At 43.2% G+C, this 470002-nt stretch overlaps 11 protein-coding genes across 21 annotated transcripts; 4 read left to right on the top strand and 7 right to left on the bottom strand.

The window, feature by feature from the left end:
* Positions 1-14117: 14117 nt before the first annotated feature.
* Positions 14118-39926, bottom strand: CYP27C1 (cytochrome P450 family 27 subfamily C member 1). Of its 3 annotated transcripts, none has more exons than XM_079969030.1 (9): positions 39232-39926; positions 29886-30076; positions 27943-28142; positions 26670-26879; positions 25816-25979; positions 23488-23654; positions 20328-20406; positions 18334-18537; positions 14118-15903 (listed from the first exon to the last, which is right to left on the bottom strand). In XM_079969030.1, exons 1-9 carry the CDS (start codon positions 39589-39591, stop codon positions 15784-15786), a joined length of 1695 nt encoding a protein of 564 aa, XP_079825156.1. In that variant the 5' UTR covers positions 39592-39926; the 3' UTR covers positions 14118-15783. The 3 variants fall into 3 exon arrangements, with proteins under 3 accessions (XP_079825156.1, XP_079825157.1, XP_079825158.1); XM_079969031.1 differs by having other exon boundaries at positions 29886-30073; positions 39232-39913; XM_079969032.1 differs by having other exon boundaries at positions 29886-30003; positions 39232-39366.
* Positions 39927-50352: 10426 nt separating this feature from the next.
* On the bottom strand, positions 50353-69888 carry ERCC3 (ERCC excision repair 3, TFIIH core complex helicase subunit). The gene is made up of 15 exons (XM_079974288.1): positions 69741-69888; positions 67821-68026; positions 65348-65584; positions 64321-64370; positions 63805-63940; positions 63228-63392; positions 61417-61621; positions 60674-60988; positions 59196-59380; positions 57261-57463; positions 54245-54341; positions 53917-54034; positions 52460-52578; positions 51275-51427; positions 50353-50759 (listed from the first exon to the last, which is right to left on the bottom strand). Exons 1-15 carry the CDS (start codon positions 69757-69759, stop codon positions 50625-50627), a joined length of 2343 nt encoding a protein of 780 aa, XP_079830414.1. The 5' UTR covers positions 69760-69888; the 3' UTR covers positions 50353-50624.
* Positions 69889-72411: 2523 nt separating this feature from the next.
* On the bottom strand, positions 72412-111679 carry MAP3K2 (mitogen-activated protein kinase kinase kinase 2). 2 transcript variants are annotated; one of them, XM_079974284.1, is made up of 17 exons: positions 110874-111679; positions 100913-100982; positions 100478-100596; positions 100087-100127; positions 98516-98615; positions 98292-98405; positions 97084-97171; positions 96414-96544; positions 95485-95564; positions 95303-95370; positions 94487-94579; positions 92300-92506; positions 89640-89788; positions 88382-88513; positions 88058-88187; positions 86667-86844; positions 72412-85074 (listed from the first exon to the last, which is right to left on the bottom strand). In XM_079974284.1, the coding sequence occupies exons 2-17, from the start codon at positions 100914-100916 to the stop codon at positions 84849-84851; spliced, it is 1860 nt and encodes a 619-aa protein (XP_079830410.1). In that variant the 5' UTR covers positions 100917-100982; positions 110874-111679; the 3' UTR covers positions 72412-84848. The 2 variants fall into 2 exon arrangements, with proteins under 2 accessions (XP_079830410.1, XP_079830411.1); XM_079974285.1 differs by lacking the exon at positions 110874-111679 and adding an exon at positions 102929-103109.
* A 2452-nt stretch (positions 111680-114131) lies between these two features.
* PECR (peroxisomal trans-2-enoyl-CoA reductase) lies at positions 114132-130834 on the bottom strand. The gene is made up of 8 exons (XM_079969288.1): positions 130672-130834; positions 128578-128711; positions 122192-122357; positions 119995-120076; positions 118764-118860; positions 117234-117341; positions 115836-115947; positions 114132-114666 (listed from the first exon to the last, which is right to left on the bottom strand). The coding sequence occupies exons 1-8, from the start codon at positions 130817-130819 to the stop codon at positions 114578-114580; spliced, it is 936 nt and encodes a 311-aa protein (XP_079825414.1). The 5' UTR covers positions 130820-130834; the 3' UTR covers positions 114132-114577.
* Positions 130835-130904: 70 nt separating this feature from the next.
* LOC307212313 (uncharacterized protein) lies at positions 130905-131762 on the bottom strand (the record flags this gene model as incomplete). Its single annotated transcript, XM_079969485.1, has 1 exon — positions 130905-131762. The coding sequence occupies one exon, from the start codon at positions 131760-131762 to the stop codon at positions 131001-131003; it is 762 nt and encodes a 253-aa protein (XP_079825611.1). The 3' UTR covers positions 130905-131000.
* On the top strand, positions 131565-144266 carry TMEM169 (transmembrane protein 169). Of its 3 annotated transcripts, none has more exons than XR_013836874.1 (4): positions 131565-131841; positions 138451-138888; positions 142971-143663; positions 143919-144266. XR_013836874.1 is itself a non-coding variant. In XM_079969353.1 (3 exons), exons 2-3 carry the CDS (start codon positions 138585-138587, stop codon positions 143591-143593), a joined length of 927 nt encoding a protein of 308 aa, XP_079825479.1. In that variant the 5' UTR covers positions 131566-131841; positions 138451-138584; the 3' UTR covers positions 143594-143684. The 3 variants fall into 3 exon arrangements, 1 of the variants encoding a protein (XP_079825479.1); XR_013836875.1 differs by having other exon boundaries at positions 131566-131841; positions 142971-143680; positions 143925-144266; XM_079969353.1 differs by lacking the exon at positions 143919-144266 and having other exon boundaries at positions 131566-131841; positions 142971-143684.
* Positions 144267-153784: 9518 nt separating this feature from the next.
* XRCC5 (X-ray repair cross complementing 5) lies at positions 153785-192773 on the top strand. Its single transcript, XM_079968834.1, has 21 exons — positions 153785-153913; positions 155617-155730; positions 156446-156629; positions 158198-158246; positions 158987-159109; positions 161687-161875; positions 163352-163466; positions 164567-164705; positions 165511-165623; positions 167114-167176; positions 168156-168293; positions 169110-169200; positions 169995-170128; positions 172226-172422; positions 174388-174481; positions 175653-175722; positions 185400-185509; positions 185998-186094; positions 188501-188568; positions 190684-190758; positions 191527-192773. Exons 1-21 carry the CDS (start codon positions 153896-153898, stop codon positions 191539-191541), a joined length of 2196 nt encoding a protein of 731 aa, XP_079824960.1. The 5' UTR covers positions 153785-153895; the 3' UTR covers positions 191542-192773.
* An 18363-nt stretch (positions 192774-211136) lies between these two features.
* Positions 211137-321949, bottom strand: MARCHF4 (membrane associated ring-CH-type finger 4). 2 transcript variants are annotated; one of them, XM_079969128.1, is made up of 4 exons: positions 319434-321949; positions 232273-232434; positions 224946-225138; positions 211137-213296 (listed from the first exon to the last, which is right to left on the bottom strand). In XM_079969128.1, exons 1-4 carry the CDS (start codon positions 319953-319955, stop codon positions 212935-212937), a joined length of 1239 nt encoding a protein of 412 aa, XP_079825254.1. In that variant the 5' UTR covers positions 319956-321949; the 3' UTR covers positions 211137-212934. The 2 variants fall into 2 exon arrangements, with proteins under 2 accessions (XP_079825254.1, XP_079825255.1); XM_079969129.1 differs by having other exon boundaries at positions 232279-232434.
* A 22780-nt stretch (positions 321950-344729) lies between these two features.
* Positions 344730-382905, top strand: SMARCAL1 (SNF2 related chromatin remodeling annealing helicase 1). 4 transcript variants are annotated; one of them, XM_079968714.1, is made up of 17 exons: positions 344730-345426; positions 347044-347993; positions 350638-350688; positions 351751-352011; positions 353521-353571; positions 356437-356620; positions 357628-357778; positions 360241-360399; positions 365032-365097; positions 368432-368572; positions 371674-371892; positions 373540-373610; positions 374215-374317; positions 375906-376088; positions 377654-377754; positions 381388-381487; positions 382458-382905. In XM_079968714.1, the coding sequence occupies exons 2-17, from the start codon at positions 347081-347083 to the stop codon at positions 382647-382649; spliced, it is 2946 nt and encodes a 981-aa protein (XP_079824840.1). In that variant the 5' UTR covers positions 344730-345426; positions 347044-347080; the 3' UTR covers positions 382650-382905. The 4 variants fall into 4 exon arrangements, with proteins under 4 accessions (XP_079824840.1, XP_079824837.1, XP_079824839.1 ...); XM_079968711.1 differs by having other exon boundaries at positions 344736-345426; positions 382455-382905; XM_079968713.1 differs by lacking the exon at positions 344730-345426 and adding an exon at positions 345456-345664 and having other exon boundaries at positions 382455-382905.
* A 2862-nt stretch (positions 382906-385767) lies between these two features.
* On the top strand, positions 385768-390889 carry RPL37A (ribosomal protein L37a). The gene is made up of 4 exons (XM_079969740.1): positions 385768-385849; positions 387759-387887; positions 389329-389411; positions 390745-390889. The coding sequence occupies exons 1-4, from the start codon at positions 385847-385849 to the stop codon at positions 390806-390808; spliced, it is 279 nt and encodes a 92-aa protein (XP_079825866.1). The 5' UTR covers positions 385768-385846; the 3' UTR covers positions 390809-390889.
* Positions 390890-397330: 6441 nt separating this feature from the next.
* On the bottom strand, positions 397331-465391 carry IGFBP2 (insulin like growth factor binding protein 2). 2 transcript variants are annotated; one of them, XM_079969300.1, is made up of 4 exons: positions 464935-465391; positions 407880-408079; positions 403394-403534; positions 397331-400116 (listed from the first exon to the last, which is right to left on the bottom strand). In XM_079969300.1, exons 1-4 carry the CDS (start codon positions 465359-465361, stop codon positions 399949-399951), a joined length of 936 nt encoding a protein of 311 aa, XP_079825426.1. In that variant the 5' UTR covers positions 465362-465391; the 3' UTR covers positions 397331-399948. The 2 variants fall into 2 exon arrangements, with proteins under 2 accessions (XP_079825426.1, XP_079825427.1); XM_079969301.1 differs by having other exon boundaries at positions 407889-408079; positions 464935-465381.
* Positions 465392-470002: the final 4611 nt, after the last annotated feature.

Genomic DNA, 470002 nt, shown 5'->3' with positions numbered 1-470002 from the left:
TACTTTGCCTGTAAGGTAGGGAAAAGGCAAATGGCTCTTTGCTCTAAGGATATTAAAATCCTAACATAGTGGGAATGACAACCATGGTTAAGGAGAGATAGCAGAGACAACTGGGGAAGGTTTTTTTTTACTTAAGGTTTATTTGACAAGAATTGGCATCTGTGTTTGGCGCCAGGGTCACTGAACAGAGAACCTCTGATAATGTACAAAGTAACTTCCATTCATTCCTAAATAACCATAGGCATCTCACACACATCTGAGATGTAGGGAATGTAACTTCCAAGCTTCTGGATTCAGACCAGTGACCCAGTATCCTGTTCTCACAGTGGTCAACCAGATAAATGCAACACACAAAACGTCATTATGATCATGGTTCAAAAATCACAAATACACATTAAAATGCAATAAAATAGGCAAAGTCCTTCCCCCTGTGTTCTGAAGACCTGCATGAATAAATGCACCTTTAGCTGATGCCTGAATGAAACCAACATAAGGAACACTATGACCAAGAAGGGCCTGCTCTGTGGTAGCCCCATAGTCTGCATTTACTAAAGACACCAGAAGCTGAGTCTCCCCCACTGAATTAAAAACCAGGTTGGTGATCAACTCCCACCCAGAAACCAATGTCCCCACTGTGGAAGGACATGTAGACCCAGAATTGGCCTCCACAGTCACTTACGGACTCATTTTAATAATTTCAAGTACTTGCACCAGAAGTGGCTTAGTCATGCTGGTCACATGACCCGAAAACTGTCTGCGGACAAACGCCGGCTCCTTCAGCCAGTAAAGCAAGATAAGCGCCACAACCCCGGAGTCATCCGCGACTGGACTTAACGGTCAGGGGTCCCTTTATCTTTACACTAATATTAACAACTTGAATTGGAGTTAGAAATTGACCACCGCTCCACCATCCTTTTGTGATTATACAAGCACACACATACACACACCATTTTCTTGAAAAAAAATCACCTAAGGTACAAAAATCACACTCATTGTACTATTAGTGCTTTAATTGATAGATTGATCAAATAGAGATTTGGGCTCCAATACAACTTTATAGACACAGACCTGCCACAGTCATGGACACATAGCCCTGTCTAAATAAATAAATAAATAAATAAATAAATAAATCAGTATTTGTACCAATTAGCCCAGGCAGCTTTGTCAAAAAGGGAATTACATATCCAGCATCTGTTTGTTTGTTTGTTTTTGATGTATTTTTATTAACAATTTCTTGGTTTACAAAAGTATGTGCAATGTCTCTTTTTTCAAGTTACGTTTTCTACAGATCAGTTTCATTTGTTGAGACATTAGTGTTACATTAGGAAGAAAGGGGGGAAATGGTGAGTGGGGGTGGGGTCGGGTGGCAATGCTTCTATTCTACTTAGTGCATGTGTGGGGTTTTGTGTCAGCGTCACTTGTGCAGGTTCTCTTTACTATTCGCTTGTGTTTCTTTGGTGGTGAGAGAGGTTGGGGTTGGCCTAGGGTGTGGTTGTTCATTTGTGATTGGCTGTGGTGATCTTTGTTTTCATGTGTGAGTGGGGTGGGTGGATGTTTAGGATCAGGTTAGCCATATTGATTTGTATGCTGTTGGTGGATTCTTATCGTTGTCTTGTTGGGCTGTGTATGTGTAAAGGGGAGCCATACTGGAGTGAAGGCGTCTTCTTCTATTTGTCCCCGTATCCAGCATCTCTTTGTGAGTGCAGTTTCTCATCCAACTCCAAATATACCCCTGACTAGATTGAGGTGCTTGGATATTATAATCAGTTTGGATTGTTAGTTTTATATGCCCAACAGGGCCAGCTCAAAACATTCTGCTGCCTGAGGTGGAACAGCAAATGCTCTCCAGCCCTGCCCAAGTCAGAGGCATTATACCCAAGACTGACCAAGTTATTTTGGCACCTGAGACAGATAATCTCATTGCTCTCTCTCCCTAGAAGTAAAAACACAATCCTAGTAAATAAAGTAACAAACAATTTGTCAACCAAAATCATCTGCCCAAGGCTACCACTTCCATTTGCCTAATAGAATCAGCCCCAATGCTCAATAAATAAGCAAAACTTACGTAAATACAGCCATTTCCTAATTTTTATTAGTCATGTGACAATGTGCAACTTTTTACATGTTATATCCATTCTAATGGTTTTGTTTGTGTATGCACTATGTATTGAATAAATACATTAAAAACTGACCCTTTGGTTGATAAATTTTGGTGGGGAGAAATTTTAATCATTGGAGGCAAGAAAGTAGGGTACATTTGTTTCTATTTCAAGCCTTTTTGGTTCTGGTGCAGTTCTGAAATGAACCCCCCCAATAAAATACTAAAGATAGCCTTTCGAGGGGACATGAATAGCATTCCCTCCCCAAATTAAATTGTAGGTTAGCTCACAGTTGCTTACAGTGCAACCCTAGCACCATGCCTATTCAGAAGTAAGTCCTGTTGAATTGATTGGTGCTTACTTCCATGTGAATTGGGTTAGAATTGCAGGCTGCCTGCCTCATTCAAACACAGCCTCCTTCGCACTTTATATCTGGTCCCCACTCCTTAACTCAGGGGTCAGCAAACTTTTTCAGCAGCGGGCTGGTCCACTGTCCCTCAGACCTGTGGGAGGCCAGACTATATTTTGGAGGGGGGGAAATGAACGAATTCCTATGCCCCACAAATAACCCAGAGATGCATTTTAAACAAAAGGACACATTCTACTCATGTAAAAACACGCTGATTCCTAGACCATCCGCAGGCAGGATTTAAAAGGCAATTGGGCTGGCTTTAAAAGGCAATTGGGCTGGCTCTGGCCCCGGGGCCTTAGTTTGCCTACCCATGCCTTAACAGATAGAAGTGTCCTCTTCAAGCTCTGGCTGGAATGCTGAGATTCCACACCTATCAGGAGATAAGCTCTTAACCCACTGTGGAATCATCAGGCCTAACTTCCTAGACTATTCATAATCTACATAGCAGAAAAATGCTCTGCCAGCAATGATAATCAGCTCATACCAATTTATTTTTATTGATTGACTGTCCCAATTTTTGTTTTCGTTTTGAATTTGGTATGGCGGAACCAGGCCTCTCATTTTAAATATCCAATAGCAAAATTAAAATAACAGAGGAGAGAGGGTGTACATAGCATATAACTGAACTGTGAAATTCACTCCCACAAAAGGCTGCGATGACCACCAACTTGGACAGCTTTAAAAGAGGATTTCGAGGAGAAGCCTATCAATAGCTGCTGTCCAGGATGACTATACCCATTGCTGGAAAGCACAGGAGGGGGAGAGCAATGTTGCAGTCAAGTCCTTCTTGTGGGTTTCCTATGGGCATTTGGTTGGCCACAGTGCAAACAAGATGCTGGACTAGATGGGCGACTGGCCTGATCCATCAGGGCTATTTGTATGTTCTTATGCTAATGGAATAGAATCTGACTAGCAAAAGAAGAATGGTGATTCATCTATCTCAGTGACAAATCGTTCTAGAAGGGCAGGAACAGAGACAACGTTTTAAAAGATTAGATTAGGAATGGGCAGCAGCATCCATCAATCCCATGTTTCTCAATTACCTGGTTGTTCGCAGGACAGTTGCTGAGAATTTCTAGACTTGCCCTGAGCAAGCTAGGGTCCATATGCATGCAGAAAGAAATCTGTGCCTGCATATTCCTCACTAAATGGAGAAGTGCTTGTGGAAATGGCTGATGCATGTACAATTCCCCAGGCAGGTTTTGCAGATGTAGAGGGGCAACCTGTGTATACATGAACACCTTAAAATGCAGGGATGTTGTCCGCCAGCCCCCCCCGCCCCCGCACTTTTTTACATTGCTTTGCAGACCAGAGAGACACCGGGGTTGTCTTCACCCAATGTGCAATCCCTGATTTGTTTCCCCACACCAAACTCCTATTCAGTAAAGCTGCCATCTGAGCATACACAACTGCTGCCTCAAATGCACATATCTCAGCTTAACTGCAGCTGATGTTTTTAAATCAGATAGAAGTTGTATTCTTCCAGAAACTACAGGATGCATATAAATTGTGGCTACCGGCATGTATACAGTACTCTGCTTCAAACTGCCCTGGAGCCAGAGTGAAGGATAATGTGCTCACAGCCTTAATTACAGTGAATAGCACCAATCAATGACTTGCAAATGTAGCTGTCCTCACCTCTCTGCTGAACAGGTGATTGGTGCTATTCAGAGTAACTAAGGGAGAGAGACAACAGTGTAAGGTGCATTCCAGCAAGAGAGGCATGCAATCTTTAGCACACTGCCATATTTCAGGTCAGTTTCAAATACTGGTGCACCAAACATTTTATCACTGTCTTTGCATCTTCTCAGTATTCAGAATTTTGGTAAATCAGGATAAATTAGTTCATCTCAATTTTTATGCAGTTGGTAATATATACAGCAGGGACACAGGTGGCGCTGTGGGTTAAAGCCTCAGCGCCTAGGACTTGCCGATCGAAAGGTCAGCGGTTCGAATCCCTGCGGCAGGGTGCGCTCCCGCTGCTCGGTCCCAGCGCCTGCCAACCTAGCAGTTCGAAAGCACCTCCGGGTGCAAATAGATAAATAGGGACCGCTTACCAGCGGGAAGGTAAACGGCGTTTCCGTGTGCGGCTCTGGCTTGCCAGATGCAGCTTTGTCACGCTGGCCACGTGACCCGGAAGTGTCTCCGGACAGCGCTGGCCCCTGGCCTCTTGAGTGAGATGGGCGCACAACCCCAGAGTCTGTCAAGACTGGCCCGTACGGGCAGGGGTACCTTTACCTTTACCTTTAATATATACAGCAAGCGATGGCAACCAGACTATAATGATTACGTGTGGCAGTAATTGTTTCTTCATTTTTCAATCATTCATTGTCGCCTGATTATATATATATTTTAGACCGATATCACCAACTGCATGACTGTTTCTGGTCTTGAGTGCTCCACTAACTTTGAGGCTAAATATCTCAAGCTGCCCAAAGGTTATAGAATACCATCAACTGCTGCTGCTGTTGGCTTTTTTAAAAAATGCACACGGAGTAGATATAAAAGCAATAATGAAATGTTTGGATCACCAAAATTTCAGCATTTTGAAAGTTCATCTGCACAAGCATATGGTTTCCAGAATTCTAGACTGGGGAGCCCCGTTGGGCCTCAGTACTGCAGCCCACCCTCTGACCACACCAGTGTTTAACTGGATTGGTGTCTGCGGCAGCAATTCTTTGTGTGTGCAGGGCATAGGCATGCATGTTACAGAAGGAACAAAAAGAATTGGGATGAGGTGAGAGAGAGGAAAAGCAGAAGCTCTTGGAGACACTTCTGTGTTGTCTGGCAGCTCCTCTTCTTCACAATAAAACTCACACCCTCATTCCCATCTGGTCTTGCTGCTGAGCCAAGAAGCCTCATCTCCCTCCTTTGAGGGGAAAGTGGCAAGAGGGGGCACAGAAGGCAATCAGAAGGAGATCAGAAATCAGAACCTGGAATCAGCACTGTTGCTAATTCACACCACTGATTCATGGCCAATTCCAGCAAGAGGCGGTTGCAGATAAGCCCAACCAATGGCATAACTGCTCCCAGGAAGTTTCTGCGATGAGTTTGGGATGCGTAAATGGTCTTTTATCTTCCAGGGCTGCCTAGCCAGCTGCATTCCTGAGATAATTATTGTATGGGGTCAATCAAGTGACACATTGATAAGGCAAAGCCTAGGTGATATCTAGGTGATATCTAGGTGATTTCTAGGTGATTTCTAGGTGATATCTAGGTGATTTGGCCTACATTGTTAGGAAAACATTAGCTACCTAGCAAAGCAAACATATGAATTAGCCCTTTGGAGCTTCCTAAAGTGCAAAGGCACATTTGAGCAAGCTGAGAAGAATGACTGGGCAAAGAGATCACTGAAGTCTTTTTGCATCCTAGCCAACTCTTATATACATATAAGCTACTAGCATTGTCTACTACTACTAGGTTAGCAACTGGGAGCCTGGTCAGAAAAGCATGCTACAATGTGAGCTAATCTTGCAGCATTTCAAAATCAAGTGAAGAACTGATAACAAAGTTCTTAGAGAAGAGCTCTCTGACAAACAAACTGTTGCCATAAGGAAAAACAAAAAATTCCTTCCAGTAGCACCTGGAATTTTTTGTTTTGACTATGGCAGACCAACACGGCTACCTATCTGTAACTGGAGCCATAAGGAAGCTTAACTTCAGGGCCTAATCAAACGAGACTTATAAGATTAAGATAGCAAAAGACAGTCAAAGAATGAGGCTGCATAAGATCATCGTCATCAGACTCTAGATTCTGCCAAAAGTTAATTAGCCTCCTCCAGGCGGTGATCACAGCTACAGATAATTTAACATTCCTTGTATGCTAAAAGGAAAAAGTCCTTTAGTGCTGACAAGGATGAACTGGTAAATCCTTTCCCATATTTGCCACTATAATTCTATTATCTAAACTTTGAAAAAATATAAAATGTGCTCTGCAAGAATATTGTTTACATAGGCTACAATGGCCATGGAAAGGTATTTTGTTTTGCTTGACCTCAAGAGGTGTCAGCTCTGCAAGGCTGTACAAATACATTGATCTGACCTGGAAAGCTTACCAGTCTACAGATTCTTATTTACACTAGCACGTACTGTAGGTGCAACACAAACTTAAGTATGGCAATTCTCTACAGACCACATCATATCATGTCAGGTTTGAGGAGGTAGAGATGTGGCTGCCAGTGCCTCAATGTGCATTCCCAGTTTTGCATTGGCAAGGGAAAGCAGGTTTTGGCTGATGACTGGTAAGGCCCAAGCCTTGGGCAGTTTAAAGCACTACACAGGACTCTTGGGAAGCCCTACACAGTATATTAAATCTTGGCTTCAAGATACCAGTGTTACATCAGGTAACTTCTCTGCAGTGGCTCCCTGTCTGTGGAATGCTCTCCCCAGGGAAGTTTGCCTGGCGCCTTCATTATCCACCATTAGGATCCAGGCAAAAAAAATTCCTTTTTAACCAGGCCTTTGGGTGACCTGATTTACATCCTATGCCCTTTTAAAATGTCTTGGGGGGGGCTATTGGGTTGTTGTTTTCATTTTGATTATATATTTTGTGCTGTTATATTTTGATTTTGTTCTGTGAACCGCCCAGAGACCTCCAGGTATAGGGCGATATATAAATTAAAGAAGAAGAAGAAGAAGAAGAAGAAGAAGAAGAAGAAGAAGAAGAAGAAGAAGAAGAAGAAGACATACTACTCATTTCATCAAATATATTTGCATTGACATTAACACAGTTGTCTGCACTGCAATTCACTTTTGTGACAGAAATATTTTTCATAACACTTATCTTGCATATGGACCAGTGAACCAGTTCATAGTAAGAATCCTGAACGCGTGAAACGTAATCCAATGTGGCTTCCATCTCATGTTACTCTGTTTCCAAGCTGGAAGTATCTGCTTCTTTGAAAAATGTATCCTTGTGTATGATTTGAACAGCCCGGTGGATTTGAACAGCCTGGTGGGTGGTGCTTGTGAATACACACACATACCCCACACACAGCCCTCTTTTTTCATTCATTGGCATGTGTTCACTGTTGCAGCTGTACATTGTAGCATTCACTATTGCCTTTGTGATATATAATTTACACGGCTTCAGATTATTTTATGGATGGGACCGGTTCAGTATGTGTGAGAAAAAAACCAAGTGAGCACACTCCTGAAACATCTGAACAGTGTTGGGTGGGTATAGATATCAAAGCTTACTTCTTCAACATCAAAATGAGTGTTGTCTGTTCCTACAAAACCAAGAGTCACTTTATTATGACCAACTTCCCCCAGCCTTGAATTTTCTAAGTGTTTTGATAGATGGGAATCATACAGGTATTTATTTTTATTTTTCATCTCAAGGAGTACAGTGGTACCTCAGGTTACAGACACTTCAGGTTACAGGCGCTTCAGGTTACAGACTCCGCTAACCCAGAAATAGTACCTCGGGTTAAGAACTTTGCTTCAGTATGAGAACAGAAATCGGGCAGCAGCGGCGCGGCGGCACCCATTAGCTAAAGTGGTGCTTCAGGTTAAGAACAGTTTCAGCTTAAGAACAGACCTCCAGAACAAATTAAGTTCTTAACCCGAGGTACCACTGTACTTGAGATGTCCTGTTTATGACTGGAAAGCAATGAACAATCTTGATAACAGATCCAAGTCACTGTACCCCCACTTCCATCACTCCCTATAGCAGGAAGCAGTTATTTGAGAAAATTTTGGTAGATTTCTTCAACCAGTCAATAAATCTAGTTTCTCTGGAAATGGAACTTTCTGAACCATCTGAGCCAAGTTTTCAAGCTTTTATTTCAAAATAAGCATTGCACAAAGTAAGCATTTCGTACAAAGATTTCCATAATAAAGGACAAAAGTGGAAAGGACCTAACAGAAGCAGAAGACATCAAGAAGAGGTGGCAAGAATACACAGAGGAATTATACCAGAAAGAAACGAATGTCTCATATACCCCAGGTAGTGTGGTTGCTGACCTTGAGCCAGACATTCTGGAGAGTGAAGTCAAATGGGCCTTAGAAAGCACTGCAAATAACAAGGCCAGTGGAAGTGATGGTATTCCAGCTGTTACGGCAAAAATCTGGGTGCGAGGCTGCTCTGCCACCCAGCTCATCGGACTAAGTCCGTGGGTCCCTGCGGAGGAAAATGAGCTCAGCCGGAGACAGGAGCAAACAGCAGAAGATCCAAGTTTATTGCGCAACAGGTTCAAGGCAAGATTGAACAGTGAGAAAGGGGTGACATGAGTTTTTGAAACTCCCTCCATGTCCCAGAATACAGTGCAAAACACGTCATGAATACATTAAAGAGAGGTTTGGTTACACAGATTACATCATGAATATATTAAAGGGAGGTTTGGTTACACCGATTAACATATGGAGGAGGGAGGGGGGAATATGCAGAGCTGGAGATATGCGCAGATAAACACTTCCTGGGGATGAGAAAACAATGGTCCCAAATATGCATAGTCTGCTACCTGATGTTGCCTGGAGGAAAGGCTGATCAGAGTGATTTGACAGGATTAGGGTCTTAACACCTTGCTTGAGGGATTATGCTGGACAGGGGGGTGTGATGGAGTCCTAGAGAAATTGAGCAAACTGGCACGTTGATTTTCTATAAATTTTATAGATTTTAGTCCCTTTTGACATTGACAATTGGAAATAAATTGATATATTGTAGCGAAGAAGAAGGTGAAGAAGACATGCCCCCCCCCTTCCGTATCACAGCTGAACTATTTAAAATTTTAAAAGATGATGCTGTTAAGGTGCTACACTCAATATGCCAGCAAGTTTGGAAAACTCAGCAGTGGCCAGAAGATTGGAGAAGATCAGTCTACATCCCAATCCCAAAGAAGGGCAGTGCCAAAGAATGCTCCAACTATCGCACAATTGCACTAATTTCTCACGCTAGCAAGGTTATGCTTAAAATTCTACAAGGAAGGCTCAAGCAGTATGTGGACCGAGAACTCCCAGAAGTGCAAGCTGGATTTAGAAAAGGCAGAGGAACCAGAGAACAAATTGCAAACATGCGCTGGATTATGGAGAAAGCTAGAGAGTTCCAGAAAGACATCTACTTCTGCTTCATTGACTAGGCAAAAGCCTTTGACTGTGTCGACCACAGCAAACTATGGCAAGTTCTTAAAGAAATGGGAGTGCCTGATCACCTCATCTGTCTCCTGAGAAATCTCTATGTGGGACAAGAAGCTACAGTTAGAACTAGATATGGAACAACTGACTGGTTCAAAATTTGGAAAGGAGTACGACAAGGCTGCATTTTGTCTCCCTGCTTATTTAACTTATATGCAGAATTCATCATGCGAAAGGCTGGGCTGGATGAATCCCTAGCCGGAATTAAGATTGCCGGAAGAAATATCAACAACCTCAGATATGCAGATGACACAACCTTGATGGCAGAAAGTGAGGAGGAATTAAAGAACCTTTTATTGAGGGTGAAAGAGGAGAGTGCAAAATATGGTCTGAAGCTCAACATCAAAAAAACGAAGATCATGGCTACTGGTCCCATCACCTCCTGGCAAATAGAAGGGGAAGAAATGGAGGCAGTGAGAGATTTTACTTTCTTGGGCTCCATGATCACTGCAGATGGTGACAGCAGCCACGAAATTAAAAGACGCCTGCTTCTTGGGAGAAGGGCCTAGACAGCATCTTGAGAAGTAGAGACATCACCTTGCCAACAAAGGTCCGTATAGTTAAAGCTATGGTTTTCCCAGTAGTGATGTATGGAAGTGAGAGCTGGACCATAAAGAAGGCTGATCGCCGAAGAATTGATGCTTTTGAATTATGGTGCTGGAGGAGACTCTTGAGAGTCCCATGGACTGCAAGAAGATCAAACCTCTCCATTCTGAAGGAAATCAGCCCTGAGTGCTCACTGGAAGGACAGATTGTGAAGCTGAGGCTCCAGTACTTTGGCCACCTCATGAGAAGAGAAGACTCCCTGGAGAAGACCCTGATGTTGGGAAAGATGGAGGGCACAAGGAGAAGGGGGCGACAGAGGACGAGATGGTTGGATAGTGTTTTCGAGGTTACCAGCATGAGTCTGACCAAGCTGCGGGGGGCAGTGGAGGACAGGAGTGCCTGGCGTTCTCTGGTCCATGGGGTTACGAAGAGTCGGACACGACTAAACGACTAAACAACAACAACAAAGCATTGCACCACCGTCTCATCCACCACCCTGCTGGAATAGATAAGAAAGTCAATATAGACAGACTATTGCAAATAAAAAAATAGCACCATCTGGTGGTGTTTTGGTTCTATACAGCAAAATGTCTTTGATTTGATTCAGGCAATTGAATTGCTCACAGAATATTAGTGCTTCATTGCACACTGATACACATTTATTTGTCAACTGCACTCATAGCCTCAGGAGCAGGATTTTGTTAAATACACCTTTTTCCAGTTGGGCAAATAAAAATTCATACTATACAAAAATAGGACTTGTGTCAAGTCCTGAAAATAACCGCAACAACCAGGCTGTGCAACTGTTGCCCAACAAGAAAGTAAGAGAAAAGGGAGGAAACCACAAATGAACTAGATGCTGGGAAATTCACCTAGGCACATGCTTCATCATTTTGTACATAGCAAATGACAAAAGTATCATGCCTGGAAAGTAATCAAGGGCATAAACAGACAGACCTAATGCAGCCACCACAATGGAGGATCCTAAAGTTGTTGCGAGATTTCAGTCCATTCAGTTTTCCATATATACTTATGAACTACAGTGGTGCAATTTAATCAGTACTGTTTCAAATTAAAATCCATGCCAGTTTCTGGGATTCCCAGTAGCCACAGACATGTGACTTTTTATCTGGATTTATAGATACCTGGCAAAGATAACAATGTAGCAAGGCTGTAAGGTGAAAGTGAGCTTTAATTTGCTGATCTGTTCGCTTTATACATCAATCATTACAGCTGATGATGGTTCTCTTTCATGTTGATTTGTGGTGCTTTTGGTTGACAGGAATGTTTTAAACTAGGGGTGGGGGACCTATGGCCAATGGGTCAGTCCTGGCCCCTTGCTGAATTTCACCTGGTGAACTTTGAAGGTATGGATCAAGATGGTAGGGAAACCTAATCAATATGTCCTTTCATCTTTGAAGGTGTGGATTGAACCAGCCTTTGAAACTACAGACAGTACACCACATCTGCACTTTCAAACCTCTCCCTTCTTAAAACTGCCCAGTGCTGGGTAGTCTTCTGTTTTTGGAGGGATGGCTTGAAACCACTCAGACTGTCAGCTTGCTGAATTTCAAACATCAGCACAAGCAGGAGAGATGTGGATTTTTTGTTTTTCACTTGCAGGTGGCTTTCAATTGATCCCCCACCACCACCATCCCCACCTTGTGAGCTATGAGAAAGTCTGCCATTTTCCAGAGGTGGACCCAGAATACATGTTCACAGTATGGTGAAGACAGCACAAATAAAGGAAAAAACTCGGGGCCAGATGAGATGCTTGGTGCATGATAATGTGAAACCGTCTTGGTTGGTCAAGAGGTGTAAGGATTTATCCTCACTTCTTTTTCACAGTTAGTTGTTCCTCTTTGCATTTCAATAACACCTCCGATAACATTATGAATCATACTGCTCCTAAGCAATAAGAAAGGTGATTTATATTCCTCTCTCTATCCTCTACTTCTTTCCTTTTTAAAGGAAATGTGGGGGTGGGGGTGAGGACTGAACAGGAACTAGCCTGCAACAAACATAGTGAGACCCAAAAATAGTCTAGTAAAACCAACATATTGTGATTATTGGTGAAAAAGAAGCATTTGTTTATGGCAGAACAGTGCTAAATAAATTAAAATAGTGAAAACAGCAACAACAAGAAAATATATGGGTAGAAACAAGCAGAACTTAAAAGGAACTCAAACTTAGCTTTCTGAAAGTCTGCTCAATAATAGCATCTCATCCTCTTCACTTTGATACATAGTTTACAGGTTACATAAATACTGCACAGTATCATTTTTCTGGGGATAATATCTGTCTGCTAGTGAATGCCAGCAGTGCTTAGACTCTGCACATAGGTCAAGTCTTCTCCCAAAGCTGCAAACTAGGCTCTTCTTAAATTGGGAATGTGAGAGTTGGAAATAAACTCACTCTGTCAGCGAAGGGCGGGGGGGGGGGGACATTCTGACTTGGAGCCAACCTGACCAACCCAGAACAAACTTTTCACTGGATAATCCTGGAGAGAAACCAGATAATACAAAATATGGGTCCAGTCCAGAAATAACTTGTTGTGCTTTAAGTTCCATTGAAACAGCATGTTAACCCAATTAACTTTTCCTGGATTGAAGCAAGAGGGTTGGGAAAGGAAAATATCAAGGGCACTGAAGTCACTACACTAATTTTTCTACAGCACATAACAGGCAGGTGGTAGTTTGAAAGACAGAGCATAAATTCTATTGGTGCAGTTATGATATTGTAGCATTGGACCATACTAGCATGTGCAGTATGAATGAATTATAGTGCAAAAGAAAATGGTTAGGTTTTGCAACACCCAGGATGTGCTCCAGAGGCTGATTGGCATAAATTTCAATTCATAGCACCTACCCTTAATAACGTTTGATACAGCAAGAGGCAAGTATGCAGCCCCAGGCAATGTGTCTCTGCAGTCATATTTTTAAAAAACAAACAAACCTGGAAATTATGTGCAGGGCATCTTTGCCCTGTTGATTTCAGGATCTTCCATGCCACCTGGCTACGTATTTCCTTCTTTTGAAGACTTTCACATTTGTCCCTTGACTAATACCTGGACAAGTGTCTTTAGGTCAGTCAGAAAGTAAAAGCAAATCTGGGGGGGGGGGGAATGTCAGGTTGTTGCAGCATAAACAAAAAGTCTTCTTGCACCTGAAAGACTACTACTACTAGTAGTAGTTGTTGTTTAGTTGTTTAGTCGTGTCCAACTCTTTGTGCCCCCATGGACCAGAGCACGCCAGGCACTCCTGTCTTCCACTGTCTCCCGCAGTTTGGTCAAACTCATGCTGGTAGCTTCGAGAACACTGTCCAACCATCTCGTCCTCTGTCATCCCCTTCTCCTTGTGCCCTCAGTCTTTCCCAACATCAGGGTCCTTTCCAGGTAGTCTTCTCTTCTCATGAGGTTGCCAAAGTATTGGAGCCTAAGCTACTCCTGCTGCTGCTGCTGCTGCTATTACCATGCCTTTCCCCCAGCCCAGGACTCATGGACCCATTAAAAGACCCATTAGAAGACCCACAGACAATAACAGTCCTCAAAGGCCTGTTGGAATAGAAAGGTCTTCAGCTGCTGGTGGAAGAACAGCAAGGAGGAGGGAGCCAGTCTAACTTCTCTGGGAAAGGAGTTCTAAAGTGTGGGAGCAGCCACCACCGAGAAGGCCCTCTCTGGAGTCACCACCAAGCATGCCTCTGAGTGAGGCGGGACCTAGAGAAGATCTCAGAGCCCAGGCAGGTTCACATGAGGAAATTATTTATTATGAAGAGCTTTTCTGAATCTGACTGTATAGACCATAGGCAACAAAGCTTATGCTGTAATAAATGTGTTTGGATTGCTGGCATAAGGCAGAATAGCTCTATGATGTATTTTGTTTTTAAAGGTGCTGACAATTGCAACAATTTCAGACAAAATCCAGGGCTGATATATAATTACTTTATTATGGCTAAGGGACAAATAGGGAAAATGATCAAAGTAACTAAACGTATTTATTAATGATAGAAAACTATTAAAATGTTTCTCTTTATTTTTATATCATATGAAAAGTTAATTTACAAAAGATCATAAAAACATATTATGACTTTTGATAACAGCTAATGCAACAGTCCAAATTACAGTGCCATAAAGAATTCAAACTGAGAACCAGTCATTTGATCCCCATGTAACCAAGTTCTCAGAGTTTCCCAAAAGCAAGCCTAAATATTGAGAGCGCACAAGTTTTGATTCTCTGCTGAACTTCTCCAGAGATGGAGAGGCGGCTTCACAAGAAAGTTGGACAAATACACATTTGGAAAATTAATGTGAAGCTGAGATTAGTAAATGTCAAGGTAGTAACAGCTGGCTTGAAATATCTAATGTAAATGTTTCAAAGTGAATAACTTTCACCCATTTTGTACATATCCTTATTCAATCTTACTAGCAACTGTTTAGCTGCAGGTATAAAATGGTTTCACTACACAGTAATTGCTTTAATAATGCTTTCTGCATAACAGTCAGATTGCTGTCCTCCCATCCTGTAACAGGCAAAAGTTTCAAACATAAACTTGTCTGGTTGCCACTAGCTATACAAATTGCTTATATGAGCAACTACAAAGTGCACATTTTTCAAGTACATAAACACCATGTCATTTATCTATCTGTCCTGGAGAGGGCAGTAGCCCACACAAATAATAAAGTTTTATGTAAAAGCAGGATATACAATGTGCAATTACAAAAAAAAAAATATGCCAAGATACTAAAGTAAAGCTTTTATTTAAAATGAAAGCTATATTTATAATAGGTGAAAATTTTTAAAAAAATGACAGATATAAAAATTTATTCTTTAACCATTTATGTGACTTGTTGGCTTAAATTTACATAAACTTTATATTCCTTTTGTATATTATTCTAAAAAGCTTTTATGAAATAAAAATCAAACATTGGAATCTAGACAACCTATAAGTTTCATAATTTTCTTTAAAATGTCTCTATATTTCAAAATATTATACTAGGTTTTTAGTACATTATAGTTAATACACAAAAACTATCAAAAAGTTAACCAAAGTCGAAGTGGAAGTTCCCAAAAAGACACTGAAGGGAGCAAACAAACAAACAAACATTACTAACCAGTGTTTATCCTGCAGTCAGTCACACTTATCTTTAAGAATGAGTTTGTATTTTATGCATGTGATAATTGCAGATATCCTGAGGATGTAAATCTCTTACCAGTTATCTCATAATTTATCACAGGCAATCACCTAACCATGGGAACCCAGCTGGAAGAGGTGACAAAGTGATTACTACTTTGGCTATCATTTACTAGAATTTGGCAGAGGATGTCTCAGTTCTTCTCAAAGGTGATGGCATGTGATAAAGACTATGACACTGTACTGGTACAACTGCTGCCTTTACCATAACTCTCAAACTGGATTCCCAGCATAAAGAGGAATGGTTCTAATTTGGACTTACAGAATGTTCTGCATGAACATGTATAATTGTTTAGCAGGAGAAAGAGAAACCTCCAGGGAGGCATATAAAGCTTGATTACAGGAATCCCATCATGCAGCTTTCGGTCAGAGGTCAGGCTGAGGATCCTCCTGAAGGTCCTACTACCATTTCCTGTCAGCAAATTTCACATTGATGGAGTTTGCAGGAGTCAATAGTCCATGGGTTTTGGCATAAGCTGGTTTAGTTTTTGGAGAAATTTTTATTTCAAAATTTTGAAGCAGCTTGAAGGAGGGGGAAAAAAAAACAGCACACTAGAATTAATAAAAACTGGATATGAAAAAGGCAACAAGAATATTGATAGTCCTAACAGCCAACTTCCCATCAGCAGAATCCAGAATACAGTGGTACCTCGGGTTACAGACGCTTCAGGTTACAGACTCCACTAACCCAGAAATAGTCCTTCAGGTTAAGAACTTAGCTTCAGGATGAGAACAGAAATCGTGAAGCAGTGGAGCAGAAGCAGCGGGAGGCCCCATTAGCTAAAGTGGTACCTCAGGTTAAGAACAGTTTCAGGTTAAGAACGGACCTCCAGAATGAATTAAGTTCTTAACCTGAGGTACCACTGTAGAGGAAAGAGCCTTATTGATTCCCAACAGTGGCTAGAGAAGTGCTTTTGTGAAGCAGCCATCTCAAACTGTTCATCCCCTAGCAACTGGCATTCATTGCCCTTTAACATGCGCTTCCATTTACCTGTTATGGCTAACAGCTGTTCTCTGTGAATACCTATTTTGTAAAAAGCTCTCTCATCCAATAGTCATCATCACCACATCTTGTAGCAGTAAGTTCAGCAATTTAATTATGAGTTGTGTAAGTATGCTCTCTCCTTTGAAACTACTGCTAATCAGTTTGATTGGCAACTCGAACTCTCAAACTACCAGAGGGGTGAGCCATTGATCCAGGTAGAATATCCTAGGGCACTACAAAGACCCCACGTGGTGTCCACTGAAGGAACTTGAAGTGGAGCACTGGCAGTTCTGGGGTACACTACTCCAGTGAGACTTTTTCAGAGTAACTGGATCAGATGGTGTGCCTTCTGAGCAGTTTTCACCCCTTGAACCCCTTTTCAGCTATTAATCACTGGTGATGAAAATAAGCTGCAACTGAAAGGGCCCAAGTATTAGGCCCTTTGCTTTAGTCTGCAGAGCCTTGTGTGCCAGGACAGAGTGGAAGAGTTTTCCATAAACACTCACTGAACAGTTGTTTTTGGAAGGTCCAAAGACTGAACTAAGGCTGCAGTCCTGTGTGTGCCTGAGAGCAAATGCCATGGAACTGAGCAGGGCTTACTTCTGAGTGAACATGCTTCAGATTTATTTCAAGGCTTCATTAGTATGCACACTAGCAGCAAGTCCCACTAAGCAGAGTGTGGTTTATTTCTCAATAAGCAACTGCAGGAGTGGACTGTAAGACTGTGCTATGGGGGAACTCGTAGCACAACCACTATCTGCCCAAAGCCAGCTTGCTATAGGCCCCAAACACCTGATTGGCACTTAAGGAAGACTGCTGAGATCAGCTGCAGTATGGAGTGCATGGTAGGGAAATCCATGGCACAGCTGATACCTATCCAAAAAAGGTGGGATATAATTGCAATAAAAATAATAATAACCTGAGCTTCCTATAAGTGCTGATCAACTGATTGAAAGTTACAGCAAGCCCCAAAATGGGGCTTGGTATATAGCCAAATATATTTGCATGACTATCTTGAATTGAAGCTATTCATGCAAAGGATCTACCTCTGTGGGTGCAGTTTGAGACACACCCACAAAATATTTTTTGTTCTGTTTTATGTCTGAAGGTCCTGCCAACCTGTCAAAATGACTGACATGGGGTTGAGACAGCCAGGATCTGGCTTGCTAGTTAGATCATGTTCCTTATCCCTGCCTTAGGGGAAGGACAATATCAGAAATTATATAAGTGACTGATTTCATTATATAATTCAAATTAAGAAATTGGGAAAGATAGCTTATTTGCTATTACAGATCACTCTTAGGACCATAAATCTATAGCCTTTTTTACTTTGAGTTCAACAATACGGGCACTTACAGCCAAATGGCCCACGTGACTTGCACCAGTGGAGCACTTTGAGGATTGGGTCTACCAGTGTGAACCACTATGTGTCTACTCAGAAGTAAATCCTATTAAGTTTGATGGGGCTTGCTCCCATGTAAAAGGGTACAGGATTGCAAACTAAGTCACTTATTGGCATTGCATTTATAGACCCCAATCCTTGCAAAAATATATACAGTGGTACCTCTGGTTGAGAACGGGATCCATTCCGGAGGCCCGTTCGCAACATGAAGAGAGCGCAACCCACAGCGGCACGTCTGCGCAAGTGCGGGTTGCAATTCGCAGCTTCTGCACATGCGCATGATGTCATTTTTGTGCTTCTGCGCATGTGTGAATGGCGAAACCAGGAAGTAACCCTTTCCGGTACTTCCAGGTCGCCGCAGGACGTAACCTAAAATAATGTAACATGATACTGACGTAACATGAGGTATGACTGTACAAATGCTAAACTTTAAACATGTGAGCAGTCACACTGAAAAGAAAGCTATTGCTGGTTCAGGGAATTAATCTGAATTTCTGAAATACAAAATCACACATATTTTAAACATTTTATATAGCAAGGAGATGTGCTTTAGTAGCCTGCTTACCTGTATTAGTGCAAGGTGAATTTCAAGTTCAGCAATTCTTTTTCCTATACAACTACGTATACCATAACCAAAGGGGATGGAACCAAAATTATCCACTCTGTCCATATTGCTTTTCCTTAGCCAGCGCTCAGGCTGGAACTCATTTGCTAATGGGAAATTCTCTTCCTGATATGATGTAGCATAATGACAGAGTGCCAGCTGGGTCTAATGAAACAAATGAACATATATTTACATATAATTTCCCAAATGCCTGTTAATGAACTACTTATAGTTTCCTAAATATACATTTTATGCTGTTTAATATAAATTCAGATTATTCACAAGGATCAATACAATTGCTTAAAAAGTTTAAAAAAACATTGGACAAGCTAAGATGCTATGAGTGCAATCCTATATACGTGTACTCAGAAGTGAGTCCCACCAAGTTCAATAAAACTGGCTGCCGGATGTGTATAGGATTTCAGCCTAAATCAGACAAAACAGAACTGACCCATTTATTTTAAAAAATGTACTAAAAACTATACTTCTTTAACTTCACAAAAAGCTGCCATGCTCTCTAGATTCTTCCTCCTAGAAAAAAAAAGTGTGGCTCATTAGGTCTACCTTAAGTAATTAGTGTGCTTCATGAGCGTGTCTCAAAGCAATCTCAAATAGGTGGTTCCCTTCAAGGAGCACACCACACTAAATTTGACATCCTCTCACATAAAAGAAAACCAGATGTTTGATGCTTCAGTTAGTTGCATCAGCATTATCAATTACTTTTATTGGGAAGGTTGTTGGATGCATGACTGAAATGCAGCCTCAAGGCAAAATCCATTTTTAAAAACTACTACCCTGCTTTTGGGACACGGGTGGTGCTATGGTCTAAACCACTGAGCCTCTTGGACTTGCCGATCAGAAGGTCGGAGGTTCAAATCTCCACGATGAGGTGAGCTCCCATTGCTCGGTCCCAGCTCCTGCCAACTTAGCAGTTTGAATGCACATCAAAGTGCAAGTAGATAAATAGGTATCGCTCCAGCGGGAAGGTAAATGGCGTTTCCGTGCACTGCTGTGGCTTTGCCAGAAGCAGCTTAGTCATGCTGGACACATGACCAGGAAGAACTGTCTGCGGGAGTGGACAAATGCCAGCTCCCTCAGCCAGTAAAGCGAGATGAGCATCGCAACTTAGTTGTCAGGACTTAGTTGTCAGGGGTCCTTTACCTTGCTTTTGGCATACCATTGGGGGGGGGTGAAAGCAACCAGCACTGTGGAAGAAGGTGGGCCAAGGGTAGTCAGAATGAACGGTTTACCAGTCTTCTCCTTATGTCCAGTAATTTCTCCATTCAACAGCATGGCAAAGGGGAATACTGAAGCAGCTCATCTCATGTACTATGTCCCCTGATACATATTACCCACAAGGTAAAAGACCTCTACCAGCTAACTCCTGTTCCCATTCTTCGGGTTACTGTTTTACCCAACTTTTTATTGGTGGAGAGCAGAATAACATGTAATTATACAAAAAGTACAATTTCAAGTTACCAGTTCCTACACTCAAATAGGTTGAAAATACCATACAGTATAATTTTAGAATGTTTCAATGTTTCTTTAAAAAATGGCGCCTATGTTTTAAGCTAATGACCTCACATGGCCAGGGGATTTCCTAGGTGCTTTAAGCACTCACTGCAAATGCTCACAACACAAATTTGCATGTTCTAATTCATGTGTATAAATGGCTCTGAAAATTCAAGATGGTGTATGGCTGTGCCCAGATGTCCAATAAGCAAATGAATTTTCTTCTGTTTTTAAGACTTTTTTTTTTTTTACAAAGGAAATCTGGGTCCCACAGCAAAAGAAAAGGAGCTTGGGATCCTGAATAACATCTCTGAACATGCCTAAAATTAAACCAGACTTTCACATAATAGCTCATTTCCTAGCAAAGGCAGTTTCACGTATCCAGAGTAAATCTGTGATTTCATCCTTTCCCACTCCTTTCACAAAGCCATTGTACAACTCACCCCTTTAGGTATCAAGTATCCTCCAACAATCATATCTTTCTGGGTTACTCTACCGTTTCCTGGTAACACTGGATATAACCTACAAACAAGTGTCAATTAGATATTCAGTGCCTGTAATGTTATATTTCTTTAAAATTATTTGAAGGTGCCCACAAATGGGAAGATAGGAGGAATTCAGTGAGTAAACACTGCATATTTGGATTTTTAACAAGGTTTTGACAAAGGCCTTCAACAATGGCCCCTATATTTTTAAAAATAGCATTAATTGGATAATAGAACAGGGCCCCAATACTAACTAAATTGCTGGAAGTACAAGGTAAGAATAAACTTTTTTTTTTTTTTACAATGTAGCCTAGTAAACAGGGAATCTGCTTCAAGACTGATGCCTCTTAGCAAATTGAACAGTGAGGCAGCCAAGGTCATAGAAAGCACGAATTTATTTAGGATGGCAAAATCTTAAAAAGATTGTGAAGAGCTCTAAACTTATGTGGGGCATGTCATTGGACCCATGCCTTTAGCAAGGCCACATTCTGGATCTGGTCTTCCCGACTGGGCAGAAAGAGGATGATTTGAAAATGAGGGATTGTAAAAATCAGTTGCTTGTCATGGTCAGGTCACTTCCTGCTGAGATTTTGGTTTTCAGCAGCTTTTCACCTCTGCAAAAGCAGGGGAACTATTATAACTTATTGGAGGCTGATGGATCCAACTAATTTCCAGACAGCTCTGGGAGACTTTTTGGCTGATATGATTGGTGCTCCCTGTCATGTCCTCCTTGATCTGTGAAATAAACAGGTGACCCAGGCTATTGACACAATCACACACACCCCAATGTCCTCTCCCACTTCATACAGCCTGACTCCTTGGTATACACCAGAGCTTAGGACAATGATATAAGCTGGGACATGTTGAACACAAACAGAGGAAACCTCCAGATGAATGCAGCCAAACTAGAACCCAAATAAGGGCTCATTATTAAGCCTACTCAGTGGCAATGAAGTCAGCACTATTATATCCAGTAGAACTTTCCCAGATACTGTAGGACATTTTATATTCTGACTCTAAAAAGTTGGTGGAACCAATGGTGGCCCATTATAATTTGTTTGCAAAGCGTTTTGAGAATAGAGTTGCCTGCATCCATGAAGACATTGACTTCGCTATTATAGCAGGTGAATCTCAAGAGATATTTAGAACATTATCTGGTTCTGTTTTTTTTCAGATGAGCTTCAGTTGGTATGGCTTGAGGACATGAACAAGGTGTGTGGATTGGTGTGGACAGTCACATGTGCTCTTAACCCATGCCCTTCATGGCTGATAAAAAGTAGTAAAGAGGCGGGTGGACAGTTGCTTTTAGTTAATTAGTGTTCTTTTTATGTATTTGAAATTTTGTATTATATTTGTTTTTATAATTGTACATAAATTTGTAGTAAGCACCAAGTAAATGTAATAAACCACTACTAATACTAACAACAATGACAGCAGCAACAGCAGCAGCAGCAACTACTACTATAACAAACTGAGTGATTGGGTAACAGACTGACAGATGAAATTCAATGGAAGTAAAATGATAAACATTCCTAGTTTCATATATAGAATCTAGATTGGCTAAAACCATACAGGATCTTGGATGTATCATAGAAAACTCAGGGTCCTACAGCAATGAAGAAGATAAACTCAATATTAGAAAAGGGGCTACACTTAAATGGAAGTATCATAATGCCATTTTTTAAATCCATGATGCAGTCGTCTCACCCCATCTCAGTAAGAGTAATGTCAAGCTGGAGAAAATATAGAAAAGAGCAATATGCAATATAAAATTATACATGTTTACTTAGAAGTAAATCCCACTATATTCAGTGGGGTTAGTGCATAGGATGGCAGCCTAAAATACTGAAGGAGATGGAGTATTATTACTATTATTACTATTACAACTGCAGCTATAATCCTAAACACACCTACTAGGGAGTAATCTCTACTGAACACCATAGAACTTACTTCTAAGTAAATGTGCATCTGATTGTGCTGTTAGAGAAGGTATGTGAGAAGTTGACAAAATTATTTTGTTCTGTTCACAAACCACAAACTGATCAGAAAAACATGAGAGGAGTTACATCTCATGCAAAACATAATCAAATTAAGAAATGCTTGTTTGTTATGTATCGTACTTGTCTACTAATTTTTGTATCGTACTTGTCTACTATTGCCACTTGATCCTATGCTGGTTACTAGCATAAGCTGTCTTTCAAAAACTTCGTTGAGAATAATCTATCAATAACTATTCACCATACAAGTTAAAAGGGAAAGTCTATCTTCAAAGACAGTCTACAACCAACTATCTTTACTAACTAAAATAGTGTCTTTCTCCACCATACCTTCCTTGTAATCTTCATTGAGGCAGCTGACTAGATTTTATTCAGGTGAAGTAGGAACCCATGGTTTCCTGTTGCAATAATGAGCCTGCATAAGCCTCAGGCTCATATGTTTTCTCTCCGTGCACAAGAAACAGGAAGCCACGGTTTCCATTACATCTGAATTTTGGGAAACCATGGTTTTTTTCTAAGTGTGATTGGTTAGCAAACTAGAATATAATGCCACAGTTTAAAACTGGTTTGTTTTAACTAATCACACTTAGAACATACCACAGTTTCCTGCATTCAGACATAAGGGGGACAGCAGTTAGTTGAAAAGATAAAGTAGAAGTTCCCAATCTTTTCTCGTTGCATATCATAGGGAACGGGAGAGGAGTATGCAAACAGACTCTCTTGAAATGAGAGCACATTATGTAAAAAAAGTCACTATTTTAAAGAACTATGGCAACTTTGTGAAGCTGCAGGTGGAGCAAGTTTTTGAACCTACTGGCACAGTACTCTGAATATTTAACTCAAAAGGAACTCAGAGAAGCTTCTCTGTAATGTAGGGAACCTACAGCCCAATTCAAAGCCTGCTTAGTCAGCAAAAAGCCCAATTGAATTCAACGTTTCTTGCTTTTATAAATGTGCATTAAATCACTTTTTAAATCTGCAGAGAATAGTGAGACATACTCTAATACAAATAATGAAGGGCACGTTAAAAAACACAATTGCAATTTAGCTAAAACAAAGACACAAAACAACAAGAAAGGAACAGAAACGTTTAATGGTCAACTTAGTTTTTCTGCACTTACCTCAAGGTTTCTTTGAGAAGGGCTCTGATCATTGGTAAGTTGGGGACGTCATGTGCATCAGGGATTTTATCTTTCCCCAAGTTATTGACTATCTCTTTATAGACAGATTGCTGCACTTCCGGGTGCTTTGCTAACAGGTACGTTGCCCAAGATAAAGTGAATGAAGTCTAGGGCAGGGAAGAGACAGTACCAATGGAAGGGAGAACATTCAGTAACATTTGCTAAGCAGTAGCATTTTTCATTTTCAACCAATGGTTTGTTATAACCTGAACAAAATGCAGATATGATTATTATTGTTGTTCTTCATAACAACAGCTAATTTTTATAAAGCTCTTACCCGAAGAGCACAATCCTATGTACTTTAACTCAGAAGTTACTGACTTCCCATGGTAACCATGAGGAGGAGGGGGCAAGCAGCAGTTACTCCACTCTTTCCAATTTTGTGCTACGCTGCCTTCAGTCCCTCATTTCATTATTTTCATTATGTTCTGCATTATCGTTTTTCTAAAAAGCTCTGGACAGCTTCTCTCAGTAGAGGCTGGGAGCCGTGCCTAACTACATAAGAAATTGCTGTGAGCTAAACAGTGTCTCCTCTCAGGTTCCCAGCTCCTTCACATCCTCTTCAAAACTGGCACCGTGCTAAAATAATTGAAGTGCTTTGAAGCCCAGTAACAGCTGCCCTATTCTATTCAAAGTCTTTAATAACCCCTTTCTGTGCCTGCTGCTTTTATATTTTAAATCATAGCACCGAGGGACCAGGTCTTAGACACTTTCCTTCATATAGTACAGAATCATGATAATCTGGTTATTACCAGCTACAGAGGTAGATATAAATTAAGACAACTGCTCTGATAGCACAAAACATTGCCAATTCAAGTTCTATAAAAGAGCTCGCTTCAAAACTAAAAGTAGTAATGCATGTATAGAACATATATATTTGACACACTTTGTTTTATTCTAAGGTCCTCAAGTTAATGTCCCCACCCTTCAGGCTTAAAATCAGAACCTACTAAATTCAGGTGTGGAATTAGTTTCAATTAAAGCAAATTATTTATGTTAAATAAATTCCTAATCATACTTCCATAGATGTTTCTGGGGAGAGTATTATAATTCAAATCTGTAACATAAGGTAAAATAACATCAACTCACCCTTACCAAGGGCCGGCCCTACCATGAGACAGAGTAAGGCAGCTGCCTCAGGTAGCAAATATGGAAGGGCAGGGAATCCTGCACCCACTAAAGTCACCGCCCTTAAGATGCAGTGGAGGATGCTGAAATATGATTCAATGGTCTGCTGAGCTTTTCTACATGGATTGGGAATGGGAGGATGAAAGTTCTCGCCCTTTGCTTAAGGCAGCCAAATGCCTTGGGTTGGCCCTGTCCTTACCTGATGGCATGAAATACCATTATAACTCTTACTACTTAACACTCACTTTTGCCTTGCCATCTTTCTTAGAGAAATTCTGATAATGGTATTTGGTCTACATATATGTAAGTAGAAGCAGACTAGTTTGCTGCTCCTCAGACCTCAGCTATAGCTTTACAGATTTATAGAATTTATTTATGCGTCTGAGATAAGTCTAATATTAGAGAACAATGCAACAGCGGGTGACATGGTGGGACTGCGCCGCCCACCTGACCTCCCATCTGGCTGAGTCACTCCAAGAAGGAGAAGGGGAGGGGCACAGTGGCAATTATGACAACACAGTGCAAATCCACCAGCGGGAGGGAGCACTGGATTGACCTCACCACCGCCACACCCCTCCTTCTCTCCGTTCCAACATGTTGCAGTGACTCAGCCAAGTGGAGGTCAGGTGGGTGGTGCAGCCCCACTACATCATTTGCTGCTGCAACAATCAAAACATGAAATGCTGCTTATACTGTATTCTATAGGAAGCAAAATAACTCCATATTTATTTCTCATTGGTTGCCTAAAAGCAGGTTTGTTTTTTGCCAATTAATTTTCTTGATTTTCCAAATTGTTACAAATCGAACCAAATTAATTCAATTTAATATGCCTAAAAGGAGGTTGTATCTTGCAGCTTTAGGGATATTCTGTCTTGAGATAAATGGACCAGAGAGGTCCAGCCCTGCTTTGAGCCAAGGTGAGCCGCTAGGCTTAGGCAACACATTGGAAGGGTTAATGTGAGTCCTGATCCCATTGTCACCCTGGATTGAAACTCAGGCAAGGGAGAAACTAAAACAGTCCTGATTCTCTTTCTCCCCCTGCCTCGCTCTCTCATAAGGAATTTAGGAAATGTCCACTGAACAACAATAACAGTAATCATATTGATAATGTAATAATAACAGTCATAGCAGTAAACCTACTGTATCAACTCCTGCCAAAAGCATCTCAGTCATATTGGCATAGATTTCTTCCACTGTAAGTTCTTTACTATTAAGCAGAGTTGTGAGAAGTCCACCATCTACCTCTTTCCCCTGATCCAAAAGGGACTTTATATCATGTAATTTATTGTCGACATGAATTTGACCTTTGCGATGAAGAAAGAAGAAGGGGGAATGCATTTGTTAATCAGTGAGATTTCGTTTCTCAAACTGTTATTTCTCATTTGTCATTTGGTGACAGCAACCAACACAGGGCTTTCATAACAGGTTTAGAGTTGTTTTTTTGTAAGCTCACTACGCATTGCTTGCTAGAAAACTGTCCTAGCTCTGCTAAACAAAGTGATCTGCTGGGCAAAGCACATAACTGCAGCCCCACATAAATTCTGTTGTACAGCAAATTACACTCAAAGCGAGGGAAGCGGTATGGCCATTAACATGGCTGAAATATGAGATTTTCTTTTCTTTTTGCTTTCTTGGTAAGGTGCAATGAGAAGTCAGACTCAGTTGAGATGTTCCTCTAAAGTCTCCAATCCATAGTTTGGAAGATAAGGAATGGCCTAAAGCAGGTGTGATGAACCTCACCCCAAGGTCCAAATGCAGCCCTCTAGGTCTTTCTGTCTGGCCCCTCAGACTCTCCCTGGGGCACACACCCTTTTCTCATGCCACGTCCCTCGCTGGTCCGGCTCTGCACCTTCCCTGGCTGCTTCTGCCTTGCTGGAATGCATCCTTGAACTGCAATAATGCCTCGCTACATTTATTAAGGAAGCGGAAAATATTGCCCTCCAAATTACTGCAAACTTATGAAACCAAAATGATTTTTTTTAAAAAAAACTTACTAAATCTGAAGAGTCCATCCCATGATCTACAGAATTCTCTCCAAGGTTTTGGAATAATTGGACGAAGCCATTTGGGGATGGCTCCTGCATACATGGTAGTCTTGAAACTACTGAACATCAACTCCAAAGCTTCAATGTATTCCACAGTGTTCTGGGGGATCTGGTTTTCCAAGCACCCCAGGCGGCACTCATACAGAACAGTTGCCACTCCTATAGAATAAAAATACATTGGGATTTATTCTTTTCCTTTCCAAAGTAATTCAAGGTGAAGAACTAAAGCAAGCTAACAAACACACACCCACACCCACAACAAGAACCAAAGGCCCAGTCCTAGGCACATATCTGGGAGGGAGACCCATTGTCTCAAAACACATGGGATTAATTTGCATGGCTATAATATTGTCTGTACATTTACACCAGTGCCGGATTTACGCATAAGCTAAACAAGCTATAGTTTAGGGCCCCACTCTCTTGGGGGGCCCCAAAAAACTTAAAGGAAAAAAATGTAATTCACTATTAATATACTACTTCTTAATTGTATTTCAGTTCAACAATTACTTTGATAATATACATATTTTGTTATGTGCAAACAGCTTTAGATACCTGTTAGGTTCATAAATTACCATATAGCATATATTCAAAACTAAAACAGTAACAATTTGTTGTTGACAAAGGACAGCTGGACATATAAAGGGCCCCATTACCTTCAGTAGTTTAGGGCCTCATGAAACCTAAATCCAGCCGTGATTTACACAAAGCATTTTTTGTGGAGTAAGGCAACATACACATAGCATATGGTGTAATGGTGCAAACACTGAATAATACACTACATTACACTGAAGTGGAATAATGTACAGTGCAACTTTATCCATCTGCAGCACAGATGAGCAATATATGTGGACCAATGTATGCCTGTTAATGACATCAGCTCCATCCACTGTTGTCCATGCCCACAGGCATGCAGTCTGCAAGCAGCCGTCCAACACCACATGTGCACTTTGCAGGCAAAAAGAGTCAACTTCCTCTGATGTACTGTGGAATGTATCGCAGGACAATTATATTGTTCTCCTTAATAGCTGAATACTGCTTATCCAGACATTGTACCTTTGTGTGGAACATAAGTGTGTTCCTTTTGCCAACTTGAGTAATGCAAGGACAATTGTTGATGATGATAATAATATTAATAAATAATAATAATAAGCCATAATGGTTGATGAAGCACCAACACAGCCACATCTTCCATTAATTTCTAAGAATGAATTATCAATCTCACCTTCCATTGAATACTTGAAAAAAAGGCTGTTAACATTTGTCACTGTTTCCCCATCTTCTTCTTGATTTCTGAGAATGTGGATTCTCTTAATTAAATCTGCAATAACTTCATTAACTCCTCCTGAGAAAACGGCAACATCTTTGGGTTTTACCATTTTTTGCCTTAGTACACGCCTCATTTTTAGCCACTGTTCCCCTTCTCTGGAAGAAATAACAGTTTAAAATTATCTAAATAATTATTTACGTCAATAAGTAAAAAAGAGAGCATCTCTCATTAGAAAGCCATAACCAAATGTGTCTATTCTTGAAAGTGTTGTTGGAGGAATAATGTTTGTGTGCTGATTATTCAATCATTTAGATTCAACAAGAAGCAGACAGCACATTGCCTTACTGGTTATATTTTACATATTTTACAAACTGGTCCAAGTCCAGTTTCAAGATAAATAACCATAAAAAGAGATAGCAGTGCCCTTGAAGTTGCCCATCAACAATTAGCAGACTGAATAGCAGACTGAATAGGCAAACAGTTCACCTGGTCTCAGCTGTCGCTACTATATTGAGATTATATATTTCCATCTGAGACTTGTTTCTAAATGTGTTTGTGTATTAGCATATGCAAACCTGTGTCTTCTTTTGTCCTCTTGTTTTGATAGTTTTTTTCTGATTCATAAGAGGCCACCCTAGAGGTGAGGTGTGCACACGCATGTAAAACTGTGCCGTCTGATCAGATCAGTTAGGATACAGTTAAGTCCAGCTGCCTCCCCATTTCCCCCTCTTCCAGAAAAGGTGCCCAGCACTGTTGTTTGAACTGAGGAGATCTTTGTGTATAATGGAATATATCTGGATCAGTGCTACTGAATTTTGTTATTAATATATATCAAACTAGGTAATGGGGCGTCATAACAACTCACATGTAAATTAATTAGAAGTTTTGAGAGGAATGTGACCCATACCACTCATACCAATTTGATCAGAGTTTGCTTCCCACCCCCCCGCTTCCATAAAATGCATCTAGTCCTTGCTAGCTTCCTTATACTCTTAAGTGGTATATTGAGGGGAGATCTGATGTTAAGCTAGTGGACCTGATGGAGCTCATACTTCTCCTTCTCCCCACTGTGCCCTTGGGGTATGTGGGTGGCTGCAGTGGGAAGGAGAGGATCAATAAGCCCCATTTACACAAGCAGAAGTCTGTTAAGCAAGCAAAATGCTGCAAGCAAGATGATACAAGTGGATATTATACTTTAAGTCTAATTATTAAATGTTCGCTTTCTCAGTTGTGCCATGCCATTTCGAATTAAATGCCATTCACTTTAGTGGACTTTAAATATATATAACAGTGGGGTGATTGAAGCCTAACATACAACGGTTTGACTGCATATTAAAAATGGGTGACATTCTGTGTTAGTCAAACACCGAATAGATCCATTGACATTGATGGACTTAAGTTATGGGTTTACTCTGAGAATGACTAACATTCCAATTTTATTTTTTTAAATTTGACTAACATTGTCACCTTACTCATTTACTATGGGGGAAATGGAACATTCCATCTCTAGACTTACAAAAGAAATACATTTATTTTTGTCCAGACTGTAGCATTAAGATGCTGCTAACCTTTACTAATGTACAGCCTAGTTCTTACTACATAAAACACTTAGCTGCTGCAATGTTATCATGTGATAAAAGCAGAAGAATGTCTGTGAGTCATAAAGGGATTGGTTTTCTTTGGAATAAGCACATTGCATCAATAATTACTCTGAATGTTCCCTAAAGGCATTTGCCAACACTCATCCCCATAGGTATATAATCATGCTACAAGCACATTCTTTCAAGAAACGCATTAATCAAAAACAGTTTAAAATGTATCATCAGTGTCTTTTGTGTGAAACCCAAAGATCTAAACATTGTTTGGCAACGTAATGCCCAAAATACCATTGCACTCACGCAGATATAAGTCCTGTAGCTCTCCCTCGTAGATCCCTGTATTCCTGCCAGGAATCCATGTCAGCTCGTTGTGGTGCGGATCCTTCTTCCCGAAGAACCTGAGCAACCATGTCTCGATCTGCAATGGATACAACTAGTTTGGGACCAAAATGAGACTTGAAAATTTTTCCATATTCCCGAACGTGCTTCTGCTATGAATGAAAAGTAAATTTCAGATGAATACATTATTCATTCTTACCAGCAAGAAAAAATATAGTCATATGGCTATGCAGTTAGAAGTAATGAACTACATTATAGCCTGATTTCCCAGATTCCCTGGCACCTGAAAAGCTGCTGTTGCAGAGCTCAAGGAGTTGAAGCAAAATGGGTTTTAATCTGATTTTAATCTGAGCCCAGGGGCATTCCCCCAGGGCATGGTTCCCTCTTCATAATGCAACATTACAAGTTCTGTCATGGACAAATCTGTACTGTGACCCAGGGAATTAAAAACAACATGATCACTTCAGGCATTGTACATAATTTCAAGAACTTGAAGTATAAGATCAGGTGTGCTTTCTGTTTTGCCCAGTTGTGAAACTTATGAAAATGCTCTCTTTCCACCCCAGTGGTCAAATATGTTTATTTGAATGTGTTGTTAGAGCATGCAAACAATATATATTTATTCATTTTATGGAAATGATATTATAAACGTTATAAGAGTTTGACATAATCAACATTAGATGTGTCTGAATAATTTTTTACAGTGTGTTAGGATTGGAATAAGAACAGAAAGTTAAGAAATTCCAACCAACCTGAAATGGAACTTTGCCCACATTTTTAATGTTTTGAAGTGACATTTTATTTATTTTACTTTATAATAAAAACTTAACAAAGTAGTGTACAATAAAGGAAGATAAAGTATAAAATATGAAAGATTAAGAACTTTATACAGTGGTACCTCGGTTCTTGAACAGAATCCATTTCAGAAACCTGTTCAGCTTCCAAAACATTCAAAAACTGAGGTGCGGCTTTCCATTGCTTGCAAGAGCTTCTTGCACTGAGCAGAAACCACGTTGCACGTTCGGGTTCCAAAAAACATTCAAAAGTGGAAGCATTTACTGCCAGGTTATCGGTGTTTGAGAACCAAAATGTACGACAACAGAGGCGTTTGGGAACCGAGGTACAACTGTAAATGGAAGTCTATAAAGCCAGTAATACAATTAGACAGTTATTATTCCATAAAATGGCAGGGTAAATGAAAGTCTTCTTAAATAAAAATATAATTACTGGCTGTCTAAATATCAGAATGCTAGGTGTTTCAAAATGTAATTTATTCCAGAGGGCTGGAGCTGAAACTGTAAAAACCCAGTTTCTAGTGTATGCTAAGCACACATCTGGGGCATACAGAACTGATTAGTGCTGTTTCCAGGCAGAGATATATATATGAAGAGAAACAGTCCCTTAGGTAACCTGGTCTCAAACTGTTTAGGGCTTCAAAGGCTAAAAGGAAAACATTGAAATGATCTCTGTAGCAAGTTGGCAGCCAGTGCAGCACCCTCAGAACAGTGCTATATGGTGCTGACTGGCTGTCCCAGTCAACAACCTATCTGCAATATTCTGCTCCAGCTGCAGTTTCTGGACTAATCTTAAAAGAAGCCCCACATTAAGTGCATTGCATTAATCCAGTCTTCAGGTTGCCAGTGCCAGGACCACAGCAGGCAAGCTTTTCTTAGGCCAGGAAAAGCCATAGCTGTCTAATCAACTAAAGCTGACACAAGGCGTTCCTACCCACCAAGGCCACATGCTCCTCAGGTGGCACAGGAGACTATATAGATATTCCTTCAGAGGGAATGCAACCCCACCTAGAACAGGTGGCTGACCTATCTCCCAGACACAGAAACCACTCACCCACAGGGCTTCCACACTGCCAGGTTTTAAACTAAAAGAGGGATTCAACTAAGTTGTTGTGTGCTCAGAATGAGGTCTGCTCATGCAGTGGAACTTCCACCTCCCTCCAGGTTTGGGGGCATGCTAGGGGGCACATGGGCAGAAGAGATGGAGGAAAGTCCCATTGTGAGAATATACTTCCTTCCCCACATGTATACACCACTTAGCACTGTATTGAATTTCTTCATAGGTTTATTGGCCCTCAACCCACCTAGCACTGAGCTCTGGGCAGAGCCTGTACTCCTGACTCGGATCTAACAGAGGAATAGAAATATTTGTCTTCAGCATACTGGTAACACTTTGTTCCAAATCCCAACACATTCTTACAAATATTAGTTACAGATAGGTAGCCGTGTTGGTCTGCCATAGTCAAAACAAAATAAAAATTTTTTCCTTCCAGTAGCACCTTAAAGACCAACTAAGTTAGTTCTTGGTATGAGCTTTCGTGTGCATGCACACACAGGTATCTGAAGAAGTGTGCATGCACACGAAAGCTCATACCAAGAACTAACTTAGTTGGTCTTTAAGGTGCTACTGGAAGGATTTTTTTTTATTTTGTTTTTACAAATATTAAACAGCCTTGGGAAATAATATTGCCCTGCAGAACCTCATAGTACAAATTCCAGAGGGGCAAACAGCACTCCTCCAAAGCTACTCTCTGGAACCAACACTGCAAGCAGTATGGGATCTACCAAGTGCCCACAACACCATGCTACAAAACCAGTCCAGAGGGATACTGTGGCCAATGGTATCAAAAGCTGCTAAGAGATCAAGCAGAAGAAGCAAGAGCATACTCCCCTTCTCCCAATGAAGGTCATACATCAGGACAAACAAAGCCAGTTCAGTCCCAAATCCAGATCTGAACCCAGACTGAAATTAGATGAAAAGAGCTTCATCCAAGAATGGCTACAGCTCATCCACCACAACCATTTCAATCTCCTTTCCAAGAAAACATTAGCAGTTGGTTGGTAACTATCACACACTAGTGGGTTGAGGGTTGCTTTTTGTTTCTAGGAACAGCCATGTTAGTAAGCAAAATATTCCATTTTTGTTCAGTTCTTTCTTCTGCAATACTTTTGGTTTTCCCATTTCTTGGAAAATTCTATTTATGGTCTATATACTGATTGCCAAGGGAAAAAATACATGCCCTTAAATGTCCCCACCTTACAGCAGCTTTAATCTTTTAAATACATTGCAAAATTATATATAATTTTAGAGGGAAGAAGGCTTATTCATATAGCAATGAATCTCTGCCAGCTGGAGACAACAAGAGGACAATTATGAAAGAAGAGCTGGTGAAAAACATTTGAACTATGAAGAATTTTAAAAAGTGCCTTCCCTAGCAGATTATATTACATAAAGATGAAATATTATACTTTGTTTAATAAATTGTGACTGAACCACTTTATTTCAAAACTGAGCAACAAAATCTATTTAAAGAAAGAAAAACTAAAGTTGTGCTTGAGAATTCTGAGATTCATTTGGAAATTATGCTCAGTGTTCAAGAACAACAGCTTGGATCCTAAACTGCCCTTCTATGAATAGAAAGAACTCTTATGCAAGGAAGGCTTCTGCAGGCAGAGTGAAAGGTGGTGATTTTCATCCATTCCTTCCCCCACCCCCTCCCACGTTGTTCCTGGAGGTCCCCAGGCCTCCAGGGCATATTTTCAGAGAGCACAGAGGGCTGCAGAAAAAGAACAGAATAAGTGAAAATCACATTACCCGGCATGTGCCAGCTGGAGTATTCTGTGAGAGTTCTGCTCTCATGAGAATTTAGGGATCCAATCTGCTATGGCCTCAGTAGTGCTGCAGATAAAGGCTTTCTTCACCAAAACGAAACAAAACAGAAAATCTAAATCTGGCAAATGATTTTTTAAAACCTCCTAATAATCCCAATGACGTTTAAATGCTGTGCTGTGAAATATTGCCTGCTCACTGTGCTCACCAATGTCATACAAGCATTTAATCTTTGTTCAGTCATTAAAACACTGTTTATAATTTATGTCCCGTCCCCGCCCCCCGCTAATGTCACATACCACTTCACATGCAAATATATAGATTTTTGGGGGGTGGAAAAATCATCCTCTGCTTTCTTGCTTAACAATGCAGAGAACACATTGCATAGCTATAGCTCTTCTAAATGGAAGATGTTTCTCTTTAACCAAAGCAGAGCTAGGCATAGATGTTGTGGCCGGCTTAATGTTGGAGTCAGGTTACTGACAAACAGAACCTTCATTGTAAAACCACTCAACTCCCTCCCCCACTTTCACATATGGTGTGATGCATGGAACATTCTGCATGTCAGACTGCATCTTTTAAGTAGTTGCTGTGATTGCTCAAAGGTTTCAGATTATTATTTCTTATTCTATTCACTTATGTTCTTAACAGAGTTTTATTAATTCTTTTAGAGAGTTGCATGTGTGGTGGTTTGCATAAAACTCTTGAACAAGAAAGCTACACAGTACTACAGACTGAGTCATGTACTTGCTTGCTACCACTTCCTGTAGCTTCCAATAAACTGTAAATGGTTTCTTTCCCTACATGGATGTACAATCGAAACAAAACGTTTGAGTTAATTATTTAATTAGCTATCCCCTTTCTATTGTGCAACCAACATTGTGAAAGGTTGGCTTTTATGTCAATATTTTCAATAAATGCATGGGTGATATGAGGAGTCTAACATGCAGATGCCTTTGTGAAGCCCACAGGCAGGAGTTGAGGGTGCAGCAGCCACTAGTTTTCAGAGCCATGCTTCCTCTGAACTTGGAGGTAATATACAGCAATCATACCAAGTGCTGAGGCCTTGCTGATGAATTGGAACAATTGTCAAATAACAATAGTATACTTGTGGAAGACTCTTGAGAGTCCCATGGACTGCAAGAAGATCAAACTGATCCATTCTGAAGGAAATCAGCCCCGAGTGCTCACTGGAAGGACAGATCCTGAAGCTGAGGCTCCAATACTTTGGCCACCTCATGAGAAGAGAAGACTCCCTGGAAAAGACCCTGATGTTGGGAAAGATGGAGGGCACAAGAAGAAGGGGACGACAGAGGATGATATGGTTGGACAGTGTTCTCGAAGCTACCAGCATGAGTTTGATGAAACTGCGGGAGGCAGTAGAAGACAGGAGTGCCTGGCGTGCTCTGGTCCATGGGGTCACAAAGAGTTGGACACGACTAAAAGACTAAACAACAACAAAATGCTTGTGGAAACTGGACCCTCTTTCAGTGATGTTTGTTGCTGTTCTTCATTAAGTGTTTGTGAAATAATCTTGGTATCCATGCTGAGAACTCTTTAGTGCAGCTCATGACTTAATGGCATGAGTGGGCTGTTCTTGGTACGGATCAGAACCTACTTATACTACAAATCACACCTTGGATTTGTACTGGACAGGACACTGGAGATCAATACATGGGAAATCATAGAGTTGGAAGAGACCACAAGGGCCAACAACATGGATAAATCCTTACCTGGTGATTAGCTTTATAGTGAATACAGCCTTCTTGGGAGAGAGTAATAGTAGTTAGGATAATCTGCCTATATAAAGGCTAGTGGTTACAAACGGTTTCTTGACTGCTGTCCAGGGAATTTCCTTCAGATAAATATTGCAAGTTGTCCCACTGAAGTACTAGTCAACTGCTAAAGCAAGGAGATAGTATGAGCAGTTGACACTATTGTTCCTAGACACACTATCCTACATGCCACAGTTCATGGTCAGGCTGCACATTAATCTTCATGCGTAATAGAAGCTAGGCTTCTTGTTTTTATCTAAATAATTACAGGCAGGGGGCAGGAAGGTTATTCCTTCCCTCCCCAGTTGTGACCCTCCAGCAGTGTCTTTTCTTAAAAAGAAAAAAAGAGTCCCCATTATTGCCAATTTCCGCCCTGTCTCTTCAGGTTTGATCCCTAATATTCTGAAGAGTTTAAGACAATGAAGCGGTAGGGATGACCAAACATAGACCAGAGCCTGTGTTCTTTTGTGGCAGTGATGGTGATGTGAAAATCTTACTGTATCCACAGTGGTCAATCAGCTAAACTTTTCTGGGTAGCTATGGGCCTGTTATATCCAGGTCTCTAATGGGACTACGAATCAGCCCTGGTTATCTGCTGTGCAAAATGTGTTGAAAGAAAAACTCTTTGTATCCAAGCTGATTTAGCTGCTACATTGAAGGAGAATAACATTTTAGATGTGCCCTTGCCTTCTTGTTACATTTGCAGAATGAGTTTAGTTGCTGAATTTCCTGAGCAGGTAGATTGATATTTGGACCCAAAGGTCCCGCCGTGGAACAGTACCTCTGCTAGTGCATGAGGGTTTCTTTCTTGACAGTTTTCACCTCTTGAATACTGGTTCCAGAGGAAGAGGGGACTGAGATGAAGAGAATTGGGAAGGGGGTTTAATTACAAGCCAGCCTTCAATCTACAATTAATGGGCAACGTTACTTAGAGTTTGGTAGGTATTTATCTCACAAGCTTTTGGATAAGCTTGCTAGGTTGGTTAGGGAGATTGTACATAAATGCCTCTTTTATATGAGCATGTAGGAGGTGTGGTAGCGGTGATGAAATCTCCTTTGGCAAATCAGTCCCAGAAGATGCCAGTAAGTCATTTCCCTACATTTTCGTATGTCTTTTACTCTCTGGTCCTTCCAGTTCCTTCCCTTCCAGTTCCAGATTCCTTCCATTTCATTCCCTTATCCAGCGTGTATAAGGCACAACCGAGCAGCAAGACAACAAGATTTGGTGAGATCTCTATATGCTGTTGCCATCCCAATTTATCATTCTTCCTCATCCAATCCAGAAGCTGCATAAGATCCCACATGGCTTCTAACATGCCTAGAACTTGGATGTAAGTGAACTGGCAAACTAAATCCAGAAAATACTGAACTGATATTCTGAGCATGTGTTGTGACCTGTCAGTTTTACAATCTGAAATCAATGCATTTGACTACTTAGCCCCCAAGCCAATTCTGAAGTATTCTTAATTACATATAAAGACCTGAACAACTCTGGACCAGTATGCTTGAAAAACCAAAATCCTCTCCATTGCATTAAGATCAGCCAGCAGTCTTGCCACAGCCTAATGATGATCAGCTTGTGGTAACAAGGAAGCAGGCTTTTTCATTGGTGGCACCAGTGTTTGGAAATGCATCCCTTACTTAAATATAAGAGGTCCCATCTGTATTGGTATTCCACTGGCTTTTGAAACATGCTTGTTTACACAAGCATTCCCTTGATCTCTCCAGAGTCTCCTGTTTTAATTACTGTGGTTTTTTAATTGAATATTTTAATTGCGGATTCTTTTAACTGGATTGTTTCATTGTGTTTTTTATTATGGATATTTATATTTGATTGATTGCACAGTTGGTTTTTATACTTATAAACCACTAAGAATGCTCTTTTGGCATTAATCCATATAGAAACTAATGAATAACAACTTGTTAATGTATTAATAATAATATCACGTTGTGGTGCATTTCTTAACTCCTGTCTGCCCCCACATTTTCCTGTGAGCACTATGATACACTGAGAGCACCCTCTTAAATATATTAGCAGGATATATCATATCTTATCTTTCATTAGCAAGGGAATATGAAAGGACCCCTCAGCGGTTACTCACTACTACAAAACTTCCCAGTATGCAATATTTGATGGTCAAGGTAGCAACAGAGAGAGAGAGAGAGAGAGAGAGAGAGAGAGAGAGAGAGAAATCCTTTTTGCCATTTTAAAACCTGCTGAGGCCAACCTCCCGAGGAAAATAAAGCAGTCCCACATGTCGAGCAAAACAACCGGTCCCTGGGATGAAAGGCTTAAGGAAGCAGATGTAAAACGTTAGCGCTGTCAAGTGCCAGGAACAGCGTGGATGGCAAATGCACCAAGTCCTTCGGGGCGGGGGTGCAAAATGTGTTTTTGTGTGGTGTCAAAACACTCCTGGCTCCATAGCAACCCTCCTGTTATGCGGCGGGGGGGGCGGGGAAGGGCTGAGCACAGAACCAGATGTGGGCAAATTAGCAGCCAAGCACCAACCCGAAGCGGGGAGGGGTGGGTGGGGAAGGGATCTTAGCGTTGCCTCTCTTCAAAATCACCCTGCCTCCCCTCCCCCCCCCGCGCGCCCCGTTCAGGCTGGAAAGCAGACAACTGCTGGTCCCACCACCCTCCTCAACCCCACGTCACGTGGGGCTCATCTCCCCGCCAGCATATAGGGCGGCGAACGGAGGAGTGTGGCGCCTTTTGGCGGGGGAGGAAGAGCCCTCGTCGCCCACCCGGCGCCGTGGGCCTTTGGGCACCGGGGAGCTGCGCGAGGATGAGCAGCCGTGGCCTCCCTGCTTCTCCTCCAGCCGCCACTGCTTCGCGCTCTCTTTCAATAGGGAGCGAGGGAGAGGGAAAGAAGGAAGGAAGTTCGCCGGGAAACGGGGAGGGTTTCAAAGAGCCCGCCTCCATTGAGGGGACGTTTGTGCAACTTTCTCGCCAGCAGCTCGTGCTGCTGCTGCTCCCCCCCCCGTCAACCATATCTATCTATCTATCTATCTATCTATCTATCTATCTATCTATCTATCTATCTATCTATCTATCTATCTACCTACCTACCTACCTACCTACCTACCTACCTACTGTATCTATCTATCTATCATCTATCTAATCTATCTATCTATCTAATCTATAACGTGCATATATACTCAACGTCCCCCCCCTCCCCCGGGGAGCTGTGCAAACGAAGGCGACAAAATGGTCTCTCCCCGGAGCTGAGGAGAAAGGTGCGGGTTTCAGCCCTGCGACCCCGGAGCTCCCTCCTCAGCTCCTCACGGACACACCAACGACGCACGAGGCTGCGTCACGCGCGTCTCCCGCCACGGCGAGACGGTCCGGCGGGGGGGGGGGCATAGTTCGGAATAAAAGCCTTGACCAAAGTCTGGAGCTCAGACATTTCCGACCGCAACACCTCCTTTTCACGTTCTTTTCAGTCCCCTCAGAGCATCTGCCACAAACAAACAAAAAACCACCTCAGAAGTCAGGCTTCAGACTTCCAAACTATTTAAATACCAGCTAGTTATATTTTCTGGCACCTATTTTCTGACTTGTCGGTAAAGTTATCAGACCGTTCTTTTATATATATAAAACGACACACACACCCCTACAATCTCTCTAGGTTGTATCTGCAACCCGATAGTTTACATCATATACTCCTCTGGAAAACAAAGCAAGGCTACGTCTTGGAGAAAGAACACAAAACTGATTTCATTTTCTGAATGGGGGGGGGGCACACACACAGCTGCCGTCCTTGCTTCTCAATCAGACAAGGGAGCCCTGCGAGGGGAGAGAAATGCGTGTGAAATCTTCCTGTCCCACCACCGTGATTCACTCGCTCTTTTGTTGCCCAATTTCGTCGGCCGTCTCCTGCCACGGATCCCCTTCCGCTCAATGGTACCTGGATCTCGTGAATGCGGCTGAAGCCATCCTTCCAGAAAAACTCGACCAGATTGGAGAAGGTCTTGGGTCCGGGCATTTCCCTCAGGCTCCTCACTCTCTGGTGGCTCGGGTGCTGGCAGGCGTCGAGGAGGAGCCCCCGGGCTCCACGGTCCGAAGCTGCCCCCATCTCCTCGTCGTCGTCGTCGTCTTTGTCCTCCGCTCTCGCAGCTGCCTCCTTCTGCCCCTCCAGGGACGGGCTGCCTGAAAGTTTGGGCAGCTGGTGAAGCCTGCTGACAAAAGCCACGCCGCCAACGCAGCTCCTGCGAGGCTCCAGCACCTGCCTGCAGTCCCTTCTCAAGACCTTGGCGAGGAGAGACATTTTCTCTGTCTGCTGCACTTCAGGGGTTGCCGCCTTTCATTGAGTCGCGGCTCCTCTGTGGGATTTCTCCTCCAGCAGTGCTTCTTCCCCAAACTCTTCGCTGCCTGAGCATCAGTTTACACAGACCATTATTAAAGGCTCCCTCCCCTGAGGCTGGGAAAAGGCGGGGTGGCCTGCCATGAGGGGAAGGAGGCGGCATGTATTCTGTTTCATTTAGGTCAGATGAAATGCCCCACATGAGTGTCTGATCTGAAACTGGTCAACATGCAGGTTTTTCTACTCTCCTCCCCACTGTTTTGGCAAAAAAAGGAGGGGAGGATTTGGCTGTGAGGCGCCTCTTTCTCTTGGTCGGCTTGGTTTCCATGTGTCAGCCCGATTCCTAAGCTGCACAAAGAAGGGCACTCAGTGTGCCGCAGAATAACCAAAGGGGGAACCCTGAGTTATTCTGTACACAGAATGCTGAAAATGCATTCAAAACTGCATAAATGACACATCTTTGCCATGATGTCCTCCACTGATCCTTATAAGTGTGTGCATGCATGCCCTTTGCTTCTTACATATTGCTGAAGTACTATAATAGTATCTTGTAGCTGTCTAACATTTTCCAGTTCAACAGATTTGCTTTACGTCAGACCTGGCGGACATTGCATAACACTCTCGTGCAACAGTATCCATGCCTACCATTCTGGTTTTGTTTACACAGAGAATCATCTAAGTTTCAAACTATATTGTAATCTCTCTTTGAACTTTTCAAAAGTTAAAACCAATGAAAACCGATCAACATCAGTGAGCTCGCAGCTCCAAGAGAACCCGAACAGATTCTTCCCCTCACTTCTCACTGTGTTAGTTTTCTTCTGACTTGCCCAAACGTAGCGCTGTTCTTGGCTGAGTTTCTGTCTTGCCTTTTCCTCTACTCCCACTCTGCATTGCTGCTATGTAAATTTTAAGTAAAACAATAAAACATAATTTTCTATAGTATTATCAATATGACAGCATCAATATTTTCTCCATAACTAGAAACAGTCCTGCTAACACATTCCACAAGGGATACTGATGTTATTTTTAGTCAATAGAGTGCAATATATGTGCTAATGTAGGATTTAAAGCAATAGAAAGTCAATTTTAAATTAATTTTATTTGCTTGTTAGTGTTTGGTTTTCCACTTACATTGCAGACCAGGAGTGGTATCTAAGTCATGCTCAGAGAAAACCCACTGAATGAAAGAAATTCAACATTTTCCTGTTATGAGTTTTCCTATCAGTGCATGCATTTCTGCTTGCCAGATGGAACAATGTCCCCCTCTTTCCCTCACATGCTGTTCTGAGGGTTCTCCCAACTCCCCAGACCTAATTGAGGGAGCGGGAACACGCAGGCACAAAGCCCTGGAAAGCCTTTTGCTGTTTAGTTGAATCTAGCCCAATGGGTGGTATTAAACTAAATTTTACTGAGGACAGAGTCAACAAACTGAAGCTCAATCCAGATAAGACTGAGGCATTGTTAGTGGGCCTATATCCATCCTAGACCAGATGGAGAGGAGGTTGCTTGCACTTGATGGGGTTACACTTCCTCTGAAGGTGCAAATACTTCTGGATCCATTGCTGTCACTTGCGGGTGGCCTCAGTGGTGCAGAGCACCTGCCTTCAGCTTCAGCTGGTTGCCCAGCAGTGCCCCTATCTAGACAGCAGTAGCCTAACTTCTGCCATCTATGCTCTGATAACCTCTAGATAAGATTACTGCTATGCATGGGGCTGAAGATAGTTTGTAAACTTCAGGTGGTGCAGAATTCAGCAGCCAGGTTGCTCATCAGGGCAAGATGGTTTGAGCATATAATTGGCTTGACTGCACTAGCTGCCAGTTAGTTTCCAGGCCCAATTCTGGAAGTGGGTTTTGACCTATAAAACCTTAAATGGCTCAGGACTACAATACCTCAAGGACCACCTCTCCCCATATGAACCAACCTAGGCCCTGTGATCATCATTAGAGGCCCTTCTTCAAAAGCCTCCTCCATGAGAGGTCCAGAAGGTGGCAACACAAGAGCAGGGCTTTTCTGCAGTGGCTCCCCATTTGTGGAATGCTCTCCTAAGGGAGGCATGCCTGGTGTCTTCATTACATATTTTTAGGCACTATGTGAAAAGATTTCTCTGTAACTAGGCCTTTGGCTGATTAACATTCTATGTCCTTTTTAATAATAATAATAATAATAATAATAATAATAATAATAAGCCTTCACTTAATGCATATGTATGCTTATATCTCACCAAATATTTTGTTCATCCAGCTCACGTTTCCTTTTCTCATTCTCACACTATAAGTAAAATTAACTTAGATGATGAGAAAAAGTTTAAATCAATAGCACATTTCCTGGTACTGGCAGTAGGAAACTGCCAACATCTATTGCCTGGGAGACAGAACATGATGGTTTAGCTAAGGAGGAAGAGAGAAATAGTGACACTAGGTGGAATTTTTAAGACTATTGAGAAAGGAGAAACAGTTGTTGGAACATGGTGTTGGGAAAGGCAAGGGATGAGGAAACTTGTTTATCTCAAGCCTTTTGACTGTATGTAGATATCAGCTTAGGACATTTGGCCACTTTTGCAGACATGACTTTGTAAAAGTCTTCCCACCTCTTGCACTGAGCTTCAAATACCCTCACTATAATTATTTTCTTTTAACACAGCACAATACATTGAAAGTTACACCATACTCTATGCTATACACTGCACTTTATTACACACAATATAAATTTCAGGCACGCAGTCCTACTTTTAATAATTTAAATGCCTACACCAAGTAGTTCCCATGATCTCATATTAAAATTGTGCACTTTTCTCCTTTAATTAAAAGAGAAGTCAAAGGACCAGATGTCATTTTGACTTGACTGCTGAGTTCATTTGACATCTTCTCTCTAGGTGGTGGTTGATAAATCTGTATACAGCCGATCTAATTAAACTGAAAGTTACACAGCAGTCAGAAAAAGGCACAAAGACAAACATGAAGAATGACTGTCACTATGAGTCAGGCTAACATTTTCAAGTAAAACAAAGCAAACTTTTCCCCTCTTTTACTTTGGCCAATAGTGAGAGACTGCTTGGAACATAATCAGTCTTCACAAATTAAAAGCTTGTAATAACAGATGCCAAACTTTTCTTTAAAAAATCTTTTGGTAAGTGGCAAGTTCAAAGAGTGAGAAAACAATCGCCAGAGCCATCCAGCAATCATTACTCAGTCTCAACTTCTATTGATTTCAAAGAGTTCTGCTTGAGTAGTGATTGAAGGAGTGAGACCTAAAATGAGATACTGTTGTGTGTTTAAAGAGAAAGAAGATACCTTTCTTCCAGGAATTATCCTTAATAATAAATCCTTTTACTTCCCATGGATTTTTTAGCTAGTATGGCATGCTTATTGTTGTTCTTTAATTAGGTCCTAGTCACAGTTGAAAATGCTCTGTGATTCTTCTTTGGGAATGACTATACAGGCAGGAGACTTGTGGTGGTTTATAAATACACCCCCCCATCTATGGGATCTGGGATTTCCACAATTGAAGGGCTAGGGAGGAATGGCGGTGGGGCTAGATATCTTTATCGGCGAAGGGTTTCGAGATGCAGTGATCCTCGAACCCCTTCCAACCTACACCCCATCCCAAGGGATGAGGGTAGGGAGAGCAAGGATTACACACCTCCGTCATTGGTGCTGTGCAATGCCAGGTCCATAGGCAACAAAACCGCCACCATGTGTGACTTTTTTGTCTTGCAGGGGATTGACCTGGCTTGCGTGATGGAGACCTGGGTACGGGAAGGCGAAGTAGTCTCCCTACATGACATAACACCCCCAGGTTTCTCTGTCCTCCATCAATCGCGGACTGTGGGTCGGGGGGGGGGGAGGAGTAGCGTTGTTATTCCGGGAGGATTGCTCTTTCAGAGCTCTGCCATCACCAGTGATCTCCGGCATTGAATGTGTTGGTCTTGTGTGGGGCACCAAGGAGAGCTTGGCTGTCTGGCTGGTGTACCGACCACCCAGCACACCTGCAGCCACCCTGTCAGACCTGCTGGAGGTGGTGGCGGGCTGGGCCTTGGAGTTCCCAAACCTACTGGTTTTGGGAGACTTAGGCGTCCATGCCGATGCCGCTCCCTCCTCACAGGCTCTGGACCTAGTGACTTCCATGGCAACACTAGGGCTCTCCCAGGTTGTTTTGGACCCCACTCATCAAGCAGGCCACATGCTGGATCTGATCTTTGGGGCTGGCATAGATGTGATCATGCTCCCCGCTGTGGAAGTGCCATGGTCTGATCACTACGCTCTGAAAGCCAAGATTGACTTCCCGCTCCTCCCCGGCTCAGGTGGCGAACCTATTTGGTCTCGCCCGTGAAAACTGATGGATCCTGATAGATTCCGACAAGCCTTGCGTAACCCTGCTCCTCCTGGCGACTTATTAGATGACCTTGTTGAGGACTGGAATAACCGGCTCTTGGCAGCCATTGATGAGATCGCGCCTAAGCGCCCTCTGCGACCCCGTCGAAACCGGGCCCCTTGGTTTACTGAGGAGCTCTGGAAAATGAAGCGGGATCTCAGACGGCTAGAGCGAGTATGGCGACGGACTCGTGACGGAGCCTCAAGAACATCTTATAGGACGCTTATAAAAGCCTATGAGATGGATATGAAAGCTGCTAAGAAATCTTACTTTGCAGCTTACATTGCATCCGCTAGCTCTCACCCGGCACAACTTTTTAGAATAATTAGGTCAATAACGTCCTTAGGAGGACAACCAAATTTAAGCACAAATTCAACCCACAGCTGTGAGGCATTTGCAAGTTTTTTTTGCGGAGGAAGTCCTGTTGCTCCGCTGTGACCTCCCTGCCAATTTAGATACAGTGACTGAACTGGAGGCCCCTCAACTGACTTCAGGTCCAGTGTTGGACCATTTCGATCGGATACTCCCTACTGATGTGGATAGATTCCTCCAAGCTGGTGGTAGGCCCACCACCTGCCTCCTTGATCCGTGCCCGTCTTGGCTGATTAGGGAGTGTCCAGATGTTGAGCGGACCCCCCTGGTTGAAATTATCAATTTGTCCCTTGACACGGGGACATCCCCAGGGGAACTGAAGGAAGCAGTGGTGTGTCCACTCTTAAAAAAAACTTCATTAGATCCCTTAGACCTATCCAATTGACCTAGCCCCGTTTCAAATCTTCCATACCTGGGTAAGGTAATTGAGAGAGTGGTTGCTGAACAGCTTGGTAGGTTTCTGGAGGAAATATTGGCATTAGATCCATTTCAGTCCGGTTTCCGTCCTGGTTTTGGGACGGAGACGGCTCTGGTTGCCCTAACAGATGATCTCCGTAGACAACTGGATTGAGGCGGGTCAGGACTGCTGATCCTTTTAGATTTGTCAGCAGCCTTTGACATGGTCAATCATGATCTTCTGGAGCACCGCCTCACAGACGTGGGGATACAGGGCATAGCCCGTAACTGGTTGTGCTCTTTTATCTCTGGTCGGGGACAGAGGGTGGCACTAGGGAGGGAAATGTCGTCGCGCCACTCCTTGGTGTGTGGAGTGCCGCAGGGCGCAATTCTCTCCCCGATGCTTTTTAACATCTTTATGCGCCCCCTTGCCCAGATTATCCGGAGCTTTGGGCTGGGCTGTCACCAATATGCTGATGACACTCAGCTCTATCTGCTGATGGATGGCCACACCGACTCGGCCCCGAACACACTGACCAGATGCTTGGAAGCTGTGGCTGGATGGTTTCGTGGGAGCCGATTGAAACTAAATCCTTCGAAGACAGAGGTCCTATGGCTAGGTCGGGATGGCATGGGGATGAGGGACCAACTCCCTTCTCTTGTGGGGGCCCAATTAGTGCCATTGCCTTCCGTTAAGAGTTTGGGTGTAATCCTTGACGCCTCCCTTTCCATGGAGGCGCAAGTTACAGCAACAGCCAAGGCGACATTTTTCCACCTTCGCCGCATCAAGCAGTTGGTCCCTTACCTTTCCCGCCCCAACCTGGCCACAGTGATCCATGCAACGGTCATCTCCAGGCTTGACTACTGTAATTCGCTCTATGCGGGGCTGCCCTTGAAGCTGTCCCAGAAACTCCAGCGGGTACAGAATGCTGCAGCGAGGCTCCTCACGGGGTCTCTGCCATGGGAGCATATTCACCCAGTGCTTTTCAAGCTGCACTGGCTCCCGGTGGAGTACAGGGTCAGATTTAAGGTGCTGCTTTTGACCTTTAAAGCCCTTCACGGCCTAGGACCCTCGTACCTACGGGACCGCCTCTCCTGGTATGCCCCACGGAGAGCCTCAAGGTCCATAAATAACAACACCCTAGTGGCCTCAAGCCCTAAGGAAGTTAGATTGGCTTCAACCAGAGCCTCTGGCTCCGGCCTGGTGCAACGCTCTGCCTCACGAGACCAGGGCCCTGCAGGATCTGATTTCTTTCCGCAGGGCCTGTAAGACAGAGTTGTTCCACCTGGCCTTTGGTTTGGAGCCAATTTGATTCCCTCCCTCCCTCTCTTTCTTTTTTCTTTTCCTTCTCCTCCTGCGATGAGGCTACATTTTAATATTTTAATGTTCCATTATTTTAATGTCGTATTTTATATTTGTTTTTAAGTTGTAATCATTCATCTTGTTTTTATTATTGCTTGTAAGCCGCTCTGAGCCCGGCCTTGGCTGGGGAGGGCAGGGTATAAATAAATTATTATTATTATTATTATTATTATTATTATTATTATTATTATTATTTTGAAACATCTAACTGCTGACAATAAACCTGCTATAGAACATATACCACCCATTATTTCTACGATCATTCGTGAACGTATTTTCGTCAGCTGACAATACTGTTACAGGAGGATCATATATTGCTAGTTGAAACCTCAAAAGGTTGCATATATAATTGTCAACAGTGTTTCACCAGTCCATAGAGCAGACTGGACTCAGACTTGCTGCATGATCCTATCTTTGTACATGCTAGACAGAACAGAAATCACGCCAAATTCCCTTGTACTTGCAGAGCACTAACCACATCACTGGAAAAAGTTACACCACATAGCAATATATTTGGGCTGGTGGAATTGGTGGAACTCTGTTAATGCAAGAGTTGGGTGTGTGGAAGTGGAAAAGTTGAAGGTAGTTGGGATTTTATCCCATGATAGTGTAATATTATGTCTGCAAAAAAAGATTGCATATGGTAAAACACTACAATTGGAAAGCAATAAATGATTGCCCCTCCCTTTATTCAAAGCAGCAGACTATAAGATTACAATCAAGACACAATTCTGGTTATATATAAGCTCACACAAAGGAACACAGTTCTGATATATCAAGATATGCAACATGCGGCTATATGGCTCTTTGCCCAAGTCTTCACAAGTAGAGACTGGTGATGAGGAACTTTGATGATGAGGAACCATGTACAAACAACAAGCACCCAACAGCTAAGGGGAACAGATGAAACCCTCTTATTCTTAGACAACTTACAGGTACCCTACTTTAGGCTCCAGATAACAACATCTAGCAGACATAGCAATTGTGATAACTATTAATGAGAAAGCAGGGAATTAGCCTGAGATGTGCAGAATGTTAAAAGCATCTCGGTGGTAGCATGTTGTTGTTACTAATTCACCAGCCTAGGTGAGCACCTGCTTACAGGAATCATTTGTTGCAGCCACATTCTTTCATTCATCTATTACCTTTCCTCCAAGGAGCTCCAAGCAGTGTGCATGGGTCTTACCATATTAGACTGAGATGGAAATGACTAGCCTTAGGCTACCAAGTGAGCTTCATGGCTGTGTTGAACTGTCTCTCACTACAGGTAGGCTTTCAACAAATAAAGAATATTTAAAATGGCATAGATTATGTTTAAGTTTGCTAAGTTTTTGAAGCCTAATGAAACTGGCTGCTGTTGTATGTAATATTTTATGTTGGTTCTTAAAGTTCTATTGCTTTTCCTTTTTTGGTTATGTGCACAGTAATAAATAAATAAATAAATAAATAAATAAATAAATAAATAAATAAATTTCTTATAAAGAAGCAAAAATTAAAAATACAATTCTTAATATAATAATTGTGGCTAGGTTGTGATAGCACCACCTTTAACAACAGCTGCAGCAGGGGGCGGGGGCGATAATTATGAATTATTATTGCACTGAAGGCACCAGCAAGGGGGAGGGGAGAGGTCCCAGCAGCTTAATGTGCTCCCAGCCTGCTCTGTTCCAATTAAGTGATAATGAATGATAATGAATCTAGCAGTTGGGCTGCATTAAAGGGAAAAGGGGAAATCACAAGGTATGCTAGGAAAATTGCCAGAATCTTCTAGTAATCAAACCAATTAACAGAGGTGGCATGGATGTGTGAAATGAAGAATGGGCAAATCCTGGGGCACGAGTACTATAATTCCCTTAATGGGTTTGTTCTTAGAATTTTAGGGTTGGAAGGGATCCCAAGAACCATCTAGTCCAACTCCTTGCAATGCAGGAATCTCAACTAAAGCACCCAAGACAGAGGGTCATCCAGTTTCTGCTTAGAAATCTCCAAGGAAGGAGAGTCCACAATCTCCTGAGGGAGTCCGTTCCACAGCTCCTCCTGTCAGAAAGTTCTCCCTGATGTTTAGTCGGAATCTCCTTTCTTGTAACACGAAGCCATTGGTTCGAGTCCAACCCTCCAGAGCAGGAGAAAACAAGCCTGTTCTCTCTTCCATGTGATAGCCATTAAGATATAATTATATTGATCAATTCATACATATTCGAATCCCCGCAACGGAATGAGCTCCCGTTGCTCGGTCCCTGCTCCTGCCAACCTAGCAGTTCAAAAGCACGTCAAAATGCAAGTAGATAAATAGGTACCGCTCCGGCGGGAAGGTAAACGGCGTTTCCGTGCGCTGCTCTGTTTCGCCATAAGCGGCTTAGTCATGCTGGCCACATGACCCGGAAGCTGTACGCTGGCTCCCTCGGCCAATAAAGCGAGATGAGTGCCGCAACCCCAGTCGGTCTCGACTGGACCTAATGGTCAGGGGTCCCTTTACCTTTTTAATACAACATGCAAACTAGACTACTGTATTATTACAGTCTCGTTTGAATGTCTGCTGCATCCTCCGACATTCCATCTTAAGACTGACTGAAACGCAGACTTGATCCATGGCTTTAACATCAGCCAAAATTTTTCACCACCATCCTTTGCTTTTTAAAAACCAATTAACATAATGAGTTCTGGAAAAATTGAGCGCTTGTGTGCTATTTAAGAAGGGTTTGGTTGGCTAAATAAAAGTATCACCCTAATGTGGTTTTAGGAATTTTTCATACCAGCTAACAACACCTCGTTTGCTTTTTGTAGTTTTAGGCATCTTCACCTAAAATATCAGTTTGCAACTTGTCTGCCATCCAACTATTTTTGCCAAATACATACCCCAAAGTGCTACTTATTTTGTACAATGCAACAGGCAAGAAGAAACATGCAAAATCTTCCATTTTCTTTCCTTCATTGCAATATTGGTCACTTAAAAACAACACACAAACATGGAAACACAATTTCTTCTTGCTCTCCAATATCAAACACTCACTGCAACCTTCAGGACTGCCTTGTTTCAGTAAACCTTGGCCTGGTAAGAACTCTTTGGTCAAACTACATCTGGCCTAAACTCTTACGAATCTGTGACAACTGTTTTCATGAGGTGTCATTTATTTTGTATACAGATTAGGGAAGTACACATTGCATGCTAAGATATAACATAGCCATTATGCCCAGGAATTATTTGGAACAGGAATGGGGAATCACAAGTGGATAGACTACTGCTGTACTCACTCCTGCATGCAGAATCTGGACTCAGTGGGCCTTTGACCTGATGCATCAGAACTTCTTAACCTAAAGCTGTCAATTTTAGTAGAGACACCTATGTATATTTCCAGTTTAATTGTTATAGCAGCCACGTTCTTAGGACTAGAAAGAAGCCACTATAGAAACTGATCTTGAAGTTTTGTAGAAACCCTATACAGTGGTACCTCGGGTTAAGAACTTAATTCTTTCTGGAGGTCAGTTCTTAACCTGAAACTGTTCTTAACCTGAGGTACCACTTTAGCTAATGGGGCCTCCCACTGCTGCTGCGCCAGAGCCGCACAATTTCTGTTCTCATCCTGAAGCAAAGTTCTTAACCTGAGGTACTATTTCTGGGTTAGCGGAGTCTGTAACCTGAGGTACCACTGTATCTGTTAAGTTTGAACTGATCCACAAGTTATTTGGGAAGTACCTCCATTTCAAAAAGATGCAATGCAGTATGGTATATCTATACAGTGCCTATAGGAAAAATTGCTCCAACAGATGACTGTCCATGGTATATTTAAATCAAGGAGGATTATACTCAAAGACCATCTCAATTTTCGTGTAACCTGTCAGTTTTTATTACTACATCTCCTAACTAAAACACCCATCTCAAATGCTTCTCTGGGATAAAAGGACCATATCATTGGCATAACACGGAACTGAAAATTGTTGGCCGTTGAGCCTGAAAAGGAAATATAAGCATCATGGTTAAGGACCAAAACTGCATAATATGTAATATGGCTCAACACTTCCCAGTCTTAGGTATGTGCAACTCCTCTCATCACTTTTTCTTGGAAGCCTAGGGCTAGGGGAAAAACTAGACCAGAAGCATTACATAAGGGTCTGAAATCAATAGGACCACTGTTCTTAGCATGGTTGAGTCTTCACTAAAGGCATCCAATTTGAGGCACCAAGAGGAGTCAGAGGAAAAAGAGACAATGAGATGATTTACGGGTGGTTTTTGTACAGAATATTTTTATTCAGTGCTTTCAAGATATCTGAACCTTTACCGTGTACTTGCTACAAACATATACAAAAAATAGTTTCCTCAGCTGAGAATTATTCTGAAGTCATCTTTAAACTGTTAAATAAAAATTGAAAGCATTACCTATGAAATACCACACATAAATAATAAAGGTAAAGTCCATTTGTAAAATACGAGTTTGCTTTACTCATCTATCTTCTCTTCTTACAGGAAGAAGAGATGCATAATGCACTCTCCTTGTACTATTTCCTAAAGCGTTTGAAAAGGGGATGGACGTGTTTATTTGAGGAGGCCCTGCTTCGTGAGGCTTGGTATTCCATGTAAACTGTATCATCTGCTCCAGACATAGAGCTCATTGTGCCATAGTGCCGGGAAACCTAGAAGGAGAGAGGATAAGAATTTAGTAACGTCTACCGTCTAAGGCAGAGCCTGCAACCCTTTTTCACACAGGCGTCTCAACTGAGCAGAGTGTGCCTACACTTGAACTGCCATGTGGGAGTGGAGAGGCTAGGACCAGCAGAAAGTGCAATGTCAGGGTAGCAATGTCTGTTCTACATATGAAACCCCTACATTCATATGATGTGTGAACAAGATTTGTGATAGTTACACACACACACACACACACACTTTATTTTCGGAGCTAGGTCATAATCATTCACCACCTGTATCCTAAAAGAAGCTCCCTCCTTTTATTCTTTCTTGCAGGATGGACAGGAATGGGGAAAATAACTTTCTACTTCCTTTCCTCTCATTCATCATGGAAGCCACTGCCACTGAAGCAGGTAGAGGCAGGGCCACTTCCCTTGGGCGGTGGGTGTGGTGAGTGGCGTTGAACATTAAATTCCTCTTTGCTCCACATCAAACTTGACAGGCTACCATGATATCCACTTGCCTGAGATGACTTTGAGCCGTACTCTCCTGCAACCACCTCTTCCTCAGCATCCATATCTGATGCTTGCAAAACTTTTTGGAGAAGCTGCTGCTGATCTTCCTTGGATGAAAACATAAGCTCTTCCTCCTCCATACCTGCAAGTTTAGTGATCACCTGAGACACAGGAAGGAAGAGAGATGTTACATACAGAAATTAACTACGCCTCTCAGTGAAGCTTATGGATGCGGCACTGTACTCAGTCCAGTATACCTGAAGGAGTGTCTCCACCCCCATTGTTCTGCCCGGACACTGAGGTCCAGCGATGAGGGCCTTCTGGCGGTTCCCTCGCTGCAAGAAGCCAAGTTCCAGGGAACCAGGCAGAGGGGCTTCTCGGTAGTGGCGCCCGCCCTGTGGAACGCCCTCCCACCAGATGTCAAAGAGAAAAATAACTACCAAACTTTTAGAAGACATCTGAAGGCAGCCCTGTTTAGGGAAAATGTTAATGTTTAATAGGTTATTGTATTTTAGTGTTTTGTTGGAAGCCGCCCAGAGTGGCTGGGGAAACCCAGCCAGATGGACGGGGTATAAATAATAATTATTATTATTATTATTATTATTATTATTATTATTATTATTATTATATCTGAGGAAATAATGGGCCGGGGTGATACAATGTTTAGCAGAAGAATCCCTGACTGGGCTGGCTGAGACTGCTGGAAGTTGTAGTACAACATCTGAAGGGCACTATTTTGGCTACCCCTGCGTTACGGAATTGGACTAAGACTGGGGAGTGCCAAAGTTCAGTTTCCCACATAGACATGAAGCCCACTGGGTGATCTAAGGCCTAACCCCCTCCATCCCACTCTCTATTATCCAGCCTATTTGGTAGGATAATAGAGGAGAGCTGTACATGTTGCCTTGAGCTAATTCAAGAAAAGAGCAGGGTGTGTGTTTAATAAATAAATTCAAGTTTGTATCAGTAACAGTGCAACTTCTAAACAATTAACTATTAAATAACCAAGGTGAAGCAACATACTTGATGTGATTGTTGTCCCACCTTTATCTCTTTATGAGCAACACAGAACCAGAGGTAATAAAGTTAGTGCAGTGTTACTGTGTTTCTAAGTTGCGGCATTGTTGATCCACAGAACACTCAGGTGCCAGTCACTGTAAAAAATATTGCAAGTTAATGGGGGACAACATTACCTTAAAGCTGTAGCCTTGATCTACTAGAAACCGTTGACGTTTGGTTGAGTATGCCATTTCTTGAGTGTCCTGGGAGACCAGGGAATAAAAGAAGGCATTGTACTCCTCTGCAACCATTCCTAGAGAAGTAGTAGCACATAAAAGAACGTCAGGATGTCAAGAAACAAACATTTTGTAGTTATCTTATAGCCGTGTCAGCAGCCTACGATCACTGATAATTAAGTAAACCACCAGCTGCCAATTCAAAAGCTGCAGTTAGGCACAGGAAAAGAGCTCCCCTTAGATGGGCAAAAGTCCCAAGTGGTTATTTCAGTTCAAAGCATCCTGGTCTCTCTAAGTCAACTAGGCAGGAGCCAGGTTTCCTTCTGCCACCCTCCATTCAGCGTTTGCAGTAATTGCAGAATCATACCCTTCTGGTGTGTAGTGCACAAAGAATATTTCGCATCAACCAACCTATACATGTCATATATGAAATCAGTGGTTTTTTGTTTGTATGTTCTGCATACCCAATATTTCACTTGAGTAGCTAGGATTGTATTAGGATATGAGGTACACCCAAGCTATAAACCAAAGACACAACACCGTTAGAATTCTTTCCATAAGGTCATGTAAAGCAAGCTAAAATACAACCTTCTACTATAAGTAGTAAAATTCAGCTATTTGGTGTTAGCAACTATTCTTATGTTTCATATTTATTCTTGTTTCCTTTCCCCCTAACAATGCCTTCATTTGAAAGAAACACACACACATCAATGTAGGCAGGAATTCTTTATTCCATGCAATTACTTCCCATTATCCCTATGCTTAAACACTGGATAATTCTAATCTCCCCCAATCCAATGATATCAATCTCAGGGAAGTGGGTTTGAGCCCCATGTTGGGTGACAGATTCTTGCATCGCAGGGGGCTGTACTAGACTAGATGACCCTTGGGGCCCCTTCCAAACCTACGATTCTAAGAGCTGGGTGCCATTACTGCCAGCAGCACACTGCCACATGCATAGAGCCCTTTGCTGGTCAAGGTGTTAAAAATGATCAGCAAAGCAGCAGGAAGCATGTTCATCCAAGCCCCAAATCCTATGCAAAGATCCTAGTACTATGCAACAGACACACCTTAGAACTCTAACACAGCTGCCTTGGAAGTTCAGTAAGAACAATTAGAACAGAGCCCCTTGAGCGAAAGTGTGTCTTTACAAGACATACAAAATGCTAATGCTCAGTGTCATGTGAGGAGCGATTAGGCAAGAAAGACAAAAGGAAAGATGGCCCCCTACTGCAGCACGTTTTAGAACTACCCTTGAATTTTGTTTTAACCTATGACCTGGAGCTGACAGTGACAAACTAGCACAATGGCAAATTGTACATGCTTAGTCGGCTACATGAGTTGACTTATGTTACTTTCATGCTTGAGTGTCCCATTAAAATGGAAGACTTTCAGGGGCACAGGCCTTGAGTTACCTTTTTTGGCTCTCAGCACTCGACCCAATCGTTGAGCCTCCTGCCTTCGAGACCCGCCGTGGGACGAAATCTGAATGAGGACATTGGCTTCTGGCAAATCAAAGGACGTGTCTCCTACCTACAATACAGAAACAACCTCTTAACGAATGTGTTGTTTCCAGCATTGAAAATAAAAGCAAACAACTCTTTAACAAGCAATGCAGATTTGTGGGCTACAGTAAAGTAAATAAATAATTCTGTCAACATTATAGCCGTTTCACAGGCTGCTCAAAATAAGCCGTGTAACATCCCAAGCCAATTTGGTAACTAACAGATCGCTTTCCATTACCTTTGAAATAAAGATGGTGTTGATTTTGGGGTTGTGTTTGAAATTCTGTAGGATCTGCATTCTTTCCCCCTGTGCTGTAGGCCCATATATATAGGGTCTAAAAAGAAAAAAGGACATAAAAAATTGTGATGAACGGGTGTCGCCTTCCCATGGACTCAGGTATGTGGAACAGGCATTACGAAGACTCGAAAACCATGGGAATTTTAAAATAAATCTGTTTCGCATATTTTCCACATTCCATTCAAAATACAAAAACACTTTGCTTTCCTTGCAGCATTCTTTGCCGACTGCACTGAGGACCCACCCGCCTGAAGATAAACCCATTCTTCCCGAAACCCCTTCCAAAGAAATAAATCCAGACAGTTGTAAATGTTATCCGCTTGATGTGTGCCTCCTGACTCAACAGATCAGTGGGCTGAATTTATCTGTTAATCCTACATGAAAGGATAGCAGCAGCTGTTAAAATATAAAAGGTGTTTTCTTTTGTTAAATTCACTGAGTTAGCACATTAACAGCTGTGTCCTCCCTTCCCCCTTCCCACTCGTGTCCTTGCATAACAAGCTGCCCTGTGAATTAATTTTTTTTCTGGGAGCGTCCCTGCACCCTTTGGGACAGAGTATCCAGGTTGCTGAGCCTAAAGAGCTTGGTCAAGAACAGCAACCAAAGAGACTGTTTAGGCTTTACAGAAGTAAAACCATCTAGGGAGGAAGAAATGTCTTGTTTACTTGGCCAAAAAGAAGAAGAAGAAGAAGAAGAAGAAGAAGAAGAAGAAGAAGAAGAAGAAGAAGAAGAAGAAGAAGAAGAAACCACACAAAAGAGCAGCCATATCTTTTTACAAAACCAAAGGAAGAGAGAGAAAAAGGGATATATATAACACATCTGAGAAAATATATGGATTTCAGTTTCTTGGTAGTTTCAGATTCACACAGGCCAGGTTCACATGCAGTGCCAAACAATGCTTAAGACTATGCAGATTTGTTGTCTAGCTCTCTCCAGACAATGTATGAGTTGCAAACCACAGAGCTGACCTTGGTTCCAGGTTGTGGTTTGTCTGGAAGAGAGCTAAACCACAAACCATAGTTCAAACAACATACTAAGTGAAACCATAGCCTGACATAGTAACCAGATGGCTGGTGAAGGGAGGGAGAACAGTGGCTTCAACCTCTGCTCTTTGCTTGTTAATGCTAAACCATGGCTCGGCTTAGCATGACTTGAGAGTGAGGGCACAGTATCTCCCAGCTACCATGAGCAATTTCCCAGTTTTGTGGAGTAACGAGCACCACTCGACACAGTACTTCTATGGTTCTTAGACAGCATTTTTGTACCTGTACATTAAACAGTATACCCTGTCCTGAGGCAAAGGTGATTTGTAACTATAGAAACAAAAAAGCATGTGGTAAAACTTGCTCCCACATTGCTATTATGCTTATATTCATCAGCAAATATTGGCAAAGCAACCATCGCTGGGTTGGAAATAATGAACCGGTAAGTTTCAGAATGTAGGTCAATTCAAAATAAACAACCGTAAGCACTGCTCTACTGCGTCAGACACTGGTTATGTTTGGATTTAATGATAGTTTATCATTAAAGGGATCAGCTGAAGTGAAGCTGGGGCTCTTGTGCTTTTGCTCTCCCTCTCCTCTTCCAGCACAATGACAGGCAGGTGGGAAGCTCTCCCTTCCATTTTTTATTAACTGCATCTTGTCATTACATCTGAACTTGAGCAAGCTGTGGTTAATCTTAACTACGGTTTGTGGAATCAAGTCAGCTTCAAATGATGGGTTAGGACCCAAGTTGTCTTGGTCTCAGCTTGTCCATATGCAAAAGCTCCCGTCTCCTCCTCGCAGCTGTGCCAGAAGACTACGCAATCCAGAGCCTCACCGTAACTCATTCCACTAATAATAATAATAATAATAATAATAATAATAAACCAGAGTTTTTCTTTACATCTTAATGAAACCAATTGGACATCTAGCCTAGTATTATCTGCTTTGATGGTGGCTCTCCGGGGACTTGATTTCTTCTGCATCATCTGGTCCCTGATATTTTTAAGTGGTGATGTCAGCGACTGAATCTGAACTTTCCAAATGTAAAGCATGTTACTATGACTGAACTATGGCCTAAACGTATCTAATGTGACTTATGTGAATAAGTTTCCAACTGTCCTCACAATTCTCCACATAAGATAAACCCCTTTTTAGAAGTAGTTAAAGCAACATTAAACAAGTTCTGTTGCTCTCTCTGAGCAACAGCACTTTTGTCCAGTCAAGCCCCACACCACTGAACATTTCTTAATAAAAATCTCATTTTGTTCAGTTTAAAGTTTATGTAGGTATCCAGTTCTGCTCCTGCAGAAGAGCCCACAGGGTATGGAGGGTCAGTGTCACAGTTCTGCCAAGAGCTCTGACTGGGCAACTTCCTCTGACAGGGAGCGGAAGTGACCGGAGGCCTTCGAAGTCTTGGCCTCCAGTCCACTACTCCTAGGCTCTATCGCTTTTTGGGAACAAAAGGCCAACACTTGGCCTGAAATCAGGTATTTATCCCACACTTCACGGCCTCCTGGTGCGCTTCTTGTGCTGTTGAATTGGTGAAGTACTTTGTGAGGCCCTCAGTTCCTCCAGCCTAGGGGAAGGCACCTTTAAAGGTCCGGACTCTGGCTCTATAGACCCTAGTACTGTAGGAACTGGCTCAGTGTGCTCCATTCACAAATAGTGTTGGATACAATCTCTTAATTAGAATACAATTTTACATATGATCCAAGATTTGAACCCTTCCTCCAAATATTGCTTCTGCAAATTGTATAGATGTTTATAATAATCTCTTGCTCTCCATCACTATAGTTTGTTTTTTAAGAGGAAGGAGAATCAGCAGAAAAACCAAATGCTATTTTTGACAGCACTGGGAAAAGACTAAGCGAGTCAATGCTGTTCACCATTCCATTTTACTGTGGATATGAAACATATGGGTAAGCATAACACATATATATCTTCATGTTTACCCTTCATTCAATACTTACTTGCCCAGCCTAACTGCATACTCCTTCAAAGCAAACACATTGTCTGCAAAGACTATGATTTTGTCATTCCTTCGCTCATGAAACTTAATCAGGAACTGGCAAGCCCTGAATTTGTTTGGGTTCATTGTATAGAGCAATATCCTCTTCTTTGTTTTAATAGCCACATACTCTCTGTAGAACTCAGGAGACATTGGGCACCATACCTATGTTTAAGCCAAATAAAACAAAGTTAGATTCCAGTCAGGATATTTCTGTAAGATATTTCTCAGAAGAGAACTATGATAAAAGTCTATAGGTTATGCTGTATGATAAAAAAGGATGAAGGGACCACACAGCACCTCAACAAGAGGAGATATTCACAATTGAAAAAGGATGTTTGTGAATTTTTAAAAGGAAGCCTAAAAAGAAGAAGGAAAATTATTCACTGCATCGCTTGGACAACGTAAATCAGTGCATTGTGTCTAAACACAATGAGCTGAGGATAGATGACTCACCTGTGCATCCTCTCTCACTGCTACCTTTCAAGACGTGAAGCAATGCTTAATAAAAGTAAGAGAAATGTGTGATGTCACACTCCCACCCCCCAATATGGGGTAGACTACTTTTAGTGATATTTCTAGGTTCGGATACTTTAAGGCCTCTGGGTCACCCTGCCAGATTATCCAGGATTCTCTTTTTAAAATAAATGTTATTTTCCATTTTTCAAAAGTTGACAAATACACACCTTACAAACACATACCTCCAATACAATTGCATATTTGACTTCCCTCACCCAGTCTTTTGTGGTTCCTTTTCTAATTTAGATTGTATAACACTGCATTTTTCACTTTACTCCATTTTTTTGTTATTCTTCCATCTTAGTACAATTTTAACTGCTTGGTTTAAATTAATCCTACTAATGAACGTGCCTGTATGTCAGAAATTTTCAAATATTCTAAAATTTTTCCCCACTCTTTAAGATCACCCCCCCATTTCTTATTACACCTGCCAGTTTTGCCATTTCAGCATAACCCATCAATTTAATCAGCCGCTCTTCGTTAGTTGGTACAGCATCTTCTTCCCACTTCTGGGCAAATATCATTCTGGCTGCAGTTCATCCAGTATTCTCACCCTTACGAGCAGTAAACCTTGTGCAGCAGTTCCTGCCATCCACCTCTCTGGTTTCAAGTTAACAAGAAATAGTTCAACTCACATGCCCCAAACACAGCGTTGCCTGATCATGCAATGGGGCGCTGCCCTCTGCTGTTGCTGAGGAGAACTGAGCGTTTCAAAGCAGACTGGTTATTTCACATGGTAAAAATGGGTTAACTCAAAATGCAACTTTCTGAGAGAGGATTTTTATATACTGTTTATTTGCAAGACGAAAGCTCTTTTAAGGCATTCTTCTTCTGAACTAAGCAAACGCTTGGGGGTGGGGAGAGAGACACAGAGATGAATGCATTAGTTTCCCCCCTCCAGCCAATTAAGTAGGGACAGTAGCATACTCATCACTGCTGCCACCCTCCATGGTGCTTTTTTAACTCAGAAGATGAATACCAGAAAAGGGCTTTAGTAAGGCAAATATATATATAAAAAACCACTGTAAGCAAACAATTGCTCAAACAATTGCTCAAGAGTGCTTAAGACTGTAGTATTTGTAGCATCTTCATTTTTCAGCTGTGTGCAATAGCTGAAAAGCTAACAGATTTAATACTGGGAAAATTTGCCATGATTTGTATCAGTCCTGTTTCCTGATTTTAAATTCCATGATAGGGGAAAACTCATTGCAGAATAGGAGCATTATAACCCATGGCCATATACCCAATGATAGACATTTCAGAGTTTTAGGTTAGAAAAAAGAAATTGATCTACAGAAAAAGCAATTCTGTGGCTACTCTGAATGTTTAAGAACATAATCAGGAGTCCAAGGAAGAACAACAGCAAGGTATAATTTACCTCAGCACACTGGACTTTTGCAATATAGCCATTGTTCTGCAGCTCCATCCAATTGGCTTCATACAGTTTAGGCCCAATGAGGAAATTCAAGTCTACGATTTTGTCATCTTCTCTGACAAGAGTAGCTGTCAGCCCAAGCTTGCAATGGGCTTGAACAATGGTCAGAACACGCCTGAACATTTTTGCTGAAGAATCACAGAAGAACAGATTATACTTTGATTTCAAAAAGGGATATTTAGAAAGGCATTCAAGCTGGAGCGCCACATTTATTTTTAGAACTGTGAGTAACATGAAAAGGCTTAGGCAAAAATATGCCTATTTCAAAGAGCCACATTAGATTAGAAATTTTTTTTAACCAGGTGGGTTTAGTCTTATTTTTTATGCTCTACAAGCATTAATCAAATCAAAAGTAAGCAGCCTCTTTATAATTTTTGAAGTTGAGAAAACTAGGGACAACCTACAAGATGGGAATTAAATCTGCTATGCTTAGAATTCCAGGCTGCAATTCTATATATACTTCCCTGACTGTAAGTCTGTTAAACTTAGTAGGATACTTCCAAGTAAATATACAGAGACCACATCCTTAGTATATTAATTGCTTAATAAAAGAAGAATTCCCAGTTGCAAAATCATATCATATTTCGGGGGAGGAGGGAGTCCATCCTAGTATGGAAAGGCGAGCACATTATTATAATTTTTAAAATAAACAGAACAATATTAAATTTGGTAAGAAAAAGTATGCTTTTTAAATTGTATTTTTCAGGGGGGTTTGAAGGCCCAATATTTTTGGTGAGATGGTTTGTGATTCTACCCACCCCTAGTCCCGCATTTTAGAGATGAAATCTCCAAGTTTTGCAATAAGTTTAGCCCGTGTCTAAATCTAAATGTCATATAGTGAATCATACTGGGTTTTCACGCCCTCTCCGCTTAAGAATAATGAAAAGAGAGGCTACAAAGCAATCGTAGTCAAGTAGTAGGTATTACAAAAAATGCAGCTCCTGCTTGTTTTGAGAATGCTCACAAAGCAGTTTTAAGGGCAACTAGCAGCACTGCAATATGCTCCACCCATGTTAGAGTTCCGAAACATGTATTAATTTTTGAAGCCAGGTGACAGCACATGTCAAAATTACAGAATGAAATAACTGGGAATGCCCTAGTTCAGTACAGCCTTACCTTGGACCCCGAACGCCTTGGAACTTGGACATTTTGGCTCCCAAACACCGCAAAAATGGAAGTGAGTGTTCTGGTTTGGGAACGTTCTTTCGGAACCCAAACATCCGGCAGGGCTTCTGCAGCTTCCGATTGGCTGCAGGAGTTTCCTGCAGCCAATCGGAAGCCACACTTTGGTTTCCAAACGTTTTGGAAGTCAAATGGACTTCTGGAACAGATTCCATTCGACTTCCAAGGTACGACTGTAGTATTGGATTTAAGACTGGGGCAAATGGGATTGTTCACAGACATGGACACGGCTTGTTTACCAGGGATGGTGTGCACTTCGTCAAGGATCATAAGGCCCCACTCTTGACTCTTCAGCCATTCCATTACTTTTTCTGCCTCCCACGACCTCTTTGTTGTGTGCCCCAACATGGAGTAAGTGCTGATAGCGATGGAGCAGCCAATTGGCTTGTCTTTGGCATCAGAAGTAAATCGGCAGATCTGGCTGTCGTCTATGGTGGACCACATTTTGAACTGGGCTTTCCACTGCTCTACAGAGACGGCGGAATTGCCCAGAATCAGGCACCGCTTGCGGACCGTCGAGGCAGCTGTGACTCCTACAAGTGACTTGCCAGCACCTGCAGTGGACAAAAAGACGGGAAGTTGTCAAAAATGTGCCTGAAATGCACCACAGCTCAAGGTGCGGTAGGATCCAGAATAGAAAGCGCACAAGACCCCAGAGAGCTACATTCTATCGAGAGAACATCTAATAAAGTGGTCACTTGTGATGCATGTCCTGCCTGTCACACAAATATGGAAAAGCTTAACTGGCACATCTGACCCAGGTAACGCTCTCAAGACAAATGTAGATGCAAGTTGAGTAAGTCGGATAAGCTGTTCCAAGAGGAATGAAAAGAGACATTACAAGCACAAGAAATATATATCCATAAAAGTTCAGATTAGTGATTGCTCTCCGGCAAAATAAACACTCTCATATGTGGGACGAAGCCTAAGCCAAAATCAAAGAATTTGAGAAAGCTTTTTAACTTAAACCCAGCCAACTCACCGCAAGGCAGGACAATAACACCAGATCTAGCACGGCCATTCCCAAACATTTTTCTCAGACTCTTCTCCTGGTATGGTCGGAGGACAGCTGTTGGCTTCAAGTCTATATTAATATCAGGATTCACCGAATCATTTCTGAAATCATATTCAGCCAGTAGAGGGTATTCCAGATGGATACATCGCTTCTGAAGCTCTTCAATCATTTCCTTAAAAAAGAAGCAGGGGCAAAATCTTTTTTCTCATTTTGCTACTCTGCTATTCGCTGGGAGCTTCAGCTACAATCTTCCTGCAAGGCTTGAAAGAAGAATGTCAGGTTGCTATATCTGAAGCTTTTAATGTTTGACTATGTGTTTGGTGGCTAGGGTGGCCCATCAAGATGGAGGGGAATTATTATTATTATTATTATTATTATTATTATTATTATTATTATTATTATTAGCTAGCACACAAACACACATACATGCTGCAACGCTTTGGGTATCATGGACAAATCTGAAAATGTTTCTCACATTTTATGAGCCACAACAAGAAAATCAACTCTCTCTTTTTAAAAATCACTCCTATGCTTTAATTTTCTAGCATATGTTTACATTTATATACTTGATTGATGTTTAGAGCTCCAGCTGATGGGGATGCAGAAAGCACTTACTACAGTTTTAATATCTAACCTTCATCCTGATCAACTTCTCAGGCTGAGTGCACATGAACATAAGGTAACATGTACTCTACGCTACTCAGGTTATTCAGGAGAAAATTCCTAATTTGCCTAATTTGCCCTTGAAACCAGAAGAGTGAACAGTATGGCCAATGGTTAGGGATCATGGAAGTTGTAGTCCAGCAACACCTGGAGGGCCTATCACGTTCCCTACCCCTGCTTGTGAAGGAGCACACTCACTGAAGTCATGAGCTCAATCCAGAACTATTCTCAGCTCTGGTTTCCCTATGGTACAGACAGCCATACAATTTCTATTCTATTTCTGTGGAAGGGAAGAGCAGCCACTATCAATGTTCACAGACCAAACTAAGCATGAATTAGGATATTCTCTTTGGAACAGAATGTGTAGCCTTGATTCTTCCTCTGTATACAGTGGTACCTCACAAGACGAATGCCTCGCAAGACGAAAAACGCTCAAGAAGAAAGAGTTTTCCGTTTTTTGAGTCGTTCCGCAAGACAAATTTCCCTATGGGCTTGCTTCGCAAGACGAAACGTCTTGCAAGTTCTTGCGAGTTTGTTTCCTTTTTCTTAAAGCCGCTAAGCCGTTAATAGCCGCTAAGCCGTTAATAGCCGCTAATAGTCGTGCTTCGCAAGACGAAAAAACCGCAAGACGAAGAGACTCGTGGAACGGATTAATTTCGTCTTGCGAGGCACCACTGTACCTGTTGAAAGACCATTCAATATACTTTGCCGTGCTAAACTTAACAGTTTGCATTAACATGGCCAAGATCCACTTCACCTTATCAGCTGCAGACAAATCATCATATTACAATAGAAATCAGTTTCTAAGGAACATTTGGTCTTACTGGTTTAAAGGACATTGTTCTGCAGTCACACAAAACTGCCAAGGCAGTTGGCTGAAGTATGGCATGCAAAACTGAAGATCACTGAAGGACCCACAGATACAACTGAGCCTGGGAGGAAGGAAAATGGCTCTTCAAACTAAGCAGCAAAGGGCTGACAACAACCATGGAGAACCATGTCCCACCAAGCCATGCTGTTACTGCAAAACTGAATTAATTCATATTCAATATGCTGTGGCTAGGGTACTCCTCAGTGGGGGTGCCATCAGATTTATGGGTGTGGTTGTTTTTTACCTGTTTCACTTCAAAAGACACAGTCTGGGTTTCCTCCTCCTCCTCTTCATCCTTATCCATTTGTTCGTAAAACTCAAATAAGTCAGCAGGAACACCTGGTTTACCCTGAGCATCTGTCCCTTGCGACGTCGAAGGGCCACTGCCCCCTTCACTAGACTTGGCAATCTAGAACAGAAATTCATCAGGCTAGAGGAAAAGGTGGCTAGAAAGAGGCTTAAGTTCTGTCAATTAGCTGGACCTTGTAAAAGGCAACTAATGAGACAAGCTGTACTCCAATACAGGCTGCAAATAAGCAGGAGCCCCACATCACTGCCATACAGCAGTGAGGACAACTGGCAGAAGAAGAGAAGTAGAATGTCCCAGTGAAACATGTAACCTGCTGCTTGGCAGGGGGTTGGACTCGATGGCCCTTGTGGTCTCTTCCAACTCTATGATTCTATGCCTCATGGCCATCTCTGATACCTCCAATGGAGTGGGAAACTCAATGGGATGAGTACAGCAGGAAGGTAAGCTTTTCTACAGCTTCTAAAGAAGGGGACATATTACATAAAAAAGGTGGTCCAGAATCTCAACGTACAGCTGATTTACTCGTGAATGTTTCAGTGATGAGTTCAGTTTCTTCCCCTTCTGCATTCCTCAGCCGGCAGTCTCTAATAACCGGGTCCTGGAGAAGCTGCTGAATGACTTCAGGATGGGTGCTTTCTACAAAATACCTAGGAAGTAGAGAAAAGGAGAGGGAATTCTATAGATTTCACAAATGTTAACAACATCTACCACCATTTTACAGAAGGTCTGCCTCCACGGAGCATGTTGCTCCTCTGTATGATACACTTTGCTAGGATGCTGTGTCATATACTTTTAGGACAACTGTGAAGTAATGGCACAGTTAACACTTGATGACAGTTTTTAAAGAGGCAGTGTGTTAAGAACATTGCTTCTCCAATCACACTGCTTTCTGCAATGGCGTTCTATAACAGAAGATAATTCACTCAAGCAGCACCCCAGCCAAAACTCAGTAATCAGCTATTATTTGGGATTTGGGAATGGGTTGGGAAATAATCCCCTGCAACTCAAAAAGCAAACACCTGCTTACCTGTTGTGCTTCAGGACCAGCTTTACCTTCCCATAGCTGACCGTACAAAGCTGCAAAACAATAATATGCATTGGAAACAGAACTCCTGAAGATATTCAATTTGCATTATACACATGGCGAGAGTAATGTTGCAGCTTATTTCACAAGATCGCCAACAAGGCAGGCTACATGGTCAAGTTGCCTGAAACATGAAAGAGAACATAGGCCCCACATTTTCAAAAACTTGGATTAGACCAGCATTTCCCAAACTTGGGTCTCCTGCTGTTGTTGGGCTACAACTCCCATCATCCCTAGCTAGCAGGACCAATGGTCAGGGATGATAAGAACTGTAGTCTAAAAACAGCAGGGAACTGGAAACTCTGGCTTAGAACATGGGCAGCCAGGCCCTCTCATCCTCAACCATTGGCCATACTGGCAGGAGCTGAAGGGAGTTGTTGAACAACATCTGGAGGGCACTACGTTGGCTACCTGAGATTTAGACAACTCCCATGGCCACATGAATCCTGCGCATCACACAGCAGGTTTCCCCACTTTCATTCCATGCCATGGCACCTACTGGCAATGAGGCAGTGCTCACTATGTGAAGGGTAGAATGCACATGAGAAGTTCTCCTAAATGTTATGCCCAGGGGTGGAAGACAGACACCATGGCTTAGCCCCATAATGACCTGATACCAAAGATCCGCTCTCAGCTTTGACCAGAACTAGCTTGCAAAATCCTGGCCGAGGTTCGCAGTAGCAAGTGGCCGTGCTTTTGCAGCATCCATAGAGCATTGCTCCACTGAGCTACCTATACACTTCTTCATGATGCCCGATCCTCAGTATTTAGCTTCCTCCTTCTTTTCGCTGCTGTGCCCCACTTAAATGAGTGACTTTGGGACTGGCAAGTCTCCACCACTCATCTATTGAAGATCATGTTAAGTTGTGCACCGATGTTCTTGGGCAGCTCCAAGCACAGCAACAGACTGTTGTTGTTGTTATATTATTAGTTTTAAAATAAAGCAAGCTGATAATGATTAACCACTTACCTTGATAAACTGAAGGATCCCATCTGGCACTCCAGTCTTACTTAGCTTCTGCAAATATTCGGTGATGTCACTTGTTTGCAAGCCCACGCTGACAGCAGCATAGAGGGAGTAAGCCGTCAACTTGTATTCATGGACATGGGTGGGTCGGCAAACAGGCTCAGCGATGGCAACTAGAAAATCCTGGGCATACTTGTAAACAGGTGAAAAGGCCTCGAGGAAAATATGGCCATCAGGGGCCTACAAAAAAGGCAAGCATCAATGGTAATAATACTTTATATTATCTGTATGTTCATCATTATTAAAAGAATTTATTTCCCACCCTTTTTTTCGGGAATACCAAGGCAGTTCACCAACAAATAAAACCCAATGGCAACATAAGAAGTATAAATCTGAATATTAAAAAAACCTATCCATAATTAAAATTAATAATAAAACAATTTCACCCAAAGCCAATTGTGTAGTGGTTGGAGCAGGAATGGAAAGACCCAGGTTCAAATGCCATGAAGCTTCACTTTGGGTGATTTGGGGCCACTATATACTGATGGCCTAGGCTACCTCACATGGTTGTTGTAAGGGCAAATGTGTGTTGTAAGCATCCATGCGTGCTACCCCGAGCTGTGAGCTCCTTGGAAGAAAGGTAACTTTTAAAGGCTACCAAGCAGTCTGAAGAAAATACACCTGTGGGGAATAAATCACTTTTAAGTGAAACAAATTGATTCCAATGTTGCCTTTTGCATTCTAAAGAAACAAAATATTTGAAAATCGAAAGTAACTTTCTTTTGTTGGACGGTTACAAATAGAAATTGTCTCCTCTAGAGGGAGCTTGTCAAATTGTTGCTGCAGTCTACTTGAGGATTTCACAGCTGCAAGATTAAGATCGTGGAAACAGACTGCGACCTTGAATAAAAATGTGTGTGACGGAAGCTCTGGTGCTTGCTTTTTGCAAGACGAGCGCATTGCTGGAGCAGCTGCATAAGAAGATGGATTTGATGAATGAGAAGTTGGATTTGATGACTGTTGAAGTCAGGGAATGTGAACAAACAGGGAATATTGACTCAGAAATTATACAGGGACCAACTCAGGAAATTGGTTTGACTGTGCAAATGCAAGGGCAGATGATAATGGAGGAGGTAGTGATTGTACCTCAAGCAATACAAATGGAGAGACCCGAGTCCCTGCAAGAGCATAAGCCGTTGTTTTGGAAGATTGAATTTGGAATGGGCCAGAAGGAGTCTGGAGCTGAGGAGGCTCTTAAACTTGGAGGGACTTTGAAATATGCTGTTAAATATTTTTTGGATTATATTGATGATTGTGGGGAGTGGGACTGTGGGGAATGGGTTGGTTTGATGAGGGGAGATGGACATAATTATGGGTTGAAATCCCCCAGAGACCTACTCCTCAATGAGTATAAACAACAAGAAGATCTGCAGAAGGGGTATGGAAGAGACTTAAGAGCCTCGGACATAAGACTACCAGGTTGATAGACTAAGATGGAATGGACAGTAAGGACTGACATAACCCAAGACCAGGAAAAAGGGACGTTGGATGAAAATTGGAAAATCTACAAAGAAAAATTTTTAATTTGGGGAATTAGTGTAAAATTAATGAATATTGGGGGAAATGTTGGAATGAAATTGTTTGGCTTTAGTAGAAATGATATAAGGAATTATGTATAAATAAGCACTAAGTTTTAAGTCGCAAGGTGTTTTACGGCAAGATAAGGTTAAATAAAGTAACGCAAATTTTTAGCAGAAACATTGTAAAACTAATAATGGTTAGAAATATGTTGGAATGATCTTATATGATTTTAACAGGATTGATATAAAGGAGTTGGGAATAACTGATTGTTAATTGGTGAAAAGAGGAAAAGTAAAGTTATATTAAGATAAATTACAGGATTAAAATTTTGAAAAGAGGGAAAGAATTTGCTGAAATGGATAATTGATCTAGAATACAAAAAAAGGGAGGTGTGAGGAGGTCAAGGAAACAAGCTAATGAAATAATAGAAAGGAGATATGATGCGTTTTCCTTTTTCTAATTTTGTTTTTGTTTAATGGGTTTTATTTTTCTGTCTTTTTTCTTTTTTATATTGTGGCGTGTTGTTTGGTTTTTGTTTAATGTGGTTTGTTCATTTTTTCTTTGTGTAATTGTTGAAACTTTAATAAATATTATTATAAAAAAATTAAATAAATCACTTTTAAGTGTTCTCCTGGAAATGCCGTGCACCAGATGGCAGAAGTCCCACTGCACTCATATATTATTCCAATCCATGAGTCTAGGTTGGGACAGCTCACGTCAGTGCAAGAGCATAATAGAAGAAGCACACCGGCTGCAATCTCCTCTCTGGGAACCTCTGTGTTCACACTAAGCCATAGTTTGGCTCAGCATCACATGCAAACCAGCTCAATATATCCAAATACTTTGATACGTTTCCTTTGCCGAAACGTGAGCATTCCAAGTTCATGGAACTTACCACCCACAAGGGGCGTGAGGAATGATCAGCCTTTAAGAGCATCTGGTTCCTGTAGTCTTTCGCTCCATATTCATCTATTTTGTTTGAGGAATCTTCCACTTGCTTCCCTGCTGCCGAGGGAACTGCTTCCTGGGACTCTTTGCCTGAGATATCATATTCTTCTTCGTCTTCTTCCTCATAGTGTCGTTTCTTAGATTTCTTCTTATCTGAAAACCAAGGCCCAAGTGGTTTAAAACACACCCGCAACTCAGAAAACGTTTTCCTGCTAAACAAATCACAGGCGCTGAATTTTACAATACTATACTGTCTGTAGAGAAACCCATATGGAACCCCTCTGCCCTTTCTCTATGAAGAATCTTCAGAAAACCAAAAGTTGCTCCCTGACGGGGGACATTTGGTCCTCAGATCTAACCAGGCTTGACAGGGGTCCCAATTTGACTGGGAAGGCTTTCCCACAAACTACGCCCAGCTACCACCCCCACCTGACAGAATATGTGGAGCAGGGCAACTATTAGGACTAGACTTCCCTCATTTTGCATCTGCTTTTTTGTCTCATTGAGAACGCATATGGCTATAGGATATTATCAGCCTTTCCTGTTATTAGGGCAAAATTAGATTCCCTACAATGAAAATATTTGTAGCAAATGAATGTGTAGCAAATAGCATTACATTCACATATTGTGAATGTATTTTCTACATTCCAAGAAATGTCCATGTAAAAAAATCCAAAGCAAGAGAAAAGACCCAAAACAGAGTGACATAACTGATTGGCAACCGCACACTCATTTGCTTTAAAAATGGAAGTGAAATGTGCTTGCAAGCTAAGCACTGATAATGTGTTTTCCTTCAAATGCAGATATGTCTGCTTACAACTTCCATGGACTAATACGCCTCTGAAAGTCATGCCAGTAAAGAGTTTTTAAAAAAATAATTAGCAAGAGGCACAGACTGGGTTGTTTATACCGCCAACACACAGTTATGGAGAGAGAAGTATTCACTGGGCAGCAAGAGGAGTACCAGGTCAAATAAACCAAGACAAATTGGCCCTCTAAAGCAGGAGTGTCAAAATCAAACACATCACTGAAGGACCAAGCTTCCAATCCAGCCAATTCTCAGGAGTCACACTCCAAACATTCCACCAGTGTTGCTCCAAAAACCTGTTCTCTCCATGCTCCTTGACAGCTATATTACTAATTTAAATGAACCCTAGAAGAGGCTAATGTTGAGACATTCAGTCAGCCCATTCACCCTGCTAAGCTTCCAAACTCTTTAGACATGAGGCTCTCTGGAACCTTAGACAGGCTCTCCAGTCTTCTTAACCATAAGGGGTTGATGATAAAAACCTGGAAACTTCCTGCTGGAAGGGCCTGCATTTTATCATTGAACTCCAACTGCCAGCTCCAATCTTCGATTTGGGCCCCTAGCACATAGATGCATGCAGAAATTCTTTTTGTTCACAAAAGGAGTTGTTTTGAAAAGCAGTACGCAACACGTGACTTAGGAGAGCTGAATTTTCAAACCGGAAAGCTATGCCTAAAAACACAAACACAAATAGGGCTCGGGAGCAAGTATAGCTAATCGGCCTGCCTAACTGTAGATACCGATTTTGTAGCTACCAGAAAAAAGACGCCTTTTTACAGCTGCGTTCCCCAAAATAGGCATGTGTTGAAAAAAGACAAAGGCGCCTAAGATAATAAAAGGTATGCTCTCTTTTATTTATCCCGTCATGCATCCTACAGTTCCAAAGAGGTAAGGTAATCAAGCCCTCCCCAACGAAAGAAAACAGTAGGGACCCCCGAGGGCTTCCAGGATTTGGAAATCTCCCTTGCTAGGGATGCGTAGGGAATGAGATCCCTGGGGACGATCTCCCTGGGCTCCGCTCCCCTTGCAAAGGAAAGGGCTGCCTTTTCGGCTCCTCACCTCGCTCCTTCTTGCCCATCGGCTCGCGGCTTCGGCAGAGTGCGCAACGCCGCTTTCACGCCTCCCTTCCGCGTCCCTTCCCATTCGCCCCGCCGCTTCCGGAGCAGGACAGGGAGCGAATCCGGTTCCTCTCCGCCTCCATAACGTGGCCGATCACGCGGGGGGGGGGACAGGAACGGGGGGCTTGCACGGGAGGGAAAGAAGCATGCGCCCCCAGGGCTAAAGTTGCCGCGATGGGGCCTCTTTCAGCCTGGAGCCGCTTTCCCAAGTGCCCAGGAAAGAGGCGGATTTCCCGGGGAGGCCAGGAGGGCCGGCCGTGCCCGCTTGGCAGAAAGGAGGTCGCTGATCGTCGGGTGTCCTAGAATCGTAAAGTTGCCGCGTTGCAATGCAGGAATCTCAGCTGAAGCATCCACGAAGATGTAACAAAGAGCAGCCCAGAGGCTTGTGGCACCTCGAAGGCTAACAGATTTATTAGGCAGCCTAAGCATCCGTGGTGCCTGGCGTGCTCTGGTCCATGGGGTCACGAAGAGTCGGACACGACTAAACGACTAAACAACAACAAGAAGAAGAAGAAGCATCCGTGGGCTAGCCAGTGCCGGATTTACGTATAAGCTAAACAAGCTATAGCTTAGGGCCCCTCTCTTGGGGACCCCCAAAAAAATTAAAGGAAAAAAACGCCTTGATGTACATTTCCAAAATATAAGAGAAAAAAAAACAAATAAAACCTACATACAGCAACAGTGTTTTATGTTGTGTAGGCTCCTATGATGTAAGGAATGGGCCCCGCCTGCTAGCCTGCTCCCTAAAATATCACTGGTTTGCTCATTTCTGTATATAGGGTGCCTACATTCTACATTCATATGAGTTTGACTAAACTGCGGGAGGCAGTGGAAGACAGAAGTGCCTGGCGTGCTCTGGTCCATGGGCTCACGAAGAGTCGGACACAACTAAACAACACATTCTGCATGTGCAAATGGCTTTAGATACCTTATTAGGTCCATAAATTACCATGTAGCGTATATTCAACACAAAAAACATGGACAATTTCTTGTTGACAAAGGACAGCTGGACATATAAAGGGCCCCATTACCTTCAGTAGCTTAGGGCCTCATCAAACCTAAATCCGGCCTTGGATAGTCCACTTGGATCAGGTACCTGCCACGTGTGTATGGCTCTCATAAAGAAAGGGCCCAGGAAGGAATTAAGTGCAGGGACAATTAGCCGAAAACAAAACAAACAAACAAAAAAACACACCAAATGTGAGTTGTTAAATTCAGGCATGCAGGCACTGAGTGCATGAGCCTTGCTGGATCTAGTGCAGCATCCTGCTCTCACAATAGCTGCCTGGATGCCTTTGGGAAGTCCGCCAACGGGACCTGAGTAAAACAACCCTCTCCCCCCCCCCCCCCGTTCGATTCCCAGCAACTGGCATACAGAGGTTCAACATAAGCCTTCACTTCCATGAGTTTGTCCAATCCACCTTTAAATCCATCCAAGTTGGTGAACTTGGGTTTCATACCATCTTTTCCACCTAACAGTTCTCAGTTGAGGCGGCTTACATAGTTTAGCTGCAAGACTTCAAAGCAATGTAATCACATGTGTGAAGATGCATGTTCAGACCCTATGTAAGCTGCATGGGGGCTGGAGTGTGTGTCCACATTTATAGGCCTGTGCATGTTAATAATATACGGTGGTGCCATTGGCCTGAGCTATTTGACTATGGGTAATAAGTCTAAAACATTGGTTTTATTTGTATAAACATTTGTCTGCTTTGGATTGTTTAAAATGTTTTGCCCTGCGTAAGAAGTACACAAAGCATAATAGATGTTCTGCATCATTGTTATATTCTTCATGTTTCTGTAAGTAAACTTAAGACAAGGAGGATGATTTATTGATGGTGGCACCCTCCATTTGAAATGCCCTCTCCTGGGTGGCTCAAAAGGTTGAGACAGTAACCAGCTTTAAACAACTGTTACCAAGACATGCTTACCCAAGCTTTCGCTCATTTCTAATTCTTAAACTTTTTCTTTCTTGTGTACTACTCAAGTTATAACTATGATATAGTTCTACAGTACTCAGTTTTGGCTTCTAAAAATTTATTTGATGATCTTGTATTTTTATATGATTTTATATTCACCTTTCCCCTACCCCCTTAATTATATTTCATGTAAATGTATATATTTCTTTTTATATTGAGAGGTATACCAATTTTACCAATCAATAATCAGTTAGGTGGCTGTTTTAGTACTATGAACACTGGGGTGGGAAAAGCAATATAGAAATTATATATGAATACCCAACACTACCTGCAAGTTGTATAGTGCTGCATAGTAGATACAATAATGAAGCTGCAGTGCTAAACACATTAAGGAGTAAGCCCCAGAGGACACAGAGTGGTTTACTTCTAGGTAAAGCATGCACTGGATTTCACCAACCTACTCTACAGTGTTGTAATAATTATTGAGGTGCTGTACATGAAACCCTGTCAGTACATTAAGGATAATTTCCAGCTATGTCATAGCTCAACTGAAATCTGAAATCAACTGAAACTGAAACTGAATTGTCCATTAAATTCCACTGGGTCTACTCCAAGCATGACTTGTTGGGTATCACTCCAAAGCATTATGTAAATGCCAAGTATTAATGCACTTAGAAAAGACAAAAAACAAAGTGGAAATAAATATTTGTTTTATTAACACTTAGAAGTGCCATTCTCTATAGTCATTCCATAAGCTCATAAGGTTACATCCAGTAAACCTTTGCACCATAACCTTTCCAGAATTAACTTTGAAGGAAAAAAAAACAACCTCCAATCTTTCATTGTATTAATTCTTGCAGGTCCTCATGCACAATCATCCTACACGAAGATGTGTACCACCAATATACAAATTTCATAAAACAGAAGTAATTTGGTCAAACACAGAATATAAACATGGCTTCTTTTTATAAACGATAAAAAACCCAAATAAAATAAAAGCCATTTACCAGCAAAAAAATGACAGGTAAATACATAGTTGTTGTTTTAAAAAAATCAAAATGCTTTTATACATTTTGTACAAGCACACTTTTGAGACTATGACAAGGTCAAAATGTGCATGAACAATGGAACATACCACACCATACCAGGCTATTAGTAGGCTCTTTAAAAAAAGAAAGAGAGAATACCGCTTTTCCTAACTGTTGGTTTTTTATATCCACCAGTGTGCTATTCACCCAACATGAGAATTTTTTGTTGGCAAGTCTTAAGAATCATACAAATAATCTTTCAAGCCATGAACTAGGCTGGCAAATTGGTATTCTGCTAGTACCTTCAACATGCTTTATTTTTTCCCAGTACCAGAAAATAAGGAAAGCTTTAAGATCAAGAGGGAAACATTACATTCAATGTAACAAAAAAGAACAGGCAATAAAAACATCTGACTTTTCTAAGATTGGTTTTGTGTCTCAATTTTCTCAAGCAGCTCTAAATTGAAAGATTGCCTTCAGCTTTTCAGAACAGTATTATTATTATTCTCTGTATCACAGAAACATTTTTAGCTCTTAAAAAAGAGAGAGAGAAAAACCTTACAAGACAAACCATACCATTATCCAGCCAGAGTGTTTTAATATACAATTCATGTCTAATTTTGGAAATACAAATACATTTTGAATGGTTAAAAACAAAAAATAAAATATTTTCTGAACATCAGCCAGCTGAAAATATATCTATCTAGTAAATTATCTCTCAAAGCTTTTATATATTCATCTAACTAAATGCAGTACCTTTAAAAAACAATTTTTTAAAAAACATGTAGAAATGAAACTGGAATAGGTCTGTGGGAAACAGGACAGACAGTACATAGAAGGCATTTTTATGTACCCTATATTTGGAAAGTTCTTAGACACATTTACCACAATCCAAACTCCGCAGAGGATCTGACACATATTTGAAGCTCTATTAAGCAGTGGCTTCCCTGTTCCTGTTCACGCCATGCTTCTGAGAAGCTGGGTGTGTGCACTCTGCACATCAGTGAAAAAGCATTTGGAATCTGGCTAGCATTCCAGCCAAATAATGGGCAAGGATTCAGAAATGCACTAGCTACAAAACAGAACCAAGTTACCGGTAACTGTTACATTGAACTCATGATGTTAGATGGTGGTCAACTTGACCGTATTTGACTGGTCAACTGGCAGGAGCCCCAAATAGCATGGAGTGAACTGGGAAGCCCCTATTCACACAGAGTTCAGTATCTGTGTCAAAGCTCTGCAGGTACAACCAAGTTGATGGATTTGGACTATTGTGGGGGAACTAGTAAGCAAAGCTAATGTCCTGAGTTCCTCAACCAAGGTAAAGCCAGAAGTGGACACGCATTTATACGGAATCTAAAAATCCTCATTCAAAACAGTAGTACATTGCACACATACATAATCCGCATACACTCCATAACAGTTGGTCAGAGTATTAAAACAGTGTACAAATTAAACAATTTCAAAAAATGTGCAAAAGAGTCAACATTGATAGAAAAAAACACCGTTGTGTACATACGTTACAAACTGTGCCCAGCATTCAAACAGAGAGTAAAAACATTTACAGAGAAACCAAGGGATTAAATAGAGAATTTGACAGCTGCATAAAAAAATGTACATTAGATCCAAAGGGTAGATATACATCATCATTATTATTATCGTCATTATTATTATCTTTTTTAAAAGCAAAAGTCTGCTTTAACCAACATCTCTTCCCCATAACTTACAGTGACATTTTCTTAAGAAAATGGTGCAAGGTACAGATGGCAGGCTGAGCACGTTTGGGTTGCAATTAATCAAGTTTCCACTTTTGGACAAACATTACCAAGCTTTAAAATTGTGATACTAACAAATAGCAAGCCACGTGAAATTTAGACAGATTACATACCCTGTTCCAAAAAGAAAGCACAAACCTTTTATTTTAGGTCATGATTATGTGCCCATGGTGTGTGTGGGTGTGTGTGTGGTGGTATTCAATACTGGGACAATCCTTTTAAAAAACAGAGTTTGTGAGTAGTTCAACCTCTGATATTAAACTAGTCTGTGAATTTGTTCAGTGTCTGACAGCCTAGGAGGGGTCTCAGGAGGGAGACATCCTTTACCAACAGGGTTTGAATGCATTACAGTCAAATAGCCAGAGAGAATTTCAGTAACCTTTTGTAGTTATTCCTTTCTTATTAAGGAGAGAGGTCAAATCCATTAAAAAATATGTATATTAAAATAACCCTTCTTCCTATACAAGACCCCTTTCACCTGACTCCAACTACTTCCAATAGCATTAGTTTTGTCAAGTACTCTTATTTTAGAAATGCAGAAAAAGTTGGCATACGCAAGATAAATAAAATGCTTTTGATGCTAAGTTTCTCAGTAACCAGCAGTTTAGAAATCTTAAGTCCTGCTCACTTGGATGCATGTCTGACTTACACCGAACCAAGATAGCCAAGGGAGAAGTTTTGTTCTGAATTATTTGGAATAAAATGGACTACTTCTCCCGTAAACTCTGCAATGTTCTGGTTTGCTATGGCACAAGAAATACTTTGGCCTATTATACTGACCTAAAGACTCACCTCGTTGCCTTCAGCTGCAAACTTTGAAGCCACAGAAATACAACTTTTGGTGGTTTAGACCAGGGGTGGTGGAAGGGGAGTACAGAAGTACTTAAATGAAAGGTGAAGGTATATATATATATCATCTATCCAAAACTCCAGTGCTAATATGTGGTGATCATAGTTTAAACAAAGGGCAAATTTTGTCATGAAATACATATTTCATTTGAAGTATTTATGAAATCTCCATAAAATTCACTCTACAAAATTAACAAACTGGTGATACTTTATTATGCTGCACGATCTGGTGTCAAGTTTCATCAGATCAGCCAACCATGGCTTTGATCCAGAGAACTACAAGTAGTTTTCCACCACAGAGCAAGAATTATCTGCTCCCTTTTCTGTGCCGCAGTGCTCAGCGGCCCCCCAAACACCAACTCTGGTTTTGGGGGGCAGGGTTATTGAGAATAGTTCAGGATATGATCTTCCCCTGCTTGATGCAGATTGAAATTTTTTTTGTTTGCTTAAGCAAGGCACCTTTGGATCCCACATCCGTTGCCCTGGCAATCACTGCATGATGCTATGTGTGCCAAGCCACATTTATAGCATAGGCAAGCTGTACTACATGCAAGCCTCGATACCATCTTGTACTTACACCCAGCAACATTTAAGGATATAATCAAAAGCCTTATCATAAGAATGAACTTTTCAAGTTTCCAAGCCCTACTTTCAGATCTAGCGTGTAGACCTCACAAATCTGACATGAAAATGGCTGGAGGTAGTGTCTTGGGAAATGTGCTGCTCCCTGTGGAGGTTTTTGCATCCGTAGCTGCCATCCACATGTTCTGCGAAGCAGAGCAATGTTAAAGAATCGCTGACATTTCAAGAGCACAATTTGACAAAGAATCTGGGTCCAGCTCCAATTTCAGCCTGCGATTTCACAATCACTTTTATTTTTCTTTAGCAAGCTGGCCTCTTGTGAAGCAGAGGACTTCTTTATCCTTGAGAATGAGGACACAAGAACAATTCCTAGATTCATTCCATCAAAGCCAAACTGTGTCCTAATTTTACTGCTTAAGTTTCAATCAATTCTTCTAGCATTGCAGTGAGCGACCAAACTTCCATGGACAGAGGGGGTTTTTGCACGGCAGTCTTTACATATGAACTCGTTGCTGTATTTAAAGTTTGTATTTGAGGTAGTCACAATGTTGCCGTTTCTTTCTGTAATTGTAATCTCCAGAATAGAGTGGTTATGCCCACATGAATAATCATGACTGACAGATATTCTTCCGCACTGAAGCAGCCTACCATAACTGATGCACCATACCCACCGATGTTGTCCATCTTTTGTACGCATTCTAGATTCCATTTCTTCTGCTTTAATTGTACAATTTAACTGTACAATTGCAAAGCACAGCACACAAAAGACTAGTCAGGCTTGAGGCTTGTCAAACCATTCTGTCACATGATGCAGGTCCACATTATCAAGCTTCTTCCTAGAAGTTCCCATATCAATCTTCAGGACACAGTGTGAAGGTCAGTGTGGTCACTGCCTTGTGAATGCTGCACCATTTCAGGCGTAACTTTTTCTTGTGACAGATTCCTCTAAGTTTTCATGAGTATTTGCTCTATACTTCACCTAAAGGTCAATTCTGGTCAGTTCAATGGATAGCATAAGAATGTTTTTCCATTAAGAGATTAAGCCAGGGATGGGTTGATGGAGTGCCTCCACCATCTACAAAGTAGAATCTAACACATTTAGCATTATTAAATTTGTGCTGAGAAGAAATGAAATATGTTGCACTGCAACGTAAAAGCCAATTCCAGTTTCCAACACATTATGCATAAACACACATTTCTTTTTTAAGTAGAAACATTTCTTCCAATGGCTTTCATTTCTGAAAGTTTCAGATGAATTTATGTAAGTGTGTAATAGAGTATTTTCCATATCAAATGATCTTTCTCCTAGCTCCTGCATAAAGTCGGATTTTGGATCAGTTGTTATATACACCTCCACCTTTCATTTAAAACATGTAAGATTTTCCCTGAGGTATGTATCACTTTTCAAATTTTGCTGCTGTACTAGTATCTCCTTGCTACGTCAACAGGGATAAGTCTTTACATCAACACTGAACACGAGTCAGGCAATGCCCAATAAAGCACTCACTAGCCCCTGCAGTTAGTTATCAGAACCTGCACATTTTGCTGTCCCCCCCACAAGGACTGATGTACCTTGCAAACCCAGGAGTGAGCCCTTGAAATTCCACAGAGGCTACTAAGCATAACTCTTACATCACACAGTTTCATTGGCACCCTTAAAAATATTTCTGCTCACACAGCCTCTTGGGTTGCACATGGAAGTTGTTACGTCCAGCAAAGCTTAAAAATTGGACAACAATTAACAGTCTCTAAGCTAGATAAATATCACTTTGGGCTGTGTACAGGGGTAGAAAAGCTTTGGTTTGCAGTGATTTGCAAATGCACACATGCCAATAATACATAAAAGGAACCAACCAGCAATTAAGTACTGGTATGCTGGTGGTAGTACCTTTGCTAACTTCAATACCACCACAAGGACTTACATTCAAACAAATAAAGTCTGTCCCCAGCCCGCATAGGCGTGATATATTCCAAAGATCACATATTTTAAAAAAGGAAAAAAAGGAACTATATTGTGAATGCTGACCAGCTCTCTTAAATACCTGCAGTAGTCATCAGACACTGCTGCAGAGATGATTGAAAGGATTGCTAGTGCAACTGACTCACTGATGCAGCATTAAATCTGGACAATGGCAGGAACAAGGTTTGTCTCATTTATATATATATTTCTAGTTATATATATCAATAGAAAGAAAATGTGTTCCTTGAAACGGCATCTGATTTGTCTGTACAAAAGCAATACTGTCACATGCTTTAAGCCAAGGGTTGGGAACCTGTGATCTTCCAGAGGTCCTATCATCCCCTAACCAGTGGCCATGCTGACTGGGATTTAACACCTTCCTTCATAATAAGTACCATCATAGACTTTATAGGGCAGCTGTTAGCAGCTCACTGAACTACTGGACATTAGGGCAGCTGCAGCATTAACCATGCATTCTGGAACAGAGTGCAACAGTCAAAGCCTGGGTTTTTTAAAAAATCAAGAACAATGTGGTGGTAGAACTTCCTACTTCCCACTTAGCTTAAGAATAAAGGACACTGTCAAACCAAATTAAGTGCTATTGATTTCCAGTGGCGAGAGTTAAGTGTTTGTTCAACAAGCTTAACACTGGCTGTATTCTGAGTATTTGTATAGAACTTGGCTGGCGGAGGTGGTGGAAACTAGGTAGTTAAATCTGAAATTTCTGCAGACGAACAAGTAACTTGTAACAACTGGGAATTTGCCATTTTCTACATTTCAAAGACTGATCTTGCTGGTCCTGCATCACTTGTCCACTATTGTAATTAATATACAAACAAACAAAATTAAGGCATACAGATAAAGGCACTCTGCTTGATTTTTGTTGTTTGTATAACTAAATAGTTTTCGTTTCACTCAGTGGGGTGTGCATCTGAAAAATGAGTGCAACAAACTACAAAAAATAAAATGCTTTAGAAATGTAAGGACTAAAGCTTAAAGCTTATGCTGCAGATTCAAATTGCTTCCAACAGACTGTACATGATTTTGGTGAAACTTCATTTTTCTTTTAACTTCAACAAATCATGTTAGGGTTGTTTCCTGATTTTCAAAAACTTATTTTAGGTATCAAAAATCTATAGACAATGGCTGGATTCCATTTTAATGTTTTGTTCATTGAATTCTTCTCCAAAAGATGACAACTTTCAAGATATACCAAATTCAAGAAGTTATGACACTAATGCATTATTGCATTACGCTCATTTCTGACTGGCTAAAATGTGCCATCTAAATTCTGCTAAAAACAGTGACAAAATCCAACTAGCATGGCTGACAATTGTTGTTGCCAGATCTGCAACTTATGCTTGGAGAGATGAATCTTTAGTTTGCTGTGACGGTTCTTTTACCAGCTTTTTGATGTTTCTAGTTTCACCCTAGAATGATCATTTGATCACAGTCCCCAGACCAATTTCTCATAATTGTCCTTAAGAAACATGGAGAATATTCATGATTTAAAATTTCTCCGCAAATAGCCTATACATGATAGCAGTTGTATGCAAGGTTATTGGCTTCATGGCCTCATTCTCCCTGCATCTTTGGAATTCTAGGAACACAAGAATTTTAGAATACACACCTAGAAAGGGGGGATTTAATGAACTGACAATGTCACTAGGATTCATTATGCACCCCAGTGCATGGGGGAGGGTATATGCAACTTATTGAGAGATCAGTGCTTTTCTTCTAAATAAAAGTGTACACTTCTTGTAGATGTTGTTAAAAGGCTCTAAGTGGTTTTGTCAGTTAGACAGCAACCCACAAAGTAATCATGTAAACACTCTGCTGTCCCATTTGGCAAAGTCTTAATTGTAAACAAAATGGTAACTTTTGGGCTCCTTAACATCAGAGCTGCTGCCATTCACTAAAATTCCTCACTGCATTTTTTGGTTTGGTGACCTCAGTGACCAATTCATGTGAGGCAAAGGGCTTATATCCAAAACTTGCACTACATTAAGTGCAAAATTGCTCAGGATTAAGAATCAGACACCTTTGATCCACTCCCCATGCTGCTTAGGGGGCAAATCACAAGTGTTTTTAATAATAACTAGCAACAATGTTAAAGAACCACTGGGACTCCTATATAAGCATGTGTTTGTGATAGTATTTATGTCATCTAAATGGTATTAAAGACAGTAGTTCAGATTTCTGAAATCTCCAGAGATACTTATCTCTCTGCAGCGCTTTTACATTGCCATTGTCAAGACAAAATGCAGTACGGGGGGGGGGGGCACAGAAAGCAGGCACCTTATTCTGCTAGGTTCCCCCAAACCCTTGTCTAGCCACAATAAGGAAATGGACCTGCAGCTGAGAGAAATAAGCTGTGCACCGCAAGCTGGTGGGTTAATATAGAATCTGAATGCTGCCAAGCTTTAAATAGTTCCTTTTAAAACAATTCAAGAAGAGTTTAAAATTCATATGCTGCAATTCATACATTCTTTTTGAAGTCCATTCTCATACTTTTTGGTAACAGAAGTAACTTTGTTAAAATAGCGCAAACTTTTGAACTGCATGCTTCAGCACAGGTATTCAGAGACCAAAATAAACAGAGATGCAATTTGAACCCTCTAGCCCTCTGTCAAGGCTCTGGTTCTTTAGAACAAAGGAAATGGGAGGATGAAACAACATACTACTTCAGATCATAAAGTGGCTTTAAAACTGACTTTGGGTTACTGTAAGCTGCTCTGTTTAGGAACAAAAAAGGGTGGGAAAATATGTAGATAGTAAGCAATATAACCAAAACCCATAAGGCTCCCCCCCCCCCCATCTAGTAAGATTTAGGTTGCAAAGAACTCTAGAAAAGCAGAACTCATATCTGTGTAGCCTGCTAGCAGCATCTACTTGCTTTGTCCTAGAGAACTGCACCCAGCTAAATAACCAAAAAGCCTGACTACAAAGCAAATTCTGTTTGGATTTTATTTGAACTCTGAATGCCTGAAGCTCTGAAACGACTCTAAACATTTGCATATTCCCCCTAAATGACCGGTAAGATGTATTGTCCTACTTGCTCTATATTGTACCTACACAACTAATACTCTAATAACATTGTTACCCTTCACATAATCAATGAGTACTATCATACCTGTACACTATAAAGTAATGTTAACATTTTTAGGCCCCTTTTAACTGCTCAAAATTTAGTTTCAGAGATTCACATTCTCCCTTCAGGTTCCACAAGCGAGTAGTGTGTAATAAGAAGCCAAAAAAAGCTGACTTTATTTCCTTCCTCAAGGACCTCTCCTAAGATTATACTGCTACCCACCCTGAACAGTGGGGACGAAAAGAAAACTGAAACCATCACTACTCCTCCTCTGCCTCAGACACTAAAACAGCAACTATGGTATAGGTGGCTGAGCTAAAGATAAACAGGTTAAGGCAGATCCAGACTCCTAAAAGCAAGCCTCAATTCTAGATTTTAGCACATTTTTCCATCCTCACATTTTAAGATTAAGTCTTGGTAACTTTCCTAGGTGCTTTTTTAAAAAAGTTCACTCTTCCATCCTCGCCTCAATCATGGCATATCTGAGACTTCTAAAGGCAAGAGGTGATACGACAAATCCCAAATGATTAGCAATCCAATAATAAAAAGCACCAAGAGACACTGTTCTTGACACAGCTAAACAGCAAGGGTAGGCAGCCAGTGACTTTAGCACCAAATTTATATTCTGCAGCTCAAAACAGATATTCAAAGAATCATGTTAAACTGTGTACACTACTGAATGGCATCCAAGCTAGAAACTTCTGTCAGCTGTTAAAAACTAGGAGATACGATAGCCATTTTCAATTATCTAAAGGGCTGTCACATGAAGATGGAGCAAGTTTGTTTTCTCTGCTCCAGAGGCTACAAGTTACAAGAAACAAGATTCTGACTAAACATCAGGAAAACTTTCTGACAGTAAGAGCTGTTCAACAGTGGAACAGACTTCCATAAGAGGCGGTGGACTCTTTCCTTGGAGGTTTTTAAGCCGAGATTGGATGGCGACCTGTCATGTATGATCTAGTTGAGATTCCTGCATTGCAGAGGGTTGGGCTAGATGATCCTTGGAATCCCTTCCAACGCTACAATTCTATGACCACTCAGCATAAAATCAGGTGAGATTTTGATGAAAATGGGAGGGGGCAAATCCAATGGCCCAGTCCTATGCGTATTTACTCAAAAGTAACTATCGTCTTGTTTAATGGTGCTTATTTTCCAGTGAGTGTGCTCAGGATTGCAACCCTAGTTACTGTTTTCTGTAGAGGGGAAGGTTCATTAAACATGCTCCTCAAATCACTGCACTGGAGGAAGATTTTCAGTTCAACAAGTCTTTAGCTGGTGCAGCAACACTTTATAAGAGGTCACTTACAGGCTGCAATGATTGTCTGCTAGATATTAAACAATTCTAAACAGTGACAACGGAGTAGAACAAGGAAGTTTGACAAATATGCTCAACATAGTTTGGTACACTTTGGAAACTGGGGAGTCAATACTTCCATCTTAGCCTCATCCCACATTCCATTAATGGACCAAACAATGCACATTTGTATATGTTTACTGGATTTGCATGTTTTACACAATTTGCATAGTTACAGTTTTATGGGAGTTTAGAAATCTGAACCTTAGGGATCTTCCTACGAGGGATGGAAAAAGAGTGTATAAGAAAAATGAGCACACGTCTGTAGGAGAAGACAACAGACAGTGGGCCACAGATAGGGATCAATACCTATGGTATAGAAGGAAAGTCAATCACTGGAATCACACCCAGACTATTATACTTCTTTCTTTCTTTTTTGGTAGCAAAAATTGTCCATTTCTTTTTTATTCACAATTAAAAGGATTTGCTTCTTTAAGAACTAAAGAAATTATTATTCTTAGAAGTCTACTCAGTATTATAGTTTCTACATTAGGTACTATATTTCATAGAAAACTGCAAGAGTCTCTTAGTGTGACCTAGAGTAAATTTTGTTCAATCAACTTTCAATTCCCAAACTTTGAGTGCTCTCATAGTGCTCTGCATCCTTTAACCATAGCTAAAGGATCAGATATTATCTCTAAGCCTCTTGTGCCCCTGCTCCCAACTGCAAATTTCCCTTGTTGGCTTTAACCACTTACAGCTGTAAACAGGAGTTAGGGCTTGCAACTCTTATTTCTAACCTGTGGCTAAAGTATTGGGAGCGTTATATACATGCATGCAACATATCACATGCATAGCATTACACTGTTCCAGATCTGATTGATGTTGAGACTTATGACATTTTTTTAGCTTATTAATGGAAGATAGTGTCACCGACTATGCACTGTCCATGTAATATCTGCACACCTGCAGTATGTTTGGCTTGCCAAGGATGCTTTTATACAGGCTGCGCTGAATTTCCCTAGGAAATGTTTAATAGCAGCATTAAGAAACATCACCTCTGGAAAACAGACACTGTGGCACCGGAAACTAGAATTATTTCCTTTCAGGAAGTTTTCCCAATTTCTTGAAGGGACAGAAAGTATTAAAGCATTCTAAAGGGGTTTCTTTTCAAGACTATATTCAGATGTCCAAATATTAATGTACATATTTGGGATAATAATGTCAAATCTGAAATTATTTTAATTACTAACAGTCAGATAAGGTATAAAATGTACTTTAGAAAAAGGACAGTAAAAATGGTACCTCATTCTTTGTGCCTCCATCAGGGTCAGCGTGCCGGAACTTAATTATATTGTTGCGATGCACATGGAAACCTCCATATCTATTTCTACTCAGCTTGCTTTCTCTTTTTGCTTAAAAAGAGGAGGGATCATCTATACTCCATATAAAAAACCTGGAAAGCCAAATTCTGCAGGCTCACCATGATGCAAATTCTGCAAATACTATTTGATTATTAAATCAAATGTACTTAAGACAAAGACTTCTGTTCAGCATCAACATAAATGGTAACGGCTTAATTTTGACACTGATACCTATTCAAGTACTTTAAAATTTCATCGTAAGCATGATAATAAAGGAAGGAAGGAAGACTGGGTCTCATTAAGTATTTTATGCAACAGACAGACCAGTTGGGACAGCATGAATGATGCAGAACAGAAAATTATCAAGAGAGAAACTACCCTTCACCCTGGCCACCAGAGGCCCCGTCCAGCACAACTCATTGCGGTTCTTAGCAGATTAAGTAAACTCACTTGTGGCACGGTATGTGAAGCCTGTTCTTCAACTGTAAAGGTTTATGGATCTACAGTAATCTGTTTATCTACGATTCCTGGTCTAGAACATTCACACATCAGAACTACTTGACTCAAAAGACTCTTGAACTACTTCAGCTAGGAAACCCTCCTGTATATTCTTTTAAAATTATAAATATACATTTGGTTGCAGGCGATGCACTAGTCAGATTTCTTTTCCAGAATACACCTTGGTTGGCAGTTTGAGTTTGCAGCTTTTAAACCTGTTTCCAATACTGTGGATGAGCCTCATGTCAAAGCTGAAACACAACCAAAACCTCCCAGGGCATCTATCTACATATTACAAAGAACAATTGGACACATTTTCCTTTTCTATATCTGCTAACAACATGTATATTTTTCCTGCATCCTGAGTTAATCAGTAGTGCTAGGAAAAAAAACCTTAACACACAATTCCTGGCAGTCCCAATAACTTGCCTTTCCCCCCTTAAATAAGGAATGAATATGTACTAAAGTGCTTTATGCGAACCACATCAGTACATTACCAAAACAAAAAGATCTTAAGTCCTAAATGGGGAACGAAATCTGCAGTGTAAATATGCAGAGATTATTAACAATCTATATGAAATAAAGAATCAAGAGAAACAACTTCTCCCTTGTCTTTTCTCAACCTTGTGTAAAAAAAAGTGCAGTCAGAAAATAAATGCAGTAGGTGACAGCTGGGTTGAAGGAGGCCATCAGTGATAATGTGCAAACGTGTGTCTTAGCAGTTCATCTGCGGATGGTCGCAATTTGGCCTCAATAAATATTCGCTTCAGAAAATCCCGACCGTGGTCCGAGACATGAGGTGGCAGCTGGGGATTGGTTGGCTGTGTGGCAATTTTAAAGATGGCAGCCATTGCTTCAAACTCTGCCCAAGGTGGTTTCTCCGTAAGCATTTCTACCACGGTACAGCCTACACTCCTGTAACAGTCAAGAATGAAAAGCAAGTTAAAGTCACATAAATAAATAAGTATCTCTACTATCTGCAGGAGTAAGCAGACAGGGATATCTAAAGAGCACAACTTACATTCAGTTCAAAAGACTGCATTTCTTTCACATGTTGGAGTAGTGTGTATTATGCCAATAATCAGAACATAATAATTCTGTTGCTATATCTAATGGTCAATCTATCAATAACTTAATTACCCAACAGCACCACAAAGGGTTTGTACACTTGTAGGCACATTTACCTAAAAACCATAGGCCAGCAAAAGTGTTTTGTGTTACAATTAAATCTCTAAAATGGTGGGAGACTGAAATTGTACTGAAGAAAATTAGAATACGAAGTATGGAGCTACATTAATTCAATATTTAAAGTTGCCCCTCAATTTTAGAACTGGCCGTTGTCAGACTGAGCCAGACAACTCTCCCAACTGTCACTCACGGGGACTTGAGGAGAGAACCACATTGCCCTTGTCGAGAAAAAGGGCATACAGCATTTTCAAAACAAACAACTGCATTTTTTTATGTGGAAAGGTTTTCGATGCTTATTGTTGTAATAATCTTATGCAAACACTTTGTGAGATACTTCTGAAAAGTGACATAAAATACCTTGAAAAGCAAGGAAATAGCTGCAATCACTGCAAGAAAAGAACTTACAAATCTTCTTACAAAGAAAACTCACACACAGCAGTCTCTGAAGCTAGAATAATCTATTAGAAGCACATAGTTAATTCTCCTTTCAGAAACATAATCCAAACTAAATGCAAGTGATGCCAACAATGGTATGGGCCATGGGATGGTGACTTGAGATAAGGCCTTCTCAGTAGTTGCATCCTGGGACTCCCTTTCTGTAGAATGCATTTGTTTATCACACTGATGACACTTGGCTGTAAATTGAAGACACTTTTGCTTGCCCAAGCTTTTAAGACATGAACATTGTCTGGCGATTCAGCAGTTCTTTATTACTGCTTATGTTTTTCTATATTATAGAGAATTTCAAATGTTTTAATCATTGTAACTATTATCATGTTGTATAAGTGCCTGGGCTCCTGCCGGACAAAGGGCAGGATGATGATAATAATATTAATAAACGATAATAATAAAATGTCAGAGTGAAGAGTTAAAACTAAGCTTTCTCCATGATATGCTAGTTTTTTTAAAAAATAAATAAATCTGGAATACATTTGTTTGTAGGGAAGACTATTATCTGTGACCCCACCTGTAACATGAAGTAGTCTAGACCCAAGCCATACCAGAGAATCAGTTCAAAAAATGGGAGCTTGTGAGCTGTATCAAAGAGGCAATGGATCATCTCAGGCTCCTCCAGAGATCATTTTCTCACATGTATTACCTGAATTCTTTCACAGATCTGTACACAACTGACCAGTCATATTGCCCTGCTTACTAATGCCATATCATTATGCCACTTCTTCATAACTTTCTAATCCAGATTTGTGAACAGTGTGTCCTAAGTAGATGAAAATACACAAACACACACTTGTGTGTCAAGCATACCATTTAATGTTAAGACCCCTGTACATCTGATTTTCATTGGAACAGCATAGACATACCAGATATCTGCTTTCCTCCCATACCCTTCTCCACTAATGACTTCTGGACTCATCCAGTATGGCGTTCCTGTGGCAGACTTCATACCTGTACCAGACAAGCAAATTGTTTGAAGCCGCTTGCTGGCACCAAAATCGCCCAGCTTAACATTCCCTGCAGAGTCTCTGAGAATATTTGCACCTGCAAAACACAGAGAGATAAAGTTTGGTGTATATTTGGTAGCAAGCTAACTCTACAGAAGACTTATAGTAGTCCCATGGGGCTAGCTGAATCTTACATGACATTACATGTACATCTGCTCAACGTAGAATTCAATATTTGATTCAGTGGCCCTTGCATACAAGTCAATACATTTGTGTACACAGATCAATTCCAGGGTGTCTTGGCACTTCAACCACATGAGTAGGCCAAGGTAGAGGAGACAGGATGAGGAAGTAGAAATAAAATTACTATCGTTTTCCTTGAAAACTGATAGATGTGTCAAGAGGTGTGTGAGCCTGGGGCATTTGCCATGATGTTTTCCCTGGGCTTTGGAACTGTATATGGCTGTTTTGAGAATTTGGTGCAGTGTCCATGTCAGGACTATGAGCCAGACTCAAACTGCAACTAAGCCATGTACTCCCTCATTGGTGATTTTAGGCAAGCTGCTATTCTTTCAGCAATATGGGGATAATACTGGCATACGAGGAACATTTTACACATTAGCACAGTAGTATATGTGAAGCTCTTTAGGCACCGAGAAAAGCACTGTGTAAATGCTAAATATTGCCAACATTTGTGGTTGAAATTCCAAATACAGTGGTACCTCGGGTTACAAACGCTTTGGGTTACAAATGTTTTGGGTTACAAACTCTGCTACCCGGAAGTAGTTGCTCCAGGTTGCAAACTTTGCCCCAGGATGAGAACAGAAATCGAGGAATGGTGGCACGGCAGCAGCAGGAGGCCCCATTAGCAAAAGCGCGCCTCAGGTTAAAAACGGTCCTCCAGAACGAATTAAGTTCATAACCCGAGGTATCACTGTACCAGAAAAGCATTCACAATGAATAAATGGAAAAGATTCACCTATTGGTACCATGATAGAGTTGTTTAATGTTCTGACTGCTTTGGATATGTTTTGAGAATTTTTTGACAAATCAATATGAATGAGAATGTCTGTTAGAATTTTCTAGCAGTCTTACTTGAAATGATGTCTTAACTTGAAACGTTGTAAACTACCAACAGATATATTTATATTTTAATTGCAAGAAGAACCTTGAATAAAACATCGTCTTGTTTTCATCATAAAGATTTGGCTCATCGCTGGCATTTAGTTAATAGTTGTTATTTTTTTCTAACCACATTACTTGTCTACAATTTGGTAAGTGCACACCTTCAACAATTCTCCCATTCTTACCTTTAATATCTCTATGTACAATCATGTTACTGTGCAAATAATGAACTCCTTCCAAAATCTGCCGGGTATATTTCCGAGTCACATTCTCCGTGAGTGCGCCGTATGCCTTCAACTGATCTTTAATTGAGCCCTAAAGACAAAGGAAGAATAAGAATACTGTAGCACCTGTTTTAAGAGTAGAATCACTTTTGCATGAAAAATGGCTGCATCTAAAAATGTTTCACAAGTTTGTAGAAGCAATCCTCTAAGGACCCTTCCCCTATCTGGCCTTAACTCTAACTAGCCCACATTAAATTACTATCTGTATCCAGATCTCTGGCTTACCCCAGGCATATATTCCATAAATATAGAGAGTGTCCTTTCAGGAGGGTCCCTCAAGCAGCCATAATACTGAACAATTCTCTCATGTAGAAGGTTTTTCAGAAGCTGAATCTCACATTCAAGTGCATTTACCTCCTGGAACGCAAGAGCACAGGATTAGCCTTAACAGAATCTGACAAGCAGGTTTGATTCAAACAACAATAAACACATCATTTAACTTGCACTTGGAACCGAAGACTTCCAAAGGCCACATTGGGGCTCATCCTTTAGCTCACTAGTAGAAAGCCTTGAACTTGGGGAATTAGCAAATCCACCATCCCCAACTATTAAATAAGAATGGCTAAATTGGATAGTACTTATTATTTTATCTAGTACACCACATAAAATTACCATTTTCTTATATAAAGACTGGACTTTTTCGAGTCCCTTTGAAATGAACTTGAGCAATTTAAGAGTTCTTATTCTGTTATTTTCACCGCACAGTGGCCTGGGTTTCAACCTCTTCTTAATGTCCACATGGCAAAGTTACCTTGTAGCAGCAAAAATAAAACTACAGGAAATTTTCAGAATATTATTGACTGATGACTGATTGCATTCATAGCCTACCTTTTTTCTACATGGAGCTCAAGGTGGATTGTACATGGTTTCCCCCCTCCTCATTCAATCCCCACAACAAAGACAGTGACTGGTCCAAGGTCACATTCAGTGAGCTTCATGACTGAGTGGTGATTCGAACCCTAGTCTCCCAGGTCCCACTCCAGCACTCTAACTACTACGCCTCACTGGCTCTGGAAGTAGTTGGGTAACAGATACATGAGGCAGCTCTCCATATATGAAGCTACCTGGACACTGCATTCCTGGTCCTGTTCTGCCTCCTCCAAGGAATGTGCAGAGGGAGGCAACATAGAAACAGGCCTTTGCAGTGGTGGCTGCCCATTTGTGGAATACTCTCCCCAGGGAAGTAAGCCTGGTGCAATCATTGTTTGCTTATAGGTGTCAGGCTAAAGCGTTTGCGCTCAAACATCAGGTAAGAGAATTAGTTTTTTTAAAAACTTTTAATGCTCATCCTGTTAATGAGGTAAGTAAGATTTGTCCTACTATTACACATATTACTGAATGAGCATGTTCAGGTTTTTATTTTTATTTTTTATACTGAGTTTTAATGTATTTTATGCTGTAAGTTGCTTTGGGACACTCCTCTGTGTGAAAAGTGGTTAACAACAACAACAACCAATTAACCAACCATAACCAGTACTCTTACCTTGCTGGTCTCCGGGCTGTCAGGATCAAACTGAACTTGCTTAACAGCTAGCTCACGTCCTGTATCTGCATCATAGCATAGATAAACTCTGCCAAATGCACCCTGCCCCAGGAGTTTACCTAGTCTCCAGTTAGTTGGAGCTCTTGGGGCTGAAAACAGAATATAAAAAAATCAATTTCTATTACTCAAAGAAAAAGGATCAGAAGAATGTTTCAGCAAGGATTCATACATACACACATTGCATTTTGCAACGTAAGTATTTAAAGAGAACCTTTAAGACAACAATCTGTAGTAATGATCAAGAATGCAAGCCACAAACTACTCTTGCATTCCTCACTTTAATGCAACTAAAGTAACTTAAAATAAAAAGTGGCATTTTATCTGGCAGAAAAATCATTAAGCTATTAATATTATTTATTAAAAGTAAATGTGCATCAATAAATATCCCCTGAGTAGTTTGCAACATAGCATGTTGTAAAAATGCTAAACATTTTCCATCTGTCAAAAACTCAAAGAAAATGCTCATTAAGCACAGCTGTGTGACTAATAGGCAGGCTGCTGATGTCTCTTGAAAACTTATCCACGCATCTAAGGATAGAACATTAGTTAATAGTTAAGTAACTATTTAGTTTCAGTCTGTACCAGATGCCTTTTCAGTCCAAAGTATCTCACACAAAAGATTACTTTGGACTGAGGAGGCACCTAGTACAGACTGAAACTAAATAGTTGCTTATGATAGCAATGTACTCAGGGCAACAAACCATTACAGTTGCTCGGTCACATACAACTTAGTAACTTTACCCTGTCAGGTGTGAGGAAAGTTTTTTTGTTAAATATGACACAGTTTTTTGTGAGGGACAATGTATTGAAACATTTCCTCCTAATGTCCCAGGTTTGCCCATGGTGTATCTCTTTAGAATTACCAATTTCCCCACAATAGTGCTAGAAGCTAGTAATGCAAGATACCTGTGTGTATTTGACTTTTAGTTCTTCCAAACAAATAGGCACATGCAATACATAGGCCCTCTGCAGGCATTCAGTAGAAATGCAGAAAGGGACAAGCAGGAATACACAGGCTGAGCTCCATTGTCTCAGTGTCACTGTGCATGTCGGGCACAAACTCCAGCTGATGCGTCATCAGGGTGAGTCTGAAGGGGGCTGCTTTACATGTGGGTTTTCCAGCAAGGGGACAGTCCTGGGGGCTCTACCCATGAGCACCACTGACTGCTGCTTCACAAGAGCCAGGAGGCTTATATGAAAGTCATTCTTGTCCTACTTTTCTGTAGGTGTAAACTGCTAACATTCAAATAGCAGCACAGGAACTCACTGGGACAAAGAGACTCAAGTAATTGAAAAGAAAAATAGGAACGCAGGTAGTCCAGTAGAGACTGGGGAAAGTACATGCAAACTTTAAAATAATGGCAAAAGAAATTATTTGAGACATCATCAGACAAGCAAAAAAAATGAAGATCCGAAAAGGTGCCTTGTTCAGATCGATGAAAATGTTGCCATGGCTGGTCTTAGTACAGGGTGGATGGAGTGACCACTCCAGGCACCATAGGCCATTCTCCTGAAGCATTTCCAAATGAGAACAAGAGGGCCATGTATTCAAGCCAAGCGGGTTCAACCCACAGACAATGTCAAGAACTGACACCTTGGGGACGTTAATAACCAGTGAATATAGGGATAGAAAAGGGACGTGGGTGGCGCTGTGGGTTAAACCACAGAGCCTAGGACTTGTCAATCAGAAGGTCGGCGGTTCAAATCCCTGCGACGGGGTGAGCCAACCTAGCAGTTCGAAAGCACATCAAAGTGCAAGTAGATAAATAGGTACCGCTCCGACAGGAAGGTAAACAGCGTTTCCGTGTGCTGCTCTGGTTCGCCAGAAGCGGCTTAGTCATGCTGGCCACATGACCCGGAAGCTGTACGCTGGCTCCCTCGGCCAATAAAGTGAGATGAGCGTTGTAACACCAGAGTTGGCCACAACTGAACCTAATGGTCAGGGGTCCCTTTACCTTTACCTATAGGGATAGAGAACTGAATAAGCTAAGCTTGGGCTCACCCCAAATCAGATATCACCACCTCTAGGAGAGTATCCTCTATGTGATGGCACAAAATTGTGTTCAGTCCAGCACTTCTATGGGGTAGAAAATCTGTCAAGCATTTGGGGTACCGTATTCATTTCCACGTACACTGGCTGTTATTAGCATGGAGGAACCATACTGGATTGAGTCTTATGCTGAAACGAAGTGTTGGCCCAGATGCCAGAAGATCATGACAGTGACTGCCATCAATGGATTTTACTGATGATTTAGAAAAAGGAAATTTACAAAATAAGTTCCAGAGGTTTTTGTTTTTCAAGCTTCGGTGTTAATAGGTTTTAATAACAAATTTACAAAAAAAGGGACCCATTTGACCCCAAAGATTCCAAAATATTACACTGTCAGGTGACTATTACTTTTCAGTCATGTCCAGCAACTGGGAATGGAAAAAGAAATCTGTTTTGTATTGCGCTATATATATTTTGGTATGGGGTTGTTTGTTGTTTTGCTAGTCTGATTGTTCTCTCAAAAACAATTCCTTTTGCAATCATTTTAAAGTTACCTTATTTTTACTGGACTTGTCTGTCACATGGCATTATATGCAGCTTTTTTCCTTACAGCGGCTAGGCGGACTGATATCCATGACTGTCAAAGTAGGATTGTCTATGTCACTTCCTCTTCTTCGCATCCGCCCATCTTCATATTCTGGAGTGAAAACACTGCTCCCACTGCTTGTACTCAATGAGTGATCAGTTGGGCTGAAGCTAACTGGGGATCGTAAGCTGTTTCCTTGGGTTCTCCTAGCTCGTGGAAAAGTTTTACGGCCTGCAGAAATGAACAAAGAAACCTACAATACAGGACCATGAAACATTATTTCCATTTGTACATTCCATTGGAAGCAAAGGACAGTAACTGAATGCTGGATAGACTAGAGCCACGCTTTTCTACCTCAATGGCAATCACAAATGAACAGAGCATGCTACCTTTAGATTAAAAAAGAAATAAAGAAAAGTGCATAGGATGAATGAGGAATAAGGAAATACCTTCTAAAGGAAACAGATCTAGCACCATCTCTTGGAAGATTGTACACATTCAGCAGACTCGGATCCAACTCTTAACACAACTTTTTCTGTGTGGAAGGAGGAACTTAACTTGGGGAAAGGCCACAGCTCAGTGGCAGGCAGTCCCAGATTCAATCTCTGATGGCATGTACAGGAAAATGTCTCCTATCTAAAACCCTGGTGATTCCCTGCCTGTCAGTAGGCAAGTGTTTCTCAGCCAGTGGGTTCCAACCTGCAAGTGGGGCACAAGGCTTGTACAAGTTGGCCAAGGGCGTTATAAGTAAGCCCAAAATAAGTACTGCTTATAATTCTTCATTGGTAGGATGAATACCTCTTACAACTTTTATTATAATGCTGTGTTGAAACTTGTAACTGAACATGGTAAAGAGTAAATTTTGCATTACAGCATTTGCAAACCGTCTTCTGGTGGCTCAAAAGTGTTATGGAAATTTTTGCCTGGATACCTCAAGTAATGGCTATAAAACTGGCAAACTTGTAGTTAAAATGCATGAGGACCTAAGGTCCTAAATTCATGTGATAATAAATCAATGGGCACCATACCAAGTCAATTTTGACGTGGGTTGCCGTCTCAAAAAAGACTGGCAACCACTGGGGTAAACATCCCTTCACTAGATGGACCAAAGGTCTGATTTGGGATAAGACAGCGCCCTATGCTCCTCTGTGACAACGAGGAAATAGATCTCTCCTCATGAGACACTCCTGCCAGATGAAGGTAGTTTCCACACATTCCTTCCCCTTGCAGCCCCCTGATAAGCTGTTCCGAAGGGTTGAGGGCCATTCCGGAATAGAACTTGGGGTGGTGCTGGGGGCTGCAGTGGAAAATTTGCAAATACTGCCTTCCCCTCTCTCCCTTCTTTCCTCCAGGGCAAGACTCCGCAGGATCTCAGCCCTTTCTGCAAAGAGAGAACTTCTTTTGTGGAAAGGCAACTATTGCTTTAAAAATATAGTACAGTGCAGTAAAATATAGTACACTGTTACCTTTATTAAAACTGGGAGTAATTGTAATGAGATTCAGATACGATAATGGCCGTGGGTAACAAGAAACAACGGAAAATTTCCCATAGTTATTTAAACAGCAGAATCCACAATTAAGTCATCGGCAAGAAACATGACTCAGCTGCCTCTGTGTAATATTTGTATTTGTTATGCTGGAAGCCAATGGAAGTTAATTTGGAAATAAATTCCACCTAATTCAAAGGGGTTTACTAACACGCACATAATATGAAAGTGGCCAAGTTGTAGAGCATCTGCTTTATATGCAGAAGGACATCATGTTCAATCCCTGGCATCTTCACGCAAGGCTGAGAGAGAGCTTAGTTTGAAACCCTGGAGAACAGTGCACAGTCAGGGTAGACAACACTGAGATAGCTGCACCAAGGGTTTGACTTAGTACAAGGCAGCTTCCTATGTTCCTAAAGCAGCAATCCTACATTTAGGTTCCTTTTTCTTTCAAACAGTGATTTCTGCCTCTAGGCCATCCAGAAAACTCATGAAAATTAATTATGTTCCTAAATCCATCACACATTGTTATGGTTGCATACAACAGATCAAGAATTAAGGAACATTTCAAACTTGGAAAGGAGACCAGCCAAGAAATACCTTTTTGTATTGCAGAGCACACACAACTGAAGATTAAAATCGCCTCCCTTCTGGATAGGAAAGTGCATTATGGTTTTGTGGGGGGAAAGCTTTTATGAAAGTGTTAAGGGGCCCACAAACTTACCATCATTGTAGTCTTGATGGTGGTATGAAATATGATACCTTCGAGGGTAAGTTCCACCTTTGCCAAACTTCTCAAATATAGGAAGATCATAATCTAAAGGGAAAAAACAATTAAGTTCCTGTTCTCAATTAGGCTATTTTGGGTTTGGATGAAAAAGTTAAGTGAGTTAGTCAAATTATCAACCAAAATAATCAAGGGGACAGAGTAATTCCCCTGTAAGGAAAGGCTGCATTATTTGGAGCTTTTTGGTTTAGAGAAAAGACGAGTAGGAGGTGACACAACAGAAGTTTGTAAAGTTATGCATGGCATAGAGAAAATGGACAGAACAAAGTTTTTCTCCTGCTATCATAGCACAAGGACACCCAACAAAGCTGAATGTTGAAAGATCAAGGACAGATAAAAGAAAGTACTTCTTTACACAGCACATAGTTAACCTATGGAACTCACTCCCACAGGATGACCACCAACTTGGATGGTTTTAAAAGAGGTTTAGACAAATTCATAGAAGTTAAGGCTATTAATAGTTATTAGCCGTGATAGCTATGCTCTGCCTCACTGATTTTTTGCGGCTTATAAGTGCATGCTTCATCTCCACTGATATACTGATTTACTAGCGTTTCAAAAAATAGTAAACATTTTTGTATGAACATACGGTTGTTTCTACTTTTCATACTTTTGACATTGTTACAACAGCCTCAAAGACAAATAAAACGTTATTAGGTTAAACTTTATGCATACATCCAGACACACAATGAAGTTACAGTAGAAGATCTTGTAAGGATAGCATCGGAAACTGTACACATTTGTTTTACCTACCAGAAAACTCTTGGTGATTATCTGGGTAGCTCTGGGCTCTTGGCATCCGGGACTTTGGGTAGTTGTCCCTATAAGTAGAAACACTGAACTATTACATCCTTGTGTAAAGCACTACCTGAATTCTGTTACCTCGTTGTTTTAAAGATCACAGCAGAAAGAAGTGCAGATTATGTTGTTCTTACCCATCTAAAGGGCTGTCAAGCGAAGGGCAGCTTCCTGAGCCAGAATTTTCAGGACTGCTCAGTGATAACGGATCCAGCATCTGGAAACAAAAGTACAAGAAAGTTTGAAGAACTATCACTACAAGGGTGTAACATACATAGGCAACATGCAACAAGCTAGGGAAACACAGACTACGGTTGTCCAGGCTCCTAACATTCTGGATTGCTTACTGTAACACATTATACATAGTGCTACCTTTGAAGATGTCTCAGAAACTTCTGTTAGTAACCAAGTAGCTCCATGATGAGCTAAGTAGACACTAGCCAAGCACAAATTTGGATACTAGGAACACCTTAATCCAGTGTTTAAGGAGATACACTGGCTACCAGTTCATTTCTGGGCATAATTAAGCGTTGGTGTTAGAGATGAGCACATTTTCTCAAGCTCACCTCAGATTTATTGGTAAATTATCAGAGATCTTCAGGGGATGGGAATGAGAAAAATCTTATTCCATTTTTCTGAATAAATCTGGTAATTCAGAAAAATGTCCCTGTGTAAATATTCACCAACCCACATCGCTCCCTGAAACCCTCCCAAAAAACATATCCCCCCATTCACTTACCTTGCAAGCAGTACCAATAGCAGAATCAGGGGCATGAAGGAAGAAAAGGAGGGAGGTTTTTCCTTCCCTTTCTGCCACTTGCAACACTGCTTAGCTAAGCCTGAAGGATCATAGCATACATAATTGTACCAAGAGTTGCCTTTGGGAGAGCTGCATCTCCCCTGGCCTTTACACCATGGTCCACTGTTAGCCATTAGGTCAGGATAACAAAGAAGGTAACAAATGATCTTAAACAGCAAAACCTTAATGCAGTAGCTCCTTTTAAAGGAAATGCAGAAGCCCCTTAATGCAGTAGCCCCTAAAGGGAAAATGAAAGAAAACACTCACCTGATCCATGCTTTCTGGAATGAACTCGCCCTCACTGTTTATACTGGTGAATGAGCCATTCCGGGCCACCTGGTGCAGCTCATCTGGAATGTATCCTGGAGGGGGAGAGCTTCTGTCGCGACTATAATAACCTGTTGATTTTTTAAAATATGTCAGTAAATTATAAAAATCCTTTTACCAGCAAGAATCATCTACTTTTATGATTTTAGTATCAAAGCATGTGACATTTATTTGAACACCCACAGATGCTGCAAGGCACACAAAAGAAATAAGGTTTGACTATCTCTTGGTGGGAAGATAAATTCTAAGGGATGGGGTTCAATGCCACACTTAAGTGATTGTTCTGCCAGCACAAGTATTTCGGCTTGCCAGACAGAATGATTTCCTCTGTCCTCTGCTGTTCTGGGGGTTCTCCTGACCCTCCCAACCAGGATTTGGGGAGGGAAGAGGGGCGCAAAAGTCACATTGCGCTAGGACTCAATGCGCTGGTCTCCTCTCTCTCACCCACACATAGGTACTTACCTTTTTATTTATTACATTTGTATCTCCAAATTTGACCTCAATTTAATTCTCACATCAATTCTGTGAAGTATATTAGACTGAGAGATATTGATTCCCTCCACTCATCACCCAACCAAGTCAAAACTGTAGGAATATGAAGTTTGCTTACCTATTACAGAAAGCCTGTTTTTCCTCTCAGTCACTCTGAAAACTGTATTATCCAAATCTTCCAGCGATGGCAGAGGCTCAGTATTACTCTGAAGGTGAAAGCATGGAGCAGTTTATTTATCCCTTAAAAAAAAATAAGAAATCCTCCCACTCTTGTAATTTTTCAGTGAATGGACTGTTAAGGAGGACAGGTGCTATTTGCTGCCGTGCTTACACAACCTTAGCAGCTCTTTTTGGACCACAATTTCAAAAAGCCAGTTACAAAAACAAAGGAATTAAATGATTTAAAATATGTAAACCAGAGTATTTTAAAACTGGGAAGAAATATTCTATTTCTGTCAGTAATATTCTACTTTTGTCATCATTCTAGCCCAGGCATAGGCAAACTTGTCCCTCCAGATGTTTTGGGACTACAGCTCCCATCATCCCTGACCACTGGTCCAGTTAGCTTTGGATGATGGGAGTTGTAGTCCCAAAACATCTGGAGAGCCGAGTTTGCCAATGCCTGTTCTAGTCCATGAAAAAATACTTTTGCATCCATCTTTCACACAATGGCAGCTATCAGCACTAACAGATAAAAAAAATACAGTCGCTAGCAGTCTTTGAATTGACGTAGGTCATGCCTACATCACCCCTTCCCACTGCTTTGGTGAGGCAAGTAGTAGGAAGCAAAAGTCTGCAACTTGTAAAAGCAGTAGTGTGCTGCATAATCCAGTGTTGCCACAGCAATTCATGCCCTCCATAGACTCTCGTCTCTGTTCAGGCATTCAAATGTGAGGAGGGGAGCGTCCATGAATGAGCACACTAGCTCTGCATCTTCCCTGCTGCCCTCCATGGGTTCAAGTGCAACTATCTGCATTAATGAAGCCTCCTTTACTCATGGAGGCTTTCACATATTTTGGAATGCTAGGACCTCAGGGAACCTTCTTGAGTGTGACCTAAGAGGGTGGAGCTCGGGTGGTGCTCTCTAATCCCCATGTGTTAAGTTAATCCTCATAATGAACACCTGAACAGAGCTTCAGAAAATCAGCCATCTGGATTTCTTCACCTGAGCACATAACACACAAACAAAGCTAGTTCAAAACAGACCAATGGTTTTCGATTCATGTGGACATGCCCCAAAGAGTAATTTTAAACACAGAAAGTTCACTTGTGTCATGTGATATCTGAATACACACACACACATCTGTATAAATAACATGTACAGACCTGTGTGTTTCCATGGGCAACAAGCAATATCTTGAGACTCTTCATATGAACACTTCGATCAAGAAGCTGTACCGCTTTGTCCAGGTCATCCTGTGTAGCTAATGGGATCACCAGCTACAGGCAGAAAAGTATACACACAGAACAAGGTCACAATGCAACCTACTCACAGCTGATGTGATTAAGGAATAACACAAACAACTACTATTCAAGAACCATTCTTTTACCTCATTATTGCTGTAATGCAAATTCATTGACTGTCCAAAGGCAACTTTAGCTTTTGATGCAATATCTTCTAGCTTGACAGGTCTAGGAAACTGTAGAATTCTGTAATACAAGTTGGGGGAAAATCCACCGACATGAAAACAAGTAGCTAATGATGACAATGATGAAAGTTAAATTTTTGTTCATGGAATAGTGACATACTGGGGGGGGGGCAGGGGGAGAAAAGCATGTTTTCATAAGGTGTCACACTCTCTCTTAAAAATCAAATTATTAAAAAGTGCATTTACTGAAAAGACAAAAACAGCACCCAAATTAATAACCCCACATTCAGTAAGGTGAATCATTGAATGTACATGATTGCTGCTGGGTAAACTATTGCACTATTCTGGAATACTGTTTCAACCCACCTTACACCAAATAATTACTGCAGCTGAAAAAGTAGTAGTCAACTTGCAACTTGCACAGTGAATTAACAAGCTAATCAGCTTCCGAAGATAGATTTTATGAGCCATTATAAGATTTTCTAAAGTTAGAAAGCCATGCTTAGAAATGATTTATTTAAGATCTGCAGCAGGCTTAAACTATGTGAGTCAATACCTCATTAAAGTAAAACTCTCCTAATTGCGATACATCAACTAGGCCAAGAGTTTCTAGGAAATTAATTCCTATGCCAAAGGCAAACTATCTTAAGGATTTGAAATATGTGCTGTGCAGTCATTTGAGGTGAAATACTAACACAGAATAAATTTGTTCACCAAAATAACCTGAAGTCAGTTTTTAGCACAAGAACAGAAGCTAGATCATTTTCCAGGTTTGATCTCTCTGAGCATTAGTAATTTACTCAGCAGAAATGGAAACTAGCTGACCATCACAAACCATGATGCAGGTGCATGAAGGCTCCCCCATTTTCTTTGGGATTCAGGAGCAGCTGGATGCCATAATTGAGCTTACTTTGCATGTGTAATTAGAATTATAGAATTGTAGAGTTTGAAGGGACCCAAGGGTCATTTAGTCCAACCCCCTGCAGTGCAGGAGTATTATAGTGTGTGCATGTGTAAAAATAAATGATTTTATTAAGATATATTGCTCCTTATTCTATTCTAGGAGCAAAAGATAGCAACATATATATTTCACACATATACATGCATTTTTAGCACATTTCTTAAGTTTCTCTTTTCTAAACACTGACGTTGGATAGGCATCTCTCTATTCTCTATCAAGCTTTGCCAATACTCCATAAAGCTACAAAATATTATGGGTTGCATCTAATTGGTTTTCCTTCACTGACAGAAGACAATTTGATTCAGTGGAATTTTTAGCCAGTGAATCAGGGATCACAGTAACCATTAAAGAGTCATTTTCCTTTTGCACACCCCCCCCCATTCTATAGTCCATACTGTTCTGAACGGTCCAGTAACCCTTTGCAGCAGATGTGGGAATTCTAGGGGGAATTGTTAAATATTGCCTCAATTCCCATTCCACTGGATCAAAGAGCCTTCCATCTGCCGAGGGTCATCAACTGGATGTAACATTCAGAATGGATTCTGGAAACTTGTGGAATATCTTTTTTTACCTTTTCTCTCCTCGGTGTTCAAATTTGACTCGGACATCATTCTGTAAAAGAATTACACACATACTAGAAAACAAAGCTGGGAACAAATATTATTTGTGAATATTCCTCCCTGGATTGCAGACGGCCAACAAATATTCTCACACACTTGAAGCAACATTCTTTGGCAATGGAAGAAAAACTATTGGGAAGTGGGAATTTGGGATATGCATTACTCTGGTACACAGGACACATCTGTTTAAGATCTGTTCTGCAACACTATATCCCTTTCATTTACCTCATAATTTCAAAAATATGTACACCACAAGGTGGAACATTCCCAGCAAGTGGAAATCACTCACATCAAATGCAGAAACACATTCTTCATTGTAAGACAAACACATTACAGGATTACCTGTTTTTTCGGTGAAGATGATTTTGCTTTCCCTGTTTCTTGTAGAGGCAATGGAGGGCGACTTGCCTTATGAAGGACTGCCAAATCCTGCATGATTGACTTCAAAGCTTGCTGCTCATCTGTTTAGGGAGGAAAAAAGAACTATCTGTACCCACTATTCATAAAATGCCTTTGAAAACAAGGTTTATTATTTTTAATACCTCCAATAAAATAAGTAGGATCTGAAGATTGTTCTGATTATACATTTTATTAACTCATTTATATTCAGACTGTCTAATGTCTCAAGAACTACTTTGTATTCTAACATATGTTGTTAACATAGATTTCCAAATTTTAATATACACTTGCAAAAATGTCCTGTTTTCAATGATGGTTTGCATTATGAACACAAGGCTGATGTGCTTGAGCTAAATTGAGTTGAACCCAAGAACTCACCCATAGCTGCAGCCAGCCAGCAAACCTTTACTTCAGAAGAATGGTTCTCCCATTAGAACCCTTCTATTGCCTATATGAAAAACAAACACATAAATTACAGCAATGAAGAGAATAAACAGTTCAGAAAGGACTATGATTACAGGCATAAAAAAAGAAGATTGCCATGTCCCAAATGTTAAATATAATAAGCCACTGGAAATTAGTTACAGGTCAGCCACATCCTTTCCCATCAGCTTCTTCATGAAGAAGTATGGGTGAAGACTACTATAGGAATTACTTGACTACTGTTCATGAATAGCCAACAATGCAATGTTGTAGCTTTTGCTGTATCATTATAGCTCTGCAAACCACAGTCCCTTTCTCAGACCTCCAAATTACCATGCAGCAGAGAAGCATTATGTTGGCTGTACTGACACAATAAAGCTGTTGTTGTTTTAGGGATCACAAGGTGGGGGGCCAACAGAGGTGGTAAACTTTAATAAAGATGAAATATATTTGTGAAGTAAATGCTACTCTCCACTAGAGAAGTAAAAAGCTGAAGCCCACTTACAACTGTGTTATCATAATGATTATATATTGTTTATTACATTTTAGTCACCTTTCTCAAAATAACCTGAGTGACTATATGTATGAATATAAAAAACTGAAGTTTAAAACCATAGGAAAAGTGAGCAAATCCATAGAATACTAAAAGCATGCATCCATAAAAATTAAAATCAGAACCAGCAGAAAAAATAAATTCAAGAAAACTAATCAGTACTAACAATCCATCACATGCCATCAATGCCTGAAATAGACAATTCACAGGATTTGTTGAAAATTCAGTGTCCACCAACATTAGAAGACCAAGTTAAGATTTACCCAAAATCAAATTGATTCAACAATAAAATGAAACGCTATGGAAGACAGGTATCCTCTGGACTTGCTCATTTGTCGAACTTAAATCAGGAAGTGTGCAGTTAACATCATTGTAGGTCACTACACTGTTACATGCATATGCTGATTGTGTTTATCTTGGTGTGTCTTATTGATACATTATTATGAATTTTGTTGTTTTATTGACATTGTACACACTTTGGGCCTACTAGTAGTGAAAAGCAGATACATTTTACAAATACAATAAAACATAAATTTCCCACCCTAGTGGCGCCTATGCACCATTCAGAGCAGCTAACAATTAATACCCAGAATGAAATACAATTCTTTTTAAAACATTAATACTTATATAATTAAAAGAGAGCTAAGTTGTAGCAGCTAAAATAGAGATTAATACTAATCTAGCCAAATGATAAAACAATACCTGCCTAAACAAAAAGGTTTTTGCCATATAGTGAAACACTGTAAAAAAAGGGGGGAAGCACCCAAATGTTAAAAAATTTAGGTGTAGCTGCAGAGAAGGATGTTTATCTAGACCCTAGCAACTATGCCTGCATCATACTGTAGCTGGGCACCAACTTGGATGGCTTTAGAAGAGGATTGTACAAATTCATGGAAGATAAGCGGCTATTAGCCATAATGGCTATGCTTTACCTCTGTGGTCACAAGCAATATGCTATGGAATAAAAAGGTAAAGGGACCCCTGACCATTATGTCCAGTCGTGACTGACTCTGGGGTTGTGGCGCTCATCTCGCTTTATTGGCCGAGGGAGCCAGCGTTTGTCCGCAGACAGCTTCCGGGTCATGTGGCCAGCATGACTAAGCCACTTCTGGCGAAACAGAGCAGCACACAGAAATGCCGTTTACCTTCCTGCCGAAGCAGTACCTATTTATCTACTTGCACTTTGATGTGCTTTCGAACTGCTAGGTTGGCAGGAGCAGCGACCAAGCAACGGGAGCTCACCCCATCGCAGGGATTCAAACCGCCGACCTTCTGATCGGCAAGTCCTAGGCTCAGTGGTTTAACCCACAGCGCCACCCGTGTCCCTATGCTATGGAATACCAGTGGCCAAAAACCACAGAAGGGGAGAGTGCTCTTGTGCTTAGGTCCTGTTTGTGGGTTTCTCAAAGGCAGCTCACCATGACAAGGTGCTGAACTAGACGGGCCTTTGGCCTGATCTGGCAGGCTTTCCTTCTGTTCTTACAGTTGGGACATAGAGAAGAGCATCTCAGTAATATCTTAAGGTGAGGGCAGAAAGATACAGGAGGGGGCTGTCCACAGTATCCTGGTCTTAAGGCACCAACACTTTAATTTATACTTTGAAACAAATCAGTAGTCAGTGCAGCCTGGCAGGACAGGTGTAACATCATCCCATAAGCCAGCATTCTCGACCAACTAGTTTCAAAAAACTTTGGAAAGGTAGCTCCACGCAGAGCATGCTTCAATAATCCAATCTGGATGCAACTATGTCTACATGGTCACCATGACCAGGTCCGACCTCGTAGAAATGGACACAGTTGTCACACCAGCTAAGCAGGACAAAGGAACTCCTGGCTACAACTGTTCTTTGAGCACCCAGGTACAAAGCAGAGTTCAGACGCACACAACCCACCCAAACTGTGAACATGATTCTTCAAGGAGAGTACTGTCCCATTTGGAACATGATGAACCCCTATTCCACAACCCCTTTGTCTTGTCTAGATTAAGTTTCAATTTATTAGCCCTTATCCTGCCCAATACCGCCTCCAGACACCAATGCAGAATAACAACAGCTTTCTGTTATAGATGATTGCAATGCAAATGAATGTCTGGTTTTATATATGTATTCCTATCCAAACCAACTAAAGCCACAATTCAAAGAAGCTGCTACATGCATGTACAGGAACAGCACCTCCACATTTTACTTTCTCAGCAGGTTTGCATATGTATGTTTCTGTCTACCTCCATCTCTCTCCCAATCATATCAACTATATTTAAGTACAGTGGTACCTCAGGTTACATACGCTTCAGGTTACAAACTCCGCTAACCCAGAAATAGTACCTCGAGTTAAGAACTTTGCTTCAGGATGAGAACAGAAATCATGCTCCGGCGGCGCAGCAGCAGCAGAAGCCCCCATTAGCTAAAGTGGTGCTTCAGGTTAAGAACAGTTTCAGGTTAAGAATGGACCTCCAGAACTAATTAAGTACTTAACCCGAGGTACCACTGTATTTTGTACTCACACAAAGTAGCTGAAACACCACTGCCCATGCACTAGAAGAAACTGGGTAACCCCGAAGATTGCAGGAGTACTATCTATCTATCTATCTATCTATCTAGATGGGAAACCATTTGTTTTTGCAAGAGCAACCTGCAACACAAGTTTGGAGCTTAATTTCCTACTGGTGGTTTCCCATTTGGAAAACCAGATCAGGTAATTCTGAAACCTATCCATTGGGCACAAAATGCTGACTGACTGTCATGAAAAACAACAACAACCCAGGACATTCTATACAAGATCTCAAAGTAGCTGTTCTATTACAAAGGAATTTCAGAAATAGACTGGAAAGAGAAGCTGCTGAATTGCAACTTATTACCAAACTTAAAACCATGGAGAGACCTGGTCTGAACAAAGACATTGGATTCTTATCTCATTATACATGACAAAGCCATTTTTCACCTTCTCACCCCTTGCTTTTTCCTGTAAGACCTATTGCAGTCGTTAAGAGTCGTCAACAGGCTCATCACAGCTATCTGCCAATCACCCAATCCCACCACCCTTCTGAGTAATACCCCTCCCCACCTTCTCACTATATAGAAGGGTCTGGTGACTTCTGTTTCAGTGTATCTGAAGAAGTGTGCATGCACACGAAAGCTCATACCAAGAACTAACTTAAAGGTAAAGGTAAAGGTACCCCTGCCCGTACGGGCCAGTCTTGACAGACTCTGGGGTTGTGCGCCCATCTCACTTAAGAGGCCAGGGGCCAGCGCTGTCCGGAGACACTTCCGGGTCACGTGGCCAGCGTGACATCGCTGCTCTGGCAAGCCAGAGCCGCACATGGAAACGCCGTTTACCTTCCCGCTGGTAAGCGGTCCCTATTTATCTACTTGCACCCGGAGGTGCTTTCGAACTGCTAGGTTGGCAGGCGCTGGGACCGAGCAGCGGGAGCGCACCCCGCCGCAGGGATTCGAACCGCCGACCTTTCGATCGGCAAGCCCTAGGCGCTGAGGCTTTAACCCACAGCGCCACCTGCATCCCCTTAGCACCTTAGTTGGTCTTTAAGGTGCTACTGGAAGGAATTTTTTTATTTTGTTTTGACTATGGCAGACCAACACGGCTACCTATCTGTAACAACAACTATAAACTATGTGGCAGCGGGAGTGCAATGGCCAGAGAAAGACACAGATATAAAATGGATAGACAAGGCCATTTCACTGTCTTGATAGGTCACTTCCTTGTTCACACACATACACTACTTTAAAGTGTCCCCAGGGACAGAAGTGAGAGCTGTTCACAGAAATCCAAGATTCTACTGTATCTGGGATTTAGCACAAAGGTGTGTCTGCCACCTCCGCTCAGAATACTGACTGTTAGATGGGGGACCTGTGGGAGGCAGAGAGGAGAATGGGATAGTGTGGCTGGAACCCTGAACAGAAATAGTCCACACTCTACACTGCATTTGTACAGACTAATAGCAATCAAAATTAGCTAAGTGACAGCCCTTTGGAACTATCCATGCAGAGGAGGAGGTTTCACCAGGCTTGAAAGAACCCCAAGGTTTTCATAAATTAAAAACAAATATTTAGAAGGGAAACCATCAGTAGGAAATTAATCTCCAGAACAGCCCAATGGGGGCTGAATATGCTTGGTAGCCACAGAATACTGGCACTGCATATGTATATACTGGAGTGGGTAGGGGAGAATGCCGTGATGCTGTACTGAAGCACCCCACACTACAAAATTGTGTTGCAGGTTGCTCTTGCAAAAAACAAATCTTAAAAACTAAAAAAATGGGCTGAAATGAACAACAGAAACATCTGGATATTTTAAGGTCAGAAAGAACATGTGTGTTGAATTACGAAATTCCTCTGTTCCTAACACTTTTGAAACCCGTCTGCTGCCTAAACAATTAAGACTGAAGATAAGCAGAAACTTTCATGGATTTGGGTAGTCTTCAGCACTGCACACATTAAGTTGAAACTGTTTATTTTATTTTAAGTATTACTCTCTTCGCAAGCCAAGAATTTCATAACACCAACACTATTTAGCTGGCAAGGCTGTGTGGAGATTATCACTGAGAGTTGTTCTTGGTACAGGTAAGGAAAAAAGTGCCCCATACTATTTATCTTATTTGGGGGGGAAATTATAGACTGCTTAATGTTAGAAAAATTTGAAGCAGAGTACATATATACAATAAAAGACAGCATAAAATCAATAAAAACAACAATAAAACACAAGAACATAAACATCATAAACATACAGGAAACAGAGATACAAAGAGACAGAGTCCAGCCTTAGGGGACAGGAGAGGCCTGCACAAGGTGTGGCTTCAAGCAGATAACTGATAGATTGCACAGGGAAGGGCCTTCCAAATGGCAGGAGCAAGCGTACAAAATGCCCCCTTCCAATTCATCACTCAAAAATGGTGAGGAACCTTTTTGGCCGAATGGGCCATATCTTTATCACCCTCCATTCCTGCAAGTCAACTCTGACAGAAGGGAGGGACAATCCATCTATAAATCATCTGATTTCATAATGATAGCAGATGACTGTCAAGTGCCAAAAACGGAAGCTTAGCCCAACGTCTTTGCAAGCTCTAGGCTTGACACCTGAGCACCAAACACAGGGCTGGCAAAGCCCCCTGTACAGCAGCTACCAAGCACCCAACAACCAGTTGGTAGCTGGGAACTTGGGAACTATTGTAAAATAGGGGTGTTGCTGGCAGTGTATGCCAAGGTGCTTTTGGCCAAACCATTCCCTTACATACCCCACACCTGACATCATAATGACATCATGTGTAGGACAGTTGGGCAGAGTTCACTTGAAATGGCCTCAAAGACCAAACTGAGTGGCTTGGTGGCCCAGAATAGGTCCATGGACTGCAGATTCTCCACCCCGCCATAAAATAATCTTTAGGATCCACTACCACCAATAGGGTTTCAGGTTGATTAGCTAAGAGATCAAACAGCTCTTTCAGGTAACCTGGCCCTGAGTAGTTCAAGGCTTTATCTGTCAATTACAATACCTTGAACATAGCTCAGTTCACATACCAACCAATGTAGCAAGTTATGCAGAGTACAAGAGGGTGGGAACAATAATGTTCATCCTGGAAAAGAGTGACTAGTGGGGTGCCACAGGGTTCTGTCTTGGGCCCGGTCTTATTCAACATCTTTATCAGCGACTTGGATGATGGACTCAAGGGCATCCTGATCAAATTTGCAGATGACACCAAACTGGGAGGGGTGGCTAACACCCCAGAGGACAGGATCACACTTCAAAACAACCTTGACAGATTAGAGAACTGGGCCAAAACAAACAAGATGAATTTTAGCAGGGAGAAATGTAAAGTATTGCACTTGGGCAAGAAAAAATGAGAGGCACAAATACAAGATGGGTGACACCTGGCTTGAGAGCAGTACATGTGAAAAGGATCTAGGAGTCTTGGTTGACCACAAACTTGACATGAGCCAACAGTGTGACGTGGCAGCTAAAAAAGCCAATGCAATTCTGGGCTGCATCAATAGGAGTATAGCATCTAGATCAAGGGAAGTAATAGTGCCACTGTATTCTGCTCTGGTCAGACCTCACCTGGAGTATTGTGTCCAGTTCTGGGCACCACAGTTCAAGAAGGACACTGACAAACTGGAACGTGTCCAAAGGAGGGCAACCAAAATGGTCAAAGGCCTGGAAACGATGCCTTATGAGGAACGGCTAAGGGAGCTGGGCATGTTTAGCCTGGAGAAGAGGAGGTTAAGGGGTGATATGATAGCCATGTTCAAATATATAAAAGGATGTCACATAGAGGAGGGAGAAAGGTTGTTTTCTGCTGCTCCAGAGAAGCGGACACAGAGCAATGGTTCCAAACTACAAGAAAAAAGATTCCACCTAAACATTAGGAAGAACTTCTTGACAGTAAGAGCTGTTCGACAGTGGAATTTGCTGCCAAGGAGTGTGGTGGAGTCTCCTTCTTTGGAGGTCTTTAAGCAGAGGCTTGACAACCATATGTCAGGAGTGCTCTGATGGTGTTTCCTGCTTGGCAGGGGGTTGGACTCGATGGCCCTTGTGGTCTCTTCCAACTCTATGATTCTATGATTCTATGATTCTAATAAATGGTTTAATGGTTCTGGCTATACAGACCTCTCTTTTTTTTACATCAAAAAACTTTACAGCTATGTTGCTAACCACTTCTTTGCTTTTTGGCATCAAGTTAAATGTGTTCTGCAAGTTATTTTATAAGTGTCATTTTCTACCAAGGTGATAATTAAATCATTTCACAATTTTACAGTTTCTAGAGGAAGTCTGCATCAGCATTTACTTGGGCTGAAAATAGTCTGAATGACAACCCTTTTTGTAATGTTTTAATATTGTAATGTTAACATGGCAAGGAATTGCAAGAATCAAAATACTATTTTTCCTCCCCCCAAAAAACATTGCTAAGTTGTTTATCCGATATGCTTCTGCCCTGACAGCAACATCTTTCAGCTTGTTATGATCATGAAACTGAATTTTGTTCCTAAATTAAAATTTACAACTGATAGTCACAAATTTGCAGCACTGAAGGGGGGAGTGGCAGTTGAAAATAGAGTTTGAGTAGAGTGAGAAAAGAGTTGGGGAAGGCTCTGTTGTGTTAGCTTTTTGTTATTAGCTTATGTGTTGTACCCACCTCTTGTATTTCTCCTTGTTAAAATTGGTTTAGACAACAACAACAACCCTCACTGTTCTTACATCCCTGCTTTACTGAAACTTCTGCCATTGTTTGAGTACAGGAAGAAGGGGAGAAAACTGAAAGGGGAAAATTGGTTGTTTTAAGCATCTCCCTCAGGTCTGCCTCATGTGAAAGAGATAAAAATGTGGAGCCCTCAGATATTCAATAGTACCTTCACAGAATGCATTTCTGTTCTCATGTGTTTGGTCCCATGAAGTTACAGATTCAATGTAGTAATTTAGAAGATATATTTTATTAACAAGCAAACACCCATATATGTACAACATCCATCAACACAAGCTAACTAGCATACTTGCTCTTAAAATTCTATTCCTCTTAAAAATGTAGTAGCATATCAGCATGGGGTATACGTGCAAAAGAGGCTACAGAATAGGAGAGAAGAGAAGGCATGGAATTGGTGGGTGGTCTGTGTGCAAGGCAGAGTTAGAAAAAAATAGGAAGGAGGTGGTAAGAAAAAGGGGTGAAGTTGAAAATGGGTGCAGAGGAAGTTGCAAAGAAAGAGGGAGTGGGAGGCATGGGAGTTGGGATGAAGATGAAAGCAGAGGAATAAAAGGCTCTCCCAGGAGGGGATGGTGGCTTCATCATAACTGGATGGAAGGTGAAAAGGATGGTTAGTGGATGCAATGTATTTGGAGGAGGAAGATACAGGAGGTTACTATGGGGGTGGTCTGTGTGCAGGGGTTGCACAAAAAGAGAGAGGGAGGCATGGATATGGGGATGAAGGTGAAAACAGGCATTCAAAGCAAGGCTACAGAATAGGAGAGGTGACTTCTGAAATGAGGTTGGGAAAATGAAAAGTGAGCTTAACAGTTGCATAGAGTGGGAATGAAAAGGGTTAATGTGGGGGAATTCCAGGGGGATTTGTGAGCAGAGAGAGCACAGATACAGTATTCTATGAAAATTCATTATTCCAAAGTGAACTTCCACTAGCCTTTTTAGCCATTCAACAGAAAATAAGCATGAAACACAAATATCACTAAGTTGTGGTCAGCATCTTTCAGCTTTGATCTTCTAACCAACAATGTTGTGGCAAACCCTGAAGAATTTGTTTGCAAAGTAAGAACGGAAGCTAGATAAATTCCTTGCATGTATTTCCACACTTCACAACTCAGGGCAAAAGGAGCTCTTTGTTCACTTTCCCTCTTGAAAATACCTGATAGGCAATTCTCATAAATTCACAACATCAAGAACTCAAGTAAAATGACATTAATAGGGTAGTACAAGTTACAAGCCGCAACACATAAAAAACAGCACATTCACCCAATATTCCTTGTCAGTAGAAGTCACTCAACTTGACCATAACCTCTAACTACACTCCACAACTACACACTGAAATTTGTGACTAGCCAACATGGCCACCAAAACTGCACCAACTCCTCCATAAAATCCCAAATCAGGATTAAAACCCCGTTTTATACTTCTAGTAAATCAATATCTCATTTTAACATCAACCCTAATCTGTGCTGACATCCTGTTCTTTGAACCACAGTGTTAAACTGTGGCCTACTTCTTACCTGATGCTCTTTTGCAAGTATCTTGTGGATTCTTGCTTATTTCCTCTCTCTCCATTCCTCATCTCTGCAGTTGAAACCAGATTCCTCTGCTCGAGAAGTGTCTTTGTGTGCATGTGTGGTAACAGAGCAAAAGGATGCTATATAAAAACCTTTTTTCCATTCTCAGATAAATGTACACACAGTGTGACTTATTCCCAAATAAGTATGCTTACGCCAAGCCTTATGGTCTAGAGAACTCACAAACCTCACCTCCTTTCCAAAGAAACACACACACATGCCAAAATCCCAGCCACACTCTTGATAGCGGGACTTACATTTGAGTAGACACACACACAGGATGGCATAGAAAGAAACCACAATTTACTCCTCCCCTTTCTTCCTCAATGACAACTCAAGGGTCCTCCCAAACCCCGAATCCCCATAGAAGTCGGTACCTGGCCTTTGCCAATTACAACCGCAACCAGGAAAAGTGACCCACTAGAAATAAAGCTAATATATCATATATAATAAATATAGGTTACATGCATGGCTATGAGCTCCAAAGGGGGGGGTGGGGTCTCCTACACTAAGGGCAAGAGGCTCCTTTCCCCATCTCCTCAGACACCAGAGCAGGCGACATGAACGCGCGCGCGCGCACACTACCTACCTGTGGGGCAGAGACGAGGAAGTGCGGGGGGGGGGGAGGCGAAGGGTTCCCTCCCCCCCAGAAGCCGGCAGCTCCAGGCCTCGAACACCGGAGGGGTCCAGGATCCTGGCTTTCAGCTGAGGCCAGACCCACTCTCACCCCTCACCGGGTATCAGTGAGGGGGGGGAGAACAGCAGGCCCAGCAACACCCCCTCCGCAGGGAAGGGGGCAAGCAGCACGTCGATGCGGGGGGAGGGGAACAGACCCACAGAAAAAGCCGGGGGGAGGAGGTGGAAGTGCCCAATGAGGCAGCGGCCCCCCTCACTCTCCCCTGCGCTACCCGGGGGCCGGAGGGGGAAGGGAACGAAGCGCGCAAGGAGCCCCCACCACCCCAACCCGGTGCCCGTCTCCTATTCGAGCAGACCTTTTCCCCCACCCCCACCCCTCACAAGCAACCCCTGTTCTTTTTCCTCCTCAAGATCTCCTCAGGCCCCGCCTCCCCCCCCCACGCAGGAGCCCGTGACTCCCGTACACACACACACAAGACGGAACGTCTCAACGTCACGACGCACGTCGCGCCTAAATAAATAGATAAATAAAAGGCACGAAGGAGGGAAAGAGCCGCGTCCCCCTACGGAGACTTTATTCGGAAAGGGGCTCGCGGGTGGCCTGAAGAAGCGCGCTCGGAGAAAGAGTCTCCCGAAAGGATAGCTTTTGTAACCCGTTGAAGTCGTAGGACTACAACTCCCAGCAAGCCCCATGACGGCATAGCCAATAATGAGGGATGATGGGAGTTGTAGTTCCGGTGACGTCTGAGGACACCCACCTTCGCTTCCCATAGCGTCCAACTGCCGGTCGGGGGCGGAAATAAAAAGGAACCCCGGCATCTATGATCTCCTCTGAGTGCAGAGCGGCACTGGAGGTCTTGGGGATTCTAAGACGGTTAAAAAAAAATACACCACCGAAATACATATGCTTTGTGTCATAGAACTATCACCTGAGGATAAACGCACTCCTATATAGAAGCAGAACTTCCTGGATTGGAACTCACAAGTCTGCAAGCCGCAGGAGTCAAAGAAGTTAACTGGCATTTCCATTCTAAAATTGATCTGGATTTGTAAAACTGGATTTTATTAGGAATAAATTTCCGGGTTATTTGTAAATGTTTTCTCCCTGTAACAATGGAGAAATCCACAATTTTAATATAGTTAAAGCTCTCCTCAAACAATGTAGAAAAGTCAGAACTTCATACTCTTTCTTGTTCACGTCCCGATTTCTTGTATATATCGTTAAATATATTTATTTTAGTAATTAGAGTTTTAAAAACATAATGCTTTTGCAAGCGACTGCATATTGGAGCTGGCCTGGCAGGCTGATTTGAGGAGGCAAATGAATAAGATTGAGCTGAAGGGTGTTTTGCTTTAGGCAGCCTTGAGTGGAAAATCAGCCCTGCTTCTTACCTCAGCTTCACCTCCTACAAAATCCTGTTTCTCCACTGATTTCTATGGCCAGAGCTCGCTTCCGACCCCACTGACATTCCCTTGTGCGAACCCTGAAATTCTCCGTCTCGTTAATGATGGCCTTCTCTACAATTCTTATCTCTGTGGTGCACAAGCCAGAGCTCTCCGTACCTCGCGAGCGACGCTCGCCACACAGTGGCCGGTGACGCGAAAAGCGATTATCAGAAGGAGCATGCGCAGCTTCCCCTGCCGCCTTGTGGATCTCTCTGGGGCAGTGCCTGCCTGCCTCTCTGCCCGCCCTCGGATCGCAGGTTCGATCTCCACCGACAGCCGCTCGTAGCCCTGGGGAGAGCGCGTGCGTGCAGGGATGCTGTGCTGGCGAGGGATGTCGCCATGCAGCCTCCTCTGGTCAACATCCCAGCAGAACTCGCATGGCTTAACGTTGGCTTATTCGGGAGCCAAATTTTTATCATTCTTGTTTTCTGTATTATTTTTTAAACACGTTTATGGGCAAGGTGCGTGAGGGACGCAGGTGGCGCTGTGGGTTAAAGCCTCAGCGCCTAGGACTTGCCGATCGAAAGGTCGGCGGTTCGAATCCCTGCGGCGGGGTGCGCTCCCGCTGCTCGGTCCCAGCGCCTGCCAACCTAGCAGTTCGAAAGCACCTCCGGGTGCAAGTAGATAAATAGGGACCGCTTACCAGCGGGAAGGTAAACGGCGTTTCCGTGTGCGGCTCTGGCTCTGGCCCCTGGCCTCTTAAGTGAGATGGGCGCACAACCCCAGAGTCTGTCAAGACTGGCCCGTATGGGCAGGGGTACCTTTACCTTTACCTTTATGGGCAAGGTGCAGAAATTCTGAATATTAAGCTGTCTATAAATAGGTGAAATGTAATAATCTGACTAGTCACTAGGTGGAATTGGAAACACAATCTTTTCCATTCTGGGAACCTGCGGTAGTTCTAGTAAGCCTTATACTGTGTAATATATATGTGTGTACACCTTTCTGTTAAACGTTTTCTTTGCATAAACCCATGTGAAGGAGACATAACAAATGTCATTTCCCTGTATTGTTTGTTTTTAAGGAAGTGTTTTGTGCATTGTTGATTTCTGGCCCATTGTACAGAAATGAACAATACTGTTTGGAAGTTAAACAGAACCACAGTGTCAAACACAAGAACAGCATCTACTCCAGGATGGTAATTGCAGTGATAATGAAGTATCCATATTTCAGTTCTTCATCTGCCACCTCTCTTCTTCAGCTCCTTTGTGGGGGGGGGGGAATGTTTCTGGACAACTTCTCTAATCACTAGAATTAAGTCAATATAATGGCTATGGCACATACCAGCCTGAAGGCTTGCAAATCAAGCTGTCTAAGACAAGCAGTGCTAGTTCAGAAAAATAAACTATCTTGTAACACATGTGAACAAAATGAAGCTTTGCCATTGTTTTATCCATGTGTACAAGATGAAGGCATTTCTCTTTCTGAACCTCTGAACTTTTAAAGTATAGTACAGGCTAAAGATGCCAACCTAGCAGTTCGAAAGCATGTCAAAGTGCAAGTAGATAAATAGGTACCACTCCAGCGAGAATGGCATTTCCGTGCGCTGCTCTGGTTCACCAGAAGTGGCTTAGTCATGCTGGCCACATGACCCGGAAGCTGTACACCGGCTCCCTCGGCCAAGATGAGCGCCGCAATCCCAGAGTCGTCCGCGACGATCTAACAGTCAGGGGTACCTTTACCTTTTTTACCTAAAGATGTTTTCAAGTGGCAGTTAGTACCCATGCTGCCTACTCCCACTGAAGATAAAACACAACTTTGAACATAGATACAAACCACCAGTTTATTGTGCACCAACATCTCTCATCTCTGGGAGCTGTGCCAAAGACTCTTATGGCAGAAGTGAGTAATGAATGCATGGCAATCAGAAAGGCTGTGATGATAGCAAGCTAGAGAACTTGGACCGTAATTCACTTCAGCACCTTGTTAATGGAGCATATGTACGTGATTTAGTGAGCGGAGCTTAGAGTGCAAATTGCAAAAGCAGAGGTCATGAGAGATGCATTTACCCTTTTACATCAAAGCCAGCAGCAGCACATGTTGACAGTTGTTTGGTTCTGGAGGACTTTCTTCAGAGGGATCATAAGAAGAAAGCTAAGGCACAGTTTGTTGCCCCAGTGGGGTTGTGATCCTCAAGATTGCAGTCAGTTACTGAAAGGCAGCATTTATCCACTGACAGGCATGGAAGGGGGCTAACCCCACTTCTTTGTTTTACAGCTTTGACAAAGCTTTTCCTGGAATTATCTTCTTGAGTGCTTTGGCATTATCTCCATCTGGTGCAGGTGGCCATCTATTATGATCTGTGGGAAAGGATACAATAAGACAGTTACCTTCAAAAGCTAGTGGCTGCTTCATCTCACCTTAACCCAGCTAGATCTCGATGAGCAGCTCTCTTAAAGAAAGAAAACTTTCTTTAAGTGTAAAGCACTCTTTCCTGACCTTGTGCCCTTCCGTTGTTTTGGGCTACAATTTCCATCAGTCCCCACCAGCATGGCTAATGATAATTATAGTCCAAAATAGGTTCCCCAGGTTGGGGAAGAACTGGGCTAAAGGAAATGCTCTCCAAACACCCTTTTATCCAATTCTTTCCAAAAATTATTATATTACATATTTACAGTGATCCAGATTACAGCACTGTCTTTCCAACATGTATAGGAAGAGATCCTAGGAGAAAAAGCTATGGACCACGCATTAGTTATGTTCATTTCAGCTGAAAAACCTTCGAAACACCAAAAAGGCAAACTATGTTTCTACAGATCTTTAGTCAGCCTTGGATTCAGCACATGAAGATCTGGGAAAAACTAGATGTGACATTGTTAAGTAAAGGGTTGTTTGTCAAAATAATGGAAAATCATTACCCCCTTTCTTCCCCCATTCACTTCTTCCACCTCATAATCTCTATGACAGCAGTGTCTCACACCAAATGTAACTGACCTATAGAAAGGACTCTATGAACTGAGAACAGAGACTTTGTATGTACCCCTTGTTGTCTATTAAAATCCTTCAAATAATTTTTATAAAAAGGTTGCTTCTTGTTGTTTATAGGACAGCTATATGACAATTCAATAACTGAGGTTGAGGTAATCCCAAGAGTGTTTTTACCAATCCCATTCCAATGTCATGAGATTTAAGGCGGCCATGGGTTAAGAATAGAACCTTTAAGTTAAGGCTGTTGAGCATATAGTTTAGGGAGGAAAGCATTCAGGGTTCACAGCACCACTTGCCCAGACTGGCTAGTATAGAAATCCTTTTATTACAGTGAGCTGTATTACTCTACAGTCCCAGGCTGGGACTGTAAAGACTCACAAACTAAATTATCAAGCTACTGCAAAGCTGACAATAAACTATGATAAAACTGAAGTGTTGATTTCCACAAAAGAGTGTAAGAGATCTAAACAGGCCCTGGGTGGGCATACAACTGAACAAGCTACTTGTTAAAAAGTAGTTTTTAAAAAGCGGGGTTTTTTACCTGGTACTTCCCATGGGGAACTATATATGCTCTGCCCACCATCAACCTTCACAGTTTCTCCAGTGATAAAAGAGGCAGCCGGAGACAGCAGGAAACACACCAAGGGAGATACCTTATAAAGATTTGAGACATTTACTTATGTGAATTACAGGTGTTCAATGCCTGCCATACCATAGTACTTTTCAAAAATGCAGGCAAGGCTTCATGCATTCATCACAACACAGGCAGTAGTGTATAGATTCTGCTCTACACATGTGCAAACGTATGCATTTGTATGTCAAAAGCATGGTGCCAATGCACAGTGATAAGCATGTAGGGTAGGCACAGAGCCAGTTACCACAACAGTGCCACCAGCCTTGCATGCGTCCACTGAATGTACATTTCTGAAAAGGGTTCCTGTTAGCTCCCTATTTGAAGGTGATTCTTAGAGCAGAAGTCACTACTGATCAATTACAGAAGATTACTGACCAGTGGCCCACAGGAATATATTACTAAATACAAAATGTTCAAGTCAAAAAGAAAATGCTTGGTATTTTACTGTCCATAAATATTATATCATTTCAATGCTTTGCTGGCTTGGATCTGTCAGCAGAACGATCAATTCTAAAAGTACTCAAAAATCACCTTCAAAACTGGCAAGGTTCTATGATAAACTGCACATTCCAAAGTTCTGCAAGTTCAACCAGCAGGCTTGCAATGTGGTGTTTGCTCCTACTATGGAGTGGATGGTACATACAACATAATTATAGAATAATTGGGATACCTATTTTACGTTTATATAATGCCAGGCACATAGCTTGCCCTTTAAACAGTACTCCAATAAACATTTTTTGTATGAACGTATTAGTGGTATGCATCTTCAAATATTTTACTCTTTGAAATTTAGGGTGTTCTTTCCAGTGTCATGAAATTCCTCTTTCCAATGCAATAGCACCATTTCCCCTTAATGCATTAGTTATTCTATGAGAGGCCTGAAGGACTGTATTTGGCCCTTGCTGACCTATCCCTGTTCACACACATGTTGATCAGAAGTACCACCGAAAACCATCTCCCACAGCAAGGCTGGTATTTGCACTACTTTGTGCAAATGTTGTGTAGGGGGGGCGGGGGAATCATACACACATTATATATATAAATAAAATTACATATACTCCACCCATCCTGCCAGGCCACCCCAGCCACTCTGGGAGGCTTCCAACAGGATATTAAAAACACAATAAAACATAAAACATTAAAAACTTCCCTAAACAGGGCTGCCTTCAGATGTCTTCTTAAAGGTAGTTGTTTATGTCCTTGACATCTGGTGGGAGGGCGTTCCACAGGGCGGGCGCCACTACCAATCATCTGGAAAGACCCTCAGTGCCAAAAGGTAACTTTTAGGTTGAAATACTGTAATACCTCTTCAGGAAGTCCTAATCTCTTGGCAGGAATTTTTTGGACATAGTTTTTAAACAGTTCTTCACCATCTTTGTAATGTGCAACAGCAGTTTCTGAAAATATCACTCCCTATGAAGAAAAGGACAGACTCACAGTCAGACTCCATTAATGCTTAACACAGTAACATTGAACCCTCTACACTGAAAAGCAGGTGCTCATTAAGACTTACACGGTTGGGGAGGGGGATAAAAATAAATTCCAGCTCTTATTCAAAATCTTGGCTCTTTATCTTGCTTACAATTCCCTCAATAAATAGGACTGTGCATATGTCATAATTCCCAACACAACATTCTGTTCTTGTGTGGTGCAGGATTCACTCTGAGAAAAAACCACTTTACAGTGGTGCCTCGCAAGACAAAAAGAATCCGTTCCGTGATTCTCTTCGTCTAGCGGTTTTTTCGTCTTGCAAAGCAACCCTATTAGCGGCTTAGCGGATTAGCACTATTAGCGGCTTAGTGGCTATTAGCGGCTTAGCGGCTAAGAGGCTATTAGCGGCTTAGCGGCTTAGAAAAAGGGAGAAAAAAGTGAAAAAACCCGCAAGACTCGCAAGACGTTTTCGTCTTGCGAAGCAAACCCATAGGGAAATTCGTCTTGCGAAGCGCCTCGAAAAACGGAAAACCCTTTCGTCTAGCGGGTTTTTCGTCTTGCGAGGCATTTGTCTTGTGGGGCACCACTGTAATGGCAACTGAGACTGACGGCCCAATATTCCTCATCCACTGTATAATGTATTTAAATTGTTTTATTGGTATTATTGTTTGCATGGCTGTTTTAAAACTTTTTTTAACCATTTGTACTTTCCAATGGTCTCCAGCAGAAGGAAGGATGGGGTAGAATGATGATAAATATTTTTTTAAAAAAAACCCAAGCACACGCACCAAAAGCATAGTTTCTATTCCTTTCAACTAAATTGTTCTCTCTCCCTTTGGCTTAACAGCACTTACTATTTGAATCTTTTATAAACCACTAAATCTCTGTGAAGAGTTGTATCATGATATTTAGGCATGTACCAAAGTCATTTTTGCTTAAGACAGCTTTCCCCGAAGTGTGCCCCAGTCATTCAAGGAAGATACATTGTATATCTATAGAAATTGTTTTGGGAGCTTGCATTTTATCACATTTCTATACTGTTGTAGTTTGCTTTGGCAGCTTCGGTCTGTGAAGCAGCCTATAAATTTGTAAAAGAAAGAAAGAAAGAAAGAAAGAAAGAAAGAAAGAAAGAAAGAAAGAAAGAAAGAAAGAAAGTCTCATCCTCTGTTTCCATATCCTAAGACCCATCCCAAACCCTGGATGCTGTTAATAGGTTTAACTACAAAAACCCTTAGTAGACTCAAATAATTATGACCAAATGCGCAGCTAGCATGTGATGGTAGGGAACTATCTTATTCTATCTCAGCTAAACCAAACTAAATGATCATTTTACAAATTTGTACTTATTTGACTCTTCCCTTACGGGCACCAAAGCTGGTCTGGTCACATGTTTCTGTCACCTACCGGGGAAACAGAGTTAATTCTCACTCCACTGCGGGCCCACTCGATGGCTAGGCTTTTGGTCAGGTTATCGACTGCGGCTCTTGCTGCACCACTGTGTCTGTGAGGGAAGGGAATTTTAAAAGGGCAATATTATCTTCCATCAATAAATAGACATGGGGTATGTGGCAGCTCCATCAAGACTGGATGCTTTGAAGTAACTATAGCGATACCTAGCAAGTCTAACTAGGTTCACACTCTAACAAGTAGTCATCCAATCAAACAAATTCAAAACAAATCTCAGCAGAACAGGGCAGTCAAGTTAGCAATATCTGACATTGTAGAAGCTTAATTGCAAACTCAGTGCTAACACAAACAATGAACAAAGGCTGGCTGAAGGCTTGCAGTAAAAAAAAATTCAATATTTTGTGTTTGTCCAATTATTCCAGCCCAACGAAAAGCTCACAATAATGTTAACAGCATTCTGTATGACTCATCAAATTATAAACAAGAAGTTAGAGGAGTATAGGCATTGACTGAGAAAAAAGCATGGCTTACAGAAGACTGAGACTTCTGCGGTGCAAGGTTGTTAATAAAATTGTACTTTGCACCTCCAGACGTCTCAGTCTTCTGTAGGAACTTTGCAGAAACAACTTCCAGTACAAAAACAGAAGTCGGTATGGTACCTGTCCTTTCACTGTGTGTCCTCTTGAACTAAACTGCAAATGCATGAGAAGTTATGTCACTGGGGCCGTCTGAAGGCAGCCCTGTATAGGGAAGTGTTTGATGTTTGATTATGCTTTTATATTTGTTGGAAGCCACCCAGAGTGGCTGGGGCAACCCAGTCAGATGGCGGATTACAAACAGGCATGTGCAAAGATGCACAGCTATATAGGCAGACCTCAGTTAGACACATCACACTGTCCCAGCAGAGGGACTCTGCTTTCTAGTTGGCCTAAGAAAAATGCAGCCTCCTCTTGTCTGTGACTGCTTCCTGCATTCCACTTTTTCTTCAAGAGCATTCTCAGGAAAGCCTTGCAGGTGACAATAAGTGAGGATCATAAGCACCGGCAATTTAGTCCCAAATTCCTCAAAGACTTCTGTTAAAATGGAATCTCAAGGAATGTGCATGTTAAATATTGGGAATCTGCTGTTCCATCTTGTTTTACCATTCAAATGCACACGACTACTCAGAGGGACAGCAGTTTAAGTGAAAGCAAGTGGACTGTGTATCGTATACTGATAGCAGACTTACGACATGCCAGGAAACCCTTTCCACATATCAGCCACGATGTTGACAATAGCACCTCCGTGATCCTGCATCCAAGCATTGTACACTGGGTAGACACAGAAGAATGGTTGGGAAGGCTTTTACATTGCCAGATAAATGGTGTGCAAAGACTACAGTAAACACATTAGTGGAATGAAATCTGTCTCAAGCCATATTTCCATAGCCTTAGAAAACTTGACAAAACCAGTTGCTCAGAGGTGGAAGCAGCAATGACATTAAATCCAAATATTCACCTGAGAACCACAACTGAATGCACATCTTATACAGTGGTGCCTTGCAAGACGAAATTAATCCGTTCCGTGAGGCTCTTCGTCTAGCGGTTTTCTCGTCATGCGAAGCAAGCCCATTGACAGCTTAGCGGATTAGCGCTATTAGCGGCTTTTAGCAATCAGCTGTTAAGCGGCTGTGATGGGATAATGAGCTGCTTGTGCGTAAAAGCTGAATCCCTCAGAGCTTTGCAAAGGTTTCAAAGCTCTGCCTTTACGGGAGCCCTCAAGGCATGACTCCCTCAATCGCTGGCAGAATCTGTCAGTGGGCGTTTCCGGAATTTGCGCCAACATAAGAGTTCCTTAACGGAAACTCTCCTTCGGGATTCTCAGCGTGACAGCTTCCTGCGAGGGGTAGGTATACCCAGAGGAGGTCCTGAGACCTCCCCGCTGTTCTCACTGGAAGTCTCCTGGAGCCATCCCTCCGACTGAGTTTCTCCATGAACTCTCTCTCTCCCCCCGCTGGTTCCTTCCTCTGCATCCGAGGGTCTCCTAGCCTCCGTGAGCCCCTCCACCACCTGACTCTCCGATGGCAGTTCCCTGACAGCGGCTTAGCGGCTTAGGAAAAGGGGGGGGAGGGGAAAAAACCCGCAGGAACTCGCAAGACATTTTCGTCTTGCGAAGCAAGCCCATAGGGAAATTCGTTTTGCGAAGCGCCTCCAAAACGGAAAACCCTTTCGTCTAGCGGGTTTTCCGTCTTGCGAGGCGTTCGTCTTGCGGGGCACCACTGTAACTCTACTGTTATTTATCTGTACTGTATAACACAAAACCACAGCTCAGTGGGACAGCGCATCTGTTGCATGAAGGTTTCAGGTTCAAACCTTGGCATTTCCAGAAAGGGCCGGGAAAGTCTACTTTGTGAAATCCTGGAAAGTCACTGCTAGTCATTGTGCAGGCAAGACTAGCTGCACCAGGTCTGACTCAGTGTGAGGCAGCTTCCTGAAGAATACCTGTCCATCTTGCTACCAATTCGTCTACTACTGCCTAAGAAAATGGCTCCAACTAGTTAGGCCTGATGACCCAGGCTTGATGTTTCTAGGCAAGTATGGAGAACTAGAACTGACAGCGCTTTTGGACAATCCAGTGTTTGCTCCAGCCCCCACCTCCTGTCCTTCTAGAAAAAACTGCTCTGGAGCCTTAAAGGAAGATACTGCCGCCTCACCTGTCACCCACTATTTCTTAGTGCCAAAAACAGCATCAGTGTTCAAATGTAAATCTATCATCTAGTCAGTAGGTATCTGCAGACATGGGAAAAAAAATAGTCAAGGAATCCCCTTGCTTCTTCCACCTCTAGTTGTAAATTAGTCAGGGGGAGAAACTACTTGTCAGGTCTCATGGTTTGACCTGGGGATGTCAGATTTCAGCCTTCTTCCCAGGGTTTGAAGGGGAAAACGAGTTGAGATGCCTGCATTGCAGGGGTTTGGACTAGATGACTCTTAGGTCCCTTCCAACTCTAAGATTCTACGAAAACAGAATTTCAGATTGAGGACCAAAAATCAAGGCAGCAGGCTATTGTATCATTGGCTCAAGAGGCTTCATCCTGCTACCACTGCCCCATGTCTGTCAACCTCCAACCTAAGGCAGCATCCAGACTCTCTTAGCCCCCAACCTCTCCTCCTTGCATCTCAGGGTCTGAGCTTCAACAGACCTGGCAACCCAACTTTCAACCAAACCTAGTTAGCAGTGACAACTTAGCCTGGAGTCCTTTAATAACCTGCTGAGCCCAGGAAGAACCTCAAAGTTCTCTGAATGTCTGATTATAATGCTTCTGGGGACAGCAGAGCAAGAACATGCCATGGCAATGATAAAGAGACTGAACTGCTATACGGGGAAAGAAGAGGGGAAATTCTTCTGATGGCTTAGTTACTTATTTCCAGTGTACACCAAGTGCTCACCTGCTTTACAGCAGTAGAAGGTCCCAGTCAAGTTAGTTTCAATCACAGCATTCCAGCCTTTTGAACTAATTGCTTCTGCTGGGCTAGGAAACTGGCCTCCCCCATTGTTGACCAGGAAATCTATCCTCCCATGAAGGTCCAATGTTGATTTCACCAGTGCCTCTACCTACCAATAGTAAAAAAAGTTGAGTGATAAGTCTGCACACAGTAGCCTTTTAGCGTTAGTCATTTCTACATTAATTACTCAAGCTTGCCCTGAGTAAAAACAATTGGTTGTTTTGTAGTGGTTTCTTTTTGTATTTTGTATATGTTGTATATTTCTCTTGCAAAAAGAAGGTTAGGGGCTGGTAAAACAGTGTGAACACTAAAGAAATCACAACATTGCAGCCGGAGGTTTAATGTCCACTGGAACCTCCTAAAAATAGACTTTTAGATCTAGATTATAGAATGTCTCAGAGAACTTCCACTGGTGTGATCCTACAAAATTTAACATATAGTAACAGCTGACTGACATGAGCATCTTGTCAAACCCTACATGAAATGACATTCCTAACAATGCCATGCATAATACTGCAAAGAATCAATAAAAAGAGCTTTTCTGCAATAAAGGATATTAGAATAGTTATTTTATATCTAATCCTGGAAGAGTAAACATGCATCCTCAAATGTACCTAAATCTTAGTTAAGTAGATAGAGACTTTATGGTGCAGTGGCAGCACTGATAGAATGAACAAGCAGCCTTTAATATTCTATTTAAGTCTTGTATGAAACAGTCTTTTGCCAGCAAGCAGGTCTTGCTAGTTCCCAAGGTCATCAAGGGAGGACAACCAATCTGTTGTATTTTATAAATGAAAACAGCAGCATGCAAATTAATGCATTCCCAAAGAATGGAAGCAAGGCCCACTTGGCACAGATAGAAGAGCAGAGTTCAGAGAGAAGCTGGGTGAGCATTTCTGAGATTTTAGACCACCCTTGCTCAACTTAGTGCCCTGTAGATGTTTTAGACTACAGCTCCCATCAGAAGATGAAACTAAAGACCAGAAGATGAAACTAAAGCCCAGCAGTAAGTAAGAAAGCATGCAGGTGGGGGCTGACTGATGGCACTCCGAGGTGGTAGGGCAGTGCCCATTTGCTCTAATGGACCAACTTCCATGTTGTTCTTCCCTTTTCAACTCCATTGAAAAGTTCTTTTTAGGGCAAACTTGGAAAAGCGATTTCATTCTCCTCTTAATTCAATAGCACCAGTTTTCTTCCCACCTCTCCACCTGTGTCCCGAGGTTCAAATTCACCTGTGACCTTCAGAGCATTTGGCAAAAGCTCTTAAAAATTGAGGATTAAAAATAAGGCTGCTTTCTTGCCTTAATGCAAACATATCTGTGCTTTAAAGAATAATGCATTGCCACACAGAAGTTATTCTTCCCATCCAATCAGTTTGTGCGTCCCCTTTCTGCTATCTGTGCCCATGGTCTTCACAAGGATCCAAGGGGCCTGGATCCCTGCCAAGCAAAAGATGGAAAAAATGCTAATCCAGCAGCATCCTCAGCTACCCAAAACAAGTAATGGCAACATTCTGCTGAAGTGGCAGAGTCACAGTCTATACAACCCCGTCAAAGAAAGGCGAAATGCCATTCTTGAATATTTAGCAAGGCATGTACAGCAGGTACAATTCTTTCAGCATAGATTTTGTGCAGAATCAAACCAGGAGTCTTGCAAAAATGCAAGAAAAAATCCTTACATTTTTGTAAGAAGAAGTTTTATAAATGTGTAATATTTGTTTATAATGATGCCTAATACTAGGCAATTTGCAGAACAAACCCTTGTCCAACTAGCTCACAGCTATGGGCTGCTTCAGGTGTCACATCATAGGTATAAATTCACACCTGTGCACTCCTTTTAAAAAAAGGCATGCAATCTGGGAATCTGAATACAAAGATCAACAGCTGAATTAGCTCAAGTTGACAAGAAACTGTGTGCGACTCTTCTAGAAAAACAAGAGCCATATATTACTAAAATGTTTCATTTTGGTGTATCATTTGAGGAAATGATAATCATGGAAACATGTACTGGTAAATTTAAAAATGGCATGTTTTTACTTATATTAAAAGAGGCTATAAGGAAGCAGCAGGGAAGGGGTAAGAGTGTGTTCAGGAGTTTGTTTTAAGAAGGGAGATAAATAGGCTGCATGTTAGCATATAACACATTCCAGGTATATGGAGAAGCCAGAGAAAAATCAGTATAGGTGAGTAACAGAACAAATATCAGAGCCCTATTAAGTAAGAACAGCAATTAACTCCAGTTGGAAAATGAGGAATCAAGAAATACAAAAGGGCAAGTCCATAAAGTAGCACATGAAAAAAGTAGATCACTCAGCGGAATATTTATGGAGACAACCCTCAAGCACTAGACAAGAATGCAGCAACTCGTACACAGAATTTGATATTTAATTATGATTAGCTACAGCTGAATGCATTTCCCAGCACCAGTCTGGATAGTCAACCAATTACAAAACCCTGATTTAACAATGCATTTAGAAGAAAATCCAGCCTCTTCAGAGAGCATGCCACAAGAAACCATTAAATCCACACACATACACACTCCCAGGCAGCAGAGTCCAATCACATTATACTGCAAAGCCACTCATAGCCACGGAATGAGAAGTACAGATAAAAGGCTGGGCTGTTTCCAGAGTATTAAGGAATTATGCAAGCACTGCATGCCCAATATGGAGAGCCATATTAATGGTTAAGACCCTTCAGTAAATGTTTGACTATGAAACCATGAGCAGTGTAATCATTCACATGACCACTCAGAAGGAAGCCTCACTGAGCTCAAGGGGAGTTACTCCTGTGTAAGTTTGTTTAGGCTTGCAGCCTAAATTGCTTTGCTTAAGAAGAAGAAAAATCGCCCAGAGAGTATCACTCAACCTTCCCCCATTAGCAAAAAAAGGAGTATTTCAAAGAGCATCATGGGCTGCTGTACTGCACCCTTTGACACCTTTATTCCATTGGGTGGCACGGGTGGCACTGTGGTCTAAACCACAGAGCCTAGGGCTTGCCGATCAGGAGGTCGGCGGTTCGAATCCCCGCGACGGGGTGAGTTCCCGTTGCTCTTGCCCACCTAGCAGTTCGAAAGAATGTCAAAATGCAAGTAGATAAATAGGTACCACTCCGGCGGGAAGGTAAACGGTGTTTCCGTGCGCTGTTCCGGTTCGCCAGAAGCAGCTTGGTCATGCTGGCCACATGACCCGGAAGCTGTCTGCGGACAAACACTGGCTCCCTCGGCTTATAGAGCAAGACGAGTCGTCTGTGACTGGACCTAATGGTCAGGGGTACCTTTACCTTTACTAGATTCAGAAGTCAAACTTATGAATGGAAGAGACCTCCCTTCCACTCCAAGAGGAAGCTATTGTTTCAGGATTTTTGGAGACTTGTAACAATGTATACAACCAGACTTTGTACACTGTTGAAGCAGCACCCTCTTCAAAAGGAATTGTTATTAAACTGAAGCAATTTAAACCGGATGAATGTAAGAATTTATATGCAGAATTTGATATTTAATTATGATTAGCTATAAGATCACTAAACTAGTGAAAGCATGGTGTTTTCTTTCCATACTTCACAAGTAATTTTATAATAATACATGTAATAACACCAAGCTTTCACTAGTTTAGTGATCTTATAGCTAATCATAATTATAGCTAATCATTAGTATTTATACCCCACCCATCTGGCTAGGCTTCCCCAGCCACCAAAGACTATCAACCTCATACCTAATAGATGTGATACCTAAGTGAAACCACTTCTAATACCAGATGTTGGAGACAAACAGGAAAGGGCTGCTACCTTTGTAGCTTGTTTGCAAGATTCCCAAATGTATTTAGCTGGCCACTATTGGAAACAGAATACTAAGCATTTGGTATCCGATCCAAGAGTTTTCTTATGAAATCTATGGCTTCATCCCTACTAGTAGGTAACACTATCTACAGATTTTGGTCCAAAGGTCTTTAGTTCCAACGACTCCTCTAAAAGCAGCAAGTATGATATGGAAGGCTGTTCAATTAAATAATCACAGGGAGCTCATCTCATCACTGCCATCTTATCACAACCCAGATACAATCTCCTGGTGCTGAGTGTGGGGGGGGCTGGAGAGAAAAGAGAACTGAGGTCATCTTTCCACATGACAGCATTCAATAGCTTTATGTTCTTTATGTCAGGAGAGACAATCAAGCCTGGTAGAACTGGTGGCTACAGGATGTTGAACAGCCAAGAGACACAGAGGGTACAATGCAGCACCACTGTATTCTTAACAAAGGAAACTGGCAGACTGCACAGCATTCAGGAGCCCTGTGCCAATAAGCAGAATTATTTATGAAAAAGAAAGCAAGGAGGCCCCTGAGGATAAAGATGAAGACTCTGAAACTCGCATTCAATAAGTTATTCCCTAGATGTTTTACGTGAAACTCCTTTTGCTGATCAGGGAAACAGCCACTCCAGAAGCCCAGTTATGAAATAAATGGAAAGAGAAAGCAGTGGTTTAGGCAGAATGAACTAAAATAGAACCAAGGAAGGGCTATTTTTTGTAGCAGGAACGCTATTTGGAGATGATGGCAGAAGACTGACAATAGATGGTTCTATTATTATTAGTATTATTATTACTACTACTACTACTATTGAAAAAGCAGAATTTGAAAGTGATATGACAGCTCTAACACCACTGATTAATCATAGAGCATAGCTGGCTTCCTTATACAATGTTGCTGTTGTTGTTTATTGAATTTATATACCGCCCTATACCTGGAGGTATCAGGGCCGTTCACAGAACAAAATCAAAATATAAAACCACAAAATATATAATCAAAATAAAAACTCAATGCCTACAGCTGACTGGCCATGAATCCGCAGGACTGCAAGTCTTTCCCAGCCTAACCTGGAGATGTTGGAGATTGAACATGGGATCTTTTGCATGCAAAGCACACATGCTTTCCCAAGGAGCTGAAACAGGGTTGAAAACCCGGGTCAAAGATGCAGTTTAGCACACGCACTCCACACATTTGCATACACACACACAGGCTGGGAGCCTCAATGGCACCCCTCTGGAGCGTTCACCCGGGGCAAAAAAGCTGGCTATCCCCCCAGTAGCTATGACACTGCTTATAATATCTAGTAATTTTTGAAGCACTACCAAATTTGGGTCTCCGGCTATTTTTTGGACTACAATTCCCATAATCCCTGGCCACTGGTCCTGCTAGCTAAGGATGATGAGAGTTGTAGTCCAAAAACCGCTGGAGACCCAAGTTTGGGAAACCCCGCAATACCATGACAAAAGAAACAAGCATCTGCAACCCTACTGGCTTCAACTCTCAAAAAAACCTCCAGAGAAAATGTCTTCCTCCAGCTCCAAAAGACAGGTTACAAACAGGAAGGGTTTTGAAGGATTACCAAGAGAAATAGTGACCATCACCCACGGATTAGGAATTAGGAAACCAAGAAGCATATGCAAAAAGAAAGGAAATTATGACAAACGCCAAATCTTAAAAGTTTATTCATGAATGTGAGACAAATAATTCCAGATACACTTGAGGTTTCGGACAGACCCAGATAGTGCATTGCAGTCTGAATTCTGAATAATTAAATGGTTCATAGTGACAAAGGATATTAGATGCACAAAAAAACGCTTTAGAGTTGGTGAAAAGGAACATTAACTTTCCCCTTCCCACTGCTCTTTTACAAAGCCCTTCCCCAATTATTTTTTAAAAGTAGAACCAGCAACACACCTTAACAACATAAACAACTGGGTGTTACCACTTTCATAATCAGACTGGGTGACTCTTCTAAGCTACACGAAATAAAAAACTACAATGATTTAGGGAAAGCAACAATTTATCTTAGTCAAAGCAACAGCCAGGTTACATGTTTTCCTTATAAAACAAAGTCACCAAAAATAAGCGGCCTTTCCCCCTTTTCTTTGGAATAATCCAGATGCACTGTTTAAGTCCAAGTGGCTGGCTTCTAGATCCAATCTCCAGATGCAAGCACCCACATGTGTACATTTCTCAATGCCTGCAAAATCTACATTCTTCAGAAGTCATTTCAACATTGGCAAAGGAGGCTGTTATTAGCGACATACAACATTAAAGACAATTATGCAGCAAGATGTAAATCTTTTCCCATCACAGAGTATTACTCTTACAACAACCTCTTTGCAAAATACTGTGAACTACGAGCTGATTTGGGATTCATTTGAATTAAGAGTGGCACAGAAATATAATAAATCAAATTTTGTGTGTGTGCGTGTGTGTGTGTGTGTGATACACTCAAGGCAAGTATCCTCCAGTGAACCAGTACACTAGTTGTCAATTCTGCAGCACAAAAGTATTTTGTTTTTACCTCCTCTTCTTTGCGAATGTTGCACTGTACAGGGGTAACCTGGGCAGAAACTGTGGATGGAATTTTGGCAGCTAGCTCGTTCGCTGCAGCTTTTAATCTGTCGAATTTGCGGGAGGCAATGACTACATTACAACCTGTCAAAAAAGAGGGGGGAAATACATTTTAGACATTCATAGTCTTGCATTCATAGTCTTAGCTGGGGGGGGGGGCAGCAGTGGCGTAGCGTGGGTTGTCAGCACCCGGGGCAAGGCAAGTAATTTGCGCCCCCTAACCCATGGATTTGCGCCCCCTAACCCATGGATTTGCGCCCCCTAACCCTAACCCCCAGATGTTGCGCCCGGTGCGGCCGGCCCCCCTGCACCCCCCACGCTACGCCATCAAGTAAATAAATAAAATACTTAATAAACTGACCAATTGTGTCACAGATAACATGGTTCTGTCCCCCCCCCCCAAATCCTGGCTATGCCCATGGCTGCATTTTAGTAGAGGCAACAAGGGTTCTTGCTTAACAAATGGTACTGTACACAGACTGTGATAACCATCTTCAATCATGACTTTCTGGATTGTCAAGCATTTTTGGCAGTTCTGGAATTCTGCAAAGCCAGATACCCGAAATGCTTCTATAAAGCTTGCAAATTGTAACCCCCACTACGGAGCTGGAAAACTATCTCACAGAAACTTCCCAATCCAATGGTAGAATTTGAATTATAAGACATGAAATTAGTGTAGTGCTAACGACAACAGAAACAAGACCTCTTTGGATTACAAAGAACCACGCCCACCATCACTTCTTGACCTAGAAGTGCAGATATATGCACATGTGGTGGGAATGCAGAGCCATTAAGGAATTTTGGAATAACATCTATAATGAATTTAAAAAGTTATTTAAGTTCTCATTTAAGAAAAAACCTGAAACCTTCCTCCTGTTAATCAAACTATGGTGTGTTTTAGTAAAACAACATTCAATGGCAAAAAGTTGCCCACCCTTAGTTTATGACTTCATCCATCTTTCAAGCCACAAACGAGGTACAGAATCTTCAGCAGCATATGAGTTAGTTTGATATTTTAGTGCCTGCCCTACTTAACACACAAGTGACATGGCCTGATTCCCTGGTGTGACCCATGTAAAGCACACAGATATAGCCAGCTTTTTTTCAAACTGCCACTTTCCCTACAGCTCAGTTATCCATCAGTTAGAAGCAGAGCTTAGAGAATCAGAGTTCATTATCTGCCTTCCTGGATTTGACATTACAGTATATATCACTGATTAACAAGAGACATTAATCCTCTAGGACGGGGGCCAAAGGGAATGATGAGCCAGTGTGGTGCAGTAGTTAGAGCGCTGGAATAGGACCAGGGAGACCAGGGTTCAAATTCCCACGCAGCCATGAAAGTCGCTGGGTGACCTTGGGCCAGGCACAGTCTCTCAGCCTAACCTACCTCACAGGGTTGTTTTAAGGCTGAAATGCAGAGGGAGAAAAGTTTGTACACCACCTTGAGCTCCATGAGTAAAAGGTGGGATATAAATATAATTATAAATATATATAAAACAACTAGCTTATCAAGACACAGTAGGAGTTACTCTCCCTCTGAAGAAGCATGTACTGTACACAGCTTGGATACTGTGAATATTTCTGGATCCTTTGCTGTCACTTGAGGCTCAGGTGGTCTCTGTCGCACGGAGCGCCTTCCATCAGCTTTAGCTGGTAGCCCAGTGGGGGCCCTATCTGGACTAGGGTAGCCTAACTGCTCTAGGAACCTCTAGGTTAGATTACTGCGATGTGTTATATGCAGGACTGCCTCTGAAGATGGTTTGAAAACTTCAGGTGCTGCAAAATTTGGCAGCCTGCAACCCCCTGGCTACGCCCCTGGGAGGCTGCACCTGTTGAATTCCTGCCAGTCCTGTTGAAAACAAGGAGAAGACACGGGGCAGCCCAAGTCTACCACCAACCCGCTATTTCCTCCCGAGGGGACGTGTGAATGCGTGCATGCGTGCGCGCAGCGAGGGTACCCCGCTTGGTTCACTCCCGATTTGGGGGGAGTCCCCGGGGGCTTCCCTCTGGTTCTTTCCCCTTCGGATCGCCCCTTGCCCACCGAGCTGCAGCAGGTCGGCGGTGATGGCCTTGCCGATGCCGGTGCCCCCGCCGGTCACGATGGCCACCCGGTTGCGGAACAGCCCGGACGCCAGAAAGCGACCCCCGTGGCCGCCACAAGACGCCGCCGCCGCCGCCGCCGCCGCCATCTTGGTCTCAAGAGATCCAAGGTCTCCAAAGCCACCAGCAGCCTTCGAAGGGGAGGGGGGAGGGATTAGCACCACGTGAGCCAGCGCCCCGCCCCCTTTTCCCCTCCTCCTGAATTAAGCCACCAAAGCAAGCGCTGACTGCGGGAGCATCAAGAGTATTCTTAGCATTAGAATTGTTTTATTATTGGTGCCGCTTTGTAGCCCCGACGGGGCGGGGCGTCCTCATCGCAGTGCAACCCAGTGGGCTGCCAAGAGGAGCGCGCTTTCTCCTATTACATGCGTGCCAGAAAAGGAAGGAGGGTCGCAAGGGGCGGCGGCCTTCTTTCTCTCCCCCCCCCCACTTTTTACCTCTCAACACAAAAGGCCTGCCCCCTTCCCTGCTGCCTGCATTTAGCTTGAGGGAGGAACGGAGGGTGGGAGGGGGAGATTGCCCCTCTCCTCCGGTTCTTCCTCGACGCGCAGAGAGGGAATCGTGGCTTGCTTCTCTGCGCGCATGCAGTGAGAGGAAGGGTGGGTGGGAGAGATGGGATCCTGAGCCTCTCCCACCCAGCGCCGCAGCCTGAGGGTTGATGGCTTCACCCGTCGGGAAAAGAGGGAGCAGCAGCAGCAGCGCCCCAGCCGTCGCGCCTGTTGCAACCGAGCTATGCCGAGACCCGTTGACTGCGGCGATGAGCAGCTTCAAGCGGAGGGATCCCGACGGCGACCCAGCCGTTCGTCGCTGAAGCGGACCTGCCCGGCGCCCCCCGCGCCTCTCTCCATCTCCTGGGCAGACGGGCCACTGGGGCGAGGGGAGAGGAGGAGAGCTCCTCCTTGCTTGGCTGCGTTCACCTTGCCAGGGTAAAGGGTGGTGGGAGAAGAGGCGGTGACACATCCTACCCCACCCACCCACCCAGTTGCCAGTGGGGAAGGCGAAGGACCAGAGGCTCCATGGCGCCCCTTCCATGCTATGATCCCAAGGTGGGGAGCCCGGCAGAGACAGTTTCCCACCCCTCTTGCAGGCCTCGTTGATCTCGCAGGAGCAGGTAAGCGCGAGGGTTTGATTGACTGGTCGGCCCTAAGCGATCGTGCATCCTCATCCCTTTCCACTTAAAGCGCAAGCCAGATGTCGCGCCTGCCCCCACCCTCCCAAGCACTTCGGTAAATGGGGCGGCTGTGGTGCTCACTGTCACGCGAGGAGTGCCGGCTCCCTGCAGGGAATGCTTGTCGAAAGATCTCATTCTGGTGAAATTCCTTTTCCACGATGCTCCTGACCGATGTTCTATTTTTAAAGAGAGCTCACTATTCCAGAACTGCAGAGGGATCCTTGGATTATGTGGGGTTGTTGCAGAAATCCCATCTGAGGGCATACCTGGCATATAGGAAGTGAGTTCCCTGAGAGCGGATTCCTCAATATATACTGGATAGGGGCAACAAAATCATTTGTTACATTATAAAGAAGAGGACAGAGAGCCACACGTACACACCCCTTGCAAGCAAGCTTGCTTGTGGCAGAATCTGGCATACATGTCAAAAGAGTTTGTGCATTTGAGTTATTATTATTAATGAAATCTGAGCTATGAATGCCCTCCCTCCTGCACCTGGCCTGTGAAGTTCCTTCCCAAGCCAATTGGTGTCAATTAAATGGGATTTACTTCGGTTAGATCACTTTGTAAGAGGAAATTGGCAGCAAATTATGGTTCCCTTCTGGACTTGAAGCTTTTAACTGTGATGCTTCTGACATCTTGCCCAAATCTGTTTTTCTACCAGCAGTTCTTCTGTAACTTGGATGATAGTTTTCAAAAGTCTGTTCCATGTGGATTTTTGTGTAGAAGGATACTGAGTTCATTCCAGACTGGTGCAGAGAGAACTCCCAATTCCTGGCCTTATAATTATTTAAGTGCATGACTTTTGCACCTGACATTTGTTGGTGAATCTCAGATTTCTGGTAAAAATTAAGTAGATCCCACTAGCCTGAAGTTTGTGGTTTGAAATAACCCTTTGTTCTGAAACAGCGTGTTTCTGGAAAACGCCTTTAAAAGCTATATAGAATCTGGGCAGTGGTATTCAGTATGTTAACCACCAGCTATTGAGAATATAGATACGGCTAATGCATCAACTGGGGATGCGGGTGGCGCTGTGGGTTAAACCACAGAGCCTAGGACTTGCCGATCAGAAGGTTGGCGGTTCGAATCCCCGCGACGGGGTGAGCGCCGTTGCTCAGTCCCAGCTCCTGCCCACCTAGCAGTTCGAAAGCACGTCAAAGTGTAAGGAGATAAATAGGTAGGAAGGTAAACGGCATTTCCGTGCGCTGCTCTGGTTCGCCAGAAGCGGCTTAGTCATGCTGGCCACATGACCCGGAAGCTGTATGCCAGCTCCCTTGGCCAATAAAGTGAGATGAGCGCCGCAACCCCAGAGTCGGCCACTACTGGACCTAATGGTCAGGGGTCCCTTTACCTTTACCTTAATGCATCAGCTAGTGGTACTTAGGCAGATTTGACGTAGAGATATTTTAAGTAGCCAGAGCACCACTGTAAGAAGCAACAATAATATCCTTCTCAGTTACTGGATACAAACATAGAATCATAGAATTGCAGAGTTGGAAGAAGCTGACATTCACATCACTGCCCTAGGAATTCTTCTTGTTGTCAAACCATGAGCAACCTTTCAGTTCCTTCACCAAGCAAGTGGGGCAAGCTGATCAGGCACCTGGGGCAGCGCCCAGGGGCGGGGCCAGCTGCCTGTGGGGGCGGGGCCAGCCAGGGCAGAACACTCTGCGGGGCCTCCAAGGAATCTGCCTGCCTCCAGCCACCCTACAGCTGAGAGGGAGGCAGTGGGCAGACCGTTTGGGCAGCACGGAGCCTGTGCACGCCCAAACCACTGAGTCTCTTCCAGGAGAGATGTGTGGCATGGGCGCGCTGCAGGCCCTGCGGTGAGTGCCGCCCAGCATTTTGTCCCCCCCCTCAGTGGTGAGACCTGGGGCAGACCACCCCTATCACAGCCCCTTCCTCCACCACTGCCAAGGTATGTTTTTGAGCCAGTCCTGGAAGATAAGGAGTAGGGCAATGGACATAAGCAGTGCTCTTTTGACAAAATAAAATAAAATGAAGTGCCAGTACTCATATATTGATAAAAGTGTCATGGGTATCAGCACAAAATAGCTGCCCTGGGTAGCAAAATAAAACAAGGGCCAATACTCCATCCCAGTGAGATTTGTCACCAAAATAGCCTTGGAAAAAAGCTTAGACGCAGTACCATATGTGTGCACAAGTTTCTTCTATTAAAAAAATTGTTTTGGGGTGTGGGTGTGTGTTTTGTCTGCATACTTATTAAGATTTAATTGATTTAAAGTTATTAGAACTCATATAATTAATTGACTAAGTCTACAGTTCTATGCACACTTCCTTGAGAGTCAGCCCCATATAAGCATCTTGTACTGTAAGCCCCTCAGAAAGATTTCTCCACACCTCCAATTTGTGGACTCTGTGTCAGGTGTGGGTCCCCAAAGTGTGCTCTGTGAGCTCCATTTAAGTGATTTGCGGTGGCAGCCCTGAGGAGCAACATAGTTACATGTGTGTGAAGAAAGGTGGGTGCGCATGTGAAAAAGGGTGGGTGCAGCAGGTGCTCCATCATTCTTGGAACCTGGCTGTCTGCCTAGAAGGTGGGCGAGACTGACCAGAAATGATGAGGGTGTGGAGATTTTTCCTTCCTCTGAGGAATAAAGCAAGACTGACAAGGCACTTGAAAGGAGTGGAGAGTTGATACGTGGGCAGCAGCAGGATGAGTGATGAATCCTCAAGATGACAAATCAGAGAACTTCGTTCAACACTTACAGACACATCCATTGCATTAAAATTCTCCTGCTCATTTTTAATGCTATGGGTGTTTTTGTTTACAGTGGTACCTCGGGTTAAGAACTTAATTCGTTCTGGAGGTCCGTTCTTAACCTGAAACTGTTCTTAACCTGAAGCACCACTTTAGCTAATGGGGCCTCCCACTGCCACTGCGCGATTTCTGTTCTCATCCTGAAGCAATGTTCTTAACCCAAGGTACTATTTCTGGGTTAGTGGAGTCTGTAACCTGAAGCGTCTGTAACCTGAGGTACCACTTCACTTTATTTCTTTCAATATTCAGAATACAGTATTTAGATCAGTGGTTCCAAAAAATGCAGCAATTTTCAAGTGGTTGGGGGTGAGGAATACTGATAATTGCTGACGGAGAAAGTGGTACCTCTAGTTGAGGACACGATCCGTTCTGGGGTGCCGTTCGCACCCCAAAAAGTCCACAACTAGAGCGGCACTTCTGCGCAAACATGGAGCGAGATAGAGCGCTTCTGGGCATATGTGCGGGGCGAATCCTGGAAGTATACACTTCTGGGTTTGCCGTGTTTACAAACTGAAAAGACGCAACATGAACCCAATGCAACACAAGGTATGACTGTACCTAAATTTGTGTAATGGGATGGGCCACAACCTAACTGCATAAGACTGAACTGCAAATAAGTCTCCAACCTTTATAAGTTCCTACAAATTCAGGCCTTCTTAAAAGAGAATATGAACGCAACAAACTGTTATCCATCAATAATTTATTACTTCTATTTATTTATTTATTGCCTTTATATACCACCTTTATCTTCTAAGGATCTCAAGGTTGTATACATGGTTCTTTTCTCCATTTCATCTTCAGAACAACCCTGTGAGGTAGATTAGGTTAAGAGATGGTGACAGGCCCAAGGTCACCCAGTGAGCTTCATTGCTGTGTGGAGATCCGAACCCTGCTCTCCCAGGTCCTAGTCCAACACTCTAACCATTACACCACGCTGGCATATATTCTTCTTGATATATATTTATATATTTAAATTAATATTATATATTCTTCTTGATTTATATTCCTCTTGATTTCGCCCAGCAACAGACAATTTGTAACTCAACACAACTCTCGAGTGGTGTTTCAGCTTCACAACAACCCTCTGGGACAGATGAGACTTTAAGACACAGTGATTTGGCCCAGCTCAAGTTCTGACTCTTAAGAAACTGGCTCTATTATTTGGAAGTTGAGAGTTATCACTGATTTTGAGTCCTTTGCCTGAATTTAGTAAACACCTTCCTGTGGTGATCCATAAATTTGTTTTGAGTCTTCCTCAAGACCTTCCTTGGCATTTGAGCCATTATTGGTAGCCTGCTAGTTTGGGGAGATATAAATATAATGAGACTAATATCACTGGGATAGAATTTCACCATTGTATTATGCTGGTGTGGAAAGAATTACCGTATTTTTCGTCCTATAGGGTGCACCGGCCCATAGGACGCACATCGTTTTTTGGGGGGGGGGGGAATGAATAAAAAAAAATTATTTCCTCCCCCCAGCCGCGGCTGCCACCCCAAGCCTTGCACACGCCTGCCCGAAGCACGGGGCACCCTCCGGAGGGCTCCGCGTGCTTCAGGCAGCAGGCTGCTGCCCCAAGCCTCGCGCGCCCGGCGGGAGCTCCTGCCGGGCGCGCGAGACTTGCAGACACTCGCCCGAAGCACAGGGAGCCCTCCGGAGGGCTCCGCGTGCTTCAGGCAGCAGGCTGCTGCCCCAAGCCTTGCGCGCCCGGCGGGAGCTCCTGCCGGGCGCGCAAGCCTTGCAGACACTCGCTGGGGCTGCAGGCTGCTGCCCGCAAGCCTTGTGAGCCCGCGGGAACTCCCGCCGGTCTTGCAAGGCTTGCGGATAGCTTTCTGAAGCCTGGAGAATGAGAGGGGTTGGTGCACACTGATGCCTCTCGCTCTCCAGGCTTCAGCGAAAGCCTGCATTCGCCCCATAGGACGCACACACATTTCCCCTTCATTTTTGGAGGGGAAAAAGTGCGTCCTATGGGGCGAAAAATACGGTACACTGGCAAGCAATTAGCCACTAGGCTAAGATGAAGCTGCTGGTACTTGTGTGGAAAGCCCTAATCTGCTTGAGACCCGGATACCTAAATACTGTATATTCACTGCATTCACGAAGAGTACCCTGAAGATATTGTCTTATCAGGAACATCCATTCAACACAAATTGAGCTTTAACGTGATGGCACCTGCCCTACTACTCACTCCCAATCCACACCAGACATCTTTTTTCAGAGCCTGTTAAAGAGATTTCCTCTTTCAACAAGCTTTCAATATTTTTATCTCCGCTGGTACGTGTATTGGATTTGAAAATGTGTTTATGAATATGCAGTAGTATCTGCTTCCTTGGAGGTTTTTAAGTAGAGGTTGGATGGCCCTCTGCCATGGACAGTGGCGTAGCGTGGGGGGTGCAGGGGGGGCCGGCCGCACCGGGCGCAACATCTGGGGGTTAGGGTTAGGGGGCGCAAATCCACGGGTTAGGGGGCGCAAATCCACGGGTTAGGGGGTGCAAATTACTTGCCTTGCCCCGGGTGCTGACAACCCATGCTACGCCACTGGCCATGGATGCTTTAGCTGAGATTCCTGCATTGCAGGGGTTGGACTAGATGACCCTCGGGGTCCCTCCCAACTGTGTGATTCTGTGATTTATGCATGTAATATGTGTTTTTATTGTATTGTGAAATTGTTTTGTGATGCTTCATGAGAAGAAATTCATAAATGAAAATTAATAACAATTATAATGTCTCTTTGGGTAGTGTATCTATTTCTGAGGATATTTCCCCAGTTGCTGAACCTTAATTGGTGGTAAATTGAGATCTTGGTTTAAGTCATGATCATTCATCTGCAGAATAACTTAATTGCTACTTTCTAAATGAAAAGTGCCCTAATGATATTATGGGCAGCAACAGCATATCCACTGTAACGTGTTCACTGTGTTTGTTCAAACATGATTATAATTTATCTTTCTTGTAAATAAGAAATGCTAATTAGCTTCTGCCCTGCCAGCCTAAGAACACTGCAATACTGTATAGCCTTCAGTGTTGACTAAAGCTATCCACATCTCCCTTTACTTTGTACAATAAAAAGCCCTGTTATCAAATGGCAAAAACTTCTAAAAGCTCAACAGCTTCAGCAGGAATCCCTGAAGGCACAGCAGCAAAATTATGCACAATAACAGTTGATTTCACTGCCTCTAAAAGTTCTTTGTGTTTTCCCAGCAAACACCCTCTAGGCCAGGAGTGCCCAAACTTTTTTGAAAGAGGGCCAGATTTGATGAAGTGAACATGTTGAGCTTTTTTTAGGATTGAAGTTTACCCCAAAATTGGGATTAGGCCCCCGAAACGGACTTTGGACATGCCTGCTCTGGGCTGTTAGTAACAAGTCAGCTACTCCCTGCTAACCAACTGCTGGCTCTGCAGTCTTTATCAATACTATCAATATTCTCATTCTTCTTCTTTCCTTCCCATCTGTTGCTGTGCTTTAATTCTCATTCATTTGTATGACACTGATTCATATCTTCATAAAGGGGTGCATATAAAATAAACAGGAATGTTTCAGAATTTCTTCTGAGAGTTAAGATGCTGCTTCCAGATTGATACAGGGATGCAGAATCTGTGGTACCCCAGATGTTGCTGAACTTCAGCTCCCATCAGCCGCATCCATTTGAGATAGTGGGAGTTATAAGCCATCAACATCTGCATGACCACAGCCTCCTCACTCCTCTTTTAATAAATGGATTGGATTTATATGTACACTGATTGTTACTTCCCTTTTCTCCCATTTTTAGGGTTAGGCGTGGAATGTGTTCGTTCTGTGCCGTGAAATGGTTGCTGCTGTTAGGTGGAGCACCGACTCCTACATATCAGTGTTGACAGCTCATAGGTACCGAAGAAGCTGACTTCTTTTGTTTCCCTCACCAAGATGCCCAGCGAGAGCCTCCAAAGTAGCAGTGGGGTGGCGGAGGAGCCTACCTTAAGGGAGGGTAAGGGTGGGGCACAGAGCCCTCACTGCAACTCCTTGCGCAGGGCTGTAGCTACTGCAGTGACCTTCGATGGAGAAGCCACCACCGAGAGACGGAAGAAGAGGAAGAAGGAGTCCCGCCCAGAATCGATCATCGTCTACCGATCGGGGAATGAGAACAAGGTGGATGAAGAACAGGTGGAGGAGGATGGGGGCGAGAGAAGCTCAGAGGAAGGTTCCAAGTTCTTGGGACACTCTGCCGATGGTAAATGCCCGAGACCAAGTGGTCTGTGATTCATCAGGCACGCTTTGCTGCCTTATCAGAGTGCAAGGAAAGGGGCTTCTGTGGCTTCTTTCACAATGGGAAGTGTTACACGCAGTTTGTGCCTTCGACCCATTAGCTGCTGAGTTTTAGTGGGTGATCAGCTACCCTTTTAATAGCTTGCAGAGGGTAGTCAAAGTCCAAACACAGCTATATCTTGCAGTCAGTTCTTTATTGGACCATGTTTAGACCTTGTTATTGAAGGTCTAAACATGATCCCTGTCCATTCATACTGAAGCATATGACCCAGGTGGCCAGCCTTGAGAGCAGTTGATCATGTAGAAAGCAGAGTTCTGGCAGTGCATAGTCGCTACCTCTGGACTTGCCTTGTTAATCGTGAAAATCCTAGGTGTGCAAGTTTTCACTTTATATTGCTGAGTTTTCATCTTGAAGTTATAAGTGGGTGATGTTAACTGTTGAGCTGAACCCATTCGATCCAATGTCATTAGGTTAGTTTCTAAGACCCCAACCTCACCCTCCTGTGTTTGTCCCAGTGTATGGTATTCTCAGAGAAGAAGGTTCCCACTCACAGGTCTGTTGAGCTTTCAGGGTTCCTGGAGCAATTAAAGCAAAGTCTCAAAAATAAATAAATTGAGTCTTGGCTATCAAGCATATTCAAAATAGCCATTGAGCTATAAAAAAAATAAATATTACATTTTTTTCTTACCTTTCTTCCAAGGAGCTCCTCCCTTCCCTTTTTAATCCTCATAACAACCCTGTGGGGTAGGCTGAAAGACAGTGACCGGCCCAGTGAGCTTGATGGCTGCATGAGGCTTTGAACCCCAGTCTCCCTGGTCCTAGTCCAACATTCTCAACTGCTACACCTACACTACACTCTAGTCCCAGCTTTTCAAGCTGTCCATTAACTCTGCTTCCCATCTTTTTAAGGAGATACATCCACACCATTCTCACCACCACAGATTCTATCCCTGGTCTTCTGCCATTTAGGTGAAATAGCCAAACAATCATTAATCCTGCACATTCACTAAACTTTCTCCATTTATTCTTGCCCTAACAGAAGCAGTTCTCAAATGATGAGTTATTTCTTGGCCTTTGGTGTCTCCAACATTTGTGCAATAAATCCAGAGGTTTTTCCTGCTTTTGGTGTCTGGAAAAACATAATTCTTAGTTGTGACAATGTAGAGGTGTATCATTATTTGATGAGAAATATGGAGAAAATAAAACCAGGAAGTTTTCAGCCTGATCATACGTAGCGTTGCGTGCACCTAAAACCCTTGTTAATGACACACTCAATGTCACATTATTGTGTGTGGGTGTGATTTATTAATTATTACTTTTGGACTAACATTCAGCCTTAGGCACACTAGCATGGGAGATAATCCTATGGAACACAGGGGGCCTTACCTGTGAGTAAATATCATATATTTAAATTCATGGCTGTGTGCTTTTGAACTACACATTCTTCATCAGGTATAAAAATTCAGAGCACAAATACAAAATACAAAATAAGCATAAAAGAGCAGATAGCTGGAGTATATTATGTTAATTGGATTACAAATAACTAAATTAGCAAAGTGACTGAGAATTCACAGACCTCCCTGGAGCAAAAATGACTCAGAATTTACAGTCCCACTCCCTGAGGACTGTTTATAAACCTTAAATGTCTCCCATTAGTGATCTTTTTTCTAACAAAAATAAATAAATAAAAACTGGTTCTCCTCATAGAGGAGCCCCAACTCTATCAACTGCTTTGATGGTGCTTTTCTGTACCTTTACCTATATCTTTACCATTAATAGAAATCCTCTGTGATATTAGGGGACCCGACTAGTACTAGTATTCCATATACTGTATATAGCGCAGGAATGGGGAAGCTGTGGTTCTTCAATTGTTGGACTACAACTCTGTTTGTGCCAGACAATTAGCCATACTGGCTGAGGCTGATGGGAGTTGTAGTCCAACAATATCTAGAGGATCATGGGTTCCTCATCCCTGATGTAAGACATTGTGCTACTTAATGTTTTAAATCCCTTTCCTAATAATTCTGCCGTTTTCACTGCCACTGCATACTGAGTTGACAGTTTTCAGCAAACTGTTCACAACAAGCCTAATACATAGTTTTCTGGATAGACATAAACAGTTTTAAAACTTTGTTTTATTGGTCTCTGTTTGCATAACTTTTTAAAAATCTCATTTTCTTGCCCATTCACATGGTTTTGAGAGATCAACTTGGAACTTTTCCCTATCTGCTTTAAATTTCATCATCCTGAATATGTCTGTGTCATTCACAAATTTGGTTCTCCCCTCACACCTGATAATTTATAAATGCTAAATTGTACTGGTTCCCCACTGTCTACATCCCTCCATTATGAAAACTGTCATTTTATTCTTCAGCTTTCTGATCTTTAACCAGCATGTTTTTTCCATCTGCTATTTCACCAGCACGTGAGCGAATGGTAACCACAAGAAACCTTGCTGTGCCATCCAAACTTAACAAAACCATGGTTGATCTCTACTATGGTTTGTTGAAACAAGCCAACTTGAAATCATAATTTAAGAAGCTGGGCTATTTCAAGAAACCACAGTTGAGTGAGCCACAGCAGGGGCGCCGACTTATAAAAAATATTGGGGGGGCCCAAGACCTCCAAACCGCTGCTGCTGGGGGAACGAAAGGGGCGAGCCCCGGGCTGCCCCGACCGTAAGTGAACCTGTGAGGGCCCGCCCTTTGCGGCAGCCGATTGGCTTCCGCCGTGGGCGGTGAATATTAATGAGCTAGGGGGAATCCCCGCTTCTCGCAGGGCTGACGCCAGCCCCGCGAGATTGTTGATGGGTTGAGAGCCCGCAACCCCACCCCCTCTCTAGATCGGGAGTGGCTTTGTTTTAACTCATTACTGAATGTATTTTAAAAGGTAACTATCGTCAAACAAGGAAAATAAAAAATACCAACATAATTTTGTGATTTTACAAAGCATAATATAACTAATAATTTTCTTAAATTATTGGGGGGGCGGAGCCCCCCAAACGAATTTTTGAGGGGGCTCGGGCCCCCTCAGGCCCCATGGAGTCGGCGCCTATGAGCCACAGTTTAGTATTAGGATGTAGTAGTTAATTTTAAACAGAAGCATAGCTTCTGATTTCCTCACAAGGTGATGTATTTCTTTCTCCCTTTCCTCATTTAATCCTCAGAACATCCCTGTAAGGTAGGTTAGGTTAAGGGGCGGTGACTAGCCCAAGGTCACCCATTGAGCTTCATGGCGGAGTGGAGATTTGAACCCTGGTCTCCAAAGTCCTTGTTTGACCTCTAAGCACTACTCTACACTGGCTCATTAAAGACATAAGGGCAGAGCAGGACATGGCTGGTTTTCCCAGGTCAGTTAGGAATTCTGCACAGGAACATAGGAAGCTGCCTTATATGGAGTTGGACCATTGGTCTATATCTAACTCAGTACTGTATACATTGCCTAGCAAGGGCTCTCCCAGACCTACCTGAAGATGCTGGGGATCGAACCTGAGACCTTCTACTTGCTAGGCAGGTGCTCCTATCACTGAGCTGTTGTGTTATTTCAATGTTTATCCCATCCTTCCTAAGAAGCTGAAGGCAGCTTTTTATACTGTGTCACTATTTGGTGCAGAGAAAGAATTGGTTAGCAATTTGTCAACTGCCCCCACATTGTTTTATTTTGCCTTAAGGCATGCTATACGGTTCAGTTGCTTGAAATGTGTTGTTGAGAGAGCTCCTGAAATGAGCATCTCGCCGAATAAGTGTGAAATAGCTGGAGCAAATTACCTAGTTTCCCCCTGTGCCGAGACAGGATTCCTTGAACCTGCACAACCCTAAAAGATTAACCTATGTACCGTTTATATGCTGTGTGCAGAGCTAACAACATTGCATCTTTTAGGGTTGTGTTTGTAAAGTCAGAAGCTTTGGTAAAACCAAACCGAAACGCCTCAGACAGTTTTAATTCTTTGCAGTTTTCCAAAATACTCTGACAACACTGCTGAAAATGCCATTCAATTCTGCTTTAGTTTTCTGTCTTGAACTGATTTAGTTTCTCTTTCTTCCTAGGTTCTTGGGCCATGCCATTAGATAGCAGATACGTCACTTTAACTGGCACCATCACGAGAGGAAAGAAGAAAGGCCAGATGGTGGACATTCATGTTACACTCACTGACAAGGAGCTGCAGGAACTGGCCAGGTCGAAAGAGCCTCCCAAAACGGACATCCCTGAAGGGAAAAAAGCTTGTGAGGTTGGGCTTTCTAAAGGCCCTCATGTCCTTCTCTGGAGCCTCACCTGTCTCCCCGTCATCTTCATCATGTCCTTTGTGGTGTCCTTTTACTATGGCACCATTGCTTGGTACAATGTCTTCCTGGTCTACAATGAAGAGAGGACCTTTTGGCACAAGATCACCTTCTGCCCTTTCCTAATTATCTTCTACCCCATCATCATCATGGTGGTGTCCTTCTCTTTGGGACTCTACACAGCAGTGACACAGATTTCGTGGGCCTTTGGGGATTGGTGGCATGCCGTGAGGGATATGGAGAAAGGATTCTGTGGCTGGCTGTGTAGCAAGATGGGCCTGGAAGACTGTTCCCCGTACAGCATTGTTGAGCTACTAGATTCTGACAATGTCTCCGGGAGCTTGTCAGCCAAAGGCTCAGCCCAAGGTGAAGAGATTTCAGCTGTCTGAGCCTTTGCTTTAAGTGTCTCTAACTTTTCATGTTCACTTGCATTGCAAATGTACTTTGGGAGGCATGCACGTAGAGTGGTACCTCAGGTTAAGTACTTAATTCGTTCCGGAGGTCCGTTCTTAACCTGAAACTGTTCTTAACCTGAAGCACCACTTTAGCTAATGGGGCCTCCCATTGCCGCTGTGCCGCCAGAGCACAATTTCTGTTCTCATCCTAAAGCAAAGTTCTTAACCTGAGGTACTATTTCTGGGTTAGCAGATTCTGTAACCTGAAGCATATGTAACCTGAAGCGTATGTAACCTGAGGTACCACTGTACAGTCGAGTCTTAGGGAAGAAAGCCAATTCAAACATGTGGGGTGGGGCATGGGGAGAAAAGGGGGACAGTTCTTCCTAGATGGTACCACTTCAAAACCAAGGGGTGATTGCAAGTTTTAATACATTCCCCACCCTGCCTCCATCAAAAATCATCTTGTGAAAAGCTAAAGTGTTCAAGGAAAGTTCTAGCCTAGCTGTGTTTTTGATTTCCTATTATGCCTGACTCACCCAGACCCAGTTTATACCACTCCAGGCTACAGATGAAGGGTCGCCTGTTTGAATACATTAAATGTCTTCCTGTACAGTACATTCAAAAGCAGCACATAATTGAGAAGAGTAAACTCTTCTGACATGTCTCTTCTGTGTGTGTAGGAATTTGTTTTTTTGTGTGCAATAACATCCAGCCCTCACTCCCTATCCACTGCCTGATATGGTTCAGCCCAGGTACAGCTTTGCCACTCAAGTCTACTGATTGTATACACTGGCATTAAGATTCTCAAGCGAATATGAAGTGCCAATGATCTGGGTGAAGAATCTCCCATTCTTTATAAGATGACCATTCATGACTGGCTAATAATACTGCTGATCTGATCAGTGCTCTTTCTTGGGTTTTATTAAAGCACACGGTTTAGTGACAAAAAGTCTGTTGTTTGGCAGGGGGTGTTGCTTGGTTGGGAGGGGCGGGGAAATAATAAAATTTGCCCCCAAGCATTTTTATTTTGCAAACTGGATCTTCCAGTGTGAAGACGCAGATGCAATCTTCCACTTGATGCCTGCCTTCCTTGTGTTGAAAAGCAGGAACTAACAGGTGCTATGGGTAATGACTGCAATCTGAAATGCACCAAGTATGTTGCATTAAGACAGGGCCCAGGCACAACTACCCATAGCCTGTGATGCTGTAGGAGGCTGGCTTAAAAACTAGAGTCCCAAGAACGGTCTCCAGGGAAAGAAGCGAGGAACCTGAACCCTCCAAGCCCTATCAGTCCCTCCCTTATTTTACCCGACCCATAAAGAGTTTTTCAGTGGTCTGTCATCCCCCCCCCCCATTTAGTCACCACAAATTTTAAATCTATGTAATGTTTGTTAAAAGGTGTTAAATCTAGTGTCTAGTTTAGCCAAGCTGAATTAGAAGTTTTCCTTCATATAATATAATGGAATGGGGTAGGGTGGGGGTGGGGAACCTGTACAAAAAAGATGCACGTGTAAATCAAGTTGTATGTTTGTGTAAGTAATTAGCACAAGCCTCCCTACCAATTTAGATACAGTGACTGAACTGGAGGCCCCTCGACTGACTTCAGGTCCAGTGTTGGACCATTTTGATCGGATACTCCCTACTGATGTGGATAGATTCCTCCAAGTTGGTAGGCCCACCACCTGCCTCCTCGATCCGTGCCCGTCTTGGCAGATTAGGGAGTGTCCAGATGTTGTGCGGACCCCCCTGGTTGAAATTATCAATTTGTCCCTTGACACGGGGACATTCCCAGGGGAACTGAAGGAAGCAGTGGTATGTCCACTCTTAAAAAAAACTTCATTAGATCCCTTAGACCTTTCCAATTACCGCCCAGTTTCAAATCTTCCATACCTGGGTAAGGTAATTGAGAGAGCGGTTGCTGAACAGCTTAGTAGGTTTCTGGAGGAAACATCGGCATTAGATCCATTTCAGTCCGGTTTCCGTCCTGGTTTTGGGATGGAGACGGCTCTGGTTGCCCTAACAGATGATCTCCGTAGACACCTGGATCGAGGCAGGTCAGGACTGCTGATCCTTTTAGATTTGTCAGCAGCCTTTGACATGGTCGATCATGATCTTCTGGACCACCGCCTCGCAGACGTGGGATACAGGGCATAGCCCGTAACTGGTTGTGCTCTTTTATCTCTGGTCGGGGACAGAGGGTGGCACTAGGGAGGGAAATGTCATCGCGCCACTCCTTGGTGTGTGGAGTGCCGCAGGGCGCAATTCTCTCCCCGATGCTTTTTAACATCTTTATGCGCCCCCTTGCCCAGATTATCCGGAGCTTTGGGCTGGGCTGTCACCAATATGCTGATGACACTCAGCTCTATCTGCTGATGGATGGCCACACCGACTCGACCCCGAACACACTGACCAGATGCTTGGAAGCTGTGGCTGGATGGTTTCGTGGGAGCCGATTGAAACTAAATCCTTCGAAGACAGAGGTCCTATGGCTAGGTCGGGATGGCATGGGGATGAGGGACCAACTCCCGGTGGAGTACAGGGTCAGATTTAAGGTACTGCTTTTGACCTTTAAAGCCCTTCACGGCCTAGGACCCACATACCTACGGGACCGCCTCTCCTGGTATGCCCCACGGAGAGCCTCAAGGTCCATAAATAGCAACACCTTAGTGGTCCCGGGCCCTAAGGAAGTTAGATTGGCTTCAACCAGAGCCAGGACCTTTTCAACTCTGGCTCCGGCCTGGTGGAACGCTCTGCCTCATGAGACCAGGGCCCTGCAGGATCTGATTTCTTTCTGCAGGGCCTGTAAGACAGAGTTGTTCTGCCTGGCCTTTGGCTTGGAGCCAATTTGATTCCCTCCCTCTCTCTCTCTCTCTCTCTCTCTCTCTTTCTTTTCCTTCTCCTGCGATGAGGCTACGTTTAAATATTTTAATGTTCCATTATTTTAATGTTGTATTTTATTTTTGTTTTTAAGTTGTAATCATTCTTCTTGTTTTTATTATTGTTTGTAAGCCGCTCTGAGCCCGGCCTTGGCTGGGGAGGGCGGGGTATAAATAAAAAATATTATTATTATTATTATTATTATTATTATTGATTGCACAGATTATATAATGGGGGAGAGGGAATTGATATCATAAATGTTACAATAGAGTGCTCTTTCTTACTGTTTGTGTAGGGCAAATACTGTGGTATTTGGGGCTGGTAATTACACAGCACCTACATAAATGTTCTGTTTTCTACTATGCATTATTGGGCTTTCTTGCTCCTTAGTCTACTGCAGTTTTCCCCAACCCAGGTGCCATCCAGATGTTGCTGGGCTCTTCCCTTTCATCAGCCGCAGCCAATATGGTTGCTGGAGGCCAGAGCATTTGGAGACCACCAGGTTGGAGAGGCCTGATCTGTTGACCCCTGTGGGATAAGCAAGGTTGAGCCCAAGTGCTGGTGCTATTTGTATTTGCCTTTGGTACGCCTTTCTGAGCTGTAGATTCTTCTCTTATCACAAGCTTTAGTCGCCTAATGCTGCAAAGTGTCTGTAAAGCTTAATAACTTTATTAAAAGCCATGCTGTAGTTGAAAAGCACAATGTAATTTCCTTCCTCCACTCACAGTGTATGCTGATTGTGTGCCATTGGGTGTGTTCAGATATAACACTATTTGAGGAGTGGTGCCTTTTGGAAAGTATGTTTGTCACATTCTGTTCAAACAAACTTATTTTCTTTCCAGATCAACCTGGGGGCGGGTGGGGGGCACGACAATTCTGCAGTTTTGTATCATAAGGTGTCTGCACACAGCACTGACTGGCTGATACCAGTAACATTACCAATCCACTCCTCCCCTGTCCAGAGCAGTTTTGCAACTTCAAAAGTGACCAGGAACACTTAAAATCACAAATGTGTATTAAGTTTTAATAAATAATTTTTTAACAGGTCAACAACCTGCCCAAGACATGGCAGGAGGAGGTGCAAGACTGATGACTGAATCTGTGTTTTAATCATTGATATGTGCATCCATCATTTTATATTAGAAGCGGGCAGAATGTATCTCAGGATCTACTGGTGGAGCTCTAGATAAATTGCAATTTAATCTACCACCCACCCTGGTAGATTAGGCTACAGAAAGGAAAACCTTTGGAAAACCAGGACTGGATTTTGGTGTGAAAGGCTTGTGAGCTCAGTTCTCTTACAATAATCACCATGTCTTGATTGGGTATGTGCTGAGAAGTGCACTTAATTCTTAATTCTATGTTCACTCTCACACTTGGCTCTGGTTGGTGCATCTTGAGGTTCTAGTAAAAACGAAAGTAGATCATGCAAGGTCGAAGGCTGCCCACCTCTGATTTAAAGTGTGGCTGAAGTCAAGGGTAAATTCTGTGGTGGCTCCTGCTTTAATGATACACCTGTATGCACCCACTGTTAACTTGCTGGACTTCCCCAAAGAGGCTTCCTAGCTGAATGTGTCTAGTTACTCCCATGTTTGTATTGGGAGATTTAAATACTTTTTTCCTAATATTTATTTATATATTTCTGTCCCACCTTGATCTTTGGCCTCAAACGTGTACCCTTTCCACTTTCCTTCCTTGACTTATATTAAAGTGCTATGGATGGTGACGCTGTAGATATCATTTTTTCTTTACCTTTTTCTTCTACCTTCTTTCTTGAGATGCTTTCACTCCCCCTCTCGCCAACCTTCCCATAAGCCGTTTTGCAGTGAGACATAGACCTTCTTGATCTCCTTTCTTTCAAACCTAATCCATTGTTATTACAGATTAATGTTCTGCTGAAGTTGGTGGCATTTCTTACATGTGTTTTGGAACATCAGGAAATATGAGAAACCAGATACAGTGGTGCCCCGCAAGACGAACGCCTCACAAGACGGAAAACCCGCTAGACGAAAGGGTTTTCTGTTTTGGAGGCGCTTCGCAAAACGAATTTCCCTGTGGGCTTGCTTCGCAAGACGAAATGTCTTGCGAGTTTTTCCGACTTTTCCCCCCCTTTCCCCCCCTTTTTCTAAGCCGCTAAGCCGCTTATCAGCTGATCCGCTAAGCCGATAAGCCGCTAAAAGCCGCTAAGCCGCTAATAGCGCTAATCCGCTAAGCCGTCAATGGGCTTGCTTCGCAAGACGAAAAAACTGCTAGACGAAGAGAATCGCGGAACGGATTCTTTTCGTCTTGCGAGGCACCACTGTACAAAAGATTTATCATTATTACTGTCCTAGTACAGTTCGTCAGATGATTTTAACAGGGTTTCAGCCAATTTGTATTGGAAGACAAATTTGTCTTTCATAAGATTAAAATAAAAAGCTCTTTCAATGTTTGTGATAAAAAGCCTTTGTTAGACCATGGGATTCACCCCCCCCCAAAAAAAGTTAGGAAAATGCTAAGCAAATATCTGCCCTTGTGACCTCTCCCCCTCCCTCATTCTTAATTGCACATATTATTTGAGACCTGGGAGCCTTCTGGTTTGTGTACTGATGCCTTGCAGTAAATCAGGAAATAAAATGTTCTCTGTCTCTCAAGGCTCAAGCATAGCTCCATCCCCAAGCAGTTTCTTGGTTCTTCATGGCCTGACCATCATATCAATTAAGGAAAAGCACTTACGGACCTCCAGGCGTTGGTTGACTACAACTCTCAACATCCCTCACCACTGGGAATGCTGACTAGGGCTGATGGGAGTTGGACTCCAACAACATCTGGAAGACCACAGGTTAGATTAGCCACCCCAAGATACTGGGCCCAACCAGGAAGCATGTGTCAGTGTTGCCTTCCAGGTACGAACAAATTCCTGTATGTGAATGAGAATCTGGTGGCATCCATAGTCACTTCTGTAATCTGTAAACTTAAGTCATAATTCAAGTTTGCTTCATCTCACACTAATGTTGACACCAGCTGTTTGGGGAAGGGTGCAGTGTGGCTGGCGCATTTGAGCAGATCTGCTTCCATGAGATTGGGGAGGGAAGTCCCATTACAAAAACGGACATAATTTCACATGCATGAGGAGTTAGTTCAGGGGTCAACAAACTTTTTCAGCAGGGGGCCAGTCCACTGTCCCTCAGACCTTGTGGGGGGCTGGACTATATTCTGAAGGGGGGGGTGAACAAATTCCTATACCCCACAAATAACCCAGAGATGCATTGTAAATAAAAGCACACATTCTACTCATGTAAAAACATCAGGCAGGCCCCACAAATAACCCAGAGATGCATTTTAAATAAAAAGACACATTCTACTCATGTAAAAACATGCTGATTCCCGGACCCTCTGCGGGCCAGATTGAGAAGGTGATTGGGCCTTAGTTTGCCTACCTATGAGTTAATTGAATACTACCCTACGTTTCTAGCATTTGTAGAACCTGAGATAATGTGGCAAAACACATGGGTACTGCTTTCATTTATTTGTGGGAAACTAGCCTGCTTCCCACTTCCAGTATTTTGCTTTGTCTCCCCTTCCCAAAAGATTCCTGTAGATGCCCATGTCCAAAACTCGCTACTCATGAGTCTGCTTCACTGTCAAAATCTTTCTTACCGTGGGGAAATGTTTCCTATTAATTGTTTGCGTTTCTGTCTTTATAAACTGCCCTGTGATCCTCTGATGAAGGGTGGCATATAGATTTAATAAGTAAATTATATATCCTCGCCTCAAAACATGACAAAACAGATAGCCAGTTTGCCGCACAGTGCACTGTGGTAATGGTAGCACAATGAGTAAATGTTTGTGGTATTACTCTTTATTTGGTATTTGCTGTATTCTAAGTGTCTGTTGCACTGCAGCAACAATCCAAATTGTAACAAGCCAGACGGATCTCAGTCTTTTGCAAACAGAAGCAGTTATTCCTGAGAGTTTGCCTGCTTCATTTTTAGAAAGTTTTAATCTGATTAAAATATTTGAATCAGTTATTGTGTTCTAAAGTTTAATTAGCTGGTGATGGATTTTCTGAAATGCGTGCAGATACGAAGTTAGATCATGGCCTAAGGTAAGCAAGAATTATTTGGGGGCAAATTGCCTTGTAGCACCCGGATTCGTGCAAACGGGCAAGCTGGTTAAACAAAATATTGTGGGTGGATTTTTAAATAGTTTAACAAGAAGGTTGTAGAAATGCATTAACATTTTGTAGTGTGCATAAGGCAAAGGGATACCTAAACTCTGGTAATATGAAAACTTCCCCAGCTACCATTTTGAAAACCATGCTGATGCAGAACTAAATACTGTATGCAGTTTATTCCACAGGGTGAACAGAAACATTAACCACCTGTATACAAGCTCTGTTTCAATTTCAGACCATGGGCACATGGTTTATTTATACACATTCATAAAATGGGTAGGCAGGGAATTCTTCTCCAGGTATGTGTGCTCAAATAGAGGAAGTAAATTGTGCACTTACATGCACCTCTGCAGGGAATCATCAATAACTGCTAGACAGTCATGGCGAGCTGCAGGTGGTAGCGTAGAGTACAGTGCATAGTAAGTGTTTAAGGAAAGCTGCTACAGATAAGGCAATTCTGTAGCCAGCAGATCTATCTTATGCTGGGGTCTAAGACCTTAAAAAACCATATTTCAACAGATACTTTTTCAAAACCCCAGGTGTTTTGGAAACCTCTGTATAGACCACCTGCCAATTTCTTGCAAAATGATTGAAGCTTTCCTCCACCCACCACTCACTCCTATTCCTTAAGAGTCTGGTTGTTCCAAAAACATAGCAAATGGTGAGGGACTTGTCCAAAATTGTTCACATCACCTGCTGCTTTGTGTATTTTCCATTTGAACTTCAGACAGCCTACACAAGGATCCCATCATGGAGAAAATGGAAAGTGGTCTATTTAACTGTACACAGAATCCATTCACACTGATCTGGACCACAGTGTCCTGCAGCATTACAGCTGCGGCTGTTTGAGATAATGTGCCCTTTCTTTGGATGCAACTGGAGGCCTATTCTTTTCGTTCTCTTGTAAAGTGACCAAATTAAGTTTAGCCTTGGGCAGTTTTGCCTGAATCACTGCTTCAGCCCAGGGTGGAACTTGTTCAAGTTCATTTAGGATACCAAGGGCATCTTCTTTAAGGAATGATGGGAAATGAATAAGATTCCCTCTTGGGTTATCAGATTTCCTCCCTCTTTTAAAATTGCATATATTTAACAGGATGCCATACTCTGCAAAAGGAAACTGCAATTTAATCTAGCAGATACTATACACAGACATTTAGTTTTTTTTAAAGTCGGTGAACAATACCTCTGTTTCCAAATGAACTCCCATATTTTAACAAAAGTTACATTCCACTTAATCAACCCAAACTTCTAAGTGGCTTACATAAAACAATATAAAATATTCATAAAAGATACTGATAAAATCTTTAAAAACAAATGGACATAAAATCTAAGTAAAACCAGTAGTTTTAAAACAGATGGTTGGCACCTGTCCATCTTTGGAGCTGATGGAGGAGTGTGCCTTTGGGGGTGAAGTCAAATTGTTGAGTAACAGCTGCAGAGACCGATACAGGAGAGACATGTTTTGTTGCAGCTGGGGCAGGTGAAGGCATCCGGTTGTCCTGCTGCAGATGCACGACGTTTCTTCTCTCTGCGCTCTTCTCAGCATCCCATTCTCCCATACACTTTGAGATTGGTTATTGTACTCCTACAGATATCTACTCAGAAACCTCATGGAGCTGAGCTGAGCCCTCAGGTATGTGGGAGTACAGGACTGCATCCTTAAGGATCCACGTGGTGGGAAACTTGAACTTACTGCTGTGCAGTGGGGTGAAAAGATTCTCCTTTTTAAAAGGTGGCATTTCTTTACACACACCCAATCTTCATTGCCCTCTTTTAGGCTTATGATATGAACAGTGCAACCCTATACATGTCTGCTCCGAAGAGAGAGCCGTTGGCTTCCAGGAGACTCACTCCCAGGAAGTGTTCATTAGAACTGCAGCATGAACATCCTCTTTTGTGTCAACACATCTTTTTACTCCTTCCTCTCTTCTTCTTATCTTCATCTTTGGCCATCACTCGTAGCCAAGTAAGATTGTTTTCCATGAACACGGTTTTCACTGTGAGTCCGTGACTGTGGAGGCCAATTCTGGAGTCACACGTCCTTCCCCACTGGGGACATAGGTTTCTGGGTGGAAGCTGATTACGGTGAGGGTTTGCCAAGCGTGCTTTCCTCTTAGCGCGTTTCTCCCTTTCATCCTGAGTTTGAGCGTCTTCAGAACCCATGACCCCTTTGGTAAAGGCTGTTCTCCAATTGGAGAGCTTGCAGGCCAGTGTTTCCCAGTTGTCCGTGTTTATACTATATTTTTAAAAAGATTTGCCTTGAGAGAGTCTTTAAACCTCTTTTGTTCACCAGCAGTATTACGCTTTCTATTCATAAGTTGGGAATAGAGTAGTTGCTTTGGGAGACGCTAATCAGGCATCCGCACAACACAACCAGTCCAATGAAGTTGATGTTGAAGAATCAGGGCCGGATTTAGGTTTCATGAGGCCCTATGCTACTGAGGCCCTTTATATGTCCAGCTGTCCTTTGTCAACAACAAATTGTAGCTGTTTTTTGTGTTGAATATATGCTATATAGTAATTTATGGACCTAATAGGTATCGAAAGCTATTTGCACATTACAAAATATGCATTTTATCAAAGTAATTGTTGAAGTGAAATACAATTAAGTATATTAATAGTGAAATAATTATTAAGTGAAATACAATTAAGTATATTAATAGTGAAATAATTATTAAGCTCTAACTTCAAATGATTTTTATTCATAACAAACTTAATAATGCAAACACATTGGCATTTGGCAATAACAAAAGTTCCATTAGAAACACAATTTACAAAGACTCATAATCTAGTCTCTAGAAACTTGCTATAACATGAAATAATAATAGGAGCAAATATATGATGCAAACTACTAATAATTATACACAGCAGAATGTAGGCACCCTATATATAGAAATGAGCAAACCAGTGATATTTTAGGGAGCAGGCTAGCAGGCGGGGCCCATTACTTGGGGCCCTAAGCTATAGCTTGTTGAGCTTATACGTAAATCCGGCACTGTTAAATCATTGCAGGAAGCATGCATTAGAACTGCAGCCTGAGCACCCTCTTTTGTGCCAACGCAACCCTCTCCTCCTTGTAACCGCAATTCCTGCGGCCCTCCATCCTTCCTCCTCCATCTCGGCTTGGACCACGAGGGGCCGCTGTGGGGCTCGTTCCCACCGCCGCGCCCAGACCGACTTGGCCGGATACTGGCCGAGAGACTCCGGAAGGAAGAGACGGCGGAGGCGCGGAAGACGTAGCTGGAGGCGCTTCTGGCACGATGTCGCGGGGGGCGAAGGTAACGCGCGGGTGGTGGGGCGTGAGAGACGGACCTCGCCGCCTATGCTGGTCCCCTGCAGGCTCTTTCCCTCAGAAAGAGACGCGCGTCGCCCTGGCAGAGCTAATGGGAGGCTTCAGGGCCCGAGGGGAACTTTTCCCGCCTCTCTCGGCTGCTTCACACGGGCTCATCCCCTAGCCTTGGACTTCGGTTCAAGATGCTTAGCGATTGGAGTCTCTTCCCCTCCCTCCCTCCCTCCCTCCCTCGCTTAAGAATGTATCATTATTATTATTCTAGTTGAAAGTGGGGCTTCTAATCCTTAGTGAGGTGTGTGTGTGGTTTTTTCTTTTTTTTTGGGGGGGGGTTACCTATGATGAGATTATCACGGAGCGACCCCCACTCCGAAATCCTACATATATAGAATCAGAACTGCATCCTGCTTTTCAGGGGCAGATAAGTCTGCACAAAGCGGATCGAGATACAATATTATTATTATTATTTATTACAGTACAATTCTGTGCATATCTTATTAGAAGTAAGACCCATTGAATTCAAGCATGTAAGTGTATGCAGGATTGCAACCTAATCTACACTTGCATTTAGAACCAAGTGATGCCTTGTATTCCAGATTAATCAAGGGAGTGATTATACACACAGTGGTACTTACACACACACACACACACACACACACACACACACACACACAGAGACCTTGTTCACATATCAGAAACTTACCTGTTGGGATCAAGCAGTAAAGTAGTTCGCAATGCCCACTCACTCCCCCAATTCTAAAGGCAGATAAAAGGGGTTGCATGGGGATGGAAAGTCGTATTGCACAGGCAAAAGTCCTTGAACTACTGGGGCATGTTAGTTGGACGTAACCTCTTAAATTCTATAATAACATTATTATGTAGTTATTTAGATACTAGTATCCCACTTTTTGAGGGGGAAAGCCACCATAAAGCAGCTTTCTATGTAGCAAAGCTTGTATAAATACGATATAAAACAGTAAACATGCAATTTAAAAAAAAACCTAAGCTATTAAATTTTAAAAAACCAAACAGTTCTTCCAGTTCTGTGACTCCAGCATCCAAGACATGAACAAATATATTTGAGAAGTTAAGGACATGGGGGAACCTGATTTTTTAAAAAATTGATTCCTATAGTTTGAGTAAAGGTGGGTTATAAATATTGGATTGGATCCAACAGTATTGCTCAGCTGAGTGATTGTAAAGCTTCAGTGGTACAGGCAGAGCAAGCATTTTCTGCTCAGGAGAGCCCTCCGACCCGAAATGCATAGATTGAATAAACTGAATAAAGAAAAAACTATGGGGTTTTTTCTATATAAGCACTCCATTTTTACCCTTACTGCATTAAACACATTATTTCTATTGTAAAAGCAATTTTACAAAGCTAATCAGACTTTCCCCCAAGTCTTGCTGGGAGTGTGTATTGTGGTTTATTTTTCTACAGTGTTTTTGACAAGACAGGTAGAAATTTTGAAAACAATTCTGTGTATGCCTACTTCTGAGTAAAGTAAAATCCATTAAACCGAGCTGGGCATACCCCCAGTGGGTATAGGATTGTAGCCTGAAAGCTGTATTGGTTCCATAGTTTCCTTTGCAGTAGCATGTAGGTGTAGAATGTTACAGCTCAAGGAATAGGTGCTTGTATGATTTCGCCTAGCCATATTCTAGTTCAGCTTGTACTTTTTCTTTCTGAAGGCAGCAGTGGTCCTGTGTATGGATGTCGGCTTTTCTATGAGCAATTCTGGTCCTGGAGAAGACTCTCCTTTTGAACAAGCCAAAAAAGTGATGACAATGTTTGTGCAGCGACAGGTAAAAGAGCTCAGAGGGCTGGGATGAACAGTAGAAGTTATGATAAAGATGAAGCTGCTGCAAAAAACTCACAGCATGATGACATCAGAACAGGGCTAAACTTCACTTCATGTGAAACGGAAGAAGTAAAACTTAAAACAGGCCTGCAGTGTTTTGTTAACTTTATAAACCAGGGGAAATAAGGCAGAAATGAATAGGAAAAAAAGAACTCCGATGGGATAGAAGACAGGGGCAGCTTCAGGGGCGTTGAGGCTGTTGCCCCTGCCTGTGGTTTACAATTTGTTGCACACCATGTTTCCCCTCAGCTTCATACTTCTTTCCTTGAAGTTACATAGGTGTAACAGAAATATAGAATGTCTACTGTACTTCTTTGATAATGCATTCTGTTCCACCAATCTATTTGGCACATTGATTTTTCCTACCATTACTTCAGTTTTCAACTTATGTTAAAACTGCCCCTTCCAGTGTGTGTGTGGGGGGGGGGAGGCAAAGTTCTGTAACTGTATTTTCTAGCCTCGGGATTTTTTTCCAGATATTGAACTGTAGTTCCCATAACGGTTTGGTAGCTGACCCCAGAACCTAAAATGTCATTTAAATATGTTTCATATATGATGCAGATAAGGTAGGAAAAATGAATCGATAGTAATCTGAAGCTGAGTAACAAAGTTTATACTGATCACTTTGTATCTGCACTGGCACCTTTTACCATCTGCAGGTGTTTGCTGAGAGTAAAGATGAAATCGCCTTGGTTTTATTTGGCACAGAGGACACTGCAAATAGCCTTGCCAGCGGGGACCAATATCAGCATATCACTGTGCACAGACACCTGATGATGCCGGATTTTGATTTGCTGGAAGACATACAAAATATGGTTCAGCCTGGCTCTGAACATGGGGACAGTATCCTTTATGAATGTTGAAAATCTTTTCACCAGATTACAGCTGCATGGAAGATTGGGAGTTTATATTTTAACTGTGTCTGGAATTGCCACATTAACTCCTAGAGCCCTTATTATTTAAGACAAACCTATTTGGCTCAGTGGGCCTGATTGTTATTTGTCTCACCCCGACAGAACACCATTGACAGGTGGGCAGGACATGGTATTATTATAATGTCAGATGATTGACAGGTGGTTTATCCCTCCCACCTGCCAAAGTCTCTTGCACGGCACTTCCCAAGCACCCGACATCCGGCTGAGTGTGGGGTGCATGGCGCTTCGCCAACTTCATTATTGGCAAAGCTTTTTTCTACAGGGGTGCTCAGTTGTGCAGCCTACCCAGCAGTGTTAAACTCATGGCCCATCAGTGACTTTAATCCTGCCAGTGACTTGACCCTGCTGTTTGGAAGAATTGGTGGCATGACCAAGATTCTCAGGGGAAACTCGCGGAACAAATCCAGTCATGTCTTTACCTGCCTCACATGTGACTTCAGGTGTGGGGCAGAGGGGCATGAGTTGGGGGAAGTGGCTTCGCAGGCCAAAGCAGGACTAATGCTGTGTTTCCCACCCCTGATTTAAGTGCCAAGGGACATAGGGCCTGTCGGCAGTGTTGGCCTGACTCTGCAAGGTCTGGGTGAAATCCATCCCAGTGCCTAGCTGAGTGGGGTCGTCTGGTGTTGCTGCCTTGCATCTGGTAAATAAGTGTCTACTCAGAAGAAAGTTGCACTGAGTTCAGTGGACCATACTTCCAGGTAAGGGTGTGTGGGGCTGTAGTGTTTTATCTAGGCAGCCAGGGCTCCTCTGGATGACAAGATCTTTTTGCACCAGGTCAGTGAAGACCACTTGCTTTTTAAAATTCTCCCATATATACAGAGCTCCCTGTGCGCCTTTTGGACTGTATTATAAAAATTATAAATAAAACAGGTTCTCTTTGCATAGAACATGGGCATGGGCGTAGCCAGGATTTTTGTGGGGCGGAACCTCTGATTTGTATTGATTTGTACAGTGGTACCTTGGGTTACATATGCTTCAGGTTATATATGCTTCAGGTTACAGACTCCGCTAACCCAGAAATAGTGCTTCAGGTTAAGAACTTTGCTTCAGGATGAGAACAGAAATCGTGCTCCGGCGGTGTGGTAGCAGCAGGAGGCCCCATTAGCTAAAGTGGTGCTTCAGGTTAAGAACAGTTTCAGGTTAAGTACAGACCACCGGAATGAATTAAGTACTTAACCCGAGGCACCACTGTATTGATTTTTACTTATTGGATGGCAGCTGCCCCCCTGGCTATGCCCATGGGGGGCGCCACAGAAAGGAAACTAGGTCAGAAGGGGGTCACAGTTGGAATAAGGTTGGGAAACACTGCTCTACAGGGCTGTTATTGAGATATGTTAAATGCTTTGAACACTTCAGGTGCGTTAAATGTGAAATATTACTGTAATTAGGCTGCGCAGTAATGACTGTATCCTGGCCAGCATGTATCAAATTGTGGTTTTTTTTAAAGATTAAAGCGTCTTTTCTTAATGTGCTTAGTTCTTGATGCTCTTGTTGTTTGCATGGACTTGCTGCAAAAGGAAACAATGTAAGTATATCAGCCCACAACTGCCCTTAAGGATTCTAAAACACAGTTTTGAAAATGTATCTGACTCCATTTTAGTGTTGGGACATTATCTTACTATGGAAGGAGTGTTTTTGAGATAATAAATACTGAAGGATTCTGACTGATTACCACAAGAGAGCTCAAAATCTTCCGGGTTTCGGCAGCTGCGCATGCACAGAAGTGCCAAATTGCAACCCGTGCGTGTGCAGACGCGGCGCTGCGGGTTGCAGATGCTGCAGGTTTTGAACGTGCTTCCCACACGGATCACATTCACAACCCAAGCATCCACTGTATATTGGAAGAGCAGATGCTTCCCCCAATGAGTAATAAAGGGGAAGGAATAATTAAAATGGCAGTTCTATTTATTTATTTGTGTTAATCTAACAATTTTATATCCTGCCTTTCCTGAGAGTTCAAGGTGGATAGCAAGATTAATAAAGTTTAGCATTTCATTCGAATCTTATACTTTGGTTAAGGTTAATTATGGCTTGTTTAAACATGTCAGCTTACCTAGGCGTTACCTAGGTCCAATCACATCCGTCTAAAATATGGTATATTGTGATGGCCAAACACAGCAAATACATGACATGCTATGGATTCATATTAATCATATGTGGCCTTACTAGAAGTATAAATTGCTCTTTGTAAAGAAGCAGTCAAAATATTGCAGCTGTCAAAATACCTGTGCTTTTGAAACTCTTTTATTTTGCCTTCTCTTTTAGTGGGAAAAAATATGACAAACGACACATTGAAATTTTTACAGACCTCAGTAGTCCCTTCAGTGAGGATCAACTGGATGTTATCATTGCTAACATGAAGAATACTGGTATTTCGCTTCAGTTTTTGTGAGTGAGGAGAGAACTATGAAATATTATTTCAACTCTGTCCTGTTCTGAGAAAGGGAATGTCATTTCTCTAACTCTAGCCTCTAATATAGCACCTTTCTCAAAAAGGCACTAAAAATTTGTATAAGCAGGGCTGTGCATTTAAACAAAAAACTTAACAAGTCTGCATCCAGAATAGTTGAATTCTGCAAGCTGCATAAATTATGCAAATAAAGCATATTTGTATATTTTGCCCTTATTTGGGATATCTTATTCTGCAAATAGCACAAAAGCTCTGGGTTGTATACATTCCTTTGCTGATAGATGTCAACTGTTGGGGGGCCTCAGCTCAAGAGTGGGCAGAACCAGACCCCAAAGTGGGTGGAGTGAGACCCCCCCCCCAGGTATGCCAAGGTCCACAATCATAGGTGGACATACTCACTGCTCCTTAGCTGATGCATGCAGATCAGCTGAGGAGTGGTGGGAAAGGTAATTTTCATTCCCACAATTGCTCTTGACTAGGCAGAACCTCTCTTCAGTCTGAAGAGCAAGGTGGGCCATGGGGATTCATCCCCATTGCATCACCGGGCTGAGTCAGGACATTTAAATCTCTTCCCCCAGCCCAGCACTTGTATAGAATGACTGGTGACAGCTTTTCTTAGAATCATGGAATCATAGAGTTGGAAGGAACCGCAAGGCTCATCTAGTCCAACCCTCTACAATGCAGGAATCCTGCCTACAGCTGTCCCTGGGTGGGCTTGAATCACCAACCTTCTGGTTAACAGCCAGATGCACTGACCCCATTGTGCCACCTGAGTCTTCTTGTGATGTTGCTTATGCCATTATGGCTGGCAGGCCGTTTCAGAAGCTTTTATAGGCTGGATCTTGCCTGTGGTTCAGCAGTTCTAGATTCCTGGAGAATAACTGAAATTCTCACGGCCCTTAGTTCTAGACCCCTGGAGAATAGCTGAAATTCTCACGGCCCTTAGTTCTAGACCCCTGGAGAATAGCTGAAATTCTCACGGCCCTTAGACCCCTGGAGAATAGCTGAAATTCTCACGGCCCTTAATTCTACTCATCCATTGCTATATTTCGGAGCCTTTTTTCTGCTTCTGTGCAGGAATACCTATATTTTTAGCACAATTGTAGGGCTGCATGCAAGCAAGCAACTGCTCATTGGGAACTTCCTTTATGTGCCTGTGCCTGGCAATGAGGCCCATTGAACCCAGCGGGGCTTACTTCTGAGCAGATATGGTTAGGATTGCCCTGTTAATGTATTCAGAAAAAGACTATAGGTTGTGATTTGGCTCTTTCAGGAAGCAATACTAAGAAGAAATTATCTTAACTGTCATATGCCAGTGGCAATCATGATATTTAGACACCATTAATGCTGCAAAATAGACAAAGGTCTCTAAAATAGTATTCCGTTTCATCTCCCCCCCTCCGTCCCCGTTCTCCACCTTTGCTATGCTGGGATCAATTACATAAATAGGATTGTTCTGTCTGATCAGAAGTAAGCTCATTGATTACAGTGAAGCTTACTCCCAGGTTAATATATAGATTTTCATGCTCAATAGATGAGAAAGAAAACTGCTTTCACTCAGCTCACATCGCAAAATGCAAAAATTGGCAAGATGCCGTGGATGAAATCTGAAGGGCAGAAGTCCTAAAGGAAACAGGCATGCACAGACCATTGTGGTCATTCAGTGAATTAAGTGACTTGAAATGCATGGGGCAAGGAAACTTGGCTTTTCCAATGGGTGCTTCCATTCTTTAGGTCCTTTTATTGAAAGCTCAGAGCCAAACACGTCATGTGAACTGCATATCTTAGCTTTCGTCTTCCTTCCTTTTTCTTAATGGCCATACTAGGAAGGGGAGAATTCTGTCCCAAGACATACAGTGAGGAGGGGTTAACCTTTTCAAACCACATGACAGTCTTGGTGAAAAGTGCCCCCACTCCCCCAAAATATATTCCTTTCCCTTCTGCCACTTCTGGAAAGAAACTGCTATTTGCCCCAATGACCTGTTCCCTCTTGGGGTAATCAGCTGCTTGGGGAAGGGGGATTTCCATGTGTGGGGAAAGGGTTAAATCCCCATTTCCCATTGCCACTGCTCCAATTCTGATTTGACCTCCCTACACACTCCACTGCTGCAATTTTAAGGGAAAAAAATGATACATTTAACATTATGTATAATTTGACTGTTAGCTGTTGACATATAAATTACATCAAAAGATAATTTCATGCAGATGCATTATGCAAAATTCTTAATCCAATTTCTTTCCGCAGAGGAAAATACGTCAACTTTATTTATGAATACTCCAAGTTTGAGCTTTAAAAGATCCTATACAGAGCTTGTCATGTCACAAGTGACTAATAGCGTGGCAATAAATGAGCATCAGTGTGGGCTGGCTTGCTAAGGTTTCAGAATGACAATTGAACGTGCATCAGAATAAAGGGAGGATGCAAAGTGTCAATTCACATTTCTTTCATTTTCTTTCATTTCAGGAAAAAATAAAATAAAAGTCAGTGAATTGATTTGTAGTTGTTCTGGTGAATGAGGAATGTGAATGGAAATTGTCCTTTATTGTATTCTTAGCTTGCCATTTCCAGCGAATGACGAAGATGGAAGCGGGGATGCGGGGAATGGTTTGCATTCCAGTAGGGACCAAAACCCTTTTCCAAGGAAGGAGCTATCTGGGCAGCAGAAAGAAGGCCTTCAGATGGTGAGAAAGCTTATGTTTTCCTTAGCCAAAGAAGAAGGCCTGGAGGACATTTATACTTTCAGGTAACCTTGAATTGCTCCTCCTTCCATTATTAGAAACTTTGCTTGTATTTATTACCCTCCCAGTTTCATGCCCACAGATGTTTTGTTTGCATAAATTGGGCTTTTTCTCCTGACACCATAGAAGTATTTCCCTTTTCATTATGGTGGAACTTGGCTTCAGTGTAATGTTTTAGGTTCATAAGGCCAAGCTAGATGTTCAGCAGCAAACCTGGGCCTTAATAGCACTGGGAATAGCAGTGTACAGGAGAGCAGTGCTCATTATTTACTGATAACATTGGAGGTGCCTCTCTGCTTGCAGGCATCTGCACATTAAAATAAAGATAGCTTAAAATCTAAAATGTGTGTAAAAACCTTAAAGCAAAACCAGCAAGCAGCAGCACACAAAAATAGCAAGGGAAAAATAATCCTGAAAATGACAAGCTCTACTCATTGCTTTCCTCTCCAATATGTAATTACAACAAACATTACTATCCAAACCTATATCTGCATTGGATTTGACATTTTAAAAATATTTATTTTTGTTGATTTTTTTATTGTTGGGAAGTTTCATGGCAAGCAGTTCACAATGGGAATAAACACTAGCCTAATGATATAAAATAAGTGTTAAACCAGCAATCAGGAAAAAAAACCATAAGCTGTGAAAGTCTATTGTTCATTGCTGTGGCTCTTTAATCTGATCTACCCCACAGTCCAGTGACATTATTGGTTCTGTGAAGTGCTGACAAAGGCTTTTCTAAAGGAAAACGTCTTCTGGTAGTGCAGTACTTCTAAGGAGGTAGTCAGCTAGGCATGTTTTTCTTATTAACAAGTTCCATACTGTGGGTGCCATAACAGAGAGGGCTCTGCTATGCATCCTAACAGATTTTACCTGGGTGAAAAATAGCACACATTGCACTCCTTCTGCATCATGCCATCCATGTGCTTTTATCTGGCTGTGGCTCTCAGATATGTGTGTTTCATGGCTGGGATGGAAGCAACTAGTGAGCATTGAAATACCCGTCTCTGTTGCTGATATAACATTGCTGAGGTAGTAACACAATGACATGTTTTGTGATATTGGACTAGTGCTGTTGCCACGTTCCATCCTAACTATACTGGTACAACAAGTGAGCTTCAAGTGATTCAAGAATTCAGCAGAACTGTTAAAATGCCTGGAAAATAAATACCACAGTGTCATCAACCTTAATGTCACATGTAACTGGATTCATGCGCATTTCTGGATGTGGGAATAGTCTCTGTTGCAAATCACTCTGACTTGAGATGATGTAAGGTGAAATTGAAGATCTGTCTGTGATAAACATGTATGAGCTAGCACTATGATGTGAAGATGTGAAAAATCACAGATAATTTATCTAGAACCAAAACATTTTCAAGACCACAATTTTGTTAAAACTAACCTGTTCTTTTCCTGTGGGCAGTTAGTAAAATGTTTTACGGGATTCACCATATCACTTTCCCCTGTGTTTTGTCATTTAGAGAGAGTCTGGAGCGCCTTTCAGTGTTTAAGAAGGTTGAACGGAGACCTATGGCTTGGCCTTGCCAGCTCACAATTGGTTCTCAGTTGTCTATAAGGATTGTGGCCTACAAAGCAGTAAGTTACAATGGCCACTTTTGTATTTTTAGCACCAGATTAGCATAATTGAACACATGCCAACACTGGTGCCAGTAGAAGGGAGGAAACACAGCAGGGATTAATTAGTTGTAAATTCAGATTCAACCGCAGTAACTGATTAGTATAGCTGCCTATTAAATTATTAAATCTGACAGCATAGAGAGATAGAATATGGTCGTTTTTCATAAAGCTCACTGTCTGGTTTCTGAAACTCCTATTCCCTTGGAAAACACAAGCGATGGCAGTTGGAGAAACTGCATAGCAATGAATTCCTTCCATATTTCTCTTGGGGAACTTCTCACATTTTCAGGTAAAGTGTTCTTGTATATAGGACCACTGTAACTTTTTAGATCTGCATTTTGCCTCCTGCAGTCACTAGAAATTAGTGCATTGTAGACTGTCAATCCATGATTATGTGCACCTGAAATTTCAGGCATTTTTTCCAGTGTTTTCTAACTGTCAGTATTGGCATATCATTGATGATCAGTGAAATAAATTTCATGTGTTCAAGGATATTTTTACTAGTGTAGTGTAAGTTGGCTGCTGTCTTATGCCTGGGAAAGGAAAGGGGGCCTTTGAATTGTTGCAGTGGATATCTAATCCCCAAGGGAGCAATCCAAACCCAAGATTGCTGGGATGAGCAAATTAGGATCCAGTGGATCTCTAGCTTAGCCAGTGGATTCCCAGCACAGTTGGGCTATGCTGTTGTAAGTCATATGTCCTAGCTTAGCCGGGGATCTTATGCTGGCACAAACCCTGAAAAATGGGTGTTGCTGATGTTTGGTGGCGTATGCTGAATCCTAGCTCTGTTCAGCTCAGTCATACGACCTGGCAACCCAGTGGAACTCAATCTGGCAGAAAGGGTGGTGTCAGTCTCACTCGTATTTTAAAGGCTTGCATTCCTCTGCCAGGCTTAGGTCAACTCAGCTGTCAGTAGTCTTGCTCCTGAACGGAGTTCGGACTAGGGGTAATTTACTCCAGCTTAATTCAAGATGGCACAAGTCCTGTTGGCTTCCCATAGTTAGGATCGTTCTGCCTGTTAACATGAAATAACTTATCTTTTTAATTTCAATGTCAAGTTCACCGAGGAAAAAGTGAAAAAAACCTGGACGGTTGTAGATGCCAAGACACTAAAAAGAGAAGATGTGCAGAAAGAAACAGTTTACTGCTTGAATGACGATGATGAAACAGAAGTTCAGAAGGAGGATGTTATTCAAGGTATGACTTCTGCTTTGAGCACCAAGATTTTCCTGGGGAAGTATTTGCTTGCAAAAAAAGTTAAGTGCCATTTAGTGAATTGCATATAGTGAGCAAGCTCTGGGTTTGGTTTATCGGCAGAAGCATTGAGATGAAGGTAGAATAAGTGAAAGTAACATTGGTAACAGAGGAATTAAATTTTATACCCATTCCAGATAGGAGAGCACTGAAAATGGATTTGGGGGCATGCATGTTTTGCTAAATACACAAAAGAATTTCTAGGGTATCAAGAGATAACAAGCTTCATACAATTATCTGATACCACGTAGGGAGATCTATTTAGAGGAAGCACGTCCTCCTTAGCCACCCCCCCATCCCTTGAGATGCAATAGGACAGCCCTGCTCGCAGTTTAAAAGATGCTTGGTTGATGTGTATGTTGAGTATGGAGGATGTGTGACAACAGGAGTGACACACACACATGCACACTTTGAATGCACTCTTGAAGGAAAAACTTGAGGTAGGTGGGCTAACCTTCCTTCCATGTCTAGCTCCATCTCTGCTTCTGTCCATAGGCTGAAGGGAATCATGCAGCAGGCTTACCTTCCAGCTGTACCTGTGTTCGACTTTCAGGGGTTCCAGGCAGTGTCCCTATGTGGCCCTTGGCTGCTGGTGGTTTGTGAGGTGGGAGGGTCCTCTCCAGTTCCACCCCACACACTCATATTTTCCTGCAAGGCTCTCTCTCATCCTCTTCTGCTCTGCATTTAGGCTCCCATGTGAGAGTCACCCTCCTTTAATAACATAGGAACTGATTCTTTCACTCTGCAGGATTCCGCTATGGGAGCGATATAGTTCCTTTCTCTAAGGTAGACGAGGAACAGATGAAATACAAGACCGATGGGAAATGTTTTGCTGTCTTGGGGTTCACAAGATCATCTCAGGTATGGATGTAAACTTGGAGAAGTGCTTATTGTCCAACTGCTGTAGGGCTTTTCACATAACTTGAAAATTTATCCTAGGCAAAAGAGGTTGTACAAATGAGTTGCAAATGAGCTAGCTACTCATGGTGGCAAGGGCAGCGGCTATGAACATCAGCTCCTGGTTTCTAACACAGCCATCACAGCTCACTTTAAGTAGATGTTGGTGTGTGAGAGAGAGATCACTTCCCTTATTTCTCATGCATGAGTGTGGGTGGCGGGGAGAGAAGCATTCTTTTTATTTTGTCACAATCGGGGTTGTGTGTGTGCTGTGAAGATGAGAAACTGCATTGTGAAATTTCAGAATCCAGAGGACTTGCTGAATAAGAATACCAGTGGTCAAGGGATGGAGCTTCAGTGCCTCTGTGGCTTTTTGCTCCTCCCCATGACAAATAAAAAAGTGTTGTTTAAAAGGTGCAGAATGAATTGTGCAAAATAAGAAACCACGATGGCCTGTTTAATTTTCATAATTCGCTGAGGCTGTGGAATTCACCCTATCTTGTTGGAAAATTTGGGTGAATGAATTAAATTTGGCCTGCTTCTTTTTTCATTGCACACATAGTGCACTATTTTGCACATATTCAGAGGCTGCGGGCATACCTGATCTGGCCACGGAGGACAATCTGAACTGGTGACTTGAACATCACAAAATGATGACTACAACAGGAGGTATCAAATTTTGTATAGCCAGTAGAATTAAGGCTGTAGTCTTATGCATACTTGGAGCTACATCCCATTCACTAAGGCCTTATAAAGCAGGACCATGCCACGTCAGACATTTATGATCCTTGGAGCTCGTTTGTTAAGGGTGATGAAAGTTGTTAGGAGACCCTTCTTCCCCTCACAGAGCAACAGTTTCTGGAGCGGTTAAGCAAGCAATCCCTCTTTCCTGGGATTTGTAGCTCTGTGAGAGGAATAGGAATCTCCAAACAACTCTCAGCACCATTTTAGGAAAGATTTCTTTGAGGGAAGACTTTTAGTGTTTAAAGTGTGGTGCAGATAGGGCCTCGGTGTGCTTCAGAATGGAGAACAAGATGAGACAAAATTTATCTTACAAGCTAGCCTTCTTCCCACAAAGTAGAGGTCCCTAACACTGAGAAGTAACTTGGAAGATTTTGGAAACTGGGCACAATGTATTGCATTTCCCGCCCATCTGTAGTGGAAGGCATTATGGGAGCAACAGGGGTGAAGAAAGAAGGCCGACAGATGAACTTGTGTAACTGAGAGTATGAGGTGGGGAGCAGAGTGATGAGTGTGCTTGAAGGTAGCTCAAAGTGATACCTAGTGCAGAAGCTTGAGCAACTATTCTTAAAAGTCTCCTGGAATATAACAGCAACAGTATATTTGGTTGTGGAATTGAATTTGCATGTCTTTTAGACAGTTCAAAATAAGAGTTCAAAATAGCATTTGGACCAGGTGAAAGCTAGCTAACTTTTGGAAACATTCATTCATAGGTCCAGAGACATCGTTACATGGGATATCAGGTTCTGAAAGTCTTCCCAGCAAAGGATGATGAGGTGAGCTTTACCAACCTGCTGATTGGAGTTTTGCTGTATCTTTATATCTCTGACTGGCTGTCCTTGAATCAAAAGCTGCATTTTTCTATTTATTTATTTTTAATGTGAAACATGTTGAAAGCTGGCGTATTGCAAAAACAGACAAGTTATTTTCCTTAAGCGTTACTGTTTTAAGAAAACAAACACAAACATCTGCAAGGAGAATGGAGCTAGAATGTCACAAGAACTAGCACTGGGAGATCATGTCTTGGATGTTCCTTTTGGGCTTTGATCTTCTTGATACAGATGAGATCTTACAATGATATCTTAGCAGTAGGTATCATGGTGCAGTTGCAATCTAGTTGTTTCCCCCCCTTTCCCCCCCTTCCACTCATTCTAGCATGACTGTGCAACATAGCTAGATTGTAGAAGCATTGAGGAAATGGAATCAGAGTCTCAGCTCATCCTCTTCTTTGCCACAAAAAATTGAAGGGTAACAGAGTTTTTGTCCAAGGACCAAACTAGGATGTTATAGCACCTGCAGGGCAGTTTTGAGGCCCTAGAAATAGAAAATGTACAGCTCTTCTAGAGCCACTTTCTCCAAGCTCCTTCAGTAGTATCGGGGAGGTTACTGGCTTACTTATATTGTACCCCTTTTGAACGTAGAGCCTGTCCTCATCAGATTTTAAAATGGAATCTCTTCCAGCTTTAATAGAAAGAGAAATAGGAACTTAAGAGAAGTGATATCACACGAGGGTTTGTTTTTAAATCTGCAACTTTAAATATAGACACATTTAATTTTGACACAGTGGTGCAGTATATATGAGGGTGCCCTACTTCAGTATGTCTCTTGATGTTGTGCACTGTCACTGCTTTTGAAGAGGTAAAAAAGGTGAGGTTTCAGTCAGACTGCTGAAACCTACCTCTTTGATTTTTCATGACTGCTGCGGTCCCAGGCTTTCATCATACTTGTGTATAATTGCATCTCTCTTTTTGACAGGCTGCAGCCGTGGCTCTTTCTGCCCTCATTCATGCTTTGGATGAGTTGGATATGGTGGCCATAGTGCGTTATGTCTACGACAGAAGATCGCACCCACAAGTTGGAGTAGCCTTTCCGTTAATTAAGAATGAATACGAGGTATTCCCCCCACCATGGTTATTAACCCCTATTCAGTCCTGTCTTCTCAGCAGGGGTGGGTAGCATAAATCCCACCAAGTTAAGAATACAGTATTGTCATAGGAACTTTCTAGACATCACTATAGCACAGTAGTTTGGTGCTTGCACCTATAACCTGGTGCGGGGTGGTTTTTAAAATCCGTATGTAGCTGTTGGGTATTTTTTTGATAAAAGAAAATTCTACATTGCATACATATTTTTTTTTAAAAGTCTGCAGACGGCTATGCCATTTCTGGCAAGTAACTTTTTAGTGAATGCGCATATGGAATGCAGTGCTTAATAAGCATTGCTTTGGTTAAGCAGTCACTAAAGTGGGGGCGGACACTATCTTTCATTTTCTTTTGACTGGCAAAAATAAGCACAAGAAGAAATGGAATTGTTTGAGGTGGTGTGAGCCAGCGGAGGTATGTGGATAAAGGATGCCCAGTGAAGCTCTGTAAATGGGAAGTGCAGAACTTCTTGGTTTGGGCCGTGGTTTGGAATCTTAAAAGAAGCAAGCTTGGCAGACCACTATAAGAAACCGACCAGATTCCCAAATTTGGAAACTGCTCTGTCATAGGAACTATAGCAGGTAGAAAATGATAAGGACACGTCAAGCCATTCTCCAAGAAATGTTCAGGGCAGCTTTGTTGAATTTTATTTTATTAATTTCATAAACATTTCTATTGAATGTGTGCTAGTCTAGAATGTGTTTTGTGCTATGTGTTAGATACTATGATAACTCAACTGAAATGAAAATGTTTCCCCCCCTTTGACATTTCCCCTCTCGTCTTATAGTGTTTGGCCTATGTACAGCTACCGTATATGGAAGATCTGAGGCAATACATGTTTTCCTCCTTAAAAAATAATAAAAAGTTTACACCAACAGGTGAGCTTTGAACTTTGGCATCATTAACAGAGCAATCCTACATATACCTACTCAGAAATAAGCCTCTTTAAGTTTAGTGCTTCTTATTCCCAGGTGCATGTCTGTACGGTTGCGGTGTAAATGCAGGACATTTCATGATGTCAGGCTAAGTTTTCTCCATCCTATACTTGTGCACCTGTTTATTCCTTCCTCTGTGTAGAACTTTACTTTTGTCCCTGTTGAAATTCATTTTGTTAGTTTTGGCACAGTTCTCCAATCTGTTAAGGTCATATTGAATCCTGATTTCATCTTCTGAGATATTAGCCGTTCTACCCATTGAAGTACCTGGTACTGCCCAATTAGGCTCAAATGGCCTCTGGATTTGGCCTGCCAGGCCATTTTGGGCAAACCACACCCAGTTGTCAGTCGCTTAACATCATACACCCTTGTCTCCAATCTGTGAGGTGTTTAGAAGTCAGTGGGAGAAAATGGAAGGGACTGCATCTGCAGACATATTTCATGTGGGCACTTGAAAGGCAAGTGAGGATACAGATGTTGGGGTTACTAGTAGTGAAATTGTGGAGGAAAGTTCCTACCTCGGCTGTGTTCCTGATCACAACTGCTTACATTTTCCCTCAGAAGTGAAATGGCTTCCATTGATTTCAGTGGGAGAAAGTAAATGCAGCCTAGTGTTATGAGCAATTTTCTCATTTGAGACTGTGAGGGCAGGGGGTAGTGGGGAAAGTGAACATGGCTACAGTGTCTTTATCTCCTGGATGTATTGAATATTCCTTTGTCTATATCTGATGGCACAGAGGATCAGTTGTGTGCAGTTGACTCTCTGATTGATTCCATGAGTTTGGTTTATGAAGATGAGAGTGAAGGGACCAGCCAGGATATATTTAAAACCAGCAAATTCCCCAACCCTCAATTTCAAAGATTGTATCAGGTAAGAGGATGACCATATCACTGTTACCTTAAAACATCCCCTATTTTTTCCCATATTTTCCTTCTCTGTTTTAAGCTGTAGCAAAAACAACTTTGTTGCAAATGTAATGTGATCAAGTTAGGCCCGTGCCTGTGAGAACAGCTACCTCGCCCCTTGCCGTTGGTTATCACAGTGAACATTTCTGTATCCTTACTTGCCTTGTAGGAAATAGAGCAAGATGCTTTCAGTCAGTTCCACTAGGGTCTTTAGGGTGCTTACAAATTATGTAGACTGGGGACAGTGTGCTGTGTTCAAGTGGTTTTGTGCTATTGCAAAGCAACTGATGTAGCAACCTGCTTAAATTATGTAGCATTTTCCCCACAAATGCTTCTTCCACCTGGTTCAGAGCAGAATAACCTATACATGGCCCCTCATCATTTATTTACTGGAGTCTCACAGGAAAATGTGTGGGCAGCATAAAATAATTCAGTGTTTCACTGCTGAAAGTGTTGGACTATATCTGAGAAACTCATACAGAGAAGCTGGGTATTTTGACAGGCATGCCTGAGTTAAAGAAGCTTTAACATCCAGCTCTGGGTGGCTTAAATTGATAAAATAGGAAATTCAGGTTTAATTCTATCATAGCAATATTTACACATCCTAAAGTTCTGCCAAGTATATGGATCTCTGTATGCTTTTTTAAAAAATAGCATGTAGCACACAGGAGGGCTTCAGTGTTTGCTTGCTTGCTTTTATTTTGAATATTTTTAGGCAGCCTTTCTGTTGCTGAATAAAAATGAATTAGTTAAAAAAAATCAGTATATTTTGATCTAAAATTGGGGAAATTATAAGGGAAATAAGGAACTATCAGTGGGAAAACTGATGTAAATTGGCATTTTTCTTGCTGATTTTAAATCAGTTTCATGTAAATCCAACAAATCTGCTTCAGGACAGGGTCTTTCAAGGTGGCTTACAGCCAACAGAAAGCCATAACATTCAGTAATAAACTATTCTATTAAAAGCCAAATTTCATTATCCTTACATCAGTGAGCATTATGTATGCTCGTGCTATATGAACACTTTCACCTCAGATTATTACTTGTAATCTCATATGATCCCAGAATGCCATCTTTCACTGAATGTCACTGAAAGAAAGCCTCCCACAACATAGACCTGCCTATTCACTAAAACCTTGAGAACAAGTCCACAACAAGTTAGTTGTGCTGGGGGCTGCAGAAGTTCATCTTGTGGCAAATTGGAACAGGGCCTTCTCTGCAGTGATACCCGTTTTGTGGGATGATAGTCCCTTTGAAATATAGACTGTAATTGTGCTTCCATTGGTTGTTAAAAAAACATCTATTTGGCCTCTGCTGCCAGTTCTAACAGTTCCTGACTATAGTATTTGTGGTGGAATATGTTTTTATTGAAATGTTTTTATCTTTATTGTAAATTGCCTTGTTTTTGTTATTATTTCAGTATTTATCAAAATGGATTTAAATCCATAAAATTTCATGCCATGGAATATTTGAACTTTGCTCCACAACAAATCCCATGTTACATGAAAGGCATATTTCATATTAGAAACCAAAGTGAACCCCATGTTTGTTGCTGTTGTTGTTGTTGTTTAGTTGTGTCCAACTCTTTGTGACCCCATGGGCCAGAGCACGCCAGGCACTCCTGTCTTCCACTGCCTCCCGCAGCTTGGTCAAACTCATGCTGGTAGCTTCGAGAACACTGTCCAACCATCTTGTCCTCTGTCGTCCCCATCTCCTTGTGCCCTCAATCTTTCCCAACATCAGGGTCTTTTCCAGGGAGTCTTCTCTTCTCATGAGGTGGCCAAAGTATTGGAGCCTCAGCTTCCAAAACTGTCCTTCCAGTGAGCACTCAGGGCTGATTTCCTTCAGAATGGAGAGGTTTGATCTTCTTGCAGTCCATGGGACTCTCAAGAGTCTCCCCCAGCACCATAATTCAAAAGCATCAATTCTTTGGTGATCAGCCTTCTTTATGGTCCAGCTCTCATATACTGTTTTATATGTATGTATATTTGTGTGTGTGTGTGAGAGAGAGAAACAGACAGACAAACAGAGAATCGCTTGTCCTCTTTTGCTTTCCCATCAGTGCCTACAGCATAAGGCTTTCCATCCTGATGCACCTTTGCCTCCTATTGAAAAACACCTCTCAGACATGTTGGGGACACCACAAGAAGTGACTGAGAAATGCCAGGCTCCCCTTGAGAAATTAAAAGCGCTTTTTCCCTTGAAGGAAGCAGATAAAATTAAAGAGCAGAAAACAGCTCAGCATATCTTCAAAGATAAGTAAGTTATCATAGGCCTGGTGCAAATTGTTTGTTAGCTAATTCAGTTTCGTCTAGCCACATCCTTACACCTGCAATCTCAGGTTGTGTTGGCCAGGAGGGATTTCATTACCTCTGTGTATAAAGAGATGCAGGTATTTTGGTTGGATGTAGACCTAGTTTCTGTCTTTTGTGCCCTCATAACCTCAAGGACAAAGATGCCTCTTTGCAAACATGGGGGAGGCATGTGTTGCTGTTCCCACCCATGTCTTAATGGTTTTCTCCAGCGTAGCTCAGAGAATGCCACCTTCTCTGTGGCTTTTATGACAGCTGAGGTAGACCAAAAGCATGCTCTGCTCTTGAGTAGACTATCTCTGCTTTTAATTTTAGCTATCAAGGACCCATAGAAGAGGGCTTTCAGTCATAGCTGTCAACGTTTCCCTTTTTTAAAGGGAAATTCCCTTATTCCGAATAGGATTCCTCGCAAGAAAAGGGAAAAGTTGACAGCTATTCTTTCAGTATCCATTCCGCTATTGTGGAACTTTATTTCTCCAGAGAATGCCAAATGTGTGAGAATGTAGGAGCCAGTGTGGCGTAATGGTTAGTGCTTGACGTGGAGACCAGGGTTCGAATCCTCGCTCAGGCATGAAGCTCACTGGGTGACCCTGAGCCAGACACCATCTTTTAGTCTAACCTACCTCACAGGGTTGTTGTGAGGATGAAATGGGGAGGAAGAGAACCATGTACACCACCTTGAGCTCCTTGGAAGAAAATGGTGGTATAGAAATGTCATAAAATAAATAAAAATACCAATATTTCAGCAATGTTGGTTGAACTGCCCTTAGATGTGTGTCAAGGGTGAACTGTTTTAACCGTGCCAAGTTTTACTCTGTTTTTTCATAAGGATGCTATTTTAACCAGGGTTTCCCATTCTAAGTTGTGGGGGTGGGGCATGCCACAAATTTAAATAAGGATACATTGGAAAGAATAAAACAAATCTTGTTGGCCCTAGCCTGCTAAATTAGGTGTCTGGATGGAGAATCTGTACGTGCCAGATAGACAGTGTAGTTTCTTTTCACACGAAAAGGGGAAAAGACACTGCCATTAGAAGTAACTCTACCATTCATCTCACGTGCATCTTCCTTCTTGATACCATAAACCAAAAAATAGTGGGTTCAGACCACAGATAAGCAACCCCCAAGCTGCTGCAGTAACATGTGAGTCAGGTCACAATCTCAATTCCTGTTGGAGTCTTCATACTTCTTGCCGTACGCTAAATGTGGGTCTGATTTAGATGAGTTTAAAACTACTTGTTAAAAATTAGATATTTGGCTTTTGAAAGCAATTTTGATTGTAGTCTAAGGCTATCCAGTGTGACAGAGAGGTCTTGCATATTTTAATTGGGGTTTGTCATGTAAGTACTGACAGCTGCAAGTTGATCTAGCCTTTATGCGTGTTGATCAAGGAGATGGGTTTGATGACATACAGGTCTTCAGTGTACACAGATACTTAATAGTTACCCATTTCACGACATGAACTAGAAAATTACATTGGAAGGGTAAATAGATTTCCTTCTTAAACATTAAATTTCCATTAACTTTCATGCCAGTTTAATCAAGAAAAATAAATCTGATGTGAATGCATAATATCCTGTAAGTGTTAACACAGATAGATAAAAACCCAAGTTGCCATATTGGCAAAGTATAGGGATAATACCTTTCCCCCCACAGGGACCTAGGAAAAGCAATAGCCTTCTCCTGTTGGCTACCCCATTATTCTGGGGTCAAATTTGATTCCTTATTTTCCGATTCCCTTTTGACTGAAACAGGTGTAATTTGTTAGGAGCCCGAAATACAGCTACATAACTAGAAGTGTTGCTCTTGAAACTATCTTCACAGTATATATGCGTTTAAGATATAAATTGCCCTGTTAGTTTATTCCTGAAATAGTTTCTTCGGATTGATAGCCTTGTCTTGTCTGCTTCCAGTAATGAAGATGGGCCCAATGCTAAAAAGGCAAAAACAGAAGATGATGAAGGTGACTTTAGAATTGCAAACCTTGCTGAAGGCAATGTCACCATGGTAAGTACTTTTGGCAGATGCTAATAGGTTAGATTGGCTGTCATTCTAAGCATGTCACTCCCTGACATGGGGTTATTTCCAGTGTCCACATAGGCCAATTTCTCCCCACATAATTATCCAATGTGGTGATGAATAGGGAAGTGGGGAAGTGTGCTTGCCTTCATTTGGGAGAAACACACAGGCTCCTTGAAATGTCCCTTTTACTGCCCAAGAATGCCATACTGGCAACAATAGTTCTGAGACACAATTTAGATGAGTGAGTTATGTTTCAAGATCAATTCACATTTTATATGTCACTGTTTTGCCCCCTTCACATACCAATGGTCTACTGGTGGAGCAGTGCAGCTTGTGAACTAAGAATTTTCAGATTGCAGAAGCTGCTGCTTAGATAATCACGATGACGCCAACATGAACTGAGATACAGAAGTTGCATGGGTTGAAAGCCGTGTATATTAACTAGGCCTCGCATATATCTTGATCATAACCACATTTGTTTGGCAGCAGTATGACCATGGAATCTTATGGCCAAGTAAGGGTGCTTAAGATTGTATCCTCTGAATGTAGTCTTTCTCTCGTTCTCTCTCTCTCCCCAGTTGTACCTTGAAAGTCGAATGGAATCCGTTCTGGATGTCCGTTCGACTTCCAAAACGTTTGGACACCAAAGCACGGCTTCTGATTGGCTGCAGGAAGCTCCTGCAGCCAATCGGAAGCCGCGGAAGCCCCGTCAGATGTTTGGGTTCCAAAGAACACTTGCAAACCGGAACAGTCACTTCCGGGTTTGTGGCATTTGGGATCTATAATGTTTGAGTACCAAGGCATTCGGGATCCAAGTTACGACTGTATATATTCAGAAAATGTTGCATAAGTTGTTGACTTGAAGAAAGAAATATTGTAGGAGTGGAATGGCAAGCAGAGGGACTGGCCAAACTCCCTGCTGTTCTCCTTTTCTTATGACAAAGTTAATTGCAATCAAACTTCATTCACAGTGGGTGGGTGTTCCGTGCGAATCTGCTTTTGTTCTTGATACCTGTTAAGGCATTGTTGAGGACATGCTGTTTCTGAATGGATACGTACCAATGAAATCAAGTTACAGGAACATTGGGTGTTCCCCTTTAATAAGTGAGACCAGAACATAGGCTGAAGATGTAACCTTTGCTGGATTATTTTTTAGGTTGGAAGTGTTAATCCTGCAGAAAACTTCAAAGTGCTGGTGAGGCAGAAAAATGTTGACTTCAAGGATGGTAAGTGGATAGGTGTTTGTTTTCTAATTTCTTTTGACAATCCCAGGGATTCTGAGCTCAAAAACCACCAACCCATTCTTTCTTAATCAGCCAAATTCTATGTACAGTGGTACCTCGGGATGCGAACAGGATCCGTTCCGGAGCTCCGTTCGCATCCTGAATAGAATGTAAGACGCGTGTGCGCGGGTCGCGTTTTGCCACTTCCGTGCATGTCCGTGACGTCATTTTGAGCATCTGCGCATGCACAAGCGGAGAGTATCCTCTATACTTATGTAATTTTTTTGTAGGTAGGAGGAATATTGGTATATATGGAGTAGGACTGAATAGGTGTGGCATTTTCATTTATTGTTTATATTACTGGAATTTGACTTTGATTGCTCAGGTTTATTTGTGTACAGTTGTAATAGTTTCCTCTTAGTCACCATTTGTAATGTTTGCCTTCTCACCTGATCTTCACCAGTACAGCTGCTGCCTTAATTATGTCAAATGGCAGCAATAATACTGTGAATTTTCTAAGGACACAATCCAAACTCCTGTTTGAGAGGATTGATGGGGCCAGTGCCTCATCCTGGCTGCTTGCCGTGGAAGATATGTGTGTGTGCAAGGTATGTGTGTGTGCGGGAGACACAATCAGACATGATTTTGACCCAGTCATAGTGACATCTACAGGCTGGCACAGTGATTGGGCATGATGTGATCGTGTGACAGAAGTGAGAATGGCTTAAGATCCAGGCACCACACAACACTCTCTGGCAGACAGTGGGAGAGCTGGATGCATGAGTGTAGCCGGGGGGGGGGGGGCAGGGAGGGGCAGCTGCCCCCCAGTCAATAAAAATAAATAAAAAGACAGCAAACTGAGGTTCTGCTCTCTCCAACAAAAGGCCGGTCCCTCCCTAACAAAAATTCTGGCTATGCCCATGGCTGGATGGAGGTATATCTTCACCTAATCCAAAGCTCCACCACCCCAGATATAAGAGGGAGAGGAGGGATTGGTCTGAAAATGGTGAACTTAGCAAAATGTTGTTGACTTAGACCACATGTACTTTAAAAATCATAGCTAATAAAATAAATAGTGCATTAGGAACATTAGTTCTGTAAGACTGGAGTGTCTTTAGCATGCATTTATTAAAATCAGCTCAGTAGATGGAAAACTGTCGGTTCACTAGCTGTTTCTGAAGTATCTAATGTCTTTGCTTGAATGGCTTGGACACTTAGTGCCAATTTACCTTCCGCTTGTGGAATGCTTTATAATTACAGGGTAGATTGTGTGGGATATGGTCTACATACTCATTAAGGAAAAGAGATTGGTGACATTCTTAAGTGTTCCCATTCAGCATATGAGTGTGTTAATTTAAAAGTAGAAAACCCAAGAAATAGCTTTGGATGTAACAAAAATACATTATTTTAACTTCCCAAGTATTTTTTTTATTTTTTTATTTTTTGGTGAAACTGTTTATTCTAACTTCATCTTATTTATGTCAGGGATGGAGATGGCAAGATCCAAAACTCCCCCTGCCATAGGCAACTTTTGAGAGGTGGGTGGGGCCACCCACCTGTCAATCATCTGCTATCACTTAGAATGTGCTCCTGATTCTTCCCTTCCGGATGTAATTTGGCGCATCTTGAATTATAGTGCCTTTTTCTGCCACTACGGTGTGATTCTTCCTTTTCAGTTTGGCCCTATGGGTGTACCTGTCCCACACCTGACAGGTTCAGGGCAACTGCGAGACCTTGTAGGCCTACTTCGTCCTTTGCCTGTTCAAAGCATGAAAGTACAAAAGAGAGATAGATGCTGCCAGAAAACCCGAACTCAGTTTCTTTTAAAGTGTGCACATACACACAGTCCTGTACATAATTATAATAAAGGTTTTGTGTAGTAAAGGGGAGGAGTCTGCTCATGCACAGAATCTCAGCTTTCTGAGGGAGGGGGAAAATCCTTGAGGGAAATAGCGCTGAGCTCGACAAATTAATACCTCAAACCTTGTAATTATGAGTTGGTGCTGCTGCTGTTAAGTAGTAACAGGTCACAATTTGATGCATTTTAGCAAATTGAGTGAAACTAGGTTGGCCAGGTGCGCCTTTAATAGTTTCCTCTTCTATACAGGTATAAAGGTGTATCTGGTTACTCTGGGTGAGAGTGAGTTGGCAGAACTTTTTGCTTGCATTATTTCAGAGTGTAGATGGAAAATGGCATTTTTTAATTTACCCCATCTTTGAAAAGAAAGGAAAGGAAAGAAAACCCCCTCCCTGCATGTTGAAACCTTGCCCAAAGGATTGAGCTTAGCCCTCTCCCTAATTTATTAATACAGAGGTACCTCCGGTTACGAACTTAATTCGTTCCGGAGGTCGGCTCTTAAGCCGAAACTGTTCTTAACATGAGGCGCGCTTTCGCTAATGGGGCCTCCTGCTGCCGCTGCGCCACCGCTGCACGACTTCCGCTCGCTTCCTGGGGCAAAGGTCGCAACAAGGGGCATCTACTTCTGGGTTAGCAGAGCTCTTTACCTGAAGCATTCGTAAGCAGGACGGTACATAACATGAGGTTCCACTGTAGAAGGATTTTGTATTTTTTAACTATGAAGTTTGGAAACTTAATGGAACCCCCCCCATGACAGCTGAGGTACTCAGGATGCTAAGTTATACACTAAATAGCAGGTTCTGCATTTCCATGATCTGCTTATGGATGTGTGTGAAATGCATCAAACCTTGTCTGTAAGTTTACTCTTTTTTTTTTTTTAACAAACGCGCTGGCTTTTGAAAGTGGGGGGTTGGGGGTTGGGGTAGGAGGCTCTGCCTTGAAACAGCAAATCTCCTACTTAATAGTTATTCAGGCCAGAGGATGTCCTTCTCTCCCAAGTCTTTTTCTCAAGCCGAAGACCCGTCAACTGTTCTGCATCAGTTTCTTTTTTCTTCCTATGGGTGAGTGATTTGTCAGTGATGACAAATCTGATTTGAAAAATTTGGCAGTACATGCATTTGAGGTCAGAGATCCTTTTGGCCAACAAGTTCCATTTCCTTGAACAGAGGACTCTTTTGACAAAGGATGCAATGACCCTGCGGACTCTCAACATCCAGAGTGTGTGTGCTGGTTGCAGAGTCGGTGTCAACTTTTTTTTTTTTTTTTTAATACCGGCATTGACCACTTCTGTTGTTTCAGCAAAGTCCCGGGAAGCCCAAAGCATATATAGACCCAAAATATTTGATATTCATTTGATGCCTTAGCATACTTTGATAATCTATTACCTGAAATACAGTGGTACCTCAGGTTACATACACTTCAGGTTACAGACTCCACTAACCCAGAAATAGTACCTCGGGTTAAGAACTTTGCTTCAGGATGAGAACAGAAATCGTGCTCTGGCAACACGGCGGCAGCAGGAGGCCCCATTAGCTAAAGTGGTGCTTCAGGTTAAGAACAGTTTCAGGTTAAGTACGGACCTCCGGAATGAATTAAGTACTTAACCCGAGGTACCACTGTACTCTTATTTCCTTTACGCCTTTGGCCTTGGACTGTGTGTGTGTGTGATGGAGAGAATGGAAAAAGAGGGTAGGGTTTCTAGCCAGATTATATAATCATTTCTTTAGTAATAAAAATATTTATATACTGCTGTATCATAAAAATAAAGTGCTTAACAACAAGCACATGGGTCAAAAAAAGCCAAATAGAAAATTAAAATCAAAGAACATCAACTAACTACTATGGAATGAAGTTTTCTTAATTGCCTGTGTACGCCTGCTGGTGTAGAAAAGTCTTCAGCAGGCATTGAAATGTTAAAACAGAAGGCACCTGCTGAATCTGTATGGACAGAGCATTCCACAGGACTGGGCGGATGGCACTAATGACTCAGTTTCTTATTTTATTCCTCCTTTCCTACAGTCATAGGAACATAGGAAGCTGCCTTATACCAGATCAGAATATTGGCCCATTTTGCTTGGTATTCTCTACACTGACAGGCAATGGCTCTCCAGGTTTTCAGACCTGGAGATCTTGAGAATCAAACCTGCGGCTCTCCGCATGCAGAGCAGATGGTTTGCCACAGATTTACATCCCTTTTCTTGAGTCATATGAGATCATGGGGATTTGTATGTGTGTATGTTGTATTAGATTCAGATGTGCTAGTCTGCCTTACATTTCTTTTTTATCTCTAGTAATAATAATAATAATAATAATAATTTTTTATTTATACCCCGCCCTCCCCAGCCAGAACTGGGCTCAGGGTGACTAACACCAATAAAATTGCAATAAAATGTAAAAGAAAAAACAGTTAATTAAAATATGGGTTAAAATACAATTTAAAATGCAGCCTCATTTTAGTAGTAGCCCATAAATTAAAAACCATAAGGGGAGGGAAACATAAGGGTCAGACTGAGTCCAAACCAAAGGCCAGGTGGAACAGCTCTGTCTTGCAGGCCCTGTGGAAAGATGTCAAATCCCGCAGGGCCCTGGTCTCTTGTGACAGAGCATTCCACCAAGTTCGGGGCCAGTACTGAAAAGGCCCTGGCTCTAGTTGAGACCAGTCTAACCACCTTGCGGCTCGGGACCTTCAAAGTGTTGTTATTTGTGGACCTTAAGGTCTTCCGCAGGGCATACCAGGAGAAGCGGTCCCGTAGGTATGTGGGTCCTAGGCCGCATAGGGCTTTAAAGGTCAAAACCAGCACCTTAAACCTGACCCTGTACTCCACTGGGAGCCAGTGCAGCTGGTAAAGCACTGGATGAATGTGGTCCCACGGCAGGGACCCCGTAAGGAGCCTCACCGCGGCTTTCTGCACCCGCTGGAGTTTCTGGGTCAGCTTTAAGGGCAGCCCCGTGTAGAGCAAGTTACAATAATCAAGCCAGGAGGTGACCGCCGCATGGATCACTGTGGCCAGATCAGGGCAAGAAAGGTAAGGGACCAACTGCTTGATAAGGTGGAGATGGAAAAATGCCACCTTTGCTGTGGCTGCAACCTGTGCCTCCATGGAAAGGGAGGCGTCGAAGGTTACACCCAAGCTCTTGACAGAAGGCACTGGCACTAATTGAGCCACAGCAAGAGATGGAAGTTGGCCCCCCCAACCCCATGTCATCCCGACCCAGCCAGAAAATCTCTGTCTTCGAAGGATTTCACTTCAACCGGCTCCCACGCAGCCATCCAGCCACAGCTTCCAAGCATCTGGTCAGTGTGTCCGGGGCCGAGTCAGTGCGGCTGTCCATCAACAGATAAAGCTGGGTGTCATCAGCATACTGATGACAACCCAGCCCCAAACTTCGGACAATCTGGGCAAGGGGGCGCATAAAGATATTGAAAAGCATCGGGGAAAGGATTGCGCCCTGTGGGACTCCACATACTAAGGAGTGCCGCCGCTACAACTCCTTCCCTAGCGCCACCCTCTGTCCCCGACCTGAGATAAAGGAGCGCAGCCATTGTTGGACTGTGCCCTGAATCCCCACGTCGGCAAGGCGGTGGTCCAAAAGTTCGTGATTGACCATATCAAAGGCTGTTGACAAATCTAAAAGAATCAGCAGTCTCGACCCACATCGATCCAGCCGTCTACGGAGATCCTCTGTTAGGGCGACAAAACCAGGGCAAAAGCTGGACTGAAATGGACCCAGAGCCGAGTACTGAATTCTACTGCTTCATGGAACGATTCGAGCAGATTTTTAGACCCCGGGGAGCTATTACCAAAAAGTGCTATCACTAAGCAGAAATGGGCTCAGGTCTGTGTTCAGAAATCTGCTAGTGTCACAGGAGAGAAACCAGGTTGTTATTTTAATGGAGGGAAAAGGTCAACGTGCTAGGATAAACTTGAGAATTATTTGAAGCTCCTTTCTCACAATGAAGACTTCTATTACACTTTCTTGGTGCCTGGGGTTTTAATTTAACACATCAATGAAGAAGCAGTGCTCCAGAACTAAGAGGTGGGGGGAACAGCAGGGCTTAATTTTTATTGTTGCAATTTGTAAGAAATTAGAATATTTTATGAGAAACTCATTAGCCATGAGAGGGGAGGGTGGGAGGAGTGAATTCACTTGTGGAGCTGGAATTGTAAAGTTTTCATTGATTTGTACATTTATTCCAGTTTCTTGCTGGAGCCAGACTGTCATTACTACTACTATAGTTAGTGCCAGCTATGTGCCTTGATACTACTACTACAAGATAATAATAACAAAACTGGGTTGTGAGATGCTGCAAAAGGATCTCTCCCTATACTAGGTGAAGGGGCATTAAAATGGTAAATGCAGTTCAGTATAAGCAAATGTAAAGTGATGAACAGTAGGGCAAAAACCACCCAATTTTACATATAATCCAACATGCCACTCACTCGGATGGCTTTAATAGCAGATGAGGCAAATTCACAGAGGATAAGACTGCTAGTGATCATGGCTAATCGTGATCAGTGGCTGCTAGTTGTAATGGCTATATATTGCCTCTGATTCCTGTTACTGGGGAGACATCTGCCTGGCCACTGTGAGAATAGGATGCTGGACTAGATGGGTCTTTGGACTGATCCATCTGGGTTCTTTTTAAGTTCTGAAGCTTGTCGATAAATGATAATGGTTCCTGAATGAGGATCCAGTTTACACTTAGGTGAGCTATGTTTTAACCTGATGAAGGCAATTTAAAAACTGTGTCCCAAGGAACTATAGAGCTACTTAGTGGCTTCTCAGTATCTCTGTAGCACTAGCATTGGTGGACAGGCTTGCACATGCTAAAACCCCTTTTTGTTTTATAAGCTCCAATTTTGGGAATAATAATTATCGTTTGTCAACAGATTTCTGTCCCCAACCCTCCCCACAGACGACTTCTCACTAGGAGCACAATGCTAATGGTGTGGTGAGCTCTTTCAGACTTGAAAGAAACACTGGTCACTTCAGCTCAACTAGGAGGCTCTTTGTAGATCCTGCTGTCTCTCAGACTGTGCCGGCACTGGATTCTATCCAATGTGCAGAAACCTTCTTCTGCTTATGGATAGGTTTCCCTACATTGGGGTCCAATTATGTATGCCCATATATCCACACAAGGACACATTTTATTAACACACATTCTTTCTAATATTATGATCATTTTTGTCAGCTAATGGGCCTTGAAAGCATGTTTTCAGTTTCATTTACATTCCAGGACGCAGCAACGCTTTGAGTTACCTTGTGTCCTTGGAGATTAATAAGTTGTAATGATTCCTTCAGTGATTATGTTTCTTCTTATCCCATTAATGGAAGTTGTTATTAAAACAATGACTCAGTTTAAAATGTATTGGTGAGTTACTGCTTTGAGTTGTAGATTGCATAGGCTGACTTAGGCTTGTTATATTCCTTACAGATAGAAATTTAACATGTGCTAAAACATCTCCAGATACAAAATGTGTGTGGGGTGTGGGGGTGTTAAGTTCTGCTGCTTAAATGTCATCTGCTCACATCACAAGTAACATTAGCTGATTGACAGGTGAGTGGGTTGGGGGGTTTTTTGGTGGGGGAGGTGAAGCCTGGTGAGCCAAGATTGGCCCATAGATTGGAGGTTCTTCATCCCTGATTTAAGGCCTTGAAAAAAGTTTTGTCTATCACTTCCATAATAACATGAGAAGAGCACTGCTTGATCACATCAAAGACCCATCTTGTCTAGCATCCTATTTTTTGGAAGCAAGTACTTAGTGAGCAATTTTCCACTGCATGAAAAAGGAGCATCCATGCTGTTTGACAGGCCAAGTATTCATATTTTGGACCAGTGCTATTTTTCTAGAAAAAGAGGTGCCAGAACTCACTGTGAACGCCTCCCTTGTTCTCTTATAATGGCAATGGCACCCACCTTAGAGGTGCCAGAACTGAGTTCCGGTGAGTTCCAGCTGAAAAAAGCCCTGCTACATGATAATAAATTTATCAAGATCAAGGCACACATTTTGTCCTTTGTTCTTCAGCATATGGGACATGGGCTTTCTCTCAGTCTCTTTCAGAGAGCCTCACATATTCAGTTTTTAAGAGATTATTAGTGTGACCTTTAAAATGTTTGCATTGCATCCAAATGGCATTTTCAATTATGCCCCCCCCCCGGGTATCTAATGAAACTGAGAATTTTAAAAATCAGGTTTAAGAAAACTATTCTTCAACCACCTCACAACACTCCTATTTCATCTTATTTATACTGTAGTTTCTGTTTTGGCTATACAAGTGTAAAGTGCAACAGGGCAAAATATACTTAACTGGTATTTCATATGAGCATCATTTTTATTTCTGATAAATGTCCATGTAAAATGTGATAAAGTTCTCAGTAACTATTGGTCAGGACTTAATGAGCCATATCACCTTTTGATCCGAGCCTTTACTGTCTATGTGAAGAGGAAATATTTCTGGAATTTCCTTTCATGACCAGAAACAAAATTCACATTTATGGAACAAGGCTTTCCCATGTCTCACCCACAATAGTTTGATATGGAATATTGTGCCTAGGTCAGCAGATGGAGATGGGAATTGGTGGAAAACACACATACACACACACACACACACCCAAACACACACCCTTCTTCAAAGGAGCAGAGAAACAACTTAAGCGCCAAGCTGTTGTCTTGAATGCAGGGGTGCCAACTTGAATAAAATATTGTGGGGGCCTAGGTAAGCCCCACCCCTCATAATCAATCACATGACACAGTGCGCACACACCATTTGAATGGTAATGCCCATCAAGTTGGTTTTACAACACCAGTTAATAGATGGACTCAAATCTTTATCCTGTTTCCAACTATAGCTACTGGGTTTGCCTATTCTGCTTTGCACATCTGGATTTTATTCTATGGGCTCCTATTTAACAACAGTTCCTATATTGTGAACTTCCAAAATCAGATTGGGCAAGATCCCGAGCTTCCCTACCCTCTCTCCCTATGGGTATTTTTGACAGGCAGCGTAGCCATGATGTCAGGTGGCCCAAGAATCCTTGCATTGGGCAGCGATTCTAGTAGGGCTTGCTGTAAGCACTGATCAGTGATTGGCATGTAAACGAAAAGACAACAAATTCAAAAAATGCAGACTTTCTGATGCAAAGGAAGAATTGGGAACACTCTGAAGAGCATGCTCCCAATTCTTCTTGGTTTTTGTTGTGGCTTGAAGTTTCCTGCACCTGTCATCTATTATGGCATCAGGCTTGTGCTAGCTAGCAGGCATGTGATTTTCCCCAAGCAGCCCAGCAGCCCAATCTCAAAGGCCAAATTAGGCCCAGGGGCCAGAGGTTGCCGACCCCTGACTTAAATCAAATAAATTATTGCCACCCACTGAAGCCCCTGCCTCCCATGTCAAAGTTCCAACCTTAGTTTTAATGCATATGTAGTTTGCACAAGATACACATTGTGGAGCCAGTGTGGTGTAGTGGTTAAGAGCGGTGGACTCTTAATCTGGTGAACCGGGTTCGATTCCCCGCTCCTCCACATGCAGCTGCTGGGTGACCTTGGGCCAGTCACACTTCTCTGAAGTCTCTCAGCCTCACTCACCTCACAGAGTGTTTGTTGTGGGGGAGGAAGGGAAAGGAGAATGTGAGCCGCTTTGAGATTCCTTTGGGTAGTGATAAAGCGGGATATCAAATCCAAACAACTCCTCCTCCTCCTCCTCCTCCTCCTCCTCCTCCTCTTCTTCTTCTTCTTCTTCTTCTTCTTCTTCTTCTTCTTCTTCTTCTTGTTTCTTCCTTATGAGCAATTTTTCTAATTTTCTGGTTCTTGCCTTTCAGTTAGTCAGCAGCTGATAAACCACATCCACCAGTTTCTGGAGAACAAGGGGCATCTGTATTATATGAAGAGCATCAACTGCATAAAAGTTTTCCGAGAGGAAGCTATTAAGGTAATGCGCATGTGGAAACTGCACTCATTGCTGGAGAGTAGGGGGGATGACGTGACAACATCAAAAAGGATGCACAGAATTAAAATGGCTATGGCATTCTGGAGGCTTAAAAGACACCTTGGTGTTATATATTGGCCTTTTGGGCTCTTCAGAGTTTAGACCAAGTTCCACTGGGGCTTTTCAAATGTGGAAAGACAATACCTCTAACCCGTTAGATGAAAAGGAAGCTGTGCAATTCCCAAATAACTTCTTGAATAAAGCAAATCACAAAAAAGACAGTGCTGCTTTGTGAAATGTCATTTCTTTAGTGACTCACCGCGCATTAGATGTTTGCTTCTGTGTGAGGCCAGATAAATGTGCAGTGGTTTGAAATGCTACCCCCTCCTCCCCCCATTTATTCAAGCAGGGTGTTATGATGAATTAAGAATATGGTGTCATGCTAACTTTTATTCATCGCTGTGATTCCTTTGTTATCCTTGTTGTTTCAGCTGTCAGAGGTGCAGTGCTTTAATGATTTTCTGCAGGCCCTGAAAAAGAGAGTGGAAGATAAAAATTTAACTGATTTCTGGGAGACTGTAATACAAGGTATGTCAGACATTATTTACAATGTACGGTGCAAGGGGGAGGAGAAGAGTGAAGCTTAGAGGCAAATCGGAAATTGCATGATTGTGCTCACAATTCTTTCCAGAAGAATGAGTAGACTGAATGCAGACCTGTAGTACATCTCTGCAGAGAATCTATATTGAAAAACATGGTTTATTATTTTATTTTATGTACAGTATGTAGTATGTGTGTGATAGCTCTGGAATGCAGTTATTTCCTTTTTTGTTATGTCCCCCCCCCCAAAGTATTTTACTTACCACTTTGTCCAGTTGCATTTATTTACCTTACTTTGTAGATCTGAAATGCATTTGATTTTTCCCTTGTGTGCCATAAAAGGGGATACAAAATAATAATATATAATACATGCGTTTTGTGTTTTTATCCTGTATTTTTATGCTTTGAACTGCCCTGAGATCTACAGATGAAGGGTGGTATGCAGATTTAATACATAAATTATAATAATCATAAAAAAACCACAAAAACATTTGCACTAAAAATTGCATGCAGACACTGGGTTATATCTAGCAAAGTCATCCCATTAGCACAAGTACTTCCACCTGTACCACAGAACTTCCACTCTTCCACATCTCCCACATTCCCAGAGATCTGCTCTGGAAGGTTGGGAACCCTCAGTACAGATGGGGGCGGGGCACACGAGAGGAAGTCCCATTGTATAGGTGAAAGCCCTTGAGTTAATGGGATGACTTGATTGTGTACAACCCACTGTTCCAAAGCAGAATGTTACATTGATACCACCGAGCATAGGGAATTAAGCAAGGGTGTGCCATGCCTGAGTAGTAAGGCAAAAGCCAGAACATTTTAATAATCAAAACTTGAGTCCACATATTCCTATATTGGTGGCAGCTCAATGTTCCTGGGTCTTGGCCACATACCCACGCCTTCCACTGATGTCCCCCTCTCTCCCACAACTGAGTGATGCACTCAGGTAACCGCTTGCCATGGTTGAGGAAGAGCATGTGCTCTGTGGCAGTCCTGTTGTGGTAGTTGCAATTTCCCCCTAGAATCCGGAATTCATACCATGTGCGAGTCCTGACTAGTGTCATTTGAGTTAATGAGGTTTAAATGTAAGCATAAAGGAGAAAGAAAGCAGAGCAATGAAATTGAAACTAGTACAAAAGGTGTTCACGTCAGGGACTGCAGAGAATGGTGGCTAATAGCTTTGTTAGTCACGCACTTGCATTTATTTGTTATTATGTATGTATTCAGCTATTTACTCTCAAAAATGTCTACGCAGTGCACACAAAAATTACAAAAGTATACAGTGTATGAAATCAATCGTAAAAACAAGCCTCATGGGTTTTCATTTTAACTATTGATATAACCTTTGACAAATTACTGTATCTCTCTGTCCTGGCATTTCCATTTGTGAAAGGGGAGCACTGGCTTTGGTTAAGGAAATGCTGGGATATACTGTGCAGAATATAACAATGTGTCTTTATTGGTAGACACTAGCAAACAAAGTATTTTCTAGTTGTTTACAATCTGCATATGGGATTTGTCCTTCCTTTTCCATACAAACCCTTTCCTTCCAAGCATCCCTTCCTGTCACTAGGTCCTGTGTGAGGTTCCCTACCACCACTGCTGCTCTCCTTCCTGGCATTTAGTCTCCTTGCATCCCAGTCCCCCTGTATTCTCTGCAGCACAAACCTCTCACCATCTTTAAAATGTGTGTGAAGGTTTTGCTCCTCTTCTTCAGGCAACGTGGAGCTGGTCCTGTCCATGGCCCATTCATGAGGTTTTTAACCTCTTGTTCACCACTCCTTAAATCTTGTCTATCCTGTCTCCTCAACCCTTATTCTCATCTCTTCCTATCTGAAGGCCCTACACGAGATCCTTACGTAAGCTAAACATCTTATATTACTCATCTGTCCCTGCAAAAGTTAAATTTTCAGTAAATATTCCATCAGATTTACAGTAGCTCAGTTAGTGGTTAAATGCAGCTTGTAAGTGTGACTTACATGAGGCATGGTGAATATGTGCAGGAACCAGTTGTTAGGCACATTAACTTCTTAACTTAAATTACACCTAACATACACACTTGGCTAGATCAGCATCACTGTATGCCATGTAAAACCTGTTTTATTCCTTTTCCCCCCTCCTGACAAGCAAAATTGGTGTAACTCAAAGTCATCTTTCTAGTATTCTAGAAACTAGTTGGTCCAGGGAAAAGCACACACCTTGAAATGGTTGGTTTTTTAATATATTACAAACATTCATTAGTTGTTTTTATACACCATGGTACTTGAGATTTTTTTGAGAGAGCTGTTTTACCCTCAAGAAAACATTGGTTTTGTGACCGTAAAATCTTCTGCTTCCACTCGGAGAAAATTATAGTATGGTACTTGTCTTTTGTTTGATTATTCATAGATAGAATTTCCTTGATCACCAAAGAAGAAACTGAAGGAAGCTCTCTGACAGCTGAAGATGCCCAAAAGGTATTGGATAGAGTGCCTTTTATTTTTATTTTTTAAGAAAAAAATATGTAGCTTACAAGCAAAGGTTTCTCTTCTGGAAACTCTGTCAGTATGTAGTGTGGCGAACCTAACCTACCTTTAGGCCAGGTAATGTTCTTTTGGGTGTGCAGATTGATGAGTGTGAAAAAATGGTACAGTTAGGGCCAGCCCTACTGTTAGGCAGAGTGAGATGACTGCCTCCGGCAATAGATTTTGACAGGAAAGAGCAGTTCTCTCTCTCCCCCCTGCCCCCGTCTTGGGGGGCATTTCCTGTTTCCCCTTAAGCAGCAAAATATCTTAGTACAGCTTGCTGTATGCCTGTGCACAGATGTGCATTCACGATAGCAGGTCTCTATCTCCAGCTGCTCAGAGAGTCCACCAGCTATTTTGTCCTCCCTACTATATCTTTCTTGTGAATGAGTTTTTGCTCCCACATGCAGCAAAGTGAGGTGGTAGAATTTGGGCCTATACCACTTCAGACTGAAGGTGTGGGGATGCCATTTTTAAATGATACTAGATAAATAATATATCCTACCTGCATATATTATCTAAAACTTTCTCCCTGGTGCTCTAGTTTACCATGTGCAGGGAGCTTTTTACATAGGGAAGCATTGTGCCTCCATTCTGAAGTGGCACAAGCTACTCTTCCACCTCCTTTATTGCTGATTCTACTGAATAGTTTATCCAGGCATTGAAGTTGATTTATTCAGCACATGGAAAGCCATTTCCCATGTAAGCTGGTATCCCTCTTAAATGCCCTGTGTGCCATGATATATTTGTATGTAATGCTAGCATGTGAGCAGGTCAAGTCATCTAAGTCACTGATCATGGGCACTAGGTAAGTCCATTTACATGGGTAAGAGCTTACCCCTTGGCCCACATCTTGTATTGACGGGAACTTTAATTCCTTTCCTTGGGAGAATTGTTCTCTCTAAGGCAGTATATTCATGAAAGAGCACAGGTGGGGAGTGTGTTCCTCTTCAGAACACAGAGCTGCAATGTTATAAGAACAGCCCTGCCAAGCACAGCCTGTCGTTATCTCAAGGAAGGTAATGGATTTCAGCACAACCATTACGTGTAATTTTGCTTCTGCATAAATGTAAAACAGATCTTGTCAGGAAAGAATAAAAATCAACTGCTGATACTCAGTGCCTTCTTGATGGGAAATAAAAAGTTTAATTTTGTTGCTAAGCAATTTCTCATCCTCAGTGTCTTCAAGACTCTGATGTGTTGTTTACATCTAATTTAGTGCCGAGATGCCACTCTAGAGGCCTTGGAGCAAATATGTAACTTTCAGAAATAGCGTTTTACCTTAATTAACTATGTAAAATGGGATCTGCTCCAGTGGAAAAAGGCTTTTAAATTTGACAACTTGCTTTTACTTCAATATTGCCTGTACAGTAATGGTTTTACATCCACAGTGTCAGGGAAAAAAGCATACAGGGATGATGTGTTGAGACTTTGCAGTCTTCTCAGCTGTATAACCTTAGCAGATCCGTGATGCTTTCTGCTTCAAAGGCCATAGCAGCCTTAAGTTAAACATTATGTGTAGAATAACATTTGCTTGCAGCTTAGGAAACACTGGCCTTTGGACTGTGATGCTGCTAGAGCAGCCATCATACATTGTGAATTTTTTATTTGGGGAGCTGCAGTTAGAGCGTTTGTAATTTTTTTCTGTTGCTGGAAATTTGAATTGGATTAAATTTGTGACTTTAAAAACATTTCTGTGCTCTGTGGCTGTGACTCGTTGCTCAGTTTAGAGATCTTAAGTGGTTGAAAGACTTTAACCCAGGTTGGAATGGGCCATTTTCTGAGTATCAAAGGTTGCAATAGAATCATGTAAGAAACTGCAGAACAAAATTGAAATTTGGAAAATTTAGTCAAATGTAATTTGCTAGTGTACTTTTACACACTGATTTGTTTGTCTTGTATTGTGACTCTAATATTTGTTTGTTTGTTTGGCTATATTCAGTTGTTTTTAAGTTTGTTCTAATTTAATTTCTTCCACTATCTATTATTATTCAATGTTACTGTTATAGATAATCAAAAATCAGAATGGAATTCCCTATTGACATTTGAATAACTGTTTGTTTATAGTTCTTGGCTCCAAAAGAAAAGCTCATGGAAACTTCACCAGTGGCAGATGATGACGGCGGTGATGTTGATGATCTGGTAAGTTTTTTAAAGAATTGTTCCAACATGATTACTTTAAGTAACTGGATTGTACTGGAGGATGATGCGGGTGATAAATATTCATGTTAATGTGAAGTTTTTTACATTTCTGTATCCCAGGGGGTAGGCAGGTGGTGTGCTCCGGGGGTAGGCGTGTTCTGGTCCATGGCGTCACAAAGAGTCGGACACGACAAAACAACAACAACAGGCGGGTGAGGGAGGCGCGGCTGGTGCAGTATGGGGCAGGCCCAGCTCACTAAAGCCGCTTTATCTGAGCCTTGGTGACCCTACCAGATTTGAATCAAGAGGTCGTAAAATATTTTCTCATCTTATCAGGCAGTGGTTCTCAAATTGTGGATCAGGAATTAAGATAGGGAATTAATGGATCACTTCCTGTGCCCTTGCAATAAATGACTTAGGGCCAGGGTGTTAGTAGTGTTAGTGACTAATGTTGGTTGTCACCCTCTACCTGTAAGTTCCCTGTAAAGGCTTAACATTTACAGACTTCCCTTCTCTAAACCTCCTCCGTACCTGTGGGAAAAGCTGCTGGGTCAGAAAGGATTTGGCGTTAAGACTGAATCGAGCCTTCTTGCTTTTTTTGTTTCTGTAATGAATGGAGCACTGCCATAAACTATATCATAGTAGTAAATCTCTCTTACTTAAGTTTTAAAAGGCTGTACATATTTTTCTTCAATAACTATCACTTTGCACAAGCTTTAGCCTGAAATTGATGGCCGCATTTTCAATTCTGCCATTTTGCTTTTGCAGCTGGACATGATTTAAGTGGATGGACAGTGTCTTGGAATGGGTGGATCTGAAGATGTTTTGAGGCTCCAGAGAGAATGACATGGGTGGTAAAGAAAGGTGTGGCCAGGAAGTCCTGTGTAGATACTCTGACCCAGAAAGAGGGCACTGGCTCCAAGGAAATCTCCAGCATGGTGCAAATCTTCATTTTCTCTAATTTGTCACAAGTTACCAAGGCAATGCATTGAATTTTACCTGCTCAGTCTCCATTTAATAGGACAGATTCACATTCTCTGAAGCAAATACCTGTTGTTGTCATATGTTGGCTTTTGTTATAGTCACAAGAGATTTTGATGCCTTAACCTCACTGCCTGCGGAGGGAATGCTGTCAGAATGAAATCCCAATAGACTTTGTATCCAGAAATATGTGTGTCTTTTTGGCATACTGACAGAAATACTGTCCGTTCATGAATGCCGTAAACACCTGAAATACCAATGAAGAATTTAAAAAAGATTCCAAATATTTGTACTCATAAACTGCAACCCAGAAAAGCCTCTTGAGTTGCAAATGTTTATCTGTTGAAGCTCATGCTTTATGTGTCCTTTCCAATGCAGCACCTACCAGGTGAATCACAAGCCAGTTTTTATACACAAAGGTGGTTGTGTGTTTTTTGCCAATTCAGAGTTTGCATATCTATGCCTTCAAGTGGTTAGAAGCAGCTGCTGAATATCCCACCCTACTGCTCTGTGGGTTCCTCCATCAAGCCCTTCCTATTTGTCTTTTGTAGTCAGCAGAGCTCTAGTGTTAGTTGTCAGCAGTTGAAAGAAGAGTAGATGAAGCTATCAGCAGAGGACAAGACTGGGAGCCACAACGGCTGCATCCTTTCCCTCTGCCTTGGAGCATTTAAAGTCACAACCACAGCCTGTGGTACAGACATAGCATTCTTCCTGATGTTGCAGGACACGGTTCAGACCAGTCATTTAACTTCCTTTATTTCCTCCTCACATTCCTCCCAACCCCCAATTTCTACATCCAAAGTCAGGTTTTTGCCTTTTAACCTTTTCCTTAACAATCACCAGTTTTTAGCTGCCTTGGTTAGTTTTCATAACTAACAGTGCACCTAGTTGCCAGTGCCATTGATGCTAAAAGCACTGGGTAGATGTAGGCTGGCTTGATGCAGTGTAATTTGTTACAGTCTTGGTTGTAAAGATAATAATATTGTTGCTATAGAAAAATTATATATTAAAAGCCAAAGTATGTTTAGTAGGAACCTTGTCTTGTCATTTCTGTACTCTGCAACATGGCTTCTTATTCGTAAAACGGGTTTCTTCTTTCCTCATCACAAGGAGGGTAGGTTTAAGGGCACTTAAAAGCCTTGGCTTTCCAAGCGAGGGCATGAAAATAAGCAGAAGGGGGGGGGGCTTTTTTTAAAAAAGTGGCTTGAGTCTGTCACCAGTTCTTTGGTGTGGTGATTGCTCTCCTCTCCTCTTGTCGTGCTGGTCCACTAGTAGCATTCATCACAGCAAGTGGCACAGTTAACTTACCTACAGGTGCCCATCATCTGAAAAAAACCATGATCCTTGGAGAAAGCTGATGTCTGGAAGGGCCCTTATTTTTCTTCCCTTGCCACAGGATCCAAACACATCTTTGCAAAAGGAGGCTCCTGGGGCAAGCTTCCAAATTCTGATGGTCTGTGAATTGACTGCCTTAACCAGAAGATTAATATTCCAAAGTGTCTGTTTTCTTTCATGGTTGTAACTTTAATGAACAGAGTTGTGATAAATCAGTTTATTTTAGATGTATTGCTAGCCCCCTTTTTTGGGGTGGGGGTTTAGTCTATTAATTGTTTGGCTTTCAATCAATTAAATCAGCAGTCGTTCTGAAAGTTAATGTATTTTGCTGTCAGAATAGTGGGTTGACTGCATACTGCAAAATATTGTGTAACATTCAACTGCCCTGCTGTTAGCTCTGTGGCTGCCTTATGAAACCCTTTTGAAACTTCTGCCAAGAGTTTACTAACTCAAAGAGGCAGCAGCAGTACAGCGGCTTTAAACATGGGACTGTGGTCATGGGAGATATTTTCTGGCTGTAAGAGAATTGCATCCTAAGTCTGAAAATCTTGCTGTTGGCTATAGGTTTTGAGCCCTATGTTTCTGAGGCTCTGGTTATTCTCACCTGTTTGCTGACCTGCACCACATTGTAGCACACACAGCAGATCCATAGAATTGTACTTTTCCGAAAAGGCTCCATATTAGCCACCCAGACAAAATTGAAAGATCCATTTTCTGCAGATCTGGCTTCAGGTTCCACCACCCTTATGGCATCAGACAAGCCACTCATTTTACAGTCCAACTTTCCCACGTGTAAAAAGAGTGATAGGGTTGTTCTGGGGATTCACGTGTAAGCTACTGTGAATCTTCTTGAGTTAGCCAAAACCACAGTGAGTTGGAAAATGTTCCCTGATATGCAGTAGACCCAAACCAGCTGTTCTAATTTCAACCACTCAAGAATGGATTCAGGAAGTTATGTGAACACAGAGACAGATGGATACTGCTCAGAGCATCAAGCTGCAGCTTGGATGTTTTGACTTTCCACATATTACTCTGACGGTTATTGGCTGTATGCACATGCTTAAAGCCTTCAAAATGAAATGTTAAAGGCTGGAAATGGATCCATTGTCTCACTTCTCCCATCTCCTCCTGCTGTCATGCAAGATGAGAAACAATGAGCAGTTTACTAGTTGCCATAAGCTTTGTGTCTCGCTTTGTTTATTGGTGCCCTGAGCGTGCTGGAATTGTATTATTGGCTGGGCAGTTGTGCTGTGAATGCCTTGAGAGGAGAGGCATAATTTATATGTACTAATAGAACTTGGAGATAGTCACACTTATCTCGGGCTCAGCAGGCCGCCAGGCACAGAATATGGTTGTGAGAACGTTGCCTGTTATGTTCAGAACAAACAGCAGAAACACACTTAAAATTGGGTTCTCTATTTTTATGAGGTTTCTCAAAGGAAGATAATTTGTTATGTGTGTTAACAGGGGTGTCAGTAATTGGTGTTTGAATGACTGGGTTTTTTAATGCCCAATATCTCAATCAATAATGTGCATGGCAGGGGCAAACACGCCAGCCTTGGGCTGTTATGGATGAGCTGGGAGGTTTTTACAAGGGGTCTGGCCTTCTCCGACTGAAAGCAAGAGCTGCCTTATATTCGCTCTCTGTTTTTGTTGGCTTGTTCTCTGCTGTCACCTCCCTGTTTATTGGTTTTATTTATTGGCGGGCCTTCCTAGCACACCTGTTGCCTTTCTTGTCCTGCTCAAGTGCTCAGAATAAGAACAGCCCTCTATGCAGCAGTAAGAGGAGGAGGAAGGGCAGCTGAGACTCAGAGAAGCATTGGCTCTTCAACAAATACCAAATACCGAGAATCAGTGTAGTATAGTGATTAGAGGCTCGTATTCAAAATCCCTATTTAGCTAGAAAATTCACTGGATGACCATGGACCAGTTGTTCTCCCTTAACCTGACCTACCTCACAGATGAAATAGGCAAAGAAAACTAAATAAACTGAGCTGCTTGGAGAAAGGGACAGGATAGAAATGCAGCCTATGGAATGACAGGTTGACTCCAGCTCTTTACTTCCATGGATCCTAGACAGGGGCAGACTTTGGTCTTTCAAATTTCAGCTGCACCTTGTGAGAGACCAGAAGTCTGTGCCCCACCCCATCTTCCGTTTTGCACATGCACTGTGTCATAGTCGTGAAGACCTGTGGTGCCCCCTGCTTGGTGCCCAGTGCAGTTTCCTAAATCCACTTCTGATCTTAGATCTGATACCCCTCACTTTGGAGTAGAAATTCCTTCTGGCATGTGGGTGACTTAAATTACTGAAGGACAAGAAAAAGCTAACAGCACAGCCTAGAATTCATTGCAGGATTGTTGTGATGGTGGGAGCAAAGAGTTTCCTTCCCTGCTACCTTTCCAGGTGTTTTGGGTGATAAAGAAAGCTATTAACACCCAGCAATGACCATCCACAAGAAGACCTTTTTTTATAGCCTACTGTAACATGTTTACAAGGATCTTGCGACAGCTCAAGTATGATTCAAAATGGAAGCCGCAGGCGCTGGTTTCTTCTGGCTGGGTTTGCAGAGAATGTCATTACATCTCTTGAAGAGGATATGCTGCAGTCTCCACTGAAGGAGGTGGTTTTTAGGTCCTTTATTAAAAGAAGTCAATTTTTATTTTATTTTATTCAGATTCATAACTATAGTTTAAGCTGAGTAAAACTGATTCTTCTATATATTACCACTGTGGAGAGAACAGATAACCGAGGTAGTTTGGTGATCTTCATTTCCTGTGACCTTGGGAATGCAATTCTTTGGTGTTCAGCATCCTAGCCTTGCAAGCGTCTCTCCATATGGATTAATACCATGTGAAATAAAATGCATGCTGGCTGAACATATATGCAAATGAGCATGCAAGTGCCATGATTTACGCAGTGCAGTCATGTGATCTTTGCGAATGCGAGAGCAGCATTGGCAAGGAAAGCCTGGGCGAGTCTTTGATTCATTGAGACACTTAGTTTGCATGGTGTCAGTTCACACTGGGTTCCTTAGCATCATGCTGCATGGGAAGAAAACAGTTTTGAGGCCTAATTTGAATTTATAACAATAGGCAAGGGCCTCAAATATAAAGCTATTTACATTTAGAAGCTCTGTCCTTAGCTAAACCTAGGGTGCTAAAATATGGCAAGGGACTCAGAACATTGCTGAGTTTTACATATCAGTCTCTCTAACTGTGAACTCTGGCAGTACAGCTTACAATCGGAATCTATTTAACAATTTTCAGAGAGCTAACTGTTTAGTCCCTTGCAAGAAAAACAACCAAGAGTATTGTTGCACCTTAAAGACCAGCACATTTATGGCACAAGCTTTTGCGAATTGTAGTCTACTTCATGGTTAAAGGTCTCCACTGGGAACTGGGAGTTCCCTTTCCTTTTGTATATAGAAGTCAGAAAGGAAGGCCCTCTGATAATCTAGACCACGGTGGGGGCAAAGAGTTAAGGTCTCTCTTTGGTCCTGGTCAGAATCCTATGCACACATCTCTTTACTTTAAAAAATCACATTTAAAAATAATAATATTGTTACAGTATAGGATTGGGGGGTTGGCCTGGATGATATCCAAACCTGTGAGGTTAGAATTTAAAAGAAGAAGTCTGCTAAACTGCTCAAATCTCTCTCTTCATTAAGATAATGTCCCTACCTGGCCCAGCTAACTCCTTCCGGTAGCATCCTAAAGAGGGTGCTGTGTTGTCATGGGAACAACTGAGAGATGCTGTCAGGCCAGGGATGTCCGGAGTGAGGAATGAATACTTTATTGTCAAAAGTACACTTACAAGTTAGGGAAAGGCATGTCCACCAGTCCTGCATACTCCTAGGTGTGCACCCAATGAGGCAGTTGCAGCAACAGAGAGGGCCTGCCCCCAACCTCAGCTTATGTATCTCCCCCATCCGAGCTGCGTGCAAGCAGGCGAAGACTCTCCCTTGTGTGTAACCAATTTCTACTCCTCCCTCTTCCATCCTCTCCTGGTCCTGAGAGACAAGGGAGCCGGAGTGATGGAGCCAGAGAAGGAGGTATGGAGGTGCTTATTTCCACACCAGCCTGGCACATCTCTCCCTCCTCCTGCAACCTGTTCTTCACTCTCCAATCCTGCAGCTTCTCCTGCCTCTGCCTCTCATCTCTTGTCCGTTACTGGCTCCCCCAAATCACAGATTCCATCTTCCAAGTCAGTCTCCAATTGTCCCAGTGCCCATTCACCACTATCAAGCCACCACTGCTCAGTGTCCAGCCAGTCCCTGACTGGTCATGTTCTCTGGGCAGAGGGGTTGGGTAGGCACTTCCACAACTCCCTCACCTAATTGGAAGTGGTATCATTGTGAAATCCAGAAATCATTCGGCCAAGGGGCTAGCTTTTGTGTGTGATGTTTGGCTAATGCTGGACAAGACAGAGAGATTTGACTCTCTTGGTGTGCTGAGTCCAAAGCTGTGGTTGGGCAGAGACCACGATCTGTTGGAGTGTTAATGCTGTGAGCTCTTCCATCCTAAGCTCATGTTGTGTATATGTGTAAATAAAAACCGAACTTCAGGTAAGCACAGACACCTCTAGAGTGTCTCACCTCTTGGAGATTGTGATGCATGCAGTGATATATAGGGAGAGGTGACCTTTACTGAACATAGTGCTAATGTGAGAATTCTGGATGTTTTGAAATACGAAGCGTTTTTTCCACTAGCTGTTGATAAAAACAGCAAAGACTTCTTGTGATGAATGAATTATGGCACCAACACTTTGTTGCCTCTGCTGCAACAGGCTACCCCTCTGGTAGCTGTTAATAAAATCTCTGATGGCAGAGCTGACAAGTTTGCAATTTATGAGATGGATTTTGTCCCTCATGACTTAAACATATTTCCGTGTGCAGCTTTTCATTTCCTGCTTAATTTATTTACCATTAAAATTACTGGATGAGTAATTCCTCCTTTCTAGTTGGTTATTACACTGGATTTCTTCTGAATCATTTGATGAGCCATAATCCAAAACTTGCATAAGTGCCCTTTAACCGATTGAAATTATTGGGCGAATGGCTTGGTGGTGTTTATGGAATCGGGTCAGTAGAGGTTGGTCACTTTGGGAAACTGGGGCAATGCCCCATCACATGGTGTTTAAAGTGTGGAAATTAAACGTTTTGCCCAAAATACGCCCCACCAACCTTCTCTATTTCCTGTTCTCTGTTCTATCCTTCCAGTTGAACTACTGCAGCCATTTCTGTCAATATCCCATACTCTGGCCAATCAGCTCTTTCTACTGTTCAGCCAATCCCAAGCCAAAATATTGTTCCACCATCCATCTCCAGGCAGAATAACACATTCACATAGCTTCTGCTAGGGCACCCCAAGCACTTTGTATTTTTAAAAATAAAATCTTTATTTGTATCCTTATAAACAATCTAGCCAATCATGGCACAGGTGTTAGCAGGCAGTTCCCCCCCCCCCCAAAAAAAACCCACTCCCAAATTGCTTTAGACTTTTGACTCTACAAAGTGCTGGCATTTTGGCAAGCCAAAAAAAGAATCATTCTTCCATTCTGAACATGTTCAGACCTGTTTCTTTGCTAAGCAGCCTAACTGAACTGGAGAAAAAAAGGCATGTTTTGCTGAGACACCAGCCAGCAGGTCAGCAAAGCAAGTTTTTATTTCTTTTGTTATTATTGATTTGACTAGTGAGACATAGGGGGAATTTCTTCCAGCTGCTTCTGACTTCTTCTTTTCAAATGTATGGTGCTTATTATTTTTATAATGTGGTGTCTATTATTTACAAATGTGTGATGTTATTTTTATGCCATTTACAGTAGTACCTCGGGTTACAGGTGCTTCAGGTTATGGACGCTTCACGTTACAGAATCCGCTAACCCAGAAATAGTACCTCGGGTTAAGAACTTTGCTTCAGGATGAGAACAGAAATCGCGTGGTGGCGGTGCAGCAGCAGCAGCGGGAGGCCCATTAGCTAAAGTGGTACCTCAGGTTAAGAACAGTTTCAGGTTAAGAACGGACCTCCAGAACGAATTAAGTTCTTAACCCGAGGTACTACTGTATTTTTAAATAAATGGTGTAATGGGGCCTGTTGTATGTTGAGGATAAGAACTACTTAAAATGGTGGCCCAGTATAAGACAATGGGAGAGTGCCAACCAGTGCCTTTTTAGAATCTCCTTTTCTCTTCAAGAGAAGTGAGGGTGTAACGAAAAAAGGCTACATTAAAGATAGAAAATACTTACAAAGTAAGTCGTATAAGGTGCCAGGGAATGAAATGGGAACTGTGTGTGTGTATACAGAGCATCTGCTCTATAGAGTAGGGTTGGGCGAACGTTTCTATTTCATTTTCTCCCTGTTTCTGATTTTTCCAATATTAAGTTCAACTCCCTACATTTCCACATCAGTTAGACAACTTCTTTTCAAAAAGTCCTCATGAAAATCCACCTACATTTTAAGATTCAGCTGCATTTAAAATTGTGGGTTGATTTTATTGTGTGCTGTTTCTGTTTTAAACTATTCTTAAATTTTAAATTGTTTTTAAAACTGTTCCTATATATTTAACTGTTTCATTTTTGTTGTATTGTAAATGGCTTCGGGATATCTCATGGGACGAGATTCATGCGTCAGGCCTGCGGCTTTGTAGGAAAAGGCATCATAGAGCAGCCAGAGTAGGATCGGGGTGGGCAGATTTGATGCAGTTTGCATTTAAAGGCAAAAGCCTGTGTGTTGTTTTTGGAATGATGTTTGCTATTCTGAATGTCATATATTTTATAGTTGGCTGACTTTATTACTTTGAGTATATATCTATATCCATATCTATATTTACAGACAATAGAAGGTTATAAATCAACTACAGTAGTCAGCAAGCCCACACTGACTTTTGCCATTAAAGGCAATCTTGAGTGAAAGATGGAGGAGGTGAGGAGAGGGAGCTGCTTAACCCTTTCTTCCTTGAACTCTTGCTTCTAAAAAAGTCTCTGGACCCATTAACTGCTTTTTGACCCTTTGAAGTGAAGCGCCCCTATCAGTGGAAGGAGACGATATTTGTTGATGGTCTTGGTGTACAGCAGCTTTATATTAAATAAATGTATGTAAGCTAAAAGTCCTGTATGAAGTAGCCCCATGGTTTCTTAAAGCGATTCATGGGCCGTCGCCATAATTACACTGTGCATTTGCATTTGCATTAAACACTCCCAAATTGTAAGCAAAACACGTGGTGTGCTGTGACTCATGGATAGCCACGAAAAGGGATTTTATTGACCTGGCTTGGGAATAAATAATCAAGAGAGAGGGCAGGGAGTAGGGAGAGAAATGAACAAAGCATTTCAACTTTTTTCTCCCACCCTTTTTTCTTTATTTTAGAAAACAACCTTCAAACACCCAAGAATATTTTGTCTGCCCATCAAGAGCTCTTGCTATTTCATTCTTGATGTGGGAACATGACAGGAAAGTGACACAAATGAAGTCTTAAAATGAGACTCCTTTCCCATTAGGCTGATTCTTGAGGGTAGCACAGCAGTCTTCTCCATCAAATTTCTACCTCCCACCAGCAGTTCAGAATGCTGAATCTTGAGTCTGGATCTGTGATAGATTGTCTCAAACATACAGAGATATCCTGATGTCTTACCACCCAAGCCTACCACCCACACAAAGCTGTGTCAAATTCCAGGGAAGGTGTGCTTAGTGCAACTTTTGGAAATGCCATCAAAGAAACAACTATAGAGTTAGCGTGTTCATGATGTAAAAATCCTTTGGGAACCAATGGGGGAAGCCATGAACGGGGTTCTGCACACCTGAAGCAATGAACTTACATAAGTGAATTGCTTTCCTTCATTGCTCTTATCAGAAAGGAGGCAGGGAAGAGCTCTATCTGTTAGTGCCACATTAATCTGTGAATGTAGCACTACCAGCTTTTGTCAGAGGTGACGGTGGGGAGACATGTGGAAGAGAAACAAGAGCACCTGATTGTATCAGTGCATTGCAAAAACTTCGATGGAAATCGTAGCATCGGGACGATGTTTTGCAGAATAGAGCACAGATCAGACACTGCAATCAGAGAGAAGCAAAGAGGGCATTTTCCTCCAAGATGTTTCTGATGTAAAAGGGTCGCCCTCCATTGTTACTAATGAGTATTATACCATTAATTGTTACAATAAAAGCATAATAGTGAGAACTGATGCTGTGCCAAGGACAGGAAAGAGGGGGAAAGGAAAACATCTCTCCTGTGTCACTCTAGACTTTGGTTCAGGAAAATGTTCATTCCTCCCCCGAGAGGTGAGAAATCTGGAAGGCTAAAGACCTCACCTTGATCTGCTCCATTTATAACAGGCGGGGGAAAGCATTAATAAAGTAGGCTGGGGAAGTTGGTGTACAGAAACCGCAACGATGTTGGGGAAAATGCTAGAGTCAAATGTGGCAGTGTTTAGACTAGGCAGCTGTTTGTGTACAGCATCTAATCCTGTTGTCTTCCAGATGTTTTGAACTTTAATTCCCATGAGGCCCAGCCAGCCCTGATGGGAGTTGTAATCCAAAACACCTGGGGCCAGGTTGGCAAATCCATAACCTCAGTGGGAAAAACCTCAGTCAGGTATACTTGTGCATGTACACTTTTAAACAAATCTGCTGAGTTTATCTGTGTGCTATTGATGACCATTTTACATTGCTTTAAGTATACTGCTTAGAAGGCTTATTAAAATTAAGCAGTTTATATCATTTGTTTTAATAAAGAAAAAGTAAATAAACATCTTTCTTTGCTTCACTTCTTTGGACTCACAGCTGTCCATGGAGGCACAGGTCAAATCTGTGTCCAGGGCAGCTGTTTACCAGCTCCATCTGGTACGTAGGCTGAGACCCTATCTGCCTGCGGACTGTCTCGCCAGAGTGGTGCATGCTCTGGTTATCTCCCGCTTGGACTACTGCAATGCACTCTACGTGGGGCTACCTTTGAAGGTGACTCGGAAACTACAACTAATCCAGAATGCGGCAGCTAGACTGGTGACTGGGAGCGGCCGCCGAGACCATATAACACCGGTCTTGAAAGACCTACATTGGCTCCCAGTATGTTTCCGAGCACAATTCAAAGTGTTGGTGCTGACCTTTAAAGCCCTAAACGGCCTCGGTCCAGTATACCTGAAGGAGCGTCTCCACCCCCATCATTCTGCCCGGACGCTGAGGTCCAGCGCCGAGGGCCTTCTGGCGGTTCCCTCATTGCGAGAAGCAAAGCTACAGGGAACCAGGCAGAGGGCCTTCTCGGTAGTGGCGCCCACCCTGTGGAACGCCCTTCCAGCAGATGTCAAAGCGATAAACAACTACCTGACATTCAGAAGACATCTTAAGGCAGCCCTGTTCAGGGAAGTTTTTAACGTGTGATTTTACTGTATTTTTGGTTTTTATGGAAGCTGCCCAGAGTGGCTGGGAAGGCCCAGCCAGATGGGCGGGATATAAATAATAAATTATTATTATTATTATTATTATTATTATTATTATTATTATTATTATTTTATAGGCCAGGCATAGGCAAACTTGGCCCTCCAGATGTTTTGAGATTACAACTCCCATCATCCCTGACCACTGGCCCTGTTAGCTAGGGATGGTGGGAGTTGTAGTCCCAAAACATATGGAGAGCCGAATTTGCCTATGCCTGTTATAGGCAAACTCCTGCAAGTGATAAGTAAATATATAATGCTGTGTTAGTGTTAACAAAAGAAGAGCCCCGCTGGGCCACACCAAGGGCTTATCTAGCCCAGCATCCTGTTCCTCATAGTGACCGACCAGATGCCTTTGGGAAGCTCACAAGCAGAGCATGAGGACAATAAGCCCTTTCCCACAGTTGTTTCCCAGCAAACTGCTATTCCCTGTTGAAATGAAGGTACTCCAAAATGATGTCATTGCCTAAGACACTAATGTGCTATGTTGCCATTCTTCTGACAAAAGCATTTCTCTTGTGCTTCAACACATGTTGAAAACCAGTCTTGGCCACACAGCGGAAAATTTTGAAGGCTGTTTTGCTACACAGACAACTGTTGCTTGCATTCAACAGGCCCAGCAGCCAGGATGGATTGTCACTCATATGGAAGTGTCAAAAGCAACTGCCACAAATTGTCAGCGAGAAGCAGCCAAATATATTCACTTTCCTTCTAATTAATCTCATTTCTGAAGACTGGCACTCTGATAAATTGGTGGCTGTTTCAGTTTCCCAAAAGTTCTGCGGTAATTGGTGGGCTACTTTTCCTTTAAATTCCTTTAAATTTCCTGACATCTGACCAAAAGAGAAGGGGAAAGAATTTCTGTTTTTGCATTCTCTCCACCTCCCCGTCTGCTGCCATTTGATGATTTGGTCAGTTCAAGACAACCTGTTTATTGAGCATTCATCCTGACTGGTTTGCACAAAGTTTGCTAGGCGTTTGGACAACACAGTCTGCTTATTCAGCTTTCATTCTGATTTGTTTGTGGACCTTGCAGACCAATCAAATGATTGGCATTCCACACTTTCCAGTGCATCTCCCCATCATTTCATCATTTTCCTTATTGCAAATTGTCTCTTTTTTGGGGGAAGTGTTTGTGTTGCATGAGAGCTCCAAAACCACTTTAATTGTGCAACCTGAATTTGCTGGTATGCTTCTGAATCCCACCAACAAAATAGCAACAATCTGGAAGCAGCCAAAGCGCTCCTTTTACTGCTTTGAATCTTTTTTATTGTGTTTTGTTATAAATGACAATCTTTTATTTCCTTAACAAAATTCCTCAGAAAACCATTTACACAGGATGTAGAAATGAATCTCCATTTCGTTCTCAGACTTGGATGCCCACCAACCATTCGTAACAAAACCCGAGTCCTTTGTCACTCCAGATACTTGTGCTTCGATTATCTTTGTGCTTACTTTGATCTATGTATGGCTCGGTCTATCCCTCCTGCACTTCAAGAATTGATCATCTCTCCCTTTTTGTTGGTATAGTTTTAATGTGGCAAAAAAGACAACTTTTTGTAAACAAGTAGACAGCAAACATATCCACTAGCATTCACCCCTCCCCCCCCCCATTTTTAGGGCTGGTCCCACCATGAAGTTGTCTGGTTGGGTATCAATTTTCCTCATCTTTCTGTGTCAATAAAAACAATATTGAGCTTCTTTCCAAGAAGTTGTTGGATGGGGGGGGGGGGGCTTTGATTAAGGTCCAAAAGTATCTAGGGGCAGCACTGCTCACTTTCACTCCTCTGCATAAAGACATCAAATTCAACCCCTGCCAATTAGATGGGATCAAAGTTAAAAAAACCACAGAAAAACCTCAAGGGTAACTAACATAAATGAACTTAAATCACCAGCCTCTCTATACAGAATCTAATGACTGTGATGCCCATAAATAGAATGACAACATTTATTACAAAAAAGATAAACTCTTGTAGCAAAGAAAAGGCAAGATTTCAAAAAGAAAGCTGAATGCCAGATGTACAGTGGTACCTTGGGTTACAAACACTTTGGGTTACATACTCCGCTAACCCAGAAGTAGTACATCGGGTTAAGAACCTTACCTCAGGATGAGAAGAGAAATGGCGCGGCAGCGACACGGCAGCAGCGGGAGGCCCCATTAGCTAAAGTGGTACTTCAGGTTAAGAACAGTTTCAGATTAAGAATGGACCTCCGGAACAAATTAAGTTTGTAACCAGAGGTAAAGGTAAAGGGACCCCTGACCATTAGGTCCAGTTGTGACCAACTCTGGGGTTGCGCACTCATCTCGCTCTATAGGCCGAGGGAGCCGGCGTTTGTCCTCAGACAGCTTCCGGGTGGCCAGCATGACTCAGCCGCTTCTGGCAAACCAGAGCAGTGCACGGAAATGACGTTTACCTTCCCACCGGATCTACTTGCACTTTGCTTTCGAACTGTTAGGTTGGCAGGAGCAGAGACCGAGCAACGGGAGCTCACCCCGTCGTGAGGATTCGAACCACCAACCTTCTGATCGGCAAGTCCTAGGCTTTGTGGTTTAACCCACAGCGCCACCCGCATCCCAACCAGAGGTACCACTGTATAAAATCTATAATCCAATAACTGGAATGGATGAATCCATATACAAAACATGTATCAAAATAGTACACAACCTATGCAGTAATATGAATAAAAAGAAGTGTAAGGGACCTTCATACGTATATTGTGGATATTATTTTGATACATGTTTTGTTTATGGATTTACCCATTCCTGTTATTGTATTATGGATTTTGTACATCTGGTATTCAGTTTGAGGGATTTTTGCACTCTTTATTAAAAGTTTTTTCTATTTAATAATTTTTGTTAGTATATTTATGTCCATCACAGCCATTAAATTTACCTTGACCTTTTTATTTTATGTTGTTGCCTTTAATAGTCAGACATGATTATGATGATTCCTTCTTTTGGTTTGTCATAGAGATTTAGCTAGGATTGCCTTGGAGAGAAGAGTTTACCTATCTTCCTCCCCAGCGGTGCAGAATCTGTGGTCCAATGGATGTTGCTGGACTCCAGCTGCCACCAGCCCCTTCTGTCAGCATGCACAATGTACAGGGATGAAGGGAGCGGGAGTCTGGCAACAGATGGCCACAACTTTGTCACTTACCCCTGTAGCCACAAGTTGGTCATTTACCCCTGTAACCTGCCCCTTCTGTTTCTTTAATTGCACCAAGTATAACAACTGGGAGATGCACAGTACAAAGAAATAGTTTTTTCCCTTCCACAGAAGTGAGTTCTTGCTTTTGGGGCAACCGTAAGCCAGCTGAAGTAAGAAAACTTGACTGTTTCATAAGAAGTTGTGAAAGTGAAAAAGAAGAAATAATCATTTTTTTTGTTTTTGTTTTTTGTTTTTTAAAGATGCAAATTAAAGGCAACACAGGAGAACTGTCAAAGCAAGAAGGGAGGTATGAGAGAAAGGAGATGAACATTCAGTAGAAAATTTCTTCGTTTTGGCTAAATCATATTGTCTCTTGCCTTGATCCGTAATATGCATTCTGCCTCCCCCATGCTACATTAAAGGAGGAAAGAGGAAAATAAATGGTTGTGCTGTTACAAATGTTCCCTCTGTGGAAGCATTCCACCTTGCCAGACGGAACAACCCCCCATCTCCTGCATGTTGTGTTGGGTGTTCTTCTGACACCCCCCCTGAGCTATTTGGAGAGGGCATGTGGACAGGGGGAGAGCAGGGTAAGGGTTTGCTAGGTCATTCCCACCCAATGTATTTGATTTTTTGCTTAGTAATATTCTGTTCATTAGGAAAAAGAAGGGGGGAAATAAATGGAACCCTTCTATGAACCAAAGGGGGAGGAGGGTGTGAGTTTGAGTGTGTGCTGCAGAGCACCACTATTAATGCCACCACCATGCATGCTGAGAATAAACTTGCAACCTCTCTTAGTCTGCAGCTTTGGAACCCATGGCTGCAAAAGCGACTTTGTGGAGGAACAAATCTGAAAATGGCACGTAGGATCCTGACACGCAGTAACTGAGGACAGCCACAGTACCAGACCAGAAAGGTCAATATACGGGGAAAGACTATGAGAGAGGAGCACTACAACACTTTGGAGAACACAACTGAGGTACCGATTTTTAAAGGTCTTAACTCATTTTAAGGAAAGTGTTTGGTTCTCTCTCACTCTGGCCACCCTTAAAGCCTCAACAGTTTCTTCAGACTCTCTGAAACGAGATTCCACCCCTACCCACATCAACTTGTCAAGGAAAAAGGATTGGAGGCTTGTACAAGAGGAGTCCTGTTAGGTGGCATAAAATCGGGGAGACGCGTGGTAACTGGAGACAGACGCTTTATGCCTTATGGAAAACATGCACACATACATATTATAACAAAGCTTGTAGCCCAGAAAGACACTGTGGTATCCACTAGGTAGCATGCCTAGTTGCACCCTGGGAAGAACTTCTGACAGGATTCAATTCAAGAGGCTCTCCATTCCTCCTGCTCATGCTGCATCAAAACTTGCTGAGGAAACCAGATTCTTTCTTTTGGGAAGGGGAGCACAGAGTGCCATTCATTGTCAGGAACGGATGTGCTTCACCACTGATTCTCACAGTGCCCCATGAGGTAGTTAGAGTATCATCTCCCCCTCCCTGCTCCCAAGAGTAGGAAACATGTTCAAGGCTACAAAGAAAATCCCTATCGAAATGAAGACAAGGGGGAAAAAAACCTCTGAATCTGCAATAAGTCCTGCTTCTTCTTCCCATCACAAGATGTTCTTATGGCTTCTTCATTCTGCGAGCTTCAGGGAAATGTTGCCCCCCCCCACCCCATATTATGTGAAGGGTACCCAGCTTCATATTACATCTGATGGGTGCTTAAAGCCACCAGCATGGTTATCTTCCAGCTAAAAAACAACAACCCGACTGCTTGTAGAATCTGGAATCTGATTCATATAAAAATGTGTGTAATATGGTGGGCAGCTTTAAATGATGGTGAGAGGATAGCCACCCAGTGGCCCTAGTGCTTATTCCAGCATCCATGTGCTTCATGTCAGATTCTGAACCCTACCCAACACAACTTCTTATTCCAAGGAGCCCTTCTTAACCCTATCAGGGGGTTGTGTGTGTGAAGCAGGAGGGCAACATTTTAAAGGGAAAGAGCTACACAGGCCTCTCATAGAATCATAGAATCATAGAGTTGGAAGAGATCACAAGGGCCAAGCAGGAAACACCATCAGAGCACTCCTGACATATGGTTGTCAAGCCTCTGCTTAAAGACCTCCAAAGAAGGAGACTCCACCACACTCCTTGGCAGCAAATTCCACTGTCGAACAGCTCTTACTGTCAGGAAGTTCTTCCTAATGTGCCTCTGCTACAGCTCCACACAGAATGGTCACTACCTGGGACTGTTTTTCCTTAAAACCAAGCAAAGAAACATAGAAGGGGAGATGCATGCAACCACATGTAATGTTTTAGTCCAGCTCTTAAAAGAGCAGTGTGGGATTGAGACAGGCAGAAGCCACCAGTCCTGTGCATCCCTGACAGATGTTGAATCTGCCATCGGTGACAAACTGTGGCGCTCATCGACAGTACCTTCCACACTCCCTGTAAAATGTTTTCGTTGGTCTGCAGTCATGCCACATACCAGGTCAATGACAAGCAGCTCCGATTATGCCAATTAGCTTTTTGTAGACTATGCCATTTCCAAGATGTCAGGACAATTCAAGGCTGATTCCACATGACGCCAATGATCGGAACTATGCACTGTATAATAAAACCCTTGCCTCCCCCCCCCTTTGCACTTTCCATATTCAAAGGGAATACCCATCAGAACACAAGAAACCCTAAATATGGGTTGCTTCCTATTCCCTTAGGCCAGTCGTGTTCAAACTATGTAACTGGGTGCACACTTCCCTCAGTCAAAAAGGAAACTGAGCCTCTCCAGTTGTGAGACAAAGACAACTGTTGACAGCCCAGTCTGCATTGTTCTCTCCTGTGTCAAACTCAAGGGTCAAATGAGATGTGATTGGAGGCTGATTTGTACCTTTAAAGTCAGATCTGTTGCAATCATGCTAGAAACTGGTGGGGTAGAGAGTCTGGTTTTCAACAGCAAGCAGAAAGTGTGGATAAGGGGCACCCTCACAGCATAACTCCCTACAGCCTCTGTTCCAGGTACTTTCCCCTTAGTTGGTTTCCCATGTCAGAACTGAGCCCAGCTGAGAGGAGAGGGGCTGCCATGGGGCAGGGAGAGAAGGGTCTGGACACCATCTTCACCCACCTGCCCCCTTTTTCATTTCAAAATCAGTATTCTGCCTTGGTTTCTAAATGATAGCAGCTGTTCTGGGTTATTGTTAAGATACAATAATCTATCGCTCTCATATTTTGGGGTGGTGTTCCCCCCCCAATGGTTCAAGTAAATTAAACACGGGCATCTTGGCTGACGTGCTTTCTGGATGGGACTAAAATGGAGCAAAATTGTATGGGAGGAAATTCCAATGAATAAAGGCTTTCCAATATTGTCACTAAATTAATTAGCACTAGTCACACATACTCTGTGTAGTTGTCCATATTTCATTTATTAGGGAAGAAGCAAAATTTCACTTCTTTCTGAGACGTACAAACTGACTAAATTGTTCTGAGGTGGAGAAGCTCATATCTCCCCCAACAAGCCGTTGTGTGATACCCATTATTGAAGCAATGTTTTCAGTGGATTTAGGTAGTTAGCAGTTCTGTTGATATTGGGCTAAAACATCTCAGCAAAATTTCCTGATTTTTTTGTGGTCAAGAATACATTTTTAAAATTATTATAATCATCAGTAGGTCACAGATCTGAATTGGGTTTTTTTCCTCCTTTTGGCATCCTGATGGTGTAAGAGGTTTGTTTTTTTTTTTTGGGGGGGGGGGTCATTTTAATTTCCCTACTTTTTGCACAAGTTGATGTCCAGAGGGTTTAAAGTGACTGAAAGACATAATGAATCAGTAGAATCATCATGCAAGGATGCAGAGTTGGCAGTGAAAAATGCATATAACATTTATAAATTTATAAAATTGTTTATGGCTTTCTGCTGCACATTCAACTCCAAATATTCTTCATTTAGCCTACGTCACATCTCTATTGACTCAAGTCAGAGATGTGGAACTTGTGGCAAGGGATGATGGGAGCCAAAGGCCAACAGCACCTGGAAGGCAACAGGTTCCCTTTCCCAGTGGTAAAGGGATGGAACTCAGAGTAGCACCTGTTTACCTTGATCTTTGGAAGTGTGGTATAGGGTTTTTTTTAGTTGTCCTTCCTGTATCATTAAGCGTTTTGTGCTTTTATTGTTATTGTTTTATGGGTTTATGCTTATTATGTATTATTGTGGTGATTCTGTTTTAGTTCATGTAACCCACCCTGGGACCTTGGGGCGAAAGGTGGGTAAGAAATATTAGTCAAAAAATAAAATAAAACCCTGGCTGTAGCTTTTGTGGCTGATAAATACACAGAGCCTGCTGCCACTGATGCTCACTGCTGCCCTACCCGTAACTGTTATTCACCTGGAATATTAAGGTCTTAACAACTTATAGGCTTGCTAGGCAGTGCTCAACCTCCATATGTTTAATGAGTTAGTCAATTAAACATATGCAAATCAGCAATGGGTGAGTGGCTTTTTTCTCTCCTGGCAGAAGTGGAGACCTCAGGAGGAGTGGTAGTATCATTAGAGGGTGAGGACTGGTGGGAAAGAAAAAGTCAAAAGGTAAACGAATACGTTTCAATTTTCCACTTTGGAAGCAAATATTCCCAACAAAAGTAGCTTTAAGGTTTCCTCTCTGGGTAGCGTCCCTCATATGTATCAGATGAGTCACCAATTGTGCTTAGAAAGATAAGTTCCCTGAAAAACGGATGGTACATCCAGAAAACACTGATCCCATGTACTGCTGAGTTCCTACAACTGACCTGGCGAGAATGACGAGGGTCACACCCACACATTTCAAGCACGCTCATACAGTTTTAACAATCATGGTCCCCTCCACCAAAGAACCTCCAGAACAGGGTGCTGAGAGTTCTTTGGAGACCCCTCACAGAGCTACAGTTTCCAGCATCCTCAACAAATGACGGTTCCCAGGATGTGAGCCAGGTTTGCAGGCTGCTGCCTGCATTTGGATGCTACTGTACTGGTCCTTGTGAAAGAGAAGTGGAACTGATACTATTCCATTGCTCCTTACTCTATACATGGGACCTGTGCAGGCCAGACCCCAAGGGATAGGCCAGGGTTGGCTTCACATGGGACACCACAACGGGGGACGAGAATGGCCAAAGGTGCATTGTATTAAGGGTCCATGATGTCCAACATGGACAATCAGGACTTTTGTGGCAGCAAGTACCATCTAAAGTGGCCATGAGACAGGAAACAATGAAGGAATACTTTGTGCCAAGCTCCTTTAAGTGTGTCATTCCCTCAAATAGTTTAGGGGTGGCACAGGGACCTCGGCTGCTGGGAGTTGGCTCCTATGCTTCCTTGGTTCCTGGAGTGGACACAATCTTAGGACTTATATATCTATTGTTTAAAAAAAACCCAAGCTGAAATCATGCTGATTATTCAGTGAATTTAGGTGCTGAACTGGTCTTCCGCATGTATCCAGTTTGTGATTCATCACGTCCTGATTCAACCCCTGCTTTACTGATGTGTTCAGGCTGTGGTGACTCACAATCTAGGTAGATGTCAAGCATTCAAAGATTTGCTTCAGTGTACGCAAATCTGGTGAATATGCCAATTTGTGTGGATCGAAAAACAACAGCGACAATAATGATAATCCACTGTAAGATAAGTCAGCTTCACCCGGGATACTTCAGCATTTAGTGTTACTTGTGGAAGTACCTGTGGAGAAGGGAGAGTATTCTCAAATTTATTCAGCGGGTACCCAGCAAATATATCAGTGTGATTATGATGGCTTCTCCCAAAGAATCCTGTTAATTGTTTGGTCAGGGTGATGAGGTCTCTCTTAGCAATTTCTAGTGTAACTCATATTGCTAGAATTCCCAGTGTTCCTTGCAGAGAGGGACCCATTCAACCAGTTTTACAGTGCACTCCTCCCATACATGTTTCTGAGAAGTCAGTCCCCCTGTGTTCAGTGGGACTTATTTCCAGAAAGATGTGCATAGGATTGGAGCCTAAATCCACAGTGTGGATTGGACTTGGGACTTCCATTTGTTTTTTGAGTGCAAAGTTTTGTGGCTTAATACCTAAGTCAGGCATCCCCAACCTTCAGCCCTCTAGATGTTTTGGACTACAATTCCCATCATCCCTGACCACTGGTCCTGTTAGCTAGGGATCATGGGAGTTGTAGGCCAAAACATCTGGAGGGCCGTAGGTTGGGGATGCCTGAACTAAGTGGATGAGACTGTTTCCAGGAGCAGCTAGATTACAGGAAGTAAATTTAAAAGCAGGAAAATCACAGGGGCTTATGAGAAATCACCGATACAGAGGTGCTGGAGAATGAGGTGGAAAAGCCAAGTAGGAAATTCAGTAGGGGACAATCCCATTTTGAAAAAATCTGCAAATAAAACACAAGAATAATTCTTTCAGTGGTAAATGTCATAAATCTTCCCCTACCTAGTGCCCTCCAGATGTTTTGGACTACAATTCCCATCAGCCCTAGCTAGCACAGATGCACTGATTGGGGCTGGTGGGAGTTGTGGTCTAAAAAAAAACCAGGCTGGCATAAATCATCCACCTTGTGCTTTGGACATTGATTCCTACAAATGTTTGTGGCTCAAATGAATTTGGCCCTCCCCTCAAAGACATTGACAAATTGTAGTGTTTGAGGAGGGAGCTAAATCAGGAATTTGTACCTGTTGCACGTTTGTTTGTTTGTTTGTTGTTTTTTTTAAAAAAAACCTGGGCAGAGTGTCTTTACTCATATAAAATAACAATTGCAATAAACTGACTGCTGTTTCATCTTGAATACCCTGTGGTCACACAAAATAGCATAGGGCCACAGAATAATTTATGCATTCAAATACTTGAACCCCATGGTTAATACAGTTTAAAATACTCTGGCTTCCTTGCTTCCTTCCTATTCAATGTCTGTGTGTCTACGTGGGTGTTTAAAAACTTACCCATTCATTCCCTTGCAGTAAGACCAGCTGTCCCTCTCTGTTCCCCACCCCACCTCAGCCCACCAGCCTCTGCCCTAGTTCAGTTTTTGTAGTTCTGTATTGCACTTGCTTTGTTGTACTTTCCAGCGACTGCAGAACCTCTTCAGCCGCCTCTCAGCTGTGTGTGCAGCTCTGCCTCCGCCACCATCTTGGCTGGCCAAGGGCCTATTGTGCTCCTGGTGCAGCTGCAGAGGACAAGGGGGTGGAGGGTGGGGGGAAAGGCACGCCGCGCCCCCTCCGCTTGTGAGTTCCTCTGCCACTCCGCGTTGCATTAAGGCCTCCTTAATTCCTTTAGCTCAGACCGTCGTGACTCTCATGACGAGCTCTCTGTTTGTGCTAGAGTGGCTTCTCTGTTCGTGAGGCCTCAGGTGGCTGAGTATATGCAAGATGGTATAAGCACAGTGGTGGTCAGACAAGGTGCCCGTGGTGTGGCCAGCTCCCCGAGCCACACTCTCGGCTGGAGCAGAGTTGCTAGTGGCACCACCAGTGGAGGATGAATGGTTAGTCTGAGAAGAGGTTCGTTGGTTGGTCCTGGTCCCTGTTTTTTGATCCTCCAGGTCCTTTGCTTTGTCATAGTTCAGAACTTTCCACTGTTGGTTGACTGCTTGCCACCGTTTAAAAATCCTGTAAACTGAGGGTCCTTCATGGATTATTAGACCTGTAGAATAAAAAAGAGAATCTATTAATTTTTCACTGACTCATCATCACTGCACACACACCTCTGAGAGTCACCTAGGGCCAACTCCATGTACATACCCCACAAGTATCCTAGGAAAAAAATGGAAAATCCCGTTTTTTATTGTGAGAGAATGGGGGCCATTTTGGTTGCCATAATCTCACATGATTTTGCGGTGCGATTTCCCCCTGAAAAAACACTTTTTCGGGGAGGCAATCTTGTGTGGTGCTCCCAAACATGTGTTTTAGAGCGCCGTGCTCCAAAAAAGGCTGGTTGTTTTTTTTTTAAGGGGGGCGGGTGCAAAACCACGTGAGATCATGTCAACCAAAATGGCTGCCATACTCTCGCAATAAAAAAACAAGAAGAGGGTGTCCAGGAAGGTGTCCTGGATTGGGCTTCAAAGTGTTGGAGGGTACACATGCCCCATGAACATTTTTTGATATAGCTTTAGGGGGCACATCTTGCTCTCATTGCCGCTTAACACAAAGTATTAATATTTGGGAGAATGGCCTGCTCCAAGTCCCATCATCATTCTAAAATGATAAACAGATTTAAAAGACCAACAACAGTGTATGGATTGCCTGTCTGGATCAGACCAATCTCCACCTCGACCAGCCTTCTTGAGCACAGACCTTCTGACAAATAGCTGTGACCTGTGAATGGCCTGAAATAGTGAGGATGAAATGAGCGTCCAAAGGACCCAGGAATTCCTTCTTTGTGGAATTATATTTGCTGAGTCTGTCTATAAAGAGAGCAGAACTACATGTTATGTTGAGGGCACTGGATTGGTTCCCCTGCCTCAGGCGTCTGGTGGGCTATTGTGTGAGGAGATGCTGGACTAGATGGGCCTTTGGACCACTCCAGCAGCTGTTTACCAGGAGAGATGAGACAAAAACAAGGTCAGGGCTCCATGGATGCATCAGTAGGAGCATTGCATTGATTCTACTGACCTCCACACTGCTGCTTCACCCCTCCCACTAAGTGGCATGGACTCTGCTGCCAGAACTGCTGCTGCTATTGCTGCAGCTCTGCCTCACCCTGGCTAACATGAGCATTTGTCAGGGATGATGGGAGTTGTACTCCAGCGACATCTGAAAGGTCACAGGTTGCCCCATCCCAGGTTTAAGCCTTTAGCACAAACTTTTCCCACACCTAATATTAAGAGACAAGTGCAAAAATAGTATGCTGGCTGCCAAACACAACTTATACTGTGATTCAGAGGGACACATGCATATGATCTGCTGGTCTTCCACTTTGCCCAAGTGGATTCAAGTACATCTGCAATTTGGCAGACCCCTTTGTTTTCAAAGATCAACAATCAATCGCGGGAGTCAAATATTGATGCTGAAGGTCAAATGTTTATTGCAGAATGAACGCCAGCACCCTCACATTTCTGTTAAAAGTTTGGTGAGGAATCCTGACCTCAATTATTTAAGTTCAAGTATATGACCTCAAGAGTCTGCCTCATTGGATCATGAGTCAGATGTGGAAAATTCAATTCATTTCAGCCTCAAAGCTTATCACAAATATTAATGAGAAGGCTGATTCAAGAGGATTTTTTTAAAAAAAGTCTGTTTGTTTTGCTTTGTAAATTATAAGTGTTTATGATCCCATGCAATTAATAAAATGATGTTGATGGATGGGCCAGTGCATCAACAGTACACCTGTTTTCCTAGATAAATTGTGCTTCAAAATATTTACTATAAGTGCAAAAATAAGTTTGTTTTCCTTGGCAGTTGCTGGGATCCAAATTACTTATTGATTTCCCAGCATTGAGCTCAGGAAGCTGTAAAATTAAAAAGGAACCAAGCAGAGGACTGGGTGGGCAGATGGAAATAATGCAAATGCATCTGCAACTGTAGAAAGCTGAGGAGAGAGCAAGGAGGGACTCAGAGAGTAATTTGCAAGAAGCTGTAGGATTTCATCAAAATAAATTTGAGTCAGTTGGAGTTATGCAGATGTTTAACGTTTTCTGTGCGGTTGTTTAATTTTTTCTTGAGTAGCCAGTCATTTTAATTATTGTTTTGTACTGTTTTTAATAGTTTTTGGATTTCTCTCCATTACCCTGATATTCTATGAGAGGAAAGTAAATAAATATGTAAATAAGCAAAATGAACAGGGATGTGGATCTCTCATGTTATTCTAAGGTGTGGATAACTGAGTACAGTGGTACCTTGGATTACAAACACCTCGGGTTACAAACTTTGGGTTACAGACAAACTTTGGGTTACAAACTTTGGGTTACAGACTCCACTAACCCAGAAGTAGTACCTCGGGTTAAGAAGTTTACCTCAAGATGAGAACAGAAATCGTGCGTGGCGGGACGACGGCAGCGGGAGACCCCATTAGCTAAAGTGGTACCTCAAGTTAAGAACAGTTTCAGGTTAAGAATGGACCTCCAGAACAAATTAAGTTTGTAACCAGAGGTACCACTGTACATGTGAACATGTCTTCTACTGAATCAAATCAGTGGTTCATTAAGCCCAATAGCTTTTCAAGTATGGAAGTAGAGAACTTTTCAACCAAAGATGCCAGAAATTAAACCCTTCCATTCCAGAAGCCTGCTTCCCCGCTGTGCTGCATACATGTCAGTTCCAAACTGTGCATATTTACATTTCTCAACAAAATATGCAGAATTTGCCATCAGGTCCCTTCAATGTATCTTGGCAGGAAAAGCTGTGGTTTAAACACATTTTGTTTGGGTTTAAAAAAAATAAAAATTAAGTGTCTGGGCCTGAGTATGAAGTGTCAGGAGAAAAATAGGTGGAGTTTGTAAATTAACCTTTGAAATACACATTTTCAATACACATGTTTCAATGGATAGAACTCAACAAATTGTGATGAAAATCTGCAAGTCACAATCTAACACAGTTAATTGCGCTTAAAGCCGATTGAAATAAAAGGGCTAAAGTGTGCTTAGCGTTGTGTTAGATTGCCGTCATTAAAATGTCTGTAGTGTTGTGTTCTGCTGTACTGGAACAAATGAAAATGAAAGCTGCCTTTAACTTAATTCTAACACAATCACAATATGCCCTTAGCCTGTTTGGTTCTTGGTATGACGTCTTTATGTGGTTCAGCTGGCTAAAATAATGGCTAGGATGAAACTAGTGGGGAACCGATTCAGGACAGACAAGAAGAAGGGAAACTGTGGAGTTCACTGTCATGACTGGCTTTAAGCAGGGATTAGGCACCTTCATGGAGAATGACTCTATCAATGGCTACTAGTCAAGATGATTATATGCAACCTTCAGGCAGTACTTGCTGAGTATGTCACTTGTTGAGGACCAATGGAGGTGGGAGTGGATAGGAGGCCAGTACTTTCATGTCTTGCTTGTGGGCTGCCCAGACATATTCCCTGCCAGTGCTGGCAACACGATTCTGGACTAGATGGACCTTTGGCCTCATCCAACAGAGCTCTTATATTGTTGAAACCAGTTTGATATGGTTAATTAACAGCCTCTCCAGATGACCTACTTATTGAGCATTCACTCGGATTTGCTAGTACAAATTTGGCCTTTACTGAGCATTTGTTCTGATTTGTTTACGGGGTGGTTATACAACAATGAACACTTGCCTTGCATTTATTCTGATTGGCTTGTGGGGCTTTTCTTACACATCTTTCCATTAGTCACTGATCAAACCCACACTTTTCAATGCATTTTCCCATGCCTTTCCAAACCACGAAAGGTCCAGTTCTTTTTTTAAAAGTGGATTTGTGTGCTAGAGACTTATCATTCATTTTATTATTTGTTTTGTTTATTTACTGTTATTTATTTATGTACTTATTTGCTTTCACAAACCTAAAGATTTATGTTACCAAGGCACATCACTGCACAAATGTGCAGGTGACATTGCAGATGTGACTGTACGTATCATTGCATCAAGAGATGTTTTACTGATGTGCACGTCTGCTCCTGCACATTGCTGAAATAATCCTTCTTACCTCCGAAACTAAAATTTATACAGTTGTACATACAATCACAACAAGATTGCTTTTCTTTTCTTTTCTCTTCTGGCAGTGTTTCATCAATTCACTCAACTGCACAGGTGCACCAGAAAAACATAATAAATAAGCACAAGAGATGATTTTTAATAAAACATACTACCTTTTTGAATTACATATTGAATATATTGAAGAGCAGACTTTTGAACCTTGGTGTGAGTCTCAAGCACATTCAAGATGCATTTGAAAGCAATGGCAGCTCTTATTGTTGTATTAATATTTATGAAATTATAAAGTCAGAGACAGAGAGAGGCCTCCAAGGACTCCACCATGAGACTTGAACCAATGGCTACAAGAAAGGAGATTCTGACTGAACATTTAAAAAAAACTTTCTGAAAGTAAGAGCTGTTCAACAGTGGAATGGTCTCCCTCGGGAGGTGGTGGACTCTGCATCCTTGGATACTTTAAAGCAGAGATTGGATGGCCATCTGTCATGGATACTTTAGCTGAGATTCCTGCATTACAGGGGGTTGGACTGGATGGCCCTTGGGGTCCCTTCCGATTCTACGATTCTATGATTCTTGGACACCCACTCGGTGCATCATAATGCCAGCAAGTGGGAAATGTTTGATGCAACACCAGATATAATGTGGTGGATTGCCGATGGATGACCCAATCATCGCTTGCGGTAGAAGTGGCTCACTTGGACGAAAGGGAGAGCAGTGCCTCCAAGAGGTATGTCATGATTGGCAGGTCTTTGCCTCAGGATGATGTCAGCTGACCTCAGACCAGGCCATTACTAGTGACCTTTGGGCATGATTGAGAGGAAAATGTCAGGCAAAGCGCAAGCATGGCAAATGCAGATCCAATTGCAAAGGCCCAATTTTGGCGATGTAGGGTGGAATGACTGGATCCCCCTACACATCCCTGTGTGGGCCAGGGACACCCACATGGCCCTTGACTGTCCCAGACGGAGCAGGCCTGAATGCTGCTTCTAAGTGCATTCAGTTGGACAAGTCTTGTTGCCTCCTTGTGATCAGGAATCTGACAGTATAAGGTTCTTGACTGTGAGGATGCATCTACAAATGTTCAGCGGAATGTGCTTAGAAGCTCTTTCAGATCCTTGAAGCCCTTTCAGAAGTATAGCAGGTGACAGCATGGGGGTGCCAAAGACAGGACTGCCACACAAGCCCCTGCCAATTTTCTGCTTTAGGATGAAGAGGGCTATAGAGCTACTGGGACAAGTTTTGTTGTTATAAACACCATTCAGTCTTGTCCAAGAAAGAAATGCAGCTTTTGTGTGGTTTTTCCCTGGTGTTGCTCTTATCTTTGCTGTGTGCATCATTCTCTTCTTTCTCTGCCTACCTGCATCTGACGTATAAAGGATAGCAGAAGGAAGTGCCAAAGGTTCTTCTGGCCTGGCACATTTTAAACAATGCCCAGTTGAAACAGGCAGCACCATTAAAAGTAAGTCGCCATTAGTCCTGACAGGAGATCCTGAATTGTGAGTGTCGACAGGCAGCTCCCCCATTAATTTCCTTTCCCATCAAGCCACAAAAGATCAAGCACCACATATCCGTTTTAATTGGCTATTGATCTGTTGTTCTATTACCTGCAATTGTGCAGAGGGGTTGCTGGATGGACTGCCTAACTCTGCCTTCCTTTGACTGTCAGCAGCCGGACTTACAGAAAAGTCTGGAGGCCTGCGGTTCCTGGTTTGCAATGGAGTGCCTGACTGCTTTTTGAAGTAAAGGTAGCAAAAACACAGCTAAAAAGCTCAGATCATATATATGACTGACACCCTTCTTTGGAAATTAAACCAATGTCTAGACTTCACTTGCAGAAACTAATAGTTATAGATGAATTAAAACATAATATTTACAGTCACATGCTCATCCAAGCAATGGCTTACAGTCTCTTCTTCTAACTTCCAAACAACAGTATTTTCATCTCTTCTGTATCTCAGTTAGGCCACTTTCACCTTCTCCTGCAGCTTTGCTCTCTTTCTTTCAAGCAGGGAAGAAGGACTCCAACACTCCATTCAACTTAGCAGTGTTCACAGTGGATTCTAAAACACAGTCATCTTGCTTCACATAAAATGGCGTCTCTCCTTCATTAAATGCTTCCCATGTGTCCAACATTACCCAACCACAAAAGATCTCTCTAGAATTCAGTTACCAACCAGCTAAAATTAAATCCATAGTAATGCATACAAGCATTTACAATTTCAGTGAATTAAATTACTATACTTGATAGTGCTGCCCTATACCGAGTCAGACCATTGGCTCATATATCTACAGTGGGTGCCAAAAGTTTTCCAAGGTTTCACACAGGATTGGTTCCCAGTCCTACCTAGAGAGACTAAGGATTGAACGTGGGACCTTTCACTGCAAAACATGTGATGTGACACTGAGCTTCAACCTTTCTCCAAGGCAACAGTGATGTCTACAAAAATTGCCAGCTGGTGGAGGGAGTGGCAGATGAATGACTCTGCTTATAATTTCATCTCCCCAGCTGTTCAGATGCAAAACAGTGATTCTTCAAAGAGCTAAAGGCTCTCTGGATCTGATGAAGAAGCTGTGCGCGCGCATTTGTGCATATATTTATGCATGAAAAATATAGAAATGTAAAGGCTGGCAAGCAGCTCACATCACCACATACACAAAATGTGCTACAGTTGGCCATGCAGCAATATGGAGTCTAAGTGCTGCAGCCACGTTAATCTTCCGTTATTCAACTTAAGTACAGTACTTATGTACAGTATATCCCCTGTCAAACACTGAAATTGTTCAGGTCATGTAATGGAGTAGGGGGAAAAAGCCTATTTGCTCCATATTTATTTATTCCACCTTTAAAACTATTTCCCACCCCCAATGTTTTGGAAAAATATCTTTCTGAACTGGCAGTGTTTACTGCACTTACCCTGCAGCCAGTGTCAATTTCAGTAACACAAACTGCCCACTGTAAAGGGACAAATTCCCCAAGAGCCCACCCCCTCCATCACCTCCAAGCCCTCAGTCTCAATTTGCATAATCACTTTTGCTATTTCAGTCATCCGCTGTGCATGAGGTAAACTGACACAGCCAGGAAAACAAAAAGAAATAAACCGAATCATGGGACGCACTTGTTGTGTATGCAGCTCTGGTGGTCTGTGGGTGGATGGAGTGACAGCACCGTGTGGGCCATCTGTTAAATCAAGTCTTGTGATGCACAGCGCCCCTCTCGGGCCAGTCATGCTTCTCACCGGCCTCCCTCTCTCATTAGCTGATGACACTTCCCGATGTTCAACGAGAGATGGTTTCCAGCCCTGCTGACCCTGAACGCCACTTGAATCTGCAAAGATCAAGCTTCCTTAATTGCAGCCTCCAATGATACAGGCAGCCAGACACACAACTGCATCTGAATTGCCATTTAATTAATGGCCAGGTGCTTGCAGGAATGTGCAGTGAACTTCCAAACTGTCATCATCGCTCAGCTCAGTGTTGTGAGTTTGGAAGATTGGTTTTTGTGGGGGGGTTTTTTGACCGGCTATATGTATTGCAGACACAAATGGCATACCTTGCACAGAAAATGGTTCTCCAAACGTAATTACCTCTTACTTTTTTGGGGTCTCTTCCCCATTACCACCATAGAGCACCTTTGCATCCAGTATGGTCCCTGTTCCATCTCTAGCCAGAAGTATCTGGTAGCAGGGGATGGGAAAGAGTTCTCTGTCTGAGCCCCTGGAAACTCAGCTCTGGGATGGACAAACCATCACTCTGACCTGCTACCAGATAGCTTCCTCTGCTCCTAAAGTGCTATAGGGCTTAGGTTTCCTAGGCTCCAACATGCAGAGAGAGGGGGGAAGGGGCATCAAGTCACAGTAAGTGTGGTAATTCATAACTCGAAAGCCTGCTACAGTGGTACCTCGGGTTACATATGCTTCAGGTTACATACGCTTCAGGTTACAGACTCCGCTAACCCAGAAATAGTGCTTCAGGTTAAGAACTTTGCTTCAGGATGAGAACAGAAATTGTGCTCGGGCGGCGTGGCAGCAGCAGGAGGCTGCATTAGCTAAAGTGGTGCTTCAAGTTAAGAGCAGTTTTAGGTTAAGTACAGACCTCCGGAACGAATTAAGTACTTAACCCGAGGTACCACTGTATTGCATCCAGATGTTATGGGGTGGTCTTGTGCTAACTGTCATTTCCCTATGTAGTTTTCTTTCAAGTCTGTTCATCCAAAAACAGCCTCTTCTTCTGGCCCTACAAAGTGAGTAATGTTGCTTTAGATTAAATAAACAAATAAGAACAGCAAGGGTCTTCCTTTCTTAACAATAAATGTGCAGCTGATGTCCACAGCTGGTGAGAAATCCAGATTCTGCTCTTCTGTCAAAGGGGTATCACATTTCCCCAGCCCTCAAGCTGCATTATTCTGCTGCTGGGAAAATAGGACAGTGTCCGACCACTTCCCATCCCTGACCCAACACACACTCAGCTCTTTTGTGATGGCCGTATGGAATACAGTTACGCGACTGTCACAGGTACCTGCTAGAAAATGCCTGCAGAGTCCATGAATTGCAGGGAGCCTCGATCCATTTCCCCACATACCTGCTTTCTGGTTAATTTGTCACTAATGAGCAAACTCCCAATGCCTCTTTCTCATAAGGGCTGGCTGTGCTTCCTTTTGATACCATCTCCTTTTAAGTGCTTCGCAGGAGGAGCGAGCTCCTGCGTTGCAGAATCGGTACATGAGAACTCATTCGGCAATATGCACTTTAAAAGGTTCTTACCCAAGGTTTCTAGGCTGCCAGTTTGCTAGCAGTTATAAGCCATGCCAAAGGAGGAGGAGCTGTTAACATCAACACAGCCTGTCGACTTGAAGCAACGCAATATCCCTGAAGCATCCACCCCCATTTTTTGTGTGCAAACTGGTAGGGTGCTGAATTGTTGTGAGGTTCTATTTTCATTGCAGAAGTTGCTGTTTCAAGAGATGCAAAAATATACTTTCTGCTGTTTCATGCATTCCACCCTCCACATTTTTTCCCCTGACAGTGCTCTTTCGTTTCACGATAAGCAGAAATTTAGTAGATGAAGTCTGTCCTATAACTGCAGCTATATACTGGGGTGTGGGGGAAGACTTCAGGTGGTATTCAAGTAAGTTTTACTCAGAGCAGACACACTGAAATGAATGAACATGACTCAGGCACATTGATTGCAATGGATCTGCTCTGAGCAGAACGTAGTTGAATACCACTTTATCTATTTATCATCCAGCTAACAATCAGATTTACAATGCAACAATCACATGAAAGGGAAACGGAGAAATCACACTCTGATTTCCATCTAAACATAACATTTTCTTCACTCCCCTCATTAAGGACTGGCTTATTTTGCTTGGTTTTGCATCCATTTCATGGACGGAAATAGAATACTTATCTTCCACTGACAGATGAGCACTCCAGCTGCTGCCAACAATTTCTGCTTTACCAAAGCCATGTTAATCATGTTACTTACTGGCAACTGCTAGCCACCCACCTGTTCTCTGTTCCCATCAGGAGCCAAGCAAGAGAACTTAGACAATTTCTTCTTCCTGTCCCCTGCATAGCTGGGTAAAAAGGGATGGTGTAGCAGGGAAAGGATGTGTGCTGGCAGAGAAGCTGATATTGTTCATTAAATATGATTGCTCTCTGATCTCCAAATTCCAAAGAGAAAAGTGGACAAAATGGTTGGATTGGAGTAGATACCAGCTTGTAGCTGACTAGTGGAAAAATCTGTTGCCCTCCATACAAGGGAATGTTTGCTGAGTGGTGGCCGGTCAATTGTGGTGGTTCATGAGAACTACAGAAATGGGAGTGGTAAGAATGTCAGAATTACACAACAGAGCATGTGAGCTATGCCAGGGCTTGCAAATAAACCCACTGTTGACTTAAACTCTGTTCATTTTTACTAGTTCACTGCCCCTCCTGCCCACACATACCATGGTTTATTGAACATTTATGGCACACTGTCAATTAAAGAAAGCTTCTCCTCCCATGTGCTTGGAAAAGACTCAGAAATCACCACCAGCCATGCAGTGGTTCCAAATTAAGTTTCTCTCGGATCCTTCATGTCCCATCCTAACCCCCCCCCAAGCACTTTGTGGCACACCCTTCAAAATCAGGAGGAATACCTGCTTCTTGTCCTCATCAACCTCCCTTCTCCAAGTTTTATTTATTTCAAACATTTCATTCCTTTTTCTGGTTGTTTCTTTTTGCCTAGAAATGGCTTCGTTTTCCTCTCTTCTTTGTGGTGGGCTGGCACTGTTGCAAGCCTCCCACAAAAGGAGAAGGCCAACTGATTATGCTCATCAGTTCCCCATTTTTCTCTCTTTTGTGTGAGGATACTGGAATTTATTATTTTGGGATCAGAATAGACAAGCACCTCAATTAGGTAACAAGTACCAGGGCTGGCACATGGAGATTCTCAAAGCATTAAAATTGTCACTGAAATGAATCTTAGGTCTGCAGGTTTGAATTCAGAACAAGACTCCACTATCTAAAACATCAGATTTTACAGTATAATCTGAGAAAACAAAATGTGCAAACCTACAAAGTAAGTTTCTGTCTCACATTTTTAATGCATAAGTTAGCAAATACAATGGATTTGCATTTTAACTACAGTGGTACCTCGGGTTAAGTACTTAATTCATTCCGGAGGTCCGTTCTTAACCTGAAACTGTTCTTAACCTGAAGCACCACTTTAGCTAATGGGGCCTCCTGCTGCCGTCGCGCCGCCGGAGCACGATTTCTGTTCCTATCCTGAAGCAAAGTTCTTAACCTGAAGCACTATTTTTGGGTTAGCGGAGTCTGTAACCTGAAGCATATGTAACCTGAAGCGTATGTAACCCGAGGTACCACTGTAATATCAACAGTTATCTTTACCAAGGCACTGGGGATTTCCACGTTGGGCCTAAACCAAGCATGTCCAAAGTCCGTTTTGGGGGCCTAATCTGGCCCGCTGGTTGGTTTAATCCGGCCCCCTGTGGCAGTTTATTTCTTGGGGTAAAATCCTAAGAAAACCTCAACAACTTTGGGGTAAAATAATAATAAAAGCTCAACAACTTCAATCCTAAAAAAAAGGTCATTAACTTTGGTCAGCCCTTTGGTCGGCCCTCATGGCCCTTCACTTCATCAAATCTGGCCCTCTTTGAATAAAGTTTGGACACCACTGACTGCAGAAATTTAAATATGTCTTTGTCTGGGGGGATTTCTTAGATGCCCACAATGGTCGAAAGACAGGAGCTGTCATACTGGATCCGACTAGTGACTGAGTCTACTTCAGCTATGATGCTACATATGAAACAGGATAACTGGATGCTTCTGAAAAGCCCACCAGGACCAATACCGTTGAGTCCAAAAAGAGTTGCACCAAAACTTCATTCTGGACATGCCCCCCCCCCCAAAGCAAAGAAGCTACCTCTCAATTCCTTCTTACAAATGATTTCCTATGGTCAGTGCTTTTTTTTCTAAAATAAATGTTTAGGGGTACTCTCATTTTGACTCAAGAAAATCACAATTTTATAGTTCAAATCTGGAAAAATAAATACAGTAAATGGACAAAAGTACAAAGATTCACAAAATGTTTAGGGGTTTGCGTACCCCTGTGCCGTCCCCCCCAGAAAAAAGCACTGCCTATGGTTACTACATTTTGTACTGAGATCCAGTCACCCACCTATACAGACAATGTCCATGAAGCCATACATTCCATAGCAGATCTGGAAGAGCAGGTCTTGCCGTTGCCATTTCGCTGAAGGACTGAAGGTAGACCAGATGAGCCACGAGATACTGGCGATAAGGAAGAGGGAACCCAAGATGGCGGCCGCTATCTGAACCTTTTCAATGACGGTCAGAGAAATGGCTTGCCACTGCAAGACAGCAGCGGGGATGGGGGGAAGAAGGAGGGGAAGTCAACAAAGAAAAGAGAAGCGTAAGCAGAAGATGTAGATGATTAATTCCTTAGTCAGTGGTACCAGTGGCTACCAATGAACACCCCACAGCATTTCGCATGGACTTTTGCAACAGAGGCTAGCAGCTCTTTAGACAGCAGACTTCAGAAGAAAAGGACAGTCCTGTGCCTGTCTGCAACAGGAGATCAGAAAGATGGGATCACATCCTGCCACATGCCTCTGTTCTGCTCTCCGTTCTGTTATTCTACTGTTTGACCATAGCCCACTGCCATTCAAAACATTTATGGGCTGCTTTGTTACGAGTGGGTTGGGTAGGTGCATTGATTAAGTACACCTTAGGTATTCTTTTTTTATGATTTTCTCACAATATTGGTCATGCCTAGTTTTGCAGAAACTAGCATGGGAACATGCCATGGTGGTAGTAAAATTCATTTGCCCATGGCGCACAGACGAGTAACGATGGCATGGGTACATCATAATTTGAAAGGAGTGATCCTGAGTGGCCTAAAGGGTGTGAGGCTCTCTGTGCATGACCAAGCAGGGGCTTTTTAATGGTACCCAGGAGATGGGGATGCAGCCATAGCCCTAAGGATCAAACTGTGCATCACTATATCCATGCTTTTAAGCTTAAACTGATCACTTTTCTTTTCTTTTCATGGCAGTGTCAAAAAGATTAAAAAGAAAGAGAGAGAAATAAGTGTGTGTGTGTGTGTGTAAAATCATTTGATGGGATAAGAAATGACCAGGTTTCCAAAAGAGAGAGAGAAATTATTTCATTTTTGCCTTGTACATTTTTACTTATGTCACACAAAAATTGACATTATACAAGGGATAAAAAATAATAATCCCAGAACTGTACTTTAAAAAATAAAATATAAAGGGAAATGCCTACAAAATCCTTGAAGAGGCCAGGCCTCTTGTGGCTATGACTTTTTATAGTACTTTGTAATGTGCTACTCTCGCTCTTCCATAGCTGTTTAATAGGTGCAGAGCCCCTGTGATTATTATTTACAGATGACCAACATTGTGAAATATACTAACACCAGGAACTTACCAGCCAACATTACATGTTTGGCTGGCAAAATAGTGTGTGAGATTGGTTCAAGTAACCTTCCATTTACTCACTCTGTTATGACATCCATCTGTGAAAACAGGCTTTACAAATTATTTTTAAACATCTCATCTTCTGGCTAGATAGATTTTGAAGTATCTGAGGATGTGTGCATTTTGCCCTGTGCTTCTCTTCTAGATGGTGTGAAATTTCAATAAAGGGTTTTGTTTAACAGCAAAAACATCCATGTTTGTTCTTACCAGTTTTATAGTACAGCATCTTACATTCTCTACACACTTCATGGCTGCTGTCCTTTGTCCTGCTCTGAGCACCATTATCTGGTTGCTCTATGATCACAACAACAGCTCTTTGGGTGTGGAAAGGAATGCAACTGTTTGTGAAAGGCTGTGATTTTATATGTACCACGTACCTGAGAGAAAGCCCCATTGAACTCAATGGCACTTCTGAATAGAACTGTAGGATTATGCTGAACTGCCTCCCCCCCTTTGGAAGTATTGTCTTATCAATGAATGCAACAAGAAAGATGCAGGCCCCTTGAACTGCTAGTCAAGCACATCCCTTATAAGCAGAAAGTGTCATGTATGTTTCTGGCTTTGTCAAGGAATGGTTTGAAAGCCCTTGCAGCAAATACATGCCAGTGCTGTTTAACTCAACCTAATGTTGCTCCTAAATTTTGGCGCTCAGAATAAAAGCTTTTTCCATGGCCTCTGAGGAGTCACGTTTGCAAAGCCTTCTGTGACATCAGAGCAGCTGAGATAATGACATCAGAACGGTTCAGCTAATTGCCCTCAGATGCACTGTGATATGCCTGCATCTGACATCCTGAGATCACAGAGGGCCTTTGCAAACCTAAGGCTACATTGCTGACACACTCGCAAGGCTAAAATAGGCTAACTGTATTATTGCCTCATCAGAGCAGCCCGGCAAGCAGTGCCATGAAGAGAAGCAAGTGAGCTGACGCAGCAGCCATCCAGGAAAAGTGCAGAAGGGAGAATCAACAAAAGTCATATGCAAAAAGAACAATGAAAGCAAAGAGGTCAGCGCCAATACAAAGCACCACCACCTACAGGCAAAAATGTGTGAAGGTAGGAATTGGTAGGGGGTAGATCTTAATTCAGTGATGAGGAACCTTTGAACTTCCAGGTGTTGCTAGACTACAACTCCCATCATGCCTGATCATGGGCCATGCTGGCTGGGGCTGATGGGAGCTGCAATCCAGCAGCATCTGGAGGGCAACAGGCTCCCTATCACTGCCTTAATCCTTCTATATATTCAAGTTCCAGTTTTGTGATATGGAGTAATTCAAAGCAGCTCCTGTAAAAAAGAAGACCACCTAATGAAGCAGCCTCTGAGGTCCCATGCTTAGCATTCGGGGATTCATCTAGAGAATTTTTTGCCCCTCAAATGCATTAGAAATTAGATTAAAAGTATATAAGCTATGGGACAAGGATAACTGTGACTTTAAGGATGAATGGGAACCCTTTACAAAGTATCTGAAGACGCAACAAAGCAAACTGGACTCCTTGGCAGGTTTTGAATAAACATTCACAAACTTTTTATTGATAATAATCAGCTAAATAGTTTGAGGATCTATACAACTTTGTAACATGCAGAAAACAGCATTCTTAGAGAAACCAAAGACTGGAACTGAGGGAAGTTGGGGGGTGGGTGGGTTTTCTGGGGGGGGGGAGGGAGGAAAAATGGGGGGGGGGGAAACAAGGATGATATGTTTTTGGATAATATGCCTTGTTACAATTTTGAATAAAAAAAAATTAAAAAAAGAAATTAGGTTAAAGGAGCCTGCTTTCAGTATTCCTTTAACCAAGGGGCATCTTCTATATAGCTCCTCTATAAGACTATTTGTGTGATATTTTGGGCCTAGCGTGACCTTCTGTCCTTTGGTGAAATGTCCATTGTGTCACACAGATGGACTGCTAGCTTGTTTATTAAGGTTATGCTCTGATTAGGGCCATCAGAGAAAAATGTTACCTTTTCCCATGAAATCCCCACCCCCAGCTATACAGAGTAGAAAAGGCACATTTAATGGGCATAAATTCAAGCTAAGTGGCCACTTCACTGAAGCAAGGAACCTTCCAAGCATAATTTTCTGGCGAGTTACATGAATGTACAAGATTGCCTGGGAATGAAGCTTTCCAAGGATATGTCAGGGTTCCTGGAAATCACTTTTGGACCTGCACAAGTGGTTTTATTTGGGAAGGATGCTTGCTTGGTGGCTGGGTTGTTGTTTTTTAATTAAAAAGCAGCAAGGCCATTCTGTGTATTCTCTGTTTTACAGGCTGCGCAGTCTGCACTGATACTGGCTCAAGCTATGTATGGTGCATGCTGGCTACTGTTTCCCAACACTGGATCTCAGGAACGCTACATTCCTAGATAGCATTTGCAGATTTGTAAATACAGATTTTAAAAAAGCAAAACCCAACACGGAATCTACAAGGGCTCTTTTGAACTGCCCAGTACTGTTGCAGTGGAAGCAGGGTTGGACCAGGCAGCCCTCAAACAAAGGACTAAGAAACAGAGAACTGTCCTCTGGCAGGACCTTATTCTGCAGTGTGACACAGGCCAGTCATGCCTACATGCTTTTGGCAGCTTGCCCTGTGGCAGACATACCCCCCTTCCCATGCGTGGCTGCATAACATCAAGGAGGGTCTCCTGCCTCACGTGATTATAGCCAAGTGAGACCATTTCCCATAGTGGGATATGGGAAGTCAATAAGAAACCCTTTATTTTACTGCTTTCTTCCTTTCTCTGTTTCTGCTATTCTTGATCCTTCCCTTTCTCCCTTTTTCTTTAAAGCTAATAGTTAGAACTGTTTATTATGCTGATTGGTTCTGGAGCACTCCGGATACAGAGCCACAAAGGGAACTGGAGGGGTCAGGGGGCAGAAAGTGAAGAGGGACTTGGACCGTTCTACAAAATTGGACTTGCGGCGTGGCACCTGCATATGTTGTTGTAAAGCTGATTAAAAAGCACAATAAAAACTATTAATAGAAAAGAAAAAGAGGCCGCTCTTCTTTGATCTCAGAGATTGTGTTGGGACTTAGCTGTGGGGTACCCTCTGAGGCATATTCAGCTCAAGCCAGTAATGGAGTTATAGATCAAAATCAGTGCCATGACACGTTCCCAGGAAACAATGAGAAGCAGCTCCTTTCCTTGGTATAACATGCTCTCAAAGATGCATCCCTTTCAGGAGAGCATAACGTAGCACAGAGTGGCTCAGAGAGCTGGACTTCAACTGCGGAGGAATCCTCAAACCCTCCTCAGCCACAAATCCTACTAGGTGATATTGGGCCAGTCTCCACTTTCCCAGCCTAAACCTACCTCACAGGGATACTGTGAGGATGCAATGGAAGACTGTCCCAACATACACTGCCCTGAATTCTTTGGAGGGAGGGTGGCATAAAACAATAATTAATTGTGCTCTTCTGCCCAGTGTTTCCGACTACATTTGATTGTGTAATGGGGGTTCTAATTTTCCCAGTCAAACCACAGGTTCTCTGCATCACATGACTACTACCCCTGCTCAAAAGAAACAGTGTGGCTTAAACTGGGGAGCGGAGGAAGCAGGGGCACACAGGCCAGCCCAGCCCTCAGTGTCCCCATGCGCTATGGGCACACCCACTCCAGCACCACCACCACCCTTGACTTTCCCAGAAGGTCTGAAGGGAGCTTTTCTTTTGGGCCAAATGCACTCCTTCAGACATGTGACACTCCTTGATAAGGTGAGGAGGAGGAGGCTTGTAAAGACATTCAGCCCAAAGCATTTAGAAGTCCCCTTCAGACCTTCTGAGTAGTCAACCAAAGAGAGTCAGCAGTGGTGCACACAGGCCTCTTCTCCCTTACCAGTTTAAGCCCTCACACATTCTTCTGAATGCCTGAATAGGACTATTTGTTATAAATTGAATAGGCCAGTGCAAGAGACACACAGCTCCACTTGAATGATGGTTTTCAGTGAGCTACCTGCCAGCTGATTGGTGTGAAATTAAACACATACCAAGCCTGAAAAAACTCCAGCCATGGAGGATGCAGGTAAGATTTTAGTAATTTGTTCAAATACTTGGAATATTATTATAATATTTCCGCCAAGGACCTCAAGGTGGCATACGTGGTTCTTCCTCTCCCCCATTTTCTCCTCACAACAACCCCATGAAGGAGGTTAAACTGAGAGGAAGTGACTGGCCCAAGGTCACCTGCTGAGCCTAATGGGCATTTGAACCCACGTCTCCGACACCTTAGTCCAGCACTCCAACTGCGGCACATCACTTTTGTTGTGACATGAACGAAACTGTGCCTCTCAGATTCATGAACGGTATTGCAATATCTATGTGGGTGCAGTATACTAACACACACACACACACACACACACATGTTTTAACCTAAGTGGACGTGACCAGAATACATAGCATATTCTATTTGTTTTTTAATGTCAGAGTCTAGCATAAAACAAATATTCGGTTGCACCGGTAGGCTGCACTGATATTGTTTTGAGAACGCAGTAAAGAAATGAACTCATAAAAGGGAACCATTTCATCTTCATTTTCTTCCCTGCCAGCTCATTTGACAATGTTGGGTACTGACTGCCATTGTGGTTAATTTGTATCTGGTCTTTATTTCTGAAGCTATGCTGTATTCAAATCAGGAGAAACCTGATCTGGTTTTTTAATGATAGGAGCGAGATACTCCTCCCCCTCCTTTTAAAGCACATATTAATTTTAAATCAGAGTGCTTGAAGTCTTACACCCAGGGAAGAAAAGCTGCTTTGCCCACAATCCAGTCATTTTGTTTCCACGTGTCCCTGAATTGTGCATAGTGTGCACTCATACTGTCTCACACTTCTGTGGGAATTGCAGGAGGTGGGGTGTTGGTTTCCACCATTCCTCCCCAGTCTAGTCCCTGACACCTATACAGGGTTGCCTTCAGATGTCTTCTAAAAGCTGGATAGTGTTTATTTCCTTGACATCTGATGGGAGGCCGTTCCACAGGGCGGGTGCCCTCTGCCTGGTTCCCCTCACTTCTTGCAGTGAGGTAAGCAAGCCTGAACCCAGATTGGAACGGATCTAAATAACCTGCATCATCCAAGAATGCTTGTAGTTGCCCCAAGCTTCCCCAAGGAGGGGGTACCTGTGACTGGTCAGTAATTTTTCCAGTGCAATGGGTCCAGGGCTGGCTTCTTTACAAAAGGACTCTTTTAAATGCCTGTGTGCAGTTTCCATTTTAATTCCTGTTTCAGCTAATTGTGTAAGAGCGATGCCTAAGCAGTGCTAAAGGGCTCTAATAATGAACCGACATGTTTTGGGACTTAGAGGGATGATGGCCTCTTAGGAACATTGAGTGGAATTCAACAGGTGCCCTTGTGCTGGCAAAAGAGCTTCTGACCCAGCGGACGGCTGGACGCCACCTGCTTGGCTCAAGCAGCGAATGTTGCTCTACATCAAAATAAGAATAGCACAAGAATGGCAAGCCCAGGAAACCCATAATGCATTGTGACAGTAAGTGAAACATACATCCAGTGCCATCTCTCAAGCGAGCCGCTGGCAGTATTTAAGAAAAGGCTGTGCAAACTGTGCCAGCTGAAAATGAAAAAGGAAGATAGATCCTGGAGATGGAGAAAAGGCAGCTGACATTATAATTCTGCCTGTGGGCTGTGCGGATGTTACTGAAGCCTCGTCTTAGCTTGATTCTGAGAATCTTCTGGCCATAATAGGAGACTTTTTTGGTTTGGTGACCAAGGCTGAACAAATAAAAAGATGAGTTGTTGTTGTTGTGTGTGTGTTTTAAAAAATCTGATTATATTACTAAACATTCATAAACATCTTTTCAGAGCTTTCAAAATAATAAAAAAAATGGGAAAGAGTAATTCTGCCATTCACTGTGCAAGGTATGATAGATGAAAAACGCCACACACACACACACACACACACACACACACACAATGGATGAGAGGAAAGCATTAAAAAAAGGCAAAACAATGGAAGAAAGGACTTTGAAATAATCTCTAGTACCTTTACCTGCAGGGGGTTCTTTGTGCTTATGGCAATGACGTGATACTTGTAATAACACAGCTCGCAGCTCCAGCATCCCCTCTCACTGATCCATTTGATCAGACAAGGTTGATGTGTACATTTCACTGACCCGTCGCACCGACACGGACTAAGCAACTCACCCTGGGAACAAAGAGAAAGAAAGAGAAATAGGATCAAAAGCTAGTTTTTGCTGCCCCCGTCCAAAGGCAGTGGAGCACAGGCAGGCCTGCGTGAATATGGAGCTGCATTCCTTCCCCCACCCCAAGGGTAGAAAACAGCCAACTGCTTCCTACATGGTCCCACCTCAGATTTTGCCCTCTAACCACATGGAGATGAGGCCACCTCTTGGCACTAGGCATGTGGAAAGCTGAATATTTCTTCACACACATGACTGAAACTGCCTTGGTTGCGCTGGTTGATGATCTCCAGCAGGCTAGGGACAAAGGTGAGAGCTGTTTCCTAGTTCTGCTGGATCTCTCAGCGGCCTTTGATACCATTGACCATAACATCCTTCTGGACCATCTAGAGGGGCTGGGAGCTGGGGGCACTGTTATACAGTGGTTCTGCTCCTTTCTCCTGGGCTGTGTCCAGAAAGTGGTGTTGAGGGATGTGTGTTCAGACCCCTGGGCCCTCACTTGTGGGGTGCCTCAGGGTTCTGTCCTCTCCCCCATGCTTTTTAATATCTATATGAAGCCGCTGGCAGAGATCATCAGGGGGTTTGGGCTGGGTGTTCATCAGTATGCAGATGACACTCAGCTCTACCTCTCTTTTAAATCAGAACCAGTGAAGGTGGTGAATGTCCTGTGCGAGTGCCTGGAGGCGGTTAGAGGATGGATGGCGACCAACAGACCAAAGTACAGCTGACTAACTTGCTAAGAGGCAGAGGGCCTTTTCATCAGTGGTGCCTGCCCTGTGGAACGCCGTCCCATCAGACATCAAGGAAATAAACAACTATCTGACTTTTAGACGAAATCTGAAGGCAGCCCTGTTTGGGGAAGTTTTTAGTGTTTGATGTTTTACTGTGTTTTTAATATTCTGTTGGGAGCTGCTCAGAGTGGCTGGGGAAACCCAGCCAGATGGGTGGGTTATAATAAATTATTATTATATTATTAGTATACAATTGCTCAAGGGCTATTTTATTGTAGCATAGCTCTACACTACTGAACTCCAGCTTCTCCAGTTATTTTAAACACTTATACACTGCCTTACCAAATTTTCCGTCATTAGACTCTTCTATCAAAACCAACAAACAATAAAACAATTATTACTATTGAAGCCCAGCATGATTTTCCTCCAGCTATCCAAAGACCAATGCATATCAACAGATATGTGGAGGTAGAGTGTAACCATCATAGCTAGTACCCATTGTTAGCCTATGCCACCGTTAATTTGTCTAAAAAGCTTTTAAAGCAATCCATCCTTCTTGTAGGAGCGAATTCCACAATGGAATTCTTCTGGACTTCCGGGTTAGCGCCTCCGGTAATGGCGGAATTCCTCTGATCGGGAGGAATTTGCTTCGTAGGAATCCGGGTCTGGCCGCCACGGCGAAGGCGGAGACCCACTAGAAATCACAGGCGGGTGAAGCCTGTGAACGTGGGATTTGGCTGGCACCTTTTGTGCCTCCCCTACTCGCGGGGAAACCCGCTTTCGGGGATCCAGAGCGACGTGGGGTGAGCGGTGCGGTGCTTCGAATTGACTGCTTCTTCCACGGAGCGAAGCCGCATAGCTGTTGCTGGAGAGCGCTGACTTTTTCCTGTGGAAAATTTGATCTTAAAGCAACTACCTGTGAGTAGAGCGGAGAATTGGATTTTTAAACGTCTTAATTTGGTGCTGAAACGGGGAGGTCTAAAACAGGAAGTCCACCTTCCCCTTTTGTAAATAGATTGAAGCAATGAGGATGCAAGCTGAAGTCTCGGAAAGCCTATTGTAAAGGACTAAATTTCCATCAGTAAAAAATACTAAACCCCCCTTGGTGGCAGGAGAAGAGGGGGGAAAGTTTTGGACTGAGTATACCTGCGGGAGAGAGTGAACAGAGTTAATATACCACCGCTCCGATCCTGGAAACGGGCTGCCAACAGGACTGACTGTGATCAGAACGTTCACTGACAGTTAGTTAAATAAGAGGAATACATTGTTTCCATGGTCTCCGTCTGCGTTTAAAAAGGAGTAAAAGTAACAGAAAATTGAAACTAACTTTATTGTTTGAATTGAGTTTAAAAGGACTAATACAAATAGAAACTGTTTCCCTCTAGAGGAACTGTTTCCCTCTAGAGGAAGCTTTTGAAACTGTCACAAGAGTTGAGCTGGGGGAATTTCCAGCTGCAAGATAAAAACCTGTGAGATTCTGGGGACCTTGAATCGGTTAAGAATGTTGACAGAAGAGGCCTTAGTGGTTGTACTATGTAAGATAAGTGACTCACTGGAACAGCTTCACAAAAAGGTGGATGTGGTAACTCCCAAAATTGACAATTTGGGACAAAAAGTGAATACCAATATAGAAACTCTTCAGAAACTGACACAGGAATCTACTTTGACATGGCAAACTGTGGAGAAGGCTAGGGAGAAAGTTATTGCCGTTGAACCTAAAGTAACACAACTGGAGAGAGAGAGAGTCCCAGCCTTACAGATGCAATTTGATGACCATAAGTTGATGCCTGCTATGATTGAATTTAAAGAAATTCAGATTTCGAGGATCAGAGCCCTACCTGAACTGGAGAAGGAAAGTTTGATAGATTTCCTTACACAGGAATTTGATGACTTTTGGGACCGGGACTTGGGTCAAGAAGAGATTAAAACTGTGAGGGCTCTCGGACTTGGAAGAGGAGGGAAAAAAGAGAAGAACAAAATAAGAGACTGTTGGAAATACCAGAGGAACTTAGAAGAACAACAGTTAAGAGTGGAAATTTTGAAAGACGTCCTGAAATACCTTTCGGATCTTAGATTTAACTATGGAGATTTGGTTGCCCTGTCGAGAAGGAATAAAATCATCTTTAGGTGGGAGTTTCCCCGAGATCTACTCTTTAGCCTCAAAGGAAGGAAAATGAAAATAAGATAAGTGGAAGACAAAGTAAAGTTCATGCATAAATATGAAGAAGACTCGCAGAAGGGACTTGGAAAAGAGTTAAGAGCATTGGACAGAAGATCACCAGGTTGATGGACTATAGGGAATTGGCGGATATGACTAGCAGAATCCGGGACCAGGGAGAAGAGTCGGTGGAAGAAGATTAAAGACTATTTATAAATGGAAGAAGATTAAAGACTATTTATAAAAATATTGTAAAATTAATGAGTGTTAGAAAAATGTTGGAAAGGAGCTATATGGCTTTAGTAGAAATGTTACAAGGAATTAAGTACAAATAGATTATTAGAGTATTAAAGGGAAAAAAAGGTTAAAATATGTTAAGACAATTATATAATAAAGGGAAAAATAAGGTTAGAATATGTTAAGATAAATTACAGGACAGAAAACAGAGGAAGATGGAAAGGAATTGCTGAAACAGTTAATTAAAGTGGAATACAAAAAGGGAGGTGTGAGGAGGTCGTTGAAACAAGTAAATGAAAGTTAAGATACTGAACTTATTAGATGTGTTTTAAATTGTGTTTGTTTGGTTTTGTTAATTTAATGTTTGGGGGTTGGTGTTGTGTGGTGTTTTTGTTTTTTGTATTGTATTGTTTTGTTGTGTTTAATTCTTTGTCTTCCTTTTGCAGTCTTTAAAATGTTAATGAATATTATTATTTTTTTTAAAAAACACACACAATGGAATTCTTCTTTCTTTTGTGCACCATCCAACATTCAGCACAGTTCTAGCATTATGAGAGAGGGAGAAAAATACCTTTGGAGAAAGGGTGTTCCAGAGGACTGGGGCAACCACCAAGGAGTCTCTGCTTTGCATCATACAGTCAGCCTAAGTTTCTTACTAGATGAAGCCTGGAGCAGAGCCCTGAAACAACGGGCTGCTGGGCTCATACAGGCAGCTGTGCTTTCTGGGGTTGTGGCAAGTCTCTCCCCTATGTTCTCCGTAACGTCCTTCCCCCCAAGACTCCAACCTAATTGCTTGACTCTAAGTCAAATGCAACACCTGCTCAGAAATCCAGGCAAAGCTGCTTGGCATTCAAGTTAGATCGTCAGCAAAAAACACCATTAATATTCATTGCATTGTTACAAGTTACAAACTGGTTTATAATGAGAAATAGTGAATCCTGCCATTCCTTGTCATGCAAACTCAGAAGCTCAGGGCCGAGTGGTTCTGACATCCGACAGTATATGTAGCAATTTGTGTTGCAAAAGAACCTGGGAATAAAGATAGCAGAGCCATATCTGCCTTGACACTCCTGCCCACCCACCCCACCCCCACCATCTGCACAGGTTGGGTAGTCCCCATCCCACCACGGAGTTTAATTATGAAACTGGATTGGGAGGAAAAGGGCATAAACCAGGAGGAAACAGCAGCTGAAGAAGCAGTATCGCCAAAAAACATGACATGACCTTCTGTGCAATACAGATCCTTTTCATGCCACAAAGGTAAGACCAGGAGCTCTTGGTCAGATCAGAGAGAAACCCACGTTGTTATTCACGAAGTATGGCAGCATAGATGTCATCCCACAATGAGAGCTTGTAGATGGTTGGACTAGGATCTTGGGAGACACGGGTCCAGATCCCCACTCAGCTCACTGGGTGACCTTGAGCCAGTCACTTTCTCTCAGCCTAACCTACCTTACAGGGTTATTGTGAGGATAAAATGGTAGTGGTGAAAAATAGATGTAATAAAAAATCATTTTGTGGGGTGTGTGTGTGTGTGTGTGTGGTGGTTTCAGACAGTATTAATAGGGTGCTTGGACTGTCCTGTGTCAGCTTCCTTCCTCAGTGATGAATCCATTCTGCTATGGTATTACATAATAACTGCAGTCTCCACTAGGCAAGCTATTCAATAATAGTCATTTGTGCGTATAACACCAACTGGTAGCAGCATGTGTTCCAACAAAAATACTAAATGTAGTCCAGGGGAGCACATTGTATTAGTGTATATGGAATTATATGTGCACAAGTGGCAACTAGGTTGTTTGGGTATTCTCCACTATTCCGTTAAGGGGTGTGAAAATGTGATAATTTGGAAAATCAGCTGGCCTTGTAAGTCTCTCTTGTATTTAACAACATTTTATGTTCTGCTTGAGTGCAAGCTTTTAAGTGGCTTACAAGAAAACTCTCGATAAAATACAACAAACAGCCAAGGGATCATCACCCATTTTAAAGCACTGAGTAGTTGATCATTTTAAAGAGCCACTCCTGAACATGTGGGTGTCTGACTCCCAAGTGAAATATTAACTCTCCTTGCAGGAATTATCAAGTTCCTGGGTCTAATTCCCACCTCGCACACACCCTGCCTTCAGTAATTCCTAACACTTTCCCTGCTTTATTCCCAACATCTCAGTAAGACTGCCACGTTCTTATTTAGTATAAGTTACTCACTTTGCAGGCCCAAAACAAGAGGCTGCTTATTGATGAACAGGGAAAGGAAAATCAAAGCAACCACAAGGACAAGCTACAGAGTGGGGTCTTAGCTCCAACCGCGAATAGCTAGAGGCAATGCCTCACTCTATCATCAGTCATTACTACAGCGACTCAGCTCTTGGGGCCTCCTATGGCAAGGATCGTGACCCTGCTGCCTTCCAGATGTTGCTGGAGCCATCATCCCTCACCATTGGCCATACTGGCTGGGGCTGATGGGAGCTGGAGACCAACAACAATTGGAGGGCCTCAAGTCTTCCACCCTTGTCCTATGGCAGCTCACCCACTAGCTTGAAACTTGGGCCCAGGGGTCAAATGCAGCTCTCTGGTCCTCTCTGTGTCCTTTAGAGCTCTCCCCATGCCACACCCCTCCACAGCCCCACTCCAGACCACCTCACATGCCTTTGCCTGGCTGGAAGATGCCATTGAAATGTGACCAAGGCTCTTGCTTGCTTGCTTGGAAAAAGGATGAAGAGATGTGTGTGCAGGGGTGTGTATGTGTAGCAACCTTTGACTTTTGCATGGCCATAACGTAGACTGTTATACATAGGTAAGAGTCACATCCCTTGTTACACCCACCTTTTGCCTCTGGCTCCTTCCATGTGGCCCCAGGAAGGCTGTCCTTGAGGGAAAGCAGTCCCCAGGATGCAAAAGGTTCCCCATACCTGTCTTATGGTATCTTCAAAGCTAATACATGTTACTGCCGCGTGCAGCTTTTGTGGGCTAGGGCCCACTCCCACTTTGTTGCCGGCACAGTGCAGTCACGTGGGACACCCATTTTATCAAAGGTGGGCACAAAGGGAAAAGGGGGAAAGTTTATACACTGTTGCTGAGTTGTTGTTGTTTTTAATTTACTTGGAGTTTATACCCAAAAGAGAGTTGGGTGACAGACAAGAGGGTATGGTAGATGCATGACTCTTAATGGTTTGTGTGTGTGCAGTGCTTTTTTTTCCTAGAAAAAGAGGTGCCAGCACTCACCATGAATGTCTCCCCTTATTCTGTTAGAATGCCAATGGTGCCCACCTGAGAGGTGCCAGAAATGAGTTCCGGTGAGCTCTGGTTGGAAAAAAAAGTGCCCTGTGTGTGTCAAAAGCTAAGAATGAAATATAAAAAGTGGCACTAGTTGTCTCTTTAGTGTATGTAACTCCACATTCAATTGATAAAGAATTGGAAACGTTAAAGTGGAAAATAATCACTAGGCATTTCCTGCATTAAAAACATAATTATATGGGATTTAACAAGAATCACATTGTTACTCTGCTGCTGGTAAATGCCAGTAACCGTGTATTAGTAATTTGTCATCACAGAAGACACTTAGCCCTAGCTGCCCTTCTGTTAAATTTCTTTAAGTGGTCCCACAGTGGAGAGCGAATGGTTGAGACTGCCAGGAGACCCAGGACATCAGGCTATCTCTCACTTAGCAGCAAATATTTCATGATCTATAAGCAAGCCATTTGCAAACATCAGTTTTCCCTCCCGGTGGCCTCATGTGGTTTAAGTCCCATGAAATAAATAGTAAGCTCCTGAGATTTCGGCTTGTGCCTGTCACCAAGTGGTATTGAGAAACCAAAAGGCAGTTTATGCTGCTGAAATGTGATCCTTCCAGGGAGGGGTGAAGACAGATTTTGCATCATATAATTTAGTTTCAGATTTATAGGTATTTCTCCCCGTGCCATCTAGAGAAATACAGATGTCATGATCTAAGATTGGGTGTTATCATTTAATATGTTTAGGTTTCAAATGCCAAGCCTTTAGTTGGATATATTATGAAATTTTCATTATTGTTCATCTGTTTTCGTGGTCCTATAATAATTTGAGAACTAATAAAAATAAACTAAAAGGAAAAAAGAATGGATCTTTAGAAGGAAGTAATCACCTTTTGTATCTGCTGGGATTTGCAAGTGCTGGAATCTTTCAGCACAGAGAATTTGCTTGGTTAACTTTGCAGCTGAGGACCAGGTTACCTGAAAGATCATCTCACCCCTTATATAACCAGTTGATCACTGGGCATTGCAGGTAAGGGCCTCCTGCAGATACCATCTTATCTGGACGTCCATTCAGCACATGCAAGAATCCGGCATTTTGTGATGTGGCATTGACTCTCTCAATTCCCTCCCTTGAATAGTAGGCAAGCATAATCTCTGTTGTCCTGTTGGCACCTAGTAAATACCTTCCTCTTTCAACAAGCCATTGAAGCTGAGATCTTTCCCAGTCTGTGTCCGTATGTTTTTTAGATGTTTTATCTTTTGTGGTTTGTCACTCTGGGCTCCTTTGGGAGGAAGGGTGAGCTATAGATTTAGTAAAAAATAAATTTTAAAAAAATCAAACATTCTCTCTAATTTTGCCATAGGTGACAGAAGAGTAGATGTTGACCCCTCATGTGATGCAATAAAAGCATGATGGAAACAGTGCTCTAAATAAAACTCCAGGAGGAATTACAACGCTGCATTAAGACCATCAATAATTTTCTAATTTTCTAATTTTCAAAGAGATTTTTAATTTTGCTTTTTATAATGTCATCTGAATAGGTTTGTTTGTTTGTTTTAAAGTCATGAACACAGTCCAATGAATTTTTAAGTTCCAAGTTAAGATCTTGTTCAAGTCAATTGATCTTAAAAAGTGCTGACATTTGGCTGGCTGCACTGTGTTGATGGTAGTTTTTCTGTTAATGTTTCATATGGTTTTTGCCATTTGTTTTTTGCAAACTTGTGAAAAGTGTGACTTAACATTTGCAAATGAATGTCTATTGCCAAGAATCAGAAATTAGCAGCAAAAAACTCAAGGCTTGTGTGAGACACTAGATAACCTTAGTTGTAAATTTTGACTTTTATATCTGCGGATGTGAGAAGGATTCATTAATTAATCCAATTTATGAGCCTGTGGCTAAATTTAGAGTGCAACCCTATCCCATGTCTATTCAGAAGTGCATCCCATTGAGTTCAAAGGGGTTTACTCCCCAGGAAGCAGATACAGGCTTCCACCCTGCTGAGAAGTTGCCAAGAGAGAGAGAACTTAAATTAATGGAAAGGAAACTCGAGGAAATTGAACTCAAAAAACCAATATTCTTAAGGGAGAAAGCACTATTTAAGACAAAGATAGGGCTGTGTTGGTTGGCTGGCATCTGTCTGTCTTGAGAGAGGTGAAGTCAAATGACCCAGGCAGTGTGCATGGAGGTCCTGAGCTGCCCAGATGACAAGACTCCCCTCTTGACCTAACTGATGTGGTCCAAAGGAAAGCAGAGCAATACATTTGGCACCAGCTTGGCTGCAGGAGTTGCTGGAAGGAGGCATACAAGATGCCATCCAACTGTCTTAGGGACTCCACTCCAGATTTGTGCAGGGTTTATTCTTTATGCTTTTCTTCTCCCAAAGATAACCTGAAAGGCAGGAGAGGTTTAGGATTGGAGTCTTCCTTCTCTTAGATGGGTTACCAGGTTGATGAGCCCCATCTGCCCTTTACTTCCCTCTACAGCATGAGTAGAAACCGCCTTCTTGACCATTGGACCCACTATTGGTCTTGTCTGCTCAATCTGCCAGAGCCTGTCTTCATATCCAGGGTAAGTCCCTAACTCACCAGGGGTTTGAGACCCATCAGCTTCTCCTACCTGGTTCCACTGGGCAATCAAAGCAGTGCCTAGAGTGTGGCCACTATCACATACTGACAGCTTCTTGGAACCACAGGTGAGAGCTGAATGCAGGGTGGAGACCAAAGGTGGACAAACTACCCCAGGAGGAGCATGACATGTTCCCCATGTACTACCCCTCCCCTAACACCTCAAGGGCTGTGTACACACCATAGAGCACATAGCCTCACCCAAAGAATCTTCAGAACTATCGTTTTCCTCTCACAGAGCTACAGTTCCCAGCACCTGTAGCAAACTGCAGTCCTTGGGGAGAGTCATGTGCTTTACATGTATGATGTTTACACAGCCCTGATTCACTGCAGGAAGATACAATCAGGGCACTGTAGAGTGACACAGCTAGACATCATAGCCCAGTCCTTCACTGACTGTCAGAGAACGGTGACTGAATTTAATCCATGAGACGTTGATATGAGGCATTTCACACCGTGGCTTTGTGAACAAGAAGAGGAGGCAATAAAATGTACTCAGAGTCATATGAAGAAGCTGCTCGACTTGCCACACAACCCTTTTGCGGAACCATTCTGACACAAAAATACAAGTCATGTGTCAGTACATTTGGCCATAGTGCCTGAGGTCTACAAGTCTACAACTTGGGTATCTGCTTGTTTAGCTCTGAGAGTAAACCAGGATCAACATCCTGAGCAAAGAAGGAGGGGATCTTGTGGTATAAAGCTTCTGGAAGCCCCAGATGTTGTTGGACTCCAACTCCCTGCCCATGGGCCATGCTGGCAGGGGCTGATGGGAGTTCGAGTCCAGGAATATCTGAAGGGCCAAAGGTTTCCCCATTCTATAGCTCCCACATCACACTGTATGATTCCCTGTTACCTGACCTGCATTCCTTTTTGCTGGGCAGTAGCAATGTAAGGCTTTGTTAGTGAGGTGCTAAAGCCATCAAAATTTTTCCTGACAAGCTTCTGTTTGAAACTATCTTTTGTTATATTTATGAGTTATATAAAAAACGTTTACAGTAACAAAGACTTTACACCAGGTGTGGGGAATTTTGGCCTTCCAGATGTTGCTGATATTTTATTTGTGCCTGCAAATGTTTCAGGGTGTTCCCAGGTTCTTTTGAAACACAATCACTGTTAGAACACGCCTGGGGGCACACGTAGCCCCCAGAATGAGACAGACCTCTCTGGGTGTCTTCCTGATGAAGCACAGCCCAGGACGTTCACAAATCAGTCCTGGTGCGCACCAGCGACACATATCAAAAGACATGTGCATGCTCACTCAGCAGAGTATAGCAGAAACGATAGTGGAACGTGAGTATGTGCATTCTAAGTGATTTATTAAGCAATATACAGTGGTACCTCGGGTTAAGAACTTAATTCGTGTGAGGAGAATCAGAATTTACAGGGTTAAACAGGTCTGTGTGACGTCTTACATTCTGAGGCGTGGTTATGTTCACATACAGGAATCTTTCTTTGTGTGTGAGTTCTCTTTCGGTTTTGGCTGAGAGACGAAAGGATGTGCGCTCTCTCGCCGGGTTGTGTTATGATGTTTTTCTACGCATTAAAAGACTGTTGGAGATAAGAGAGAAGCCTGCATTCAGTCTGATTTATTATCCACACACGGCAACAGTTTCTCCCGCTGCTGAACTCTGCTAGGACTATGCTAAGAGAGCTAAGGGAAGTTTTCGATCGGCACGGATGGCCAGTGGCGCAGCAGAAGTGTACTGGGCACCATCTTTACTCACAATTCGTTCCAGAGGTCCGTTCTTAACCTGAAACTGTTCTTAACCTGAGGTACCACTTTAGCTGATGGGGCTTCCCACTGCCGCCATGCCGCTGCCACGCGATTTCTGTTCTCATCCTGAAGCAAAGTTCTTAACTTAAGGTACTATTTCTGGGTTAGCGGAGTCTGTAACCTGAAGCTTCTGTAACCTGAAGCGTCTGTAACCCGAGGTACCACTGTATACAGGATAAAGCAATCATGGCGTCCTCTCACTTCTTCTCCAAGAGAGAGAGAGAAAAAGAAAAGTACAAAAGTACAGGACAGCGGAAGAGAGATAAGACTAATTTCCGTTCTCACACTTTCCAAGCCTATAAAGTAATCACTGACATGTGATGTAAAAATCACACATTCAGCAACGGAGGAGTGAAATGCTAACAACCACCTCATGCCTTGTAACATCCTGCCGAATTTCTTAAAACCTTTTTTTCCAGTTTATTGTTTTGTCCCACTTTCATTGTGCAAGAAGACCTCTCCAGTTGGCAATAATGCAATAGCATTGGGGAAGCGTCACAGAATAAAATGGAATATGTGGATGGTCCCCCATAAACCCACCACTAATGCACTATTATTGCATCCACTATGTTGGCGAACATTGCGCCTGGTCTGTAATGCCGTAGGGGGGCTTTAGTGGACCATTTTCAGCAGTCAAAGTTGCCGGATTTGAGTAGAAAGCTAAGGGACATGCACTGATTAGAAGCAAGTGGTTTGTCCTCCCTGAAATATCTACAGAAGCTAACAGTATTGAAAGCAGGATGATGTATAACCACCTTGATATAATAATGAGCACAAATCATCATGAACACATGACAAAGACGATGTTTAGAGGGGCCATTAACTTAGTGCAATAGTTTCTTGATTGCTTCTCCACTTTTGTCAATGGTTTTTAGTAAGAGTAAGTAAAAAACAGTGGTTTTGCTGGTGAGGAGGTACTGGCTAATCCAGTACAGTAAACCAAACATTCATCCCCTCCCCCCCAATATAGTCTGGCCCCCAAAATGTCTGAGGGACAGTGAACCGCCCCCCTGCTGAAAAAGTTTGCTGACCCCTGATGTAGAACATCTGCTTTGCATGCAAAAGTTCTTGGCATCTCCAGGTACGGCTAGAGGAGACTTTTGTGGGGGACTCTGCCGGTCAGTGCGGACAATACTGAACTAGATGGACCAATGGCCTGACAATATAAAACAGCATCACATTTGACCATCTTGTCAGCAGAGGATGCAAGATCCTTAGACAAAAACTTCACTGCAGATGTGCGGCAGCCACATACTCTTTCCTCATCCCATCCCGAGATTTAAAGGCCTTATGGCAAGGCCAAGATCACATGGGTATCCCAAAATCTTGGGTTAGGATTGTAATTTGTGTAGGCATTAGCTACATTTCCTCCAGAACGGAGTTGTTCAGCTACCCTGTTCATTTTGCTGGGTGTATATAATCTACAGGATAGATTACAAATCATTTAGAGCCAGTTTGAATTTGGTGACTCACTGTACTTCCCTGGTAAACATCAAAGTGGGCCATTTTCAAAGTCCATTAAGGGAGAAGAACATTTGCATTTGGTTTGCAAATGTCAAAAGTCCAATTTATTTCACTTCTCAGAAGAACATTTGTTATGAAAGATTTGTAAATCTGTACAATAGAGGGGATGAATTACAGGAGACATTAAAAAGCATCCGACTCCCTTGTCCATCCAAACAGTGTAGCTGTAATGGATAATAGTAGGTTAAATGACAGTTGTCAAGGAGCACTTGGCTGTGAGAAATTACATGGGTAATATCACCTGGATGCAGCTGTCACTTTTGTCAGCTATTGCTAACATGAGTAAGTGACAATCCCGGAGCTTTGCTGGTGAGATAATGCCATGACTTGTTCATTATAGGTCCCTGCAGCAATGATTATTTCCCCTTCCTTACAATAAATTAAGTTTTTATCCTTTGTGCATGTATGTAAGATCCCATCCAGACAATAGACTTCTATTTGTTTCTCTACATAATTAACACCATCTACTATATATTTCAAAAAGTAGTCTGTCCATTTGTTCTCTATAGATGCCTCTTGAGATATCACCATCAGATGTGGCATGGGAGCAACAGTCTTCCTCAATGTTTGGATGCTGGCTGCCATTTTTAATCAAGGTGGTGGACCAAAACATAGAATTGTAGAGTTGGAAGGGACCATGAGGGTCATCTAGTCCAACCCTCTGCAATGTAGGAATCTTTTGCCCAATGTGGGGCTCAAACTTATGACCTTGAGATTAAGAGTCTCATGCTCTACATGACTTGGGTGTGACTCTACCCATTGTTTGGCACAGGTGTGGTGACCACCTCCCAAAATATTGTCACCCCATTTGGCCCAATGGTTCCCAAGGTGGGAGTGGGGGAGTCTCTGTCAATGTTTGGACACCAAGTGTAATTTTCATTCAAGGTGGCAGACTGAAAATGACTTTGGCATGACTTCACCTTTTTTTGGCACAACTTTGGCCTGTTACTAACTGTCCTGGATTCGTATGGGATGCTAAAATAAATAATAAACAGATAAATAAAATAGTCCCAATTTAATTTTCTTTTCTTGTTTAGGAAACAGAAGAAAAGATTCCCTAATACATTTTTTTTAATACAACAGGAGAACAGATTCACTAACTGATATCATCTGAATATAATTTAGATGATAGTTCTTTTTAAGGCAGGGTTTGGTCTCTCTCTCTCTCTCTCTCTCTCTCTCTCTCTCTCTCGGTCTGTGTGTGTGTGTGTGTGTGTGTGTGTGTGTGTGTGTGTGTGTATGTATGCCTTATTATCTCTAATCCTGCAAGGCTTTCAGCTGTTCCATTCTAATCAATGCATATTTTAAAAGTTCAAAGTCAAAAGTTAATGCTTTCCACATGCGAGCGCCTTATAATACGGTTCTTATCAGTGATGCCGTCATAATTTCAGCAAATTGAACTTTGCAGTTACTCGTGCGGGAAGCTGTTAGCGGAGAAAGACACTCGCTAATGGGCATCTTGGAAAACGTTGTGCTGGCAGTTTGCTGAAAGGACCAGCCAGAGAGAATTGGTAGAAAGGGATACTTCTTAGAGCCCTGTGATTGCCAGCTCCCCTTTCACAAAGCACCAAATGAAACACATCAACGTTCCCTCCAACCCCCCTGCTCTTTCTTCCTTTCTCTCGTTCTTTCTTTCTTGGAAAGCTGGAAAACCTTTGGGGAAGACAGTGCAAGTGTCGTGCTGGGATTTGCAGCACGAGCCTGTTCTATATTCTCTCATGCTTGCCTTATGTTCTCACTTTCATAATGAACAATCAAAGCCGGCACAGGCGCTGGTGGGGCGCAAGCTGCTTCGATGGCCCCATCCAAAATTTACAGCTATGACATGAGGCCTGCAATTTGCCGGCACTGTCAAACTTCTTTGAAAACAGCAGGGCTTCTGCCAATATGTCCTGAGCGAAAGAAGGCATTTTTCTTTTTTCTTTGCTATGCAGGGTGAAAGAGTATAGCAGGTTTAGGGCTGTGTATGTGTTTGTGTGTGTGTGTGTGTGTGAGTGTGTGTGTGTGATGGTGGGGTGGCTTGGGGGGCACCGAGCCATGAGGTTCTTTGGCTACCTGGTTGCCATAGCAACAGCAAGCGCATGCAGATCAGTCATACAGGACAGGAGCTCCCTTGGCCCATGAATAACAACGTAAATAAATGAAGCGCTAAAAGAACAACAGCTCCGTTCAAGGAGGAGAAAGGCAGCCCTAGTGCGAGACTCTGTGAGGCCCTGCCAAGGAGGTTGAAATGTACAGGCAAAGGACAATAACAACAAAGGAGCAAATGGGTAGAAGCAGCTGACTTCGTGCGGCAAATAATTTATCAGTTTCTTTTGCATGGCGGGTGAGGAACCTCAGGCCCAGGGAGCAAATATTGCCCTCCCAACCTTTCTAGCTGGCCCTCAGTACTCTCCCTAGGCCAGATCCCTCTTCCCAGCCTGTTCACTCACTGGCACTACTTCCCACCCCACTCCAAGTGTTTTTGCCTGCCTGGAATTTGTCCTTGAACTCTGTTAATTTGCCTTGCTTGTCTGGTTGGAGGATCACAGAACCATAGAATTGTAAAGTTGCAAGGGACTGTTATGTACTGAAGTTCTCACCCTGGGCCAGCAGGGGGGATACTGTAGATAGTTATGCAAATGAAGGATCGAAAGTGACGTTCAGTGATTGGATAGTTTTAGAAAGTTGCTACAGTTACGTTGTTCTGGAGCTCAGGCTGACTGAGCTCTTCAGTTCAGTTCTGTTCTGGCCGCTGAATAAACAAGAGCTGTTTGAAGAATCGCTGTGTTGTCTGATATGTTCACCCACAACTTAACAGGGACCATGAGGGTCAAGCAGTCCAAGCCCCTGCAATGCAGGAATCTTTTGCCCAACATGGGGCTCAAACCCACGACCCTGAGATTAAGAGTTTTATGCTCTACTGACTGAGCTATTTCTATGTACTGTATCTTGATAGTGAAGGGTGTGTGAGTGTGCTGTGCAACAGTAGAATTCACCTGCTTTCCCACTTTTGCCTCTGGCCCTTGGAAGGTTTGCATGCATGGCAGGGAATGCAGTCATCTGGCTGAAAAACAGCCCCCCACCCTTGCTTTATGTCCACACTACCCTGCAGGCAGTACTTGAGTAACAGTGGACCCTGCCTCTTAAAAGTCCAGCATGTTTGGTGAAGAAGGAAGTCAGAGTGCCCTAATAGAAATAAGTTGGTGTCCCTTTATGCCACTTGAAGGCCTTTAAGTCGCTTCTTGCGATCATAAGGGATTGTGATGATGGCACAGAAGGTGGAATTTGCCAGGAGCCCATCTGAGTGTATCAGTTTTGCTGGTCTGAGCTGACACCCAGGCTAAAGCTTAAGATCAGGAGTTTGGCTAGGAGCCAGAGTGGGTAGTGGTCCAGAGGAGGAGTAACAAGAAGAGGAAGAAAGAGAGACTCTTTGCAGAACTAGCGGCCAATATGCATTGGCCTGTGAGCTCTGGGCATACTGAGATGCCAGCAGTGTAATGCGAGAGATCCTGGCAAAGGGCCAGTGTATGATTTTGACCTTTTATATGATTCTCGTGGAAATGTGCCTGGAAATCCTTCACCAAGCAGCAAGAATTGAGATAGAAATACAACGCTTCTTTCTTCATAGGGCCTCCCCAGATTTCCTTTTAATTGTGCGTTCGTGATGATTTGTTCTTAGGAAGGTCTTGGGGGTGATAATACCTTATCCCGTTTGGGGGCAGACATACCGCTTCATTTCTAATCAGTGGATGTCCAGGAGCTTGCTGGTGAAATCCTATACCTTTTCACACCACAGTTATTCTGTGGTGTGTGGTTTCCCCAAACCCACCCCTTTTGTAGTCCAGTGGTGCCCCTCCAGACAACAATAATGTAGTAACATTGGGGGAGCCCCAGTAGAACAATGTGTGGAACGCTCAGTATAAATGCACTGCTAATACACAATAAGCTGTCTTTGAACTGTGCCTCTTGCTCGCCTGGATGAAGAAGTGTGTAGAAACCTCCAGCTTTTGTGTGGCTGGCATGTAACATTGTTCTGCACACTTCTGCCTTCGGGAATGGCAGTGAGTGATAGGAATATAGGTGAGACGGATTTAGGTTTGATGAGGCCCTAAGCTACTGAAGGTAATGGGGCCCTTTATATGTCCAGCTGTCCTTTGTCAACAACAAATTGTCGCTGTTTTTTGTGTTGAATATATGCTATATGCTAATTTATGGACCTAATAGATATCTAAAGCCATTTGCACATAACAAATAGGAGCCTACACAACACAAAACACTGTTGCTGTATGTAGGTTTTATTTTATTTGTTTTTTATCTTATATTTTGTAAATGTACATCCAGGTGTTTTTTTTTCTTTAATTTTTTTGGTGGTCCCCAAGCGAGTGGCGCCCTAAGCTATAGCTTGTTTAGCTTATATGTAAATCCAGCACTGAGGTGAGGATATTGATTTGATAGGGTGAACTTCCCCATGTACACTTGATAGGTTTTACTTGGGCAACCTATCTATATTTTTAAGGTTGACCTAAGTTGGCTTGGATCCAAGATAAAAACTGGGAGAAGAAAGGATGGCACAGCCCATTGGTATAGCTCTTCATACCGGGGGGGGGGGGAATCCTCATAACTTTGCAGGGCCAGTGTGACATGTTATTTTTGCTTTTTGTGAAGTGTCTATGGTGCAAGCATGGAGAGATGCAAAGTCTCTTAAGACTCTGATAACCTCTCTGGCTCTTGCTGGGGAGCAATTAAGTAAGCATGAGAAGAAAGTATCTGATCCACTGCCATCAATGGCATGGTGTAATTGCTACATAAAATAATTAGAGGGCTTTGTTTATATTGTTGCCTCAGTGCTGCTCAAAAACTAATCCTTAAGAGTTGCCCCATGCCTTTTCCCTTCTTCAGATTTCAACACCCTGAACAAATGGTTCCCATAATACACTGTTACAGATCTGCAGTAACAGAGTTTGGGAGTGCAAGGGCACCCAGAAACTGCTATAAGACGCCACACACACACACACACACACACACACACTATTTGAATGGCAATGCCCATCAACTTGGTGGGGGGCTGGCCCCCACATATATTTTATTGTGGGGGCCACAGGGAACTTGGCCCCTAGGAGCTGGCCCCTATATCACAAACAAGGAGGTGCAACATGTATAATCATTCCCCATGTCTGTGATTATGTCACAACCCTGTACTGTTGGGAAACCATAAAGGAACGGATCTCTGGGTTGAAAGTATTTTGGTGTAGCAGTGGAAGAAACACCAGTCGATCTGTGATGCAATTTACGCACAAAGAAAGCTCACAAGTCCTGACAATCAAGGATAGAAATCCTCAGTAGAAACTAAAATAGTAGAATGTGGGCCGTCAGCTCTGCAGAGCCATTTGGCAGAAGATCACACAAGCCATTTACTTGCATCCATTTGGTTTCGAGCATATTATTACATGCTGCCTGCTTCCAAACAGCAAAAATTCCAGGGGCAGTGCCACAGAAATCGTTTTCCTTTGGTTGAGAGAGCACTGGGAGATTTATGGTTTCTTTGTAATATTTGATTTATTTACAAATATGCAAGCAGAGTATATAAAAGCACGAGGGGAGCACAGTAACAGCGCATCAAGGTAAACAGCTAAGCAGGCAGGTGAATTGAGCACCTGTGCAAGGAGAAGCTAAGTACTACCCATTTATTTAAATTATTAATTATCGACTGAAGCTGAAGCAAAGGCACAGCAAGGGCATCGCATGCCAGGAACCAAATCCCAGAGGGCCAATCCTGTGGAAACTTAGTTTTCCCCTCCCTCAGCTTTGCTCTAGCTGTGATGCCTTGAGAGCTGCATTAAACTTCAACCTATATTAGACCCAGTTTTGGAAACAAAATACAAACTAATCTACACTGGCACTACTCAGAAGTCAGCTTATAAACAAAGAGCGTAGGTCTAGCTTTCAGTTCAAGCTCAGTGCAAGCTTTTCAATAAAAATCATCATTCTGAGAAGATTCATTTGGACTCTCTCGGAAGTCGGTGGACTCTCCTGGAGGTTTTAAGCAGAGGGTTGGATGGCCAGTTGGCATGGATGCTTTAATGGAGATTCCTGCATTGCAGGGTGTTGAACTCAATGACCCTTGGGGTGCCTTCCAACTCTAATAGTCTACAATTAAATACCCACTTAAATTTCCACTCAGTGGCATTTGGTGCAGCTGATTCAGTCACATCCTATTTTCAAAGGAAGGCCATTTTATTTAATCAACTGCAGATAGCCAGGTGTTTAAAAACAAGCCTGTTTTCCTCTTCTTCTTTTACTGCAAATATAACAAAAATGTATATATATATATATAAAACATAAAAGCAAGTTCCTGAAGGAGCCTAGCTCTATAGCATGAGGAGAGCCCCAGCTGATGGAGCCCTAAGATAAAGCTAAAAGCAGAGTGAGGCATCTGTGTGAAGGAGCAACAGGATGAAGGAACCGGCTCAGTGGACCCTCTGCTGCTTTTGATCTTGCAAACTGGAAACCGCTCAGAAGTTTCTTTTTATATTAAAAGGTATAAAGATTTGATAGATAAATAAATAAATAAATGTACTTTCCTAATATCCCCCCTCCCTAATAATAATAATAATAATAATAATAATACAGTTATGAAGGAAGAAAATGAGCTGGGGTGTGGGGGCTTTCCAAAGCATGGCATAGAGTATCCTGTAATCTTATTGGACAGCAACTGTGGGTGGGTGCCCACTTTCAGTGATCTCCTGGCTCTTGAGGAACAAATTTGTTTGCTTGAGGCAAAAATAGCTGACCCAGAAAAGCTGAGAGATGCAGAGAGGTTTATGGGTAAATAGGCAAATGGACTATAAAGTGGCACATGTGGTTCAATGTAGGTAAGTGTACAGAAAATTGACTTCCTGTATACTGATGGTGTCTAACTTGGCTGCAACTTCCCTGGAAAGGGATCTTGGGGTCATGGTGGATAGTTCAGCCAAAAAAGATTGACATTGTGTGTGGATGTCATGAAAGGTAAATTCTATACTAAGGATCATTAGGGAAGGGACCACAAATAAAACTCTCAGTATCGCAGTTCCTGTGTACAAACCTATAGTGTGACTGCATCTGGAATCCCATGTGCTGCACCTCGGCAAGATATTGTACTGCTGGAAAAGGTGCAGGAAAAGGTCATGGGAGTAGAGCAAAGGTTACAGCATTTAAGAGTTTGTTCTTTTATAATTTTTTCTTTTAAAAGACAAGTCAGGGGGCATAACAGATGTGTATACAAATCTACATGGTGTTGAGAAACTGCATAGAAAGAGGTTTTCTTGCCTCTCTTATAATAATAGAACGTGAGGCTATCCAGTGAAGTTGAATAGGAGGAGATTCAGGACAGACAAAAGAAAGCTATACTTCTTTTTATATATATTTTTGTTACTCGGGAATTTGCTACCACAAAATGTAGTGACGACCACCAACTTTAAAAGGGGGTGGCTTTAAAGGGGGATTATACATATTCATAGAGTTTAACCTTAAGCCTTAAGGCTATCAATGGCTACTTACCATGATGGCCAGTAATACTACCTTCAGGACTGGAAGCACCAGGATTGGGAGAGTGCTATTCAACTCATTTGGTCTGGGCTTCTTGGAGGCATGTGGTTGGCCACTACAGTGGTACCTCAGGTTACATACGCTTCAGGTTACATACGCTTCAGGTTACAGACTCCGCTAACCCAGAAATAGTGCTTCAGGTTAAGAACTTTGCTTCAGGATAAGAACAGAAATCGGGCTCCGGCGGCACGGCAGCAGCGGGAGGCCCCATTAGCTAAAGTGGTGCTTCAGGTTAAGAACAGTTTCAGGTTAAGAACAGACCTCCAGAACGAATTAAGTACTTAACCCGAGGTACCACTGTATAGGAAACAGGATGTTGAACTAGATAGCTTAGTCTCACCCAGTAAAGCTCACATTATATTCTACTAGCAGCCTCATATCTGGTCTTGACTGGGAATTCTAAAAAACCAAAAAAATCAATTCTGTTTTTAAAGATTCAGCCCGCCATCTGGATTCAATGTGGTGTTCTATTCTATCCAAACATAGATGAAAACATGCTCCTTGATCTCAGGAACCATCCTGCAAAATTTGGTTATGATATATTCAGAGGTGTCCAAGTGCACAGCAAACAAGCAGCTTTCCAAAACATATAACAGATTGAAAACAAAGAAGCTTTCATGCAGCAAATCTCAGAGAGTATCGCTGAACCCCAAGGTACTTTACTTCCAGCCAACTGACACCCTCCCACACAGAAATATTCTCTACAAACTCAAAATTGTGAATGGGTTCTGTTTTTTTGTCCCTTTCATTTCCTGAAAGGCCTGATTATGGATATCACATTCCAATATTTGCAGAGAGATTTCTATCCATCAGGAGGCCATTTCCTATCATTAGCTCCCACTAATGAAAGGTTGTGCTATCATCGTGGAATATTGGCCAACGAACAGTCACACAAAGGATGGTAAGGAAGCATTCATACCAATATTAGTGGGTGCCATGCTTTAAACTTTGCGGAAATACCTTGAGGATTAAAGCTAGCTTGAATCTGAGTGAAGTTGACCCTGCCTCCTGCAGTTTTGGCAGCTGAATTCCAGCTCAAGGTACTGGCATCGAATATTCATGTTGTACCCGTCCCTACATCTCTGCAGGAGGCAGGTCTCAGAAGCCGAAATGATATTCTTAGATCTTTCACTCCCTCTACCACTGCTCCTGCCATCTCTTATTCTCACGCATAGCCCCACCCTCATTAAGACAATATGAAGCTAAAATAACACATCAAAGTGGAGTTTTTAAGGGACGGATCACCTTACTTGCAGGAGTGCTTCTGTTTCTCCCCCCACCCAAAGAAAAGGGCAATTGAGAAGTAAATTTCCTCCAGCCTGGTGTGCACACACTATACAAACCAGGGGAAGGGTGGTAGGTCAGTGGAAGAGCAGGTGCTTTGCATCCTTCCCCTGGCATCTTCTGGTCCACCTGAGAAAGATTCCTGCCTGAAACACTGGAGAGGTGCAGCTAATGAACGTAGACATTACGATCTAGGTGAACCAGCAGTATGACTTGCTTCAAAACAGGTTCCTAGGTTTCTAACCTGTTTTATAATCAGATATTCTCAAACAGTTTTGAGGGCTGTGATCAATCACTTGAAAACAGCAGTATCCAAGTAACATAATAATAATAATAATAATAATAATAATAATAATAATAATAATAATAATTGTATTATTTATACCCTGCCCATCTGGCTGGGTTTCCCCAGCCACTCTGGGCAGCTCCCAAAAGAATATTAAAAGCACATTAAAACATCAAACATTTGTTTGTTTGTTTAGTCGTTTAGTCATGTCCAACTCTTCATGACCCCATGGACCTCAGATGTCTTCTAAACATCAGATAGTTGTTCATTTCCTTGACATCTGACGGGCGGGCGTTCCACAGTGAGATTTGCTCCCTCCACCCCCTGCCCCCTGCCCTGGTCTGGAGGGTTGGAGAAACCCCTGGAACATATTTAAGGGGCACGTGGAGGGCGAAATTCCTGTTGCACAAGTGGAAATTCATGTGAAGATGTGTTACTCAGTGCTATTTTTGATACAACCCATAATCCATATTGGATACATGCATGTAGAGGGGAGAGGGGATTTGTGTCTGGTGTCCACCCTCAAGGTGCAATTGGCATGTCTGAAGAAGCTATGTGCTTTAAAGGGGTGTGGTGGTGTCCAACACTCCCGTTCTGCTAGTGCAAGGATGGAATTTTCCAAGCCCCTCCTGTCCGCTGCAGCCTCTACACACCCTTTAAATCAATTCAGCTGGGGGTGGGGGTGAGAGATCCTCTGGAAAAGATTTTGAGGGCATGCAGGGAGAGGAAATGAAGTATAAGCACTGCTGTTTCAAGAGAACTTTGCTTGCACTGCACTGGATACAACTCAAGGTTTGTTTGCAGCCTTTTTTCTAGTTTCAGATGCGTTTAGGCAGGAGTGAAACTAGGCTATATTTCATCCAGGTCAAAGACCCAGTTTGGCACACACCCCATGCACATTTGTGTACACACATGGGAGCCTTAATGGCGCCCCTCTGGAGGCTTCACCCAGGGCAAAAAAAAAACCTGGCTAGCCCCCACCCCATAGCTACAGCACTCATTTAGGGCTCTGCATTCATAACCAACTAAGTTGCAGCCTCCTATGCTACTACCACTAAAACAAAACCACCCAGTTTTATTTATTTATTGCCCACTAAGCTGGAGAAGAGAACAACCCCAATGTGGTGTGCCTAGCAGCTCCAGGCCAGAACTTCAAGAAAATAGTAAGTTTTTTTTGTTTGTGAGTGCTTGGGAACATTTGCAAGCAATAAACATAGAATGTGAGGCTCACTGTAGGAACAGGTCATGCAAATCAACCTAGAGATGTACAAGAAACTAGGTCACCACTGTTGATTTCAGACTGTTGTCTAACTAACAGCACCTGTTCACTTCCAGCTAGACTAAAGAGCTCACCTCTCTCACTCCCTCTTTTGGAGAGGGTGGGCTGGCTTCCTGTTTACCAGTGTTCCACATTCTATGTTTCCAGGCAAGCAGACCTCCTCCTCCTCTAGACCCTGTTTTTCTTCCTAGCATATTGGGTGTTGTGCTGCTCAGCAGGTTGCTAACTCTACCTTTGTTGTGAAGCCTGTGTTTGTGCCTGTGAGGCTCAAGTAGAGGCTTTTGCTTTTGCTATTGGCTTTGGTCTGCCTCCTTCCATCTAAGAGCTGTGTGTCTTTTAGAAAAGAATGTAGACAAACAAAATAGTGAATATATTTTCAGAAGAATATGTAAATGTGGATTATAAGAGAAGAAAGATGAGGGTTCTTTCTAGACTTCTAGACTTCTTTGAGAGCACAAATAAATTCTTGAAACATAACCTCCAAAAGGCAACCAACTCAAAAGGGGCAGCCCTACTATTAGGCAAATTGCCTCAGGCAGCTGGAAACCAGAGAAGCATTAGAGCATCACAAGAGCGAGCAGGTTGCTGGCTATTTCATTTCTTAGAACCATTTCTTAGAACTGTATAGCCCAGCCCCCTGCAATGCAGAAATCAAGCTAAATTAGTTGTTATTGTTGTTGTTGTTGTTGTTGTTGTTGTTGTAATTTTCACTTCCAGGCAGGGGGGAGAGGTGCTTGTGTGGATTTTCTGCTTCAGATTACTAAAGAACTTGGACGGCCATGGATGCCATGCACCTTGAGTGGGTGTGGGGCAGGGCTCAGGTAGCAAGGTGTTCCGGGCTGACCCTGCATCTTGAAATAGTTGCATGAATAATCTCTGTATCCCTTACGAGAATGTGCAATAACAAAATAAAAGGAAGAACTGAAGTTGTCAATCTCATTTTAAATGTGCATTGAATGTATTGTGTGGATAGTCAAACTAACTAGACACAATCTGGGAGATCTATGGTCAGAGCTTTCATTGGTTAAAATCACATCGGAAGACGAATATGAAGATCCCTGCATTGCAGAGTGTTGGATGAGATTATGCTTGTGGGTCTACATTTCTATAATTCTACAGGGCACTGTGTGGTTCTTTCTTTTTTAAAAAACACCTTCCCGTTTTTGACTTTAATCCCTCCTTTCTGAAGCTGCTCTTAGACACAGAGGTGGGGAGGAGGTCTGATACATGTATGTTTGGCATTTCCCTTCCCACAGCAGCAGCAAATAGCAACCTGGGGAGGGGGGAGGAATTGAAGGCAGAAGAAAATGATATCTGCCCTGTCCTAGACTACCATACTCCCAATACAAATCAGGTTTCTCCCTTTTGGACCCTGTCCACGAAAGAAGATGCCCTCAGAAGATTTGGCCATAGTCCCCTCACGTCATGTCCACTGTGGGCCTCTTTTTAAACAACAACAAAAAAGTAGATTCTTTCCCCTGTCGCTGCCCCATCATATGGTGTGGGCACCCCAAAAAAGTTAGGTTGAAGGATGACGGTGCAAGATCACCTCATGAACTTCATAGCTGAGTACGGATTGGAACCCTGGTCTTCCTAGTCCTAACACAACACTCTAATATACCCTTCCTCAAGCTGGGAGGCTATTGGACTCCCAACCATCACCAGCTCCAGCCAGCATGGCCAATAGGCAGGACTGATGGGAATTGTACCATAGCAACATCTCAAGGTTGGGAGCGTCAGTTTGGGAAAATATGCTCTGACCACTACACTGCCAGTTTTGGAGAGGAATTAATATATTATCCTTTTAGGAAGTGTTTCTCTTGTATGGAAACTGTGTTTCCTGAGCGCTCTACCTTGGGGTTGCAATGTTTAGATCACAGATTCATTAACTGAAAAATTGGTGAAGGGAAATGTTAATCAAACTCAAGAGATCACTTGTTTATATATCCACTCATCACCTTTAATATATATCCATAATTCTTATTCCACCTTTCTATATGAATAAAATAATGGCAGCTATATAGCCATGTGAAAGGTGGATATATGAACAAGCGAGCCCTTCACTTGCAGGCCTACTTGATTAAAAATTTCCCTCAACTATTTTTCAGCTGATGACATGGCATCTCTCTCCGCCAGCTGCCACCACATGCCTACCTAAGGGCTTTCTTGCCCTGATGGGGAGAAGAGATCTAGCTTTCAAAAAATAAATAAATAATAATCTCTCCCCCCCCCCCCCCGGTAGCTTGTCTCTGCTGCTCTGTTACGCAATTGTTATTGATGCTTATTGTTCTACTATTTCTACATCATCTATTTTGTGAGGTTTTCCTGAAAAGTGACATTAAAGGTAAAGGTAAAGGTACCCCTGCCCGTACGGGCCAGTCTTGACAGACTCTGGGGTTGTGCGCCCATCTCACTCAAGAGGCCGGGGGCCAGCGCTGTCCGGAGACACTTCCGGGTCACGTGGCCAGCATGACATTGCTGCTCTGGCGAGCCAGAGCCGCACACGGAAACGCCGTTTACCTTCCCGCTGGTAAGCGGTCCCTATTTATCTACTTGCACCCGGGGGTGCTTTCGAACTGCTAGGTTGGCAGGCGCTGGGACCGAGCAGCGGGAGCGCACCCCGCTGCGGGGATTCGAACCGCCGACCTTTCGATCGGCAAGCCCTAGGCGCTGAGGCTTTTACCCACAGCGCCACCCACACTGTGCAAAAAGACAGAACTGGGTGCTGAGCCTTGGCATAAATTAAGCCCGCAAGATATCTCACCCACAGGGGCAAAGGAAACTGTAGAGCAGGGTTTCCCAAACGTGGGTCTCCAGCTGGTTTTGAACTACAGCTTCTATCAACCCTAGCTAGCAGTGGTCATGGATGATGGGAACTGAAGTCCAAAAACAGCTGGAGACACAAGTTAGGGAAAGCCTGGGCTTGAGAACACAAGGCTGTGCATGTTTAAGTTGGAAGTCAACACCTCTAGATACAATGGGGCACAGGGATGCCACCCCAGGGCAGGAAACCAGAGAAGCAAAGATTCTTGTGGAACCTTAAAGACTTAACATGTTTATTGCACCGTACATTTTTATGGACCACAGTCTACTTCCTCAGATGCATAATGTGCCATACAGGGCATTCTCCTCACTAACGGGGAAGAGTGCTTCTTCTTCTTGGGCTGAGATGGAATACTTTTCAGGGCCCAAAGCAGCCATCACAAAAGACAAATGCAGTTTTGAGAAATGAAGGAAGGCTGTTCTTTTGAGAAGTGCCTCGCATTATTGTACAATTGCTGAAAGCGCTCCCTACCGCCACCGCCACCCATGCTTGTGCTCATTATTATTGTGAAGGAAAAGATTCTTACAAAAATTTTGTATATGGAGAAACAGCCTGGAGAAAAGTTGCCCTTTGCTGTTCAGCACATTGAGATGGGAGGAGCAAAGGCATTAAATGGCATCTCAGGTACAAGGGAACACATATCGCTGTACATGTGTGACCCACTTAACTAGGAAGCTCACTGCTGTTGCAAGACTGAAAGCAGATGCTTTGAAATATTGAAATCCCATCTCATGCTCTCCTGTGGGGCAGAAAATACATGTGCACCTAGTGGTGGAAAACCACAGGGAGAGGCTCTTTTAGAAATACCGAGACACATATTTCTCAGTGACATCTAATTGGGGACTGGATGTTCTTCTGTCACATTGAGATAAACTACCTTTTCTTGAATGGCTGAGCTCCCTATGGGATCTGCTGGGGTTTTGGAGACAGACTATGCTTGCATTTTCAAATCCTCACAAAGTCTCTTGAATTGAAAAACATGGCCTACAAAGCGGCACGTGTAATTCATGAGGGGGAAATTTGTCCATATCCTTATCTCCTCCTTTCCTGACAGGTGGGGAGGGGTGTGTGTGTCTGATCACAGCCTCTGGAGAGAGAGTGCCAGGGTCAGAGTGCCATCATCTCTTCATCGCTAGCCAGAATGAAGCCAGAGGCCAGGAACGGACGTTAGTAACCACATTCTGTACCACAATCAGTTGCTTTCCCCTGACTTTTATGCAGCCAAACTGACGAGAACCCGCTCGCCATCCGTAAATAATCAGTCTCACGCCAAAATGACCATATTCCCACACCAAACATTGTTCCACCTAATGCTGAGTTCAGTCCTAGCATGCCAAGAGTTTTGTGACCAAAATGGGGTCACTGGGAAGCAAAAGGGAAGTACTTGCATGTCAGGTGTATCCTAATAAGAATGGCCGGGCAGTCTAAGGCACTGTGCTTAGGCTGCAGTTTCCTCAGAAGATGTCGGTTCAAAACCTACTTTGAGACAGTGTGGTGCAGGGGTTAGAGTGTCAGACCTAGGAGACCAGGGTTCAAATTCCCACTTAGCCATGAAGCTCACTGGGGGACCTTGGACCAGTCACTGACTCTCAGCCTAACCTAATTCACAGGGTTGTTGTGGGGATTAGATGGGGAGGGGGAGAACCATGTATGTCACCTTGAGCTCCTTGAAGAAAAAGGTGGGGTATTAACTTAAATAAGGTTTGCTGAAGTGTATTTCCCCAAGTCATCATCCTCATCCTTTGGGGTCACCCCCTTTACAAAACCCAGAAAGTAGGGTGACTTAGAGCAAATTGGAGGGGGAAGAAATAGGAAACTGCAAACGCCATCCTACTCTAGGGAGGCACTGAAGTGAAACTCCTGGTGCCATTAAACCAAAATGTAATGACAACAGAGGAGGAGGAAGCAGGTGGGACAACAAAAGGCGAATGAGGGATGACGGTGAGAGGAAGGAGCGAGTGAACAGGCAGGCGACACGGGGTGGGGTGGGAGTGGGAGCCAAAGCAGATACACAGAGGAAGCTGAGAGTATGTGAGAGGAAGGTAAAGGGGCAATTTATGTATTTATTTATGATGACCCTTCATTTTATGAATCGTTTTTTACATATGTGTCAAGGCAACGTACAAACATATCACAATAACAAAAATAACTGGAGATGGCAGAGACCTTTTCATCCAGCTGGAAAAGCATGTCAAAACAAAAATGTCTTCAATTGTTTCTTGGAAATCACAACTCAGATGAGAGACAAAAGGAGCAAGGAGCCGTGGTAGTCAGGAGGTGGAAGAGGTGGAAGTTGGATGCTAAAAGCAGAAACAGAAGCAGCCAGGGATGTGGAGGGGAAAGAAGAGCGGAAGAAGCAGAACGAGAGAGTGGGGCAGGCAGGCAGGACTTGCTGAGAGAAAACAGAGGTGAGAAATAGAGCAAGGCAGTAGGTGGGCACAACACAAGGGCAGGGAGCCTTTTCCCATCTAAGGAGCAGCTTCCTTTCTGGGCAACCTCACAAGAGCTGCATGCCAGTGGTGGGCAGCAGCAGAAGCAATAGTGGGCATCAATGGAAGCAGTGGCTAGTCTCGACTCTCATGCTCTCTTTCTACCCCTCTCTGTATCCTCCAACTAGACAAGCAAGAGGCATTTTCAGCATTCAAGGACACAGTCCAGCCAGGCAAAGGCATCTGGAGTACAAAACACAGCCAGTGAGGGGTGTGGTCTGCACTACACTTGACCCACAGTCCTAGCAGTCTCTGAGCAATGCACCTCTCAGCTAGAATGAACCCAAATGGTTCCCAATGGCTCTGAGCACCTGCTTGGATGGGCTGCTTCAGAAAGCCACTTTGGTAATGGAACTGTGGTCCCCTTGGCTGAAATCTGCAAAAGCAATATCACTACCCACCCTCTCCCAGTTAAATGTCAGTTATAGGATACCAATCATTGGATAGCTCACTTGGTAGACCACCAAACTCTTAATCTCAGGGTCATGTGTTTGAGTCCCACATTGTGCAAAAGATCCCTGCATTGCAGAGGGTTGGACTAGATGACCCTTGTGGTCCCTTCCAACTCTACAATTCTATGTTTTGGTCCACCACCTTGATTAAAAATGGCAGCCAGCATCCAAACATTGAGGAAGACTGTTGCTCCCATGCCATATTTGATGGTGATATCTCAAGAGGCATCTATAGAGAACAAATGGACAAACTAACTATTTTTTGATACCTCAGGTTGCAGACGTTTCAGACTGCATTATTTTGAGTTACGGACCGCCTAAACCCAGAAGTACCGGAATGGGTTACTTCCGGGTTTCGGCAGTTGCGCATGCGCACAAGCGCTAAATCTCTAAATGATTCCATGATTCTATCTCACACTACCAAGTTGGACCAATTCCTTTTACTATTGGGGCTCAGAGCTGGTAATATCTAGTCCAGTATTGTCAACATTGCCTGGCAGAAGGCCTCAAATCAGCCTCTCATCTATGTTTAAGTTAACTACTCCATCTACAGTGGTACCTCGGGTTAAGTACTTAATTTGTTCCGGAGGTCCGTTCTTCACCTGAAACTGTTCTTAACCTGAAGCATCACTTTAGCTAATGGGGCCTCCTCCTGCTGCCGCGCCGCCAGAGCACAATTTCTGTTCTTATCCTGAAGCAAAGTTCTCAACCTGAAGCACTATTTCTGGGTTAGCGGAGTCTGTAACCTGAAGCGTATGTAACCTGAGGTACAACTGCATTAAAAAAAGCCCTTTTAACAGATCAAGTGAGGGTTGAAGAAAGGACCTTAAATTAGACAAGGGGTATCCTCTACTGCTGAGCAGCAGACTCCCTTACACAGAATTCAAGCGCAAATATTCTCCTACAGTTCAAGTCTGCATCAATGTAGCCAAGCATTCTTGCAAGAATACTTGTGCTGAAGGAAGTGTTTTCACACCCCTGTTAAATGGAGGCAAGGTGTTCATTTGCCTGTAATTGTAATTCACAAATAAACACCTAGCTCAACCTGCTATTATCACAGTCGATCTTCTGTGACTTTGTGTTTCATTGTGTGGTGTGACAAAAAGACTATGTTTCGTAACAATCGCGGTTGGCAGAAGGTTTGTGCAAGGCCTGATGGATTCAACAATGTTGCAAGTTTAGACATTTCTGGTGAAACTTGGCAACTAGCCCAGAATTTGGCAGCTTTGTTAGAATTTTAACAGCGGAATTACTTAGCACAGGAAGAGATGGGAGACTGCAGGATCCCTCGGTCAACTCTGCTGTTAAACTAGATCCATCAGGCCCTGTCACCTAGAAGCACCTATTCCATCAGGCTATAGAAGAGGGAAAGACTGCAGGGTCTCTCCAGCGGCTCTGCTGAAAAAACATCAACTTCTGTCTCCTCTCTCTGAACTCTTTCATTCCTACTAGCCATAGGAGCCAACTCCTAGGGACCAAGGTCTCTTCACCCAACCCCCAATAAAATATTTGAAATACCCACCCACACCACTTGATGGGCATTGCCATTCAAATGCTGTGTGTACACTATGTCTTGTGATCGATTATGCAAGGAAGAGCTTACCTGCCTGCCCCCCCATATTATATTCAAGTTGGCACCCCTGTCATTTCAATTATTTTGTAAATAAGAACTAGTCCCTGGCTTGTTGTTTTTCCTCCTCTCTCCCAATTCCTTTTCCTTTTAGGTCATGCCTGAGGCACAAAAACTGATATTTGTAAGCTGCTTTGAGAGGCCTTCTTTTGGCCGAAGAGTGGAATAAAAAATAATAATAAAACTTTAAACAAATAAACAAATATAATGGGGGGGGTGTTGCTCCCTACACTTGGGTGCGTGCAAAGGCTCTGCCCAGGTCTCCTCGGTTTTGCCCAATCCGAAATCATTTGATGGAAGCTATTTTCTGTTTAGGCCTATACATGTGTTATATCTCGCCTGAGATTGACGGTAGGTGGAAAAAGAAAATATCCTCTGAGCCCCATTCCTACCTCTTATGACAGTGGAAGCTCAGTCAATCACTAGTTCCTCATAAAGATGGGAGTTCAGTTCATAATCACACAAACGCTTTGGGATGTTAACAAGCGCTCCCTGGCTTCCCCTACACTTTCCTCTTGCTGAAATACCAGAGTTTTCCTTGGTACCGCCTGTTAGATCAAGTGAGGTGGGGTGGCCCAGAAAGATTTTAATAAATATATAAAAAATGCAATAAGAGTTCCAGAATACACACACCTTTAAAGACATCTAAAACTAATTGTTTGCAATATCATTAAAAAACAACCCTAAAAATAATAGCAGCTAATGAAAGTACAACAAGTTCAGCATCCATGGTGGATATATATTTTACTGACCATATTAAATTCACAACAGAATGGTCCCAGCAAATTTCCCTTGGGTGAGATCTCCATAATGTTTGGTGTTGCACTTGGGCAATTTTAGATTGTGGACTTATTGGGAGTATTACAGGCTTCCTAAGTCGATGGTAATGTGCATTACTTCTCTTACTTCAAAAACTTTGTAAGCCAACCCTACAGCATACAGTCCCTACCCATACAGTCAATTGAGTTAGATCCTGCCTCAAAGTCCTGCAGTGCTGGGAATACTTCTGGCCCAAGGAATAAACTTTGACAGGAAACCACTGGGCAGGAGCTTCACATGCCATCTTCTTATTCTCCTCCACCACCTCCTTGCCATTGAAAAGCCTCCACGTCATGCCTCAGCTGCAGTGTTAGTTTTATAGAGTCAATATTTGTTAGGAATGTATTCTCGTTGACATTTAAATGGCAAGGTACCTGCTGGTTCTCAACACTATCCAGGAGTTTTAAGAAACTGAAGGACATTGTCCTCTTTCTATGCTCTTCCTGATGGAAACATGCAGATGGGGACAGATATAGCCCTGCTTTAAGTCGTTTATATACAGTCTTCTCTTGTATATTATTTAGTACAAAGCTCGATGACGAAGCTCTTTTGCAACGAAACGTCTGATTACCGGAATGACGTCAGAAATGAGCACTGAGCCACTGATATATTACAAGTGGACTCTTTATTTACTGTGTTTGCTATTGTTTAAGATTAAACCTATTTGGGAAAGAAACTACTTTTGCCATTTTTATGGATGTCTATTGTATGTTTATTTGCGGGATGTCTATTTGCGGGACGCAGGTGGCGCTGTGGGTTAAAGCCTCAGCGCCTAGGGCTTGCCGATTGAAAGGTCGGCGGTTCGAATCCCTGCGGCGGGGTGCGCTCCCGCTGCTCGGTCCCAGCGCCTGCCAACCTAGCAGTTCGAAAGCACCTCCGGGTGCAAGTAGATAAATAGGGATCGCTTACCAGCGGGAAGGTAAACGGCGTTTCCGTGTGCGGCTCTGGCTCGCCAGAGCAGCAATGTCACGCTGGCCACGTGACCCGGAAGTGTCTCCGGACAGCGCTGGCCCCTGGCCTCTTAAGTGAGATGGGCGCACAACCCCAGAGTCTGGCAAGACTGGCCCGTACGGGCAGGGGTACCTTTACCTTTACCTATTGTATGTTTACAGATTGTTGCCTTGGTGAGATTATTTTATGTCAGTTGCAGTAGTCACTGTATCACCACCCTGTTCATTGTTTATTGGTTCTCAGCACTTTGGCAAATACTAGTGGTTCCTACATTAGGATGTATTCCTAAGAAGCATTTAGAGAGCAGATGAAGTTCAGCCACCTGAGGCAATATGGGAAGTTGCCGCTCCCTGCCAAGCCTTGCTCATTGGAGTCGCACAGCAGTGGCTTCTAGATTCCAGTGAGATGTTGTGAGAGCTTTGCAAGAACTCATCAGAACCCAGAAGCCACCACTGTTTCTCCTTGGTGCTCTGGTGGCAGTGGGTGGGCCGGGAGCCCATGGTGGCTCTGGAGAAGCAAAGAGAAGTGGAGGCAGCTTCTGGAAAGATCTCACAAGAGCCCTGCAAGATCTTACCAGAACCTGGGGGTGGTGCCAGAGAAGTGGCAGCTTCCAGTGAGATCTTGTGAGAGCCCCATGTGATTTCTTCTCTCTTCTCTGGTGGTGGTGGAGAGGCTCCTGCAGGGCACTCACAAGGGGGCTGCCTCTTGGGTACCACTGCCCGAGGAGGATGTCTCAGTCCACCTTATGGACAGCCCTGCACCATCACTGCAAGTCACAAAACCTCTTAATCCAATGCACTCACACAGGTCATTCCCAAACAGCCTCTTTATTGAGCACCCATCCTGATTTGTTTGTGCAAGGTTTTTAAGGAGCTTAGATAATGTTGCATCGAGCAAATATTATCCCACACTTTCCAGCGAATTTCCTGGTCACTTTCTTCATTGCAAAAAGTCAAAGCTTTTGGGTGGTGGTGGAGTGGGTTTGTCTCGTAAAACCTCCAAATAACTTTGATTGTGCAACTGACCTTACCAATAGGTGATTGAATTCCACCTATTACTAGTGACAGACTGGAAGCACCTTAAAAATTTATTCCATTCCATTCACACAGAGCCAGGGTGGCACAGTGGTTAGAATGTTTGACTAGGACCTGGGAGACCAGGGTTCTAATCCACACTCAGCCATAAAGCTAAGTCAGCGACCTTAGACTAGTCACTGTCTCCTGGTCTAACCTACTTCACCGGGTTGTTATGGGGATTAAATGAGGAAGGAGGGAACCATGCATGTCACCTTGAGCTCCTTTGGAGAAAACGATGGGATATAAATGTAATCAATCAATCAATCAATCAATCAATCGTGATGAGTTAAACTGAAGTGGGGAAATCAGCTTATTGTTAAGCTGAACCCTTTTAAAATAAATTTCAGATGTCCGAATTGGCACTTGCCTGTGGAAAATCCACAGCATGGACAAAGTTTCATTGAAAATCATGGGGAGATAGCTGCCAGGATGAAAAAGCAAGTGAGATAGCAAAAAGTTCCTGCGAAAAGCCCCCCCTCTGAGCAGTCTCTACACCACAGCGTGAGTCCCAGCCTCCAACAGCAGGAGAGTGAAACTGAGCAGAAGCTCAGTGGCAGAGGCATTCTGCAGCGACACGGTAAGGATGAAAATTAATTTGGAAGCAGCCTCGGAAATTCTCAAAGGACAAAAGGCTCATCGTCAATGTGGACAAGTTTACCCTTTAGCCACTTTCCCATACTCAGAGTTGATAACGAGTGGGAAAAGAGTTACACCAATGGCTGCAGTGGGGATTGGGATCCCCATTAGCAATTGTGAATACAGCATCAGAAGATGGTTGCTTTGCAGGCTAGTTAGGTAAAGGTAAAGGGACCCCTGACTGTTAGATCCAGTCGTGACCGACTCTGGGGTTGCGGCACTCATCTCGCTTTATTGGCCGAGGGAGCCGGCGTACAGCTTCTGGGTCATGTGGCCAGCATGACTAAGCCGCTTCCGGCGAACCAGAGCAGCGCACGGAAACGCCATTTACCTTCCCGCCGGAGTGGTACCTATTTATCTACTTGCACTTTGACGTGCTTTCGAACTGCTAGGTTGGCAGGAGCTGGAACGGAGCAATGGGAGTTCACCCCGTTACGGGGATTCGAACCGCCGACCTTCTGATCGGCAAGTCCTAGGTTCTGTGGTTTAACCCACAGCGCCACCCGTGTTCCATTGCAGGCTAGTTAATCCAGACCAAACAAGACTACGGTTCACAGAGCAGTTCTATGGTGATGGGTTCTGTGGTTTATGTGCTGCTGTTTCCTAACCCCTGAAGACACAGTGTGCCTAGGGTAGGAGACAGAGATGCCTTTCTGTACTCATTTCCCTCCTGCTCTTTTGTCCATTTCCCCTCCCATTGCAACCAATAGCAGGGAATTAACTATGGCAGCTGTAGAGCTGGTGGTGTTCAGGGCTCCTGCTGGAGGAATGCCGGTGGTGGTGGGGGAAAAATTTAGGATTTTACAGATCCTCAGCCACCCCAACATCCCCCGCCATGCCTTAAAATGTCCCCTGACATGCACACACATCTTGCTGGTGCGACATTTGTTTATTTAATATCCTGCCCTTCTTCCCAAAGGAGCCTAGGGTAGCAAACCCACAAGCAGTAAAGCAATTAAGATGTCTAAAAACAATTCCAAATACAGAGACAGCCTGGGAACACAAAGCTATGAAAATAACTATAGCGACGTAGGAACATAGGCAGCAGTCTTATGCAGAGTCAAAACACTGGTCCATTGAGCTCAGCTTTGTCTACACTGACTGTCTGGATAGCTCAGTTGGTTAAAGCATGAGGCTGATCATGCCAAGTTTGCAGATTTGATCCCCATCATGGGACAGCTGCATATTCCTGCATTGCAGGGGTTTGGATTAGATGATCCTCAGGGTCCCTTCTAACTCTAAAATTCTGTGATTCTGGGATAGGCAGCAGTTTTCCCGGATTTCAGGCAGAGGTGTCTCCCAGCCCTACCTGGAGATGCCAGGGACTGAATCTGGGGACCTTCGGTGCACTTCCCCAAAGCAGCTTTCCAGGGGTGTACTAGGGAACCTATACTGGCCTAAGTGCCATCCCACAGGCAGGCTTCCCTTTCTGCCCGCAAAGCAGCTCTTACAACACAGCCAATCATTTCTAAGACAGCCTTTGGCAGGCTTGAGAATGGCACTCTTGGTTGCTCTGTATAACAAAAAGATCCAGAGCATTTTGGACACTAACTTAAAATGTGAAAACCAAAGCATTACTGCTGGTACAGCATTGCTGAATATAAACTCCTGTCTAAATATAATTTAGACACGGGAAGAAATATTAAGCTGTTTCAAGACAGAAAGGGCAATTTCTTTTTTAAAACCCCCCCACTATGCTCATGTATAATATTAAATATATGCTACCATTCTGTGAGAATGATAATTAAGGCAAGGAACTCTATCACTGATGGGGAACCTGCGGCCTTCTAGATGTTTCTGGACTCCAACTCCCATCATTCCTGACAACTGGTCATGCTGGCTTAGACTGATGGAAGTTGGAGTCCAGCCTCATCTAGAAGGCTAAAGGTTCCCCATCAGTGATAGAATTCCTTCCTTTAGTCCAGAGTTTGGAAATGAAAGGCCTATTGGCATCCTTCAAATCCTGACCTCAAAAACTGCTTAGTTGCAGGCATGAGTTTTGGCATTGTTAAGAAGATTTACACTGTCTGCAGAGCACACACAAACATACCCCTGGTATGAAAGGCATTAAAGAAGTATTAAATAATTTGCCATTAAGACTGCCACTTATTTTTTCACTGGTCCTGGTCCTGTATCTTTTATAGCCTAAGTATGCAAACCTATGCACATTGATGTGGGTCCACACCATATTGAAGTCAATAGCTTCTGAGCAGATATGCAAAGGACTGCATTGTATGACGCAGACATTTAGCAGGTGAAGGTCTTCCTGACATGGAAATAAGTGGAGTCTAAATATCTGTACAGTGGTACCTCGGGTTAAGTACTTAATTCATTCCTGAAGCATCACTTTAGCTAATGGGGCCTCCTGCTGCCGCCGCGCCACCGCAGCCCGATTTCTGTTCTTATCCTGAAGCAAAGTTCTTAACCTGAAGCACTATTTCTGGCTTAGTGGAGTGTGTAACCTGAAGTGTATGTAACCTGAAGCGTATGTAACCTGAAGCGTATGTAACCCGAGGTACCACTGTATCTCAAAGGCATTGTGAAAGACATGGGAGCAGGTCCCATAAGAATAATAATACAGCAACCCTATTTGCAATGCATTCTGATGGTACAGCTTAGTTCCCACGGTCTTTCCTCCCTCCTTTGTAGTGCCGGTACCTTATTAAAAGGAAACCTCAATGAGGAAATAAAGCCCATTGAGACTACAACTAAAAATAAGTCATAGGGAGGCAGGGCAAGGTCCCTCCAATGGGGAGAGATCTGGTTCCACTGAACCTACATCTCCTGCAAGGTAATTAATATGTGTGCAAAATTCATTATTCTGCATTCGCTCATCATTTGACAGGGTGCATTCCTAGGCAGGCATTTGAAAGGGAGGCACAGATGGTTTACAATGCAAATTGAACCTTATTGTTAGATCACAATTATGACAGCGGAGAAGCACAGACAACAGGCTGTTCCATTTGGACTCTGCCCAAGCCCATCTTGCACGTGAGAGCATTTCCTTCCCGCAGGCTGACTAGGTAGGAGTCTGAGATCGCTGACAGCACTGGCAGGAAGTGTGCTCGGTGCAAGAGGGAGTTTCAATGCAGCACACCCAAGGTATCTCACACGTACGCACTCACACAGGCGTGCGACGATAGACCAAAGCAGCGTGTTCCACAAAGCACCTCTCTTTGTCTTCACCAGCTCGGTTTAGATCATATGAAGTAATATCAAGGAAGAAGCTCTTCCTTGGCAAAGGAAGCAGCATTCCTTTGTGGGCAGGCCAATTAGCAGGCGTGGGCAACCCACGGTCTGTCTGTAGCACATGACAAATGGAGGTTTCACCCTTTCCTTCCCTCTCACAGTCTCCCCAGAAGGCAAACCCTCAGTTGTTTTCCTCTCTTGCATGTTGCAGTCACAATAACTGGTGACTGTCATTCTTCTCTCTCTCTCTCTCTCTCTAAATCACAGTCATGTTTGCTGTCTCGTCTAGTTTGGCCCAGAGTCTGTGACACTGTCTATCTTAAAAATGAGAAGCTAGCTGAATTTTGCTACTCTGTAATACTTAGACTCCAGACCTGAAGGGGTTAGAGCATCATGCTGTGAATTCCTCTAACCTGTTAAGGGATAAGCACGCCATCTGGAACTGAGAAGAAGCGAATCCTTCGTGACTCTAGATTTGACATTCCTTCTGTACACATTAGAAGCTGCTTTCCCCATCAGACTAGACACCTCTCCATGAGGCCTTGTCCCTGAAAATATTAGGACATAGAGCTGAGAGATTCTTATTAATCATATGCAAACATACACATGAATACAAAGAACCCTAATCAAAACTGAAAGCAATTAGCCAGTTTTCTTTGAAGCCTTTCTTTGTACTGGAAATCTCCAGAGTACATCTGTGGTTTCTGGAAACCACAGGAGGTGAGAGTGCTCTTGTGCTTGAATCCTGCTTCCTGGTTCCCTATGGGCATCTGGTTGTCCACTGTGAGAACAGGATGCTGGACTAGATGGGCCGTTGGCCTGATCCAACAGGCTATTCTTATGTTCTCTAGTTGATCAGTCCAGCTTCCTCCTAAGTCTTTAAGAGCTACTCTCTCTTACTTTTAAGGACACCCTACCCAATGCCTGTTCTTCGGCCTTCTTCCTTAACTTATATCCTCTCTTCGTTTCCAATCACTTTGGCTTTTTTTCATCCTAGGTAGAGATCCAAATAATGATCCTCCGAAGTTAGCTCCAAGAAATTAGTCATAACTAGTTTGTATCACGAGGTCAATCTTTCACATTCTCAGGTCATGGCTCCATTGATGAGGGTTCTGTCCCATCTTATCATTTTCATTCTTGCTGGGGCATATCTAAAACACAGTCAAAGGGCACAGAAGTTGCTAGATTTGCTTAGTTTTAGGGAAAGTTCTGGAGTCGGATAGACGTAGCCAGACCAATTGTCAACCAATAATCCTCAGGATATTCAAGTCAATCTCACCACCCAGCAGATACCCAGCAAATAATTTGCTCCACAGAAAACTGCTAATGCTGTCTCTCATGCCTAATAAACTAACCACCAACCAAAAGGATGACAGGAACAGTGAGGAATTCTGGGCACTTCCAGACTTTCACTATTTTCAATTGGGATTCAATCCCATATAAGCAAATTCAGGTTGCACAATTACGTTGATTTGGTGCTCTTGCCCAAGAACCTCCACCTCCACAAATCAGACTGTGATAATGAAAGTGGCAGGGAGATGCATTCAAAAATGCGTGATAACATGCATCCTCCTTGTGAACAAATCTTGAATGCTCAGTAAACAGCCAGTCAGTGTTTTCTAACCTCCCCACAAACCTTTTGCAGTGGTGATTATGAAGCTTATTGAGAGAGTAAGAGAACTCAGCCACATTAGTTTTTTTAAAAGCATTTTAAAAGTGTTATGAACATGCTACACCAGATGGCACTGTAGAGTGCAAAACTTTTCTATGTGATTTTTCATAGGGCTTTTTTTTCTTTTGTTGTAACAATTTAATTTATGTCTTATTTATAGCAACCCCCCCCCCATGTGTGTAGATCCACCCAGTCAGCAGTGACACAATGCCTGGATCTGCTGCTAGGGCAAAACAGGCAGCACTTGAATGAACTGATGCCATCAAGTTTTGCCAAGTTTGTCTACATAAACAACAGACTTTGGGATCGATAGAAGGAATATGCTTTCCATATTTTTCTGGTGCAATATTTCCTTTTACATAAAAGTAAAACTGGACACAGTACCCCAGGTGCCTCAGTCAGACCGCACCTGGACTACTGTGTCAGTTCTGGGCACCACAGTTTAAGAAGGATATTGACAAGCTGGAATGTGTGCAGAGGAGGGAGACCAAGATGATCAAGGGTCTGGAAACCAAACCTTATGAAGAATGGTTGAGGGAGTTGGGTCTGTTTAGCCTAGAAAAGAGGAGATGGAGAGGCAATATGATAGCTGTCTAAAGGGCTGTCACATGGAAGATGGAGCAAGCTTGTTTTCTCATGCTTTGGAAACTAGGAACCAAACCAATGGATTCAAGTTATAAGAAAGGAGATTCAGACTAAACATCAGGAATAACTTCCTAGTGGTAAGAGCCTTGTAGAACTCAGCAGGGAGAGGGATGGGGTATAAAGTAGAATTAGCTGGCTCTGCCTGCCATATGCTCTGGCCTCGCCCACTGTTAGGGCTCCTTGCCTTCTGCCCTGCCAGCCCGGGTGGCCACCAGCCATCACTAAACTTTGGAGCCGAGTTTCTTTTGTTTCCTGCTCAGCCTGGTTCTGTTATCCAAATAATAGTTTCACCACGAAAGGGGACTCTGGGATAAGGAAAGGCAAACAAGCCTAGCCCATTTCATTTTGCTCAATAATTGTTTTATTCCCAGGAAACCCTTCTCACTACAGTATAATTTAATGGAGACAAGACAAATGCACCTATTCACTCTCCGCTGCTTCTAAATTTACTCGGCTAGTACTACAATGGGGAGCTTAACCTCACCATAATTGAATTTAAATAGCATCCAGTTCTCTGAGGCAGACCAAGATATGCATAAAAAATAAGCTGGGCAGTTGGGGGAGGAGAGGAGAAGAGAGGAGCTCCTGCCATGTCCAGGTTTGTTTTCTGCCATGAAATGTTTGGTGCTGAATAATATATGAAATCCAGAGACAGGCCTGCAAGCTGCTCACTGAGGTTAGCTCTTCCCCAGCCAATCTTCTCATGATTTGTTCCCTTATTTACAGATAGTGGCTTACTGCATTCTCACCTAATACCACGCTCTGCAGTGATTTGTGCCGTACTTCTACGCTTGTTGTTTTTAACATGTGAAAATGGGTTTCCTCACAAAGCAGCAGCCACCAACCCTATCACGACGTCCTCTTATATATCAGTGGTAATTTGGACAAATGCTGTGCAACGCCTTCTGTAATCAGCACGGATCTGCCAGTTTGCTCCGTTTCACAGAAATTGGATTTCTGTGCGTGAATATATCATGAGAGCGAGCCTGCACCTTCCCCCGATCCCCACCGTTTCTTGTCTGTGTGCAGAGAGCTAGAGACGGGTGGGTGCTGACGGCTTTCTTGCTGGCAAAGTTTAAAGGATTCCAGAACTGGAAAATAAGAGCTGTGGTGCATCAGCAGCAGGAGCAGAGATTACATACTTCAGAAAATCGAGTACATCTGAGGTCTAGGAATGAACTTTGATACTGTAAGCCATAGCAAAGAAAGCCTGCTGCCACCCATGCTTTGGCTGAAAAAAAGGAGAGAGTCTCCTTATTTTCTCTCTCTCCTGCAATACTAAAACTTGAATGTTGGACTATTCAGGACAAACAAAAGAAGGTAAAGCACTGGAGATGTTGAGAGAATTGGGACAGAAACTGCAACAGCAGCAGAAATTGCCAATATTCTCTTATTTGTTCCATGTCCGGAACACAAATCAATCCAGCAAATACATTCAGTATTCACTGTTGTTGCTGCTTTCGGTCTGCAAATGATATGTAATTGATTATATTTCTCCCCTGCCCTCCCCCAAAAATGCATTGTTTCCTTTTCCACTTAAATGAATGGCCTTAGTGTTGAAATGAATGGTGTGGAACAGCGTAATAATAATGTAATTAATCACATAATCAGTAACATGACATTCTTTTGCAGTGGATAGTGAGATGAAGAGCATTGCTTCTGTCAGAAGGCGAACTGAGGCAGGACAGAAACAGCGCTGCATGCAAGGAACGTGGGTCAGAATGGAACGGATGCCTTCTTACATCCCTACACAGTGCATAGTTAACCTACAGAATTTGTTCCTGCAAGAGGTAGTGATGGCCAGTAACAGGAGTGCCTTTAAAAGAGGACTGCACAAATTCATGGAATATAAGGCTATCAGTATCTACTAGCCAGGATGGCTGTGTACTCAGGTCCTGACTCCCCATATATCTCTGGTTGGCCACTGTGAAAACAAAATGCCAGACTAGATGGGCCTTTTGCCTGCTCCAGCAAGGCTCTTTTTCTGTAGTCTCTTTTACTTCTTTGTTTTATGCTGCTGCTAGCCATCTTGTGGATTGCTATGGGATGGTGAGGTGGGACCCGTATCAATAAACTAGGCTGTCCCAGGATAGTTTACTCATCATGAGATTAACACAGTTGTGTGAATGTTGAAACAGGGATGGGGGGGGCACTCCCAGGAAGTATGTTTTCTTGGAAAGAGAGGTCATTTTGATGACCTGAATTTTACAGGTCCCAAGGTAGCCCTCGTAGCTGAACGTCAACAGATGTTCATTATGTGCTGTTGCGTTTAAGAATTCAACTTAATAGGCAACTAGAAGTTGGCTAAGGGAGTGTTCAAAGAAAGCCAGTGTGTTGGAATAGGTCTGGGGAAGCTCGAGTTCAAATCACACAGTGCCATGAACCTCACTGGGCCTAATCATGCAGGCTAATCTACCTCACAGGATTGTTGCTAGGATAAAATGAGTGGGTGGGAAGCCATGTTTCTTGGAGAAATGGGGGCGGTGGCCGTAAATGTCATCACTCTAGTAATGCAAGGTTTTCACACAGAAAATAGTTTCAATAACTGAAAATGAATTGGAAATATATATTGATGTCTCAGGCTGCACTCCTGAACCCACTGATTTGAAGGTAAGCCCTAGTGTACTCAATGGGACTTAATTTCTAAGCAGGCATATAGGATTTTGCTGTAAATTATTTATGCGAGTTCTGTGAATTATAGGAATTTGTTTGTCCTTTGATGATTGTTCTTTCAGTCTCTAAGCCTCTGATGATAATGGATAAAAAAGATCAGGACTACACAGTGCATAGTTAAACCCCGGATTTTGTTCCCACAGGAGATAGTTATGCCCACCAAACTGGATGGCTTTCAAAGAGGATCTGGCAAATTAATGAGGACAAGTGGCTCTGGTATGCCTCTGAATACCAGTCGCTGAGAATCATGGATGTGCAGAGTGCTGCTGCTCTCGTGTCCAACTTGCAGGCTTCCCACAAGCATCTGGTTGGACCACTGTAAGAACAGGAGGCTGGATTAGATGGGCCATTGGCCTGATCCAGGAGGCTCATCTTATGTTCTTATGGATGAACTCACAAGAAAGGGCAGGTGCATTTAATTCAGTTCTGTGCAGCCTGCTGGTTTGCATATTTATGTGCAGCTACAAATCCATCCAAGTTCTCTAGGGAATACTACTCTCTGTTAAGTGTATATAGCATATCATAGACCCTTGTGGGATCCCACTGCCCAAAAACCATGGACCCAAGCAGTGCTTTGTTTCTGGGGGGATGCATACCCCTAAACATTTTGTGAATCTTTGTACTTTTGTCCATTGACTGTATTTATTTTTCCAGATTTGAACTATAAAATGGTGTTTTTCTTGAGTTAAAATGAGAGTACCCTTAAACAATTTTTTAGGGGGGGGGGACTGGATCCAAGCAACAATCCCTTAGTACTGCTTTCTGGTAGTGATCCTGCAGCTAGGAGTAGAACCACTATAATACGGTACCTCCCACTCCCACCTCCTTAAATCATGCCATAAGAAATAGCATGGTGTGAAAAGCCACTGAGAGGTCAAGGAGAACCAGCACCATCATACACCCCCTGTCTCTCCCCCAACAAAAGCCAGCAACCAGGGAAACCAAGGCTGTTTCAGAGTCAAAACAAGGCCTGAAACCAGACTTGATCTAGATAGGTGAACCACAACTCCAAACTTCCTTGTCTGATGCAATGTAATGCTCGTTCCGCAACATGTGCTCACACCCCTCATTAAACGTTGGATGCTAGCGGACAAAATTTCTCCTTTAGGTAATACTTGGAGTTATCATCTCTTCCTCTCTTTGGTTGTTGCCTGCACAATTAGATCAACCATAATTTGCAATTTCACAGGAGCAGAAATATTTTATGGCCACTTGGTTGCTCACCTTCACTTATCCTCTTTGAAAAGAAGCTATCTTTTGCAGGGATAACTTTTCTCATTACTCTTTAAGAGAGAACATAAATTGCATACATTATATAGGGATGGTGGGGGCGGAAAGAGAGATTAGGAAAGTGAGACAGATACTGTCTCGTGTAAGCGATCATGCTCAAAGAAAATTATATTTCAGAATCTCTCTTTAAGTCAGTGGAAAGGAAGAGATCAGACAAGAGTGAACTTTTCCTCTTCCGATTTACATTTTTCTTTTCTCTTGCATATAAGAAGCCCATCTATAGCGGATTTCTTCGGGCAGAATGGTGAAGTCAAGGTGGTGCTTGAGGCAAGAGCCTCTTGTCTAAGAGCAATGGTCAAATTATAGGATAGAGATGTGGGAGAAGCAAGACTATCACAGGGGACTTTGCGTAGAATAACAGGGTGTTTTATGAAGAAATGGAATATAAATGTAATGGGATTTTCACTGTGTCCCCCCCCAATGGAACAAGATCATGTCAGAATGGCAACTTTTTATTGTCTTCCTTTCCTAGTTCTTAAAAGAATGCCTCCACTACTCATTTAGAATCATAGAATTATGAATTATAGTGTTGGAAGGAACCCTGAGGATCATCTAGTCTAAACTCTGCAACGCAGGAATCTTTTGCCCAATGTGGGGCTCGAACCCACAAGTCTGAGATTAAGCCACTCATACTCTACCAACATTTAACTTGGTTAAAATGCTAATATTATGAACTGGACAAGGAGAATTGGCTTCTCCTACTTCTCCTGAGCTACTACATCTTTCTAATAAAACAGGCACAGCTTGCTAACACTAAGCAGATCTGGATCTCACTGACAATGTATGGATGACTGTCATCTGACAACCCCATGCATGATGCCTGAGTTCCACAGAAGAGAGGCAGAAGATGTGTGCATGTGTGATACACATCAATTGTACATACTTGAATACACACGCACACATGGTGAAAAGGAAACAGGCTTTCAGAGTTTGTGCAGTATGTTCCTTGAAAGATTTCCTTTAGAAACTGGGGAAGGAGCAAATGTTGGTAGCAATTTGAAATGTGATTACTGGAGAGAATTTTCCACATATGAAACTTCTTGATGACAAAAAGAGAGCATCTCCAAGAGAGTGTATGCAAACACAACTCTTGCTCCCTAATGAAATATCATGCTAGTGAAAGATTATCATGAAAATGCAATAAGGAGTGTGAAATGTCCCATAAATTCATGGGGATTGGTTTGTGGTACCTCTGCAAGAGAGTGGATGCCAAGCAGCTGAAGTTAAATATAAAATACATAAATCAGGTGACTGGAAAGGCAAAGGCTTTAAGGAGTGACAAGGAAGCCATCTTTTTAGTTGCTGAGGCAACTCTCCAAGAGAAAATAGGGAATTGTGGAGGAAGGGCTCTGTGTAAATGCCATAGAATTCCCTCAGCAAGTGGCTGCTTGTGGGCAAAAGAGCCTTATAGGTGTCCAGTGACAATACCCAAGATTCATAAGTCACTCCTAGATATCTCTCTGGGGTGTAAGAACTAGATGGGGCCAATGGCTTGACTAGTTTACCAATAGGAAGTTAGAAAAGACTTGTACAAAAAACAGTAATGCAGAGAGTACATTCAAAGGCTGAGTCAGTTTTCATTGTATTATTGCTGGAAGCAGAAAATCCAAAACAAACGTTAGAGATATAATAATAACTGTGCTGATTTATCACCATTTGATTGCACTCCAAATCTGCATCTTCTGGCAGCTGCCCTGCTCTGCCTAATGATAGGGACAGTCCCGTATGAAACGTGATCAAGTCTGGGCCTGTGAATTTCCAAATAATGGTTAGAATAACTGTGCAAACAGTTGACAAAGCTTATGCAGGGACCCAGTGTTTAATTGGTGTGTTAAAATAGAGATCACTGAAATCAACACAGCACATCGGTTAAGTGTTTGGTACAGTCATGTTCAACGTTTTGATATTGTAATCCAGCTCTAGCAGTGTGAAGCATGGGAGTGTGTCAGGAAGCAGTGGTGCAGAGTGCTGGTCTCTGCTTGGCTATGCATGGGAAGCTGAAAAGGGAAGGGTGGAGATGGAAAGGTTGACTGAAAGGGATGGAGAAGCCTCAAGATACCCCTGGCAGGAGGCTAAAGCAGAAGCTGCAGGCATGTGAAAAGGAGGCCCTAGGCAGAGGAAGCAGGAATCTGGGAGCTCAGACAGAAACAAGGAGAAGGGAAAAGAAATTGCATTCCGGCAAATTACGTTCTGCATAAAATGTGGTGCCATCTCAATGAGAACCATTACAAATTTGGCTGCAGTGCTGAAGTGAAGTTTCACTAGACTTGCAAAGTTGAGAGAAAGTTGTGACAGTACTACGCAATGATGAAGCAGACAGAAGAAAAAGAAGAAGAAGAAGGGAGGTGGGGAGGAAAGACCTCTTCCCACTTTTTGTCCTCCTTTCCCCCTTTGAAATCCAGTGTTCATATGCAGCTCGCGGCTGCCTCCGCGTCTTTCATCTGCGGAAAGTATCTCTAACACAGTTACGAATGATGGACACCGCTGCAAAACTTCCTGCTGTGGCTGTCAGTTAGGAACAGTGGGAGGACATTGAACAGAAAATTGTCTTTGAAAGAGCAAGATTCATCAACATGCAGCCTGCATCTCTGTGTCTCTCAGCATACATACATACATACATACATACATACATACATACATACACACACACATATACAGTGGTACCTCGGGTTAAGAACTTAATTTGTTCTGGAGGTTCATCCTTAACCTGAAACTGTTCTTAACCTGAGGAACCACTTTAGCTAATGGGGCCTCCTGCTGCTGCCATGCTGCGACCGCACGGTTTCTGTTCTCATCCTGAAGCAAACTTCTTAACCCAAGGTACTGTTTTTGGGTTAGTGGAGTCTGTAACCTGAAGCGTCTGTAACCCAAGGTACCACTGTATACATTCTCTCTCTCTCAGACACGTGAGATGGTATATTTCCTTATGGGGTTACCCCTAATGGAACTCTACCAGGTGAAATCTGATGAATGGCAGACACAGGAAAGAGCTTTTCAGTTTTTGTGTTGCACCAAGTTATCAACATTCACAAACACAAGCATGGTCGGGGGGCTTTTCCCACCAAGACAGCTCTTAGTAAGTATATTTTCACAACACATCTTGTCCAAGGATGAAACATACACTCAGTGACAAGTGGCAATTTGTTCAGAGGGTTTCCTCTAGTTATTTTTATAGAAACAAGATAGAACTGAATCTTCATATTAGGCACTATGGCAGATGGATGAGCAGATTTGAATTGGTGCTGAAGAAGCAGGAAGGTGCCGTGATCAAGCCTCCTCCATTCTCCAAATGTATATATGTCTAGAGCTGCCTTTTCTAAGTTGGTGCAGTGTTAGTGTTTTGGACTATATCTCCATCAGCTGCAGCTAGCACAGCCAAGCTGGCTACAGCTGATGGGCATTATGCAGGCCTATACAAATCTTAAAACTCTTTGTTGTTGTTGTTGTTTAGTCATTTAGTCATGTCCGACTCTTCGTGACCCCATGGACCAGAGCACGCCAGGCACTTCTGTCTTCCACTGCCTCCCGCAGTTTGGTCAAACTCATGCTGGTAGCTTCGAAGACACTATCCAACCATCTCATCCTCTGTCGTCCCCTTCTCCTTGTGCCCTCCATCTTTCCCAGCATCAGGGTCTTTTCCAGGGAGTCTTCTCTTCTCATGAGGTGGCCAAAGTATTGGAGCCTCAGCTTCACAATCTGTCCTTCCAGTGAGCACTCAGGGCTGATTTCTTTAAGAATGGATACGTTTGATCTTCTTGCAGTCCATGGGACTCTCAAGAGTCTCCTCCAGCACCATAATTCAAAAGCATAAATTCTTTGGCGATCAGCCTTCTTTATGGTCCAGCTCTCACTTCCATACATCACTACTGGGAAAACCATAGCTTTTACTATATGGACCTTTGTTGGCAAGGTGATGTCTCGACATTTTAAAATACTGTCTAGGTTTGTCATCGCTTTTCTCCCAAGAAGCAGGCGTCTCTTAATTTCGTGGCTGCTGTCACCATCTGCAGTGATCATGGAGCCCAGGAAAGTAAAATCTCTCACTGCCTCCATTTCTTCCCCTTCTATTTGCCAGGAGGTGATGGGGCCAGTGGCCATGATCTTCGTTTTTTTGATGTTGAGCTTCAGACCATATTTTGCTCTCTCCTCTTTCACCCTCAATAAAAGGTTCTTTAGTTCCTCCTCACTTTCTGCCATCAAGGTTGTGTCATCTGCATATCTGAGGCTGTTGATATTTCTTCCGGCAATTTTAATTCCGGCTAGGGATTCATCCAACCCAGCCTTTCGCATGATGAATTCTGCATATAAGTTAAATATGCAGGGAGACAAAATACAGCCTTGTCGTACTCCTTTCCCAATTTTGAACCAATCAGTTGTTCCATATCCAGTTCTAACTGTAGCTTCTTGTCCCACATAGAGATTTCTCAGGAGACAGATGAGGTGATCAGGCACTCCCATTTCTTTCAGAACTTGCCATAGTTTGCTGTGGTCGACACAGTCAAAGGCTTTTGCCTAGTCAATGAAGCAGAAGTAGATGTCTTTCTGGAACTCTCTAGCTTACTCCATAATCCAGCGCATGTTTGCAATTTGTTCTCTGGTTCCTCTGCCTTTTCTAAATCCAGCTTGCACTTCTGGGAGTTCTCGGTCCACATACTGCTTGAGCCTTCCTTGTAGAATTTTAAGCATAACCTTGCTAGCATGTGAAATGAGTGCAATTGTGCGATAGTTGGAGCATTCTTTAGCACTGCCCTTCTTTGGGATTGGGATGTAGACTGATCTTCTCCAATCCTCTGGCCACTGCTGAGTTTTCCAAACTTGCTGGCATATTGAGTGTAGCACCTTAACAGCATCATCTTTTAAAATTTTAAAATTTCCACTGGCCTTGTTATTTGCAGTGCTTTCTAAGGCCCATTTGATTTCACTCTCCAGGATGTCTGGCTCAAGGTCAGCAACCACACTACCTGGGGTGTACGAGCCATCCATATCTTTCTGGTATAGTTCCTCTGTGTATTCTTGCCATCTCTTCTTGATGTCTTCTGCTTCTGTTAGGTCCTTACCACTTTTGTCCTTTATTATGGTAATCTTTGAATGAAATGTTCCTTTCAGATTTCCAAGTTTCCTGCTTGGCAGGGGGTTGGACTCGATGGCCCTTGTGGCCTCTTCCAACTCTATGATTCTATGATTCTATGAATTTTCTTGAACAGATCTCTGGTTCTTCCCATTCTGTTGTTTTCCTCTATTTCTTTGCATTGCTCGTTTAAGAAGGCCTTCTTGTCTCTCCTTGCTATTTTTTGGAAATCTGCATTCAATTTCCTGTATCTTTCTCTATCTCCCTTGCATTTTGCTTGCCTTCTCTCCCCCGCTATTTGTAAGGCCTCGTTGGACAGCCACTTTGCTTTCTTGCACTTCCTTTTCATTGGGATGGTTTTTGTTGCTGCCTCCTGTATAATGTTGTGAACCTCCATCCATAGTTCTTCAGGCACTCTGTCCACCAAATCTAAATCCTTAAACCTGTTCCTCACTTCCACTGTGTATTCATAAGGGATTTGACTTAGATTGTATCTTACCGGCCCAGTGGTTTTTCCTACTTTCTTCAGTTTAAGCTTGAATTTTGCTATAAGAAGCTGATGATCTGAGTCACAGTCAGCTCCAGGTCTTGTTTTTGCTGACTGTATAGAGCTTCTCCATCTTTGGCTGCAGAGAATATAATCAATCTGATTTCGATGCTGCCCATCTGGTGATGTCCATGTGTAGAGTCGTCTCTTATGTTGTTGGAAAAGAGTGTTTGTGATGACCAGCTTGTTCTCTTGACAGAACTCAATTAGCCTTTGCCCTGCTTCATTTTGATCTCCAAGACCAAACTTGCCAGTTGTTCCTTTTATCTCTTGATTCCCTACTTTAGCATTCCAATCCCCTATAATGAGAAGAACATCCTTCTTTGGTGTCACTTCTATAAGGTGTTGTAAGTCTTCATAGAATTGGTCAATTTCAGTTTCTTCAGCACCAGTAGTTGGTGCATAAACTTGGATTACTGTGATGTTAAAAGGTCTGCCTTGGATTCGTATCGAGATCATTCTATCATTTTTGAGATTGCATCCCAGTATAGCTTTCGCCACTCTTTTGTTGACTATGAGGGCCACTCCATTTCTTTTGCGGGTTTCTTGCCCACAGTAGTAGATATGATGGTCATCCGAACTGAATTCGCCCATTCCTGTCCATTTTAGTTCACTGATGTCCAGGATGTCAATATTTATTCTTGCCATCTCATTTTTGACCACATCCAACTTACCCAGGTTCATGGTTCTTACATTCCAGGTTCCTATGCAATATTTTTCTTTACAGCATTGGACTTTCCTTTCGCTTCCAGGCATATCCGCAACTGAGCGTCCTTTCGGCTTTGGCCCAGCCGCTTCATCAGCTCTGGATCTACTTGTACTTGTCCTCCACTCTTCCCCAGTAGCATGTTGGACACCTTCCGACCTGAGGGGCTCATCTCCCAGCGTCATAACTTTTATATGCCTGTTGTCTTTGTCCATGGAGTTTTCTTGGCAGGGATACTGGAGTGGCTTGCCGGTTCCTGCTCCAGGTGGATCACGTTTGGTCCAAACTCTCCACTATGACATGTTCATCTTAGGTGCCCTGCTCGGCATAGTTCATAGCTTCTCTGAGTTATTCAAGCCCCTTCGCCACGGCAAGGCAGTGATCCATGAGGGATTAACTCTTATATCACGTTAAAAAAAAAAAAAACCACAGAGCTGGAAGGAGCCTCCAAAGGCTGCCTTGCACAAACTTTTGCTGATGCATGAAACCCACCACTACAGCAACAGAGGAAAGACAATAGCTAAGGTGAAAGGAATTTCAAACGTTTCTATTGAAACAGTTGTTCATATTATTTGGAAGCATGTGGCAAGCTTAGTACCTCTTGCATCATGTACTAGCAGCCTTATACCTGGCGATGCTTGGGAATTCTAAGAAATAAGAATAATTTAAAAAATCAGTGCAGTTTTGAAATCAATGGCCAAGAATGTGATTTTGAAAGGTTCACTCCACCATCTTCATTCAAATTGATGTCCCGGACCTTAATCTCATGCAAAATTTGGTTACCAACAATTTTACAAAATATATAGTAGATTATGTTTGCCACTAAACTCTAACTCTCTCTCTCTCTCTCTCTCTCTCTCTCTCTCTCACACACACACACACACACACCTCTGTAAGTGAGGGATCAAGAACCTAAGTTCCTCACAATGATCCCAAGTTCCCCAAAAATGAGTCGTAACTAACTTCAATAAGGTGTAAGCACAACTCACTTCCCCCTCCTGGACTTGGGTAAAAGAATGCACTAGAACAAATTATAGCTACATAAACACTGATCAAAATTACTGGTGCAAATTATAACATTTGACATTTTCCTGGACTTGGTACCTGTTCCAATATTAAGATGGGATTGAAATGTTTTATTTCTGTCCCCTCCCCCATTTACTTACTTCTTTGTGAATTGGAATCTGAAGTTGCAGCCCTAAAGCTCCTACCTGCTACCTTCACCCCCCCCAAGCCAGACCATTGGTTCATCCAGTTCAACACTGACTACATTGACTGGAAACATCTCTGCAGAGTTTCCGATGGGAGCTCTTCCCAACCCTACATGGACATTCCAAGGAATCTGCAGGAATAGCCAAGGTCCTATTTCTACCTCTTAAAGAAGCACAGGAGGTCCCTTTGCTGGCGCTTCCCCTGACACTACATACAGCAATGACACACTTGCAATCCAATTATATGTCTCAGTTGTGCACTGTTGTGCTTCAACTACTGTAAAGTCAACCTGCAGGCTTTTCTCTGGTGCATCATCATCCTTACAGATATACACAATTTCCCTTAGTCCACAGCAAGAAGGCTGCATGAATTACAGAGAGGTGCTGACTCAGGTCAAACTCAGACTTTCTCCATCCCCTCCTGTACCAATAACTGGCACTGTGAGAGCTTAGGCTTCAGAATTCTGATGGTGTGATTATTGTGGCTGGATTGTGGCCAATAGCTCCACTGCGCCAGTCTACTGGAAATGTGATCTTTCCCAAGGAAACGTATGCTCTCCATCTCACGAACTGCTTTGAGAGGGATTGGCAAGTTATGCTTTTGAATCTTCAGCACCATCATACCTTTGTGCAGAAAGGGGTTTTCATTGGATACAAGCGCACAGGGTTTAGGAGACAAGAAAACCATGGCTAATTGTTGGCACAAGGGCCTGTGTTTCTGCAGAAATCCATGGGATGGCAAGAGAGTTTCTTATAATCCACATCAGCAGCTAAGGCGTGTCTGGCCCTGCCTCTTTAGCGTTTTTAGGTGGCTAGCTAACACACATCTTTCTTTTGGCAGGAACAGGGACCTGATTGGAGCTGCTATTTGTAACTGGGTTTTAGTGATTTGTCATGGGTTTTACACTATTTTATGGATTAGTTATTTATTATTTATGTTATTTTATGGGTTTTTGTACACTGCCCCATGGCTTGTGCAAATGGCAGTATATACATTGTCATTATCTTCTTCTTCTTCTTCTTCTTCTTCTTCTTCTTCTTCTTCTTCTTCTTCTTTGTTTCCTGCTTGGCAGGGGGTTGGACTCGATGGCCCTTGTGGTCTCTTCCAACTCTATGATTCTATGATTCTTCTTCTTCTTCTTCTTCTTCTTCTTCTTCTTCTTCTTCTTCTTCTTCTTCTTCCCCACCCTTCTTGCTGGGTTGTCACAGCTACTCTGGGTGGCTTACAGTACACCCAGCAAAAATGTCAAACATTAAAAACTTCCCAATACAGGGCTGCCTGTATGCACTAAAATGCAGCTTTAAATTTTGACATTGCAGACCTCCTCTGGATCTGTGTCTACATAGTGTTCTCTGACTTCAGTCTGTACTTCTTTTCTGTTGCTGCATATTTTTCTAATATAACTTGGCATTTGTTGAATTCTTTCTCTGGAATCATCACAGGCAGAGCTTGGACTATAAAGATAATCAGGGGGTGGGGGTGGGGAGACAATAAAGGGCAGGCAACTCCATGAGTGCAGGTCTTTTTTTAAAGGTCTTTAGTAAGGGGGGTTTCCCCCCCTAAATTTCCACTTTCCAATGCACACTTTCTACCCCGGAATATCCTACAGTATTTCCCTGTAATTCATGATTGGCACTAAAGTCGATATAATACCGAGAGCTCTGACATAGGTGAGAGCCACACACCATTTTATAAGATAGTGTACCCCTATATCAGGGTTGAGGAAACTCCAGCGGCAGCCCATGGGCCAAGGGGCCCTGGCCGCCTGCCAGGTTTAGCCCGTGAGGCTGATCCTGATAAAAATCTGCCCCAGGAGCCCAAAAGATTTCCTACACCTGCCATACATGCGGAGGGGAGATTCCTTGGAAGACGCCATGGGTTTTAAATGCATGGTGTGGATGTGACTGCAGTTTTAAAACAACAGCGGCTCACCTCCTTAGCTGCTGATGCAAAAAGAACAAACCACACATAGTACCCTCACTGTTATTTTGGCTTGTGGCCTTCAGCTCTGTTGCTTGCTCTTTGATCATATATTACATAGTAAAATTAAAATGGAACAAAGCAATGCAAATGGTGCCCGGTTTCTTAGTGACATGACAGGGAAATGGAATACAGAAAACCCAAGTGGATAACTGGCCACAGAAATGTTGTTTTTGGCTGTCTCTCTCTGGTGAAAATAATGTAAGCAGCCATGCTCCCAAAACCTGCTTCCACTTCATTTGTAGCATCTGACAGCTGTAGAAGTCAAAGCTTGCTGTCAAGAACCTACAACCAGACATCTGTGTGCACTCTGCAAGGGATGGAGAAATGTACACACTGGTCTCCAGAAAAGTCTGCATCAATGCTTCATTATTACAGTGGTACCTCGGGTTAAGTACTTAATTCATTCCGGAGGTCTGTACTTAACCTGAAACTGTTCTTAACCTGAAGCACCACTTTAGCTAATGGGGCCTCCTGCTGCTGCTGCGCCGCCGGAGCATGATTTCTGTTCTCATCCTGAAGCACTATTTCTGGATTAGTCAAGTCTGTATGTAACCTGAAGCGTATGTAACCTGAGGCACCACTGTATTTTGTAGATAACAGCTAAGCTGATTCTGTGCCACTCTCAGTTGAGTTGCAACACACTTTCTCCTGTATTGCTCTTTGGGATGATAAGGAGCAGCCCCGAGGGCAGCAGAGATTATTGATCCCCTTTTTGTCACGAATGGGAAGTTGCACACGAACGGGTTCCTATTGCTTAGGGGACTGATCCATGGGCCGTTCAAGCTTTATCACTTGACCAAAGGGATTCAGCACCCGGGGGCCACCTCATGCTCAAGTGAAAGCAGTTTTGATGAAGCAAGCAGAAATAACTATTTCAAAAAGTGTGTGCATGTGGATTCTGCAGCACAGGTTGCAGCAGGAGTAATTTTCATGCACTGATACTGCAGAGCCAGCTTATATTGTTTAACTGGAGATACAAGAGATTGGACCCAAGACCTTCTACATGCAAATCAGGCACTGTACCACTGAGCTATGATACAGCACTACAACAGATGGGGTTATTAACTGGCTATGGCTTTGCAAACAACCTTCCATTATTCTCTGTGCTGGGTATTTCATGCCTTTGCAATTGCCACAGATTCATCCATGCTCTGCAGAGTGAGACAAATTTTTATTACATTTTGCCTTCGCGACTTTGGACCTCATTGCAAACTGCTGTGGAAAACCAGGTGTGTGCACTTTCTGTGAACTCCACAGCCCTGGTATTCAGCGTTCCATTACATTTGCCTTTGTCACATTCAATAAGTTCCCTTTACACTCTTGGGCTGCCCTGGAAGTCTACAGTGGCTAATTTAACACCTCTGAAATCACTGTGATGGGCATCTTCACCTCATCTCCCCCTTCAGTAAAATCCACTCAGTCTAGCATGACTGGCATTGGAAAGCTGCAGTTTCATAACTGGCTGGGCATTTGCTTTTTAATTAAAAAGGGCGAGGGTCTTGTATTTAATGCTACAAATTAATCTAGCACTTCCATTTTATGAAAAGCTTTAAAAACCCACACCAGTCATGTACAGCAGACATTCGCTTGCTCCACTGACTTTGATTGAATAGATTATTATATGATTAATATAGGAGAAACACAGGTTGTGAACTAGAAGTCTGCTGAATAGTTTATCAACATAACCCACACAGGAGCAGGGCTGAGAGCTACGCAGAGACACAAGCAAAGGCTGCAATCCTAAATGCACTTCCTGGGGTGTAAGGCACATCCAACACAGTGGGACCACTTCTGAGTCAGGCACAGCATTGCACAATGGGCCTGATAGGTCCTGTAGAAGTTGACAGCTCAGGTTTGGCTAACTTTGCCTGCCGGAAAATTTTATGATCCCCTTCAGACTGGTTTGTGCAGTTGTGACTGGTTTGTGCAGTTGTGACTGGTTTGTGCAGATTCCGGCGAGATCTCTCAAGAGCCCCAGGAGATCTTGTGAGAGTCCCGCAAGATTCTATGAGATTTCATGGGGCTCTTGCCAGAATCTGCTGCTGCTTGTCCTGGTTTCTCTGGTGAAGGTATTCAAGGCAGTGCCCTTGCCTCCTGAGGTGGCTACATCATACCCTCCAACATTTATCCAATGGAAATAGGAATGTTCTGAATAATAATAATAATAATAATAATAATAATAATAATAATTATAGGGTTGCCATATGTCCAGATTTTCCCGGATATATGTGGAATACTGCAGTCAGCAGCTGTGTCCGGGTGGAAATGCTGTCGTTCCATAAAAATATCTCAGAATCGGTTGTTGTTTTTAAGCGGTTTTACCCCAAAGAGCTCAACATCTTTGCCCAAAACAGCTCAACATATATAAAAACACAACAAAATATTAAACATTAAAAACTTCCCTACACAGGGCTGCCTTCAGGTGTCTTCTAAAGGGTGTATAGTGATTTATCTCCTTGGATCGGGGGTCACATTTCTTCGATGAAAATAGGGACATCCTAAGGAAAAGCAGGACATTTTGGGATCAAATCAGAAACATGGAAGGCTTCTGTAAATCCAGGACTGTCCCTGGAAAATAGGGACGCTTGGAGGGTCTGCTACATCAGTCTGAATCATGGATGGGCCATCCCCACAAGGAGTCCCAGATTTCAAGCATATGCTAGTTTTGATCTTGACGTTGACCCAAGAAAAAGCCTTGCCTCATGAATTGGTAATGAAGAGGTAAGTGCTCTGTTGATCAGGCACAAAACAGGAATCACATTGCTGCCCCCTCCTGATCTGCCGCGCCCCCCCCCTTGAGCCTTCTCTCGAGGCCTGATTGCTTGCTCTACCTCTTTCTGATCCTTGCCAAGTGGACTTTCATCATACTGGCAATTAGGGGGATAATAATTTAAAGAGATGAACCGAACACACAAATCTGCTAATCCTTTCACAGGGCCTGTTTCCCTTAATCTCTCTCAGAACCTTTAACACTGAGGAAAAAACACACCACAAAACCCAGAGCCATGCTCCCAATGCTCCACCAATTGCTCATTAAAAGGAAAACCTTAACCTCGCTCTCTCTGCCTCACAGGCTTTCCAGAGGCGAGCACAGCACCAAAAAGCCAGCATTCATCCTGATTGCTTAAGAGTCGAAGGAGAGCTGAATATGACAATGGCTGGGTCTTTTCTAAAGTCGTGCAGTGCACAGCGTAACCATTGTGTAACAGGTTACGGAAGCGGGGGGAGTTTTATATATATATAAAAGAAAAGAAAACCATGCATAAATTTAAAAAGGGCAGAGTGAAGAATAGGATTGTCAGCATTTTTTAATGGGCTATGCTCCACAGATTGCTAGCTCCTACTTGATTTCCTTAAGTCTCTGAAACACTGTTCTTACGTGGGTGGCCTCATCAAATGATATGGCTTTCAGCTCCGCACCATACCACTCTGTCTCTGAAACCCTACGATAGGGGTGGGGAACCCGTGGCCTTCAAGTTGTTGCTGGTCTCCAACTCCCATCAGCCTCACCCAGCATGTCCAAGGATCAGAGAGCTATAGTCCCCCAACATATATATCTGTTGCATGCTGTGCTGTTTCCATTCCACTGCAGTTCAGGTTCTGCAAAGCAACAACATTATTTGCTGTTTGCTGTGGCCAAATTTAATAGCGTTATTCATTATTATAATTGCTACATGGCTTCAACCTAGAATTCCCTTGCCCTACTCTGGATTTTTCAGACTATCATTCCCATCCTTCCTCACCACTGGCCGTCCTAGCTGGAAGTGATGGAAGCTGGAGTCCAGCAACATCTCGAGGTTGGGGGAAGCTGTCATACTGTAGCTAAGAATAACAGCATGCAGCTGCAGCAACTGCTTGTTGATTTCCTGTTTACCCCTGCCTCTACTTCCTTCTCCTTCCACCGTTGTTCCCCATTGTCCAGTTCTAGATTGTAAACTCCTCAGGGCAGGGACATGGCCTCTGATACTCTGTAAAACGCAGTGCATGCTGATGATGACACAATATAACAAACAACAATTTAGCAGCAGTTTGATGGGCAAATATTAAGTGAATATTTTCTCGCCCTTATATAAATGCCTCCTTCAGGCTGCAGATCAGAGGCAAAGGCATGATTGAGAAGGTGGCAATGCTAGTGTGGAAAAGAACAACTTGGGTAATCTACTCCCTGGAGGGGCGGGGGTGGGAGAAAAGACAGCCCTTGCCAAGAACCAAGATTGTTTTCCATACTGCTTGACTCCTGCTGTTTAGAAACAATTCTCACATTATTCAGCGCAAGCTCAGGAAGACCAGGAAACACCTACGGTAACTGTCCTTATGCTGGGGAATGTCTGTAAAGAAGGCTGCACTAGCTGAATGCTGAGAATCCAAGCAGCTCCCCCCACCCCCAAAGAACAACACCAAATTTCTAGTGCTTGTAGTTGTGCTGGAGAATCACAAAAAAATTATGTAGGCAGTTTTGACTAAAGAAAACTTAACATAACCTAGAAATATTAGGTAGGCTAGACCATAGCTGTCAACGTTTCCCTTTTTTAAAAGGGAAATTCCCTTATTCTGAATAGGATTCCTCGCAAGAAAACGCAAAAGTGAACAGCTATGGGCTAGACTGAGTGACTGTGACTCGCCAAGTGAGTTTCATAGCTGTAGTGGGGATTTGAACCCTACTCTCCCAGGTCCTGGTCCAACACTCTAACCACTACACCACCCTGACTACCTACCTCTCAGAGTTGCTGTAGGATTAAATGAGGAGGGTGGGGGTAGCCATGTATGCCACCTTGAGCTCCTTGGACATAAAGGTGGGCTGCAAATGCAATCAATTAAATAAATCAATGAAAAAATAAAAATAGGAAGGCACCTTCTGGAATTTACAATTCCAGCAGGAGAACCTCTTTGTTTAATCAAAGCAGCTCAATGGGCTAAAGACGATAATCAGTGTCAAGTCATTATTGTTAATTAATTTGATATGCACGGTAATAGCTTTGATCACAGCAGATAAGGGCTGTGATGGCACTACTGGGCTCCTCCAAGCGCTTTGCGACTGTCACAGGTGAGGTAGGCAAGATGTGTCTTCACGCCTTTCAGCTCCACCAAGATCAACAATTGGGGACAACTGTTCAGAGAGAGCTGACTTTAAAAAGAAAATAAGAGAGAGAAAAGTCCCTACAGTATGAAGGGTAATTTCCTATCCCCTGTAAAGCTGGCAGGCATTGGCATTGGCAGAGCAGATGCCACAGTTCAAGGCTGGGGGGGGGGTGGAGCTGCTACCCACTCTCCTCTATCTCTCCATCACTGGGTCAAGTGGGTCCCAGCAGTGGAGCTGTTGCAGCCGGACACAAGCCAAGGAGGGTGGGCGTCAGGCAGCATAGACGCCGACTCTACTGCTCTCCTCTGCCAGGTCAAACGGAGCCGTTGCAGCCGGGCATGCTTCACTGTGGCCAGGAAGGCTGCTCTCCATCACCAGGTCAGAAGTGACATGGCAGCAGAGCTGCTGCCACAGGGTGTAAGATGTACTGCAGCCTCTGCACCAGGCACAAGCGCCACAACCAAGGTGCAGCTCCTTCTGGTGTGGTGCCAGGCTCTGATGAAGGAGCCTGCTGTGGGGGCACCTGTTTGTGCCCGGGGCCATGGCCTCCCATGGCATCCCTCACGCTACACCTCTGGGCATCAGTACATAGAAGTTGTAGAGTTGGGCAGGACCTCGAGGGACATCTAGGCCAACCACCTGTGATGCAGGGGAATCTTTTGTCCAACATGGGGCTCAAACCCACAACCCTGAGATGAAGAGTCTCAAGCACCTATCAATTAACATTGGGCTGAAGCCTTTGTGGGAAAGCTTACCAATAATTATATAAGGGGTGAAGGCTGGGGTGAAAGGAGCTGGCGAATAAGTTTTTGTTTTTCAGGGAGAATATGAAGTCGACTCATTTTCGGAGGTGTCAGGGACTTGACATCATGATTGATGTGAAGAGGTGAGGGAAGGTTCCTGTTCCTTTCCATCCTTTAACCACTTCAAGAGCTTTACTGACAGTAAAAGCATCAGCAGCATCAGCAGCGTCGCCAGGTCTTACAGCACCATCAGGTGTGGATGGGCCACAACTCCCATCATCCCTTTTATGTTTTTCTACTCTTGTAAACTGATATAGATATAGATATAGATATAGATGATATAGATATAGATGATATAGATATAGATAGATACAGTGTTACAGAAACATTTTAATAAATGAAGTAATAAATAAAAACTCTGAGTATTGGTCGTTGCTGGCTGGGGATGATGGGAACTAGGAGTCCAGGAGCATCTGTCGGGCACCAGGTTCACCACTGCTGCCCAAGGACAGGGATGCTCTATGATGATGCCAGGTGTTGATCCCGGGACATCACTGGAGGAAAAGATGGCTGCCAACTCTTCCCATGAATCACTGGTTCTCACACATATTTTCTCTGGGCCACACTTTCAGAATAAAAATTTGCTTGTGCCACACCAAAGTTTTTATTGGAAAGGAAATACATTGGGAAACAAAAAGAAACAACTCCTAGAAGTGCTTGATTTATAACAGAGAACACAACTACTTTATAATATGATCATGGGACATCCAGGAAGTATAAAACAATGCACCTACATAAGAACATGAATCATTTCCAAAATATAATTATGAAAGAGCCTCTAACATATGTACCTTAAGTATGTATACAAACTGAAGGAGAAGTGTGAGGTTGCTTTTGCTGGATAAAAGCATTTATATTAGGTCTAATTTGATACAAACTCTCATTTCCTCATCAACACAAAGAAGCCTTTCTCTTTTCTGATCTTTCATATTTGTCAGAGATTGAAATCCTTGTTCATAACAATATAGAGATCTGCAGAAGAATAGCCAATGCTCTTGAAGAGAGCCGTGAATACTGTTTCTAGTTGCATATCCATTTTACACTGAAATGTTTAAATGTTTCTTTGCTTGTCCTTGAATCTTCCTGCCACACTTGCCATCCTCTCCTGCCACATTCTTTGGGAACCACAGTAAGCTCTCCAGTCTCCCCCAAAACTGATAGATTCACTCTCCCATGCCCTACTGCTGAGCACCAGTCCCATACGAAAGATTATCAAGACCGTATAAAAAAATACAGATCAATACAAAACAAACTCAAGTCGGTGTACAACAGAAAAATCAAATATAGTATAAAGGAATCTCAAAACAATATACAAAGGGTACGCCACATAAAAGGGATGCGGGTGGCGCTGTGGTCTAAATCACTGAGCTTCTTGGGCTTGCTGATCAGAAGGTTGACAGTTTGAATCCCCTCGACAGGGTGAGCTCCCGTTGCTCGGTCCCAGCTCTTGCTGACCTAGCAGTTCGAAAGCACACCAAAAATGCAAGTAGATAAATAGGTACTGCTCCAGCGGGAAGGTAAACGCCGTTTCCGTGCACTGCTCTGGTTTCACCAAAAGTGGCTTAGTCATGCTGGCCACATGACCCAGAAAATCTCTGCAGGTAGCTCCCTCAGCCTGTAAAGCGAGATGAGCACTGCAACCCCAGAGTCGCCTGCGACTGGACTTAACTGTCAAGGGTCCTTTACCTTTGCCTTTTTTAGGCCACATAAAATGGAAAAGAAATAAAAACAGACCAAATAACAACCTTTAAAAACTACATTATATTATTAAATCAGTAACACAAAATCCTAACCAATTGCTTTGTAATACAATGGCAGCCGACTAGATAACAACTCAAATATTCATGGAACTGAATCAATGCTGCATTCATTATCTCACAGGCAGGGTAGAAGGTAGAGTCCTGATGCTAAGACTCTCACTCCAAATGGCAGTGAGCAACTTTATCTCATCTACATTCCAGCTTCTCAGGTTGATGGTCTCCAACTCCCATCAGCTCCAGCCAGCTGTCAGGGATGTGGGAGCTGTAGCCCAACACATTGGCTACCCCTGCCTTATCTTAATGATAAACCTTCAGCAAGGAGACAGTCTTTGCAATGAACTCAACCTCCAGACTGACCCGAAACCAGTAGGCTCTCTTGCAGCCCAACAAAAACAACTGACTTAAACTTCTGCTTCTCAGATTTATACCCTGGGACCTGCTCTTGGTTCAAGCCCCAGGCCCCACTTGGGGATCAAAATTTTTAACATTTCACGAGCTGTATCAGATGGAGAGATGGGGAATTCATTGCACACAAGACCTGTATTATGCACTTTCCCCCTTAATATTAACTCCACCCCCCATTTTATTCTACGCATCTTATAGTATATACTGATCAATAAAAGTGATTCACTCAAATCCAACTTGGAGCACATCAATCATATCGGGGGATGTCATACCATGCATATCACAGCACAGCAATATATAAACCTTAAAATCCATACACTTTACATTTCTCTTTGCTTCATGATATAATCCATAAATGTAGATAATATTTCATTGTAATCCTTTATCTTGTGTCATCTCTTAACATACTATCAATTCAGTTGCTGCCAGCTCAGCAGCCTGCACAACCCAAACATAAATTTCTGGACTATTAATAGCCCTCCAGGCCAGCAGTACCATTGTCTTTGCAGTGCTGAAGCCCATGCAACATAGGCTCACTGGCCTTTGTTCTCATCAGAGAACCCACTCAGAAGAAGCCTCCTAAGATGACTTCTTAAATGTCCATGCATTCCTAGGTGAATTCCTAGGAGAGCTGGAAGTTGCAGGCTGCTGTTCAATTGGCCTGGCATGAGATCACTGTACAGCTGCAGGCCACTCTTTCTGCTGCTGCCATTTTATAGGACCAGAATGTCTCTAGATCAGAGATGGGGAATCTGTGCCCCTCCTGATGCAGTCAGACTCCAACTCTCATCAGCACCAATCAATATAGCCAAGTCAGGGATGATGGCAGCTGTAGTTCTGCAATATCTGGTTCCCTGTCCCTACTTTAAATGAAATATACAAATCACCATAAAGTAATCATAAACAGTAAAACAATTCTAGTCATTCAGAGCTATAATTTATATCTTTTGAGAGAGTGAATTTGAACATTGTTCCAAAAGAACAACTTGGAACTCTATTGCTATTTTCAGCCATGGCGAACTAATCTTTGTTCCTTGTTGAGCATACAACACTGATTTGATTTGATTTATTGTATTTCTATGCCCTTTTCCATTCAAATGAATCCCAAAGCAGCTCACAAACAATAAATAGCAATAACATAATAGAACATCCCAAGTACAGCATAAATCATATGAAACACTTAACAAATCATCAGTAAAATCATTACAATCTATAAAACGCTATTAACAAACCAGCAACTAGTTGAGAATCAAAGAAAAATAAAACCACTTCTCTTTGCAGCTTCTGATTACTAAGTCCATAATTCGGGTTCATTCACATGGAACTGCTCATTGACTAGATATCCTGAGTTTGGAAATTATTTCGATAGCACCAAATCCAAAGTCTCCAGTGCCCATTCATGTGTATTTCTAGTGCTGCAATTAGGTAAATTTAGACTCTGGGATTAAATGTCTCTCTCCCTGCTCTTTCTATTGCATTGTTTACTGCTTACTTCAAAATGTGGTAAGCCAGCCCTTCAAGAGTTTGGGGGCCTTCCTGCTCACTCTGCTGACTGCCCCTCCCGGACATCTGCCCCAAAGTCCCACCCCTTCCTGGTGCCACTGTGTAGCCCATCCCCATGTCAGAACTGGGGATGAAAAGCCAGCTGGTTCGGTCCCAGCTGGAGCGTATCCCCTCTCAGCTTTGCTGCTGCGGAGATCCATGGACTTCTGCTCCTCCGACATTTGTCAGTGACTCAAGCCGCAGTGCATACTTGAGCTCACATTACTCAGCAGTGTAAACTGTGCAACAAATGAGGCTTGAGGCATAGGTACAATACTAAGGCTACACATTTATTATACGTAAATCAGGATAAAGAAAACATGGCTTCTCTCCTTGCCGTCTTCTTGGAGAGAGACTGAAAACAAAAGTAATACAGAGCAGAAGTACCGCTCATGCCAGCAATCTGTGCTGGAATGCAAACAGACATGTGACATGTAACAATCCACATATCTGCAACGAAAGGTGGAATAGAATTCCCAACACCCCATAGCAGATGGTTAGTGCCCTCAGCTTTGAGGAGGATAATGTGGGGCTGGATTTAGTGCTCTCATATCCCAAGCAGAAGAGAGTGAGACCTCCATCCTAACAACCTTGTGCCAATGGTGGGGCTGGCAAGGGGATGGAACAACTTCAAGTAGATGCTGAGCGTGTTCTTTGCAAGAGTCCTGCAACAGCTGTTTTTCAGCAGGGTCCTGAAAAACCTACATTGGCTCCCAGTACGTTTCCGGGCACAATTCAAAGTGTTGGTGCTGACCTTTAAAGCCCTAAATGGCCTCGGCCCAGTATACCTGAAGGAGTGTCTCCACCCCCATTGTTCTGCCCGGACACTGAAGTCCAGGGCTGTGGGCCTTCTAGCGGTTCCCTCACTGTGAGAAGCGAAGTTACAGGGAACCAGGCAGAGGGCCTTCTTGGTAGTGGTGCCCACCCTGTGGAATACTCTCCCACCAGATGTCAAAGAAATAAACAACTATCTGACTTTTAGAAGACAGCTGAAGGCAGCCCAATTTAGGGAAGCTTTTAATATTTGATGAATTATTGTATTTTAATATTTGGCTGGAATCTGCCCAGAGTGGCTGGGGAAACCCAGCCAGATGGGTGGGGTATAAATAATAAATTATTGTTATTGTTATTTGTGCCTGTGTGTAAAATAGAAGTTTGGAAAGGTCTGTTCTTGGTGTGAAGAGGATCATCATGGTTTTTACTTTGGTGGACTACAAGTCCCATCACACCCCATGTCTTGAATATAGACCTTGGGGAATAAATGGTTTGTGTGTGCATTTTTTAGTTTAAAGCAGATGTCGGGAAAATTAATCTGTTTTGCACTTATATCTCCATTCCTGCCTGATTACTCTCCACTTCTGATTCATTTATATGCCAGAAAGGTAGACCTCCATCACAGGTGATTTTGTATGTTGATGTTAATGTCATGTGCTCCTATGAACTCTTAAATGCTTTTTCTTTTGTTCTTTTTCTGAACAAGCAAGAGTGCAAATTGTATAATGGCATAAGTGTTGGTGAGGGGGTGTAGATCGTGAGGTCAGAATGAAATGAAATGTGTACACTACTGAATGGCAATTTCATCCTTTACAGTGACTTAAACAAGAGCAATTCACAACAAGCATGGTCTGTATAAGAAGGAACAACCCCCTCACTGCAGATGGAACAGGAAACAGTCCCTTTATCTAAGATTTCTATCTTAATATCCAACCAGTAACAGTTTTGCTCTTTCGTTAGACTTTGGGTTTTTTATTTGAATGACGGGTTCTCAGCAACTGTGGTTAATGTGTCATGCTTAATGACATCACCAGGGCCCACCCTGTGACACCATCAGAGGCCTGCCCCTAGGTCTCATGTTTGGTTCTTGAAATTTCAGGGATGCTCCTGATCTGGCAACCCTATGTTCTTCATTGCAAAAAGACTGCTTTTTTCTCAGGTATACTGCACAAGACTACCCAATCAACTATAATTGGGCATCCTGAATTTGCCGGGATGTGACTGAATCCCACTAAAAAATAGCGACAGTCTGGAAGTGCCCTCATTAAGGAAAGGATCCACTCGCTGATGTCAAAGCTTTTGATAACGGTTGTGCAAACAAGACATATGGGACACTCAGCAGCTAAATGCTTTAGACATTCACCACCAAGATACGAATATAGAGCACTACAGTTCACAGGAAGAAATCAATCATACAGCTTGTTTACAGAATTGTATCCTGAGATAACTAAAGCCCTTCATTTGTTTCCATCTCCAGTTTGTTTACACAATCAGTGAGCTTAATCAATTGGTTAGAGGCTAGTTGAAAGCAAACAAGAGAACGGCTGATTAATTAGGGGCTGGCTTCACCTCTGTTTTGTCTCAGGGTAAGAGACCATACCTCAACATAGAGTTAGGTGTGCCCTTTTATATCAATGGACCTTATGATTATTTCCAATCAGGGATCCCACAAAAAAGGGAGGTCAGAGGGGGCCCTAATATGGTCGAGAGGTGTGTGGTTGGGACATCCATCCCAACTCAGGATGATCCTGCAAAATGGACTCCTGCCATAGTTAAGGCTAGGTGATAAAGAGCGAGAAGTGCAGCAATCCCCTTTTCTAGGATCCACAGCTAGGGATAGGCAAATCTGTCATTTTCAGCTCAGTTCTCCACACTTCCACATCAATTTTTTTTTTTAATGTTCTCATGAAAATTCACCAGCATTTATATTTCTCGTCATAGAAACAAATCAATTTTCCCTAACATAATGCATTTTTGTATGCTGTTTTCATAAATATATGCATTTTTATGCACACTTTGCCCTTGTGTGTGCATTCCTGTATCCCTTGCTTGGCTGGAGAGCCACACTGCAAAATTCAGAGAAGTGCAAATTCCGAAGGGTGGCTGCTGCAGTCCAGGTATTTTTTTAGAAAGTGCAAATCAGGCAGGTTCACCTTTAAATGCAAACTGAACCAAATTTCTCCCCCATCCCTACCCAAAACAGCCGAAACGGTCTTGCTTGCTGTGCTTTGGGAGCAGAGTTTTGCTTTGCAGGGAAGAGCCAAGCTTGAGCGGAACTGAGAGCAAATGTGGGAGCGGGGGGGGGGGGGGAGAGTGAGCAAGGGAGGCAGAATTGAGATTCGAGAGTAAAGATGCTGAGCTTCTAATTTGGGGTAGTCAACCTGCTGCCATTGCAGTGTTCTTGGGCCTCATGTCCCATCAGCCCCAGCTGCCACAGTCAATGGTCAGGGATGATGGGCCAAATAAGGCATTCTCACTCAGCTTGCTATTAATAAACAGATCAAAAAAGTAATGAGCCTGAAGACATCCCTGGCAATAGGATAGAGGTCTATTAAGGGTAAAGGTAAAGGGACCCCTGACCATTAGGTCCAGTCGTGACCGACTCTGGGGTTGCGGCGCTCATCTCGCTTTATTGGCCGAGGGAGCCGGCGAACAGCTTCCGGGTCATGTGGCCAGCATGACTAAGCCACTTCTGGCGAACCAGAGCAGCGCACAGAAACGCTGTTTACCTTCCCACCGGAGCGGTACCTATTTATCTACTTGTACTTTGACGTGCTTTCGAACTGCTAGGTTGGGAGGAGCAGGGACCGAGCAATGGGAGCTCACCCCGTCGCGGGGATTTGAACCGCCAACCTTCTGATCAGCAAGCACTAGACTCTGTGGTTTAACCCACAGTGCCACCCGCATCCCAGAGGTCTATTAGATGTCTGTAAATTTCACATACTTCTTAGTTATTTCATTTGCTTGGTTGCCTCTATGTAAAATATATTAAAATGTACAAACCCCTCAGATAAGATACTTAGGTTCATCCATTTGCACCCCCTCCCCATTTTCCTTTTTTTATGGAAACATCACATTTAGATGTGTAAACAGCTTGTCCTCTTGAAAATGGTATAATTATGTGATGGAGTAAGATAGAGCAGCTATTCAGAGTAGCTTTCCCTGAGACAAAGCCAGTCGTTTGTCTCCTACTAAATTATTTCCTTCATCCCAGCTCCCTAATTAGAAGAGGAGGAGCCTTATATATATTTTCCTCAACACATTAAACAAGCTAATTGGCCAGTAAGATACAAGCTATCTTCTGTTCTCCCACTTTTTTTTATTTAAGAGAACCATGACGCTAAGTTTCCATATTCATAAGAATTCCTCCGGTCTGGAGATGACTGAAAGACTTTGCAGGCAATAAGTCATTCCATGGGAGCGTTATTTTATAAAACAAGTCTCAACTTCATTTCCCTAGCCAGAAATGCATTACTCAAGTGCTCTGCTTTCAGCTTAAGTTTCATATTGCCAGCAACAGCCAGGCTACATGGCTTGTTCTCTTAAAGTCTCTACTATTGACGTTCTTGTTGGCTGAGGTCCCTGTGTGGCCTCAGCATAACAAACACAATTAATCTTGCTGGTACACGCCTTACACTTGGTCCATTTTCTATGCATCGAGCAGCACCACATTGTTGCATGCCATCCCAATCTCCAAGTGATGGGAGGTTCCAGGGGTTCCAGGCACTTTACCGAAGGTCTGTATTTCCTTTAGGAAATGACACACAGTGGAGACTACAGTGTCTTTATGATATATGGTTTGTGTACACATATCTGCAGCCTGAGCCTGTGATGGAAGGGTTCACAGCATGGACACACCCAAAGGGTCTTGCTTCTCCCATGGGTGCAGCCTTGGATTCAAACAGACATCAAACATCCTGCTCTGCCTGCTGCTTTGCATCTTGGTCAAATAACTCCTAACTCTCTTACTCTAAGCTCTGGCTTTATTTGCTGAGGGAGAGGGGGCCCAACTGTTTCCTGTCCCACACCAAATCCTTTGATGCTTTGTTCTCTTACTGGCCCACCACCCAGGCTATCACCGCAACACTGTTACATTTTAACACTTGCTGATTACAGGGGATTAAAAGTGTCTAGCATCTAGCACACAACTTAATACACACAGGTCTGGCACCCAGTTTTAACACCCCAAGCCTTAATTAAAGTCTCAAACTAGCTTGATCCAGAGATTATAGTGGTCCGGCACCCACAAACTCATAACACTATCTTTCAGTCAGCGCAATCCCTAACCCCCACAGGAGCAGGAGGCAGAGAAGAGAGTCAGGAATTAGAAGCAACATTTGAAAACAAAGAAGCCACCCAAGGGCTCTGCAAAGTTGCTTGTGACCTTAGATAGCTCTTCTCAATGGAGCTTTAAGTGAAACTGACACTCACGTTTTTGACACTCTTGTCAGTATTTCCGGATCAGTAAACTGTCAGCGCCACTCACCCTTTAGCAGCGGTGAAGGTTTTCACAGCTCGGCTTGCTTGCAGGAGTCTGTATGGAGGAGTCTGGTTTATTCCCTGCAGCAGTGGTGTGGGTGCAGAATCAGGAGCCTGAGCTGGTCAGGATGAGCTACTGTATACTGTATATCAGGTTTAGAATTTATTTTGATAAAATATATTTTAGAACACCTATTGCTCCAGGCTCCAGGTAATCTGCAACCATCTAAACTACATAAATGTTAAAATTACCCTGCAGAATAAAATAAAGCTGATAATCCAGGCAGACTTAACATAAGATAAAGTAAGGTTACTTCCAGGCAACCTGTTTCTTGAGCATTCATCCTGACTGGTTTGAAGAACTTTTATGGGGTAGTTAGACAACATGGGCTGCTTACTGAGCATCCATTCAGAATTGTTTGTGAGGAGATTAGACTATGTTGTGCCAAACATTTCCCTATCCCTTTCTGTATCACAAAAGTCCAATTTGTGTGTGTGTGTGTGTGTGTGTGTGTGTGTGTGTGTGTAGCAAGTTTGTTGCACAAAAGCTCCAAATCAGCTTTAATTGTGCAACCTGGATTTGCTGGTTTGCTGTTCCAAAATAGGAACAGTCTGGAAATGCCCTAAAATAACCTGGTGCTACCAAGTGCTGGCACAAAGATCTGCAAACATAAATGCATCTTTAATTGGTGCTGGAGAATATCACTAATGTTGGCACTTGTCTACGGTCAGAGGAGAGATGGTTCCACCACAGAAAAGGCCCTCTTTTTGGTTGCTGCCAAATGAGCTTCCAAAAGGTTGCAGCCTCATTAGTGGATTGTAATGATCATGCAGGGAAGTAAGGGGAAAGATGATCCATTAGCTATCCTGGTCCCAAGTTGTTTAGGGACTGAAACCTTAAACCTGACCTGGTAGCCTTTTGGCAGACAGTGCATCACCTTTAAGAGTGGTGCATATTCACAATGGCAGACTCCATATAAAGTTTCGAGTGTTTTGAATGAGCTGTAGCTTCTAGACCAGCCTTCAGGGCAGCTGCACACAAGCACATTACAGTAGTCCAATTTTGGTGTTACCAATGTATGCATTGCTGTGGCGAGGACATTCCTGTCCTGGAATGGGCACAGTTTGTGTATCAGCAGAAGACGGTCAAAGATGGCTTAGTGCAGCTACTTGGGCTTCTAGAGACAATCTTGAATCAAGGAGCACCTTCATACCTGTCAAGTTTCAGCTGACTGGTCCTCATCCAGCCCATTGTATCCAGGTGCTAGTTCACCTGACTCAGACCTAAGTCTGATAAGGCTGTGTCACTAGGCATACTGAACGCCAACCTAGACATGATAACACATCATTATGAAGCATGCCTGTATTTTTTAAAAATGTAACAACAGGAATTTCTTGCTCCTGCAAACTCTTTAACATTTTTCATTAACCCTTTCCACTTCTGCTATTGGCCTGACAGAAATCACATTCCCAAGGTGCTGTTAGCCTCCGTAATTTATATTGAAACTGAACGACACATCAGGACACCAGATGAGTGATGAACAGACTTTCGGGCTGTCATTTGCATGCGATCAGGACAAATCACATAGGCAGAAGCCTTGACACATATACCAGACTAGTCTAGGACACAACCAGAGAGGCACCCATGCAGCTAACAGGGCATGAATTTGGTTGTGGCAGGGGAAATGCAATAGTGGCCTTGATTAGGGTCCAGAAAGGGCAGGGCAGAGACTTCAGAATTAGGCAAAGAGATAAAAGCACATTGTAAACTGCAGCTGCCTCACTGCTGTTTGTTTAAACATAGCACCCTGTGGCACAGAGAAAAAGAGAAATAGCCTGATTTTGCAAGTTTGCATCAATTCTCATTCACACTATTGCTGTTGTAGTTGTTATGATATTTTGAATGCTTCTAGACCACCTTTAAGAGTAATATCCTCTTAGGCAACATACAAATAAAATATACTAAAATGCAGCCACAACCATAAAATTGTAAATAAAAGCCAGCTGTAACAAATATCCAGTACTTCATCACCACCACCAGTTTATATACAATAGTGAGGAAGGGCTAACACCCCATGATCTGCTTTTCTTTTCTTTTTCTTTTTTCTATCTTATAATTTTATTTATTTGGATTTTCAGATTTGGTTTTTCTGCGGTCATGTATCGAACATACAACATAAAAACAAGATTCCAAAGAATCTCTTGGACTTCCCTCCTTCCCTTTGTGGGTCCTGTTTTTAATCATTTCCTCCTGCATCTTTTATTATAATCCAAATCTTTCACATTTCCATTGTGTCCAAAATTCACCATTAAACTACAAGTGATATTCCAATCCTACTAACAATTTTAACTGTTTACGGTGGTTTTTAAGGCAGCTTATAAATTCCCCCCACTCCTTATCAAAATTGTGCTCTTCCTGATTTCTGATTCCCCCGGTCGTTTTAGCCATTTCGGCATAATCCATCCACTTGATCTGCCAGAGCATCTGCGTTTCATGCAGAAGGTAGTACTGGAAATGATTCCTTTTTGGAAGGCCACTGACAGTCAGTGTAGACAACCCTGAGCTAGATGGACCAACGGGTCTGATTCGGTATAAGGCAGATTTCTATGTAACATAGCGCACGCGCACACACACACACGTCTCCATGCCTCACTTTCTCTCCCTTTGTCTAAGTATTCCATCACACAGCTGCATGCACCGCCACCCACATCGCTCCTCACAGAGGATAATCACGGAGGTGTCACAGTGACTTGGAGTGAGTTGGGGACATGATTTCCACCATCACAATGCGGGTGGTTAATCAGCCTTGTGCATACCCAAAACAGAAAGCCCGGTGTGGAAATAAATGTCAATCTTCAAGAAATGGCATTCTTCTTCCAAACTTCCTTTGATTTCTTTATAGTGTTTCTGCGAATCTCTGGAAACATTACATTACTCAACGGCAGAGCAGACAGCCACTCCCACTGATAGCACCGTTTAATCTTTTACTACAGCACTTTGTGCCTAAAGCCAGCAGTGTCAAGAGTTGTGATGCGGGTCCTGAAACGGGTCTGCTATGTGACCTTGTACAAAGCACTTAAATTCAAAGAGCTTCTGTTCAGAAGGAGATTTTTTTAAAAAGAAGAAGAAGATAATCTTTAAGTCCTGTGCAAGAGTCATATTATTCATAGTTATTCCAGGGTGGTAGCCCCAGCACATTTCAAAGTAAACGTCAGATTCTCTTCAGAATCCTCCTTCATATATTCCCCTCCATTAGCTTTCAGTTTACAAGTTGCTAGCAGATTAAACATTCTCTCAGGTGGTTTCTTTGTTCAGTCAAGGTTTGTATGTGGTAACAACCTGAGCTCTGGAATTTATCCGTTTTTGTTAAACGGATTAAACCATATAACAGGATTTGATTGATTGATTGAAAAAACATATTGCAATAAAAGGCTAGTTCTTTAGGGGATTTTGTTTCTCCAAAGAGTGTGGCATAGCTTATTTGCTAGAGTTCTCTGGATATAGTGCAATTATGATTATTAAGGTCCCAGGCTGCCTAGCTAAGTGCTGTAGAAGAATAAAAGCAAAATAAACCGACGCAGGTGGCGCTGTGGGTTAAAGCCTCAGCGCCTAGGGCTTGCCGATCGAAAGGTCGGTGGTTCGAATCCCTGCAGCGGGGTGCGCTCCCGCTGCTCGGTCCCAGCGCCTGCCAACCTAGCAGTTCGAAAGCACCTCCGGGTGCAAGTAGATAAATAGGGACCGCTTACCAGCGGGAAGGTAAACGGCGTTTCCGTGTGCGGCTCTGGCTCTGGCTCTGGCTCTGGCCAGAGCAGCGATGTCACGCTGGCCACATGACCTGGAAGTGTCTCCGGACAGCGCTGGCCCCTGGCCTCTTAAGTGAGATGGGCGCACAACCCCAGAGTCTGTCAAGACTGGCCCGTACAGGCAGGGGTACCTTTACCTTTTATAGCCTTCACAACAATGTAAGTAGAAGGTGGGACTTGATGTTACAAGAAAGATGGGAGTTGTTAGCAACCGTGGAAGTCCTGTGTCCATAATGTATAGTGTTACAAACTTTACTGCTTATAGCCAAGGGCCCTAACGATTTAAAATTAAAAGTTTGGATCAGGAGAAGATAAGAAGAACCATATGGAACAGGCTATAGGCCCATCTAGCTTACTATCCTTATCTCACAATGGCCAGCCAGATGCCCATGGTAAGTCTTCAAGTAGGACATGAGTGCAACACCACTCTCTACACTTGTGAGTCCCAGAAACTGGCATTCAGAGGGGCAATGGAGGTAGAACATAGTCATCATGGCTAGTAACTGTTGACTGGTAGCTAGTATCTGACTTTTAGAAGACATCTGAAGGCAGCCCTCTTTAGGGAAGTTTTTAATGTTTGACATTGTATCACTTGTTGTTGTTGTTGTTGTTGTTTTGGGAGCTGCCCAAGGTGGTTGGGGAAACCCAGCCAGATGGGCAGGGTATAAACAAACAAATTATTATTATTATTATTATTATTATTATTATTATTATTATTATTTCTTTAGTGAGCACATGGTGGGCTTGCATCTATTTTTCTGCAGCAACAGAGAATGTGATGGAGGCGAGATATTTCTTTGCTGCCTTCACCGCCACATATGAGCGCGTATCAGGTGTTGTTGGTTGCCTTCAAGGAGAGTCTTTCTCCTTCTCTTCCATGTTCTCAGCTCTGGACTATGGAGCTGTCGGGGTGGGCTTAACACAATCTATAAGCCCCTTGCAACCTGCCGTCCCTATTTCAACCAAACTGTTCCCCTCCAGATACAGGTAGGTAGCCGTGTTGGTCTGCCATAGTCGAAACAAAATAAAAAAATTCCTTCCAGTAGCACCTTGTTGTTGTTTAGTCATTTAGTCATGTCCGACTCTTCGTGACTCCATGGACCAGAGCACGCCAGGCACTCCTGTTTTCCACTGCCTCCCGCAGTTTGGTCAAACTCATGTTTGTAGCTTCGAGAACACTGTCCAGCCATCTCGTCCTCTGTCGTCCCCTTCTCCTTGTGCCCTCAATCTTTTGTTGTCTTTGTCCATTGAGCTTTCTTGGCAGGGATACTGGAGTGGCTTACCGGTTCCTGCTCCAGGTGGATCACGTTTGGTCAAAACTCTCCACTACGACCTGTCCATCTTGGGTGGCTCTGCATGGCATAGCTCATAGCTTCTCTGAGTTATTCAAGCCCCTTCACCACGGCAAGGCAGTGATCCATGAAGGGGAGTAGCACCTTAGAGACCAACTAAGTTTGTTATTGGTATGAGCTTTCGTGTGCATGCACACTTCTTCAGATGTGCATGCACACGAAAGCACATACCAATAACAAATTTAGTTGGTCTCTAAGGTGCTAGCTACTGGAAGGAATTTTTAAATTTTGTTGCCCTCCAGCTTTCTTAAAACAAATGCATTAAAAAAAAGGTGGGGGGGCCAATGGGGACAGGACTTGGAAGGTAAAAGTCTAGATCGCCACTCAGAAAAATGGGCCCCCAAACAGCAAGCCTAGTTTACAACATTTTGAGAGAAGTGAAACGGTGCACTTGACCCCCCAAAAGGGGTGGTAGTGTGGGGAGAGAGGGAATATGAGAGTGTTTAGACTGTTTAGTTGAATACCACCGAAGGGAATCCCATCCCATCCCACCCCCACTTCCCTGTAATGCAAGCCCTGCTAAACAGCTGGTCTAACAATACATTTCCATCCAGGCCTCAGGCAACTGTCTGGATAACAGAGTCCCCAGCACCCCTGCAAGAATACTTAAGTCGGTTGTTTCTGATTTAAAGTAAGATAGGATGTTGTGTCTCCCTCTGCTTCTGACCCGCAGGGAACTGCCTTTTTATCAAATAATAATGGTTCAAATTGCCATAATCAAGTGATAAATTTTGGTGTGATGTTATGATTCAACAAATTTCCAGGCTATTATCTCAGCAATAATAGTGTTTTCCCCACTATGATAAAACCCTGAATTTGAATGCGCCCCTCTGCGCCTTTGCTTGTCACACAGAGACCACAGGGACTGGGTAGCTGTTTCATGCAGCAAATTGCACCAGAGTGACTTTTTGTCCTCTCTGTGTGTGCAAAAGGTCCCAGGTTCATTGAAGAGACCCCTGCCTGAAACCCTGGAGGGAGCTGCCAGTCAGCACAGACCTTATTGCGCTCAGTGGGCTGGTGGGTCTGACATGGGCAGCTTCCTATGCTCCTGTGGCATTGTTCTGTTGATGCCTGGGCTATGCCAATACCACGCCAATGTTAACATTTCTCCTGCCAGCCTGGCATTCTACTCTAACAGAACAAGGGAGTTCATGAGTGATCCTTTGCTGCCAAGTGGGTGTAACTTAGGGATGAGATTGCTTTGCTGGCATATGTTTACAGGCAAAGTCAAGGCTGTGCATATTCTGCAGCTGCACCATGAAAGCATGGAATCTGGCAGTGGCCACAGGATTTAAAAATTTTTTTTTTAAAGCAACTTGCTTAGTTCTGGAGCTGGCAATGATAGATTCTAGAGAGGCATGTGTGTCGGAGATACCTGGGTAAGTCAGCATGGGGGCTGAATAGGATTTCCATTGGTCTAAGAGAGGGGTAGGCAACCTAAGGCCCGGGGGCCGGATGCGGCCCAATTGCCTTCTCAATCCAGCCAGCGGATGGTCTGGGAATCAGTGTGTTTTTATGAGTAGAATGTGTCCTTTTATTTAAAATGCATCTCTGGGTTATTTGTGGGGTATAGGAATTCGTTCATTTTTTTTTTCAAAACATAGTCCGGCCCCCCACAAGGTCTGAGGGACACACCCATGCTCAAGAGTCTTCTCCAGCACCATAATTGAAAAGCATCAGTTCTTCGGCAGTCAGCCTTCTTTATGGTCCAGCTCTCACTTCCATACATCACTACTGCCATCAAAAACCACCAGGAAACCTTGCAGTTGACCGTGCTACTTGTGAGTACACCAAGAAGTCTAAGTAGATCTGAACTAATGAGCTCCTTTTACTTTCCAATCTGCTTCTCCTTTTGTCCTTTTCTTTCCCTGTTTAAAATTCTTAATAAAATTTCATACAGTTTGCAACTTGAAGAGTGTATAAGATGGTAGACTTCTGATAATCTCCTTTGTGCATGTCCACTGGGTGCATTTTACTGAGTGAAAGTTTGGGGATGTTAAAGAGAAGCAGGATGCCCTTATTACAGGAAGAGCTGTGTACTCCCTGCATAAACTGAGAGGGATCTGCCTGGGAAATGCAGGGCACATTGTCTCAGGATCCCGGGTTTTGGTATTTACTTGAGTGCCCAGGAATTCCCCGTTTGGGGACTGTAAGAATGGAAAGGAAGCTGTGGTGGTAACTGGATAGTTACAATGCAACTGGCCAACCTTACAAGGCTGTTGTTGCACAGCAGTTGTGCAAGGAAGGCCATAAGCAGTTTCTCCTGGCCTCTCCCCCTTCGGTTACTCATCCTAGGTGATACCCAGCTTTACACACTGCCCTAGAGGGTAAATCCTGCTGATTTCAGGATTGGCCGTCTCCCCTGTTTAAGACTGTAGCCTTTGCTATTTCTAAACTGCATTTTCTCTTGCTTTGTGGGCCTAGGCTCAGTCAGCACAGATTTTATTGAAAGCCAAATAATGTAAATTCCTTAAGTACCAAGCAAGCCTCAGAAGAAGATAGATCCCTTAGTCACTTGGCTGGCAAGATCTTTCTAATCTCATCCTTCTTAAAAGACAGTGGCTGGGGGAGAGTGAACTGCTTTGCATAAACGGGTTTGCTTCTCAGAGCTATTACTCATGCCACCCACACAAACCCCAAAGATTACAGATGTCCCCTAGATTAAGCTTGTTACTATTTTGAGTTGAGAGAGTGAACAAGCTAAGCAAGAGCTCAGGGGAATTTTTAAGTGTTGTCTTGAAACACAAGGAATGGTGTGAAGAGGAGGCAGAAGGGTGCGGGGGAACGGAAGAGACGCAGCAACTGCCCACTCAGAAAATAACAGCTTCCACTTCTCTCACACTTATGCCTTCTGAGGATCCCAAAGTGCTTAGCAAACAGAAATGAAGGCAGCCTGTAGGGAAAAGGCACTAACATAACACAAGGAGTGGGGAGGGAACTACGTTTCCCATGATGCACTAGGGTGACAGGCTTGGCACATCTGAAAGAGGAAAACATCAAGGATTTAGTTAGTTAGTTAGTTTGTTGTTGTTGATGTTGTTGTTGTTGTTGTTGTAGTAGTAGTAGTAGTAGTAGTAGTAGTAGTAGTATTTTGGTTTTGCTTTTGAAACAGGAAACCCCTAATTCCCAACATTACATCTTTGTATTCATGTCTACTCACTTGTGCTCTCAACTTTGCATCAGCAAATCATCTGCCATCCTTCCATCCTGCACTGTTGAATGTGGCTGCTGGATGTTTTCTAAGCAAGGAGCTAGCTGGATATATAGCACAAAGCAAGAGTGCATCATGATCGGTTGAGATGTCGTAATAATCGTAGTAGCAGATTGCACAGGGCTTTAAACTGTTTTTAATACTGTGCTTTAGTGTTGTATCCTGCCCTGGGACCTTAGTGTGCAGGATAGGAAAATAATAATAATAATAATAATAATAATAATAATAATAATAATAATAATGTAAAGGTAAAGGACCCCTGACAGTTAAGTCCAGTCACAGGCAACTCTGGGGTTGCAGCACTCATCTCACTTTACTGGCCAAGAGAGCCAGCGTTTGTCCGCAGACAGTTTTTCTGGGTCATGTGGCCAGCATGACTAAGCCTCTTCTGGCGAACCAGAGCAGTGCACGGAAACGCCGTTTACCTTCCCGCTGGAAGGTACTTGCACTTTGACGTGCTTTCGACGTGCTAGGTTGGCAGGAGCAGGGACCAAGCAAAGGGAGCTCACCCTGTCGTGGGGATTTGAACCGCCGACCTTCTGATCACCAAGCTCAAGGTGCTCAGTGGTTTAGACCACAGCGCCACCCATGTCTAATAATAATAATAATAATAATAATAATAATAATAATAATAATGGAATCATAGAATCATAAGATTCTCTGTGCATTCTACAGATGGGATATAGATGCAATAAATAACAACTGCCCACAAGGGCAGGATGCAATCCGTTCTGCTTACATGGTCACATAATTACAGGCTCACACATACAATGCTCTCCTGAGGACCATACTGAATTGACTCCCGGGCTGCTGAATGGGAAAGGGAAAGAAACTTAGGCTGCATATACACACCATATATTTAAAGCACCTCACTTTCTCCCAAGATTCCTGGGAACTGTAGCTCTGGAGGGTAAACTACAGTTCCCAGGACTCTGGGTGGGAAAATGTGCTTTTAAGTGTGCTTTAAATGCACAGTGCATCCGCAGCCCTAGTGGCATTGTGCTTGTGAATAACAATGCTGTGAAAGCAAAAGCTTCCTGGCACACTCAATTTGCGGAGATACATTGCACTGTTCAACTCCAGCACTCCCTGCAATATACTACAAACCCTCCCTCCGCACACATCCTTCCCTGTCCTCATGGCAGGCATGTCACTCGTTAGCAAATAAAGTCCAGAGTGGAACGTCTTGGCACCTTTTTTTTCGTTGAGATTTATAAGCGTGCAGCATCAACTATACTTGTTTCCTTTCCAACATTGACATTAATGCCTTTTGAAAAGCTCTGGCGGCTTCCGTTGCTCCCCCCCCCCCAGATCCACGTCAGCTGCCTTTCCCTAATCAAAGTTCTTCCTCTCATTAAATCTCACAGCTTTGTTTCTGATATTCTCTCCACAATTTGTGCTAAGCTAACAGGTTTATAATTGCCTCCTATGATGCATGGCCCTTCTTCTCCAGGCTTGCTGTAATAGTCACATTGCGCCTGCCAATTTGTAGGCTGCAGGAATCTTAAACATCATTGGCAAATGTCTAATGATATCAGCTTTTTCGGCTTCCAGCCCATTGGAAGTTTTTAGCGGGAGAGACTTTGCTTGCCAAATTGGCGTTTCAGAGAAAATGGGCAGCAGTGAGGCTTGGTGTGCAGTGGGGAAAACTTGACAAAGCCATGCTAGAGAACAGCAGGAATGGAAAAAGAGAAGCAGGGATGGGCTTTGGCACGGGGGCAGGATTAAAGCACTGCGTGACCTGAGGTTTGATCTAGCAACAGGATCTTCCTTATTTATTTACTTACCTGTGCTTTTTGGATGCTACCCATGAACAAACCTTCTCTGGGCAGTTCATGAATTCAACAAACCATAACAAGTAAACCAGCATTATAAGGTTCTTAAGTAGCATAACTTCTTGCCACTTCAGAGAGCTGGGTTCAAGGGAGCTGAACATTGGCTCAAATACAGTCTCCATCAGCCATCAAGAGAAGAAAGATCTGAGAAGGCCCAAGGATAAACTTGTGCTACCCACTCATCCAAGGTCTGGGCAAGAGGAAGTGGAGAACCAAGAGTTTTTTCTATGGGTAGAAGGCTCACCAAAGAAAGAAAACTCTGCAAACCAGCACTGGCCTTCAACGTATGGTAGAATACAGAATTGGTTGGCATTAATTGGGAGGGTCCTTGCAGGCTGGCATTCGACTTGCACCAACTCGGGGCTCTAATCATCACAGCCCAATGTACAGCGCTTATCCCCAGCAAAGCCCCTTGCGTCGTGGTTCCCATGAGCTTGTTGCCATGTGCTTGGGAAGTACTGTGCAAGGGAATGGGACAACCCACTTGCTAATCATGTGACTGCATAATGATATCAAGTGACTGACAGGTAGGTTGTTCCTGGCCTACAGGGATGACGAAAGGCAATGATCTGGCTCACCATGCCAGAAGGATTCTTCACCTCTGTTGTTATGGACAAGGAAAAAGAGCAGGCTTCCCTTAGCAACTGCTCTTGCCATCATATGAAAATAGAGTTGATTTCATTGTTTTTAATATTGTTTTTACTGTTGTAACCTTATGATGAAGGGTGGGGAATGAATGAATGAATGAATGAATGAATGAATGATAGAGGTGGGTGGGCTAGATAGACTGAGCCACGAAGCTCAGTGGGTGAGCCAACGACTCAAAGGAATGTGTGTTTCAGGCTCCGGATCCTCCCTACCAGAAGGAACTCTATATGCCTATATTGGAATGAGTATAGGGAGTTCCATACATATCCTTCCCTAAAACAGATCACATATCCAGAATTCACATTCCCAGCTACTATATCCTCCCTTTGAACTAAGCTCAGGTGAAGCCTGAGAGGGGAAAGCAGAGGCAAATTCAAATAGAGAGATGCCACCTTCAAAATATATGGGCTCAGCATATTTATATTTTACAGGAAGGAGTCCCTATTTCATGCTCCAGAGCCTTCTAGATCTGAAAGAGGTTTTGATAGTCTTGCCCTCTCAACACAATAAGTAGCAACAAGGGGACATAACTACAGAAGGAGAGTTTATGCACTGCTGCCTTTGCAATCTTGCCACTCACTGAAGTGAAAGAAGCTTTTTCTTCTTAATTTTTTTCTCTTTCTCTGATGACCTGCTTGGTTCCCCTCCAGGTAGGATTCAGACCTATTGAACACGGAGGTTCACCTGTCAAAGCATCTCAATTTCTTTTCTGTCCAAGCTAAGCCATGCTTTGTGAACAGATGTTGTGAACCGAAACAAGAAAATAGTCAAGAGGCCTATCACTCCTATGCACTTGGGCACGTGTTTATGAATCACCCTTGCTCCTGAATCTTAGTTCCCAAACAGAGAAAATCCACAATATCTCAGCGGAAATGAATCAAGTCTCTGAGACCTGGATCTGGCTGGAGGAGGTGTTGCATGCTAAGTGGGCACAGAATACTGACTGACAGAGGGGAAAGTGATAGAGCAAAGGGAGAGGGAAATGCAACAAGGAGCATGGCTGGCTGGCACGCTGAGCAAGAGCACTCTGCACTGCAACATTTTATTGTAGGTCCCACATGCAGAGGGGGATCTGAAGTTGAGAGAATAATGGCATACTTAAGGACATCTCATCAGTTTGTGGCTCAGGCAAGATGTAAACCAGGGACCTTGAGGCTCACAACGTACCCACTCAGGGAAAGGAAGGAACCACAAGGTTCCCAGATTTTTTTCAATGAATCCAGGGACACATTTCAACTTCAATGGATTTTGTATGGGGACTGATTTGTAAATCTGGGGACTGTCCCTGGGAAACGGGGACATCTGGTAACCTTACACAAAGCAGCATTATGGAGTTGCTTTCACTTAAAGGGAAGCCCAAATGTTTCTTTATCTCTACTCCCTTTGCCCAACATGAGTTTTAACAGAAACCATGGGCTTATACATAAAAGCCACCATCACACACACAGATCTTAAGATACAAGCAAGCCAGCTGCTTGGAGGCTGCCGTGTTTCGAACTGCCATAAAACTGAAATCTGAAAATCCTTGCAGCCTTTTGGCTAGCTTTAGTCATGAGATTATTTTTTTTAAAAAATATATATATATTGCAAAGACAGATGAGAAAGACGCACAGGGAGAAATCTTATTTAGGCTTGTTTGTAAAGAAAATCAAAATAGGATTTGCATCTCTTTATGGGACTTGACAGTGTATTGTATACAGAAACAGTTCCTGCCTGAAAGTTTGCATTTCCAATCAATAATGTTTTTGTTTTTTTTACACATTCTTCAATATGCTTCCTGCCCTTCCTTATTATTTCATAATTGGACAGAGGATGGGGAAGCAGATATGTTCATTCTCAGTATTCAGATTCTGATGAAGATTATTGCCTGATAAAGGCAGATGTGGAACTCAAAAGGCTGCATATGTCTTTGCCAAGAGAGGCTGGTTCAATGAATCTATTCATCTCTCTTGTCATGAAAACTGGAAAGAAGCAATTGGGCAGCCAATACATTATATTTATGGTATAAATAACCTCTGGCAAGGATATTTTGGTGTTACCTTAATTTCTTATAAATCTCATGGGTGACAGCCTTCTTCGGTGTGTTTGTTATTATGGCTGGCCATCCAGGTTTGTTGCTGTTTCTTCTTCTTTTTTTAAAAAAAGAAACAACCTTTCTGCCTTTTGTATTGTGTAGACCTTACCTGCAGAATATTCTATAAACCTAAGAAACTCTGAGTATATGTTCATATTAACATATAGGCATTATATATTAAATCAAAGCATAATCACTAACACAAATATAATCTGACTTGGCAAGAAAGTTCTGGGAGAAAATTAAAGTTCGGCTAGTGAAAATGTTGGGTTATGAATTTCCATTGCATCCACTTACAGTCCTATTAAATTATTTGGAAAGGCCAATAAAGAAAGAACATAAGGAAATGATTTCATATTTGCTAGCAGCTACCAGAATTTTATATGCTGGCAAATGGAGGTGGGCAATAGTCCCAAACAGTTAACGAATGGCATGATAAAATATGGGACTATAATGATAATAATAATAATAATAATAATAATAATAATAATAATAATAATTTATTTATACTCCGCCCATCTGGTGACTATGTGGTGATGGCAGAATTAATGCATTACCCAAGATTTGAGGGCTATGATTATAGGCTTAACATGTTCATGTTAAGAATGAACAAATTTTTGGAGTATTGTAGAGTACATGGAATCTGAGTGTTAATTATGGATTTTCAATGTTCTGAGGAAAATGATAATTGGAACTCATCTGTATAACATTTTCTTCTTTCCTGTTGCTGTTATTGCTGTTCCTATCACATATATGATTGCCTGTTGAAGAAAAAAATATATGTCTGATAAAAAATAGTAATAATAACAATTCTTTGTGTGCACTGAGATTGACATCAAATACCTTCCTCAAAAGTCCACCTCAGATGTGTGAGGGGTGTGTGTGAAAAAACAGGCATTCTTTGTGGTGAACCTGCAGATGTGGAATCCTCTACTTTCAGAGCTGCATCTGGTTACTATGCCACATTGATTTCAGGAGACTCTGAAAACATACCTTCCAGGTGTGAGGTTGTTGTTGTTTGTTTCTCTTGCAGCCTTTGCCAACATATTCCCCTCCAGCTGTTTTGGACTACAACTCCTATCAACCTCAGCCAGCACAGTTGTAATCTAAAACATCTGGAACACACCTAAAAATAATATTAATAAATACATAATAATAAATAAAAAAGCAAGTGTTTGAGGGCCAAACTATGTTATGTTTTTATTATTATGAGCCATTGTGAGATATTTTAAGGTAAGTATGGAGGTGGAGAGCAGCTTTCATTTAGACTGCAGAGCATTTAGACTGCAGACCCTTCTCAAGGGCATGAGGGCTCTGGCAGGGTACTAGAGTCTTCCCGCCTTCTTCCCCAAACCCAGGAAGGACTTCCCAACTTTGGGAAAGAGGGGGCGGCAGCTCTAAGATACTACCAGAGCCCTCCTGCCTCCTTTCGAAAACCTGGTGCCTCTTACCTGGCAGCAGCTAGAGAGGGTCTCAAATTTTGGCCTTGCACAGGGTCCACCTCCGCTGCATTGGACTTGAACTTAGAGGGAAAACTTTCATTGGTGTCAATGGTGCTCCTTGTGGGATCAAAGCTGGGTTGGTTTCCACCCATGATCGTGGCCAGGAAGGGAGGGAATAAACATCCCTTCCCTGTGCACTTAATGCAAATGGAGGCGGAGCCTTCCATGCCTTATTATTTTAAAATTCAGCATTGTGTGTTTTGACCCTAAGGCTGTAATCATATACCAACTTACAAAGGAGTAAGCTCCACTGTACTCAATGGGACTTACTTTTGAGTAGGCAGGCATACAATTGTGCTGCCATTGTCTTAAGGCTTCAGTGCTCTCTAAAGCAGACTGTTTGCTTTAACGCTGATTATAATCTCTACATACACACACACAAAGGCATGCTTCATAGATTCCATCTTTCCTGGACTAGCACAGAAAGATAAACAGTTTGTGTACCTCTATAAAGATGAATTATGCAGGATACGCAAGGGGAATAGTTGCATGCATCTTCAGAAGAGTGGCTTTCTAAACATATAAAAAAGAAATAAAATTCCACAAGGTGTAATTTGTCTGGCAGAGGAGGAAAAATGTGTATTTAAACAGAGAGGGTTTTTTGTTTGTTTGTTTTGTTTTTAAATCATCTTAAGGCATTTTGCTGAAACCATCAATTACAGAAGTCACCACCAAGGACTGTGTCTCAGTGGTCATTTATCCTCTGGCTAACAGAGTATACTGCAAATCAGCACTCTGGTTCTGTGCAGCGATCAGGTACAAGAGTGACACTGGCAGGAAAGAGGAACAATGGGGGTTGCTTTACACAGGGTCAGACCCATTGGCCCAGCAAACTCAGTACTGCAAACACAAACTGGCAGCAGCTCTACAGGGTTTCACCATTCCCATTCTTACGTGGAGATGCCGGGGATTGAACCTGGGACCTTAAGCACACATACAGTATTAACAATAACCAATGCTCTCTATGGACACCTCAGCATCTAGCCCAAGAACTGCAACAGCGGCCTCAGGAGCTCCCACCAAATCCCTTGCATGTCATGTTTGTACCTTTGTTTGTGCCTATCTCCAAAGAGATTCTGTCTTGCCCAAACCACAGAAGCTTGTACAAATGTATGCCAGTGTCAGGGCACAGCCATAGGCAGCAGTCAGATGTGACTCAAAGCTAAAGAACATACAAGAACCTGTTTTTTGGTTTTTGTTTACTCAAATTATCATCTCAAACAGGAACTCTTCCTGTCTAAAAGGACTCAATGGCCAACCAACTGCCACTCAATCCAGAGACTGATAATACTGAATCGCTCAAAATAATGTTCCAATCACTGTTCTGTGACTCACCACATGGGGACAGCTGCCAAAGAGCCATTTCTAGTTATAGCCCTGGTAGAGACCTACAGCTGGTCAAAACAAATATTGGACAACACAGTACCAGCACATCACAACCAGCAACAAGATCTAGGTAACTACCAGGGCTTTTTCCCCCAGCTGAGCACTTCAGTTTTTCTAGATACTGCAGGTCCAACAATACCATTCTCACTGCTGGACAAAGTGAAGTCACACAAGATCCCTTCTGTTTCCATTCCTCACTATGAATCTCTCTGCCAAACTCTTTATGTTTTAGATGCTGCATGAGTATGAGCCGTCTTCACTACCCTTGTGAGATGCTGAATTTTCCTTATTAGGCCGCAAGACATGCTCCATCCAATGCCCTTACAATAGACTCAAGGCTCTACTAAAATGCTGACGACTAAAATGCCTTTTCCTTTCTTCTTTAGGAATCCTTAACATTTACACTCACAGTATAGCAAAGTCAGCTCTGGATTCCACACAGTGATGGAAGAGGAACTACAGCAAATCCTGATTCCAGCCCATTTTTTGGTACAGCCTCACAAACTAAGCTAGGTAATATATGTCATTTCTTACTACACTACATTACTCTTACATTAAACATTAGCAGCAGGATTACCCCCCCAAAAGTAAATGCTAATTTCATGAGTTTGGGATGACAGGAGTGCCTGGCATGCTCTGGTCCATGGGGTCACGAAGAGTCGGACACGACTAAATGACTAAACAACAGCAACAATAGAATTTTTACTACCAAATGCAACATATGCTGTACTAAGGATGGAGTTGGCGCATGGCACTAAGAATCCAGTTAAGATAAAACATTTCCACTCAAGCCAACCTCCGTTCTAGTAAAAGGGCAGGATTGGGACTGCAGCAGAACTAAAGAGATCTTCCAGCAGATTCTGAACCTACCTGGTATAAGTGCATTGCATTCCCCCTCCTGTTCTGCCCAGTTGCTGCAGTGCCTGTGCATTTTATGTGCAGGACTGTAGTTAACCTTTCTCAGTTTCTGTTTTTAAAATATATGTATTGTACTGTGACCTTCTTACATTTTTATTTGTTGGAGGAAAAGTATTTTTGTCTTTCCCATAAAGCAGAGCCTGTACTCGTGGATTTCTGCAATTTGGTATTAGCCAATGTGCAGCTGATCTTTGAGAGCTGCAGTGAGCCACAGGTTGGATGCTTGGTGTATGAATAACTGGTTGAACCCTGGATGTGTATCAGTGTGCAACTGAGCACAAGCATTCTGGGTGACAGCAGTGTAATCATCAGAGTGATTGCTATGTTGGTGCCTGCATGGTGTCAGGCCAGGGATCAGTTTTATACTACACAAAGCATTCATCACCCCTGCTTGCTATTTTGGATCTATGTCTGCAAATAGCACAGCTAAAGTTCAAATTACTACTAAACGTATGATGGAAGAGTGTTTTGCAGCTGGTTCATTTACCATTACTGGAAGACATGAAAGATCATCTCATCCACACCTTCTCACCATAAACATGCACACACACACACACACACACACACACACACACACACACAGTCTGTTGGAAGGCTGAGCCATCTACTCAAACCATCCACTGGTCAAACCATACAATTGAAGCCACAGTGGCCCACCAGAATTGGAAGCATAAGATAGCCATCTGATGTTCCACAGGCAACTTTTCAGAATGCTATATGTGGAAGCATTATTCTCGGTCTTCCTTTCAACTATAGCATTGTGTGTGTGTTTTTTAACAACAACAACATTAGCACCACTATTCTTTCAATAATACTTTATCACTGAACAGGCTTTACCATTCTCAACTTGTTCAGCATTTTGACTGGCCATGGTGAGTCCTTTTGCTGGCTCAAAACTGAGACTCAGAGATAAAGATGACCAAGTCCAACCTATGAAATATTGTATGAGAATAGAGGCAAATTCAGGGTCTTCGTTGTCTGAGTCCAAGGTGCCAGCCTGACTCTACAGAGATAAATCCTATATTCTGACTCTGCATTACAGATACTACCACATCACTTTATTTCATGAAAGCATCTAATGTGGCCTCACAAATACTACACAACCATTCAAGATCAGGGCTACAGGATATCCATGTTAAAACAATGTTTGTGATACAGCACGGAGTAGCTCCAGCTATTTTAATAATGCTGAAACATGTGCAACTGTGTAGCAGATTGTGGTCAATGAACACAATTTAGTGGAAACATCTTCTCTGAGCATATTACAATCAAACAGGAGCTGCACAATAGCATAGTATGTATGTATGTCCAAAGGCTATGAAAAAGAAACTGCACCCCAAATGTGTCCAGTGTATCTGATTGTGATGGGTGAGCCCTCACACCAAAAATGAAAGTTTAGAAGTTTGGTTGCACAATTTCAGTTGCTCATCATTCCTAATGAATCATTATGTCATCGTGCTTTCTAAATACACTTTCTAGAAAAGTGTGCTGCTGTTTGTTTGTTTGTTTGTTTTAAAAACTAATTGCTTTAAATTGCTTGGCTATTTGCTTACTTTTGCCTTATTTTGTAATCTTTAAACATCTGCTAGCTGAGCAGTGCTGAAATTCAAGCTTTCAGGATGTCCACACATTTTTAGCATTTCAGACGTTAGCCAATCTGAGACAAGCTTGTTTAATTCATTAATTTGACACACTGAGATCTTTCAGTCAGGTATCAAAGATGACATTACTTTCATTATGCACAATATTTTCCAACACATGAAATCACACAAGCTTGGATACAAACTTAGACATACTTGGAGAGTAGACCCATTCAAATACATAGGACATCAATTAGTCAAGACTAACTTCCAATTCAACTGATTTCAATGGGTATACTCTGACCAAATCTGGATCACACTGGACTTAGAAAGTCTGAAAGATTTCCAAAACACTTGAAATGAAATGCTATCTGGGGGAAGCTGTATAGTCCACTTTTCTCCACCAAGTTGCAAACCATCAGTCAAACAAAAGCGATGCCTCTGCTGTTTGGAAAGTCAAGCAACTAAACATAACACCAAATCAGTAGTAGGAAGGCAATAACAGTGTCACTCTGAGCAATACTTGCCTATGTCCATGTAACTTTGCATGTGGAATGCTATTGACACAGAAAGACAATCCATCTACCGGAACTTAAAACAAGGAATGGCTAGCATCTTCAGGGCTGGTCACAAAAGGCGGCTCACAGATCCTCCACAAGTGCATTAAGCTGTATTTCTTTCACTCATCATTTCTTTCACTTCTCCATTGCATGGAAGAGTAATGCCTGACCTGGCACAAACTACCATGAATGTAATTAAACTCCACCAGCAGAACAACTACATATGTGGAGCTTAATATTTCTGGATTTCTTCTTTTTTAAACTGTACTTTATGTTTACTACTGCTTATGCAGAAAAGGAGGGGGGTGGTCCTGGACCCTTGTTGCGATACTTTTTTTTGGAGGGGGTTTGTCTACTCATGTTTGTGATTGGTGTATGCACCTGTGTGCTTTTGGTCCTGGACCTACTGTGTTGCAGTACCTTCCAGTCCTCTTTCATCAAAAGTTACCAAGTTGGGCCATTGTGCCCACTGACTCCTCCACTCTCTTTTTCTCTCTCTCCAAACTTCACTACAGATACAGATAAATGGAACACCCCAGGTAGCTGTGTGAATGCGTGGAGAGAGGGGGCATGGAGCCTTTCCAGCTTGGGTGGAGAATCAGTGTGAAGACGGGTGGAGGTGGGGAGGAGGGGCAAGTGCTATTTTGGAGGTGTAGGAAAGTCTGGCTTTGTAGGAAGTCTCTCTCAGGTGAATGTAAACATATATGTGCATAAACACACACACTCACCTGCTCTGGGCCCTGAAAGCAGATCCTGCAGAGTGGGGTCCTCATGCCACTGTCCAAACTGCTCCCCAGGGAATACCGATCTTCCGCCTTCCCTTTGCAGAAGTCCTCGGAGGAGGCGCTGCTCATCATAGACATGGGCTGCTCTCCCTCTCCTCCAGGACTTCCCCACTCCTCTTCTGGAGGGCTCGTTGCCCCCCCTCCCCCTCTTCCTCCTCCTCCTCCACCACCACCCCCGGCAGTCGGCGCTCTCCAAGGTCCCCTTCGCCCTCCATAGAGCGTGGTCAGCGTGTTGTTGTTAGAAGCTTGCAAGCTCAAGGCTTGGTCTCCACTGTTCATGGGAGGGAGAGGCAGCGGCGAGGGCGGAGGGGGCGCGGGGGGTCTCCTCAGGAGGAAGACCTTCAGGTCATTGAACAACATGCGGCAGCGGCACTTGAGGAGACCCTGGTGGCGCAACATCTGTCTGGGGATCAGCAATCCGCAGCAACAGTACCATAAAACGATCGCACCGGTTGGTATTAACATGTGCCTTCCCTTCCAGACAGGCACGGGTGGGAAAAAATGGGGCCGGTAGGGGGCACCCAAGAGCAAGAGGGCTGGATTGGTTAATTTCCGTTTCCTTTCCCCTGCTCCCACCCAAATTCACTGATACATATATAAGAGCTAGCTAAATAACAAAAGTGGAATTTGTAGGAAGATCTTTAGGATATTTCACAGCAACCCCGTTTTAAAAACACACACACACACACAACAATCATGAGGTTTCTTTTTAAAACAACAACCACAAAATATTGATTTCAAGCTCCTCCTTCCCACATCTCCTTTTTTAAATGAGCAATTCCACAATTCCTTTTTAAAAAGTTAAAATGAAATAGTTATGGAAAGAAGCCTTATCCACTCCAAGTGCTGGGTAGGATAGTTTGGAAAATGTGGTGGAAACTGATAACAATTGGTAACTCCAAAAAAGGAGTAAGTGGAAGAGGAATTCAAGTCACCAGAAGGTATGGAGAAAATAAATATATGTGTGTATATAGTTTTTTCCAACAGTATTTGGCATGTCAAGTATTTCTCCTTATTACTATTTTTATTTAGTTGGAACGTTTTAAAAAAGTGTCTCTGACAGAATATCAGCAGAGCAGATCATTAATAAAATGCAAAATTAGTTCTTGTTTCTATCATCATAATCATTATTAATAGTAATATCAAAACTTATTTCATTGAAAAAAGATGCACACATTTCTTGGGGAAGAGGGGAAAACACACCCTCGATGTGAAATCCTCACCGATTACTTGAAATGTTACTTTATTAAAATATTCTCAATAGAAAATTTGAAAGTCCTGAAAGGAAGTGAGTATTAAATGAGGTTAATTTTTTATATACCAAATTCACTGGATTTTGTTTTCACTCCCCGTTCCAGGAACTGTCTGGACCACACTCACGCATACACACATTATTATTATTATTATTATTATTATTATTATTATTATTAGGATTGAGGAGGGGACGTGGATCTTAGTAATTCCTCAAATGGTTTTCCCTCCTAGACTTTGGGGAGGAAAACAAATCCGTAGAAAACGGTTCTATCCTTTTCGCACGAAACTGACCAAGAGAACGTGGATCTTACATTGTCACGTTTCCTTTCCCCTTTCACAAAATAGGGACGTCATCAAACGCATTGACAGCCTGTACAGACCATTGTGGCTGACGCGGAGGAAAAGGTGCGTTCAGCAGATGCAGGGATCTCCTTTTGATGCATAAGGCTCCTTCTTTTCCGCCGCTACAACCGTCTCCAGTTTCATCTTCCTCTTCCCCTGTCCTCCTCCTCCTCCTCCTCCTCTTTCTCTGACTGTTGTTTTCGCTCAATGGCATTGACGCTCAACCATTGCAAGTCTTTAAAATAAAAAGAGGTGGGGGTGGGGGACCCCACACGTAGATAGTATCCTCGGCTTTGGGTAGGGGAAAAAAAATGAAAGCAGGCTTGTTAGGAGTACGATGTGCCAGATCGAGAAGGGAAAAAGGCGAAGAGTGGGGGTATTTTGCTTGAAGCTCCTCGCGTCTGGGCAGCGATCAGCTTCTCCCTTTCACCAGCCTCCCCTCAGCTCTCTCCCATCCGGCTTTCAGTGATGATGTGGCTGTTGCTACCTCCTTGGGATGCAATGGGAAAGGAGGATAGTTTTGCAGTGCAAATGGGGATGTTGAGGAAGGGCGGGAGCGAGGAAGGATGGGTGGAACGTGATTCTCTCTCCTCCTCCTCCTCCTCCTCCTGCTGCTCAGCCCTTAAATAAATAAAGCCAAGACAGAAAAGCGGCGGCGGGGGGAAAGAGCGAGCGAGCGGGAGAGGGAGGATAAATTCAGGTTGTTGCCCAGCCTTGCTTCTCTCCGCCTCCAGGGCCGGCAGTCGCTGTCAATAAACCGTTTGGGGTGGGGGAAAGAAAGGTCTTGCTTAGCATAGAAAATATGCCAGGGAAGCTGGCGGAAGCAGCGGCGGAGGGGGGCTGGTCAGAGCTGCTGCAGTTTCAGCACCAAGAGGCTCTGGACAGCTCCCTTGCCCAGCTTGGCGCGCTACTGGGGAACTGACGCAACTAGCAGAGGGATCCGAAGAGTAAGGGGGTGGGGGAAGGGAGGGAGAGAGAGAGAGAGAGAGAGAGAGAGAGAGAGAGAGAGAGAGAGCTCGTGTGAGAGAGGGGGCGGGGGGAGCGACTAAGTGCTACGGAACCGTGAGCCGCCTTGTGTTAGCTTCCACCCTCCCCAGCAATAAATTAGGTCCTGCGAGTATTATGTTGATATAGTGAGGCTACTGTTTCCTTTGCTGCCTGCCTGTTCGTCTGCTCCGTGTGTGTGTGTGTGTGTGTGTGTGTGTGTGTGTATAAAAAAGAGACAGTGTCTGTGGGTAAGCTGTAAAAGCGTGTGTCCCTGTATGTTTGTGCGTGGGAATTGCCTGCCTTCCACTTTTCCGCCTGAACGTGGAAGGGTGATCACTGTGCGCGTCTCGTGGGAAGGCAAAGGTAGCTCCTATTCCGCACGCCGTATCTATGCATCTGCGAGTGTGCCATACATCTCTAAGAACGATCTCTACGTGGTTGTCTGTGTACAGAGGAGTGTGTGTCTGTGGCGCTGCTTCTCTGTTTTCTGGAAGCTGTGCTTTACGTGCGTGCACCTGTGAGTATTAGGAACACATTTTCTTTGTGTGTGTCGTTGGAATGTTGTGAGAGTAGGAACTGATCTCTCACCTGCACAGCTATTTTATGTATATAAGGTCTAATATCCTTTTTATCTGCTTTGCGGGAGAGGGGGTTGTTTTATTAGTTTATCTGCTTAACAAACTGCAGTCACAAAGTGCAGATATCTGAAGGACAGCAACTCAATTTGAGCCAGGGTCTTTGGGAAACTAGTGTGGGTGCCTTAAATGAGGAAGCTATGCTTCTATATAAAGGTAAAGGTAAAGGTACCCCTGCCCGTATTGGCCAGTCTTGCCAGACTCTAGGGTTGTGCGCTCATCTCACTCTATAGGCCAGGAGCCAGCGCTGTCCGCAGACACTTCTGGGTCACGTGGCCAGTGTGACAAGCTGCATCTGGTAAGCGGTCCCTATTTATCTACTTGCACCTGGGGGTGCTTTCGAACTGCTAGGTTGGCAGGCGCTGGGACCGAACGACGGAAGCGCACTCTGCCGCGGGGATTCGAACCGCCGACCTGACGATCAGCAAGTCCTAGGAGCTGAGGTTTTACCCACAGCGCCACCCGCGTCCCTATCTGTTTTTATTTGCGTGTGTTAAAGTGGAGAACGTGTGTTTTGTTTCTCTGCATAATATGAGGACTTTCACCCCGTCCCATCAGAATGCTTATATTATTAACAGCACACTTGTGACACTGCACATGTGACTTGATGACCCCTGTTCTGGCATAATTTTGATCGTGTTTCCTCATGAAACTTAACACACACAATAGCAGAGCCTCTAAGAACAACTGCCACTGATAATCTTCAGGAATACCCCCCCCCCCACAGGAAATATTAGCTCACTTCACACATGAAGGGTTTCAGGCCACTTAGAATGAGATGATTTAAACAAATATATTACATGTTTTGGCACATCAAGTGATCCATTCTACTGCTTGAGTTTAGTTGTTACTTTCAACAGGCTTCACAGATATCAGAAATGATGGTTTGTAATTTTAGGGTAAAGTCAGTGTGGTCAGTAAACAGAGTTGTTGGTTGATGGGTCAAGGCTTGGTGGGCCAAATCAGACCTGCAGGCTGCTAGTTCACCACCTGTTCTAGAAGATGTGTAATCCTGCATGCAGTTCAGAAGATTTAAAGAGGGTAGTGGGTAATCTGGTTCTTCTGAGACACCCCCCCCCCGAGATTAATTAGCTGCAGAGGATTTGATGGCTTACAGGTATGATTATCTATATTTTCATTAATGCCAGGAGATGCTTTGCTCATTAAGAAATATATTAATTGTGTCCCATTGTGTTGTTCTCTTGAATACATTCCATTATCAGATACCATGGTGGCAGCGTGAATATATGTGAGACAGATCTATCATCTTAGTATGGTACTGATTAAAGTACCATGGCTGCAAAGGATGCATGTGCTATATTTACACTCTACCTTGTTACAAAAGGTACACAAGGTAGCTCACATAAAATCAATATAAAAGAATCAATCAATATAAAAATGCGACCTAAAAAAACAGTAACAGAAACAAGCCAAGATGCAAAACTAAAAACCAAGTAGGGGAATATACAATAAAATCAAGATTGTAACAAAATCCACTTAAATAAATTCATATTTATCACACACCTAAAAGCAAGCCATGGGAGCTCCATAACCATATTCATTTCTCAGGTATTTATACGCTGTTTCTCAGCCAGCAGTGTACCTTGAAGAGTAACTTCTGCAGTGAAATATAAGCCTCAGGCATGTGCATATGGAGGGATATGGTTCAGAGATATTCTGGTTGCATTTAGAGGTTTAAGCCATAACCTTCAAGTGAGCATGGACATGCACTGCCAACCAGTGAAGCCAACAGAGGAATGATGTAATGTGGTATGAAGGGGTAGCTACTGATTGAATCCTGGCAGATGCATTTTGGACTTGCTGAAGTTTCTGGGCTGTTTTCAAGGCTAGCCTTGTGTAAAGTGTACCTGAATGACTGAGGACAAGCCTGATGGAGAACTCCTCTGGCTTTCTGTATATTAATTTGGCATTTGGATTGTCCTTGGACATTATTTAGCCCTGCCCAGGCAGTTCTGCTAGTCACATGCATACCACAGTTGGTTGTAGGTTTGCATTGCAAGATGTGGTCTTGCTTTGTCTCAAACCCTTTTAGGAGGCTAGATCATGGGAAGCCAGAACAAGTCCTCTTCAGCGCTGGTGCTTAAGCCTCCAAGGAGGTCCAATGGTCAAACATATCTCTTATTTATTTTTAACACTATAGAAACTTATTTTGCTAGGACTTCCATTTGACAGTTTGACCACTGCTGCTGGTGATAAGTCACTGATGCTTTTAAACTTGAAGTGTGTGTGAGTTAACATGCTATTCTGTATCAGGGTTTTATATCAATTATTCCAGAAAAGAGATAAGCAATGCTGCAGATATACACTGATATGCACATGGAAAATCCCACAGAGATTGTTGATATACATGTAAGGCACACTCACAGATACACTAGTGGAGAGACCACTGTTGCAGTCAGTTCCTGCTTGTGGGCTTCTCATGAGCATCTGGTTGGCTACTGTTGGATAAGAATGGTGGGCTATATGGGCCCTTGGCCTGATGCAGCAGGGCTCGTCTTATATGGTGTTGTGGAGTCATTTGAATGCCCCCCTACAGTTCTCTTGTACTTAGGGGTGTCCAGATAACTCCTTGCCTGTATACACATACCGGTACTTACTTGCCAGCTTCCTTATGTGCTCTTATGGACCCCTGACCCACATATCACAAAATAAAAATGGTCTCTGTATAAGCGCTGAGAAACCCTCAGCAGATTAGGGCTTGGTCACTTGCCTCTCAGAAAGTGGTGGCCATGGCAGACCTTGAGGCCCTGAGCAACACCAAAATTCAGTGCTCCCAACTTCTTGCATTCCATTATGCATAATAGAATCATAGAATCATAGAATCATAGAGTTGGAAGAGACCACAAGGGCCATCGAGTCCAACCCCCTGCCAAGCAGGAAACACCATCAGAGCACTCCTGACATAGGGTTGTCAAGCCTCTGCTTAAAGACCTCCAAAGAAGGAGACTCCACCACACTCCTTGGCAGCAAATTCCACTGTCGAACAGCTCTTACTGTCAGGAAGTTCTTCCTAATGTTTAGGTGGAATCTTCTTTCTTGTGTGGTGTCCCCTGCAGCACCTCCAAGGCTCTGCGTCCAGTACAACCGAACCATCGCACTCCCCTAAATCTGCCTCTGGTGTTGGACTCTCCTTTCTTGGAGGTTTCAAAGTAGAAGTTGGATGGCCATCTGTCATGGAGGCTTCAGCTGAGATTTCTGCATTGCTGGAGGTTGGATTAGATGACCCTCGGGATTCCTTCCAACTCTACAGCTCTAGGATTCTATGAAAAACAAAATATTAAGGAAACATCAAAATGACTTTTCTTCTTCTTCTAGGAGACAGGGAAGCGGACAGAACCAAGTCAGATAAAGCAGGACTGGAGAGGAGAAGACTTTCTTATTCTTCTGCAGTTTGGCCTGTTGTAGCTCAATAGTAGATCACATGCCCTTCTCCAGGTTTCCCCAGCTGTTCAAATGAGGTGGCTGGCAATCAAGGAAAGGGTCTTCTCAGTGGTGCTGCCCCATGTATGGAATGCCCTCTCCAGAGAGGCTTACCTGGTGCCCATGCTGTGCAAATGCTTTGAATTAGGTAGTTTGTGGAATGACTGATGTGAAAAAGGAAAAAAGTAGATGCCTGCTGTCCCAGAGTGGTTCAAACTATGACTTTCACTGCCATGGCTACTATGGCATCCTGACCTTAGCAAGCCCAGCTTGCCTACTAAGCAAATCCCCTTTCTGTCCCTTTGCTTAAGGCAGTCCAGACCCAAGAACAGCTGAATCTGCCCCAACCACTACTTGGATGTAATGCTTAGCTGGTACCTGCACTAGCATTTGACGATTGATGCACATAACAGTGCATGGACTAAGTACCTTTTAAATGCTACACCAATTACATGAAGCAAGCACATCTCTACATTAAGTCACCACTGTGTGCTAAATCAGCCCTGGGAAAGGGAGAACACAAGACACATAACATTCTGATTTGACCCTTCAGGAGCAGAGAGCTGGGAGGCAGCCATTTATTTTTTTTTAAAAGCATAAAGCCTCTTCTTGATCCTCCCTTCCTACACAAAGCAAACACTTTCCTCCACCCGTTTTGTTGCCTCCTCCTCTGTCAATAGCGGCAGAGAGCTTCCTGTTCCACTTAAGCTTCCCTTAATGGGACAGAGGCTGCCTTGATTGCTTTGTTCTCAGCCACATCCCCCTGGCAAGCCATCACTTAAAGATACTTCACTGAAGGCTCCTGACTGAACTCTCAATGATCAGGAGCCTCCTGCCTCTGTGAGTGTTGCCTTGCAGTAAGACTTCCCGTGTCTTTCCGGGATGAGGATGCAATTAAGGAGAAAAACTTGAGTGTGGTAATTAAGCGGAGCATCCCTGATAAAAGCAGTGGGCAAAACGGTTTGGAGCGGGAGCATGTTGCTCACCCAGAGGTACTCTGTCTGTAGCAGGAAGATCAGTGCCTGTTGGATGGCTGGGGAGGAGAGCTGATAAGGAAGGCAGAGCAGAATTAGTGGGCTTGGTGGGGTTGAAATGAGCAGAGAGCCTGAATACTTGGCAGAGCATAAAATGACCTACAGGAATGTATCAGTGTGGTGGGGTGGAAGAATGAAACACCATGAAATCAGAGCCAGCTTGCTGCAGTCTCAAAGCTGGAAAAAGGGTTATGTGCAAGGGTGGGGTGTCAACAGACAGGTACATGTGCCAGGAGCCAGAGTCAGGAGTAAGTCTGCAATAAGAAATGCAGGTGTCAGTGAAGTCACATTTTTTTCAAAGAAGCAAAACACTGCAGGCCTAGTGGTCACAGCAACCCTTCCCATTAGGTCTTGCCCCAATGAAGGTGTTATGTACTGAATTGAATAGGATCCAAAATGCAGCAGTCTGATTGGTCCTAAAACAATAGGATCCAAAATGAAGCAGTCTGATTGGTCCTAGAACAATAGGATCCAAAATGAAGCAGTCTGATTGGTCCTAGAACAATAGGATTCAGAATGCAGTAGTGTGATTGGTCCTAGAACAATGCAGCAGTATGATTGGTCTGCAGGAACCACCCAATCCAGCTCCAGATGGAATTGAATCCACAACCTGATTTGCCTACAGGAAAATCCCGGAATTAGCCAATCACGTGCAGCCGATTGTGTAAATAATGTATATAAAGCAGATACTGTGGGAGAACTTCCATTCCTCCTCACCACTATGAGCTGAATAAAGAGCATGAAATCCACTCTCGACTCCGAGTATATTTCAGAAGCAGTTGTGAAGACTGAAGTTTCCTGCCTTCCCACCGCTCTCTAAGGCTCCTCCTCCAGTTCCTCCTCCCCCAGGTAAAAGTGTAACTGCTTTTTATAACATTCTGCAAACAGAAGCAGAATGTGTTTAAGAAGCTGGGCACATGTCCTTAATAGCTACCTGTAATCATAGCCACTACATTTATAAGACTCTGTTTCGTTTTTTGATCCCTGGGAACGGTAATGGGAGGTAAAAAGTGGGGGGAATCCTCACCAGATTCAGTCAGATACGGCTGCAAGGATATCTTGTGAGCATCTCTTTTGGTGTGCTCCAAGGCTGTCAGGAAGGATTTCGCTCCCCAGAAACAATCTTTATTTCCCTCCATTTCCTCCGAGGGAATCAAAGGCTGAGAGACAGGATGCTGGCTTGTGTGCGGATGTAGCCCAGTCCAATTTCCCCAGGAAAAAGGCTCGCTGAATGGATTTTGTTCATAAGCAGGGTTTGAGGGCCAACTTGGACGATACAGAAAACGCATGATTGCATTTGCAAAATTTTAATAAAAGCAACTGTGTGATGGACCCTGATCTGGAGCAGGACTGTGCTGCAAGGGAAGAAAGCGTTTACTCTTCCCAGCGCTGTTTTTCCAATGAGCTCCATTCCTTCTTCTGTATCAAGCCGCTGTTTGTAATTTGCACTGATCACAGCTCCTGTCCCCAGGGACAAAGAGTAGCTTTGGGAGATGTGCTGGTCAATGTCCACATTAGCCATGGTCTCGATTCATTTTTTTAAAGTAAAGCCATGCAAATATGATCATCATGTATAATCATGATGTGAGCAAGGATTCTGCCACCACCATCCCAACAGCTTGGTTAGATGAGATGCAGTGAGATTTAGATTCAATTTAATATATGCCACCTCCCCATTAAAAATGGCACTCTACATAGCCATTGGCACTCATACTTGCTAGTGAGGACATGGGCCTTTCACTTATAGTGAGCTAAGGCTCACTAGTTTGATTCATCTGAAGTTCTAGCTTGGCAAGCACTTTCTTGTGGCACAGGTGTGGTGCACTGTGAAGGTGATCGGTGGCAGGGAATGAGAATCTGGAACTCTCCGGGTCTGGTTTGGGCTACACCTCTCAACACCTCTGAGTACTGGCTATGTCGAAATTCAGCAGCATCGGAAGAGTCAGAGTTTCCACATCTCTGTGAAATGGGAAGAACACGAAAACATAAGAAGATTCTTCTGGACCAGGCCATTGATTTTCCACCAACCAGGTGCCGGTCAGGGTGTCCCTAAGAGGAAAGCTCTGACTCCTCCCTTTTTATGTAACATGTAAAGCTGCAGATGGATGAGAGAGTCTGCTGTTAAGTGCATTCATCCCACATAATTGTGCTCCTATCCTTAGGCTTCCAGTTTTCAAGACCTAAGCAAATATCTGTACTTGAAGTTTGCCCACTGTGCTGCAGAAGGACTCATGGCAAAAATTTGATTTTTAAAAATTAAGTCATCCAACATAACCAAGTATGTCTTTATAAAAGGCCTCAAGTTGGCTCCAAAGGCAGCAGGCCAAAGGCCAAATGCTTGTAACTACCCAAGCAATGTAGTAATTATTTTAAAAGGCTGGTCCTCAAGGGACCTAGAATTTAGGGATTAAGTAGGCAGCAAACACTGAGAATCTGGATACTTCCTGAGTATTATTTATGTAGCTGACCTGCCCCTGATAATTTTAGCTGAAGTTCTTAACTATGCAGAGCTGCAGTTCAAGCTAGCTGCCTATGGGATAATAGTACTTACGTTCATATACTGCAGAAGGGGCAATGTCAGTGAATGCACCATAGCTGTATGAGGCAGGGCCTGCCCCTAACATTAGACAGGGCCAGGTGTGCTACATGGCCTGCCCTAGACATCCCTAAGCTAGCTTGCTGCCTTCAGGTGCAGTGGAGGACTCTATCCCATGAAAAGTGTTGAGCTACTATTAAATGGCCTCTCCAATCAGCTTCCATACCTAGAATGGAGGGGGAGGCCCTGTCTTGTCCTTTACACCAGGCAGCAAAAATATCTTGGGCAGTGAATAGAACAGAGCTCATCTTGTGATCTTCACAAGGGTCCAGTGCCGAGGGCCTTCTGGCTGTTCCCACACTGTGAGAAATGAGGTTACAGGGAACCTTTGAAGGTGACTTGGAAATTGCAATTAATCCAGAATGCGGCAGCGAGACTGGTGACTGGGAGTGGCCACTGGGACCATATAACACCGGTCCTGAGGGACCTGCATTGGCTCCCAGTACATTTCTGAGCACAATTCAAAGTGTTGGTGCTGGCCTTTAAAGCCCTAAATGGCCTCGGTCCTGTATACCTGAAGGCATTTCACATCCCCAAATCAGAGATGTGGTACTTGTGGCCCTCTAGATGTTATTGGACTTCCAATTCACATCAGACCCAGCCATATGGTCGAGAGGCAGGTCTGATGGGAACTGTAGTCCACCAACATCTGTAGGCCCAAGGGTTCCTATGTGTGCCCCAAACAAAGTATATTCTCCCTACTCTTTCTTTTTTATATATATCAATTTTTTATTAAATGTTTAACAAAAACAAAAAACCCACACAGTAACAAATACAATAAAAACCACAAACAAAGAAAAATATACACAAAAACAATGTTGAATCCATAAAATGGGATTCTCCGAACCCCCCCCCCCACCTCTGGTTCCTTAAATTTTCATTTCAGCTGCATATCATTTCTACTCTAAATTATTATTTTTTTACCTCAGATTTCCTGTACTATTTCTAAATTTACAAGTGTTTTTAAAATCCTGCCAATGTATTAACTTGTTTACAATACATTTGCCAATACATAATAAACATTTCCCATTCTTTTTTAAATTTCTTGTCATCTTGATTTCTGAGCTTTCCAGTTAATTTCGCCATTTCAGCATAGTCCATTAACTTGGTTTGCTAAACTTCTTTGTTCGGGACTGCTTCCTCTTTCCATCTTATTCTCTCTACTCTTTCAAGGCCTTCTCCCCTTGACATTCCCACTTGAATTTGCAAAAGACCCAGTTCTCTCTGTCAAATGATGATACAATTTTGTTCTCTCTTCATCATCCATCTGTAACAGTAGAAGTTATTCTGATATAGTTATGAAAGTATTTTTAGTATTTAGTATTTCAGGATACCCTGGCTAGTCCTTCCTGGGTCTTGTAATAGACTGGAAAGTGTAGCAAAGGAACTTGAAAATTAGGCTTTACATCTCTCAGGCATCTTGTACACCCATATTCTTATTCCTAAGAATCCCAAGAGGCCTGACCATAACCACACGTTCAAATTTCTGTGAGATTTTATTCTAACCCTTGATAGTGGTCAAATCCAAGGTGAAAATCCACACCTAGCTCACACCGCTACTTCCTTTGCCTCCTGACATGCGCCAGGAGGGGGCAACCTGAGCTATCCCCATTTATAGGAAAAAAGCCTAGAGTGGGAGAATTAGCATATGAGATCATGTTTCTTTCTGAAATCCCCAAATATCCCTATCCTGGGATTTAACATCATGGGCAGCCCATATTGACTCCTGAGCTGTGGCATCTCATTTCTAGAACAGCAGGCAAACACACCCGACTTTGCATAAATACAATGCAGGCAGCTCTAGTTGCTTACAAGCCAGATAATCGTCTTAGCATCATAGTAACAATAGAGGAATTTTCCTGGTTGGCAGAGGCACCAATTGCTTGCAAAACATAGTTCTGACTCCTTCCCTGTGGAGGAAGGCTTCTTGGGCCATTGCTGAGTTTATTCCATCTGCATGGTATTAAAGGCACAGAAGCCCCCTCTGGCAGAAAGGTGGCCAATCTATTTGTAAGCATCTGGCATTGCCACTGGATTTCACCCAAAGTAGTGCTAATTTGCTGCGGCGGGGTGCGCTCCCGCTGCTCGGTCCCAGCGCCTGCCAACCTAGCAGTTCGAAAGCACCTCCGGGTGCAAGCAGATAAATAGGGACCGCTTACCAGCGGGAAGGTAAATGGCGTTTCCGTGTGCGGCTCTGGCTCGCCAGAGCAGCGATGTCACGCTGGCCACATGACCCGGAAGTGTCTCCGGACAGCGCTGGCCCCTGGCCTCTTAAGTGAGATGGGCGCACAACCCCAGAGTCTGTCAAGACTGGCCCGTATGGGCAGGGGTACCCTTACCTTTACCTTTTTAGTGCTAATTTGAAAGATTCCCCTTCTAGCAAAATTTCTATGGGGAACGAGTTCTGACAATGAAATTTCACAAGGCAGTCAGATTGAATTTCCCAGGTGTCAAAAAAGGTTATTTATGTATGCCACTACTGCAGCCTGTGTTTTATTAGCCCAAAAATGGAAACGGGTGAGGTCCCAACCGAAGAAGAGTGGCATCTTAAGTTGACAGAATATGCACAGCTTGCAGACTCAACATATAGAATAAGAGAACAAGAAGAATATATGTTTAGAGAAGATTGGAAAACATTTATTGAATATATGGGAAATAATTGTGTACAGTTGAAAACGTTGGTAAAGGTAAAGGGACCCCTGACCATTAGGTCCAGTCGTGACAGACTCTGGGGTTGCGGCGCTCATCTCGATTTATTGGCCGAGGGAGCCGGTGTTTGTCCACAGACAGCTTCCGGATCATGTGGCCAGCATGACTAAGCCACTTCTGGTGAACCAGAGCAGCGCACGGAAATGCCATTTACCTTCCCGCTGGAGCGGTACCTATTTATCTACTTGCACTTTGACATGCTTTCGAACTGCTAGGTTGGCAGGAACAGGGACCGAACAACAGGAGCTCATCCCCTTGTGGGAATTCGAACCGCTGACCTTCTGATCGGCAAGTCCTAGGCTCTGTGGTTTAACCCACAGCGCCACCCGTGCCCCTTATGACATTTCATAAAGCACTTTCACACCCCATGTCAGCAAAATGGCCACCCAGAAAGTGGCCAGTAGTCTCTGAACATCGGCATGCACACAGCAAACTCCATTAGGTTGAGTGGGCCATGCCATACCTCCTGTAAACTCATCTATGTAAAATGTTCAAATCTTTCGTACATCTGCTAAGCTTTGCAGCAGGCCTCATGAACTGGGAATGCCCACACAATACTAGAAGTTGGCTTATAAGTAGGGCAACATTTTGTAATGGAGTTCCTGGTAAGGAGTATGCTGTGGTCAAGACTTGGCTTTATTTATGTTCCCAGTGTTGTCCTCCTTTCTCCTTTTTCCATGCTCCATTCCACTGGGGCTCTCTAGGAACGAACAAAGGTCCAAAAAATGAAGCAACTGCATCTTGTAAGGATACAACAGGACCCTTAAGGCCTATCTACACTACAGACCTACCGTACATATCAGTTTTATTTCCATTACCTATCACATCTTATACCAAAGAATTCACAGAATTGTATGACTGTAGTGAGAAAGTGAAGATCCTAAACCTTGCACACAGAACTACAGTTCCCAGGGTTCTGTTTACCAAGGAACAACTGTTAAGCCAGTGATTCCTCAGAGCTGAAACACACAAACCAATGTCTCTCAGCAGATACTGCTTTCCATTGCTCCCTGTGGTGTTGCTTCCACATGGGAAGATGTTTTTGTGTAACGTTCGGCCATTCTGTTTCTCTGCCCTTTTAAAAACTACCAAAACATGGGCTGGCAGCAGTGCCAGATTTATGTATAGGCTAAGTAGGCTGAAGCCTAGGGCCTCTAAATCTAGGGGGCCTCACCAGCCTGCCATCTTCCCAGTACCCCAGCCTACCCACTCCCCAGCAGGCAGCCTCCCCTCTCCCAAAATTGCAAACCCAAGACTTCATGCAAGGGCAGGGCAACTCAGTCCCAGCAACTATGAGACTCAGGGCTAGCCAGTGGGGCCCAATTTGAAGCAGTGGGGCACAACTTGAATATTTTTTTTGTAGGGGCCCAGTTCACAGCCAAAGTCTGCAAAATCTTGGAGATATACCGGTAAATAAAATCCATCTAGATTGCCTGCGGGGCCCAATTGCTCCAATTGCTTTGAGGTCAACCCTGATGAGACTGTGCAGAGGTTGGATTGACAAGCCCTGCCCCTTCTAGGTCCCTGGTGTCACTATTCAGAGTATAGACTCAAGGACTTATTATGGAAATAAGGGGGGGGGCACTTATTGGAAATAATTTTTGTCACTTCTTCTCCCCCCCAAAAAACCCCCGGGATGATGAGCCCAGCCACCTTTTATTCAGTCGCATAAGCACTACACAACAGCATGGCCATAAACCTGTACGTATACACCCAATACAGTGGTACCTTGGGTTAAGTACTTAATTCGTTCCGGAGGTCCGTTCTTAACCTGAAACTGTTCTTAACCTGAAGCACTACTTTAGCTATTGGGGCCTCTTGCTGCTGCCGCGCCGCCGGAGCACGATTTCTGTTCTCATCCTGAAGCAAAGTTCTTAACCTGAAGCACTATTTCTGGATTAGCAGAATCTGTAACCTGAAGCGTATGTAACCTGAAGTGTATGTAACCCGAGGTACCACTGTATGTACCAATGGAGATTTATGTCCAGCAATATCAAGTTATAGGAAAACTGGTGCTATTAACAGTAATCCTTCTAGTGGGTTAATTGGTTCGGCAACTTCCATGCACACGACGTGTGTTGCTAATTATTTCCCCAAAGAGTTAAATGATAACTAATCAGAGGCAGCTACAGTTGCAAATGGCAACAAAATATCTGTAAAAGGAGGAGGAGGAGCAGGTTTGCTCAGGTGAGTCGCAGGTAGAAATACTGTTTGCAATGAAGTGAGAGCAGTAGTTTACTTGCTCAAATTCAAAATAAGAAAATTTTGAGAATTTAAATGCTAGATTAAAATTGATTACTTCATTGAGAAGCAGACTGTAAGAAAAACATTGGGGCCTAATAGTAGAGTGCCTGGTATCTGGGGGGCAATCTCATCCTTTGTTTCCACACTGTGGCTGCAGACCAAATCACCTGTCAGGACAGTTATGAGATTCAGGTGAGGGTCAGATGCCTTGTCAATCCCAGCAGGTTATATAAGAGGACGACCATCCTGGCCAGGCCTTTGTCCTGGCCGTGGCACGAGGCTTTTGGATGTCTGTGTCCCACAACCCTCCATCAGCTGCCATGATTACTCCCCCACTATTCCTTCCAGTCTGCTTATCTGCACCCTTAACTCCATATTTTGGTGCCCAAGTACCTGATAAGGAACTGCAGGTGAGTCCAGTTCCCAGGGAGGAAAGTCTACCTTTCACACTTCACAGAGCCCTTTTGGTGCCTGCAGCATGCACTGTAAATTGCCCACCTTGGGGACCAGAGAAGGCAGCAGTGGGAAGGGATCCAGAACTACCTGTAGAAGGCAGGAGGCCAGGCTGCAGGCTGGTAACTGGACCTCATCCTGAGGGAAAATAAGTTTAGGGATCAGTTCAGGGTCAGAGGAACTGTGTTTTGTCTTATTTTATTTGTGCCTGGTGGTGTTTTCCTTTTCTGTGTTTAATTTAAAGTGCCTTTTGTGTTTCAAATCCTGTTACTTGTAGATATTCAAGAAAACATTTGTTCTTTGTTTAAAAGCCCAGTCTGGTGCTGTGACCACAGAGTCTCCCCTGCTCTGCCCACTACCAGTGCCTTAAGAAGGGTCCTGGGAGGGGAAAAGCCCAAAAATGTACAGGTGCCAACCCTCCAGGAGAAACCCAAATTTAGGGGTTTTCATCTCCAAACCCCAGGAGTCATCCAGAGGGGTCGCACTGCCCCTCAAGAAAGGCATAGGGAAGTCAGTGAGTGGTGGCAGCTACTGAAGAGTGACAGAAGCCCATGTTTATCCAGTTGAAGATTAATTTTTATTTTTATTTTTAGATTCTAATTGAAACATGCGTAAAAGGTTTGAAAGTGGTCTAGCAAGCAGAAGAGACAGAGACTTGAAAATGCTATGATAATGAAGTTAAGACCAATCACGGCTTTCGTGCATCAACCACTCGTTGAAGCAACAAGAGCTGACAGATCACTCTTTAAATCTGGTGGGCTGTTCAGCTGTGGATTGCTGCCTTGATGCAGTGAACTGTTTTGGCATTATCAACGAATTTTATTCTTTCTTTTTGTCCTCCTCAAAGAGATGGGCAGTTCTAAAACCATTTTTGCCACCTCAGTCTAAAGTGCCTAAATATTTGTCCCACACTAGGTGGGATGCACACGCAAAAGCCACAGAAGCTGTTTTGGAAAGTTACAGTTCTATCATTGATGCCCTCAGTCATTTGTACTCTGACGTTAATGGGAAAGGGAAACCAGGCTCCAAGCTAACAATCTTTTGCAGAAAATGGAAGAACTGGAATTTGTGTTTATGCTGCATTTTTGGACTAGGTCAGCAAAGCCCTTCAGAAATCAGACCTGTTATTGAGTTCTTGTGCAAGTTTGTACAGTTCACTTCTGGATTTTTTAAGGAAAAGTAGAAATAATTTTGATGAGCTTGAGAAACAACAAAAGCCACCTTGCCAAATGTCAACTACAAAACAAGGAAACAGCAAAGAAATAACAGAAGTGAACCTGATGCCTTAGATGCACTTCAAGAGATAGGTTTAGGATAAAATCCTTTTTTCCTATATTAGATGCACTTGAAGCCAATTTAAAAATAAGAAGTACTGTGTACAGTGATGTTGCCATTCTTGCTAATTTGACCACGACTGGACCTAATGGTCAGGGGTCCCTTTAACCTTAACTAAGCAATAAATTAAGCAAGATGTTGAACTGTTGATGGAAGCATACCCAGAAGATATTGACCTGAAACTTACTAATGAACTTTTCACCTGTACGTGACACAAAGGCGTAGGCTTACAGCAGAGCACTTTCACACAGACCTTTATCAAATTGTATACAAGGCAAAAATTCAGATGGCCTTTCCTAATGTGAAAGCAATCTTGCAGCTATTTCTTAGCTTTATGGTCACTAACTACTTGGGAGAGAGGAGTATTTCAGGACTCAAAAAAAAAATAAAAATTAATTAAGGACCACAATGTCTCAAGACAGGTTGTCTGCACTGAGCATTCTGTTCATTGAAAATGACAAACTTAGACAAACAAATTTTGATGAAGTTTTGGATGATTTTGCTATGAGAAAGGCTAGGGGGAAAAACATTTTAGCCTTACTGTATTTGATGGTTGTAGTTTACTTCTTAAGATGTATTTTAAAACTGATTTTTTAATGACATCATAAAGTAGAATCTAAAAGTGCCACACTGTCAGGTAATCGTGATCGTATTATTTATACTTTCCAGGCAATATAATTTGTAAACTCAAGGTGTTAACATTACAACTTCATTTTCCTAAAAAAGAATGCTTATTCTGCAAAAGGTTTACAAAGTTCAGTTATTGCAAAAGTTTTTCAGTGTTAATTTTATGCAAATTTTTTTTTAAAAAAATCACCATGGTATTTAACAATAACATCTTATGTCCTTTAGAGGAGAAATTGTGAATTGCAGAATTTTAAATACCCACCATCATCCTTGGCTTCACACAATTTTGTTTATAACACTCTTCCATATTCTTCTAGTTGTGAGGGGGATGGGGAGGGGCCTCACAAGTGGAGTAGCCTAGGGCCTCTCTTCATCTAAATCCAGCCCTGGCTGGCAGTAGCATAAAGTCCACTCCACAGCAAGTTGCTGGAGATTAATAGGTTCTTGCACCACAGGGATCAATTGAAAGCAGATTCTCCAAGTGTCCCTATTTTATTTTCCAGGGATGTCCCTGATTTAGAGAAGGTGTCTCAGTTTCTGATTGGATCCTGGAATGTTCCGCTTTTCTTTACGACGTCCCTATTGTCATTGGAGAAATGTTGGAGGGTATAGAATTATCCGACCCCCGAGCCATGTGAAGGCTATCCTGTACAGTGGTACCTCAGGTTAAGTACTTAATTCATTCTGGAGGTCCGTACTTAACCTGAAACTGTTCTTAACCCGAAGCACCACTTTAGCTGATGGGGCCTTCTGCTGCTGTCGCGCCGCCGGAGCACGATTTCTGTTCTCATCCTGAAGCAAAGTTCTTAACCTGAAGCACTATTTCTGGGTTCACGGAGTCTGTAACCTGATGCGTATGTAACCTGAGGTACCACTGTATAGGGAAGTTTTTAAAATGTTTAATGTTTTATTATGTTTTTATATATGTTGGAAGTTGCCCAGAGTGGCTGGGGCAACCCAGTAAGATGTATGGGGGTATAAATAGTAAAATTATCATTATGGAAAGGGACGTCCCTATTTTTAATGGGAGAAATGTTGGAGGGTAATTAAAGTGGCTTTTCATACAGCCTGCTTCTACCATGAGACTGAAAGCTATCATGGATTGTCCTGCTACTACCACCAATTGTACAAAGCATATTATGTCCATGACCTTGTTAGCCTTATTTCCAAACGGTCATGTCATATTGCATGGATAAATGCTAGAGTTTACAGTTTCAAAAATGGGAAGTTGACTACAAAGGATTAGTAATAGTAGTAGATGGTTTTGAATTTGAAGAAATCAGCAGATTTTGAATTTAGGGTAAATTTAGTTCCAGATTTGGTTTTGTCTTCATAAACATTCACATATCCAAAATTGTGAAGCGTGCTGAGTTTGCTTGCAGTGCAGAGCCGTCTTTCCCATAGAGCTTAGTGGTGTGTTGCGCCAGGGAGCTGGCCTCTCAGGGGCACCCCAGCGAGTGGGGGAGCTGTGAGGCTTTGCCGGTGGCTTCTCCTTTCCCTGCACACCCACCAGCTGCGCACCGTCAACCATATGGCTTGCAGGCGCGCAACTTCCCTCCCAAGCCTCTGCGGGGATTGCTTTCCCACAGCAGCTTGGGGGAGAGTCGCACCCCCCATGGCTGGCAGTGTGCAGCTTTGCCCCCCCCCACTATCCATGGTAATTTGGGGGCGCTGGGCAGATAGTTGCACCCCGGTGCCACATCTGCTAAAGACGGGCCTGCTTGCATGCAGAAAAAGTGAGAGTAAATAACAGTATATATCAAAATTAGGTACAAAGGCATTCAGCTGCTTAGCGCTTTTTACTAATACTTATTTCCTAATCACCCTCTAGTCACTGAAAGCAGCCCTTCTTGGATGTAATTATTCAAATAAATTCCATCTCGGGCTTTTGCTCTATCTTCTCTTTGCAGGATCAAACACTTTACAAAGCAATCCTTTTCTCGTCCCAGGGACTAAACCTTGGCTACTCACCTCCTGCCATGCCAGTGACATCTCTTTGGAAAAAATAACAGCACACATGCAAAGTGCACTGCTTTTATGAGCACTCCTGTTATTGCTTGCTGAGCTTTTTTCCTGGAATAAGCATTGTTTAGTATCTGTCAATATTTCAAGCTGATCTATGCTAGCTATGTTCTTCCCATCTCACCCATTAAATGGAAACTTAACATGTTCTGATCCCAGAGCAACCCTTTGTAGAAGAGAATGCAGGGAGCAGATAACAAGTCAGCTTCTTGGACAAAATGGAAGTGGAGTGGAAAGAACGTTTCATATCTAAATGCTGTCCTTGGAACAAGTGGTGTGGGCTGACTAAGAAACCATCACAGAGAAATTCTACCATCCTACCCATCAGTTGTAACTTTTTCAACAGGGAAGGGTCACACAGAGGCAAGTGTAAGATGTGTGGCCCTCACATTTATGATGTTGGCTGAACATTCATCAGTGTCTATGTGTGCATACATGTGGTCAGATAGCTCCCACAAATCTCTCTCTTTGGTGATCACTTGTAGCTGAGTAAGATTGTCTCCCATAAACGGTTTTAACAATGAGTCTGTGACTGTGGAGGCCAATTCTGGATCCACATGTCCTTCCACAGTGGGGACATTGGTTTCTGGGTGAGAGTTGATCACGGTGTGATTTGCCAAGCACACCTTCCTCTTAACACGCTTCTCCCTTGTGTCCTGAGTTTGAGCGTCTTCAAAGCCCATGACACCTTTGGTAAAGGCTGTTCTCCAATAGGAGCTCCCACAAATACCAACCCCACAGTAGGGTAGAAGCACAGCTGACAGTGGCAAGATGGTCCCAGAAAGCTCATGCGGCTTCCTCTCTGGTTCCTTTTTACCAACTGGTTAAGACAATTTAATTCCAACAGATTTAACCCCCCCCCCTTGATAAGTACCTGATGTTTTAATTACACAGTTCCTTCCTTTGTTTTTATTTTCATTTTATTCATTGTATTGTTTTATGTGTACTTGTAATTTTGTCATAAATGTTGCATATATATTATATGTTCATAGAAAAATAATTTGGATGCCCATTCACAATTATCTCTAGTCCAGTACAGCCAAAATTCATGTTTAGAAATATCATAACACACTCTGTCCTAGAATATGTCACTTCAAAATGCAGGCGGGGGTTCCATGTTTGACTGATCTTCCACATCAATTATTTTATGGTTTCCATAAATAGCACTCATTTGTTTATATGGAGGAAAGTAAAATGGGAGCAACACTGTGTGGAAGCAAAACCTACCAATCTAGTAAGCTATTGACTCAATGACCCATCTCAATGGTATTACAGACCACAGCTGTTTTCTTCTCTCCCTGTGAGATTCTGGGCACTGCATGTAAGAGAGACCCATGGCCTGGCCATTTGGCCTGGCATTTTTTAGGGGCCAGTTTTTAGGGGTTTTTGCTATAGAATGCTATGAAATGATGACAAAAGTTTGGCACTGGTTTTGAGGCGATTGGATGTTGGGTTTTGGGTACCCTGTGCCCCCCCCAGCTTTGAGTGTCTATTGTTTAAGGGGCACTACAAAATGCAGGGTTTAGAAGCAAAGATCACCAGTCACCAGTGTCAAAGAAATGATTGTTCAACATCAACTTTGTTGGACTGGTCATGTTGTTCGGATGCTTCCAAAGCAACTACTCTATTCCCAGTTTAAGAATGGAATGTGAAATACCGGTGGACAACAAAATACATTTAAAGATGTTCCCAAGGCAAATCTTTAAAAATGTAGTACAGTGGATCCGTTCCAGAGGCCCCGCTGCAACCCAAAAATGACACACACCAAAGTGCTGCGTCTGCGCACACGCAGCACAATTTAGGTCTTCTGCGCATGCGAGAGCAGCAAACCCAGAAGTAACCTGTTCCGGTACTTCCGGGTTTGCTGCAGACGTTCGCCGAAGCAGATGCAAGCGGAGGGGGACGCAAAACAAGGTTTGACTGTATAAGCACTGATAACTGGGAAACACTGGCCTGCAAGTGCTCCAGTTGGAGAACAGCCTTTACCAAAGGTGTCATGGGCTTTGAAGACACTCGAACTCGGGACACAAGGGGAAAACGTGCTAAGAGTAAGGCGTGCTTGGCAAATCACACTGTGATCAACTCCCACCCAGAAACCAATGTCCCCACTGTGGAAGGATGTATGGGTCCAGAATTGGCCTCTACAGTCACTTATGAACTCACTGTTAAGACTATTTTCATGGAAGACAACTGACTCAGCTACAAGTGATTGCCACAGAAAGAGAGAAAGCCTATTGCTCTGTTTGTGGGGTGTTAAAGGTAAAGGTAAAGGTACCCCTGCCTGTACGGGCCAGTCTTGACAGACTCTGGGGTTGTGCGCCCATCTCACTTAAGAGGCCAGGGGCCAGCGCTGTCCGGAGACACTTCTGGGTCACGTGGCCAGCGTGACATCGCTGCTCTGGCCAGAGCCAGAGCCAGAGCCAGAGCCGCACACGGAAACGCCGTTTACCTTCCCGCTGGTAAGCGGTCCCTATTTATCTACTTGCACCCGGAGGTGCTTTCGAACTGCTAGGTTGGCAGGCGCTGGGACCGAGCAGCGGGAGCGCACCTCGCCGCAGGGATTCGAACCGCCGACCTTTCGATCGGCAAGCCCTAGGCGCTGAGGCTTTAACCCACAGCGCCACCTGCGGGGTGTTACAAAACACCTGTGGGGTGTTACAAAACGCTAAAAAATGCAGAGTTTCGCTACAAAACGATTACAAAACTTTGGCAACAGTTTCAAGGTTTGTAGGTAATGAAGCCGCAATCAACGCTCAGCTAACTGCTTTATGTGTGGGCTCCATAGCATAGAGTCCATGATGAATGTCCATTTTTGCATCCCATTTGCAGCCACCCTGTAACATGTAACAGAGAAAGGTCTCTCTGTGTGTATCTCCGTCAGTGCACAAAGGTTGTCTGCTCTTAAATAAATAATCCCATTAATGTTTCCCTGTGACATCTAACATCTATCAATCTGCCTTCTTCCTTTTTCACCCTCTTAGCTGCTCATTTTCCTAAAGCATTGTCCATTTTAATGTCATGTCTAATCTCTGAATCCATCTGAGATGGTCAGTAGTTGGAAGATGAGGCCTATATAATTTGATGCTGCTTCTCATTCCTGCAGGAGTTAGAATTGCTCTCATCCGATAATGTTTCATAAAGATGCAACATTTATTTAACTGAACAACTTTTACCCACTTTACAGTCAAAAAAGGCTTCCAGAATGGGTTACCAAAATGATGACTATGAATTAAACACACACACACGTGTCTCAATACGATGCACAGGATACAATAAAACAACTGATAAACACTTAAAAACAGTGCAGAAAAGAAGAACAAATAAATTTAATGGGGCTACAAAAGGTAGAACAGATGTGTTCTTGTGCAGCTCTGAATCTGTTAGCTATCTCCTATGACTTACACTTGTGATAGGAATCTTTGAGGTCTTAGATATATGGTAATGTTCATAAGTGTACCAACCAAGCATGTACATAGATCAGCACAGAAAGACCGCCTGAAACCATTTTGATTCCCAAACTGACCAAATGTTTTCCCTGCAAGGAGGGGGGGGGGTCAGGGAGCCTTCCCATTGTCTCAGGAATTGAGTAATCAGCATTTTAATGGGTGATAGACTATCAGGAAAGGCAATCAGATAACCTGGCAAACAGGAAAAACAACATTCAAATTTCTGTTTTAGACTGCCTTTTCTGTGATGTAGGTATGATGTATCTGGGGGCGGGGTGTCTTAGGTTACACCCCTTTTGTTATGTATGTATGATGTTTCTGGGAGTGGTCTCGATCTACAGGCTGGCAATTTCAAAAGTCCATTGTTCTGGGTTCCTCCTCCTTTTCTGCGTGTGAGGAGAGCACCCTGTTGCAACCGATCAATAAAGATCAGGTTTACTAGCTGCTTTGCTTCTCAATTTTCTCTGGTTGGCCTGTTATTTTCTCCTACCAATAGGGAACCTATGTAAGGTCTCTATATAGGCTCTTGGATACGCCATAAGGGAAAAGGGCAGATTTTTGTTTACAACACATTCTTCCTTAAAGAAGGCCAATGATTTTTCAAACCTTTTACTAAGGAGGGTTTCTTTTTTTAAGTGTGCTTTCAGAAGGGCATATTTTAACCACGAGTGACCAACTTCTATGGACCCCCACAAACATTTAGACCCCTTTATCCGCAGAGGGGAGAAAAAAAGTTCCCTGCAGCAGCTCAATTCTGTCCACGTTTACTCGGATGTAAACCCCACTTACTTTAACGGAACTTTATTGAAAGTAGGCGTGTAGAGGAATTGCAGCCATAGGCTGTATTAATCCTAAACGCTTACGCACTTACTAAGGAATAAGCCCCATTGACTATAGGGCGACTTAATTCAGAGCAGCCTTGCCCAGGATTGCGCTATACGCGTAATAAGAGCTAAGCGGAGGTGGTTTCAAGCCGCGGAGCTCACAGGAAACGAATAAGGCTTGAGTGGATGGGGGACTTCATTTCCCATGGTGCACCGAAGTTAGTTTCTCTAGACCACGGTTCCCACGAGGCAAGGCGCGAGCGGAGCGGCGCGTTGCCTGATGGGAGTTGTAGTCAAGAGCGGGGAGGGTGTTAAGAGGCCTTAGGTTGCCGGCAGAGTTTGGGTAATGATGAAATCCGACGGGGACGTTTCCCAGGAACTGAGTTTGCTTTGGGCTTTGTGGGCAAAAAGAAACATGGCTTGCATTGGACGGGGCGGCTGAGCGACAGCTTAGGGGAAGAGGGGCGGGGGTGGATAAACAGCATTTGGGGAAAGGGAGAAGATGTGGATGTAGGAGTTTTGGGGGGGGGGAGTTTTGGTCGAGGCAGAGAGAGAGACGAGGAGCAGAGGGGGTGGGAGCCCTTCGGCGGGGCTTAGAGCATTGGGGTGGCGCCCCATTTTGTGAGTGAGAGGCATGAAGAGCCTCCCGGGGAACTGAAGAGGATCGGGCAGTGGCCAGAGAGTAAACCTCACTTTGGACGCTAGGAAAACCAAGCGAGGATCTCGCGGCCTCTTAAGCGCCTGGCAGACACTTCTCGTCCAAGAAAAGTGCATGCCACAATAATCCACAATACTCTTTCCAGAGAAGGGGCTGTCCCAAGTCTCTTGCAGCAACAACAGCGGGAGAGTGCTGTGGCACTTTAAAGGCTAACAAATTTGCACTGGACTTTTAGTTGCTATTAGCTGCAATAGTTTATCACAGCTGCTCCTCTTTGGAATGAGTTGTTGGGTTGGGTGGCTGAAGTCTTAAGAGGTTCAGAACTCGTTTCTGCCTGCGCACAGTGGCAGGCGTGACCATGTGGTATTTGTGTCAAGGTGGTGTTTGTGTCAAGAAGCTCTGCGCTTGAGTGGGTGAAATGTTTTGACTTTTAAAGCCTTCTGACTTAGACTGGAGACAGATGTTCTGTTTTTTTTCCAGAAAGCCGAAGTGGCTTGAAAGAGGGATGTCAGCTGCTTGCAATGCATAAGATGGTTCCTGCTTTAGTTTCTGATAAGTACCTTTGCAGGGTTTGTAACAACAACAACAACTTGTACTCCACCCATCTGACTAGGTTGTATCATTTAAAAAATGCTTTCAATTTGATAAACTCCAGCTGTACAAATCTATGTGTAAAACCTAGTTTAAGAAATTTAGCTTCATATAGATCACTTAAAATTTGCTAAAGAACTATTGGATGTCAGTAGCATTAGCATTGGCTTTTTTTTTCAGCTGGAGCCTCTTGGGTGGGTGCCATTGCCATTCTAAGAGAACAAGGGAGGTGTTCCTGGTGAATTTTGGCATCTCTTAGTACTGATAGCTAAAAGGTTGTACCTTGCGAAAGCCCTGTTTGTGTCACCTGAATTGGATACTTTGTTGTTCTTATCTGTAAAAAGTTGTAGATAGCACTTTTTTGGTTGGCTAGCTGAAGTTGATGGTGGTGAATGGTGGGAAGCCACCTGCAGTAAATTTTGCTTCTATCTGAGGCAGCCATCAGTGTTTCCAGTGCCGTTTGTCTCTAGCTAAGTCTTGTTGTCTCTAGTCTAATCCATCTAGAGCTATTGTTTAAGAAGCGCCTGGATCTCAAGTGCTTCTTCTGTTGTTGTATCTTGTTTGGCACTTTAGGAAAGAGGTTTGGTTCATATTCCCTCTTTTTGAATTTGTTTCAATCTGTGAAAACTTTTTTTCTTTAAAGGGCTGCATGATTTGATTTGGCATCTGCACAGATTGTGTGAAGAGGTTTACCACGTATCCAAATGATGTCTCATTTCAATTGTTGTGTGTGGAAAGGTATGCAGTATTGATGGGGATGCTGGGAAATTTACATGCCCAGTCATTGTGAGAGATAATCCAGATTAGGTTGGCCAAGGGAAAATCAACCAGGTCTGACACTAAACCAAACACAACATTGTATGACTTAGCCCAGCATTTGGAGATGGAATTTACCGGTATGTAACTGTGCAAAGGATAACCAAGTACTTGAAACAAAACTTGGCAAGCACATACCTTACTTGTTTGAGCAGAAGAGGTAGAAACAACATGCTTATTGAATTACCTGGTTGGTGTGATTTTTGCCCATATTGTTTTCTGCTGAACATTATGAATGAATAATTCCCTTTCTTCACCTGGTATAAGTTTCAGTACTCACACCTGTTCATGTACATGGCCAGTGTAGGTGACAGTTTAGGTCCATGTTTAGGCTTGCAGACCTCATGTGTCAGACTCCTTAAACTAGTGTTAAGATGCATCCCAGTGCTTGATTTCTATCATGGGAGTTCTAGTCTGCTCAGAAGTAAAATGTTCAGAACTAGGGGCCTTTTTCCTAATCTAAGATTCATGTGAAAAAGTTAGTTGCGTTACTCAGGTTAGGCCAGATGTAATTATATCAGTTGCACCTGCAAGATGTATTAAAATACAGATACATTTGAGTCCATCTTGGGCCCTTGGAATAGGAAAGGGAAGAAATGGAAATATATGATAGAATCTCTTGAAATAGCTAAGTACCGTATTTTTCCATCTATAAGATGCCCCCATGTATAATACACCCCTTATTTTTGCGACCACAACCAATCGCCAGTCCAACCTCGGCACTATCCGTGTATAAGATGCCCCCTATTTTTTTGACATTATTTTTCAGGAAAAAAACCTAGTCTTATACACGGAAAAATATGGTATATCCTGTGTGTGTAGCTAAAAATTAAGCGGTGTTTGGTGGAACAGCAATGTTTAATTACTTTTAGATTAATTGATTAAAATCCCCTCTTTTCAATCATTTAGCAAGATTTCCCTAATTGATCTGTAGAGCTTTTTTTTTTTGTTAAAACAAAACGCCAATAACTGGTTGGTTGGTAGAACATGGTGCTGATAACACCAAGGTTGCAGTTTGATCCCCATATGGGACAGCTGCTTATTCCTGCATTGCAAGGCGTTGGACTAGATGACCGTCAGGATCCTTTTCAACTCTACAATTCTATGATTTATTATTTATTTCCTGCATTTATACCCTCTCTTTCCTCCAGGAAGCTCAAGGCATTGTACACGTCCCCTTCATTTTATCCTCACAACAACCCTGAGAGATAGATTAGGTTGAGTGGTAATGACTTGCTCAATATCACAGAGGGAATATGAACTCTGGTCTCCCTGGTTCTAGTCCAGCACTTTACTTACTATAACATACTGGCTGTTTAATACAAGAACTTATAAATATAGCAGATGGCAGGCACTTTCTGGGAAGAGGCACCTCCCATTTCTCAAACAAGCAAGAAGGAAATGACTCTTCTATGATTAGGTCTAGTATAATAACACACACACATATTATCTAAAAGCCACAAAGTTTTTATTTCAGTGCAAATTTTAAACTTACCTGCCAGCTATAACTCCTTTGTTTTCCCCCACTCCCATCTCCAGGCAGTTATAGAGGCTTCCAGTGACTTCTTAACAGAAGATGTCATCTGGGCTCACAGAAGAACAGAAAAGGAAGATTGAGGAGAATAGGAAGAAGGCTTTGGCAAGGAGAGCAGAACGACTGGCAGCTCAGCAGGGTGTCGTTGCTAAGAAGCTGCCTGACCTGCAGGTGCTTTCTAGCTGTCAAGGAAAACTGCAGCAGCCTTTGAAGAAGGAAAACCACCACACCAGCCATCACCTCCAGGTTTCTGGCAACCATGCGGTGCTGGGGAATCTTCAAGTGCCACACAGTGTCTGTAGCTCAGACCTCCAGGCACCCATTTTGTGTGGTGCCCAGCAGAGGGGTTGTTCAGAGGACTCCAGCCAAAATCTAGGCAGGCAGCTGAACAGTAATAAGCAGCTCTCACCAGTGGGGAAAGACTGTCTGAGTCACCCTCATGGGCATTATTCTGGCCTGAGCACTCAGGAGCAAGGTCAACCCATCCTGTGTAGTTCTAGCACATTGCAGCCACCAAAACATTGTGCAGAACAGCATCAATCTACATTAGACGCTAGTAGGACGCTTTGCAAAAATGAAGGCACCCCAATTCGGAAAATATCTCCCAGTGGCATTAAACATATGCTACCAGTGGACACCAGTGGCATTGTCGCCAGTGACAGTGAAATGCAGGCAAGTGCCAGAAATCCAGCCTGCGAACTCATTGCTGAAAAAGAAGGTAGTAGCACGTTGCTGTTCTATGGCACAAAAAACCTCCTGACTCCTGTAGAAGGGGGCAGGCAACGGAAACTGCCCGTTTTGGAGGACACAGGCAACGTAGCTGAGACACAGAAAAAAGCGCATGATGGCCTCAGAGGGAAATGTGTCAAGCACTCCGATGACCGTTTCCGGGTTGAAATAGGATATAATGCCAAACTGATTGAACTGTTCAGGAGTTTGCCAAGCAAAAAATACGGTAAGGTGACTGATCATTTCCTGTGCCTCTTGGGATTTTCCATAGATGTGGTTGTGCTAGATATTGTGGATATTGCAGAATTGCCTTTATTTGTATGTTCTGTCTCTTTTAAAAACAGCAAGGACCCGAGCCCTCGTGTGTGAGGAAAAACTTGAATGAACTGCAAGAATCAGGGAGACGTGAGGTTACGGTGGGCTTCTGAAGTAACATCTGAATCCAGGAGCATGTAGAGTGGGGCTCCCATAACCTTTGAGAGGTCTCTAGTTTCTGTAGGCCCATTGCTACTCAGTTTCTCATGAGCTACTTATCTGGTCCTGATACTCCTTTAGACAACCCCCCACTCCCAATAGTGGAGTAGAGAAGAGTAGAGCTGGAACTTATTGTCCCTCTCCTTGCATGCTGAGTGAGAAAAGAACACAGGGATTCAAGCTGGGAAGACAGCCTTTTCACCTTATCTGCCCCTTTCTCCAATGTTTTCTTCACTCAAGGGGACAGGCAGCAAATGTTGGTGGAGGAGGAAGCAGGAGCACCTTCAGATAATGGGTATGATCCCAGACTATTCCATCAGGACAGAGTTTTGGGAGCCATAGAATCCTGGGTTCAGTTCCAGTCTAGGCCGTGGAGCTCCGCAGGTTCCTCAATGGGTTTCTTTCCCTAGAAAGTTCAAGGCATTTTTATTTCAACTGGCTTGTAATGTGTGACACCTAGTTTTATTGCTGCCAGTTTTGATGTGTAATATTGTTTACCCCTGCTGCTGCTGTCAGGTTATTGGTGTGCGTGTTGTATTGATCGTATTGTATGTTCTTTGTAATGCGTTTAGAAATGGTTTGCCAGTTGTACTTGTATTGATTATATAACAGTTTTCTTTTATTATGTTGTACAGGGCCCCAAGAACATCTAGTAGAAGAGCAAGTTATTATTTACTTATTTTTGGCTTCTGCCTGACGAAGTCATGCTTGGAACAGATCCACTGTAATAAACATAAATGGCTAACTTATATTCCAGTGGGTCTACTCATAGTATGAGTTTGTTGGATAGCAGGCTTCTTGGCCTTTTGTCTAAGGTCAGGCAAAAAAAAATCAACTTGTTAATTAATCTCTTAAGGCCATTGTGATGGTCAAATTGATGTGGGGTGGCCATCGCAAACCACTGATTTTGGGTGTCATGAAATGCCAGAATAGATTTATTATTACATGTCTTCTTAATGCCAGAGAGGGGCAGAGTGGCTTGTGGGATGTTATGCCGCTGGTGCCAAAATGACTCCCATCAGACTTGGGTACTCTGCTTATGTGCCTTGCCTTGGTGAGAGGCAGGGAGGGCAACCTTTTACTGCTCTTCTCAAGCAGTAAAATGTCTTGCCCTAACTCTGATTAGAACTCCTGTTTGAACATGAAAGAGAAATTGCTTCCCATGGCATTTGAAATTCCAGATCTTCTTTAGCTGTCACAGGCACGCATAGGCTGTGTTGTGCACATGTTAAGTCTCCTTGGTAGTCTTGGCCTACTGTAGTTCTGCTACAGTTATTTCTGCATGCAGAATCCCAAATATATCCTACCTCATGCTCCACATATGGTTCTCTCCTGACCTGGTGTCAGCACTGACCATGTCAAGCACTGCCAATGGGGCCAAAAAAATGAAACTTCTCAGTGGTGGTGTCAGGGATAGAACTTTGGGGCAGAGGTCCAGGATCTGACTCAGTAGAATGAGCAGGAGGGACTCAAAATGCAGCAAGACTAGCCTTCTCACAATTTGCAGTAAGTGAAGTAATACAGTGGTACCGCGGTTCTCAAACTTAATCTGTTCTGGAAGTCTGTTCCAAAACCAAAGCGTTCCAAAACCAAGGCATGCTTTCCCATAGAAAGCAATGCAAAATGGATTAATCCGTTCCAGACTTTTAAAAACAACCCCTAAAACAGCAATTTAACAAGACTATTGTTAACAAGACTATTGATCCATAAAATGAAAGCAATAAACAATGCACTGCAGTGACACAATCAGTCAATCAGTAGCTGCACTGGGTTCCACACAGTCACAAAAACAACAAAAAAGAGCCACAAAAATGCAAAATAAATAGCAAAAACAGACAGACCTCAGTGTAACACTCAAAATGGAAGTGTGTCACTCAAATCGGAAGCATAACACTCAAAACGGAAGTGTAACACTTAATAATAATAATAATAATAATAATAATAGTATCTTTATTGTCATTGCTCCCTCTCAGGGACAACGAAAATTACTTGGCTGCTCCATCCACCCAGGTAGGGCACTCCACACAAAATCAGAACAACTATAAAAACACTAATTAAAACAATACAATATAATACAGCAAGGAGCATAATAAAACGGAGCATGTTCGGTTTCTTCCTGGTTTTCAGTGTTTGGGTTCCAAGTTGTTTGAGTACCAAGGTGTTTGAGAACCAAGGTACCACTGTATACATTGCCATCTAAACAGGAGATTCCCTATCAGGCCATTAAGTCCAGGGGCTTAAATCACTTGACTGGACCAGTGGAAGTGCTACATAGTGCAACGTGTGCTGCTATGCTGGTGTAGGAATTCTGTGCGCAGGTGTGACTTGCCATTTCTGAATACATTAACAGAGCCATTCTTCTCCAAAATGACTCTCTAAATCCTGCTTTGTTTTAGATCCTGCAACAAAGATGTGGAACTTCAGTCTGGAAGACTATAGCCATCTCAGTAAGTCATAAGACAATTGCATGTTGGGTACAGAATGAGTCGGCACAAAATCTGGGCCACAGAGCCTATGGTTTCTTTCTTAATATGATTTGCTTAATTCATAGCAGAGAAAAAGTAGTTTATATTCAAAATTTGGACTCTAGATGTACAACAAGTGCATTATTACACTAAGTGCATTATTCAAAGCTAGTCCTACGCACAGTAGACCCACTGAAGTTAATGGGCATTACTAACTTAGATTCCTTAATTTCAGTGGATCCACTCAGAGTAAAAGGTAAAGGTAAAGGTACCCCTGCCCGTACGGGCCAGTCTTGACAGACTCTAGGGTTGTGCGGCCATCTCACTCAAGAGGCCGGGGGCCAGCGCTGTCCGGAGACACTTCTGGGTCACGTGGCCAGCGTGACATCGCTGCTCTGGCGAGCCAGAGCCGCACACGGAAACACCGTTTACCTTCCCGCCAGTAAGCGGTCCCTATTTATCTACTTGCACCCGGGGGTGCTTTTGAACTGCTAGGTTGGCAGGCGCTGGGACCAAGCAACGGGAGCGCACCCCGCCGCGGGGATTCGAACTGCCGACCTTTCGATCAGCAAGCCCTAGGCGCTGAGGCTTTTACCCACAGCGCCACCCGCGTCCCTCCACTCAGAGTAGGATTTAGTTAAGTACAACCCTAGATCTTTCTCATAAAAGAGTTGTTCAAGAGCTGTTTGAAGAAAATTATTATTCCAAAAAGAAAAACATTGTTTATTAGAGTGCAGTTTGGGATTATTATTTTTTAAAGAAGAGGTTTTTGTACCACATCAGTAATTGAAAGTTCAGAATGCCAGCAAATTCTTTGCTCTCCAAGTGTAACTCAACTCACAGAGGGAACAGTCCCTGCTGAGTTAGGAGTAGGGAGAATAACTGAATGTCTTCTGAGCTTCCTGCTCTGCTTTTTGAAAGTCTCTGGTGCTTTTTCTCTCAGCTGTCTTCAATTTTCTGCTTTCCACAGGCAGTTGATCCCCCCCCCCCGTCCCATTATCCATTTGTTCTTTCTTTCTTTGGTCAACCTGTTTTTCTCTATAGTGGAACAAGCAGAGCAACTTCCCTCTGTGACTTTGACACCTCTGGAAGGAATGAAAGCAACCCCGAGGGCCACTGAGTCATCTTCTGTTGGTAGAAGTCCTCCATTGAGATCCCTCTTGCAGACATGCAGTGGCTGGCAGAAACCATCGGCAACCATCAGAGGGAAATGTGTGCTGATTTCATACTCTCGGTTCGAAGTAGACATTGGCTATGCTGACAGCGCCATAGGGGTGTTCAAGCAGTTGAATTCCAGGAATTATGGTGAGTGATCTAAGCTGATGCCTTCACTTCAGCAGTGTAGCCATGGTCGCTGAAGCTTGCACCTTGTCTTTCCAGGTGGTATTTGTCCTCTTATTACCTTCCCTACATAATTTGTCTCATGTACCGCTTGTAATAAAAGCAGGGAGTTGGCAGACATAGATACAGGATTGAATTAAAGCCATATGAAAATATTAGGCAAGACATGTCAAATAGAGTATATTTTATACTTGAATTATTTTTTTAAAATATACATTTTGTTGAAAACTGGTTGCTTTTTATGCAGTTCCTTTGGCTGTTTTTGATATGTTGCGTTTCGTTACTCACATTTATTCAGAAGTCATTTTTAGTTTAATTGCAATGAAAATATAAAAAGCAAGGAACAAGGAAGTTCTTAGGTTAATGTGTTCCATTGATGGCATTTTCAAATAGCATGTTTGTATGTGGCTTCAGTTACTCATCTGTAATCCTGGTTGTTGATGCCAGTGTTTTAAAGCCCTACCTTTGTGATCAGGTCAGCATCCAGGTTCCTGCTCTATATCTCCTTTGTACAAAACTGAGGGATGAGAAATTGGCCTTTTTTGGTCATGGTGCTATGACTGTCAAATGCCCTGTCTCCCAAGGGAAGCCTGCTTGTCTTAGTATCTACTTTATTTGGAGAGGACTGTTTTGCGTGATGGTTTAGCATAACAAGGGTGAGACAGAGCTAGCCCAGATTCCACCCCCACACCTTTCTTATCTGGCCCAGCTACAAGGCGATCAGAAGTTTCTGTTTCCGTTTTTGATTAGCCACCGCTTAGTATGTTGCCTGTACCCTAAAATACAGCGGTACCTTGGTACTCGAACAGCTTGGCTCTCAAGCAAATCAGCTCCCAAAAGCCACAAACCTGAGTGAGTGTTTCGGTTTGCGAATGCTATTTGGAAGCCGAATGTCCGACGCGGCTTCTGATTGAAGCTCCTGCACCCAATTGGAAGCCGTGCCTTGGTTTTCAAACCGTTTCGGGAGTCGAATGGACTCCTGGAATGGATTAAGCTCAAGAACCAAGGTACCACTGTATGCTTATTTTTAAATACATATAGTGGAGATCTTCAAACTGTGATTTATGAAGTTGCCTCATCTCCATTAAAACATTTTCTAAAAAGTCAGGACAAGAATTGTAAGTTGTACTAAAATTTATCCAAATGTGCAAAATATACATATAAAATAGAACAAGGACTATGTAATAATAACATGAAGTGGGGGGGGGGGGGGGGAGAAACATGTAGACAAGCATTGTCCATTTGTCAAAGTGAAAAATGAATCATCCTGTAAATAACAGGATATCAACTATTACACACAGTGAATATGGAGGCCAGAAAAAAGAAATTTGGCGTTGTAACCGATTTAAAATAATCCACCTGCTTAGTTGTCACGAACAATTTGATGCTGGTGAATATATTCTTGATTGCTAGAATTTCATATAAGATTGATGTCCTTCGTACTTGCTTATTTCCATATTATGACTCTTACAGATATGAAGACTAGAAAATGGAATTTTCTCTTGGAGGACTATCTAAGACTAAGTAAGAAGCTGCCTCTCAGCAGGTTTTATTCTTTTGGAGGGGGGGGTTACTCACTTAAAACTAGGTTCTTAGAAATGGTCTCTTAAAGGTACTTGACATGGTCACGAGTTTCCCTTTTGCCTCTTCTGGTGCTTTGCAATGGGGATAATGCACTCACATTGAAACTTACTTATAGGATGGCATCATAACACAATATTGTCTGTGTGAAAAGTAGACATGTTTATTAGTATTTGCAGCCTAATCTTTTGAGTATCTTCTACATTTGGAAAGGAGAATCTGTGGTCCTCCAGATGTTGCTGGCCTCCAACTCCCATCAGCTCTAACCAAAAAAGTCAGAAGTCAGGCATAGCAACATCTGGAGGGCCACAGTTTCCCCATCCTTTTTGCACACCTTCAGTATTGAAGGCAGTTGCATCTAGTAGAGCAGCTGTTGTTCCTCTGTAGTAGGTCTAATGGGTAATTTGGCACAGATTTATTCAAAGGTAGGAAAACTTCCATCCTCTTTGCTAGGGTGAATGTGTTTGTGTGTATTTTAAAGCCATCCTATTAGGGTTTTCTCCAGGCCCAGAAAGATAGGAAGCTGTGCATCATCCTAAAACAAGTCTGGAAACAGAGAACGCAGTCAGATATTTCCTGTACCTTCGGACAAATGTTCAAGTTCTTAATGGATTAGTTGCAAGGAAATAGTAAGCAGGCCTTTGTAGATGCTCTCAGCTCTGGTCTAAAAATCCAAGACCCAGGCTCTACAGAGTGTGAATGAAGCAGCTGGCTCTATGCAAGCGGAGGCCTGCAAAATAGTGTGCCACCGTGAAGGGTGCATTGTTTGGGCAACTGGGGGTGGGGAAGATTGCTTGTTAGGAGACTGAATTCAACACTGCACTCTACCCCTGCTCACTATCTCCTGAACAGCTTCTCTGCAATTACTTACAGTTATTTATTTTTTCTATATGCATGTTGCTACAGCTGCTGGATTGTGCTGTGGAATGGGTGTGTGAAATGCCTATCTGGGCTCTCTTTGTCTTTTATTAAACCAGCTAGGGGTACAAATACAGAAGCTGGATTCCATGTGCATGGCTCTTAGTTTCATTGGTACCACTGTCACAAAGAGTCTCCAGTCCCCTAATATGGACTTTTCTACCATAGCACAATTTCCTTTAAAAAAAGGATCTTGCTCCTTGTATTTTAACAGTTTTACCTGTTTACACACTTGTTCAGCTGTCTTGAGATAAAAGGTCACTTGGGGACAAGGGAGCGGGGGAAACATTTTTTGGATGAATCACTCAAACTACTGAGACATCCTGATTTTCCAAGCCTGTCTGCAAAACAGCAGCGATGGCATAATTGCAGCAATTTGCTAGTTTATAATTCCAGCAAGTAACTTTCTGAGCATAATAACAGTGCAGGACTCTATTTCAGCAGGGAGAGGCTTCTTTCCTTGCTGGAGGAGCACAGATTAAACCAAAGGGTGCATACTGAATAGCCTATCCTACAAGCACAAATAGAAATTCTTTCACATATTTATATGCTTTCAGAATGAAGGATTTTGCCTGGGTAGCAGGGGTCTAATCTGCTGCCTCCGTTCTAGAGATAACCGAAATTAACTGTAGTTTGCAGTCAATACCCAGGCTCTTATAACGCGAGTGCACATCTGAGTCTGCTGAGTGTTTTGTTTTCACTGTCAGAATTATGTTCCAGTCTGTTGATTTCCATATTATAGTGATTTTAGTTTTCTTTGAAAGGAAAGGCCGCTTGCAGGATTTTGTATCTTTTTATTTGTTGCAGTGTCTAATACATCGTGGCAACATTTTGATTGCTGTGTCAAGAAAAAAATTAGTGTCAGTGCTAGTTTAAGATGAACAGACAGTGCTTAATCCAGAGTCATTATATTCAGCATTTTTGAAATGAATCATTTTGTCATTTTATTTTTAGAAGAGGAATCATTTTAAGATATATAAACACTTGGCAATTCTCACTGTTGTCCACTCCTGATATGATTCTGCTTAAAAAAAAATGTCTGAGAAGACGGTGGGAAGCAAAGGATGTAGGGGACTCTTTCTATTGGTGGGTTGCAGACTGAGATGCTAGTGAATTACATTTCAAACTATTTCACTTTAGTACTGTGTTCAGTTCAAATAATTAGCTATATAGGTGTTTCGTAATATTTTGTGTGTGCAGTTCCACACAAGTGAAATGTAATTATGAAGTTTGGTACTCTGCATGGAGTTCAACATTATAGCGGGAGCCATTTTAGAAAACTGAAAGTTTCCAGTCCTTATTCATGTGAAATTAGGTTTGAAACTGTGTGGGCAATGACCTGTTAAATCTCAGCAGTCGGTGGGATGGATCAATAAGATTTCCAGTGATCGGTGTGTGCAGATTCAATAGCATAACTTTTCTGCTTGCCAGAAAAATAATAAACTATGCAAACTAAGCAAAGCTGTCCAAACATGCTTGATTTGCATAACAAACGAACTTTGTTTTGTTATAGAACTTGCCAAAATAAACCTGAGCATTTTTTGAAAGTACTGCATCACCTTCTTTCTTTTCCTAGCTCTCTGTTTATATTATGTACTTGTACATGTGTCTATGCACCTTGCTTAGATTGGCACTTTTCATGAAGTCAATTCTTTATTGGCTGATCGACTGCAATAAAGCATTTGATTGAAGAAGTCATTCTTGGGAAAAGTAGTATTTTTCTGTCTCAAAATGAAAGAACCATAAAATATGTAAGTAAACGTGCAAAGGAGGGTGGTCTAGGACTCTGCATAAACAAGGCATCTGTTTGTGTGCTTGTTCAAACTTAAGTGAAGGTTGTTTACAAATGCTCCTACGGACACAAATCCTTCTTGTGTGTGTTCCTTTTAGTTGAACTGCTAAGGAGCCTTCCAGCAGTGGAAGTGGAGCCATTGCCTAAGCCAGTAATACAAGCCTTTGCTGCTCAGTTTGAGAAGTCTGCCTTGAAGGTTGCTGACATTCCAGAAGCAGACCTTTCAGGACTGGATCCTAAACTTGTGGCCAGCCTCATGCCATTTCAGAGAGAAGGTGTGAAGTAAGTCAAGCCCTGGGTCTTCTGCAAAACACACACCTTTTATTTAAAATGTTGGCACTTGCATTTAGTTTGAGAGTTGTTATCCATCGCTCCCCCACCTTCCTTTGCTTTCTTGCTTTGCCAACACAATCTAGAAGAGGTAACTTGTATCTCTTGCTGTTGGACCCACATTGGCCCAACAGGGAGGCAGGGACTTCCAGGGTCCATAAAACGACACATGCAAAAACAACAACAACAACAACAACAACAACAACAACAACAAAGCCGTGAATGGCTGGTTTCCCCCTTGCTAATTCACACCTGCTTTTATTACTTGAAGAGGATCCTTTGAGATATCGAAAGCTGACATTCTCAGGGAACGGATTCCTGTACCAGAAACGTGTGGAAGGCACATAACCTTGATTGCTAACTGTTCTTGCTAGCTACTCCTTCCCCCGTGTAGGAAGAACAGAGCCTGCTGCCTTTTCCACTCCTTGAGAAACAGGCTTACTAGAAACTGCAGTTGGGATCTTTTTCAAGGCACAAAGTAGTGGACTCGTTTGAGGCAAAGGCTTCTGCTAATCAGTTTGACATATATTTACAAGCTGTTGCTAGACTACAGTTCTCATCATCCCTGACTGCTGGTCCTGCTAGCTAGGGATGGTGGAAGTTGTAGTCCAGCAACAGCTGGGGACCCAAGTTTGAGAAACACTGACTGAGATGGAAGCTGTATTTCTCCTTGAATCAGAAGAATCTGGGATAAGAAAGTGGGTTTTTTGGGGGGTTCTGGTATTTAACTTGCAACTAGATTATAGAACAGGGAGCAGGGAGCTGTGGCCCTCCAGATGTTGCTGGGATACAATCCCCATTATCCTTGAGCATTGGTGATGCTGGATGGGGATGGTATGAGTTGGAGTCAGCAACATCTGGAGAACCACAAGTTCCTCAATCTTGCCTTAAAAGAACTGAATTCACTGTGGAAATGGAAACAATAACCCATTGGTCTCTTTCCCTCCCCTCTTTTTCAGTTTTGCAATTGCCAAAGAAGGTCGTTTGCTCCTTGCGGATGACATGGGCTTAGGGAAAACAATCCAGGCAATCTGCATTGCTGAATACTATCGAAAAGAGTGGCCTCTGCTGGTGGTCACTCCTTCTTCAGTGAGATATACATGGGCGGAGGTAATGCCTGCATTTTCTCAACTCCTTTTTAGTCTTCTGTCTTGCTTGTCTTTCACATTCTGAGAGAGCCACCGCAGTCGTTGGTGCCGATGAAAAATGAGACAATGGGGGCAGAAAGGAATGGTGCTTCATGTTAGTCCTCAGCTTTGAGGAGTTACAGCAGTCCTGTCACTTGGCATCCCTCCTTCACTATTGTTTGCGATTCTCATTCATAATTCCAAAAGGAGTCTTCAGAATGGAGATCATGGAGCTGAGAGCCCAGTTTAGGGGTGAAAATGGGCATATGGAAATACACGGAGATTCTTTAGTCTCTTTGACCTTTGCATAAAACTCTTTACTTGCCAAATGCAGGGAGAAAACTTATTCCCGTCTTTATTTATGAAAAGAGCAGCACAGGGATTCTGTTCAAATAGTTGCCCTGGCCTACTTTGTCATGATGTGGGTAGTAAAAGCCAGTGTGTGTTTTAATTTAAGAATAAATTGTGTTTGCATGTTCAGTATATTTTTAAGCAGACTGATTTTGACCATTGCTTTGGATGTTTTGAGGTTTTTTTTTTGGGGGGGGGGAGTTTCAGATAGCTGGGCTTATAAGTGCTTAAATAGCTAAATATAATGATTTATAATCCTGGCAGGAGATAAGGATTGAGAAAGCCAACAGCTTTGTGAGATGCCTCTGGTCTGAGAATCAGGCTAATACTAATGTTCATTTATGATCTCATCATAGCTGTATTTATCTTAGTAGTGAAATGAATAGAACAGAACAGGGCTGTTTGAGTGGAAAGACTGCTGCGCACCATAATCGGCGGAAGCCATAAAGTGCAACTGCTGTTTGTGGGTGAGCACCATAGCCAAGCCAACCGGACTGCAACTTCTTCAAGGACCTTGACAGGCTGGGCTCCAGCATGCTTTGTGCTTAAAATTCACCTGCCTGTGAATGTGTCCACCCACAACTTCGCTCCCTGTTCTGTCATTATGAGATAGGTGTCTCATGTGGGGGGGGGGGCAACATTCCTCGCATGACACCCATCCAGATGTCAACATAGCTCTCTGTGAAGTGCTCATCCTTGTGGGTGTACCACCTCAGACTGCGGAGATGGATCACATAACAGACTGCTTTGAAAGAAAGGAAAGGGAGAAAGACTGTTTCCTCTGAAACAAGGCTAAGTTGGGAATGCTCTAGTTTTTCTGTATGCTGGTGTTTTATATTTTACGGATGAACTCGTACTTGCAGTCCAATGTCCCTTCAGCCCAGGCACAGACTGACCACTTCATTGAAAATTTGGTTTCAGCAAGGAACATAATAGGGCAAGTGGATACCTTTTTAATTAGATACTTTTTTTGGGGGGGGTAGGGTGGGATCTGGAATTGAGTACCCAATTCGGAAAGGCTTTAGCTCAGTGGCAGAGCATCTTCTTTGATGCAGAATGTTCCAGGTTCAATCCCTGGCATCTCCAGGTAGGGCTGGGAGAGAACCACTCTTGGAACTATGGTGAGCTCCTGCCAACCAGTGGGTGCAATAGGGAGCTAGATGGATCAACAATCTGACTTGGTATAAGCAAAAGAAAACAGATTGCTGTAAGTCAAACACATGTTTCTTGGCACAAATGGCAACAGAATACCTTTCAGGTACATTTCAGGTGCAACCAATTAACTTTGTGTGCTAATATAACTGAGATACAGTAGGATTTGGCATTAAGATCAGGGCACCAGGAAAGATTCCCCCCCCCCCCCCAGTGAGGCTTGTATGATCACAAGATTGGTAAGCAATAATTATTCATGTCCTTTATTATCTCAAGCGATTATATTACGGCTGTAGTAGCTTTTGGAGTATTTTTGATATAACTTTTATTGTATTAATGGAACTGATAATTTTAGCATAACCTTATGGTTTTAACATGTCTATAGATGGTATATTGAACAGATACTAATTATTGTTTCATGTGTTTGGCCTTAACTGGAATATGCATAGACACTGATGAATAATGTATTTGGTAACGGGTCTCTGTCTGTTTTTGCTCATTCACATTTGATGCTGAATACATGACTTTTCACATAAATTGAATTTTAAAATCGGCCTTTTCGTGCACGTTTTGGTTTTCTTTTGCATGCTTTGTTTTTTTCTGCATTTTGAGTTGGTATAAGGCAGCTTCTTGTATCTGTATCAGGCATATTACCTGAGATACAACACAGGCTGACTAGGCCTTTGTGGAACTCATGTGAAAAACAGCTGGTGCAGATGCAATGCTATCCTCAGTATCCACAGAAAAACATTTCAAATGATGTGTGCTGGGGGGATGAATACAGTTAAGGATTGTATAGCACTTAGCAAACTTTTCAAAAAGTGCCGTATGAGCGGTGTCAACTGTTTTTGAAAGGTGGCTGTAAGCTTTAGGCCATTTAGATATAAAAAGAATTTTTTCAGCTCACGTCTTTTTCTGCCTTCGTTCTTTTCGCTGCTTAAGGCTTTCCACAGGTGGCTTCCTTCCTTGAGCCCAGATGCCATCAGTGTCATAGCAACGGGCAAGGATTGCCTGTCGGCAAGATTGATAAACGTTGTCAGTTTTGACCTTCTCAGCAAGATGGAGAAGCAACTCAAAACCACCTTCCGAGTTGTGATTGTTGTAAGTAGGGCATCCTGGTGGGGGAGGCAGGTGGCACAGTTTCCCTGGGCCATTCAAAGGCAGAGATGGGGGACGTGTTCACTGCAGGCGTGAGGGCATATTAGACGGTCTCAAGACATGGAAGGCTCTTAAGCTGTAAATAAAACTTGTCTGAATTGAAAGTTGGTTCATGTTATGGTGCCATTTGCACAGTATGAAATTAGAAGTGGCTGCTTTTCTAATGCTTACTAATAGCGACTGTGTCCTCTTAATTGCCATTTCATTTTACACTGTTCGGCAATTATAGCATACATTTGCTTCGAAAATGTATTCTTCAGGACACCACTTAGTTGCAAGAGATTCTCCCTGTATTTCTGGAAATGTGGATGTTCTTGTCTGCTCTGAGGGGGCCAAGAGCTCTCCTGTTACCTTTCTGGTTCCCTGTATTTAAAGTAATGAGCAGCTTTTCAGGGCCAAGGAATGGGACCTAGAAACCCTACTTTCCAATCTCATGATTTATGTATCCATCTCATGGTCCAGAAGGACCAACTCATGCCAAGTTCTGATTTGTTTTTTGTTTTGAGGTTTTAGGACAAGCTGTAATCACGATTTTCTCATGCCTTTCTGGGCAACAATGAGTTCTAAGGGACTTGACTATTTTTAATGAAATACTTTCTCCTGATTGCAGTAAGACCTTACTGAAGACTCCAGTGATACATACTGTTTACCACAGCCTGGGGAAATTTGACCTTTTAGTTTCTAGAATTTGTACATGCAATTGGCTGGGGCAACCCAGTCAGATGGATGATAATAATACTAAGACTAAGACTAATAATAAAAATAATAAATAAATAAAGGCAGTGGCCTGGTAGTTTTAAACTATGAATCAGCATTATGGGAACAAACTGTGGAGAGCCTTGGCCTTATGTGTTCCTCCCCCCACCTCACTTGATGGACACAGGGAGAAGATTGAAAACTTCTCTCTTTTGATTTCTGAGTAAACTAGAGATTCAATGTATGACCAAACTCAGAATCTGACTTATTCCAAGCATGGTCAGTTTAAACAAACCATGGTCAAACTGTGGTTTTGAATCCTGATTTGCTAGCTAACACAGTTAGAATAAACCAAAGCCAAGCCATCGTTTCCCAGAAAAGACATTTTCCTAAGAGAATTTCTGAGAACATTCTTGTTGGCCACTATTCCCTCTGCTTCCCCAAATGCCCCAGAATGATGCTAGGTTTGTGGCATTATGGGGAATGTAAAATGGTGGCCAGGCTGCTGTTTCTACTTGAAAGCTTAACAGAGAAACCATTTCAAACAAGGAAGGAGAATTAGCCACTGCTAATGCTGAGCTTCACCCCTGCTGAGCTGTTGAAGAATTTCTCCTTCCGCTGGAGATGTTTGGTGAAGTGGTCCACCCAATTTCTCTACACACAAATAGCATGGGGAATTTCAGGGAGGCATTTTTGTGCACAGCTCTAAAACAAACCACAGTTTCCTCAGTTCAGTCATACAACAGGAAACTGGTTTTTGCAAAATGAAAAGTGGAAGCTTTCAATCTTCCCTCATTCTTATGCACAAAGAAACAGGGAGAGTATGAGCCTGAGACTCGCCGCAGCTCCTTCTCATAATACTAAACCACAGTTTAGTTATATTTCTTCAAGGCTGCTCTGGAATCTCAGTTCTTATTATTGTTTCTTAATGAGACTTGTTGAAGTCATCATAACCCACACTTCTAACACTTCAACCCTCTGTACTTACTTGGACATTTCCTTCTCATCTCATCAGAAATTCCCTTTCAAGTAAATGTGTTCTGGGCCACAGCCAAAGAATTTTCTACACAGTTGAGTGCATCTGATGCTGAGAGGTCAGCAGATACCCAGATCATCTGCATCAATTAAGGTCCTGGAGCCAAGCAGCTTCTTAGATCTCATCCTTGCAGTTAAAAATATATATATCGAGCTGCTAGCGTTTACTCTTCAGGAATAGTGCCCCTCAGGAATCCCTTGTACAAGTGTGCAAAGTGCCAGAGGTGAAAGTGCCATAATCCCAACACTTCCATTTTCTGGTTGTCTACAAGGTACTGGTCTGTGAGGTCTTTATAGAGCAGGGATGGGGAACCCCTGGCCAGTCTTGGCCCCCAACACTTTGCTTCCCAAACCACACGCACCCACCTATCAGCTGATGTCACTGGTGACTTGCGTGGCTCGTGTAGTTTCTCAGTTTGTGTGTGGGACTTAAGAGTGATCTTTTCCCTTTTCCTGCCACTATGGGCAGCCTGCAGCTATTGCAGCACTCAGTATCTTCACTGGTCATTCTGATGTCGCAATATTGTATTTAGATGCAATGCGAAACGATTCTCTGCTCCACTCCCTTCCTCTTGCACAACCGCGAGGAGGAAATCTGAAGCACCCGTTTCCATTTTCAACTACCGGTAATTTGAGTTTGTCGTTTTGTCTCTTAATGTAATAATAATATAATAATAATTTTTTATTTATACTCTGCCCATCTGGCTGGGTTTCCTTAGCCATCCTGGGCGGCTTCCAACAAAGATTAAAAATACATTAAAACATCAGTCATTAAAAACTTCCCTAAATAGGACAGCCTTCAGATGCCTTCTAAACATCAGATACAGTGGACCCTCCGGATACGAACTTAATTCGTTCCGGGGGTCCGTTCGCACCCCGAAAATTACGTAAATAGAGGTGCACTTCTGCCCATGCACGCGGCGCGATTGAGCGCTTCTGTGCAAGGCTCGCAGAGCACTTCTGCACATATGCGTGTGGCGAAACCTGGAAGTATACACTTCTGGGTTTGCCATGGCCGTAACCCGAAGATTCCGTATCCAGAGGGATCCGTAAGTAGAGGTACGACTGTAGTTGTTTATCTCTTTGACATCTGATGGGAGGGCACTCCACAGGGTGGGCGCCACTATTGAGAAGGCCCTCTGCCTGGTTCCCTGTAACCTTACTTCTCGCAGTGTGGGAACCGCCAGAAGGCCCTTGGCGCTGGACCTTAGTGTCTGGGCAATATGTGGGATTTCTGGAAAATGTTGAAGGGGGCAGGGGGAATAGAGTAATTCACTATGGAAACAATTCTGATGTCTTAGAGAGTGATCTAATTTACCACATTTTACTTGTGCTTAGTAAACACAGCTAACTTTGAAACTGCCAAGTTTGCCTAATATTTGAACCCATTCATTGTCACTAATGAACTTATGAAATGGGAAATTTTCTGCAGAAAAATAAAACACTGGAGGAAAAAAAAATAAAGGAAGTCCCATTTTACAAAAAAATTCTGCCTCGCATCACAAGGCCTAACCATGCTATGCTTTACATGGGAGAGATGGGGGTGGATTTTCCATACTGTGGATGTTGTTTATTGAAATACAGCAGAGAGGCTACCAAGTGCTTGGGAGCGACAGTATTGATGAGTGGGCCATTCTTCCTAATCACCTTGTCCCTGTTTGCTGTGTAGGTGGAAAATACACCTTTAGTGTTTCCTCCATGGGGCAAACGGCAGCTTTGTGTGTACACGTGTCATTTTGATTGAGAAGAACGGTATGACAGGACTGGGTAAAACCCCTCCCCTGCCATTGCTCCAAAGAAATAGGCAACTCCCTCACTCCTCAGTGACTGTATTTTGTATTAAAAAAACAAAACAAAACAAACAAACAAACAAAAACCATTGCGGATAATCACAGTCATTGATCTCCCACTTAGTGTGGTTTGGCCCTCATTCACGTTCTTACTAGATATGTTGTAGAATTGAGGTCCTGCGTTTTGCATCCAATAGCCTCTGCAGCGTGTTGTGCTTCCTCGCTTCCCTCTTCAATCCTCCCTCTGCTGGTGGCTATTACTAGCTTAATCTTATTGCTAACCAAGATTGAGAAAGCAGTTCCTTCCAGTTGAAGGGGGTATATTATCTTTTCTGTGCGTGGCTGCTTACTCTTCCAAATACGACAAGATGAGCAAATTCCCTGGGAGGGTGCCAATTTCCTTAGTGTCCCGAAGCTCGGTGTTGTAACAGCAATGGCAATAGAGCTCATTCCAGGAGGGGAAATTCTCAAATGGTAGGTCTATTTCCTACCTGGCGAGCCTTTTAACAGCAAACCGGTTGGCTCCTAATTAGATTTTCTCCTTTCTGGTGGTTTTTCATTAACCCCTTCCTTTGGGGGAATCCGTGCAGGGCAGACTCGCAATTATCTGCATTTAAGAGGAGGCTGTGCAGCGGCAAAAAGAATATTAATAGCGAGAATCGTTTCTTCCCCTCCCTTCATGGGCTTGGTTATGGTTGTTGATAGATCAACAACAAGGATGTGTTTTCCTTTCACAGTGACTTCAGTTTCGAGCAAGCAATCCTACCTCATGTTGTGGAGGTTTGACATAGAGTGGTGCTGTAGCCGTCTAGGATTATCTAAGATAATCACACAAAATATCAGGACAGCTTAATTTGGCCTTCCCCAGCCTTGGGTCTCCAGATGATGTTGGACTACAACTGCTGATATCCATGATAATCGGCCATGCTGGCTGGGGTTAATGGGAGTTGTAGTCCAACAATAACAACATTTGGAGGAATGCTGATATAAACTGCTTTTTGGTTGTTTGGCTATCGCTCTGGGTTTCACGTACTCTCCCCTTCTTCTGTTTTAGGATGAGTCCCACTTTCTGAAGAATGGGAAAACTGCTCGATGCCGGGCTGCGATGCCTCTCCTGAAGGTGAGCATACCAGGGTTTTCAAAATTGGGCATTTGACTTTTAGGTGCTGTGTATTCAAGATGCCTGGTATACAGGCAAGAGCCAAAGGAATTTTGCTAGGCTGCTACCAGTGCTGTAGTGACAAGTTGGGAGCCATACAAAATTCCAATATGAGGGATGTAATTAAATTCTGTGCTTTTTCACCTACCTATGATGCAGACTGGGCAATTTTGGTTTATCAGTTAAACTCTACAGCAGAATGCATGAAATAAGTTCAGAAATCCTAAGTGTAGTACAAGATTGAATATTTAAATGCATAATCATTCCGAAGTATCTGAGATTTTGAGTATTTTAGGATTATATAAATGAATTCCAGGTCACAGAGTCTGCTTCAAAATAATATTTCCAAGTGAAGCTGCCCTGAGAAATAATGATCTGTCTTTTATTTGCTATAAATTTTGATATGTCAGTAACCAGCAATTAAATTGATTTATCCCAAAGCTGATAGAGTCTTCCATAAGTATTTCACACAGACCTCATAAATCTGTTTTTCTGGTGTGTAACCTAAAAATCCTTAAAGTGGCTTGGATGAAGGATATAGAATCAATAATGGATTAATATTTATTCTGAAATTCTGTTGAAGAACAGGTCTGAATATAATACTTCTGAGAAAAAATAGGCATAATTATAATATTAAAAGCTTAATCTTTGATATCACTTAGGCATTGATTGCTTCTGAAGATAAAGTAGCATTTCTTAATATCCATTTTTTTACTTCCTTATAAAAATTTCTGAGGAAATCGCTTTAAGGCAGTGATGTATGGAATCTTCAAGTAGGCCCATGTATAAAACATGGAGCTAAGTTTGAAGCACCATGAGTTTTCAGAAGTAATTATTCATAGTAATGTACCTTGTGTCCCTACTGAGGAAACCTAAATTCTTCACAAAACACTGTTGTTGCTCTGCAACCAGGTGTTGAGGATTGTGTAGGGGCACTTTTTGAACCTATAAAATTAATCAAGAAGTTTAATTTACACAATATTTAGATTAGCATGATTTTCCAAGTGAACCCTTAACATCAGGTGTGCTTTGGAACTGGCAGAATCTGGCACTGTCCTTTTTTATTATTATTTTAAAAAATGGAAATATGAATGCTGTTGGAAATATGAATCAGACTGAGCATGAATATGAAATATGGAAATATAAATCAGTTTGCTTTTGAGGAATGAATATAGTTGTAAAAAGGATTCTAGTCCTTAAGGTCTTCCAGAATTCTTTCTTTCTCTGCTTAAGAGTTTTTGAAAGCTCTGTTTTCCTAAAGGGTGGGTGTAGGAGCTCTGCTACTATCTAATGTCAAAACACTGCCATTTTCAAATTGTTCCCTTTTGGGTGTAATTTGAATGTCCCAGGTGTGATGGATATACTTTAGGTTGTTTGCATCCGTGATATTTAGTTAGATCCTAACCTTATTCCAAAGTTGCAGCGGGCATGAGTTATAATACTGTTTTATGACAGAAATGAAATTTCCCCAAACGTGCAGATGCTGTCTCCCCTCCGGTCCCATTTCATTCTCTCCCAAGAAGCAAACTTCTGCATTGAAATTACCATCAGATATTTCCATTTCGTGTCAGGCAGGGCAACACACACTTTAAATGTTAAACAGCTGACAAGGGCAGAATAAGAAGGAATCGGGAGGATGGTTACAATTGTATATCCAGCACAATGAGCATTTAAATAGTAGCCATAATGCAAAGCATGCCAGGCAGCATGCTGTAGGCCACATGCTGTGAACATCATTAAAAATCCAGTAAATCACTGTAGGAGAATAAGACACTTTTGCATATTGAATCATTTTTATTTTCTGGTATTTCCTCATCCTTCCTCCTGCTCTTTGAAGCCTTTTGATACCCAGTGCAGGGATCTGGCTATTGTATCATTGGCTCTGCATTTGAATATGCCTATGATTCTTGAATTTCTCTTTGGGGAAATGTCTTCTCGGTGTCACCTTTCATCATACAAAGAACATTCTCATTGCAGGAATTGTGCTGCTGATGCTCATGTCACCCCATAGCAGTTGGCTGGGTAGGACTGTACCGCTTACCTGGCTTCCAGATGTCAGGAACACGGCCGGTCACTGGGAGGGAGGTGGGGTGAGGTGATAGGAGGCTGCCCTGGGGTCGGCGTAGCGGCAGAGCCAATCCAAACTCTTGCTGGTGTGTCCACATTGTACCAACCTTGTGTAAACCCTACACAAATCCAGAGTGGAGTCCCTAAGATGGTTGGATGGTACAATGTACGCCTCCTTCCGGCAACTCCTGCAGCCAAGTTGATTGCTCTGATTTCCTTTGGACCACATCAGAGGCCAAGAGGGAGGTCCAGCTGAGGATCCATACACACTACCCAGGCTTGCACCCAGGGGAGGTCACACAGTGGTTTTACTTCATCCCAGGGGCACACTTCATTGTCTCTTGAGACAGATGGGTATCCATCACCACCACCACTATGAGTGTCATCTAACAAAGCAAAATGGGAATGATTGTGTTACTTCTAATTACAATACAGTGGTACCTCAGGTTAAGAACTTAATTCGTTCTGGAGGTCCGTTCTTAACCTGAAACTGTTCTTAACCTGAGGTACCACTTTAGCTAATGGGGCCTCCCACAGCTGCCGCTGCGCGATTTCTATTCTCATCCTGAAGCAAAGTTCCTAACCCGAGATACTATTTCTGGATTAGCGGAGTCTGTAACCTGAAGTGTCTGTAACCTGAAGCGTCTGTAACCCGAGGTACCACTGTACATGTTGGCATTTATACCATGCTTTCTTTGAGAGTTCCAAGTATGCTCTCTTCAGTGGGCTTCACAACAACTCTTTCAGATAAAACATTATTGTTATCTCTACATTGCAGATATGGGAGCTGAGGCCGAGAGGGACATGCCTAAGACCACCTAGTTAGTTGCCAGCAGAGCCAAGAGTCGAACAGGGGACTTCTTGGGCCAGCCCAAGACATTTTGCTCCTTGAGGCAGAACAGCATATTTAATGCCTATCACCACTATCACCAAATCAAGGTGTATGGTACCCAAGGCCAGCCAAGTTATTTTGGCACCTGGAAGCCTCATAAGCATCTCTCCCTGGCAGAAAAAAACACATAATCATAACACACTGTTGCTCTTTCATGTTACTCAAAATCTGCCGTCTGAGGAAGCCATGTCAGTCTGCCTAGCGGTGGGGTCTGCTAACCCACTGTGCTGTGTTAGCTCTGCTAGTTAGGGCCATGTTTACCTTTTTGGGTGTCCTCGAATCTCTACGTGTGATAGCAGCCACGTAATTAACCTTTTGCAACATTTATATCCCCAGGCTGCCAAACGAGTCATCTTGTTGTCCGGAACCCCTGCCATGTCCCGCCCTGCAGAGCTTTATACGCAGATTGCAGCTGTCAGACCATCCTTCTTCTCTCAGTTCCATGCCTTCGGGCTCCGCTACTGTGATGCTAAGCAGGTAACGTGAGTCTCTATCCTTGGCAAAGCAGAAGCCAGGAAATTATTATTTGGAAATAATAATAACCTTCCATTCCATGAAGCGTTTTGTGCACTGCTATTCCCTTTACAATCTCTCAGTGACGTCTTGCTGCGAAAGGGCAGATTTCCGTAGTGACAACTGGCCATAGCTCCATGGTTACTGTAAGATTTTCTGCCATTTCTCAAGCATCTCCAGTTAAAAGGTTCCTAGCCAAGTGTTAGGGCTGGGATCGACTTTTACCTGAAGCCTTGGCTAGCTTCTGCCTAGCCTAGTTGTTCACCAACTAGATTGTTCACCAACTAAGAAAGCCTGACTGAACATGACCTCTGTGATTACCAATTAACTCATTAAATTGATCAGTGTGCAATGTCATAAATAGTGTTGTCATCAATCATATTGATAACTGGCCCCATATTCTGAGGTGTAATATTGACAAGGAAAAATATATGGAATTGGACATTACTATGAATCCGTTAGTTCTGTATTCCTAAATGGAAAAAGGATTCAGTCTCCAATATGCTTTTTGATTAATGAGTTTTAAGCTACCAAAAATATGAGCATGATTAAATGCTATTCTTTTTTTCTTTATATTTACCACTAAATCAGATATTCCAATGTGGTATGAAACAGAAGGTATAATTCTTCTAATTATGATTATGATGTTTGCAAATATCAACAAGCTGTAACATCTCAAGGGATAATGCTTGCTTTTGCAGTGCATTCGTGATTGTATCATGTCTGCTTCTTTGCCTGCATTTATACCTTCATTAAAATTCCCTCCAGTTGCTATTTCACTTTCCCCTAAACAGAGTAGATCTTCAATTAGTTGATAAGAAACACTCATCTGACGACTGAGTACTACATAAATATTCACTGATATTAAACTCATCTGTCCAAGCTTCCTTTTATCATAATATATTGACCTTCTTTGTCTTTCCTGCTCTGAATAACTTCACACAAACACACTCCTTTCACTTTTGTACATGCGCCAGGCCCAGTCCTAATGGGTCATACCCATTTTGCTCAAATATAGACCCATTGAGGTACTTTTCTTGTTTTTAATGGGAGGCAAAAGGTTAACGGGCAAATACATACATACATACATACATACATACATACATACATATTTGATTATTGTTCTGGCCAAAGGCCATGACAAACCCCAGTTCTTTCAGACTTAGTATTTCTTCATATTTATAATGCTATCTTATAATGGAAAGACATTGATTCTCTCTGCTTTATGGCATTCCTAATGTCTGAGGTATATGTGGTTATCACTATTCCTTATCTACTGTTTTTTTCTTCATTCTAACTTTTTCTTCATTTCTTTCTGTTGTGAATTCCCCTGTTTCAGGTCATCCTTCAAGGATTCTGTGGGCCCTCAACCCTTCTTGCACCACCAACTCTTCCCAAAAACACCCTCCCTCTGCTGTTTTCCCCATTACCAGGCTTTCTCCAGCCCAGCTGATAGTGGTGCAGGATGGGAAGAGGAATTGGTGGGCAAGAGAAGGGTTAAAGTTCTTCTCCTACCTGCTCCCCTCCCTCTTTGCCAATGTTCCTTTCCCTGTTGTCTTTGTGATGTGTAATTCTTCCCTGAGTTGCTCAAAAATATGATTAAACATTGCTCTGGGATCCATAAGGATAGAAATTGCCATAATAAAAGTAGGATATAGTCTTAATATAAATTGTATTGTCTGGGTTAAACAGCAACAAGAAAATCTCAAACATGAACACCTCAGTTTAAAAAAACAAGACCCCGAAAAATACTCCATTTTAAACGGAATTGATTTAGCTTCATGGCAGAAGACCACAAATCTCTAGCAGATGCAATAAGCAAAGATGGAATTAGTTTATTGGTTTACGATCCACAACTCCTTGGCACTTCTTGCTCATAAAAAAGTGCAACAAATGAAACGTCACCTGTTTTTATTTATGTGCCAAATTTTATAGTTGCCATCGAGCCATTTTTCAAAGCAGGTGATGTGAATAGTGAGCATTAAAAGACAGAAAAGTGCACGTAGGTTGTCACAGATGCTCAGCCAGGAGAAGTTCAGGAGCTTTGCTGAAACATGCGACCAAGTAGTTTCTTCCACTGAGAATGGCCCGGGTCAAAAAAAGCGGCTTCTTAACTTTGCTGTTTGATATTCTAGGAATCCAGGGCATGCATGTTTTTAGCGGATGTAGTTTTACAAGGCCGTTGAACGTTGTCAATAAGATGATTATGCTTTGAGGCTCTCTTTAATTGCCAACAGGGTTCTGAATAAGCCGAAGGAGTGCAGATAATGAATGCGCTGCTAGCTGCAGAGTTTTATTTTCTGAAGATCTGTAGGCCTAAAACATCTGGAGGGCCGAGGTTGAGGAAGCCTGCTCTTATTTATTAGTGACATACCTGAGAAACAGACTCCAGATGTGTGCTCCTAAATGTCTTGCACTGACATGCCCATGATTTGCCTTACTCCTCCAATCAGACATCCTCCGGCAATATCTTCAACCCAGATACCTTCCTCTGCTCTGCTTCTGCTGAAACCTACATTGTTAGTTTCAGCCATAGTAGATACTTGAGACTAACGTAATTCATGTAATAAAATAAATAAACGTTTTAAAAAGGCATTTCAATGGATGGGAAACATTTAAAAAAATGCAGAAAACAAGGTAATTATTTACATAACTTTTGTGGACTAAAACAACCAAAAATAGTGAACACTTCTCATTCACTTGTGTGATTTCTGTTCCTGACCTCAGATGAACATACAAATTACAGCACAGTTACAGTTACAGTTGGAAAGGATGACAGAGATTAAAATCTTTGGGGAATTCTCTTTGCATATTGGTTATCACACTAATGCTCAGCCTGGAACTCCATTTGGTTTTTGGATCACTAGAACACTTTTCCAAATGTTTCTTAGCACTCGTGTAAGCTCAAACCTTCTTATTAGTATTATTTTAAAAATTCAAGTTCTGTTCCGTATCTGAATCCCAGTACATAGATGTGCAGTATACTCACAGTTCTTGCATGAGTGATGATGCTACTGATGATGTTTTAAAGTTTTTGTTTCCTCTTGTGCGTCTATTCCACTCAGCGGCCTTGGGGGTGGGATTATTCTGGATCATCCAACCTTGGTGAACTGAAGCTTCTGCTGGAAGAATCCGTCATGATCCGTCGCCTGAAGTCTGACGTGCTCTCTCAGCTCCCTGCAAAGCAACGCAGAATGGTGGTGGTAGCTCCTGAAGGCATTAACGCAAGGACAAAGGCTGAGCTGGCAGTGGCTGCAAAAGAAATGGCCAAGGGCTATAAGAGTGTGAGTCGGAAATATTGTTGGGCGAGAACATGGCTGCATTTCATCACAATGACGAACGGTTGCTTAAAAATCTAAATATACAGTGTGCTGTTTACATCTGAACCCTGTGCCAGTTTACAAACCTGGGTTTCCAAAGGGTTGCAATGTCACAATATCAAGCTGCAGTTTGTGCTCTGGTTTGCCATTCTACAAACTACCGACAAAGCACAGTCATGGTTCTTGCTGTGCTCCGTCTCTAGAGGTTGCTGAACCATGGAGATGGGAGAGAGCAACAAATTTCTGAAGCTGCGTGCTGAAGAGAGAGGAAACGAAAACAGACAATTGGCTGTAAACTGTGGTTTGCCTGTTGTACGTTTGAAAGCTCAAACCATGTTACTGGTTCATAACTGTGGTTAGTACAAACCATGGCTTGCTGTGATGTCTGAACTGAGTTTCTGTCTGCATAGTTCGAGATACGATAGACAGGAGAAGGGTAGCTCTGTCTCCACTGCTTAGCTCTTGTTCCAGGCAGTTGACAGGGACCAACTTTGGAACCTGTGTTGTTGACTCTGCATGTCCTCAGGAGAGAGGAAAAAGTGCCAGCCTAGTGTTTGCTGGGGTAACTTCCATCAAGACCTAGCAGGGACAGATGGCAGCTTGTTGTTGTTTAGTCGTGTCCGACTCTTCATGACCCCATGGACCAGAGCACGCCAGGCACTCCTGTCTTTCACTGCCTCCCACAGTTTGGTCAAACTCATGCTGCTAGCTTTGAGAACACTATCCAACCATCTCGTCCTCTGTCGTCCCCTTCTGCTTGTGCCCTCCATCTTTCCCAACATCAGGGTCTTTTCCAGGGAGTCTTCTCTTCTCATGAGGTGGCCAAAGTATTGGAGCCTCAGCTTCAGGATCTGTCCTTCCAGTGAGCACTCAGGGCTGATTTCCTTAAGAATGGATAGGTTTGATCTTCTTGCAGTCCATGGGACTCTCAAGAGTCTCCTCCAGCACAGATGGCAGCTGCCTCATGATAAAACCTGCATATCCCTCAGTAAAGTTCTTCAGCTATGGCAACGAAAGTCAGAAGCCTGCAGGTTAGGTCCATTTCACACATTATTGAAAGGGGAATATGTCTTTGTCATTATGTGCATGCTTATCAGAGAGCTGGACATCCTCATAAACTCCAATGACAGTACCTGTATGAAATATTTATGTTGTATTCAGACAGGACATTTTTAGAGTTGCATTTAGTGGCCCAAGTCTGCTTTATAATTAGGCCTGTGCTAGATTTAGGATAAAAAGTTTAATCAAATAACAACACGTTGAGCTAGAGGGGGAATTCTCATTCCTACTCTTACTCCTGCTAGAGCCGATTAAAGGTCCTTGCACCTCTTTTGGTTTCCATAGGGTGTTTATTTCTCACTTCACCTTTAATAATGGCACCTTTAATAATTCCACAGCAGAGCAAATTATCCAGGTTTGGCAAAGCAAACAAAACATACGCGGGGGCAATGGAGGTTTATACTTGTGTAAATATATTTTAAAAATTCAAGCATGTCATCTTTTAGAATTGTGGCTGCAGAAATCTGCCACATGTGAATCCCACTAGTCATTGTACTGCTAGCTACAACCTTCTGGACCTAACTGACGGGTTTTTCAAATATCTGTTTGCAGAAACAAGAACAGAAGGAAGCTCTCTTTCTCTTTTACAACAGGACTGCTGAAGCCAAAATTCACTGTATCATGTAAGTTGCTGTTTCACAGTATCACACAAACCTACCTGACTAGGCGATTCTTGCTACAGTGGAAAGGAAACTGCAAGACAAGATTGGCAGCGAAATCAAGTTTGGGGAAAATGTTAATTAAAACATTTAAGCATTGTAGCATTGGTCTCGGTATTGAACCAGCCTGGCAAATATTTTACAGAAATGTTATCGTTAAAGTTACCCATTGTGCAGAGGGCTGAGATAAGATTTTCTGGTTCTGCTGAAAATAAGCAAATTGAGTCCTATTTGCTTTCATTTCAAATGTATTAAACCTATTTTGTACAAGGTGACGTGCGGATAGATCTTCAGTAGAAAACAACTGATCATATTTTGATGCAGAGATTTTGACGTAATATGTTCGTTGCAGTTGGGAAAAGTCCTGACCTTTATAGTCTTCAAAAATGGTCCGTAGTTTCAACTACATGTGAGAAACAGGTCCTTGGAACTGGGATTTGGCTGAATTTCCAGTTCTCTGAATAAAATAAAAGTTGAGGACCACTGATCTAGGACCATACACTGACTGGAACAACAATCATATGTGTATCTTCTGAGCCTCCTATCCCCCACTTCTCGTTCACTGTAGAGAATATATCTTTGATTTATTGGAAAGTGGAAGAGAAAAGTTTCTGGTATTCGCTCATCACAAACTCATCCTGGACACAATCTGTGAGAAACTGGAGGAAAAGGTAAATTGATCTGCATTTATTACTACTCCTTTTCCAGGACTTGGAGATCCTGGTAAACTCTTGTATCATTGGCACAATACAAAGCTGCCTGGAACTATTCACAATGGTGTATAAAAACCCATTGCGTACATTTTCTTACTGCCATCTTGTCTAGTGTTTTCCAGAATTCACAAAATACAAACCTGGCCACTGGGATTAATAACCTTGAAGTAAACCAGTCAACATCAGGAGGGATTAAATGCGTTAAAGATAATCTTCCGGCTGTCAGTTCTCATATTTCAAATCAATAGCATGTCATGAACTAAAGCTTTAAAAAAAACCCAACTTGTTAAAACGAAGCAGGCATGAAAAGTTGACCTATATAAAGTTTAAACAGTATGAAGAATATAAATAATTACATGTAAAACTGACTCATTAGCATTCCTCCCTGCCAACTGAATAGCCATCTAACATAATTTCTGTAGCAAAATTCCCTGTAGCCAAAAATTCCCTGTGTGTTTGCCATTGACCCTGCCACTCCCCTGACTTGGAGCTTTGTTTCTGACATCCCAGTGAGCTTCAGAGAAGTCCCACTGGCTCTGGGTGCTTCCAAGTTTCAGAGCTAGGCCAGAGAGCAGCTCCTACCTGCTCCATAAGTTGTGCTGGGGAGATGCTAATCAAATTGAAAGGTGTGGTCATGTGACATTTGTGGCACTTCTGTCCCTCATAAATACAACAGCTCACAGGCCTTCCCTGTACTGCATGTTCTAGCCTTCATTGGAAGGGAAAGCATTTGGTTCCAGAAAGATAATAACCTTCCTCATCCGTGGCATCTGTATTTAGCCAAGATTTAATGCAGCTCTCCCAGATTCAAGTTCACCTCGATGTCCCTGGTATCAATGGCCTTCATATGTCAGGGCTGCCTTAAATATGTGCTAAGGCAATTTAAAATAGGTTTTCCTAGATAATGTTCTCGCTCTTCAAAGATATCAGAAATTGTTTATTATAGTACTGGGCTGAGTGTCAGGATGAGAACCTTGTTACCTGTTCCAAGCAGTGGGGAGAAGGGTCAGAGAGAATGAAGGGCCAGATGGCATGAGGGAGTGTCTGGGGGTAAATTAGCTAACCAGCCAACAACTCCTGTTTATTGGGATTGGCTGGCAGGTATGTGATAACTGATGGCCAGCAAGCCTGGACAAGTACAACTACCTAGCAACTCTAAATAAAAAAATTATTTCCAGTAGCACCTTAAAGACCAACTAAGTTAGTTCTTGATATGAGCTTTCGTGTGCATGCACACGAAAGCTCATACCAAGAACTAACTTAGTTGGTCTTTAAGGTGCTACTGGAAATAATTTTTTTTATTTTGTTTTGACTATGGCAGACCAACACGGCTACCTATCTGTAACTAGCAACTCTAACCTGCTTGGAGCGAAGGCAGGTCAAAAATATAACAAATGTAAGATAAATTATCTGCTTCGCAACTTGACTAGTGAAGGAGTGGGATCCCAATGCTCCATTTGGCATGGCTCCAGTTTTCAGCCAAGTGAGGAGAGAGGAGCAAGCCCTGATGATAAGTGACCCCTTGTTTCCTCACCTTCCCTTTCAGCTTATTGGGTACATTCGCATTGACGGCTCCACACCCTCAGCTGAGCGCCAGTCCCTCTGCCAAGAGTTCCAGTTCTCTGACAAGCACTCTGTGGCTGTCCTCTCCTTAACGGCAGCTAACATGGGGCTCACCTTATCGTCCGCTGATTTGGTTGTGTTTGCAGAGCTGTTCTGGAACCCTGGGGTAAGATAGCTTGGATACTGTCTGGGGGTGCTCCTCCTGAAAGGACGCTGTTCAGAGTTTAAGATAAAACCATAAGAGGCTATTTGTGAGGAAACTGGATTGTGTACTTTATGTGTTAAAGTACAATGACTTTGTAGCTATGGTTGTTAGATGGAACCTATAAAAATGAGTATCTGTCTGGTGGTGATACATGTTTTGCATATAGTATTTAATACTACTGCTGATTACTCAGCTCCCACTACAAATAAACATTGCTGATAGTCTGCTTGATTTGGCTTTGTTGAACCAAAACACACTCTTGCGGCCTAATGACTACAAAACTGTTCAGTCAAATCTCCCTCCTGCTCCACTTCAGGTGTTTGCGTGGCTAAGGTTGCCCTTTAACAATTACACCTATTTATCATTTGTCAAGTCCTCTACAATCTTTACTGAGCAAAACCTAGTTAAAAAACAACGACATGGATGCAGCTAAGCTCCAGTTAACTGGATTTAGCCATGACTAACCTTTCTGGGATTTTGCCGATTGGGTTACACCAAGCACTATCACTTTGTTTGTACAACAGACTTCATCTGAACTCTCACCTTCCTCTGCTCTCTCTTCAGTGACCCCCTGTCCCCCAATCTTCTCCTAAGGGTTGGGGGTTCCTCAGGAGCAGAAGGGAGAGCAGAAGAAGTCCTTTTTGTATGTATGTAACTCTGTTTGCGCTACTGTATGCAAGCCGTTGTCCTTAAAGTCACAACTTGTATGAGGTACACCACTCTTGCTCCTCTTCTGAAGATGGGTAGCTGGGGGTGAGAGAGAGAGAGAGGCTTTCCCTAAGTCACTTGTGCATCTAGGTAAGAGGTTGAGCTTTAATTCGGGATTCCATTTTTACAGTCCAGCAGCCCCATCCCCAATTTTCTCCTCTCAAAATGAAGTTGGCAAGAATGCCGTAGAAGGCCTTTGCTCCAATAACCACATACTGAAATACATTGCAGTGCTTAGGTTAATGTCATGATCTGTACATTGTAAGTGCTCCATTGTCTCCCAAGACAGGCGGATGCCAGCAACTTTGGTATCGTAACTGTAGTTTGGAATAAACTTTGTACACTTTCAAACAGTACCTCTTTTGTGCTGTTTTAATGGAACATTCTGACTCATTTCATGGAGGATTAGGTTTGCAGTGGTTACTGGCCATGAGTGTTATTGCACTCTTATCTAGGCGTCTAGTTGACTACTGTGGGAACAGAATCCCATATGGGAATCTGGCCTGATTCTGCTGGGGTCTTCATTTGTTCTTACCATTGTGAAAATAGAAGTACACAAAGTGACAAGCTAGCCCATTTTGAGTCACCTTGTGAATGTTAGCTCCCTCTTTGATCCTCAGTGTTTCCTTTTTGTGAAATGCTTTCTTTTCGGTCGTTCGTTCTTTACATTTTAATAATTCTTGTCAGCAAGGAGAGTGCCATCTGCTCTGTGCCAAGCATAATGATTCATTGGTTTATTGTTAGGGGTTGTAGCAACAGTAATTGCTCTCCTCTCTCTCTTTTTTTCCCTAATTCGCATATTTGTTTTTTTAATGCAGGTTTTGATCCAAGCAGAAGATCGGGCACACCGAATTGGGCAAACAAATTCTGTGGATGTTCACTACTTGGTAGCAAAAGGCACAGCTGATGATTACTTGTGGTAGGAAGCTGGTTGAGCATGAGACTCTTATTCTCGGGGTCATGGGTAGGGCTGGACTATACCTGGTTTTCAACATTGCAAAACATCACCAGCTAAACATTGCGATATACTGATATATCACAGTGCCCGAAATAAGGAATGGAACTATTTAGAGGCATTGACCAGCTTCATGGTTTCCCCCACATTGTGATTTTTGTATAGTGCAAAATCACCCACCCACCCCCACACACCATGATTTGTAATATATTGTCAGGTCAAAAATTATGAAACTGGTATCATGATATGGACCTCAAACTCATTTTGGGTGACAGATCTATATATCACCCAGCCCTAATCATGGGGTTGAGTTGGGCAAAAGATTCCCACATTTCTGGAGGCTGGACTAGATGACCTTCATGGTCACTTCCAACTCTACAATTCTATGATTCTGTTGGTCCTCTCCATCTCCCCCTTCCATGCTGTTTTTTAGAACTTTGATCGTGAGAGGATGAAGGTCACCCAGTTAGAACCCTTTGATTCCACTTGGGGCCCATGGGTAGTGAGCAGCCAAATGTTACATCAGCACTGCTCAATGACTTTCCCCACAACCTGAGCATGCTAGACTATTACAAAAGCACCTGGAGTCTGGAAGCGCTCTGCTCTTGCAATCAGAATCAGTTTTGGAAAATCAGCATCTTTCCTGTTTATCACAAGTGTCATTCAAGTGCATGATGACTGGTACTTGATTGTTCCTTGGTTTTCAGCATTTTGCAAGGGTTTAAGTGAAGAAATGCAAGCCACCTCAGGTTATTGCTCACTCTGAGCTTGCAATGCGCTCAAGATGGGTTTTTTGGGGTGGAGGATCTGAAGACCAGAGCCAAGTAGTCGGGTTGGGTCTACTCATGCTTAGCTAGCATATTCCTTCTGTAACTTCTGTTACACCTCTCCAGCAGTCCACAATCATGACTGAGAAGAAAAGTAGGATGAAGCCAGAAACGCCTATAGGCTTGTGAGGATTGTGTTACAAGGTGGAGGTGGGAAAATGGCCCACCGGCAGCAAGACAAGGCACATCATCAGATGTTTTGTACTCCCTGGAGCCCTGAATATCAGCTTTGCAAATAATTATACCCTTCCCTCAGAAGAAACTAGGAGATGACATATCGCCCACACATGAAAGAAAACTAATGACAGTCATTTCCCCATTTTACTTGTAAATTTCTGTCCACAAAATGGTTAGTGCGAGAGTGGAAGAAAATGTGCTGTTTGCCAGGGTGGGGGTTGTTCCCCTGTCTCTTTCCACGAGGCTCTGTGAGAACACTTGGGTAGTGGAAAGTTTGTGTTTTCGTATGAAGCGTTGCCTTCCGTTGAAAAGAAGCGACATTCTGGTTTTTTTAATCTTGAGGCTGATTTGCAGGACCGTATTTATTGCATAGCAATTGCAGCTGTCACAGATGAGCTGCTGCCTTATGTGAACATGGCGCTCACCAGTGGGAGTGAGCAGTGGCAAACTTGCCATGTAGCAGAGCTCGCTTGGGCTGATGGTGGCAGCTGGGCTTTTGATGGGCATCCCCTTAACCACAGTGATAATAAGCATTGGATTACTGTAATGAGCTCTACATGGGGCTGTGTTTGAAAAGTGCTCAGAAATTTCATGTGGCTGGTTGACGGGCTGGTTATAGGAAGGTTATAAAGAGAGAGTGTCCATTGACAGAAAAAAAGGACCCCTTGCTCTGTGCAGAATGTTTAAATATTTTCATAACACTTTTACTTAAAAACAAATTATTTTCTTTTTAATTAGTTGCACTTTTGTTTGTTTGTTTTGCTCCTTGTTGAATAGGCTGCAATCCTGTACAGTCAATGGGACTTACTCTTACACTTATAAGCTTGCACTGTTAATTGCTAGTCTCCCAACTTGGGCTCTTTGCATATGGTCTTCTATCCACACACAGGCCTTATGTTCTTCCCTTTCTGGGTCCCTTAGCTGTAAAATCTGTCCATCTTCCTTTCATTTACATCTTTGCACCATCTGGGTTTCACTGACTTTCATTTGTCCTGTATAGTCTGTTGCCTATCTTATGTGTTAACTTTTCACCCCCAGTCTCAGAAATTTTCACGGTTTTAGACTATAATAATTTAATCTTTGCTGAAATCTACCCACTACCTTTTTGTTGTTGTTGTTCTAAGCATGTCTTCATGTTTCTCTTCTCTGCTTCCAGCTCTCAGCCTGTGCATGTTCAAAAATTCAGACATACGACAGTGTATTTTCAGATAATGTTGTTCTTTCTTTCTGTCTCTAATCAGAAAACTTCTTAGGTTGCATTATCATACCACACCCTGACTTTCATGAAATTAGAGTTTCGGGAGCTGACTAAGTAGAACACAGGCTTTGTTTTTATTCCTTACAACAGGAGTAAATAATCCAGGGCCCTCCAATGTTGGACTACAATTCCCATGATCCCTCACTATTGGCCATGCTAGCTGGAACTGATGGAAGTTGGAGTCCAGCGACATATGGGGGGCCCAGAGGTTCCTCATTCCTGTCTTACAGCCACTCTCTCCCCTTCAGATTGTTCACTGGGGTGGAGTTGAGTGCAAGTGTTCACCTGGCACTGATGGTCATCTGAAGACTTTGGCTGTGCATGCAGACCCCAGTGTTGTCTTTCTAAATGGCATGGGGTTTCATTCATTTTCAAAACAATATTTCCCTGCAGGATTCTCCCCTCTCACCCCTCTCAGCAGGGATCCAGACTTGCCCTCTTGCTAAGCCTATGCTGGCAGCCAGCTTGTCTACACATGGGAATTAGTTTTTAACTTTAGGGATATGCACAGCTGCAGTAATAAAGCAAACTGCTATTTTTCCAGAGCTCTTGGTATTTTCTATAGGTGCAAGTTCTCAGTCCTCCTAGGCTAGAAGGGGAGATGTGTCTATATAGCAATGTTTTGAAATAACAGAGGCAGAAGATGGACTTTGCTGGGCAGCACAAATGCTTGTCTCTATCTTTCCTGGTATCCCTGTTATTCCTTGGTGTTTCCCACATTCCTCCACTTCCAAGCAAAATATCCCAAATTCATTGTGAAGGAATTGGTATTTTGGGGGGATGGGGGGGGGAGTGGAATTTAAAATGCAGATGTTTGACATCTTCACATAGAAATCTGAGAAGACAGTATATAGGGAACTTTGTTGTTGTTTAGTCGTTTAGTCGTGTCCGACTCTTCGTGACCCCATGGACCAGAGAACGCCAGGCACTCCTGTCCTCCACTGCCCCCCGCAGCTTGGTCAGACTCATGCTGGTAACCTCGAAAACACTATCCAACCATCTCGTCCTCTGTCGCCCCCTTCTCCTTGTGCCCTCCATCTTTCCCAACATCAGGGTCTTTTCCAGGGAGTCTTCTCTTCTCATGAGGTGGCCAAAGTACTGGAGCCTCAGCTTCACAATCTGTCCTTCCAGTGAGCACTCAGGGCTGATTTCCTTCAGAATGGAATATAGGGAACTAGTGTGCAGCAAAGTAATGGGGGGGGGGAAATCCTCATCTGTGATGTCCTCTGCTTACTGGCTGAGTAGTTCAATGCTTATAGTTAGTTCAGTGCTTTCACTAAGAAAGATGCTTGCTTGACTCTTCTTTGTAATTGTAATGCCTGTATTCTCCACTAGGCCAATGATTCAAGAGAAGATCAGAGTCTTAGGGGAAGCTGGCCTGTCTGAAGCCAAGTTCTCTGAGACAGCCGAGGCTACAGATTACTTCTTCTACAAGGTAACTTTTAACATTAAACTAAGTTCCTGGAGAGGGACGCAGGTGGCGCTGTGGGTTAAAGCCTCAGCGCCTAGGGCTTGCCGATCGAAAGGTCGGCGGTTCGAATCCCTGCGGCGGGGTGCGCTCCCGCTGCTCGGTCCCAGCGCCTGCCAACCTAGCAGTTCGAAAGCACCTCCGGGTGCAAGTAGATAAATAGGGACTGCTTACCAGCGGGAAGGTAAACGGCGTTTCCGTGTGCGGCTCTGGCTCTGGCTCTGGCCAGAGCAGCGATGTCACGCTGGCCACGTGACCCGGAAGTGTCTCCGGACAGCGCTGGCCCCTGGCCTCTTAAGTGAGATGGGCGCACAACCCCAGAGTCTGTCAAGACTGGCCCGTACGGGCAGGGGTACCTTTACCTTTACCTTTAAGTTCCTGGAGGCTTAGTTTCTCTCCAAGGTGCATGGTCTTTCGTGCAATAAAGCTGGGGTAGGAAACATGAGTCCCTCCAGGTGGTGTTGGATTACAATTCCCATCATTCCCATTACCGATGCTGGCAGGTGCTGATAGGCGTTGTAGTCCAACAGCATCTGGAGGGCCACAGATTTCCCACCCCTGCAATAAAAGCATAAAAAAGCAATTATTCAGGCATCTCCAGGCATGACTTATCACGTTCTGATTCCTTCTGTGGACAGCGGCCATGCTTGAATCAAAAGGCAGCTATTGGATGGTGTCACTCATTGCAATGACTTTGACGGAGAAGCTCCGTCCTTTGCTCTTGAGAGATCCTCCTCCTATTTCAGTGTGTCCCATTTCTCTTTACCACTCAAATAGCAGGGAGAGGAAGGAAGGCTGATGGTCCAGTCTGCATCTTATTAACTTGGGGAACGCCTCCATCTCTCCTCTATTGACTGTTTTCTTAGTCTTTTCTCTGTTGACTAGCAGAGCTCTTTTGCCTGCTTGCCAGTGATGTCCCTCTTTAATTTCATAGCAGGACCAAAATCAGGAGACCATCTTAAACCTTTTCCAGAGGACCTTCTCGGAGGATGCAGATGATATGGATGAAGCCCTGCTTGTGGAAATGGTTGATGCATGCGAAGGTTCTGGACCACAGACTCCATCAAGTGAAACGGAATCAAGTCTGTGCAAGAAACGGCGTGTTGATGAATATTTTTGCAGACAGTAAACTCAGAAAATGTTGCGCTTTTTTTGTTAACGAAGATTGTATTTAAAGGAGGGCAAAAAGAATAATCAGTGAAAATTGCTTTGATTGTTAAAATAAATATCTATTTTTAAGATGGGTTAGCCTGTTTGCTGATTTGAACAGCTTTAGCTGCCTTCTTTTTATTGCTTCTCTAGCTGGGAAATCAAGAATCTGTGGCTCTACCCTGACTCCAATAAAATCTGCAGTGATACAGATGAGTTTTACTACTTGAATCTTTGCTGCAGCTCTGCGTTTAATACCTCTCCACAGGATTTCTTGAGAGATGGAATACTCCTCCTCATGCAGCAAATAAATCCTGTTTGGCAAGTTTAGAGGCTTTCAACAATTCTATTCTCGTGGGACAGATTTAAATAATTAAGCAAGAAACTGCTAGAAAGAACTGTGGGGTGCCTATTTTGAGGGCAGGCCTGTAAAATTCTATGAGAAAGGGAACACTTCTGGTTACATTTTCTAAAATAAATATTTGTTTGTTTGCACAGTGGTATTGAAAAAGAAGGCATGCTTTAATTGTTTGTTTTCCTTGAATCCGTAACTTACAATAAACTAGAACCAGATATAAGACTTGTTAGAGGCTCAGGGTGAGAAGGTTGGTGGTTCGAATCCATACAACAGGGTAAGCTCCTGTTGCTCTGTTCCAGCTTCTGCCAGCCTAGCAATTTGAAAGCACACCAGTGCAAGTAGATAAATAGGTACTGCTGTGGAGGGAAGGTAAACAGCTTTTCTGTGTGCTCTGGCTTCCGTCAGTATTCCGTTGCACCAGAAGTGGTTTAGTCATGCTGGCCACAACTCAGAAAGCTGTTTGTGGACAAATGCCAGCTCCCTCAGTTTGAAAGTGAGATGAGTGCCGCAACCTCAGTCACCTTTGACTGGACTTAACCATCCAGGGGTCCTTTACCTTTACCTAAGGCTGAGAAACCCATGGTCTTCCAGGAGTTGCTGGACTGCAGCTCCCATAATCCATGACCATTGGCCATGCTGGTTGGGGCAGATGGGAGCTGGAGTCCAACAACATATGGAGTCCAGCAACATCTGGAGGGCCACAGGTTTTCCACCCTTGTCATAGATGGGTAATTCCTTGTGGGAGAAGAGACTTGGCAAGCTTCAGATTCTATTCCAGGTAGGCAACAGGAAACCTGTAGAGCATACTTTGCTCTTCCACCCATCCTCTGTCATTTAGCATCTTTGCTTTTACTCAAGCCCAGCAAGCCTTTTCTTACAAGCACCAAAGCACAAGTCCAGGCCACATCTATATAGGGGATGGGATTTGCTCACACTTCTGCACTGACCAATTTGAATAGCGAGCTTATGTTGATTCTGGCCTTCCTGCATAACTTGGTTTAGAAAATAGGAAGCTGCCTTATACAGAATCAAAGCACTGGTCTGCTTGGTGTATTGTCTACAACTGACTTGGCAGCAGCTATGGTTTTGGCAGTTGTCTTTTCTTGCCCCACCTGGAGGTGGTGGGAATTGAACAGGAGACCTTTTTGCATGCAATTTATGTACCCTTCCACCAAGCTACCTTTGTTTACCATTCATTGAACTGAGTCAGCTGCAGAATCAGGTTGTCTACACAAGCAGAACTCAGTGGATCTATATTCCAGGATTTTCTTTGTTTCCTCCAGGTGATTTCACTTTGATTGAAAGAAACAAAATTATAAAATACTTTGAAATTAACCTTTATTGTATATGACTTTAATTCAAAACCTCATTCTCCCATAGTAGTAGTCCCATTTGCAGCTAATTTTCCAAGGCCCTTCTCTCTGTCCTCATCCCACCATCTGATGTGCAGTGGTGTAGCTGTGGAGACAGGACCTTTTTGGTAATGGTGCTTGAATTGGGAAATTGCCTTCAACGGGTGAGTTCCTTGGCCCTTTCATTTATGCTTTCGGGTTAAGATTTGGGATTATAGCAGCTAATTAATGGTGAAACTGGTATAAAAGTGGAACTACACTCCATACAACCGGCTCTGGTTAGTATGACTGGAGCTGCATTTTGTGCCAGCTGACATTTCTGGATGTTCTTTGGAGGCAGCTCAATACAGCAGCCCAGTCTGGCTGTAACAAATCTCTGTGTGCATCACAACTGCATTTTCCTACCAAAGCTGCCCAAAGGCATTCCTTTATACCGATGCTAAACTGCCCTGTGGATCCTTTAAGGCAGTCGTCTTCAGGAGCTACTTTTAACCCAAGCCTGCATATGGGCACCCATTTCATAAGTTTTTTTAACCACATACAGTGGTACCTCAGGTTACATACCCTTCAGGTTACAGACTCCGCTAACCCAGAAATATTACCTCGGGTTAAGAACTTTGCTTCAGGATGAGAACAGAAATCGTGCAGCGGCAGCGGGAGGCCCCATTAGCTAAAATGGTGCTTCAGGTTAAGAACAGTTTCAGGTTAAGAACAGACCTCCTGAACGAATTAAGTTCTTAACCCGAGGTACCACTGTATTTCTGTAGTAATGCTGTTGTTGTGACCCGCCTGCATCAGACCATTAACTAGTGGTAAGTCCCAGGCCTGTACAGGGGCGAGGGCACCCTGGGTACACTTGCCCTGGAGCTTGGAGGGTTAAGCGGGCTGGAGGCCACCACCAGAGACCAGCTGCTTTTTTGTTTTGAGTTTGTAACTTTATTCAAACAAGACTCACGCCCAGACCCTCAGACAAGCTCTGCATGGACCTGGTAGGTCCTGACCCACCAGTTCAGGACTGATGCTGCAATGCATGCACACGTATTAAAAATGAATATAGCACATTGCATTTTCATATTATTCAGCCATTGCCCAGTGTCCCAGCCTTTTGACTCTGTCCTCCCCTAGTATACTGACTTATTTTCTGTTATGCTTGGGTCAAAATGCAAGATTAGTATCCAAAGGGAGTTACTGTACGGTGCCTTAAGCACGATGCAGTTACTGTAAGTCGTTCACAGTTGTCGCGTCTACTAAGGCGGCTGCTACTCTCTATTCGAGGCAACAACTGAAAAGCTAGAGCAACGAGGAAGGCTTGACCATAGAGTCGCAGTACCTCCTGGCGCGCAGACAATCCTACTATCGCTTCCTCGGTCTCAACGGTTGCGTCACACTTCTTGGCCGGGCGGGACATTGCGCGTGCGCAGAGGGCACTTCCTTCTCTCTCTCTCTGCGGCCTGCAGCGGTAGCAAGATGGTGAGCAACCGCTCTTTTCCTTTGGTACTCGGGTTTTATCCGCCGCCATCCTCTCCGTCGCTCGCCTCTCCCGCACGGGATTCGCCGGGGGTGGGAAACATGGGGACAGGCTAATCCAGGCAGCCGAGCATTGGGGGCAGTTTTGATCGGCGCCGGCGCTTGGGGAAGCCGGCTTGGAGGAAGGGGCGCTGGAGGCGAGGGAGAGGGATGGTGGTCGCGGCGGGCTGAGTTCAAGCCTCGCTTGACTAGGCGCGGCGGCCAGCTGGAGAGTGTTTTTCTTTCCCTGCTCCTCCTCCAGTTTAAATTAAACGATGGAAAGTAGAGAGGGGTTGTCAGCTTCGTCTTTAGCTGGCATCCATAAACTCGGCCCTCCAGCTGTTTTGGGACTACAACTCCCATCATCCCTAGCTAACAGGACCAGTGGTCAGGGATGATGGGAATTGTAGTCTCAAAACATCTGGAGGGCCGAGTTTGGGGGTGCCTGGTCTTAAGCAGTTGCTGCAGGAGGTGGCTAAGGAATCCCGAAAGGTCCTTTTGAAAGCTATGCTCTGCATGGACCTGGTAGGTCCTGACCCACCAGCTTAGGACTGATGTTGCAATGCATGCACACACATTAAAAATGAATGTGGCACAGGGATCGGCTGCCCTCTGCTGCCTGGTTACCTGCAAGAAAAGCTTAGCCGGTTCTTAAATTAGGTCGGCCTTTGCTCGTCATCCTTGGTTGCTGCTCCTTTTCTTCCTTTTGTCTGCATTCTCGCTTCCCCCCTTTCCAAGATCAAAGGTGCTCAGATCTTCTGGATTGTTTCAGTGAGAGAAAATTGTATTGTTCCTAGGAATAATTAGAACAGGGTTTGTCCTCTTAAGCGTGTGTTTGAAATGCTTTGGCAAAAAAAGTCTGCCAAGGATTTTTCACCACCTTGTGGGTCTCGCCAGCCTCTGATCCTAGATCTGGAATAAAAAGGCTAAAGGCCTTTCCATCAGAACCTTTGGAAGAAGAAAGGGTCTGTAATTTGCATTAGGTGGGTTGAGCAGATCTTTTACCAGTGCCCAGGTGATGGGAATCTGGCCCTCTGTTGGACCCTTAAAGGCCCCAGCCAGCATTGCCAGTAGTTAGGGGTGGTGGGAATGGTTGTCCAGCAACACCTGGAGGGCCCATGTGCCCCTGTTCGTGCTCTAGGGTAATTGATTGTGGGAGCTTGCCTGAACAGGGGGATAATGTTTTGTGTCATTTGTACTAAAAGGGCCGGTATGAAAGTTCTGTTTGTGGTGTCACACATAGCACGTTGTTTTAACTTTATCTGGGGAGGCCTCAGGCTGTAAAGCTGGAGGGGTGAGGGCTTTGCCTACTACTATCTGTCAGCAGTTGTTGTGAGAATCAAATAAGAAAAACTCATCCTCATAGGTTCTTGAAAAAAAGAGCAGAATATAAATACGGTTGGCAAGGGAGCTGCCCTCTCATTCTATGACAAAAAAATATTTAAAAAGAAGCATTTACTTTGCAGAAAACACCCTCCCCATCCCCTGGTATTTTATTTTGCAATTTATTTTATTTTGCAGTTACCTTTGCAAATAAGACACTTGTAGAACATAGATGACTGCTGCAGTCCAATAGATACTGAACTAGCATAGTGACCAGGATACATAATCCTAAATGTGTGGGTTCCATCCCCATCACATTTAGGATTATATATCCTGGTCACTATGCCAGTTCAGTATCTATTACAAGTTGTTAGGCATTACTACACTGGAAATAAATGGTTTTAACTTGGAATTTGTGTTTTTCTGAGTTCACCATGTCTTCTGAGTAAACATGCCTTGAGTCAGGCTGTTAATTGTTGTAAGTGTGGGTATAGTTGCCAGAAATGAAAATTTAATGTGCTTCTCTCCCCCCCCCCCACAATGGTAATAGGCCAAACGAACCAAGAAGGTTGGGATTGTGGGTAAATATGGTACCCGATATGGAGCTTCCCTGAGGAAAATGGTGAAGAAGATTGAAATTAGCCAGCATGCTAAATATACTTGCTCCTTCTGTGGCAAGGTAAGTGCACCCTCTTTTACTGCAGAACTCCCAGTCCATAATTTCATTTTTTCCAAAACTCCACTTAATAGTCATATTTTGCCTTTTGTGCTAACTAAACTGCTCAGGCATAGTATTCTTGGTAATAATCAACTTAAAGAGGCTTGAAAGTAACCATCATTTATAATCAAATTCATGAGAGTATAGAGTAGGTATGAGGAACCTGTGGCCCTCCAGGTGTTGTAGATTCAACAGTATTCAGCCCCAGCTGGCATGACCAATGATTAGAGATGGTGGGAATTATAGTCCAACAGCACTAGAGTGCTACAAATGCTGTAGATCACTGGTTAGTTAAATACTGTGGACCCATTGTTTTTTAATAATTAAGCCATGAGCCCCCTACTTTTGAAAATTCATAGAATTGTAGAGTTGAAAGGAACTCTATACAATAATACCTCCGTGAACGTCTGCCTTGTCTAGCGTACATTCCGGCGAACGCCTGCGGCAAACCTGGAAGTACCGGAATGGGTTACTTCCGGGTTTGCCACTTGCGCATGCGCAGAAGCGCTAAATCATGCTTTGCGCAGACGCGGTACTTTGCCCTGTGTCCTTTTCGGCTAGTAGCCGGGGCTCCAGAACGGATCCCGGTCGCAAAACAAGGTACGACTGTAGTAGTTTTTGTTATGTGAATGGTGCCAGGCACTGATTCAGCACATCCATGGCCTCAGCTGCTGACGATGAAGAGAAGTAGAGCTGCATCATAACAACAGCAGGCTACAAAACTCTTGAGTGACCACACCACCATTTCAAGTAGAGGTTAAATGGGGGGTTGATAGGACTGACCCCCTGTGGAAGCACCTAATAGAGAATCCATGGGGCTAAACCAGGGGTTGGCAAGGTTTACCTCACCTGGGCCAGTTCACTCCAGGGAGATCCCTCTGCGGACCAGATTGCGCATCTGCAGGTGTGATTTCTGGTGTCTTCGTAGATGTGATTTCCGGCATCTGCACATGTGCAGACGCAATTTCCAGGGCAGCGGAAGCGAGTTGCGGTGCTGTGCTGGTTTAGCACAGCGCGCAGGGACTCGCCAAGTGGGCGACTTGGTTCAGGGGCGGCTCGTTGGCCGGCTAAATGACCCCCGTGGGCCTCTTGTGGCCCACGGGCCTTAGGTTGCCTACCTCTGGGCTAAACGGTTCTCCCAATATGTGCTTGCTGTTTCAGAACATGTGGCGTTTTTTGGTGTGTGGTCCTGAGCTTACATTTGCTCAGACCTGATTCTATGCAAATTCATGTGTGTAGGGTTTAAAACGTGCATTATTATCACCTTTAAAAAAAAAAACAAACCATGTTCTGTGTTGTGTGTTTAAAGTGTTGAGTAGATGCTGAGATGCATTTTGATGGAAGTGATGTGGTATGGTAGATGCTCCCGTGGAAGTAAGTAGCTTTTGTGTTTTTCTTACAGACCAAAATGAAGAGGAAAGCTGTGGGTATCTGGCACTGTGGCTCTTGTATGAAAACAGTAGCTGGTGGCGCTTGGACATACAAGTAAGGGAAATTATATTGGTTGAGGGGTATGCGCGCCTGGGGGGAATGTTCCATTTTCATCTGTGGTGGGTGCTGTGTGGCGTTTGATATGCTATTGGAAAGTAAATTAAGAAGAGCCCTGCTGAATCAGACCAAGGACCCATCTAGTCCAGGATTCTGCTTTTGCAGTGGTGTGGTTAACCTGAACCCTATGATACACTCAAGCAGGACGTGTAGAAGTGCATTCCTGCTCTTGACTCTCAGCAGCTGGTATTTAGAGGCATGCTTCCTCTGACACAGGAGATAGTACATAGCTGCAATGACTAGGTAGTCTTCTCTAATTCATTTGTCTAATCCCCTTGAAAAACGGTTCATGGTTGTATATCAAACATTTTCTCTTCAACTTCACAGTGATCAATGTTTGGGAGTGAAAGGGAAGGTAAAAGTTATTTAAATAGAGCAGGGATGTCCAGCTTACAAGAGACTGTGATCTACTCCCACAATAACAAAAGCTGGTAGTGATCTATCCATTGGATTGACAAAAGTTGTTGGCTTTTTTTAGGAAGTCGTTGAGGTTTTTTTTGGGGGGGGGTCAACCGCGATTTACCACGGACCCCTGCCATTGACCTGTTGGGCATCCCTGAAGCAGAGTATTCTAACCACATCTTCTCTAAAACCCTAACTACATGTGGCATTAATAATGTGATTATCAAACATGTACAATGGAACCTCTACCTGTGACAATAATCCGTTCCGGAGGTAGAGATGGGTCGCTGGGAGAGGCGCCATTGTGCGCAGGCATGGGCTGCAATCGCCGCTTCTGCGCGTGTGTGAACGGTGGCAAACCTGCCACGGACGTTGGGTGAAATGGATGCAAGCAGAGGCGGACGTAAGAGGTTTGACACTATGTGTTTAAAAAATAACACTAGATGCAAAGGGAGGGAGCAGTCCTCATGGTTGCTACTTCTCAGTAGTGGCACCTGCCCTCTGGAACACCCTCCCATCCGATGTCAAGGAAATAAACAACTACAAGTATCTGACTTTTAGAAGACATCTGAAGGCAGCCCTGTTTAGGGAAGTTTTTTGTGTCTGATGTTTTATTGTATTTTTAATATTTTGTTGGAAGTCACTCAGTGGCTGGGGAAATCCAGCCAGATGGGCAGAGTATAAATAATAAATTATTATTATTATCATCTAAAGTAAAGAAGAAGAACCCCAACATTTTGTATGCACTATTAAACATTTCATTTAGCTGACTCTTGTTAGTTCTAAAAAAATGTTTAAAAGCTTATTACAGAAACTGCTAATTGTTTGTCTCATTTGAAATAATAGTGATACTTTTTGTTTCTTCCAGCACCACTTCAGCGGTGACAGTGAAATCTGCCATCAGAAGACTGAAGGAGTTAAAAGACCAGTAGAAGCATATTTTTGTTCCACTGTTGCTCTTCCTCTACAGTTCATGTCCTTATTGTCAATTAAAGGTGGTTGTGAACATTGAACCCTGTTGGGTGTTTTGTGTAAGAATAGTCCTATAGGCAGTGTACCTTTTTGATCTTGCTTTTTCCCTTTCTGCACAAAATATCAGTTGGTTTATGTAAGAGTAGCAATAATGTGCTATACATGTGGATTCCAAATAAGGTCAAGTTAAAATAGAATGTAGACATATTTGCCAAGCAGTAACATCTCAATAAAAGTATAATGGAACAAATTAAAGCATGCAAAATGAAGTGCTTGTAAGTCATGCTGATTTTGGTAGGAGAGTTAAGCACATAATCACTCACATTGAAATTGATCCCACTTAGCTGATATTTTTGCCAGCATGTGATCTCTATCTGTCTGTAAATCTTTAACCAAAAGTTACTCTTCCAAATCTAAATGGAGCTCAGGTACAGAACAGAAAATGCTATTAACGCCTCATGAATACTTGTAGAATTCTATTTTCGGAAAAAGGAGCGATCCTAATTGGAAGGACAGGGAGCAGCAGATTCCCTCCTGACTGGGGCAGTGAATGTGTGGATGGTTTTGTTCCACCAGCTGCAGGCTGCTATGGCATCAGGGCAAAAATCAGCTGTCTCCAAGAGTTGAGCTACCTTTTCATCGGTGGATCTAGCACCAGCATTGCTCTGTTCCATGTGCCACCCAAAATAGCTTTGCCAGAGGTAATGTGTCCTCACTGCACCTGGTGGGGACAGCAGGGCCCTCCATACTGGTAGAGGGGCACTTTTGCCAAATCCTGATCCCTAGCAGGCGTGCAGAAATTGGGACTGAGGATTACTCTGCCCTGCATTTTCCACATTTTTCTAATGGGATGCCAGTATTTTGCCAGTGCAGTGAGTGAGACACTTTCCACACAGATAACTGGCTGAGTTCAAAGCATTTGGGAATCATATTTTTGTAGGGTTGAATGGGACCCAAGGGTCGTCTAGTCCAACCCCATGCAATGCAGAAATCTCGGCTAAACATTGTTGCCATATTTAAACTTTAACTTGGAACGTAACAAAAACTCAAAAAATCAGCACCTTATACATCCAACAATTGTTTTTGTCTGAAATCGGTTTTTTAAAAAAATTTGATGTCTATTCAAATCACTTTTTTAAAAAATCTGATGTGTTCTTTTCTCTTGAATCTCAAGATACTGAGCACATCTCTCTTCTAAACAATGTTGTTCAGAAGGTAGTTTTATCAGTTAGCCATTTCCTTTCTTTTAGAAGTAGGTATGATGGAAAGCCTCAATGCAGTAGTGGATATTTTCCAGCAAAGGAACTTCCTAGCTGTTGTGGATCTCATGGAGGCTTATAGTCATTTTTTTTTTTTTTACCAAAGCTGCAGATAATTCAAGTGGGCTCTGCTTGGAGACTTCCTGCAATAGCAGATTGCCTCACCTGCAGGCATTAATCTATATTTGCCTTACCACCGCAACTCTTTCAAGAGGGACTGGAGACAAGGCAGTACTTGTGGGTTTCCCTGCAAAGTGGTAAGATGTGTCAGTTCCCATGTCCATTGTACAGGGAAAAGTAAAGTCTTCCACTGATTGTAAATCGGTGAATCTTACGCAGTTAATGCAGAGTTAAGAGTGGCATAACCTCTGGACCAGATTTCACTCTTAATTGGTTGTAAAATCCACAATAGTGTTTTTAGACACATATTGTGAGCAGATTTGGTCATCTGGGCAAACATCTGTCTTCAGCCATCTTAAAGGTGGGCAGGGTTTTTTCTCCAGGTTCTGTTTGAAAGGATGCACACGTCTCTGGCCAAGGGGAATGTGTACATATTTCAATGCAAAGAGTTACAGGGTATGCTCAGAGATGGAAGTACTGTTTCTTACTCTCTTCTAGGCTTATAGGGTCTGGTTTGCCAACCTGATCATTATGGTTCAGGAGTGTCCATGGACCTTTCCAATACTGTCATACCTCAGGTTACGTGTTTTCGTCTTGCGCCCCACGGCAACCTGGAAGTACCGGAACGGGTTACTTCTGGGTTTCGCCGCTTGCACATGTGCAGAAGCACTAAATCGCGCCGTGTGCATGTGCAGACGCGGCGCTTCTGGATGTGAACACTTTGAATTGAGGGTGTGCCTCTGGGACGGATTACATCCACAACTCGAGGTTCCACTGTGCACAGCTCTCACGCAGGGCCAGGGTCTTGTAATTGTGGTTTCACGTCTGGCAGAGGAGCATTGTTTTGTTATGGGAGGATAGAGATTGCCATCTTGGCCTCTTGTAGATCTTGCATGTGCATATATGAGGGAACCCGGAAGGTGATGTGGTGCAAGAGGAAGGTGAAAATTTCTTACATGCACACGTTAAGGGTAGATAGATCAGAGCCTGAAACCTAGTACCTTAAAGAGGCAAGTGGCCGTTCTCCCATTCAGTCATGGTACAAAAGGGTCCGAGCCCTCATTGAAATTATCACGAGCCATTTTGTTGATACCTCCCACAGTGCATAAATGTTTTCAACTGGGACCAGCACAGATGGAAGACACCAAATCACCCCTCAAGCCCATACAAATTATAGCCCAGGGGTCAGCAACCTTTTTCAGCCGTGGGCCAGTCCACCGTCCCTCAGAGCATGTTGTAGGCCATACTAATTTTTTTTTTTTTGGGGGGGGGGGGAAATGAACGAATTCCTATCCCCCATAAATAACCCAGAGATGCATTTTAAATAAAAGCACACCTTCTATTCATGTAAAAACATGCTGATTCCCAGACCATGGACAGGCCGGATTGAGAAGGTGATTGGGCCGCATCCAGCCCATGGGCCTTAGGTTACCTACCCGTTATAGCCTGGAGGATTAGGGCTGGGAACTGCTTTTCTTTGTGGCTATTACTGCAATTTGAAGGATTTCTGAGTCCTCGAAAGGGCTACTATAGCCTCCATAGCAGATGTTTTCACATACTTAAACACCCTCAACACCAAGCCTTCAGGTTAGGGATATGACTATTTTTTGCATTGAAGATAAGATTGAGGCAGTGATTTAAAAACTATGGTTTTGAGAAAGCCAGGTAGAAGGTAGTAGCCTCACTAACATCCCAACACAAGACATTTCTGGAGGCCACTGACGAATTGATACCAGAAGGAAAAAATGACATTACTAGGCACCTGCATGATTTAGGACTAGCTTCAGAGATGACTTCCCTGCACCAAATCCTGAAAACTCATGGATAAGGAATCCTTTTGAATGTGGTGATACACAACTAACAGCTCTCATCTACAGAAAAGCAAGATGCACTTCTTGACATGACTTGTAGTGGTTCATTGAAATCATTCAAAGAATGTAGACTGGACCAATTCTGGGTGAAAGTTTTTGCTGATTATAGGAAGTTAGCTGAACATCTAGCTTTGAAACATCTAGTTCCCTTTTGTTCCACATATCTTTGTGAACAAACATTTTCAACATTTTGTTATATGAAGAACAAGCATAGAAATTGGCCTGATGTTGAACCATATTTGAGAATAAAAGTAGGAAATATTGAACCGGAGGTGGAAGAGATTGTTTGAGACAAAAAGAAGCATGATTTCTCCCATCACATTTAGGTTTAGTGTGTTTTGAACATTTTGTTGGGAGCTGTCCAGAGTGGCTGGGGCAACCCAGACAGATGTGTGGCTGGTAAGTAAATAAGTAAGTATCATCATCATCATCATCATCATTTAGTAGCTGCTAGGCATATCCTAATTTGTTCACTTGTACTATTCATTTTGTTGTTGTTGTTTAGTCGTTTAGTCGTGTCCGACTCTTCGTGACCCCATGGACCAGAGAACGCCAGGCACTCCTGTCCTCCACTGCCCCCCGCAGCCTGGTCAGACTCATGCTGGTAACCTCGAAAACACTATCCAACCATCTCGTCCTCTGTCGCCCCCTTCTCCTTGTGCCCTCCATCTTTCCCAACATCAGGGTCTTCTCCAGGGAGTCTTCTCTTCTCGAGGTGGCCAAAGTACTGGAGCCTCAGCTTCACAATCTGTCCTTCCAGTGAGCACTCAGGGCTGATTTCCTTCAGAATGGAGAGGTTTGATCTTCTTGCAGTCCATGGGACTCTCAAGAGTCTCCTCCAGCACCATAATTCAAAAGCATCAATTCTTCGGCGATCAGCCTTCTTTATGGTCCAGCTCTCACTTCCATACATCACTACTGGTAAAACCATAGCTTTAACTATACGGACCTTTGTTGGCAAGGTGATGTCTCTACTTCTTAAGATGCTGTCTAGGCCTGTCATTGCCCTTCTCCCAAGAAGCAGGCGTCTTTCATTAATAACATTAAATATGTCTGTCTCCCAACTGAATTACTGTGATTTTTGCACGGTAATATAATGAATTTTATGGTGTGTGGTTTTTTTTTTTAGAATACCTAAAATCCATTGCTTATGGGCTACCCCACATTTTCTTCAAAAATAGGTTTGCACAGGCAACTACTATAGAGTTATCAAAATTTCCAAGAGTAGGGGGTCTGTGGTTTGGCTTTTGAAAAAATAAGGGGTCCTCAGTAATTAGCTAATTGGGAACTACTGCTCAGTACAGAGTGAGATGGGGTTATCACTGAGGAGATTTGTCCTAGATTGGAGCCAACTTTGTCATTTCTTCTGATCTCTTCCATTACACGGTTATTTTTCTATTTATTGTGCTGCAAGGTGGTAGGGGTTTTTTTGTTTTTGTTTTTTTGTTTTGATAGCTATAGTGCACTTTGGAACGGAAACAGAATCTGACTGATCCTGCCAGAGAAGCAAGTGGGGGGAGCAATACATCCAGGACTCCCCTCCATACCCCGCAGAAAAGAAACTCTATGGTTAAATCCAACATTCTATTCAGCCACAAGAAAAGATTTGCATAATACGGTGAGGGCATTTTGGCACAAGTAACGTGTAGACCTGCTCCGTCACTGACCACAAAATAATGGTATATCAATAATAAGTTTGTAAGAACTAAATTAAAAGCATGCATGGGGAATGTTGCATTTATATGGGAAATAACAAACACTTCTCTTCTCTGCTGGGTTACTGTGATACTTGAGCTTCAGTTTTACAAATGGCCTCATGTGGGAGCTGCAGTTCCACTAGTTCCATTTCCCTCCTGGCCACTGTTATATTTGATCTTGCCTTTTCATTTTATAAATGAGCTGAGACAACTTTATTCAAGAGCATGCAACTCCTTCTGTAGTTACCTAGTTGGTCCTTAGCCCCCAGCTTCTTGGAAAGATGCTGAAAGAGGCTCAAGACATATTTGACTTGTTTTTTTTTTTTTAGTGTGTACATGGCTTCCCCAAACAAAAGAGGCTATTTCCATTTTGGCAGTGGAAGTTTAGCTTGAAGTTCTATCAGTCCCCTTCATTTTATTTACCTTGCCAAATTTTTGTGATGCAGTTTCAAATGTATGTGTCAAGATGTGTCTGGTCTTTTCTGGACAGATGCTGCTAAATTTGTAGAGCTGTCCACTGTTTTTCAAGGGAGATTTACCTTACCAAGACTGTCCCTACAGTCCTACCTATTAGAAAAGTGTTTGCACCTGGAAGCAAAGTGACACACTCCTGTTGTGTGGATGCTAACTCATACAGATCACACAAAAAGCTGGTCATGAACAACAACGCCCCTTACTGAGCAGACAAATAGGATCAACAGCTGAAGATGTGTACAGTCATACCTCGTGTTAAAGTTGCTTCAGGCTGAGCATTTTCGGGTTGCGCTCCGTGGCTACCTGGAAGTAACGGAATGCGTTACTCCTGGGTTTCGCCGCTTGTACAGACACTCAAAATGACGCCACACACATGCACGGAAGGGGCAAATCGTGACCCGCGCACACGCAGACGCAGGTTGTGTTCACTTCAGGATGCGAACGGGGCTCCGGAACGGATCCCGTTCGCATCCAGAGGTACCACTAATGAGAGCAGCATTTGTAATTTACAGGGGTACCTTGGTTCTCAAACGCCTTAGTACTCAAACAACTTGGAACCCAAATACTGCAAACCCTGTTCCGGTTTGCGAATTTTTTGGGGAAGCCGAACATGTTCTGTTTGGAGTGTCACACTTCCGTTTTGAGTGTTACGCTGAGGTCTGTCTGTTTTTGCTATTTATTTTGCATTTTTTTGTATTTGCGGCTCTTTTGTTTCGTTTTTGTGACTGTGTGGAACCCAGTTCAGCTACTGATTGATTGATTGATTCTGTGACTGCAGTACATTGGTTATTGCTTTCATTTTATGGATCAATGGTCTCGTTAGATAGTACAATTCATGTAAAATAGCTATTTTAGGGGTTGTTTTAAAAAGTCTGGAACGGATTTATCCATTTGGCATTACTTTCTATGGGAAAGCGCACCTTGGTTTTGGAACGGACTTCTGGAATGGATTAAGTTTGAGAACCAAGGTACCATCGTATTATTAAGCTGGCTCACCTGGTGAATGCTGATGCTCTTGCCCTGGGCCGCACACGATACAATAAACTGCAGGGCGACACATGTTTTGTTTGGCATCCCATTTAATTTATTCCAACTTTCTCACAATTTAGCAATCAAAACAAAATAGAAAAAAAGCATTGTGATTTCTAAACAGGAGTACAAATTTCAGCTGTGAGCTGATGCTTGTGATGTTCAAATTCCTCTTCAATGTGTATCAACCACAAAGAGCACCATCTGCCCCCTTACAATTACTAGGTGTTGCAGTATGGAATCTGGATGCCTCTCAGAGGGGGAAAACCCAACAAAAACAGAAAAAAAAGCATTTATGCCCCCAGAACTTGGAGGTGCTTTGATGTCCTCACTGATGCTGAATGCACCACAGTTCTAGGTTTGTACTTAAAAAGAACCTAAAGGTAGCTAAAGGTAAGTTTGAGAGGCAGCTGATGTTCCCCATCAAGGCACTAATGCTAATGTTCGTGGGTGCTAAATAGATTGATAATGGGAAGCAGTAATGAGATTCTTTTTTTTCTTTTTGCTGTGTGGGGAATCCCCAAAACAATACCACTTTCTGTTTTATGAGCCTATGGGTTGGGGAAATGCCAGGCAAAATTGCCTGATGCTAAAAAAGATAATCTCATCACCACATTAACACTCTTCATTTCATCCATCCATCATTACAGCAGGCTAGAATGTGCCATATTTTTTATCCAAATGGTCTAATGGGATGGACATTGAAAAATGTCCACTCCTAAAAAGTCTCCAGTATACTTGAGATCCGTTTCCATCATAACCACTTGCATTGTTGCCCTTGTTCTGTACTTCCTCACAGAGCAGGCACCCTCATTCCACAAACACTTACTAGCATTTTGCCACACCACTGTTTTCTCTATCCTGCATAACCCAGCAAACTACTCAATGACTGCTCGCACTGTTTCCCATTAAACGTTTAAATTTCACCTCATTTCTTCCATCTAATCTCTGCCTTGGGGGGGGGCCCAACTAAGAAAGTCAATCTCTATGAGTCATTTATTTTAGGGTGGTGTGTGGTGGTGTTTTCACACTGCTCATTTACCACCCCATTTTCACAATGGAGGTGAGAGGGAATAATAAGAGTAGTTGAAATCACCTCCGATTACTAACTGATGCACAATGGTTCAAGACACTTCTCTTCCAAGATGGCGGCTAGGACAAGGAAATTGCTCCACTTGTGAAAACGTGATGGTAAAGTAAAGCACCTGCTGCACACTCATGACATTTGCAGAAAAGGGGGGGGGACTATATTGCTTGGGTTTCCCCCCTCAAAATACTGTATTTCAAAAAAACAAAAGCACCCAACCTCCAATGATTATACTAAGTACATGAACCTAGCTGTTGTCCTGTAAATATAAATTGGTATATATAATAAAAGAAAATCTAATTGTTCATGCAGTTGCTAAATCAGTTTTCAGCATTTGCATGATCCACACAAAAGCCAAATCAAGAGTGTCTGAAACAATATCAGAGAAGCACAATCTATTCTTGGGAACGGCATATTCAACACCACATCACCCCAGCTCCCAGATATTAATTATTATTCTGTACATGTGTATATATGCATGTGTGTCCATCATCTTCTCAGTCTGCATTTCGGGGGATTACTGCACACTGTATAAAGTGTTGTTTACATATTCCAATGCTCACCTGGGTCCCACGCAAAAGGAAGGAGGGACATTGGCAGCAGCTTAAAATGTGGGTTTTAAATGGGTTTTTGCTTCGGGGGGGGGGGTAACAACAACTGAATTCTATGCTTCTTCCCCCAATCTCTTACCCCTCTCTTCCCTGCTTTTGAGTTTAACTCTGATCTGAAAGAGTTGACTGCCTAGCATTGACATTTTCTGTGTGTTAGTGTTTCTTAGGATGCATCAAGAGTGAATGCAATACAAGGTCCTACCTAACAGAAAGTTGCCCAGAAGTGCAAAATTCTTAAAGAATAAGGCTCCCAGGGCAGGGAAAGAGAAGGGGTTGAACTTCTATGTTAAGTGCAATGCCTTGTGGAAGAAATTAGTGTCAGGAAGTAGCTCCCTCCCACTCTATATGCTTTCTGTGTAGCAATTCCAACTGAGTATGTGCTGGACAAGGATTCTCTTTACCCCCTCTCAATATATGCTACAACCCACACAATAATAGGGGAACAGGTTGTCAGGGCTATGTGTAGCAGGCAACATGCAGTATTTACAATCTTTGGTCTTTGGTGTGTGTGTATGGCGGGTGGGGGCTGGGGCAATTATTCTCCCATCCAGCATGATCACCCGGGTTCTTTGGAGAGGCCTGGGTAAGCAAGTCAACAGCCAAGAGGGAAGGTCAGCTCCCTTGTTTCTCCTGCTTGTTTGCTGCAAGGCTACAAATGGTCTAATAATTGTGAAACCTCTTAGGCAAAAGATTTTTTTTTTAAGTTTTAGAAACCAGTCCCTGTCCCCACCCCTGCCACCAAGCCCTTTTGCAATTCTTCCCCAAGGATTTAAAGGCAAGCAACTGGGAGGCACACGAAGCCCACAAAATGTCGGGACCTTCTGGAATACAAGAAAAAAAAGAGAGAGAGATAAAAATAAGATGCATCGAAACCCATGTAAAATCCAGCGCTGAGGCGAGAGGCCAAGCTGCCTGCCTGCCAGCGAGTGAGAAAGAGAGAGAACACGTCCATCTATTGCACATGCAAAGCATGCGCTCCCCGGTCCTCTTGCTCATGCACAGGGTAGAAGAGGTGGCACTCAGGATCTCCACGGACAGTGGGCGACCCCTGGATGATTTTCCCAGTGTTAGGGTTAACACACCAGCATTCTCCTCGCTGGCCATTGACCGACATCTTGCACTAAAGGTGGAGAAGGGGTGGGGAAGAGAGAGAAGAAGAGAACACCATTGGCTTAGGCAGACTACATGAAATGGAGCACATGGAAAACAAAGCTCTCGACTTTTGTTATGCAGACATTATAGCTGGCGGGTAGTGGAAGCTACACCAAGTGTTTTAGAGCAGGCTGCTGTCTAAACAAAAAGTGAAATGGCCTGCGTCACACAATGCTTTCTTCCTTCACAGGCAGGGAAGGGAAGAAGCAGTTTACACCATTCACCTCTAAGAGCAGCACCAGTGGGCTGGAGGTGCTGCAAGAATGCAAGGGAAATTGCTGCCTGCAACTGCCGTGCAGTGAGAACATTGAAGTTTCACTGTAACACCCCATCAATACATCCCATCAAAACATACAACCACCTCTTGTGGTTTTTTAAAGGGACCAACATCATATTTAGGGAAAGTCTGAGAAGATGCAAATGTTTTAGTAGGGGCTTTCATGAGATGGTGCAAGTGGTATATAGGAACAGGTGTGCAAGAGATATGCTTCTTCTGCACCCACCCACCCACCCATTACTTCTACAGTGGATTTAACTTGTGTCTAGGATTCATAAGCATCAGGGATCCTGGAGTGTTCACAGATTTCACCATATGCAGAGCCGTAGCTAGGTGATCTTGCACCCCTGGCAGAATCATTCAGATTGCACCCCCTAGCTATGGACAAATTACCTTTTCTTTCTGCCTCTCCTCCAACCCCCCCACCCCACCCCACCCATTCAAATCACCCTCTATTTAAAACAATTTCTTATGAGGCAATAGTCAATATTTATATTTATGGGCATATTTTAAAGCTGATTTTGCCCACCTTCCCACCCCCTAGGTATGGCCCTGACCACATGTGAGGTTTAAGTTGGCTTTCCTAAAAAGCAGCTGTGATACCAGTTTCCTGGTGGGAAACAGGAGAGGAACATGTGTGGCAAAGGAAAGAGGGAGGGGGAGCTTCATGGAAAGGGGTGGGAAAGATCACTCTTTTCACATGCTACCATGCATCAACTGCAAAAATGTGACAACAGTGGGGAGTTATGTCATTAGCACTTGACATTTCAAATGAGAAATTCAGCAGTAAAGTGTTTAGCAGTGGAGTTAATGCATACATAACAAGGTTGAGGCCACAGAAAGATCTCAGCGTACGGAATGCAAAAAACGATGAGCAATTCTTATACTCATTGGCTAGGACAACTTGCAGGCCTCTGACATTTCGATTTAATGCATAAGGAAACTGAGACTCAGAGACTGGGACTTGTCCTGAAGGTCCTTAGCAGATTCATTGCTAAGAAGGATTTGACTATCCTAGCTCTTGAACCAGTAAGCATAGCACTAATAGAAAGCAAATGAACAAGGCATCTATAAATACATGTGTCTGTAATACCAGTGTGAGCAATCAAACTTCAGGCAATACTGTTTTTCTTTTTCTCTTTGCGGCAGGGATGAACATGACGGGCAAGGGCTGTACATGTCCGAACTATGTATGTACCTGCCTGCTTCCTGAGTCAATGGAAAATGTTGGTGCAAGACAAGGCAGTGTGAAGAGCAAGCTTCACTCAGCACAGCTAAATCCCTTTAGGGAACTAATTCATTTATGGGGGATTAGCCACAGCTGTGGGGTGTGGGCCTTGCAAGGTAATTAGAACCTTGGGGGAATCAAGGTTGCCGCTTTCATCTCCCCCAAATGAGGAAAGTGGCATCAAAGCAACCACACCCTACATTTAGGTCCACACCCAGCTTGTCCAGCAGGACTAATAAATCAAAAAAAAAATTATGCTTGCTAGCCTTAGAAAGGGAAAAAGCAGAGAGATACATATGCCAAGTAAACCTTTAGAGAATAACAGGTGCTCCCGCTAAGAGACACCAGATGAGACCAGAAACAGGGGCGGAGGAAGGGGGGTGCGGTGGATGCAGGCCACCCTGGGTGTCACCACTGGGGGGGGGGTGACAAAATGCTGGGTGGCACTCACCGTGGGGCCTGCAGCGTGCCTGAGCCACGCATGTCTCCTGGGCCACGCAGGCTCCATGCTGCCCAAATAGTCCACTTGCTGCCTTCCCCCCAGCTGTAGGGCGGCTGAGTGGGAGGAGGCAGGCAGACTCCAGAGGCCCCATCCTTACCCTGCCCCTATGGATGGCTCGCCCTGGGCGAGCTTCCTCCGCCGCTGACTAGAAGTATACTCCTGGCTCCATATTCCTGAGAGCTGCTGCTGCTCTTACACCTTATTGCTTGGGTCAGCAGGATTCAGGGTCCAGAAGCCCTTACAGCTTGATCCACGCAGCATTGCCTGCAAACTCAAAACTTTGTGAGCTGAAGTCCCCTCAAATGCCGTTTCAAAGAACTGGCAGGCATATTTTTGATGTCCTTTATCTTCAACCAAAAGTTGAGTTTCTGGATTGAACATGGGATGTGATACAAGGTCAGCTGCTAACCTAGAAGTGCAGCTCCTGCCTGCTGACCAGGAGAGCCCCATTACCTTCAGAAGGTCGCCATTGTTGTCACAGTCCCATGCCCAAGTGATTACACAGAATCATTTCCACGAGGCTTCCTAAGGCCTGCTTGGCGTCCTGACCTACCACCCCCTGATAAACTTCAACCAAGAGGTCAACTGAACTCTTATTTCATTCCTGCTCATGAGTGGACACTGAGTTTCAGAACAAGGTTTGAAATGAAATATGCTTGTTGTTGAGTGGCACATAAGCTGAAAGGAAGACTGGTAGATGTATCTACCAGATTTAGGATTCATACAACCATTCTGTATTCCAGATACAGTACATGCTTGGGACCTGTAAGACTGGTTGGAGGAAAGCAGGCAATTTCTGCCACTGGGCAAACAAACAACAGGAAAAGTGGGGCTTTCTCTCACACCATTACGATTTCCCCATGAGCTTTAAGAGCAGCAGTAGCCAATGTGGTGTCCTTCAAATGTTGTTGGGACTCCTAACCCCATCAGCCTCAGCCAACATGGCCAATGGCCATGGATTATGGGAATTGTAGGTTCTGAAGAGCACTGTGTTGGCTGCTAGAGAGCATCTTGCTAGACAGAACCAGGTGTCCTTTTGGCCCAATTCCGAAAGGATATTCATATGGTATTCAAACATGCCAAGAGTCCTGTGCTGCCCATGCTGATCTCTGTTTAGACATGCTGACCTGCAAAAACCAGAACCGGCTGAACCACCCTGCATACTTTGATCAGCACTGGTGATCCCTCAAATGACAGTTGTCTGAAGGACCCTGCCCCCAATCACCCTCTGCACTTGCCTGTTTGAGATTGTAAAGGCCTTGCTTGTCGCAGTTTGGGATATTTAGGGAATAGAGGTGCTCCAACGGACCGCGTTCATCTGGCAGGCGCATGGTTGAGATGCGTTCCAAGACTTGATCTAATTCCTGTTGGCAGGGGGTCTGCAAATGGTCAAGAAAGCAGAAGAAAAACAAATGAGGATATCAGGCAGGGCCCAGTTGGCACAATGGAGACAACAATGGCTTTCACCTTCTGACACATGTGGGATTTAAGTTCTTGCTTAGGGTAGCTATGCAGGTTCCACCCCAAAACCCACGCCTGACTCCTTTTCATCCCAAAGCATCAGAAAAAGTATTCTAGCACACCTCACTCCGCCTGTAGTCATACTGTCTCAAGGCTGTTGAACATTTGCCAGAAAGGATCAAAGTGTTATAACCCAATGGCCCAAAGACACAACAAACTTGGTATATATGCAGCTCGTGTCACTCAGTGTCAGTCGATTTGAAATAACTGGCTTGCAACGTCTTTGATTAATGGATATGAAAACAAAAACAATACAAGGGGATAATGTAACAAGGATGATTTTTTGGTCTTCTGAATATACTTCTTTTTAGACAGGGCTGGGAAGAAAAACTATGGAGAGCTCTTTGCAAATATTTGTGCTTTAAGATAGTTTTCTACCATTTCTTTCTTAGAAGAATCATAGAAGGGTAGTTACATGCCCAATTTCCATGGAGATTCTCCCTGTGCCAGTAAAATTGCAAACTTAAGTTGATCAAATTCAACCTCTTCTCAGGGGGAACTTTGATTTATAGCCTCAAAACCAACTTCAAACACTGGATACAAATCTACATCCACTACACTTATGAAAAAGCACCAATGAGTAGCTCCTCAAACTATGGGAATAAAAAGATAGTTAAACCCACAAACCCCAATCTTCATGTTCCACTAATTTTGGACAAATCATTAAAACCTCCTAAAATAGTAATGGGTACCAGGCTGCTCATCCCTCCTGTGATTTGAACACTATTCTGAAGAGTGACTGGAGAGGTAGAAAGAGAACCTACAGCTTCATATTAACTGGCTAAATTTTGAGTTTAGCACCACTATAGGGAATATGCCACTGATGGCATTAACCCACCAACTGCCTGTATACACTGGGAAGAATGGAAACACTTATAAGAACCACAGTGCTGCGATGGGAATATGGTGCCCTTCAGACATTCGAGGGTTGTTCTCCATAGCAGAGAACCTCTTATGACACTCCTATGATGGATTTATTTCTATACCGCTATATCTTAGAATGTCAGAGAAGTGTGCAATGCTAACATATAAAACACCAATTAAAAAAAAACCCCAAAAATACAGATAGTCTTTAAGGCAGTTGGCTAATCAAAGATAAAAATTATACAGCTGCAATTGACTGCATTAAAAAGTTTTCAAGAGATGCCCAAGGATGCCTGTGGAATCTCTGCTTTATCTTGTGGGACTCATCACAGTAAATGCCCGATTGTAGCTGAGGTTGGTCAGGGCTCTGTAACACAGGGGGACAACTAACAGGGATCCTCTGGACCATTGGGCTGGGATAGAGGGGCTCAGGCAGTCCTTATCAGCCCTCCCCGCATGGAGATGCTTGATCACATGGGTCTTTCCAAGGTTGATCATATGTGATTGCAGCCTTTTAAATGCTAGGGGGTACATAGGGAGAACCCATGGCAAAATACCCCCCAACTAGGCTCCTGTACAGTATTAAGAAGGGCACCGGTGTGTTCTGGGATTCTTAGAATCAGAAGAGTTGGAAGGGACCCCAAGGCTCATCTAGTCCAACCCCCTGCATTGCAGGAATATGCAGCTGTCCCTTAGGAGGCTCGAACCTGCGACCTTGGTATTATCAGCACCATGCTTGAACCAACTGAGCTATCCTTGTGATCACACGATACAGTCTTGCTATTTGCCACAGAGTTCAGCTCTCTGAGATCTCTCAACTTTTATTTTCTTAACAACAACGGTAACATGTTCCTGATTCTTTGGGCTGTGGAAAAATAGGAACTGAATGGGAAAAGAGTTTGAGTTTGGATTTGATATCCCGCCTTTCACTCCCTTTTAAGGAGTCTCAAAGCGGCTAACATTCTCCTTTCCCTTTCTCCCCCACAACAAACACTCTGTGAGGTGAGTGAGGCTGAGAGACTTCAAAGAAGTGTGACTAGCCCAAGGTCACCCAGCAACTGCATGTGGAGGAGCGGAGACACGAACCCGGTTCCCCAGGATTACAAGACTACCGCTCTTAACCACTACACCACACTGGCTCTCTAACAAAATCAAAAGAGGCAGAGGGTACTGTAAAGAGTTTCCAATAGTTAGGAAGCAAAGTTATGGCACTGTGTGTTACTCTTTATCCCTTTACCCCATGGCTAATGGTAGCCTCTGAAGAAATGCTGCAGAAAAAGAAAATCCACGTAACATGTTCCTGCTGTGCATAAGTGATGTACAGACAGCAGAATTCAGCTCCTCATGGCTTGGATGTTAGGCTATAGTGTGGCCCCAAAATTGGGATATTTTTAGCACACAGTTTATATATACACATATCCCTGGCTATGCTGCTGGTGGTAATGTGACATTTTATATTGCCTCAGGTTGTAATATCCAGTCCGGGAGTGTGCACAAAATCAGTTCCTCCAGTTATCATGGAGGGCAAACATTCCCATTTTGTATACGTCTTGATTCGCTGCTCTGCAAGCTAACATGCATGTACTGTGAGAGACTAAGCTCCCCCACCATCCCGATGCTACCTTCTAATTCCCAGTGGCATTTGGTCATGTACTGTATATGGGATCCTCTTCAGCTACCATGGCTCTCTTAAGGTATCAGCCATGCCCAGGAAGTTGCTGCCCCAGCTGCAGTGTTTAACACTACCTGGCATACATAATGCAATCATCCTACTGAGACACTCCATAATCCTGCCAATAGACCCCAGACCAGGAAACACATAGTATGATGGTTGGGATCCAATTCTGTACAAGGTTTAAAATTTTACAGCCTATATAAAGAATGCAAACTTTCAGAACAATCCTAAGCATGCTTACTCAGACATGTTCAATGGGGCTTACTCCTCAATATTCCCGCCATCTTCATATCAGTGGTAGATCTTTTTCTGGGCAATTAGCTGGGCAAGGAATCTTTCACAGATCAATTGCCAAGGTTCTTTTCCTTGTTCTGGGTAGTGGTTTTATTTAGCTTATTGACTCCACGGTATTCCATAAGTTATAATCAGAGCTATGTGTGTTATCTGATTGGGCCACCAGTACTCTGTCCTTCTCTTTTGATTTTCAAGATTGCAAAGGCCACCAACAAGCTGACAGCATGCCAGGTCCCTAAATGCAGCCCGCAATTGCTTTGAAGAGACTCTGAAAGCCAATTTTAACACTCCGGTCCACCAGTTTCTGTCCAAGAAAGCATCCTGAGTACCTTTCAGCCACTCGGACTCTGCCTGGAACCCGGCCCATCAGGGAACAGTGAAGCAAACTAGACCAGCGTGAGTGCAGTAATTAAAAGCACAGAGCAGGAGAATGGAAAACCCCAGGAAAAGCAGCAGCCGCAGCACCAAGACTGCTCTGGATGCATCAAAGCAATGCTGCTCTGGGAGCCTCCAAGAGTTGTGGCTATAAGACCAAAAGCTTATGTGGCATCAGTTCCACCCGACAAGTGGGGGAAGAGGATCCAAAGCTAAATTAGAAAAGCTATTGATAGGAATTATCCCTGCACTCTGGTTGATGATGCCAGCTGTAATCCTGAATGACAACTGTGTGACAAAGTCCTCCTCCTGGGCCCTGCCAAAATCCATCAATCTCATGAAGAGGTATCTTGTATTCTGTTTGCTTGGCTCTATTTTCCTCCTCGCTGTGCTGGCTCATCTCTTCCCATGGCCTGGCCCCGATGTAACCTTCAGCACTGTTTACAACGGGAGAGGTGAGTAGAATTCAGTCTCACATAATGAACTTTATTCATTTGACAACCAGAAACTCTGTGGCTCAACCTCTCAACCTCTGGGTTCTCACTCAGGGTCCAAAGAAACTCTCGGCTAGACAACAAAAGTCTCACAATGAGAAGAGTTCCTGGAAAGAGCGGACACCACCCTAGTTTCTCACTCTAGACTTGCTTTTTACGAGCAGGCTCAAAGTGGCTGGTACTTTCTCAGGTAGCCCAACAGCTGTGTCCCATTCAGCTGCACTCTCCACACCCAGTTCCAGCAGGTTTGTTGAGTTTCCTAGGGGGTCCAGACAATGGGAGAAGCTCCCACTCCTCTACTCACAGCACGTTCTTCACTCTCTGCAAGTCTCCTCCTCCAGCTACTAATGGAGACTGGGGGCAGGGGTGCCTCTGACAGCTAGAGAAAAAGCTCATCATGTGATCATCTTTGAACTATATATAGTCGTCGTCCCCAAAGAAGAATAACATGCTGCACCCTTTCCAGGGACTTGAAGACCATCTCCCACACCCGTTGTTTACCTCACTCACCCTGACTGATGGCGAGTGGAGGTGGTGCTTGATAGGCTTGCCCAGCTGTTTTTGCTGCTCATTCACCTTCTCACGGATGACGGCGAACTCCTTGCCATTTTTAGGGGGCTTTATCCGTCCACCGCCACTCACCACACTGGAGGCGGCATCCACCACATTCTCTGCAATAGATACTTCAGTATGTTCCTCATCTACACAGACAAAAAAAGAAAAGGAGGGTGGGAGAAGAAAGAAAAGGGGCATCAGCAAGGCTTCTTTCCAGCCGAAACCCAGTTCCAGCACCTCTCAGGTGGGCGCCAGTGTCATTATAAGAGAACAAGGGAGCTGTTCATGGTGAGTTCCGGCACCTCTTTTTCTAGAAAAATTAGCACTGGTGTATTAGTTATGTTAGCCGCAGAACCCAAATGCTCTGCCCAGAGATGCCCACAATGGAACAAATGGGGGAAATTCCCACAGGCCCACAGTGAGAAGAAGAAGAAGAAGAAGAAGAAGAAGAAGAAGAAGAAGAAGAAGAAGAGGAGGAGGAGGAGGAGGAGGAGGAGGAGCTTGGACTTGATATCCCGCCTTTCACTCCCCTTAAGGAGTCTCAAAGCGTCTAACAATCTCCTTTCCCTTCCTCCCCCACAACAAACACTCTGTGAGGTGAGTGAGGCTGAGAGACTTCAGAGAAATGTGACTAGCCCAAGGTCACCCAGCAGCTGCATGTGGAGGAGCAGGGAAGCGAACCTGGTTCACCAGATTACGAGTCCACCGCTCTTAACTGCTACACCACGCTGGCTCTCAGCATGGGATATGAACTCCAGTCACAGCTATGTGGAAGAGGCATCCCAGCTGTGTGAGATTCCAAAAAACTCCCCTCGCAGAGCAGCCAAGACAAGGCGGAGCTTCTGTTTTGAGGAAACACTCCCCCCCCCATTCCAGCCTTTAAATGCTTGGTTACACAAATTGTCAAAAGTATTTAATAATGCATTTATTTCAAATCAGAAGTCGCACATGTCTGAACCGCAGGAAACAATTTGGCTAAGCATGCAGAACATCATGTCCCATTTATACTGTAAAGAGAAAGAATTTTTTTTTAATGGATAAGCTAAGCATCTTGGTCTTTTAGCAACACCCTGTCCTTTGATTATCCTCTCTGCCCCCCCCCCAGCTCAGATACTGTGGGCCAAGTTCATTCCTGACCTGTCACCCTCAGGCTTTCAAGAGGTTCCAAAGCAGAATATGAGCTGAACATGGCCAAGTGGCTCAAGGGAACGGGGGGGGGGGGGAATGAGGGGCAAACAATTATTCCTAAGGACTCTGATTAAATAATAATAATAAAGAGGCCCATTTTGGAAAATAAGTAAAGAGAACCGAAAAAGGGAGAAAGCAACTAGATGAGAAATCACGCCAAGAATACACACACACACACAGACACACACACACACACACACACACACACACACACACAGCAACAAAACAAAGCAGGCTTTGTATTGTTTATAAACAAATGCACTATCTCATCATGTAACTGAAATCAAATATACAAGATTGTATAACAAATGTAAAGCTCCCCTACAAGATCTTAATGAAAGGTCAGGAAGGGGAGGACAGGTCATCATTCAAGTCATGGCTGAGCTGAAAATATTCGCGATTTTAATGACTGGGGGTGGGGGGGGCAGCATGGAAAAGGGTCTCTTGGTTTCTTGTTCTGGTACCTTCATCAACACTTCCAAGCAAAAATTTCAACTGTTTCTTCAATGTGTCAAAATGTGAACCTTTTTTCTTTTCTTTTGCCCAACAGACAAATCTGATCGGCTATGTCATGAGTTAGTTCTATTTCACTGAAGCTGCTATTTCTGACCCACAAAGATCAGAGCCGGTGAACATTTGGCCTAGTCCTCATTTCAGTCCATTCTGCTTTAACCAGCAACCTATGGCATCTAGGTTTGATTTCAACAGAAGTCAGCTAAATTTGGACCAGTAGCTATTTGGATGTCACCAACTCCAGACCAGACTTTTTACAGGCGGTTTCTATGTGTTTCTATGATGAGGCTCAGTACAGATTGGCTGCCAAAGCTTGACCTCACCTGGCTGGTGTAGGAGCATGCATGGAAACATCAAAAATTCATGGACAACTGTTGACTGTGATTTGGCAAAGATCCAGCTGCTCCAAATCTCTTATGCAGAACCTCAACTGTCTTTCTGGCCCGTATGACCCCTAAATATGGCACAGTTGAAAAGTATGGATAGCAGTGCTGCCCAGTTTTTCACAATTAGTGTGACAAATTCAGCTGCGTTTTCACAGTTCTCCCAGGGCTGAGCTGGAGCCATACCAGGAATCAGACCTGGAGTATGTGTTCTCCAACCCAAAATCCCTGCAGTCTGTTGCTGGAATTTGGAGATTGGGTTGGCATGCAACTGGCATGGTTCCTTTGATCAAGTTTTCATAGAAGACCAGGGTCCAATTTTGTTGTGCTTTAATGCCTGGGCTGTCCAATCCAATGGTATCATATGGCTCACCTGTCCACCAGGGTCAAAGCTTCAAATTATTACCACCATCTAACCTAAAATAGTCTGCTGGGTACTTACCAAGGTAGCTTCCTTCCAGCCCAAGGTCATGAAGTCCCTTGTATATATGTGTTTTTATTGTATCACGTTGAGTTTGTTTTGTTTAAAAATAGAATCAATCAGTACAGTGGAACCTTGGTTCTTGAACAGCTTAGTTGACGAACAAATCAGCTCCCAAACACCGAAACCCCAGAAGTGTTCCAGTTTTCGAATGTTTTTCGGAAGCCGAACGGCTAATGCATCTTCTGCTGGAGTGCAGGAAGCTCCTGCAGCCAACTGGAAGCCGCGCCTTGGTTTTCAAATGTTTCGGAAGTCAAACGAACATCCAGAATGGATTAAGTTTGAGAACCATGGTTCCACTGTATATAAATTATATGATTTGGGAAGCGATAAAGAAACTGAAGAATAGAATCCAATGCAGCACTAAGTGGATGTTCCATCAGCGCAAGGATTTCTGATTGTCCAACAGATCGTTCATCCTCTCTCCTCCCATTGCCTCCCCCTAAATTTGTTCTAGGGGTTACCCACAACCCATGGAGCAAACAGAGGCACCAACTTGCACCAAAGATTGAGGGAGCCATGTGATGTTTTGTCAGGGGCCAGGAGACAGAGCTGAATGCAGTGGCCAGCAGCCCTTCCTCTCTTGGGCTTGGCAGCCTTCCATGGCAGGAGGAGGAAGAGGAGGAGCCAGACACTGAAGCCATGCTTGGCTCTGCACTTGGCCTCCACCTCCTGATGGTAGAGGACACTGGGGGGGGCATTCCCCAAAAGTATTGGGGGCCCAAAACCCCTCAGTCCCCTGAAGTTGGCACCCCTGGGAACAGAGGTGGAAACTCTCATTGCACAAGTCGAAGTCGTTATGTTGACAGAATGGGGCAGGCGAATAATGCTTCAAATAAATTAATGAACTCTCCCTCCCAGCATGCCCTGCTGCCAAGATCCATAATGGGGTTTGACCACTTGTGGCCCTCTAGATAGAGCTGCTCTGCAGCTCCCATAAATCCTGACTGAATGGGTCATCTTGGGTAAATCTTGCTGAATGGGGCTTACGGCAGGTGGAGTTCAACAAGATATGGAAGGCCACAAATCTATAGCATCAACCTGCTCCAACAGCTTGCATCAGGGGATGATACTTCCCTACTAATGCATGACACTGGCACATAATTTTTTTAAAAAAGATAATCACCTGATGATCCAGCCATCATTGCATGGTTGGATTTGTGCTTAGCTCAAAGCATTAAGAACTATGCAAAAGCTGAAGATCTGGAACTCAAGACTAGTCAAGAGCCTTCCAGATAAGTGATGCAATATTAACCCCACTCTGCCTCCTCCCCCAATGCATTATCTTCCACTGCTGTCCGGTCTTTTCAGCATAACTGTGAGAGTAGAAAAGGGATTGCTAAGCAGGAGAATGAACAGTATGTTCCAATGGGTGGTTGCTTAGCAAGTTCCTCTGGTTGTCCCGGACGGCTGCTGGCACAGGGATGATCCAAATGGGCATCCCGTGGCCTCCTTTGGCTGTCACCTCCCCCCCCAGGAAGTGCTTTCAAGCCCTTCAAAAGCACATGGAAACGGCAGCTTTGACAATCCCTCTTCAGCACGAGCAAATCCAGCTTTTAGCAGCATGCCCTACTTGCCCGTTTTGCTCGCTTTCCATCGCTGAACGTACATATTGGGGGCCTGAACAATGCACTCATTCTTCCCATCCTTCCCCGATCTGGTGTGATGCAGTCCTCCCCATTCACTCAATTTATAGCCCAGAATACATGTCCCAGCCCTGATGCTTTGCGGCAGCATTCCCGCATCAACCTTTTCTGAACTTCTGCTGGGATCCTTGGGCAGCAAAAGTCTCAAGTCTGCTTGGAGAGGGAAAGATTAGGGAGGATCTCTCCTGCTTTTGCAATGTCTGCTCCGATGACTATTTAAATGCACCAGCAGAAGTTGAACTTGGCACTGAATCACTGTGGAGGCAACCTGCTTTGCCCTGGATATGACCACAATGGGACTCTGAGTATAGGAAAGCGAGAAAGCTATGTTTATTGCAGGAAATACATGCTTGATAGGGAAAAGATCCTAGTTCTATGTAACTAAGGAGGAGAATGCATCTTAGATGGAGAGAGAGCCAAAACAGACATCACTCCCCTAAGGCAAGGCATGGAGAAGAAAGAAGTAGCAAAATGAGGTTAGCAGCCCTAAGAGAATCATTCTGGCCCTCAAGGAGGGTTAACAAAGGTTAGAGAACAATCTAGGAAGCATGGAGGCCCCCCTCTCTATCTGCTCTTTCCCATGCAGATATATCAGCCTCCAGTGCAAGCCCAGTTGCATCCCAACACTTCCAACATGTTTTAGTCCAGTATAGTGGTCACCTTTAAGCAAACAACATTCCTGTGCCTCACAGTTGTTCTCAAATCTTGTCATAGCAAAATCATCCATAAACCAAGAGAAAAAAATGGAGGCACTGTGGGTGAGTAGCTCCCATGGCCAAGAAACTGGTCAGCTGCCTACCCTGGATGGGGTTTCACTTCCCCACAGGAGCAGGAGGCGGGTGCTTCTGAATTCAGCTCTGGCATTGTAGACTCAGGTAGCCTCAGTGACTAGAAATGCCTTTTGCCAACTGTGGCTTGTTCAACAGCTATGGGCATTCCTGGACTGGGAAAGCCTGCTCACAGTAGTTAATGCAATGGTTACTTCAGGACTGGATTACTGCAATGCCCTCCATGTGGAGATTCCCTTGCACTTGATCCGGGAGCTGCAGCTAGTGCAGAAGACTGCAGCATGAATGGTGACAGGAGCGAGGCCTTGTCAGCATAAAACACCTGTCCTCAGAGGTCTGCACTGGCTGCAGATTTGACACTGGGCCAAGTTCAAGGTGTTAATATTAGCATTTTCATTTTTGTATGCTACAAATTAAGGGTCGTGAGTTTTTCTTGATTTTATCTTTTTGCAAACTGCCTTGAGATTTTTGATCAAGTGGTGCATAAATTTTATTAAATAAATAAAATTAACACACACTTTTTGAGACTATTTGGGCATCACATCCTTTTGAGGGAGATTGGTTCTCGCCCTGACAGGCAGGAAATAGGAATACCTCAGTTGAACCATAGTTTAGTTCTGAAAACTGTCTTAGAGAGCAGGACTCAGCTCCTAAGGGGCCACCACTAAGGGCTGCTTTGCACATTACAGAATGCTGTGGGGGCCAAGACGCTTGCTCTCCCACCCCACCCAAATTTCCACAAACACCCCCTCTAGATACATTTCCCACCACACCACATCCACCCTGCTTGTCCTGGAGTGTTCTGCTTTTCAAGGGACAGAAGTGAACAAAATGGGGCAGGAAAAAGTCTTTGTGTAAGGAGTCACACGCTCACATTCCTTTGGATCCAAGCCATGAGTCTCCCCCACCCCACCCTCACCAGGATGTGTACATAGTATATACACAAGCACACACAAAGGGAATTTGTGGCTGCTCATGATTTCCTAGCAACCATGTGTGAAGTGGCCACTAACTAAACACAGCTAGTGCCCACCCCTCATTTAGGAGATATGAGACAGACAGAGAGAGAGAGAGGATTTTGTAGCCAATGGGGCAGGGCTTCCAACAGACACGTCCAAGTTACAGGCTATGTATGTTTGCTGCCTATCTAACCTCTGCTGGCAGGAGGTGGCATATGGCAGCTATGTGCTTCCACAAAAGTGACAAAAAGAGAGGTCCCCATGCCTTCAGTGATACAATTTGACCTCAGGAACCCACAACTGAATATTTTAGTATAGGTTTTGGGAAGGACAGAGTGTAGTATGGCCAGAAGTCTGACTTTCCACTCAAGAAATTGAAGCCAGAGAGGGGGGGGGGGAATTCCACATATAATCCTTTGTTTTTCAAGACGTACATACACCAAAAGATCAAATAAGTGCTCCACCCTACCCTTTTATTTCTCTCTGCGTGTCCATCTTTGATTTTGTCCACTTTACCTCCTCAGCCACACTGGCTTCAGCAGAATGTATTTAAATATTGTTAGCTTTGAAACCACATCACACTTTTCCACTGTCTATTTTCCAGACAGTGGTTCTGCCCAGGGCGTTACCCTCCCCTCCCCATTTTCCTTTCCCCATTTCACTTTGCATTTTCTCCGTCTGCCTTTTCTTAAGGTCACTCATGAGGAACTTTTAATCAGTGATTCTATGTCCCATATAGACCAAATCAAATCTGGTTCCATCGACTTGCAGGGCACTCCACTTAGATCGTTTACTTTAAGCTTAAGGAGGAGCTGCAGATCTCAGACTATGAGAAAAGGAAAAGGAAATATCCATTTGCCACATCTGATAAAGTGGGCTGTGTCTCACTACTCAACCTGCCCAAATGGCCTCTCCAAAACGAACTCTGACCTCTAGAGCAAAATTTGCAATCACCAGAATGCCAGTTGTCATTCTTTTAAGAAAGCAAGTTCTTATGATGTTCCATTTTAGGTAATAAAAGACTTGGAAACATATGGGCAGCATCTGGTGAGGGTTCGGAGATGATAGAGGAGGCTCCATAGATTTCAGGAAAATTGAGAAGGGGGTCACAATTAGCCCCAGTTTGGCTCAATCTATAGCTTGGAATATATGGCAACCCATGATTCGGGTGCATGGAAGAATCATGAAATCAATCCTCATGCCAAACATCATTTTAAAAATCAGCTAGCAGCAGACCACAGAGCCTAGGACTTGCCGATCAGAAAGTTGGAGGTTCGAATCCCCATGATGGGGTGAGCTCCCGTTGCTTGGTTCCAGCTCCTGCCAACCTAGCGGTTCAAAAGCACCTCAAAGAGCAAGTAGATAAATAGGTACCGCTCTGGTGGGAAGGTAAATGGCATTTCCATGTGCTGCTCTGGTTCACCAGAAGTGGCTTAGTCATGCTGGCCACATGCCCTGGAAGCTGTATGCCGGCTCCCTCGGCCAATAAAGCGGGATGAGTGCTGCAACCCCAGGGTCGGCCATGACTGGACCTAATGGTCAGGGGTCTCTTTACCTTTACCTTTACCTTTAACCTCCCTGCAAATAAATAAGGATGACTGTTAAATGATCAGGGCATCCAGAGGTATCCTCATCCTGGTGTCCTTTTCACCTGCTCTGTTGCTCTTAAAGTCACAGTGGGGTTCTACTGCCATGAATTTGCATGGACCTGTTTGAATGCCACAGATGCCTTAGCTTAGGTTTATTGCACACTCTTTAAAGCTTGTTGCCATCTCCTGCTTTATTCCTTCAACATTGGCCCATTCCCTTTTCTCTGCCTATTGGCTTCCTATCTCAACATTCCCCAGCATCTTCTGCAATTGATTTCCACACCTAGGAAAGCAGCCTTGAATTTCAGTTGGGTGAAAGTTGCTTGATTAGTAAAATACCTATTTGAGAAGCATCAGCTACAAAAAACCAAAATGCCCTGCAATTCATACTCATAAAAGCCAGTGCAGCCCAATGACATTTGTCCAAATCCTTCTTCCATCACACTCTGGCCTTAAAGTCACAATCTTTCAATCTTCATAAAACAGGAATAATAAGGACCTTCCACACAGGACCAAGACTGTGAAGCACTTGGCCCATTAAAAACAAAACAAGAAGTTATTAATAACACAGCTTTCCTTTCTTCCATTCCTTCATTTTCCATACTCAAAACATCAATGGAACCAGTAATGTGATACAGAATGGAAATAATGCTCTGTAACCATTACCATTTCCTTTTCATGATTTACTCACAAAGAACAAAGTCACCCCAATAGTTGCCTCATATTTTTTTAAAAACAGAATTGTTTGTGGGTTCCTCCAGTATGTGCACAGGACAAAGAATTCAGTCTTGGATAAAGAAGACAAGACACCCCAGTGCTTATGCCCAGAAGACAGCAGGACCATCACTAATTTTTTAAAAAGCCAGAATTTAAAAAAATAGTTTAATTTTTTTAAAAATTATTTTAAAATTAACAACCACCACTACCACCACCTTGCACCTGCTAATCTCCAAATCTGAGGGAGTGGGACTTCTCTAAAGGGCACAGGCAGCTGCTAGCAGAAGGAAACACTCAATTGGGTCTCCCCAAGCTTGTTATTTTGTGTGTTGCTTGTGCGCTGCTGTTTCATTTGTCCTTCTAAAAATAAATGGACATCATTTATTTCTCAAGACCCCATTCTTTCCCTGGGTTCTTCAGACCACAGACTTAATTCCCAAGTGGGCCTACTCTCATTTTTTCCCTATATGACACATTTGCTCAGGGTTATTTGGGTCTCTGGTTAGATTCCCCATGTTCCACAACATGGCAAGCTATAATAGGTTGTAAAGTCCACAATGTGGGCATGCAAACCTCTTCTTTTGTCTTGGCTTCTAACATATCCAGCTGGAGTACTAAGAGAAAGCAAAGCCCTCTTGTGGTCAATGCCCTCCAGCTGGAACTAAGTATTCAGGTAAATATGAGGCTGTCACTTTAAAATAGCAACTCTGTCTCTCTTACTGCATAATATTGCTATCAGTTTGTGGGGTGCCTAGACTCCCCTTCTAATTCTTAGGTGCCAGACACTGGATTTAACATGTGGAAATACAAGCCAGGAGACAGCCTGGTGATGATCCACTAAAGATAAGTCTTTAGGAGGACAAAGAGAGTGGCTCTGTGCCAGAGAGCAAGTGGGAGCCCCCCTCCCCAATTCAGAATTAGTTAGAAAGACAAAAGCCTTTGAAGTAGAGTTCTAAAGCAGTGGTTTTTAGGATTGCTGCTGGGGATGATGTGGGCTGGAGGCAAAATAGCTGCAGTCAGTTAAAGGCAGCAGACAGGAGAAGAGGGACAGAGGGCAATGGCTAATTTCCACCAGAATCCAAGACTGTGGCCATGGGAGAAGCAATAACCTCTTGAAGCACAATGCTGTGAGCTCCTCTATCATAGGTACAGGTTGTATATATGTATAAATAATCCCCATATCATAAAGACACCACAGTCTCCAGTGGACGCCTAGAATCTCACACTGCTCAGAGATTGAGATGGTGAGTAACAATATTAGAAATATGCAACACATGACATTGAGTTATGGGTCAGAATGAAACACAAGGTTGTTTTTAAGGTATTGGGCATGTCTAGGTTTAGCCCTGGGTTGCTAGTTCTTAGTCTAACAAATGAGTTTGCATTTCCACTTATACCAACTACAGTGGTGCCTCGCAAGACGAAATTAATCCGTTCCGTGAGGCTCTTCGTATAGCGGTTTTTTCGTCTTGCGAAGCAAGTGCATTGACAGCTTAGCGGATTAGCACTATTAGCGGTTTAGCGGCTTTTAGCGGATCAGCTGATAAGCGGCTTATCAGCGGATCAGCTGATAAGCGGCTTAGGGCTTAGGAAAAGGGGGAAAAAAGGGAAAAAACCCCGCAGGAACTCGCAAGACATTTTTGTCTTGCGAAGCAAGCCCACAGGGAAATTCATTTTGCGAAGCGCCTCCAAAACAGAAAACCCTTTCGTCTAGCGGGTTTTCCTTCTTGTGAGGCGTTTGTCTTGCGGGGCACCATTGTAATTAACTCCAGTAAATTCTTGCTGAGTAGTGAGGTGTTTGTAGAAAAAAGTAGGGCATCTAAAATTTGTTGGATCAGTGTTCTGGAGCCTTAGGGTTTAAGACATCCCTGGACTACAAATCCCATCATCCCCAGTCAGCTTAGCCAATAGTCAGGAGTGATAGGAGCTGTAGTCCACAGCAACAAAGGACAATGAAGAAGAAGAGGTAGAACATAGCTCAGTTGGTAGAGCATGAGCCTCTTAATCTCAGGGTCATGGGTTTGAGCCCAGATTCCTGCATTGCAAGGAGTTGGACTAGATGACATTTGTGGTCCCTTCCAACTCTACAATTCTATGATTCTAAGAGAGAGGAGGCAGGGACAGAGGCATCTAAGGTGCATCCTTTTGCATAGACACTAAAAACAGCCAGCACCACCAGCTTCCTTTGCTTTCCACACCTTTAGCTAAACCAAACAATATATTGGTCTCCCTTGCAATGTTTTGGAAAGAGCCAGAGAGTGAAACACTCATTTAAAAACTGTTGGGAAATAGGATGAACTATGCCTAATTTCACATCATCTGAACCTCAACCTGAAATATATAGAAAGCCTTTACAAACCCTTTGGGATTGGAAATGGTGCATTCCTATGAGACTTCTCAACAGAACTTACAGGCTCTTTAATTCTCCTTGAGACCCTCACAAGACAACCTCCCCCCTACCTCTTCGCCTAAAGATAAAGCACATCAGCTGAGTGAGAGCAAGCCGGTTAACAGCAAAATCGCTGAATAAAGCTGCCTGCTATGCTCTAGGCACTGGAAGCAAAAGCTGAAGTATGAGCACCTGCAGCTAGTATATAAAATTTCATAGCTCCTAAAAATAAATCCATGCTCTAAAACACTCAGAACCATCCGCCGCCCTCAGTTAATAAAAAGGCTGTATTGTGTTACAGCTGTTACAGCTACTACTACATCTGCTAGTGTTTCAAAAGCAGATACGTCTGGTTCAATTGTACTCAGTTTATAGCTACTTTATTTCCATCTCCCGGACAGGTTTATTTTCCCTTTTCTAGTGGAATAGTCCACCTAAGGCGGGCATGAAAAGCACAAGCTGTGATCGTTTGTATGCCTTGAGCCGGCATTAAAAGCAAGTCCCTTACCCCATCTGAGCTCTGAAACAGATCCTAAATAACCTGGCAGTGTATGCTCCAAGTTAGGGACATTTCAAAACACTGACTCTTAACTCCCTAGAGGGGAAGAGCCCAGGCCAACAGTCTTCCAACCAAATGCTGTGAACAAAAGTCACTCGGCTCACCTCACCCAAAGCTTCTGATTTTGTAAAAGTCACAGCACAAAACAAAATCCAAATTTTGGGGTTTTAAAAAAAGGAATTAAGCTAGCATGGCTAGGAAAGTCCCTTGTCCAAAACCCTGAAGAACCCCTTGATAGCCGGAGAGGGTAATAGTGGGACAAATGAACCATAAGGTTCATTTGTTTTAATGCTGCCTTGTTCTTCCCTTTCATACACTTCCATGAAACTGCTTCTCCCAACAATAGCCTTAGACCGTGGAATCAATTCTGGCTTCAACCTTCAAATGTATTTACAGAATTGCTCCAGTGCATCTTCTCTTGTAGCCACAGCAAAATCCCTAGCAACCTGCAGGAGAGAGAAGAGCCACAGTAAAACAGGCATGGATGACCCTTGGCCCCCCAGATGTCACACCAGCCAACATGGCCAATGAGTAAAGGCTATTAAAGTCCAGCAACATCTGGATAGCCACAGGTTCTAAATCCCTAGCAACCTGCAGGAGAGAGAAGAGCCACAGTAAAACAGGCATGGATGACCCTTGGCCCCCCAGATGTCACACCAGCCAACATGGCCAATGAGTAAAGGCTATTAAAGTCCAGCAACATCTGGATAGCCACAGGTTCTCCAACACTGCAGTAAAGGCTTCACATAAAGCCAGGGAGTCCATACGCGAGGGGTAGAGAAGCAGGAAGCTAAAATGGAGAGAGACACCTCAAGCTTTCAGGCAACATTAGGAATCAGCTATATTACATACGAAGTGCTCAGTCTTCTCCAAGGGGATCACACATGTAAAATAATGTTAAAAAATGAATGGCACAAGTTAATAAACATCGATCTTCAAAATAGAAGGAATATAGGATATGGCCACAGCACCAACAATTACCTCATTTGCTGGGGCTATGTGTCAATAACCTAAATTGCAATACAAGATCCAATTAGGTTGAGTGCTGCACCTCATTACCGCTATTCAAATTTCACACACATCGCTGTCACGCTGCTGAGAACTGCTGCACACCCAATTCCTGGGCTCCGGGCCAAGGCTCCCCTCCATTAGAAACAACAACACAAAAACACCCTCAAATTATGCTTCCAAGGGTCCTGCCCTTTACCCAACATGTGAAGGTCCCTGGAGGAGGTGGCAGGCGTAGAAAGGGAGCCAGACCACAGAGAGGGGACCCGACGTAGCCTGCTGCTTGCCTGGTCTAGTGGCCTGGACGTTAACCCAGCCAGAGACAAAAAGGTGGTGTGATAAATAAGCCTGTGCAAACCGCCCTCATTACAATTTGAAACCAGCATTCCTAAACCACTTTGATTGCTCTGAGAGCCACAGGCCAGTCAAGGTTTTCTTTGTCACCATCTAGGTTGCTATGTTCAAAAACTTGCAAAGCAATGCTAGCTACACTATATTATATACTACACTACACTACACTACACTACACTATACTATACTATACTATACTATACTATACTATACTATACTATACTATACTATATTATACTACACTACACTACACTACACTACACTACACTACACTACACTACACTATACTATATACTATACTATATACTATAAAGTATCTTCTAATACATGGGTAGGCAAACTAAGGCCCAGCGGCTGGCCCCGGCCCAATCGTTTTCTAAATCCGGCCCATGGACGGTCCAGGAATCAGTGTGTTTTTACAGGAGTAGAATGTGTTCTTTTATTTAAAATGCATCTCTGGGTTATTTGTGGGGCCTGCCCGGTGTTTTTACATGAATAGAATGGGTACTTTTATTTAAAATGCATCTCTGAGTTATTTGTGGGGCATAGGAATTCATTCATCCCCCCCCCCCCAAAAAAATTGTCCAGCCCCCCACAAGGTCTGAGGGACAGTGGAACAGCACCCTGCTGAAAAAGTTATTCCCCATAAGAATCTACCCTGGCCCTGTTGCCCTAATCCAGTGGTTTTCAACCAGTGTGCTGTGAAACCCTGGGATGCCTTAAATGATGGTCAAGGGTGCCGTGGGCAACACTGGCCTCTGTCCCTTTTTCCTTCCCTCCCTCCCTCCTCTGATGCACTCTGCATCTCTGCCTCCCAAAGGCTTGCTCAGCTGTCTATTGCAACAGCACTGGCTATAAGCTCTGCAGGTGAATGGTGCCTCAGGGGCGGGGGGAGGGGGGGACGGGGACAACTCAGAGACCAGGGAAGAGGAGAGGGGAGAGGAGAGGAGGCTGAGGGAACACTCCCTAAGGGAGGGTGTTCAAAAAGGGGTGAGAAGCTGCAGTTCTGCAGGCAAGGGGTGACATAAGTGGGCTCCTGAGCCCCACAAGGGTGCCACAGAAAGAATGTAGTTGGTTTCTCTGATGAAAATAGGGACATCCTATTCAATGATGATGATGATGATGATGATGATGATGATGATGATGATAATTTCATTATTTATACCCTGCCCATCTGCTTGGGTTGCCCCAGCCACTCTAGGCACCTTCCAACATATATAAAAACATAATAAAACATTAAACATTTTTTTAAAAAACCTTCCCTATACAGGGCTGCCATCAGATGTCTTCTAAAGGTTGCATAGTGACTTATCTCCTTGGCTCCTGGGTTGCGTAACTCCATACCCTCCAACATTTAACTGTTGAAAACAGGGACATCCTAAGGAAAAGCGGGACATTCTGGGATCAAATCAGAATCTGGGACAGCTTCTGTAAATCTGGGATTGTCCCTGGAAAATAGAGGCACTTGGAGGGTCTGTCAAGGGAGCCGTGGGCTCAAAAAGGTTGAAAACCTCTGCCCTAATCATCTTCCTTAAAACAGTTCTCAAGACCATTGCTCCTGTGGGCAGTGGCAGAGCTTCATGCTCTGGCATTGGGGGGGGGGGGGGGCGGAGAGCAGGCGGGGGTGGGGCTGGCGCGCGTCCTGGGGGTGGTGCGCTCCCCCTACACTCCTCTTCCTCCGCCAGTGCCTGTGGGGCTGTGTGAAAAATGTGCAGTGGCAGCAGGCCTCTTCGGGCCTTGCGGCCTCTCCTGACGGGAATGACATAATACGTGTATGTCGCACGTGTAACATCGCATGCATTTGACAAACCTCCCCCCCCCCAATGTTGTGCAGAACTTGGTGCCAGTGCTCCTGGGCATTTTTGAATGTGAGCTGCCTTCTTTCAAACAAGCACTTCCGCAGAGCCTCATCATGTAAGCCCCAGACCAGGTGATCATGCAACATCTCTTCGAGGTTTGGGAAATTGCAATGCTGGGTCTAGTGTCTAAGTTCAATAGGGCCAGTACACTACAGGAAAAGTGAGGGAGGGGCAGGCAAACCGAAGACTCTGTATGGTTTGCCCTTGTAACATTGCCTTTGATTGCTGGTCATGCTGGCAGGGGCTGCTGGGAGTTAAAAGTTAAGTATTCAAAATATTAGCATAAAATATTGCATTATGTCACCATATGAAGGCAGCCCTGTTTAGGGAAGTTTTTAATGTGTGATATTTTAATGTATTTTTAATCTTTGTTGGAAGCCGCCCAGAGTGGCTGGGGAGACCCAGCCAGATGGGCGGGGTACAAATAATAAATTATTATTATTATTATTATTATTATTATTATTATTATTATTATCATCATTATTTGCACTGAAATATTTTAAGGTGGATTTTAAAGCAGAACAAAAAGGAGCATCCATGCTCCATCCAGCTACCATAATTCACTAACCTGAACATTCATGCTAACAGTAGCTTCTTTTTATATGAATTACAGTAACCAGTTGCAGGATGTTGTGGATGTTGCTGCAGTTAAATGTACTAGACTGCCCTTTGGACTGAACTCCCAATTGCTAAATGACATTCTTTTTTTAATCAGTGGACGAATACTGGACTTTGAAACTCCATTTTATATGCCAAAAGTTACTTTTGTAAAGGAGGGAAAACAAGGATGACATAGTCCAAAACTGAGTACTGACAAAGTAAGCTCCTGAAAGGCCATAATAAGTATTATGGGTTTGCAAGTTGTGAAACCAAACATGAGATTGCGTTCCTCTCCCCACACCCCAAATTCTCATGAAAACCACACAATTATTCCTTGGTAAAATGTATGGTACCTAGGATCAGAATGCCATCTCCATTTCAGAGTTTATGTTGCTTTCCTTAAAAAGTTTATATCTTAATCCTGTCTGAATACTTACATTTGTTGTTCTTGGTTCTTCATTTATTGGTTCTTCAATCACAGAGCACTTCAGAAGAAAAATTATCTGACCTCAGTGGGCATGCTGAAAGTTGTGCTCTCTTATGTCAACACATTTCTCTCTTACTCGCTCAGACACACATCTTGACCCCCTATTACTGAGTTGCACTCTGGTGTACAATAATAATTTTCAGAACTGATGTGCCTACAATTACAGAAGTCTTATGAGAATCTCAGCACTCTGTTTACCAGCACATTTTACTAGAACTGTGAAAAGCATATGTGCTAACTTCCCCAAATACCAGATAGCAGATAGACTATTTGTCCATCTGTCCTCTCTGTTGCGGCCAGAATCAAACAAAGTAGAATAACTCCTGACCACTTAAGACTAAAAGGGGACAGCATGAAAAGTCAGGATAAAAATCCCTGCTTTACTAAAAATATTTGTGGATATATATTTGCAATGAAATAAAATTTCTGAATACATCAGATAGAGGTGAATTCAACTAAACAGTCTAATGCAGCCAAACTGACACTTTCAGTTGCCAAATATTAAGATAAATCAGCTTCTAAACACCATAATGGCATTCAATATACATAATAAGGCAAAGGAAAATGAATATCTCCTATTGCAAATAAAATATTTTCAGTTGCTAAAATGAGTTTTTGGCTATATTAAAATGAAAAATTACCGCTTAAAAGTAGATTCAGAACTCACAGTGTCCCCATTTTTTTAAATCTGAAAACACATGCTTTTAAAAAATGTAAAATATATATTTTTTTCATCTTTCTTTCATTGCCCACTTATTTTTTTGGTGGGGGGCTCTTAGCAGGCATAACATAGATCTGGGTGGGGACACAGGGGCAGCCAAGATGATACTGGACATTCTCCTTCCACAGAAAACGCCAGTGACGGAGAAACATTTCCATTCATGGGGAAGAAAAGGACAATAGCCAGCTGCACAGTCAGAGGCTTAGGGTACCCTAAAGCAGCATGTTAGTAGTTAAAAGCTGGCTGGGGAATAAAGAACAGCAGAGGCCCTTCCTGCAGCCTACTCCCACCTGCTACCTTTGGCTATAAAAAGGGGTGGCATGGTTCATTCATTAGAGGGTCATAAAAGTCTGTAAGAGGAAGCAAGCGTTGACCTGAAGATCATTCCTTAACTTTTCAGAAAAGGAAAATAAGCATGGAACTATGGAGACAGGCAAATATGTTTCACAGCGGGCTTTTTGTTTTGTTTTTTGGAAGCACAGTGTTGCCAACCTATCCATTCTCAATCACTTAAGAACGTACCAGTAATTAGAGCCCGATGGGTCTATCTAGTTCAGGATACTGCTCTCATAGCGGACAACCAGATGCCCAGGGGATGCTCACAAGTAGGACGTGAGTGCAACAGGAGTCTCCCCTTTCCTTGTGCTCTGGCAGCAGAGACTGGGCAGTCTGGATCCTTCAAGTCTTATCCTGCCCTCAAGGAACCAAGCTATGAAATATACACAAGAAGTCGGCACAAGAAATATACACAAGAAGTTTTGCCATCTAGCCTGGTATGGTCTTAACTTGATAGGGGCTGGCTCTTGAGGGTCTTGGGCATCATCTGCTATGTGATCCTTTTACCTGAGGATTTGAACACAGAACCTTCCAGAATGCAAGGCATGTGCTCCATCCACACAGGAGGAAAGAAAGTGGGATGGCTGGGCTTTTTGCTACCTTCCAACACAATGCAGCTCCCCCCACCACCAGGATACGTCCTCCTCCCAAGCAAAAGCATTTCCACATTTTCCACAATTTTGTCAGTGCGCCCACATGGGGAATCCCCACCGGCTTGGCAGCTCCAGGAGGGAGGGAATGCAAAGCAAAATAATCCCGTACCTCATGAATAAATGTGCGTGTGATTTCATTAACGAAACAAAAAGCTAATTGAAAGTGGAGTGCTGACGAGGCCCAGCTTGACGCCACGGGCAGAATGACGTGATCCTGGGGACAGTCTCTGCATGCAAGGAGCTGCTCCCTCCAATCAGGCGCTTGTGAAAAGGGCAAATATCGCCCTGTCCAGACACATTTACCCGGGAGGCCGTCAAACCAGGCGGCATATCTAACGCTCCGTGAAGTTTTCCACTCTACTGCCGGGGCAGTTTCCAACAGACACCGTCAAGGTTGACAGGCCTAAAATCTGTCACGCCTCCAGCCTGAACCCTTATAAAAGAGGAGAAGAAAGGAAAGAGCTGCGTCAGGATGAGGACAGCACACAAAAGACGCAAGGAGAGGCACGTCAGCAGCCCTTGCGCAGGGGGTAGGGAGGTTGCAACACAGTCTGAGTGATGCTCAGCAGCTGGGGTTCCAGTGCTGGTTATAGCTTGTGCTGAAGAGGGGTGGACAACAGAAGGGGTTTAAAATTCAACAGGACATATCACATCGGGGAGAAATAAGGGGTGTCCTTTGTAGATGTCGTGCTGCCCAATCGTCTGCTAAATTAGGCACATCAAAGCCCACTGGAAGCCGATCAGCCTAGGCGACTGCAGTTCTACGTAAAATCGGAGTATTAAAATTACTGGGTAGCAGAGTTTAAAGACACTATTCAAAACTAAGTGCACTCTCTACACTTCACAGTGGATACTTTTCTCTTGCAAGCCAATTTCAAATAGTTCTCAGAAATTTGCTTCCTCTGCAGTTTGTCCAAGAATGTGAGGCTTTTTTAAAGTAAAATAACTGATAGCATGTAGGCTAAATACCTTACTCTGCTGACTTTTCTATTTCCTGACTATAGCATTTATATAAATACTTTCTTCTTGTACTTGAGATTAGGGACCTCTTTTCCCAAAGTACTAAGCCCAGTGGGTACTGCTGTCAAACCTCAAGCTACTGGCAGGGGCGAAATTCTACTACCTGTTAGCTTATCAAATTATTTCAGAGGGGGTTTCTGAAAGTGGGAATGCACCCCAAGGATCAACCAAAAGCAGTACAGTGGTACCTCAGGTTAAGAACTTAATTCGTTCCAGAGGTCCGTTCTTAACCTCAAACTGTTCTTAACCTGAGGTACCACTTTAGCTAATGGGGCCTCCTGCTGCCGCCACACTGCTGGAGCACAATTTCTGTTCTCTTCCTGAAGCAAAGTTCTTAACCCGAGGTACTATTTCTGGGTTAGCGGAGTCTGTAACCTGAAGCGTCTGTAACCTGAGGTACCACTGTGCCTATATTCTTGGCATTTTTGGTTTGGGGTTCAGAGCACCCAGCAGAACAGGCATTGGAAAGATTAAGTTCTAGGTCTTATCTACACACCAAAGTTGACAAATTGTAGTGTCCGAACAGCATCTGCTTAAGAATTCTTGAAAAAACTCAAACGTGAAATTGCTGATATAACAAAAGTCATATTAAAAGGTAAAGGGACCCCTGATAATTAGGTCCAGTCATGGCCGACTCTGGGGTTGCGGCACTCATCTCACTTTATTGGCTGAGGGAGCCGGCGTACAGCTTCAGGGTCATGTGGCCAGCATGACTAAGCCACTTCTGGCGAACCAGAGCAGTGCATGGAAACACCATTTACCTCCCCCCCGGAGCGGTACCTATTTATCTACTTGCACTTTGACGTGCTTTCGAACTGCTAGGTTGGCAGGAGCAGGGACCGAACAACGGGAGCTCACCCCGTCACGGGGATTCGAACCGCTGACCTTCTGATCGGCAAGCCCTAGGCTCTGTGGTTTAACCCACAGCGCCACCCGTGTCCCTAAAAGTCATATTACTTGTTCCTAAAATCAGCCTCTATACCAGAGGGCTAGAAAATAACAACAACAAGAAGAAAAGGGATTGGCTGAAGGAATGCAGGAAATTGCAGATCAGCTAGCTACCTTTCTGGTTTCCTCACCTCAAAAAAGAGTACTGTAGAGTTGAAAAAGGACCAGAAAAGGGCAACCAAAATGATCAATGAGAGTGAAGAAAAGTTGCAGCATTTGGGGCTTTTTAGTTTAGAGAAAAGGTGAGTAGGAGGTGACATGGTTGTAGTTCATAAAATTATGCTTGGCATGGAGAAAATGAATGGAGGGAAGCTTTTTCCCCTCTCATAACACTAGAACTTGTGGTCACCCAATAAAGCTGAATCTTGGGAGATAAAGTACTCCTTCACGCAGCACATAGTTAGACTGTGGAACTCACTCCCACAGTGGGCAGTGATGGCCACCTTCTTGGGTGGCTTTAAAAGAAGAGCAACGGTGGCTCGGCTCTGCCTCCACAGCTGGAAGCAGTAATGGCTCTGAATACCAGTTGCTGGTAACCACAGTTGTCTCTCTGTGTGTGGGGAGAGCATTCTTGTGTGCAGGTCCTGCTTATGGGTGTCTGGCAGGCATCTGGTTGGCCACTGTGAGAACAGGATGCTGAGCCAGATGGGTCCTTGTCCCGATCCAGCAGGCTCTTCTTACGTCCTTAATTTTTTTAGCAGTAGCCAACCTGCAGAAGCTACACTGGAAACTGGTGAAGTCACCAGATAATGCTGTGTCCATGTAGATTAGGTAGCATCATTTTTAAGTGCAAATGTGGGAGAATTGAGAAGGGCACCCCTGTTTTAACCCCATATATTCATATTTCAGCTGACATGTTGACCAAGTTGGTCTTACCTACCATATTTTTCGCTCTATAAGACGCACCAGACCACAAGACGCACCTAGTTTTTGGAGGAGGAAAACAAGAAAAAAAATATTCCGAATCTCAGAAGCCAGAACAGCAAGAGGGATCACTGTGCAGTGAAAGCAGCGATCACTCTTGCTGTTCTGGCTTCTGTAATAGCTGCGCAGCCTCCATTCACTGCATTTTTCCATAAGGGAAAAAGTGAGTCTTATAGAGCAAAAAATACGGTATTTTCATGCATTCTCTTGAAGAATAAACCTAGACTGGACAGCTTCTGTTTTTTAACTTGGTTTATTTGTATACTTTCAAACATAAATGAAACCTGATCTTTGGATTGCTCAATAGCTAAACTTTACAAGGTTCATGGGCTATGTGTGCCTTTTTTGTGGAAGGGATAGCAAGGAAACCCAAGGGCAGCCTAGTTCACTGATATGCAAGCGCATAATTCAGAAGCATTTTAAGAGCACAGGGTTAGATCGTTGGTCTTGAACAGGTGAGAACCAACTTACAACCGGGTCATAACCTGGCTTGAAGGACTGCCCAGGGGCGGAGCAAGCTGATTGGGTACCTGGGGAGGCACCCATGGGTGGGGCCAGCCACCTGTGGGGGCGGGGCCAGCCAGGGCAGGACATTCTGTTGAGCCTCCGGGGAGTCTGCCTGCGTCCTCCCACCCAGCCGCCCTACAGCTGAGGGGGAGGCAGCAGGTGGAGGCAGCACAGAGCCTGCGTGCACCAAAGCAACTTCGTCTCTTCCAGGAGTGAGTGCCACCCGGCATTTTGTCACCCCCCTCAGTGGTGACACCCGGGGCGGTCCGCCGCCACCAGACTCCCTTGCTCCACCACTGGGACTGCCTCCTCTCTGCTTCCCACAAAAAATAAATTACATAAATAAATAAATGAGTTTCTTAGGTAGAGATACATTCTATACTCATGTCTGAAGCTTACAACATGGCAATAAGGTCTTCGTCAAATTAGCTTTAGTCCTCATCATTGAAAAGACTGTAGGTATCACCCCCAAAACACGTCACCCACAGATGTCCACTATGTCCAATTTCTGGCTGTAACAGAGGTCTTATTTTTCAAAACCATATTGAAGCAGGGAACAAGGACCACTTCTTATTGATTGCTGCTGCTGGTTTCTGCACACAGAGTCAGGGGAGAGAGGGAGGGAGGGAGCCATGATGCCAGGCAACTGTGTGAACTGGGACAAGAATTCGCGATAGAAAGCAATTTCAGTTTGGCTAACATTTGCTTTCTCGAAGACCTCGGATTTGCCACCATAGTCGTTGCTCACATGGAGAATTCCCAATCAAATTGTGCCCATGGATCATTATTGCGTCTAAAGCCTGTCAATAGGAAAAGTGACTCAGTAGAAGTCTACTTGAGCTGGCAAACAAAAGGGAAAGGGACACTGTGACAAATTAAACATTCAGCATGGATTGCGTAATGGCATGAATAATTCTTTTCAAAATAAAGAGGTTTCTGCAAAAGAACCATAGCTTCCCTCAACCCCTAAGACCTCAGCTAAGAAACAGGAGCCCTTAGACTCTATTTTAAATTGAACACTTCCTAACTCTGTTAAGTCACAATGGAGGGATATATTTATAGAAGACTGAATTGCCCACTTATCTGTGACTTTTCTCTGCAATCCTGGGGAAGAAACAGCTTTTCTTTGGGGAATATCATTACTGTCACTTTAAATAAAAAGACATGTGTGATTAATTTTGAAACAGTGGCTGTAGTAGATGGGAAATTCCTGATAAAATCACTCTGAGAAAGTTCAGAAAACCCACCAGGCCCATTTCATCTTTCCATCTGATGCTTTGCTAGCTTCCCAGTGGCTATACAAACTTTGCCTCAACCTGCTATTGGCCTAATTCTAAGGCCAAGCCATTCAGGTAACCAACTCCCGCCCCCTTTTAAAAATAGCCGCTGGTACTCACCATGATGGGATGCGGGTGGCGCTGTGGTCTAAACCACAGAGCCTAGGGCTTGCTGGTCAGAAGGTCGGCGGTTCGAATCCCCACGACGGGGTGAGCTTCCATTGCTCAGTCCCTGTTCCTGCCAACCTAGCAGTTCAAAAGCACGTCAAAGTGCAAGTAGATAAATAGGTAGCGACTTCTGGGTTGGCGCCTCCGACAATGGCGGAATTCCTCTGACCGGGAGGAATTTGCTCCATGGAAATCAGGGTCTGGCCGCCACGACGAAGGCGGAGACCCACTAAAAATCACAGGCGGGAGAAGCCTGTGAACGTGGGATTCGGCTGGCACCTTTTGCGCCTCCCCTACTCATGGGGAGACCCGGTTTCGGGGATCCGGAGCGATGTGGGGTGACTTTCAGATTTGGAGGGATTTTGAAACACGTCCTGAAATATATTTTGGATTTTAGTTTTAATTACGGAGATTTGGCTGACCTGTCGAGAAGGAATAAAAACATTGCTAGGTCAGAGCTTCCCCGAGATCTACTCTTCAGCATCAAAGGAAGGAAATTAAGAACAAGATCAGCAGAAGACAAAGTAAAGTGCATGTATAAATATGAAGAAGACTTGCAGAAGGGACTTGGAAAAGAGTTAAGAGCCTCGGACAGAAGATCACCAGGTTGATGGACTATATGGAATTGACGGAAATGACTGGCAGAATCCGAGACCAGGGAGAAGAGACGGTGGAAGAAGATTGGAAAAAGTTTAAAGTTTATTTATAGAAATACTGTAAAATTATTGAGTGTCAGAAAAATGTTGGAATGAAATTATATGGCTTTAGTAGAAATGTTATAAGGAGTTAAGCATAAATAAGTATTATAGTATTAATGGAAAATAAGGTTAAAATAAGTTAAGATAATTATATGACAGAAAATATAGAAAGATGGAAAGGAATTGCTGAAACAATTAATAAAGTGGAATACAAAAAGGGAGGTGAGAGGAGGTCGATGAAACAAGGGAATGAAAGATAAGGCATTGAAATGGTATGATGTATGTTTTTAAATTGTTTTTGCTTTGTTTTGTTTAGTCTAATGTGTTAATGTTGCGTTGTATACTGTTTATATATTGTATTGTATTGTTTTTTTCTTTTGCTTCTTCTTTTTTTCTTTTCTTTTTCTTCTTTTTTGTAAGGTTTAAAAGTAATAAATATTATTTTTTTAAAAAAAAGATAAATAGGTAGCGCTCCGGCGGGAAGGTAAACAGTGTTTCCATGCGCTGCTCTGGTTCTCCAGAAACTGTACGCAGGCTCCCTCGGCCAGTAAAGTGAGATGAGCTCAGCAACCCCAGAGTCATACACGACTGGACCTAATGGTCAGGGGTCCCTTTACCTTTTACTCACCATGATAGTTGTCAAAATAAATGCCACACTTTTTAATAACAACGAAAAGAGGTGCCGGAACTGCATACCCTTCAGTACTCCCTGAAAAAAACCACTGCAAGTAACTGATACAAAGGGATTTGGGAGATAAGGAATTAAACTCATAGGAAAGTGGGTGAATACACTGGGAGAATCATTCTATTCAAGGAGTATTCTATGCTGCTTGAACTGGCCAGGTTGAACTGATTGACCCTGTCTTCACATCCCATTTACAAACTTCTCATGAAATGGGTGGCACTGATTTCTCTATAGGTGATGCATATTCTTCCCATGGAAACTGATTTGGTTTCTCAGTGAACTGATGGTACCTCTGTTCAAACTGATGTCCATTCAGATTAATTTATTTACATTATTTAGCTCATTTAGATTAGCTCAATAGTATTTTAGATTCTTTAAGACGTTGCTTCTGGTACCGATAACACCAGCTAGGATGTTAGAGCTAGGGGGTCCAAAATAGTTCCTCCCATTCTGCATACAGAAACCAGTCCATCTGGCTATTGAGCTACCAACACCACTGGTCACTTGCTGTCACCCTTTCCTCATTTGATTTGTACAAATCCTACTTGTGCTCATTGCTTGGAATACTGAGGCTGTGTCTGCACCAATGGAGATCAACGGGAACTGTGCTTGATCAATGCCAACAGTCCTACGCACTAAAGCAGGGGTCAGCAAACTTTTTCAGCAGGGGGCTGGTCCACTGTCCCTCAGAACTTGTGAGGGGAAGACTATTTTTTTTTGGGGGGGGGGGAATGAATGAATTCCTATGCCCCACAAATAACCCAGAGATGCATTTTAAATAAAAGCACACATTCTACTCAGGTAAAAACATGCTGATTCACTGCGTGCCGGATTTAGAAGGTGATTGGGCTGGATCCAACCCCTGGCCCTTAGTTTACCTACCCATGCAATAAAGACAAAGGCACTGGTATCATAGGAACAGAGGAATCTGACTTATACTCAGGGCATTGGTCCATTTAGTTCAGGATTGTCTATGCCAGGAGTCTGCAACCTTTAAGACAAAAAGAGCCACTAGGACCCGTTTCCGAAGAAAAAAAACCTGGGAACCGCAAAACCATTGCGACATTTAAAGCATGTGCTCCGATCTGACAGCGGGCGGGAAGGTGACGTCAGGAAGGTGACGTCAGGATGGTAACGCACGCACCGCCCCCATGCGACGTCACAGCCAGTACAGTGCCCGCCACAGTGGGGAGTGTCGGGGCGCACACTGTGCCTCCTCCCCTCGCTAGTATCCGCCCCGGAGCCGCGGCAAAGGTGTAAAAGAGCCACATGTGGCTCCGGAGGGAGCCGCGGGTTGCTGACCCCTGGTCTATGCCAATCTTTCTCTACATGCTGCCTTCCAGATGCTGTTGGACAACTCTCATCAGCCCCAGCATGGCCAATGGCCAGGGAGGATGAAGACTGTAGTCCAACAATGTTTGAAAGGCACCAGAATGGAGAAGGCTAGCCTCAATGGCAGTGGCTCTCTACCATTGACCTATAGAGCTCTTCTCTTTTATAGGCTTAGCATCTGCATGCTCTCAGGAACACTGGGAAAGGAGACCATCAATTCTCTTCAAACAGGTGGTCTTGAACATGGTATCATTCAGCTTGGTGTAACAGCTGATACAGCTAAGGAAATCACACTGCTAACTCGTGACACTCCCATTGGCTCTCTCACACAGCTGGGTTTTCTATACAAGCCCTTAAAAAATCCCCAGGCCATCATTACGTCTGTGGGTTAAACCACATAGCCTAGGGCTTGCCGGTCAGAAGGTTGGCAGTTCGAATTCCCACGATGGGGTGCGCTTCCATTGCTTGGTCCCTGTTCCTGCCAACCTAGCAGTTCGAAACCACAAAGTGCAAATAGATAAGAAGGTAAACGGCTTCTCCGTGTGCTGCTCTGGTTCACCAGAAGGGGCTTAGTCATGCTGGCCACATGACCCAGAAGCTGTACGCCAGCTCCCTCGGCCAGTAAAGTGAGATGAGCACCGCAACCCCAGTGTTGTCCATGACTAGACCTAATGGTCAGGGGTCCCTTTACCTTTACCTTAAAGTAAAAAAAGTCACAGGTGGCAAATCTGTGGCAACAACTGGAGAAATGTATCTCTCCTATCTGAGTGGACAGTGTAGAGCAGTGATGGCCAAACTTGGCCCTCCATCTGTTTTGGGACTACAATTCCCATCATCCCTGACCACCGATCCTGTTAGCTAGGGATGATGGGAATTGTAATCCCAAAACAGATGGAGGGCCAAGTTTGGCCATCACTGGTGTAGAGGTATTAGTGGAGCAGCAGGTAGAAAAAGACTGGAGCACACTTCAGATTAGAAAAAGTGTTCCAGTGCCATTTTTTGCATAATTCATAATGCAGTCTTCTTCACCCCAGAAGACATTTATTAAGCATTACTTTCAAAACAATCTTTTGTGAGTCATATTCTTCTCGTCCATCCCTGTAGACATTTCAGCAATGATCCTAAAACCCCATGCCATGCTACTTCTGCTCCCGCTCCCAAACAGAATTACATAACTTGCTTTTTTCTTCCAAGCCCTGATGGCAATAATAAAAAAGGCTTCTTTTTTGTCTCCTCACTCCTCACTTCTTGCCCTTTCCACTGTTCAAGAAGCAAGACATGATGGCAATTTATATCTTTATGGTGGTTGTCTATTGAATAGATCGATTATTGGGAAGAAACTCTGGCATGTCAGCTATGTAATGAAGACGTTCATTTCACATGAATTGCAGAGTTTCAACCCATGAAATCACCTTCAAGAACTGAGGAAAATGTTTGGAACTGGGGGAAATGTATAGGCAGGTGCATCTTGGGAGTGAATAAGCAACCCAAATGTGCTCTTTGAAGTTATCATAGGTTCTTGCCTTACATTTAACCATCATGTTCTCAGATGATTTCATGCTTCTGAACAACTTAGCACTTGCCCAAAGAAGTTCATGTCACAATAAGGCATTTAATCTTCAAGGTGCCATCAGACACCTTCCCTCAAATTGAGACGTATGCATCAGCTTTTGTCTTGGCAAAGCAAAACAAACTCTGCTAGGAAGGATGTAGACAGAAACATAGCACCCAAGATCCATGACCACAATGCCAGGCACACAGTAAAATGGAAGCAGGAGTATGACTGAAAAAGGGCAAGTCCACAAGTTACATGCAGATCAGGGATGGGGATTCTGTGGCCTTTCAGATGTTGCTGAATGACAGCTCCCATCATTTCCCACGATCCTAGCTGATGGGACCAGGAAGTGTAGTTCAACAGCATATGGAGGAGGGACCATACGTTTTCCACTCCAATATACCTATGGATGCTAAGAGCCTTGGCATGATGATGGGGTGGGAATGAGAGAAGAGGAAGACCAAACAGCCAGGGAGGCCTCACACAGGAGAACTGTCAGACAACAGAAGAGTTAAGCATCACAATTCTAACACTCTGAAACTTCCCTGTAAAATGCCTTCCCAGATCTTGCATTAACATTCTGAGATAAACAGAGGTTCAGGAACTGCCCTCAAAAAGCAGACTCCAAGCCATGGCTGTGTATGTAAGGGACAGAATGCTGGGGCTGAGATGGGAGGGGGACCCCAATTCATTATGAAGCTCGCTTACGCAAATGACTACCTCTCAGTCTAATCATGGGAATATAATGGGATAGCTCAGTAAAGCCAATGTGCAACTTATGCACATTTAACTTGTGAGCATTCAGCTTTACACACTTGGAGAATTAAAAAAAGAAATCAAACTAAAAGGGGGTGTTAAGGGGGTGGGCATCCAGGAAAAAAGAGTTTGGCAATCCCACCTGCCATTGACCCCTATGTATTTTGACTAAATATTATTTTGGCTTAGGCGCTATCCCCGGAACGTAACCCCAGCGTAAGTTGAATTGCCTGTATACACTTCCTTGGCTGTGGAAGGGTGTGGTACAACTTGTTCATTTCTTCAGAAAAGATAGCCTTCACACATTCAGAAGAACTACATTAAGATTTGAGCTTAGCTATTCCAATCCCTCAAAGGGCTGGCAGAATTGGTTTGGGGCTAGATCAGGGGTAGCCAATGCTGTTAGACTCCAGCTCCCATCAGCCCCTTCCAGCATGGGCAATGATCAGAAATGATGGGAGTTATAGTCCAGCAACACCTGGAGGGCCTCATACAGGTTATCCCTGGAATAGATGATACTAGAGGTCATTTCCAACTCATGAATTTTTACTTGCCAGCTCCCAAGCCCCTGTAGAACTCTATACATTTCTTTCTGGCTTAGCAGAAATAAATGTGCCAGAATAAATCACAAAGCATATCATACAAGTTCTTACTTGACCCATCAGTCACCACAGAATGGGGAAAGAAATTATAGACACAGATCCTAATTAGAGGTGTAGCCATCGCCTTCAGTAGGCAGGTTTAGTTCTGTGATCTGTCTGGGCACGTTCATCTTCGTAAGTCAAGCCCCAAGACATACCATCTCCCTATGCAAAACAAAAGCTTAATTTTTAAACAAGTGTCTTGCTGAAATGGCCAATTGCCCTGCTGAAACAGCTGCTCCTCCACCTCCTCCCGAAACGTTGATGGAATGCAATAGTGGATGCTCCTGGCCTTATGACATTGACCCATGGACGAGAGGCTCCACTACAAAGCTGATAGCTGAAGAAAGCCAAAAACAAACTTATTCATCAGCTGACGGGTCTTCTTGGGGTAATTGCGTGGGAGTAGAGGGTGAAGGTGAGGACATGAATTGGATGGAGAGCAAAGCAGCAAACAGAACCACCAGAGCTCTTCTTCAGTGGCATTCTGATAGCATTAAAGCTTCATTTACCAGCCAAAATAAAGCTCTTTTCTTTCAACCCTCTGGCTGTGTACACATTATCATTTACTCTGACTCCACTGTACTCTCACTGCTGGTATTTGAAGCTGTGTACATGTGATGTACATTAGGGCCACGGGTGGTGCTGTGGTCTAAACCACTGAGCCTCTTGGGCTTGCTGATCAGAAGGTTGGCAATTTGAATCCCTGCGACGGAGTGAGCTTCCGTTGCTCTGTCCCTGCTTCTGCTAACCTAGCAGTTCGAAAGCATGCAAGCAGATAAATAGGTACCACTGTGGTGGGAAGGTAAATGGCATTTCCGTGTGCTCTGGCACTCTTCACTGTGTCCCGTTGCGCCATAAGCAGTTTAGTCATGCTGGCCTCATGACCCGGAAAGCTGTCTGTGGACAAACACCGGCTCCCTCAGCCTGAAGCAAGATGAGCACCGCAACCCCATAGCCGCCTTTGACTGGATTTAACCGTCCAGGGGTCCTTTATCTTTTACCCTACACATGATGTTAGCCACAATCTATATCTATTCTGTAGTTTCTTGAGAAATATTGCTGTTTAATGCTTTCCTCCCTCATTCCAGCTTCCATTCCATTTGAAAATGTAAGCCACATTCACTTTTCACTTAAGCTGAGGTGTGTACCTTTGAGACAGCCATTGCACATGTGCAGATGAGAGATTTGTGAATAGGAGTTTGCAGGGATTGCAAGCGTGGGGAAACTAAACAGGTAGTGCAAAGGGGGGCATAGAGGGTGTCCAGAGGGAGGGAGGAAAGTCCTGTTGTGCAAGTCAAAGTCCTTGTGCAGGACTTCCACTGATGAGACTCGCTAGATGAACCCCACCCAACATGCAAGGTTTCAAAAGATGGTTTAAAGATTGATGGAACATGGAAGTACAAAAGTTTCACAAATATATAATTTCCTCATGGCTACTATGCAGATTTAGTATTTCAGATGAGCAATGAGATACTTCAAATTAAATTTCACATACATTTACAGGGTGAAATTACTGTTTGCATTTGTTTTACACAAGAAATATGAGCGTACTTGCAAATGAATTTTTAAAAGCCACATATTTTTAGAGAGAGAGAGAGAGAAAATATTATTTCAACAAATTAGTCTTGTAAAATTTGGATTCATTCTAGAGAAACATTCATTAGAATACTTAACCCTCTTACTTCGAGGACAATACTACAGTAGAAAGATCAGCACAAATCAAGAGTGCAGAGAGAATTTAGAAAATATATTGTGTCACAGCAGCTTCTTATACAGAGAGAGAGAAGCACCTTGAATATAAATAAGTGTGCAAAATAGGTCAGCATGTATTTCCTTTGCCAGTGAAGGTTGATTTCCGCCTCCCGCTCCTCTTATACTTAGTTTGGATGGTTGTGGAAGACAAATTGCACTCAAAACTGATGCTCTACATCTAAAAATAGTTCACTTGTAACATTTAAATAAAGTGGTGGTTTAAGAGTTTGCCATAACTTATTAAGAGGACTTGCTCTTAACTTTGAACTATTTAGCATGTCAGATAAGTTTAGTACAAGTGCAGCCTTAATGCCAGAGAAATAAATGTAAGGGGATGGGTGTCTTTATCAGATCAACTTTGTGCTAGCTGAAAGAGCATCAGATCCAAAAGTTGCTCCACTGAGTTTCCTGCTTTGTGATCAGATTTTCCTAAAAAATCAAGGTAAAACAAAGAGGATGTTCCACACTGCCTGCCTATTCTGTCTCCTTCAGAGGCTGTTCGCATGCCATAGGACTGTGGCTGTAGTGTTTAATATGAGTTTGGTGACATCTCATCATGTTTATGTAGGTGGATGTTCAGTAAGTCAGCAAAACAATTCAAAGCTTCTTTATCAATACTGATTTTATTGCAATCCACATTTACAGTAGGGCTTTTAATAATAACAAAATTACTTTTACATTCATTACCTTATGTATGGTGCAGAATGTTTTTAATTTTACATATGTAAATTGATATTTATATAGGGCTGCCATATGTCTGGATTTTCCCAGACGTTATCGGGATTTCAAAGGTGGAATTGACATCTGAGGTGGTAGGGAGGTGGGGGAGATTTCTGAAAGGCAGCGCATTGTCCTGGATCTTAGGCAAGTAAAAAAAAAAATCGGGGTGTCCTGGTATTTACTTTTTGAAATATGGCAAACCTATATTTATCCATATTATATTCCAGTTCTGACCAAACACACACTCACACACACTCCAGATAGATAGATATAGATGAAAATTTTAAAGTATGAAATCTAGATCCCATTTCCAACATTGGTCAATCCCGGTGTGAATAGCTAATGATGGAAACTGGGGGAGGTCATACTGCGACAGAGCAGGAAAGGACCTAGGACAACAACAGACAACCCCCCCCCCCCTGACTTTTTTTAAAGGTGTATGGGGAGGGCATAAAACCACCCCCGTTGGATTTTACAGAATTCTTACCTTTCACTGAAAGAGCACTTAAAACCTGCCAGCAACATTCTGGAATATCCGTGGGGTGGGAGGGAGGGGGTAGAGAGGATGAGGAGAATTGCGGTGCTAATCCCTGCCACTGCCACAAAGAAGAAAACAGCACAATCCTAGAGCTAGTGGAAACTTTTCTCCATATGACTAATTGCTATGTGAAGTAATTTGTTGGAAGAGATCCTGGCTGGAGAAGGAATCCTTCCAATAAAAATTGTCCCCCAACTTAACAACCCACCTGATATGATTAGCAGACATTTGCTTTAATGTGCAGGCAAGGCCTGAAATCAGGGCCAGCCCTGTCATTAGGTAGAGTGAGGCAGCCGCCTCAGGCAGATGCTGGGAAGTAATGAGGATGGAGCTGTGTGTGCTACAGAGCTTACCCAGAGTCCTCTAAGCAAGCCTGCTGACCTCAGGTGTGCTGTCCCATTTTCAGTGTTGAAGACTGTTTACACACCACACATGTCTTCCCCCAAAGAATTCTGGGAACTGTGGGTTATGGGTGCTGAGAATTGTTGCTTTTTTCTGTGTGGGTAAACGATTCCCAGGATTCTTTTGGGGGAAAGTTGTGTGCTTTAAATGTAGGGTGGGTAGTATGCCACAGTAAGATTTAATTTCTGATCAATTTCCATCAGTGATGCTTTGTCACAGAAGTAACTGATGCTTTGAATTTAGATGCAATAGCTTTAGTGCATCTTAGTTTGAAAACAGACCCTTCAGAGCAATCCAACTTCATCATAAAATTGATTTCCTTTTTACTTTACTTGTATATAAAGTTGCTATTTATAATTTTTTTTTTTTTAAAAAAATGCTGTTCAGTACCATGGGGTGATTGCATATCATTTGCACCATTGCTAATTTGCTCTGAGTTTGTGGACATGACTTTTGCCATTTATCCCCAAACTTAATACAGTGGAACCTCGGTTGTCGGAAGCTTCAGAAGCCGAACAATTCGGAACCAGAATGCCGACAACCCAGAAGCGAATGCTTCCATTTCTGAACATGCCTCGGAAGTTGAACAGCTTCCACATTTCTCCACTTTTTAAAAGGAATTGCAGACCGGCAATTGCGCCTTGGTTGTCGAACGTTCTGGAAGTTGAACAGTCTTCCAGAACAGATTGTGTTCGACCACCGAGGTTCCACGGTATACAAACACTCTAGAATCTGAAATTCTGACAAAATTAAGGGATCGGAATATGTTGATATCACAGTCACACACAATCATTTTCAAAGCACATCACAGCTTCCCAAGAAAATGCTGAAAGAATGCACAAACATTAACTGGGTACAAGGGCAGCGGCAGAATAATATGAGCATGTTCTCGGTCACCGACACAACCACTGCAGAGATTATGCAAGTCTGCTGTCCTCTGAAAACTGCACAATCCTAGGAAATGTTGTGAATCCCAAAGGCAATGCTGCCATTTGCCCTTGAACTGAAAACAGTCTTATGCAAATAAAAAACACATCAGACAAGAGATCTGAACTCTGGGGATTTTACATAACCCTACAGACATGCAGAGGAAGGAAAATCGACAGCTGGGCACCCCCAGTGACCTAACAAAACTTTTTCTGAGGGAAAAGGGCACCATGCTGGCCACTCTTAGATTTTAAAAAAGCCCTATTCAAAAAAGTAAGTGGAGCAGGAGTGCCTTGTTTGCACTCACTGTGCTGTGATACTTTGCTATTAGGGAAATGCTTGGCCACTAAGAAAGTTTCAGCTAAAAATTGTGCAAGCACTTTGGAGGTTGGCATTTCACATCACTAATGACAGAAGCTCCACCCAATAGGTACCTCAAGGATTTCACAGAGCTAGTTCTGTCTCCTTCCTCACAATCCGAGAAAACTACCTAGGAGGTAGCCCGTTAGATAAAATAATAAATATTATTCCCATGGAAAATAGAAGAAATACGAAATGAGAATGTTACAGCCCACCATGGAACTATGAGCCACGTCTGCTTAACCCAGACTATCTATATTTTATGGCTACTTTTACTATAAAAAGGAAGTTTAGTGGGACAATTCTACTGGCTTCAGTTGAATTTCAGTAGAAGAACTGCCTTGAGGTTTACAAAGACTTGGTGCAGCCTAAGAGCATCCCTGTTGGATCAGGTCAAAGGCTCACCTGGTCCGGCATTCTGTTCTCACACTGCCAGCCAGATGCCGATGGGGACAAGCAGGACCTGACTGCAGCAGCACTCTCCTGTGCTTGTGATTCCCAGCAGCTGGCAATTAGAGGCACACCGCTTACAATGGTGGAGGGCAGAACATAATAATAATAATAATAATAATAATAATAATAATAATAATAATTTATTATTTATACCCCGCCCATCTGGCTGGGCCTCCCCAGCCATTCTGGGCGGCTTCCATAGAAACTAAAAATACAGTAAAATATCACAGATTAAAAACTTCCCTGAACAGGGCTGCCTTAAGATGCCTTCTGAATGTCAGGTAGTTGTTTATCGCTTTGACATCTGCTGGAAGGGCGTTCCACAGGGCGGGTGCCACTACCGAGAAGGCCCTCTGCCTGGTTCCCTGTAGCTTTGCTTCTCGCAATGAGGGAACCGCCAGAAGGCTCTCAGCGCTGGACCTCAGCGTCCGGGCAGAATGATGGGGGTGGAGACGCTCCTTCAGGTATACTGGACCGAGGCCGTTTAGGGCTTTAAAGGTCAGCACCAACACTTTGAATTGTGCTCGGAAACGTACTGGGAGCCAATGTAGGTCTTTCAAGACCGGTGTTAAATGGTCTTGGCGGCTGCACCCAGTCACCAGTCTAGCTGCCGCATTCTGGATTAGTTGTAGTTCCCGAGTCACCTTCAAAGGTAGCCCCACGTGGAGCGCATTGCAGTAGTCCAAGCAGGAGATAACCAGAGCATGCACCACTCTGGCAAGACAGTCTGCAGGCAGATAGGGTCTCAGCCTACGTACCAGATGGAGCTGGTAAACAGCTGCCCTGGACACAGATTTGACCTTCAGGGGCACAGTTACCCCATTCAGGACCAGGGAATCCTCCACACCTGCCCACCTCCTGTCCCCCCAAAGCAGTACTTCTGTCTTGTCAGGATTCAACCTCAATCTGTTAGCCACCATCCATCCTCCAACCGCCTCCAGACACTCACACAGGACCTTCACCGCCTTCACTGGTTCTGATTTAAAAGAGAGGTAGAGCTGGGTATCATCCGCATACTGATGAACACCCAGCCCAAACCTCCTGATGATCTCTCCCAGCGACTGCATGTAAATGTTGAAAAGCATGGGGGAGAGGACAGAACCCTGAGGCACCCCACAAGTGAGATCCCAGGGGTCTGAACACTCATCCCCCACCACCACTTTCTGAACACGGCCCAGGAGGAAGGAGCGGAACCACTGTATGACAGTGCCCCCAGCTCCCAGCCCCTCAAGACAGTCCAGAAGGATGTTATGGTTAATGGTATCAAACGCTGCTGAGAGATCCAGCAGAACTAGGAAACAGCTCTCACCTTTGTCCCTAGCCCACCGGATATCATCAACCAGTGCGACCAAGGCAGTTTCAGTCCCATGATGAGGCCTGAATCCCAACTGGAAGAGATCCAAATGGTCCGCTTCTTCCAGGCGTGCCTGGAGTTGTTCGGCAACCACTCGCTCAATCACCTTGCCCAAGAATGGAAGATTTGAGACTGGGCGATAGTTGGCCATCGTGGCCGCATCTAAAGATGGTTTTTTAAGAAGCGGTTTAATAACCGCCTCTTTCAGCGGGTCTGGGAAGGCTCCCTCACGGAGGGAAGCATTCACCACCCCACGAAGCCCATCGCCCAGTCCTTCCCGGCTAGCTTTTATAAGCCAGGATGGGCAAGGATCCAGGAGGCTGCCGTGCCGCTGCTGCACGATTTCTGTTCTCATCCTGAAGCAAAGTTCTTAACCCGAGGTAACATTTCTTGGTTAGCGGAGTCTGTAACCTGAAGCCTATGTAACCTGAAGCATATATAACCCAAGGTACCACTGTAAACACAGACTCAAGTCTAAGCACAGACTCAAGTCTAAGGACCTCTGCAGATTCCCTTTTTATGGCGTGCTCAGGATTATTTGTGGAACGAGGCAGTTTTATTCAATCCTGCTTTCAATATCGTTTGTACCTACATTAGTTTTATGGTGGTCATATTGTTTTGCTTCCTACCAGTGCATGCTCCATAGCGTCCTGTGGAAATACTATAACTTTTGTGCCACAAATTATTATTATTTATTATATGAACAAATGTCACTATTTATTGACTGTTCCACTTCTGTTGCACTATAGTGCAGGAGTGCCCCTCTGGATGATAATAATTCAAAATCACTGGGGAAGCATTACAGAGCAAAATGGAATGATGTGTGGACAGTCAAGTATAAATCCAGTACTAATGCACTATTGTTGCATCACTGGCAGGCTGCAGAATACACCCACAGAAAACCACCAGTCTGAAGGAGCCCTCATTTTCTTTCATTGATACCTTTTGGGAGGGGGTGGGGTGGAGAACAGCGAATGGGGTCCCCCTCCAAGAATGGCTCTTCCAGATGGTGGGCATCATGTGCCCATATGGAAGCAGGAGAAACTCCTCATTTCCTCTTCAATTTTCTTTTTACTGTTTCCTGGTTTTGTTTAGCGCAAGAGGGGAAAATTCATTATCATTTTTTTCAAGCACAAGGAAAACCATCATCTGCCCCACTCCCCTAAATCCCTTGCCACCAGTAAAAGGGCACCACTTCGCCAGACAAAAGATTCTGAGCAGGAAAGCAACACACACAAGATTGTAAACAAGCTAAACACAAAAGGCTGGAGTCTTATCTGGCATGGGCAGGTGCTACTTTGCACTGATGTTTAAGCCAAGTGAATCAGAGAAGTTCTAACAAACAAGGAAATAGAATTTGCACCAGGTTATAACCATTTCAGTATCTTCCCACCAAGGAGTTCAGGGTCCTATACAAGGGTTCACCCCCTTCCTCTTTTATCTTTGCAACAACCCTTGTGGGAGCTAGGCTAGGCACCTGCTTCATGTGCGACCAGGTATTTAAACCCATATCAGCCCAATACAATGCTCTATTCCATGGGTAGGCAAACTAAGGCCCAGATCCGGCCTTCTAAATCCGGCTTGCGGATGGCCTGGGAATCAGTGTGTTTTTAAATGAGTATTTTATTTAAAATGCATCTCTGGGTTATTTGTGTTACATAGGAATTCATTCATTTCCCCCCCAAAATATAGTCCGGCCCCTCACAAGGTCTGAGGGACAGACTGCTGAAAAAGTTTGCTGACCCCTGCACTACTCTACGCAAGTTCCCCAAAGTTAAGAATATTGAAGATATAAAAACCAAACATGTTCTACATAACACAGAAAAGTGAACAGAGCAACATGGGTCTCCCTTGCCTGCTTATTCTATGGCCTGGTTTGCATGACACAAAGTATGCCTTAGCACAGATATGTGGGCTCCTGGAGAAGAGCTCACTGCCATTTTGCTCCTCCCTGGTCTTTTTTTACTGCTGTACTGCACTGCATTAATTCAAGGTTTGGCTTGGTGTGTCACAGTGGCGTAGCGTGGGGGGTGCAGGGGGGGGCAGCCGCACCGGGCGCAACATCTGGGGGTTAGGGAAATCCACGGGTTAGGGGGCGCAAATCCACGGGTTAGGGGGTGCAAATCCATGGGTTAGGGGGCGCAAATTACTTGCCTTGCCCCGGGTGCTGATAACCCACGCTACGCCACTGGTGTGTCATCTGATCTGGAACTTATGGTTAAGAGATCTCCGCACTAACCATGAGTTGCATCTAAAGTTAGTGAAGAGGGAGCTTAACCACAAGCCATAGACAGGAACAAACCTTGGCTGCAGCTTGTGGTTATGGTGAGGAGAGAGCTGAATCACAAGTCCTGGTTCAGACAACACACCAAGCGAAATCTTGCCTTAGCTCAGCATGACTCAGGAGCCAAAGAGACTGGGGAGAAGCAAAGCAGCTGCAACTTCTTTTCTGAGAATCCACACATTCATGCAGGCCTTAAAAGCCATAGTTTGATTAATTTTGTTGTGAAAACATGTAATGGATTTGTGTTATTCTGTATATTTGCACCTTTAGGGACTCCTAGCAGATTAAGATCATACATAAGAAAGGAATCACACATGTAGAGTTGCTTTCAAACTTTCTACCCATATTCAAATGACTGTGGAATATATTTGCTATCAAGTCTCAGAACTAACACAAACTGCATTCAAAAGGAGCCTAGTGTTCCAATCAGATTTTCTTGCAACTCCACCACCATACTGAGCTCACTGAAATTAAAAATAAGACTTTCTCCCTTAAGGGCACATACATAACTAACTTGACTTTCTGGATATGAAAAGATGTCCACCGGTGCTGCCAGCTCAGACTTACATCATGCTGCAAAACGAGCAGGTATGTAGCTTGTACACATAGCATACCCAGTAGGGTTCTGCAGATAAAAGTACACAGCGTGCTCTTACAATGATTGTACACACCAAAAGAGAATGGAGGCCAGTCACAAGCTAGCTCTTTAAGGCCAGTACATATTAACACATGTAGTTAAAAGAAGGAACAAGCTTGCTTTATGCACACTGCAAGGTACAACACAGATGTATCCACTAATTTTGAGATGGTGAAGTGGCCCTACACGGCTCTATAGAATATATTTCCAAGGAAGCATGTGATCACCACACTTGTTTTTCACCAAGCCCATTTATGGAAACTCACTTAAGGGAAGACATCTGTTTCAAATACATAAATAAAACCCTTTCTGAACACCACCCTTGTTAGAACACTTTGAGCATGGGCATAACAATTTATCTGCAGTATAAGAAAATTGAAGCATATGTAATATAACCTCATCAGCCCCATGTATTTAAAAGTATTTAAAACATGCGAGTAATAAGACAGGATAAAACAAGAATGCTACTGTATACCTAGGCTTATAGTGGCTCAAGAAATTCATGGAACATGACCTTCCAAATAACTGAGGTTTGGATACAATGGTTTCTTATAGAGGTTGGAAACAGATGGCAGTTTTAAAGCCAAATGTGTTATTTCCCGTGCTTTGCTTTTACGTGTCACACTTCTTTTGACCTATGATCAATCAGGTTTTGAACCACTGGGGAAAAAATCCCATCAAATATGTTTGCCTAGATGTAGGAAAAAGTGTGCACACAATGGCCCTTCTTTCCAGCTGCCTTCAGCATTCTGGGGGTACAATACTTATTTGATTCCCGCCCAAAAGGTGGGCTGCATATAATATGTCTGGCATAAGAGACAAGATGTAGAGACAAAGGTGTTTAAACTACCGTATTTTTCGCCCTATAGGACACACTTTTTCCCCTCAAAAAATGAAGGGGGAAATGTGTGTGCGTCCTATGGGGCGAATGCAGGCTTTCGCTGAAGCCTGGAGAGCGAGAGGGGTCAGTGCACACAGACCCCTCTCGCTCTCCAGGCTTCGCGGACCTCTCCGCAAGCAGCGGAGCGCTCCCGCTGCTTGCAGAGAGTTGCTTGCATGCCGAAGCCTGCACGCGCTGAGTTCAGCGCGTCCAGGCTTCGCGGACCTCTCCGCAAGCGGTGGGAGCGCTCCCGCTGCTTGCGGAGAGGTGCCTGCATGCGGAAGCCTGCGCGCGCTGAGCTCAGCGCCTCCAGGCTTCGCGGACCTCTCCGCAAGCAGCGGGAGCCAGCCCTGGGCTCCCACGGCTTGCAGAGAGCTGCCTGTTTGGGGAATGGGGTCGGGGGAAGCTCAGGCCTCCCCCGCCCCAGCCCCATGCCTGGGGGGGGAAAAATAATTTTTTCCCCTTTATTCCCCCCCCAAAAAAAAAACTAGGTGCGCCTTATGGGACGGTGTGTCCTATAGGGCGAAAAATACAGTAATATTACACACAAATAGTGAGTACAAGCCAGTTCACTTGTAATGCCAACCATGGTTGGGTAACACATAAGTGATTGGGTATTGCATCCTCTCCCATCCTGCGCTCCAATCTGCTTACTTCATGCTTAGTACAAACCATCATTTGCTGTTACATAAGAAACTGACAAACAATGGTTTGTACTTCCCTCCAAACCAGAAACAGAAACATGTTCTAGACTGGAGTGCAAGCTTGAATCACAGCTTGCTGGTTCAGATAGTGTTCATGGAAGACAATCTTACTCAACAACGAGTGATTGCCAAAGAAGAAGACTATAGTTTGCACTAATCAGGAAGCTAACTGGAGCACAAAAGAGGGAGGGAGGAGTGCAAACCAATCTTAGGTACATGGCTCCCTTACACCTTCTCCACCATGCAACCACCTTTTGACATTCCAAATACAGTCGTACCTTGATTCTCGAACGCCTTGGTACTCGTACATTTTGGCTCCCGAATGCTGAAAACCCAGAAGTACCGTAAGTTTTCGAATGTTTTCTGGAAGCCGAACGTCCGACACAACTTCCACTTGAGTGCAGGAAGCTGCTGCAGCCAATCGGAAGCCGTGCCTCTGTTTTTGAACATTTCAGAAGTCAAACGGACTTCCAGAATGGATTATGTTCGAGAACCAAGGTACGACTGTATACACTTTATGCTTTAGTCAAGGAGCATATTTAACCAATGAGTATAGACATGTTCAGTTCATGTGATGTCCTACCAATTGGAATTGGTTGTACACTTTCAGCCTACTCCACAACCCAGAACAACTCACAATTGAAAGTGCCGTTTATGTTGAAAGCCCCCTCCAGGCGTTGATGCTTAAAAATGCAGGAAGATTTCAGATTTTTGTGGATTTATTATTTTAGTGAGCCCATAGGACAGATTCTAGAGTACTGTAATGGGAAACATGACAGAGGTTTATAAAGCAATGCATGAGAGGAAAGAAGATAGAGATAAGCCCCCCTTTCCAAATTCTAGAATGCAGGGCTATCCAATAAACATCCATGGTGGCAGATTCAGGAAAGATGAAAGGAGGTATTTCTTCACACAGTGCATAGTTAAAGCTATGGAATTTGCTGCCACAGAACAGGGGATTAGATAAACTCATGAAGGATAACGCTATCAGCAGCTACTGGTTATGACAGCTAGATGCTACCTCCAGAATCAGAGACATTGTGTCTCTGAACGCCAGTTGCTGCAAAACAGCAGCAGGTGAGGCAATTGCCCTCCTCATGCCCTGCTTGTGGGCTTCCCATAGGCATCTGGCTGGTCACTGTGGGTAATAGGAGTCTGAGATAGATAAGCCTTTGGTCTGTTCTAGTAGGACTCTTACTTGTGCTCTTTTATTATACTTTATGTTGTCGGCATGGGATGTGGGTGGCGCTGTGGGTTAAACCACAGAGCCTAGGACTTGCCGATCAGAAGGTCGGCGGTTCAAATCCCCGCGATGCGGTGAGCTCCAGTTGCTTGGTCCCTGCTCCTGCCAACCTAGCAGTTCGAAAGCATGTCAAAATGCAAGTAGATAAATAGGTACTGTTCTGGCGGGAAGGTAAATGGCATTTCTGTGTGTTGCTCTGGTTTGCCAGAAGTGGCTTAGTCATGCTGGCCACATGACCCGGAAGCTGTACGCCGGCTCCCTCGGCCAATAAAGCGAGATGAGCGCCGCAACCCCAGAGTTGGCCACGACTGGACCTAATGGTCAGGGGTTCCTTTACCTATGTTGTCGGCATATTTGAAAATGGGATGCTTAAACTTAGCCTCTTCGTTTCAGGAAAAAGCAGCTGCAGAGCTCTGATCTGGAACAGGTTCTGGTTCTGGATCTGGATCAGGGCCCCAAGGGCTGTTTCCTGCTGAAATATCACCTTTTCCCTGGTCTCTATATGCCCCTGAAGATGCTGTTTGGAGCAAATTGTACTTTTACAGAGGTTCTCTCCCCCTGTTTTTAGTAGAAAAGTGTCAGGGTCACATCCTAGATTGGGATCCCGTGGCAGCTTTGCAAGTACTTCGTCCCCAAGCTTGAGCACACTGCAGAAACATGAAGGGAAGTTGGGGCAACCCTCAAAATTTCCTAAATCCTACTTAGAGTAGGCCTGCTGAAATTAGTGGATGGAACTTAGTCGTGTCTATTAACTCCACTATGTATGCTCTGAGGACTGGCATTGGTGCCATCCAGTGTTTCCATAGCTGTCGCAGGGTGGCTGATACTGAATGAAAACACAAACACAACAAGGCTCTTTTAGCATGTGAAAATTACAGCCAATGTATATGAAAGCCTTCTTCATTAGACCTAGATGAAGGCCATTTACCTTTGCAATAAGCCCACTTGATGGCATTTTGTGGAGGATTGTTACAGCAATGTCTGCATCAGAAGCTTATGTTTCTCAAGAGCCTTGTCCGCTTTCCCATAGAGAGCAGCAGTTCATTATATGAGAGAAGGGGAACGGCTGTAGTTTAAGTTAACATCCTACCCTGTTTTGTTACTGAAGAAATGAAAGTTAAACATTTACCCTCTTTCTCTCTCTTTACCCCTGTGCTGTTTTCGAAGTCAGCTGGAACATTTTTGCTGCTCAAAGACAAGCTGTTGCTCTGGAGGAAAGGGAGAAATCTCCCAGTTTAAACACCCACACCACACACCTTGGAGCTGATAATTCAAAAGTTTCAACAACTGAAAAGATTTGGAAACCCACAATGGGCCATAAAATTATGAAAGTTAAATCAGATAAGTCACTTAATGAGGTTACTGTCAGCAGGGGTGGATTTTGGTAATATGGCACCCTGAGGAAGGGCACAATTTACTGTGTTCCCCCTCACTTTGAGTAGGTACCCATATAAATATAGGTATTATTATTATTATTATTATTATTATTATTATTATTAGTCCCCCTCGGCTCAATGCCCTATGCAGGGAAATTGCCCAAGCTGTTCAAAGTACACAGAATGCCATCTTATACAGAGGCAGACCATTAGCCAATCAAACACAGTATTGTCCTACCTGGACTGAACCTGGCATAATTCCCTCCTAGGTGCAGAAGTACTCCACAGTAACATATATATTCTATTACCCGTGGGCTGCTTTTCACCCCCATCAGCCTCTAAAGTAATTGCACCTCCAAGATAAAACAAAACAAAACAGCCCTCTCTTTTATTAGAGACATAACTTTACACTGAATCATGGCTCTGAGCTGCAGATTCACAAGGAAGACACTCATCTCGCTTGTCTACATCAAGGTAAGATGTTGCCCGAAGGGTAGGTGAAGCTGCTCTCACCTTTGCTATAAATTAAGCACATATAAGCTTAGAGCTTCACCGATTGTATCTTCCCGCAGGATGGGCAGTCATGCGGTACTGACTAAACTCTTTCAAAGTCCTGTTCCAACATGTATTGGGAGAATAAAAGGATCAATTAAAGGTTTATGGGAGGGCAGCTCCTTTTCTTTTTTTAGCATGCCTGCAACCGCGGTCAGGAACATCTGGAGAGATATCCCCCAGGATGCAACAGGAGTGGTAAATTGTAAAGGGCTTGTAATTTTATGTTGTCTGGAAAGGGAGGACTGAGGGAAAGCAAGTGAGAAAAGACTTATTTTCCTTTTTAATTAAAGAAACAGCCAAACATAGATTATAGGGGTTAAAATGAGTTCTGTGGTCTGAGGCGAAGACAATTTCCCGATAAATTTAACTGGTTGTGCATCACTTGGGTGTTGTTATCATCACCATCACCATTATAATTAATTAATTAATTGATTGGTTGATTCAATTTATATACTGTCTTTCATCTGAAGATCACAGGGCTATTCACAATATAAAAATGCAAAATGAGAATGCAAAATACATAATAGAAACAAGCACAAGTCAGGGAAATCATCAGTGCTTCTCTCCGTTCCCTAAACCCAAAATAATTTAGTTTAAAATATTACTGTTCTGTTAAAAGAAATTATTTTCACTGGACTTGCAATCCTAAACACTGTTTCTTAGGAGCAAGTCCCACTGGCTTACTAGCAAGTAAGCACACAAGTGGGATTGGGTTGCCTCTCTTATGATACACACACAAACAAACAGAAACCATACTATAAACTATACTATTTGCCAAAGGTAGAATCACCATACTCTTTGGATAGCAGGGTTTGACCCAGAATCTAGACATACTGTGCATCACCCATTGAGGGAATTAACTGGCCCACTGCTACTTCGCTCTCTTTCGTAGGGGCCAAAAAAGAAAAAGAGATAAGTCTGCAGTTCTACAGACAGTAGAGAAAATGTGTGGTGCTTCATTCCATTGTTCTGTAAGTAGTAGAGCTGCTTCTGCCTCCCTCTGTTCTAGTGGATGAGTGAGAGCCACACTGTGTGAAGTTGACCAATAAAAAATGAATAACTATTAGCTCCTCAGGTTGGCCAAAATCTGCTTGGGTGGAAACTGGATCCCGTTATATGGAGTGGGATAACATTCCAGATGATGTCTTGCCATAATCAGTGATAATTCCGCCCCAAATTATGATCACTAGAAATACTTTTCTCTGAGAGACCCTTGCCATTTACTAACCCTATATGATGACACGCTGCGGTCTCCGGACTGTGCAACTTTAGTCTGATTCAGATGCAATTGCTAGATTGTGGCTTGGCCTCTGTGAATAGGCTTTGTGCTTCGATTCTCTTCCCCTTCTTCTTCTGCAGCCACCCTCAGTAGAAAGCAGCTTCATAGTTATAATGGTGCAGCCAATTCCACAATCCTCTTATGAAGGAGTTCTTATTGTAGTGGGTGTGTCTTTGCAATACAGGCATGCCTGCTACATGGAGAATTCAGCCACAAATTCATCTTCATGTGATTTTTAGTACAGTGACATGCACAAGGTCAGCCCATGTACGTGACTAACAACAAGAACGGCTACAGAAATTAAGCTGGATTTCTGTTGATCTTGACACCAAGATCTAGTCTCAACAAGGTCAGGCAAGTCTAAAAAGGTCCACTCAAAGTGTTCTTTAGTTGACACCACTCTTTAATATCATAATTGGAGCTAAAGGCATTTATTTATGCCAGTCTGTCACTATGTGCTAAAGGATAAGAAAATCCTATTGCAGGTATAGACCCATGAGTATAAGGCAGTATACAAAATAAAAAAATAATATTGGGCTGGCTCACACTCTGATATTGCATGGGGTCCCAACCAAATCACACTCTTGACATGTTGCATCAAGATTCCTACCAGGAAGAAGTGTTGACCTAGGTTGTCAAACTTAATCTGTTCTGGGAGTCTGTTTGACTCCCGGAACTGTTCAAAAACCAAGGTATTGCTTCCGCTTGGCTGCAAGAGCTTCCTGCACTCAATTGGGAGCCACAGAAGCCTCGTCGGACATTCGGCTTCCAAAGAATGTTTGAAAACCGGAACACTTACTTCTAGGTTTTCAGTGTTCGGGAGCCAAAACATACATGTACCAAGGCATTCGAGAACCAAGGTATGACTGTATCTCTAGGTCTGCAAAATTCTTGGAATTGGTTCTTAGGATTCTGGTCACCCCACAAGCTTGAAATCTGCTATTCAGTTCTAGTAGCTCAATCCAATTCTGCAGTAATGCTTACTGATTCAGCACTGTTGTGCTCAGGTCCTGCATTTGGCTTTTGATAGGCCCCAGGACAACACAGAAACATAGATAGTGTCTTCTGCTGGATCAGACCATTGGCCCATCTGGCTCAACGTTGTTGACAGAGTGGCAACAACACTCGAAGGTTTCCAGCATGGGACACTCCCAGTCTCACTTGGAGATGATGGGAACTGGAGCTGGGACCTTCTACATTCTACCCAACCCAGGATGCTGGGTTACATGTGCCTTTGGCTTGACCCAGTAGGACTTTGCTTGCAATCTCAATGGTCTAACATTATTCTGAAACCACTTTGATAAGGCATGTGCTAGGGATTTGCCATTTCCTGTTCCCACATGCCTTAATGGAAACCAAAGGTGGGAAGAAGTTACAGTAGTCTAGATTGCCTGATTTTACAAGAACAATTTGGGGGTGTTGTTAAAGAAGTCTTTTTATACATTCCTTTTCTGTTGCTATGGGTTGTCTTTTTTGTTTTTCAGTGGCCCTGTGCCAGACTCTGAATAGAAAAGCACCAGATGGAGGGGAACTGCGGAAAGCCAGCTACACGGAGTAAGGTGTGAGCACATCCTTTCAGGAGGAGGGGGCATGTGGGAGGCTTGCCATGTGTTCCATAAATGCAAAGTCACTTTCCTTCTTCACTCGCTTGAGCTCTGAGGTAGATTGAACCAAGATAGATCAGAGGTGGGGAAACAGGATCTGGCTAGCAGGCAGGATCCTGAACTCTTTTGGCCAGGGGAGGGGGGGCAGGTGAAATAACTTCAGAAGAGAAATCAGGAGTGCACTTTCTTCCTTTGCAGGAGCAGCTTGAATCAAGCAGCACATGCAAAGGAAGATTCCTACAGAAAGTGGGGATGGCATTTGGCACTGATTATTCCGTAACAACCACAACATTACTTAGTCTGCATCTGTCAACAGGTGCAAGGCAGGTGGATGTGGCTGGGATAAAATGGTCATGCTGGCCACACACACACACACACACACACACACACGTGGGCTTCCTGTGCCAGAAATTAAGCACAACTATCTGCTTGTCTATCTATCTATCATCTATCTATCTATCTATCTATCTATCTATCTATCAATCATCTATCTATCTATCTATCTATCTATCTATCTATCTATCTATCATCTATCTATCTAAGCTCTACAAGCTCACATTACTTGGGAATCAGTATATTCAAATCTTGCTCTATGGTGTTGCTAGAACCAGTTATTTATATCAAGCAGCAACAGTGTGATAATTTGTGAGCCTTAAGGCAAAAGGTGTGTGCAGAGCTATCATCACAAGTTACATATGCAGGTACAGTGGTACCTCGGTTTATGAACTTATGTTCCGGAAGTCCATTCTTAAACCAAGACCATTCTTAAACTGAGGCGCACTTTCCCTAATGAGGCCTCACACTGCCAGTGCTCTTCTACCGTTCGGATTCAAGTTCTCAAACCAAGACACTATTTCCAGTTTTGCGGAGTTTGTAAACCAAATTGTTCTTAAACTGGACTGTTTTTAAACTGAGATACCACTGCATATTGTTTGAATTCTTAAAAAAGGACCACTAAGATTCAGTCACAGGACAGATGACTGGAACTCTCTTTTGATGCCAGAGCTCAGTTCAATGTAAGATTTTTTTCAGAGAGAGAAAAAGAGAGAGACATTTGCTTCAACTTTCCCAATATTAAAATGTTTCTGCTTATAGGAACAATTCTATAAAGGAAGCTTAACTGAACTGTCAATGAGTTTAGAAATGCATCAGCACAGGAACAAACTTGTATGCAATTGTGAGAGACTGCTGCAAACTCAAGGATATAATTAGAACTGGGTGAGTATGTCATGTCATTGGGTAAATGCTACAGGAATATCTCTTTTATCTGAAATATCAATGGATCACATTTTTAGTGATTAGACTAGGATCTGGCTCCCTCAAAGTTGATGGAAATTCAGGACGGCATACCCAGCAGGACATTAGTTCTACCCTACAGAAAGGCGCCTTTGTAACCCTTTACATATGTGCAAGATGTTAGAAAAAAGGAAAGGTCCTGACTTCCTTTGTCTCCTCAGCCTGGTCCTCGGACCCTTGTCGGCATAAAAGAGTCCACGAGGAGAGTGTCCTTGCAGAGTATTTTCTGCTTTTATTCTTCAAAGTCTTTGTCTGCAAAACAACCAACCAACTGTACACACATCAACGCTACCAACTTTCTCTAACCAAGCAACCAACCCACACCACAACACTAACATTGACCACCCTTACGTCACGACCATGCCCCAAACTGTTTGTTCAAAAATTCCCCACCCCATCTGTTTGCAACTGCACAACAGGGCGGGTGAAGAGCTTTTCGGCTTGGGCAACCCATTCTCTGAATGTGGGGAAACACTTTGCTTTAACAAAATTTCTGCTTTAACAAAAACAACCAACTAAAACATGATGTATCAGCTATTACCAGAAAAGCATATCTGGTGCCCCCTTCAGTCTTCTGTGGAAAAGAGCCTATCACGTCACAAAGGACAAGTTCTAAAACCTCTTTAGATAATCTGTCACTTTTAGAAGCCACAGGCTTCCTCTTAGATTTGGCCATTTTACATACATTGCAATCTAGGAAACAGTTACAGCTATTTACTTTTAGGTTCTTGCATACCTTTGGCATCTCTGAAAGCACATGAAAATTTGCATGACCCAGTTTTCTATGTAGTTCATGTACACACTCCTTATGAACTGACAAATTCTCCTGAACCACCTGGGCTGTTTAACAGGCTTGTCCTGCATTACATATAACCCATTTTCCATCTTTGCATGGCTACATATCTGTGTTCCATTCTTTATCAGACAACCATCCTGCGTGAACTTAACACTATACCCTGCATTATTCAAACAGCTTACAGACAGTAAACAATAGTCCAAACTGCTGACAAACGGAGTCTCTGGTAGAGTAGTGCTCAAGCACTGCAGGAAACATGTTCCCTGGCCATCAATCTTGCTTCTAGGACCATCAGCAAGATAGTTTGAGTCTTTTCCTTCGACTGGCTTCTCCAGGGTCTTAAAGTCCTCCTGACTGTTGCAGATAATCCTGCTGCTGCCAGAGTCCAGCAACCACGTTCCTCAAGGTATCTTCCTCTCCTCTTGAGAAAATGCAGACACAAGCTGAGCAGAACACGTGTTCTTCTTCCTTGAAGAGAACCCCTTCTGCTTACGTTTCTGTGTTGATTGCTGCCTCTGCTCCACATCGTCTCCTGGAAGTCTTGCCCTGCATTGACGCTGGAGATGCCAGGGTTGGCTGCATCTATAGTATCTCCTCACTGCCATGGCCAAGTCCAAATCTTGGCGTTGCTCCATTGGCAGTTTCTGCTGCTGGCCCCCTCGGCTGTAACTCCTCCACTCTTGGAGTTCAGCCTATCTATCTGACCTCCTTTCTGCTTCTTCGGTCAGTCTTCCAACCACATACTCAAGGGTCAGATCTCGGGGACTCATACCCTCCATACTGTTAATGACGGGCAACCAACTTTCAGGCAAACTTGAAAGGATAATGTATGTTTGGTCAGTCTCATCATAATGCTTACCTCTCTGCTGTAGTTGAAGAAACAGAGATTTCAGCGTTTGAAGATGAGTTGCCAAACTCTCACCTTCTTTCATAACAGTCCTGAACAGCCTTCTGGTCAGAGAAATTATGGTTCCAGCAGTGTCTCTGACATGCATTGCCCTTACTAAATTCCAGCACTCAAACGCTGGGCTGGCATTTGCTACATGCAATAACTGAGAGTTGCTCAAACACAGCATAATTTGGGCACGAGCACTTTCATCCAGCCGTCTTTTCTCAGCAGAGTCTGTTATGAACACCTCAGTCTCAACACAGTCCCATAGTCCATCTCTCCTTAGCAACTGCTGCATTCTTATCGACCAACTCAGCCAGTTGCTTTCTGAGAGAAGTAAAAAAAAAATGCCTCCCCCGATACAGTGGTACCTCGGGTTAAGTACTTAATTCGTTCCGGAGGTCAGTTCTTAACCTGAAACTGTTCTTAACCTGAAGCACCACTTTAGCTAATGGGGCCTCCCGCTGCTGCCACGCCACCGGAGCACGATTTCTGTTCTCATCCTGAAGCAAAGTTCTTAACCTGAAGCACTATTTCTGGGTTAGCGGAGTCTGTAACCTGAAGCATCTGTAACCTGAAGTGTATGTACCACGAGGTACCACTGTAATTACAACTTGGGAAGACTGGAAATCTGCCATCTCTGCTGATGCTTGCTGAGCCCCTTCAGTATCCTTGCAGAGTATTTTCTGCTTTTATTCTTAAAAGTCTTTATCTGCGAAATGACTGACCAACTGTACACACATCACCACTACCAGCTTAGTTCTTTTAGCATTAAAGAAACAGCAGCCAATTTTTAGCTGTGACATATATAATTGTTGTTCAATAACCAACTGAGTCATTCATATAAAGGCAAGGTCATTAATAATGAAAACCTGTCTCTAGCTATAATGGGTGGTTCAGTCATATTGTTAGATTCTAAGAAAATGTTTATTTAAAAAAATCACAAAATTTATGCAATGTAGAGATTTTGTATGAATGGAAACTTCCAAAACCAAGCAGGCACACACACACATCAGCATTGATCCGGTTCAAGCGAAAGCTTCTGGGAACAAAGAATCATGTTTCTTGTGGATTATAAAACTGCACTAGATAGGGAAAACAAAGATGCATAGCGAGAATAGAAAGGTTAAAGGTAAATAAGTATTTTCAAGACAGGATGAAGAACCCCACAACAGGCACAAAACTTCTCTCTCTGTACTCCATGTTTAGGTCCAGGAAAAACATCCAAACCTTTTGCAACTGTGTCTCTGTGAAGTGCCACCACGTGTGTTAAATCTGAGCAGGGCATTATAAAATGAAGCAACATCTATTCTATCTATGTTTTTCTAGTGTCACATTTCGGCATCAATTTCAAATTCTATTTTTAAAAAAGGCACTTTGCTTTTCAGATTTTCTCTCATGCCTGAAAAGTTGTTCTCGTTTCAAAGAGAAGGATGATCCTGTGCCTCCTCCTAGCCCAAACATGCTCGTGTAACATGAACCCCATGGATCAGGGCACTGCAATTACTGAAATCTCCATTAGCAGAACTTGTAAAACCGTCTGTACTGAACTAATGTTGCATCAGGCCAAAGGCTAAATTCCAGGCAAGGTCACAAGTCTTCTTAACTCCTCTTCATACCAGGGGAGAGCTAAACTCCACACATACACTAAGTAAAAGAATATAAGTTTTACCATCCCACCCCCCCCTCTCCTTCCCCAACCTTATACTGTGTACAACACTAATGTCTCAAAAGAAATATAACTGATCTGTAGAAAATACAACCTGAAAAAAGAGACAATGCACGTACTTTTGTAAACCAAGAAAATCTTTAATATTTTTTTTAAGGTCTCAAATTGCTCAAATCAGATCATTTCAAAAGTGCAGAACCCATTGCTTAGGACAGCAATAACTAATCAATAAGATGCCATAGATCCTAAGCATCTTGTGCTATAACATTGCTTGGGATTAGACAAACTCATGGAAGGATGAGATAGGTGCAGTAGCCATGACAGATAAATGCAACATCCATAATCAAATATATCTCTAGTGACCAGATGCTGGAGACAAACTATCAGGAAGTGGCTGTTTTTAATTGCCTTGTACTTGTATTCCCCCCTCCCCCAATAATCTTTATTAGTTTTCCATTTCAATAAAAAGAACATCAACATTTCTTATCCTCACATATATTCTGACTCTTTCAAGTCCACTCCTCCCTCCCTTCCCCCTAGATAGCTTTCTAATTACATTTCCTATCTTCTTCGCATTTCTATTTCCTCTTATTTACTTTGTCTTACTTAAATCCACATACTATGCAATATTGCCCTATACTTGTAAGCTTCCCAAGCTCAGCAACTGCTGGAGATAAGAGTACTGGACTAAATGGAATTATGGCACTAACACACCTGAATAAAACTTCCAGCATAGTCATGGAAACACTGGGTAACTTTGGACTATCACTTACAGCAGGGGTAGCTAACCTGTGGTCCTCACAATATTGCTGGCCTTCAGACTCCTATCAATCCCAGCCTGAATGGTCTATGAGCAGGAATTATAGGAGTCCAACGACAGATTCCCCATCCCTGTCTTAAGTCATGTTATAGGTCTGGCAAGGAAAACTGATATAGCTGTTCCAGACTCTGTGCTAGCACAGATTGGCAGGTTTTATTATTACAGAATTTAATTTTAAATGCATTCTGTATCTCACACTCCTCACAAACACATCCCAAATTGTTAGTCTGTACTCAAGCCCCATCAAACCGCTTATGGTTTTCCACAGTCCAGAAGCTCCAACAGCCCCCTTTGGCAATACCAGGTTCAGTTAACACCCACCTCCAATCTAGAAGAAAAGGAAGCAAGGCATGTTTGAAACAAGGAGAGAGCAGAACATCTGCTAAAAGGCAAGAAAAAAGTTTAAAGCCTTGCAAAATATTTTCCCAAAGTCCACAGTTATATAGCACCCACACAGAAAGACAGCCACATGAATCAAAAGCCTCTATTTATTTCAGTTAGTTGCTTGCTTGATATGTATTAGCTGCGCTTGTAGTTTTAAATAACCAGCATTGTAATTCTTTCTGCCTTTGCAAAATCAAGGAGCATCTGAATTGTCTTTCTAAGGATAGTCTCTGCAGAATGGTCAGAAATGGTTCTAGGTCTTCCCACCATTCCAAAATTCTGTTACACCAGTGCTACTCCTGGAAAAGTGTAAAACAGGCTGTGATAGCGGCAATTTCAGTGACACCTCCTTGGGAAACATTGAAAGCAGAGACAGAACGGCAACTCAAACACACCCTACAAACGAAAAGCTGTAACACCCTATCCACTCCACAGAAATACTATGCATTAGGAGGTGATGGTCCTATGATCTCTTGGGGACTAGCTGATTTATTGCCTCTGGAACATCTGCAGCAACAGTTTATTACATCAGATGTGTAAAAGCACACTAAAAAGGTGCTCCAGGGAGGAACAGAGGATGATCAATCAAGTTAACAAGGTGAGAGAACAGGAAAGGGGGGGGGGCTAACAAGAATACTTCCGCAACAAATGGAAGGAAGTGTGGGGTTGGGGATTGGGGGGTTACAATAAAATTGCCACATACAATCCTTTTATTCAAACCTTGAGAAATTCTGTCAAATAGGTTTATGGAGCCCAGTTCTGCAGCATCCAATATCAACGGCTAATAACTGAAGAGTTCAGGATCCCTGAAGTGCTTCCCTGCTGATGTGCACATTCCTCATTTTCAACGTTATGTTAGCTGATGATCTTTTGTGGGAACTGGCTTGTGTAAACTGCATTAACTTTAGTTCTCACCCAGTTGCCTTGCAGAGCAATCCTAAGTGAGATGGAGATTTAAGCGGCGAAACATAAATCACTTCCAAAGCTCTGTTGGCCTGCTCTGGACAAGGAAGAAGTGGGGGGCACTTTTTATTCCCTCCCCCTTGCAGGCAGTTTAAAACAAACAAACAAACAAATGTCCACTGAGAGAAAAATTAACTACACCAGCTTCAGGATGTTGTAGTTAAGAATCCTGAGCCAGGACACAGACAAGGAAACAAGGCAGCTTTTGATCAAGGGGTTTCAAGACCACCCAAAAGACACCCCAGATTAGACCATGACACTTCCCATGGACAGACTAGGGACCTCTAGGATGGACAGACTGACCACCTGGCTGGGTTTCTCTCCACCAACAGTGCTAAATTTCTTTTCTCATCCTATCCCTACTCATTCATCCTTTGGCAAGGGTTTAGACACTGCCCATTGACTTTCTGCTGTCCCTCAGTTCTATGTCTATGTTCCATTTCTGTACGTCATGGCTTTAACTATTGTGAATCACCCAGAGAACACCCGTTAATGGGTGGTACAGAAACATTGCAAATACATAAATAAGCAACATCTTCATTTTTCGCAAGTCTGTTGAAAGTACGAGCGGAGTTGGCTGTGGATTGCAAAGTTAGTCCCTACCACAGCCACAAAGGTGACTCAGGGTTTTTCAAGTTCACTGGGGCTAACTCCCAGGTAGCATTCACCTTTGCTATTGCTATAGAGACTATGGTAGCCAAACTTATCATTATTGTTTGAAGATACCAAAAATGGCCATTGCATAAAGGTAGCCAGTGTGGTGTAGTGGTTAAGAGTGGTAGTCTCGTAATCTGGGGAACCAGGTTCGCATCTCCGCTCCTCCACATGCACCTGTTGTGTGACCTTGGGCTAGTCACAATTCTCTGAAGTCTCTCAGCCCCACTCACCTCACAGAGTGTTTGTTGTGGGGGAGGAAGGGAAAGGAGAATGTTAGCCGCTTTGAGACTCCTTAGGGTAGCGATAAAGCGGGATATCAAATCCAAACTACTCTTCTTCTTCTTCTTCTTCTTCTTCTGAAAATGATCTAACCCCCAACTGAACACATGAATTCTCAAGGATAATTGAGGATAATCACATGCTTATCCAAGATATGAGTGACAAATGTGGCCCCCTCTGTCCAGTAAAGGTAATGAGTCCATGGGTTGCAGCTCTTCCCAGGCTACACAGCTTCCTCAGTTCCTGGTTCCTCCTGGTTCCTGGTTGCTCTCTCCAGGAACCAGGTGCATGTATCCTGGTTTTCACAACATATTTTAGTCTATTTTCAGAAATGAGTATTCTCCTACATTGATGAGTTAACAGAATAAGCAGTCAGCAGCCTTTAGCCTCTGAAACTTCAAATAAAAAATTGCCGGGTCCTCATTCAGCAAGTTGTGTTTATGTCAGCAAGGATGAGAGTTACAGATAGTCCTTTGAGGTCTGGGGTCAATTGCCAAATGGATATTTATCATTCAGGAACTTAGAATGAAACCCATGGACTCATTACACATAGAATTTGGAAGAATATACAGTGGTGCCTTGGGTTAAGAACTTAATTCGTTCTGGAGGTCCATTCTTAACCTGAAACTGTTCTTAACTTGAGGTACCACTTTACCTAATGGGGCCTCCCACTGCTGCCACAAGGTGATTTCTGTTCTCATCCTGAAGCAAAGTTCTTAACCTGAGGTACTATTTCTGGATTAGCAGAGTCTGTAACCTGAAGCGTCTGTAACCTGAGGTGTCTGTAACCCGAGGTACCACTGTACTGAAAACAGTTGGCAATGACTCTTGGTTGCATCTACCCATGCCTGCAGTTGCTTGTTAGCAGAAGTGAGGAAGGAAATCCACTCAAAATAGCATCGAGACACTACCTCAGTCAATCTAATTGGCACTGAGTAACTTCATGGGGAGAAGTGAAGGTTTAAGACTTTATAAAACTGGACCCCAAAAGGGTACAGCTCTATTTGGCCCGTCAGTTTGATTTGCACAGACTTGATATTTTCATTCCAACATTCCCCAGAATACCCACAGCCTTTTTTGCAATCAGCAACAGCATCCGTTTCTTGCTGTGGATTATTTGTATTTCTTTCTGCCTACAGCCTTTTCTGGATTGGCAGCCCAGACCTCAGTGGAAGATTAAACAATACCGAAGCCCACAGCAGGAGAATTCTCAGTCTTATTCCTTGTTTCACTTGGGCAACCTTCCTGACTCTCATCAGGGACAAAATAAAAGTTGCCAACCTCTTAATTTAGGAATTGCATACAAGTTTTGCATTCCAATCCCCAGTCAAGAGAAGGGTTTTTCTACCCCAACCTGCTCTGTGCAAATAAATTTAAAACCAGCTCTTTGACAGATGAGAACATGCCAGAGTATGTTTCAGAATAATTTCACATGCGCTCCCGAGAATGATCTTAAGCTATCCCCCCCTCTCTCCACACTTGAATTCAGCAAAGACCAATTGCCCCAGTTAGCCATCTCTGTTTATCATGGAAAACCTCCCATCACACACTCATTTTTTATTGTATTGGAATGCAATACTGAACAAACAACATTATGTGAAGTTTTTTTTTTTTTCCGGTTGAAAAGTTAACTTAATTAAACAAAGATTAAAACCATTTCCAAAAACTCACTACAATCTTAGCCTATCTGATGGGAGTCCTGCTTTCTGTGGTTCAATGGTTTGAGCTTGTTTTGCTGCTTTCCTAGACCTCTCCGGTTTTAAATATCAGAGTTCCTCACTTTTATCACTACACTAATATGGTTATGTCCTGCATTTCTATCTACCATCTCTCGGGACAATATTGAGGTGCATGGAGAAAGCTGTCAGTGTGCTTTTTGAAAGTGTTATCAGGGAAACTGCTACAAAAGGATTTAAGAAGCTAATTTGAGCAACACCAATGAAACAAAGTGTTAAGGTGAACCATTTATTATAGCTGAAAAATAGTCCAATCCAAAATCCACATTCATCCAATCCCCCACTGTTTTGACTCCACATTCCTTTTATTCCGTAAGGCTCATGGTTTTCTGAACCCTATGCAGAGCAGAGCCCAGGTAGAAAAGTTTCATTTTGTTTCATGCTGCAATACTAAGTACACAGCATAAGGGAGCTTCCTGTGTTTCCGAGTAAGACCATTGGTTCATTCATCTAGTTCAATTCTGTCTACTCTGGCTTGCAGAGGCTCTCCTGGGTTTTTGGCAGCTCTACTTTGAGACACCAGGGATTCGACCTGAGAACTTCTGAACACAAGTCAGATCCCCTAGCACTCAGCTATGATAATTTACCCTCAGCGAGTCCTGCTGAACTTAAAGTTTACTTTTCCAACAGGAAGGCTTGTGAGTGTGGTGTATGTGTGTGAAAAGTTAAGTGAGTCCACACACATATATTCAGAAACGTCTGAGATAATTATACAGTCAACAACTCATTATGGAAACAGATTACGACAAAGTACTTATTGTAGGTGAAGATGGCCTATGTCAGACAGAAGCTGTGTGTTTATACCTATATTTTACACACTGGTTTTTAGGAGAGTTTCTTCCCACCTCAAACCATAATATGAGAGATGCAGACCCACACATGCAACCCTTCATTCTCTACTTTGGTCAGCGTGAGTTAAAATGTCATTGCCACTAGCTGCTTATGCCAAGGGGTAGGAGCTACTGCAATCAATTGATAAGCAATCAATTGCAGGACCCCCCCAGGACATAATGGGTGATATCCAACTCAGTCATACTCAAAAGTAGACCCATTGAAACCCATGGACTTGAGTTATTCCACTGATTTCAGTGGGTCTGCTCTGAGAATGAGTAACATTGGATTTCATTCTACAGCAGAAATGGGGAGCCTTTGTTCCTCCAATTGAGGAACTCCCACCATCCCTAACCATTGGTCATGCTGAATGTAGTTGGTGGAGTGGTTTCCTATTCCTGGCCTATAGCTTTAGCTGCTTAGACAAGGGAAGTTAATAGTAGATGACCAAAGAAAGTTAAACTCAGGCAGTGTTGCCTCCGGCTGCTTCATATGTCTGCCACAGGTACATCACAAACATCGAAATGGCAAATCATGTTCTTAAACATTCCCAAGGACATGAGTCAGGGTGCCACAGGAGGACAGCTCTTAAACACATGTCCACTGCATGAAAAAAGATAAATAATTTTCATTCACACTTCACATATTACTCCACAAGACACAGTGGAGTAATATCTGTGTGCTCACAGCAGCCAGGACTGCAATTTAAGACTGTAAAGTAGCTCTTGAGGATCTTTGTGCCACAGAACCAACAGGCAGAATTGTGATGGACCATATTTTGGAATGTTGCTGCTGCTGCTCTCTCCCCACTATCTTGCCTTTAAAAAGCCAGTGTGCTATGTTGGAAAGTTTGACGAAGGCTTTTGTGAGCACACTTGCATGCAACTTTTCACGCAGGAAAGTAGTTAAATAGAAGGCATCTCACTTACAGTCTTGATAGGGTAGAGTGGATTATTCAGTTTCTATGTGTTAAAAATGTTTCTAAGTGGAGTACGAAACACCGAAGCAACAATGTACATCTTAAACAGTTACAAAAACACAGTTACATATTAAAATGTTACATCAATATGAAGTTACTAATAGTTCAGAACTCTATTGCTGTATCTTCATTTTTGCATAATACATACCGCACATTGGCTCTTTTAATTTTGCATACAATAGGAAGTCTGTTCCTCAGATCCAGCCCCACACCTGTCAAATTTACCCAAACTAAGGCCTTCCTCTCCCATTCACCCCACATCAAATTCCCCAATGTTTGTGTTCACCCATTGCTACCCATGCCTTCCTCCCTCCCCGTCCCTGCACAATAATGCGTCTGCTCACTAGTTCAACTCTTGACTCCTGATATCCTTTCACACCAGATTCTTCTACTGCTTGCTGCCCCAACAGCTAGTTTACCCTGGCCAGCCAATTTCCCACACGGGATCCTCAGAGATGACAAAAGCACTCACTTAAATACATTGTTATTAGGTCGATTCATAACAATACCTGGGACACCCCTTGTTCGAAGTAAGCCCGACGACTTTTCAAGCCTAGTGGTTAGAGTCAGGGTAGTGTAGTGGTTAGAGTGTCGGGTAGGAACACGGCTTGACTCCCCACTCAGCTCAAATGGATGTCTGGGGCCAGTCTCCGCCCTTCTGCCTAACCTGCCTCACAGGGTTGTTGGGGGGACTAGATGGGGAGGGGGAGAGCCGTGCGCGCCGCCCTGAGCTCTTCGGGGGAAAAGGTGGGAGATAGCAGCAATAAAATAGATCTCTACAATGAATTGGAGAGAGGGGGAGCACACTGCACATGCTCAGAGGGCGGGAGTTCATTTGACGCCCTAGTTGCCCCCAAAGCCCCCCGCGCGGAACCGGCGCCCCGTCCACTCACCGGTCGCTCGGTGCTCGGCGCTGGCGGCGCCGTACTCGGCGGCGTCGCTCCGTCGGGCGCAGGTGCCCTGGCCCTGCACTAGCGCCTGCAGGGGCAGCTCGGCGCCGGGACGCGGGTAGCAGCGGAGCCCCGAGGCGCAGCGCGGCGTGTAGACCCCGCACGGCTCCCCCTCGAGGCGGGCGCACACCCGGCAGCAGCCGCAGCCGGGCTCCCGCACCAGCTCCGGGCACGCGTCGCCCTCGGATCCCGACGAGACGGGCGGCGACGGCGCGCAAGCGGCCAGGCGCTCGGCGGTGCAGGGCGAGCACATGAACAGCACCTCGGGCAGCGCCACGCGGGCCGCCGGCAGAGACGCCCACAGCGCCAGCCCCAAGCCCAGCCACAAGGAGCAGCGCCCGGCGCGCGGCTGCAACAGCAACTGCACCATCGTGGCAGCAGCGCTTCGCGGAGTGAGCGAGCCAGCCAGCCTGCCAGAGAGCGCCCGCCGGCCGGGCAGGTGCTGCGGGGCGAGAGAGGGGCGGGCGCGCCGGCGCCGCTGGGTCCTAAAGGCAGGCGCGCTCGGGGAGGGAGCTGGGCTCCGCTCTGCTCCACCTCTCTCTCTCTCTCTCTCTCTCTCTCTCTCTCTCTCTCACACACACACACATTATCTCTCTCTCTCTCTCTCTCTCACACACACACACACACACAGACGCACACACATTCTCTCACTCACTCACTCACACCTTCTTTCTCTTTCTCTTTCTCTTTCTCTTTCTCACACACTCACAGTCCCCCCCCCCACTTTTTCTTTCTTACACATTCATTCTCTCTCTCTCTCTCTCTCTCTCTCTCTCTCACACACACACACACACACACACACACACCAAAATGTGACGCGTTCTGCCCTGCCTGCCTCGACGGAGAGCACAGACTTCTTTCGGAGTAAAAAAATCATGTAAGCACCCCCAACTTCTAGGGGATGAGATCCCTTTGCCCCCCCCCCCCAAAAAAAATAATATTTGAGGGTTATGGCAGGGCTTCCCTTGCGGTTAACGGTTGCGTGACAGGCAACAGTTCAACAGGTGCAGCTTTCTTCCGGCAGCAGTTTGTATCTTGGCTTTCCTCTCCAAAGAGCTGGCGAAGAGAGGACCACTTTGAGTTTGGGTGTGATGGCCTTGACAACAATGGGCAGGCTCTCAGGGCCGAACTCACAGGGTTGTTGTGCTATAATAAAGGGAAATAACCCTGTGAATCCCTGAACAGCAAATTTACAACAGGTACTCAATGAAAATCATGGGGTGCGTGCCTGAGGGAGGGGGAGCAAACCAAGAGGGCAAGTGAGAATGAAGCTTTATCCACTTCATGCACCAACCTTAGCTAGAAGCTGAATCAGGAGGCTGGCAGTATTCAGCCCTCTGCTATTATGGATGTGATTACCAATGTTTCTCCATTTCTTGTTATTTTAAAGAAGCATGAAAATTATTGATTTATTTCTTGCTAAATTTATATCATGCTTGTTCTTCCAAAGTAGCATGGGTCAGAGTTCTGGTTTGATCAACTGCATTTTGTTTTATTTTCTGTGGGTTCCTTTTTTATTATTGTACACCTGCTTCGGACTAAAATGGTACAAAAATAAACATACCATGTATTAAGGGATATATCGACACAATAATTGCTTGTAAAAGGACACCCTAATTTCACAGATGATTTCTTGGGGAAATTTCCTGGGTTTGTTTTTTTTAAGTTGATTCTAAAAATTGGGTGTTTAAAAATGCTGCTAGACTCAAGTTTTCTTCCTTTTAGAAATCAAGTTTTGAAGGTAATAGCAAAGATAATACAAATCTGTGAAATACTGATTGTGTTTGATCTTTGATAACCCAAAGTGAAAATTGGTGGTTGCATTTAAAATGAGTGTGTGTGAGATGCTCGTTAATGCACTTATTGCACTCTTGTAATTGGGAAAAAAATCTTTAAATAAATTTATGGTTCTCCTTAAGGCTGAAATCCTACTTGAGAGTAATTTAAATTAAAACCAGTGAGAATTGTTTCTGCTTAGACATGGGTGAGATTGGGTTGAACTTGTTGCCTCAAATGCAGGGAGAGAATTACGAGTAAATGTATCCATCCTAAATATCATGATGCTGTATTCTTCTGTGATGACATCATAACATGACACTAGCATAATAGCTGTCTTAACGTTCTGCCCCCCCCCCTTGTGTTTCAGCAGAGGGGCCTCTAAAGCCTTGATATGGTAATGAAGTGAGATTTACCTTCTATCATGGAACTTAAGTTGGTGATACATGGAGTTTCTAGGAAGTCACAAGTTCAGGCACTGACCAGACCCAAACTTGCTTAGCTTCAGCAAGAGAGTGGACTTTATGTGCCTTCAGACCATAGCCTAGGTCTTGACTGAGATCTCTGATGACACCATTCACTCTATATACCTCACTCACTTGAAATATTCCAAGTCTGTCTCTACATGACTCAGAAGTTCAGAATGTGCTGCACACAGATGACCTAATCACAGTATCAGCAACATGAAGGATTAGAAATAAAATTTTAGCTTCTGAAAGATCTTTGCAATATCTGGGCACTGAAAGCAAACTTGGCAGATACTATGGTCATGATTTTTCAAAAAGAATATGAAAAGCAAACACAACAATATTCTATGACCACCCCCCCCCCAAAGAAACTAGGGGAAATCATCTGAAAAGGAATATATCTGAGCCTTATAATTAATGTATCAGACACCTGCAGTTTATCAATTAAAGCCCTATTAGAGAACTAAGAAAAAATCCCAACAACTCACCAGCTATAAATATGCTATATTTATATATAGATATATAATCTAATTCTACAAATTTCACCTTACTGGTGTGAATGATGGCTTGGAAGCATTCTTAAAATTAATAGTACACTTCTTAGCACACACACACACACACACACACACAGCAAACAGAAGGCTTGCAATTCTCACACGCTAGTTCTCCAGGAGGGATATAGGACTTTTCCCAGAATGTAAACACACATAGCAAATGGTAGGTGCTTCTTTCTACTATTAAGTGTACAGAAACCAATTTGAGCTCCCGGTACCACTGGAAGCAGCCCATGTTCCCTCAGTTATAGACCAAAGGGTTAATTCAAATGCCGGGGAAAGAGGGAGAGAAAAAGCCCTGCCTATATATTATCATTAACTGAGTTCAATGACCTTTGGACAAGCGAAGCAAAAAGAAAAGAAAAAGGGGGTGGGAGAAACCTTAACAAAATGGTACTGAAGCAGCTGGGTCAAGTGCTAAGACAACAATGCACACAGTTTGGTGGAACGAAGAGGACTACATTAGTATTAGATCTGCCTGCTGCAGATTCTGGGGCGGAAAGTAGTGCTTTATGAGTGGATACAGATAGCCATTAGCCCTGTGATTTGTGGTCCTATGCAAACTCATTGTGGGATGACTGAAATGTTGAAGAATCATTGTTTCGACACTAGTGATCTTTGCTTCTTCCAGTACACTGGCATTAGTTTGCCTGACTTTCTTCTGTCCAAGGTACCATGCATGCACCTCTCCGCCTCTGCTCTTCTTCAACATGTCCATAAATAAACTAAAGTATAATAGTTTTATGAATCAAGTGAACAACAAACAGAAAGACACTGTTGTCTCTGTGCCACTCTCTTGTTTGATATAATGTCCTGCCTGCTTCTTTGGTAGTAATAAATCAAGTTTGCCTTCACTATTGGTGTTCTGCTTAAAGAACCCCCACCCAAACTCACACTTTGACTGCAATCCTGTGCACACTTATAGCACAAGCCTAACCGTCTCTACTCAGAAGTAAATCCATCAACTCTTTACTTTTGTAATTGGTTAATTCAGTGCTGTAATCAATCAAACTTTGCAGTCCTGGTCCCTTGAGACAGAAGCTGACTCTCATTCCCTGCCTTTTCCTTGCACCAGTAAGCTGACCAAGTTGAACAAGCAAGGAGAACAGAAGGAAGAGGTGTCTGTGTTCTATGGAAGAGTTATAGACAAACATCAGGGCATACATATATATACTGGAAGGCTGCAAATAATTCAGATGGGTGAGCTTTGAATGGCTCATTGCTTTGACCTCACATTCTGCAGGAGACAAGAACAGGCTTGTATGGGCTCAGGGAAAGAGGACTTCAAGAGATGGCGTGATCATGAGCAATTCTAGTGTTCCTTTTTTCACCATAATTCTTTTTTAAAAACCCACAGTGGTATTTTCCTCCACCCCTACAACTTTTTTTGGCCTGTTATTTTCTGACTTGATCTCAGCTCACAGAGGGCAAGGGTTGTTAGACAGTGAATGACTTTAATGAGTGGGGTGTGGCATCTCTTCAGCCGCCATTCACTTTGCAGCCTTGATGTCCCCAGAACACCCTGGGGAGTATTTGGCTAGGTGTCTGAATGATAAAGGGAGCAGTTCCTGTTAAATGGTTTCTTAAAAATGATCCTATAAAATAAGTCCCTTTGAGTTCAGTGGGGCTTAGTGCTGAATAAGTGGGTATAGGAATGCAGTCCAAAATCATGCAAATACTGCTTAAATGGGACCTTAGGAGCCATTGAGTGATGTCTTCTGGGGGACAGGATGACTCTACAGTTTCAGAGCCTTTTGCTGTTGGTATATCTGACAATGGTTTTCATTTGCAAAGAGTTTTATCCCTGTTGGTGCTTGTAAGGTAAAGGTAAAGGTAAAGGTAAAGGTAAAGGTAAAGGTAAAGGTAAAGGTAAAGGTAAAGGTAAAGGTACCCCTGACCATTAAGTCCAGTTGTGACCGACTTTGGGGTTGCGCTCATCTCGCTTTATTGGCCGAGGGAGCTGGTGTACAGCTTCTGGGTTATGTGGCCAGCATGACTTAGCCACTTCTGGCGAACCAGAGCAGTGCACAGAAATGCCATTTACCTTCCCACCGGAGCGGTACCTATTTATCTACTTGCACTTTGAGGTGCTTTCGAACTGCTAGGTTGGCAGGAGCAGGGACCGAGCAACGGGAGCTCACCCCATCACGGGGATTCGAACCACCGACCTTCTGATCGGCAAGTCCTAGGCTCTGTGGTTTAACCCACAGCACC

This window comes from Podarcis cretensis, assembly GCF_951804945.1.
Source record: "Podarcis cretensis genome assembly, chromosome: 1".
In the NCBI taxonomy this organism is placed as follows: Eukaryota; Metazoa; Chordata; class Lepidosauria; order Squamata; family Lacertidae; genus Podarcis; species Podarcis cretensis.
The sequence above is the reverse complement of the archived record's forward strand: the minus strand, read 5'-3'. Positions and strand labels throughout refer to the sequence as shown.

Bases quoted from the DNA above. Each gene is read 5' to 3' on its own strand.
- XRCC5 (XM_079968834.1), top strand. The intron at 155,731-156,445 runs GTAAAAGAGCTC...TACCATCTGCAG, and splicing joins CAATGTTTGTGCAGCGACAG to GTGTTTGCTGAGAGTAAAGA. The intron at 168,294-169,109 runs GTATTCCCCCCA...CTCGTCTTATAG, and splicing joins TAATTAAGAATGAATACGAG to TGTTTGGCCTATGTACAGCT.
- CYP27C1 (XM_079969030.1), bottom strand. From the start codon at position 39,591: ATGTCTCTCCTCGCCAAGGTCTTGAGAAGGGACTGCAGGCAGGTGCTG. The intron at 30,077-39,231 runs GTACCATTGAGC...TTTCATTCATAG, and splicing joins GCCGCATTCACGAGATCCAG to CAGAAGCACGTTCGGGAATA. The intron at 18,538-20,327 runs GTGAGTTGTACA...TTGTTTCATTAG, and splicing joins GATACTTGATACCTAAAGGG to ACCCAGCTGGCACTCTGTCA.
- IGFBP2 (XM_079969300.1), bottom strand. From the start codon at position 465,361: ATGGTGCAGTTGCTGTTGCAGCCGCGCGCCGGGCGCTGCTCCTTGTGG. The intron at 408,080-464,934 runs GTGAGTGGACGG...TTGTCTGTGTAG, and splicing joins CGCCGAGCACCGAGCGACCG to ATGAGGAACATACTGAAGTA. The intron at 403,535-407,879 runs GTAAACAACGGG...GACCATTTGCAG, and splicing joins CATCAGTCAGGGTGAGTGAG to ACCCCCTGCCAACAGGAATT.
- SMARCAL1 (XM_079968711.1), top strand. From the start codon at position 347,081: ATGTCATCTGGGCTCACAGAAGAACAGAAAAGGAAGATTGAGGAGAAT. The intron at 347,994-350,637 runs GTAAGGTGACTG...GCTTTGTTTTAG, and splicing joins TTTGCCAAGCAAAAAATACG to ATCCTGCAACAAAGATGTGG. The intron at 360,400-365,031 runs GTAAGTAGGGCA...CTTCTGTTTTAG, and splicing joins CCTTCCGAGTTGTGATTGTT to GATGAGTCCCACTTTCTGAA.
- RPL37A (XM_079969740.1), top strand. The intron at 387,888-389,328 runs GTAAGTGCACCC...TTTTTCTTACAG, and splicing joins CTTGCTCCTTCTGTGGCAAG to ACCAAAATGAAGAGGAAAGC. The intron at 389,412-390,744 runs GTAAGGGAAATT...TGTTTCTTCCAG, and splicing joins GGTGGCGCTTGGACATACAA to CACCACTTCAGCGGTGACAG.
- TMEM169 (XM_079969353.1), top strand. From the start codon at position 138,585: ATGCCCAGCGAGAGCCTCCAAAGTAGCAGTGGGGTGGCGGAGGAGCCT. The intron at 138,889-142,970 runs GTAAATGCCCGA...CTTTCTTCCTAG, and splicing joins CTTGGGACACTCTGCCGATG to GTTCTTGGGCCATGCCATTA.
- ERCC3 (XM_079974288.1), bottom strand. The intron at 64,371-65,347 runs GTAAGTGGTTAA...ATTGTTTTGCAG, and splicing joins GGATCCTTCAGTTTATCAAG to CTTTGTACGGTCAGCTATGG. The intron at 54,035-54,244 runs GTAATGGAAAGC...TCTGTATTGTAG, and splicing joins ACACCATCTTTATTTCAAAG to GTAGGAGACACGTCCTTTGA.
- MARCHF4 (XM_079969128.1), bottom strand. From the start codon at position 319,955: ATGTTAATACCAACCGGTGCGATCGTTTTATGGTACTGTTGCTGCGGA. The intron at 225,139-232,272 runs GTACTAGAGATT...GCTGTCTTGCAG, and splicing joins AGAACCCCCTGCAGGTAAAG to TGGCAAGCCATTTCTCTGAC. The intron at 213,297-224,945 runs GTGGGTGACTGG...TTTATTCTACAG, and splicing joins CATGGACATTGTCTGTATAG to GTCTAATAATCCATGAAGGA.
- PECR (XM_079969288.1), bottom strand. From the start codon at position 130,819: ATGGCGGCGGCGGCGGCGGCGGCGGCGTCTTGTGGCGGCCACGGGGGT. The intron at 118,861-119,994 runs GTAAGTCTGCTA...CTTCCCTCACAG, and splicing joins AAAGGGTTTCCTGGCATGTC to ACACAGTGGTGCAGCAAGAG. The intron at 115,948-117,233 runs GTATTACAGTAT...AATCTTTATAAG, and splicing joins GATTAGGACTTCCTGAAGAG to GTATCTCCCTTGGTGTGTTT.
- MAP3K2 (XM_079974284.1), bottom strand. The intron at 95,565-96,413 runs GTGAGTGTTTTC...TTTTGTTTCCAG, and splicing joins TTCCAGAAAGCATGGATCAG to ATGCTGGATCCGTTATCACT. The intron at 88,514-89,639 runs GTAAGAGTACTG...CTTGCGTTCCAG, and splicing joins ACAGCCCGGAGACCAGCAAG to GAGGTAAATGCACTTGAATG.